This window comes from Toxotes jaculatrix, chromosome 10, assembly GCF_017976425.1.
Source record: "Toxotes jaculatrix isolate fToxJac2 chromosome 10, fToxJac2.pri, whole genome shotgun sequence".
Classification (NCBI taxonomy): Eukaryota; Metazoa; Chordata; class Actinopteri; family Toxotidae; genus Toxotes; species Toxotes jaculatrix.
In genome coordinates, this window is record NC_054403.1 from 81,697 (window position 1) to 658,412 (window position 576,716).

Below are 576,716 nucleotides of genomic sequence, written 5' to 3' on the forward strand. Positions count from 1 at the left end.
TCTATGGTGCGGAGCCGAGCCTCTACTTCCCTAAGTCTCGCCTCCAATGCTACAAAAATGCTACATTTATTACACATACCATTATCGCTAAAGGAGGCAGAGGAGTAACTAAACATCTCACACACCGTGCAAGAGAGAGGAGAGACAGCAGGAGAGACAGCAGGAGAGAGAGAAGCCATTGCTAACAGCTAAGCTAGCGGACCAGAGATAGAGTGATTAGAGTGTAGTGTTAGATTCCGAGGGACACGTGCACCACAGATGTTTAACTAAAGCAATATACGTGTACAGGAATTCAGAGATTGACCACAGAACACGGCAAAGTAAGGGTTGATTAATAAGCTAGGATAACACTCGTAACACCACAGTGCAGAAGCAGCAAACAGGAAGTGACACAATACGTTACCACCATGTCAGCACGTTACACAGTTACCATCCATCTCCTGACGAGCAACACAGGGGCTCCTCAAGGAACTGTGTCTCCCTTTCTTTTCACCACCTACACGGCTGACTTCCAGTACTCTTCTGAGTTATGTCACCTCCAGAAGTACTCGGATGACACAGCCATAGTCGGGTGTGTGGAGAGAGGACGGGAGGATGAGTACAGGGGCCTTGTGGAGAGTTTTGTCAGGTGGTGTGGGGAGAATCACCTGCAGCTGAACGTGGCCAAGACAAAGGAGATGGTGGTGGACTTTAGTAGGAGTCAGTCCCCGCCCTCTCCTGTCTGTATTAGTGGGAAAGAGGTAGAAATAGTGACTTCTTATAAGTTCCTTGGAGTTCACCTGGACAACAAACTGGAGTGGTCCACAAACTCTGATGCTGTCTACAGGAAGGCCATGAGTAGACTTTACTTCCTGAGGAGACTCAGGTCCTTCAGTGTTTGCAGCAGGATGCTCCACATGTTCAACCAGTCTGTAATGGCGAGCACCATCTTCTTTGCTGTGGTGTGCTGGGGTGCTGGCATTAAAGCAAAGGACACCAACAGACTGGATAAACTCATTAAAAAAGCAGGGTCTGTTGTTGGCTTTAAACTTGCCAACCTGGAGGAGGTGGCGAGGGACAGAATGCTGTCAAAGCTGAGGACAATCATGGACAGTCCCTCCCACCCACTCTATGAAACTGTGAACAATCTGGGAAGCAGCTTCAGCAACAGACTTCTGCTACCACGGTGCTCTAAGGAACAGTACAGGAAGTCATTCCTGCCGTCCGCCATCAGACACTATAACACATCTGTGTCTGTGCTCACAAGCCTGGACTAATGCATCATCTAGGGTGCGCTATAAATCTCAGTTACATTAACTGTATATATCTGTTATATATATATTGTATATGTATATATGTACGTGTGTATATATGTGTGTGTGTATATATATATATATATGTGCAATTGTCTGCTGCTATGTGTGTGTGTGTGTGTCTGTATGTGTATATAAGACCCCCTCCTGTATATATTGCATTTCTTTTCCAAATTTATTTTTCCTTTATAGAGTGTATTTATTGTCTCCTTGTTACTGCTGCTACAAACGAATTTCCCCACGGGGATTAATAAAGTATCTCTATCTATCTATCTATCTTTATATTTCCACTATTTTAGTAAGTGTTCACACATTTGATACAACTGATATAAGATGTTCACTCCAGTGTTTTAGAAGATTCGGAGGAGAAAAAGAAGTGTTCTCTTGTTTACCAACAACTTGTCTTTCTATTTCATCTCTGTTTCATCATCTCTCTCTCTCTCTGTGTTGGATGGTTATTTCCAAAACAGTATTAATTACCTTCAAGATGCACGTCGTCACTAATTTGTGAAGCTTATCAAACAGTTTGTCATTACCGTCATACAGACACATCACTCGCCACAGTCAGTATGGCAGACATTAACGTTTGAGTGAAAGCTAACAGCTCCACAATGGCAGCTAAGGACAGTTAGCTAACTAATGCTGCGGGAGCTACTTGCTCTAAATAATGGAGTAAAAGCAATGGGGTTGCGTTCAACATCAAGTTCGCAGTCATTATCGGTACTATGTAAGTAGATAAAGTGAGAACAATGACAAAATATCACACATTTAAAGTACTTTTTGATAAAAAAAATCATGCTCTTACCAGCCTTGCGACGATGACGAAAATGCGTTGTGAACTCCAGGGGCAGAGTTAAAACCAGATCCTGAACACCAGGGAACAAAAACTCCAAACTCCAAAATTTAACTCGGCCTGGGTGTACACCTTAACACAAACTGTAGTCAGAGTTATAAAATAAACTCCAGAAATGTAACTCTTTCACACTTTTTTGCCTGACTCCAGATTTTAGTACTTTGTGAATTTGCTGTGTGTTAGTACATGTAGTTGTGTACAGTTCAGCTGCTGCTGTCCTTGATGCTGAATTCACCAACCCAGCTGAATGGTCCTGAGTGCTTATTGTTGTAATTCATTTGGTATTTTTGAAAAGATTGAATATCATTAGTATGGGTTATGTTTTGGTTAGTGTTAGGCTTTCAGTTATGATGGTTAAGGTTAGGTTAAGGGGCAAGGGAATGTATTATGGCAACAAACAAATCATCTGAACAAAACATCCCACAAAATGAACTTCTAAGCTAATCACTGACATGAACTACTAACATGTACTGACTTACTGAAAACCTTGGAGCTGATCTGGACTTTCCTGTGGTTTCCTCTCGTCCTTGTAAGAGCAGTAGCTCCTCCCTTCCTTGTCAATAATTGTGCAGAAATATCTGAGTGCTTCTTTCTTCCTAAATCATGAGCAAGTCCTGTCCAGTCCAACTGTTCCTGCTCCTGTTTGACTTCTGAACTTGTCTCTGGCTGTGTGTCCACTTACTGCAGCCTGTGACATCAGGCTGTAGAATGTTGATACATCAAAGGCATCAAAGGACACACACACACACACACAGTGGGCAGCGAAAAAAAACTTTCCAAATACTTTCACTTACACTTTCACTCAAAGTGTATCTATCTGCTGTCTCAGTGAGTGAGAATGAGTGAATGAGTGAGTGGGAGTCTCTCATAGTGAGACACTGAAGTTATTTTACATCAAAACAGTAAATTTTCAAATGAAATTTTAAATCCAGTCATGTGATTGAACTGGGATGAGGACAAACAATAACCTTATAACTAATATAGTCTTTTACATTTACACATGTGGTCTGAGTCACTTCATTTATTAAATCATAAGTAATCACTACAATATACTGCAAAGTCATTTTGAACTTTTAGGAACTAAACATGGTTCTGATAAAGATTCTGTGAGTTTAAAATAAATGCAGCAAGAATCTAAATAATTGCATCTGTAGGCTGAATGTTTGTTGTATGTGAACCTACAGATGATCCTGTATGTCACTATCTTCTCTGTCAGCTTTGGATTCTGAAATCTTGCCTGTTTTGTCATGTTTGAAAACCTGTCACTGTTGGAATCCATTTTGTTTTAACCACAGTGAATTAAAGATGACCACAGCTTTGATTCAGTATTAATCATCTGATCATGTCATATCCAATGATATTTTTACATTGTTGTATTGGTATGTTTACTTAAATCAGGGATCTGAAACAGTGGTCAGCCATCACTGACTACTGTTCTTTAAACATTTATTATATAGCCATCTAAACATCATGTTGACAGTGTAGTAAATACAACAAACAGAAGAGTCACATTAAAATGATCATCTTTCAAGTGGCCTCATCCTGAGGTATAGGTGAGTGATGTCTGTCACATTCAACAACATGATACTGGGAAGTCAAAGTGGAAGCACTGGGATCTAAAAATAGTTCTATGCAGCTGAATAAAATATTTAAATGCTGCCTTCACATTACCTACTTTTACTTTGATAGTTAAAGAAGACAATGCTGACAATGCTACAGACTTTTACTGAAGTAACATCAGCTAACAGTCATGTAAAAGACAGTTTACATGACATTTGTTCATCACAGGTGACACAGGTCCAACATGAAGCCTGTCAGTCAGAGCAAGGTAAAGAGACTGAAACATATTTAATTAGACACATGGCAAAGCACATGTTAAGAACTCTGTCTGGAAACTTGCTTCACTGCAAGTTTTCATGCTATTTATATTGGGATTTCCACATGTCCTCTCTCCTTTCAACTCGGTGACAGATGACAATTCATTTGTTGACTGACTTTAATAATATTAACCACATTCATGTGTCAGGTTCTGCTCCAGCAACGTTATCAAAGCTTAAACTGACCTAAAATGATTTTATAGTCTTGTTTACACAGAATATGTCAATACAAAGTGTATACATTGGGTCAGTATATTACTAATATATGCATTAATATGTTTGTAGCACTCTTGAAGAAACCACAGAGCGCTGGGTAGTTGTATGTTGCTTTAATCAAACTGTAAAATGGACAGACAGCGGCATTATCAATGATGCGCTCCTGTCTATGCGTCATTGCAGCAACACAATCACGTCAACTTTCTCCAACTTACATCAAACTGTGGCACAAATAACAAAACAACACAAAAATATAGATATTGTGGCTCCTGCCCACTGGCTACACTGTCCACAGGTTTAAGGTAAACAAACAAAACATGAACTACTGCAGCGTCCTCTTGGTAAATGGTAGCAATTAGCTGCGAGCGGGGTAAATCTAACAACTAGATCTAAACATTGATACAACGCACAAAGGAGTATAGGCTATGGCCAAATCTCCTTATACTCTAACCCCAAGAGACGCTAAATTACCCTTCATTATGCGCGTTTTGTGGCCTGGTAACCAGTAAATAGGGCAAACAGCGACTTTATCAATGATGCGCTCCTGTCTATGCGTCATTTGAGCAACACACATGTCAATGTCCGCTGACCAGGAGCGACTCCAAACCACCAACTCCCTCTTGTGGTGAAGCTACAACATTACAATGCCTGTACTATTTATATTGGGCCACACTACTTAGTTATAAATAAATGAACAGCTGAGCAAACTAAACAATTAACTATTATTTGACAAAGCTTATAATTAGTTGTAGTTATAGTTTTAATTATTATGACTAAATCTATAGTTAGTCACAATTATTTCTATAGACACAGTTAAGGATAAAGCCCATAGTAGAACTGGCTCAGGCAACTGAAGCATCCCTTAGTTATGCCTCTATAGGCCTAGGCTGCTGGGGGACTTCCCATGATCACACACCTGCACACCTCTTCTCTCTTTCTCTCCTCAGACCCACTCTCACATGTATTAGCCTTTATTCCATACCATTAACTCTGTGTCCTCTCTGTCCCGTAGTCCTGTGCTTGTTTCTCTCTGGTCTCTCTTTCTCTGTACCTTTCTGCAGGTATCTCTGGCTCCGGAGCTGCATGTTCTCTGTCTGTGGTCCTGGCTCCACCCACCTGCTGCTGTTTATTGTCTACAATGATCCATTTCTAACACATTACTATGTTTAATGTTCCACTCTGCTACAGATACATTTTGGATTAATATTCTATGCAGACTGTAATGTAAATAATTACCAATTATGACAGCCTTTTGCTTCTGTGCTCTGTTTCCTATCATAACTGTAATCTGCTGAGCACACAGTATCTACTAACTGTTCTGTAGTCTGAATGCTGGCCCTCTAACATTGTTCACTGCCAACCCTGTTGTCATTATCAACCTTACCTCTGTCTTTTTGTCACACAGAATCAGGAAATGCAGAAAAGAAAAGGGAGAAGATGGACACCTTTTTCAAAAGTAATCCTGTAAGTGAAGTTAAAATCTTAAAGTTGAAAAATGTTGACATTAAACAACAGTAGCCTATTTCAATTAGATATTGTTTACATTTATTTCATAGTATAGTAGTACTTTTCCATGAGATCCAGACCAAAGGCTCAGAGGTGAGATGAGGCTCTCTAACTGTCCATGACTCTTCTCCATGTCAGAGCTCAGCACTCACATCACTGCACCATCATTATTCACACTCAAAGCTCTGTGTGTGTTGTATTGAAGGCCAGAGCAGCAGCACACACCATACTCTGCTGGACCTGGACCTGAACATGGACCTGAGCCCAGCTGTGTGTCCATGAAGAGTGACAGGTCAAAGGGTGGCCTCATTAATTTCAAAGAACAGCTTCCCTCTGCTGCAAAGAAGTGAGCTGCAACTGACTACATGTTTCTTCATTACTATGAGAAGACTGTATGAATAATAGATATGTTGTCCCTGTCCCAATGTCCCTGATGGCCTCTGTGTCCACCAGGATCCATCAGAGACCAGACTTCCCTGTACCTGAGCCCAGCTGTGTGTCCATGAAGAGTAACAGATCAAAGGATATCCCCATTAATTTCAAAGGACAGCCTCCCTCTGCTGTAAAGAAGTGAGCTGCAGCTGAGTTTAAAATGTATCAGACAGCTGCCCTGTATAACTGGTCTTCTATGAAAGATGAAGTGATTGTGTTTTGTCTCCCGGCTTCATGAATGACACAGTATATGAACATGATCAGGCTGAAACACAGGCTTTAGTGGCAAAGTTGATGTTTCTCTTTTCAAGAAAAGCACTTCTTATGTTCTTATATGTGTCATTCAGATCAGAAGTAAAACTCCCTGTAACTCAGCACCTATCCAGTTCCAGTGTTTGTGTTAGTGTCCTGTAGCAGAGGTGAGACTTCTGTCAAACCCAATGTGAGTCCTTAAAACTCATCATTTAAAAGGTGGACTTGTTGTGATGACTCTAGGTCATGAGGTACAGAACTGATTGCTTGTTTTCTCTCATTGAGAATGTCACAGCACAGTAGTGTTAGCTTTAATCAGGACAGTCACCACAGAACATAAAAGCAGCTGTTGTTTGTGTACAAAGCATAAAACGCTCACAGATGCTGCAAACATAATGTGAGCTAATTCTTCATGATTCCTCCACAGAGTGGACCAGGAGAGCTCAGAGGTTCCCAGTGCTCAGTCTGCCCAGCAGCATCAAACACACCTGGACTCCATATTTATGGTCTGTACATGGACAATAACTACTTTGACATCTGTTGTGTTGACAATCTCCATGCTGCACTTTTTAGAGCAGTGGATTGTCAGTGTGTCCAACATGGATCTGATGTTTGGCTCCATGGTTTTACTTTGACTGTGTCATTCATATAGTTTTCTGTTCCAGCTGCTGGAGGAGAACATTGTCACTTTTGTGAAGAAGGAGCTGAGGAAGATCCAGAAAGTTGTGAGTCCAAATTACCCAGAATGCTCAGAGAGTCAGAGGGAGGATGAGGAGGTGTTGGATGTGAGGATGAAGAGCAGAGGAGGAGCAGCAGAGAGGCTTTTGTGAAGATCACAGTGAACTTCCTGAGGAGAATGAAGCAGGAGAAGCTGGCTGACTGTCTGCACAGCAGTAAGAGGATTTTTCTAGAGATTCAACATGATGGACAAATGGGACATTTACTAACGTCTCAAGAAATGTTCATGTGTGTTCTTTAGGGGGATGAACATGTCATGTTTTCTTTATGAATCAGTCATTGATGTTTCTTGTTTGTTCATTCAGGACATAATGCAGTTTGTCAACGTAAACTTAAATCTGCTCTGAAGAAGTTCCAGTGTGTGTTTGAGGGGATCTCTAAAGCAGGAAACCCAACCCTTCTGAATCAGATCTACACAGAGCTCTACATCACAGAGGGAGGGACTGGAGAGGTCAATAATGAACATGAGGTCAGACAGATTGAAACAGCATCCAGGAAACCAGCCAGACCAGAAACAAGCATCAGACAAGAAGACATCTTTAAAGCCTCACCTGGAAGAGATGGACCAATCAGAACAGTGATGACAAAGGGAGTGGCTGGCATTGGGAAAACAGTCTTAACACAGAAGTTGACTCTGGACTGGGCTGAAGACAAAGCCAACCAGGACATACACTTTACATTTCCATTCACGTTCAGAGAGCTGAATGTGCTGAAAGAGAAAAAGTTCAGCTTGGTGGAACTTGTTCATCACTTCTTTACTGAAACCAAAGAAGCAGGACTCTGCAGGTTTGAAGAGGTCCAGGTTCTGTTCATCTTTGACGGTCTGGATGAGTATCGACTTCCTCTGGACTTCCACAACACTGAGATCCTGACTGATGTTACAGAGTCCACCTCAGTGGATGTGCTGCTGACAAACCTCATCAGGGGGAAACTGCTTCCCTCTGCTCGCCTCTGGATAACCACACGACCTGCAGCAGCCAATCAGATCCCTCCTGAGTGTGTTGACATGGTGACAGAGGTCAGAGGGTTCACTGACCCACAGAAGGAGGAGTACTTCAGGAAGAGGTTCAGAGAGGAGGAGCAGGTCAGAAGGATCATCAAGACTTCACGAAGCCTCCACATCATGTGCCACATCCCGGTCTTCTGCTGGATCACTGCTACAGTTCTGGAGGATGTGTTGGAAACCAGAGAGGGAGGAGGGCTGCCCAAGACACTGACTGAGATGTACATCCACTTCCTGGTGGTTCAGTCCAAACTGAAGAACGTTAAGTATGATGGAGGAGCTGAGACAGATCCACACTGGAGTCCAGAGACCAGGAAGATGATTGAGTCTCTGGGAAAACTGGCTTTTGAGCAGCTGCAGAAAGGAAACCTGATCTTCTATGAATCAGACCTGACAGAGTGTGGCATCGATATCAGAGCAGCCTCAGTGTACTCAGGAGTGTTCACACAGGTCTTTAAAGAGGAGAGATGACTGTACCAGGACAAGGTGTTCTGCTTCATCCATCTGAGCATTCAGGAGTTTCTGGCTGCTCTTCATGTCCATCTGACCTTCATCAAGTCTGGAGTCAATCTGCTGTCAGAAGAACAGTCAACCTCCAACTGGTCTAAACTGTCCACAGACAAACCCGATCCAACACAGCTCTACCAGAGGGCTGTGGACAAGGCCTTACAGAGTCCAAATGGACACCTGGACTTGTTCCTCCGCTTCCTCCTGGGTCTTTCACTGCAGACCAATCAGACTCTCCTACGAGGTCTGCTGACACAGACAGGAAGTATCCCACAGACCAATCAGCAAACAGTCCAGTACATCAAGAAGAAGATTGAAGAGACTCCCTCTGCAGAGCAAAGCATCAACCTGTTCCACTGTCTGAATGAACTGAATGATCGTTCTCTAGTGGACTACTCAACACCACACAGCTGGTGAAGAAAGCTCAGCAGCGGCTGTACTTCCTGAGGAGGCTGAGGAAGTTTGGCATGTCACCAAAGATCCTCAGGAACTTCTACAGCTGCGTTGTTGAGTCCATCTTGACCAGCTGCATCACTGTGTGGTACGGCAGCTCCACTGCCATGGACCGCAAACGCCTGCAGAGAGTGGTGAAGACTGCGTCTAAGATCACCAGGACTCCTCTGCCCTCTCTGCAGAGCATCTACCAGCGCAGAGTCCACAGGAGAGCTGCCTCCATCATCAAGGACCCCACCCACCCACAACAAGGTCTGTTCACTCTCCTCCCTTCAGGCCGGAGGTACAGGAGTGTGAAGTGCAGGACCACCAGACTTAAAAACTCTTTCTTCCCGTCTGCCATCAGACTCCTCAACAGCTGACAGGAGTCTGTAACAACAGGCTGCAACTTTTGCACATACTGACTGTTATTATTTATTACTGTTCTGCACCTTAATAACTGCACACATACTGCACTGTTCACATAACAGTTCTTTTGCACAGTCTTCACTCTCAGCTGAATTTGCACAACAGCTGATTTGTATATATCAGTACAGTTTATATTTTGTGTAACTTTTTTTTCACTTATGCTCTTATTAATATTTTGTAAATACTATTATCTATTTTATTTACTTACAACGTTTTGTATGGCATTCTGGGTGAAGAGCAAAGTAAGAATTTCATTGTACAGGGAAACCTGTTTCCTTACTGTGCAAATGACAATAAACCCTTTGAATCTTGAATCTTTGAATCTAGTGGAGCAGATCCAATAGTCCCTGAGTTCAGGACGTCTCTCCACAGAAAAACTGTCTCTTGCTCAGTGGTCAGCTTTGGTCTTCATCTTACTGTCATCAGAAAAAGATCTGGACGTATTTGACCTGGAGAAATACTCTGCTTCAGAGGAGGCTCTTCTGAAGCTGCTGCCAGTTGTCAAAGCCTCTAACAAAGCTCTGTAGGTGTATAGATAGTTGGATTTCTTCATCATTATATAAAGACTCTGCTATTTTATTCAGCAGGAGGGAAAATAAATTCCTCTCTTCTTTAATTCCTTATCATCATCTCTGAGCTCTGAGCTTCATCACATTGAATCTGAATTAAAATAATGGATCCTACATTAAAGAGCAGAGTCTCAGCTTTAATTTGAGCAGGTTGACATCAGTATAGAAAGAACTGTGTGGGAGATTCAGCCCTTTTATTGGTTCAAAAGTAACTGGACAAATACACATGGAGTGAAACAAACTCATCAGATTTAATATTTAGTGTAAAATCCTTTGCAGTCATTGACTGTAGTATCCATTATTATATTTTAAAGTGAATGTGCTGAGATCCCAAATAACATATCATCTCTAACTGTCCAAATACTTATGGCATTGACTGTACATGTCTGTTTATTACTGATTGTGTCATATTTAACTGTCATGTCTTGTTGAGAATAAAACAGAAAGGATTTGAATCAGAGCCAATGAAAGATGATCATCAATGTAGAAACTCCTCATTTGTTAGCAGGTGGATAAAGAGCTGATATTTCTGCTTCACTCAACAAATCTATGTTTGATGTTTGGCCCAGTTTTCAAATGCAGGTCTGTTAGTTTGCTGTGAGCTGCAGAGCAAACTGAAAGTTTTGTTCCTTTGATTGTCCTTTCAACACAAATGTTATTTGACTTTTTCTTCATTGTTTCCTCTTCAGACTGAGCAGCTGTAACCTCTCAGAGAGAAGCTGTGAAGCTCTGTCCTCAGTTCTCAGCTCCCAGTCCTCTAGTCTGAGACACCTGGACCTGAGTAACAACAAGCTGCAGGATTCAGGGGTGAAGCTTCTGTCTGCTGGATTGAAGAGTCCACAATGTAGACTGGAGACTCTGAGGTCAGTTCACTGTCTGTTACTGTTGTAGATCTTATATCTTTAATCCACAACTGAACCTGGTTTATCTTCATCCAGAACGTGAATCCATTCATCTTGAATGAATGAGATTTGAAATAGTTGTTGTTCCATATTGTGACTTTTTCTTCTCTCAGACTAAGAATTATTCCTTCAGTTTCACTTCATTTCAGTCAGTTCTCATGAATAATGTCTGTTGACTTCAATGAAACCTTCAGAACTCACACACTCGTATTTATCACAGTCAGCAGACTAATGTTTTCTTAATGAAGTGTAGAAAATGTCCAGTGTGAGTTGTTCAAAGTCCATTTTTATCACAACAATATACAGAAGATCCTCAGAACTAATATTTGTGCCAATCAATTGAAAAACACTTGAAGTTCATTTCAATGAAGTGTCAGGACTAATGTCAGTGTGTGTGTGTGTGTGTGTGTGTGTGTGTGTGTGTGTGTGTGCGCGCGTTTTGATATTTAACAAGTGTGGTAAATTGTGGTCTTTTCTCATTGAATTGAATTGACTTGTTAAACGTGTTAAGGAGCAAAGACTTAAAGGACCACACTGTCTGTTTATAGACAGATAGATAGATAGATAGATAGATAGGTAGACTTTATTCATCCCTCAGGGGGAAATTGTTATGTTACAGCAGCAAGTAAAACAGTCACAAAAAGAAAGGAAAGGACAAGTTGACAGCTAACTGGCAGCACTTAGCAACTCTACAAAATACAGTGCAACAAAGACATAAAGAGTGAATGTATATATATATATATACTGTATATATACTGTATATATATGACAAGAAAAATAACAATAATATTAATAAGATAAAATAAAAAAATAACAGGGAGGAGAATACAATAATACATACAATGTTGTAAAAATATAACCTGTCAGGTCTGCAGTGTGTACATTTATAATAGAAAAATAGAGCCATGGTTCTCTAATGGTGGTATGTACAGTTGTGCAGCAGTGTATAGTTATGTACACATAATATACATATACTAGGGGTGTGCGATATGACGATATTAGATCGTGAAGGATTAGAAATTGTTTAGGATCTGCCAGAGGAGATTTTTTTTACTAGCCTCTGTTATGCACAGTCAAGGTAACCGGCCAGGACCCAAAAGCAGACAGAGAGGGAGAGTTCAGAGGATTTAATGATAAGGAGCCAAAATTTAAACAAAAGGAAGAGGAGGGATTCCGGAGCGGTGTGGCGGTGGCTGAAGTGGCGGAACGGAGGCAGGAGAACAAAGACCAGGAGCGTCTGCAGGAGAGGAGACACGGTGGTTAGTAGTCAGTCCAAACGAGTACGATAATTACTTTACTCAAGGTATTTCTTTTTTCAAAAAGGGCTCAGAGAACTAGTCACCACGAACGATGACGGAATGATCTGGCGAGGGTGGACAGGAACGCCAAGCCTCAAATACTGTGGAGGTGTCTGATCACGCCCAGATTGTGAACAGGTGCGCGCAGTCAGCCTGAGCTGAGAGGTGGGAGTAGGGAGGAGCCGCCCCGGAATCCAGCACCTGAAACACACCCACACCTAAGGCACACATGCACCCACACATACAGCCCCATACACACCAAAAGAAAGAAAGAACGGACAAAACAACAGAAAAACCCCAGAGGCAGCAGAGCTGCCTCATAACAGCCTCGCTGTTTTAGTCAAGGTGTAGCGGGTAGTCTTGGCCGACAACGAAAGTGAAAGCTTGGAGTTGGTCCCCAAAAAGAACTCCACTTCAGTCGTATAGACAGTGTTGGGGAGTAACGGAATACATGTAACGCCGTTTCTGTCTTGGCCAACGCATTCCTGTCCCGGCTCTGTTTTGCCGGCTGCGGCTCAACCTCTCGCTCCTGCTGCTCCTCGTCCGACTCCATTCTGACCGACTGATCGGGCGAATAGATCGTTTATTTACGTTTGTTTTCGTGGAGCTGGGGCTTCTGGGAAACGCATCGGGTTGCCTTCGTTCATTTAGAGAATAAATATAAACTCGTGAAACAGAGAAGTATCGTCACGTAATCCATTGATTTCAACAATGTAACTGTATTCTGAATACTATCTATTTAAACTGTAACTGTAATGGAATACAGTTACTCATAATTTGTATTCTGAATACGTAACGCCGTTACATGTATTCCGTTACTCCCCAACACTGCGTATGGAACTGGTTTGGGTTTTCTCCAAACGACAAAGCGCAAACAACTGTCATTTGTAAACTTTGCACAGAGAAGGTTCGAGCTTCGGATGGAAACACAACGAACCTGTTTAACCACCTGAAGAGGCAGCATCCGAAACAATTAGCTGAGAGCCAAGCAGCGAGTCCAACCACACATCAGCCAGTGGTAACGGCTAAAGACATTACACAGAAACAACCAACTATAACACAAGCCTTTGATAAAAGCACGCTGTGTGAGAGAAGTAGCAAACGGTGGAAAGAGGTGACTCTTTTATCTTTAGGGCTAAGTTTTAACATAGAGAATAGTTTGGTTCTAAATTAACTTCACTGTAAAAATGAACTGATAAAATAGTGAACGTGATTTTACCATTAAAAAACCGTGATGTGATATTTTTGCCATATCACCCACCCCTAATTTCTCCTAAAGACAGATCACATCTCTCTGATCACATCATTTTGAAAAGAATTCAACCTTATTGGTTTGTTAATTGTGTTTGTGCTCGATCAGTTTTGTGTTGACGACTAATCATTATTCAGTCGTCTGCCACGCTCGTCTAAATATTTCATCCTTTCATATTTAAATATGTGCAGCTCTGATATTGTCAGTCCATTAGTTTCATTTGTACCTTTTGGTAAAAGTCATCCCATGTTGCTGCTAATGGACGTGAAGCTAACAGCAGCAGGTAGCTCACAGACAGAGATCATCTTTAGCAGCTGTCACTGTTCACTGAGCTCAACTGGAGAAAAATATCCTGGAGTCAGAGAAAAATCCTGGACAGTAAAAATGTTTTTCTAATGGAGACGGCCTCATGATAACTTAGTGGAGTCAGATCAGAGTTCTCAGTTATTCCAAATGGTTTTCCTTATGGCTCCAAATAAAAGTCAAAGACTTGAGCAGGGTTTATTTAAAGGGCGACAGGAGCAGAGTGTCAGGGCTGACGTTAAGGGTTGAGAGGACACAGGTGCAGAGTCCGTGTTCAGGTGAATCAAGCTCAGTTTATTCAGTCCAAGGTCGGTATAACAGAAATCAGTCCACGAAGGCAGAGGTACAGAAGGGTTAGGCAGCTCGAAGTCCAAACAAATCAAGGCGGAGGTCATACACAACTAGTCAATCACAAACGAATGCTGGAAAGCTTGGTAGGAACACAAAGAACACGCAAGACAATCTGGCGACGAGTGCAGGGAGGACAAGGACTTAAATACACCAGGGGGAGGAGAGACAATTACACCCAGGTGAAACACATTAAGGGGGGAGGGCAATCAGGAGGTGGAAGGAGCACACGAGGAGAGGGAAACTCAAGACACCTGGAACGAGAGGGAAAAACAGTGAACAACCGGAAACTACAGCATAACCAAAAAATAAAACAGGAAACACTAAAATGAGATAAGACCGCCCTGGCTCCCAGGGCGAAACCTGACAGTTCCCCCTCCTTAACGTGCGCCTCCTGGCGCACCACCTGGCTTTTCCGGGTGACGGCGATGGAACTCTCGGATGAGAGCGGGGTCCAAAATGCGGGAAGTAGGCTCCCAAGATCTTTCCTCCGGGCCGTACCCCTGCCAATCAACCAGGTACTGAAGTCCCCTGCCCCGTCGTCTGACGTCCAGCAGACGGCGGACAGTGTAGGCAGGCTGCCCGTCAATGATCCGGGGAAGTGGTGGTGGAGGAGTAGCCGGTTGCAGAGGACTGGTGACATGGGGCTTGACCTGAGAAACGTGGAAGACTGGGTGGATGCGGAGAGACCTGGGTAGACGAAGTCTGATTGCCACAGGGTTAATGATACGTTCTATTTCAAATGGACCAATGTACTTAGGAGACAGTTTTTTTGATTCCGTTCGGAGCTTAATATGAGCAGTGGAAAGCATCACTGACTGACCTGGAGTGTAGGTGGGAGCTTGGATGCGGTGCCGGTCAGCCAGCTTTTTGTTGACGTCAGAAGAGCGGAGCAGGGCAGCCCGGGCCTCCCTCCAGATGCGTCTGCAGCGACGGAACTGATGTTGGACCGAAGGCACCGCCACCTCCCTCTCTTCGTCCGGAAACAAAGGTGGTTGGTAGCCTAGGGCACACTCGAAGGGGGAGAGACCGGAGGCCGAGGAGGTGAGGGAGTTGTGTGCATACTCTACCCAAGGCAGATGGGTGCTCCAGGACGACTGGTTGCGGAGGCAGATGCATCGGAGAGCGGCCTCTAAGTCCTGATTGGCTCGCTCCGTCTGTCCGTTGGTCTGGGGATGGAAGCCAGAGGACAGGCTGGCAGAGGCACCGAAGGAAGAACAGAACGCTCGCCAAACCTGGGAAACAAACTGTGGTCCTCTGTCTGACACAATATCTACCGGAATCCCATGTAGGCGGAAGACATGTTTGATCATGAGTCTGGCTGTCTCCGCTGCAGTGGGAAGCTTGCGAAGAGCAACAAAATGAGCCGCTTTGGAGAAGCGGTCCACAATAGTCAGGATGACAGTCTTACCCGTAGAGGGAGGTAATCCGGTGACGAAGTCAACGGCCACATGTGACCAGGGCCGGCTTGGAACAGTTAGTGGATGTAGCAGACCCGCCGGTGGCTGGTTATTAACCTTGCATTGCATGCACACCTGACAAGCTGCAACAAAGTCTTTGGTGTCTTTATTCAGTTCCGGCCACCAAAAACGGCGCCGGAGAAAAGAAATAGTCCTCCTAACCCCAGGATGACAGGTGAGTCGCGAAGAGTGAGCCCACTGGAGTACCTGCTGACGAGTAACCTTGGGGACAAACAGTTTGTTAGCAGGACCTCCTCCCGGGTCAGGTTCCTGGGCCTGTGCAGATTTAATGTCTTTTTCGATCTGCCAGGTTAGTGCTCCTAAAACGCAGGAGGGAGGAATGATAGTCCCAGGTTCTTGCTCTGTCTCGGCTGGTTCGTGAAGCCGAGAAAGAGCGTCTGGTTTGGTATTCTTAGAACCCGGTCGATAGGAGATGGTGAACTCAAATCGATCAAAAAACAGGCACCACCTCGCCTGTCTTGCATTCAGACGCTTAGCTGACCGTATGTATGTCAGGTTCTTGTGGTCAGTCCAGACTAGAAAGGGGAAAGCAGCTCCCTCCAGCCAGTGTCTCCACTCTTCTAACGCTAGCTTAATAGCTAACAGTTCTTTGTTACCCACGTCATAATTTCTCTCGGCGGGAGAGAGCCGACGAGAGAAAAAAGCGCACGGGTGAAGTTTATTATCGGCCTTTGAGCGCTGGGACAGAACAGCTCCGACACCGGTGTCAGACGCATCAACCTCCACAACGAACTGGCTGGAGGGGTCAGGCTGGGTTAATACCGGCGCGGTGGTGAAAAGCCGTTTCAGCTTTAGAAAGGCTGAGTTAGCTTCTTCTGTCCAGCTGAACAGAGCAGAGGGAGAGGTGAGTGCCGTTAATGGAGCGGCTATAGCGCTGAAATTCCTAATGAACCTCCTAAGAAAGTTAGCAAACCCCAAAAAGCGTTGGAGTTCTTTGCGGGTGGAGGGAACCGGCCAATCTACCACAGCACTAACCTTAGTGGGATCCGGTCTCAGCTCTCCCTCAGCTACAATAAAGCCTAGGAAGGTAACAGAGGCAGAGTGAAATTCACATTTTTCAGCCTTGATGAATAACTTATTCTCCAACAACCTCTGCAGGACCATTCGAACATGCCGCCTATGTTCCTCCTGGTCCCTGGAAAAAATCAGAATATCATCAAGATACACAAACACAAAGCGATGCAGAAAGTCACGGAGCACATCATTCACCATTCCTTGGAATACAGCAGGTGCGTTTGTCAGCCCAAAAGGCATAACCAGATATTCAAAATGTCCAAGGGGTGTGTTAAACGCAGTTTTCCACTCATCCCCTGCCCGGATGCGGACCAGGTGGTACGCATTACGCAGGTCTAGCTTGGTAAAAATCCTCGCCTCCTGTAGGGATTCAAATGCAGAGTTCATTAATGGCAGGGGATACTTATTCTTTACTGTGATCTTGTTTAGGCCCTGATAGTCAATACAAGGGCGGAGAGTCCCGTCCTTCTTAGACACAAAGAAAAACCCTGCTCCGACAGGAGAGGTAGAGGGCCTGATTACTCCTGAGTTCAGAGACTCAGCAATGTACTTCTCCATGGCCTCCCTCTCGGGCCTAGCCAAGCTGTACAGCCGACTCTTAGGCAGAGAAGCTCCGGGCAACAGTTCTATGGAGCAGTCATAAGGCCGGTGAGGAGGGAGGGCCTGAGCTCTAGATTTAGAAAAAACCTCCGCCAGGTCGTGATAGTCAGCCGGAACATTGGTCAAGTCAGGTGAGGGCGGCGCCCCTACTGGAACAGAGCGGTCACTACTGGGAGGCATAGCTGAACGCAGACAGGTGGCATGGCAGTAATTACTCCAGCTGGTAATACGGCTAGATGACCAGTCGATGACCGGGTTATGACAGGTTAGCCAGGGGTGACCCAGGACAACTGGTATCTGAGGAGAAGTGAATAAATAAAACTGAGAATGTTCATGGTGATTACCCGTCATTATCAGGTGCACGGGTTCAGTCAGATACTGAACGGTGGAGACAACGCTGCCATTCAGTGAAGTTACCGGAATAGTTTTGGGTAGCTTCTCGAAGCCGATGCCTGCCTGCCTGGCCAACTCGGCATCTAAGAGATTCTGCTCAGCCCCAGAATCAATAAGGACCCGAACCGGAATGTCCCCCTCCTTTAACACAATTTGAGCCTCCATAATCAAACTTGACATGGGTTTGGTGGGCGCCGGTATTTCGCTCGTCAATGTGCCCACACTTAAGGACGAGCGAAGGCGTTTGGGCGAGCCGTGCACTCCCGTACATAGTGACCCTCCTTACCGCAGTACAGGCACTCACCTGACTTAATCCGTCGTTGCCGCTCCGCCGCGGAGAGACGACTACGGCCCAGCTGCATCGGTTCCTCAGACGCCTGAGGGGAAGCTGAATGCCCTGCGGAGGAAGAGGACAGAACGGCAGTTAGTGGATTAGCACGGTGCTCTCCGGAGCGTCCAGGTCGAGCAGAACCATCCGCCTCTTTGCGACGCTCCAGCCGGCGATCGACCAGCCGGTTATCGATTCTGATAACCAGGCTAATAAGGCTATCCAGGGTGGGAGGAAGATCCAGAGGAGTAAGTTGGTCCTTTAGTTCACCGGACAAACTCGCTAGGAAGGCGTCACAGAGCGCTTCCTCATTCCAGCCGCTTTCCGCTGCTACGGTTCTAAACTCGATGGCGAAATCCGCTGCTCGTCGATCGCCCTGGCGTAGTCCCATGAGCGCCCTTGCGGCTTCTCTCCCAGGTTTGGTATGCTGGAACACGAGCTTGAAAGCCTCTATGAAGGCGGAAAGAGAGTTGCAGATAGCCGACTGGCGACTCCACTCTGCCGTAGCCCAAGCCGCCGCTCGGCCCGTCAGGTGAGAGATGATAAACGCGATACGGGCTCTGTCAGTGGTGTAGGCCGAAGCCAGGAGTTCGAAGTGCAACTCGCACTGAGTGAGAAACGCCCGACAGTCCCCTGATTCGCCGGAGAATTTATCCGGCTGAGCCAACCGCACGGGAATGGGAGAGGCGGCGGGAGTTGGGGAAACCTCAGCTGGAGGAGCAACAGTCTGAGGCTGAGGCTGCATGTGTTGGATTTGTTGCAGTAGCTGGCCAAGTTGGGCGCCGACGGCCGACAGCTGTCGATCGTGCCGGTCGGACATGTCGAGGAGTCCCTGACGAAGACAGCCCAGCTGCTCTTCCTGCCGGCCAATGAGCTGGCCTTGAGCGGCGAGGGCCGTTCGCAACGAATCTGTCTCTGCTGTGTCCATGTTGGCCAGATTGTAATGTCAGGGCTGACGTTAAGGGTTGAGAGGACACAGGTGCAGAGTCCGTGTTCAGGTGAATCAAGCTCAGTTTATTCAGTCCAAGGTCGGTATAACAGAAATCAGTCCACGAAGGCAGAGGTACAGAAGGGTTAGGCAGCTCGAAGTCCAAACAAATCAAGGCGGAGGTCATACACAACTAGTCAATCACAAACGAATGCTGGAAAGCTTGGTAGGAACACAAAGAACACGCAAGACAATCTGGCGACGAGTGCAGGGAGGACAAGGACTTAAATACACCAGGGGGAGGAGAGACAATTACACCCAGGTGAAACACATTAAGGGGGGAGGGCAATCAGGAGGTGGAAGGAGCACACGAGGAGAGGGAAACTCAAGACACCTGGAACGAGAGGGAAAAACAGTGAACAACCGGAAACTACAGCATAACCAAAAAATAAAACAGGAAACACTAAAATGAGATAAGACCGCCCTGGCTCCCAGGGCGAAACCTGACACAGAGTCATGATGGGGACATGTTGGACAGGACAGTTTTTCAGCTTCCAGAGGTTGATGTTGTGGTCCATCAGTCAGTGAAGGTGAGGCTGTAGAGTGTGTGAGGGACATGAATTCTTCTGGAGCGTCTGGAGAGGAGAAAGGACTCTCTGTTGTAATGACTACAAAAAGAAGGCAGCTGAGACCAGTCACAGTGTTTGGGATTTAGAGCAGGTACACACTGGATATAGATGTGAAAAAGCTGCTGTTTCCTAACAAATCCCACTTTATTTAACAATCATCTGACTGTTGAATCTCTGAGAAATGAAACATGGAGTGAATGAAGAGATCTTTGGATGACAGAGTTTAGGAAAGTTTTCAAAGCTCTGTTATGAATGAAAACCACTTTGTGCTCAGTCTCTGTTGAGTTGAATGAATGTTTTCGTTGTGGATCCAGGAAATAGACTCTACACATGAGAGACATGATAGAATGTGTTGAACTGCTCCTTCCTCCACCAGCCTATGATACCAAACTGCAGTGAGGACAAGCTCAGCGGGAGTCTGTTCTCTGAGCAACTAATTCCAGTAAGAGCAGTTTCCAATGAGCAGATCTCACACACTGACAAACTACAGTCTCCATGACTGGAGCGTCTGGGGTCAAAGGTCAGAACCACCCTCAGGACTTATTACAGAAGACAGTGCAACAGTGATTCATCAGTGTACAGATACATGTCAGTAAATGTTTACCACACTCCATGAAGATCAAACTGCAGCAAAAGCTCAGATCTTCTGCTACAGCTGCTCATTTCTACCTGTCAACAGGTGCAGAGCTCTTCAACAAACAGGTTTTACACCTGGTTTAAGTCATAGAGGTGATGATGATGAACGACACCATCAAATCTGATGTTTGTAAAAAGGCTGGAAGCTGTTTCCAAACAGAGCTGTGAAGCTGAGAGTTGAAGGACGACACCAACAACTCCTTTAATCTGCATCTGACATCTGACTGTTGTTTTCAGATCCAGCTGTGAACATGTGGACTTCTCATTTTAACTGCACAAACCTACTGAGCTACTAAATATATTGATCCTCTAATGACAGACCTGACTCATATGAATCTGTGTTGACATGAACAGGTGTGTGAATGTTGTGGTGACGTGGATGATGTGTGTAGAAGGCTGACATGATGATGATCCACAGCAACAGAAGGACACAGTCACTCTGCACATGTTAGAGAGAAGCTCATTGATTAGGACATATCTGACTGGATTATCAATGATTTTCATCTTCATCTGTTATCCTTTATTCAGCTTGAGGGGCTGCAGTTTGTCAGAGATCAGCTGTGCTTCTCTGGCCTCAGCTCTGAAGTCCAACCCATCCCATCTGAGACACCTGGACCTGAGTTACAACAAGCTGCAGGATTCAGGAGTGAAGGATCTGTGTGGTTTTCTGCAGAGTCCAGACTGTGGACTGGAGACTCTGAGGTCAGACTCCATTGTTTACTTGTGTGCTGAAATGAATATGATGTGAAAGTTGTGCTTTATTCAGTATTTATTAGGTCAAATCTCCTTCAGAATTTCTAACATTCAAAGTGTGAAATGGTTGAAAGGAAGTTGTGAAAGTGCTGACTCTGATTTTCAAAGTGATTTTTAAAGCTTTGAAAATGATTTGGATTCTGACTCTTACAGTCCACATTGACAGTGTCAGCAGTTTGACTGAGTTGAGCTTGTGTTCATTGAGATCAGGATGTTTGACAAGAACTGATCTGTACAACACGTGTGAGCAGGTCTGAAGGCACAAGTGTTCATAGCTGCTCCCAATGGCCTCACTCACAGGCACAGTGAAAAGCCTGCTGTCACAGAGAGGACACGTCACCACGGTTTAAATACGGAGAGGACATTTTCACACAGTGTCTCCTGAAAACATTCATAGAGCTACACTCAGCTGCTGAGCTGAACAGGGACACAAATATTTGTGGAACCAATGAAAACAGAGCAGAGAGAGAAGTTCAAACCCTGGCTCCTTTCTCAGCTCCACACAGCCGACCAATCACTGAGCCCACTGGGTGTCAACGTCCCACTGTGTCTTTGTCACAGGGACACAAACTGTGGGACACAGACCCCCCCTAAGCTGACAGCCACCAGGAAGGTGGGGCCAGGAATCCCAGAATGCAATGCTGGAACAGCAGATTCAAATGTGTGAGCAGAGAGTGTTGGATGAAGCTGAACTTGCTTTGGACCAAAGACACATGACTGGAATGTGATGAAATGTCTCATTCAACACACTGCACATGTGCTGAATGTCTGCAGCTTCTCAAACTCTCAACACAAACTTCAGTCACACTCAAAACATCAAAGGCTCAAACTATGATTTCACACAATATGAAAGATTTCATTTGAAACCTTAGTGAACACTTTGAAAACTTTCTTCCAAACTGTTAAACCTGAGTGTGAATGTGGGACTTTTTGAAGGAGATTTGAGCTCAGAGATTTGATGCTGATCCACACTGAGCATCTTGTTCAGCTTCATATTTCAAACTCATTGAATGAAGATTCAAAATCCAACACGTGCTAATTGACTCTTTACTTTGGAACAATTTCATCTTCACCTTCAGTTGACTTTTATATTTCTTCACATACAAAGCAAATATTCCACATTAAGACAGAAAGAAATGTTTCTTCACTCTTTGCTTTATGATCTGTGATGTTTATAGTGACTGAAGTTAATGAGAGCTGTGTTTGACTTTTAGTATCTGACTGTTTTTAAGCTGCATCCTGTTGGTTCAGGTGTTTGGAGTTTCCATTTTCCAAACTTGTACATTCTCAACCTTCTTCAGCTCTGAACAGATGATGAAACACTCAACGCTTTCAAGCAGGAACTTTGTCTCCTAAACTCACATCTTTTATTCTTTATTCAGGTTGAGTTACTGCAGTTTGTCAAAGATCAGCTGTGCTTCTCTGGCCTCAGCTCTGAAGTCCAACCCCTCCCATCTGAGAGACCTGGACCTGTGGATGAACAACCTGCAGGATTCAGGAGTGAAGGATCTGTCTGATCTTGTGCAGAGTCCAGACTGTAGACTGGAGACTCTGAGGTCAGTAGAGAGTTGGAGTCAGTCCATGCTGCTTTCATCAGTATTGTCCTAAACACAGTTAGTATCAAAGCAAAGATCCAGTGTCTCCTGTAAACCTCCAACCTTCTCAGTGGCTGCTTTCCTTATTGAAGCTGTGAGAGGAGAACGGGGACAGGCCTCAGGATGGGACAGAAAAACAGAGACGCAGAGGACAGTCAGCCAATCACAGCAGCCACAAGCTAATTGTGATCTGTTGTTGTGTTCATGTCAACAGGAAATAAAGCTGGATCACAGCTGACAGCCTCACAGGATGTGTAGAGACAGTTGTACTCATTGGTCCAACTGTCCTACCATCACATCTAATCTGAGACTGTTTGTTGTCTCATTTCAACAGTAAAGAATTGATGAGTTTGATCTTTGTCACAGCTCTGAGATCAGTCTGACTGCAGCCTGCAAATCACTGGCTCTGATTTCAGAGAAGCATCATGACATTTTGTCAGCATGTGGTCTGATACAGAGCAGAACCTCTGCTGAAGTCCAGTGATCACATCTGTATATCTGTCCTTCTACACAGTCTCTGCAGACACACTGAGACTCCTCCACCTCCTCCACCCTCCATCTGGACTTTGTCTTTTTTTATTCATTCACAGATGCTGAACCCAAAGTGATAAATCAGATTAATCACCTCCATCATGTGGTGTGATGGAGAATTGCAGCTAATTTCAAGATTATTTTTTTCTGTCTTGCAGATCTTGGAGGTTCATAGTTATGCAGTTGAGGCATCATAATGTGTCTGCTGTACAAAGTACACAAGACATATATTATTATTCACCATACTTCTTATTCTTTAGTCCTGATGAACATTCTAATTAAATATGTTTCAGTCTCTTTACCTTGCTCTGACTGACAGGCATCATGTTGGACCTGTGTCACCTGTGTGATGAACAAATGTCATGTAAACTGTCTTTTACATTACTGTTAGCAGCTGATGTTACTTCAGTGAAAGTCTGTAGCATTGTCAGCAAAATGTTCTTTAATTATCAAAGTAAAAGTAGGTACTGTGAAGGCAGCATTTAAATATTTTATTCAGCTGCATAGAACTATTTTTACTTATTTTATAAACTGCAAGGTGTTTTGTATAAATGTTAATACTTCGTTTGTATATATCTTAATTTACTTGTAAAATACATGAAAAAACTTTAAAAACATATGCCTAACTTTATCTGAGAGACATCAAATGTTTCAGGCGTATCTTTCAGCTGGGCCAGGCTATAGTCAGCTTCTGCAAGTCAAAGACAGTTGTACTTTTTATCCCAGCCTTTACAGTGATGCAGTTAAACATGCAGTGAGAGAGTTGAGCTTTTCACAACACAATACTACTGTTTCCACAGACATACAGTACAAAGGTACATCATATAAAAAGGGACATTTCCTTGTGTCAAAAAATGATGAGTCCATTGAGTTTGGAGAACTTATCATTATTTTAATAAAAAATGATGCAGCTGTGTATTTTGTGGTGGATATACATAGAGCTGAATATCATCCAGAATACCATCTGTACTCAGTGACAAAGCAAAGTTCAAGGTTGCACTGTCTTAACATCAATGACCTGGTAGATTTTTACCCGTTACCATCATACATGGTTGGTGGGCGCCAAGTCATTCTGCTGAAACACAGTGTGTTATCAAGATAAAAATGGCCTTGACAACTGTGCTGGAGAGTTAGGGTTTCTGTACTGTAATGCACACATCATTAATCAGTTTTTTAATATCACCTTAGTCACAGGTGGAGAAATCATACACAACCACACATATTTAAGTTGTAAAAATTGAGAACTATTAGAGAAATACAAAAGTGAAGTTTTTCCTTCTTAGAAGAACAGAAAGTATGAATCCTTACTTGGTCATACTGAAAGTAGTTCTTATTTGTACATGTAGATTGATTCTTAACTAATTGTAGATTTCTTGCGTCTTGAAAACTGTAACCATTCTTTTTTTATTCTAGAAAGGCTGGACATGGAGCAAACATTTCTACGAAGCGCTATATCTGAGGTCCTGCCTGACCTTTCTGAGTCAAGTAAGGACATTCTAGAGGAGCACTTACAATCCCTTGGGGTTGAGACATCTGATGACTTCAAGTTCATTGAGGAAGGAGATTTGCTGTCAGCGTTGAGGCCTGTTCAGGCCAGAAGACTACTTGCTGCTTGGAAGCTAAGATGTAAGTCAAGGTTTGGAGTAGAGGATACAACCAGTGACCAAAGCAACCTGTGTAAAAGATTAATCAGGAAGATTTGGGCCCTGATAACACTTTTCATTATGCCAAGATGTCCTCATCATTGTTATTTGTCCTAGCTCGGGTACAATTGTGCATAAATATAGTAAACAGTTTGGTGATAAATACAAGAATAAATAGGATTTGGTACAAGGTTAAAAAAGTTAAAATTCATATTTTTAATTGTTAGGTCAAATCTAAAGTTCATGGGTTAAAAATATAGAAAAAAAATTAAGATTGCATATGTGTTGCATTTCATTTGATTAAAAAATGTGCCCATTTATGGTGGTATCTTTCTAGAGAACTGTTATCTCGTTATCTCTTAGTAATTGGCTGGTTTGTGTGTGTATGTTGCAGGCCTGACTCCTGAAACAAGCAGCTCATCTGCTGTTGCGTCACCAAAATCTCCCATATCAGAGTATATTTCACCCAGAATTTCATCTTCAACCTCTTCCGACAACGGCCAAAGCCCTGATGTAGACTGGGTGGATACCTTCATGGTACCTTGGGATAAGTTCCCAGAGGAACTTTTGCAGTCATTGGAGAGAGGGAAAAGACCAAATCCACGAATGAGGCGGGAGATGGTCCGACTCGTGGTCTCTGAGATGATGCAAAGAAGGTCTTCCATAAATAAAAGGAGCGCTACAGAAGTTGCAAAAAAGATGGTTGCAAAATATCCAAAATCTTTGCAAGATATAATAGATGGAGATGTGATTGGTACAGGGTACCATTCTCTGGTCAAACAGCTTCAGAATAGGATAGAGAATGTGAGGCGATCCTTAACCCCAAAAATAAGAAAAAGAAAGTATCACTCAGGTTCTGACACAGACGAAGTCCCTCCTGAGAAGAGAGCAGCAGTCCAGGACACGTATGGGTGCGTTAACTGGAATGTGAAATTCCTGCCCCTTGGAGAGACCCCAGAGAGCCAGCAAGGACATCAAGGAAAGCTGAAGATTATGTTTCAGCAAACTGATGTTAATGCAGACGAGGTCAAACGCCTGATGAAGTTGACCTTTTACACACAACGTAAAAAAATCAACCAGGGGCAGAATATCAAGAACCTCCTTGAAGAGTGGCCATTTTTGTTTGAAGAGCTTGGCATGGCAGTTCACTTCCAGGAACTAACTGGAGTTGGGCTGAAAGAAGCTTTCACACGTAATCTGGAGGAAAAGGGGAAAAGGCTCCTCAATTATATGAACACAGTTTGTGTGAACAAGAGCAGGAAGTTCCTACAGGCTGTAACAAAGTATCAAGTGATGAGGGGAGAGGTGAGTGGTTGCTCTGAAGACCTCAAAGACATGCTGTTGCTTCTGCTGTCCTACTTTGATGAGAAGGAAGATGCCATGATCTGTTACGTGGAGGACACTTGCCTGGCAGGGGAAGCACAGATGGACCAAGTACCCTTGACACCCACGATTGTTGTGTGTGGTAAGTAAAAAAAAATATTGGGTTTTCTTTAATTCTCTCATTCTGTATTTCTTTATTCCTTTCCTTTCTATTTTCTATTTTAGAAGATTTTGAAAGGCCCAATATTATACAAACCTGCGCACACACACTGTATTGATAGGCAATTCAACTGAAAAGTTTGTCTCCCTCCACTTTTTAGGACGATCCTGCTATTCTGCTAGACGGTTCATGCTGAGTGTGGATCGGCACATTGTACAGGACAACATCACCTCCTTTTCTTCTGCCTTGTGTCTGATGTTTGGGAGCTACTATTGCTTTAACATCCATTATCCATCATGCCTGGCTTCAACCATGGAGTTTCTGCAGAGGTGTGTCTTTTTGGCTTTTATTAGGTTTATCTAACATTTTCACATTATTGAACTTAGAAGTAGCTGCTATAGTGACTTTGGGCTTATAGGATTTGTGATTTTAGCTATTATAAGTGCCATTAAAGTGATAACTTCAATTAAAGCGTTATCATTGTGAAGACTTTTATTAATGTGAAAATATTTTCTATTTAACAGTCATCTGTCTTATATACACAGGTGTTTTTTCTCCATCAACCCAGAGAAGGGCACTAAAGTGGAGAAGACAAAAACAGCACGTCTTAATGTGAACCCCCGAGTCATCACATTGATTCAAGACCTTGCAGATCACGAGTGGTGTGGTGACCAGTAGGTCAAACAACTTTATTGATGTTTCTATGATGTTGACAGGCAGCAAGGACAGGGGTAAGATTTGTTCATTTTTTTCCTCCCCAGTAGCTGTAGCAATTTGCTGTTGCTGTCAGTTAAAGGTGTTTTCTATTCATTAAGAAAATGTTATGAATGTGCATGTTAAAAAAACACAATTTCTTTCACTTTTGTGAAGAGTGCATTATATATGTACAGTGTTCTGAAAGTTTTGTTTACTCAATATTTGAAGTAAATAAATTGATGGAGAGGCAAGTTATTTGTTTGTTTTTTATTTAAGCTCTGAGTACAGTTCTTTAAGTATACATTGCTTAGAATTTAGATTTTTATTTGAATGTAAAAACTTGTAATTTAACCTGCAAGACTGTAAAATATATATACTTGTCTTGTTGTTTTTACGGAAAAAAACTGGCAGCTGTGGTTACCAGAAAACTTTTGTAAAAAATACAGCACAAATGTAAATAACTTTACAGAACAACTAGTATATTATACATCATAAAACTGTAGTAATTCAAGAAAAAATCTTGTAGATTATATAGTCCTTTACTGCTAAATTAACAGGAACATGCTGCTTTTATACTATTTTTTTCTGTGAAATTTACATGTAGGTTTTGCGTAGTGTACATTGAATTTTAGTAACATTTACAAGCATTTACTGTTTATTGTACATTGGATCCCAGTAATATGCACATACAGTTACTGTTTATTGTACATTCAATACCAATAAAATAAACATTAATTTATTGTTTATTGTACATTGAATACCAGTAAAATTTACAAGTTGTTCTGTAAAGTTGTTTACATTTGTGCTGTATTTTTTACAAAAGTTTTCTGGTAACCACAGCTGCCAGTTTTTTTCCGTAAAAACAACAGATTTTTTTTTACAGTGCATATCAAAAGTCCTTGCGACTCAAATGTCTTCACAACAACAGTTAGCTGTTGAAAATGTCTTCATGTGTGCACAAATGTGTTATATCAGAAATATCTTCATTTATTTATGGATTTTATTCTGAATACTGGGACACTATGTTGTTGAAACTAACAGAGAGAAGTCACATCCGTCCCAGAATGATTTTAGATCCCAGTGCTTCCATTTTGACTTCCTAGTATCATGTTGCTAAACGCGACAGACATCACTCACCTGTACTGATATGATATGATATGATATGCATCAGTGTTGGAAAGAAAGAGCTACAGGTTAATGTGATAGAAACACATGTTTTTCTGTATGGTCCAGTCATTATTTGCATCTGTCACTGTAGCTTTTTTAGACCCATGGTGATAACTGACTTTTGTATAAATAAATCTGAAATAATGAGCTTACAGTGGGTATGGAAAGTATTCAGACCCCCTTAGATTTTTCACTCTTTGTTGCCATTAGCTCAAAAGCGTGCTTCTGCTAAATACTGAGCAAAGGGTCTGAATACTTATGGCCGTGTGATATTTCAGTTTTTCTTTTTTAATAAATCTGCAAAAATTTCCACAATTTTGTGTTTCTCTGTCAATATGGGGGCCTGTGTGTACATTAATGAAGGAAAAAAATGATGACCATGCTAATGATTTTAGCAAGTGGCTGCAATTTAACAAAGAGTGAAAAATGTAAGGGGTTTTGAACACTTTCCATACCCACTGTATGTTTTTATTGTCCTTGTTTCAGATCAGTGAGGCACTAAAGAGTGACTTCCAGGTGTTGGCTTTTAACTCTGAGGATGCAAAAAGGAAGGTTTCCAAGAAAAGATGAGAGAGAACAACTGAAACAGCAAAACAGAGTGGGTATTAACTGCAAGTCTCTGAAACTAATAGAACTATTTTCAATCATTTGAACCCACTGAGATTTAAAATCCCTTCTTTTTTTTTTTAGCAAGCAGAGCAATAAAGTGAACAATACAGGAAGTTACAGATGGACTGGTTGTTTATAACAAAAATAAACATACAAAGTATATATGGGATATTGAATAGATTTAGGAGATCAGCTTGTGTAAAAAAATAAAAATAAAAAAGTGAAATGTTGACTACACTTGATCAAACTATTGTATAAACTATTAGTAAACAAGTCAAATGAGAGACAGCAACAATAGGAAAAATACACATACAAGTAGACACCTGTGCAACAGCTTCAAAAATGATGGTACTCATTCACATTTAATGGGATGAAAGTGTTATGGCGAAGTGGGAAGCAACCGTGTTAACCAGGAGGGACCCAAATGCAGGACTCTGAGACAATGAAGTGCAGAGTTCACTTTTATTGAGAAGATGGCGTGGTGGGGAAGTGAGGCTGCTCTCAGCTGAGGCAAGGCAAAGTCCTTTGCAGGTAGAAGGTAATGGGTGGAATGGTTAATGGAGCAGGGGGAGCAGGTGTCCGGGAATGATTATCCTGGCAGTGGAGAATGGACAGGTGATCCTACAGGAACAGAGGGAGGACAAGATGAGTACAAGAATTACGACAGGAATCCAAAACACAGGTAAGTAACTTAGTAACTGTTTCAGAGCCAACGTGTCTACTGTAGACGTGGTCAGACGAACTGGCGACGACAGGACTGAGGAGCCAGCTTAAATCATGAGTGGAAGATAGAAGGCTGATGACGGACTCAGAACAGCTGTGTCAATTACTGGTTGAGAACGTGACGTCCCCACGCTCAATTCTGGCAAGAGAGCCACACACACACACACACCACCACCGACCAAACAGACAAACGAGGACAAACAATACACACAAGGCAGGGGACATACAGGATACAAAAGGAAGGAGGAGGGAAACCTGAACTAGCCCTTAACAGAAAGGTGACAAATAAAAAATTCGAACTATGCTGTTTTAAAAAATGAGCCTTGTGTCCATATAGTACAAGAAAAAGAGACAAACGTTCAAGGCTGAACTGCCAACCAGGCCAAGCAGGCTGCCCTATAGGTCCTCAGACCCTGAAACCCCCTTGTTTTGAAATGTGTGTCTCAGTTTTATAAATATCAAATGAAATGATGAGAGAGAGCCTCTCTATCATCTCTCTCTTTTTTGTAATGATCTTAAACTAACACACATCAAACCTGGGGCTTTGTAGTTTTCCATCATAAGATCACTAGTTGGTGTAGGACATATAGAGTGAGGTAAAAAGGACTCAGGTGGGGCCACACATCATTTTTGCCCCCACTGCCCAGAGTGACTTTATCCAGCCATGATCTCCCTTGATCTTCTTTGCAGGATAAACTTACCAGGAACATCACAGCCTCAGGTATTTAGTTTTTTAGTCAGGGTTACAGTCACTGTGCATGGTAAAGCCTTTAATGTGCCTCTGCATGAGCTGCTATGGTTGCTGTAAATTCACACAGAGTAAAGTATCCTCCACTATCTGTTGTGTTACAGAAGCTCAGCATCATTTTATTCCTTGTTGAACAAAGTCAAATCCATTGTTTTCTTTATACAAAGTTCCACACCACTTTTTTCTTTCCTTCATGTTTTAGTGCAAATCAATAGTGTTTGTTCCACAATGAGATTAGATGCAAAGCAAAAATCATTCAACCCCAATCAAAGCATAATATTCATTTATTTTATTGAATTAAATGTAACCTCAGACAGAAGTAACCCTGCCCAGCTGTCAACCTGTTGCTGCTTTTAAAGCAAGCACATTCAGTGTTAGCTTGTTTAAGCTTCTTAGGGAAAAATCAAATCTTGCATATTGCACAGGTTTGCATTCATCCTCCACCTTCAGTAAAATGCTGCTTTTAAAGATACTCTGGAACCACGTCTCTGCCCGTTGTAAAACGAACCTGGGTGCCTTGGAGTTGGTACAGTTGACTAAAACTATTTCCTTGGGCGAAATTCCCAAGGTGGCGTTGTCTGGCTTCGTAGGTTGCTCTTAGTTGGGTGTTGTAGTGATCGACACCATCCGCTATCTGCTACAACCCCATTATCATCTATCTCATCTCCCTCGCTCGCCACACTCAGATCAACAACTTCATTTCCTGTGCAGTAAAGTGGAAAACACTTTTTTCACTGTTCCAGCACAGTTTGAGTGTTCGTGACCATTCATATCATGACTTGATGTGACTACAACCAACACAATGGAAAATCCTATTTCTATCTCTAACACTGAAATATCACATTCAGTGTGCAGCTCACACTGTTGGTGGTTGGCGTCTTCAGACTCCCTGAAAGCTGACATACAGTATTAGTTGAAGAAGGTAGTATTTTTATTTTGGATGAAACACATCCAAAATAAGGTGTATCACTGTCCCTGTATAGTGCGCTGAGTTAAAAAAAAATTAAATTCCTAAACCATCACTGAAGTTCACTGTGCAGAAGTGACTGTTACATGTCCAGGCTCCACAGTATACCATGGACCTTCTGCAGCCCCACACCATGAGCTGATCTCTTAGGTCAGGACTTTCTAAATGTACCTCGGACATGTTTTAAGACTCAGGAAGATTGTGCTTTCCAGTTTGCAGCCTCTAAACTTTGGAATAATCTCCCAGTAAGTCTGAGGTGTGTGGACTCTGTGGACTCTTTCACAAAGCAGATACAAATCCATCTGTTCAGACAGGTTTTTAGGTAACGTAGTATTTTCTGTTTACACTTGTGTTCTATATCTGCTCCTCTCTTGTATTTTATTTGCTGTTCTTATTGTTTTATTTATTTATTTGTTTCTCTCTCTCTGACTGTGAAGCAGTGTGTGACTAGATTAGAGCCTTTGTGGAGGCAGAGTGATGAGTCTGTGCTTTAAATGAAAACTGGGATTGTGGCCAAAAACTTCTTAGCTAAAAATACAAAACACTGCTTCATCTTTGATAGACTTGATAACGAGCTCACGATGAAACTAATCTCACTTAAGGTCTCAATCATTGTTCTCCTTCAAATCTTATACCAACAGCCTGTAAAAGAAACTGTTCTCCTGTTGGCTTTTTAATTAGGTATTGAATTTAATGTTTTATTCGTGATATGATTGTCAGTTGTTAGTGTGAATCACAGTATGTTGCCTCTTAAATACAGTCACAGCAGTGTTTGTCCTTCAGAGCTGTGCAGAGGCTGAACTGGGCTGTATCTCTTTTGTCAGAGTGAGGTGTAAAGGTGCTCTCATGAGTGTTTGTCTGCTGACTGCTGGTAGAAATGAGTGTAAAGTGTCTTTCTGTCTCCTGTCAGTCCATAATAAGTCCTCCTTCAAGGACTCCAGGACTGGTTTCAGAGGGTTCTTCATCTCTCTCTGCTCTCTGTGCTTTGCACCACCTACATTCCAACTTTGAGAAGAGTTTTTGTCCATCAGATCTTTGTTTTTTCATCAATACAGTAATGTGCTCTTTGCTCACACTCTGGTTTTCCTGTGACTTTGCAGTAGACATTATTTTCTGTCTTCACCTCTTTATTGAAAGTGAGGAGTGATATTCACTATCTCTCCATTGCCACAGACAGTTTTAGTTGTTGTTTCTGCAACAGATCAGCTGCTGCACAGAGAATCATTTTGACTCATGTTTCACTGAGCAGATATTTCTGCACAATTATTGACAAGGAAGGGAGGAGCTACTGCTGTTACAAGGACAAGAGGAAACTACAGGAAAGACCAGATCAGCTCCAAGGTTTTCAGTAAGTCAGTACATGTTAGTAGTTCATGTCAGTGTTTAGAAGTTAATGTTTTGAAATGTTTTGTCCAAATGATATGTTTGTGAAATTAGGACGATAAGTAATCATGCCCATAAGCCCAGTGGTTTGATTGTGTGCTTATCATTCATGGACAATATTGAGGTTTTTTTTAATGCTGATCATGATTATAAGATATTCTCATGGTTGCTCAACTTCTTAACTTCTTTTTGGTGTGATGCACTGTAGTTTGTGTTAAAGGAAAGGATTTCTAGGAAGTCTGTACTGTCTGCAACAAGATCCTTTCTAAAGAAATTCTAATGGAAATGATGGAGCAGAAAATCCACAGTCCCTGTCCTGTGGAAAAGTTGACTTCCAGAGTTGAAAAGAAGCAAACATGAGGCTTCAACAGTCTGAGTAGATCAAGTTTCTATCTTCCAGGTATTTTTAGTCCAAAATTCCCCTCTTTGTGTTTCTACACCTAATGTTTCCTTGCAAAGCTGTGGTGGAGAGATGGCAACACAGAGAGGAAATTCTGCACTAAAAGACAAACATTTGAAGATACACACTTGATTCTGTTTAACAATGCTGATGAATTTTGGAATTACTATTTGCACAGAAATAGGACTGTGGATTTTTTGGCCTATCATTTCCACAGAAAGTGTTAAAAGAAGTGATCTCCTGGCAGCCAGTATGGACAGCAGGAAGAATTAGATCAAACACCAGCGCTTTGAATGTGGAAATGGGAATGTGAGTATATCTTTAAGTGATTTGGGTTTTTTATGCCTTTATTATGGACAGTAGAGAGATGACAGGAAATCAGGTGGAGGCAGAGGCATCAATGTTTCCAGTGGAAACTGAATTAGGGATGTTGTGGTAGATGCTCAGAAGCTTAAGGTTGTTACAGAGGTGCCCTGAAAAGTTGCATATTATGGGCTTTTCCCATTAGCACATAAGCTGTGATGGCATGCATTTCCATTACAGCCTCACAGGAGTTAGCAGGGTAGCTGTGCCAAATTGCACTGTGTTGGTCCTGCTTGGTAGCAGAGCTGACCATTGCCAACCTATGACATTCTCCTCCCTTTAGCTGTGTCTGCAGTCGCTACACTCCTGTGTGTCTATGCTGTAGACTAGAGAGAAAGCTCTATTCTTAACTCTCTCTGTTTTCAGCTCTCAAGACTTTTGCAGCTTCTACCTGAACCTCTGTGATCTGGGGTTTACTTTCACTCCTCTGTTCCAGTTTGGACTTTCAGATATCAGCCTTATTTCACTGTTTACTGATCATTTTCAGCCACATCACAGCTGTTATGTTACTACTAATGCAAAGCAAACTTTTTGCTGTTTCTTTTAAACTAGGAAAAGGTTGTAAGAAAATGAAATGTGTTTCTCAGTGAGTTAGCATCACTTTATTAGTGGTTCAGATGAACAAATCAGTTTGCTGTGCAGTAAAGTGGAAGAAACACTTGCAGCGTTCCAGCACAGGTTTAGTGATAGTGACTGTTCACAGCATGGCTTAATGTGATTACACCTCCACAATGGAAAACACTATTTGTTAGAACGAGGAGTATATTGATTTCCAGTTCACTCACCTTCCCAGTTTAGTATAAGGAAACTGGCATATTTGTTTGGAAAGCTTGCACTGTGGTTTTGGAAGCCACGCCTCCTTGTGTCTTGTGGCCCCAGTCAAATTCACTGCATCCCAAACAATATGTCCTTTTTGAAACAGAATGAAAGTGTTTGTGTTCATGGTGATATATACCTCTGATTCTTGGGAATTTGGATAAAACTGGTTTTAATTCTGAAAATAAAAAGTTACTTGAATATTCACTTTATACAAATTTTAAACTGTTGTACATATAGTCTTCTAAAAGATCTAACATACATCATCTACTTTAAGCAGATTAGGAAAAGGAATGTTTTTTTTATTTAACAAACATGTTTTTGTATTAAAAGAGACGAGTACTTTAATAACTCAACAGCAATGAAGAAAAATTGTAAGCATATTCATTTAAAACAATTTAAAACTGCCTCTGACGGTGGTGACACTAATCTCACGGTGGTGACAGTGGCCTCATTACAACATACAATTCCAAAATTTATACCACTCAAGTCAATGCCTTCTTGTTTAAGAACTTTAACTATTTACTCCAAAAAAAAAAAAAAAGGTGTAAGGTACATTTAGGCAATATCATTCTTTAACCCCACTCCCATAACATCATATATGAAATCATCATAATAAAAATTAAAGTCATTACCACTATAAACTGTATATTGGACATGAAAAACAGATAAATGAATAACTACGTCTTACAATCTCTTTTTCCATAAACTAAAATATCTCAAAATACAGAAAGCATTCTGTATAAATACCACAAAACACATCTGGCACATTAATAACAATAATTGAAATGTGAACTCCTGTGAGTATTCCCTGACTGTATTACATCACTCATTTAACTTTGTCAAGAAGTATAGTGTATACGTTTCTCCTCTATGAAGTCCATGACTTCAGCAGACAGACTGCGTGTCTCCCTTGTCCTGCTTGCATGACCTGGTGATGACAGTCCCACAAGTTTGACCAGAATATGGTCACATGGTATGAAGCACATACTGTATCCTTTGCACCTCCTTTTGGATGGAATTGTGTTTTGGGCCCATGAGGGTGGAAAAATTCCACTTCCACATCTTGATGATGGACATCCACAGTGAGAGCCTTTGCTAACCACCAGTGCAGGTCATAAAGGACCACAAGCCAATCTCCACACTGAACTACATCAGCAGATAGATCTGTCACAATCCCATCAGGATCACTCTTGGTCAGTGGCTTTTGCACCATTGGCTCTTGCTCACTTTCCTTCCATTCCATTTTCTCTTTGCTCACTTTCCTCCCATTCCATTTTCTCTTGCTCACTTTCCTCCCATTCCATTTTCTCTTTGCTCACTTTCCTCCCATTCCATTTTCTCTTGCTCACTTTCTTCCCCTTCCATTTTCTCATGCTCACTTTCCTCCCATTCCATTTTCTCTTGCTCACTTTCCTCCCATTCCATTTTCTCTTTGCTCACTTTCCTCCCATTCCATTTTCTCTTTGCTCACTTCCCTCCTGTTCCATTTCCTCCATCAAAATTGCCAAAGGACCTTTCCTCTTTTGCATTGGTATAGGACCATCATCCTCAACCTGTTCTCTGGGTTTGTTGGCAGTCAACTGGAATATGGTTGGGCTGAAACACTCACACGTCTGTGGCTCACTGCAGAAACAGGACAGTGACCTGCAATGGATCTCAGTGTCGTTTTGGTGTGTCGGTATGACCTGATGGAGTTTCCTTGTTGCAGATACAGATTTTAGTGGTAGAGAAAGGAGTGCATCATATGGCTGCATGTCAGCTTCAGTAATGATATAGAGCTTAGTGCTGGAGAGCTTTCTGCCAACCACATCATGGAAAATATTCTCATTCACAATGTCATTCCCCTGCAGTATAAGGATGTCTGCAGTCCTTTTCACAGTACCTCCTATGTCATCTGGTGCTCCCTTCCCATGTGAGGTGGGGAAGAAGTTCCAGGTTGTTCTCTTGAAACCTAGAGTTGGAGGGACACTGCAGAGGAGAGAAAAGTTATTCTTGTTTTTGTATTGCTTGCTGGGACCATCTGACCAAAAGTGAATTGTATCAACGTTTGGAAACTTTAAACGAATATCTTTCAGGACTGGTTCCATGTGACTCCAAATGGCAGATGCATCTTGTTGCTTGGATTCTGATTCTGTGCAAAAGCCTGTCTTCTGTTCTTTTGTATAGTACATGCCAGTGTGCAGGTTGAGCTGTGGGAGGTTCTGACCAAAGTGGCATGACTGCAACTCAGAACTATACTTGCATCTCCACCCCTCAGAAAAGTCCACATGCACAATTACTGTGCTATCATTGCACTCCTCGATCATGCTCCTATACTCTCTGGTCTGGTTCTGAACTAAGCACGTGTGTTGTTGTTGTTACTATCTTTAGTTTGTCTTCATATTGTTTTAGAAGCTCTCCCAGCATGCCACTGTGGATCACAGGTCTTGTGTTGAAGTGCATGGTTCACCTCTGTGATAGAACATGGATCAGAAGGAAACCTCAGACCACACAAGGACTGAACGACAGTGAGCTTCTCATTCAGTGGAGTGAAGTTCATTCATTATTTCTATACAGCAGAAATGCACCTGCCCTTTGATTTATAACAGGTTAAATAGATTTGCATCAGGGAAACTAATGGACGGCATCATTATTTCTGAGAGGACACAATGTGGTGGGATAAAACTAAATAAACTGATCAAATATTTGTTTACATCATTTGTTTACAACATTACATCAAATTAAACTGATCACTGTGGGACACTGTATATTGTCTTCACTAGTAGAATGTGAAGTGTCAGACTCTGTCACAGACACAGGTGGAGGGAGAATTCAGCTTCTCCATTTAATCAACACTGAGCTTTATCCACCTGCTCACATCAAACATTATCATTAACAGGAGTATTAACACTACTGTGAACTGACAACATGGTGTGGAGAGAAGAAGTGGTGTTAATACACTGCAGGCTGAGGGTGTGGCTGATGAGGTGATTGCAGACAGGTGAGCAGGAGCTCTGGCAGGAAACCCAAAGTAAGTCAACCACACCCAGGCCTACATGCACACAGACAGACAAGAACACAGACAAACAGGGGACAAACAAGAAACACTAAGGAGGTTCTCCCAGAAACACGAGGAAGGAGGGAGAGACTGTCGGCTCCTAACATGACTTTGTACCACGCTCTCCACTAAAAGATGGTGAAGACAGAAGTTTCTCTGCTGTATTTCACTCGCCTTAAGAGCAGTGTCTCATCTGCTGCTTCCTCTTCACATTCAGTGTTGTACAACAACATAACATTGAATCAAAGGGAATTTAATTTAATTTAATTTCTTTTAACACTCGCAAACAGAAAAAGTCCCTTTAATGACAAAGTTAAACAGATCTCAATAATGTGATCTGAATTCATTACTAATGTAAAACACAAACACTCAGGACACATCTAAATCATCAGTTGGTTTGAAAAGTCACATAATTAGATAAATGGAGATCACCTGTGTGCAGCCAAGGGCTTTCAGGTGATTGTAGTATAAATACACCTGCATCTGGAGGATCCAGCTTTTGGTGAGTGAGCAGAGAAACTCTCCACCATGAAGACAGAACAACACTGAGTGTCTCTGAGAAAATGGGATTGAAAAGCAGAAATCAGTGGCTGGATACAAGAGAATTTCCAAGTCACTGAACTTCCCTTGAAGAACAGTTAAACCAATCACTATGAAATGGAAGGAGTGTGACATGATGAATGACGTATGTCTGTCTGGAGCAGGCAGTTCTAAAAAACTGACATGTCAGAGAAGAAAACATGAGCAGCTCCAAACAGTTTCACACCATGTTTGTACTTTCACACTCTGATATTAGCTTTGGTTTTTCTCTCGCTGTCTCGTCCTTTTAACAACCTCCTGCAGCAGGAGTCACATTGAATTTGTCACATCTGATGACTCTTCACTTGTTCATAGAAACCAGAAAAATAATGAGAATATTGTGGTTCAGTGCTGAGCCTGATAAACTAAAAGGGTTGCATTCCAGAATAAAGGAGTTCAATATCATTTGGAGGTTAAAGCACATGATGTGTTTCAAAATGTAGTGATAAGTATAAAAGAATACATTTTATTTGAGATGTCATCTCCAAAGAAAAAGAGAAAACAGAGGTTGAATGAGGTTTGACACAAACAAATATCTGAATCTCTCCTGACTGACAGCAGCAGGTCTGACATATGGAGGAGAGATGATCTCAGGCAGAGGTTTTATTGATAAGGGAGATAAAAATGTGCACAGGTGCATTAACCAGAGGCTCTCACAGTCTTCTCTGTGTATCAGATCATCTATGGTGTCATGTACTTCAGGAAATTTTTTAGTGTTTCAGAGAGATGTTCCTTTGGAAACATGGAGTCAAGAAAATCAGTTCTGAATCTGACCCTCTGAAGAACAGAGAGAAATCTTTGTCAAGTGGATTTAACCAAGCCTTCAAGTGTTTGTCCTCAGGATGCTGACCACTGTCATTATCTCCTTTCTGTTCTAACTTTCTTACTTTTTTCTTTCTTAAAATAAAATCCTGACCATCTGAAAATATAAAAGGAAAAAAATCAATACAGATCTGCCACATATACTTTTAGCATAAGTAAAGCTGATTCCAACAAAGCTCTTCAGATTCAAAAAGATCATCATTCCTAATACAGACATAAACATCCAACATGGAGGATGAAAAGATTTACAATATACTTCACACAACTATAAATGTTTGGAATATAATATATTAAAATAACTTTTAAAAGACTTGTGTAAATAAAATAGAAAAATAAAAATAAATTGCTTCAATGACACAGTGGTGCTATGTTTACACAATTGCTAATGTTATGACTGATACATTTATATGTATTACAAATGCTTTGTTGTGAATTACATGAATTAACACACTAATTTTGGGAACACTGATGCTCCAAAATGTGAGCTCTCAGAATTCTGGCTGTCAGTACTATTTCTAACTGTCGTAGTTACAGAAATCAACGAGAAAATAATCAATTGCTTCAATATAAAGTAGTGCTATGTTTACATGATGTGCTCATGTTCCAACATTTACACTGATGCTCTGTTTATATGAATTACCAATGTTGTGACCCTTACACTGATGCTCCGTTTACATGAGTTACCAGAGTGTTGTGACCCTTAAACTGATGCTCTGTTTACATGAATTACACTTAACACTGAGGCTCCATAATGCAAGCTCCCAGTATTCAGGCACATATCACTGATATTTCATATTGCAAGCTCCCAGTATTCAGGCACATGTCACTGATACCCCATAATGCAAGCTCCCAGTATTCAGGTGAATAACATTGATGCTCCATAATGTGAGCTCTCAGAATTCTGGCTGTCAGTATTATTGGTCTTCATAGTTATTGGCACAGATTTTTCTTGATGGTTGTTATTTTGTTATGCACAAAATATTTTACTGCTTTCCAGTCTCTTCCATTGTCCCTTAGAACAGGATTTTCATCCAAGCATCTTAGACAATCTACCTTTCCAGGAATCTTCATTTTCGTCAGGAGGTCTTTGAAATAGTGTTCAATTATTTTTCTCTTGCATTATGGGGTATCAGTGCATGGTCTTCTGGATCTCCCTATAAATACATGAAGAAATTCATTTAGTGAATAAATTGTTGAATGAAAATCACCGCCATCAATTCTTATGAATAAATATCAAGGTGACAATATTTGAGTCGGTGGAATCACATACGCTTTTGCCTGAAGTGCAATAATGATTTTATGTCCACAGTTGCCTTTCTGGAAGTGGAAGTCCCTTCTTCAGGATCATCACCAGCATCTTCTTTTTCTTCTTCAGGATCCTCTGAGTTTCCTGACATCACATAGATGGCAATATAATTAGAGTGACAGATTTTTTGTTACGATTGTACGTGTAGTGGACAATGTAGTGGAAAAGTCTTACCTTTTTGACTCATGGCATTATTTGCATCCAAGATTAGCTCATCTTCAGCTGCAACAAAATGTAATGTTAAATAAATTTTTACAAATTAAAAGTATTTTCACCCCTAAATACAAAAAAAGCAATGTAAATGACAAAATACAGAAAATTTTAGAATCTTTTCCTTACAATTGATATTTGGTGTGATGTCATCCAAGGACTTTCCTTTGTATTTGCCCATTCCCCCTTGCAGGGCAAAGAGAATTCTACTGACTTTGGCCATTTGGAGAGTTTCTTCTGGTAGTCTGTAAAACTCCCTATGCACCTCAACATTGTGTCCCATGAAAGAAGCCAACTGGTCTAGCTCATGGGTCTGAAGGTAGCTGTGAAACAGTGGCTATGTGCTTCCTCAGCTTAGTGGAAGTTATATTTTCTGGGTTTTTAGCTCCACAGCCTTCTGCATATCGTTTGAGGCTGTCACATCCACAGATGTTTTCCTGTGATCCAAAGTAAGGTCTGGCAAAAATATATGGATTACTTGGGGAAAGCCCAACCTTGTCCCTTGTTTTGATGAGAAGATCCACGGATTCTCTGACATTTGTCAGGAACAAGACTGGTACCTTGCGGCCCCTTTTTCCCTGTATTTCCACCCTGATAAGATTCTCACAAAGTTTTTTTTCAAATGGTGACAAGCTCTCCAGAATCTCTTCTTGTAAAATGAAAATGTATTCTACATTTCGTGCAAACCTGCCATCTGCATGCAAAATCCTATTATTAAAGTAACGGGACAAGGTTAAACGATGCTGTCTAACACTGTGATAAGTAAAATGTCCATATGGAAGCAACACAGGAAAACATTTAGCTTCATTAGCATGATCAGACAGCAGCCTAACAGGACTATTTCCCTCTCCTGGTGCTACATTCAATACATCATTGAAATACTGATCCAAAACTTCCTGACCAATGTCCACAGGCATAAGACAAGTATTCTGGAACATACAGTGCTGCTGTCTATCATGGAGAAGCTCATCCTGACCATCTTCAACAACATCAGGGTTGCTTTGTGCAACATTATCACAGTGTGCCACCACTGTAACCTCATTATCTTCCTCCCTACAGAATGCATTAATCCATGCATCATTAAATTCAACATCTTTATAATGAATGTTATTCACCTTCAAATACTGCAACGCTTGCCTAACATGCATAGTATCAACAAACTGATACTCATAGTGGCTTTTATATCAGTCAGTTTGAGTTTTAATTCAACTCACAACAAAGACCCTTCCATGTTAGAACGAGGCAGCAGATTGGTTGTGTCTACAACGTTGGCAGGAACACAGGTCACTGGTCCATGTACTCCATTTTGCCCACCTTTAGGCAGCTTTAACACTATCCCTATGCACCTTATTTAACATGTACTTCTGCCTACTTGCAGCTTTAACACTATCCCTATGCACCTTATTTAACATGTACTTCTGCCTACTTGCAGCTTTAACACTATCCCTATGCGCTTTGTCTACTAAATATTTCCTAACACTGAAGGCTTTCACATAGGCTCTATGCACCTTGTTTAACCTATAGTTCTTAACACTGAAATCTTTTAACTTCTGTCTGTATAAATCATTTTGCATATATTTAACTTTTTTCTGTATCTGTCTCTGCTGCCTGTGCAGCACATTTGACTTGTATTTAATTACTTGTTGCATCAACTTCTTCTTTTTCAAATATTTCAAATGGGTTGTGGTTGGTTGCTCAAATTCAAGTGTGTCCCTACTACCAACCCCACTGTTGCCTGTACTATGCAGTCTAAGATTATATCTCCTACAACCAGGTGTGTTAACTGTACAGTAGCCATAACATGTCTGTGTCAGGGGCTGGTTAACACACACAACAGTCTCATAATGATTACCATGTACATTCAGTAAATAAACACCATGATGTGACACATGCTTCTGCTTACAACTATATTCAAGCCAGCGATCATTACAATATGTAAAGACATTAACACCAAAGCAGTCAGCTGCTGCTTGAATCTCTAACTCAGTGGCCCAGTTACCAACATAGCGCATCCTTGACACATTGACATTCTGAAATTGAGGAAAACTCACTTCTCAGAATACTCTCATATGCCACAGGATCGCTCTCTAACTGTTTGACAACTGCATGTCTAATTTTCCTATGATACTCTTGTGTACCACTAATGGCCTGGCTAAGAGCCCTGAAAAAACAGTTCCCATCACCCTTAATTTTTTCTGTCTTACAAGGAGTTCCTAAAGGACCAACAGCAGAAGATGTAGCATCAACCTTCTCTAAATCTACATCTAACTTTTTACATAAGGCAAGAGCAACTTCCTTACACGGTTTGTCTCTCACTCGCTGGTAATCCAGATAGCGTGAAACAACCACGCCAGCCATCGAAAGTGAAGAGTATTTATAGAACGTGTTTATACGAAGACCCGCCCAACCAATCAAGGCATAGCGGAGGCGAGGACTAAACCGGAGACACGCAAACAATGAAATAAATTTCCAACTGAAAATACGATATCGTTGAAAAAAACAAAAATGACATACCACAGTAAAACTTACATTAAATCCTGCTGCAGCCTGTACATTTCATGTAAAGACAATAAAAAAAAAACAAATATGGATTATTAACACAATGGTGTTAATAATACTGTCATAGTAAAATTCCAAATGTTTATATTCTAAACCAGGAGTGGCCAACCCGTGGCTCCCGAGCCGCATGTAGCTTTTTGCATGATTTCATGTGGCTCTTACGTTCATATCGAAGTTTGTGATTGTGTTTTTCTTTTGTTTTTTAATTTGCGTGTTCGCTTCGCTTAAGTTCAATATGGTATTTTCGTCAAATGCGCATGTGCGTGAGATAAAAATACCGCCAAGTTTCCCAGTAGGGGCAAGATCATTTAAGTAAACAATTTCTGTCAACTTCGCTCTAAAAATGGCAAGGAAAAAATGCACAGCAAAACGAAAAACGAAGATGAAAACAGGATGTTTTTAACAGAGTGGGAGAGTTTATATATTTTGTTAAATGTAATGACAAGCCATTCTGCTTTATATGTCAGGCGCCATTAGTACATTTCAAAGCTTCAAATCTTCAGCGCCACTTCAACTCACTCCATGCTAACATCGACCAGGAATTTCCAAAAGGAGCTGAACTTCACATGCACAACTTGGTCACTTTGAAAAGTCAGGCAGAAATTTACAAAGCACTCACAGACCATAATGCTTGCATCATGTCAACTGGCTTGGAACAGTTAGAACCACAATAAGAACTAAACTATTAAATTAAAACATGGTGAAAAGAAAAGCATGTTTATATGTATTACTGCAGTCCTGTTCTAACTGTACATGTCAAACATCACAATTATACATTGTTATTGTGCATAACTTAATAACATGCCAATAAAAAATAACATGACTGATAAACATCATAGATAAATGATGTATAAATCCATGTCACTATGTTTCATATAAAATACAGATAAACCTACTACATATTTAAAATGGTCACAAACATCAGATATAAAAGGGGTCCAAAACTTTCACACTGAAACACTGCTTTGTAGCCAGTGTCTTTTCTGGAGACTGATGGAGTGTAACCACCATGTTATAGAGAACATACTGCATCTATACTACATAAATTATAAGTTTCCACTTTCTTCACAAACATGGCCTTTTCATTACCATCAAAATTGCCATCAATGAACCACTCCCACATACAAGAAATTCTACAATCTCTGCAGCTACTTAATGAAAGTGCCTTCCTATTTCTGCAGACTAATATACTAGAACTTTGTCCATTTCCTTGACACACCTAACTAACTAATTTGTTTGGTTCCAGTACACTGCATGTGACTCCCAGGCGCTTCAACCTGAACTACATAACAACATAACAACATAACAACAACAGCTCCCAAATACTCAACCACAGGAGCAGGACAGAAAAAAGACAAATGAGAGGACAGGGGAGGGTATGCTACAACAAATTAATTTTGTGCTTTACATAGTATATGAACACTCTATTTTTTTCTTTGTTTACAAGCAAACATGACATTTATTAATGCATACACTGTAATACAGGTTCCCATACTCATCTCCTAAACATTAATGGAAAACAACACGTCTTTCATAAAACACATATGCTAAAACTCACTCATACTCTCACAGAACAAAGACTGCCTGACTTAACTTAAACCTACCTTCAAAATGCAGCTCTAAAAAAAAGTCACATTATACCTTAATACCTTGTGCATAAAAATCAGGATTAAAACAATGCCTGCTCTCTCAAACCTCTGCACTTTCTAACACTAAAAACAAACACCTATTTTGCATAGAGAGGAGGAGCCACTCTGCAGCACTTTGACCTACAACTGCCACTAAAAATCAGAATCAGCTTTATTCGCCAAGTACGCAAACACAAGGATTTTTTTGTCGGCAGTTGTTGTCTCTCTAGTGGTAGAAACCAAAACAAAAAGTCTATATAGAATATTTTCAAATATACAAATATACAATCATACAAATATGTAATATACATGAAACATGAAATGCATACCAGTCCAGTAGTGAAAACAGGCCAGGTCCAAATAAAAAGTTGGAAAAGAGTCCGAAGTGAGCTTCCCAATGTTTAGGAGCTCATCCTTACTATAGGTGATTAGGTTTGGTTTTTTGCGTACGCAGGTACGCAAAAAAAGACAAAAACTACACAAAGTACTAGAGAGCGCAGTACCGAGGCCGCCATCCGCAGCGCCATCTTGAAGAATGAAACACTTCTCCCTGTTGCCAGATTCTTTCACCTCACGTAGACATCACTCACTACTATTCAAAAAACAGTAAGTACATTTTTAACACTAAACTCTGTCTAAATAAGTTACATTCACTGCATGCATACATGTTAAACCTTACTTTACCTGTACAATTTCAAACTCATTCACATTCTGATTCAGATCCAGAGAACTTTATTTGACCCCAAGCAGCAATTTAACACACACTGAGCAGCATAAAGTGGAAAAGCAACATTTCAAACAAGACACAAAACAAAACAAAAAAAACACAATATATACACATATTTATAGCAGGGTGGATAAATGCAAAAAGTGTAAATGTAAATTGAGATTACAAGAATTAAGAGTTACTATATTAAGAGTTACTTTATTAATCCCAATGGAGAAATTGGGAAACAAAAACAAAATTCAGTGATTATAAATTTAAATGTTATTGCAGATGTAGTATGGTCAATAAATAGTAATAACTAATCACAGTGCATTTAAAGTGAAAAAATCAAGTGCATTTAAAGAAAATGAATAACAAAGGGTAGTAAAATAAAGTGTAGAGTACGAATAGGGAAAGAAAAAACAGGAGGAGACAGTGTTTGAGGGGAGGGTGTGAAAATACACAGCAAAACAGTGGGGGGATGATGTGCTAGAAGTTGGAGTTTAACAGCAGGATAGCTTTAAAACAAAGATGGTCGTCCTCCTCTGGCACAATCTTTGCAGACAGTTTCAGTTCTGGAAACTGATGGAGTGAAACCAGCAGGTTATAGAGAAGATACTGCATCTTTACTACATTGTTTATAAGTTTCCATTTTCTTCACAGACATGGCATTTTCATCACCATCTAAGCTACCATCAATGAATGACCCCAATGTACAAGAAATCAGACAGTCTCTGCAGCTACTATATGTAAGTGCCTTCTTATTTCTACAGACTAAATTACTAGAAATATGACCATATCCTTGTCACTACTTCTAACTAATATTTGTTTGCTTCCGGTACACTGCATGTGACCCTCAGGTACATCGACCACAACTACAAAACATCATTTACCAAACCTCAACAGATGTGATAAACAACACAATAAGACAAGCACGAAGACTCACAGCACAACAAAAAAAGCTGGAATTCACCCAAAAACAACTCACAAAAACAGAAGAACTACAGTGTTGCAAAGAAGCCCTGCATGCACTCATTCCACCAGGTACTGAAAATTCACAAAAGTATCTCTACACTTACAAACCAATACAAAATGTTTCACATGTCCTGCTTTGAATTTTCTCAAACTAATTTACTTTTGTATTCCACTAGAAATGGAAGAAGACACAACACTGCACATGCCACGCGCAGACAACACCACTGTTCAGCATAACCTCTTAATGCAACAACCCACAAAAGGTATAGTGGACCTGAATTTTGTACATCAAGATTAACATCACATCAACATAAAACTGTCACTCCAAACTCATGATCAACATCTCATCTAATTTCCCTTAGAACCCACATCCTGAAAAACACACACACACATTCTGTCCACAAAATGCAAACATATTTTTCATATATTTTTTAGAAACTGTTGACATCAACCCTTTGGACACAACCGACGATCCTGAACAGCACCCTTCACCTGATCAAACAACACAGGGTAAAACACTGAACCATATTCTGCAATAGCTTAACATCACCAAACAAGAAATGTTACTATATCAAAACATCCTATTATAAACACTAATTATATCTCTCTTTTCTTTTTTAACCAGATATTGGACAGAAGACCACACCACCAAAGAAGATGCAAACTACAAGAACCATAAACCTGGACCCACAAACACTTGAACTTTTATTACAGTGGCCTTATAATACTTACATATCATAGTGTGCATGATTGAGTGTGTTTAAACTTGTTTAATATTTGTATTTGACAAACCACTGTATAAAAAAAGCATTTGTGTAAATGTTCATATTTGTTTTACAATAAAAACACTTTATCACAAATTCAACTGTTCTTTTTGCACAATCATACAGAAAAATCACTTAAATCCATCACTAAATCCATTACAATAAAACTGATACTTCAACAATGAGCTTATCAATAACTGACTGCTTCATCTACCACAATGATCATTCCTTTTTGTTTTTAACTTTAGCCTTGATCAATCTGAAACACTTCACTACTTAGGTAACCAAACTGTTCTTGTTATTAAATTGTAATTAAATTTGGTAGGTTACTTTCAAACAAACCCTCAATTTAAATAAAATCATATAAATATGTAAAAATACATAAATCAAAGTGAATACACAACAAATGGACATATTTGTGGCAGTTTCTCACACATACTTCATCCAATGTGGATCAAACTTTACATTCAAGATGACCTTCACACTCTCAGCTGATTGATATGCTCACATGATCACACACTCGTAGCGCCCAATGCTGGGAGGGGTCCATTTGCATATTGCATATATTTACATGTAACATACCAATTTTATGCTTTACATAGTATATAAACACTATATTTTTTTCTTTATCCACAACCAAACATAACTTTATTCATGCTACTCTGTAATACAGGCTGCAATACTCATCCGCCTAACTTATGGAAAACAACATATGTCTTTCATAAACCATATATGGTGAAACACTCATACTCTCACATATCAAAGACTGCCTGACATAACTTTAACCTACCTTCACAATGCAACTCTGAAAAAAAACATTGTACCTTGATACCTTGTACATCACATTATGTGATTAAAAGAGTGCCTGCTCTGTCTGCAAACATATGGACACACTCTCAATCTATTGTCTATGCAGTTTGAATACTTGCCAGACAAAATAAACATCTCTACATGTAAATTCACTCACACAAACACTTCACCTTTACAAAAGATAACCACCTAACTGTAACTTTCACTTATTCAGATACATTCTCAACAAACACTGATCTGAACTATTTCATCTCACGTTCAGATTCCTCATAAGGCATTAGAACAGGGGTGCCCACACTTTTTCGGCTTGCGAGCTACTTTTAAAATGACCCTGTCAAAATGATCTACCTACATTCAAAATGCTAAATATATATAATTATTTCTATATATACTGAGTATACTTTATATATACAATATTTGTTAACATACCTTGCATAACTGCATGAACCCTTATGGCACGATACAGTTCCATACATTTTTGGTCATTACCTTACTCTGATGACTTGCACTGAATGGAATCAGCCAGGGTTGAATAGTCAGGACAGTAGCTGCTGGTAGACATCCTCAAACAGGCTTCCAAATGATCATCAGTCATGGTGGAACGGTGTTTGGACTTTATAATCTTCATGTGGGAAAAGGCTATCTCACATAAATAAGTAGAGCTGAATAATGCAGTCAAGAAAGTAGCACATTTCCTCATGTTTGGCTACTTTTCCTCTGTCAGAAAGTTCCAAAACTGTCCATGAGCCCTGGACTTCAGCTGAATGTCAGCCTGTAGTGTCAAAATCTCCACTCCAGATGAGTTCAGGTGAAAGAGCGTTGCAATTTTTGACGCCAGTGAATCAGCCTCAATATCTTCCCTAAATGGGTAGCACATAAATGTAGCGACTGGCTCAAGTAAAGCAAAGTCTTGAGCTGCATAAATATGCGTTTTTCAAACTCTGACAGACAGCTGTCAATCTGCTCTGAGTAGCGCGCACTGTCAAGTTGTGCACACGCCTTGGCAATACAGCGCGCAGTTGACTGCGCATGCGTGGTGACCCGTGTGTTAAAAAAGACGAGATCTCAAGTTGGCTACCTTGTAAGTCAGTCAAGTAGAAAATGCCATAGGGAGATGGATGATAGGCTAACATCTTTCTTTTCTTTTTCTTTTTTTTTTTTTTTTGAATGGCATGCGATCGACCCGCACGACCTTTGCGATCGACGTATTGGGCACCCCTGCATTAGAACAATGTTTACTGTGATGATCCATTTCTAACATGTTTAATGTTCCATTCTGCTACATATCAATATTGGATTAATATTCTCTGCAGACTGTAATGTAAATAATTACCAGTCATGACAGCTTTTTGCTTCTGTGCTCTGTTTCCTATTATAACTGTAATCTGCTGAGCACACATTATCCAATAACTGTTCACTAACTGTAATGCAAATGCTGACCCACTAATATTGTCCATTGTCTGTATTATGCTGCATGTCCTTCTCCCCCTCTCCTCCATTCCTAGCTGTCCTATCTTCCTCCTTTTCCTCCTTTCACCCAGCCCGGCCATCGGCAGGAGGGTCCCCCATCTGAGCCAGGTTCTGCTCAAGGTTTCTTCCTGTTAAAAGGGAGTTTTCCTTGCCACTGTCGCCCTAAGTGCTTGCTCTGGGGTCAGACTCTGGGTCTCTGTAAAGCGCTTTGAGACAATTTTGATTGTGGAAGGTGCTATATAAATCAAATTGAATTGAAGTGAATTGAATTGAACAAAAAGTTATCAAAAGTTTTGATGTGCCACCACCACAAATTTGACCCTTTGCCAGCTCACACAAAAAGGATGTATTTGTGGCTGTATCTGCCACATACTTCTTCCAAAGTGCATGACCATTTTACCACAATTGGGTGCGGACAAACAGCTCTGCAGCACCCCCTAGAGTGTGAAAATACTCCAAGTATGAGCTACAAACTTGAAAATAGAAACACAGATGCATCCAGCAAGATGAGGAAAAAAAGTCTCTTGAAAGACAATTCTAGGATGTACAGAAAGTCACCCACTTAGGAAAAATTTGGCGTTCTGCACTCACCGTAATTTGACAAACTCCTGCTAGGGGAATTGTCCAATTTCACTTTTTGTCAGATTGCTCATAAGACATCATGGACAAAAAGTTATCAAAAGTTTTGGTGTGACTTACACAGTCTTCCCATGGCACCACCACAAATTTGACCCTTCGCCAACACACAGGAAATGGATGTATTTGAAGCTTTACCTCCCACATACTTCATCCAATCTGGATGAAAAAAATCATGCATGATGATCATGTGATTCTGAACACATTGATATGCTTACATGATGACAAAGTCATAGCGCCACCCACTGGCTGCATGCATTATTTTTAGACCTTATTCCCACATTCAACACTGTATTTTTATGAACTCCTCTTAGAGACAATCTCATACATTTGAAATGTTGTCTCATAATTCAGAAGGCACTGACGAGTAAAAGTTATCAAAAGCTTTCATCAAACTTACACAGTGTAGCCTTAGTGCCGCCACGAAAGTGACCCTTCGCCAACAAACAGGAATTTTTTCATCCAATGTGGATCAAACTTTAGAATCAGGATGATATTAAGACTATCAACTAATTAATATGTTCATATAATGATACACTCATAACACCCCCTGCAGGGAAGGGGAACCATGTCTTTTCTCTTGCTGTATGCTGCTGTGCTTCTCCAAACAGGAGAGAGGAGAGGACATAGGGGGACTTTGATGCTTGGCTGCAACGCCTGCAACTCCCGCGGGTTGCAAGGGGTGCGAGGGCCCGTCAACGCTGCTTGCAGCTTTAATTAATATTTGTATTTTATTGTGTCAGCTTGAAACCATACAAACATGTAGTGTAGTCAAACAAGAATGTGCATGGACAACCAAATCCTAAACAATCCATGAACCAATAAATGACACATCTTGACTGCACATCATTATATTGACCACTGGATGTCCTACTTGAGCACTGTGTCATTGAAGCCTTGGGTAATGAACCATTTTTTTGAATCATGTGTCGATTCACGCCTCAACAAAGCCTCAATCAGCCATCACTACTTGCTGCAGGAGGTTGTTAAAAGGACGAGACAGAGAGAGAAAAACCAAAGCTAATATCAGAGTGTGAAAGTACAAACATGGTGTGAAACTGTTTGGAGCTGCTCGTGTTTTCTTCTCTGACATGTCAGTTTTTTAGAACAATCCAGCCACTGATTTCTGCTTTTCGTTCCCATTTTCTCAGAGACACTCAGTGTTGTTCTGTCTTCATGGTGGAGAGTTTCTCTGCTCACTCACCAAAAGCTGGATCCTCCAGATGCAGGTGTATTTATACTACAATCACCTGAAAGCCCTTGGCTGCACACAGGTGATCACCATTTATCTAATTATGGGACTTTTCAAAACAAACTGGCTTCACCACTGATGATTTAGATGTGTCCTGAGAGTTTTGTGTTTTACATTAGTAATGAATTCAGATCACATTATTGAGATCTGTTTAACTTTGTCATTAAAGGGACTTTTTTCTGTTTGCGAGCGTCAAAAGAAATTAAATTTAAATTCCCTTTGATTCAATGTTATGTTGTTGTACAACACTGAAAATGGGCCTGATTCACATTTGGTTAATTATCTATTTGAAATTTACTATCTAACTATACTATCTATCAGTCTCACCTCCTGCAGCAGGAGCCACATCCCATCTCTCAAATCTGATGCTGCTTGTCCACAGAAAGTCAACAATGAGAATACTGAAGATACAGCTGCCTTCCAGGAACAATATGAAAACTTCAGTAGTATAAATTACAGAGCAACACAAGAGAAATGAAGAGATGAAAACAACGAACAGCAATCACATCTACAAATGTTAGAAAAATTCATTTTCATGAGTTAGTGATTTTCCCTCCATCTCCATCTAAACTTCCACCTGAACATCACATACAACCTTGATCTATGACAGGATCCTGTCACATTTATTGCCTCAGTGTCACTGTAAATGTTTTCCTTATTGAACTTCATATGCAGTGTGTATATTTGAACATGTCTGTGCTCAGAGATTCACTTTGAGTTATGAGCTTTGGTCTCAACTGCAGAAGTAAACTGGCAGAATAGTGAGACCTTAAGTGAGATGAATTTCTTTGTGAGCTCATTATCAAGTCTGTTGAACAGTTTGTATTTTTAGGTAAGAAGTTTTTGGCCACAATCCCAGTTGTCATTTAAAGCACAGACTCATCACTCTGCCTCCACAAAGGCTCTAATCTAGTCACACACTGCTTCACAGTCAAAGAGAGAGAAACAAATAAATAAAACAATAAGAAGAACAGATAAAATACACGAGAGGAGCAGATATAGAACACAAGTGTAAACAGAAAATACTACGTTACCTAAAAACCTGTCTGAACAGATGGATTTGTATCTGCTTTGTGAAAGAGTCCACAGACTCCACACACCTCAGACTTACTGGGAGATTATTCCAAAGTTTAGAGGCTGCAAACTGGAAAGCACAATCTTCCTGAGTCTTAAAACATGTCTGAGGTACATTTAGAAAGTCCTGACCTAAGAGATCAGCTCATGGTGTGGGGGTGCAGAAGGTCCATGGTATACTGTGGAGCCTGGACATGTAACAGTCACTTCTGCACAATGAACTTCAGTGATGGTTTAGGAATTAGGATTGAAGTCAGCGCACTATACAAGGGACAGTGATACACCTGGATGTGTTTCATCCAAAATAAAAATACTACCTTCTTCAACTAATACTGTATGTCAGCTTTCAGGGAGTCTGAAGACACCAACCACCAACAGTGTGAGCTGCACACTGAATGTGATATTTCAGTCTTCTTTGAATTAAACATTGTGATTTTTGAAGTCCTCATATTAAAATGTGAAGTTGAAGGACCTGGAAAAGTAAAACACAAAAGTGTAATACAAACCCATTCAAATAGGATTTTCCATTGTGTTGGTTGTAGTCACATCAAGTCATGATATGAATGGTCACTAACACTCAAACTGTGCTGGAACAGTGAAAAAAGTGTTTTTCTACTTTACTGCACAGCAAATGAAGTTGTTGATCTGAGCTTCTACTAAAGCACTGCCTTCAGTAGCTAAACTGACATGTAATGTGCTATATTTTTATCATCACATCGTGAAATAGTGAATCAGGGAAACCTGCAGGATTTCAATGATGCAAACAAAATACAAATGCAAAGCTCATAAATCTTTATGACCAATGACGGACAGTTTATAACCAATTTAAAAACAATCACATACCTTCAATGTCCTCTTCTGAAGGCCTCTCCATGCCAAAGGTCTATAAAATGTTAATTGATAAAATATTATTGAGTTGGAAAGCTGAGACTGTGGGCAATTTGCCAATCAGTATCAGTATACAAAAATACTGCAGATAACTGTAACATGTTGTTTTAATTACAACTGAGTAGATACAATCATAATACAATACAAAACTATAAAAGTTGCCCTCTTCATCTGTATGTTTGTGTGTGCAGTATGTCTAAGTGTGACACAATTTTTTGCATATGCATGGTCTTACTGAATTTAAAGGTTTAAATTTGAAACTTGCAAAATACCTGCATACAATTCTATTACTTAAAAATTCCAGTTTTAGTGACTTACTGAATGTTGAAGACTAAATGTCATTTATATTGTACCTTTAAAATATAGTTAGTACTATTCACATCAACTTGAATTTCATCCAGACTCTTTCCCTTGTATTCTCCCAGGCATCCCTGTTCCATTGCCAGAAGCACTTCTTCGCTGATTTTGGCCAACTGGAGGGTGCCCTCTGGAAGGTGGTAGTGCTTTCGGTGGACAGCAATATTATGCCCAAGGAAGTCTGCCAACTGATCACGTTCTGTGGTCTTCAGGTTCAATACAATAGAGAGGGTGGCGATATGTTTCCTCAGTTTTGTTGACGTTAATGCTTCAGGATTTTTGATGTGATCACATTCTTTCACAAACTGCCTTATGCAGTCAGAAGCCCTTATGTAATGGACAGAGTGTGGTAATGCAAACAGATATCCATTTTCACGCAGAACCCTGCATTCTTCTCTCTTCTCGGTTAGAGCATCAAGTGACTCTCTCATGAGTGGGGTTAAAAGAACTTGAACCTTTCTTCCTCTTTCCCACGACTGTAATCCTTACAAAATGTTTGCACAGCTTCTGTTCAAGCGGTGTAAGGGCCAAGCTAACGTCATCATGTGTGTCTGATGTATCCTTTGATAGGTAAGCAGGCAGAAGCATCCTGGACACTTCCCCTGCTCTCCAGCGGTTAAACAGTACAACTTGTGTCAGGGTCACTTTTGCAAGCTCCTTCCATGGTGGTGACGCGTGTTCTTGAAGATCATTCAAATGTTGCTGCTGTTTCTCAGATGACAATGAAGCTTTTGGATATCTTGTGTGAAAGGTAACAGTTGAGGAGCATTCCATTTGGCCTGGTCAAGTTGAGTTAATGCTTGGCTTGCAATGTCAAATCTCCAACTTTCTTGATAAAGCTGCGCAAACTCCTCAGCATCTTGAGTAGCTTGTTTATCTTTCTTTTTCAGGCCTTCGGACTTAAAAAACATGGCCAAATAATGCAAGCTGTCCAACCTTGCAAGCAAGAGATGGACATTGGTATTTGCCAGTTTTCTCACTCAATCCAGATAGGCTCTTTGCAGCAGTGACAACCCGACTGTACTGTTCAGGTTTTATGAGTTCTTGGATGGTCTTCACCTGTGTAACTTTTCTTGCTTCCAGTAACAGTCTGCCAAGCTCTCTCAGTTTCTGCCGAATATACTGGTGTTGACTGGCTGTCTTCTCGTTCTTCTTGAACAGTCTGTAACCATACTCGAGAATGCAACGGTCCTCTTTGACAGCAACTGTAATCTTGTCTTGATTCATAGCACTTAAGAACTTCCAATAAGCATCGTTAAATCCAGGTGGAGCAGGTTCAGCGAAAGCACACAAAGCTTGAACTCTAGTTTTACCTGGTTTAGTACTCTCAGGTTTGAAGCTGCATACTTTAAAATGCTGCCACATCGCTCTTCTTGAGAACAGGCCACAGCAGTGAACACAATGTGCAAATTCCTGTCCTTCAGATTTTTTCCGTGGTTGCTTCCATGGGATGAGTTTGCCTTTCTGTGTCTCTAAAAATTCACTGTCGTGCTCAAAGTTCCCCTTATTTTGAATATAGTCTAATTGCAGTTTCCTTTCTTTTGAGTTCTTCGGCAAACTGAATGCTTTTGCAACATCTGTTTCATCTTGGTGTTTACACCACAAGTGTCTTGACATTTTCTGGACAAACTTTCTGCAATAAAAGCACAAATGTTGTTTGTTGTAGCTTCTAGATCAGAGGTCACTAACAGGCGGACCGCGGTCCGGGTCTGGACCCAGACGCTGTTGAGGGATTCTACATCATGACGGGGCGCTAATATTTTAACCAGCACAGCTTTGTTAAGATGGCGGCGCGAACGGACGCAGCGGCCCCTCTCTCTCTAACTTTGTGTAATTGTGTAATTGTGTATGTACGAGCACACTCTGCGCACTTTGTTTACGTTCGTGTACGTCGCTTTCGTCTAGAAAACGTTACAGCCGCCATCGACTTTTGGAACTCAGGAAAACACCAAAAAACTACTTTCTCGACCAAGCACTGTCTGAGGAACTCAAGAGCCTCGGATTACTCCGCCGGCCCGATCGATCAACGGCCTCGCCTGCTGCTTCCCACCGTGAGAGGAGACGTCGGAAGCGGTGTGAAAGAAAGCAGAAGCGGGGCAAGCGAGGAGGCATCCAGGCTAGGCTAGCAGCTAGCCCACACAGACCAGCGATACCATCACTGATCCTAGCCAATGTAAGATCACTGGATAACAAGATGGACCACATAAAACTCCTTAGATCTGCACAGCGTGATGTGAGGGACTGTTGTGTTTCCATTTTTACGGAAACATGGCTGAATGACAACATCCCGGACTCTGCTATCAAGCTAGCTGGACTAACATGCTACCGCGCCGACCGTGTCCCTGCGGAGGGAGGTAAGACTCGCGGCGGGGGAGTCGTTGTTTACATCAGCGACGCATGGTGTCGGAATGTTGTTGTTGTTGTGCATAAACTTTGTTTGCCACGGGTGGAGTTCATCATCTTAAAATGCAGGCCCTTCTATCTACCGAGGGAAATTACAGCGGTTCTGCTGGTCGCTGTTTACATTCCCCCCACCGTTAACACCAGAGAGAAGAGCAAAGCACTCGGCCCACTCTACCAGGCCATCAGCGAACAACAGACTGCACACCCAGACGGGTTTATCATAAGAGCTGGGGACTTCAACCACTGCCTCAGTTACATCAACATGTTGACTTCCCAACCAGGGAAAACAACACACTGGACTTTGTCTACACAAACCACAAAGGAGCATACAAGGCCTCCCCCCTCCCCCACCTGGGTCTCTCAGACCACATCACCATCCTGCTGAGACCTGCGTACAGACCGAAGGTGAGAGTCATCAGACCAACCCAAAGAGAGGTACATCACAAAGTGCATTGACGATGTCACCCACAGAAAAACCATTACCATCCGAGCTAACCAGAAACCATGGTTGACAAGCGAGGTCCACAGGCTCCTGAGGGCTCGGGACACAGCCTTTCAGGGCTGGGGACGCTGCAGGGCTAGCAACAGCCAGAGCCAACCTGTCCCGTGGAATCAAAGTAGCAAAACAAAAATACAGCAAGAAAATAACCAGCCACTTCAGTAACACCAGGGACACACAAAGCCTGTGGAGAGGCATCCGAACCCTCACTGACTACAACCCCCCCCCCACAAACCTGTGACAGTGACATCTCACTGCTGAACAGCCTCAGCGACTTCTTTGGGCGCTTTGAGACACAGAACACCACACCAGCACAGAAATCATCACCTCCTCTGGACGAGCAGACTGTGTCCTTATCTTCAGCCAGTGTGAAGGAAGGTCCTCTCTAGGATCAACCCACGCAAGGCAGCTGGACCGGACAACATACCTGGTCGGGTCCTAAAGGACTGTGCTGAGGAGCTCAAGGATGTCTTAACTGACATTTTCAACATCTCCCTGAGCCAAGCGGTCGTCCCCAAGTGTTTCAAGGCCACCACAATAATACCGGTACCAAAGAAACCACACCTGTCCAGCCACAATGACTACCGGCCCGTAGCACTGACACCCATCATAATGAAGTGCTTCAAGCGGCTGGTGATGCAGAACATCAAATCCGTCCTCCCCCCCACCCATGACCCGTTTCAGTTTGCATACAGGACCAACAGGTCTACCGAGGATGCCATCGCAGCCGCACTCCACCCAGCCCTCACCCACCTTGACTCCAAAGACTCTTATGCTGTTTCTAGATTTTAGCTCAGCATTTAATACAATCATCCCCCAGCAGCTAACACACAAATTGGGATGCCTGGGAGTCAAGACCTCTCTGTGTAACTGGGTGCTGGACTTTTTATCAGAGAGACCACAAAAGGTAAGGGCTGGCAGCAAAAAACCTCCAGGACCATCATGCTGAGCACAGGGGCCCCACAAGGTTGTGCACTCAGCCCGCTACTCTTCACCCTGCTGACTCACGACTGCATACCGAACCACAACACCAACCACAACATCAAGTTTGCGGACGACACGACCGTGGTGGGCCTCATCACCAACCAGGATGAGGCAAACTACAGGAGTGAGGTGAGTCAACTGGTCCAGTGGTGTAAGGATAATAATCTCTTCCTCAACGTGGGAAAGACCAAAGAGATGGTTATCGACTTCAGGAGAAGGCCTTCACAGCATCCCCCACTGACCATCGACGGCGCTGCAGTGGAGAAGGTGAACTGCACCAAGTTCCTGGGGGTGCACATTTCTGAGGACTTCTCCTGGTCAATAAACACAACACAGCTGGCCAAGAAAGCTCAAAAATGCCTCTACTTCCTCCGCAAACTGAGAAGAGCCCATGTCCCACCTCCAATCATGTGCTCCTTCTACTGGGGCACCATTAAGAGCATCATCACTGGCTGCATCACTGTGTGGTACAGAGGCTGCACTGCCTCCTGCCGAAAGACACTGCAACGCATAGTGAATGCAGCCAGCAATATCATCGGTGTCCCTCTGTTGTCCCTCACAGACATTTATAACACACGCATCACCCGCAGAGCCATCAACATTGTGGAGGACAACACACACCCCTCACACCCCCACTTCAGCCTCCTGCCTTCAGGGAGACGGTTCCGATGCCTCCGGGCCCGCTCCACAAGACTGTCCAACAGCTTCATCCACCACCTACTTTTTGTAAAGTTGAAGTTGGTGTTTAGGGTTGCTAAGAGTGTACACGGCCTAAGTGTGAGAGTCCAAAAGTGATCCCCCAGAAAGTGTTTAGGAGCACGTTTCAGAGCCTAAGGAGTTGTTTGGGGTACTTTTTGTAAAGTTGAAGTTGGTGTTTAGGGTTGTTAAGACTGTACAGGGCTTGGAGTTTTAAACATTTACACAAATAACATCTATTAATGGCCCAGTCATTATAAATCTGTGCTGGAGAGCAAAGCAATGTTCAGCCCTCACACTGTATCTTAACTGCAGACTTAAGTGGCCTATTTAGACTCAGATGCTTTTGTAAAATAAATCAATAAAAACACAATAAATTGATGACTGTTGGACGACTCACACAACTGCATTACTATTCTGATGATAACTGTACCTGCTTCATCAGCAGTGTCAGATCTTTCATTCAGGGCAACTTTCAGATGTTGTTTTAAGAGAGACGTCTCTTTCAGGTTCCTGCCTCCTTGATAACTTTATCTTTAAAACTGCTGTTCCATTTTTCAAGGAACCTTGAAGCAACCTCTGCTCCAAACATCAGTGAGAAGTCTTGCAAAATCTAAATAAAAAGAGAAAAACATTTTCAAATGTTTAAAATAAACCAATATTTTTACTAAAAAATAGTACATCAGCTGACCGCTGTGGGTCATGAAGAATCTGCTGACGGTAGTAGAAGGTTTCTCTCATCTTCTGGGACTCTAAGTCAGGATCAGCTTTGTGGTGAAGGAGAGATACGGCTTCCATGCATTCATCTCTGATTGGCTGATCATCATATGTTCTGGATGATGTGGGACGTCCTTTTAGCTCCACTCTACTCTGGGATGAAGAGGTGGTTCTGGATTTGTCTTCATGCGCCACTCAAGAAAGGGTTAGAGCCTTTGTTGCTTTGAATATCATAGAAGTTCCTGAAAGAAAAAAAGCTGTCTCAAGAACAAATACTGTATGTTGCTTATATGCAAGCAAGGGAGTTAAACTTACATATCATTTTTGGAGTATGGGTCTTTCAAAGATGGGAAAAGTGAAACAATCCCAAGGGCAAGGAACTCTTTTGTTGCTTTACTAACAGCTCTCCTGCAAGAGGGAAAAAATCTCTTACCATTTTTGTCTATTTTTATAAAAGGATACAGGATTAAGTTGAAGCCTCTTACCCTTCTTTTCCATGCATGTGAGCGACAATAATATTAACCAGTAACCGTGTGGTGGAATATTTCAAACTTCCAGTCTCTTCATACTCTTTAATCACAGTCATCTCTGCTGGTTTTGAAGTAAGAATTTGCTCCACATTCTAAAAAAGAAAACATTATAAACATATTTACAACTACACTTAAATCTATGTTGTAAGCAAATACATTCATCTAATACCTGTACATATTATTTTTTTTAAGATTTATGTCTAATAAATAATGATTAAAATCTAGTTGTATACAAGTTGAAAAACAATTACAATTTTTGCAAGCACACTGTCCATCAAAGGCTGGCATCCAGAATCACTTGTGTCTCTGCTTAAAGTGCTTGAGACTGACAGTGTATCTGTCAGACTTGGAGAGGAGGAGCCTTCACACCCTTGCTGCAGGACACTTAGATCTGAAGATCACACACACACAAGTATAAGGCAAATAAAATCTAAAGTCCAGCACATTAAAACTATATCACATACCTGGCTGGATATTACCTGTCTCAAGACAAAACATTACCATTACCTATAACTCTGCTTACCACAAGTAGTGAGGGTCACATATTCTGTCAGGTCTGAACGATCAGCCAGGTTCATAGATGCTTCAGTAGATGGGAGGTCTGAAATGCAGACAACACATACAGCTTAATATGAACTGATTAAATACTGTACTTTGGAATTCTTATCATCCACTTCTCACAATCACATATTTTTGTCTGTGTCAAGATACAAATCTCTCAAAATATAAGTGCAGCAAAATAGGAATTTTTAAATGTCCTACCATCATCACTGTAGATTAAAAAACACAGATCTTTGAAACATCCTCATCCACCTCTGCTCCCTGTTGATCTGTGACTTTCAGTGTTGTAGTCTCTGGGATAAGAAACTTCTGCTGGACTATACCATAACAACTCCACGTTACAACATGTTTACATCTTTATTCATTTAATACTAAACATCTGACTGACCTGCACTGAGAAAATCTGAGAAGCAAGCCTCTTCCAGTTTAATCTTCTTCTTCCCTCCATGTTGTACTTTGATCAACATGTTGGTTTGACATAAAGGAAGAAAATGTCATATGTCTGAGAATAACATGTTCAAGTTAAAGTTTATCCCAACTACACACTGTTAAAATACACGTTTCTCACCGCTGTTCAAAACAGCAAGGCTACAGTTTATAAGCTCAACTGTTAGCATGCTAGCCAAAACTGACTTTTCAGCTGCGTCTGCGCCGTTGAGCCGGAAATTATTCTCTTAAAACAGCGACATGCGGTTGCATTGTTGGATGGTTATTTCCAAAACAGTATTAATTATCTTCAAGATGCGCGTCGTCATTAATTTGTGAAGCTTATCAAACAGTTTGTCATTACCGTCATACAGACACATCACACGCCACAGACAGTATGGCCGACATTAACGTTTGAGTGAAAGCTAACAGCTCCACAATGGCAGCTAAGGACAGTTAGCTAACTAATGCTGCGGGAGCTACTTGCTCTAAATGATGGAGTAAAAGCAATGGGGTTACGTTCAACATCAAGTTCGCAGTCATTAGCGGTACTATGTAAGTAGATAAAGTGAGAACAATGACAAAATATCACACATTTAAAATACTTTCTGATAAAAATCATGCTCTTACCAGCCTTGTGACGATGTTCCTTGTGCTGTTCATGCCGCTATAAAATGCGTCGTGAACTCCAGGGTCAGAGTTAAAACCAGATCCTGAACACCAGGGAATAAACTCCAAAATTCAACTCAGCCGGGGTGTACACCTTAACACAAACTGTAGTCAGAGTTATAAAACAAACTCCAGAAATGTAACTCTTTCACACTTTTTTGCCTGACTCCAGATTTTAGTACTTTCTGAATTTGCTGTGTGTTAGTACACGTAGTTGTGTACAGTTCAGCTGCTGCTGTCCTTGGTGCTGAATTCACCAACCCAGCTGAATGGTCCTGAGTGCTTATTGTTGTAATTCATTTGGTATTTTTGAGAAGATTGAATATCATTAGTATGGGTTATGTTTTGGTTAATAATAGGCTTTCAGTTATGATGTGTCCTCATAACTATATTAAGACAACAATGTGTGTGTGAGAGAGAGAGAGAGAGAGAGAGAGAGTTTGTCCTTTGATGTCTTTGATGTATCAACATTCTACAGCCTGATGTCACAGGCTGCAGTAAGTGGACACACAGCCAGAGACAAGTTCAGAAGTCAAACAGGAGCAGAAACAGTTGGACTGGACAGGACTTGCTAATGATTTAGGAAGAAAGAAGCACTCAGATATTTCTGCACAATTATTGACAAGGAAGGGAGGAGCTACTGCTGTTACAAGGACAAGAGGAAACTACAGGAAAGTCCAGATCACCTCCAAGGTTTTCAGTAAGTCAGACCTTTTTTAGTTGATGTCAGTGTTTCAGTTCAGTGGGATGTGTTAAATTGGCATGATGTTTAATCACACAAGAACTTCAGCCCAAAGGTTTCAATACATGTTCAGTTTATTTATGCTGATTGTATCTGTGAGATTTTCCTATTGTCAACTTAGGTTTCCATTTTTGGTTCAAAGCATTATGGTTTGTGTTAAAGGAAAGGTGCCTATTTTTTCAAGTATGTCTTTTAAACTTCAAACATTCACACGCTTTTATGTAAATTGAAATCATTTGTGGTTGTTGCTTTGGATCCTCCAAAATGATGGAGCAAAAAATCCACAGTCAATGTCCTGTGTAAAAGGGACTTCCAAAGTTCAAAAGAAGCAAACAGGAGGCTTCAGCAGTCTGACTGAATGTGAATGAATGTGTACAGATGGAGAGGGAGAGGAGGAGAGAGGAAATCAGTGCATCATGTGAAGTCTTCCAGCAGTGTAGACCTATAGCAGCATAACTAGTGGCTCATTCAGGAAAGCCTTACTCAGCTCTGACTATAAGGTTCATCAAAAGGGAAAGTTTGAAGCCTCCTCTTAAACATGGAGAGGGCATCTGCCTCCAAGACCCAAACTAGTAGATGGTTCCACAGTAGAGGAGCCTGATATCTGAGGGCTCTGCCTCCCATTCTCTCTATTGGAGACTTTAGGAACCACAAGTAAACCTGCATTCTGGGAACACAATGTTCCAGGGTAGTAGGGGATGGCTGCACTGCTGCTGTGACCCGGCTTGGTAACACAGCCGGCCATTGCCAACTCTTAACATTCTCCTCTCCTTAGCTGTGTCTTCAGTAGCTAAACTTGTGTATCTATGCTGAAGATTAGAGAGAAAGCTCTGTTCTAAAACGTCTCTCTGTTTTCAGCTCTCAGGACTTTTGCAGCTTCTACCTCAGTCTCTACAGTTTGGAGTTTAGTCTCACTCCTGTGCTCTTGTTTGTACTTTGGGATATCAGCCTTATGTCACTGTTTACTGATCAATTACAGCCATATCAGAGCTGTGTCATGTTACTGATAATGCAAACCAAACTTTTCCTGCTTAACTGGGAAAAAGTTGTAGGAATATTGATTGTAGTTATCAGTGAGTTGGCAGTGCTTTAGTAGAAGCTCAGATCAACAACTTCATTTGCTGTGCAGTAAAGTGGAAAAACACTTTTTCACTGTTCCAGCACAGTTTGAGTGTTAGTGACCATTCATATCATGACTTGCTGTGACTACAACCAACAGAATGAAAAATCCTATTTGAATGGGTTTGTATTACACTTTTGTGTTTTACTTTTCCAGCTCCTTCAACTTCACATTTTAATATGAGGACTTCAAAAAGCACAATGTTTAATTCAAAGAAGACTGAAATATCACATTCAGTGTGCAGCTCACACTGTTGGTGGTTGGTGTCTTCAGACTCCCTGAAAGCTGACATACAGTATTAGTTGAAGAAGGTAGTATTTTTATTTTGGATGAAACACATCCAGGTGTATCACTGTCCCTGTATAATGTGCTGACTTAAAAAAAAATTGAATTTCTAAACCATCACTGAAGTTCATTGTGCAGAAGTGACTGTTACATGTCCAGGCTCCACAGTATACCATGGACCTTCTGCAGCCCCACACCATGAGCTGATCTCTTAGGTCGGGACTTTCTAAATGTACCTCAGACATGTTTTAAGACTCAGGAAGATTGTGCTTTCCAGTTTGCAGCCTCTAAACTTTGGAATAATCTCCCAGTAAGTCTGAGGTGTGTGGACTCTGTGGACTCTTTCACAAAGCAGATACAAATCCATCTGTTCAGACAGGTTTTTAGGTAACGTAGTATTTTATGTTTACACTTGTGTTCTATATCTGCTCCTCTCTTGTATTTTATCTGCTGTTCTTATTGTTTTATTTATTTATTTCTCTCTCTCTCTTTGACTGAAGCAGTGTGTGACTAGATTAGAGCCTTTATGGAGGCAGAGTGATGAGTCTGGGAGCCTGTGGTATTATAATATTAAGGTATTATCACAAAGTGAGTTAACATCCACATTAGTTTAACAGCAGAAGCTGTGAAAGAAGTATCTTATCAAGCTCACACTGTAAAGTGGGTTAAAACACTCACACAACATCAATCCTGATGAAGTTTCTACATTTAAAAGTCACTTTTTTCCTTCAGTTGTTTGATGGCAAATCTGTGTTTGACTAAATCCTTTCAGCAATGTTTTTCCTCAGCTGAGAGACTGGAGGTGTGGACAGGAACTTGTTTGTGTCTGTTGATGAAAACACACATTTGATGTGTGGAATGAAGGTTTTCCTCCAACAGAATGGATTTATTGTAGTGGACAAAGAGGAGGGTCAGTTCAGTTCTCTGTCACAGTTCAGCAGGTTTAACAGCTCCCTCCTTTCTCTCACCTCTCAGCTGGAAGAGTCTCTGTCTGCTGGAGAAAGCAGTGCAGTGGATTAGACTGTGCTGTGCAGCAGAGTGTGTTTCTGTGACAGACTGTTGTAGTAAAGACTGAGTTCTCTTGTTTTCATTGTCACACTGAAATATTTCTTCAGGATGTTGTAATCTCTGGTTATTAGTCAGTCACTTAGTTTTATAGCCAGTTTATCTCTCTTCAGTTTAAATGCTTCTTTTGGTGACAGATGAATGTAATTTGATTTTAATTCCATTTTACACATCAGTAGCCTAAAATATAATTTTCCAATCTGTTCCAGTGTTTTTGTTTCCAGCAGCATCAGTGTGGTTGTAATGTTTTCACTTTGTGAGTCTTTGTGTGTATGTGTGTGTCATGATGGGAAAAAGTGGTCCTGGAAACACCCACTGCAGCAGGATCTACCACACAGTCTGTCTGTGTCTGTCTGTGTGTGGACAGACTTTGTCAACACAATAGTGTCACAATCGTCCAAGATACAGTCACAAAATGTTACAGGTGTGTAGCTGAGATCCAAACGAAGGCCGAGTTGGAAGATGGGTGTGGTCCAACAAGGGCATCAGAAGTCCTGGTTACTTCTGTAATATTGAAGTCATGAGCGAGTACTCATGGGTCTGAATACAGCGATAGGCGTCGTGGCTGCTGTGATCCTATGGAAGATGGTCTCTAGTTTGTTTAGAAAGTGACTGAGGATTGATTTTTTATGAAGTATATTTTTTGAACTTTGATAAATAAAATCTCAGTGAGGCCTTTGATGAGAGCTCTGTTTGTGCAGATTGTGCATATTTATATCTTAAACCACTGGATTTTTAACAATCACTTTGTCGACTGAAAACAGTTTGTGAAGCTCAAGATGATCAGCATTCAACAGTCTGCAGTTCTCTTCCAGTGTTTTCAAATGGGCAGCAGGTGTATTCAGTTCATTCTTCATTCTCTCTTTTTTATCCCTTTTAAACAGTAAAGGAGAATAAGAGCAATTAAGTTTAGTTTCTTCTTGTTTTTTAAGTGTGATTTTTGCCTGTTTATGAGCCAAATGGATTTTGTTTTTAGACTCGGTGTTAGGAAGATTTAATGGCATTAATTTGAACTTCAGTGATGTGATTTGTTGCTGTAAACTGCAAAGACACAGTTGAAACACTGTAAGGAGCCATTTAGCTGAACAATTGTCATATAACTATTGTCTTTCTGGGCAGTGGTGACAGAAATGATGGATGAATGACTTTTACTGAAATGATCTGCAGTACAATCCTCAGTGAAGTTACTCAGGTTGGAAACAGCTGGAATATTTGTCAAGTCTCAGTCTATGATGAACCTGTCAAACAGCCTGCAAACCTGTGGAAACTCTTCACTTTATAGAAATTCATTTTCCTTTGTCACTGTCTTGTCCTTTTCTGGCTTCATGTGGATTTGAGATTAGTTCAGATTCAAATAGTTGACTGTCCTCTGATCCCTACTGGTGATGTTACTGTCTCATATCAACTCCTCCAGTGTTCAGTTACTCTTTGAATGTTTTACAGCATAAGGATGAAATAGTCACATTATCATCCTTTATTAAAATCATTTGTTCAGCTCTTAAATTTGACATGTTCTCTGTTAATCATCATGTCACAGTTCTCTGTTCCTTCAGAGGAAAGTCTGGTCTTATCCTGATAATTCTCTGTTTATCTGACCCTTGAGTGTTTAAATTCAGATTGTGACATTAATCTGTTTCTCTTCTCCACATTAATGTTCATATGTGTGTAGGACACAGCAAAACACAGCAAACCTCATCCAGACATATCTTATTGTGTACTCTACCATCCAGCATCTTTATTTGACTCTTTTTTATCATGTCCAGAGTTTCATTGGCTTTGATCTGAAACTCTGCTGATGTTTCTGAACAATGATGAAGACAGAAATTTAGACTGAAAGACTGAAGTGACTCTAGTGACACAGTTACAATGATGAGCTCAAAGGAGAACTTGAAAAGAAAATCAAACATCACTTTGAAGTGATACTTAACAAATAGATGAGTCTGTTTTACAGGTTAAATTATTTTGTCTTAAGTGTTTCCCAGTTCTCTCTCTCTCTCTCTCTCTCTCTCTCTCTCTCTCTCTCTCTCTCTCTCTCTCTCTCTCTCTCTCACACACACACACACACAGAAGAGAAGAATCCTTCCTTCACCTTTTTCCTCTTCATTTCATTTCCTCCTGTTGATAGTGGAGATATGTCTTCTTTTTTAAAGGCACATTTCTTTGAAATAATCACCTTGATCATCAAGCAAATGATTCACTACCTGCAGTGTAGAATCTGTTTAGTTCCTGGTTTTGTATTTTAGTTTCCCTCGTTTAATCTTCTTTATTGATGAATTCTTGGCCTCCATATCATCCATTAATGACTCACCTCACTCATCCAGCTTGCCTCAGTATTTCTCTGCATTTTAATCCTGTTCTCCTTCTATTCTTATACCAACAGCCTGTAAAAGAAACTGTGTTCTACTGTTGGCTTTTTAATTAGCTGTTGAATTGAATGTTTTATTAGTGATATGATTGTCAGTTGTTAATGTAAATCATAGTATGTTGCCTCATAAGTACAGTCACAGCAGTTTTTGTCCTTCAGAGCTGTGCAGAGGCTGAATTGGGCTGTCTCTTTTATCAGAGTGAGGTGTAAAGGTGCTCTCATGAGTGTCTGCTGACTGCTGGTAGAAATGACTGTAAAGTACCTTTCTGTCTCCTGTCTTCTCTGTTGGTACTTGGATATAGTAACTTTATCAGATGATGAGTAGTCAGAAAATTCTTGTTAGGTGGAAAAGCTCATTTTTCAGGGTAGGGCCTGGTTCGTACTTGGATGGGAGACCGCCTGGGAATACCAGGTGCTGTAAGCCTTTTATCCCCATCTTTGATTGAGAATGAACCAAAACGCCATCCCTAGATTACTGTGGTTCATCCATGTGTGTCTGAGCCAGTGTTGGATAAAAATGGACTTGTAAGTAATCAAAGATAGTAACAAACCTTATCAGATGATGAGCAGTCAGAAAATTCTTGTTAGGTGGAAAAGCTCATTTTTCATGGCTTCTTGTGCTTGGATTTGTGGAGAAATCCAGATGATTAATGCCCTTATTCAACATTGGATTTGTTGGTGGCGTTTTAGCATGTATAAAGAGCCTGTTTATAGGGCTTGCAGTTGCTTACGGCCATACCACCCTGAGCACGCCCGATTGGGAGTCAGGTGGTACGGAAGAGACAGAGAGCGCGAGCCTCGAGTGAGACACAGGAGACAGAGACGGAGACACTTTTTTGGTTTTTGTTTTTTATCTTAGTGATCGTTTATTTTGTGTTATCAAAGTAGTAATTTTTGTCGCTCCCCGCGGTCCTTGGACTGTCGGGGAGTAGTTTTTTTTGTTGGCTTTTTGTTTCTTTTTGCCACAATTATGGACAATCTAAAACCCAGCAGGATGGACACCCCAGGTGACAGGCCCAGGAACGGACAAAGGACTACGGCCCAGGAAAATGGACAAAACTTAGAAGGCAACAGGATGGAAAATAAAGGAAGAGGGACGGAGGTAAGACAAAAAACACCACAAAATGAAGGAGGGATGGTTAGGAGGGGGACAGATGGCCAGCAAAACCCGAGGTCGGAGTCCATTAACAAAAAACCTGAGGTGAGTTATGAACGAGAGCTGACAGTGCTGGTGGAACTAAAAGGAGAAGAAATAGTCTCTCCGGTGGAATTAATCAGATATACGCGCTTAATGTGCGGTAATATCAATGCATGCAGGAGCACAGGACACAATAGATATGAAATTACAATGGGGAGTGCGGCAGGAAAAAGTAAACTTTTGGATGGGTTTAAGATCGGGAACACAATGGTGCAGGGGAGGGAGATATCCAACGATGAGCTGGTGGTGTCCTTCCTGGGCCTGCCTGCATATGTGACGGATCAGGAGATTCTAGAGAAGCTGGAGTCCTGGAAGGTGTAGTACCAATGCTGCAGGGGCGCAGGCTGACGCGGCTCAGGCACCGGTGGAGAAGGAGGCAGGTGGGGAACTCCGCGTCCTCCCGGCGGAGGAGGGAGCTCCCAACGTGGGCTTTGCTCCCGAGCGGGCAGGGGGGGCTCGCACAGAGGGCCCTGCCCTGGACCTCGAGGCTGACAGGCCGAAAGGTGCGCCGGACAACGGTAGCGCAGGGGTCAGGATGCCGGCAGCTGTGGATGGGGGGGCGGTAGACCCTGCCCGGAGGCTGCCAGGAGTGGAGGTGGATACACCTCTAGGGTCCAGTCTGGACGACGTTTGCCCTGAATTAGTCTCTCAAACAGAGAGCACTATATCAGACGATGGCTTCCTCAAACCCGCCTGTCGCTCTAACGCGTCCCTGCTCGCCGACAGGGCGAGGGCAAAGGAGAGTGTGCCTGGACCCTCCTTCCTGGGCCACAAACACGTCTCCTCCGACTCGGACTTAGAAAGGGATGTGGGACATAAACTACAACACAGAAAGAAAACACAGGACAGTAAACCGGGGAGAGTAACAAGGAGAAGAAAGTGACTAAAGCAAGAGATAAGCAAATGAAACCAGCTGTACTATTTCTCATTATGATCACAATAGTTTCACTAAACATCAGGGGGGTAAAGGCAATAGAAAAAATCAAGGACATTTTAAATAACACATACGCAGAGATTCTCTGCCTGCAGGAGGTGCGATGGAGCTCTGACCTGCTGGGGACTGTCCAGAAGCACTGGGGAGGGGACATCTTTTACGCCCCTGGACCCTCTTTACGGGCAGGCGCAGCGATTCTGTGCAAACCGGGCCTCCCTTGCGATGTGTCCTGCGTGCACACTGACGGCGAGGGCCGGCTGGTCGTGGTGGATCTGGGGAGGGACAGAGGAAAGCTAAGAATCATGAATATATACGGAAGTAACGACGAAATAGAAAGGAAGGAATTTATCAGGAAAAAGTTAAATAAATGGATAACTGGGGAATGCATGTTGGTGGGAGATTTTAATATTATTTTAACAGCAAACGACACTTCAAACAAAAACACATTAAAAAACGACGTAAGCAGACAAGAACTCACCCACTTAATGTCAACCCGGAACCTCACAGACATTTGGAGAGCACTCAACCCGGACACCAAGGACTACTCCAGGAGGCAGATAGTCAGAGGGGAGCTGAGGCAGTCGCGCATAGACCTGGCCCTGCTGTCTCCTGGGGCGGTCCATATTATACATACGGTGAAATATATACAGAACAGATGGAGCGACCACTCGCTTCTCCAGATTCAAGTACAGATGGCAGGCAGGCCCAGGAACGGGGGGCTGTGGATTTTAAACAATAGCATTTCAAAGGATGAAACATTCACAAACAAAACAAGGAACTTCTTAATGGGTATACGAGAGGAAATGATAGAAAATGATGACTTACCGGGATGGTGGGAGGGAATAAAAGAAAGAATTAAGAAAATGTGCATAAGATACTGTAAAAGGAGGAAGTGGGAGGAAAAACAGGAGGAGAGGGAACTGTTAGAAATAATCCAGATAGAACAGAGAAAAATGGAAAACGATCCAAAAAGAGACATAACAGCACTGTCAGTAGCTCAGTCAAAACTACACAACATAACAGTAACTAAATGTAAAGCAGCAGCGATCAGGGCAAAAGCAGAGTATTTAATAGAGGGGGAAAAATCCACAGCCTACTTTCTGGGCATGGAGAGACAGAAACAACAGAAGACATACATACAGGAGATAACCAATAAAGAAGGGAAAGTAGTGAGGGAGCTGGATGAGGTGCTTTTAGCAGCACAGGAGTTCTACAAAGAACTATTCACAAGCCAAAATATAAACAATAAAAAAATGGAGGAGAACATAGCTCACCTCAGCAAAAAACTGGACCAAACAGACAAGGACATATGTGACTCCGACCTCACCCTTCAACAGCTCATAACAGCCATAGAGGGTCTGAACAACAATAAAAGCCCGGGATGGGACGGCCTGACGGCCGAGTTCTACAAGGCCTTCAAATTACAGCTGGCCCCCATCCTGCTGGCAGTCTACACACAGATAGAACACAATAGGAGAACGACCGAAAATTTTTCAAAGGGGATAATAACACTAGTGTTTAAAAAGAAAGGGGAGGAAAACAAATTAGAAAACTATAGACCAATCAGCCTACTAAACACAGACTACAAAATTTTGGCTAAAACACTGGCAAACAGGTTAAAACAGGTGATAGAAGGGGTGGTGGGTCCTGGTCAGGCGTATGGCGTGCCGGGGAGGGACATCTCTGACTCTGTCCTGGCCGTCAGATGCCTGATCAGACACATGTGCACAACAGGGGGTTTTTTGGTTAGTATTGATTTTGAGAAGGCTTTTGACCATGTAGAACACACCTTTCTGTGGAGAGTCCTAGAGAGGTTAGGGTTCGGTGAGCGGTACATTAACTGGATCAGGACCTTGTACAGCGGGGCCACCAGCTGTGTCAAACTGAACGGCACATGCACAGGTGCGTTCCCGCTGGGCAGGTCCATCCGACAGGGGTGCCCGCTGTCTGCCATGCTCTTCACGCTGGTCACAGAACCTCTGGCAGCAGCAGTCAATGATGACGAGGGCATCCAGGGCGTAAAGGTGGGGGATTCTACATACTGCAAAATAGTGCAGTATGCGGATGACACAAACATCACAGTGGTGGATAAAGAGAGCGTTGACCTGGTGGTGGGAAGCATAAGATCATATTGTGAGGCATCAGGAGCAAAAATGAACACAAAAAAGACACAAATTATGAGGTGTGGGGCAGAACAGAACACGGCGAACACATGGGGGTTTCAGATCACAGGGGATATGGTCAAAATACTAGGAGTGTGGATGGGAAGAAATGAGGGAGAGGCAAATGAAAAGAACTGGGAGGGTGTACAGAAAAAAATGCAAAACGTAATAAACATGTGGAAGCAACGACAGATTGGGATAAAAGGGAAAGTAACAGTGTTAAACTCTTTGGTGCTCTCACTAGTAAACCATGTGCTGGCTGTCTGTCCCCTGTCTCCGCAGCGGGAAAAAAACATCAATGGGGTCATCGGCAGCTTCCTGTGGGGGTCCAAGATGAACCAGGTGGCCCACGATGTCATGATCCAACCGGAGGACAAAGGCGGTCTGAGATTAGTCAGCTTAGACTGTAGAAAATGTGCACTAAGGATCAAATTGATAAAGAAGCTCACAACACCTAACAATAATTTAGCATGGAAACAATTTCTCACCACAGATTTGCATCTCGGGCCGCCTTTGGGCCTTTGGGCCCTCTGCCAGGGGCGCTCCCCTGTGAGCGCGGGGGTGACAGACCCTCTGGCGGAGGAGATCATGACAGCGTGGGCTGGATTGAGGCCCCTGCTGGAGGCCAAGGTGGACGACGTCCTCCAGGCGAAGGCGCAGCCCCTCTTTAACAACCCAGAAATTACCTGGGGAGGGAGGGAGGTGGTCTGCGCCGTAATGGAGAGGGCTGGGTTGGTCAGGTTGGGGGACGTCGTCGACCAAGCCGGTGGCCTCAGCACTGCGGAGGTCCTGACCATCCTTAAGGGGAAAAAGATCAGACATGGGAAAGGGGCCATTGGGGAGGTGTGCGGGAAGCTGGCTGCCTCCATCCCTCAGCGGTAGCTAAAGCTGCTGGGGGAGCAGAGGCAGCCGGCACCAACTAATGATATATGTGAGTTCTCTCTCCTGCAGGCCGGAACAAACCTAAAAGATATCAAGACGAGGGCCCTCTACCAGATGTACGTCCGGGGCAGGCAGAGGCCACCAGCCGCTGACCGGGCGTGGGGGGGGGCCTTCCCCGGCCTGCAGGGAGAGAGAATCTGGGCCACCCTGGGGAGGAGCATAGCCCCTGGTAACATCTACAATACCGACTTCAAGATGAGACACAGGAAGACGCACCCTGGAGTAGTCTTACATCAAATAAACAAGGAGGTCTTTGCCAGGGGCTGTGCTCTCTGTGGGGCAGAGGAAGAGACAATACAACACATGTTCCTGGACTGTCCGGCGCTCGCCCCGTTCCTGAGGAGGCTGAGGCTCCTCCTCAGGAACGGGGCGGGTGCAATATGGAGAAAAGAGGAGGAATGGAGGCTGTACCTCCTATTTGGTCAAAACACTAGACACAAAAACACTACAATAACAAATTTGTTGGGACAATTTGCTAAACACGCCATATACATCACCAGGAACACAAAACTGAAAGAAAACCGAAAAAGAAACACTTGGGTTTTTTTCACGATTACACTAAAACAATACATCAGAGCACTGGTGGGAAGGGGAGCACATTCTCTTTCAAAGATTTTGGAGGGTCACAGTTTATTTTATGTAGAAAATGACACGGTGTATTTCAATTTCTGAGATTTTTTTTTCGTTTAGTTTGTTTTCTGTGAATATTTTGTGTTAGATTATGGATGAATTAATGTATTTTGATTTGGTTTTTATTTCTCTGTAAATATTTTAAATGAATATTTTTGATAAATAAAAGATAAAAAAAAAAAGCACGCCCGATCTCGTCTGATCTCGGAAGCTAAGCAGGGTAGGGCCTGGTTCGTACTTGGATGGGAGACTGCCTGGGAATACCAGGTGCTGTAAGCCATTTATCCCCATCTTTGAGAATGAACCAAAACGCCATCCCTAGATTACTGTGTGTCTGAGCCAATGTTGGATAAAAATGCACTTGTAGGTAATCAAAGATAAGATAGACTTTATTCATCCCACAACGGGGAAATTTAGTAGATAGTGGAAAGATCCTGCAGCCTCACCACGCTCTGTGTCCTTCCTGCTTGTCTGGTCACCTGGAGGATTTACACCACACCCATCCTTCCCTACCTCTCTGCAGCACAGGCCCAGGCCCAACCTGACTTCTGTGATCCTGTCTCTGCCTGCCCTGCTCCGACTAAAGACTCTGATTCACATCAGTCCTGGCTTCAATAAAACTATGTTAATCTTACTCCAACCTCTGTGTCCATAGTCCTGCATGTGAATCCTGAATTAACTGATCTGTCTGTTTATAATAGGATCAAGGATCAAGGATCAAGGAACTTTATTGTCATACCAGGACATTTACATGTTATGGTACGAAATTAGTACTCAGGTCCCAGTTTAAGCCATTCAGAGCCGTGAACAAAATGAAGTATAAACATAAGGGCAGTAGTATAAACATTAGAGTATAAACATTAGAGTAGAAAAATAAAATAAATATAACATTAGAGAAATTAAAATAAACATTAGAGTAGAAATATATAAACATTGTGAAATTAAACAATTAGCAATTAAATAGAGTAAAAAAAATAAGATAAGATAAGGTAAGCCGAAGTTAGCACGTGCATAAACACTCATGTGCAAGTGGGAGGTAGTGGTAGTGCAGAGGTCGCCATGTATTGCACCTAGGGAACAGATAAAGTGTTGTAGTGCAGGACTGTCAGTGTGTGGTGAGGGGGGGAAGGGGGGGGGGGGGTCTACAGGGCAGGGCTAGAGTTCAGCAGTCTTACAGCTTCAGGGAAGAAGCTGTTCCTGAGCCTGGTGGTCCTGCTCCGGATGCTCCTCAGCCGCCTGCCTGAGGGGAGGGGTTGGAAGAGACTGTGTGCGGGATGGGTGGAGTCCTTCATGATGCGGAGGGCCCTCCCTCTGCATCGTGCTGTGTAGAGGTCTGAGGTGGTGGGCAGGCTGTTCCCCACAGTCCTCTGTGCAGCCTTTACCACCCTCTGCAGAGCCTTCCTCTCAGCAGCAGTGCAGCTGCCATGCCACACAGTGATACAGGTGCAGAGGACACTCTCCACCACACAGTGGTAGAAGCTCCTCAGGATTGAGCCTCCAAGTCCAGCTCGCCGCAGCTTCCTGAGGAGGTAGAGGCGCTGGTGGGCCTTTCTAACCAGATGAGATGTGTTGGTGTTCCAGGTGAGGTCCTCGGTGATGTGTACACCCAGGTACCTGAAGCTGGAGACCACCTCCACAGCTGCTCCTCCGATGTGCAGGGGGGGGAGAGGGCGCCTGTCTCTTCTGAAATCCACCACCATCTCCTTGGTCTTTTTCACATTGATGCAGAGGTTGTTGTTTCTGCACCACTGCTCCAGATGTTCCACCTCCTCTCTGTACTCTGACTCATCGTTGTCAGTGATGCGTCCCACTACTGCTGTGTCGTCCGCGAACTTCACTATATGACAGCTGGGGTGTCTCGCCGAGCAGTCATATGTCAGCAGGGTGAACAGGAGGGGGCTCAGCACACAGCCCTGCGGCGAGCCAGTGCTGAGGGTGATGGAGGAGGAGATGGTGTTGTGGATTCTGACAGTCTGTGTTCTGCTGGTCAGAAAGTCCAGGACCCAGTTCCCCAGTGTGGGACTCAGACCGAGGAGGGAGAGCTTCTGTACCAGGGTCTGTGGAATGATGGTGTTGAAGGCTGATGAGAAGTCCAGGAAGAGCAGACGGACATATGAGTTCCTGCTCTCCAGGTGGGTGAGGGTTGTGTGGACCACTGATGAGATGGCGTCATCAGTGGAGCGGTTCTTCCTGTAGGCGTACTGGTGGGGGTCCACAGTGACATCGATGGAGTTTTTGATGTGGCCCATGACCAGCCTCTCAAAGCACTTCATGACTACCGGGGTCAGAGCTATGGGTCGGTAGTCATTGAGGCCTGTCACTGTGGAGCACTTAGGGACGGGGACAATTGTGGCAGTCTTTAAGCAGGAGGGGACAGATGCCAGTGACAGTGAGGTGTTGAAAATGTCCGTCAGCACCTCAGACAGCTGATGAGCACAGTCCCTCAGAACCCGCCCTGGGATGTTGTCGGGGCCTGCAGCTTTGCGGGGGTTAATTCCTATCAGGGTTCTCCTCACATCAGCTGTGGTCACTCTGAGGGGTGTGTCACCAGGTGGTGGTGTGAGTCTGGTGCAGGAGGGGGGTGAGTCAGGATCCTCGAAGCGGGCATAGAACCTGTTTAGTGCCTCTGGCAGGGAGGGGTCCAGTGGGCATTGTGCATCCCTGGTGTTGTAATTTGTGATGCACTTGATGCCCTTCCACATGCTCCGGGGGTCGTTGGAGGTGAAGTGACCCTGAATTTTCTGAGCATATGTGGCTTTGGCCCTCGAGATGCCCGCTGTCAGTTCTTTCCTCGCCACTCTCAGCGCTGATGCCTCACCTGCCCTAAACGCAGCATCCCTAGCTTTCAGCAGAGCTCTGACCTCAGCATTCAGCCAGGGTTTCTGGTTTGGGAAGCAGGTTACTGTCCTGGTGGTGGCGACATCATCAGCACACTTAGAGATGAAGCCGAGGACGGAGGAGGTGTATTCCTCGAGGTCCACCTCTCCCTCATATGTGGCTGCCTCCCTGAAGACCTGCCAGTCTGTGCATTGAAAGCAGTCCTGTAGCACAGAGGCTGCATCACTGGGCCACACAGTGACAGTCTTCTTTGTTGGCCTGATCCGTCTCAGCAGTGGGCGGTAAGCTGGCGCAAGCAGGATGGAGATGTGGTCGGAGAGGCCAAGAGGGGGGCGGGGGAGAGCTCTGTATGCATCCTGAATGTTAGTGTACACACAGTCCAGAATGTTATCTCCGCGTGTGGGGATGGTGACATGCTGGTAAAAACTGGGCAAAGTGTCCGTCAGTTTCACGTGGTTAAAGTCTCCCGCAACCACGTAAAACGCCTCCGGGTGCCTGCTCTGCAACGAGCTAATGGTGTCTTGTAGCTCCTGTAATGCTTCGTTAGCATTAGCGTTAGCATTAGCACCCGGCGGGATGTAAACAATGGTGACGAACACCGCGGTGAACTCCCGTGGCAGATAGTACGGCCGACATTTCACTGTCATAAGTTCTATCGCCTCAGAGCATTCAACCACAATGTCAGACTGTAGGTTTTGTTAGGTTTTGATGTTGGTGAACACCTAGGGGTTTAGGATGTAGAGCGTGGTAGAGAAAGAAGCAGCATCAGACAAGCAGAGGGTTTTTCTTCTTGTGCCCATTAACAAAATATACAAACTCACAATCTTACAGAAAGGTAGCTAAATGTTAGCCACAAACAGGTTTCCTGATGAAGTCAGTCTCAGCAGCAGAGGACTCCATCCTGACCTCTCTCTGTCTAGCCAAACAATTCTGCTCTTACACCTGCAAAATGTCCTCACCCACCCACCCCGCCACACACACACACACACACACACACACACACACACACACAACATGGAGCCCCCCAGACATTCACACAGTATTTTAAAAACATTTATTCACCTTCACTCTTACAAAACATTTCTATATACAAACTGTACATGGCAATGAGCCAATGCAGGTCAACAGAATACGTAATAATCTAAATAAATACCAAACCAAAACCAAACTTAAACTTCCCACCTAATCACTCCCCTCTCTCTGCCCTCAACACTTGGTACAACCTAACAGGGTAACTGTGTGTGTTTTTCACTGAGTGAGGGGGATGTTTTCCAGATCCCTCAATGAGCGACAGTTTAAAATGTTTTATAAGAAAGTGTTGCTTTTCAAGGTAGATGCAAGTAAATTATTTTTTATAACTAAGTTTAATTTTAGAATTTAATGTTATACTTGAAGTGGTCTTACATTAACAGCTTTTTCTTTTATAATTATAAACCCAGTCATTTGTTTTTAAAGGTAAATCCAAATAGTTAGATGTCATTACATCCTTTCTCTGCTCAGATCAGACAGGCTCTGTCCCTCATCCATTGTGCCTCCTCTGTGTCCCCTCCCCTGATCTGTCTTGTTTGTCCCTGTGTGGTGCTCTCCACCTGTTCGTGTGTCTTCTGTGTGTGTGTGTGTGTGTTCAGGCCTGAGTGTGGTGACCTGGATTCTCTTCCCACCAACTCACCTACACACCTGACTGTCACCACGTCATCAACCCACGTCCAGACTGTTATGATCAGCCCCTTGGTTTTGTTCAGTATTTCCTGTTTTACTTTGAAGTCCTGCCCCTTGTGTATCCCAGTTTGCTTCTCGTCTTTCTTTCCCACCTTTGTTGATTGTCTGCCATTGTAGGGTAAGGGAGCGTGCGTGTGTAAGTGTGTGTATGTGGGAGAGCAGCATGGGGAACGATACAGGAGTGTGCATGTGGCAGAGTAGAGGTGTGTGTGTAGGAGATAGTGGAGCTGTGTGTGTGTGAGGGATAGAGTTGGGAGGGGGTGAGTGAGATACAGAAGCAAACAGAGAATCAGGTCTAGGATAAGCAGAACATAAAACAGAACACAATGGGATTTGCACACTTAGAAAAAATATACAAACATATTGCACAAAATCTGACACTACAATAGAACCCATCATCATCCCCCAGTTCCGCCAGCACACCCCCGACTTTCTGTTCATGGATGATAATGCTCCACCACATCGTGCCAGAATTGTCACAGCTCGACTTCAGGAAGTTAGAGTACCTCATATAGTATGGCCAGCAATGTCTCCTGACCTGAACCCCATAGAGCACATCTGGGACCAGCTGAAGCAGAGACTGGATGATCGTACCCCACCCCCACGTGACCTGGCAGAACTGCATGCAGCACTTTCTACTGACATTGTCAATTTTTGTTATTTGGGGCTATCCTTGTTATTGTCTAAATTTTTGGGGTAATAAATATTAAGCTAATGAAAATGGTGTTTCTTCTCATTCATTATTAGTAATATCAAAGGGAACCTTTACTTATTTCATTAAAATTCAGACCAAATAGGAAAAGCACTCATGTAAATAACAATATCACTAACTTATTGTGAGAAGTGTATATTGATATACTGATTTAACTCAATATAATCTTAAGTCTTGTGACTTATTTCAGGTTTCAACCATGTTTTTATGTGAAATGTATATATAACGTATATAAACATGTATAACAAAGCAGTCAGGCTGTCAAACTGTACTTTTTGATGTAGTTTGCCTGTTTTTTCTCAAAGCTGCAGGAAGCTGGAATCTGTACAGAAGAAGTGGAATAAGCAGAACAAGATGTATGGTGAATATATATATATGTCTTGTCAGGCTCTGCACTAAGAAAAAAATAATGTGAAGAATAGCTGTAATTCTCCATTATACCACAAGATGGAGCTGATTAATCTGATTTATCACTTTTGGTTCAGCATTTGCGAATGAATAAAAAAAAGACAAGACTCACTTCTCAAAAAACAAACAAACTCAAAACTGCCCTTCTGGCTATGCCCCTGTAGTTTGGGGCAAAGGCAGGAGCAATTATCTGGAGCTGTATCCTGGAGCTGTGACTCTTTCCTCTCTAGCCCCCAGAGACCACAGCCTCCTCACTTTTATACTGGTGGATTACACCTTCTCAAGAAATCAAAATCAATTATGTCTCCCAGCACACTTACAATAATAACAATATCAAATAACATCTTATCAAATATAAGTTCACTTAAATGTACTTTAAAAACACGTTTCTTTTTCAACAAGATATTTACATTGGTTATTTCACAACAAAACAAAACACCCCTCCCAGTCTACCACACTTGGTTTCTTGCCCTGTGAACCCCCCTATTTAACCAAGTGGACCGCCCCAGCTCAGGTTAGGCTGTTCCTGGTCTGACAGAGGAAGAAGTGCAACAAAGGAGACAGGTGAACACAATTTAAATTCAATAAATCAAATACACAGTCACAATGTGTCTTCTCTCCTTCACCCCCTCCTCCAAATGTTCATATCACACACATCCCACCAGCAGTTTCCACCAGGTATTACCATTTTGATAAAATCTACCTGAGAAAGTGTGTGTAGTGCATGTGCCTTACTTTAGGGCACGGGGTCTCCCTGTGACAGACTGTGTAGAAGGACAGAGCAGCAGCAGAACAGTCCAGATACACTGATGATTCTCTTTCACATCCAGAGGAACACACAGGGATGATGGTGGACTTGACAGTGGAGCTGTTCTCAGAGCAGTTCAGACTGCAGCACTGAGAGTCTTCTCCACTTCTTCTGGTTCCTCTGTCAGTCACTGCTGGATGAAGCTCTCCTCTCCACTCTACCTCCCAGTAACATGGACCAATCAGAGCCTCTCTACACACAAGCTGCTGCTGCTTCAACCTCTCTGGATCATCAGGACACAGCTTGTCCTCTCTCAACACACACACCGTCCTCTTCACTCTCTCCTTTAGACAGATCACTACCTCCATCTGTTGAGAGAAGAAGACAGACAACAGAGGTGATAAATCAGTGTTTACAGAGACTCACTTCATCAGCTGTCAGTCACTGATGCAGCACATCCAGTATAAAGAGCAGCAGGGACTTCAGTCCTGTTCAGAGCAGAAGTAGAGCAGCTGTGTAGTGTAGCAGCTTCCTCTCAGCTCTCATGTTGAAGTATTGGAGTGAAGACACTGAGCTGGAAGCTCACACACCTGCAGAGACTTTTAGCATCAAGTCTGTTTACTCTGAACATTTCACTCAAGTCCACAGTGGAAATAAACTGCTGAGTCATGAAGCTTCATTACTGCACAAACAGTTTAGTGATGGATTCACTGCTGTTACATGTCAACTCATGTTCCATTTAAAGAAAGAGTCTCTGTGTGTTGATGAACATCTGATCTGCTTCTGAAATATCAGCTGACAAATAAACATGGAGGCTGTCACTGAAAGTATCTGACAGATGGACAGATATACAGATGTGATCACTGGACTTCAGCAGAGGTTCTGCTCTGTATCAGACCACATGCTGACAAAATGTCATGATGCTTCTCTGAAATCAGAGCCAGTGATTTGCAGGCTGCAGTCAGACTGATCTCAGAGCTGTGACAAAGATCAAACTCATCAATTCTTTAGTGTTGAAATGAGACAACAAACAGTCTCAGATTAGATGTGATGGAAGGACAGTTGGACCAATGAGGACAACTGTCTCTACACATCCTGTGAGGCTGTCAGCTGTGATCCAGCTTTATTTCCTGTTGACATGAACACAACAACAACAACAACAACAGATCACAATTAGCTTGTGGCTGCTGTGATTGGCTGACTGTCCTCTGCGTCTCTGCCTTTCTGTCCCATCCTGAGGCCTGTCCCCGTTCTCCTCTCACAGCTTCAATGAGGAAAGCAGCCACTGAGAAGGTTGGAGGTTTACAGGAGACACTGGATCTTTGCTTTGATACAAACTGTGTTTAGTACAATACAGCTGAAAGCAGCATGGACTGACTCCAACCCTCTACTGACCTCAGAGTCTCCAGTCCACAGTCTGGACTCTTCACAAGATCAGACAGATCCTTCAGGTCTGAATCCTGCAGGTCGTTTCCCCACAGGTTCAGGTCTCTCAGATGGGAGGGGTTGGACTTCAGAGCTGAGGCCAGAGAAGCACAGCTGATCTCTGACAAACTGCAGCGCCTCAACCTGAATAAAGAATAAAAGATGTGAGTTTAGGAGACAAAGTTCCTGCTTGAAAGCGTTGAGTGTTTCATCATCTGTTCAGAGCTGAAGAAGGTTGAGAATGTACAAGTTTGGAAAATGGAAACTCCAAACACCTGAACCAACAGGATGCAGCTTAAAAACAGTCAGATACTAAAAGTCAAACACAGCTCTCATTAACTTCAGTCACTATAAACATCACAGATCATAAAGCAAAGAGTGAAGAAACATTTCTTTCTGTCTCTCAGTCTGACCTCAGAGTCTCCAGTCCACAGTCTGGACTCTGCAGAAAACCACACAGATGATTCAGTCCTGAATCCTGCAGCTTGCTGTTTTCACTCAGGTCCAGGTCTCTCAGATGGGAGGGGTTGGACTTCAGAGCTGAGGCCAGAGAAGCACAGCTGATCTCTGACAAACTGCAGAGCCTCAACCTGAATAAAGAATAAAAGATGTGAGTTTAGGAGACAAAGTTCCTGCTTGAAAGCGTTGAGTGTTTCATCATCTGTTCAGAGCTGAAGAAGGTTGAGAATGTACAAGTTTGGAAAATGGAAACTCCAAACACCTGAACCAACAGGATGCAGCTTAAAAACAGTCAGATACTAAATATCAAACACAGCTCTCATTAATATTAATGACAACATGCTGCTGCTTCAATAAAGACATAGTGACTTCAGCTCTTAAACTCTTCCAGCTCCACCAGTGGCTCCATCTATACAAACTCATGTTGTTGACATTTGTTTCTGATTCTACTAAAGATCCTAAAGTTTTGACAGAGAACAAACATGTCAGGCTGAAGTTTGGAGGAAAGTCAACAAATGATTGAGACAAAATGGAAAAGATTTTCACTTCATGTAACGGTGACGACATTTAACAAACATGCTGAGTTTGTTCTGAATACAGCTCTGGAAAAAACGAAGAGACCACTGCAAAATGATCAGTTTCTCCGTTGTTACTATTTATAGGTATGTGTTTGAGTAAAAAGAATATTTTTATTTTATTCTATAAACTACTGACAACATTTCTCCCAAATTCCAAATAAAAATATTATCATTTAGAGCATTTATTTGCAGAAAATGACAAATGGTGAAAATAACAAAAAAGATGCAGTGTTCTCAAACCTCACATAATGCAAAGAAAACAAGTTCATATTCATTTTTAAACAACACAATACTAATGTTTTAAGTTAGGAAGAGTTCAGAAATCAATATTTGGTGGAATAATCCCGATTTTCAATCATATCTTTCAAGCATCTTGCCATGCTCTCCACCAGTCTTTCACGTTGCTGTTGTGTGACTTTATGCCACTCCTGATGCAAACATTCAAGCAGCTCAGGTATATTTGATGGCTTGTGACCATCGATCCTCCTCTTGATCACATTCCAGAGGTTTTCAATTGGGTTCAGATCTGGAGATTGGGCTGGCCATGACAGGCTCTTGATTTGGTGGTCCTTCATCCACACCTTGATTGACCAAGCTGTGTGGCATGGAGCATTGTCCAGCTGGAAAAAACAATCCTCAGAGTTGGGGAACATTGTCAGAGCAGAAGGAAGCAAGTTTTCTTCCAAGATAACCTTGTACGTAGCTTGATTCATGCGTCCTTCGCAAAGACGAATCTGCCCGATTACAGCCTTGCTGAAGCACATCACCCATTCTCCACCAAATTTCACAGTGGGTGTGAGACACTGTGGCTTGTAGGCCTCTCCAGGTCTCCTTCTAACCATTAGATGACCAGGTATTGGACAAAGCTGAAAATTGGACTCATCAGCGAGGATGACCTTACTCCAGTCCTCTATGGTCCAATCCTTATGGTCTTTTGCAAACTTCAGCCTGGCTCTTCTTTGCTTCTCATTGATGAAGGGCTTATTTCTAGCTTTACACGACTTGAGCCCTGCCCCTAGAAGCTTGTTTCGAGCCGTTCTCACCGTGCACTTCACCCCAGCTGCCATTTGCCATTCTTTTTGTAAGTTACTTGATGTCATCCTACGGTTGCTGAGTGACATTGGAATGAGTTGACGGTCATCCTGGTCAGTGGAGAGTGGTTTCGCCCTCTGCCAGCCTGTAGCTTTGTTGTCCCCAGTGTCTGCTGCTTGACCTTGCTCTTATGAACAGCCATCTTAGAAATTTAAAGGATGGAAGCAACCTGACGCTCACTGTATCCCTCTGCCAGTAAAGCCAGAATTTTCCTCTTTTTTCTCTCTTTTCCTCAAACAAAACTTTTCTTTTCAACTGTTTTGGCATGGTCAATAGTTATTTTATTGATTGCTATTACTTTTGAGGTACTACCAGCACTGTTTGTGCCATCCATCCAGTCCTATTGCAAGAGCATAGTGATGACCACAGCAGTGGTTTTTATACTTTTCCTCATTAAATAGGATTTGGTTCAGGTGATCACCTAATCAGTACCTCATTAAGTAGACTGAGGTATGCTTGTGTTGGAATTCAACATACACAGGAATGGAATGGCTGTCATACCTGTAGAGATATTGATTTCAGAAGAATCTGCAGTGGTCTCTCAATTTTTTCCAGAGCTGTATCTGAGTCACTTTGACTTTAGTCTCATCACTTTCTAGTCGTGTTGGAAGAAGAAAATACTGAATATATATTTGTTGATGTGAGTGTGGAAAAAACTTGGATGTGATTTAAAGAGTGAAGCTTTTTTCTTGTTAAATGAAGCTTTGAAATCTGTAGCTCAACGTTGCTCTGCCACAGTCAGTGGACTAAACCACAGAAGAAGAAAACAGACTTTACCATGAAGATCCTCAGTGTGGATCACTATAATATCAGTGTGATGTCTGCACTTTACTGTCAGCACAACTTTAACATCATATTCATCTCAGCACACAAGTAAACAATGGAGTCTGACCTCAGAGTCTCCAGTCCACAGTCTGGACTCTGCAGAAAACCACACAGATCCTTCAGGTCTGAATCCTGCAGCTTGTTTTCACTCAGGTCCAGGTCTCTCAGATGGGAGGGGTTGGACTTCAGAGCTGAGGCCAGAGAAGCACAGCTGATCTTTGACAAACTGCAGTAACTCAACCTGAATAAAGAATAAAAGATGTGAGTTTAGGAGACAAAGTTCCTGCTTGAAAGCGTTGAGTGTTTCATCATCTGTTCAGAGCTGAAGAAGGTTGAGAATGTACAAGTTTGGAAAATGGAAACTCCAAACACCTGAACCAACAGGATGCAGCTTAAAAACAGTCAGATACTAAAAGTCAAACACAGCCAGGCCAGAGAAGCACAGCCGATCTCTGACAACCTGCAGCAACTCAACCTGAATAAAGGATAACAGATTAAGATGAAAATCATTAATAATCCAATCAGATATGTCCTAATCAATGAGCTTCTCTCTAACATGAGCAGAGTGACTGTGTCCTTCTGTTGCTGTGGATTATCATCATGTCAGCCTTCTACACACATCATCCACATGTCACCACAACATTCACACACCTGTTCATGTCAACACAGATTCATATCAGTCAGGTCTGTCATTAGAGGATCAATATATTTAGTAGCTCAGTAGGTTTGTGCAGTTAAAATGAGAAGTCCACATGTTCACAGCTGGATCTGAAAACAACAGTCAGATGTCAGATGCAGATTAAAGCAGTTGTTGGTGTCGTCCTTCATCTCTCAGCTTCACAGCTCTGTTTGGAAACAGCTTCCAGCCTTTTTACAAACATCAGATTGGATGGTGTCGTTCATCATCATCACCTCTATGACTTTAACCAGGTGTAAAACCTTTTTGTTGAAGAGCTCTGCACCTGTTGACAGGTAGAAATGAGCAGCTGTAGCAGAAGATCTGAGCTTTTGCTGCAGTTTGATCTTCATGGAGTGTGGTAAACATTTACTGACATGTATCTGTACACTGATGAATCACTTCTGTAATAAGTCCTGAGGGTGGTTCTGACCTTTGACCCCAGACGCTCCAGTCATGGAGACTGTAGTTTGTCAGTGTGTGAGATCTACTCATTGGAAACTGCTCTTACTGGAATTAGTTGCTCAGAGAACAGACTCCCGCTGAGCTTGTCCTCACTGCAGTTTGGTATCATAGGCTGGTGGAGGAAGGAGCAGTTCAACACATTCTATCATGTCTCTCATGTGTAGAGTCTATTTCCTGGATCCACAACGAAAACATTCATTCAACTCAACAGAGACTGAGCACAAAGTGGTTTTCATTCATAAAAGAGCTTTGAAAACTCTCCTAAACTCTGTCATCCAAAGATCTCTTCGTTCACTCCATGTTTCATTTCTCAGAGATTCAACAGTCAGATGATTGTTAAATAAAGTGGGATTTGTTAGGAAACAGCAGCTTTTTCACATCTATATCCAGTGTGTACCTGCTCTAAATCCCAAACACTGTGACTGGTCTCAGCTGCCTTCTTTTTGTAGTCATTACAACAGAGAGTCCTTTCTCCTCTCCAGAAGCTCCAGAAGAATTCATGTCCCTCACACACTCTACAGCCTCACCTTCCCTGACTGATGGACCACAACATCAACCTCTGGAAGCTGAAAAACTGTCCTGTCCAACATGTCCCCATCATGACTCTGCTCCTGTCGCCCTTTAAATAAACCCTGCTCAAGTCTTTGACTTTTATTTGGAGCCATAAGGAAAACCATTTGGAATAACTGAGAACTCTGATCTGACTCCACTAAGTTATCATGAGGCCGTCTCCATTAGAAAAACATTTTTACAGTCCAGGATTTTTCTCTGACTCCAGGATATTTTTCTCCAGCAGCTACCTGCTGCTGTTAGCTTCACGTCCATTAGCTGCAACATGGGCTGACTTTTACCAAAAGGTATAAATGAAACTAATGGACTGACAATATCAGAGCTGCACATATTTAAATATGAAAGGATGAAATATTTAGACGAGCGTGGCAGACGACTGAATAATGATTTGTCGTCAACACAAAACTGATCGAGCACAAACACAATTAACAAACCAATAAGGTTGAATTCTTTTCAACATGATGTGATCAGAGAGATGTGATCTGTCTTCAGGAGAAATTAGGGGTGGGTGATATGGCAAAAATATCACATCACGGTTTTTTAATGGTAAAATCACGATCATGATTTTATCAGTTAATTTTTACAGTAAAGTTAATTTAGAACCAAACTATTCTCTATGTAAAAACTTAGCCCTAAAGATCAAAGAGTCACCTCTTTCCACCGTTTGCTACTTCTCTCACACAGCGTGCTTGATTTGACAGAAGTCTCACCTCTGCTACAGGACACTAACACAAACACTGGAACTGGATAGGTGCTGAGTTACAGGGAGTTTTACTTCTGATCTGAATGACACATATAAGAACATAAGAAGTGCTTTTCTTGAAAAGAGAAACATCAACTTTGCCACTAAAGCCTGTGTTTCAGCCTGATCATGTTCATATACTGTGTCATTCATGAAGCCTGGAGACAAAACACAATCACTTCATCTTTCATAGAAGACCAGTTATACAGGACAGCTGTCTGATAAATTTTAAACTCAGCTGCAGCTCACTTCTTTGCAGCAGAGGGAGGCTGTCCTTTGAAATTAATGAGGCGATGCTTTGACCTGTCACTCTTCATGGACACACAGCTGGGCTCAGGTCCATGTTCAGGTCCAGCAGAGTCTGGTGTGTGCTGCTGCTCTGGCCTTCAACACAACACACACAGAGCTTTGAGTGTGAATAATGATGGTGCAGTGATGTGAGTGCTGAGCTCTGACATGGAGAAGAGTCATGGACAGTTAGAGATCCTCATCTCACCTCTGAGCTTTTGGTCTGGATCTCATGGTCCCCACACACACTTTTTTAAGGGGAGGGGCTCCCTCCTCTCTGTCCTCACACTGATTCATGATGCTGAATTCACATCCACATCAGCTCATACACACTTTCTACCTTCATCTGGAGAGAAAACACAAATCATTCATCTGCACATCAACTGAAACCATCCTCAAGTTCAGGTTCAGGTTCATGTTACTTTATTTGTACCTATAGGTAGATTTGTTTTGCAGTCAGATGATCAGATGATGACGTCCTTTCGACAAATATACACAGAACACAAAGAAATGTAACACAAAACACAGCTGACTGCGGAAGTGCTAAAAGTGCTTAAGGCACAATTAAAACGCAAGAGAAGCCCACAAATAAAAGCCTGGTGTGTGTCCCATTAAAATCCAGATGTTTAAAAAGCATGTTGAGCAGAGTCACTGTAGCATCCTCCTCTCCTCTGTGAGGCCTGTATGCAAACTGCAGAGGATCCAGTGCATGTTCAGTTTGCTTCAGGACCTCAGATCTGACCAGTTTCTCTAAAGTTTTCATTCAAATTGAAGTCAGAGCGACTGCTCTAACATCATTCAGTGTTTTGGGACAGATGGATTTTGGAACCGGGACACCACAGAGTCTTTCCAGAGGTTATGGACATGTTAACAATTCAGAGCATTATCCAGCTCTGAGTCTGAGTTCCAACCATCTAAAAAGACACGAGTACTGAGCTCTGTGCTCTGAAGGCCTGCAGTAGTTTTCATGCTTGCCCTGAACCAAGTTTGTTTGCCGCCATCTCGTTTTCCAGTTGATTTGTAATCCTGCTTTGACTGATTTGGTAAATCATGGTTTGTTGTTGGGAAATATTTTAACACACTTACAGGGAATGATCATATCCCTGCAAAAGACCATGTATGAGCATGTTATGTCTCCCTCTTTACAACAGTTTTATATCTGGGCAGCAAATGCACACAGCTGGAGCCCAAAGGAGGGAGAGGAAGAGATTTATAGGCCCCCTGTATTGACTCATAGCACAGGTCCAGTGTCTTTTCCCACCTGGTTGGACAGGAGACATACTGGTAAATGTTTTGTGTCTTATTCAGTCACGTGGTTAAAACCCTTTTATATCTTTCACACATGATTCAGAGACGACCATTTCCATTCACTGACACACAGATGGACTGAGATCCACTGATTTTATCTGACAATCTGTTTGTCTGCAGTGTTTCTGTAGAAAATGACTTGATGAAACAAGCTGCAGGTGATTATTCCACACAAAGCAACTGAGACTCAGTTCATTTCTCCTCAATATTATTCCAGGGGCCCCAACTAAAAGGGCCCCTGGCACTTTCCTGCTCTTTCTAATAGTAAAGTCTGAACTATATGAAGCAGCAACAACAAACCAAAACCAAACCAAACAACAGAGACACAGATAGACATCAATAAAAACAGCAAATATGTCCTGACAGACAGTTTTTCTGTTTGTACTGTGACCAGCCACAGAGATATAATCACCTATCAGAGCTGCTGAGATGCTTTATTGTGAGAGTATTTATGGATTTGGGTCTTTATCATCTAATTCATCAGGTAGAGTTTGTCCTGATAGGACCAGGAGGCCTCTGACTCTGTGGATGGAGTGTTACCTGTCTCTCTGAAAAACCCTGTCAGTCCCTCTGAGCTCAGTCCCGTAGAGTTCATCTAATGACAGAGAAAGTCAGAGCTGTTCTCCAGCCGCTGTCCGGCCGAGCTCAGACCGCATTTAGCGGCTCAGACTGCGGGAGAGCAGCGGCTCAGGTCCGCCTCCTCCACAGGCTGATTCAGGCAGGAAAAGCTGCCTTCAGTCAGCAGTAAGTGGAGCCACAGACTAACAAAGGCTCCGTGTTCAGCTACTGACCATCAGCTCACTCTGCTTCTACTCTGACTGCACCGCTTCTCCTGTGAATATCCACACAACATGGCGGAAAATGAACACAGCCCTCTTCCTGCCTCACCTCGACTTTAGATTGACAACTCAGAGTCTACACAACTAAACACCACAACGCAGTATAAAAAAAAAAACACTACAACATCCAAATCCGTACATCAGATAATCCAGGTAACTACAGGAAGTGTTGACGAGTGAAACATTAAAAGTGCGGACTTTTACCTTCAGACAGAGAAAATCATCTGCGCCTCAAACTGCGGTGAAAGTGAAAGTAAACTTTCAGCAACCGTCGTGTCATGACGCGCTCCTGTCTATGCGTCATTGGAGCAACACAATCACGTGTCGACGTCCACTGACCAGGAGCGACTCCAAACCACCAACTCCCTCTTGTGGTGAAACTACAACATTACAATGCCTGTACTCTTTATATTGGGCCACACTACTTAGTTATAAATAAATGGACAGCTGAGAAAACTAAACAATTAATAAGCAGTAAATATGAAGATAAGGGTTCCATTCTGCTACAGATACATGTTGGATTAATCAGAGCTGCTGAGATGCTTATACCTTATACCTTATACCTTATATACCTTCAAGATGGCGGCGCGAACGGACGCAGCGGCCCCTCTCTCTCTAACTTTGTGTAATTGTGTGTGTAATTGTGTATGTACGAGCGCACTCTGCGCACTTTGTTTACGTTCGTGTACGTCGCTTTCGTCTAGAAAACGTTACAGCCGCCATCGACTTTTGGAACTCAGGAAAACACCAACAAACTACTGTCTCGATCAAGCACTGTCTGAGGAACTCAAGAGCCTCGGATTACTCCGCCGGCCCGATCGATCAACGGCCTCGCCTGCTGCTTCCCACCGTGAGAGAAGACGGCGGAAGCGGTGTGAAAGAAAGCAGAAGCGGGGCAAGCGAGGAGGCATCCAGGCTAGGCTAGCAGCTAGCCCACACAGACCAGCGATACCATCACTGATCCTAGCCAATGTAAGATCACTGGATAATAAGATGGACCACATAAAACTCCTTAGATCTGCACAGCGTGATGTGAGGGACTGCTGTGTTTCCATTTTTACGGAAACATGGCTGAATGACAACATCCCGGACTCTGCTATCAAGCTAGCTGGACTAACATGCTACCGCGCCGACCGTGTCCCTGTGGAGGGAGGTAAGACTCGCGGCGGGGGAGTCTGTGTTTACATCAGCGACGCATGGTGTCGGAATGTTGTTGTTGTGCATAAACATTGTTCGCCACGGGTGGAGTTCGTCATCTTGAAGTGCAGGCCCTTCTATCTACCGAGGGAATTTACAGCGGTTCTGCTGGTCGCTGTTTACATTCCCCCCACCGCTAACACCAGAGAGAAGAGCGAAGCACTCGGCCCACTCTACCAGGCCATCAACGAACAACAGACTGCACACCCAGACGGGTTTATCATAACAGCTGGGGACTTCAACCACGCAGACGTAAAGGTTTTTCTGCCTCAGTTACATCAGCATGTTGACTTCCCTACCAGGGAAAACAACACACTGGACTTTGTCTACACAAACCACAAAGGAGCATACAAGGCCTCCCCCCTCCCCCACCTGGGTCTCTCAGACCACATCACCATCCTGCTGAGACCTGCGTACAGACCAAAGGTGAGAGTCATCAGACCAACCCAAAGAGAGGTACGTGTGTGGCCAGAGGAGGCCTGCTAAGCACTGAAAGACTGTTTCCACACAACGGACTGGGATATTTTCAAACAGGCTGCTACAAACAATAACCACACAGACATTGAAGAATACACCGATGCTGTCACTGCATACATCACAAAGTGCATTGACGATGTCACCCACAGAAAAACCATTACCATCCGAGCTAACCAGAAACCATGGTTGACAGGCGAGGTCCACAGGCTCCTGAGGGCTCGGGACTCAGCCTTCAGGGCTGGGGACGCTGCAGGGCTAGCAACAGCCAGAGCCAACCTGTCCCATGGAATCAAAGTAGCAAAACAACAATACAGCAAGAAAATAACCAGCCACTTCAGTAACACCAGGGACACACAAAGCCTGTGGAGAGGCATTCGAACCCTCACTGACTACAACCCCCCCCCCCCCCCCCCCCACAAACCTGTGACAGTGACATCTCACTGCTGAACAGCCTCAACGACTTCTTTGGGCGCTTTGAGACACAGAACACCACACCAGCACAGAAATCATCACCTCCTCCGGACGAGCAGGCTGTGTCCTTATCTTCAGCCAGTGTGAGGAAGGTCCTTTCTAGGATCAACCCACGCAAGGCAGCTGGACCGGACAACATACCTGGTCGGGTCCTAAAGGACTGTGCTGAGGAGCTCAAGGATGTCTTAACTGACATTTTCAACATCTCCCTGAGCCAAGCGGTCGTCCCCAAGTGTTTCAAGGCCACCACAATAATACCGGTACCAAAGAAACCACACCCGTCCAGCCACAATGACTACCGGCCCGTAGCACTGACACCCATCATAATGAAGTGCTTCGAGCGGCTGGTTATGCAGACCATCAAATCCGTCCTCCCCCCAACCCATGACCCGTTTCAGTTTGCATACAGGACCAACAGGTCTACTGAGGATGCCATCGTAGCCGCACTCCACCCAGCCCTCACCCACCTTGACTCCAAAGACTCTTATGTGCGAATGCTGTTTCTAGATTTTAGCTCAGCATTTAATACAATCATCCCCCAGCAGCTAACACACAAATTGGGATGCCTGGGAGTCAAGACCTCTCTGTGTAACTGGGTGCTGGACTTTTTATCAGAGAGACCACAAAAGGTAAGGGCTGGCAGCAAAACCTCCAGGACCATCATGCTGAGCACAGGGGCTCCACAAGGTTGTGTACTCAGCCCGCTACTCTTCACCCTGCTGACTCACGACTGCGTACCCAGCCACAACACCAACCACATCATCAAGTTTGCGGATGACACGACCGTGGTGGGCCTCATCACCAACCAGGATGAGGCAAACTACAGGACTGAGGTGAGCCAACTGGTCCAGTGGTGCAAGGATAACAATTTCAATTCAATTCAATTCAATTCAATTTTATTTATATAGCGCCTTCCACAATGAAAATTGTCTCAAAGCGCTTTACAGAGACCCAGAGCCTGACCCCAGAGCAAGCACTTAAGGCGACAGTGGCAAGGAAAACTCCCTTTTAACAGGAAGAAACCTTGAGCAGAACCTGGCTCAGATGGGGGACCCTCCTGCCGATGGCCGGGCTGGGTGAAAGGAGGAAAAGGAGGAAGATAGGACAGCTAGGAATGGAGGAGAGGGGGAGAAAGACATGCAGCATAATACAGACAATGTGGGTCAGTATTTACATTACAGTTAGTGAACAGTTATTGGATAATGTGTGCTCAGCAGATTAGAATTATGAAACAGAGCACGGAGGCAAAAAGCTGTCATGACTGGTAATTATTTACATTACAGTTTGCAAAGAATATTAATCCAATATTTATCTGTAGCAGAACGGAACATTAAACATGTTAGAAATAGATCATTGTAAACAATAAACAGCAGCAGGTGGGTGGAGCCAGGACCATAGGACATGCAGCTCCGGAGCCAGAGGTACCTGCAGTAAGGTACAGAGAAAGAGAGACCAGAGAGAAACAAACACAGGACTACGGGACAGAGAGGACACAGAGTTAATGACATGTAATAAAGGCTAATAAATTTGAGAGTGGGTCTGAGGAGAGAAAGAGAAAGAAGAAGAAGTGTGCAGTAAATCATGGGATGTCCCCCAGCAGCTTAGGCCTATAGCAGCATAACTAGGGGATGATTCAGTTGCCTGAGCCAGCCCTACTAAGGGCTATATCCTTAACTGTAACAGTGTCTATAGAGATAATTGTGACTAACTATAAGTTTAATAAATAACTAGGACTGTAACTACAACTAATTATAAGCTTTATCAAACAAGAAGGTTTTAAGCTTCGTTTTAAAATTAGAGAGGGTGTCTGCTTCCCGAACCCAAACTGGCAGTTGGTTCCATAGGAGAGGGGCCTGATAGCTAAAGGCTCGGCCTCCCATTCTACTTTTAGAGATTTTGGGAACCATAAGCAAACCTGCATTCTGGGAACGAAGCAATCTGTTAGGATGATATGGTACTATCAGCTCTTTGAGATATGAAGGAGCCTGGCCATTGAGGGCCTTATATGTAAGGAGAAGGATTTTAAAATCAATTCTGGATTTTACAGGAAGCCAAAATGAAGATCACAGCGACCTTGATCATTACCCTTTGACCTCCAAAGTCTACTCAGTGCATCCTTGAGTAACAGTCAAACATTTGTGCAAAGTTTGAGGACAATTCCTCAGAGGGTTCTTAAGATATTGCATTGCCAAGCAAAACATAAATATGGTCATAATGACCTTGTCCTTTGACCTCTAACCTCCAAACTCCTTTCAGATCTGCCTTGAGTCACAGTCAACATTTCTGCAAAGTTTGGCGGACAAACCTCAAAGAGTTCTTGAGATATTGCGTGTAGAAGAATCAGGTACAGACAGAAGGACGGACAACCTGAAAACACAATGCCATCGGCCTTAATATGCTATCACCGAGGTGGAGACATAAAAAGTGCATGAAACTCTAAAACCTTTAAATCCTGAATTTCTTTTTATCTTTATATCATGAACTTTTCCTCTTTTCCCTTCACATTAATTATTGTTCATGCAAAACTGTGCCAGTAACAATGAACACGTCTCTGTTGGAGTCAGTCAGAGCATTTCCATAGAGCCACTTTGCATCAGCAGCATCATGCTCCAGTGCTCTGGGAGAGTTTATAGTCCTGAGACTTGAAGACTGGATGACTGACAGCTGTCCTTCATGACAACACAAGCCACAGAAATCCTCCTGATCCAAAACATGACTTTGATCTCCGTCCTCATCTGGACTGTCCTCTGCTGCTGCTTCAGATGCAGAGTGAACACTGGCTTAGTGGCAAACTTGTGCTCACACAGTGAAAAAGCATCGTACAAAAACCTCCCTCAGTCAGACTGAACAGAAAGTGACTGCTGCAGCTGGAAACTACTGCAGAGTCTGACACACTTCACTGAAGGCACACACACACACACACACAGAGTCATGTATCAAAACAAGATCATTAACAAAATACTGATTAAATGATTTTGTCCATCACAGCTTCTGTACCGCTTAACTCGTGAGGGTCGCGGGGAGCTGGAGCCTATCCCAGCTGACTATGGGTGAGGGGCGGGGTACACTCTGGACTGGTCGCCAGCCAATCGTAGGGCTGACACACAAAGACAGACAACCACACAGGAGATTTAGAGAGAGGGGGACGTAACTAGAGTACCCGGAGAGTGCCACGTAGACACAGAGAGAACACGCAAACTCCACATGGAAGAGCCGAGACCGGGGTTCGAACTTGGAACCTTCTTGCTGTGAGGTGACAGTGCTAATCATTGCACAGCTTTCATCTCCAATCAACTCAAACATACTCACTCAGTGGTACAGATACTCCAGTATATCATTGTAAAATAAATAAAATAGGCTACACGATTCAACACACGGCACGTTTCCATGGTTACTACACAGCGCGGTTAACATTTCCAAGGGTGAGCTCCACCTCCACTTCCCCACTCCGGACGGCACCACCTCCCATGTGGGAGGTGCCGTAGGACTTCGGTGCATTGTGGACTGGGCGGGAGTCACCCCCGCGACCTGGGCCTCGACCAAGATAAGTGGCAGATGATGACATGAACTTACGGTGAATAGCTTCATCGTCTTTACACACTTTACCTCATTACTCGACAATATACAAACACAGTCGGTCACAAACAGACTGTAACTGATGCTAACATTATAAACATGAGATATAGCACAACATGGAACATGTCAAACACCAGAATATATTCCAATTACTCCTGGGTCTTCTTTAGAAATGAACATTATATTTCATCATTGACAGAAACAGCATGAAATGTTGAGGACAGCTACAGCTGACTGACTCTGTGTGTTTGCATATGTGTCCTGCCTCTCTGCTCCCAGCTGTTAAGAGGCCAGTGTTGATCAGTGTGTGTCCAGGCCTTTCAGAGCCACTGACACGCCAGCAGCACAATGATGATGTCTCTGACTCTACTGCTGGCCACCCTGGGGCTCCTTGTTCAGGGTGAGACTCTCTGCTGAAAACACAATCATGAAACAAGCAGCACTGACCTTCCATCTATTGTCCATCTTAAAGAAATGATCCTCTTGTGTTTGGATGTTGATCGTCTTTCTCCAAACTGGATTTGTCTCAATAACCCTTCTCCTCTTTTTCATGTTTTCCAGGTTCATCAGGTGATATCACCGTGTCTCAGTCTCCTGAATCTCAGTCTGTTGTTCCAGGTCAGACTGTCTCTATCAGTTGTAAAGCCAGTAGATCTATAGGTGATGACGTCAACTGGTACCTTCAGAAACCTGGGGAAGCTCCAATACTCTTGATTTATGATACTACAAATCGCCAGTCTGGAGTTTCAGATCAATTTAGTGCAACAGCACATCAGACTGACTTCACTCTGACCATCAGTAGAGTCCAGGCTGAAGATGCAGGAGTTTATCACTGTCAGCAGATATCACTGTGACTCAGTCTGTTGTTCCAGGTCAGACTGTCTCTATCAGAAGTAAAACCAGTTCAAATGCTGGCAGTGAGGTAGACTGGTACCTTCTGAAACCTGGAGAAGCTCCTAAACTCCTGATTTATTATGCTACTAGAATTTAAAGAGTCAACTGTCTTTCATAGAATTCTTATCAGTTTTATCAGTTCAACACTTGCCTCTTAACGGCTGGGAGCAGAAAGGCAGTTCATATGCTGGCAGAGAGGTGGACTGGTACCTTCAGAAACCTGGAGAAGCTCCTAAACTCCTGATTTATCATGCTACAAATCGTCAGTCTGGAGTTTCAGATCGTTTCAGTGAAAGTGGATCTGGAACTGACTTCACTCTGACCATCAGCAGAGTCCAGACTGAAGATGCAGGAGTTTATTATTGTCAGCAGCATAACAGCCGCCCGTTCACACAGTGATACAACGTCGTACAAAAACCTCCCTCAGCTGCAGAGGAACTGATCTGAATCAACAGCTGCACAGACACAGACATGAGGAGTTTTTTCTTGCCACTGTCGCCTTAAGTGCTGATCTGGGGTCAGGCTCTGGGTCTCTGTAATACGCTTTGAGATAATTTGGATTGTGGAAGGAGCTAAATAAAAAAACTGAATTGAATTGAAAAAAAAATAATAGTATAGTGAGCTACAGTATAATGATCACTGTGTTTAACAGGGTATTAAACAATATATTTAAAGTGTGAGCAAACTACATCACTTGTAGATGAACTGAAACATAGTTAAATGAAGCAGGTAACAACACATGAACACTTTTTTGTTTGGCTTTGAAAAGAAAGATTCACTTCCATGTTTTCTTCACAGCTGATTTTTCAAGTTATTCAACTATAACTTGAAATTCATTTGATTTCTATTTAATTCAGTTACACTTTACTTTTCAATGGACCTCAACACTTTATATGTTTTAACAAGTTTGTGTTCACAACAAAACACAAAGCTTGAGTTAAATGTTGACTCCACATTGATAATACAGAAGCTATGATGATATAAAAAGCTGATGAAATCCTGCTCCATGATTCTGATGCAGCACATTGGTCTCAGACTTTACACATTTACTCAGATTCATGACACTTTCTGGACTCTTCTAAAAGTCAGACTTTCTTTCTTAAGTCATTTCTAAGCTATTTCACAATCTGACACTCAGCTGAGTTCAATCTCTCTGGATCTAATGGAAATATTAAGACAGAAAGATTGATTGTTTTACAAGAACATACAGGGAAACAACTGATGTGATGAACAGGACTTTATTGTACTGAAAAAATGAAAGATTACAACAAGCAACAAAACCTCATTGATGAAACGTAGAATCAGAGACTGAGTGAGAGAAAGAGACAGAAAGACACAGTGAGAGTGGAGACTGAGAGCAGGAGCAGAGTAAAACCAGTAGCAGAGTCTCAGAGAGTCAGGTCAGGACTGGGAACACTGCTCTGTCCTCAGTGTCTCTGAGACCGGAGTCTGGGAGCCCTGGGTGGCCTCACAGGTCACAGAGTCCGCCTTCGTCCACTGGTCTGCAGTGAGCCTCAGGGAGCTGCTCCAGCTGTAGGTGCCGTCCTTCCCCAGCACCCCGGGGCTCCTGCTCTGATCCAAGCTGCTGCTGCTGCCGTCCACCTTCCAGGCCAGACTCCAGCCTGAGGGGAAGCCCTTGTTGGCAAGGCACATGAGCGTGGCCTTCCCCTGCTTCAGCTCCTCGTGGGAGGGGGGCAGCACCGTCAGGGTGGGACGGACATCACCTAGGAGACAGCAATCAGATTAGAGGACAGGGACCGACCACAGCTGTCAATCAAACACCTTTACTGTGTGAGAGTAGATTTTGTCCTTTAAGGAGTTTCTGCCAGATGGTTTTTCTGCTCCACCAGTCACTCACTCACACATGGTTTTACTTCCCTTTAAGAAGCCTCTCATGCAAATCAGCACAGAGAGAATCATCACACAGTTTGAGCTGAAATATATCAAACTACACTGGAAATAGAAGAAGCACATTTGGTCCAAAATTTCTTCATGTGGATCATCGTCAATCATCGTCTGATGAACTTTTTAAATGATTTCAAACAGCACTGGAAACAATATATATCACAATGAAGAGATTGCAGATTTTCTAACATCTTCAAATCCACATCTTTGTTTTCATTCTGTTCAATTAGATTTAAACGAAGTGAATCTTAATTGATATTTTCAAAAGTTTAGCTTTTAAAAGTTGAATTATTTAAAATGAAAAATGAATCTTAGAAAACATGTTTCAAACAGACTGAAGTTTGATCTTTTCTACAGTTCAACATAAATTTCAATATGACAGGAATGTGTAAAGCAAAGTTTAGTGAAGCTGCTCTGAGTTCAGCTCCATGATGAAGGAGGACAAATAAAATCATCAATACTAAAAGTGTTTGAAATCAAACCAGATCATTTCATCTGCTGTAACATTCAACAACTGAATTTAATACATGACTTTACAATATTGTACTTAGTATTTTTGCAGAAACTTACTTCCAACATCCAGTCTGGTTCCTCCACCAAAAGTCCACCACAGTGATACAAAGTCATTGAGCCGTTGTACAGAAACCTCTCAGTGTAGAGAGACACGGCTCTGTGACTTTGTCAGACTGAACTAAACCTACAAACCCTACAGATGCAGCTTCACCATTAAATTGGAGACTAATGATTCATCCTCTGGCTTCATGTTTAATATTCATCACAATGAGTTTTTATCATTTCTGCTGCTAAAACAAACTTTGTCTCCTGGTGCAAATTTTTTGTTCAACAATTATTCATCAACATGTAAAAGTGAGGAATTTTCCTGACACGTTGATTATAAAGGAAATAAAAAGAGAAAAAGCCTCTGAGATAAAACAATTTACAAAAATTTGACTTACTTCCAATATCCAGTCTGGTTCCTCCACCGAACGTGTTCCACAGTGATACAAAGTCATTGAGCCGTCGTACAAAAACCTGTGTAGAGAGACACGGCTCTGTGACTGTGAAACAAACATCAACTAAATCAGTCTGTTTTTTAGATTTTGAGATCTGATATAAGAAATGAGCCAAAAATCTTAGAATTAATATTTTTCTATCACAACTTTATTTTTCAATTTCACAATGAAAAAAATAAAGATTTGATGAGATAAAATAATCTAAATAATAATTCAATAAATGAAATATAAAAAGAAAATGTCCAGATGCATAAGTTCACATCAAAATTTACACTGAAAACATATTTTTATATATTTTTCCATTAATCAGAAGCTTCATCATATTGATATCTGTTGGAGTCAGTCAGAGCATTTCCATAGAGCCACTTTGCATCAGCAGCACCATGCTCCAGTGCTCTGGGAGAGTTTATAGTCCTGAGACTTGAAGACTGGATGACTGACAGCTGTCCTTCATGACAACACAAGCCACAGAAATCCTCCTGATCCAAAACATGACTTTGATCTCCGTCCTCATCTGGACTGTCCTCTGCTGCTGCTTCACAGGTAAAGTCCAGAGAATCAAACTCCTCTCCTCTATCAACATCCGTCCCTCTGACATGAAGCTGACTGAACGCTGACGCTGCTTTATGTTTGTGTCTCTGTGTCCTCAGAGTCCAGAGGACAGGTCACAGTGACTCAGCCTGGAGCAGTGAGCTCTGCTCTGGGAGGCTCTGTCACCATCAGCTGTAGAACCAGTCAGAACGTTTATTATTACAGCCCAAACCACTATTTAGCCTGGTACCAACAGAGAGATGGAGACAAACCTAAACCGCTCATTTACGCTGCTTCCACTCGAGTATCAGGGATTCCAGCTCGTTTTAGAGGCAGTGGATCAAACTCTGACTTCACTCTGACCATCAGTGGAGTCCAGGCTGAAGATGCAGCAGTTTACTACTGTCAGAGTTTTCATGTTATCAACAGTCAGCATGTGTTCACACAGTGAAAAAGCGTCGTACAAAAACCTCCCTCAGTCAGACTGAACAGAAACTGAAGTGACTGCTGCAGCTGGAAGCTACTGCAGAGACTGATACACTTCACTGAGGACACACACACACACACGTTTGTACATCTATCTTTGTGAGGAAACTCGTTGACATAATGCTGTCCCTAGTCTCTCACCATAACCTTAACCATCAAAACTGAATGCCTAACACCAAAAGCAAATCTCATCCCTCAGTCATTTTAATGTGTGTCACAATCTGACGACCAGACAACATGTCCTCATTTCAATGGTTTAAAAATCAAACTCACAATGTACGGCCATACAAGTATTCACACACACACACAGTGGTCTTTGTGTAAATAGTTTATAGAAGTCACTCAGTGTATCTCATGATACATCTAAATATATACTGATCCAAATGTAATTACAGATGTTAAGTAGAATGTCTCTGTCGAGCTCATATCTTCACCAAATTCAAATATTGATGAAAATGTTGAAAAATCTCACAATGTTAAGGAAAGTGAAGATTCTCAGTCATCCAGGTCAGGGTGTTTCCAAAAGCTGTGGAAAGGCAGCTGGACGTCCTTGAAACTCTTGAAGATGTTTCATGTTATTCTGAGCTACAGTGATGGAATAAAAATAAAAGCATCGACACTGTCAGGAATTCTGTTCAGATAAAAGAATCTTTGTGCAACGAAAAGGAAGCAATAATATTTTTTATGTAGTTATACAGTGATAAACCCTCCCTCTGTTTATTAAAAGGAAAACAATTTGACTCATTTACAAAAATTTCTTTTGCTCATTAATATTTGTCACTTTATTGTAAACTCTGTTTGTCCCTGTCAGGATCCTTTTCCAGTAATCTGACAGGTTTAGATCTGATCCTCTGAACTAAACCTGCACCGGAGCAGGTGAGGTGTGCAGCATGAGTTACCATGGTGATGTGACCCAGTAAGAAGTGAACCACCGTCGTGATCCTAAAAACCCAGAGTTAAAGCTGAAGTTACACAGCTGACCCCAAATCCTGCTTTGTAGTAATTTGTAGTACAGGCCTCAGAGCGCGGCTGGCTTACTTCCAGTATATTGATAAAAAATATTTAAAATGTGAAGAAAATAAATTTAAAACCCCAAAAAAAGAAACAAAAAGTTTTTCATTGGATGAAGAAAGTATCATGAAACTGTGTTAACATTAAAAAACTACAGATGGAAGCAGAAAGTATTGGATGAACTGATCTTTATTATCTGGAAATATTGAAAGAGAATCAGGGATTCCAGCTCGTTTTACAGGCAGTGGATCAAACTCTGACTTCACTCTGACCATCAGTGGAGTCCAGGCTGAAGATGCAGCAGTTTACTACTGTCAGAGTTATCATGAAATCAACAGTCAGGATGTGTTCACACAGTGAAAAAGCGTCGTACAAAAACCTCCCTCACTTAGACTTAACAGAAACTGAAGTTTCTGGAAGCTACTGCAGAGACTGATACACTTCACTGGACACACACACACACACAGAAAAACAGACACACACACACACACACACACACACACACACACACACCAGAAGTTACAGTTACACAGATCATATCAGTGTTTCTGACACGATAAATGTGAATATACATCCATATACATAGAGTCTAACATAGAAATAATTTGTTAGAATTTAATTTACGCCCTCAATAAATCAGCCTCTATGCTGATGACTTCTTGTTATAAATCCCAAAAATTCTTATCTTTCCTTCTTTCATTTACTAATCAGACCAGACTTTAAAGCAGGCTTTATGGCTGCATTCTCAAATTTCTGATGTCCATTGAATCTCTTACAGTGCTTGGAATCCACATTTTACCAAACAAATAATAACAAACCCCCTCTGAGTTTACCCAGGAATGCCTCATAAAATAGTTTCCCTACAGCAGCAGGTGTACAGAGCCTTCACTGTCATAGTTAAAATATAAACTTTCTTATGTAGTGGTCTCTGTTTGGTTTGGTTTAGGCACAAAAACTTGGACCTTCATCACCATGGTTAAAATAATAAAGACACAGTTGAGGTGTAAGAACTGTCAGAATAATTTTCTTATCTGTCATTTCACAATCATAGGACATTCATGGTTAAAGGATCTGTCTTTATTGATAAACATTTCACATCACAGCACTGAAAAAACAAACTGGGTCTGAAAAAGAAAATGATTTGGTGTAATTGGCCTCAAAATGATTCTTTCACACAATTCTTATCAGTTTTAGGACACCTGTCTCAGTGCTGAGGGGGAAACAGCATGAACTGTTGAGGACAGCTACAGCTGACTGACTCTGTTTGTTTGCATATGTGTCCTGCCTCTCTGCTCCCAGCCGTTAAGAGGCCAGTGTTGATCAGTGTGTGTCCAGGCCTTTCAGAGCCACTGACACGCCGGCAGCACAATGATGATGTCTCTGACTCTACTGCTGGCCACCCTGGGGCTCCTTGTTCAGGGTGAGACTCTCTGCTGAAAACACAGTCATGTTCTGCTGTGATGGACAAAGACTGAAACAAGCAGCACTGACCTTCTTCCATCTATTGTCCATCTTCAAGAAATGATCCTCTTGTGTTTGGATGTTGATCGTCTTTCTCCAAGCTGGATTTGTCTCAATAACCCTTCTCCTCTTTTTCATGTTTTCCAGGTTCATCAGGAGATATCATCTTGACTCAGTCTCCTGAATCTCAGTCTGTTGTTCCAGGTCAGACTGTCTCTATCAGATATAAAGCCAGTAGATCTATATGTGATGACATCAACTGGTACCTTCTGAAACCTGGGGAAGCTCCAATACTCTTGATTTATGATACTACATATCGTCAGTCTGGAGTTTCAGATCTATTTAGTGCAACAGCACATCAGACTGACTTCACTCTGACCATCAGTAGAGTCCAGGCTGAAGATGCAGGAGTTTATTACTGTCAGCAGGATAACAGCCTCCTCTTCACACAGTGATACAACGTCGTACAAAAACCTCCCTCAGCTGCAGAGGAACTGATCTGAACCAACAGCTGCACAGACACAGACACATTTTAGACGACTGACAGTGAATTCAATTCAATTCAATTCAATTTTATTTATATAGCACCTTCCACAATCAAAATTGTCTCAAAGCGCTTTACAGAGACCCAGAGTCTGACCCCAGAGCAAGCACTTAAGGCGACAGTGGCAAGGAAAAACTCCCCTTGAACAGGAAGAAACCTTGAGCAGAACCTGGCTCAGATGGGGGACCCTCCTGCTGATGGCCGGGCTGGGTGAAAGGAGGAAAAGGAGAAAGACAGGACAGCTAGGAATGGAGGAGAGGAGGAGAAGGACATGCAGCATAATACAGACAATGGACAATGTTAGAGGGGCAGCATTTACATTACAATTAGTGAACAGTTATTGGATACTCTGTGCTCAGCAGATTACAGTTATGATAGAAAACAGAGCACAGAAGCAAAAAGCTGTCATGACTGGTAATTATTTACATTACAGTCTGCAAAGAATATTAATCCAATATTTATCTGTAGCAGAATGGAACATTAAATGTGTTAGAAATGGATCATTGTAAATAATAAACAGCAGCAGAGAGACCAGAGAGAAACAAACACAGGACTACGGGACAGAGAGGACACAGAGTTAATGACATGTAATAAAGGCTAATAAATTTGAGAGTGGGTCTGAGGAGAGAAAGAGAAAGAAGAAGAAGTGCGCAGTAGATCATGGGATATCCCCCAGCAGCCTAGGCCTATAGCAGCATAATTAAGGGATGGTTCAGTTGCCTGAGCCAGCCCTACTAAGGGCTATATCCTTAACTGTAACAGTGTCTATAGAGATAATTGTAACTAACTATAAGTTTAATAAATAACTAGGACTGTAACTACAACTAATTATAAGCTTTGTCAAACAAAAAGGTTTTAAGCTTAGTTTTAAAATTAGAGAGGGTGTCTGCTTCCTGAACCCAAACTGGCAGTTGGTTCCATAGGAGAGGGGCCTGATAGCTAAAGGCTCGGCCTCCCATTCTACTTTTAGAGATTCTGGGAACCATAGGCAAACCTGCATTCTGGGAACGAAGCAATCTGTTGGGATGATATGGTACTATCAGCTCTTTGAGATATGAAGGAGCCTGGCCATTGAGGGCCTTGTATGTAAGGCAGGGGTGTCAAACCTGTTCCACAAAGGGCCGGTGTGGCTGCAGGTTTTTGTTCCAACCAATCAAGAGCACACAGTTTGACCAATCAACTGTCTGAAGACTGAGATCAGTTGATTAAATGAGTCAAGTCTGGTGTGCTGCTGCTTGGTTGGAACAAAAACCTGCAGCCACACCGGCCCTTTGTGGAACAGGTTTGACACCCCTGATGTAAGGTGAAGGATTTTAAAATCAATTCTGGATTTTACAGGAAGCCAATGAAGAGAAGTTGCTACAGGAGTAATATGATCTCTCTTGCTAATTCCAGTCAGTACTCTCGCTGCAGCATTTTGGATCAGCTGGATGCTTTTTAGAAAGTTAACTGGACATCCCGATAATAGGGAATTACAACAGTCCAGCCTAGAAGTAACAAAAGCATGGACTAGTTTTTCAGCATCACTCTGAGACAGAATGTTCCTAATCTTACTGATATTGCGCAGGTGAAAGAAGGAGGTCCTAGAGACTTGTTTTATATGTGAGTTAAAGGACAGATCCTGATCAAAAATAACTCCAAGGTTCCTCACAGTCGTACTGGAGGCTAAATTAATGCCATCCAGAGTAACTATATGATTAGATAAACTGTTTCTGAGGTGTTTGGGACCAAACAAAATAACCTCAGTTTTGTCTGAATTCAGAAGAAAAAGTTACTGTTCATCCAGGCCTTTATCTGTTGTGTGAAGTCCACACAACAGATCACTGTCAGGAAATACTGTTCATAGTTTAAGTTTTATCTGATTTAGTGCTTTGTACGGATAAAACAATTATAGTGGGTGACTTTAATATTCAATTCAGAATCAGACTCAATTGGCTTCTTTCAAAATGTTAACAAACCGACTCACTGTTTTAATCACACCCTTGATCTTGTACTGACTTATGGCATCAAAGCTGAATATTTGACAGTATTCCCTCAGAACCCTGTTTTATCCCATCATTCTTTAATAACATTTGAATTTATAATAATGAACTGCACAGCATCTGGGAAAAAATGAACTACAGTCGATATCCTGTAGATATTACAGGAGTCTAATAATGCTGTTAGCAAACATAAAGAAGTTATTCCATCTTTATTATGTCCGTTGCCATGTGCCAGTTTTACAGAGGGCAATGACCTAAACTTTACTCCAGCAGACTGACAGCCTGAAAGGATAATTAGATTAGATTAGATTAGATTCAACTTTATTGTCATTACACATGTACAGGGACAGGGTAACGAAATGCAGTTTAGCACCTAACCAGAAGTGCAAAAGCAGCAAGTGCAGGATATAGCCAAAATAAAAACAAGTGCAATATATACAGTATTCACATTAGATATATACATATATAAATAAATATATATAAACATGATGTACAGATGAGTGTTGTGAGTGTATGTGTTGGGCAGTTTTCACCACCCGCTGCAGTGCCTTTCGGACTGAACAGTTTCCATACCAGACTGTGATACAGCTGGTCAGGATGCTCTCAATCACAGACCGGTAGAAGTTCACCAGAACGGCTGAGGATAGGTGGTTCTTCTTCAGTGTCCTCAGGAAGAAGAGGCGCTGGTGAGCCTTCTTGGCCAGGCTGGAGGTGTTGGTGGACCAGGACAGGTCCTCTGTAATGTGGGTCCCCAGAAATTTGAAGTTGGAGACACGTTCAACAGCCATCCCATTGATGTGAATGGGGCTGTGCGTGCCTCTTTTCACCTTCCTGAAGTCCACAATGAGCTCCTTTGTCTTGCTGGTGTTCAGGAGCAAGTTATTGTTGCCGCACCATGTGGCCAGGTGCTGTACCTCCTCCCTGTAGGCAGTCTCATCGTTATTGCTGATGAGGCCAATCACCGTGGTGTCATCTGCAAACTTGATAATGATGTTGGATCCATTTACAGGTCTGCAGTCATGGGTGAAGAGGGAGTAGAGGAATGGGCTCAGCACACAGCCCTGTGGTACGCCGGTGTTGAGTGTGGTAGTGTTGGAGCAGATGTGGCCTGACCTGACATGCTGAGGTCTGTTGGTCAGAAAGTCCATAATCCAGTTACAGAGGGAGGTGTCGATGCCCAGCTCTCCAAGTTTAGTGGTCAACTTGGAGGGGATGACGGTGTCAAGCTGAAGTCGACAAACAGCATTCGGGCGTAGGTGTTGTTGTTGTCCAGGTGTGTGAGTACAGAGTGCAGAGTTGTGCATACCACATCTTCAATGCTCCTATTGCTGCGACAGGCAAATTGCTGATGGTCCAGTGTGGGTGGGAGGCAGTTTTTGAGGTGAGCCAGAACCAGTCGCTCAAAGCACTTCATAACTATAGGTGTGAGTGCTACAGGGCGGTAGTCGTTCAGGCTCGCTGGGGAGTGTTTTGGCACTGGCACAATGGAAGTGGACTTAAAGCATGTTGGCACAGCCGCTTGGGTGAGGGACAGGTTGAAGATGTCCATGAAGACCCCTGCGAGCTGCTCCGCGCATGCCCTGAGCACGCGTCCAGGAATGCCGTCTGGGCCAGCAGCCTTGCGTGCGTTGATCCGGCTCAGTGCAGTGTAGACGTCTGTGGAGGTGAACATGAGGGGCTGATGGTCTGCTGAGGGTGTTGTCTTGGTGGCCATCTCCTTGTTGTCTCTGTCAAAGCGAGCATAAAAGTTGCTGGGCTTGTAGTCACTGATGGCTCGGATGCCCTGCCACATGCGTCGGGGGTCGGAGTTGGTAAAGTGTTCCTCCACTTTTAGCTTGTAGCAGTACTTGGCCTTTTTGATGGCCCTCTTCAGGTTAGCTCTTGATTCACTGTAGGCTTGTGCATCACCTGATCTGAAGGCGGTGTCCCGGGCCTTCAGCAGGAGCCGCACCTCCTTGTTCATCCATGGCTTCTGATTAGGGTATGTGGTGATCTGTTTATGTGTTGTGATGCTGTCAATGGTGGTGTTGATATAATCCAGTACAGAGGAGGTACAGGTGTCAATGTCCGTATGGGAGCCACAGGTGGCCTGAGAAGCAAACATACTCCAGTCTGTGTGTAGAAACCTGTCCTGAAGTACAGAGTCTGCCCCTGCTGGCCACACTTTGATGGTCTTCACTGTTGGCTTCACACGGTTGATGAGGGGTGAATATTTAGGAATGAGGAACAAAGTAAGGTGATCAGACTGTCCCAGGTGGGGGAGGGGGGAGGCAGTGTAAGCTCCAGCAATGTTTGTATAAAAATGGTCTAAAATTTTGTCTCCTCTGGTGGGGCAAGAAACATGCTGGTGAAATTTTGGGAGCACAGTCTTTAAATTAGAATGATTGAAATCACCAGCCACAATAAATGCAGCCTCCGGGTGAGCAGTCTGCTGTTTGCTAATGGCTGCATGAAGTTCCCTCATAGCAAGCTTGGCATTAGCATCTGGGGGAATGTAGGCTGCAGTGATAATGGTGGAGGTAAACTCCCGTGGCAGATAAAAAGGTCTACACTTAACCATGAGAAACTCTAGGTTAGCTGAGCAGTGTCTCCCAACAATGACAGAGTTCGTACACCAAGCAATGCCATCAGACTTGGCTATCACCGAGGTGGAGACATAAAAAGTGCATGAAACTGTACAACCTTTAAATCCTGATTTTTTTTAACCTCATACCACAAACTTTTTCACTTTTCCCTTCACATTAATTATTGTTCATGCAAAACTGTGACAGTAAAAAAATGTCAACTGGACTGGAGTCAGTCAGAGCATTTCCATAGAGCCATTTTGCATCAGCAGCACCATGCTCCAGTGCTCTGGGAGAGTTTATAGTCCTGAGACTTGAATACTGGATGACTGACAGCTGTCCTTCATGACAACACAAGCCACAGATATCCTCCTGATCCAAAACATGACTTTGATCTCCGTCCTCATCTGGACTGTCCTCTGCTGCTGCTTCACAGGTAAAGTCCAGAGAATCAAACTCCTCTCCTCTATCAACATCTGTCCCTCTGAAATGAAGCTGACAAAACGCTGACACTGCTTTATGTTTGTGTCTCTGTGTCCTCAGAGTCCAGAGGGCAGGTCACAGTGACTCAGCCTGGAGCAGTGAGCTCTGCTCTGGGAGGCACCGTCACCATCAGCTGTAGAACCAGTCAGAACGTTTATGTTGCGACCAACTACCACTTTTTAGCCTGGTACCAACAGAGAGATGGAGACAAACCTAAACTACTTATTATTTATGCTTCCACTCGAGCATCAGGGATTCCAGCTCGTTTTACAGGCAGTGGATCAAACTCTGACTTCACTCTGACCATCAGTGGAGTCCAGGCTGAAGATGCAGCAGTTTACTACTGTATGGGTGAATTCTATATCAACAGTAAGTATTTGTTCACACAGTGAAAAAGTGTCGTACAAAAACCTCCCTCAGTCAGACTGAACAGAAACTGAAGTGACTGCTGCAGCTGGAAGCTACTGCAGAGACTGATACACTTCACTGAGGACACACACACACACACAGTTTTGTCTTACATTACTTTGAGGACACTTCTTGACAACATGCATTCCCTAGCCCCTTACCCTAACTTAATCCTGAACCCATTTCTGACACTCACCCTAAAATCCAGCCATTTTAAGGTTTGTTAGAAAGTGATGTCCTCACTTCACTGGTTTAAAATTCAAACTGGTTCTCACACTGTATAGCCAGATAAGTAGACACACACAAATTGAATGTTTCACCATTTTCCCTTTAATGACCAACAAACGTATCAAAACAAGATCATGTTAAAGCCTGGTAATCTATTCAACTGGGACTCAGATGCAGACTCAGACACACAGAGACAGAAGTGAGTTCAACTGTTTATTTTCCAACAGGGGAAAAGAAGCAAAAGTCTGTGTTTGAACCGGGCAGGTGGACAGACAGGATGATCATAGTAGATGTCCACATTGGTGGAGATGTGAATGCAGGTCGAAGGGAGACGGGTCTGAGACTGAAGAAGATGGACAGAGCGTAGGTCAGGTCTTCTTCAGGAAACCAGGAGCAATGAACGAACGGGTGGATGCGAGGAGATTCTTAAGACAAGGCAATTCCTTTTCTACAGCAAGGTCGGCCAACATTTCTACTGTGAGGGATGAAAGATGAACTGGTGAATAATGGGCTGAAGCACTGGTCTTTAAATGATTTCAAACAGCATTGGAAAATATGTATATAAATGAATTAGAGATTTTCTAACATCTTCAAATCCAAATCATTGTTTTCATTTTTTTCAATCTGATTTGAACAAACTGAATCTTAATTCATCTAAAAAAAAAAGTTTAGCTTCATAAAATGAAATTGTAGCAGAGACACTGGGATTACTGGCATTGGTTCAGGGTTTCTCACCAAGTTCACACTGGGTGTGTCGGCCAGAACACCAACTTAAGGCCAAAACTTCCCTGTATATCTATATCCCAATGAAGAAGCAGGTGATGGAGCATTCAGGGGTTTTATTGCTCTCTTAGCAGGCAAGGAGGTCATGTGGTTCTCTATCAAATACAATAACAAAGTATAATGAAGAAAAAAATTAAGGCTCTTCATAGTCAATAAACATAAACAGTACTGATATCACTATCTCCATTTTCTGCTAATTCCCACTATCCCAGCTCTTAAACACAGTTCACCTGACAACTAGTATATTAACACACATATATTAACACCATACAGTGACATACACATAACGCTCATAACGTCACACTAACGACTCAAATCAATAACAAACATGACGTGACGTGATGCACACGCAGTCTGAAGGGCGAGCTAAATGCTACAACTAGCTTGACAGCGCTAACATGGCTAGTGCTAAAGCTACACCGCCGAACAACAGGGTGATTTCAAGCTGCAGAACGTAACACAAATCAGTCAACGATACAGACGTTCTTACATTTCACCCACGCACAGACCACTTGCCGTGATGTTAATTAACTGTTTAACCCGTAGCTTTACTCACTCTGCCGGAACATTAACTCGCTCTGAATGCCGCCAGTTACCCAAAACAGCCAGCAGAGGGGGCCGTCCCAAAGTGAGCCGACCAACACTACACTTACAAATGTCACACAATGAACATATAATATCTAAGTTTGGGGCCTTTTGTACAAAAAAAGAATGAATTGAAAAATGAAAATTAGAAAACATATTTCAAACAGACTAAAGTTTTATTTTTTTCTACAGTTCAACATAAATTTCAATACGACAGGAATGTGTAAAGCAAAGTTTAGTAAAGCTGCTCTGAGTTCAGCTCCGTGATGGAGGACAAATAAAATCATCAATACTAAAAGTGTTTGAAATTAAACCAGATCATTTCATCTGCTGTAACATTCAACATCTGAATTTAATACATGACTTTACAATATTGTATTTAGTATTTTTGCAGAAACTTACTTCCAACATCCAGTCTGGTTCCTCCACCAAAAGTCCACCACAGTGATACAAAGTCATTGAGCCGTCGTACAAAAACCTCTCAGTGTAGAGAGACACGGATCTGTGACTGTGAAACAAACAAACTAAGAAAAAAAAAGTATGTTTTTTAGATTTTGGCATCTGATATAAGAAATGAGTCAAAGAGCCAAAAAATTCAAGAATTAATATTTTTCTATTACATTTTTTTTTTAATTTTAAAATGAAATAATAAAGATTTGATGAGATAAAATAATATAAAAAATAATTCAATGAATTAAGAGAAAAAGAGAATTTCCAGATGCATAAAACCAAGTTTACATCAAAAGACACATTGAAATGTTCATAAAACATATTTTAATACATTTTTCCATTAATCAGAAGCTTCATCATATTGATATCTGTTGGAGTCAGTCAGAGCATTTCCATAGAGCCACTTTGCATCAGCAGCACCATGCTCCAGTGCTCTGGGAGAGTTTATAGTCCTGAGACTTGAAGACTGGATGACTGACAGCTGTCCTTCATGACAACACAAGCCACAGAAATCCTCCTGATCCAAAACATGACTTTGATCTCCGTCCTCATCTGGACTGTCCTCTGCTGCTTCTTCACAGGTAAAGTCCAGAGAATCAAACTCCTCTCCTCTATCAACATCCGTCCCTCTGAAATGAAGCCGACTAAACGCTGACGCTGCTTTATGTTTGTGTCTCTGTGTCCTCAGAGTCCAGAGGACAGGTCACAGTGACTCAGCCTGGAGCAGTGAGCTCTGCTCTGGGAGGCTCCATCACCATCAGCTGTAGAACCAGTCAGAATGTTCATTACAGCAGCCAAAACTGCTTTTTTGCCTGGTACCAACAGAGAGATGGAGACAAACCTAAACTATTCATTTACGTTGCTTCTACTCGAGTATCAGGGATTCCAGCTCGTTTTACAGGCAGTGGATCAAACTCTGACTTCACTCTGACCATCAGTGGAGTCCAGGCTGAAGATGCAGCAGTTTACTACTGTCAGAGTTTTCACTGGGTGAATAATAAAGCTGTGTTCACACAGTGAAAAAGTGTCGTACAAAAACCTCCCTCAGTCAGACTGAACAGAAACTGAAGTGACTGCTGCAGCTGGAAGCTACTGCAGAGACTGATACACTTCACTGAGGACACACACACACACACACACACACACACACGTTTGTACATCTATCTTTGTGAGGACACTCGTTGACATAATGCTGTCCCTAGTCTCTCACCATAACCTTAACCATCAAAACTGAATGCCTAACACCAAAAGCAAATCTCATCCATCAGTCATTTTAATGTGTGTCACAATCTGACGACCAGACCAGACAAACATGTCCTGATTTCAATGGTTTAAAATTCAAACTCACAATGTACGGCCATACAAGTATTCACACACACACACACAGTGGTCTTTGTGTAGTTTATAGAAGTCACTCAGTGTATCTCATGATACATCTAAGTATATATTGATCCAAATGTAATTACAGATGTTAAGTAGAATGTCTCTGTCGAGCTCATATCTTCACCAAATTCAAATATTGCTGAAAATGTTGAAAAATCTCACAATGTTAAGGAAAGTGAAGATTCTCAGTCATCCAGGTCAGGGTGTTTCCAAAAGCTGTGGAAAGGCAGCTGGACGTCCTTGAAAATCTTGAAGATGTTTCATGTTATTCTGAGCTGCAGTGATGGAATAAAAATAAAAGCATCGACACTGTCAGGAATTCTGTTCAGATAAAAGAATCTTTGTGCAACGAAAAGGAAGCAATAATATTTTTTATGTAGTTATACAGTGATAAACTCTCCCTCTGTTTATTAAAAGGAAAACAATTTGACTCATTTACAAAAATTTCTTTTGCTCATTAATATTTGTCACTTTATTGTAAACTCTGTTTGTCCCTGTCAGGATCCTTTTCCAGTAATCTGACAGGTTTAGATCTGATCCTCTGAACTAAACCTGCACCGGAGCAGGTGAGGTGTGCAGCATGAGTTACCATGGCGATGTGACCCAGTAAGAAGTGAACCACCGTCGTGATCCTAAAAACCCAGAGTTAAAGCTGAAGTTACACAGCTGACCCCAAATCCTGCTTTGTAGTAATTTGTAGTACAGGCTTCAGAGCGTGGCTGACTTACTTCCAGTATATTGATAAAATATATTTAAAATGTGAAGAAAATGAATTTAAAACCCCAAACAACCAAACAAAAAGTTTTTCATCTGATGAAGAAAGTATCATGAAACTGTGTTAACATTAAAAAACAACAGATGGAAGCAGAAAGTATTGGATGAACTGATCTTTATTATCTGGAAATATTGAAATGACACATAACAAAGAACAAGCAAACACATCTGAGAGACTCATAAAGAGAGAGACAGTTACAGAGAGCAGAGTGAGAGCAGGAGCAGAGTAAAACTAGTAGCAGAGTCTCAGAGAGTCAGGTCAGGACTGGGAACACTGGTCTGTCCTCAGTGTCTCTGAGACCGGAGCCTGGGAGCCCTGGGTGGCCTCACAGGTCACAGAGCCCACCTTCGTCCACTGGTCTGCAGTGAGCCTCAGGGTGCTGCTCCAGCTGTAGGTGCCGTCCTTCCCCAGCACCCCGGGGCTCCTGCTCTGATCCAAGCTGCTGCTGCTGCCGTCCACCTTCCAGGCCAGAGTCCAGCCTGAGGGGTAGCCCTTGTTGGCCAGGCACATGAGCGTGGCCTTCCCCTGCTTCAGCTCCTCGTCGGAGGGGGGCAGCACCGTCAGCGTGGGGGGAACCTGACCCACTGGAGGAGGAGACAAAGAGATGAATAAAGTTTATTTGAGATAAACTAAACTCTTTCCTGTGGACTGCAGCAGAGGAGACCTCTACTTCTGCTGCTCGTCCTCTGATCGGATGAAACTGCTCTTCGGTTTCTCACTTCCCTCTCTGAGCTCAGTAACCATGGCAACAGACAGGCATCACTGCTCAACCATGACAACAGACAGGTTTCAGTACTAAAGATAAAGAGTCACAAAGTGGCATTTTGTTCCTCTGATGTTTTCAAGTTGAATCTGTAAAATACTAATTCTGAATTTAACAAACATATTTTACTAAACATGAACAATGAAGGTTTTCCATTGTTTTCCAGCATCTGAAAGATTTATAATGTAAAACAGCAAAGACAGAGATAGCGTGTTTGCTTTGTTCATTCTCAATGAACATTGTTCACTTCTGAATTACTTATTAAAACTCATCAAATGAATCCAACTCACACAGCACGTTGTTTAAATATCACAGTGACGATAAGACATTCATCCGTGACACAGTACATGGCATGAAAAATTAAATCATGGACAAAGATCAAGTAAAACCTGTTTGAAATACTTAGTGTAGGACTTGGGCTGAAATTGAAAAACTTTAAAGAATATTTTCATCAGGTAGAAAACTTTTTTTTTTCTTTTTTAATATATATAGAAAGTTTTCATATTTAAATTTCATTACATTTTGTTTTAGTACATAAAGAAGAAGGTTCAAGAATCACAGCAATTATATTAAATTCTAATTATCAGCTAAACTATTGCAGTGATGTCTACACTGATGAAGGAAACACAGAAAATAAAAAATCTGGTTTATTTAAAGAGTAAAATGTACTTACAGTTAACATCCAGTCTGGTTCCTCCACCGAACGTGTACCACAGTGATACAAAGTCATTGAGCCATTGTACAAAAACCTCTCAGTGTAGAGAGACACGGCTGTGAAACAAACATCAACTAAATCAGTCTGTTTTTTTAGATTTTGGCATCTGATATAAGAAATGAGCCAAAGAGCCAAAAATTCCAAAAATAATATTTTTCTATTGCAATGTTTTTTTCAATTTCACAATGAAAAAATAAAGATTTGATGAGATAAAATAATCTAAATAAAAATTCAATAAATTAAATATAAAAAGAAAATTTCCAGATGCATAAGTTCACATCAAAATTTACACTGAAATGTTCATAAAACATATTTTTTAGATATTTTTCCATTAATCAGAAGCTTCATCATATTGATATCTGTTGGAGTCAGTCAGAGCATTTCCATAGAGACACTTTGCATCAGCAGCACCATGCTCCAGTGCTCTGGGAGAGTTTATAGTCCTGAGACTTGAAGACTGGATGACTGAACGTTTATTATTACAGCCCAAACCACTATTCAGCCTGGTACCAACAGAGAGATGGAGACAAACCTAAACTGCTCATTTACGCTGCTTCCAATCGAGCATCAGGGATTCCAGCTCGTTTTACAGGCAGTGGATCAAACTCTGACTTCACTCTGACCATCAGTGGAGTCCAGGCTGAAGATGCAGCAGTTTACTACTGTCAGAGTTATCACTCTATCAACAGTCAGCGTGTGTTCACACAGTGAAAAAGCGTCGTACAAAAACTTTCCTCAGTCAGACTGAACAGAAACTGAAGTGACTGCTGCAGCTGGAAGATACTGCAGAGACTGATACACTTCACTGAGGACACACACACACACACACACACACACACACACACACACACACACACACACACACACACACACACACACACACACACACTGTACACACTCATGTATTAAAACTATACCATTACCTACAAACTGATCATGGCTGAAATCAAATGATTTTCTCCATCACAGCTTCTCTCCATCATTCATATCCAATTATAATCTCATGTTCTGATCTGATTCACCAACAAATCAAATCAAAGTACAAAAAATCAACAGGAGGAAAATCAAGTTCAACCTTGGACAGTTACTGAGAAAAGACTTGGTCATGACCTTTGACCTCAGCTTCACACTGGATCGTAGATAGAATCAGTTTCTTCTTCATTATTTGTTGTTACAGCCTCATTTCACCATCAGAGTAGATCTTTTCACTGTGAGCTCATTAGATTTTAATGAAAAACGTGAATTTATTGATCAACATTTGGTGGATTTGGGTTTTTCACATCAGTCACTTCACATTCTGCACTGACTGAAGAAACAACCTTGGTAAAACAATGAAAATGATTCTGTGTAAGAAGCCTCAAATTTCTTCCTTCACAGAATTCACATCAGCCTCTCCAGCTGTTTGGTGGAAAACAAATGAAGTTTTCTGTTGTACATCTTTACCATTCATAGGCCTTTATGACACAGAGAATTTAAAGAGTCAACTGTCTCAGTGCTGAGGGGGAAACAGCATGAAATGTTGAGGACAGCTACAGCTGACTGACTCTGTGTGTTTGCATATGTGTCCTGCCTCCCTGCTCCCAGCCGTTAAGAGGCCAGTGTTGATCAGTGTCTTTTTCTTTTCTTTTTTTGGTAATTTATTAAACATCTAAAATCAAAATCTAATTCGCAGTAAAACAAATTGAAACAAGGCATTTTTGAAGAAAAATGAATTAATGAATGCTGCTATATGTAAATAATTGTCATAGCCTCAAAAGTTTTTGTAGATCAGGTCCCACAGTCTTGTTTGACAATATACAGATGTAACACACCAAATTTATAACAACAAGTTAAGGTGAATTTATTGATAACACTTGATTCAGACTACGGTCAAGGCTACATATTCATGATCAGTAACACATTTCTAATTACTATTCTAATAATTTGACTCATTCAGATTGATCCAAGTCCCTGTCAGGCAGAGCATTTCCATAGAGCCACTTTGCATCAGCAGCACCATGCTCCAGTGCTCTGGGAGAGTTTATAGTCCTGAGACTTGAAGACTGGATGACTGACAGCTGTCCTTCATGACAACACAAGCCACAGAAATCCTCCTGATCCAAAACATGACTTTGATCTCCGTCCTCATCTGGACTGTCCTCTGCTGCTGCTTCACAGGTAAAGTCCAGAGAATCAAACTCCTCTCCTCTATCAACATCCGTCCCTCTGACATGAAGCCGACTAAACGCTGACGCTGCATTATGTTTGTGTCTCTGTGTCCTCAGAGTCCAGAGGACAGGTCACAGTGACTCAGCCTGGAGCAGTGAGCTCTGCTCTGGGAGGCTCCGTCACCATCAGCTGTAGAACCAGTCAGAGTGCTGGGAGCAATTTACACTGGTACCAACAGAGAGATGGAGACAAACCTAAACTGCTTATTACTTATGCTTCCTCTCGAGCATCAGGGATTCCAGCTCGTTTTACAGGCAGTGGATCAAACTCTGACTTCACTCTGACCATCAGTGGAGTCCAGGCTGAAGATGCAGCAGTTTACTACTGTCAGAGTTATCACTATATCAACAGTCAGGCTGTGTTCACACAAAAGCGTCGTACAAAAACCTCCCTCAGTCAGACTGAACAGAAACTGAAGTGACTGCTGCAGCTGGAAGCTACTGCAGAGACTGATACACTTCACTGAGGACACACACATACTGTATGTTTGTACATCTATCTTTGTGAGGACACTTGTTGACATAATGCAGTCCCTAGTCTCTCACCATAACCTTAACCATCAAAAGCCATTTTAAGGTGTGTTAGAAAATGATGACCAGACAAAATGTCCTCAATTCAGTCGTTTAAATTCAAACCAGTTCTCACATTGTGTAGCCATACAAGTACACTTCATCATATTGAGATCTGTTGGAGTCAGTCAGAGCATTTCCATAGAGACACACTTTGGTAAACATTCAAGACAGTTGCTAATCCATCCAGAAGTGGACGTCCCAGCAAATTCAGCCAAAGGTCAAACTGTACAATGCTCAGAGAACTTCAGAGCTACATCTGGGACTCTACAGGCCTCAGCATGTTCAATGTTTATGTTCATGACAATACAATTAGACAAAGACTGATCACATATGGCTTGTTTGGAAGGGTTGCCAGGAGACAGCCTCTTCTCTCTAAAAAGAACATGACAGCACAGCTAAGGTTTGCAAAGCTGCATCTAAGCAAACCACAAGTCCTCTGGAACAATGTCCTTTGGACAGTTAAGACCAAAGTGGAGATGTTTGTTAAAAACCAATCAGCAGAAGTATCTGTGAAGCACAGTGGTGGAGGGGTGATGATTCGAGATTGTTTTGCAGCCACGGGACCTGGACACCTTGCAGCCAATGAGTCGACCATGAACTCCTCTGTATACCAAAGTATTCTAGACTTAGACTTAGACTTAGACAGACTTTATTGTCATTCAGGTATACAGTGTATACAGAACGAAATTTCGTTGCATTTTACTCGCAGCAGTATAAAAAAAAATAAATAAAGGATATGGCATGTAGATAGTGAAATGAGGAAAATAGGCAATAGGAATGAATAAATAAGGACTATAAACACAGGTAGAATATAAAATACAGTAAAAAACAGTAAAAAAACAGTGCAAAGTGCAATACGGTGATTGAAAGAGACAGTAGTGCAGTCTATGGATTTAAGAATTTAAGAGTTTAAAAGTCTGATGGCGAGGGGGAAGAAGCTGTTCCTGAACCTAGTGGTTCTGCACCGGATGCTGCAGAATCTTCTTCCGGAGGGCAGAAGTGAAAAAAGTCTATGGTGAGGGTGTGAGGCGTCCTTGATGATGTTGCTGGCCCGGGACACACAGCGCTGAGAGGCAATGTCCTGCACAGAAGGAAGGGAGCTCCCGATGATTTCCTCAGCTGTCTTCACCACTCTCCTCACATTCCTCCAGTCTGTGGCAGTGCATCCTCCACACCACACAGAAATGCAGCTGGTGAGGATGCTCTCTACAGTACTCCTGTAGAATGTAGTCAGGATGGGTGGGGGCAGGTGGGCTCTCTTCATCCGTCTCAGGAAGTGCAGGCGCTGCTGTGCCCTCTTGACCAGAGACGCAGAGTTCACCGACCACGTGAGGTCGTCCGTGATGTGCACCCCCAAAAACTTAGTGCTGCTGACCACCTCCACGGCCGAGTTGTTGATGAGGAGAGGAGCGTGACTGGGCTGGATCTTCCTGAAGTCCACGATGATCTCTTTGGTCTTGTCAACGTTCAGGATCAGGTTGTTGCCTTCACACCATCTCACCAGCTGCTCCACCTCCTCTCTGTAGGCCAGGTCGTTGTCATCTCTGATGAGGCCCACCACTGTCGTGTCGTCGGCAAACTTCACAATATGGTTAGTGGCAGACCTTGGGACACAGTCGTGTGTCATCAGAGTGAACAGCAGAGGGCTCAGGACACAGCCCTGGAGGGACGGTCTTGTAGCTAGTGATGGTCCGTAAGCCATGCCACATTCTCCTGGTGTTCGTAGGGTCATTGAAGAAGTCCTGTACTTTCTGGCTGTAAGTACGTTTAGCAAGTCTGATGGTACGGTTTAAGTTGGCTCTGGCAGTCTTCAGAGCCTCCTTATCGCCAGACTTAAAGGCTAAGTTCCGAGCCTTCAGCATTCTGCGTACTTCCTCAGACATCCAGGGTTTTTGATTGGCCCTGGTGGTGATGCTGTTTATGACACTGACGTCCTCCATGCATTTGTTGATGTAGGCTGACACAGACATGGCATACTCATCAATGTCAGTTTGGTTGTTGTATGTTGCAGCCTCTTTGAACATGTCCCAGTCTGTGCACTCAAAACAGTCCTGCAGTGCCTCCATGGCCCCCCCAGACCACTTCCTCACCTGCCTAACGGTGGGTTTTTCCCGGATCAGCAGGGGCTTGTATGCTGGGATTAGCATAACAGATAGATGGTCAGATGAGCCAATATGGGGGCGGGGGGCTGCTTTGAATGCATCCTTGACATTAGTGTAGGCTTTGTCTAAAGTGTTCATTCCCCTGGTTGCAAAGTCCACATGCTGGTGAAAGTGAGGGAGGACAGATTTCATGTTTGCTTGGTTGAAGTCGCCAGCAACAACAAAAATGCCCTCCGTGTGGGCAGTTTGCAGCTCACTGATAGTCCGGTAAAGAACACTCATAGCCTCCTTGGTGTTAGCGCTGGGGGGCACGTACACAGCAGTGATGATCACAGCAGTAAACTCCCTGGGCAGGTAGAATGGTCTGCAGTTCACAGTCAAGAGCTCAATGTCCGGTGAGCAGTGACTGGAGACAGATCTAGCATTATTACACCAGTTGTTGTTGATGTAAATACACAAGCCGCCACCTCTGGATTTACCGCTGAGTGCGCTGCTCCTGTCGGCGCGGAATGTAGCTAGCCCCTCGATGCTAACAGCGTTGTCCGGGATTGATGAGTTTAGCCAGGTTTCTGTCAGAATGATGGCACAGCAGTTCCTTAACTCCCGTTTAGATGTTAAGTCCAACTGGAGATGGTCTATTTTAGACTCTAGGGAGCGGACGTTGGAGAGGAAGATGGATGGAAGCGGTGTTTTGTAGGGTTTAGCTTTTAGCTTAGCCGTTAGCCCTCCTCGACAGCCCCGCTTCCGCCTTCGGTCACACCGCCTCCGCTTGCTCCGCTGTCGGCCATTGCTGCTTGACGAATCCGCTGCTCCACAGACCGCTGGGTCTAGCCGGCGTAGCGCTCCGAGGCTACGTAAACGCTCCAGTGTTGTCGTGTCTACAAAGCCGAAGTTGCTGGATGGTCGTAAATCAAGCAGCTGCTGGCGATCGTACACTTTACTCTGCTGAGTACTGACTGGATTCACGGTCCTAGATGGCAAGTTTCGGTAGAAATGTCCATAACTGTCGAGAGCCCATGCAGCCGCAGCCGAACAGGGCGCCGCCATAGATAGATAGATAGAGATACTTTATTAATCCCCGTGGGGAAATTCGTTTGTAGCGGTCACAAGGAGACAATAAATACACTCTATAAAGGAAAAATAAATTTGGAAAAGAAATACAATATATACAGTAGGGGGTCTTATATACATACACACACACACACATAGCAGCAGAAAATTGCACATACATAAATATATATATACATATACACACACACACACACATATATATAACATATATATACAGTTAATGTAACTGAGATTTATAGCGCACCCTAGATGATGCATTAGTCCAGGTTTGTGAGCACAGACACAGATGTGTTATAGTGTCTGATGGCAGATGGCAGGAATGACTTCCTGTACCGTTCCTTAGAGCAGCGTGGTAGCAGGAGTCTGTTGCTGAAGCTGCTTCCCAGATTGTTCAGTTTCATGGAGTGGGTGGGAGGGACTGTCCATGATTGTCCTCAGCTTTGACAGCATTCTGTCCCTAGCCACCTCCTCCAGGTTGGCAAGTTTAAAGCCAACAACAGACCCTGCCTTTTTAATGAGTTTATCCAGTCTGTTGGCGTCCTTTGCTTTAATGCCAGCATCCCAGCACACCACAGCAAAGAAGATGGTGCTCGCCATTACAGACTGGTAGAACATGTGGAGCATCCTGCTGCAAACACTGAAGGACCTGAGTCTCCTCAGGAAGTAAAGTCTACTCATGGCCTTCCTGTAGACAGCATCAGTGTTTGTGGACCACTCCAGTTTGTTGTCCAGGTGAACACCAAGGAACTTATAGGAAGTCACTATTCCTACCTCTTTCCCAATAATACAGACAGGAGAGGGCGGGGACTGACTCCTACTAAGGTCCACCACCATCTCCTTTGTCTTGGCCACGTTCAGCTGCAGGTGATTCTCCCCACACCACCTGACAAAACTCTCCACAAGGCCCCTGTACTCATCCTCCCATCCTCTCTCCACACACCCAACTATGGCTGTGTCATCCGAGTACTTCTGGAGGTGACATAACTCAGAAGAGTACTGGAAGTCAGCTGTGTAGGTGGTGAATAGAAAGGGAGACAGCACAGTTCCCTGAGGAGCCCCCGTGTTGCTCATCAGGAGGTCAGACTCACAACTCTGCAGCCTCACAAACTGTGGTCGACCTGTCAGGTAGTCCTCAATCCATGAGACAAGGGGAGCCTCCACCTGCATCTTCTCTAATTTAGCACTCAACAGTCTCGGCTGGATGGTGTTGAATGCAGAAGAGAAGTCGAAGAACATGACCCGTACTGTGGTGTTCAGTCTGTCCAGGGAAGAGTAAGCCCTCTGCAGCAGGTATATTATTGCATCATCAACTCCCACCTTAAGCTGATATGCAAACTGCAGTGGGTCTTGGTATGGGCTCACCAGGAGTCTGAGGTGTGACAGCACCAGCCGCTCCATGACCTTCATAACATGAGAGGTCAGTGCAATAGGCCTGTAGTCATTCGGTGCCACAGGGTGGTTCTTCTTTGGCACCGGGACCAGGCAGGATGTTTTCCACAGCACTGGAATCCTCTGCAGGTGAAGACTCTGATTGAACTGAGTCAAATGTGAGGACATCTGTCTGACAGCTGAAGCTTGGCTGCAACTGGGTCATACAACAGGACAGTGAGCCCATGCACACCAGCAAATCTACAACAGAATGGCTTAAAAAAGTTGTCCATAAAGAAATGCCCTCAAACAACAATGAACTGATCCACCCGAGGTTGGATTTACAAATGTTTAGGACCTGCTAAGGACCAGATGGTTTTTCATTATGTCCCAATACATAAAACCATAGAACTAAAACTGGGTGTACTTTCTGTTTCACATAACCATTAATGTAGATGATGACGACAAAATGGCACAAGTAGCAAAATCAGTCTCTGATCTTCCTGAAAATGTCTAATATCACGTGACTGATTTAATCTTGTTGTTGTAATGTTATGTCAGTCATGTCCACATGAAATAAAAGTATTTTTCCTTTTATGCAGCTACATAATTTTCTCTGTACTTTTCTGTCTCTTCACCAGACGACATGAAGAACCACGACCAGTTAAATGCTTCATACAGTCACAGAAACGCTCGAATATTTACATTAGAGAAAGTGTTTCTACTTTTTTTTAAGATGAACTGATTATATTTTCATGACAAAGGAAAAAAGTTTGTGTAACCATACAACTTTTAAATCCTGATTTTATTTTTTAAATTTATAGCATTAACATTTGGACTTTTCCCTTCACATTAATTATTGTTCATGCAAAACTGTGCAAGTAACAATGAACACATCTGTGCTGGAGTCAGTCAGCTCAACGCTCCCCCTGCTGGAGGCCTCCGGCTACTGCTTCTGCTCTGAGCACCACTGACGTGAGGATCATATTAAACACAAGACACAAGAGCAAGTAAAAATACTGTGCTTCAACAGACTGTAACTGATGCTAACATTATAAACATGAGATATATTCCAATTACTCCTGGGTCTTCTTCAGAAATGAACATTATTTTTCATCATTGACAGAAACAGCATGGAATGTTGAGGACAGCTACAGCTTTAAACAACATCACCCGACTTTCTCTGTTGCTCCTTTGATAATTACAATTACAGCAACAGCTCACCGATCAATAAAATGTAACCATGGTCATAATAAGCTGCTTACATGGGCGAACTATGAGGTGAGTTTTTCAGGGAGGAAAATCTAGTTGTTCTTCCTCTATGTTAAAAAAATTAGAAATCATTGGGAGGGTGGAATCATTTTTCTCATATATGAATTGATAAACTAAATTCTCTCTGTCTTTAGCAGAATCATTTTCTTATCTGTCATTTCATAATCATAGGACATTCATGGATAAAGGATCTGTGTTTATTGATAAACATTTCACATCTCTGCACTGAAAAAACAACCTGGGTCAGACAATGAAAATGATTTGGTGTAATTGGCCTCAAATGAATTCTTTCATAGAATTCTTATCAGTTTTAGGACACCTGTCTCAGTGCTGAGGGGGAAACAGCATGAAATGTTGAGGACAGCTACAGCTGACTGACTCTGTGTGTTTGCATATGTGTCCTGCCTCTCTGCTCCCAGCCGTTAAGAGGCCAGTGTTGATCAGTGTGTGTCCAGGCCTTTCAGAGCCACTGACACCCTGGCAGCACAATGACGATGTGTCTGACTCTACTGCTGGCCACCCTGGGGCTCCTTGTTCAGGGTGAGACTCTCTGCTGAAAACACAGTCATGTTCTGCTGTGATGGACAAAGACTGAAACAAGCAGCACTGACCTTCTTCCATCTATTGTCCATCTTAAAGAAATGATCCTCTTGTGTTTGGATGTTGATCGTCTTTCTCCAAGCTGGATTTGTCTCAATAACCCTTCTCCTCTTTTTCATGTTTTCCAGGTTCATCAGGAGATATCATCTTGACTCAGTCTCCTGAATCTCAGTCTGTTGTTCCAGGTCAGACTGTCTCTATCAGATGTAAAGCCAGTTCAGGTGTTAGTTATGATTTGCAGTGGTACCTTCAGAAACCTGGAGAAGCTCCTAAACTCCTGATTTATAATGCTGGATCCCGTCAGTCTGGAGTTTCAGATCGATTCAGTGGCAGTCAGTCTGGAACTGACTTCACTCTGACCATCAGTAGAGTCCAGACTGAAGATGCAGGAGTTTATTACTGTCAGCAGGATAACAGCCGCCCGTTCACACAGTGATACAACGTCGTACAAAAACCTCCCTCGGCTGCAGAGGAACTGATCTGAATCAACAGCTGCACAGACACAGACACATTTTTTTAGAAGTTTGACTGACAGTGAAGTCCACACAACAGATCACTGTCAGTAAATACTGTTTATAGTATAGTGAGCTACAGTATAACGATCACTGTGTTTAACAGGGTATTAAACAATATATGTAGCTCTTTTCACAACGACAGACGCAGGTTGGTTCTTTCATATACGGGCGTTTATTGGAATCATTTGCCTTCTTTCCTTCCACGTCTTCACGCCGTGAGAACTGTATTTGAACATATTAACGTCACATAAAACATATACAAACAACTTAAAGATGACGTGAAAAGTAATTAACAACTTATAAAATACCTCGTTGGCTGCTGGTCATGAAAAGAGGTTGATAAATAGCTTAAAGTTCGTCTTTGCCGTCTTTTCCCGAGCATCTGTATGCCAGCTAGGTGAGCTAAGCATTCGCATCGCTGCTGTCCCTCACACAAAACCGTCGGGCTGTAGCAGCGGTACGGAACAAAATTTAAGTTCCGCCAGGAGAACGAACATACGATGTACAACAACCATATATATTGCAGTCTTTAAACCTGTCCCAACCTTTCATGAATTAACAATCTATTAATTACACAAATAATGTAATTGCAATATAATACATGAAATATAATAATGAAATAATGAAATATATTCAGTGCATTTATAACACTATAGCACTTACAATATATTTAAAGTGTGAGCAAACTACATCACTTGTAGATGAACTGAAACATAGTTAAATGAAGCAGGTAACAACACACTTTTTTGTTTGGCTTTGAAAAGGAAGATTCACTTCCATGTTTTCTTCACAGCTGATTTTTCAAGTTATTCAACTTTAACTTGAAATTCATTTGGTTTTTATTTAATTCAGTTAAACTTTACTTTTCAATGGACCTCAACTCTTTACGTGTTTTAACAAGTTTGTGTTCACAACAAAACACAAAGCTTGAGTTAAATGTTGACTCCACACTGCTGATACAGAAGCTATGATGATAATCCTGCTTCATGATTCTGATGCAGCACATTGGTCTCAGACTTTACACATTTACTCAGATTCATGACACTTTCTGGACTCTTCTAAAAGTCAGACTTTCTTTCTTAAGTCATTTCTAAGCTATTTCACAATCTGACACTCAGCTGAGTTCAATCTCTCTGGATCTAATGGAAATATTAAGACAGAAAGATTGATTGTTTTACAAGAACATACAGGAAAACAACTGATGTGATGAACAGGACTTTATTGTACTGAAAAAATGAAAGATTACAACAAGCAACAAAACCTCATTGATGAAACATGGAATCAGAAACTGAGTGAGAGAAAGAGACAGACAGACACAGTGAGAGTGGAGACTGAGAGCAGGAGCAGAGTAAAACCAGTAGCAGAGTCTCAGATAGTCAGGTCAGGACTGGGAACACTGGTCTGTCCTCAGTGTCTCTGAGACCGGAGTCTGGGAGCCCTGGGTGGCCTCACAGGTCACAGAGCCCACCTTCGTCCACTGGTCTGCAGTGAGCCTCAGGGTGCTGCTCCAGCTGTAGGTGCCGTCCTTCCCCAGCACCCCGGGGCTCCTGCTCTGATCCAAGCTGCTGCTGCTGCCGTCCACCTTCCAGGCCAGACTCCAGCCCGAGGGGAAGCCCTTGTTGGCCAGGCACATGAGCGTGGCCTTCCCCTGCTGCAGCTCCTCATGGGAGGGGGGCAGCACCGTCAGAGTGGGACGGACATCACCTAGGAGACAGCAATCTGATTAGAGGACAGGTACCGAGCACAGCTGTCGATCAAACACCTTTACTGTGTGAGAGTAGATTTTGTCCTTTAAGGAGTTTCTGCCAGATGGTTTTTCTGCTCCACCAGTCACTCACTCACACATGGTTTCACTTCCCTTTAAGAAGCCTCTCATGCAAATCAGCACAGAGAGAATCATCACACAGTTTGAGCTGAAATATATCAAACTACACTGGAAACAGAAGAAGCACATTTGGTCCAAAATTTCAAATCTTTTCTGAAAACGATCCAAAATCTAAACTGTACATTTCAGCAGAAACATAAACAAATACATCAAATAATCTGACAATAATCAAATGTTCTTCATGTGGATCATCGTCAATCATCGTCTGATGAACTTTTTAAATGATTTCAAACACCATTGGAAACAATATATATCACAATGAAGAGATTACAGATTTTCTAACATCTTCAAATCCACATCTTTGTTTCCATTCTGTTCAATTAGATTTAAACAAAGTGAATCTTAATTCATATTTTAAAAAGTTTAGCTTTTAAAAGATGAATTATTTAAAATGAAAAATGAATCTTAGAAAACATATTTCAAACAGACTGAAGTTTGATCTTTTCTACAGTTCAACATAAATTTCAATATGACAGGAATGTGTAAAGCAAAGTTTAGTAAAGCTGCTCTGAGTTCAGCTCCATGATGGAGGAGGACAAATAAAATCATCAATACTAAAAGTGTTTGAAATCAAACCAGATCATTTCATCTGCTGTAACATTCAACATCTGAATTTAATACATGACTTTACAATATTGTACTTAGTATTTTTGCAGAAACTTACTTCCAACATTCAGTCTGGTTCCTCCACCAAAAGTCCACCACAGTGATACAAAGTCATTGAGCCGTCGTACAGAAACCTCTCAGTGTAGAGAGACACGGCTCTGTGACTTTGTCAGACTGAACTAAACCTACAAACCCTCCAGATGCAGCTTCACCATTAAATTGGAGACAAACAATTCATCCTCTGGCTTCATGTTTAATATTCATCACAATGAGTTTTTATCATTTCTGCTGCTAAAACAAACTTTGTCTCCTGGTGCAAATTTTTTGTTCAACAATTATTCATCAACATGTAAAAGTGAGGAATTTTCCTGACACGTTGATTATAAAGGAAATAAAAAGAAAAAAAGCCTCTGAGATAAAACAATTTACAAAAATTTGACTTACTTCCAATATCCAGTCTGGTTCCTCCACCGAACGTGTACCACAGTGATACAAAGTCATTGAGCCGTCGTACAAAAACCTCTCAGTGTAGAGAGACACGGCTCTGTGACTGTGAAACAAACATCATCTAAATCAATTTTAGATTTTGGCATCTGAAATAAGAAATGAGCCCAAGAGGCAAAAATCCCAGAATTAATATTTTTCTATTACAACTTTTTTCAATTTCACAATGAAAAAATAAAGATTTGATGAGATAAAATAATCTAAATAATAATTCAATAAATGAAATATAAAAAGAAAATTTCCAGATGCATAAGTTCACATCAAAAGTTACACCGAAATGTTCATAAAACATATTTTTATATATTTTTCAATTAATCAGAAGCTTCATCATATTGAATTCTGTTGGAGTCAGTCAGAGCATTTCCATAGAGCCACTTTGCATCAGCAGCACCATGCTCCAGTGCTCTGGGAGAGTTTATAGTCCTGAGACTTGAAGACTGGATGACTGACAGCTGTCCTTCATGACAACACAAGCCACAGAAATCCTCCTGATCCAAAACATGACTTTGATCTCCGTCCTCATCTGGACTGTCCTCTGCTGCTGTTTCACAGGTAAAGTCCAGAGAATCAAACTCCTCTCCTCTATCAACATCCGTCCCTCTGAAATGAAGCCGACTAAACGCTGACGCTGCTTTATGTTTGTGTCTCTGTGTCTTCAGAGTCCAGAGGCCAGGTCACAGTGACTCAGCCTGAAGCAGTGAGCTCTGCTCTGGGAGGCTCCGTCACCATCAGCTGTAGAACCAGTCAGGACGTTTATTATAGCAGCCCAAACCACCTTTTAGCCTGGTACCAACAGAGAGATGGAGACAAACCTACTCATTTATGGTGCTTCCACTCGAGAATCAGGGATTCCAGATCGTTTTACAGGCAGTGGATCAAACTCTGACTTCACTCTGACCATCAGTGGAGTCCAGGCTGAAGATGCAGCAGTTTACTACTGTCAGAGTCAACACTATATCAAAAGTCAGTGGGTGCTCACACAGTGAAAAAGCATCATACAAAAACCTCCCTTAGTCAGACTGAACAGAAACTGAAGTGACTGCTGCAGCTGGAAACTACTGCAGAGACTGATACACTTCACTGAGGACACACACACACACACACACACACACACACACACACACACACAAATGTGAATATATATCCATATACAAAGAGTTTAACATACAAATAATGTGTTATATTTTCGTTCACGCCATCAATAAATCAGCCTCTATGCTGATGACTTCTTGTTATACATCCCAAAAATTCTCATCTTTCCTTCTTTCATTTACTAATCAGACCAGACTTTAAAGCAGGCTTTATGGCTGCATTCTCTAATTTCTGATGTCCATTAAATGTTTTACAGTGTTTGGAATCCACATTTTACCAAACAGAGATAAATTTTTTAAAACCAATAATAACAAACCCCCTCTGAGGCGACCCAGGAATGTCTCATGAAATAGTTTCCCTACAGCAGCAGGTGTACAGAGCCTTCACTGTCATGGTTAAAATATAAACTTGCTCATGTAATGGTCTCTGTTTGGTTTAGTTTAGGCACAGAAACTTGAACCTCCGTAACCCTGGTTACAATAATAAAGACACATGAACCAAAGAAACAATGATGACTGTTGGTTTAATACATAAAACGAGCAGCAGTCTCCCACATGACGGTCCTGTGTGTTGTTGACCATCCATCCGTCCTGACCTCCTCCATATGCAGATTTTGTTCCTCTTTACACAGCATCACCCGACTTTCTCTGTTGCTCCTTTGATGATTGCAATTACAGCAACAGGTCACCGATCAATAAAATGTAACCATGGTCATAATAAGCTGCTTGCATGGACGAACTATGAGGTGAGTTTTTCTGGGAGGAAAATCTAGTTGAAACTCAAGTTCTTCCTCTATGTTAACAAAATTAGAAATCATTGGGAGGGTGGAATCATTTTTCTCGTATATGAATTGATAAACTAAATTCTTTCTGTCTTTAGCAGAATCATTTTCTTATCTGTCATTTCATAATCATAGGATATTCATGGATAAAGGATCTGTGTTTATTGATAAACATTTCACATCACTGCACTGAAAAAACAACCTGGGTCAGACAATGAAAATGATTTGGTGTAATTGGCCTTAAATTAATTCTTTCATAGAATTCTTATCAGTTTTAGGACACCTGTCTCAGTGCTGAGGGGGAAACAGCATGAGGACAGCTACAGCTGACTGACTCTAAATAAAAAAATTAAATTGAATTGAAAAAAATTAATAGTATAGTAAGCTACAGTATAATGATCACTGTGTTTAACAGGGTATTAAACAATATATTTAAAGTGTGAGCAAACTACATCACTTGTAGATGAACTGAAACGTAGTTAAATGAAGCAGGTAACAACACATGAACACTTTTTTGTTTGGCTTTGAAAAGAAAGATTCACTTCCATGTTTTCTTCACAGCTCATTCAGCTCATCAACGTCCTGACTGGTTCTACAGCTGTAGAACCAGTCAGGACGTTTATTATAGCAGCCCAAACCACTATTTAGCCTGGTACCAACAGAGAGATGGAGACAAACCTAAACAGCTTTTTTTTGGTGCTTCCAATCGAGTATCAGGGATTCCAGCTCGTTTTACAGGCAGTGGATCAAACTCTGACTTCACTCTGACCATCAGTGGAGTCCAGGCTGAAGATGCAGCAGTTTACTACTGTCAGAGTTATCACTGGTTGAACAGTCAGAATGTGTTCACACAGTGAAAAAGCGTCGTACAAAAACCTCCCTCAGTCAGACTGAACAGAAACTTAAGTGACTGCTGCAGCTGGAAGCTACTGCAGAGACTGATACACTTCACTGAGGACACACACACACACACACACACACACACACACACACACACACACACACACACACACACACACACACACACATACACACACACCATCATGGAGAATATACAACTTACAGCAAATCAGGATTTGTATTGATCATTCTTCATTGTTTTACCTGATGCTGCTCTGACATAACAAACTATAACTACTTGCAGTAAAAAGTGTGTGTGTGCATCTTAAAATAAGGGTTAGTCGACACATTAAGGTCTCATCTATCTGCACAAACAAATCTCTCTTGTGTTCTATTCATCCAGTCAGGTAATAATATTCACAGTTTCATAGAAAACAAACAGAAACATAATGTATCACACAAGCTGCCAAGGTGGTCCTTGGCCTGATTTGACCTGATTTGGCCTCAGACTTCTACCTCTTGCTCAGTATGAAGAAGGTCAGTGGTCGCCATTAATAGTGATGATGATGTCATTACTGCTATGGACTTTCAGGAGGTCCAAGACGCCGTCTTCTACAAAGAAGTGATCTTTATGCTCCACAACCACCGGACTAAGTGAGCAGTTGTAGGAAGGGACTCTGTTGAAAGTAAATGTCCTAGGTTTTCTAAAACTGACTCCTTCTACCTTAGACCAAAGATTTACCAATGACCCTATGTATGTACAGAAAAGTTTCCAAATAAGTTACGATGATTGGTAATAACTTCCAGTTGTCAATGTATATATCACCATGAACACAAAACTTTCATTTTGGTTTCAAAAGGGAACATATTGTTTGGGATGTAGTGAATTTGACTGGGGCCACAAGAGACAAGGAGGCGTGGCTTCAAAACCACAGAGCAAGCTTTCCAAACAAATATACCAGCTTCCTTATACTAAACTGGGAAGGTGAGTGGCCTGGAAATGTGACATCTAAAATCAATATACTCCTCGTTCTAACAAATAGTGTTTTCCATTGTGGAGGTGTACTCACATTAAGCCATGCTGTGAACAGCCACTATCACTAAAGCTGTGCTGGAACGCTGCAAGTGTTTCTTCCACTTTACTGCACAGCAAACTGATTTGTTCATCTGAACCACTAATAAAGTGATGCTAACTCACTGAGAAACACATTTCATTTTCTTACAACCTTTTCATAGTTTAAAAGAAACAGCAAAAAGTTTGCTTTGCATTAGTAGTAACATAACAGCTGTGATGTGGCTGAAAATGATCAGTAAACAGTGAAATAAGGCTGATATCTGAAAGTCCAAACTGGAACAGAGGAGTGAAAGTAAACCCCAGATCACAGAGGTTCAGGTAGAAGCTGCAAAAGTCTTGAGAGCTGAAAACAGAGAGAATTAAGAATAGAGCTTTCTCTCTAGTCTACAGCATAGACACACAGGAGGGTAGCAACTGCAGACACAGCTAAAGGGAGGAGAATGTCATAGGTTGGCAATGGTCAGCTCTGCTACCAAGCAGGACCAACACAGTGCAATTTGGCACAGCTACCCTGCTAACTCCTGTGAGGCTGTAATGGAAATGCATGCCATCACAGCTTATGTGCTAATGGAAAAAGCCCAATTCCAAAATTCATCAGCATTGTTAAACAGAATCAAGTGAGTATCTTCAAATGTTTGTCTTTTAGTGCAGAATGTCCTCTCTGTGTTTCCATCTCTCCACCACAGCTTTGCAAGGAAACATTAGGTGTAGAAACACAAAGAGGAGAATTTTGGACTAAAAATACCTGGAAGATAGAAACTTGATCTACTCAGACTGTTGAAGCCTCATGTTTGCTTCTTTTCAACTCTGGAAGTCAACTTTTCCACAGGACAGGGACTGTGGATTTTATGCTCCATCATTTCCATTAGAATTTCTTTAGAAAGGATCTTGTTGCAGACAGTACAGACTTCCTAGAAATCCTTTCCTTTAACACAAACTACAGTGCATCACACCAAAACAAAGTTAAGAAGTTGAGCAACCATGAGAATATCTCACAGTCATGATCAGCATTCAAAAAAAAAAAACCTCAATATTGTCCATGAATGATAAGCACACAATCAAACCACTGGGCTTATGGGTATGATTACTTGTCCCAATTTCACAAACATATCATTTGGACAAAACATTTCAAAACATTAACTTCTAAAGTAGACACTGACATGAACTACTAACATGTACTGACTTACTGAAAACCTTGGAGCTGATCTGGACTTTCCTGTAGTTTCCTCTTGTCCTTGTAACAGCAGTAGCTCCTCCCTTCCTTGTCAATAATTGTGCAGAAATATCTGAGTGCTTCTTTCTTCCTAAATCATGAGCAAGTCCTGTCCAGTCCAACTGTTTCTGCTCCTGTTTGACTTCTGAACTTGTCTCTGGCTGTGTGTCCACTTACTGCAGCCTCTGACATCAGACTGTAGAATGTTGATACATCAAAGGCATCAAAGGACAAACAAACACACACACACACACACACTCTCTCTCTCTCTCTATTTTCTTACTATAGTTGTGAGAACACGTTGCCATAAGTCACTCCCTTGCCTCTTAACCTAACCTTAACCATCATAACTGAAAGCCTAACACTAACCAAAACATAACCCATACTAATGATATTCAATCTTCTCAAAAATACCAAATGAATTACAACAATAATCACTCAGGACCATTCAGCTGGGTTGGTGAATTCAGCACCAAGGACAGCAGCAGCTGAACTGTACACAACTACATGTACTAACACACAGCAAATTCACAAAGTACTAAAATCTGGAGTCAGGCAAAAAAAAAAAAAGTGTGAAAGAGTTACATTTCTGGAGTTTATTTTATAACTCTGACTACAGTTTGTGTTAAGGTGTACACCCAGGCCGAGTTGAATTTTGGAGTTTATTCCCTGGTGTTCAGGATCTGGTTTTAACTCTGTCCCTGGAGTTCACGACGCATTTTATCGCGGCATGAGCAGCACAAGGAACGTCGTCACAAGGCTGGTAAGAGCATGATTTTTATCAGAAAGTACTTTAAATGCGTGATATTTTGTCATTGTTCTCACTTTATCTACTTACATAGTACCGCTAATGACAGCGAACTTGATGTTGAACGTAACCCCATTGCTTTTACTCCATTATTTAGAGCAAGTAGCTCCCGCAGCATTAGTTAGCTAACTGTCCTTAGCTGCCATTGTGGAGCTGTTAGCTTTCACTCAAACGTTAATGTCGGCCATACTGTCTGTGGCGTGTGATGTGTCTGTATGACGGTAATGACAAACTGTTTGATAAGCTTCACAAATTAATGACGACGCGCATCTTGAAGGTAATCAACACTGTTTTGGAAATAACCATCCAACAATGCAACCGCATGTCGCTGTTTTAAGAGAATAATTTCCGGCTCAACGGCGCAGACGCAGCTGTAAAGTCAGTTTTGGCTAGCATGCTAACAGTTGAGCTTATAAACTGTAGCCTTGCTGTTTTGAACAGCGGTGAGAAACGTGTATTTTAACAGTGTGTAGTTGGGATAAACTTTAACTTGAACATGTTATTCTCAGACATATGTCATTTTCTTCCTTTATGTCAAACCAACATGTTGATCAAAGTACAACATGGAGGGAAGAAGAAGGACATTAAACTGGAAGAGGCTTGCTTCTCAGATTTTCTCAGTGCAGGTCAGTCAGATGTTTAGTATTAAATGAATAAAGATGTAAACATGTTGTAACGTGGAGTTGTTATGGTATAGTCCAGCAGAAGTTTCTTATCCCAGAGACTACAACACTGAAAGTCACAGATCAACAGGGAGCAGAGGTGGATGAGGATGTTTCAAAGATCTGTGTTTTTTCATCTACAGTGATGATGGTAGGACATTTAAACATTCATATTTTGCTGCACTTATATTTTGAGAGATTTGTATCTTGACACAGACAAAAATATGTGATTGTGAGAAGTGGATGATAAGAATTCCAAAGTACAGTATTTAATCAGTTCATATTAAGCTGTATGTGTTGTCTGCATTTCAGACCTCCCATCTACTGAAGCATCTATGAACCTGGCTGATCGTTCAGACCTGACAGAATATGTGACCCTCACTACTTGTGGTAAGCAGGGTTATAGGTAATGGTAATGTTTTGTCTTGAGACAGGTAATATCCAGCCAGGTATGTGATATAGTTTTAATGTGCAGAAGAACCACCTCTTCATCCCAGAGTAGAGTGGAGCTAAAAGGAGGTCCCACATCATCCAGAACATATGATGATCAGCCAATCAGAGATGAATGCATGGAAGCCATATCTCTCCTTCACCACACAGCTGATCCTGACTTAGTTTTCCAGAGGATGAGAGAAACCTTCTACTACTGTCAGCAGATTCTTCATGATCCACAGCGGTTGAGCTTTGAGTTTCCATGTTTCTTGGATGTCATGGGACTGGTTAGTATTAAATATATTTTTTTAAGTAAAAATATTGGTTTATTTTAAACATTTGAAAATGTTGTTTTTCTCTTTTTATTTAGATTTTGCAAGACTTCTCACTGATGTTTGGAGCAGAGGTTGCTTCAAGGTTCCTTGAAAAATGGAACAGCAGTTTTAAAGATAAAGTTATCAAGGAGGCAGGAACCTGAAAGAGACGTCTCTCTTAAAACAACAACTGAAAGCTGCTCTGAATGAAGGATCTGACACTGCTGATGAAGCAGGTACAGTTATCATCAGAATAGTAATGCAGTTATGTGAGTTGTCCAGCAGTCGTCAGTTTATTGTGTTTTTATTGATTTATTTTACAAAAGCATCTCTGAGTCTAAATAGGCCACTTAAGTCTGCAGTTAAGATACAGTGTGAGGGCTGAACATTGCTTTGCTCTGCAGCACAGATTTATAATGACTGGGCCATTAATAGTTGTTATATGTGTATATGTTTAAGATCATAGTAAAACCATTAGAACAATGCACAGAGCAATATCATAAACACACTACTTAATATATATAATGAGTGTAAAAGTACTTTTCACTCTGTCCCCAGAGTAGGACAGCAACATGGCTTCTCTTCTGGTGCTGCTTCATCTTCTCACTTCACAACCAGCTGGAAGAAAGCATCCCACAAAGATCAGCGTCGGAGAGGCAACGGATCATCTGGTAAAATTTCAGAAGGTTTGTCAAAACTTCCAAATACTGTAGATGTTGCTGAGTTTTAGAAACACATTTTTGTAAACATATTTCTCTTGTTTCAGTCATCCCAAAGCCTTGAGGAACATCTCCTGACCACTGAAGGAACCCATCAGCCATATCTTCTTGCCACAGAAACTTCAAAGACCCAGGTTTTCACCTTTTATATTGTCTTGGACAAAAAGCTTCTGTCATGTCAGTCATGTACATCCTTTGGTGCTTTTGATGAGCTGTTCAAGTCACATTTTGTTTTCAGTGTGAAGTATGATGACGCTCTCTCCAGCCTGTACACATTTTTGCAGACAGAGTAAAAGAGCTCAGAGCAAAGCTGTTAAACAAACCATAAGTAGCTTATTTAGCCAAAATGTTGAGATGTTTCCTCTGCAATTCATCCTTTGGTTCAGTGTTGCTTTTGTTCAGGAACCTCAAATGAATTCATGCCATGTATCCAGGTAAAAGTCTCTCTAGTTATTGTGGATTCAGGAGACATCTCATTAAGATACACAGCTCCATTGATAACACAAGTGTGTCTAACCAGATCCCTTTCAACAACGACACAGAGACAGTAAACAATTCTCAGTCTGTAACTGATGAAATACTTCATCTCATTTCCAAAATACTGAAGCAGCTCCTTCAGGTTCTACTCACAACAAAGACGTGTGTGCTTCAGTTATAGCCAAGCTTTTGGGGAGTGGTGAACCAAATACTGTAGTTCTTTATACAACTGAAAATTTAGAGGAATCTGTCAAGCAGGTTATCAAGCAGCTATCACTGGGAATGCCTGTCCTTAAAAACAGTTGAGTCTGGTCCAGTTAAAATGGTTTGATGGTTTGAGTAGGTAGGGAATTGAGGAGCAGAACAGCTCTGCAAATGAAGGTTGTTCTTCTCCTCTGAGTCCTGCATGTGCTGTCCTCAGTGTCTGCTGCTCACACACTGTGTTCAGTGATCTAAGTGAAAGTCCAATGATTTAGGAGCAGACCTTGTCTGTGCTCTGCAGATGGTTCCTGTTCTGAAGAGAGATGGAGTGCAACCAGCAGGTTATAGAGAATGTCATGACACTCTCTATGAAGGAGTGATAGAATGTCTTCAGAATGGTGCTGTTCACCCCAAAGGAGTTAAGTTTCCTCAGTAGGTACTGTCGCTGCTGGCATATTCTGAGGATCTCCTCGGTGTTAGCAGTGAAAGTGAAGGAGTTGTCAAATATTGTTCCCAGATATTTGTACTCCTCCACTGTCTCTACTGGCTTCCTGTGGTTTGTGCTGACAGATGTTGTAGCCAGCTCCCTCTGCTTCCTAGAGAAGGTCACCACCATCTCCTTTGTCTTCTCCACATTCAGCTCCAGTGCAGAGTTGTCGCACCAGTCCACAAACTGCTGGAGTGCTGGGCCATGGTGGTGAGAGCAGCCAGAGAGCAGGGACAGGAGAACTGTGTCATCAGCATATTTAACCAGATGACACTCTGGGTGGGTGGACCTGCAGTCATCGGTGTTATTGACCAGCACTCTCTGTGATCTGTTGGTCAGGAAGTTTATGACCCAATGGATTAGTTGCTCCGGCAGGTGGAAACGATGGTGTAGTTTCTCTGCCAGGATGTGTGGCTGCAGGATGTTGAATGCAGAGGAGAAATCTGGAACAGCAGCTGCAGCACACCTCCCAGCTGCTCTGCACATGTCCACTGATATAGTCAGGACCAGGTGTTGTGGTTGTTTTGGTCCTCCTCAGAGCTCTTACCACCTCCTCTGTGCTGAAGGATAATTCCACTTCAGCATTAGTGAGGGAGGAGATAAAGGTTTCTGTTTTGGAGGTGTTGTCTTTTTCAAATCTGGAAAAGAAGGAGTTGAGGTCGTTGGGGAGGGACGCTGGGCTGCTGCCTTCCACCTGGATGGTCTTGTGAGTGGTGCGTATATTATTTACAGCAGCCATGTTCTTAATCCCCTGCCAAGCTGAGCGTAGATTTCCTTCAGTGAATTTATTCTCCACCTTAGTCTTATACTCTGTCTTGGCTTTTCTGATGGCAGCTTTCACCTCTCTGTTCACCAGTGAAGAACATTCTTTTTGTTGAGGATTTCCTTGAGCTCTTTGGTTATCCAGGGTTTGTTGTTGGGGACGATGGTGACCTGTTTGGAGGGAATGATATTGTCCACACAGAAAGAAATGTATGATGACACAGCATCTACTTGCTCACTAATGTCACTGGTGGATGCCAGGATGTTGTCCCAGGCTGTGGTTTCAAAGCATCCCTGCAGAGTGGCAATGCTGTCATTAGTCCATTGCTTGATGTTTTTGACTGTCCTCTCTATTCTCCTTATGACCAGGAAGTAGGCTGGTGCCAACAGGATGGTGTGGTGGTCTGTGGAGCCCAGAGGAGGAAGAGCAATAGACTTATAGGCATTGGGGATAGATCCATAACATTTATCCAGTGTTTTCTTTAGTCGAGTCGTGCAGGTGATGTACTGCTGAAATCCTTTCAGGGATTTGTCAACTGTGCAGTGATTGAAGTCACCCAGTATGAATTTAGGAGAGTCTGGTGACATGAGTTCTAGTCTGTTTACAGTGTCCTTTATGTGTTCAGCAGCTGCAGTTGCATTTGCTCTGGGATGAATGTAAACCAGGATGAAGAAGAGCTGAGGGAACTCCCTTGGAAGATAGAAGGAGCGAAGAGAGACGGACAGAAGCTCAATGTCTGCATTGCACAGTTCCTCTCTGACGACGACCGTGGAGCACCAGCGTGTGTTAACGTAGAAACACACACCTCCGCCATGTAGCTTCCCGGTGCGTTCTGTGTCCCGGTCGAGTCGGATCCGGGGTCAAAGCCGTCGATGTGCAGCGTGTCATCACTGTCATTATTGCCAAGCCAAGTTTCTGTGAAAGCGAGCACTGATGCAGTTCTATATCCGTGCATGTAGTTAACATTGGCCTGCAGCTCGTCCACCTTGTTGCTCAAAGAGCGCACATTCACCAGGATCACAGATGGGACCTCACGACATCTGCATTTCTCTCTCTTCAGTCTAGCTCTAATTCCGCCCTTTCTCTTCCCCCTCCTGGTTACCTTCTTTTTCGTGTAGTTTGTGGAGTCAAAGTCCCGTCGGATTTCCTCAGGGAATGTATCTTTGTCAGTGGGCTCGTTTCGCGATGGAGGAAGTGCGAGACACAGCAGAAAGTCTCTGGAGTAGTGACTCGTTGTCCGGCTGGGAGATTGTGATGGCTGTGGTTTGCCATTATCATGTCATGATAACCACAAAAATACATAAGCAGAGTCCATAATAATCCACAGCTGTCCATGTAGTGATCCTTGGTCTGCTCAGAGCTCGTTGTAATCCGTGGGTACGGACATTTTATTATGCAGTAATGTGTTGTTTACAGTGTTTTGTACAACTTCACAAATGTTTTTCCTTGGCATTATTTGCTGCCTGTGTGCTGTTAAATTTTACAGTTTTAAGGCAGGAATTAATTCAAAGTGTCATGTATTGAATTTTTAAATGTATTTGCACAAATAAAAGCAAACACCAGGAGGAGTTCAAGTTAACTCTGTTTCAGTTATTTTTACTCTGCCACAGAGTCTATTCTATGGTCACACATGTTCACTCAGACTGAGTTGATTTTAACTCACACAGAGTTTATTCCAGAGGCTAAAATTAGCTGTGTGTGCATTATTTCCAGCTTTACACATGAACTTGTACAAAAATAAACACTTGTGTAGTGATGAAGAAAAGTGTCCATGTAACATTTAGGGCTTGACCATGGTTCCTGGCCCCTAAACAGAGGAGGAGCAGAGAAAATGTGGGCCAATAGGAGCTGTTTTAGGGTACTGAGTAAAGTTGATCATTTTGAATGTGATTTCCAGAAATGTCATCTCTATATTGTTTCCAAACCTCTTTGCACTCACCCCACCAGGGATGGCAGCTGAGATGTTCAGATAAACAGAAGTGGACCATGAAGCACGTGCTGGGTTAAACATCATCACTGGCTGACAGATGAAGTCCAGGGTAAGAAAGCTGAGAGCAGAAGAGGAACACATTCACAAAGTGTGATGATAAAGAGAGTCAACAATGAAATCTGCTCTTCACCTGAGCTTCTTTCCACTAACTGTCTCTAGAAGGTGCCAAAGCTCCTGAAGTGCTGATTTGGAAATGTTTCATATTATCTCAGGAATAATATGATGGAAACTTGAAATGATTGTGATGATTGTTTACTGTATAAGTCCATGTAAGAGCTCCTTATTTGTTATTATTTACTAGAGGAAGTCAGGCTGCTTCCTGAACAGAGACAACTATTCACAAATGTACTCAGTGGTTTCACTGTGTGAGGTAATAACTAAGATTTCATCTTACTCTTCTTTTGGTCTCTTGAGTTTTGGTTTTGCTTTTCCCGTTTTATTTTGAAGCCCTAGCCCTTGTGTATCTGTCCTCTGTCTACTTCTTGTCTTTTTCCTGTTTCCCTCCTTTGCTGATTGTCTGTCCCGCCCTAATGTGTGTCACCTGTTGTCAATTATCCCTAGTGTATTTAAGTCTCATTCTTCCCTTGTCTCTGAGACTGTGTTCACCAGTGTTTTGTCCAAGTCTGTTCCTGCTGTGTTCTTGCTGTGGTTGTACCTGCTTTCCTCATCCTGGACTCTGTGTTCACCTGCTGTCCTGTCCTTAGTGTTACCTGTTACCTGGGATTTGACTTCTGAGTTTTAAGTTTTGAACTTGAGCTTCTGAAGTTTTTCTCCTTCTTGGACAATTTAGTTGTATAAGTTTTGTTTCCTGGCCTTGGACTTTGATCCAGTGATTTTGAGTTTAATAAAGAGGACTTTAACTGACTCGTCCGTCTGTCTTGGGGTTTCTACACCTGTCCCCTCCCCCTTAGTGTTCTTGGCCACAGCAGTGACTGTAACAGGTCCTTGCTGACCCCTCATTTCATATTTTTACAGTGTTTAAATATACGACACCATGTGGACACAATATCATGAGGCCACTTGAAAGTTTACTGATCCCTGGAACAACATCTGATGCTGTAGCTGATTTTCTCACCTGATCATCTGCATCTCCAGAGCACATGTCCATCTGACCACTGCTCTCAGCATCTCTCTCCCTCTTCCTGTCTCTCAGTTCTATCTGCATTGTGACCAGACCCTTTGAAACCCTAGCCCTTGTGTATCTGTCCTCTGTCTACTTCTTGTCTTTTTCCTTTTTCCCTCTGTGATGAAGACTGTGTCACTGCTCACTGGTAGCACATGGTAGGACAGACACTCAGCCCTGTACCCATTCATGGTTCATAACAAATGATTCCCACTGTTTTCCTGGTGAGTGCACACACCACAATGGACAAATGTTCATACACCATATATCCAACCCTCACAGTAAAACGTAAGAAACACACTACACACCAGCTCTGTTATTTCAAGATGGTTTATTCACTCATATGCTTTAACCAGTGCTGCTGCCATCTTGGTCCTCTCCTTCTCTGTGCCTGGGGGCTGAACCAGAGCAGCTGAAGAAGGCTGCTTTATATAGTGGTAGGAGGAACCTGTACAGCTGCTTAATTGCGGGAGAGGGGGATTTTGGTTTGGCATTAATATAATGGATGATGAAGCAGGTTCATGTATGAGTGAATTATTGAAATGATGATTTGTGTTTTGTTGTGAGTTTAATGTGGGACCTGATTATGAAGATGTGGTGACCAGAGATCTCATTTAATGCACTGATTGTAAATTGGTTGGTCTTGGGAGGGGCTTAGGGTTTATAATGCTCCGGCCAACAAAGCACTCGAGGAGAGAGTGAGGGATGTAATACCCAGTAAATTATGGATTTAATTTTTGTTAGTTTTGCCTTGCTTTTTGACAGCACTTCTTTTTTTGGCTGTAAATAAAGGCACCGCTCAAATGCTATTTGTGACTCCGGCCATCATTTTTTAAAATTTCCTAAATTAAGAAGTAGTGGTGGGCAAGTGAAGCCTCATGATGCACTGAAGCTTTCCTAACAATTGTGCCCAAAAAGATTCAAAGCTTCAAGACTTCAGTCACAGTGACATCTGGTGGACAACTGAAGCCATAGCACCTTCTAAAGAGAACGACTGAAGCACTGGCACTGTTTCAATCCCATGACAGGAATAAAAGTTCAGAAAAGTCTGTGTGGTCATTCAAGTGTTTTGTTCATTCATACCAAATAATGATTATATCATCATTACAATAAAATATGCAGATGCTCTCCCCCATACTCTAAAACACATTCCAGATTGACCCAAAGAATAAATGTAAATTATATTAAGGGTTAAATGTTGGTTAAGGGTTTATTTAAAGCTTTGAGCTTTATTTCTTTATGTCAAAAAAAGTCCCTAACAGGATTAGAGATCCTTCTTACTTTGCAAATGATCATGGTGTTTGTCTTTGTCTTCACGGGTTTTTATTGAGAAATATAATTTAATAATAAATAAATAGAAATAATAACTTTTTCTACTGTCACAGGCTTCAGTCAGCTCCTCTTCTGGCTGACTAGCTCCCCAGCACTGGCAGATGTTGTTGCAGTCACCAGTGGCACATCTTCAATAAGACTGGCACACTTTGGTGTCAGCCTTTCTACAGCAGCCTGAGCATTGCTTTGATTAGTAAAGCCAGCCTGTTTAAACCATGGATCCAAGATGGTGGCCACAGACAGGGAGTTCACCTTTTCCAAGCCACTGAATTGTTCATTCAAATCAGTTTTCAAATGGTTGGCAAGCGTGGCACCAATACAAGGAGCCATTTGGGCACATTTGGCAGAAATGACATGTCTCAGCATTTTGGCTATAGGAATTGCCTTTGACCCCAACACTCTCCTTCCTAGAAAGCTCAACAGTTGCCTGATAGAATGGCCTTAAAACTGTCAGGCACTGGTTGATTGCTGCATAGTCATCAGCAGTGAAAGGCACTCTGTCAGTGCTAAGTGATGCCAGGGCTGCCCCTAAAGGTTCTCTCTGCTCATAAAGCCTATGGAGCCTATGGAGCATGGCATAAGTACTGTTCCATCTGGTTTCGACCTCTTGAACAAGCTTTTTTGGGGACATGCCCATATTAGCTTGAATAGAGCACAACTTTTCCTTTGCTTTTGAACTGGACTTGAAGTGTGCCACTATTTTTCGGGGCCTACTGCGCATGTTTTCCAGCTCAGAAGTCTGACAGAGTGATTTTTTGACAATGAGATTCAGCATGTGGGCAAAGCAATAAATACGTCTAACGTTTAACTGAGTAACACTTGCCACAATATTGTGAGCTCCATCAGTAACCATCAAACAGACCAAGGCCTTCTCTTTGGTTACAGTGTACCTTGCTTCCACCATTGCCTTTACAGTTTTGCGGCTTGGAATGGAGCATGATGGGTCCAGGATTTTAATGAAATTTTGGAACCCTTCATTCTCAACAACAGAAAAAGGCTGACCATCTTTAACTATCATGTCCACCAAGGCCTCATCCAGCTGCTGTTTTCTGGACACTGTGTTGGAGAAAGGTTGCTATATGAATATGATACACATCATCTACAATAAATAGATGCACATACATATATGAACTATATATATGTATATATTTAGCTTACTGTCAGGATTTCCAGTGTTGACAGGGTCACTGGTTTGCTGGGTATGATTGTCATCATGCCTGGTACGTAAGTGTCTCAGCATAGATGATGTGTTGTTGCTGTAAGACAACTCTTGTGTGCAGAGCAAACACCGCACCTACAAGCAATTGTAATTTTGAGACTCATTTAAAGATTAAAAATACAATTCAATTATGGAAACATAAAATCTATGCAATAAACTGCATTATACCTTATTTGGTGGTATGAGATCAAAATGATCCCAAACTTTAGAACGTCGCCATGAAACTTGCCAAAATACTCTCACTCTCCAAATCTCTGTCTCCTCACAACCCCATTTTGAAGCATAATGATGCATCTTATATAGCTGGTATGGCACCAAACCACTCAAATCTGTCAAACCTGTCAAACTGTCATTGGCTCAGGATGCATTGAAACGCCATGAGCCAATGACATACATGGAAAGACTATGAGCCAATGAAAAGCTTCGAAACATTTTGAAGCAATGAAGCGAAAAGCGAAACATCGGTCATGTGACACTGATGTTTTGATACAAGCTCTGACACAGCGTTTTGAATCACTCTGCTTCAGGAAGAGTGACACAAGCTCTAAAGCCTCAGTATCATTTGCCCATCACTAGGTACTGTGCAAAACCTGTCGCGCTAAAGTTGCAACATCCAGCAGAACACAACCAGTTTATACCGACACCTGAAAAACCACCACAGGTATTTGCATGAGGAAAAAGTTCCGGTGAAAAGTCTGAGAATGATGCTCAGGCCCAAAGAAGCCAACAGACAATTATATCATGTTTCGCCAGCATAACTCCATTTGATAAGAGCAGCTGAAGACACCGGGAGATGACGTGGTGACTGTTCACATGGTCACCAAAGATTTAAAAACCTCCTCCACACGCTGGACAGAAGATATGTGATTCCCTCCTGCACCTACTTCAGCCAGGTTGCCATCCCACAGCTGTACACAGAGTGTAAAGAAAACGTGCTAACAGAGCTGAAAAATGTGGATATATCTGCCAGACAAATCGCAATTAGACCTTTTCCTAAAATCGTCCAGCCCTACTTCACACCCTTGCTGCAGGACACTTAAATCTGAAGATCACACACACACAAGTATAAGGCAAATGAAATCTAAAGTCCAGCACATTAAAACTATATCACATACCTGGCTGGATATTACCTGTCTCAAGACAAAACATTACCATTACCTATAACTCTGCTTACCACAAGTAGTGAGGGTCACATATTCTGTCAGGTCTGAACGATCAGCCAGGTTCATAGATGCTTCAGTAGATGGGAGGTCTGAAATGCAGACAACACATACAGCTTAATATGAACTGATTAAATACTGTACTTTGGAATTCTTATCATCCACTTCTCACAATCACATATTTTTGTCTGTGTCAAGATACAAATCTCTCAAAATATAAGTGCAGCACAATATGAATTTTTAAATGTCAGTAGATAAAGTGAGAACAATGACAAAATATCACACATTTAAAGTACTTTCTGGTAAAAATCATGCTCTTACCAGCCTTGTGACGACGACGTTCCTTGTGCTGCTCATGCCGCGATAAAATGCGTCGTGAACTCCAGGGACAGAGTTAAAACCAGATCCTGAACACCAGGGAATAAAGTCCAAAATTCAACTCGGCCTGGGTGTACACCTTAACACAAACTGTAGTCAGAGTTATAAAATAAACTCCAGAAATGTAACTTATTCACACTTTTTTGCCTGACTCCAGATTTGAGTACTTTGTGAATTTGCTGTGTGTTAGTACATGTAGTTGTGTACAGTTCAGCTGCTGCTGTCCTTGGTGCTGAATTCACCAACCCAGCTGAATGGTCCTGAGTGATTATTGTTGTAATTCATTTGGTATTTTTGAGGAGGTTCAATATCATTAGTATGGGTTATGTTTTGGTTAATGTTAGGCTTTCAGTTATGATGTGTCCTCATAACTATATTAAGACAACAATGTGTGTGTGTGTGTGTGTGTGTGTGAGAGAGAGAGAGAGAGAGAGAGAGTGTTTGTCCTTTGATGCCTTTGATATATCAACATTCTACAGTCTGATGTCAGAGGCTGCAGTAAGTGGACACACAGCCAGAGACAAGTTCAGAAGTCAAACAGGAGCAGAAACAGTTGGACTGGACAGGACTTGCTCATGATTTAGGAAGAAAGAAGCACTCAGATATTTCTGCACAATTATTGACAAGGAAGGGAGGAACTACTGCTGTTACAAGGACAAGAGGAAACTACAGGAAAGTCCAGATCAGCTCCAAGGTTTTCAGTAAGTCAGTACATGTTAGTAGTTCATGTTAGCGTTTAGTTCATTTAGTGAAATGTTTTGTTCAGATGATTTGTTTGTTAACCTGATGTGATATTTAAGGACACAAGAACACGATGTTCAGCCAAAAAGTGTTTGGGCACACACACAAAACGTAGCTGTTTTAAATATTTCCATCTTACATCTTACATCTTACTCAATGTTGGACAGGAATGGATCTATAAGTGATCAGACTCAGTAACAGCCTTTATCAGATGATGGATAGTCAGAGAATTCTCGTCAGGTGGATAAGGTGATTTTTGATTGCTTCTTGTGCTTGGATTTGTAGAGAAATCCAGATGATTATTGTCTCTATTAAACATTGGATTTGTTAGTGGCGTTTTAGCATGTATAAAGAGACTTTTTATATGGGTTGGTGTTGCTCACGGCCATACCACCCTTGGCACGCCCGATCTCGCCTGATCTCGAAAGATAAGTAGAGTAGGGCCTGGTTAGAACTTGGATGGGACACCACCTGGGAATACTAGGTGCTATAAGCCTTTTATCTCCAGTTTTGATTCACAATAAACAAAAAAATATCATCCCTAAACTAGTGTGGTTCATCTCCATCTTGTGACGTGGCTTTGTTGATTTAGAGTTATATGTCAGCTTATTAAACCCATTTTTAGGAGAGGGAGCTGAAAAGGGAGCTTGCTCCGCTCACTCCACGCATCGACCTGGCATTGCAGTGCCGCCGGGAACGGTGCACCTTTCTCTTGCTTTGTAGAAAATCAAGTTCTGACACACGTTTAGTTATGAGTCAAACTTTTACAGTGGCTGAAGGAACATGCGGCTAAGTTTTTATCAAGTGAATTGTGCACAACCAGTAAGTTGATTTACTGATAACACCCAGGGAACCCAGCTCAACAACACAGTGCACCTCAGCTACGATGATTGGTCGCGGACTCCCTGAAGACGCCTGATGGTTTCCCAGACTTTGTAGTCTCCATGTAAAAGCCAGGCCTGGATTTTTCAGGCTGGAGGTGGTGGGGAGGCTGGGATTTAGCACGCGGCAAGCCAAGGGAGGCGCACCGCGACGGTGGTAGCCGGGACGACTAGGGTCCTCAGCTGCTCTCTGAGACAGGCCTGTTCTGACTCTTGTTTCTCTTCATAACGCACAAGTCTTTCGCCTTTTACTAAAGACTTCCGTGGAGAGGAACACCAATGAGTTGAAGTTATTTTTGGCTGGCTTGGCCTTATGGCTGAGCCTTTTGAGTTGGTGAAAAGTCAAACATCTTTATAGAGCGCCACAAGTGTGAGCTCCCCTGTCCGACTTTGCTCTTCCTTTGCGGAAGAAATGCGCGCTAGATGTTGTTATTTCGTTGGTATACTTTATTTTTAGGATTTGGTGGGGATGCTGGCGTCTTTGAGACAAGAAAAGTGTACATGATGACAATAAAAAAAGAAATAACGCTACTGAATGAACTTATTTCTTCAATATGACAGATGATGCTTGAAAAATATACAGTTGTAAGAAGCAAAGGAAACAAGAAAAGCTTTTACAAAAACAAGGTTCATGCAGCATTTTCACTTTGCACTCATCAAACACACTTTCACAGATGAATACATGACTTTATGTGTGTACAGGTCTAGTGTTTTTTTTTTTTTTTTTTGAATTCTTTGACAGAGGCACAGGTACTGACATAGGTCTGAGATGCTAAAAGAGAGAGAGGTTAGGGCGAGGGAATGCATTATGCCAGAGAGTGTCCTCACAAAGATATAAGTACCAGTATGTGTGAGTGTGTGTGTGTTTGTCCTTTGATGCCTTTGATGTATCAACATTCTACAGTCTGGTGTCAGAGGCTGCAGTAAGTGGACACACAGCCAGAGACAAGTTCAGAAGTCAAACAGGAGCAGAAACAGTTGGGCTGGACAGGACTTGCTCATGATTTAGGAAGAAAGAAGCACTCAGATGTTTCTGCACAATTATTGACAAGGAAGGGAGGAGCTACTGCTGTTACAAGGACAAGAGGAAACCACAGGAAAGTGCAGATCAGCTCCAAGGTTTTCAGTAAGTCCATACATGTTAGTAGTTCATGTCAGTGTTTAGTTCATTTAGTGAAATGTTTTGAAAAGTGTCCCACATGGGCCTTTGCTTTCTTTCCCAAGAGACAGCTTGACTAGTGGCATTTCACACAGTGTTCCTTTGTTTTTGGCAGAGCAGTGCATGATGGGTAGATCCAACAAAGCACGTTTGCCGCACGCCGCAGCCTATTTGCAGCAGTGTTTGTGTCTTTTCAGCCATAAACGTAACAGACAAAGGGGAGCTGATGCTCAAGGCACTGAAATGTGGGATTATGCACTGTGGGCACCGTCAGCCAGAGTGCTGTGCCTGGTGACCACCACCCGCTTTCTTCCAACTGCAGCTCATACTTACCTGGCAGGGGAGATACCATGATCAACAAGGTGGTTCACCCAGGGTGAGGCTCAGTCATTGCACTCCGGCTGTGCTGACCACTGCGAATTCCCCAAATGTGGGAATCTCGACTGCATAATTTCTAGTAGTGGGGGACTGCGTTCGCGCTCTCCTCTGTTGCGTGCGTGTAGAAGAAAACACAATGTGTTAGGAATTCCCATGTGCTAACTTGTTGAAGGCTCTCCATTTTGTGAAGTGGCTTTGTTGATTTGGAGTTACATGTCAGCTTTTGCAGTCTGTCCACAAAGCGGCGGTGTTGCTCTGCAGAAGCTCTCTGGCGTACGCTTAGTGATGGCTGATCGAGGCTTTGTTGAAGCTTCGACACCTGATTCAAAAAAATGGTTCATTACCCGAGGCTTCAATGACACAGTACTCGACTAGGACATCTAGTGGTCAATAAAATGAAGTGCAATCAAGATGTGTCATTTATTGGTTCATTGATTGTGTGGGATTTGATTCGCCATGCACGTTCTTGTTCGACTACACTACATGTTTGTATGGTTTCAAGCTGACACAATAAAATACAAATATTAAATATATATATTAAATACATAGGCTATATTATTTGACACGTCTGATTGTTGTAGGAAACAGCAATATACTTGGCCTGATATTTTGTGTTATGAATCGTAAGCTATCCTAAAACAAGTCTAAATAGTCCATAGCTTAAAAGATGATGAATACTGGATGTTCAGTCCCCAGATGGCAAATGTGATCTCATTCCAAATGTCTAATTCATGAGCTAAATAACACGCAGCTCTGACGGGAATCGAACCCACGCTACATTGTTGCAAGACAACTAAACCAATGACAGGGTTTCGATACCGAATGAAGCAGTGAAGTGGTTCATACGTCATAAATCACGTGATTTTTCCTAACCAAAACACACACGTCTGACTCCGTGTCTGACTGTCATGGAGCTAGATAAATAGCACTTTTCTGTTTGACTGCACCAGATGATAAGGTGGTTTCAATTGGATTATTCATAATAATAATAATAATAATAATAATAATAGAAGACCATGATTGATTGTAACCCCACATAATCTTCATTTATGTATTGTGTTGTAAAACACTGAAATGAGATGTGCTCAACAAATACAAAATGTAATTTTCACATGGTACTGGTGCAAATACAGATTATATCATGGTATGTTATGGGCATCGTTGGTAGAGAGGTTTATGTGTACGTGGGTAAAGAGGGTGTGCTTGAAACAGGGCAGTTTGCTCAAAGAACAGGGCAGTGGGTGTGCTTGTGTAACTGTTTATGAGTTTTTATTAAGAAATAATAGTTTTTCTACAGTTTTTGGGCTCAAACGGTTTCTTCTTTTACAAACTATTTCCCCAGCCTTGGAAAAAACCCATAGGACTATATATCTATAAACCTATCTATATAACTCTCTATCTATATCCATCTATCTATCTAATTTGATAATTTAATAATTATTTTATAAATCATTTTATAAATCTATTGCTCTATCTACACTGATTCTCCAAAAATACGTTATCAACACTGCTACTACTAACACCTAAGAACCGCAACAAACCAACCTACTCTGCAAAGAAAAATTCAAATGACCGCCACTATATAGATATACTATCCCTGAACACACTCGATCCCGCCGTGATTCACATAACAAACCGAACCAATCAGGCGATTCGAAGCACTCAACTGCTTCGAACGTCACTCAAGTGCTTCAAACGTCACTACTCACGTGATCAAACCACACCTCGGCACAGTGGTTCGATACAATTGCTTCATGAGCTACCGCGCATGTGTCGGAGCCTCGGGTGTCAGAGGACCATCACTAACTGCAGCTCATACTTACCTGGCAGGGGAGATACCATGATCAACAAGGTGGTTCACCCAGGGTGAGGCTCAGCCATTGCACTCCGGCTGTGCTGACCCCTGCGAATTCCCCAAATGTGGGAATCTCGACTGCATAATTTCTGGTAGTGGGGGACTGCGTTCGCGCTCTCCCCTGTTGCGTGTGTGTAGAAGAAAACACAATGTGTCAAGAATTCCCATGTGCTAACCTGTTGAAGGCTCTCCATTTTGTGAAGTGGCTTTGTTGATTTGGAGTTACATGTCAGCTTTTGCAGTCTGTCCACAAAGCGGCAGTGTTGCTCTGCAGAAGCTCTCTGGCGTACGCTACAGAGTGGCGTGTTTAGTCATGACAATTCCCCGTGTTCCCATTGGAATTGGGGAAGTGGGCGTGGCCTTTCCATGACAAAATGAAGTGTGAGCTCTCCTGTCCCACTTTGCTGCTTGTTTGTGGAAGAAATGTGTGCTAGATGTTGTTCTAGTATGTTTTATTTCTAGGCTTTGGTGTGGAACAGCAATGAGTTGAAGCTATTTTTGGCCGACTTTGCCGTATGGCTGAGCCTTTTGAGTTGGTGAAAAGTCAAACATCTTTGTATAGCGGCAGGGAAAAGTACACAGCAGACAGATGGGCGGAGTTGCTAAGTGGCGGCAATTGATAAGCTGGCTTACAAACGGGACACCGCGACACTGTGACGGTTGTACCAAGAGCTTGATTTGGACGTCAAAGGCTAGGGCCTCATCGCTTCTCGGCCTTTTGGCTAAGATCAAGTGTAGTATCTGTTCTTATCAGTTTAATATCTGACATGTCCCCTATATGGGGATAACGTATTAAACCCATTTTTAGGAGAGGGAGCTGAAAAGGGAGCTTGCTCCGCTCACTCCACGCATCGATCTGGCATTGCAGTGCCGCCGGGAACGGTGCACCTTTCTCTTGCTTTGTAGAAAATCAAGTTCTGACACACATGTTTAGTTAGGAGTCAAACTTTTACAGTGGCTGAAGGAACATGCGGCTAAGTTTTTATCAAGTGAATTGTGCACAACCAGTCAGTAGATTTACTGATATCACCCAGGGAACCCCGCTCAACAACACAGTGCACCTCAGCTACGATGATTGGTCGCGGACTCCCTGAAGACGCCTGATGGTTTCCCAGACTTTGTAGTCTCCATGTAAAAGCCAGGCCTGGATTTTTCAGGCTGGAGGTGGTGGGGAGGCTGGGATTTAGCACGCGGCAAGCCAAGGGAGGCGCACCGCGACGGTGGTAGCCGGGACGACTAGGGTCCTCAGCTGCTCTCTGAGACAGACCTGTTCTGACTCTTGTTTCTCTTCATAACGCACAAGTCTTTCGCCTTTTACTAAAGACTTCCGTGGAGAGGAACACCAATGAGTTGAAGTTATTTTTGGCTGGCTTGGCCTTATGGCTGAGCCTTTTGAGTTGGTGAAAAGTCAAACATCTTTATAGAGTGCCACAAGTGTGAGCTCCCCTGTCCGACTTTGCTCTTCCTTTGCGGAAGAAATGTGCGCTAGATGTTGTCATTTCGTTGGTATACTTTATTTTTAGGATTTGGTGGGGATGCTGGCGTCTTTGAGACAAGAAAAGTGTACATGATGACAATAAAAAAAGAAATAACGCTACTGAATGAACTTATTTCTTCAATATGACAGATGATGCTTGAAAAATATACAGTTGTAAGAAGCAAAGGAAACAAGAAAAGCTTTTACAAAAACAAGGTTCATGCAGCATTTTCACTTTGCACTCATCAAACACACATTCACAGATGAATACATGACTTTATGTGTGTACAGGTCTAGTGTTTTTTTTTTTTTTGTATTCTTTGACAGAGGCACAGGTACTGACATAGGTCTGAGATGCTAAAAGAGAGAGAGGTTAGGGCGAGGGAATGCATTATGCCAGAGAGTGTCCTCACCAAGATATAAGTACCAGTATGTGTGAGTGTGTGTGTTTGTCCTTTGATGCCTTTGATGTATCAACATTCTACAGTCTGATGTCAGAGGCTGCAGTAAGTGGACACACAGCCAGAGACAAGTTCAGAAGTCAAACAGGAGCAGAAACAGTTGGACTGGACAGGACTTGCTCATGATTTAGGAAGAAAGAAGCACAATTATTGACAAGGAAGGGAGGAGCTACTGCTGTTACAAGGACAAGAGGAAACCACAGGAAAGTGCAGATCAGCTCCAAGGTTTTCAGTAAGTCCATACATGTTAGTAGTTCATGTCAGTGTTTAGTTCATTTAGTGAAAAGTGTCCCACGTGGGCCTTTGCTTTCTTTCCCAAGAGACAGCTTGACTAGTGGCATTTCACACAGTGTTCCTTTGTTTTTGGCAGAGCAGTGCATGATGGGTAGATCCAACAAAGCGCGTTTGCCGCACGCCGCAGCCTATTTGCAGCAGTGTTTGTGTCTTTTCAGCCATAAACGTAACAGACAAAGGGGAGCTGATGCTCAAGGCACTGAAATGTGGGATTATGCATTGTGGGCACCGTCAGCCAGAGTGCTGTGCCTGGTGACCACCACCCGCTCTCTTCCAACTGCAGCTCATACTTACCTGGCAGGGGAGATACCATGATCAACAAGGTGGTTCACCCAAGGTGAGGCTCAGCCATTGCACTCCGGCTGTGCTGACCCCTGCGAATTCCCCAAATGTGGGAATCTCGACTGCATAATTTCTGGTAGTGGGGGACTGCGTTCGCGCTCTCCCCTGTTGCGTGTGTGTAGAAGAAAACACAATGTGTCAGGAATGCCCATGTGCTAACCTGTTGAAGCCTCTCCATTTTGTGAAGTGGCTTTGTTGATTTGGAGTTACATGTCAGCTTTTGCAGTCTGTCCACAAAGCGGCAGTGTTGCTCTGCAGAAGCTCTCTGGCGTACGCTACAGAGTAGCGTGTTTAGTCATGACAATTCCCCGTGTTCCCATTGGAATCGGGGGAAGTGGGCGTGGCCTTTCCATGACAAAATGAAGTGTGAGCTCTCCTGTCCTACTTTGCTGCTTGTTTGTGGAAGAAATGTGTGCTAGATGTTGTTCTAGTATGCTTTATTTTTAGGCTTTGGTGTGGAACAGCAATGAGTTGAAGCTATTTTTGGCCGGCTTTGCCGTATAGCTGAGCCTTTTGAGTTGGTGAAAAGTCAAACATCTCTATGGAGCACCACAAGTGTGAGCTCCCCTGTCCGACTTTGCTCTTTCTTTGCGGAAGAAATGCGTGCTAGATTTTGTCATTTCGCTGGTATACTTTATTTTTAGGCTTTGGTGGGGATGCTGGCGTCTTTGAATGTGAATGTGGCCTGTTTAAAGTTAAATAGAAGTTAAATAGATTTTTAACTTCCAACAATTTGCTCTGAAGAGTCAGTGACAGGCAGCTAAGTGGAACCAAGCAGAGAGGAGAAGTCAGTCATTGTGACGCTCACCTCCACACTTCACACACCTCACACAACCACAAAGCAGGTGGAGGATGTGTAACAGTGTGTGTATATGTGTCCTTTCACAGACACAAATATTATCACTGTTATATTTGGAGGAACAAAGTGGTGACGAGTGATCTCACAGACACAGAGAGCAGCAGTGTGGACAGTCTGTAGGAGGGTGTGCATGTGTTTGCCTGAGAAACAACAAGAGAATTTTGCTGTTTGAGTGTGTTTCTGACTTTAGGAGCATGTAGAAAGTTTGTGTTTTATCTTTGATGTGTTCGTCTTTGCTAAATGACCCATTTGCTTCTATCGTCTCTGTATGTTGATGATACTGACATGAAAAGTAAAGCTGAAGGTGAAATGAAGGAGATGCAGAGAGACAGTACAGGAAGGAGTGAGTCTACATAGAGACAGATGAAAGGAGGGAGAGAAACAGGTGGAGGAAGGAGAAGCTTGAAGTGGTGAGTTTTCAATACACTGAATAAAAACACAGCTTTCCCTCATAATTAATATTTTTAAATGCACATCAAAACATTTGAGATTTTTAAATCAGCTCATGAGTCATTTTAAAATTCATTCCTGATGTCAGGAGTACTAGCTTTTTCTGGGGCTTTTATTTTCCATGGTCCAGAATAAACATTAAAGATTAAACTAAGATGCATGAATGAAACTTCACTCCATCTCTGTGTTTCTCTGTTAGTGTTGATGAAATCAGAACAGCAGGTGTCTCTGTCTATTTCTAGTTCTGCTTCCTTCATTGGAGCAGAGCTGTTTTCATCCTTCATGTCTCCACCTGTCTGATCCTATTAGATCACAACACGTCTGCTGAGCTGATCAGCTCTGTAGCCCAGCAGATGGTGAGCTGATGATCCTTCATGATGGAGAAAATGAACATTTAATCAGCTGATAATAGAAATGAGATTGGTTTTTACTTCTGTCAAGGGAATTTATAGAATCTGTTTTGTTTGTGATCAAACTGAGATTTTATTTATTTTAAAATGTAAATAATTGGAAACAGCTTCTGAAGAAATGAAGCTTATACTTTTCCTGTAGTCCTCAGTTTAAATGAAGGACACATCCTCACCTGATATGAAGTCAGGGTTTGTTCTATGGGACAGCCAGAGCGATGGTGTGTGTCCCGTCAGTGTCCAGTAGCTGATCCACAGCTGGACAGCTGTCCTCCCTCCCAGCCTGTCTTCTGTCAGAGGGCTGGAGCTGCTCTCTTGTGTCCTGTCAGAGTTTGGACCTCAGTCTCTTCTCCACCAGTCTCCCCAGACAGAGCAGCCACACACAGACTGTCCTCCGTCTTCTGTCCTTCAAACCAGGACAAAGCTCCATGTCTCCTTTAGTCGTCTCACTGTCATTGTCTTGCTGTCTGCTGTGACAGAGAAACAGAGCTTTAAATAAGATCTGTGATATTTTACTGAAACCATTCTGAACCTTCACTGATTTATTACTTTTATTTCATGCATCCAGGTAAAGAGATATGTTTTCTTCATCTTGAGTCAAATCATGAATGATTTATTTTCATCTGGTTTACTTTACTTTTCAAAAACTGTGTGAGCATCTGGAACATGAAGATGAGGCTAGTTGCTTTAATCTCTGCCTCTCTTGATAAGAATCATTTCTTTGGCACTGACAGGCGTCGGTTGATGTTGCAGGTTCAGTAATTATTCATCTTTTTCTCACCCTCCTCCGTTTCCTCCTCTCATCAGTTTTTCTTCTACCACCTGCTTCTTCTTTGCTCTTCTAACTGAACAGTGACAGACGTTATTCTCTCAGGTGTGAACCAGTGTGCAGCTGCTTGTGCAGTGAATAATGTAGTGATGAGTCTGATTATGCAGCAGGTAGTCGTTCATTCATCAGCCCAAAGGTTAAATTAGCTGAAACCAGACATTTACTGGTTTGATTCACATGAACAGAGTTTTGCTTTGGGAAATTTCCAAAAGTCACAAGTTTGTAGTGGATGAAGATTCTCTCCACATTCTGATACATCCACTGATTCATTTTATCTGTTTTTCAAAAACCTCTGAAAAGAAGAAAACAAAGGAAAACGTTCTTCACAGCTGATTTTAGTCTTCAAATATACAAACATTGTTTCTCCTCTTTCAAACAGTAAAACAACAGAAACATTAAACTCTTTTTTTGCATAAATCATGATGAATTATCATTGATGTTTATTCCTCAGTGCTGGTGCAGATGTTTGAGAAAATGATTTACATTCTGCATCTACATGCTGCATGACTGTGTTTGAACTGGTTTGAAGTCCAGACTTAACTGGCTGTGTCATAAACCACAGTGTTTGAAGAAGGATGTGTGCAGAGCTACAAAGCTAAATGACTTAGATTTGTTGGGTATTTGGTTGATTGTCGACTGTCGGACATGACACAAACCTAACATTTCCTTCAGCATATGAAATGTATTCATTTTTTTCTGAAGCTTATGTTTTAGACTGTGTGATCAGTACCTTCATTTCTATAAGTATAGTTGTTTTGAACACACTGCAGTGACTCAGTAACTCAAAGAACTTACTGCTTTTCTCAGATGAATAATCAAGTGATCAAAAAAAAGTCCCTTAGTCATTCATGATAAATGTAAAATGAAAAATCAGCTTTGTTTTCATGGTTTCTTTCACTGACTGAACCCTCAGGACAAGTATCAGATAGTTTTCACAAACTATGATGAATCACTGTTGGACTTTAAAGTTTCTGTCCTCCATTGCTCTCTCAGCTCTCTCAGCTCCTTCTTTTCTCTTTGTCCACCCACTTTCTCTTCCTCTCGTTCCTCTCTTTGTTATTCAGGGACACTTGTATTTTCTGTGTGAAGTTTTCAGCTCCTGTCTGTTAGAAGTGTCAGATAATATTCTGCATTTTTCCACCTTGGAGTAGAACTGCAGTGGAAACAGTTTTCAGTAGCTGGACTGAAGTAAAACCATCATCTCTGTCTCTTCCTCCACATTCAATCGTGCTCTCACATGTTGCTGCTTTGCTCTGATTTTAACATGATGCAGTTCATGTCTGGTGTCTGATTGTTTGTTGTCTCGTGTTTTGCACCATCCTGAACCAACTCGTTGATCTTGAATTGCAGGTAGAACGTGATGCTAATGAGCTGTGACAGTGTTTAACAGTGTGTGCAGCTCGGCAGTGTGTGAGCACATATCTGTCCATGTCCATTAATGCTGTCAGGTGGTCCTCTGTCTCTTATTGCTGTTATATTATTTAATCCACTTTCACCATCAGAACAACTTGTTATCACATTAAACAGCAACAACTTGACATTATGTCCAGATCTCACTGAGGCTCATGGTGTCACACAGGCTGTTTTTACACTGAAAGCACTGAGGGACAATCATTTATGATGGTTGGATTATTGACAAGCAGAAAGTCTTACAGGATGTTGATGAGACAGACAGGATGGATCAGGGAAGATGATTCCACTGTCCTCTGCTGCTGAGTGTGTCTGAATCAGTCCTGTTACACGACTGAATAATGAGATTCTATACTGATGGAGTTCAATAACGAGCATTGTTGACACACGAACTTGATTACAATTCCATGCAACTATCAGTTTAAGATCAATGTGCAATAATTCAATTATTAGTGCAATATCAATGTGCAATATTTATATTTATTGTGTACTATAGTTACACTACTCAGCAATTTCCATCTCATATTTATGTATGTGTATACAGCAGCTGTCTTTCTTAATTTAGTTTCTTAGTTATTCTACTATTGGAATAGTGTTTATTTAATCTTGTTCTGGCCATATTGGCCTCTTACTTATATTTACTTACTGTACTGTACCCCTGCTGTTGCTGCAATTTCACCAATGAGGGACTAATAAAGGATTTTCTTATCTTATCTTATCTTATCAATTCAGTTCAATTCAATTCAATTTTATTTATATAGCTCCTTCCACAATCAAAATTGTCTCAAAGAGCTTTACAGAGACCCAGACGTGGCTCATATGAGGGACCCTCCTGCTGATGGCCGGGCTGAAAGGAGGAAAAGGAGGAAGATAGGACAGCTAGGAATAGAGGAGAGGAGGAGAAGGACATGCAGCATATGAAACATGATACAAACAGGGTTGGCAGTGGACAATGTTAGAGGGCCAGCATTCAGATTACAGAACAGTTAGTGGATACTGTGTGCTCAGCAGATTACAGTTATGATAGGAAACAGAGCACAGAAGCAAAAAGCTTCATGACTGGTAATTATTTACATTACAGTCTGCATAGAATATTAATCCAACATGTATCTGTAGTAGAGTGGAACATTAAATGTTCTGACTTTGTCAGTGTTTCAATAAAGTTATGTTGTGTTGTGTTGTGTGGGGCTGAGCTCCACCTAGTGGCGTTTTCTGCGTACTGCAGTTTTTCTGCCGGACTCTGGTGTGTGCAGCGATGTTCGAGTGCTCCACCACAAAGTTGATTGTCGAGCCTTGAAATGGAACCGACGGTAAGAGTGGATGCATTTCGTTTGTTTGTTTGTGGCACTGAGGTCTTATTTGAGGTAGTGTTTAAGATGTTTATTTTAAGATTAAGAAAACATGCTAATCGCTCAGCTAAGCGCTAGCAAGAAGCTAGTTAAGCCATTATGGCTAATTTACTTTATTGTTTAGCCTCATTGTGTGTTCTGATGTGAACTGTAGTATGTAATAATAATTATTTTGTAACATGTGTATCTATTTGTGTTTCAGTTTTACAAAAGACATAAGAAGAGTCAGTAAAGCAATAAGGAAAGTGTACTGGGTCTTTTTATTTATTTGTTAGCTATCTGTTAGCCAGGACAGAACATTAAACATAGTAACGTGTTAGAAATGGATCATTGTAGACAATAAACAGCAGCAGGTGGGTGGAGCCAGAGATACCTGCAGAAAGGTACAGAGACAGAGAGACCAGAGAGAAAGAAGCACAGGACTACGGGACAGAGAGGACACAGAGTTAATGACATGTAATAAAGGTTAATACATGAGAGAGTGGGTCTGAGGAGAGAAAGAGAGAAGAGAAGAGGTGTGCAGAGGATCATGGGAAGTCCCCCAGCAGCCTAGGCCTATAGCAGCATAACTAAGGGATGGTTCAGTTTTCCAACAAATGCAGAGACTACTCACTATGTTCCTGTTGCCACAGGTGTGACTCCGGGGCTGACACGGTACACCATCACCAGGACTTGTGATGTGGAATCCTCTTTTGATTTGATTTAACATGACAAACCTGAATGGAGGACGCACAGTGTGAAACTGGAGTGATATTGATCACACTGATTTTGGCTGGAGTGTACCGGTCCAAGGGGGAATCCACCTCCAGTCTCTGGGATGACCACAGTGGATGTGCCATCTTCTGGGCCACCATGAATCACACCAAATTCAGGGTAATCAACTCCACCCTCCCATTTGATGACAAGCTGAAGCTGAAGCCTTCCCGTCTCAGAGAGGACAAGCTTACACCCATCCGCTCAATCTGGGAAATGTGGATACATCGTCTCTCCATGCTTTTCACACCTGGGAGAGGTGTGTGCGTTGATGAGCAGCGTGTCCCTTTCAAAGGCCGGTGCAACTTTCACCAGTATATGTCAAGCAAGCCGGCAAAGTATGGATTGAAAATCTGGGTCACTGCTGATGTTGCCACTTCCTATGCCTGGAAGTGCCAGCTTTACACAGGAAAGGCTGCTGGCAGTGCTGTGGAGGTCGGCCAGGGAAAATGTGTCGTCCTGGAGATGACAGAGGAGCTCCAAGGGGTCACTGTCACATTTTTTTTTCAACATATTCACTTGTGCAGGAACTTCTGAAGAAGAAAGTGACCTTGGTTGTGAGAATAAGAAAAAATAAGCATGAGCTTCCACCCAAACTCCTGCAGCTGAGAGGGAGAGCTATCCTGTCCTCTGTTTTTGCCTTCACAAAGACAACCACAGTGGTGAGCTACATTCCCAGACGGGGGAAAAATGTGATCCTTCTCAGCAGCAAACATCGAGAAGCAGCTGTCACTGAGGATCAGAAAAGGAAACCTGCGATCATCACAGATTATAACCGCTGCAGGGGAGGTGTTGACAACTTGGACAAGGTATGAGCCTTTACATATTTATTACTGCATGCATCTCTTCCAAACTTAGCCTACTTATTCTTACTAAAATAATGGGCTTGTCTGAGATATACTGTATTTGGTGATTTAACTTTTATTTTTAGTATTCAGTAGGCTTATTTTTTATTTTGGTCTTTTGTAGGTTATCTGCACCTACAGCTGCAGAAGAAAGACCTGTCGGTGGCCACAGGTTCTTTTCTTTGACATGACCGATGTCTCTGTCTTCAATTCCTTCGTGCTTTTTACTGCTGTGGATCCCACCTGGAACCATCCAAAGACACACAGGAGGAGGCTTTTCTTGGAGGAGCTGCGGAAAAACATGGTGTCTGCAGAAATGATGAGGAGAGGTCGCCTCCCCCATACACTGCCTGCTGCTACTGTGGTGCAGGATTCACAGGCCTCTTCAGCTGCTCCCACAGTGGGCCCTGACACTGACACCACCGCCAGCAGCTCCACAAAGAAGAGACAACTGTGCTGGATGTGCACAGGAAAAAATAAAAAACTCTGCCTAAACTCCATGCACATGCACACACACACACACACACACACAGAGACTCTCTCTCTCTCTCTCTCTCTCTCTCTCTCTAACAGAACAGCTCCTCTCTTTGAAACATTTCCTCTGGCTCTGACACATGTATCTCTCTCCAAAGTCAAACCTGCTCCAGTGTTTTAGCCTGAAGGTTTGTCAGTAAAATATGAGCATCCAGTACCTGAAAGAAAACAGAAAAGAAATCAAATGTTTCATTGACTTGTGATTTACTGCATCATCAAAACATTTCTTATCAGCTCTCACACAATTCACCTTTGTTCATTGTGAAATTTATCACTATTTTGTTTTTACTATTTTAACAGCAAGACGACGTCTTCATCTCCTGCACTGAAACATTTGAATAAGTTATTTGCATCAGACTCTGTAAACTTTCCGCTCCAGTTTTTTTTTTCCACAGACTCAACATGGATGAATCAGCTTCACCTCACACACACTTCAAGAAAATAATATATAATATACAGCAGCTTTAAACCAACAGCAATAACATATGGCAACAAATCTGATTAAAATAATGAAACTTCTGTTTTGCCTTAATAAGACAACAATTCAAAATGTTTTCTATAGCACAGAAATTGCACATGTATGAATACAAACTGTACCAGGCCTGCAGAACAAATGGCAGCCAAACCTTCAGGGAATCAGCATGAGCACCAAACTGAGAGATGAATTCAAATTCACAGTGTCCATGAAACCAAAACCCTGAGCAAATACTTTCTTCAAACTCTTTCTCCACAGCAGTGTCTTCTGTCACTCCAGCTAAAAAAGCTACACAAACATTAGCATGATCTATTGATGGGTGAGAGGTAACTGTGGACATATGTGTCCCTGGCTTGTCCTGATGGAGAAGTTCACTGTACAATGCACAGACACAGAGAAAATGATTTCATGTGATCTGTGTATGTTGAAGTTAATTATGGAACTAATGTACTGAAAAAGAGAAAAGCACACAGACTTTTGTTTTACAGCAGGTTTCATATGATGCAGATTATATTAGACTATAAAATAAGAGAAAAGCATCCAGAGAAAAAGCAGCATGTTTCCTGAACATGTTCAGAGAATTTCTCATCACACTGAAAAGTTGGCAGTTTTCCAAAGTGAGAGCCCAGTGGAGGATCAAACTAAAGCAGAAGACTCCTTGGTAACAAGGTCTTTAACGTGGCCTGAGTGCTGCAGTCTGTCTGTACATAACAAAAGCTGAAGCACACTTTCTACATCACTCTATGCCTTTAACATTACATTACATTTCACTGTATCTCTAAGTAAACAGCCTGACAGTGGCTCAGTGGCAAAACTGTTCAACTGCCCTCATCAAGAACCCCTCAGCCATAACACCAGTCCAAACCAAAAGGTCTCCAGTGATATGAAGCAGAAAGATAAACAGGATTTAAAGTTTTTGTCCATTTCCTCACTTCATGGTTCACTGAGTTAAACTCCTGTACAACACCACTCACTCTCTCTGAGTTTCATTCAATCAACAGTGGAGGAGGAGGGTCAGTGGTTAGTACTGGTTACTTAAAAATGACTTCCTGCTGGGCCAGAAAAACAGTTACACCTTTAGGATGAGAGACAATGGAGGAAGAGAAATGACAGAGTCAAGCAAATCATGAACGTGTGGAAACATTATCACAGCTAAAGGACTGCATTTCTTCTTCTTGGACCATGAACAGACCCTGATCCTGACTAATCCCACTGTCACAAAGTTAAAGGCATAATATATTTCAATATTAAAACCATCACACGTCTACAGCTTTTCTCCATGATGAACTATTGTGTTTGTGCAGCCTGCACAGGAAGGAGTGACAGTAAAATCCATCCAAGTGTTGGATCACAGCACAGACAGACTGAGCAACATCACCACATCTACATTCACACTATTTGTATCTTAAACATCTCTGATTGATGTTCCTGAGAGAGAGAGAGAGAGGCTGTGGGTTATGAGACCTGAACATTAGAATCAAATGGACTGTGGTTATTTGATAACTGGTTTATGTTCAGTGTGTGTCACTGTGTGTCTGTCAGAGAGGAGGCTGAGTTACAGCAGGTCACTGGGGCAACTACACAAACTGAGTGAGGAAGTCAGACCAGTACAGCAACATGGATGACAGAGATCACAGCACAGTGGAGGGTTATCTGTAAGATCACTGCAAAGAGCTGAAGAAAACACATCACCTGCACATCTGTCCCTGCTTCTCCTTGGCCCTCTCTCTGTCTCTGCCTGTGTAAGTGTGTAGCTGTGCTGGTGTGTAACCTTGGCAGTGGGTTGTGTTGATCTCTCATGGCCTCCTTCCTGCTGTGTCTCTCTCTGTGGGTCACATCCAGTCCTGCAGCCTCTCCTGACACTGACAGTCAGTAAGAGGACACACACACACGTATCACTTTAAGGAGCAACAGGATTTGAACATGTGACATTTCAAACAATAAAAGCTCAGGTCCCTACACAATGTGAATACAGCTTCAAGAACTGAAGTTTATGGATCCCCAGTTTCCTGTAAAGTGACTGATAGAAAATCAGAATCATTGATCCTTCACTGCTTGTTGCTGAAACAGTAACATATTAAAGCCCTCAGGCCTCTGGAACTGAAACTGAATCATGAACAATAGTGTTTCATTGTCTGTCAGTGTTTGTTTGTATTTGAGCTGTTTCATATCCTCCCATTTCTCCTCCCTCTATAGTTAATATGGACGACCTCTGTGTCCCACAATGCCTCTCTCCAACCTCAGTCACTCTATTAGGGAGCAGCTATGAAGCTGACAGCTTTATTGTGGCTCGTCTGCAGGAGCAGAGATAAAAGATGAGTGAGCACAGACGTCCATCTTTAAGATGAAGAGCATCTTAACACCTGAGACTGATTTCATCTAATTTACTGTATTGTCTTTCAGTGCTGCCTAAATTTTAAATGTCTCTGGATGTTGTGTTTCAGAAACTCACAGTTACACATGCAAAGCACTGCTGGTTGATCTTCAACGTAAATGATAAAAAAAACCTGGAGGGCGCCTGTTTCTGCTGAAGTCTCATGTTAGCAAAGCTTAAATAAACTGAACATGTACTGAAACCTTTGGGCTGAAGTTCTTATGTGATTAGACATCATGACAATTTAACAAACACATCCCACTGAACTGAAACACTGACATCAACTAAAAAAGGTTTTGACTTACTGAAAACCTTGGAGGTGATCTGGACTTTCCTGTGGTTTCCTCTTGTCCTTGTAACAGCAGTAGCTCCTCCCTTCCTTGTCAATAATTGTGCAGAAATATCTGAGTGCTTCTTTCTTCCTAAATCATGAGCAAGTCCTGTCCAGTCCAACTGTTTCTGCTCCTGTTTGACTTCTGAACTTGTCTCTGGCTGTATGTCCACTTACTGCAGCCTGTGACATCAGACTGTAGAATGTTGATACATCAAAGGCATCAAAGGACAAACTCTCTCTCTCTCTCTCTCACACACACACACACACACACACACATACTGACACTTATGTCTTTGTGAGGACACTTGCTGACATAATGCATTCCCTAGCCCTTACCCTAACCCTAACCAAAACCCAATTCTAACCCTGAAACCAAGTCTTAACCCTCAAACAGCAACATGAACACAGATGGAAACACTGCAGAGCTGCTTTGGATGGTTTAACAGGTAGAGATCATCAGATAATGGAATGACCTGATACCTTCATCTGTTTCCATAAACACATGGAGGAAATCTCCCAAACACAAACTTAACCACAATGTGATTCACAGTTAACAAACACACTTGCATGTAAACTCTCACACCAGCATAAAAATAAGTCATTGTTTTAGGATCTGAAGAAGATGATCCAGGATGAAGGAGATCAGGAGACAGGAGCCCCACAACAGAAGAGAGAGAAATAAAAGAAATACAATTAAAACACAAACTTACAAACAGATGAAGAATCACCTTAAAGTCATTGTAGTAAACAAAGAAAGTTTTGTTTCTGGACCCAGACTGAGAAAATACCAGTAACTGAAAATAATGATGAAATAATGTTGGAGGAAAAAAAAGCTTCCTCCTTCCATCCAGCCTGGTTATTTTACAGCTTCTACTCCCAGAACATGATGATATAGTGTCAGCTTTAACTTTCACCATCAGCTTCCTACTTGATTCAGGTGACAGGTGTAACTGTTATTTCAGTGTGATGCAGAGAAGAGACCAACATACAGCAGGACTCTGTGGATTTAAGGTCTAACAGCACAAGATAAGTTGAACGAGATCTAAAAGAAACATGAGTCAAAATGATTCTCTGTGCAGCAGCTGATCTGTTGCAGAAACAACAACTAAAACTGTCTGTGGCAATGGAGAGATAGTGAATATCACTCCTCACTTTCAATAAAGAGGTGAAGACAGAAAATAATGTCTACTGCAAAGTCACAGGAAAACCAGAGTGTGAGGAAAGATCACATTACTGTATTGATGAAAAAACAAAGAACTGATGGACAAAAACTCTTTTCAAAGTTGGAATGTAGGTGGTGCAAAGCACAGAGAGCAGAGAGAGATGAAGAACCCTCTGAAACCAGTCCCTGAGTCCTTGAAGGAGGACTTATTATGGACTGACAGGAGACAGAAAGACACTTTACACTCATTTCTACCAGCAGTCAGCAGACAAACACTCACTCTGACAAAAGAGACACAGCCCAGTTCAGCCTCTGCACAGCTCTGAAGGACAAACACTGCTGTGACTGTATTTAAGAGGCAACATACTGTGATTCACATTAACAACTGACAATCATATCACTAATAAAACATTAAATTCAATACCTAATTAAAAAGCCAACAGGAGAAAACTGTTTCTTATACAGGCTGTTGGTATGAGATTTGAAGGAGAACAATGATTGAGACCTTAAGTGAGATTAGTTTCATCGTGAGCTCATTATCAAGTCGATCAATGATGAAGCAGCGTTTTGTATTTTTAGCTAAGAAGTTTTTGGCCACAATCCCAGTTTTCATTTAAAGCACAGACTCATCACTCTGCCTCCACAAAGGCTCTAATCTAGTCACACACTGCTTCACAGTCAAAGAGAGAGAAACAAATAAATAAACAAATAAAACAATAAGAACAGCAGATAAAATACAAGAGAGGAGCAGATATAGAACACAAGTGTAAACAGAAAATACTACGTTACCTAAAAACCTGTCTGAACAGATGGATTTGTATCTGCTTTGTGAAAGAGTCCACAGAGTCCACACACCTCAGACTTACTGGGAGATTATTCCAAAGTTTAGAGGCTGCAAACTGGAAAGCACAATCTTCCTGAGTCTTAAAACATGTCTGAGGTACATTTAGAAAGTCCTGACCTAAGAGATCAGCTCATGGTGTGGGGGTGCAGAAGGTCCATGGTATACTGTGGAGCCTGGACATGTAACAGTCACTTCTGCACAATGAACTTCAGTGATGGTTTAGGAATTTAATCTTTTGAAGTCAGCACATTATACAGGGACAGTGATACACCTGGATGTGTTTCATCCAAAATAAAAATACTACCTTCTTCAACTAATACTGTATGTCAGCTTTCAGGGAGTCTGAAGACACCAACCACCAACAGTGTGAGCTGCACACTGAATGTGATATTTCAGTGTTAGAGATAGAAATAGGATTTTCCATTGTGTTGGTTGTAGTCACATCAAGTCATGATATGAATGGTCACTAACACTCACACTTTGCTAGAACAGTGAAAAAAGTGTTTTTCCACTTTACTGCACAGCAAATGAAGTTGTTGATCTGAGTGTGGCGAGCGAGGGAGATGAGATAGATGATAATGGGGTTGTAGCAGATAGCGGATGGTGTCGATCACTACAACACCCAACTAAGAGCAACCTAAGAAGCCAGACAACGCCACCTTGGGAATTTCGCCCAAGAAAATAGTTTTAGTCAACTGTACCAACTCCAAGGCACCCAGGTTCATTTTACAACGGGCAGAGACGTAGTTCCAGAGCAATAATCAATATACTTTATTTCAAAATAACTTCAGTAAGTCTTTAAACATTATAAAACACCATTCACACACAGAGTATTAAAATACTATAAAACACCATTCACACACAGGGGACGTGAGGGGAAAGGGGGGAGACCCTATCAGGGCTGAGGCTTACCAGGGGGCCAGCTCGAGGAGAGGGGTGAGGGATCCCAAATAATATACAAAAATGATCACCCCAGCCACACGTGACAGCCACACACACCCACGCACACGTAGTGAAAGGAACCCAGGACCAGAGGAGGCACATGACACAGGAAAGAGGGGGAAACCACCACCCGGCACCACGACCGCCACCACCTTCAGCTCTCAGCCATTGAAAAGGGGACAAGGAAATAAAATTAGTGGAAAACACAGGAAAACAAATAACCAATATACAAATACTAACAAAAGAAAACAATAAATCAATGCTTACAAATTAATCAGAGCATTAAGAATATCAATAACTAAACATAACATAAAATTCTTGTCACAAGCAAAAGAAACAGTCAACAAAAAAAAACAAAAAAAATCCAACTGAATATCAGAGCTAACTGAATCACAGAACGTCAAAAATAAGCAAGAAAAGAAAGAAAAAAAAAATAAAGAAAAATAAACCAGCACAGGACCTAGTTAAACACAATATTTAATAAACCAAATAACCTAACAGAGACAAAGCTATTAAAAAACCAAAATAATCAAAACAATAACCCAAAACCAATTCTAACTACATGCAACAAAGGAAATGGGGGCATTAAATAAAGAGCAACCCCACCGTGCATTTATTCAATTTTTAAAAGTCCAGGCCCAAGGCAAACGAAACTGCCCATTCAATACTCGCGTTGTTAGGGGGTGATTGCGTTGTCCACCTGCGCAGCCGGACGGCAGCAACACCGGAGCGCCCGAGCGACCGGCAGAACCGCAGCGGAGAACCGCGGCAGAAACACCCCGGTAAGATAGAACAACGCAAAGCAGCAGTATTTCTTCTCCGTGCAGGACAAAGCAGCTGGCAAATAATTCTCGATCAGGCTACGTGTGATCACCTGAGGGAGAGAGAAGCTGAGCGTGTCCACTCAGCAACAGTGGAGGCTAGCAGCAACCTGCGGCTAATTTGCAGCACTGGAAATGAACCCACGAGCCGCGCACGTCGGTGGAGGATCGGCAGTTCGGCGTCTGCGCCAGCGACGACAAGGTGGAGGGAAGCGGGGGACCAGGAAGTGGACCTCGGAGCCAGGAGCAAGAGATGGTCACAGATTCCTACAACTTTTCCCCAGTTAAGCAGGAAAAGTTTGGTTTGCATTATCAGTAACATAACACAGCTCTGATATGGCTGTAACTGATCAGTAAACAGTGACATAAGGCTGATATCCCAAAGTACAAACAAGAGCACAGGAGTGAGACTAAACTCCAAACTGTAGAGACTGAGGTAGAAGCTGCAAAAGTCCTGAGAGCTGAAAACAGAGAGACGTTTTAGAACAGAGCTTTCTCTCTAATCTTCAGCATAGATACACAAGTTTAGAGCTGAGTAAGGCTTTCCTGAATGAGCCACTAGTTATGCTGCTATAGGTCTACACTGCTGGAAGACTTCCCATGATGCACTGATTTCCTCTCTCCTCCTCTCCCTCTCCATCTGTACACATTCATATCCCATTAATGTATGTTACTAACTTGGCTTCTTCTCTCTCCCATGGTGCTGTGCTTTCTCGTCTCTGCAGTTACTTCCACCTCCAGAGCTGCAGAGTCTGGATCTGTGGCTGCAGGCAAACTACTGTTCCACATGCAAAGCACTGGTGGTTGATCTTCAACTTAAATGATAAAAAGACTTGGAGGACGCCTGTTTCAACTATATAAGTCAGACTGCTGAAGCCTCATGTTTGCTTCTTTTGAACTTTGGAAGTCCCTTTTACACAGGACATGGACTGTGGATTTTATGCTCCATCATTTAGGAGGATCCAAAGCAACAACCACAAATGATTTACATTTACATTAAAGCCTGTGAATGTTTTTGAACATTTGACGTTTAAAAGACAAACTAGAACAATAGGCACTTTTCCTTTAACAGAAACCATAATGCCCTGAACCCAAAAAGGGAAACCTAAGTTGACAGTATGAAAATCTCACAGATACAATCAGCATAAATAAACAACACAACAAACACATCACATTGAACTGAAACACTGACATCAACTAAAAAAGGTTTTGACTTACTGAAAACCTTGGAGGTGATCTGGACTTTCCTGTGGTTTCCTCTTGTCCTTGTAACAGCAGTAGCTCCTCCCTTCCTTGTCAATAATTGTGCAGAAATATCTGAGTGCTTCTTTCTTCCTAAATCATGAGCAAGTCCTGTCCAGTCCAACTGTTTCTGCTCCTGTTTGACTTCTGAACTTGTCTCTGGCTGTGTGTCCACTTACTGCAGCCTGTGACATCAGGCTGTAGAATGTTGATACATCAAAGGCATCAAAGGACAAACACACACACACACTCTCTCTCTCTCTCTCTCTCTCTCTCTCTCTCTCTCTCTCTATTTTCTTACTATAGTTGTGAGGACACGTTGCCATAATGCATTCCCTTGCCCCTTAACCTAACCTTAACCATCATAACTGAAAGCCTAACACTAACCAAAACATAACCCATACTAATGATATTCAATCTTCTCAAAAATACCAAATGAATTACAACAATAAGCACTCAGGACCATTCAGCTGGGTTGGTGAATTCAGCATCAAGGACAGCAGCAGCTGAACTGTACACAACTACATGTACTAACACACAGCAAATTCACAAAGTACTAAAATCTGGAGTCAGGCAAAAAAGTGTGAAAGAGTTACATTTCTGGAGTTTATTTTATAACTCTGACTACAGTTTGTGTTAAGGTGTACACCCAGGCCGAGTTGAATTTTGGACTTTATTCCCTGGTGTTCAGGATCTGGTTTTAACTCTGACCCTGGAGTTCACGACGAATTTTATCGCGGCATGAGCAGCACAAGGAACGTCGTCACAAGGCTGGTAAGAGCATGATTTTTATCAGAAAGTACTTTAAATGTGTGATATTTTGTCATTGTTCTCACTTTATCTACTTACATAGTACCGCTAATGACTGCGAACTTGATGTTGAACGTAACCCCATTGCTTTTACTCCATTATTTAGAGCAAGTAGCTCCCGCAGCATTAGTTAGCTAACTGTCCTTAGCTGCCATTGTGGAGCTGTTAGCTTTCACTCAAACGTTAATGTCGGCCATACTGTCTGTGGCGTGTGATGTGTCTGTATGACGGTAATGACAAACTGTTTGATAAGCTTCACAAATTAATGACGACGCGCATCTTGAAGGTAATTAATACTGTTTTGGAAATAACCGTCCAACAATGCAACCGCATGTCAGTGTTTTAAGAGAATAATTTCCGGCTCAACGGCGCAGACGCAGCTGAAAAGTCAGTTTTGGCTAGCATGCTAACAGTTGAGCTTATAAACTGTAGCCTTGCTGTTTTGAACAGCGGTGAGAAACGTGTATTTTAACAGTGTGTAGTTGGGATAAACTTTAACTTGAACATGTTATTCTCAGACATATGACATTTTCTTCCTTTATGTCAAACCAACATGTTGATCAAAGTACAACATGGAGGGAAGAAGAAGGACATTAAACTGGAAGAGGCTTGCTTCTCAGATTTTCTCAGTGCAGGTCAGTCAGATGTTTAGTATTAAATGAATAAAGATGTAAACATGTTGTAACGTGGAGTTGTTATGGTATAGTCCAGCAGAAGTTTCTTATCCCAGAGACTACAACACTGAAAGTCACAGATCAACAGGGAGCAGAGGTGGATGAGGATGTTTCAAAGATCTGTGTTTCTTCATCTACAGTGATGATGGTAGGACATTTAAAAATTCATATTTTGCTGCACTTATATTTTGAGAGATTTGTATCTTGACACAGACAAAAATATGTGATTGCGAGAAGTGGATGATAAGAATTCCAAAGTACAGTATTTAATCAGTTCATATTAAGCTGTATGTGTTGTCTGCATTTCAGACCTCCCATCTACTGAAGCATCTATGAACCTGGCTGATCGTTCAGACCTGACAGAATATGTGACCCTCACTACTTGTGCTAAGCAGAGTTATAGGTAATGGTAATGTTTTGTCTTGAGACAGGTAATATCCAGCCAGGTATGTGATATAGTTTTAATGTGCTGGACTTTAGATTTTATTTGCCTTATACTTGTGTGTGTGTGATCTTCAGATCTAAGTGTCCTGCAGCAAAGGTGTGAAGGCTCCTCCTCTCCAAGTCTGACAGATACACTGTCAGTCTCAAGCACTTTAAGCAGAGACACAAGTGATTCTGGATGCCAGCCTTTGATGGACAGTGTCCTTGCAGAAAATGTAATTGTTTTCCAACTTGTATACAACTAGAGTTTAGTCATTATTATTAGACATAATTCCTAAAAAATGCAAGTAATATGTACAGGTATTAGATGAATGTATTTGCTTACAACATAGATCTAAGTGTAGTTGTAAATATGTTTATAGTGTTTTCTTTCTTAGAATGTGGAGCAAATTCTTACTTCAAAACCAGCAGAGATGACTGTGATTAAAGAGGATGAAGAGACTGGAAGTTTGAAATATTCCACCACATGGTTACTGGTTAATATTATTGTCGCTCACATGCATGGAAAAGAAGGATAAGAGGCTTCAACTTAATCCTATATCCTTTTATAAAAACAGAGAAATGGTAAGAGATTTTTTTCCCACTTGCAGGAGAGCTGTTAGTAAAGCAACAAAAGAGTTCCATGCCCTCGGGATTGTTTCTCTTTTCCCATCTTTGAAAGACCCATACTCCAAAAATGATATGTAAGTTTAACTCCCTTGTTTGCATATAAGCAACATACAGTATTTGTTCTTGAGACAGCTTTTTTTCTTTCAGGAACACTTCTATGATATTCAAAGCAACAAAGGCCCTAACCCTTTCTTGAGTGGTGCATGAAGACAAATCCAAAAGCACCTCTTCATCCCAGAGTAGAGTGGAGCTAAAAGGAGGTCCCACATCATCCAGAACATATGATGATCAGCCAATCAGAGATGAATGCATGGAAGCCATATCTCTCCTTCACCACACAGCTGATCCTGACTTAGTTTTCCAGAAGATGAGAGAAACCTTCTACTACCGTCAGCAGATTCTTCATGACCCACAGCGGTCAGCTGATGTATTACACGTTTCTTGGATGTCATGGGACTGGTTATTATTAAAAATATTGGTTTATTTTAAATGTTTGAAAATGTTGTCTTTCTCTTTTTATTTAGATTTTGCAAGACTTCTCACTGATGTTTGGAGCAGAGGTTGCTTCAAGGTTCCTTGAAAAATGGAACAGCAGTTTTAAAGATAAAGTTATCAAGGAGGCAGGAACCTGAAAGAGACGTCTCTCTTAAAACAACAACTGAAAGCTGCCCTGAATGAAGGATCTGACACTGCTGATGAAGCAGGTACAGTTATCATCAGAATAGTAATGCAGTTATGTGAGTCGTCCAACAGTCGTCAGTTTATTGTGTTTTTATTGATTTATTTTACAAAAGCATCTCTGAGTCTAAATAGGCCACTTAAGTCTGCAGTTAAGATTCAGTGTGAGGGCTGAACATTGCTTTGCTCTCCAGCACAGATTTATAATAACTGGGCCATTAATAGTTGTTATATGTGTATATGTTTAAGATCATAGTAAAACCATTAGAACAATGCACAGAGCAATATCATAAACACACTACTTAATATATATAATGAGTGTAAAAGTACTTTTCACTCTGTCCTCAGAGTGGGACAGCAACATGGCTTCTCTTCTGGTGCTGCTTCATCTTCTCACTCCACAACCAGCTGGAAGAAAGCGTCCCACAAAGATCAGCGTCGGAGAGGCAACGGATCATCTGGTAAAATTTCAGGTTTGTCAAAACTTCCAAATACTGTAGATGCTGAGTTTTAGAAACACATTTTTGTAAACATATTTCTCTTGTTTCAGTCATCCCTCAGCCTTGAGGATCATCTCCTGACCACTGAAGGAACCCATCAGCCATATCTTCTTGCCACAGAAACTTCAAAGACCCAGGTTTTCACCTTTTATATTGTCTTGGACAAAAAGCTTCTGTCATGTCAGTCATGTACATCCTTTGGTGCTTTTGATGAGCTGTTCAAGTCACATTTTGTTTTCGGTGTGAAGTATGATGACGCTCTCTCCAGCCTGTACACATTTTTACAGACAGAGTAAAAGAGCTCAGAGCAAAGCTGTTAAACAAACCATAAGTAGCTTATTTAGCCAAAATGTTGAGATGTTTCCTCTGCAATTCATCCTTTGGTTCAGTGTTGCTTTTGTTCAGGAACCTCAAATGAATTCATGCCATGTATCCAGGTAAAAGTCTCTCTAGTTATTGTGGATTCAGGAGACATCTCATTAAGATACACAGCTCCATTGATAACACAAGTGTGTCTAACCAGATCCCTTTCAACAACGACACAGAGACAGTAAACAATTCTCAGTCTGTAACTGATGAAATACTTCATCTCATTTCCAAAATACTGAAGCAGCTCCTTCAGGTTCTACTCACAACAAAGACGTGTGTGCTTCAGTTATAGCCAAGCTTTTGGGGAGTGGTGAACCAAATACTGTAGTTCTTTATACAACTGAAAATTTAGAGGAATCTGTCAAGCAGGTTATCAAGCAGCTATCACTGGGAATGCCTGTCCTTAAAAACAGTTGAGTCTGGTCCAGTTAAAATGGTTTGATGGTTTGAGTAGGTAGGGAATTGAGGAGCAGAACAGCTCTGCAAATGAAGGTTGTTCTTCTCCTCTGAGTCCTGCATGTGCTGTCCTCAGTGTCTGCTGCTCACACACTGTGTTCAGTGATCTAAGTGAAAGTCCAATGATTTAGGAGCAGACCTTGTCTGTGCTCTGCAGATGGTTCCTGTTCTGAAGAGAGATGGAGTGCAACCAGCAGGTTATAGAGAATGTCATGACACTCTCTATGAAGGAGTGATAGAATGTCTTCAGAATGGTGCTGTTCACCCCAAAGGAGTTAAGTTTCCTCAGTAGGTACTGTCGCTGCTGGCATATTCTGAGGATCTCCTCGGTGTTAGCAGTGAAAGTGAAGGAGTTGTCAAATATTGTTCCCAGATATTTGTACTCCTCCACTGTCTCTACTGGCTTCCTGTGGTTTGTGCTGACAGATGTTGTAACCAGCTCCCTCTGCTTCCTAGAGAAGGTCACCACCATCTCCTTTGTCTTCTCCACGTTCAGCTCCAGTGCAGAGTTGTCGCACCAGTCCACAAACTGCTGGAGTGCTGGGCCCAGGTGGTGAGAGCAGCCAGAGAGCAGGGACAGGAGAACTGTGTCATCAGCATATTTAACCAGATGACACTCTGGGTGGGTGGACCTGCAGTCATCGGTGTTATTGACCAGCACTCTCTGTGATCTGTTGGTCAGGAAGTTTATGATCCAACGGATTAGTTGCTCCGGCAGGTGGAAACGATGGTGTAGTTTCTCTGCCAGGATGTGTGGCTGCAGGATGTTGAATGCAGAGGAGAAATCTGGAACAGCAGCTGCAGCACACCTCCCAGCTGCTCTGCACAGTGCCGTAAGACATGTCCACTGATATTGTCAGGACCAGGTGTTGTGGTTGTTTTGGTCCTCCTCAGAGCTCTTACCACCTCCTCTGTGCTGAAGGATAATTCCACTTCAGCATTAGTGAGGGAGGAGATAAAGGTTTCTGTTTTGGAGGTGTTGTCTTTTTCAAATCTGGAAAATAAGGAGTTGAGGTCGTTGGGGAGGGACGCTGGGCTGCTGCCTTCCACCTGGATGGTCTTGTGAGTGGTGTGTGTATTATTTACAGCAGCCATGTTCTTAATCCCCTGCCAAGCTGAGCGTAGATTTCCTTCAGTGAATTTATTCTCCACCTTAGTCTTATACTCTGTCTTGGCTTTTCTGATGGCAGCTTTCACCTCTCTGTTCACCAGTGAAGAACATTCTTTTTGTTGAGGATTTCCTTGAGCTCTTTGGTTATCCAGGGTTTGTTGTTGGGGACGATGGTGACCTGTTTGGAGGGAATGATATTGTCCACACAGAAAGAAATGTATGATGACACAGCATCTACTTGCTCACTAATGTCACTGGTGGATGCCAGGATGTTGTCCCAGGCTGTGGTTTCAAAGCATCCCTGCAGAGTGGCAATGCTGTCATTAGTCCATTGCTTGATGTTTTTGACAGTCCTCTCTATTCTCCTTATGACCAGGATGTAGGCTGGTGCCAACAGGATGGTGTGGTGGTCTGTGGAGCCCAGAGGAGGAAGAGCAATAGACTTATAGGCATTGGGGAAGATCCATAACATTTATCCAGTGTTTTCTTTAGTCGGGTCGTGCAGGTGATGTACTGCTGAAATCCTTTCAGGGATTTGTCAACTGTGCAGTGATTGAAGTCACCCAGTATGAATTTAGGAGAGTCTGGTGAAATGAGTTCTAGTCTGTTTCCAGTGTCCTTTATGTGTTCAGCAGCTGCAGTTGCATTTGCTCTGGGATGAATGTAACCCAGGATGAAGAAGAGCTGGGGGAACTCCCTTGGAAGATAGAAGAGGCGAAGAGAGACGGACAGAAGCTCAATGTCTGCATTGCACAGCTCTTCTCTGACGACGACCGTGGAGCACCACCGTGTGTTTACGTAGAAACACACACCTCCGCCATGTAGCTTCCCAGTGCGTTCTGTGTCCCGGTCGAGTCGGATCCGGGGGCAAAGCTGTCGATGTGCAGCGTGTCATCACTGTCATTATTGCCAAGCCAAGTTTCTGTGAAAGCGAGCACTGATGCAGTTCTATATCCGTGCATGTAGTTAACATTGGCCTGCAGCTCGTCCACCTTGTTGCTCAAAGAGCGCACATTCACCAGGATGATAGATGTGAGCGCACGACATCTGCATTTCTCCGTCATCAGTCTAGCTCTAATTCTACCCTTTTTCTTCTCCCTCCTGGTTACCTTCTTTTTCGTGTTGTTTGTGGAGTCAAAGTCCCGTCGGATTTCCTCCAGTATTTCCAGCTTTACACATGAACTTGTACAAAAATAAACACTTCTGTAGTGATGAAGAAAAGTGTCCATGTAACATTTAGGGCTTGACCATGGTTCCTGGCCCCTAAACAGAGGAGGAGCAGAGAAAATGTGGGCCAATAGGAGCTGTTTTAGGGTACTGAGTAAAGTTGATCATTTTGAATGTGATTTCCAGAAATGTCATCTCTATATTGTTTCCAAACCTCTTTGCACTCACCCCACCAGGGATGGCAGCTGAGATGTTCAGATAAACAGAAGTGAACCATGAAGCACGTGCTGGGTTAAACATCATCACTGGCTGACAGATGAAGTCCAGGGTAAGAAAGCTGAAAGCAGAGGAGGAACTAATTCAGAAAGTGTGATATTAAGTACTGAAGCTTAGTACTAAAGTAAAAGCACAAATATATATTTTTTAAAGTAAAAGTACTCACGCACTGGGTTGTCTCAGTGTTGGGGCTGTGCCATATATATATTTTTTTTAATTACTTTATTGATCCCTCCTGGGGAAATTACTCTCTGCATTTTACCTAGGGGGGAGTTGTAAGTTTCAGCAGTGCATGTATCAGACCACATGCTTACAAAATGTCATGATGCTTCTCTGAAATCAGAGCCAGTGATTTGCAGGCTGCAGTCAGACCTCTACACAGCACGATGCAGAGGGGGGGCCCTCCGCATCATGAAGGACTCCACCCATCCCGCACACAGTCTCTTCCAACCCCTCCCCTCAGACAGGCGGCTGAGGAGCATCCGGAGCAGGACCACCAGGCTCTGGAACAGCTTCTTCCCTAGAGCTGTAAGGCTGCTGAACTCCAGCCCTGCCCTGTAGACCTTGGTCCTTGATCCTTGTATTTACTCTGTCAGATTTTCTCTTTTAACATTTTTCTGATCATTTTTCAAACTTCACTTTGATTTCTTTTAAATTATTCACTTCATTCTATTATCATTTTTATTGTTCCTGTTATTTATGTATTTTATATTATTTTGCTATGTTGATTTTTAATCCTGCCTCCAGTGTTTTCTCATTGCAAAGCCTTGAGATTTATGATAGTGTTTCCTCAGTTCCTGATTTTATTGGAAACTTAACTGTTTTTGTTGATGGATTTTGGGTGTGTGTGGAGGGACTAACACTGTGTACAGCACTTTGTGCTACAATGTATTTGTATGAAAAGTGCTGTAGAAAATAACGTCTGATTGATTGAACTGACTGAAATGAAGTGAAACTGAAGGAATAATTCTTATTCTGAGATAAGAAAAAGTCACAATATAAACAGCTATTTCAAATCTCATTCATTCATTCAAGATGAATGGATTCAATTTCTGGATGAAGATAAACCAGGTTCAGTTGTGGATTAAAGATATAAGATCTACAACAGTAACAGACAGTGAACTGACCTCAGAGTCTCCAGTCTACAGTGTGGACTCTCCAGAAAACCACACAGCAGCTTCACTCCTGAATCCTGCAGGTTGTTGTTGTCACTCAGGTCCAGGTGTCTCAGATGGGAGGGGTTGGACTTCAGAGCTGAGGCCAGAGAAGCACAGCTGATCTCTGACAACCTGCAGTAACTCAACCTGAATAAAGAATAAATCATGTGGATAAAAATCATTTCTAATCCAATCAGATATGTCCTAATCAATGAGCTTTCACTAACATGAGTAGAGGGACTTTGTCCTTCTCTTACTGTGGATCATCATAATGTCAGCCTTCTACACACATCATCCAAATGTCACCACAACATTCATACAACTATTCATGTCAACACAGATTCATAACATGCTGCTGAGCTCAGTCAAGTCTGGAATTAGAAGATAAAGATCAAATCAGACATGTTGAAACTGACTTTGATTCACCACTGAAATGGATCAAAGTTGACATTTACTACACTTCATTTAGAAAACATTAGTCTGCTGACTGTGACAAATACGAGTGTGTAAGTTCTGAAGGTTTCATTGAAATCAACAGACATTATTCATGACAAGTGACTGAAATGAAAAACTGAAGGAATAATTCTTAGTCTGAGATAAGAAAAAGTCACAATACAGAACAACAACTATTTCAAATCTCATTCATTCAAAATGAATGGATTCGACTTCTGGATGAAGATAAACCAGGTTCACTTGTGGATTAAAGATCTAAGATCTACAACAGTAACAGACAGTGAACTGAGTCTCCAGTCTACAAACTACTTATTTGTTATGCTTCCACTCGAGCATCAGGGATTCCAGCTCGTTTTACAGGCAGTGGATCAAACTCTGACTTCACTCTGACCATCAGTGGAGTCCAGGCTGAAGACGCAGCAGTTTACTACTGTCAGAGTTATCACTATATCAACAGTCAGCATGTGTTCACACAGTGAAAAAGCGTCGTACAAAAACCTTCCTCAGTCAGACTGAACAGAAACTGAAGTGACTGCTGCAGCTGGAAGCTACTGCAGAGACTGATACACTTCACTGAGGACACACACACACACACACAGTTTTGTCTTACATTACTTTGAGGACACTTCTTGACAACATGCATTCCCTAGCCCCTTACCCTAACTTAATCCTGAACCCATTTCTGACACTCACCCTAAAATCCAGCCATTTTAAGGTTTGTTAGAAAGTGATGTCCTCACTTCACTGGTTTAAAATTCAAACTGGTTCTCACACTGTATAGCCAGATAAGTAGACACACACAAATTGAATGTTTCACCATTTTCCCTTTAATGACCAACAAACGTATCAAAACAAGATCATGTTAAAGCCTGGTAATCTATTCAACTGGGACTCAGATGCAGACTCAGACACACAGAGACAGAAGTGAGTTCAACTGTTTATTTTCCAACAGGGGAAAAGAAGCAAAAGTCTGTGTTTGAACCGGGCAGGTGGACAGACAGGATGATCATAGTAGATGTCCACATTGGTGGAGATGTGAATGCAGGTCGAAGGGAGACGGGTCTGAGACTGAAGAAGATGGACAGAGCGTGGGTCAGGTCTTCTTCAGGAAACCAGGAGCAATGAACGAACGGGTGGATGCGAGGAGATTCTTCAGACAAGGCAATTCCTTTTCTACAGCAAGGTCGGCCAACATTTCTACTGTGAGGGATGAAAGATGAACTGGTGAATAATGGGCTGAAGCACTGGTCTTTAAATGATTTCAAACAGCATTGGAAAATATATATATAAATGAATTAGAGATTTTCTAACATCTTCAAATCCAAATCATTGTTTTCATTTTTTTCAATCTGATTTGAACAAACTGAATCTTAATTCATCTAAAAAAAAAAAGTTTAGCTTCATAAAATGAAATTGTAGCAGAGACACTGGGATTACTGGCATTGGTTCAGGGTTTCTCACCAAGTTCACACTGGGTGTGTCGGCCAGAACACCAACTTAAGGCCAAAACTTCCCTGTATATCTATATCCCAATGAAGAAGCAGGTGATGGAGCATTCAGGGGTTTTATTGCTCTCTTAGCAGGCAAGGAGGTCATGTGGTTCTCTATCAAATACAATAACAAAGTATAATGAAGAAAAAAATTAAGGCTCTTCATAGTCAATAAACATAAACAGTACTGATATCACTATCTCCATTTTCTGCTAATTCCCACTATCCCAGCTCTTAAACACAGTTCACCTGACAACTAGTATATTAACACACATATATTAACACCATACAGTGACATACACATAACGCTCATAACGTCACACTAACGACTCAAATCAATAACAAACATGACGTGACGTGATGCACTCGCAGTCTGAAGGGCGAGCTAAATGCTACAACTAGCTTGACAGCGCTAACATGGCTAGTGCTAAAGCTACACCGCCGAACAACAGGGTGATTTCAAGCTGCAGAACGTAACACAAATCAGTCAACGATACACACGTTCTTACATTTCACCCACGCACAGACCACTTGCCGTGATGTTAATTAACTGTTTAACCCGTAGCTTTACTCACTCTGCCGGAACATTAACTCGCTCTGAATGCCGCCAGTTACCCAAAACAGCCAGCAGAGGGGGCCGTCCCAAAGTGAGCCGACCAACACTACACTTACAAATGTCACACAATGAACATATAATATCTAAGTTTGGGGCCTTTTGTACAAAAAAAGAATGAATTGAAAAATGAAAATTAGAAAACATATTTCAAACAGACTAAAGTTTTATTTTTTTCTACAGTTCAACATAAATTTCAATACGACAGGAATGTGTAAAGCAAAGTTTAGTAAAGCTGCTCTGAGTTCAGCTCCGTGATGGAGGACAAATAAAATCATCAATACTAAAAGTGTTTGAAATTAAACCAGATCATTTCATCTGCTGTAACATTCAACATCTGAATTTAATACATGACTTTACAATATTGTATTTAGTATTTTTGCAGAAACTTACTTCCAACATCCAGTCTGGTTCCTCCACCAAAAGTCCACCACAGTGATACAAAGTCATTGAGCCGTCGTACAAAAACCTCTCAGTGTAGAGAGACACGGATCTGTGACTGTGAAACAAACAAACTAAGAAAAAAAAAGTATGTTTTTTAGATTTTGGCATCTGATATAAGAAATGAGTCAAAGAGCCAAAAAATTCAAGAATTAATATTTTTCTATTACATTTTTTTTTTTAATTTTAAAATGAAATAATAAAGATTTGATGAGATAAAATAATATAAAAAATAATTCAATGAATTAAGAGAAAAAGAGAATTTCCAGATGCATAAAACCAAGTTTACATCAAAAGACACATTGAAATGTTCATAAAACATATTTTAATACATTTTTCCATTAATCAGAAGCTTCATCATATTGATATCTGTTGGAGTCAGTCAGAGCATTTCCATAGAGCCACTTTGCATCAGCAGCACCATGCTCCAGTGCTCTGGGAGAGTTTATAGTCCTGAGACTTGAAGACTGGATGACTGACAGCTGTCCTTCATGACAACACAAGCCACAGAAATCCTCCTGATCCAAAACATGACTTTGATCTCCGTCCTCATCTGGACTGTCCTCTGCTGCTTCTTCACAGGTAAAGTCCAGAGAATCAAACTCCTCTCCTCTATCAACATCCGTCCCTCTGACATGAAGCCGACTAAACGCTGACGCTGCTTTATGTTTGTGTCTCTGTGTCCTCAGAGTCCAGAGGACAGGTCACAGTGACTCAGCCTGGAGCAGTGAGCTCTGCTCTGGGAGGCACCGTCACCATCAGCTGTAGAACCAGTCAGAATGTTCATTACAGCAGCCAAAACTGCTTTTTTGCCTGGTACCAACAGAGAGATGGAGACAAACCTAAACTATTCATTTACGTTGCTTCTACTCGAGTATCAGGGATTCCAGCTCGTTTTACAGGCAGTGGATCAAACTCTGACTTCACTCTGACCATCAGTGGAGTCCAGGCTGAAGATGCAGCAGTTTACTACTGTCAGAGTTTTCACTGGGTGAATAATAAAGCTGTGTTCACACAGTGAAAAAGTGTCGTACAAAAACCTCCCTCAGTCAGACTGAACAGAAACTGAAGTGACTGCTGCAGCTGGAAGCTACTGCAGAGACTGATACACTTCACTGAGGACACACACACACACACACACACACACGTTTGTACATCTATCTTTGTGAGGACACTCGTTGACATAATGCTGTCCCTAGTCTCTCACCATAACCTTAACCATCAAAACTGAATGCCTAACACCAAAAGCAAATCTCATCCATCAGTCATTTTAATGTGTGTCACAATCTGACGACCAGACCAGACAACATGTCCTCATTTCAATGGTTTAAAATTCAAACTCACAATGTACGGCCATACAAGTATTCACACACACACACACAGTGGTCTTTGTGTAGTTTATAGAAGTCACTCAGTGTATCTCATGATACATCTAAGTATATATTGATCCAAATGTAATTACAGATGTTAAGTAGAATGTCTCTGTCGAGCTCATATCTTCACCAAATTCAAATATTGCTGAAAATGTTGAAAAATCTCACAATGTTAAGGAAAGTGAAGATTCTCAGTCATCCAGGTCAGGGTGTTTCCAAAAGCTGTGGAAAGGCAGCTGGACGTCCTTGAAAATCTTGAAGATGTTTCATGTTATTCTGAGCTACAGTGATGGAATAAAAATAAAAGCATCGACACTGTCAGGAATTCTGTTCAGATAAAAGAATCTTTGTGCAACGAAAAGGAAGCAATAATATTTTTTATGTAGTTATACAGTGATAAACTCTCCCTCTGTTTATTAAAAGGAAAACAATTTGACTCATTTACAAAAATTTCTTTTGCTCATTAATATTTGTCACTTTATTGTAAACTCTGTTTGTCCCTGTCAGGATCCTTTTCCAGTAATCTGACAGGTTTAGATCTGATCCTCTGAACTAAACCTGCACCGGAGCAGGTGAGGTGTGCAGCATGAGTTACCATGGCGATGTGACCCAGTAAGAAGTGAACCACCATCGTGATCCTAAAAACCCAGAGTTAAAGCTGAAGTTACACAGCTGACCCCAAATCCTGCTTTGTTGTAATTTGTAGTACAGGCCTCAGAGCGTGGCTGACTTACTTCCAGTATATTGATAAAACATATTTAAAATGTGAAGAAAATAAATTTAAAACCCCAAAAAACCAAACAAAAAGTTTTTCATCTGATGAAGAAAGTATCATGAAACTGTGTTAACATTAAAAAACAACAGATGGAAGCAGAAAGTATTGGATGAACTGATCTTTATTATCTGGAAATATTGAAATGACACATAACAAAGAACAAGCAAACACATCTGAGAGACTCATAAAGAGAGAGACAGTTACAGAGAGCAGAGTGAGAGCAGGAGCAGAGTAAAACTAGTAGCAGAGTCTCAGAGAGTCAGGTCAGGACTGGGAACACTGGTCTGTCCTCAGTGTCTCTGAGACCGGAGCCTGGGAGCCCTGGGTGGCCTCACAGGTCACAGAGCCCACCTTCGTCCACTGGTCTGCAGTGAGCCTCAGGGTGCTGCTCCAGCTGTAGGTGCCGTCCTTCCCCAGCACCCCGGGGCTCCTGCTCTGATCCAAGCTGCTGCTGCTGCCGTCCACCTTCCAGGCCAGAGTCCAGCCTGAGGGGTAGCCCTTGTTGGCCAGGCACATGAGCGTGGCCTTCCCCTGCTTCAGCTCCTCGTCGGAGGGGGGCAGCACCGTCAGCGTGGGGGGAACCTGACCCACTGGAGGAGGAGACAGAGAGATGAATAAAGTTTATTTGAGATAAACTAAACTCTTTCCTGTGGACTGCAGCAGAGGAGACCTCTACTTCTGCTGCTCGTCCTCTGATCGGATGAAACTGCTCTTCGGTTTCTCACTTCCCTCTCTGAGCTCAGTAACCATGGCAACAGACAGGCATCACTGCTCAACCATGACAACAGACAGGTTTCAGTACTAAAGATAAAGAGTCACAAAGTGGCATTTTGTTCCTCTGATGTTTTCAAGTTGAATCTGTAAAATACTAATTCTGAATTTAACAAACATATTTTACTAAACATGAACAATGAAGGTTTTCCATTGTTTTCCAGCATCTGAAAGATTTATAATGTAAAACAGCAAAGACAGAGATAGCGTGTTTGCTTTGTTCATTCTCAATGAACATTGTTCACTTCTGAATTACTTATTAAAACTCATCAAATGAATCCAACTCACACAGCACGTTGTTTAAATATCACAGTGACGATAAGACATTCATCCGTGACACAGTACATGGCATGAAAAATTAAATCATGGACAAAGATCAAGTAAAACCTGTTTGAAATACTTAGTGTAGGACTTGGGCTGAAATTGAAAAACTTTAAAGGATATTTTCATCAGGTAGAAAACTTTTTTTTTCTTTTTTAATATATATAGAAAGTTTTCATATTTAAATTTCATTACATTTTGTTTTAGTACATAAAGAAGAAGGTTCAAGAATCACAGCAATTATATTAAATTCTAATTATCAGCTAAACTATTGCAGTGATGTCTACACTGATGAAGGAAACAGAGAAAATAAAAAAAATCTGGTTTATTTAAAGAGTAAAATATACTTACAGTTAACATCCAGTCTGGTTCCTCCACCAAAAGTCCACCACAGTGATACAAGGTCATTGAGCAGTTATACAAAAACCTCTCAGTGTAGAGACACACGGCTCTGTGACTGTGAAACAAACATCAACTAAATCAGTCTGTTTTTTAGATTTTGGCATCTGATATAAGAAATGAGCCAAAGAGCCAAAAATAATATTTTTCTATTACAATTTTTTTCAATTTCACAATGAAAAAATAAAGATTTGTTGAGAAAAAATAATCTAAATAATAATTCAATAAATGAAATATAAAAAGAAAATTTCCAGATGCATAAGTTCACATCAAAATTTACATTGAAACATTCAGAAAACATATTTTTATAAATTTTTCCATTAATCAGAAGCTTCATCATATTGAATTCTGTTGGAGTCAGTCAGAGCATTTCCATAGAGAGCCACTTTGCATCAGCAGCACCATGCTCCAGTGCTCTGGGAGAGTTTATAGTCCTGAGACTTGAAGACTGGATGACTGACAGCTGTCCTTCATGACAACACAAGCCACAGAAATCCTCCTGATCCAAAACATGACTTTGATCTCCGTCCTCATCTGGACTGTCCTCTGCTGCTGCTTCACAGGTAAAGTCCAGAGAATCAAACTCCTCTCCTCTATCAACATCCGTCCCTCTGACATGAAGCCGACTAAATGCTGACGCTGCTTTATGTTTGTGTCTCTGTGTCCTTAGAGTCCAGAGGACAGGTCACAGTGACTCAGCCTGGAGCAGTGAGCTCTGCTCTGGGAGGCTCCATCAGCATCAGCTGTAGAACCAGTCAGAATGTTTATGTTTGGAGCAACTACCAGTATTTAGTCTGGTACCAACAGAGACATGGAGACAAACCTAAACGGCTCATTTACGCTGCTTCCAATCGAGTATCAGGGATTCCAGCTCGTTTTACAGGCAGTGGATCAAACTCTGACTTCACTCTGACCATCAGTGGAGTCCAGGCTGAAGATGCAGCAGTTTACTACTGTCAGAGTTATCACTCTATCAACAGTCAGGCTGTGTTCACACAGTGAAAAAGAGTCGTACAAAAACCTCCCTCAGTCAGACTGAACAGAAACTGAAGTGACTGCTGCAGCTGGAAGCTACTGCAGAGACTGATACACTTCACTGAGGACACACACACACACACACAAACACACACACACACACACACACAAACATTCTTGTCTTACATTACTTTGAGGACACTTGTTGACAAAACTCATTCCCTAGTCCTTTACTCTAACCCTCTACTGAACCCTCAAACTGCCCTTTTAAGGTGTCAGACAGTGATGACAGGGCAACACATCCTCACTTCATTGGTTTAAAATTCTGTCAGAGTTTTCATGTTATCAACAGTCAGTGGTTGTTCACACAGTGAAAAAACATCATACAAAAACCTCCCTCAGTCAGACTGAACAGAAACTGAAGTGACTGCTGCAGCTGGAAGCTACTGAAGAGACTGATACCCTTCACTTTCTGACACACACACACTCTTGTCTTACATTACTTTGTGGACACTCGTTGACAACATGCATTCCCTGGCCCCTTACCCTAACTCTATCTTGAACCCATTTCTGATACTCACCCTAAAAGCAAGTCTTAGCCATCTAACAGTCATTTTAAGGTGTGTCAGAAAGTGATGACAAGCAGTGATAATATGTGCAAATTCTGAAGAACATCACTCAGAAACCTTGCCACATCCGCCCGGAGTCAGCAGTAGAGTAGAAGCCATCCAGTTTGTCTCTGTACTGTCTCTTGGCTGCTGTAATGACTTTCCTCAGTCCATACTTCACAGCTTTGTACTCTGTCTCACTGCCTGATCTAAATGCAATGGACAAAGCACGTAGCATGTGGCGTACCTGACTGTTTATCCAGGGCTTCCGGTTGGGGAACTTCCTGCCTTGTATGATGGGCACAAAGTTGTCAACACAAGTGCTGATGTACCCGGTCACATACTCAGCATAATCCTGTCGCTGACGGAAGAGTCCTCCAGAGTGGCTGCAGCTTTAAACACATCCCAGTCTGTCTGAGCAAAGCAGTCCTGCAGGGTGCTCTCAGTCTCTGTGGTCCAGAGTTTACCTTGTTTGGTGACAGGGTTTGTTTGTTTCAGTCTCTGTCTGTGGGCCGGGTACAGGAACAATGAGATGTGGTCTGAGTGTATGTTGCCATAGACGTGATCCAGTGTGTTTCTTTCACGCGTGGGAATGTCCACGTGTTGATAGTATTTAGGGAATACAGTCCTTAGATTGCGCTGGTTAAAGTCACCAGCGGCGATAAAAACAGCGTCAGGATGAGCGTCTGTAGCGCGCTGATGACGCCGTGGAGCCGGCTCCCGTGGGCGCCATGTTGCCATAACACAGATATATTGCGCATGGAAGAATCCGGTACGGACAGAAGGACGGACAACCTGAAAAAATAATACCATCGGCCTTAATATGCTATCACCGAGGTGGAGACATAAAAAGTGCATGTAACCCTAAAACCTTTAAATCCTGAATTTCTTTTTGTCTTTATATCATGAACTTTTCCTCTTTTCACTTCACATTAATTATTGTTCATGCAAAACTGTGCCAGTAACAATGAACACGTCTCTGCTGGAGTCAGTCAGAGCATTTCCATAGAGCCACTTTGCATCAGCAGCACCATGCTCCAGTGCTCTGGGAGAGTTTATAGTCCTGAGACTTGAAGACTGGATGACTGACAGCTGTCCTTCATGACAACACAAGCCACAGAAATCCTCCTGATCCAAAACATGACTTTGATCTCCGTCCTCATCTGGACTGTCCTCTGCTGCTGCTTCACAGGTAAAGTCCAGAGAATCAAACTCCTCTCCTCTATCAACATCCGTCCCTCTGACATGAAGCCGACTAAACGCTGACGCTGCTTTATGTTTGTGTCTCTGTGTCCTCAGAGTCCAGAGGACAGGTCACAGTGACTCAGCCTGGAGCAGTGAGCTCTGCTCTGGGAGGCTCCATCACCATCAGCTGTAGAACCAGTCAGGGCGCTGGGAGCTATTTACACTGGTACCAACAGAGAGATGGAGACAAACCTAAACTGCTTATTACTTATGCTTCCTCTCGGGTATCAGGGATTCCAGCTCGTTTTACAGGCAGTGGATCAAACTCTGACTTCACTCTGACCATCAGTAGAGTCCAGGCTGAAGATGCAGCAGTTTATTACTGTCAGAGTTATCACTCTATCAACAGTCAGGCTGTGTTCACACAGTGAAAAAGCGTCGTACAAAAACCTCCCTCAGTCAGACTGAACAGAAACTGAAGTGAATGCTGCAGCTGAAAGCTACTGCAGAGACTGATACACTTCAATGAGGACACACACACACACACACATTGTACATGCTCATGTATTTAAAAAAAAATCATGAACAGAAATCAAATGATTTTCTCCATCACAGCTTCTCTCCATCATTCATATCCAATTATAATCTCATGTTCTGATCTGATTCACCAACAAATCAAACAAGATCAAAAAATCAACAGGAGGAAAATCAAGTTCAACCTGGGACAGTTACTGAGAAAGGACGTGGTCATGACCTTTGACCTCAGGTTCACACTGGATCACAGCTTTGTCATCTATAACCTGTTCAATGAAAATCTGAAGACTCAGATCAGCATCAGAAACCTTGAATCTCACAACACGTCCTAAACATGTAAACCTATAGTTTCTAATGAAAAGGTTGGTGTCACCTGAAATTATAAACATGTAACAGACACAAGTCCTGCTTTATATAACTATATCTACGTATAAATATAGTTGTAGATTAAGACAGTACAATCACACGAGTGTCCAAAAATGAATTTAACCTCGTTGCTGTAATGTTATGATACATGGATTAAAGTTCTCCGTCGCTACGACGGATTTCCGTCATTTGGAATTCACAGAGGCAACTTATGAGATCAATGTAGATCCGGGGAGAAAAAAAATAATAATCATGTCCCATATCAGAGTGGAATGTAAACACGGAGCTGTGGCGCGATAGTTAAGCTAGCACGGACTCTCTCATAATGATCAACTGCTCCGATGTATCGGATATTGACCGAACACAAAAAAAGTGTCAGCGAGTCAGCAAAAAAGTGCTGATTCGCCATCAGACTGATGCGTCTCACAAGGCTGCCCTTCGCGCTCTCAAAAATACATCCTCACTGCCAGGTGCCACAATAACAACAACGGAGGCGCAACAATCCATGGCAGACCGTGTTTGCAACCACAAAGTACGCATGTTCGTTTATTGCGGAACATGATTTGTCGTTGACCATCGCCCAACTACTGGTCGAAATCATTAAGTCCTGCGCTGAAGGCCGGTGCGCACTGTCGAGACTGTCAGTGTCAAACTCCCATGCGTCCTATTCAATTCAATTCAATTCAATTTTATTTATATAGCGCCTTCCACAATCAAAATTGTCTCAAAGCGCTTTACAGAGACCCAGAGCCTGACCCCAGAGCAAGCACTTAAGGCGACAGTGGCAAGGAAAAACTCCCTTTTAACAGGAAGAAACCTTGAGCAGAACCTGGCTCAGATGGGGGACCCTCCTGCCGATGGCCGGGCTGGGTGAAAGGAGGAAAAGGAGGAAGATAGGACAGCTAGGAATGGAGGAGAGGGGGAGAAAGACATGCAGCATAATACAGACAATGTGGGTCAGTATTTACATTACAGTTAGTGAACAGTTATTGGATAATGTGTGCTCAGCAGATTAGAATTATGAAACAGAGCACGGAGGCAAAAAGCTGTCATGACTGGTAATTATTTACATTACAGTTTGCAAAGAATATTAATCAAATATTTATCTGTAGCAGAACGGAACATTAAACATGTTAGAAATAGATCATTGTAAACAATAAACAGCAGCAGGTGGGTGGAGCCAGGACCATAGGACATGCAGCTCTGGAGCCAGAGGTACCTGCAGTAAGGTACAGAGAAAGAGAGACCAGAGAGAAACAAACACAGGACTACGGGACAGAGAGGACACAGAGTTAATGACATGTAATAAAGGCTAATAAATTTGAGAGTGGGTCTGAGGAGAGAAAGAGAAAGAAGAAGAAGTGCGCAGTAAATCATGGGATGTCCCCCAGCAGCCTAGGCCTATAGCAGCATAACTAGGGGATGATTCAGTTGCCTGAGCCAGCCCTACTAAGGGCTATATCCTTAACTGTAACAGTGTCTATAGAGATAATTGTGACTAACTATAAGTTTAATAAATAACTAGGACTGTAACTACAACTAATTATAAGCTTTATCAAACAAGAAGGTTTTAAGCTTCGTTTTAAAATTAGAGAGGGTGTCTGCTTCCCGAACCCAAACTGGCAGTTGGTTCCATAGGAGAGGGGCCTGATAGCTAAAGGCTCGGCCTCCCGTTCTACTTTTAGAGATTTTGGGAACCATAAGCAAACCTGCATTCTGGGAACGAAGCAATCTGTTAGGATGATATGGTACTATCAGCTCTTTGAGATATGAAGGAGCCTGGCCATTGAGGGCCTTATATGTAAGGAGAAGGATTTTAAAATCAATTCTGGATTTTACAGGAAGCCAATGAAGAGAAGTTAGTACAGGAGTAATATGATCTCTCTTGCTAATTCCAGTCAGTACTCTCGCTGCAGCATTTTGGATCAGCTGGATGCTTTTTAGAGAGTTAACTGGACATCCTGATAATAGGGAATTACAGTAGTCCAGCCTAGAAGTAACAAAAGCATGGACTAATTTTTCAGCATCACTCTGCGACAGAATGTTCCTAATCTTACTGATATTGCGCAGGTGAAAGAAGGCGGTCCTAGAGACTTGTTTTATATGTGAGTTAAAGGACAGATCCTGATCAAAAATAACTCCAAGGTTCCTCACAGTCGTACTGGAGGCTAAATTAATGCCATCCAGAGTAACTATATGATTAGATAAACTGTTTCTGAGGTGTTTGGGACCAAACAAAATAACCTCAGTTTTGTCTGAATTCAGAAGAAGAAAGTTACAGGTCATCCAGGCCTTTATGTCTTTAAGACATGCCTGAAGTATGGTTAACTGATCTGTTTCGTCTGGTTTCATAGATAAATATAGCTGGGTATCATCCGCATAGCAATGGAAATTTATTCCATGCTTCCTGATAATATTGCCTAGGGGAAGCATGTATAAGGTGAACAGTATCGGTCCAAGCACAGAACCCTGTGGAACTCCATGACTTACTCTGGTATATATGGAGGGATCATCATTAACATGAACAAACTGGTATCTATCTGATAGATATGATTTAAACCAGCCTAGTGCTGTTCCTTTAATCCCAATAACATGTTCCAATCTATCCAATAGGATATTATGATCAATGGTGTCAAATGCAGCACTAAGATCTAGCAGGACAAGTATAGAGACGAGTCCATTATCTGATGCTATAAGAAGGTCGTTGGTAACTTTCACCAGTGCTGTCTCTGTGCTATGATGAACTCTAAATCCTGACTGAAAAACTTCAAACAAACCGTTCCTATGTAGATGGTCACACAACTGAGTTGCAACAGCCTTTTCAAGAATTTTAGAATTAAAGGGGAGATTGGATATAGGTCTATAGTTTGTAGAGTCCAGAGAAGGCTTTTTAAGTAAAGGTTTGATAACTGCAACCTTAAAAGCCTGTGGGACATATCCTGTAACCAACGAGAGATTTATCTGATCTAATATGTGAGTGCCAATCAAAGGCAACACATCTTTAAGAAGTCTGGTCGGGATAGGATCCAAAAGACATGTTGATGATTTAGATTTAGAAACTATTGAAGTCAATTCAGCTAGATCTATGGGAGAGAAACAGTCTAACGACAAATCAGGACTGGCAGACATTTCTAAACATGCTGTTCTAGACATACCTACATCATTAACAGTTGTAGGCAGGATGAGATGGATTCTGTCTCTAATGTCTACTATTTTGTTGCTAAAGAAGCTCATAAAGTCATTACTAGTGAGAGCTAGAGGGATGGATGGTACAACAGAGCTATGGCTCTTTGTCAGCCTGGCTACAGTGCTGAAAAGAAACCTAGGGTTGTTCTTGTTTTCCTCTATTAATGATGAGTAATAGGCAGTTCTTGCCTTACGAAGGGCTTTTTTATACGTTATAAAGCTGTCTTTCCAGGCTAGGCGGAATTCCTCTAAATTAGTGGATAACCATTTCCTTTCCAGCTTTCGTGATATCTGCTTTAAAGTACGTATTTGTGAATTGTACCATGGAGCTAGCTTCCTCTGATTACTGACCTTCTTTTTCAAAGGGGCAACAGAGTCAAGGGTTGAACGCAATGAAGCAGCAGTATTATCAACTAGATAGTCTATATCTGCTGGAGTAACGTTTAGGCCATTGCCCTCTGTAAGACTGGCACATGGCAGCGGAGATAATAAAGATGGAATAGCTTCCTTATATTTGATAACAGCATTATCAGACAGAAATCTACAGTAGTTAATTTTTTTCTCAGATGCTGTGCAGTTCATTATTGTAAATTCAAATATTACTAAAGAATGATCAGATAAAACAGGGTTCTGAGGGAATACTGTCAAATATTCAGCTTCTATGCCATAGGTTAGTACAAGATCAAGGGTGTGATTAAAACAGTGAGTTGGTTTGTTAACATTTTGTAAAAAGCCAATTGAGTCTAATACTGAATAGAAAGCAGTCTTAAGGCTGTCATTGTGGGTATCGACATGAATATTAAAGTCGCCCACTATAATTACTCTATCCGTACTAAGCACTAAATCAGATAAAAATTCAGTGAATTCAGACAAAAACTCTGAGTAAGCAGCAGGTGGACGATACACCACAGCAAATAGTGCTGGTTTTTCTGTCTTCCAATTTGGATGTGAGAGGCTGAGGATAAGGCTTTCAAATGTACTATATTTCGGCTTAGGTCTAGGATTAATTAATAAACTTGAGTGGTAGATTGCTGCCACTCCTCCTCCTCGGCCTGTGCCTCGAGGAATGTGATAATTAATATGACTAGCAGGGGTTGACTCATTTAGACTGACATACTCTTCCTCCTGCAGCCAGGTCTCAGTCAGACAGAATAAATCAATCTGCTGATCCATTATCAAATCATTCACTAACAGAGATTTAGACAAGAGAGATCTAATGTTTAATAGCCCACATCTGATTGTGGTGTTTTTAGGTTCAGATGCTTTTGTAGTATAAATTTTTTGGAGGTTTTTATGAGTAACACCTCTTGCATTTTTTAATTTATGCACTTTTTTTTGACGGGGAGCAGACACAGTCTCTATAGGATAAAGGGAATCGTTAGAATGGTAGGAATAATAAGAATCATGAGAATCATGGGTGGGTGACAGCTCTAGAGAAACTGCAGAGAAGCGTGTAGGACTGCAACTCTGCATCCTGGTCTCAACTCTGGGTTGTCATGACTTTGGTTTTCTAATGAAGTCTGTCATATTTCTAGATATGAGAGCTGCACCATCCAAAGTTGGATGGATGCCGTCTCTCCTAAAGTGTACCTGACTGTTTATCCAGGGCTTCCGGTTGGGGAACTTCCTGACTTGTATGATGGGCACAAAGTTGTCAACACAAGTGCTGATGTACCCGGTCACATACTCAGCATAATCCTGTTGTGACGGAAGAGTCCTCCAGAGTGGCTGCAGCTTTAAACACATCCCAGTCTGTCTGAGCAACGTGTTGATAGTATTTAGGGAATACAGTCCTTAGATTGTGCTGGTTAAAGTTGCCAGCGGCGATAAAAACAGCGTCAGGATGAGCGTCTGTAGTGCGCTGATGACGCCGTGGAGCCGGAGCAGTGAGCTCTGCTCTGGGAGGCTCCGTCACCATCAGCTGTAGAACCAGTCAGAGGGTATATGGTGGGAGCTATTTAGCCTGGTACCAACAGAGAGATGGAGACAAACCGAAACTGCTTATTTACGATGCTACTGAACGAGAATCAGGGATTCCAGCTCGTTTTACAGGCAGTGCATCAAACTCTGACTTCACTCTGACCATCAGTGGAGTCCAGGCTGAAGATGCAGCAGTTTACTACTGTCAGAGTTATCATGAAATCAACAGTCAGGATGTGTTGACACAGTGAAAAAACGTCGTACAAAAACCTCCCTCAGTCAGACTGAACAGAAACTGAAGTTTCTGGAAGCTACTGCAGAGACTGATACACTTCACTGAGGACACACACACACACACACACACACACACCAGAAGTTACAGTTACTGCTCTGCTGAAAGCTAGGGATGCTGCGTTCAGGGCAGGTGAGGCATCAGCGCTGAGAGTGGTGAGGAAAGAACTGACAGCGGGCATCTCGAGGGCCAAAGCAACATATGCTCAGAAAATTCAGGGTCACTTCACCTCCAGCAACCCCCGGAGCATGTGGAAGGGCATCAAGTGCATCACAAATTACAACACCAGGGATGCACAATGCCCACTGGACCCTGCCCCTGCCAGAGGCACTAAACAGGTTCTATGCCCGCTTCGAGGATCCTGACTCCCCCCCCTCCTGCACCAGACTCACACCACCACCTGGTGACACACCCCTCAGAGTGACCACAGCTGATGTGAGGAGAACCCTGATAGGAATTAACCCCTGCAAAGCTGCAGGCCCCGACAACATCCCAGGGCGGGTTCTGAGGGACTGTGCTCACCAGCTGTCTGAGGTGCTGACGGACATTTTCAACACCTCACTGTCACTGGCATCTGTCCCCTCCTGCTTAAAGACTGCCACAATTGTCCCTGTCCCCAAGTGCTCCACAGTGACAGGCCTCAATGACTACCGTCCCATAGCTCTGACCCCTGTAGTCATGAAGTGCTTTGAGAGGCTGGTCATGGGCCACATCAAAGACTTCATCAATGTCACTGTGGACCCCCACCAGTACGCCTACAGGAAGAACCGCTCCACTGATGATGCCATCTCATCAGTGGTCCACACAACCCTCACCCACCTGGACAGCAGGAACTCGTACGTCCGTCTGCTCTTCCTGGACTTCTCATCAGCCTTTAATACCTTCATCCCACAGACCCTGGTACAGAAGCTCTCCCTCCTCGGTCTGAGTCCCACACTGGGGAACTGGGTCCTGGACTTTCTGACCAACAGAACACAGACTGTCAGAATCCACAACACCGTCTCCTCCTCCATCACACTGAGCACTGGCTCGCCGCAGGGCTGTGTGCTGAGCCCCCTCCTGTTCACCCTGCTGACATATGACTGCTCGGTGAGACACCCCAGCTGTCATATAGTGAAGTTCGCGGACGACACAGCAGTAGTGGGACGCATCACTGACAACGATGAGTCAGAGTACAGAGAGGAGGTGGAACATCTGGAGCAGTGGTGCAGAAACAACAACCTCTGCATCAATGTGAAAAAGACCAAGGAGATGGTGGTGGATTTCAGAAGAGACAGGCGCCCTCTCCCCCCTGCACATCGGAGGAGCAGCTGTGGAGGTGGTCTCCAGCTTCAGGTACCTGGGTGTACACATCACCGAGGACCTCACCTGGAACACCAACATATCTCATCTGGTTAGAAAGGCCCACCAGCGCCTCTACCTCCTCAGGAAGCTGCGGCGAGCTGGACTTGGAGGCTCAGTCCTGAGGAGCTTCTACCACTGTGCGGTGGAGAGTGTCCTCTGCACCTGCATCACTGTGTGGCATGGCAGCTGCACTGCTGCAGAGAGGAAGGCTCTGCAGAGGGTGGTAAAGGCTGCACAGAGGACTGTGGGGAACAGCCTGCCCACCACCTCAGACCTCTACACAGCACGATGCAGAGGGAGGGCCCTCCGCATCATGAAGGACTCCACCCACCCCTCACATAGTCTCTTCCAACCCCTCCCCTCAGGCAGGCGGCTGAGGAGCATCCGGAGCAGGACCACCAGGCTCAGGAACAGCTTCTTCCCTGAAGCTGTAAGACTGCTGAACTCTAGCCCTGCCCCGTACTCAGGTCCCAGTTTATGGCTTTAAACTGGGACCTGAGTACCAATTTCATACCATAACATGCAAATGTCCTGGTATGACAATAAAGTTCCTTGATCCTAAAGTTACACAGATCATATCAGTGTTTCTGACACGATAAATGTGAATATACATCCATATACATAGAGTCTAGCATAGAAATAATATGTTAGAATTTCATTCACGCCCTCAATAAATCAGCCTCTATGCTGATGACTTCTTGTTATACATCCCAAAAATTCTCATCTTTCCTTCTTTCATTTACTAATCAGACCAGACTTTAAAGCAGGCTTCATGGCTGCATTCTCTAATTTCTGATGTCCATTAAATGTTTTACAGTGTTTGGAATCCACATTTTGCCAAACAGAGATAAATTTGTTAAAACCAATAATAACAAACCCCCTCTGAGACGACCCAGGAATGTCTCATGAAATAGTTTCCCTACAGCAGCAGGTGTACAGAGCCTTCACTGTCATGGTTAAAATATAAACTTGGTTATGTAGTGGTCTCTGTTTGGTTTGGTTTAGGCACAAAAACTTGGACCTTCATCACCATGGTTACAATAATAAAGACACAGTTGAGGTGTAAGAACAGTCATGAACCAAAGAAACAATGATGACTATTGGTTTAATACATGAAATGAGCAGCAGTCTCCCACATGAAGGTCCTGTGTGTTGTTGACCATCCATCCGTCCTGACCTCCTCCATATGCAGATTTTGTTCCTCTTTACACAACATCACCCGACTTGACATCACTCTCTGTTGCTCCTTTGATAATTACAATTACAGCAACAGGTCACCGATCAATAAAATGTAACCATGGTCATAATAAGCTGCTTGCATGGGCGAACTATGAGGTGAGTTTTTCAGAGCGAAAATCTAGTTGTTCTTCCTCTATGTTAAAGAAATTAGAAATCATTGGGAGGGTGGAATCATTTTTCTCATATATGAATTGATAAACTAAATTCTTTCTGTCTTTAGCATAATCATTTTCTTATCTGTCATTTCATAATCATAGAACATTCATGGATAAAGGATCTGAGTTTATTGATAAACATTTCACATCACTGCACTGAAAAAACAAGCTGGGTCAGAAAATGAAAATGATTTGGTGTAATTGGCCTTAAATGAATTCTTTCATAGAATTCTTATCAGGTTTAGGACACCTGTCTCAGTGCTGAGGGGGAAACAGCATGAAATGTTGAGGACAGCTACAGCTGACTGACTCTGTGTGTTTGCATATGTGTCCTGCCTCTCTGCTCCCAGCCATTAAGAGGCCAGTGTTGATCAGTGTGTGTCCAGGCCTTTCAGAGCCACTGACACGCCGGCAGCACAATGATGATGTCTCTGACTCTACTGCTGGCCACCCTGGGGCTCCTTGTTCAGGGTGAGACTCTCTGCTGAAAACACAGTCATGTTCTGCTGTGATGGACAAAGACTGAAACGAGCAGCACTGACCTTCTTCCATCTATTGTCCATCTTAAAGAAATGATCCTCTTGTGTTTGGATGTTGATCGTCTTTCTCCAAGCTGGATTTGTCTCAGTAACCCTTCTCCTCTTTTTCATGTTTTCCAGGTTCATCAGGTGATATCACCGTGTCTCAGTCTCCTGAATCTCAGTCTGTTGTTCCAGGTCAGACTGTCTCTATCAGATGTAAAACCAGTTCAAATGCTGGCAGTGAGGTGGACTGGTACCTTCAGAAACCTGGAGAAGCTCCTAAACTCCTGATTTATTATGCAACAACTCGTCAGTCTGGAGTTTCAGATCGTTTCAGTGGTAGTGGATCTGGAACTGACTTCACTCTGACCATCAGCAGAGTCCAGACTGAAGATGCAGGAGTTTATTACTGTCAGCAGGATAACAGCCTCCCGTTCACACAGTGATACAACATCGTACAAAAACCTCCCTCAGCTGCAGAGGAACTGATCTGAATCAACAGCTGCACAAAACTAAACCCACAGACGTTTGCACAAAAGTACATTTTACAACAAAGTACATTAAAAGCATAACACAGTCACAGAGGAAAACATTTTGGAAAGTCAGTAAGTATTTTTATCAATAGTTTGATTCAGACAGGTTTTGAAACTTTGCATTTAAAGTCAGTTTTAATGATTGTTTTATGTTATGACATCAATTTGCCAAGAACAAGACAGGCTGATACAGCTGCTTAATTATAGAGTAAAATAAAGTAAAATAATTTATAGATTTGCTAGAACAATCAGACAAATTTCTCAGGATGTAGAAAATGATTTTCATAGTAATCCAGCAGTCACACTAAGTGTTGAATCAAGTGAAGAAATTACAAGTTAAAACATGACTATGCTAATTAGAAATAAACCTCAGTTAAAAGTTTTAAAATCATGTTTCAGACAGAGATTTCCAACAAACTAACACTCATAACAATAATACATTAAAAGAATGTAATACAGTAACACATTAGTGCTGCCATGAGATTTATTTAATGTGAGGATCGGGATGTGATGGAAAGTCAATGCAATCAAATGTACATATATTTACATGTGATTTTATTTTTTTAAACCACACTTCTGTAGTTACGTTGACAGGATTATGCACATTAGCTTAATGCAAATAAAAGCTCCATGAAATAGGATTACTTATTTACCTCAGGTCGAGAATATCTAGGTGATTTTCCATGAAATGTTCAGACCACGTGTTAGAACATCTAAAATATAAGCAAACAAAACTTTACATCTGTTAAAAACAGAGGTGACAAATAAAATATAGTCTTTTCTGAACGTAACACACTTTAAGATACAATAACATATCAGACCATTTTCATATCTGAGAAACAGACTTAAATAATAATAACTCATTAATCCTGTTGTTTTTGTTTTTAAACAAATAAGAAATATTGACAATAAACATGTGATATCATCTTGTGCTGATGATGCTCAACAATTTCTTTCTAATCCATGAAACATTATTCAGTGTTTAATGTAAATAAAACTTTGAGATGATTGAATAAAGATGGCGTCTTTTCAATCTTCCACTCACACCGAGTTTCTACCTGCTTTAGGAAACCACTGCTAAACACAGACACTGTCAGGTTAGACTCAAAGAGTCAGTGGAGAAGTGACAGCACCGTCAGGGTGGGGGCAACTCCACCCACTGGAGGAGGAAACAGAGATTAACACAGTTTATTTGAGGTAAACTAAACTCCAGTTTTCAGTTTTTCACCTCATTTCCATAGAGAGCCACTTTGCATCAGCAGCACCATGCTCCAGTGCTCTGGGAGAGTTTATAGTCCTGAGACTTGAAGACTGGATGACTGACAGCTGTCCTTCATGACAACACAAGCCACAGAAATCCTCCTGATCCAAAACATGACTTTGATCTCCGTCCTCATCTGGACTGTCTTCTGCTGCTGCTTCACAGGTAAAGTCCAGAGAATCAAACTCCTCTCCTCTATCAACATCTGTCCCTCTGACATGAAGCCGACTAAACGCTGACGCTGCTTTATGTTTGTGTCTCTGTGTCCTCAGAGTCCAGAGGACAGGTCACAGTGACTCAGCCTGGAGCAGTGAGCTCTGCTCTGGGAGGCACCGTCACCATCAACTGTAGAACCAGTCAGAGGGTAGATGGTGGTACTGACCTTTCCTGGTACCAACAGAGAGATGGAGACAAACCTAAACTGCTTATTTACGCTGCTTCCACTCAAGTATCAGGGATTCCAGCTCGTTTTACAGGCAGTGGATCAAACTCTGACTTCACTCTGACCATCAGTGGAGTCCAGGCTGAAGATGCAGCAGTTTACTACTGTCAGAGTGAACACTGGCTTAGTGGCAAACTTGTGCTCACACAGTGAAAAAGCATCGTACAAAAACCTCCCTCAGTCAGACTGAACAGGAACTGAAGTGACTGCTGCAGCTGGAATTGTGGACTGGGCGGGAGTCACCCCCGCGACCTGGGCCTCGACCAAGATGAGCAGCAGATGATGACATGACATGAATTTACGGTGAATAGCTTCATCGTCTTTACACACTTTACACACTACCTCATTACTCGACAATATACAAACACAGTCGGTCACAAACGCTTTCCCGGGCAGGAACACACTTTGATCTAACACATTCATCGACATACATTGTTGGTATGAGGACACTCATACCTGAAAAGGGAATATTTATATGAAAGTCGAGCGGAGACTGAGACGAGGAAGCGATGCGCCCCTTTACAGAGCTCGACAGCTCAACGCTCCCCCTGCTGGAGGCCTCCGGCTACTACTTCTGCTCTGAGCACCACTGATGTGAGGATCATATTAAGCACAAGACACAAGAGCACGTAAAAATACTGTGCTTCAACGGACTGTAACTGATGCTAACATTATAAACATGAGATATAGCACAACATGGAACATGTCAAACACCAGAATATATTCCAATTACTCCTGGGTCTTCTTTAGAAGTATATACTGTTTATAGTATAGTGAGCTACAGTATAATGATCACTGTGTTTAACAGGGTATTAAACAATATATTTAAAGTGTGAGCAAACTACATCACTTGTAGATGAACTGAAACGTAGTTAAATGAAGCAGGTAACAACACATGAACACTTTTTTTGTTTGGCTTTGAAAAGAAAGATTCACTTCCATGTTTTCTTCACAGCTGATTTTTCAAGTTATTCAACTATAACTTGAAATTCATTTGATTTCTATTTAATTCAGTTACACTTTACGTTTCAATGGACCTCAACACTTTATATGTTAACAAGTTTGTGTTCACAACAAAACACAAAGCTTGTGTTAAATGTTGACTCCACACTGCTGATACAGAAGCTATGATGATAATCCTGCTTCATGATTCTGATGCAGCACATTGGTCTCAGACTTTACACATTTACTCAGATTCATGACACTTTCTGGACTCTTCTAAAAGTCAGACTTTCTTTCTTAAGTCATTTCTAAGCTATTTCACAATCTGACACTCAGCTGAGTTCAATCTCTCTGGATCTAATGGAAATATTAAGATAGAAAGATTGATTGTTTTACAAGAACATACAGGAAAACAACTGATGTGATGAACAGGACTTTATTGTACTGAAAAAATGAGAGATTACAACAAGCAACAAAACCTCATTGATGAAACATGGAATCAGAAACTGAGTGAGAGAAAGAGACAGACACAGTGAGAATGGAGACTGAGAGCAGGAGCAGAGTAAAACCAGTAGCAGAGTCTCAGAGAGTCAGGTCAGGACTGGGAACACTGCTCTGTCCTCAGTGTCTCTGAGACCGGAGTCTGGGAGCCCTGGGTGGCCTCACAGGTCACAGAGCCCGCCTTCGTCCACTGGTCTGCAGTGAGCCTCAGGGTGCTGCTCCAGCTGTAGGTGCAGTCCTTCCCCAGCACCCTGGGGCTCTTGCTCTGATCCAAGCTGCTGCTGCTGCCGTCCACCTTCCAGGCCAGACTCCAGTCTGAGGGGAAGCCCTTGTTGGCCAGGCACATGAGTGTGGCCTTCCCCTGCTGCAGCTCCTCGCTGGAGGGGGGCAGCACCGTCAGAGTGGGACGGACATCACCTAGGAGACAGCAATCAGATTAGAGGACAGGGACCGAGCACAGCTGTCAATCAAACACCTTTACTGTGTGAGAGTAGATTTTGTCCTTTAAGGAGTTTCTGCCAGATGGTTTTTCTGCTCCACCAGTCACTCACTCACACATGGTTTCACTTCCCTTTAAGAAGCCTCTCATGCAAATCAGCACAGAGAGAATCATCACACAGTTTGAGCTGAAATATATCAAACTACACTGGAAATAGAAGAAGCACATTTGGTCCAAAATTTCAAATCTTTTCTGAAAACGATCCAAAATCTAAAGTGTACATTTCAGCAGAACCATAAACAAATACATCAAATAATCTGACAACAATCAAATGTTCTTCATGTGGATCATCGTCAATCATCGTCTGATGAACTTTTTAAATGATTTCAAACAGCATTGGAAACAATATATATCACAATGAAGAGATTACAGATTTTCTAACATCTTCAAATCCACATCTTTGTTTTCACTTTGTTCAATTAGATTTAAACAAAGTCAATCTTATTTCATATTTTCAAAAGTTTAGCGTTTAAAAGATTAATTATTTAAAATGAAAAATGAATCTTAGAAAACATGTTTCAAACAGACTGAAGTTTGATCTTTTCTACAGTTCAACATAAATTTCAATATGACAGGAATGTGTAAAGCAAAGTTTAGTAAAGCTGCTCTGAGTTCAGCTCCGTGATGAAGGAGGACAAATAAAATCATCAATACTAAAAGTGTTTGAAATCAAACCAGATCATTTCATCTGCTGTAACATTCAACATCTGAATTTAATACATGACTTTACAATATTGTATTTAGTATTTTTGCAGAAACTTACTTCCAACATCCAGTCTGGTTCCTCCACCAAAAGTCCACCACAGTGATACAAAGTCATTGAGCCGTCGTACAAAAACCTCTCAGTGTAGAGAGACACGGCTCTGTGACTGTGAAACAAACATCAACTATATCAATTTTAGATTTTGGCATCTGATATAAGAAATGAGCCCAAGAGCCAAAAATCCCCGAATTAATATTTTTCTATTACAACTTTTTTCAATTTCACAATGAAAAAATAAAGATTTGATGAGATAAAATAATCTAAATAATAATTCAATAAATGAAATATAAAAAAATTTCCAGATGCATAAGTTCACATTAAAAGTTACACTGAAATGTTCATAAAACATATTTTTATATATTTTTCAATTAATCAGAAGCTTCATCATATTGAATTCTGTTGGAGTCAGTCAGAGCATTTCCATAGAGCCACTTTGCATCAGCAGCACCATGCTCCAGTGCTCTGGGAGAGTTTATAGTCCTGAGACTTGAAGACTGGATGACTGACAGCTGTCCTTCATGACAACACAAGCCACAGAAATCCTCCTGATCCAAAACATGACTTTGATCTCCGTCCTCATCTGGACTGTCCTCTGCTGCTGCTTCACAGGTAAAGTCCAGAGAATCAAACTCCTCTCCTCTATCAACATCCGTCCCTCTGACATGAAGCCGACTAAACGCTGATGCTGCTTTATGTTTGTGTCTCTGTGTCCTCAGAGTCCAGAGGACAGGTCACAGTGACTCAGCCTGGAGCAGTGAGCTCTGCTCTGGGAGGCTCCGTCACCATCAGCTGTAGAACCAGTCAGAACGTTTATTATAGCAGCCCAAACCACTATTTAGCCTGGTACCAACAGAGAGATGGAGACAAACCTAAACTGCTTATTTATCGTGCTTCCACTCGAGTATCAGGGATTCCAGCTCGTTTTACAGGCAGTGGATCAAACTCTGACTTCACTCTGACCATCAGTGGAGTCCAGGCTGAAGATGCAGGAGTTTACTACTGTCAGAGTTATCACTATATCAACAGTCAGCGTGTGTTCACACAGTGAAAGTGCATCGTACAAAAACCTCCCTCAGTCAGACTGAACAGAAACTGAAGTGACTGCTGCAGCTGGAAGCTACTGCAGAGACTGATACACTTCACTGAGGACACACACACACACACACACACACACACACACACACACACACACACACACACACATGTATCAAAACAAGATCATTAACAAAAAACTGATCATGGTTGAAATCAAATGATTTTCTCCATCACAGTTTCTCTCCATCATTCATATCCAATTATAATCTCGTGTTCTGATCTGATTCACCAACAAATCAAACAAGATCAAAAAAGAAGAAAAATCAAGTTCAACCTGGGACAGTTGCTGAGAAAAGACTTGATCATGACCTTTGACCTCAGCTTCACACTGGATCGTAGATAGAATCAGTTTCTTCTTTATTATTTGTTATTACAGCCTCATTTCACCATCAGAGTAGATCTTTTCACTGTGAGCTCATTAGACTTTAATGAAAAACGTGACTGACTGAAGAAAGAACCTCTGTAAAACAATGAAAATGATTCTGTGTAAGAAGCCTCAAATTTCTTCCTTCACAGAATTCACATCAGCCTCTCCAGCTGCTTGGTGGAAAACAGACGAAGTTTTCTGTCGTACATCTTTAGCATTTATGACACAGAATTTAAAGAGTCAACTGTCTTTCATAGAATTCTTATCCGCTTTATCAGTTCAACACTTGCCTCCTAACGGCTGGGAGCAGAGAGGCAGTTCAAATGCTGGCAGAGAGGTGGACTGGTACCTTCAGAAACCTGGAGAAGCTCCTAAACTCCTGATTTATCGTGCTACAAATCGTCAGTCTGGAGTTTCAGATCGTTTCAGTGGAAGTGGATCTGGAACTGACTTCACTCTGACCATCAGCAGAGTCCAGACTGAAGATGCAGGAGTTTATTACTGTCAGCAGGATAACAGCCTCCCGTTCACACAGTGATACAACGTCATATAAAAACCTCCCTCAGCTGCAGAGGAACTGATCTGAATCAACAGCTGCACAAAACTAAACCCACAGACGTTTGCACAAAAGTACATTTTACAAAAAAGTACATAAAAAACATAACACAGTCACAGAGGAAAACATTTTGGAAAGTATTTTTATCAATAGTTTGATTCAGACAGGTTTTGAAACTTTGCATTTAAAGTCAGTTTTAATGATTGTTTTATGTTATGACAGCAGTTTGCCAAGAACAAGACAGGCTGATACAGCTGCTGAATTATACAGTAAAATAAAGTAAAATAATTTATAGATTTGCTAGAATAATCAGACAAATTTCTCAGGATGTAGAAAATGATTTTCATAGTAATTCAGCAGTCACACTAAGTGTTGAATCAAGTGAAGAAATTACAAGTTAAAACATGACTATGCTAATTAGAAATAAACCCCAGTTAAAAGTTTTAAAGTCATGTTTCAGACACAGAGATTTCCAACAAACTAACACTCATAACAATAGTACATTAAAAGAATGTAATACAGTAACACATTAGTGCTGCCATGAGATTTATTTAATGTGATGCAATCACATGCAATCAAATGTACATATATTTACACGTGATTTTATTTTTTTAAATCACCCTTCTGTAGTTCAGTTGACAGGATTATGCACATTAGCTTAATACAAATAAAAGCTCCATGAAATAGGATTACTTATTTACCTCAGGTCGAGAATATCTAGGTGATTTTCCATGAAATGTTCAGACCACGTGTTAGAACATCTAAAATATAAGCAAACAAAACTTTACATCTGTTAAAAACAGGGTGACAAATAAAATATAGTCTTTTCTGAACGTAACACACTTTAAGATACAATAACATATCAGACCATTTTCATATCTGAAAAACAGACTTAAATAATAATAACTCATTAATCCTGTTGGTTTTGTTTTTAAACAAATAAGAAATATTGACAATAAACATGTGATATCATCTTGTGCTGATGATGTTCAACAATTTCTTTCTAATCCATGAAACATTATTCAGTGTTTAATGTAAATAAAACTTTGAAATGATTGAATAAAAATGGCATCTTGTCAATCTTCCACTCACACCGAGTTTCTACCTGCTTTAGGAAACCACTGCTAAACACAGACACTGTCAGGTTAGACTCAAAGAGTCAGTGGAGAAGTGACAGCACCGTCAGGGTGGGGGCAACTCCACCCACTGGAGAAGGAGACAGAGATTAACACAGTTTATTTGAGGTAAACTAAACTCCAGTTTTCAGTTTTTTACCTTATTTCCATAGAGAGCCACTTTGCATCAGCAGCACCATGCTCCAGTGCTCTGGGAGAGTTTATAGTCCTGAGACTTGAAGACTGGATGACTGACAGCTGTCCTTCATGACAACACAAGCCACAGAAATCCTCCTGATCCAAAACATGACTTTGATCTCCGTCCTCATCTGGACTGTCCTCTGCTGCTGCTTCACAGGTAAAGTCCAGAGAATCAAACTCCTCTCCTCTATCAACATCCGTCCCTCTGACATGAAGCCGACTAAACGCTGACGCTGCTTTATGTTTGTGTCTCTGTGTCCTCAGAGTCCAGAGGACAGGTCACAGTGACTCAGCCTGGAGCAGTGAGCTCTGCTCTGGGAGGCTCCGTCACCATCAGCTGTAGAACCAGTCAGAACGTTCATGTTTGGAGCAACTATCACTTTTTTGCCTGGTACCAACAGAGAGATGGAGACAAACCTAAACTGCTCATTTACACTGCTTCCACTCGAGCATCAGGGATTCCAGCTCGTTTTAGAGGCAGTGGATCAAACTCTGACTTCACTCTGACCATCAGTGGAGTCCAGGCTGAAGATGCAGCAGTTTACTACTGTCAGAGTTTTCACTCTATCAACAGTCAGGCTGTGTTCACACAGTGAAAAAGCGTCATACAAAAACCTCCCTCAGTCAGACTGAACAGAAACTGAAGTGACTGCTGCAGCTGGAAGCTACTGCAGAGACTGATACACTTCACTGAGGACACACACACACACACACACACACACCATCATGGAGAATATAGGACTAACAGCAAATCAGGATCTGTATTGATCATTCTTCATTGTTTTACCTGATGCTGCTCTGACATAAACTATAACTACTTGCAGAACAAAGTGTGTGTGCATCTTAAAATAAGGGTTAGTTGACACATTAAGGTCTCATCTATCTGCACAAACAAATCTCTCGTGTTCTATTCATCCAGTCAGCTAATAATATTCACAGTTTCATAGAAAACAAACAGAAACATAATGTATCACACAAGCTGCCAAGGTGGTGCTTTGGCCTGATTTGACCTGATTTGGCCTCAGACTTCTACCTCTTGCTCAGTATGAACAAGGTCAGTGGTCGCCATTAATAGTGATTATGATGTCATTACTGCTATGGACTTTCAGGAGGTCCAAGACGCCGTCTTCTACAAAGAAATGATCTTTATGCTCCACAACCACCGGACTAAGTGAGCAGTTGTAGGAAGGGACTTTGTTGAAAGTAAATGTCCTAGGTTTTCTAAAACTGACTCCTTCTACCTTAGACCAAAGATTTACCAATGACCCTATGTATGTACAGAAAAGTTTCCAAATAAGTTACGATGATTGGTAATAACTTCCAGTTGTCAATGTATATATCACCATGAACACAAAACTTTCATTTTGGTTTCAAAAGGGAACATATTGTTTGGGATGTAGTGAATTTGAATGGGGCCACAAGAGACAAGGAGGTGTGGCTTCCAAAACCACAGAGCAAGCTTTCCAAACAAATACACCAGCTTCCTTATACTAAACTGGGAAGGTGAGTGGGCTGGAAATGTGACATCTAAAATCAATATACTCCTCGTTCTAACAATTAGTGTTTTCCATTGTGGAGGTGTGCTCACATTAAGCCATGCTGTGAACAGTCACTATCACTAAAGCTGTGCTGGAACGCTGCAAGTGTTTCTTCCACTTTACTGCACAGCAAACTGATTTGTTCATCTGAACCACTAATAAAGTGATGTTAACTCACTGAGAAACACATTTCATTTTCTTACAACCTTTTCCTAGTTTAAAAGAAACAGCAAAAAGTTTGCTCTGCATTAGTAGTAACATAACAGCTGTGATGTGGCTGAAAATGATCAGTAAACAGTGAAATAAGGCTGATATCTGAAAGTCCAAACTGGAACAGAGGAGTGAAAGTAAACCCCAGATCACAGAGGTTCAGGTAGAAGCTGCAAAAGTCTTGAGAGCTGAAAACAGAGAGAATTAAGAATAGAGCTTTCTCTCTAGTCTACAGCATAGACACACAGGAGTGTAGCGACTGCAGACACAGCTAAAGGGAGGAGAATGTCATAGGTTGGCAATGGTCAGCTCTGCTACCAAGCAGCAGTGGTGGAGGAAGTACTGAAGCTTAGTACTTAAGTAAAAGTACAATTATCCCGCAAAAAATATACTCAAGTGAAAGTGGAAGTACTGCATCAAGAATCTTACTTAAGTAAAAGTACTAAGTACTTACTTTTAAATTTACTTTAAAGTATTTTTTAAAGTAAAAGTACTCACGCAATGGGTTGTCTCAGTGTCGGGGACATTTTTTATTCTTTATTTTAAATTTCTGTATTGATCCCTCCTGGGGAAATTATTCTCTGAACTTTACCCACACCAACTGAACGAAACACACACACAAGCATTATGCACATGAGCAACATGCACTAGAGACGCTGGGGCAGGGGCTGCCTAGTGAGGCGCCCGGGGAGCTGGGAAGAATCGGTGCCTTGCTCAGGGGCACCACAGCCATGGTCGCAGAGGCAGGGGAGGCGCGTCTCCTTCACCACCACCGTATCCGTTTTTTTTGCGCTTGGTCGAGGGATCGAACCCACGACCCTCGGATCTCAAGCCGGTCCAAAGTGCAAAGCCGCACTCTTAACGTACTGCGCCCACAAATTTTGATAAAGAATGAAGATATACTGATTTATGCCTCTGCCTATGTCACCTGCTAAATACGGCCACAGATGGTTGTCTGATTCTGAGCTGCAGGGATCAGGCTCACGCTCAGCCGACGTTGGCTCTGGGTTCTATTGATGTCACGTGTCGTTTCTTCTCGCCGGAATCAGTGCTCCTACCAAATGCGCGCTCTGCCATCATTGGAGGTAACAGAGCCACCTGATAGGCTGGCAATGGCAAACAACGCCTCAACGCAATCAGTCTATTTTTTTTTCATGCAAGATTTTGAGGAAATTATGTTCATAACATGTAACGAGTAACGGCATAAATTGTAGAAATGTAGTGGAGTAGAAAGTACAGATAATTGCTGCGAAATGTAATGGAGTAAAATACAAAGTATGCATTATTATTTTTACTTAAGTAAAGTACAAATACGTAAAAAAATACTTAAGTACAGTAACGAAGTACAAATACTTTGTTACATTCCACCACTGCCAAGCAGGACCAACACAGTGCAATTTGGCACAGCTACCCTGCTAACTCCTGTGAGGCTGTAATGGAAATGCATGCCATCACAGCTTATGTGCTAATGGAAAAAAGCCCAATTCCAAAATTCATCAGCATTGTTAAACAAAATCAAGTGGGAATCTTCAAAAGTTTGTCTTTTAGTGCAGAGTTTCCTCTCTGTGTTTCCATCTCTCCACCACAGCTTTGAAAAGAAACATTAGGTGTAGAAACACAAAGAGGAGAATTTTGGACTAAAAATATCTGGAAGATAGAAACTTGATCTACTCAGACTGTTGAAGCCTCATGTTTGCTTCTTTTCAACTCTGGAAGTCAACTTTTCCACAGGACAGGGACTGTGGATTTTATGCTCCATCATTTCCATTAGAATTTCTTTAGAAAGGATCTTGTTGCAGACAGTACTGACTTCCTACAAATCCTTTCCTTTAACACAAACTACAGTGCATCACACCAAAACAAAGTTAAGAAGCTGAGCAACCATGAGAATATCTCACAGTCATGATCAGCAATTTCACAAACATATCATTTGGACAAAACATTTCAAAACATTAACTTCTAAACTAAACACTGACATGAACTACTAACATGTACTGACTTACTGAAAACCTTGGAGGTGATCTGAACTTTCCTGTAGTTTCCTCTTGTCCTTGTAACAGCAGTAGCTCTTCCCTTCCTTGTCAATAATTGTGCAGAAATATCTGAGTGCTTCTTTCTTCCTAAATCATGAGCAAGTCCTGTCCAGTCCAACTGTTTCTGCTCCTGTTTGACTTCTGAACTTGTCTCTGGCTGTGTGTCCACTTACTGCAGCCTGTGACATCAGACTGTAGAATGTTGATACATCAAAGGCATCAAAGGACAAACACACACACACACACACACGCACACACACACACACACACATGCACACATACCGGTACTTATGTCTTTGTGAGGACACTTGCTGACATTCCCTAGCCCTTACCCTAACTCTAACCAAAACCCAATTCTAACCCTGAAACCAAGTCTTAACCCTCAAACAGCAACATGAACACAGATGGAAACACTGCAGAGCTGCTTTGAATGGTTTAACAGGTAGAGATCATCAGATAATGGAATGACCTGATGTAATTTATCATATAGCGATATATTCTCTTATCATACACTTGTATATTCTCATAAATTCATATATTCAATTCTGTGTGAAGTACATACAACTTGACCTGAAGTGACCTAATGTGCTGAGTATGCTGTTCATTGTGTTTTGTGAGGACACCTGCTTATGTCTTGGACAAAGACAGTCTATTCTTTATCTTTGTTGCTGTCCAGTGTCTCTGAGCATAACTTACACTTCATCTCAGTTGCTCATTAATTTTATCACTTGACTTCCAGCTTGTTTTCTTTCCCTGCCATCCCTGCAATCCTGGTATGTGAGGAAGAGACATCAAAAGCCCTGGGAACATGGAGCTCGGGGTCAGACCTCTGTAGCAAGGTTTGCTGTGTGAGCTCTGTCCTTTCTGCAGAAATTAATTACTCTGAAGATTTTATTTTATAATAAAACCTCAAAAGACAAAGATTGTCTAAAGGAATTCTATTTCACTTCTCATCAGGTGGAAAGTGTTTTTCCACCACACCTGATACCTTCATCTGTATCCATAAACACATGGAGGAAATCTCCCAAACACAAACTTAACCACAATGTGATTCACAACAAACACACTTGCATATAAACTCTCACACCAGCATAAAAATAAGTCATTGTTTTAGGATCTGAAGAAGAAGATCCAGGATGAAGGAGATCAGGAGACAGGAGCCCCACAACAGAAGAGAGAGAAATAAAAGAAATACAATTAAAACACAAACTTACAAACAGATGAAGAATCACCTTAAAGTCATTGTAGTAAACAAAGAAAGTTTTGTTTCTGGACCCAGACTGAGAAAATACCACTAACTGAAAATAATGATGAAATAATGTTGGAGGAAAAAAAATGCTTCCTCCTTCCATCCAGCCTGGTTATTTTACAGCTTCTACTCCCAGAACATGATGATATAGTGTCAGCTTTAACTTTCACCATCAGCTTCCTACTTGATTCAGGTGACAGGTGTAACTGTTATCTCAGTGTGATGCAGAGAAGAGACCAACATACAGCAGGACTCTGGATTTAAGGTCTAACAGCACAAGAGAAGTTGAATGAGATCTAAAAGAAACATGAGTCAAAATGATTCTCTGTGCAGCAGCTGATCTGTTGCAGAAACAACAACTAAAACTGTCTGTGGCAATGGAGAGATAGTGAATATCACTCCTCACTTTCAATAAAGAGGTGAAGACAGAAAATAATGTCTACTGCAAAGTCACAGGAAAACCAGAGTGTGAGGAAAGAGCACATTACTGTATTGATGAAAAAACAAAGAACTGATGGACAAAAACTCTTTTCAAAGTTGGAATGTAGGTGGTGCAAAGCACAGAGAGCAGAGAGAGATGAAGAACCCTCTGAAACCAGTCCTGGAGTCCTTGAAGGAGGACTTATTATGGACTGACAGGAGACAGAAAGACACTTTACACTCATTTCTACCAGCAGTCAGCAGACAAACACTCATGACAGCACCTTTACACCTCACTCTGACAAAAGAGACACAGCCCAGTTCAGCCTCTGCACAGCTCTGAAGGACAAACACTGCTGTGACTGTATTTAAGAGGCAACATACTATGATTCATATTAACAACTGACAATCATATCACTCATAAAACATTAAATTCAATACCTAATTAAAAAGCCAACAGGAGAACACTGTTTCTTTTACAGGCTGTTGGTATAAGATTTGAAGGAGAACAATGATTGAGACCTTAAGTGAGATTAGTTTCATCGTGAGCTCATTATCAAGTCGATCAATGATGAAGCAGCGTTTTGTATTCTTAGCTAAGAAGTTTTTGGCCACAATCCCAGTTGTCATTTAAAGCACAGACTCATCACTCTGGCTCCACAAAGGCTCTAATCTAGTCACACACTGCTTCACAGTCAAAGAGAGAGAAACAAATAAATAAAACAATAAGAACAGCAGATAAAATACAAGAGAGGAGCAGATATAGAACACAAGTGTAAACAGAAAATACTACGTTACCTAAAAACCTGTCTGAACAGATGGATTTGTATCTGCTTTGTGAAAGAGTCCACAGAGTCCACACACCTCAGACTTACTGGGAGATTATTCCAAAGTTTAGAGGCTGCAAACTGGAAAGCACAATCTTCCTGAGTCTTAAAACATGTCTGAGGTACATTTAGAAAGTCCTGACCTAAGAGATCAGCTCATGGTGTGGGGGTGCAGAAGGTCCATGGTATACTGTGGAGCCTGGACATGTAACAGCCACTTCTACACAATGAACTTCAGTGATGGTTTAGTCAGCACATTATACAGGGACAGTGATACACCTGGATGTGTTTCATCCAAAATAAAAATACTACCTTCTTCAACTAATACTGTATGTCAGCTTTCAGGGAGTCTGAAGACACCAACCACCAACAGTGTGAGCTGCACACTGAATGTGATATTTCAGTGTTAGAGATAGAAATAGGATTTTCCATTGTGTTGGTTGTAGTCACATCAAGTCATGATATGAATGGTCACTAACACTCACACTTTGCTAGAACAGTGAAAAAAGTGTTTTTCCACTTTACTGCACAGCAAATGAAGTTGTTGATCTGAGTGTGGCGAGCGAGGGAGATGAGATAGATGATAATGGAGGTTGTAGCAGATAGCGGATGGTGTCGATCACTACAACAACCAACTAAGAGCAACCTACGAAGCCAGACAACGCCACCTTGGGAATTTCGCCCAAGAAAATAGTTTTAGTCAACTGTACCAACTCCAAGGCACCCAGGTTCATTTTACAACGGGCAGAGACGTAGTTCCAGAGCAATAATCAATATACTTTATTTCAAAATAACTTCAGTAAGTCTTTAAACATTATAAAACACCATTCACACACAGAGTATTAAAATACTATAAAACACCATTCACACACAGGGGACGTGAGGGGAAAGGGGGGAGACCCTATCAGGGCTGAGGCTTACCAGGGGGCCAGCTCGAGGAGAGGGGTGAGGGATCCCAAATAATATACAAAAATGATCACCCCAGCCACACGTGACAGCTACACACACCCACGCACACGTAGTCAAAGGAACCCAGGACCTGGGGAGGCACATGACACAGGAAAGAGGGGGAAACCACCACCCGACACCACGACCGCCACCACCTTCAGCTCTCAGCCACTGAAAAGGGGACAAGGAAATAAAATTAGTGGAAAACACAGGAAAACAAATAACCAATATACAAATACTAACAAAAGAAAACAATAAATCAATGCTTACAAATTAATCAGAGCATTAAGAATATCAATAACTAAACATAACATAAAATTCTTGTCACAAGCAAAAGAAACAGTCAACAAAAAAAAAACAAAATAATATATAATATAAAACTGAATATCAGAGCTAACTGAATCACAGAACGTCAAAAATAAGCAAGAAAAGAAAGAAAAAAAAATAAAGAAAAATAAACCAGCACAGGACCTAGTTAAACACAATATTTAATAAACCAAATAACCTAACAGAGACAAAGCTATAAAAAAACCAAAATAATCAAAACAATAACCCAAAACCCATTCTAACTACATGCAACAAAGGAAATGGGGGCATTAAATAAAGAGCAACCCCACCGTGCATTTATTCAATTTTTAAAAGTCCAGGCCCAAGGCAAACGAAACTGCCCATTCAATACTCGCGTTGTTAGGGGGTGATTGCTGTCTACTTTCCTGTAGTTTCCTCTTGTCCTTGTAACAGCAGTAGCTCCTCCCTTCCTTGTCAATAATTGTGCAGAAATATCTGAGTGCTTCTTTCTTCCTAAATCATGAGCAAGTCCTGTCCAGTCCAACTGTTTCTGCTCCTGTTTGACTTCTGAACTTGTCTCTGGCTGTGTGTCCACTTACTGCAGCCTGTGACATCAGACTGTAGAATGTTGATACATCAAAGGCATCAAAGGACAAACACACACACACACTCTCTCTCTCTCTCTCTCTCTCTCTCTCTCCCTCTCTCTCTCTATTTTCTTACTATAGTTGTGAGGACACGTTGCCATAATGCATTCCCTTGCCCCTTAACCTAACCTAACCTTAACCATCATAACTGAAAGCCTAACACTAACCAAAACACAATCCATACTAATGATATTCAATCTTCTCAAAAATACCAAATGAATTACAACAATAAGCACTCAGGACCATTCAGCTGGGTTGGTGAATTCAGCACCAAGGACAGCAGCAGCTGAACTGTACACAACTACATGTACTAACACACAGCAAATTCACAAAGTACTAAAATCTGGAGTCAGGCAAAAAAGTGTGAAAGAGTTACATTTCTGGAGTTTATTTTATAACTCTGACTACAGTTTGTGTTAAGGTGTACACCCAGGCCGAGTTGAATTTTGGACTTTATTCCCTGGTGTTCAGGATCTGGTTTTAACTCTGTCCCTGGAGTTCACGACGCATTTTATCGCGGCATGAGCAGCACAAGGAACGTCGTCACAAGGCTGGTAAGAGCATGATTTTTATCAGAAAGTACTTTAAATGTGTGATATTTTGTCATTGTTCTCACTTTATCTACTTACATAGTACCGCTAATGACTGCGAACTTGATGTTGAACGTAACCCCATTGCTTTTACTCCATTATTTAGAGCAAGTAGCTCCCGCAGCATTAGTTAGCTAACTGTCCTTAGCTGCCATTGTGGAGCTGTTAGCTTTCACTCAAACGTTAATGTCGGCCATACTGTCTGTGGCGTGTGATGTGTCTGTATGACGGTAATGACAAACTGTTTGATAAGCTTCACAAATTAATGACGACGCGCATCTTGAAGGTAATTAACACTGTTTTGGAAATAACCATCCAACAATGCAACCGCATGTCGGTGTTTTAAGAGAATAATTTCCGGCTCAACGGCGCAGACGCAGCTGAAAAGTCAGTTTTGGCTAGCATGCTAACAGTTGAGCTTATAAACTGTAGCCTTGCTGTTTTGAACAGCGGTGAGAAACGTGTATTTTAACAGTGTGTAGTTGGGATAAACTTTAACTTGAACATGTTATTCTCAGACATATGACATTTTCTTCCTTTATGTCAAACCAACATGTTGATCAAAGTACAACATGGAGGGAAGAAGAAGAACATTAAACTGGAAGAGGCTTGCTTCTCAGATTTTCTCAGTGCAGGTCAGTCAGATGTTTAGTATTAAATTAATAAAGATGTAAACATGTTGTAATGTGGAGTTGTTATGGTATAGTCCAGCAGAAGTTTCTTATCCCAGAGACTACAACACTGAAAGTCACAGATCAACAGGGAGCAGAGGTGGATGAGGATGTTTCAAAGATCTGTGTTTCTTCATCTACAGTGATGATGGTAGGACATTTAAAAATTCATATTTTGCTGCACTTATATTTTGAGAGATTTGTATCTTGACACAGACAAAAATATGTGATTGCGAGAAGTGGATGATAAGAATTCCAAAGTACAGTATTTAATCAGTTCATATTAAGCTGTATGTGTTGTCTGCATTTCAGACCTGACAGAATATGTGACCCTCACTACTTGTGGTAAGCAGAGTTATAGGTAATGGTAATGTTTTGTCTTGAGACAGGTAATATCCAGCCAGGTATGTGATATAGTTTTAATGTGCTGGACTTTAGATTTTATTTGCCTTATACTTGTGTGTGTGTGATCTTCAGATCTAAGTGTCCTGCAGCAAGGGTGTGAAGGCTCCTCCTCTCCAAGTCTGACAGATACACTGTCAGTCTCAAGCACTTTAAGCAGAGACACAAGTGATTCTGGATGCCAGCCTTTGATGGACAGTGTCCTTGCAGAAAATGTCATTGTTTTCTAACTTCTATACAACTAGATTTTAATCATTACTTATTAGACACAATTCCTAAAAAATGTAATATGTACAGATATTAGATGAATGTAATTGCTTACAACATAGATCTAAGTGTAGTTGTAAATATGTTTCTAATGTTTTCTTTTTGAGAATGTGGAGCAAATTCAAAACCAGCAGAGATGACTGTGATTAAAGAGTATGAAGAGACTGGAAGTTTGAAATATTCCACCACACAGTTACTGGTTAATATTATTGTCGCTCACATGCATGGAAAAGAAGAGTAAGAGGCTTCAACTGAATCCTTTATCCTTTTATAAAAAAATACGTATAAAAAAAAAATATTTTAAAAAATGGTAAGAGATTTTTTTTCTGCTTACAGGACAGCTGTTAGCTGTTGTTTGCATGTAAGCAACATACAGTATTTGTTCTTGAGACAGCTTTTTTTCTTTCAGGAACTTCTATGATATTCAAAGCAACAAAGGCCCTAACCCTTTCTTGAGTGGTGCATGAAGACAAATCCAAAAGCACCTCTTCATCCCAGAGCAGAGTGGAACTAAAAGCAGGTCCCACATCATCCAGAACATATGATGATCAGCCAATCAGAGATGAATGCATGGAAGCCATATCTCTCCTTCACCACACAGCTGATCCTGACTTAGTGTTTCAGAGGATGAGAGAAACCTTCTACTACCATCAGCAGATTACTTTGTGTTTTGTGTCGTACGAAGTTGTGCTGCAATGTTTGTATGTAATATGTGATTGTGCCTTCCATGTATTATGAACCAGTGTTTGACACTGCACCGACTTCGTGATATAAACATCACGAAACGGGGGAAACATGGAGTCAGGTTTTGTGCAATGTGTTAATCTGTAACAGGTATAGAGTGAACCCAATTGCAGCACAAATCAGCATAAATAGTCTTTATTCAGCAAGCACACTATTAACCAGAGGATGCAGTGCAGGTGAGTACAACAGGATTCGAACTCAGGTCTCCCGTGTGCCAGGCAAGCACTTAACCACAGGACCAACAGGGCAGACAGGGAGTATGGGAGGATCGTGAGCAGGTAATCAGTCCAACAGTTCTTAACTGGCTCCACGAGTTCAGGGAAGAGTAATGTCTCTAACTCACTGCTGGTGAAGTCTTGCTGGAAGGTGGTTGAGAATAAGGGCTTGGCGTGGATCCGGAGGAGCTGAGGACAGAGGGGATGAGCCGGGGAGGTGAAGCTGGGAGCCGAGCAGCCACAGGCAGGTGAAGAACGGAGAACAGGCAGGCAGTACTCGTAGTCGAAGACAGAAGGCTGGTGGATTACCGGGGCAGAGACGCGAAGCAAGGTCAGGAGCAAAACAGGTCGATAACAGGTAAGCAGTCCGGAAATGAATGCTGGAGAGTCAGGCATGTGAGCGAAGACAATCTGGCAAAGAGTGAGGGGATAAGGCTGCATATATACTGGGTTGATTGGTGGGCAGGTGGAAGTAGTTGGGCTGATGAGGGGGTGTGGCTGAGCAATGTGACAGTGATAGCAGCAGGTGGAAGTAGTTGCGCTGATGAGGGGGTGTGGCTGAGCAGCAGGGCAGGAGAGGGCAGAGCAGAATGTGACAGAACCCCCCCCTCAAGGGATGGCTCCCGACATCCCAAAAGGCAGCACACTGGGAGGGAGGAGGGGGGCGCAGGGGTGGGCCTAAAACTCCTGGGAGCAATGCAATTCCATCTCCTCAGCTGGGCGGGTGGAGGGGGTCTGGGGGAGTGTTTCCCCCACGTCAGACCTTTCCCCCATAGAACGGTCCTGAATGTCCTGGACAGATGGGGGCAAGATCCGGGTACCACGACGAACCGACATATTGGCTGGCTGGTCGGGGTGTTGCCGATGGAAGTCGGCCATGAGGTTGGGGTCCACAATATGGCGAGCAGGAACCCAGGACCTCTCTTCAGGACCATAACCTTCCCAGTCAACAAGGTACTGGAGACCTCTACCCCATCGACGAGAGCGGATCAGGCGACGCACGGCATACACAGGACCGCCATCGACCATTTGAGGAGGCGGAGGGGGTGGTACTGCAGGGACCAAGGGACTGTTGTGGACTGGCTTTATCTTGGAGACATGGAAGGTGGGGTGAACTCTCATGGAACGGGGGAGCCTCAACCGGACTGCCACTGGATTGATGATTCTCTGGATGGTGAACGGTCCGATGAACTTCGGTGCCATCTTTTTGGACTCCACCCGGAGAGGCAAGTCTTGGGTGGAGAGCCACACTTGCTGTCCCACTCGGTAGGTAGGTGCAGTAGTACGGCGGCGGTTGGCAGTGGCAGCATAGCGACCCACAGAACGAAGGAGAGTGGAGCGAGCTTGGACCCATGTCCTGCGACAGCGACGGATGAAGGCTAGAACAGACGGACAGGAAATCTCCTTCTCTTGGACTGGGAACAGTGGTGGTTGATAGCCGTATGCACACTGAAATGGAGTGAGGCCTGTGGCGGAGCAGACAAGGGAGTTGTGAGCATATTCAACCCACAGTAGGTGTGACGACCAGGAAGAGGGGTTCCGAGAGGCCATGCACCGCAGGGCGGTTTCCAGTTCTTGGTTCATGCGCTCAGTCTGCCCATTGGTCTGGGGGTGGAATCCAGAGGACAGACTGGCGGTGGCACCCAACAGACTGCAGAACTCCCTCCAAAAAACAGAAGAAAACTGGGGACCACGGTCCGACACCACGTCAGCAGGGAGGCCATGCAGGCGGAATACATGGAGCAGAACCAACTGAGCGGTCTCTTTTGCAGTGGGTAGCTTGGGTAGAGGCACAAAGTGGACCATCTTACTGAAGCGGTCCACGATGGTCAGGATGACAGTGTGGCCATCCGAGGTGGGAAGACCGGTAACAAAGTCCAGGGATATGTGAGACCATGGGCGGTGAGGAACAGGAAGAGGTTGAAGCAGTCCAGCAGGAGGCCGGTGGGAGGTCTTGTGTTGACTGCAAGTGGGACAGGCTCTGATGAATTCCCGGATGTCTTCCAGCATGGTGGGCCACCAGAAACGTTGGAGAAGGGTATGCCGTGTCCGTTGAACACCAGGGTGGCAGGAGAGTTTGGAAGAGTGGGCCCACAGTAGCACATCTGATCTCAAGGCTGGGGGGACAAAAAGGCAGTTTGTAGGGCAGGAGCTGGGGCCCGGCTGTCCTTCTGTGGCTGTTCTAACCCTCTCCTCTATGTCCCAGGTCAATGTGGCAACAAGGCAAGATGGAGGGAGGATGGGTTCAGGTATGTCCACAGAATCCTCTGTCCTCTGGAACTGGCGGGAAAGGGCGTCGGCCTTGGTATTACGGGATCCTGGACGATAAGAAAGGGTGAAGTTGAACCGAGCAAAGAACAGGGACCAGCGGGCCTGGCGAGAGTTCAGTCTTTTGGCTGAGCGTAGATACTCCAAATTCTTGTGATCAGTCCATACAAGAAAAGGCTCCTTGGTGCCCTCCAACCAATGGCGCCACTCCTCTAAGGCCATCTTAACTGCCAACAGTTCCCTGTTACCTATGTCATAGTTTCTTTCAGCAGGGGAGAGGCGTCGAGAGAAGAAGGCACAGGGATGGAGCTTTTGGTCGGTGCCAGAGCGCTGAGACAAGACGGCCCCCACCCCAACATCTGAGGCGTCCACCTCGACCACGAACTGGCGTTCAGAGTCCGGCACCTGGAGGATGGGTGATGAGGTGAACCGATCTTTGAGGGACTGAAAGGCTGCTGCAGCTGGAGGTGACCACTGGAAAGGCACTTTGGAGGAGGTCAGGGCGGTGAGAGGAGCAGCCACGGAGCTGTAGTTGCGGATGAAGCGACGGTAAAAATTGGCGAACCCCAGGAAGCGTTGAAGCTGTTTGCGGTTTTCAGGAACAGGCCAGGAGGTGACAGCAGAGACTTTGGCTGGGTCCATCTGAACGTTGCCTTGTGCCACAATGTACCCCAGAAAAGACACTGAAGGGACATGGAACTCACACTTTTCGGCTTTTACATACAGGGAGTTCTCTAGGAGGCGCTGGAGAACCGACTGGACATGGTGAACGTGTTGCTCTTTGGATGGGGAGAAGATGAGTATATCATCCAGATAAACAAAGACATATCGGTTGAGCATGTCTCGGAGCACATCGTTTATCAGAGCCTGGAAGACGGCAGGGGCATTGGTGAGGCCAAACGGCATTACGAGGTATTCGTAGTGTCCGGTTGGGGTGTTGAATGCCGTCTTCCACTCATCTCCTTCTCTGATGCGGATGAGGTGGTAGGCGTTGCGCAGGTCAAGCTTGGAAAAAATGGTGGCTCCCTGGAGCAGTTCAAAGGCAGTAGAGATGAGTGGCAGTGGGTATCTGTTCTTTATAGTGATTTCATTAAGTCCTCGGTAGTCAATACAGGGTCTCAATGTCTTATCCTTCTTTTCAACAAAGAAAAACCCAGCTCCGGCAGGTGATGAAGATGGACGAATGATGCCTGCGGCCAAGGAGTCATTGATGTAAGTTTCCATTACTCCTCTCTCGGAATCAGACAGGGAGTACAGGCGCCCCTTGGGAGGTGATGTACCCGGCAGGAGATCTATGGCGCAGTCATAGGGGCGATGTGGGGGCAGAGATGTGGCTCTGGCCTTGCTGAAGACCTGGTGGAAGTCATGGTACTCAGGAGGCACACCGGTGAGGTCAGGTGAAAATCCGGAGCTGGAGGAGTGAAGCGGAGCTGAGGCTTGCTGCAGGCACCTCAGATGACAGGAGGAGCTCCACTCCAGAACGGCCCCAGTGGTCCAGTCAATATGAGTTGTGAAGGCGGAGCCATGGATACCCAAGGATGAGTGGCAGGCAGGAAGATCTCAGGATGTGGAACTGGATAGTTTCATGATGATTACCAGAAAGCAGCAGGTGAACAGGAGAGGTCTGATGTGTAACGGTGCCCATGAGGTGTCCATCTAAAGCTCTAGCGGGAACTGGATGAGGCAAAGGAACCCGCTGGAGCCCCAGCTGGAGGACCACCTCCTCATCAATAATACAGGCATCAGCCCCAGAGTCAATGAAGATAGCCAAGGTGTGGGGGCCATCTTGAAGGAGGAGGCGGCCTTGAAGCAGGGGTCTTTGGGTTTGGGGAGCGGACAGGGCAGTTGAGCTCACCAGGATCTCCCCAACTACTGGTGAGCTCTGGCTTTTGCTGGACAGTTGGAGATGTAGTGTCCCGCTGCCCCACAGTAGAGGCAGAGATTAAACTTGCGGCGGCGCTCCTTTTCCTCCAGGGAGAGGGAGGTGCGACCCAACTGCATGGGCTCAGGATCCCCCATTTGCTGACCCAAAGGAGCGGAGTTGACTGCAGCAGCACCCCCACGGGAACGAGGTGGATGGAGACGTTGGGTTCCCCCTTGACGCCTCTCTCGTCGACGAGCCTGGATACGGAGGTCAATGCGGATGGCTAAGTCAATCACCCCGTCCAAGGTGTTGGGGGTGTCATGAGATACCAGTTCATCTTTAATGTAGTCAGCCAAACCATGAAGGAAAGCATCGCAGAGGGCTGAACTGTTCCAAGTGCTTTGGCTGGCTCTGGTGCGGAAATCAATAGAATAGTCTGCTACTGTTCGCTCGCCTTGTTTCAGTCCCATAAGTCCCCTTGCAGACTCTGAACCACAATTCTCAAAGCCAAAAACCTTGCGAAGCTCGGCAGCAAACAGGTCAAAGGTGGCACAGGCTGGAGAATGCCTCTCCCACTCCGCTGTTCCCCATAGCCGAGCTCTGCCTGTCAGGTGGTTGATGACGAACGCTACCTTCGCCGGTTCAGAGGCGAAGGTGCGGGGCTGCAGGGCGAACAGAAGAGAGCAGTTAGTGAGAAAGGGGCCACAAGTCTCTCGATCACCGTCGTAGCGCTCCGGGGTTCCCACCCGGGGCTCAGGAGCATCTCTGGGCGGAGAAGAGGCTAGTACAGGTGCAGGAGCAGAACCCGATGCTTCAGAAGGAGGGGCAACTCCAGTGGGTAAGGATAGCTGGGAAAGATGGGCTGTTAGTTGTTGCATCTGTCCAGCTAATGTCGCTAGTGCTCGTCCCTGAGCCTCAGCAGCCTGTCTGGCTTCAGCAGCCGACTGTCTGGCTTCAGCAGCAGACATGGTCATCATGGCCTCATGTTGCTGCAGGACGCCCTCAATAGTAGCAAGGCGACTAAGTGGTGTAGGATTGTGTGCTGGGTCCATAGCTGGCCAGATTGTACTGTAACAGGTATAGAGTGAACCCAATTGCAGCACAAATCAGCATAAATAGTCTTTATTCAGCAAGCACACTATTAACCAGAGGATGCAGTGCAGGTGAGTACAACAGGATTCGAACTCAGGTCTCCCGTGTGCCAGGCAAGCACTTAACCACAGGACCAACAGGGCAGACACGGAGTATGGGAGGATCGTGAGCAGGTAATCAGTCCAACAGTTCTTAACTGGCTCCACGAGTTCAGGGAAGAGTAATGTCTCTAACTCACTGCTGGTGAAGTCTTGCTGGAAGGTGGTTGAGAATAAGGGCTTGGCGTGGATCCGGAGGAGCTGAGGACAGAGGGGATGAGCCGGGGAGGTGAAGCTGGGAGCCGAGCAGCCACAGGCAGGTGAAGAACGGAGAACAGGCAGGCAGTACTCGTAGTCGAAGACAGAAGGCTGGTGGATTACCGGGGCAGAGACGCGAAGCAAGGTCAGGAGCAAAACAGGTCGATAACAGGTAAGCAGTCCGGAAATGAATGCTGGAGAGTCAGGCATGTGAGCGAAGACAATCTGGCAAAGAGTGAGGGGATAAGGCTGCATATATACTGGGTTGATTGGTGGGCAGGTGGAAGTAGTTGGGCTGATGAGGGGGTGTGGCTGAGAAATGTGACAGTGATAGCAGCAGGTGGAAGTAGTTGCGCTGATGAGGGGGTGTGGCTGAGCAGCAGGGCAGGAGAGGGCAGAGCAGAATGTGACATAATCTATCTATGCCTCACTCATCCTCACCCATCTATGCTTCACCCATCTGTGTAATTCCTCAAGGAGGGTGATTCCATTAGTATTTACATATCCAGCACCTGTTGCTGTCTTGTGTGCCACTCTGTCTGTAACTGCTGTATTACAAAGATGTTCACATCCATGTGTTTGTCTGAGTATACAACCTTAGAAAAGGGATTAGTGTGGAAATTGTGGTACATGTGAGACAAGAAGAAACTCCATTAGAGATCAGGTCTGAAAAATACCAGGAAAAAAAGATCTGACGTAGAATTTAAAACAAGTAAAAACACATCAACCAAACAAAGGCAAATAGAAAGGGACATGCCCAGTTACACCCAGACCTGTCCCAGAAACTGGTCAACAGTCTGCCACTGGTCATGTGTAAAGACCATGTAATGTACTTTTTTCATACATGATGGGAAGGGCTAAATTTTAGATACAAGTAGAATCATCCCAAAAATAACTAATGAAAGGGAAAAAGGGGCAAGGTCAGCCGTGCCCCTTGGTCTGAAACACACCTACAATTTACAATATAATAAGTGATGCACAGATGGTAAAAGTCAGTTGTTTCTGCAGAAGAAACTCACGCTTTTGAATTCTGTTTTTGAGGACTAAAGCTTTCTGGATTCAACTTCTCTGATCTCCTGTATTTGATTGACTTTGCGAATTTTTTCTCAGCAGAAGAGTTGAACACTTAGAAGTTTTTGGAAGAAAAAGACTTAGAGAATAAAAAAGAGAGTAAAAGAGTAAGGTGAGAGGACTCAGCTTCAACTGGCCCTTGGTGGGGTCCACAGCCTGGCCAGAAAAATCTGCATCAATCCCCCTCTTCAGGTCAGCTCTAGCAGCGCTGTACCATGCCCTATCACCTGACCTGAAGGCGGAGTCAGGGACTCTGAGGAATGACCGGATGTGGCTGTTCATCCATGCTTTCTGATTGGAGAAGTCCCGGATGAGTCTTTTTGTTGTCACGTTCCACAGAGAACCTGATGTAGTTCAGTACAGCCAGGTCCTCGTGTTTGAGGAGCTCCCACTCTGTCTGTGAGAAGCAGTCTGAGAGATGAGCGAGTGCATCCTCAGACCAGCTCCAACACTGCTTCTCACAGACAGCGTGGGAGCTGCATGAACTCATCTTCAGGGGATTCCTTCACCTGTTCAAGATACCAAAGAAGAAAATGGGACCTTTCTGTACCTGGAAATGAAAACAAATACCTGAAGGTAACTTAACCTTCCTCTCACCTTCTTTAAAGACTGATTAACACCAAAAAGTCAATCAAAGATCAAGAGAAGCTCAGTGGAATGAGGTTCATCAGGGTTTCTGACCAGTTGCAGCATCAGGAAATGTGACCTTACTGTACCTGGAAACCAAAACAGTACATGACACTGCAGCCAGCTGACGTCTATCTATCTATAAATCTAAATATAATAATATGGACAGACGCAGCAGAGCACTGGTTCAGCTATCCCATGTTCTGACATGTCGTCTCTCTACTCTTCCATCTTGACTCTTTCCTACCAGCATCCAGTAGGAACGTGGTTAATATACTGAGCATCCCCCACATCCATGTGATGCTGAATCAGGCTGGTGTGTGATGGTGTATCTGAGAAGAGAGACAAGAGAGAATGAAACAGCTTCACTGGATCTTTCCTCTGAGTGTGTGATAGATAATCTGACCGACCGTCTACGAGGTTTAGATGCTCAGAATAGTTGAGTCTCCCTGTTTAGGTGAAGATAAGACTCCAACGAGCTGAACAGGTTCAACTGTCTGTGGAAACTTCAGAGAAAAAGTGAGCACAGTGATGGATGAAAAAACAGAACTGCTGCTAAAGCTGCTGAAATACTGAAATATCACTACAGTCATTAGACCAACTGTTACCACTTACAGTTACCACTTGCATTGTTTATTCATCTGACAGTTAAATGAATGTGTGTTCCACTGGTTTCAGGCTCCAGAGCTCAGGAGATGTGAAAGTTTGGGTTGTAAATCACTCACATTAATTCAGACTGTGAGACTCAGAAACTGACATAATCAGAGCACTTTAAAACTGTGCACTCCTGACCTCTAGTGGCTGGAGTCAGTGTGACATGCTCTCACATAACACACCTAATGCACGTTTGAATATATTCATCAGTTAATAAATGTACATTAGAATTTTAAACATTAATTTAAAGGAAAATGGGAAATTTATCAAACAAAAAAATTCTTTAGATAAACTAAAAATTAGGTCAGAAAAGAATAAAAAATCATCCCCAAAAAAAAGCATTGTATTTTTGATTAGTATTTTCTGTTGTGTATGTTCTGTCATTATACTGACATATGAACTGCCTTTTACCTCTGTCATGGAAGTCAGTTTGGTCTCAATTGACAGAATCATTACATTTAGAAATGTTTTCAATGGTTGAAATACTTTTCTAAATACTTTGGGACTTATACAGGTTTTGTGCATCTTAGTACATAAGTCCCAAAGTATTTAGCAAAGTATTTCAACCAACTAAATTCTAATTAATTTTTCCTTTTTTTTTATTAAGCGTTATTAAATACAATTAAGAGTTAAAATGTATCTTACACACTAAACTAGACTAGACTAGAAGACTAGAAACTTATCTAAACAGTAAAAAGAGTAAAAAGTCCAAACTTACTACTACATCTATTTACTAACATGCAATAAACATATATACTTTTTTTTTTTTTAGGAAAGTGTAGAAGAAAATGAAAGTTTGAAAGAAGAACTTTTAAATACTAAAAGAGAGAAACTCCAGTGCATCAAAAGCAGAGGGACGGTGAGCACCAGGCTGGGGGACGGGCCAGAGGGACAAGTGCATGACATCATCCTGCTGAACGTGGGCCACAGGCTGTGGGAGGACTCTGGGCTGGATCATTTTACAGAGACAGAGAGTGGAGGAGAAGGAAGGTCAGACTGGATCAGCTACACCCTTTAGACTGCTGCAGTAGAGTGGGACAAATGTGTGTGCTGACCACTGAGCTTAGATAAAATGCTTCTGACCAACACAAAGACAGGAGGCAGGTGAAAACCAACACTTGTCTATACATTTAGAGCACTGACGTCCTGCGGGACACTGTCTGGTATGGTCTGTGGAGCAGAGGTGGAGGGCTGGGTGCTGGGGCTCTGGTCCAACAGGACAGCAGGAGTCTCATGGCAGCCTGTTACAGAGATGGACACAGCGAGAAAGTCAAGGTCCAGGTCAAACTAGTTGACTTAAAGTCCTCTCAGACTGCTGCTGTAACATCAGTGGATTCAACACGAAGCTCTGAGGAAAAAGAGCAGAGGTGCTGTTACACACAGCTAACGCCACATATTTAACGAGTGTGGATGCTGCTCAGGACGACAAATACTGACTCGCTCGATTGCCAGATGAGACAGAGTGTGGTTTACCACCTCGGCCAAACAATGAGCTGCTACAGCCCACTCCACAAAGCCCCCATTCACAGCAACAGCCAAGGAAATCACACACGTAACACTCCAGCACACACCTCCACTCCACACTTCCACCATCCACAGCTCTCATCAACATACAACCACTCCCACTGGTCTCTGAACAGCAGACACTCATCAAACTTACTGATCACTTAGCATAAAGCACCGACCGAGGCCCAAACAAACGCACACTCAGCACAACTGTTCAGCATCATCCGGGCAGCGCATAAAGACCTGCAGGAGGACAAACAATCAGTGGGACGGCTGTCTGCAGGACAACCAGAGAAACTGAAGACAGGTTTTTCTGCTGCTCCCAGCAGAGGGACAGAGGCCCACATCAGGACTTTACAGGCAAAACCACATCTCAGCAACTTGGGGATATGATGTGACTGGCAGCCATGGCAACACTGGACAGGACCAAGTTAAACTGAGAGGATGTCAATCCTGGGGGTGGGAGGCATCGCCAGTCTGTAACGTTTTACTATCTAACATCTCCACTGACTCCCTTCAAACTAAATGCAAATAAACTCTTTCATGTATAGTAATAAAGGAAAAATCTGTTTTTTCCATGAATCCCTCACAGTTCAGCTTCAGTATACAGTATGATACAGTGGAAAAATATTTTGCTATTATTCGCTCCAGCTGTGCTTGAGTAACATTATTAAGTTGGGCCCAGTGCCTGTGTACACAGATACTTTTCTGATAAACAGCCAATTATTGTTTTTTTAATTTTTTAATTTTGTGTGTTTTGATTTGTTTTTATGTGAATTTAAAGAAGAAATTTGTTAGAGAACAGGCTGAGAAAATATCTAAATGTGTGTTTATGTCAAATAAAATTATTCCCTCCAAAGCTCCTTCAGTAACACTAATATATTTTATTCATAAATTAATGCATATATTAGTAATACATTGGTGGTAATATAATGGTATTTTCCCATAGTATTCTCATTTACACGCGACTATGTCTGTGCTTCACACATAAATTAACCCATTAGTCTGTCCAGACTTCCCTCTCCCTGGACACTTCTTCTAGCTCTTCTGGGGGAATCCCAAGAGACATAGTCCCTCCAGCGTGTCCTAGGTCTTCCCCGGGGCCTCCTGCCAGTGGGACATGCCCAGAACACCTCCCCAGGGAGGCGTCCAGGGGGCATCCTAAATAGATGCCTGAGCCACCTCAGCTGGCTCCTCTCGATGTGGAGGAGCAGTGGCTGTACTCCGAGCTCCTCCCTGATGACCGAGCCCCTCACCCTAAGGGAGCGCCCAGCCAACCTGCGGTGGAAACTCATTTCAGCCTCTTGTATCCGAGATCTTGTCCTTCCAGTCATGACCCAAAGCTCATGACCACAGGTGAGACTAGGAACGTAGAGTGACCGGTAAATCGAGAGCTTCGCCTTTTGGCTCAGCTCCTTATTTACCAGGACGGACCGGTACATCGGCCATATTACTGCGGAAGCTGCACGATACACCTCAGTCTCATGTTACATCCTTCCCTGACTGTAACCCTGACTAAAAAACTAAATACCTGAGGCTGTGATGTTCCTGTTAAGTTTATCCTGCAAAGAAGATCATGGGAGATCATGGCTGGATAAAGTCTCTCTGGGCAGTGGGGGCAAAAATGATGTGTGGCCCCACCTGAGTCCTCTTTACCTCACTCTGTATGTCCTACACCAACTAGTGATTTTATGATGGAAAACTACAAAGCCCCAGGTTTGATGTGTGTTCGTTTAAGATCATTACACAAAAGAGAGAGATGATAGAGAGGCTCTCTCTCATCATTTCATTTGATATTTATAAAACTGAGACACACATTTCAAAACAAGGGGGTTTCAGGGTCTGAGGACCTATAGGGCAGCCTGCTTGGCCTGGTTGGCAGTTCAGCCTTGAAAGTTTCCAGTAGAACAGGGAGTGTGGATGCAATACATTTGTTTATGAGTCATTTCACACAGTGGACAGTCAGTTTGTCTCTTTTTCTTGTACTATATGAACCACAAGGCTCATTTTTTAATACAGCACAGTCTGATTTTTTTATTTGTCACCTTTCATCCTATTAATGTGAATGATGAGTACCATCATGTACTGTTCACAGCAGCATTATCAATGATGCGCTCCCGTCTATGGATCATTGGAGCAACACAATCACATGTCGACGTCTGGACTTATCTGGACTTAAATTGGTGCTATATGTGCAGCCTTTTTTTTTTTTTATCCCATACTGCTCAAACATACTGTTTATAGTATTTATTATTATTTTTCTTGGAGTCTTTATATTCTTTTTATCTGCATTATCTGTGTATATTATCTGTATATTTTGAGTTCTTTTGCCTGTATATTCTGAGTGCCTGTGTCATAGTCTGTAAATTTATGTCAAGTTATGTTTTTTTCTGGTGTCTATATTGTCTTGTGGCTTCTTGCTTTATTTTGAAATCGCTGCCCTAGTGTATCTTGTCTAGTTCTACTTCCTGTCTTTGTCTTGTTTCCCACCGTTGTAATTGTTTCCCCGCCCTAATTGTTTCCACCTGTGTCCCCTTACCTGTTGTGTGTATATATAGTCTGCGTCTCCCCATGTCCTGTGCCAGTTCGTCTTGTCATGTTGTCAGACAACCAGCCTTTGTACATGTTTCCCTTGCCAAGTCAGGTCGTGTTTTTCTGTTGCTACTTTATCCTAATCATAACCTCTGTTCTTGTTGTTAGATTTTCTTTCTTACTTTGTTTAGCACATTTGCCTTTTCTCCTCAAATGAGTGATTTTCAGTTGTTACTTTGTTACCTCCTAGAGTGATTTTCAGTTGTTACTTTGTGAATAAAATCATTTTCTTTGTACTTTTGTCATCGAGTCGTGCATTTGGGTTCAAGTCCTAGTTCAGTCATAACAGCCTGTACCCTATTGATTCTGCTCTTTGCTGCTGTAAAAGTGTAATTTCCCCATTGTGGGACAATTAAAGATTTATCTTATCTTATCTTATCTTACGTCAGCTGACCAGGAGCGACTCCAAACCACCAACTCCCTCTTGTGGTGAAACTACAACATTACAATGCCTGTACTATTTATATTGGGCCACACTACTTAGTTATAAATAAATGAACAGCTGAGTAAACTAAACAATTAACAAGCAGTGAATATGAAGATAAGGATTCAGGAAGCAGCACCCTCTGTAATTTTAAAATTAGGCTTAAAACCTTTTTGGTTGACAAAGTTTATAAAAGGAGACAGTGCTATGAATCAGCCCCTGGTCATATACAGTGAATACATGTGGCAGCCACTTCCCTTTGGTCCTCACTGTGGCTTATTGTTCCTCAGGTGTGTGTGGGTGCAGCTGCACTCATAGTGGTGTAGGTGTGATATCTCTTCTTCTGTGGTTGGTATTAACACTGGCAGTGAGGCTGGAGGGTTGGCAGTGTTGCTTGCTCTGTCAGTCAGAATGAAATAGCTAAACTGATGGATTTCCATCAAAGTTTGTTCTTTCATAGTCTCTAGAGGATCAATCCTGATGACTCTGCTGTTTTCTCTGCCATTAGTAGGTCAAATGTTTTGTTTGTCCAGTCAAATATCTTCACATCTACTCAATGTATTGTCACAGAATTTGGTGAAGACATTTTCCTTCCCAGCAGGATGAATCCTAATGACTTTGTTAATCCAGCACCACTGTAGTAGACACAGGAGTGGAGGTTAGAGTGTGACACAACATCCAGTTCAGTTATCCCTGACTGATTTTACCACGTTGTCACATACATCACAGTAATGTTTGAGTCTGCTGAAATGCTAATGAATGAGGAAAATCCTCTCACAATCAACTTTACAGTCACTTCTCTGAACGCCGCCTCGATTACACTAAGAAACAATGTTTATATAAAGTAAATCAGCTGACCTGTAGATGTTTCTTTACGGTGATCAGGTCTATGGGACCATTTTCATTTTTTATCAAAAGAAGAATGAAAAATGATTTTTCAAACTCAGACTCATTTTCTGTGAAGAACATATATCAGAATACATTTTCAATGACCACACACTGTACACACCATATTACATACAGGATGTTCGGGTCCACTGGACCCAGGGCTAATGAAAGAGTGGAAACTGTAGGTCCTGTGTAACTTCACTCTTTCCTCCACCTGTCTGGGCCTGTTAGTGTGTGTTTGAGTTTTGTGTGTCTGCCCAAGCTAGCTGCCATCAGGACAGTGTGGGACAAGTGGGTGCACTGTCTCCCCCTGTCTTAATGTCGCCATTGATGAGCAGCTATTTAGGGGCCACTGCTTAGTTTATGGTGTCCTCATATGCTTGGAACTTACAAGTCATTTGATGCCACTTCCTCATATGCTTGGAACTTACAAGTCATGTGATGCCACTTCCTCATATGCTTGGAACTTACAAGTCATGTGATGCCACTTCCTCATATACTTGGAACTGTCATGTCATCATCTGCCTGGGTCCAGGCCCAGGTCGTAGGGGTGACTTCCACAATGCATCAAAGTCCTATGGCACCTCCCACGGGTGGTGGGCCCATGGGAGGCCGCTCGGAGTGGGGTTCAAACCCACGACCCTGAGAGATTGAGTCTCGTGCTCTACCAACTGAGCTAACCAAGTGGCTGAACTTACAAGTCTACACAGGTAAACCTGACGGAGGAGCCCCTGAGAAAAATCAAGAGTTGTTCTGAAAAACCTTGTTTCATTTGTAACATGAGGAACAAAAATATGAACACCACACAAGGGTTAATTGAAGGAGCTATGACAACGTGTGTCCTCTGTCCTACACTGACACTGATGCAGTCCTCATCTACTTTGACATCAGCAGACAAGAGACATGACACAGCGCTCTTAAGAAGGTGAGTGTTAGTAAGCAGTGATGTGTCGGTGGTGAATGAAACAGCTCTTAGAGCAGAATCTTGAAGTGAACGATCCGAGCCGACTTCTGCCTGGGAGCCGGAGCTGCTTTGTTTCTTTTTTTTTGTGTTCAAGCTGCAAGTGATTGGTCAGCTACATTTTGTGTGGTGGTGTCTGTGTGTCCACACTGAGCAGGAGGGGGAGGGGGGAGTTACAGACACAGCACACACAGGATCAACCTCTCAAATCTGAGGCATTTGTTTTTTCTTGATGTCAATCTTCACTAAAGACGAACTAAAACTGTTACCTGGATGCTGATTTTTTATTTTTGATTTACACATTTTCATTTATATTTTCTTGTGTGAGTCTCTAAGCTTCTCTGTGTTGTTTCACTGTAAATAGTTAAAAATTTACAAATATTATACATCCAATCAGAGATTGGATCTTTTTGTCAAATTGAGATGAGGATTTGTTTTTGCACTTAAAATTGATTTTTTTAGCACTCTGTTCAATGTTGAGTATAATAAGCCATGTAAACAATAAACTTTTGAAACAATGTTTTTTACATTTGTAATTCATTTCATACAGAATTTTACATTATTTTAGTAATAAATTCATTTAAGCAGCCAGAATAAATAAATAAATAAATAAATAAAAATCTGAGGAACGACTTGGAGGGGGAAGAGCGGCTCTTTTTATATTTTTTATTTTATTTTTCACCTTATTTATTTTAGATGCATCTATTCTCTGTGTACACAGTTCAATGTGCAATTGTTCTTCTTTTCTTGATTTTCAATTGGGAGTTTGTCCATAACCAAAGAATTTCGCTAGAGATTAATAAAGTTTTTCTGACTCTGATTCTGAACCATAAGAACCGCCTCTCTTAAAAGAGTCGGAATTCCCATCACTGTATCCCACGGTTTCTGAAAGTTTACTTTCACTTTGACCGAAGTTTGAGGCGCAGATGATTTTCTGTCTGAAGGTAAATTTCACTTTTAATGTTTTACTCGTCAGCATTTCCTGTAGTTACCTGAATTATCTGATGTTCGAGTTTTTTGGAGTTGTTGTGGTTTTCTTTATACTTTAGTTGTGTAGACTCTGAGTTGTCACTGTAAAGTCGGGATGAGGCAGGAGGAGGACCGTGATTATCCGCTATGTTGTGTGGACATTTGCAGTAGAAGCGGTGGAGTCAGAGTAGAAGCAGAGTGAGCTGATGGTCAGTAGCTGAACACGGAGCCTTTGTTAGTCTGTGGCTCCACTTACTGCTGACTGAAGGCAGCTTTTCCTGCCTGAATCAGCCTGTGGAGGAGGCGGACCTGAGCCGCTGCTCTCCCGCAGTCTGAGCCGCTAAATGCGGTCTGAGCTCGGCCGGACAGCGGCTGGAGAACAGCTCTGACTTTCTCTGTCATTAGATGAACTCTACGGGACTGAGCTCAGAGGGACTGACAGGGTTTTTCAGCCTCTATGTGATTTTCAGAGAGACAGTTAACACTCCATCCACAGAGTCAGAGGCCTCCTGGTCCTATCAGGACAAACTCTACCTGATGAATTAGATGATAAAGACCCAAATCCATAAATACTCTCACAATAAAGCATCTCAGCGGCTCTGATAGGTGATTATATCTCTGTGGCTGGTCACAGTACAAACAGAAAAACTGTCTGTCAGGACATATTTGCTGTTTTTATTGATGTCCATCTGTGTCTCTGCTGTTTGGTTTGGTTTTGGTTTGTTGTTGCTGCTTCATATCTCAAACTTTACTATTAGAAAAGGCTGGAAAGTGCCAGGAGCCCCAACTAGAAGGGCCCCTGGAATAATATTGAGGAGAAATGAACTGAGTCTCAGTTGTTTTGTGTGGAATAATCACCTGCAGCTTGTTTCATCAAGTCATTTTCTACAGAAACACTGCAGACAAACAGATTGTCAGATAAAATCAGTGGATCTCAGTCACTCAATCTGTGTGTCAGTGAATGGAAATGCTCGTCTCTGAATCGTGTGTGAAAGATATGAAAGGATTTTAACCACGTAAGTCTGAATAAGACACTTCAAAACTTTTACCAGTTTGTCTCCTGTCCAGCCAGGTGGGAAAAGACACCGGACCTGTGCCATGGGTTGATACAGGGGGTCTATAAATCTCTTCCTCTCCCTCCTTTGGGCTCCTCTGATCACAGCTGTGTGCATTTGCTGCCCACATATAAAACTGTTTTAAAGAGGGAGAAGAAAAAGATCAGGGACATAAAGGTCTGGACAGATGAGTCGATGCTCTGTCTCCAGGGATGTTTTAACTGCACAGACTGGGATGTTTTCACACAGTTCTGTGGGGATGATTTGGACTCATTGGTGGACATAACATGCTCGTACATGGTCTTTTGCATGGATATGATCATTCCCTGTAAGCGTGTTTAAATATTTCCCAACAACAAACCACAAACCTTTTTGAGACAAGAAAGATAAGATTCTGCTTGATTTAAAATAAGAAATTAACTAAATAAAAATATAAATTATCTAACACTTCTAAATCTAAAATTTTTTTTAAATCTTGGTAAGAACTAAATCATTTGCAGTGCATGGCACCTCTGGAGGAGTTGCAGAGTTCCACAGCTCAGTGCATGTTCAGTTTCCTTCAGGACCTCAGATCTGACCAGTTTCTCTAAAGTTTTCATTCAAATTGAAGTCACCGCGACTGGTCTTTAAGTTTATGTTTCAGTTGCTGAGTTTCTGTGCTAAAATCAAAGGAATCAAAACAACAATAAAAACAATTCAGAGCATTATCCAGCTCTGTGTCTGAGTTCCAACCATCTAAAAAGACACAAGCACTGAGCTCTGTGCTCTGAAGGCCTGCAGTAGTTTTCATACTTGCCCAGGCTGAACCAAGTTTGTTTGCTGACATCTTGTTTTCCAGTTCTGCTTTCTAATTCTGCTTTGACTGATTTGGTAAATCATGGTTTGTTGCAAAAGACTATGTATGGGCCTCTAACTTCAGCATTTGACATAACAGAAGTGATTTCAGCTTCAACCCTTAAGTGCACAGCACAGTACATCTTAGTATGTATTAAAACATTTAACCATAAAATGGTTTATATGCTAGAACTTCTTAACAATTAAACACTTAACATTTAACAATTAAACATTCAGAACAATCCTACTCACTCATCAAGCTCTGAAAAATGGCCATTTATGAGTGTGAGGCCGGCATTTGATTTGGACTCATTGGTGGACATAACATTCTCATACATGGTCTTTTGCAATGATATGATCATTCCCTGTAAGCGTGTTTAAATATTTCCTAAGAACAAACCATGGACCAGTCATTGATGTCAGCAAACAAACTTGGTTCAGCCTGGGCAAGCATGAAAACTACTGCAGACCTTCAGAGCACAGTACTCGTGTCTTTTAGATGGTTGGAACTCAGACACAGAGCTGGATAATGCTCTGAATTGTTTTTATTGTTGTTTTGATTCCTTTGATTTTAGCACAGAAACTCAGCAACTGAAATATAAACTTAAAGACCAGTCGCGGTGACTTCAATTTGAATGAAAACTTTAGAGAAACTGGTCAGATCTGAGGTCCTGAAGCAAACTGAACATGCACTGGATTGAAAGGCTCCTACAACAGTTTGATTTAAATAATAATCTGGTGGGTTGGATTCTGGATGTTTTAACCAACAGGACACAGAGAGTGAGGGTCAACAGTACATTGTCTGACCAAAGGTGTTCTTCCACTGTTTCTCCTCAAGGGTGTGTGTTGTCACCACTATTGTTCATTTTATACACAAACATGTGTCAGAGCAGACATGACAGCAGAAGCATCATAAAGTGCTATTGTTAGTCTCCTCCAGGACGGTGAGAGCAGCCATGGACCAGTCATTGATGATTTAGTTCAGTGGTGTGAGGAATCCTACCTGCAGCTAAATGCTACAACAACCAAAGATATGCTCATTGATTTTAGGAGGAAACCCCACAGGCACCAAGTCACTGTAATTAAAGGTCAGACCATTGAGTATGTGCAGTCTTACAAATATCTTGGGACTATCATTGACAGCAAATTGACTTTTGAAGAAAATTGTGAAGTGGTTTGTAAAAAGGCTCAGCAACGTTTACACTGTTTAAGGAAACTTGTACATTTTCACATTAACTGAACCATAATGAGCATGTTCTCTCTCTTTTATAGAATCCATTTTATCATTTTCTTTAGTGTCATGGTTCAGTCAGACAACTTTAAAACAGAGGAAGTCCTCAGACCAAATAGTTAAGTGGTCTAGTCGTCTGCTTGGTGAGTCCCAGCCAAGTCCAGCGTCCCTGTACAGCAGACAGGTACAGAGGACAGCTACCTCCATTATTAATGATGACTCCACCCTTTGCACTGCCACTTTCAGCTTCTTCCCTCCGGGCAGAGGTTTATTGTCCCAAGATGTAAAACCCAGTGATATAAAAACAGCTTTGTTCCTGCTGCTGTCACAGAGTTGAACAAGCTGCAGTGATACATTGCACATACTTACTTATTTATGGATTTATTTCATTATTTATTTATTATGTGGGTTTTAAATTTATTTTTATTGGGTTTTGAACTTCTTTCTCTTTTTCATCTTGTATTAAACTAAAGGTTATTTTACCTTTTACTTATTCTTTATTGACCCTTCTCTCTCTTTGATCCTGATTAGTGGAGCTTTGAGCACCTTTACTTTTATCATCATGTTTATAGTCAGCTGTGTTGCTTTTGTGATATATTTCTTTGTGTTCTTTGTATATGTGTTAAAAGGACGTCATCATCTGATCATCTGACTGCAAAACAAATCTACCTACAGGTACAAATAAAGTAACATGAACCTGAACCTGAGGATGATTTCAGTTGATGTGCAGATGAATGATTTGTGTTTTCTCTCCAGATGAAGGTAGAAAGTGTGTGTGAGCTGATGTGGATGTGAATTCAGCATCATGAATCAGTGTGAGGACAGAGAGGAGGGAGCCCCTCCCCCTAAAAGCAGTCTGTGTGGGGACCATGAGATCCAGACCAAAGCTCAGAGGTGAGATGAGGATCTCTAACTGTCCATGACTCTTCTCCATGTCGGAGCTCAGCACTCACATCACTGCACCATCATTATTCACACTCAAAGCTCTGTGTGTGTTGTGTTGAAGGCCAGAGCAGCAGCACACACCAGACTCTGCTGGACCTGAACATGGACCTGAGCCCAGCTGTGTGTCCATGAAGAGTGACAGGTCAATGGGTCGCCCCATTAATTTCAAAGGACAGCCTCCCTCTGCTGCAAAGAAGTGAGCTGCAACTGACTACATGTTTTCTTCTTTACTATGAGAACACTGTATGAATAATAGATATGTTGTCCCTGTCCCCATGTCCCTGATGGTCTTAATCTCTGTGCCCGCCAGGATCCATCAGAGACCAGACTTCCCAGTACCTGAGCCCAGCTGTGTGTCCATGAAGAGTGACAGGTCAAAGCGTGACCCCATTAATTTCAAAGGACAGCCTCCCTCTGCTACAAAGAAGTGAGCTGCAGCTGAGTTTAAAATGTATCAGACAGCTGTCCTGTATAACTGGTCTTCTATGAAAGATGAAGTGATTGTGTTTTGTCTCCAGGCTTCAGGAATGACACAGTATATGAACATGATCAGGCTGAAACACAGGCTTTAGTGGCAAAGTTGATGTTTCTCTTTTCAAGAAAAGCACTTCTTATGTTCTTATATGTGTCATTCAGATCAGAAGTAAAACTCCCTGTAACTCAGCACCTGTCCAGTTCCAGTGTTTGTGTTAGTGTCCTGTAGCAGAGGTGAGACTTCTGTCAAACCCAGTGTGAGTCCTTAAAACTCATCATTTAAAAGGTGGACTTGTTGTGATGACTCTAGGTCATGAGGTACAGAATTGATTGCTTGTTTCCTCTCATTGAGAATGTCACAGCACATTAGTGTTTGCTTTAATCAGGACAGTCACCACAGAACATAAAAGCAGCTGTTGTTTGTGTACAAAGCATAAAACACTCACAGATGCTGGAAACATAATGTGAGCTAATTCTTCATGATTCCTCCACAGAGTGGACCAGGAGAGCTCAGAGGTTCCCAGTGCTCAGTCTGCCCAGCAGCATCAAACACACCTGGACTCCATATTTATGGTCTGTACATGGACATCAACTACTTTGACATCTGTTGTGTTGACAATAATCTCCATGCTGCACTTTTTAGAGCAGTGGATTGTCAGTGTGTCCAACATGGATCTGATGTTTGGCTCCATGGTTTTACTTTGATTGTGTCATTCATATAGTTTTCTGTTCCAGCTGCTGGAGGAGAACATTGTCACTTTTGTGAAGAAGGAGCTGAAGAAGATCCAGAAGGTTGTGAGTCCAGATTACCCAGAATGCTCAGAGAATCAGGGGGAGGATGAGGAGGTGTTGGACGGTGAGGATGAAGAGCAGAGGAGGAGCAGCAGAGAGGCTTTTGTGAAGATCACAGTGAACTTCCTGAGGAGAATGAAGCAGGAGGAGCTGGCTGACTGTCTGCACAGCAGTAAGAGGATTTCTCTAAAGATTCAACATGATGGACAAATGGGACATTTACTAACATCTCAAGACATGGAGGGAAATATGTTCATGTGTGTTCTATAGGGGGATGAACATGTCATGTTTTCTTTATGAATCAGTCATTGATGTTGTTTCTTGTTTGTTCATTCAGGACATGTTGCTGCAGTTTGTCAACATAAACTTAAATCTACTCTGAAGAAGAAGTTCCAGTGTGTGTTTGAGGGGATCTCTAAAGCAGGAAACCCAACCCTTCTGAATCAGATCTACACAGAGCTCTACATCACAGAGGGAGGGACTGGAGAGGTCAATGATGAACATGAGGTCAGACAGATTGAAACAGCATCCAGGAAACCAGCCAGACCAGAAACAAGCATCAGACAAGAAGACATATTTAAAGCCTCACCTGGAAGAGATGGACCAATCAGAGCAGTGATGACAAAGGGAGTGGCTGGCATTGGGAAAACAGTCTTAACACAGAAGTTGACTCTGGACTGGGCTGAAGACAAAGTCAACCAGGACATACACTTCACATTTCCATTCATGTTCAGAGAGCTGAATGTGCTGAAAGAGAAAAAGTTCAGCTTGGTGGAACTTGTTCATCTGTTCTTTCCTGAAACCAAAGAAGCAGGACTCTGCAGGTTTGAAGAGGTCCAGGTTCTGTTCATCTTTGACGGTCTGGATGAGTGTCGACTTCCTCTGGACTTCCACAACACTGAGATCCTGACTGATGTTACAGAGTCCACCTCAGTGGATGTGCTGCTGACAAACCTCATCAGGGGGAAACTGCTTCCCTCTGCTCGCCTCTGGATAACCACACGACCTGCAGCAGCCAATCAGATCCCTCCTGAGTGTGTTGACATGGTGACAGAGGTCAGAGGGTTCACTGACCCACAGAAGGAGGACTACTTCAGGAAGAGGTTCAGAGAGAAGGAGCAGGCCAGAAGGATCATCTCCCACATCAAGACTTCACGAAGCCTCCACATCATGTGCCACATCCCAGTCTTCTGCTGGATCTCTGCTACAGTTCTGGAGCACATGTTGACCACAGAGCAGAGAGGAAAGCTGCCCAAGAGCCTGACTGACCTGTACTCACACTTCCTGCTGGTTCAGACAAAGAGGAAGAAGCACAAGTATGATGAGGGACATGAGACGAGTCCACAGGAGCTGATGAAGGCTGACAGGGAAGTTCTTCTGAAGCTGGGGAGGCTGGCGTTTGAACATCTGGAGAAAGGAAACATCATGTTCTACCAAGAAGACCTGGAGCAGTGTGGTCTTGATGTCACAGAGGCCTTAGTTTACTCAGGAGTTTGTACAGAGATCTTTAAAAGAGAGAGTGTGATCTTCCAGGAAACAGTCTACTGCTTTGTTCATCTGAGCATTCAGGAGTTTCTGGCTGCAGTCTACATGTTCCACTGTTACACAGAGAGGAAGACAAGAGAGCTGAGGACTTTCCTGGGACAAGACTACAAACACTGGGACTCAAAGCCAGAGTCTTTTAATGGGAAAACTTTTAAGCATTTTGAAAATAACAATAGCAGCTACCCATCACTCGATGTCCTCCTCAGTGATGCCATGGAGAAATCCCTTCAGAGTAAAAATGGCCACCTGGACCTGTTTGTTCGCTTCCTTCATGGCCTGTCTCTGGAGTCCAACCAGAGACTCTTAGGAGGCCTTCTGGGTCAGACAGAGAACAGACCAGAAATCATCCAGAGAGCCATCAACAACCTGAAGGATATGAACAGATATGATGTTTCTCCTGACAGAAGCATCAACATCTTCCTCTGTCTGATGGAGATGAATGACCGCTCAGTACATCAGGAGATCCAAGAGTTCCTGAAGTCAGAGAACAGATCAGAGAAGAGACTCTCTGAGATCCACTGTTCTGCTCTGGCTTACGTTCTGCAGATGTCAGAGGAGGTTCTGGATGAGTTGGACCTGAAGAAGTACAACACATCAGAGGAGGGACGACGGAGACTGATCCCAGCTGTGGGGAACTGCAGAAAGGCTGTGTAAGTCCAGACATGATCTTTAACATTATCAGTCAGTGTAGATTAGTACTTTAGTTTTTTCAAATATACACAGTATGAAATTATTCTCATTATTCTCATAATAGTTTTATAATCTTTAGGTCAGCTGTGTGTTTTTCTGGAGATGTTTTAAATGTTGTGTTTGTCAAATGTAGATTTTTCAGTTGGTTGTGATTATTGCTGTTAAGTTTTTCTGTTTATTAGTAACTGTTACATTTTACATTCATTTGTTCATTTATTCATGTTATATTGAATCTTTTTGTTTTCACAAATTCACTTTTCAGATGATTAAACTCTACTTGAAACATAATTATGAATATTACCTTCCATTTCTGCCAATAGATCCCCCTAAATCCTCCACACTGCTCCTTTAAAGTCTTTCTATATTTTGTGTTAAATAAGTCAGAACCAGGTGTTTTCTCTCCTGGTGTAGAGGAGAGTAGAATCAGGAAACACACACCTTCAGCTTCATTCAGCTACAGCTGAACTCATGAAGTCATTTCTTACAGTGTAGTTGTGTTAGGAGGAGACCACTTCACAGTCAGTGTGGACCACAGGAAGGACGACTGCCACCAAAGACTCTTTAAATCAATGTGTGACATCTGACTGTTGGTTGAAGTCAAGAAATGTGAATTTGTCCATTAATGTTGTTTAATGACACAAAGTTCAGGAAGAAGAAGGTCATGTAAAAACTTCAATGATGAAGAGGATTTGAGTCCAACATGTCTGATTTGATCTTTATCTTCTAATTCCAGACTTGACTGAGCTCAGCAGCATGTTATGAATCTGTGTTGACATGAATAGTTGTATGAATGTTGTGGTGACATTTGGATGATGTGTGTAGAAGGCTGACATTATGATGATCCACAATAAGAGAAGGACAAAGTCCCTCTACTCATGTTAGTGAAAGCTCATTGATTAGGACATATCTGATTGGATTAGAAATTATTTTTATCCACATGATTTATTCTTTATTCAGGTTGAGTTACTGCAGGTTGTCAGAGATCAGCTGTGCTTCTCTGGCCTCAGCTCTGAAGTCCAACCCCTCCCATCTGAGACACCTGGACCTGAGTGAAAATGACCTGCAAGATTCAGGAGTGAAGCTGCTGTGTGGTTTTCTGCAGACTCCAGACTGTGGACTGGAGACTCTGAGGTCAGACTGAGAGACAGAAAGAAATGTTTCTTCACTCTTTGCTTTATGATCTGTGATGTTTATAGTGACTGAAGTTAATGAGAGCTGTGTTTGACTTTTAGTATCTGACTGTTTTTAAGCTGCATCCTGTTGGTTCAGGTGTTTGGAGTTTCCATTTTCCAAACTTGTACATTCTCAACCTTCTTCAGCTCTGAACAGATGATGAAACACTCAACGCTTTCAAGCAGGAACTTTGTCTCCTAAACTCACATCTTTTATTCTTTATTCAGGTTGAGGGGCTGCAGGTTGTCAGAGATCAGCTGTGCTTCTCTGGCCTCAGCTCTGAAGTCCAACCCCTCCCATCTGAGACACCTGGAGCTGAGTGAAAACAACCTGCAGGATTCAGGAGTGAAGGATCTGTGTGGTTTTCTGCAGAGTCCAGACTGTGGACTGGAGACTCTGAGGTCAGACTCCATTGTTTACTTGTGTGCTGAGATGAATATGATGTGAACGTTGTGCTTTATTCAGTATTTATTAGGTCAAATCTCCTTCAGAATTTCTAACATTCAAAGTGTGAAATGGTTGAAAGGAAGTTGTGAAAGTGCTGACTCTGATTTTCAAAGTGATTTTTAAAGCTTTGAAAATGATTTGGATTCTGACTCTTACAGTCCACATTGACAGTGTCAGCAGTTTGACTGAGTTGAGCTTGTGTTATTCACAAAGTCTCATTGAGATCAGGATGTTTGACAAGAACTGATCTGTACAACACGTGTGAGCAGGTCTGAAGGCACAAGTGTTCTTAGCTGCTCCCAATGGCCTCACTCACAGGCACAGTGAAAAGCCTGCTGTCACAGAGAGGACACGTCACCATGGTTTAAATACGGAGAGGACATTTTCACACAGTGTCTCCTGAAGACATTCATAGAGCTACACTCAGCTGCTGAGCTGAACAGGGACACAAATATTTGTGGAACCAATGAAAACAGAGCAGAGAGAGAAGTTCAAACCCTGGCTCCTTTCTCAGCTCCACACAGCCGACCAATCACTGAGCCCACTGGGTGTCAACATCCCACTGTGTCTTTGTCACAGGGACACAAACTGTGGGACACAGACCCCCCCTAAGCTGACAGCCACCAGGAAGGTGGGGCCAGGAATCCCAGAATGCAATGCTGGAACAGCAGATTCAAATGTGTGAGCAGAGAGTGTTGGATGAAGCTGAACTTGCTTTGGACCAAAGACACATGACTGGAATGTGATGAAATGTCTCATTCAACACACTGCACATGTGCTGAATGTCTGCAGCTTCTCAAACTCTCAACACAAACTTCAGTCACACTCAAAACATCAAAGGCTCAAACTATGATTTCACACAATATGAAAGATTTCATTTGAAACCTTAGTGAACACTTTGAAAACTTTCTTCCAAACTGTTAAACCTGAGTGTGAATGTGGGACTTTTTGAAGGAGATTTGAGCTCAGAGATTTGATGCTGATCCACACTGAGCATCTTGTTCAGCTTCATATTTCAAACTCATTGAATGAAGATTCAAAATCCAACACTTGCTAATTGACTCTTTACTTTGGAACAATTTCATCTTTACCTTCAGTTGATTTTTATATTTCTTCACATACAAAGCAAATATTCCACATTAAGACAGAAAGAAATGTTTCTTCACTCTTTGCTTTATGATCTGTGATGTTTATAGTGACTGAAGTTAATGAGAGCTGTGTTTGACTTTTAGTATCTGACTTTTTTTAAGCTGCATCCTGTTGGTTCAGGTGTTTGGAGTTTCCATTTTCCAAACTTGTACATTGTCAACCTTCTTCAGCTCTGAAAAGATGATGAAACACTCAACGCTTTCAAGCAGGAACTTTGTCTCCTAAACTCACATCTTTTATTCTTTATTCAGGTTGAGTTCCTGCAGTTTGTCAGAGATCAGCTGTGCTTCTCTGGGCTCAGCTCTGAAGTCCAACCCCTCCCATCTGAGACACCTGGAGCTGAGTGAAAACAACCTGCAGGATTCAGGAGTGAAGGATCTGTGTGGTTTTCTGCAGAGTCCAGACTGTGGACTGGAGACTCTGAGGTCAGACTCCATTGTTTACTTGTGTGCTGAGATGAATATGATGTGAAAGTTGTGCTGACAGTAAAGTGCAGACATCACACTGATATTATACTGATCCACACTGAGGATCTTCATGGTAAAGTCTGTTTTCTTCTTCTGTGGTTTAGTCCACTGACTGTGGCAGAGCAACGTTGAGCTACAGATTTCAAAGCTTCATTTAACAAGAAAAAAGCTTCACTCTTTAAATCACATCCAAGTTTTTTCCACACTCACATCAACAAATATATATTCAGTATTTTCTTCTTCCAACACGACTAGAAAGTGATGAGACTAAAGTCAAAGTGACTCAGATATTCAGAGCAAACTCAGCATGTTTGTTAAATGTCGTCACCGTTACATGAAGTGAAAATCTTTTCCATTTTGTCTCAATCATTTGTTGACTTTCCTCCAAACTTCAGCCTGACATGTTTGTTCTCTGTCAAAACTTTAGGATCTTTAGTAGAATCTGAAACAAATGTCAACAACATGAGTTTGTATAGATGGAGCCACTGGTGGAGCTGGAAGAGTTTAAGAGCTGAAGTCACTACGTCTTTATTGAAGCAGCAGCATGTTGTCATTAATATTAATGAGAGCTGTGTTTGACTTTTAGTATCTGACTGTTTTTAAGCTGCATCCTGTTGGTTCAGGTGTTTGGAGTTTCCATTTTCCAAACTTGTACATTCTCAACCTTCTTCAGCTCTGAACAGATGATGAAACACTCAACGCTTTCAAGCAGGAACTTTGTCTCCTAAACTCACATCTTTTATTCTTTATTCAGGTTGAGGGGCTGCAGGTTGTCAGAGATCAGCTGTGCTTCTCTGGCCTCAGCTCTGAAGTCCAACCCCTCCCATCTGAGACACCTGGACCTGAGTGGAAACAGCCTGCAGGATTCAGGAGTGAAGGATCTGTGTGGTTTTCTGCAGAGTCCAGACTGTGGACTGGAGACTCTGAGGTCAGACTCCATTGTTTACTTGTGTGCTGAGATGAATATGATGTGAAAGTTGTGCTTTATTCAGTATTTATTAGGTCAAATCTCCTTCAGAATTTCTAACATTCAAAGTGTGAAATGGTTGAAAGGAAGTTGTGAAAGTGCTGACTCTGATTTTCAAAGTGATTTTTAAAGCTTTGAAAATGATTTGGATTCTGACTCTTACAGTCCACATTGACAGTGTCAGCAGTTTGACTGAGTTGAGCTTGTGTTATTCACAAAGTCTCATTGAGATCAGGATGTTTGACAAGAACTGATCTGTACAACACGTGTAAGCAGGTCTGAAGGTACAAGTGTTCATAGCTGCTCCCAATGGCCTCACTCACAGGCACAGTGAAAAGCCTGCTGTCACAGAGAGGACACGTCACCATGGTTTAAATACGGAGAGGACATTTTCACACAGTGTCTCCTGAAGACATTCATAGAGCTACACTCAGCTGCTGAGCTGAACAGGGACACAAATATTTGTGGAACCAATGAAAACAGAGCAGAGAGAGAAGTTCAAACCCTGGCTCCTTTCTCAGCTCCACACAGCCGACCAATCACTGAGCCCACTGGGTGTCAGCGTCCCACTGTGTCTTTGTCACAGGGACACAGACCCCCCCTAAGCTGACAGCCACCAGGAAGGTGGGGCCAGGAATCCCAGAATGCAATGCTGGAACAGCAGATTCAAATGTGTGAGCAGAGAGTGTTGGATGAAGCTGAACTTGCTTTGGACCAAAGACACATGACTGGAATGTGATGAAATGTCTCATTCAACACACTGCACATGTGCTGAATGTCTGCAGCTTCTCAAACTCTCAACACAAACTTCAGTCACACTCAAAACATCAAAGGCTCAAACTATTATTATTTCATTTGAAACCTTAGTGAACACTTTGAAAACTTCCAAACTGTTAAACCTGAGTGTGAATGTGGGACTTTTTGAAGGAGATTTGAGCTCAGAGATTTGATGCTGATCCACACTGAGCATCTTGTTCAGCTTCATATTTCAAACTCATTGAATGAAGATTCAAAATCCAACACTTGCTAATTGACTCTTTACTTTGGAACAATTTCATCTTCAATTCAATTCAATTCAATTCAATTTTATTTATATAGCGCCTTCCACAATCAAAATTGTCTCAAAGCGCTTTACAGAGACCCAGAGCCTGACCCCAGAGCAAGCACTTAAGGCGACAGTGGCAAGGAAAAACTCCCTTTTAACAGGAAGAAACCTTGAGCAGAACCTGGCTCAGATGGGGGACCCTCCTGCCGATGGCCGGGCTGGGTGAAAGGAGGAAAAGGAGGAAGATAGGACAGCTAGGAATGGAGGAGAGGGGGAGAAGGACATGCAGCATAATACAGACAATGTGGGTCAGTATTTACATTACAGTTAGTGAACAGTTATTTGATAATGTGTGCTCAGCAGATTAGAATTATGAAACAGAGCACGGAGGCAAAAAGCTGTCATGACTGGTAATTATTTACATTACAGTTTGCAAAGAATATTAATCAAATATTTATCTGTAGCAGAATGGAACATTAAACATGTTAGAAATAGATCATTGTAAACAATAAACAGCAGCAGGTGGGTGGAGCCAGGACCATAGGACATGCAGCTCCGGAGCCAGAGGTACCTGCAGAAAGGTACAGAGAAAGAGAGACCAGAGAGAAACAAACACAGGACTACGGGACAGAGAGGACACAGAGTTAATGACATGTAATAAAGGCTAATAAATTTGAGAGTGGGTCTGAGGAGAGAAAGAGAAAGAAGAAGAAGTGCGCAGTACATCATGGGACGTCCCCCAGCAGCCTAGGCCTATAGCAGCATAACTAGGGGATGATTCAGTTGCCTGAGCCAGCCCTACTAAGGGCTATATCCTTAACTGTAACAGTGTCTAAAGAGATAATTGTGACTAACTATCACCTTCAGTTGATTTTTATATTTCTTCACATACAAAGCAAATATTCCACATTAAGACAGAAAGAAATGTTTCTTCACTCTTTGCTTTATGATCTGTGATGTTTATAGTGACTGAAGTTAATGAGAGCTGTGTTTGACTTTTAGTATCTGACTGTTTTTAAGCTGCATCCTGTTGGTTCAGGTGTTTGGAGTTTCCATTTTCCAAACTTGTACATTCTCAGCCTTCTTCAGCTCTGAACAGATGATGAAACACTCAACGCTTTCAAGCAGGAACTTTGTCTCCTAAACTCACATCTTTTATTCTTTATTCAGGTTGAGTTCCTGCAGTTTGTCAGAGATCAGCTGTGCTTCTCTGGGCTCAGCTCTGAAGTCCAACCCCTCCCATCTGAGACACCTGGAGCTGAGTGAAAACAAACTGCAGGATTCAGGAGTGAAGGATCTGTGTGGTTTTCTGCAGAGTCCAGACTGTGGACTGGAGACTCTGAGGTCAGACTCCATTGTTTACTTGTGTGCTGAGATGAATATGATGTGAAAGTTGTGCTGACAGTAAAGTGCAGACATCACACTGATATTATACTGATCCACACTGAGGATCTTCATGGTAAAGTCTGTTTTCTTCTTCTGTGGTTTAGTCCACTGACTGTGGCAGAGCAACGTTGAGCTACAGATTTCAAAGCTTCATTTAACAAGAAAAAAGCTTCACTCTTTAAATCACATCCAAGTTTTTTCCACACTCACATCAACAAATATATATTCAGTATTTTCTCGTCTCGTCTATTCAAGAGAGGAACTTTTTGCACTAAAGACCAACGTCGGAATGCAGCACAACATGCCGGCAGAGTTGAGGAGGAAGTTCAGAGACTGCAAGGCAGGAGCGAAGCTAAAGGCTACACAAAGACGCTTCAAGCCAGCGATCCCCTCTATTTTAATGGGGAACGTCAACTCATAACCGAACAAGATGGATGAGCTGCTTGCACTGAACAACCAACAGAGTTACCGTGAGTGCAGCTTATACATCTTCACAGAGACGTGGCTCACCGATGTGATACCGGACGCTAACGTGGATCTACCGGGTTTTACTACTGTGAGAGCCGACAGAGACACGAACGCTTGCGGGAAGAGCAGATGTGGAGGGGTTATCATCTATGTGAACAAACGTTGGTGTTGCCCGGGACATGTCTCAGTGAAAAAGGTACTGTGTTGTAAGGACTTGGAGCTGCTAGCCGTTAGCCTGCGGCCATATTACTTGCCAAGGGAGCTTAGTCACGTGATCGTACTCGGTGTTTACATTCCGCCGAGCGCAGATGCATCAGCTGCCTGTGAGAAGATACACACAGTGACTGCCCGACTACAGACTAGGCACCCTGATGCGTTTATGGTCATATCTGGGGACTTTAACCACGCTACCCTGGACTCTACCTTGGCCTCCTTCTACCAGGCTGTAGACTGTCCCACGAGGCATAACAGAACAATAGACCTGCTGTATGCCAATGTGAAGGACGCTTACAGAGCCTCCCCCCTCCCCCCACTCGGTCTGACCCCAATCTGGTTCACCTACAGCCACAGTACACCCCCCTGGTCAAGAGGGTGTCTAGAACCACACGCTCAATCAGGAAGTGGTCACCTGAGGCAGAGGATGCTCTGAGAGACTGCTTTGACATCACTGACTGAACCATCATGGAGAGGACATTGAGCAGCAGGCTCACTGTCTGACTGACTACTTAAACTTCTGTTTGGATGCAGTCTCCCCCAACAAGTCTGTACGGTGTTATCCAAATAACAAACCTTGGGTAACACAAGATGTTAAAGCTGCTCTCAACAGGAAGAAGGTGGCTTTCATGAACAAAGACAGAGAGGCAATTCAATCAGCACAGCGGGAGGTGAAGCAATGCCTGAAAGAGGCAAAGGACACCTACAGGAGGAAGGTGGAGAAGAAGCTGAGTGAGAGACGCCTGAAGGAGGTCTGGGATGGTGTCAACACCATCACAGGCTTTAGGACAACGGCCACAACAGCAGGGGGGACAATGGAGGACGCAAACAAGTTGAACAGCTTCTTCAACCGCTTTGACCAACCCACGGCCCCCCCTCCCCCACTGCAGCACACAACCTCCCTGACTCCATCCCCTGTGCAGCCCTCCCCCCACCTCTTACCCCTCCCCCAACCCCAACACCCTCCACGCATTACAGCAGACCAGGTGAGGGGAGAACTGAGGAAACTTCACCCGAGGAAAGCAGCTGGCCCTGACAGAGTGCCTTCCCGTCTGCTTAGGACCTGCGCTGCTGAACTGGGTGAACCACTCCAGCAGGTCTTCAACAACAGTCTACAGCTGGGGAGAGTGCCTACCCTGTGGAAAACATCCTGTATCGTCCCAGTACCGAAGAAAAACCGCCCAGGTGAGCTGAACGACTACAGACCAGTGGCACTCACATCCCAGCTGATGAAGACTATGGAGCGGCTCATCCTCAATCTCCTCAAGCCCCAAGTGCATCAGGCTCAGGACCCTCTTCAGTTTGCCTATAGGGCAGGTGTGGGTGTGGAGGACGCCATTCTCTACCTTCTACACCGTGTCCAAGTACATCTGGACAAGGGGAGGAGCACAGTGAGGATCCTCTTTTTGGATTTCTCAAGTGCCTTTAACACCATCCAGCCCCCGATGCTACTGGACAAACTGAGGGGGATGCAAGTAGAGCCCTACTTGGTGTCCTGGATTGCTGACTACCTCACGGAGAGACCGCAGTTTGTCAGGCTAAAGGACGCTACTTCAGACACTGTCATCAGCAGCACAGGAGCACCCCAAGGGACGGTTCTGGCCCCCCTCCTCTTCACCCTCTACACCTCAGACTTCTGCTACAACTCAGAGTTGTGTCACATCCAGAAGTTTGCAGATGACACAGCCATCGTGGGATGTATCAGGGATGATGAAGAGGAGGAGTACAGGAACCTAGTCTGTGACTTTGTTGCCTGGAGTCAGATGAACCATCTCCAGCTCAACACCTCCAAGACTAAGGAGCTGGTCATCGACTTCAGGAAGTCCAGCCCACAACCACGGTCAGTGACCATCAAGGACGACGAGGTGGAGATTGTAGGCAACTACAAGTACCTCGGGCTGTGGCTGGACAACAAGCTGGACTGGTCATACTGTACAGATCACCTGTACAAGAAGGGCCAGAGCCGTCTGTACTTCCTGCGGAGATTGGGGTCCTTTAACATCTGTAGAAAACTCCTGTGGATGTTTTACCAGTCTGTGGTGGCTAGTACACTTTTGTATGCTGTTGTCTGTTGGGGGGGCAGCATGCCAAAAAGGTGTGCTAACAGACTGGACAAACTCATCAGGCGGGCGGGCTCTGTGGTCGGCATGAAGCTGGACTCCCTGGTGACAGTGGCAGAGAGGAGATCACTAAAAAAACTACTGGCTATTATGGACGATGCCAGTCACCCTCTGCACACTGTCATCAGTGCACAGAGAAGCCTGACCAGTAACAGGCTGCTCCTCCCCAAGAGTCGGACCAACCGGCTCAGAGACTCCTTTGTCCCCAGAGCCATCAAACTATACAACACCGAATGTGGCAGGAGGGGGAGAGGGAGAGGGAAGGAGTACAGCCTGCCGGACACTACTATTCATATATAATAACCCATGGGCAATAACAATACTACAATACTACAATACTACATGTGCAATAACTCATGTGCAGTAATTTATTCTTTCCACCTCCTAGAGTGCAATGTTTGTTTGCAATGTTTGTATATACTTTATATTTTAATTTTTTATTTTTGAATCCACCCTTGTTCTATTTTAGTACTAAGAGTATTTAAGAGTTTATTTTACTTATTTTATTATTATTATATTTTATTTCATTTACATTCCATTTTTATATCAGCACCTTAGTTACTTTTAGTAACTAACTTAACTTAGTTAGTTACTTTTTACTTTTTACTTTGTACTGCTGCTTTACTGTGTTTTTTGGTGTTGTACTGCTGCTGGTACCCAAATTTCCCCAAGGGACCTCCCAAAGGGATTAATAAAGTATATTCTATTCTATTCTATTCTATTCTATTCTTCTTCCAACACGACTAGAAAGTGATGAGACTAAAGTCAAAGTGACTCAGATATTCAGAACAAACTCAGCATGTTTGTTAAATGTCGTCACCGTTACATGAAGTGAAAATCTTTTCCATTTTGTCTCAATCATTTGTTGCCTTTCCTCCAAACTTCAGCCTGACATGTTTGTTCTCTGTCAAAACTTTAGGATCTTTAGTAGAATCTGAAACAAATGTCAACAACATGAGTTTGTATAGATGGAGCCACTGGTGGAGCTGGAAGAGTTTAAGAGCTGAAGTCACTATGTCTTTATTGAAGCAGCAGCATGTTGTCATTAGTATTAATGAGAGCTGTGTTTGACTTTTAGTATCTGACTGTTTTTAAGCTGCATCCTGTTGGTTCAGGTGTTTGGAGTTTCCATTTTCCAAACTTGTACATTCTCAACCTTCTTCAGCTCTGAACAGATGATGAAACACTCAACGCTTTCAAGCAGGAACTTTGTCTCCTAAACTCACATCTTTTATTCTTTATTCAGGTTGAGGCGCTGCAGTTTGTCAGAGATCAGCTGTGCTTCTCTGGCCTCAGCTCTGAAGTCCAACCCCTCCCATCTGAGACACCTGGACCTGAGTAAAAACAACCTGCAGGATTCAGACCTGAAGGATCTGTCTGATCTTGTGCAGAGTCCAGACTGTGGACTGGAGACTCTGAGGTCAGTAGAGGGTTGGAGTCAGTCCATGCTGCTTTCATCAGTATTGTCCTAAACACAGTTCGTATCAAAGCAAAGCATTACAGCTGACAGCCTCACAGGATGTGTAGAGACAGTTGTCCTCATTGGTCCAACTGTCCTTCCATCACATCTAATCTGAGACTGTTTGTTGTCTCATTTCAACAGTAAAGAATTGATGAGTTTGATCTTTGTCACAACTCTGAGATCAGTCTGACTGCAGCCTGCAAATCACTGGCTCTGATTTCAGAGAAGCATCATGACATTTTGTCAGCATGTGGTCTGATACAGAGCAGAACCTCTGCTGAAGTCCAGTGATCACATCTGTATATCTGTCCATCTGTCAGATACTTTCAGTGACAGCCTCCATGTTTATTTGTCAGCTGATATTTCAGAAGCAGATCAGATGTTCATCAACACACAGAGACTCTTTCTTTAAATGGAACATGAGTTGACATGTAACAGCAGTGAATCCATCACTAAACTGTTTGTGCAGTAATAAAGCTTCATGATTCAGCAGTTTATTTCCACTGTGGACTTGAGTGAAATGTTCAGAGGAAACAGACTTGATGCTAAAAGTCTCTGCAGGTGTGTGAGCTTCCAGCTCAGTGTCTTAACTCCAATACGTTAACATGAGAGCTGAGAGGAAGCTGTTACACTACACAGCTGCTCCACTTCTGCTCTGAACAGGACTGAAGTCCCTGCTGCTCTTTATACTGGATGTGCTGCATCAGTGACTGACAGCTGATGAAGTGAGTCTCTGTAAACACTGATTTATCACCTCTGTTGTCTGTCTTCTTCTCTCAACAGCTGGCGGTACTGATATTTCTAAAGGAGAGAGTGAAGAGGACGGTGTGTGTGTTGAGAGAGGACGAGCTGTGTCCTGATGATCCAGAGAGGTTGAAGCAGCAGCAGCTTGTGTGTAGAGAGGCTCTGATTGGTCCATGTTACTGGGAGGTAGAGTGGAGAGGAGAGCTTCATCCAGCAGTGACTGACAGAGGAACCAGAAGAAGTGGAGAAGACTCTCAGTGCTGCAGTCTGAACTGCTCTGAGAACAGCTCCACTGTCAAGTCCACCATCATCCCTGTGTGTTCCTCTGGATCTGAAAGAGAATTCAAGATTCAAGATTCAAGAGTCTTTATTGTCATTATGCGAGCATAACGAAATTTTTCAGAGAATCTCAGCTTAAAGGCACACATGTGAATGAATAATAACATAAATACTTTAAAAAAAGAACACATGAAAATATAAACACAAAGTAAGTAAAGTAAGTAAAGTAAAGTAATGTGTGAGGTGTGTGAGTGTGTGTGTGAGAAGGTGGGTGTATGTGGCTGGAGGGGGGGGGGGGGGGGGGGGGGGGGTGCCTGTGTGAGGGTTCTGTAGGGGGGTTGAGTGTTTCACTGCAGGGGGGCTATTGCTTTTACAGCTCTGGGGAAGAAGCTGTCCCTGAGTCTGTTTGTGCTTGTTTTAATGTTCCTGTACTGCTTTCCTGATGGAAGCGGTACAAACAGTGAGTTGCCTGGGTGGGTAATCATCAGTGTATCTGGACTGCTCTGCTGCTGCTCTGTCCTTCTACACAGTCTCTGCAGACACACTGAGACTCCTCCACCTCCTCCACCCTCCACCTGGACTTTGTCTTTTTTTATTCATTCACAGATGCTGAACCCAAAGTGATGAATCAGATTAATCAGCTCCATCATGTGGTGTGATGGAGAATTGCAGCTAATTTCCACATTATTTTTCTCTTAGTGCAGAGCCTGACAAGACATATATTATTATTCACCATACGTCTTATTCTGCTTATTCCACTTCTTCTGCACAGATTCCAGCTTCCTGCAGCTTTGAGAAAAACCAGGCAAACATCATCAAAAAGTAGTTTGATAGCCTGGTTGCTTTGTTATACATGTTTATATACGTTATAACTTATGTGAAATATACATTTCACATAAACACATGGTTGAAACCTGAAATAAGTCACAAGACTTTACCTTTACCAAGAGTTTACAAGACTACCTTTTTACCTTTTTATATAATCACAGTTTAAGTTTTATATTTTTTGTTTTTATTTTTTTCACTGTCTCAGATTTTATAATGGGTGTGTACTGTATGAAATGTTCAGAGCTGCAGTGACTGACATCACTCACACTCTGACGTGAGTCTGACATCTATTAAAAATTTCCCTAAAAGCTTCTTTCAACTTCTTCATTCTCACAGTTACCAACCTTCAGGGATAAATTTTATATTATAATGTATAGAAAGTTGTCCTCTCTCAGCCAGTGTTACTCTCATTGTCACATGACCCACAGTTTTTAAGTAAATCCCCTCCATACTGACCAAACCTCCCATAGACTGCCATGTTAAAGTGAGGTCTGAACTCTGTCTCTTTATTGAAGCCTTGTGATGCTCATGGTGAAAATAAAATGATAGGAATTAAATTTTTCCAACTATCAGGGCATTTTTGATGACAAGTTCTGTCCTACTGCTGGGGAGCCCACTACCCTGCACTGCTGACTACAGCAGACTTTACAAGGTCTAGAAAAGACTTTGAAGCTCCCCTGTGCCCCACTACTGCAGACAGTGCCCTAGCAGGAGAAGGGGAGCTGCAAAGTCTACGTTCACTGCCACCGTCTGCAGTAAGTGAACCTTCCATTGTGTCTGTGGTCCTTTAAAACCCATCTTTTTTGGAAAAAAAAGGTATTTAAATCTTTATCTGTAACAACTTTAATTTTTAAAGGGTCATTTTAATCTTTCTATAGGATTATAAATAAGAAGATTTTTAAAGATTTTAAATACATAATGGAGCACTCATACAGAGTGCGGCGTCTCTTAACCTAACCTAACCTCATTATCCCCCAAATCTATCTGTCTCAATCTATCACTCATATGTGTAAAAAATAAAAAGGGTTTGTAGTGTTTTATTATGTGTATAATATAAAGAGCTTAGATGAAGCTCCATGCTTTCAATACCTGTCTTATGAGGAATCTAAACATACATACTGTTCATTTTTGTTTGCTATATGTCACTTTTTGCACATTGTGTAAAAGTGTATGTACATGTGTGTCCTAGAGTGTGTGTGTGTGTCACCTAGAGAACAGTCTTTTAACCTCACATTCTGGATTCCTGGCTGCTGCAGACTTTTACATTAAAAGACATCATGAATCTCTGAGTTTCCCTTGTGTGCGTGTGTTTGAGTACAACATGTATATAATCCTAAAGCTGAGGGCAGTAGACACCAGACATGAACTGCATCATGTTAAAATCATAGCAAAGCAGCAACGATTCCAAAAAGAAAGTCAAACGTGAGAGCACGATTGAATGTGGAGGAAGAGACAGAGATGATGGTTCTACTTCAGTCCAGCTGCTGAAAACTGTTTCCACTGCAGTTCTACTGCAAGGTGAAAACATGCAGAATATTACCTGACACTTCTAACAGACAGGAGCTGAAAACTTCACACAGAAAATACAAGTGTCTCTGAATAACAAAGAGAGGAACGAGAGGAAGAGAAAGTGGGTGGACAAAGAGAAAAGAAGGAGCTGAGAGAGAGCAATGGAGGAGAGAAACTTTAAAGTCCAACAGTGATTCATCATAGTTTGTGAAAACTACCTGATACTTGTCCTGAGTGTTCAGTCAGTGAAAGAAACCATGAAAACAAAGCTGATTCTTCATTTTACATTTATCATGAATGACTAAGGGACTTTTTTTTGGATCACTTGATTATTCATCTGAGAAAAGCAGTAAGTTCTTTGAGTTACTGAGTCACTGCAGCGTGTTCAAAACAACTATACTTATGCCAGCTGATTGCTGCAGTGCTGCAACACAGAGCTGAAGAACAACAACAGCAAAACAGTCATAAATCAAACGCTCTCAGCAGAGTCACAGGTAATCAGCTGGGGGTCTGGTGTGATGGAAACCACTGGGATGGAGTCAGCTGAAATAGATAGAGGAGCTCTTTATTCAGGAGAGAGAGCAACAGCAGAGGAAAGTAGAGCTCCAAGAGTCATTAGCATCAGAGAACAAGTATCACAGAGTGTCTGCAACTTTACTGTGAATCATCCACTGCTGGAGGTCACAGCTCAGAGTGGAGAGAGAGCTGTGTAATGTGCTGTCAGATTCAGAGCTTAAATCAATACACATCTTTTCTCAACTGTATCCTGATACTGGATGGATGGAAAGTCACGTTGGCACTTTCAGACTTTCTACTTGTTTTGTAACTGACAGGAGTCTGTGGAAAATCATGATGCAAAGAGGAAGAACCATAATAACTCTACAAACCCTCTGATCAACCCAACAGCAAATTCACTGATGGACCAGTGTTCACACATTTACTGTGTGAACCATGTGTGAATGCATTACACCATCACACTGAAGCTCCACTCTGGCAGGTGAAAAGTAGCAGCTGACCTGCAGCATGTGGACAGAAGGAGGAATATATCTGTCTACACCCTGCAACAGTAGAGTCAGTGGAGACGAGGCTGCAGTGCAGGAGAACTGGACTTGGGATCTGGGAAAAAAAAAGTGTAGGATGAGAATAAGAGATGACAGAGAGATGACTGTGCAACTGTGATTTCATCAATTTGAAGTAACACTGAAAAAATGGAACCATATGAGAAAAATAAAGAGTGTAAACAGTGAGAATTGTTTTGTACTGTAGAGAGAACAGCAGCCGTCTCTGCCTCTTTCCATGGTGCTGACTGAGAGCTTGTTAATGCTTCACTTCACAGTCCACATTGTTTGGAGTTGAGGAAAATCTACAGCAACAGGATTAAAAATAAAGTAGCAACTCTCATAAACCTTCAAATGATTCTTTTTTAAAACTAATTGTCTTCATCCTGTGTTGCAGATAATAATATGTGTGAACTTCATTATAGAGGCTAATGGGCTCATTATTGGCTAATTGCAGCAGGTTACTGCCATCAGCCTGGAGGCCACTTTATGCTACTTCCAACAGGATTTCAGCAGATACATTAACATGAATGTTGTACACACTCCATCTATCTGTTAGTAGTTGTGTACAGTTCAGCTGCTGCTGTCCTTGGTGCTGAATTCACCAACCCAGCTGAGTGGTCCTGAGTGAACAGTGAACACATGAATATCTCTTTGACCAAAAGCAGCTTCAGTTCCTGCAGACAGTCCCTATGAGGAGTAGTAGTTAGTTGAGTGGAGAAGCACTTTTATTTGTGAAGCATCTATCAAATCAGTCCAGAGTGAGTCCTCAGGGTCTAAAAGACTTCTTCTCTCAGTCAACACAGCCTCAGATTCACCAACATTAGCTTGACACACTGACATCCAAAGGTTTGCTGGAGGACAGAAACACTGTGGGCTGGAAATGAATCATGAAACAAGGCTCTTAGTGAAGTTCTTGGTTCTTTCTATCCTGTGACAGTGGAAATAAAAAGTTGTGTTGAGTAAATGTCCATCATTTACACTTTACTGTGTTGGACAGTAAATAATAATAATAATGTTTCTTCTGTAGATGTTCTCACTGCAGCTCGAGGGAAGAATAAAAAGTAAAGAAACAGCTTCAGTGGCTCTGACAGAACTAAGTGGAATAAATCTGCTGTCACGCTTGTTTGCACACAGATAACTGGCTTTATCCAATGAGACCAACTAGACTGTCCTCACTTTGACCTCTGACATATACTGGAACACCACAGTATATATGGGACTAATCAGCTCCTGTAGATACACTAGAAGGATTTTAGACTGAAAAGACATATATATATATAGCAGAAGAAGCAGCGACAGAGTCTCCAGCTCTTGTGTTCACCAGCAGCGTTCACACTGGGATTTCTTCCTCCGCTCGGCTTCATCTGCAGCGCTTTCTCTTCTGGAAATGAACCGCTGGACACGGAGCTTCGTCGGGAAGAGCGCGGAGCTTTTGCAGCTGATTAAAGGACACCATGCTTTACTTCTGGATACACACCGTGTGGATCCCCGCCGTCGCTTTCCTCTTTGGTTTTCAAGGCAATGTGGCATTCCAGCTACCGTGGATGTTTATTGTGCGTGTGTCCGTCTGATGCTGACTCGAGTTGTGAAGGTATGTGAAGTGACGTCCCTTCCTGAAAACACCTGACATGACAGAGAGGTCTGCGCTCCTCACCGCGAAGCCTCTGACCAGGGGCGCCGCCAGGGGGGGAAAGGTTAGGACGATTCTAAGGGCCCAGCACTGACAGGGGCCCTGGGCTGAGGGCTGAGGGGCTAATAATATTATCTTAATAATTTTTCCCTGTTTAAGCTTTTTAAATAAAATATTACATTTTGTCTGTTAGAATAAGCACATTGAACATGGTTTTTGTTTTCTATAACATCTTCCTTGAATTCTTTATCATGTCATTTACCCCCCTCTCTTATTAAAGAATGGTACAGTCTGACTCGAGCAGAGCGGGACTGTCAAATGCCTATGCTGGACTCAGAGAGTGATCAGCTGTTCTGAGCGTTAGGGCTGCTGCAGGAGTAGGTGAAGTATGAAGTCAGGTTACCAGAAAAGAAAGGAGAGGCAGGAGAAGGCTGAGAGGGAGAAAAAGGGCAGACAGCTGCTGACACAGTTTTTCCCAAAGAAAGGTAGGCTATTAGCAGGTATTAGTCGTCACTCACCTTGGTGTTTACAATATGCTATGGAATGATAGACCTACAGATTTCGTATTAAAGTGGTTGGATTAGCCCATCAAGAGAACAGTTTACAGTGACATTTTATTTAAATTCTCTACCTTTATTGCCACGGTAGATAAGATGAATGTACAAAAGTGGATAAATATGTGTGATAAACTAGGCTGCTAGGCTAATATACAAGATAAATCATTACATTATGCTGGTGCTACTGCTAACTAGTTTCATAACTAATGAAGTGCCCTCAACATGCACAGATTCAGCCTCAGAGGGACACCTGCCCTCACCCTCAAGCGCAGTTGAAGGAGAGGAAGGTGAGCAATACAATCCATAGATGCTAGTGAGCATATTAAAGTGTTGGTGATAATAGGCAACAGTCAGAATTAGTCTGAAAAGACTGTTACTATAAAATGGAGAATCCACCGTCACTTTAAAATTAATTTTAGGTGTTTATTTTCTTTCATGAGCAACAATTATTAGGCTACTTACAGTATGGAGTTCATTTAAATGCAATGTGAATTTGGTGAGAGAACTTACAGGCATCACTCTATCAGAGTGAATTTATAACAGACTGTATTTTGCACATTATGGATACTTTAGAGCCAGGTCCCTCTTCAGGCCAGGAGACCAGATGTGCTCCAATAGAGGAAGAGAGCAGGGCGAGCTCAAGCAGCACAGGTGATCAGGAAGACGCAGCACAGAGTAAGGAGCAGAGAGAGGCTGAGTTGAGGGACATTGGTGAGACTGAGCAGCATGCAGAACCTGAAGATCTGCTGTCTACTGATCCAGGATTGTGGCCAGAAAAATTAAGTGACAGTGATAGAGCATGCATTATTAGAAAATTAGCTACCACAGAGGAGAAACAAATGCCCCAAGACTCTGAGGGAAAGCCATTTCCAGATTACTTAAAATATACAAAGGCAGCAAATGGCAGAGAAAAGATGAAAAGGGATTGGTTAATTTACAGTGAGAGTGTAAATGCACATTTCTGCATTCCATGCATTCTTTTTTCACATGATGTATGAAAACAACCGAGCACACAGGGATTGTTACTGGAAGTGGAAAAGCTTGCAATGTTCTATTACGGCTGCAAAGGGGATAGACCACCATCTGCAAAGACAGATGCAATCTGAAATAGAAAGAAATATAGCCCTCTTAGAGAGACTACTTGATGTTACACTGCACTTGGCATCCAGAAATTTGCCTTTCAGAGGTAAAACAAAAAAGTTAGGTGATGTCCATAATGGGAACTACTTGGGGACACTAGAACTAGTATCTCACTATGACCCACTTTTAAAAGAACACCTAGACAAAGTGAGAAACTCAACCAAAGAAACAAGACTTACTCATTATTTGTCCTCAGACATCCAAAATGAGTTCATTGAACTGTGTGGGAAAAAAGTGCTTAAATCTACTTTGAGAGAAAGAGAGGATGCCATTTATTACAGCATTATCTGTGATGCCACGCAAGACATTTCCCACACAGAGCAAAATGTTTTGCTCATAAGATATGTGCATTATAATGAAAAAGCGAATGAATGGGAGATCACAAAAAGGTTTATTGAATTCAAACAATTTCACAAAAAAACAGGGAGTGAAATAGCAGGGATGATCGAAGATGTGCTGAAGAGATTAGAGATAGATATCGCTGATTGTAGGGGACAAGGCTATGATAACGGTGCAAACATGTCTGGGAAAGTGAAGGGGGTACAAGCCCAAATACTTAAGACCAACAATCTGGCTTCCCACACATTAAATCTTGCAGGGGTACATGCTGCAGGATCAAGTGATGAAGTGTCCACTTTTTTTGGCTTCATCAATTGTCTTTACAAATTTGTGAGTGCCAGTCCAGAGCGATGGGCTATATACAAAGAAAGTACCGACTGCTCTCTCCACAGCTTGTCTGACACTCGCTGGAGTGCAAGAATTGATGCTGTTAAACCAGTTGCAAAACACTTACCTAGTGTCATTGAGGCCCTTAGTTCCATACTAACTACATGCAGTCTTTCACATGATGCTAGAGCTGAAGCTGTTGGTCTGAGGAAGTACTTCAATGTCATTTAGTGCCATTGTACTTCTCACCATCTGGGTGAAAGTATTGCAGTGTATTGATTGCAGGAATGTGATTCTCCAGTCAGGCAAAATTTCTCTTGAGGTGGAAGCAGCCAATATAAACGCTCTCAAGGATGAGATGCAGGCTCTAAGGAACGAATGGGAATCCCTCCTCTCTGAAGCAACATTAATTGCAAATGAAATGGGGATTCCACCTCAATTCAAAGAGGAGGAGAGGAAGAGGAAGAGAAAGAGGTTTTTGATGAGGCCCCTCCAGAAGAAACAACTCAGTGCAGTGGTGCAGAGACATTTCGAAACACTGTGTTTTTTTACTACCATTGACCACATCATTAGTGACTTGGACACTCGGTTCCAAACAATAGCAAACATTGTTGAGGAATTTGCAGCCATTATTAAGGTTGGTCAGTTAAGGGACAGTGATGTTGCTTCTGTGTGTCACCCACTCATCAGCAAGTACACAAAGGACCTCACTCCTCAGTTTGAGAGTGAAATCAGACATCTCAACACAGTATTTTCTGCCACTTTCCCCTCTGGTTGCACCAGCCTTGAGCTTCTCAATTCAATTTACAAAATGCAACTCCAGAGCATTTTTGGAGAAGTCTGTATTGCCATTAGGATTTTTTTGCACTCTCCCAGTCACTGTTGCTGGTGGCGAAAGAGCATTTAGTAAACTGAAACTTATCAAGAGCCACCTCAGGTCAACAATGGTACAGGAGAGGTTGAACAGTCTAGCAATCCTCTCAATTGAAAGTGAACTGGCTCTCTCTCTCGATTTCAAAGATTTAATTCATGACTTTGCTACAAAGAAGCCTCGGCGTCTAGACTTGGGCATCTAAATGAAGAGACAAAAGTGTTGAGTTGAGAGAAACAATAGCAATATGATCATGAAAACTAGTCTGTATCATAACTGATATTTGTAGTTGTTAATAATAGTTCGTGTGAAAGAAAGCACCCTTTTCATAAGTACCTTTAATATATCTAGTGTAAATTTTCATGTTCATGTTTGGAATTTTTTGATATTGTTTTGTAGGTATCGACCTTGAATGTCTGAACATTTGCTGTGCTTTTTAATAAATGAGTGTTGCATAAAAGAAAGCAAAAACACTCAGTGGATTTCTTGCAGTTCATAGCCTATAGCCTAGTTATTTATTAAGGCATACATTTCATCATATATGCTACAATAAGTCCAGAAATGTAGGAAACAGAGAAAATAATTTTTAGGTTTTTGTGTATCTGTTGTAAATCCATACTGATACAGTGATGCATGCAAGTTGTTTCAACATGTGAACATTTAGAATGGACTCCATACAAAATAACTTTACAATACGTAGTTGCAATATCTTAAAGTCTAATTCTGACAATGGTGCATTTAAAATAATGCCATTTAATGATGTTACCACGATCACCTAAACAGATTTTCGCAAAAAAGGAGGGCCCAAAATTCTAATCTTTCATGGGGCCCAAGATTTCTGGCGGCGCCCCTGCTTGGGGTGTACCTAGATCACAAACTGGACTGGTCCAAAAACGTGGACACTGTGTACAAAAAGGGCCAGAGCCGTCTCTATTTTCTGAGACGGCTAAGGTCCTTTAACATCTGCCGGACGATGCTGCGGATGTTCTATGAGCCTGTGGTGGCCAGTGCCATCCTGTACGCTGTTGTCTGCTGGGGCAGCAGCCTGAGGGTGAAGGACACTAACAGACTCAATAAGATCATCAGGAAGGCCAGCCATGTTGTGGGGAAGGAACTGGACTCACTGAACACAGTGTTGGAGAGGAGAATGTTGTCCAAAGTTAGGACAATATTGGACTCTCCTTCACACCCTCTCCACCATGTGCTGATCAGTCACAGAAGCTCGCTCAGCAACAGGCTTATTGTTCCACGCTGCACAACAGAGCGACACAGGAAATCATTCCTGCCTGTCGCAATCAAACTATATAACTCTGGACTTTAAGAATCACAGACTCATGTATACTGTGTATACTTCATTTTTAAACCATCAACCATAAACCTCATGTACATATCTGCAAATATTAAAATATTAAGATGTCTTATTTTTTCTATTTTTATATTATTTGTATATATTGTTCTGTTTGATTTTGGAGTTATTGCAATATTTTTACTTGATTTTCATTATACTATACTTTTATTCTTATTTTATTTTGTTTTTCACTTCACTTATTTATTCTAGAATTTTTTTCTCTTACCACACACTATGTGCAATTTTCCTCTTCATTTTCAACTGGGAGTTAAGTAACAGAAAGAATTTCTCTACGGGGCATCAATAAAGTTATTCTGATTCTGATTCTGATGTGTGAGGAGAAATATGAAAAGAAATCAAAGAGTGGTTTCAGTGGGTTCTTCCTCTCTCTGCTCTTTCTGTGCTTCACACATTCCAGGTTTCAGAGGAGTTTTTGTTCATCAGTTGTGTGTTTCTCTGGGTTTTGGTGAATAATGTGCTCTTTCCTCTCACTCTCTATTTTTCTGTGGCTTTCTGTCTCTTCTACTCTGAGCAGACAGTGTTTTCTGTGTGAAGTGTTCTCTCTGCTGGATGTTGGTCTCTTCTCTGCATCCCACTGAGCATGAAGCATGAAGCTGCTCAGACTCCATCTGCTAATATGACCAAGCTCTCTTCACCTCATCTCAGGCCTGACCTCAGACCAGCCTCTCTCATGCTGCCATGATGCCAGGCAGACTTGGCACACACACACTTCCTCAGCCTGGCATGGATCAGATCCTGTCAGCCTCTGTTTCTACAGGACACATCGGCTCAGTTGTCCATAATAAAGGACACTTAGGCAGATGAGTTTTCAGCAGCAGGATTGGCTGGACTGAAGCAGAAACCCTGATCATTTGATAGATTTCTAGTTTGCAGCTGAAAGTTGATTTTACAGTAACTCTCTGTTGGGAGAGGAATCCATGCAGAAAGTTCATCTGCTTTCTAGGCTTTTATCTCTGATCACTTCTGGATCTGTGCTCATTCTTGTACCATCAGTACTAAAATAATCAGCCCTGATGAGGAGTATTATTTCCCATCTTTTATACAGTACATGAAGTTTTCACCTCATTTTAATATAAGCTCAGAGAACTTTTTAATTCTGTTGCACCTTTGACAGTTAAAATACCAAAACACACCTTGAAATAACAGTTACACCTGTAATCTGAAAAGATGGAGTAGAAAGCTGATGGTGAAAGTGAAAGATGAAACTATATCATATTCTGGGACACAGTACTTTGATTCTATATCTGTTTATAAGTTTGTGTTGTATTGTAACTGTATTTTTCTTTCTCACTTTTTTTGGGGCCTCCTGTCTCCTGATCTCCTTTGTCCTGGATCTTCTTCTTTGGATCCTAAAAATGCAGGTGTGTGAGTTGACATGCAAGTGCATTTGTCTGTGTTTAAGTTTGTGTTACAGATACAGTTACAGATGAAGGTATCAGGTCATTCCATTATCTGATGATCTCTACCTGTTAAACCATCCAAAGCAGCTCTGCAGTGTTTCCATCTGTGTTCATGTTGCTGTTTGAGGGTTAAGACTTGGTTTCAGGGTTAGAATTGGGTTTTGGTTAGAGTTAGGGTAAGGGCTAGGGAATGCATTGTGTCAGCAAGTGTCCTCACAAAGACATAAGTATCAGCATGTGTGTGTGAGTGTGTGTCCTTTGATGCCTTTGATGTATCAACATTCTACAGTCTGATGTCACAGGCTGCAGTAAGTGGACACACAGCCAGAGACAAGTTCAGAAGTCAAACAGGAACAGAAACAGTTGGACTGGACAGGACTTGCTCATGATTTAGGAAGAAAGAAGCACTCAGATGTTTCTGCACAATTATTGACAAGGAAGGGAGGAGCTACTGCTGTTACAAGGACAAGAGGAAACTACAGGAAAGTCCAGATCACTTCTTATGGTTGCTCTACTTGTCCACCAGGCATCATGGTTTGCGTTTATAGTTTGTACTTTGACATACTGATCATTTTCAATCTTTATAAGAAGTGTGTGATGTTACTGCCAGTGCAAACCGAACACTTTCTACTGTTGCTTCTTCAGGTTAAAAGTTTTCCTCTGGAAAATCAGATGCTGCATTAGCTGTGAAAAAGTTAGTGTGTTTTTTTTTCATACCCACACAAAAGTGTTCTGTTGGACTTAAAGAATTATTTTTTCTTTGTCAGTAACAACAGTGAAATCCATCCCTGCCTGACTTTTCACATTGTTCCAAATCAGTTTTATACCAACAATTAGTAGATTTTCTGTCATTAAATCAGAGTCTGTTAGTCAGGGCCCGGAACCAAAAGCAGAGCGAAGGCAAACTTCGAACATGATAAACAGTTTATTCACAGAGTTCAAACAATAAATAACAAAGGGAACTAAAGGCAGTGGGATATCCTGGGGAACTTGGAGGTGTCGGCTGAGGCAGTGTGGAGGAAGCACGGAGAGGGGTAATCCAGCGGAGTCTGCAGGGAGCGAGAGGAGAGCAGTTAGAAGGGAGACAAAGGTAAGGCAAAAATCACGGGACACAGAGATCTAGTTACAAGGTAGACGACGTACGATCTCACGAGGGTTGACTGGAAAGTCGGGCCTCTTATACTCCAGGAGGGAGGTAGATAGCCACCCAATTGAGCACAGGTGGTTGGAATCATCCTGATGAGGAGGAGGGAGCAGGGAGGAGCCGGCCAGGAAACCGCCAACCCACACCCACACCAACATACACTCAGCCAGACAAACAAAAACAGAAAAAGAAACAGCATATAACAAACCCCAAAGGCAGCAGAGCTGCCTCATGACATTAAAACCTGCTGGTTCAGCTGGTTATGGAGTCCAAAACAACTTTATTCAGCCTGTTTAAGCACAGGTTAGACTTCAACTACTAGATTCTCACACACAATCAAATATATCAACAGATTTCCTACTTCTGCTCCAGGAAGTCTGAACTCCTCATTGCTCCTCTATACAAATGGAACTAGTTTCAAAGCTTTTCTAGTCAAACATGACAGGAACTTTTCACACTGACATCTGGAGGAAAGAAACACTGTGATTTGGACATTAATTAGAAATCACGACACCGAGAGGTCAGTAGCTTTCAACTTAGTGTTCAGTGTGAGACATGAGTGGATGCACTACAATGAGGGAACATAATGCGGAGGACTTGTTTTTTCCCACAGTGATGAGACTCTATTAGCAGAAGTATAAAACCCAGGAACTGCATGCAGTTAGACATTTCACTGAACTGGCTGTTGTAAATCTTTTGTCTTGTGATGTAAAATGTCTTTTGATATTGGAAAATCCTTAATATTCTGTAAAAAATCATCTTTACATTCAGTGAAAGTGTTTTTGACTGAAGTTTTACCATCGAAAAATCATGTACTTAGGTTCAAATAATTGAATATAATCTATTTTACAGTGATGGTACAGGTTCGGTTCATAGAACAAAAACAAATGAAGAGGTTATTAGTACATGATACTGCAGCCAGCTGACATCTGTCTATCTATAAATCTATCTGACCATCAGCCTTATCTACCATCAGATATGGACAGACGCAGCAGAGCATTGGTTCAGCTATCCCATGTTCTAACATGTCGTCTCTCTACTCTTCCACCTGTTGACTCTTTCCTACCAGCAGCGGGTTCAATTCCTCGACCAAGCACAAGGGATATGCACAATGGATATGGGTGGTGGTAAAGGAGACGCGCCCCCCCGCCACTGCGACCATGGCTGTGGTGCCCCTGAGCAAGGCACCGATCTACCCCAGCTCCCCGGGCTCCTCCTAGGGAAGCCCCCTGCCACAGCGTCTCTAGTGCTCTTGTGTGTGTGTTTCGTTCACTTTGTGTGGGTAAAATGCAGAGAGTTATTTCCCCGAGAGGGATCAATAAAGTATGACTTAGTCTTAAAAGTTATTTAGACAGAACCAAATCATTCTGATATTACTTACAAACATTATGAGACTGTATGTTTAGACAATACTTTTCACATCTTCTGAAGTCAGTGATGTGTGCACTACAGCAAAAAAAGGATTTCAATGGAACAATGTCTACAGAGCCTCTTACAGCTCTTTCTTTCTTCTACACAGTCATTATGACAAGTTCACCACAAAAAGAGATAAAAATATGGACTCAATGTAGAAAAAGAAGCCAAAAAATGCCACCTCTGTAATACTGTTAATACATTTTACATTTTAGAAAAAAACCTTCATTATTTTGGCTGATAAAAGGATTTAGTCAAATGAAATTAACTTAAAAAACACATAAAGTACAACTACTTCTCCATCTATGAGGTGTTAATAATTGGATCACATCTGACACAGCAGCTGCTACTGTTAAAAATCCAAACTCTTTATAACTGTTGCAGGTTTTTAAGGTATTTAATAGATGATTTATTTAGATTATTAATATGTTTTGTAGATCCTCTTTAATATTTAGCACTGCTGTTTCTGACACAACTACCAAAGTATTATTAAAGCTGCTACAAATAAAGAGATAAGATAAGACAAGATAAGATAAGATAATACTTTATTGATCCCCGGATGGAAATTTAGTTGTTACAGCAGCATAAACATAAATAACACGACATTTCACAAGAAACTAGAAAATTATACAGTAAGTAACAAATAAGCTAAAATTAAATATGGAATATACAGAATAACCATAAAATGAAATGAAATGCACAGCGGAAAAAGATGTAATTATGTCCTACATCATGAATATCATGACAAAGAAATACTAACAATTCCAATAGGAGTATTACTATTGCACAGAAAGAAAAAACTGTACTGTTTAAAATACTGTTGTTATTATTGCACCAAAATACTGTTCATATTTATTGCACAAGAGAAAAAAAAACTGTTACTATTGCACAACAGGGGGAGCATGTGAAAAAAGAAACAGCAGCAGTGAGCAGTCCTATGTGACACTGTTGTTATACAGTCTGACTTGGGACAAAGGACCTCCGGTAGCGCACTGAGAGTGCAGCAGTCTATGGCTGAAGGAGCTCCCCAACGTCCCCACTGTCTCATACAGGGGGTGAGAGGGATTGCTCCGGATGCTTGCCAGCTTGGCCAACATCCTCCTCTCTCCCACAGAGTCCACTGAGTCCAGGGGGCAGCCCAGGACAGAGCTAGCCCTCTTTACCAGTTTGTCCAGCTTCCGTTTGTCTCTGTCCGTTATTCCTCCACCCCAGCAGACCACTGCATAGAAAGGTGCTGATGCCAATACACTGTCGTAAAAAGTCCTTAGTAGTGTCCTACACACTCCAAAAGACCTCAGTCTCCTCAGGAGGTGGAGGCGACTCTGGCCCTTCTCGTATAGGACACCTGGGGTCGATTTCACGAAGCAGGTTATGTGGAAACTCTGAGTATGTTAAGCCTGAAATGAGGGAAACCCAGAGTTAACCGTTTCAATAAGGGACGTAAATTAACCCCGAGATAGGGGTAAGTCAAGGAGTAAGTTAAGCCCATTTCATAAAGCGAGGTAACTCGTACTCGGAGTCTGTTACCATGGTAACTTAGTCTGTGAACATAACCTGGTCGGGAGCAGGTTTTATTCTAGAAACCCAGAGTTTGTTTCTGACTCCTCCCCTGGAGTACATAAAAGCTGAACCGTTTCCTTATAATTGAGTCTCCATAGATCCTGCTTAAAATGGCATGTCCCTTTCTGGAAGACCCGATTGATGAAGAAGCAAGACTGATTCGCAGAGAACTGCGATTGCGTCGGGCGAGGATTTTCCATCCACGTTTGGATACGTTTTCATATCCTCCCGACTTTTTATTTGAACGTTATCGTTTTTCGTTACAGTCACTGCAATACATTCACAACCTCATCCGCCCTCTCATCACTCACATCACCCACCGTGGACGTGCACTCACCACTGAACAAATACTTTGCATTGCTCTACGTTTTTTTGCAAATGGAAGTTTTCTTTATAATGTCGGCGATGCAGAACACATAAGCAAAGCAACCGTTTGCAGGGCTATAAGAAAGGTGTGCCTCGCTCTGAAGCGGTTTTTTATCAGTTTTTGTTGTTTTTCCCGGACACAAACCTGTGACAGCCATCAAAGAAGAGTTCCATGGGATTGCAGGTAAATAATTTTAAATGATTAATAACTTTTCTGTCAATAACATGTTGCTGTGACCTCTGGGAGCAATAATTTGAATGTCTTTTAGGATTTCCCAATGTGATTGGCTGCATTGATGGCACCAACATTCCTATCACTGCTCCTTCAGAAAATGAAGGAGATTATGTGAATAGGAAGTCCTTCCATAGCATCAATGTGCAGGTACATACATTGACTACTACTTTTAAATGTCAGAGCACAAATATTTCAACTAACTTGTCTCATTTTCTGTACTGTCAAGATCATTTGTGATGCAGCACACATTATCACAAATGTGGAAGCCAAGTGGCCCGGGTCTGTGCATGACTCCCGCATATATACAGAGTCTACAATAAGCAATAGACTGGAACGTGGTAAGTGGTCTGAAACATTGCTGTTTGTCACCGCAAAGGTCTTTGTCTAATTTTTCTGAGAAAAATATCAGAAGTAAAAAATGTGACTTCACTTGCAGGAGAGATTCATGGCTTCCTTCTGGGTGACAGGGGTTACCCCTGCCAACGAAATCTTATAACCCCTTACCCAGACCCTCAACCAGGACCCCAGCAGCACTTCAATGTGGCACACTGCAGGACGAGAGCCAGGGTAGAGATGACTATAGGCCTGCTGAAAGCCCGTTTCCAGTGCTTACGTCATCTCAGAGTAACCCCTGAGAGAGCCTGTGACATAATTGTGGCATGTGTTATTCTCCATAATATTGCAACTATTAGAGGAGAGCAACACCCTGCCCTACAAATAGAAGACCCTGAGGAGGACCCCATCCAGCTCCCAGAAAATCAGGATGGAAGGGCAATCAGAGATCTGATCTGCAACAACCATTTTCCATGTTAAATTACAGCCACACAGAATACCACACTGTCACACGTTCATTTTATTTAGTCTTCCTTATATCCTACAGACAGAGACAAAGAGAACATTTTTCTGTTAGTTTTTCATATTGCTCTAATAATACATTAAATTTACCTCTGACTACACACACACCTCCAGCTTGTGTTTAAGTATCTCGATTTCCAGATCTGCCTTTTGGATCTGGCGGTCCAGGTATAACATTTCCTTGTCCGTTTTTTCGATTTGTTTAAGTAGATGAATTTTGTATAACTCCTTGACTGGTAACTGGAAATCCACAAGAATATTGTTCAACACAGTCAATTATACAGAATTAAACTCTGTTGTTCACAGAAACTCTCACTGTATTCATTTGTTCTGCAGAAGTTGATGGACCCTCTTCATGCTGTCCAGTTATGCTCTGTTAAAAAAGGATGAATATGTTAGCTTCCATGTCAATATAAATCCATACAAGAAAGTCACATGTACATGTAATGCTGATCTAATATGATACCTCTGAGGGCCTGTCTGTGACAGCAGACACAGTGTCCTTCTTCATGTCCTTCTTCATGTTCGTCATCCTTTGAAGTCAAGCATTTCATTTTGTGAACTTTATACCACTATTGGTTATGGGGTTATGGTGTGTTGAGGTACTTACAACAGGCTGGAGTTGGGCCACATGAGGCTCCAATAGGTGGAGACTTCCCTCAGAATCTATTGGATTCAGGAACAAACAGCTTTTGCATCTAAAAGAGGCTTCATAAAAAAAACAATATAGAAGTGTGGACTTGTTACATGTTATGAAGGCACTTGTGTCCTCAGGGCTGACTGGTTCAGATGAGCTGCCCCCTGGGATTCCCTCAGCCATGGGCCTTCCTGTTGTTTGGCTAAGGGCCCTCTCCTCTGCCTCTGTTAGAGGTGGTGGTGCAGGTCCTCCACCTGTTTTACGGGCCTCTGCCCTCTTTCTGTTGGCTAGGCAGGAGTCAAATGTTAACTTCACCACATTAATTAATGAAACATTACAGGGGGCAGAATGTGTGAAAACATCATGCAGGACTGAAAGAGCTGTTACAGTATTCAATAAATAAATTAAAAATATAAATAAAAATTGAAAATTGAATTACAATTAAATTGAAATAGACATATCAAATGTTACCAAAGTGAGATACAACCAGGCATGTTATATTTCCAACTCACCTGATTGAATTATATTTTTATATTTCATTTTCAACTGCCTCCAAGTCCGTTTTTCGCCCCCTGGGTTGCACCTGCATGAACAGGGGGCCAACAGCATTTTTTGCATGCAATATTTTATGAGTGATTAAAAACAAAACTTACGCATTGACTCGAGCAGTGATTTTTTCCCATGCGTTTTCTCTATCTTTTGCCGCTGCCACTGTGTTGCTTTTTTCCGGAAAATATGCTCATATTCACCGTATGCCTCCATCAAAATTTCAAGCTCCAGGGGTGAAAAAAATGTTGAGCGCTTTCGTTTTGATCCCGCTTCCATGGTGAATCAAGGAATCGGGGCTCCATTGATGATGGCTTATTTATAGTCGTGGTGCACGCGCTTGACTCGGAGTCAACATACTCAGAGTTGACAAAACTAATGTGAATCAGCTGTGTTGAAACAGGAAACTCAGAGTTTTTCATCTCAGGGTTTGTCAACTCAGGGTTAACACTCATACTCAGAGTTTGTTGAACCTCCTTCATGAAATCGGCCCCTGTGCTGTCTGACCAGTCCAGTTTATTGTTGACGTGAACACCACAGTACCTGTACACAATCACCGTCTCTATGTTAAGTCCCTGGATGTTCACTGGTGGAGTCTGAGGAGCCTTTTTTCGGAAGTCAATCACCATCTCCTTCGTCCTGTTGGCATTGATGTGAAGGTGATTGAGTTCACACCAGTCAACAAAGTCCTCGACCACCTTCCTATAAAACAGCGAGTTCCCATACCGGGAGTTGAACCCGGGCCGCCTGGGTGAAAACCAGGAATCCTGACCGCTAGACCATATGGGAGCTACCACTATTTCTACTGATGAATGAGTGAATTGAGTTGTACTGTAACATGTTCACCTCTGCTGAACACTTTCTAATATAACAGGTCTTTAGGAAGGTCTACCCCACCCTAACCCAAACCCTGTGACAATGTTCCATCCAAACATATTCTTCCTACTCTTCATATTGAAATGTTCATTGTAATATTCATACATGTTGCATAGTTTATTCATCTGACAGCTAAATGAATGTGTGTTCCACTGGTTTCAGGCTCCAGAGCTCAGGAGATGTGAAAGTTTGGGTTGTAAATCACTCACATTAATTCAGACTGTGAGACTCAGAAACTGACATAATCAGAGCACTTTAAAACTGTGCACTCCTGACCTCTAGTGGCTGGAGTCAGTGTGACATGCTCTCACTTAGCACACCTAATGCACGTTTGAACTTATTCATCAGTTAATAAATGTACGTTATAATTTTAAACACTAATTTAAAGGACAATGGGAAATTTATCAAACAAAAAAATTCTGTATATAAACTAGGTCAGAAAAAACTAAAAAATCATCCAAAAAAAATAACATTTTACTTTTGATTGGTATTTTCTGTTGTGTAGGTTCTGTCATTATACTGACATATGAACTGTGGGAAGAACATGTTGGGATGGAATATTGTCTGTAGACCCTCCTAAAGCCTTTTACCTCTGTCATGGAAGTTGTGCCAATTTGGTCTCAACTGACAGAATTATTACATTTAGAAATGTTTTAAGTGGTTGAAATACTTGGCTAAATACTGTGGGACTTATGTACTAAGATGCACTAAACCTATATACATAGTAAGGTGAATTTGTTTTTCTTTTTTTTTTTGACTGTAGAAGAAAATGAAAGTTTGAAGGAAGGAGTTGGAGAAAAAGAAAAAAGAAGAAAAAATGTACATATATAGGCCGCACTTGTCTATAAGCCGCAGGTGTCTACGTTGTAACATGAGATATTTACACAGAAAGCTGGTACACCAAAAGATTTTTTTAACTTTTAATTAAATAAATGCTTTTTTTTCTGAACAGTGCCTGTAACACGGCAGTAACATGGCAGTAACATGGCTGGTTAAAAAAATAAAAAATACCAGAAAAGTCAGAAAAGTCATTGATGCTATCTTCCTCTCACTCCTGCGCAGTAAAACCACTATAGTCGTCTTCTTCAGTGTCGGAATTGAACAGCCTCAGAATTACTTCGTCACACACTGTCTCAGTCTCTTTTCATTGGCGCAGCCATGGAGCAGCGAGTGCGACTTTGGGTTTTGGACCGACCTGAGATCAGAGCATCAAACCCACGACCCTCCGCCTCACTAGGCCCCCTGCCCCTGCCCCGGCGTCTCTAGTGCATGTGCATGCTTGTGTGTGTGTTTCGTTCACTTGGTGTGGGTAAAATGCAGAGAGTCATTTCCCCATCGATAAAGTCATTAAAATTTAAAAGAAAAAGGTTTTCATTGTTCTCTCTCATTAACTCGTAAAAATCTATAAATTAGCCGCATCATTGTTTAAGCTGCAGGGTTCAAAGCGTGTGAAAAAAGTAGTGGCTTATAGTCTGGAAATTACGGTAAATACTAAAAAGAGTTGAAACTTACTACAGTTATCTATTTACTAACATGCAATTTTTTTCTTGTTTTTTAGGAAAGTATAGAAGAAAATCAAACTTTGAAAGAAGGAGTTGGGAAAAAATCTACTATTACTTTTAAATACTAAGAGAGTTAGAACTTATGAAGAGAGTAAAAACTTGTCTACGTGTGTGTGCGTGTGCGTGTGTGTGTGTGGTACTCTCTGGCCTGTCTCTTGCTGGAGGCTCACATCTCTGGGTTGTATGGAGAGTCAGTCAGCTCTGAGGAAACAGAGCAGAGGTGCTGTTACACACAGCAAACGCCACATATTTAACAAGTGTGGATGCTGCTCGGGACGACAAATACTGACTCACTTGATCACCAGATGAGTCCGAGTGCAGTTTACCACCTCGGCCAAACAATGAGCTGCTACAGCCCACTCCACAAAGCCCCCATTCACAGCAACAGCCAAGGAAATCACACACGTAACACTCCAGCACACACCTCCACTCCACACTTCCACCATCCACAGCTCTCATCAACATACAACCACTCCCACTGGTCTCTGAACAGCAGCCACTCATCAAACTTACTGTTCACTTAGCATAAAGCACCGACTGAGGCCCAACCAACCAAATGCACGCTCAGCACAACCGTTCAGCATCATCCGGGCAGCACATGAAGACCTGCAGGAGGACAAACAATCAGTGGGATGGCTGTCTGCAGGACAACCAGAGAAATTGAAGACAGGTGTTTCTGCTGCTCCCAGCAGAGGGACAGAGGACCACATCAGGACTTTACAGGCAAAACCACATCTCAGCAACTTGGGGCTATGATGTGACTGGCAGCCATGGCAACACTGGACAGGACCAAGTTAAACTGACAGGATGTCAATCCTGGAGGTGGGAGGCATCGCCAGTCTGTAACATTATACTATCTAATATCTCCACTGACTCCCTTCAAACTAAATGCAAATAAATTACGCTCATTTAAAAACATTAGGCACTAAATCAAACTAAAGATAATATTCAAAATCATATTTCAAATCAGCACAAGCTCATAAAAAATTATGTGCTTTTCAGCAAATGATCATTATATCTATTTTTATAGCAAGATGTAATTAAAATAAAGACGTGATCATAAATATAAATCAAATTAGCATCATATAAATTGAATAATTCATAAGAATTACAATTATTCAGATTTTTTGCTTTGCATCTAATCTCATTGTGGAACAAACGCTATTGATTTGCACTCAAATATGGAAAGAAAACAGTGGTGTGGAACTTTGTATAAAGAAAACTATGGATTTGACTTTGTTCAACAAGGAATAAAATGATGCTGAGCTTCTGTAACACAACAGATTGTGGAGGATACTTTTGTTCCATTACTCTGTGTGAATTTACAGCAACCATAGCAGCTCATGCAGAGGCACATTAAAGGCTTTGCCATGCACAGTGACTGTAACCCTGACTAAAAAACTAAATACCTGAGGCTGTGATGTTCCTGGTAAGTTTATCCTGCAAAGAAGATCAAGGGAGATCATGGCTGGATAAAGTCTCTCTGGGCAGTGGGGGCAAAAATGATGTGTGGCCCCACCTGAGTCCTCTTTACCTCACTCTATATGTCCTACACCAACTAGTGATCTTATGATGGAAAACTACAAAGCCCCAGGTTTGATGTGTGTTAGTTTAAGATCATTACAAAACAGAGATAGAGAGGCTCTCTCTCATCATTTCATTTGATATTTATAAAACTGAGACACATTTCAAAACAACTGTAACTTCCTGTATTGTTCACTTTATTGCTCTGCTTGCTAAAAAAAAAAAAAAAAAGAGATTTTAAATCTCAGTGGGTTCAAATTGTTGAAAATAGTTCTATTAATTCCAGGGACTTGTTAATACCCACTCTGTTTTGCTGTTTCAGTCGTTCTCTCATCTTTTCTTGTAAACCTTCATTTTTGCATCCTCAGAGTTAAAAGCCAACACCTGGAAGTCACTCTTTAGTGCCTCACTGATCTGAAACAAGGACAATAAAAACATAAGCTGATTATTTAGGATTCATTCATACAAAAGTCAGTTATCACCATGGGTCTAAAAAAGCTACAGTGACAGATGCAAATAATGAGTGGACCATACAGAAAAACATGTATTTCTATCACATTAACCTGTAGCTCTTTCTTTCCAACACTGATGCATATCATCAGTACAGGTGAGTGATGTCTGTCGCGTTCAACAACATGATACTAGGAAGTCAAAGTGGAAGCATTGGGATCTAAAATCATTCTGGGACGGATGTGACTTCTCTCTGTTAGTTTTAACAACATAGTGTCCCAGTATTCAGAATAAAATCCATAAATAAATGAAGGTATATTTGATATAACACATGAAGACATTTTCAACAGCTAACTGTTGTTGTGAAGACATTTGAGTCGCAAGGACTTTTGATATGTATTTTACAAGTAAATGAATGTTTCTGCTACAGACTTTTACTGAAGTAGTAAGTCAGGATGGCCGAACAGTCTAAGGCGCTGCGATCAGGTCACAATCTCCCTTGGAGGCATGGGGTTAAGCAATAAGCTTGCATTGGTGGTTCAGTGGTAGAATTCTCGCCTGCCATGCGGGAGGCCCGGGTCAATGCAACATGCTTTTCGGCAAGTTAAGAGTGCTCCTTTGGACTTTAGATCAGCCTGAGATCAGAGGGTCGTGGGTTTGATCTCTCGACCAAGCCCAAAAAAATGGATACGGTGGTTATGAAGGCGACCTGTGATGCTCCTGAGCAAGGCACCGATCCACCCCAGCTACCCTGGTGTTAAAATACTCATCCCTCACTGAGTGTGACTCTAAAATTTAGTTAATTTCAATATAAACTCTTCTCCAGTGTTGACAGCTCACACTCAAAATGTGTTTTATTTAAAATTTATTCATTATTATATCATTTAGTTTTATGGGAAAATGGCCACCAAACACCATCCTGTTGATTTTTTTGCTTTTTGTGTCACTCACTTGGAAAGCATGGAAGTGATCATGAAAACAAGTTTCATGCTCAATCAAAACACAAAACACTTTGTGCAAAATGATTGATGTTATTTTGCTGAACAGTGGCATGTTTTCATCAGTACCAGTGCACGCAAAGAGTCCAACACGATACTCAGCTCCACAGCATTTCACCCACTGTGTGACACAGACGATGGCTTCAGAATCAAGGTGAAGAGATTAAATTCCAACAATTTTCAATAGTAGAAAGTAGAAAACTACAGTATTTGGTTCACCACTCCCCAAAAGCTTGGCTATAACTGAAGCACACGTCTTTGTTGTGAGTAGAACCTGAAGGAGCTGCTTCAGTATTTTGGAAATGAGATGAAGTATTTCATCAGTTACAGACTGAGAATTGTTTACTGTCTCTGTGTCGTTGTTGAAAGGGATCTGGTTAGACACACTTGTGTTATCAATGGAGCTGTGTATCTTAATGAGATGTCTCCTGAATCCAGAATAACTAGAGAGACTTTTACCTGGATACTAGGGCTGCAACAACTAATCGATTAAATCGATTATTAAAATAGTTGGCAACTAATTTAATAATCGATTAGTTGGGTCTACGTTATCATACACATAAGTGCAGCGACTACCCCCTAATGTGGGGGCAGTAAAGCACCAGTAAACTGGATGCCGACCGCCGTAAAAGAAGAAGAAGAAGAAGGGGCAAGAGAAGCGAACCAATGCCGCGCCTTGTGTAGCTCACCTGGAAGAAGCGTTCGAAGAATGGCGGAGGCGGTCACAGCGGTGAAGGCTATAACGTTAGCAGAGAGAAAAACGTACGGCCCAAGTCGTCAAAAGCATGGGAGCACTTTACATTAACGCCTTCAAAGAACAGCGCTGGACGCGAAATGTGCGCAGCTGATCTCGCCTGGCACGGCAACACAACACCACTGCGTGAGCACCTGAGGAGGAAACATGTTGGAGCCGTGGATGAAGGAGATTCACGATGATTTCGGAGTACGTTAATTTATCTTGTATCCATCAACAAAACTAGAGAAAACGGACAGAGGTTTGTTTTTAAATTGTCCTGAAAAACGGACACAAACCTGCCGGAAACCGATAATAGCTGAGATTAAGTCTGAGAGACACAGGTGGATAACATTACGTTCTAAGTTTTTTGGATTATTTTATGCAACTATTCAGACAGTTTAACGTGAATCCTTCATTTCTTCATAGCAATATCTGGTCAAATATATATTAATTGCATTTCCCTTTTATTCTCAGTGCATGGCAGCATTACCCAATGTCTATTTATTTAATTTCATTTTGCTTTGTCTGCATTTTAGATCAGTAGTTAACTTAAAAAGGTGTTGCATGTTTTACTTAGTGTGCTTCTGTGCATACTCATACTACACTTTCTCTCTCACCCTAGATAAAAAAACAAAAAAAAAACAGCCTAGCATTGGTGACTATGTTTTGAGGAAGATCTGCACACGACAGCAATCAGCTGTTCTCACTGATGGTATCCTGAATATGCCGGTTACAGACATGAGGCCACTATCAATGGTGGAGGCGGTGAAGGATTCAGAAAAATGATAAACACCTTCAGCCCTGGTTACACTCTTCCCTCAAGGACTTATTTCACCAGACTGATGAAGAAATGAACCATAAGGAACCATTCCTCCGTAGTTCTATAGGAAAAGCCTGTTTAAAATCTGTTTGAGTTTCATGCATTTTATTTATTAAATTGCTGTTCAGCTCATTTCAAGGTGGAGACAGTTTTTTTTTTTCAGGACATGTAAAGAAATGCTCTCTGCACTGTATAAAAACAGATGGTCTTTGTTTTTCATTAGTTACTCAAACTGTTCACCATCTTTGTTTTTCTTTACATTGATTCAGCTGCTACAAAATTAGTTTTATTTTTTGTACTCAATGTAACATACATTTAACATACATTAATTTTTTTTATGTGAGTTGGAAACAACTTTTGAACAAAGACAGTTTGGTTAATTAAATAAAATGCTGGAAATCAAATGTTGCTTTTTCCCCTTTTTATCCGATTAATAATCGATTAATCGAAAAAATAATCGACAGATTAATCGATTATCAAAATAATCGTTAGTTGCAGCCCTACTGGATACATGGCATGAATTAATTTGAGGTTCCTGAACAAAAGTAACACTGAACCAAAGGATGAATTGCAGAAGAAACATCTCAACATTCTGGCTAAATAAGCTACTTATGGTTTGTTTAACAGCTTTGCTCTGAGCTCTTTTACTCTGGGAGATTCTTCAGTTGTATCAATATTGTACAGAGCTGTCTGTAAAAATGTGTACAGGCTGGAGAGAGCGTCATCAAACTTCACACTGAAAACAAAATGTGACTTGAACAGCTCATCAAAAGCACCAAAGGATGTACATGACTGACATGACAGAAGCTTTTTGTCCAAGACAATATAAAAGGTGAAAACCTGGGTCTTTGAAGTTTCTGTGGCAAGAAGAAATGGCTGATGGGCTCCTTCAGTGGTCAGGAGATGATCCTCAAGGCTTTGGGATGACTGAAACAAGAGAAATATGTTTACAAAAATGTGTTTATAAAACTCAGCAACATCTACAGTATTTGGAAGTTTTGACAAACCTCCTGAAATTTTACCAGATGATCCGTTGCCTCTCCGACGCTGATCTTTGTGGGACGCTTTCTTCCAGCTGGTTGTGGAGTGAGAAGATGAAGCAGCACCAGAAGAGAAGCCATGTTGCTGTCCCACTCTGGGGACAATAAAAACAGAATAAACTGATGACTGTTGGACGACTCACATAACTGCATTACTATTTTGATGATAACTGTACCTGCTTCATCAGCAGTGTCAGATCCTTCATTCAGGGCAGCTTTCAGTTGTTGTTTTAAGAGAGACGTCTCTTTCAGGTTCCTGCCTCCTTGATAACTTTATCTTTAAAACTGCTGTTCCATTTTTCAAGGAACTTTGAAGCAACCTCTGCTCCAAACATCAGTGAGAAGTCTTGCAAAATCTAAATAAAAAGAGAAAAACATTTTCAAACGTTTAAAATAGACCAATATTTTTACTTAAAAAAATATATTTAATACTAACCAGTCCCATGACATCCAAGAAACGTGGAAACGTGTGTAATACATCAGCTGACCACTCTGGGTCATGAAGAATCTGCTGACAGTAGTAGAAGGTTTCTCTCATCCTCTGGAAAACTAAGTCAGGATCAGTTGTGTGGTGAAGGAGAGATATGGCTTCCATGCATTCATCTCTCTGATTGGCTGATCATCATATGTTCTGGATGATGTGGGACGTCCTTTTAGCTCCACTCTACTCTGGGATGAAGAGGTGGTTCTGGATTTGTCTTCATGCACCACTCAAGAAAGGGTTAGGGCCTTTGTTGCTTTGAATATCATAGAAGTTCCTGAAAGAAAAAAATCTGTCTCAAGAACAAATACTGTGTGTTGCTTATATGCAAACGAGGGTTTGAAGTAAGAATTTGCTCCACATTCTAAAAAAGAAAACATTATAAACATATTTACAACTACACTTAGATCTATGTTGAAAGCAAATACATTCATCTAATACCTGTACATGTTACTCGCATTTTTTTAGGAATTATGTCTAATAAGGAAAGATTAAAATCTAGTTGTATACAAGTTGGAAAACAATTACATTTTCTGCAAGCACACTGTCCATCAAAGGCTGGCATCCAGAATCACTTGTGTCTCTGCTTAAAGTGCTTGAGACTGACAGTTTATCTGTCAGACTTGGAGAGGAGGAGCCTTCACACCCTTGCTGCAGGACACTTAGATCTGAAGATCACACACACACACACAAGTATAAGGCAAATAAAATCTAAAGTCCAGCACATTAAAACTATATCACATACCTGGCTGGATATTACCTGTCTCAAGACAAAACATTACCATTACCTATAACTCTGCTTACCACAAGTAGTGAGGGTCACATATTCTGTCAGGTCTGAACGATCAGCCAGGTTCATAGATGCTTCAGTAGATGGGAGGTCTGAAATGCAGACCACACATACAGCTTAATATGAACTGATTAAATACTGTACTTTGGAATTCTTATCATCCACTTCTCACAATCACATATTTTTGTCTGTGTCAAGATACAAATCTCTCAAAATATAAGTGCAGCAAAATATGAATTTTTAAACACATCCTCATCCACCTCTGCTCCCTGTTGATCTGTGACTTTCAGTGTTGTAGTCTCTGGGATAAGAAACTTCTGCTGGACTATACCATAACAACTCCACGTTACAACATGTTTACATCTTTATTCATTTTATACTAAACATCTGACTGACCTGCACTGAGAAAATCTGAGACGCAAGCCTCTTCCAGTTTAATGTCCTTCTTCTTCCCTCCATGTTGTACTTTGATCAACATGTTGGTTTGACATAAAGGAAGAAAATGTCATATGTCTGAGAATAACATGTTCAAGTTAAAGTTTATCCCAACTACACACTGTTAAAATACAGGTTTCTCACCGCTGTTCAAAACAGCAAGGCTACAGTTTATAAGCTCAACTGTTAGCATGCTAGCCAAAACTGACTTTTCAGCTGCGTCTGCGCCGTTGAGCCGGAAATTATACTCTTAAAACACCGACATGCGGTTGCATTGTTGGATGGTTATTTCCAAAACAGTATTAATTACCTTCAAGATGCGCGTCGTCATTAATTTGTGAAGCTTATCAAACAGTTTGTCATTACCGTCATACAGACAGACTACTTGCTCTAAATAATGGAGTAAAAGCAATGGGGTTACATTCAACATCAAGTTCGCAGTAATTAGCGGTACTATGTAAGTAGATAAAGTGAGAACAATGACAAAATATCACGCATTTAAAGTACTTTTTGATAAAAATCATGCTCTTACCAGCCTTGTGACGACGTTCCTTGTGCTGCTCATGCCGCGATAAAATGCGTCGTGAACTCCAGGGACAGAGTTAAAACCAGATCCTGAACACCAGGGAATAAACTCCAAAATTCAACTCGGCCTGGGTGTACACCTTAACACAAACTGTAGTCAGAGTTATAAAATAAACTCCAGATACGTAACTCTTTCACACTTTTTTGCCTGACTCCAGATTTTAGTACTTTGTGAATTTGCTGTGTGTTAGTACATGTAGTTGTGTACAGTTCAGCTGCTGCTGTCCTTGGTGCTGAATTCACCAACCCAGCTGAATGGTCCTGAGTGATTATTGTTGTAATTCATTTGGTATTTTTGAGAAGATTGAATATCATTAGTATGGGTTATGTTTTGGTTAGTGTTAGGCTTTCAGTTATGATGGTTAAGGTTAGGTTAGATTAAGTTATGGGGCAAGGGAATGCATTATGGTAACGTGTCCTCACAACTATAGTAAGAATCTCTCTCTCTCTCTCTCTCTCTCTCTCTGTGTGTGTGTGTGTGTGTTTGTCCTTTGATGCCTTTGATGTATCAACATTCTACAGTCTGATGTCAGAGGCTGCAGTAAGTGGACACACAGCCAGAGACAAGTTCAGAAGTCAAACAGGAGCAGAGACAGTTGGACTGGACAGGACTTGCTCATGATTTAGGAAGAAAGAAGCACTCAGATATTTCTGCACAATTATTGACAAGGGAGGAGCTACTGCTGTTACAAGGACAAGAGGAAACCACAGGAAAGTCCAGATCAGCTCCAAGGTTTTCAGTAAGTCAGTACATGTTAGTAGTTCATGTCAGTGTTTAGTTTAGAAGTTAATGTTTTGTCCAAATGATATGTTTGTGAAATTGGGACGATAAGTAATCATACCCATAAGCCCAGTGGTTTGATTGTGTGCTTATCATTCATGGACAATATTGAGGTTTTTTTTAATGCTGATCATGATTGTGAGATATTCTCATGGTTGCTCAACTTCTTAACTTTGTTTTGGTGTGATGCACTGTAGTTTGTGTTAAAGGAAAGGATTTCTAGGAAGTCTGTACTGTCTGCAACAAGATCCTTTCTAAAGAAATTCTAATGGAAATGATGGAGCATAAAATCCACAGTCCCTGTCCTGTGGAAAAGTTGACTTCCAGAGTTGAAAAGAAGCAAACATGAGGCTTCAACAGTCTGAGTAGATCAAGTTTCTATCTTCCAGGTATTTTTAGTCCAAAATTCTCCTCTTTGTGTTTCTACACCTAATGTTCCCTTGCAAAGCTGTGGTGGAGAGATGGTATTCAGAAGCTTAAGGTTGTTACAGAGGTGCCCTGAAAAGTAGCATATTATGGGGTTTTTCCATTAGCACTCCTCTGTTCCAGTTTGGACTTTCAGATATCAGCCTTATTTCACTGTTTACTGATCATTTTCAGCCACATCACAGCTGTTATGTTACTACTAATGCAAAGCAAACTTTTTGCTGTTTCTTTTAAACTAGGAAAAGGTTGTAAGAAAATGAAATGTGTTTCTCAGTGAGTTAGCATCACTTTATTAGTGGTTCAGATGAACAAATCAGTTTGCTGTGCAGTAAAGTGGAAGAAACACTTGCAGCGTTCCAGCACAGCTTTAGTGATAGTGGCTGTTCACAGCATGGCTTAATGTGAGTACACCTCCACAATGGAAGACGCTATCTGTTAGAAAGAGGAGTATATTGATTTTAGATGTCACATTTCCAGCCCACTCACCTTCCCAGTTTAGTATAAGGAAGCTGGTGTATTTGTTTGGAAAGCTTGCTCTGTGGTTTTGAAGCCACGCCTCCTTGTCTCTTGTGGCCCCAGTCAAATTCACTACATCCCAAACAATATGTTCCCTTTTGAAAGCAAAATGAAAGTTTTGTGTTCATGGTGATATATACATTGATAACTGGAAGTTATTACCAATCATCGTAACTTATTTTCATAGGGTCATTGGTAAATCTTTGGTCTAAGGTAGAAGGAGTCAGTTTTAGAAAACCTCGGACATTTACTTTCAACAGAGTCCCTTCCTACAACTGCTCACTTAGTCCGGTGGTTGTGGAGTATAAAGATCATTTCTTTGTAGAAGACGGCGTCTTGGACCTCCTGAAAGTCCATAGCAGTACTGACATCATCATCACTATTAATGGCAACCACTGACCTTCTTCATACTGAGGAAGAGGTAGAAGTCTGAGGCCAAATCAGGTCAAATCAAGCCAAGGACCAACTTGGCAGCTTGTGTGATACATTATGTTTCTGTTTGTTTTCTATGAAACTGTGAATATTATTAGCTGACTGGATGAATAGAACACAAGAGAGATTTGTTTGTGCAGATAGATGAGACCTTAATGTGTCAACTAACCCTTATTTTAAGATGCACACACACTTTGTTCTGCAAGTAGTTATAGTTTGTTATGTCAGAGCAGCATCAGGTAAAACAATGAAGAATGATCAATACAGATCCTGATTTGCTGTAAGTTATATATTCTCCATGAAGGTGTGTGTGTGTGTGTGTGTGTGTCCTCAGTGAAGTGTATCAGTCTCTGCAGTAGCTTGCAGCTGCAGCAGTCACTTCAGTTTCTGTTCAGTCTGACTGAGGGAGGTTTTTGTACGACGCTTTTTCACTGTGTGAACACAGCCTGACTGTTGATAGAGTGATAACTCTGACAGTAGTAAACTGCTGCATCTTCAGCCTGGACTCCACTGATGGTCAGAGTGAAGTTAGAGTTTGATCCACTGCCTGTAAAACGATCTGGAATCCCTGATTGTCGAGAGGAAGCATAAGTAATAAGCAGTTTAGGTTTGTCTCCATCTCTCTGTTGGTACCAGGCTAAAAGGTGGTTTGGGCTGCTATAATAAACGTCCTGACTGGTTCTACAGCTGATGGTGACGGTGCCTCCCAGAGCAAAGCTCATTGCTCCAGGCTGAGTCACTGTGACCTGTTCTCTGGACTCTGAGGACACAGAGACACAAACATAAAGCAGCGTCAGCGTTTAGTCGGCTTCATTTCAGAGGGACAGATGTTGATAGAGGAGAGGAGTTTGATTCTCTGGACTTTACCTGTGAAGCAGCAGCAGAGGACAGTCCAGATGAGGACGGAGATCAAAGTCATGTTTTGGATCAGGAGGATTTCTGTGGCTTGTGTTGTCATGAAGGACAGCTGTCAGTCATCCAGTCTTCAAGTCTCAGGACTATAAACTCTCCCAGAGCACTGGAGCATGGTGCTGCTGATGCAAAATGGCTTTTTTTTTTTTACTGGCACAGTTTTGCATGAACAATAATTAATGTGAAGGGAAAAGTGAAAAAGTTTGTGGTATGAGGTTAAAAAAAATCAGGATTTAAAGGTTGTACAGTTTCATGCACTTTTTATGTCTCCACCTCGGTGACAGCCAAGTCTGATGGCATTATCCTTTCAGGCTGTCCGTCTGCTGGAGTAAAGTTTAGGTCATTGCCCTCTGTAAAACTGGCACATGTCAACGTACATCATAAAGATGCAATAACTTCCTTATATTTGGTAACAGCATTATTAGACAAATATCTACTGTAGTTCATTTTTTTCTCAGATGCTGTGCAGTTCATTATTATAAATTCAAATGTTATTAAAGAATGATGGGATAAAACAGGGTTCTGAGGGAATACTGTCAAATATTCAGCTTCTATGCCATAAGTCAGTACAAGATCAAGGGTGTGATTAAAACAGTGAGTCGGTTTGTTAACATTTTGAAAGAAGCCAATTGAGTCTGATTCTGAATTGAATATTAAAGTCACCCACTATAATTGTTTTATCCGTACAAAGCACTAAATCAGATAAAACTTAAACTATAAACTATTTCTTGACAGTGATTTGTTGTGTGGACTTCACTGTCAGTCAGTTGTCTAAAATGTGTCTGTGTCTGTGCAGCTGTTGATTCAGATCAGTTCCTCTGCAGCTGAGGGAGGTTTTTGTACGACGTTGTATCACTGTGTGAACGGGCGGCTGTTACTCTGCTGACAGTGATAAACTCCTGCATCTTCAGTCTGGACTCTGCTGATGGTCAGAGTGAAGTCAGTTCCAGATCCACTTCCACTGAAATGATCTGAAACTCCAGACTGACGATTTGTAGCATGATAAATCAGGAGTTGTCTGCTGAAAAGCAGACAGATGAATGGAGTTCGAACAGTTTATTTACAAAGTGAAAAAAGGGAAGAAAACAGGTAGAGGAGGGATTCCGGGGCAGAGTGGCTGGATTGGCTGTCGCGGCGGCGAGATGGCAGGGGGACTGTGGCCGGAGGTGACTACAGGGAAGAGAAGCACACAGGTTAGATGGGAGCACAGCAATAAAGTCCAAAAAGAGAGGTAAGTTAAATCTCAAGTTGAAGTCACGAGAGTGAGCACAGAGAACTCGTCATCAGAGAAGATGACGGTACAATCTGGCAAGGGTAGACAGAGACGCTGAGCCTCTTATAGTTTGAGGTGAGACTGATTGCGCACAGGTGTGTGAAATCAGCCTGATCAGGAGGATGGAGAAGGGAGGAGCTGCCCCGGAATCCACTACCTAAAAAACATACCCACACCAAAGACACGCACCCACACATACACACAGAAGAAGAGAGAGAGAGAAGGAAAAAACCAAAACAGAAAACCCCAGAGGCAGCAGAGGTGCCTCATGACAAGTTCATGTCATCACCTATAGAGCTACTGGCTTTACATCTGATAGAGACAGTCTGACCTGGAACAACAGACTGAGATTCAATAGACTGAGACACGGTGATATCTCCTGATGAACCTGGAAAACATGAAAAAGAGGAGAAGGGTTATTGAAACAAATCCAGTTTGGAGAAAGACGATCAACATCCAAACACAAGAGGATCATTTCTTTAAGATGGACAATAGATGGAAGAAGGTCAGTGCTGCTTGTTTCATGATTGTGTTTTCAGCAGAGAGTCTCACCCTGAACAAGGAGCCCCAGGGTGGCCAGCAGTAGAGTCAGAGACATCATCATTGTGCTGCAGGCGTGTCAGTGGCTCTGAAAGGCCTGGACACACACTGATCAACACTGGCCTCTTAACGGCTGGGAGCAGAGAGGCAGGACACATGGTCTCTGTAAAGCGCTTTGAGACAATTTTGATTGTGGAAGGCGCTATATAAATAAAATTGAATTGAATTGAATATGCAAACACACAGAGTCAGTCAGCTGTAGCTGTCCTCAACATTTCATGCTGTTTCTGTCAATGATGAAAAATAATGTTCATTTCTGAAGAAGACCCAGGAGTAATTGGAATATATTCTGGTGTTTGACATGTTCCATGTTGTGCTATATCTCATGTTTATAATGTTAGCATCAGTTACAGTCTGTTGAACCACAGTATTTTTACGTGCTCTTGTGTCTTGTGTTTAATATGATCCTCACGTCAGTGGTGCTCAGAGCAGAAGCAGTAGCCGGAGGCTTCAAAGAGAGAACTATGACCTGGATGAATGAAAACATTTACAGACATAATCAGTTCATCTTAAAAAAAGTAGAAACACTTTCTCTAATGTAAATATTCGAGCGTTTCATGTCGTCTGGTGAAGAGACAGAAAAGTACAGAGAAAATTATGTAGCTGCATAAAAGGAAAAATACTTTTATTTCATGTGGACATGACTGACATAACATTACAACAACAAGATTAAATCAGTCAAGTGATATTAGACATTTTCAGGAAGATCAGAGACTGATTTTGCTACTTGTGTCATTTTGTCGTCATCATCTACATTTATGGTTATGTGAAACAGAAAGTACACCCAGTTTTAGTTCTATGGTTTTATGTATTGGGACATAATGAAAAACCATCTGGTCCTTAGCAGGTCCTAAACGTTCGTAAATCCAACCTCGGGTGGATCAGTTCATTGTTGTTTGAGGGCATTTCTTTATGGACAACTTTTTTTAAGCCATTCTCTATTAGATTTGCTGGTGTGCATGGGCTCATTGTCCTGTTGTATGACCCAGTTGCAGCCAAGCTTCAGCTGTCAGACAGATGTCCTCACATTTGACTCAGTTCAATCAGAGTCTTCACCTGCAGAGGATTCCAGAGCTGTGGAAAACATCCTGCCTGGTCCCGGTGCCAAAGAAGAACCACCCTGTGGCACCGAATGACTACAGGCCTATTGCACTGACCTCTCATGTTATGAAGGTCATGGAGCGGCTGGTGCTGTCACACCTCAGACCTCTGGTGAACCCATACAGAAGACCCACTGTAGTTTGCATATCAGCTTAAGGTGGGAGTTGATGATGCAGTAATATACCTGCTGCAGAGGGCTTACTCTTCCCTGGACAGACTGAACACCACAGTACGGGTCATGTTCTTCGACTTCTCTTCTGCATTCAACACCATCCAGCCGAGACTGTTGAGTGCTAAATTAGAGAAGATGCAGGTGGAGGCTCCCCTTGTCTCATGGATTGAGGACTACCTGACAGGTCGACCACAGTTTGTGAGGCTGCAGAGCTGTGAGTCTGACCTCCTGACGAGCACCAACAACACGGGGGCTCCTCAAGGAACTGTGCTGTCTCCCTTTCTATTCACCACCTACACGGCTGACTTCCAGTACTCTTCTGAGTTATGTCACCTCCAGAAGTACTCGGACGACACAGCCATAGTCGGGTGTGTGGAGAGAGGACGGGAGGATGAGTACAGGGGCCTTGTGGAGAGTTTTGTCAGGTGGTGTGGGGAGAATCACCTGCAGCTGAACATGGCCAAGACAAAGGAGATGGTGGTGGACTTCAGTAGGAGTCAGTCCCCGCCCTCTCCTGTCTGTATTAGTGGGAAAGAGGTAGAAATAGTCACTTCCTATAAGTTCCTTGGTGTTCACCTGGACAACAAACACTGATGCTGTCTACAGGAAGGCCATGAGTAGACTTTACTTCCTGAGGAGACTCAGGTCCTTCAGTGTTTGCAGCAGGATGCTCCACCTGTTCTACCAGTCTGTAATGGCGAGCACCATCTTCTTTGCTGTGGTGTGCTGGGGTGCTGGCATTAAAGCAAAGGATGCCAACAGACTGGATAAACTCATTAAAAAAGCAGGGTCTGTTGTTGGCTTTAAACTTGCCAACCTGGAGGAGGTGGCGAGGGACAGAATGCTGTCAAAGCTGAGGACAATCATGGAAAGTCCCTCCCACCCACTCCATGAAACTGTGAACAATCTGGGAAGCAGCTTCAGCAACAGACTTCTGCTACCACGCTGCTCTAAGGAACGGTACAGGAAGTCATTCCTGCCGTCTGCCATCAGACACTATAACACATCTGTGTCTGTGCTCACAAACCTGGACTAATGCATCATCATAGGGTGCGCTATAAATCTCAGTTACATTAACTGTATATATATGTTATATATATGTGTGTGTGTGTGTATATGTATATATATATTTATATATGTGCAATTGTCTGCTGCTATGTGTGTGTGTGTGTCTGTATGTGTATATAAGACCCCCTACTGTATATATTGTATTTCTTTTCCAAATTTATTTTTACTTTATAGAGTGTATTTATTGTCTCCTTGTGACTGCTGCTACAAACGAATTTCCCCACGGGGATTAATAAAGTATCTCTATCTATCTATCTATCTATCTATCTATCTATCTATAATACTTTGGTATACAGAGGAGTTCATGGTCGACTCCAGGTCCCGTGGCTGCAAAACAATCTCGAATCATCACCCCTCCACCACTGTGCTTCACAGATACTTCTGCTGATTGGTTTTTAACAAACATCTCCACTTTGGTCTTGACTGTCCAAAGGACATTGTTCCAGAGGAGTTGTGGTTTGCTCAGATGCAGCTTTGCAAACCTTAGCTGTGCTGTCATGTTCTTTTTAGAGAGAAGAGGCTGTCTCCTGGTAACCCTTCCAAACAAGCCATATGTGATCAGTCTTTGTCTAATTGTATTGTCATGAACATAAACATTGAACATGCTGAGGCCTGTAGAGTCCCAGATGTAGCTCTGAAGTTCTCTGAGCATTGTACAGTTTGACCTTTGACTGAATTTGCTGGGACGTCCACTTCTGGATGGATTAGCAACTGTCTTGAATGTTTACCAAAGTGTGTCTCAATGGAAATGCTCTGACTGACTCCAACAGATCTCAGTATGATGAAGTGTACTTGTATGGCTACACAGTGTGAGAACTGGTTTGAATTTAAACGACTGAATTGAGGACATTTTGTCTGGTCATCATTTTCTAACACACCTTAAAATGGCTTTTGATGGTTAAGGTTATGGTGAGAGACTAGGGACTGCATTATGTCAACAAGTGTCCTCACAAAGATAGATGTACAAACATATGTGTCCTCAGTGAAGTGTATGAGTCTCTGCAGTAGCTTCCAGCTGCAGCAGTCACTTCAGTTTCTGTTCAGTCTGACTGAGGGAGGTTTTTGTACGACGCTTTTTCACTGTGTGAACACATGCTGACTGTTGATATAGTGATAACTCTGACAGTAGTAAACTGCTGCATCTTCAGCCTGGACTCCACTGATGGTCAGAGTGAAGTCAGAGTTTGATCCACTGCCTGTAAAACGAGCTGGAATCCCTGATTCTCGAGTGGAAGCATAGTAAATAAGCAGTTTAGGTTTGTCTCCATCTCTCTGTTGGTACCAGGATAAAATGTGGTTGTTGCTCCAAACATAAACGTTCTGACTGGTTCTACAGCTGTTATGCTTTTAATGTACTTTGTTGTAAAATGTACTTTTGTGCAAACGTCTGTGGGTTTAGTTTGTGCAGCTGTTGATTCAGATCAGTTCCTCTGCAGCTGAGGGAGGTTTTTATATGACGTTGTATCACTGTGTGAACGGGAGGCTGTTATCCTGCTGACAGTAATAAACTCCTGCATCTTCAGTCTGGACTCTGCTGATGGTCAGAGTGAAGTCAGTTCCAGATCCACTTCCACTGAAATGATCTGAAACTCCAGACTGACGATTTGTAGCATGATAAATCAGGAGTTTAGGAGCTTCTCCAGGTTTCTGAAGGTACCAGTCCACCTCTCTGCCAGCATATGAACTGCCTCTCTGCTCCCAGTCGTTAGGAGGCAAGTGTTGAACTGATAAAACTGATAAGAATTCTGTGAAAGACAGATGACTCTTTAAATTTTCTGTGTCATAAAGGCCTATGAATGGTAAAGATGTACAACAGAAAACTTCATCTGTTTTCCACCAAACAGCTGGAGAGGCTGATGTGAATTCTGTGAAGGAAGAAATTTGAGGCTTTTTACACAGAATCATTTTCATTGTTTTACCGAGGTTGTTTCTTCAGTCAGTGCAGAATGTGAAGTGACTGATGTGAAAAACCCAAATCCACCAAATGTTGATCAAGATAAAGATAAAGAAGATAAGATAAATCTTTATTGTCATTGCATAATCATACTTTGTACAAAAGTACAACGAAATTGAGGTACTGTCCCACATCAGTGCAAAAGAAGACATACAATCACAGTGCAGAATAAAAAAAAAAGTAAAATAGAAAAAGTAGAATAAAATAAAATAAAATAAATATATCCAAGATAGAAATATACAGTATGTAAAATATATACAAAGACAAAGACATTGTTTATTGCACATGACCTGCTGTCGGAAAGGTGGCAAACCAGATTAAGTGAGGTTATTTGTTAGCATTGATTAGGGCTATTTCCCTGTTGTAAAAGCTGTCCCTGAGTCTGTTTGTTCGTGCTCTCAATGCCCTGAATCTCTTGCCAGAGGGCAGCAGCTTAAACACCCGGTGTCCTGGGTGTGTGCAGTCCCTCAAGATGCTGCGTGCCCTCTTGAGACAGCAGGTGTTGTAGAGGTCCTTCAGGGAGGGAAGGGGATGGCGAATGATTTTCTGGGCGGTGTTAATGACCCTTTGTAGTGCCTTCTTGTTTGCCGTGGTGCAGCTTGAGAACCACACAGAGATGCAATATGTCAGCACACTTTCAATGGAGCAGCGGTAGAAGACGGTCAGCAGCTCCCTCTTCAGATTGGTCCTCCTTAGAATCCTCAGAAAGTGGAGACGCTGCTGATCCTTCTTCACAACCTCTGAGGTGTTAGAGCCCCATTGGAGGTCTGCATCTATGTGCACTCCTAGAAACTTAAAGCTGGGCACCCTCTCCACACATTCCCCGTTGATGCAGATGGGCTGAAGGTTGGACTTCTTCCTCCTCAAATCAATTATCAGTTCTTTGGTCTTGGAGATGTTGAGGACCAAGTTGTTGTCCGCACACCACCCCACCAGCTTCTGGACCTCATCCCTGTATGCCGTCTCATTTCCACCAGAGATGAGCCCCACCACGGTGGTATCGTCAGCAAACTTAATGATGGTGTTGTCTGGGTGGGTGCTGACACAGTCATACGTGTACAGAGTGTACAGTAGGGGACTGAGCACACAGCCCTGTGGTGATCCAGTGTTGAGGCTGAGGGCTGTGGAGAGATGGGGACCCACTCTGACTTTCTGTACACGGTCAGAGAGAAAGTTTCTGATCCAGCAGCAGGTGTTGAAATTAATTCACGTTTTTCATTAAACTCTAATGAGCTCACAGTGAAAAGATCTACTCTGATGGTGAAATGAGGCTGTAATAACAAATAATGAAGAAGAAACTGATTCTATCTACGATCCAGTGTGAAGCTGAGGTCAAAGGTCATGACCAAGTCTTTTCTCAGTAACTGTCCCAGGTTGAACTTGATTTTCCTCCTGTTGATTTTTTGATCTTGTTTGATTTGTTGGTGAATCAGATCAGAACATGAGATTATAATTGGATATGAATGATGGAGAGAAGCTGTGATGGAGAAAATCATTTGATTTCAACCATGATCAGTTTCTTGTTAATGATCTTGTTTTGATACGTGTGTGTGTGTGTGTGTGTGTCCTCAGTGAAGTGTATCAGTCTCTGCAGTAGCTTCCAGCTGCAGCAGTCACTTCAGTTTCTGTTCAGTCTGACTGAGGGAGGTTTTTGTACGACGCTTTTTCACTGTGTGAACACATACTGACTGTTGATATAGTGATAACTCTGACAGTAGTAAACTGCTGCATCTTCAGCCTGGACTCCACTGATGGTCAGAGTGAAGTCAGAGTTTGATCCACTGCCTGTAAAACGAGCTGGAATCCCTGATGCTCGAGAGGAAGCATAAGTAATAAGCAGTTTAGGTTTGTCTCCATCTCTCTGTTGGTACCAGTGTAAATTGCTCCCAGCGCTCTGACTGGTTCTACAGCTGATGGTGACGGTGCCTCCCAGAGCAGAGCTCACTGCTCCAGGCTGAGTCACTGTGACCTGTCCTCTGGACTCTGAGGACACAGAGACACAAACATAAAGCAGCATCAGCGTTTAGTCGGCTTCATGTCAGAGGGACGGATGTTGATAGAGGAGAGGAGTTTGATTCTCTGGACTTTACCTGTGAAGCAGCAGCAGAGGACAGTCCAGATGAGGACGGAGATCAAAGTCATGTTTTGGATCAGGAGGATTTCTGTGGCTTGTGTTGTCATGAAGGACAGCTGTCAGTCATCCAGTCTTCAAGTCTCAGGACTATAAACTCTCCCAGAGCACTGGAGCATGGTGCTGCTGATGCAAAGTGGCTCTCTATGGAAATGAGGTGAAAAACTGAAAACTGGAGTTTAGTTTACCTCAAATAAACTGTGTTAATCTCTGTTTCCTCCTCCAGTGAGTGGAGTTGCCCCCACCCTGACGGTGCTGTCACTTCTCCACTGACTCTTTGAGTCTAACCTGACAGTGTCTGTGTTTAGCAGTGGTTTCCTAAAGCAGGTAGAAACTCGGTGTGAGTGGAAGATTGACAAGACGCCATTTTTATTCAATCATTTCAAAGTTTTATTTACATTAAACACTGAATAATGTTTCATGGATTAGAAAGAAATTGTTGAGCATCATCAGCACAAGATGATATCACATGTTTATTGTCAATATTTCTTATTTGTTTAAAAACAAAAAACAACAGGATTAATGAGTTATTATTATTTAAGTCTGTTTCTCAGATATGAAAATGGTCTGATATGTTATTGTATCTTAAAGTGTGTTACGTTCAGAAAAGACTATATTTTATTTGTCACCTCTGTTTTTAACAGATGTAAAGATTTGTTTGCTTATATTTTAAATCTTCTAACACGTGGTCTGAACATTTCATGGAAAATCACCTAGATATTCTCGACCTGAGGTAAATAAGTAATCCTATTTCATGGAGCTTTTATTTGTATTAAGCTAATGTGCATAATCCTGTCAACTGAACTATAGAAGTGTGGTTTAAAAAAATAAAATCACATGTAAATATATGTACATTTGATTGCATTGACTTTCCATCACATCCTGATTCTCACATTAAATAAAACTCATGGCAGCACTAATGTGTTACTGTATTACATTCTTTTAATGTATTATTGTTATGAGTGTTAGTTTGTTGGAAATCTCTGTCTGAAACATGACTTTAAAACTTTTAACTGGGGTTTATTTCTAATTAGCATAGTCATGTTTTAACTTGTAATTTCTTCACTTGATTCAACACTTAGTGTGACTGCTGGATTACTATGAAAATCATTTTCTACATCCTGAGAAATTTCTCTGATTATTCTAGCAAATCTATAAATTATTTTACTTTGTTTTACTCTATAATTCAGCAGCTGTATCAGCCTGTCTTGTTCTTGGCAAATTGATGTCATAACATAAAACAGTCATTAAAACTGACTTTAAACGCAAAGTTTCAAAACCTGTCTGAATCAAACTATTGATAAAAATACTTACTGACTTTTCAAAATGTTTTCCTCTGTGACTGTGTTATGTTTTTTATGTACTTTGTTGTAAAATGTACTTTTGTGCAAACGTCTGTGGGTTTAGTTTTGTGCAGCTGTTGATTCAGATCAGTTCCTCTGCAGCTGAGGGAGGTTTTTATATGACGTTGTATCACTGTGTGAACGGGCGGCTGTTATCCTGCTGACAGTAATAAACTCCTGCATCTTCAGTCTGGACTCTGCTGATGGTCAGAGTGAAGTCAGTTCCAGATCCACTTCCACTGAAATGATCTGAAACTCCAGACTGACGATTTGTAGCATGATAAATCAGGAGTTTAGGAGCTTCTCCAGGTTTCTGAAGGTACCAGTCCACCTCTCTGCCAGCATATGAACTTCCTCTCTGCTCCCAGCTGTTAGGAGGCAAGTGTTGAACTGATGAAACTGATAAGAATTCTATGAAAGACAGTTGACTCTTTAAATTCTCTGTCATAAAGGCCTATGAATGGTAAAGATGTACGACAGAAAACTTCATCTGTTTTCCACCAAACAGCTGGAGAGGCTGATGTGAATTCTGTGAAGGAAGAAATTTGAGGCTTTTTACACAGAATCATTTTCATTGTTTTACCGAGGTTGTTTCTTCAGTCAGTGCAGAATGTGAAGTGACTGATGTGAAAAACCCAAATCCACCAAATGTTGATCAGTAAATTCAGATGTTTTTTCATTAGAATCTAATGAGCTCACAGTGAAAAGATCTACTCTGATGGTGAAATGAGGCTGTAATAACAAATAATGAAGAAGAAACTGATTCTATCTACGATCCAGTGTGAAGCTGAGGTCAAAGGTCATGACCAAGTCTTTTCTCAGTAACTGTCCCAGGTTGAACTTGACAGTTGAAAGTCTTCTTTTTTGATCTTGTTTGATTTGTTGGTGAATCAGATCAGAACATGAGATTATAATTGGATATGAATGATGGAGAGAAGCTGTGATGGAGAAAATCATTCCATTTCAACCATGATCAGTTTTTTGTTAATGATCTTGTTTTGATACGTGTGTGTGTGTGCGTGCGTGCGTGCGTGCGTGCGTGCGTGCGCGTGTGTGTGTCCTCAGTGAAGTGTATCAGTCTCTGCAGTAGCTTCCAGCTGCAGCAGTCACTTCAGTTTCTGTTCAGTCTGACTGAGGGAGGTTTTTGTATAACGCTTTTTCACTGTGTGAACAACCACTGACTGTTGATAGAAAATTCACCCATACAGTAGTAAACTGCTGCATCTTCAGCCTGGACTCCACTGATGGTCAGAGTGAAGTCAGAGTTTGATCCACTGCCTGTAAAACGATCTGGAATCCCTGATACTCGAGTGGAAGCACCAAAAAAAAGCGGTTTAGGTTTGTCTCCATCTCTCTGTTGGTACCAGGCTAAAAGGTGGTTTGGGCTGCTATAATAAACGTCCTGATTGGTTCTACAGCGGATGGTGACGGTGCCTCCCAGAGCAGAGCTCACTGCTCCAGGCTGAGTCACTGTGACCTGTCCTCTGGACTCTGAGGACACAGAGACACAAACATAAAGCAGCGTCAGCGTTTAGTCGGCTTCATGTCAGAGGGACGGATGTTGATAGAGGAGAGGAGTTTGATTCTCTGGACTTTACCTGTGAAGCAGCAGCAGAGGACAGTCCAGATGAGGACGGAGATCAAAGTCATGTTTTGGATCAGGAGGATTTCTGTGGCTTGTGTTGTCATGAAGGACAGCTGTCAGTCATCCAGTCTTCAAGTCTCAGGACTATAAACTCTCCCAGAGCACTGGAGCATGGTGCTGCTGATGCAAAGTGGCTCTATGGAAATGCTCTGACTGACTCCAACAGATATCAATATGATGAAGCTTCTGATTAATGGAAAAATATATAGGAATATGTTTTATGAATGTTTCAGTGTCTCTTTTTATGTGACCTTGGTTTCATGCATCTGGATTTTTTTTCATTTTTCATTCACTTAATTATTATTTAGATTATTTTATCTCATCAAATTTATTTTTTCATTGTGAAATTGAAAAATAAAGTTTTGATAGAAAAATATTAATTCTAAGAGTTTTGGCTCATTTCTTTTATCAGATCTCAAAATCTAAAAAACAGACAGATTTAGTTGATGTTTGTTTCACAGTCACAGAGCCGTGTCTCTCTACACTGAAAGGTTTTTGTACGACGGCTCAATGACTTTGTATCACTGTGGAACACGTTCGGTGGAGGAACCAGACTGGATGTTGGAAGTAAGTCAAATGTTTGTAAATTGTTTTATCTCAAAGGCTTTTTCTCTTTTTATTTCCTTTATAATCAACGTGTCAGGGAAATTCCTCACTTTTACATGTTGATGAATAATTGTTGAACAAAAAATTTGCACCAGGAGACAAAGTTTGTTTTAGCAGCAGAAATGATAAAAACTCATTGTGATGAATATTAAACATGAAGCCAGAGGATGAATCATTATTCTCCAATTTAATGGTGAAGCTGCATCTGGAGGGTTTGTAGGTTTAGTTCAGTCTGACAAAGTCACAGAGCCGTGTCTCTCTACACTGAGAGGTTTCTGTACGACGGCTCAATGACTTTGTATCACTGTGGTGGACTTTTGGTGGAGGAACCAGACTGGATGTTGGAAGTAAGTTTCTGCAAAAATACTAAATACAATATTGTAAAGTCATGTATTAAATTCAGATGTTGAATGTTAGAGCAGATGAAATGATCTGGTTTGATTTCAAACACTTTTAGTATTGATGATTTTATTTGTCCTCCTTCATCACGGAGCTGAACTCAGAGCAGCTTTACTAAACTTTGCTTTACACATTCCTGTCATATTGAAATTTATGTTGAACTGTAGAAAAGATCAAACTTCAGTCTGTTTGAAATATGTTTTCTAAGATTCATTTTTCATTTTAAATAATTCATCTTTTAAAAGCTAAACTTTTGAAAATATGAAATAAGATTCACTTTGTTTAAATCTAATTGAACAGAATGAAAACAAAGATGTGGAATTGAAGATGTTAGAAAATCTGTAATCTCTTCATTGTGATATATATTGTTTCCAATGCTGTTTGAAATCATTTAAAAAGTTCATCAGACGATGATTGACGATGATCCACATGAAGAACATTTGATTATTGTCAGATTATTTGATGTATTTGTTTATGTTTCTGCTGAAATGTACAGTTTAGATTTTGGATCATTTTCAGAAAAGGTTTGAAATTTTGGACCAAATGTGCTTCTTCTATTTCCAGTGTAGTTTGATATATTTCAGCTCAAACTGTGTGATGATTCTCTCTGTGCTGATTTGCATGAGAGGCTTCTTAAAGGGAAGTGAAACCATGTGTGAGTGAGTGACTGGTGGAGCAGAAAAACCATCTGGCAAAAACTCCTTAAAGGACAAAATCTACTCTCACACAGTAAAGGTGTTTGATTGACAGCTGTGCTCGGTCCCTGTCCTCTAATCTGATTGCTGTCTCCTAGGTGATGTCCGTCCCACCCTGACGGTGCTGCCCCCCTCCCATGAGGAGCTGAAGCAGGGGAAGGCCACACTCATGTGCCTGGCCAACAAGGGCTACCCCTCAGGCTGGAGTCTGGCCTGGAAGGTGGACGGCAGCAGCAGCAGCTTGGATCAGAGCAGGAGCCCCGGGGTGCTGGGGAAGGACGGCACCTACAGCTGGAGCAGCTCCCTGAGGCTCACTGCAGACCAGTGGACGAAGGCGGGCTCTGTGACCTGTGAGGCCACCCAGGGCTCCCAGACTCCGGTCTCAGAGACACTGAGGACAGACCAGTGTTCCCAGTCCTGACCTGACTCTCTGAGACTCTGTTACTGGTTTTACTCTGCTCCTGCTCTCACTCTGCTCTCTGTAACTCTCTCTCTCTCTCTCTCTCTCTCTCTGACTGTCTCTCAGATGTGTTTGCTAGTTTCTTGTAATGTTTGTAATTTCAGTATTTCCAGACAATAAATATCAATTCATCAAACACCTTCTTCTTCATTCTGTTGTGTTTATAACACTAACTCATGATCAGGATTCTTTCTTAATCAGATGAAATACATTGTGATTGATCTCTCCCACCCATATGCTGACTGTTTGTGGGTTTTAAATGGATTTGTTCACATTTTAACAATTTTTAAAATCAATATTTAAAAGTGATTCTAAATTGATTGTACGTTAGTTGACTGATAAAAATCTTCTGAATCTTTGTGGGATTTTCAAGATCAGAAATATAAAGTCAGATATCATCAGCATAAAGAGAGATCCAGTGACTCTGCACTCACTCTGCAGCTCCCTCTCTCTCTCTCCCTGTCTCTGTGTAACGTGGCTATCATATGTTTCAGCAGTGCTGTTTGCTTCTCGTAACACTGACATGTTCAGTGTTTCATGACAATAAAGACACTTTGACCACGTGAAAAAGACAAAGGGTTTGGTCTCTGGTCAAAGACTTGATGATGTGGGTTTGAGAGGGTGGAGGAGGAACAGCTGATTGGTTTGGAAGTTGACTTTCAGCAGATTGAAGGTCAAACATTAAAGGAAAGACAGACAACAACACACATCTCTGTTCAGCAGTAATGTTGACTAAACACTCATCATCATCACTGTAGTGGAATTGATGGGTTTGGTTCTTTTGTGTGTGTTTCTTGGTGCCGCCTGGTGGTGGCTGTTGGAATGCAGTTCAGCAGGGATGTGTCAAGGTCGGGAAGTGTTTTTCTTTTCGGAAGCGGTTCGGTGTGCATCGTCTGCAGGGTCCAGTCGCTAAGGTTCTCCGAGGCGGCTTCATCTGTAAGTTGGATGTGTATTGCAATTGTGTTGACACGGTTGTGTGTCCATTTCTGTGATTTAAGTACATTGTTTGGTTTGTTTGCCGCTTCATATATGTATATTACAGTGGCTAGTTGCGTTATTTATGGCAGATATATTTTCTTTATTTGCCAACGTATTTATCTATTTGTATTTTTTGTGCTCTTATTTGTAGTTTTACAAAGAAATTACATATTTTCGTCATTAAAATTCCTGCCAAATTCAACACACGGCCTGTTCCTTGGAGGATGTTAGTGATGAAGATATTATGTTAAGATTGCTGTATTGCTGTAAAAACGTTGCCTGCAACAACCTTCAGTAAGGACAGTATAATCACACTGTACAGAATTAGAATAAATCAGTGACACAGAACATTGTGACTAAGTACACTCGTGACATCAGCTAAGATTCATTTGGATTGATGGTCAAGTTTCCTTTTGAATTCTTCTCCAACATTTTCAGTGTTTGTGCTGTAATAAGATTCATATTGTATCAGTGATGATGATGATGATGATTTGTGTGTTTAGTAAAAGTTGAAATTTGTTGTTTACAAAAATTAATTTGATTTCAAAGAATAAAATAATAAAATGCTGATTTACTAATTGTTGCAGACAAAAATATGTTAAACTGAGCTAAACTGATCCACTGTTCATGCTTGATGTGTTTGGCTCTGACTCAGTAAACTGAACTCTGACAGTAATCCTGATTCAAACTGCACAACAATTCAATATTTCTGAAATGTAATTAATTGTTACTCAAAATGAATTCAGTGATTTAATCACACAAATGTCCACATGACTATTTATCCATTAACTTTATCAATCAAACCTCTAGTGTTTAAGTTTGAGAGCAGCTGTTGATTCAGATCAGTTCCTCTGAGCTGAGGGAGGTTTTTGTACGACGTATCACTGTGTGAACGGGGTGGTGTAACCCTGCTGACAGTAATAATCTCCTTCATCTTCAGCATGAACTCTGCTGATGGTCAGAGTGAAGTCAGTTCCAGATCACTGCCACTGAAATGATCTGAAACTCCAGACTCACGAGTTGTAGCATAATAAATTAGGAGTTTAGGAACTTCTCCAGGTTTCAGAAGGTACCAGCTGAGGTAAGATGGACAATAATTCAATTCAATTCAATTCAATTTTATTTATATAGCGCCTTCCACAATCAAAATTGTCTCAAAGGCCTGGGCTGGGTGAAAGGAGGAAAAGGAGGAAGATAGGACAGCTAGGAATGGAGGAGAGGGTGAGAAGGACATGCAGCATAATACAGACAATGGACAATGTTAGAGGGTCAGCATTTACATTACAGTTAGTGAACAGTTATTGGATAATGTGTGTTCAGCAGATTGCAATTATGAAACAGAGCACAGAGGCAAAAAGCTAATTATTTACATTACAGTTTGCAAAGAATATTAATCCAATATTTATCTGCAGCAGAGTGGAACATTAAACATGTTAGAAATAAATCATTGTAAACAATAAACAGCAGCAGGTGGGTGGAGCCAGGACCACAGAACATGCAGCTCTGGAGCCAGAGGTACCTGCAGAAAGGTACAGAGAAAGAGAGACCAGAGAGAAACAAACACAGGACTATGGGACAGAGAGGACACAGAGTTAATGACATGTAATAAAGGCTAATAAATTTGAGAGTGGGACTGAGGAGAGAAAGAGAAAGAAGAAGAAGTGCGCAGTAGATCATGGGATGTCCCCCAGCAGCCTAGGCCTATAGCAGCATAACTAGGGGATGATTCAGTTGCCTGAGCCAGCCCTACTAAGGGCTATATCCTTAACTGTAACATTGTCTATAGAGATAATTGTGACTAACTATAAGTTTAATAAATAACTAGGACTGTAACTACAACTAATTATAAGCTTTATCAAACAGGAAGGTTTTAAGCTTCGTTTTAAAATTAGAGAGGGTGTCTGCTTCCTGAACCCAAACTGGCAGTTGGTTCCATAGGAGAGGGGCCTGATAACTAAAGGCTCGGCCTCCCATTCTACTTTTAGAGATTTTGGGAACCATAAGCAAACCTGCAATCTGGGAACGAAGCAATCTGTTGGGATGATATGGTACTATCAGCTCTTTGAGATATGAAGGAGCCTGGCCATTGAGGGCCTTATATGTAAGGAGAAGGATTTTAAAATCAATTCTGGATTTTACAGAAAGCCAATGAAGAGAAGTTAGTACAGGAGTAATATGATCTCTCTTGCTAATTCCAGTCAGTACTCTCGCTGCAGCATTTTGGATCAGCTGGAGGCTTTTTACAGAGTTAACTGGACATCCTGATAATAGGGAATTACAGTAGTCCAGCCTAGAAGTAACAAAAGCATGGACTAATTTTTCAGCATCACTCTGCGACAGAATGTTCCTAATCTTACTGATATTGCGCAGGTGAAAGAAGGCGGTCCTAGAGACTTGTTTTATATGTGAGTTAAAGGACAGATCCTGATCAAAAATAATTCCAAGGTTTCTCACAGTCGTACTGGAGGCTAAATTAATGCCATCCAGAGTAACTATATGATTAGATAAACTGTTTCTGAGGTGTTTGGGACCAAACAAAATAACCTCAGTTTTGTCTGAATTCAGAAGAAGAAAGTTACAGGTCATCCAGGCCTTTATGTCTTTAAGACATGCCTGAAGTATGGCTAACTGATCTGTTTCGTCTGGTTTCATTGATAAATATAGCTGGGTATCATCTGCATAGCAATGGAAATTTATCAGAATCAGAATCAGGTTTATTGGCCAAGTTTGTACATACAGGTTTGTACATACAAACAAGGAATTTGACTCCGGTTTTTCTTCCTCTCCTGCGGTACAACAACAAAGACAACAACAACAACAACACACAACCGACGGAACACTAATGGTGCAAAAAAAATGTGGGTAGTGCAATTTGTTCCAGAAAAAGATAACTATATAACTATTTACATGTATATAAATATATATCCAGGCTATTGAGAGAAATAGTGCAGGTTATAGTGCAAAAAAAAAACAACAACATAAAGAGACGGTGAAATGAGGTAGTGGAAAAATGTGCAAAGATGCTGAAGGAGGTAGTGGGGAAAGAAACAGTCACATATTCATCAGAGCCACAGCCTGGGGAAAGAAAATGTCCTTGTATCGGCTGGTTTTGGCGAGCAATGTTCTGAAGTGCCTGGCGGAGGGGAGGAGTTTAAACAGTTTGTGACCAGGATGTGAGGGGTCTGCAGAGATGTTTTTAGCACGGTTCCTAACTCTGACCTGGTATAGGTCTTGTATGGAGGGTAGGTCGGTGCCGATAATCCTCTCTGCAGCCCGGATTGTCCGTTGCAGTCCAGTCTTATCCCGTTTGGTGGCTGATCCAAACCAGACGGTGATGGAAGTGCAGAGGACAGACTGGATGATGGCGCTGTAAAAAATGATCAGCAGCTCCTTAGGCAGGTTAAACTTCCTGAGCTGATGTAGGAAGTATAACCTCTGCTGAGCCTTCTTCCTTAAACAGTCAATGTGGAGGGTCCACTTCAGGTCCCGGGAGATGGTGGTACCCAGAAACCTGAAGGATTCCACGGTGGACACTGTATTGTTCATGATGGTGAGAGGGAGGGGAGTGGGGGGGTTTCTCCTGAAGTCCACTGTCATCTCCACTGTTTTGAGCAGGTTCAGCTCCAGGTGGTTCTGACCACACCACAGGACCAGCTGTTTCACCTCCTGTCTGTAAGCAGACTCGTCACCGTCCTGGATCAGTCCAATGACAGTGGTGTCGTCTGCGAACTTCAGAATTTCCACAGATGGATCACTTGAGGTGCAGTCATTGGTGTAGAGAGAGAAGAGCAGTGGGGAGAGGACACACCCCTGGGGGGCACCAGTGCTGATGGACCGGGTCTTGGATGTGATTCTCCCAAGCCTCACCTGCTGCTGCCTCTCTGTCAGGAAGCTGGTGATCCACTGACAGGTGGAGGCGGGCACTGTGAGCTGGGAGAGCTTCTGATGGAGGAGTTCAGGGATGATGGTGTTGAACGCCGAACTGAAGTCCACGAACAGGATCCTTGCATATGTCCCTGGGGAGTCGAGGTGGTGCAGGATGTGTTGCAGTCCCATGTTGACTGCATCATCCGCCGACCTGTTTGCCCGATAGGCAAACTGCAGGGGGTCCAGGAGGGGGCCAGCTATGTCCCTCAGGTGGTTCAACACTAGTCTCTCAAAAGTTTTCATGACCACAGACGTCAGGGCGACGGGTCTGTAGTCATTAAGTCCAGTGATAATGGGTTTCTTGGGCACTGGGATGATGGTGGAGCGTTTGAGGCAGGAGGGCACTTCACACAGCTCCAGGGATTGGTTGAAGATCCGGGTGAAGATGGGCGTCAGCTGCTCAGCACAGACTCTCAGGCAGGAGGGGGACACTCCATCAGGTCCTGGAGCCTTCCTGGTCTTTTGTCTCTGAAGGAGCCGACACACATCCTCTTCACGGATCGTCAGGGCAGGCAGGGAAGGCTGGGGCAGTGGGGGAGGTGTTGCAGGTGGGTTCTTTGTGTGGCCGTGAGGTGTGAGAAAGTCCTTATCAAACCTGCAGTAGAAGGTGTTAAGTTCCTCAGCCAGTCTGGGATCTTCTGCAGGGTGGGGGGATGGTCTCCTGTAGTTGGTGATGTGATTAAGACCTCTCCAAACTGATGCAGAGTCATTTGTTGAGAGGCTGTTTTTTAGCCTCTCACTGTAGCTTCTCTTTGCCACTCTGATCTCCTTGGTCAGTTTGTTCCTGGTCTGTTTAAACAGGGCCTGGTCCCCACTCCTGTAGGCCTCCTCCTTGGCCTGGCGCAGCTTCCTCAGATTGGGAGTAAACCATGGCTTGTTGTTGTTATATGTACAGAAGGTCTTGGTCTGCACACACATGTCCTCACAAAAACTGATGTACGATGTCACAGTGTCAGTAAGTTCGTTGATGTTAGTGGCTGCAGCTTCGAAAACACTCCAGTCAGTGCAGTCAAAGCAGGCCTGTAGCTCCAGCTTTGACTCCTCTGTCCATTTCTTCACAGTCCTAACCACAGGCTTAGAAGATTTTAGTTTCTGCTTGTAGGTTGGGATGAGATGAAGCAGACAGTGATCAGAGAGCCCTAGTGCTGCGCGGGGGACAGCGCGGTAGGCATCTTTCAAAACCGTGTAGCAATGGTCCAGTGTGTTTGAGTCTCTGGTGGGACATTTGATGTGCTGCCTATATTTAGGAAGCTCACGTGTGAGGTTTGCGCTGTTAAAATCCCCGAGAATGATAATAAGGGAGTCCGGGTGTTTTCTCTCAGTGTCTGATATCTGGTCGGCCAGCTGTTGTAACGCATGTGTTACGCAAGCTTGGGGGGGGATGTAAACTCCGACCAAAACAAACGAGGAGAACTCCCGCGGAGAATAAAAAGGTTTGCAATTTATGAAAAGTGTCTCTAGGTGAGGGCTGCACGACTTTTCTAACACTGTGACATCTGTACACCAACCTTCGTTTATATAGAAGCAGATTCCACCACCTTTCGTTTTCCCTGAGAGCTCAGTGCAACGGTCCGCACGGAAAAGTTGGAAGCCCGGCAGCCGAAGTGCGCTGTCCGGGATGCGCTCACAGAGCCAGGTTTCAGTGAAACACAAGGCGGCGGATCTACGAAAGTCCGAGTTGGTTTGGTTGAGCAGCAGCAGTTCATCTATTTTGTTCGCCAGGGAGCGGACGTTGGCCAGGTGAATAGACGGGAGCGAGGTTCGAAGTCCCCTCTGCCTCAACTTGACGAGCGCTCCTGCTCATTTCCCACGACGGCGTCTCCGGCAAATTCCATAGAGCGCTGCTGCGCCTCCGACCAAAATCTCTGTAAAACTTTCCGGATTGATGAAAGCTGGGGTAGAAAGATCTGGGGATGTCTCTCTGATATTTAGAAGCTCCTCTCTGGTGAAAGTGATCAGTGAGGGGTTACAAAAAGCTCCAAAAAAACACAAAAACAAGCAAAGTGCAAGAGAGCGAAGTACCGAGGTCGCCATCCGCGGCGCCATCTTGTGTGACAAGATGCCTCCTGATAATATTGCCTAGGGGAAGCATGTATAAGGTGAACAATATCAGTCCAAGCACAGAACCCTGTGGAACTCCATGACTTACTCTGGTATATATGGAGGGATCATCATTAACATGAACAAACTGGTATCTATCTGACAGATATGATTTAAACCAGTCTAGTGCTGTTCCTTTAATCCCAATAACATGTTCCAGTCTTTCCAATAGGATATTATGATCAATGGTGTCAAATGCAGCACTAAGATCTAGCAGGACAAGTATAGAGACGAGTCCATTATCTGATGCTATAAGAAGGTCGTTGGTAACTTTCACCAGTGCTGTCTCTGTGCTATGATGAACTCTAAATCCTGACTGAAAAACTTCAAACAAACCGTTCCTATGTAGATGATCACACAACTGAGATGCAACAGCCTTTTCAAGAATTTTAGAATTAAAGGGGAGATTGGATATAAGTCTATAGTTTGCCAAAATGTCAGAGTCCAGAGAAGGCTTTTTAAGTAAAGGTTTGATAACTGCAACCTTAAAAGCCTGTGGGACATATCCTGTAACCAAAGAGAGATTTATCTGATCTAATATGTGAGTGCCAATCAAAGGCAACACATCTTTAAGAAGTCTGGTCGGGATAGGATCCAAAAGACATGTTGATGATTTAGATTTAGAAACTATTGAAGTCAATTCAGCTAGATCTATGGGAGAGAAACGGTCTAACAACAAATCAGGACTGGCAGACAATTCTAAAGATGCTGTTCTAGACATACCTACATCATTAACAGTTGTAGGCAGGATGAGATGGATTCTGTCTCTAAAGTCTACTATTTTGTTGCTAAAGAAGCTCATAAAGTCATTACTAGTGAGAGCTAGAGGGATGGATGGTACAACAGAGCTATGGCTCTTTGTCAGCCTGGCTACAGTGCTGAAAAGAAACCTAGGGTTGTTCTTGTTTTCCTCTATTAATGATGAGTAATAGGCAGTTCTTGCCTTACGGAGGGCTTTTTTATACATTATAAAGCTATCTTTCCAGGCTAGGCGGAATTCCTCTAAATTAGTGGATAACCATTTCCTTTCCAGCTTTCGTGATATCTGCTTTAAAGTACGTATTTGTGAATTGTACCATGGAGCTAGCTTCCTCTGATTACTGACCTTCTTTTTCAAAGGGGCAACAGAGTCAAGGGTTGAACGCAATGAAGCAGCAGTATTATCAACTAGATAGTCTATATCTGCTGGAGTAACGTTTAGGCCATTGCCCTCTGTAAAACTGGCACATGGCAGCGGAGATAATAAAGATGGAATAGCTTCCTTATATTTGATAACAGCATTATCAGACAGAAATCTACAGTAGTTAATTTTTTTCCCAGAAGATCAAGGGTGTGATTAAAACAGTGAGTTGGTTTGTTAACATTTTGTAAAAAGCCAATTGGGTCTAATACTGAATAGAAAGCAGTCTTAAGGCTGTCATTGTGGGTATCGACATGAATATTAAAGTCGCCCACTATAATTGCTTTATCCGTACTAAGCACTAAATCAGATAAAAATTCTGTGAATTCAGACAAAAACTCAGAGTAAGCAGCAGGTGGACGATTCACCACAGCAAATAGGACTGGTTTTTCTGTCTTCCAATTTGGATGTGAGAGGCTGAGGATAAGGCTTTCAAATGTGCTATATTTCAGCTTAGGTCTAGGATTAATTAATAAACTTGAGTGGTAGATTGCTGCCACTCCTCCTCCTCGGCCTGTGCCTCGAGGAATGTGATAATTAATATGACTAGCAGGGGTTGACTCATTTAGACTGACATACTCTTCCTCCTGCAGCCAGGTCTCAGTCAGACAGAATAAGTCGATCTGCTGATCCATTATCAAATCATTCACTAACAGAGATTTAGACAAGAGAGATCTAATGTTTAATAGCCCACATCTGATTGTGGTGTTTTTAGGTTCAGATGCTTTTGTAGTATACATTTTTTTGAGGTTTTTATGAATAACACCTCTTGCAGTTTTAAATTTATGCACTTTTTGTTGACAGGGAGCAGACACAGTCTCTATAGGATAAAAGGAATCGTTAGAATGGTAGGAATAGTAAGAATCATGGGTGGGTGACAGCTCTAGAGAAACTGCAGAGAAGCGTGTAGGACTGCAACTCTGCATCCTGGTCTCAACTCTGGCTTGTCATGAATTTGGTTTTCTAATAAAATCTGTCATATTTCTAGATATGAGAGCTGCACCATCCAAAGTGGGATGGATGCCGTCTCTCCTAATCAGACCAGGTTTTCCCCAAAAACTTTTCCAGTTATCAATGAAGGCCACGTCGTTTGCTGGACACCACCTACGCAGCCAGCGACGGAATGATGACATGCGGCTAAACATGTCATCACTGGTCAAATCGGGCAGGGGTCCAGAGAACACTACGGAGTCCGACATTGTTTTGGCAAAGTTACATACCGATTCCACATTAATTTTAGTGACCTCCGATTGGCGTAATCGGGTGTCATTACCGCCGATGTGAATAACGATCTTACCAAATCCACGTTTATCCTTAGCCAGCAGTTTTAAATACGATTCAACGTCGCCCGCTCTGGCCCCAGGAATGCATTTAACTATGGTCGCTGGAGTCTCTAACTTCACATTTCACAAAATGGAGCTGCCAATAACCAGAGTTTTTTCCTCAGCGGGTGTGTCGCTGATTGGGATAGATGGAAGAAGGTCAGTGTTTTGGATCAGGAGGATTTCTGTGGCTTGTGTTGTCATGAAAGACAGATGTCAGTCATCCAGTCTTCAAGTCTCAGGCCTATAAACTCTCCCAGCAGTGGTTTAGCAGTGGTTTCCTAAAGCAGGTAGAAACTCGGTGTGAGTAGAAGATTGAAAAGACGCCATTTTTATTCAACCATTTCAAAGTTTTATTTACATTAAACACTGAATAATGTTTCATGGATTAGAAAGAAATTGTTGAGCATCATCAGCACAAGATGATATCACCTGTTTATTGTCAATATTTCTTATTTGTTTAACAACACAAAACCAACAGGATTAATGAGTTATTATTATTTAAGTCTGTTTCTCAGATATGAAAATGGTCTGATATGTTATTGTATCTTAAAGTGTGTTACGTTCAGAAAAGACTATATTTTATTTGTCACCTCTGTTTTTAACAGATGTAAAGTTTTGTTTGCTTATATTTTAAATGTTCTAACACGTGGTCTGAACATTTCATGGAAAATCACCTGGATATTCTCGACCTGAGGTAAATAAGTAATCCTATTTCATGGAGCTTTTATTTGTATTAAGCTAATGTGCATAATCCTGTCAACTGAACTACAGAAGTGTGATTTAAAAAAATAAAATCACATGTAAATATATGAACATTTGATTGCATTGACTTTCCATCACATTCTGATCCTCACATTAAATAAAACTCATGGCAGCACTAATGTGTTACTGTATTACATTCTTTTAATGTATTATTGTTATGAGTGTTAGTTTGTTGGAAATCTCTGTCTGAAACATGACTTTAAAACTTTTAACTGGGGTTTATTTCTAATTAGCATAGTCATGTTTTAACTTGTAATTTCTTCACTTGATTCAACACTTAGTGTCACTGCTGAATTACTATGAAAATCATTTTCTACATCCTGAGAAATTTCTCTGATTATTCTAGCAAATCTATAAATTATTTTACTTTGATTTACTCTATAATTCAGCAGCTGTATCAGCCTGTCTTGTTCTTGGCAAATTGATGTCATAACATAAAACAATCATTAAAACTGACTTTAAATGCAAAGTTTCAAAACCTGTCTGAATCAAACTATTGATAAAAATACTTACTGACTTTCCAAAATGTTTTCCTCTGTGACTGTGTTATGTTTTTAATGTACTTTGTTGTAAAATGTACTTTTGTGCAAACGTCTGTGGGTTTAGTTTTGTGCAGCTGTTGATTCAGATCAGTTCCTCTGCAGCTGAGGGAGGTTTTTATATGATGTTGTATCACTGTGTGAACGGGCGGCTGTTATCCTGCTGACAGTAATAAACTCCTGCATCTTCAGTCTGGACTCTACTGATGGTCAGAGTGAAGTCAGTTGACGGGACCAGCATTATAAATCAGGAGTTTAGGAGCTTCTCCAGGTTTCTGAAGGTACCACTGCAAATCATTACTAACATGTGAACTGGCTCTATCATCTGATAGAGACAGTCTGACCTGGAACAACAGACTGAGATTCAGGAGACTGAGACACGGTGATATCTCCTGATGAACCTGGAAAACATGAAAAAGAGGAGAAGGGTTATTGAGACAAATCCAGTTTGGAGAAAGACGATCAACATCCAAACACAAGAGGATCATTTCTTTAAGATGGACAATAGATGGAAGAAGGTCAGTGCTTCTTGTTTCATGATTGTGTTTTCAGCAGAGTCTCACCCTGAACAAGGAGCCCCAGGGTGGCCAGCAGTAGAGTCAGAGACATCATCATTGTGCTGCCGGCGTGTCAGTGGCTCTGAAAGGCCTGGACACACACTGATCAACACTGGCCTCTTAACGGCTGGGAGCAGAGAGGCAGGACACATATGCAAACACACAGAGTCAGTCAGCTGTAGCTGTTCTCAACATTTCATGCTGTTTCCCCCTCAGCACTGAGACAGTTGACTCCTTAAATTCTCTGTGTCATAAAGGCCTATGAATGGTAAAGATGTACTTCTGTTTTCCACCAAGCAGCTGGAGAGGCTGATGTGAATTCTGTGAGAGAAGAAATTTGAGGCTTATTACACAGAATCATTTTCATTGTTTTACCGAGGTTGTTTCTTCAGTCAGTGCAGAATGTGAAGTGACTGATGTGAAAAACCCAAATCCACCAAATGTTGATCAATAAATTCACGTTTTTCATTAAAATCTAATGAGCTCACAGTGAAAAGATCTACTCTGATGGTGAAATGAGGCTGTAATAACAAATAATGAAGAAGAAACTGATTCTATCTACGATCCAGTGTGAAGCTGAGGTCAAAGGTCATGACCAAGTCTTTTCTCAGTAACTGTCCCAGGTTGAACTTGATTTTTTGTTCTTGTTTGATTTGTTGGTGAATCAGATCAGAACATGAGATTATAATTGGATATGAATGATGGAGAGAAGCTGTGATGGAGAAAATCATTTGATTTAAATCGTGTTTTTTCTTATTAATCTTCCTTATTAATCTTGCTCTCTCTCTCTCTCTCTCTCTCTCTCTCTCTCTGTGTGTGTGTGTGTGTGTGTGTCTTCAGTGAAGTGTATCAGTCTCTGCAGTAGCTTCCAGCTGCAGCAGTCACTTCAGTTTCTGTTCAGTCTGACGGAGGGAGGTTTTCACTGTGTGAACACATTCTGACTGTTGATATAGTGAAAACTCTGACAGTAGTAAACTGCTGCATCTTCAGCCTGGACTCCACTGATGGTCAGAGTGAAGTCAGAGTTTGATCCACTGCCTGTAAAACGAGCTGGAATCCCTGATACTCGAGTGGAAGCAGCGTAAATGAGCAGTTTAGGTTTGTTTCCATCTCTCTGTTGGTACCAGGCTAAATACTGGTAGTTGCTCCAAACATAAACATTCTGACTGGTTCTACAGCTGATGGTGACGGAGCCTCCCAGAGCAGAGCTCACTGCTCCAGGCTGAGTCACTGTGACCTGTCCTCTGGACTCTGAGGACACAGAGACACAAACATAAAGCAGCGTCAGTGTTTAGTCGGCTTCATGTCAGAGTTACGGATGTTGATAGAGGAGTTTGATTCTCTGGACTTTACCTGTGAAGCAGCAGCAGAGGACAGTCCAGATGAGGACGGAGATCAAAGTCATGTTTTGGATCAGGAGGATTTCTGTGGCTTGTGTTGTCATGAAGGACAGCTGTCAGTCATCCAGTCTTCAAGTCTCAGGACTATAAACTCTCCCAGAGCACTGGAGCATGGTGCTGCTGATGCAAAGTGGCTCTATGGAAATGCTCTGACTGACTCCAGCAGATATCAATATGATGAAGCTTCTGATTAATGGAAAAATATCTAAAAAATATGTTTTATGAACATTTGCATCTGGAAATTTTCTTTTTATATTTCATTTATTGAATTATTATTTAGATTATTTTTTCTCAACAAATTTTCTCAACTTTATTTTTTCAGTGTAAAATTGAAAAAAATTGTAATATAATATTGTAATATTAATTCTGGAATTTTTGGCTCTTTGGCTCATTTCTTATATCAGATGCCAAAATCTAAAAAAACAGACAGATTTAGTTGATGTTTGTTTCACAGTCACAGAGCCGTGTCTCTCTACACTGAGAGGTTTTTGTACAACGGCTCAATGACTTTGTATCACTGTGGTGGACTTTTGGTGGAGGAACCAGACTGGATGTTAACTGTAAGTACATTTTACTCTTTACATAAACCAGATTTTTTTATTTACTCTGTTTCCTTCATCAGTGTAGACATCACTGCAATAGTTTAGCTGATAATTAGAGTTTAATATAATTGCTGTGATTCTTGAACCTTCTTCTTTATGTACTAAAACAAAATGTAATGAAATTTAAATATGAAAACTTTCTATATATATTAAAAAAGAAAAAAAAAACGTTTTCTACCTGATGAAAATATCCTTAAAAGTTGTTCAATTTCAGCCCAAGTCCTACACTAAGTATTTCAAACAGGTTTTACTTGATCTTTGTCCATGATTTTAATTTTTCATGCCATGTACTGTGTCACGGATGAATGTCTTATCGTCACTGTGATATTTAAACAACGTGCTGTGTGAGTTGGATTCATTTGATGAGTTTTAATAAGTAATTCAGAAGTGAACAATGTTCATTGAGAATGAACAAAGCAAACACGCTATCTCTGTCTTTGCTGTTTTACATTATAAATCTTTCAGATGCTGGAAAACAATGGAAAACCTTCATTGTTCATGTTTAGTAAAATATGTTTGTTAAATTCAGAATTAGTATTTTACAGATTCAACTTGAAAACATCAGAGGAACAAAATGCCACTTTTAACTCTTTATCTTTAGTACTGAAACCTGTCTGTTGTCATGGTTGAGCAGTGATGCCTGTCTGTTGCCATGGTTACTGAGCTCAGAGAGGGAAGTGAGAAACCGAAGAGCAGTTTCATCCGATCAGAGGACGAGCAGCAGAAGTAGAGGTCTCCTCTGCTGCAGTCCACAGGAAAGAGTTTAGTTTATCTCAAATAAACTTTATTCATCTCTCTGTCTCCTCCTCCAGTGGGTCAAGTTCCCCCCACGCTGATGGTGCTGCCCCCCTCCGACGAGGAGCTGAAGCAGGGGAAGGCCACACTCATGTGCCTGGCCAACAAGGGCTACCCCTCAGACTGGAGTCTGGCCTGGAAGGTGGACGGCAGCAGCAGCAGCTTGGATCAGAGCAGGAGCCCCGGGGTGCTGGGGAAGGACGGCACCTACAGCTGGAGCAGCTCCCTGAGGCTCACTGCAGACCAGTGGACGAAGGCGGGCTCTGTGACCTGTGAGGCCACCCAGGGCTCCCAGACTCCGGTCTCAGAGACACTGAGGACAGACCAGTGTTCCCAGTCCTGACCTGACTCTCTGAGACTCTGCTACTAGTTTTACTCTGTTCCTGCTCTCACTCTGCTCTCTGTAACTGTCTCTCTCTCTCTTTATGAGTCTCTCAGATGTGTTTGCTTGTTCTTTGTTATGTGTCATTTCAATATTTCCAGATAATAAAGATCAGTTCATCCAATACTTTCTGCTTCCATCTGTTGTTTTTTAATGTTAACACAGTTTCATGATACTTTCTTCATCAGATGAAAAACTTTCTGTTGGGTTTTTTGGGGTTTTAAATTTATTTTCTTTACATTTTAAATATGTTTTATCAATATACTGGAAGTAAGTCAGCCACGCTCTGAGGCCTGTACTACAAATTACAACAAAGCAGGATTTGGGGTCAGCTGTGTAACTTCAGCTTTAACTCTGGGTTTTTAGGATCACGACGGTGGTTCACTTCTTACTGGGTCACATCGCCATGGTAACTCATGCTGCACACCTCACCTGCTCCGGTGCAGGTTTAGTTCAGAGGATCAGATCTAAACCTGTCAGATTACTGGAAAAGGATCCTGACAGGGACAAACAGAGTTTACAATAAAGTGACAAATATTAATGAGCAAAAGAAATTTTTGTAGACCTTTTTATCTGCCACGGGAGTTTACTAATGCCAAGCTTGATGTGCTCCCAAAATTTCACCAGCATGTTTCTTGCCCCACCAGAGGAGACAAAATTTTAGACCATTTTTATACAAACATTGCTGGAGCTTACACTGCCTCCCCCCTCCCCCACCTGGGACAGTCTGATCACCTTACTTTGTCCCTCCTTCCTAAATATTCACCCCTCATCAACCGTGTGAAGCCAACAGTGAAGACCATCAAAGTGTGGCCAGCAGGGGCAGACTCTGTACTTCAGGACAGGTTTCTACACACAGACTGGAGTATGTTTGCTTCTCAGGCCACCTGTGGCTCCCATACGGACATTGACACCTATGCCTCCTCTGTACTGGATTATATCAACACCACCATCGACAGCATTACAACACAGAAACAGATCACCACATACCCTAAATCAGAAGCCATGGATGAACAAGGAGGTGCGGCTCCTGCTGAAGGCCCGGGACACCGCCTTCAGATCAGGTGATGCACAAGCCTACAGTGAATCAAGAGCTAACCTGAAGAGGGCCATCAAAAAGGCCAAGCACTGCTACAAGCTAAAAGTGGAGGAACACTTTACCAACTCCGACCCCCGACGCATGTGGCAGGGCATCCGGGCCATCAGTGACTACAAGCCCAGCAACTTTTATGCTCGCTTTGACAGAGACAACAAGGAGATGGCCACCAAGACAACACCCTCAGCAGACCATCAGCCCCTCATGTTCACCTCCACAGACGTCTACACTGCACTGAGCCGGATCAACGCACGCAAGGCTGCTGGCCCAGACCCATTCCTGGACACGTGCTCAGGGCATGCGCGGAGCAGCTCGCAGTGGTCTTCATGGACATCTTCAACCTGTCCCTCACCCAAGCGGCTGTGCCAACATGCTTTAAGTCCACTTCCATTGTGCCAGTGCCAAAACACTCCCCAGCGAGCCTGAACGACTACCGCCCTGTAGCACTCACACCTATAGTTATGAAGTGCTTTGAGCGACTGGTTCTGGCTCACCTCAAAAACTGCCTCCCACCCACACTGGACCGTCACCAATTTGCCTGTCGCAGCAATAGGAGCATTGAAGATGCGGTATGCACAACTCTGCACTCTGTACTCACACACCTGGACAACAACAACACCTATGCCCGAATGCTGTTTGTCGACTTCAGCTTGACACCGTCATCCCCTCCAAGTTGACCACTAAACTTGGAGAGCTGGGCATCGACACCTGCCTCTGTAACTGGATTACGGACTTTCTGACCAACAGACCTCAGCATGTCAGGTCAGGCCACATCTGCTCCAACACTACCACACTCAACACCGGTGTACCACAGGGCTGTGTGCTGAGCCCATTCCTCTACTCCCTCTTCACCCATGACTGCAGACCTGTAAATGGATCCAACACCATTATCAAGTTTGCAGATGACACCACGGTGATTGGCCTCATCAGCAATAACGATGAGACTGCCTACAGGGAGGAGGTACAGCACCTGGCCACGTGGTGCGGCAACAATAACTTGCTCCTGAACACCAGCAAGACAAAGGAGCTTATTGTGGACTTCAGGAAGGTGAAAAGAGGCACGCACAGCCCCATTCACATCAATGGGATGGCTGTTGAACGTGTCTCCAACTTCAAATTTCTGGGGACCCACATTACAGAGGACCTGTCCTGGTCCACCAACACCTCCAGCCTGGTCAAGAAGGCTCACCAGCGCCTCTTCTTCCTGAGGACACTGAAGAAGAACCACCTATCCTCAGCCGTTCTGGTGAACTTCTACCGGTCTGTGATTGAGAGCATCCTGACCAGCTGTATCACAGTCTGGTATGGAAACTGTTCAGTCGCTGACCGAAAGGCACTGCAGCGGGTGGTGAAAACTGCCCAACACATAACTGGGACTCCACTTCCCTCCATTGAGGAGGTCCAGAGAAAACGCTGCCTGCGACGAGCTCGCAACATTCACAAGGACTCCTCTCACCCTGCAAATGGTCTGTTCAACCTCCTGCCCTCCAGGAGACGCTTCAGGAGCCTCCGAACAAGAACTAGTAGACTCAGGAACAACTTTTTCCCCACAGCTGTTTCCTTATTGAACTTAGCCCCCCTGTAACCCCCTACCTCCACCTCCCACACCAACCTTGCCCCCCGACGACACGCCCCCCTCCATTACCTATACACACCATCCATACTCCTCACACCACCCACTTTTCTTCTCTATATAGTGTACATATATTCATAAACCTATCTGTATAGTAAGTTTATATTATCTGTATGTCTGTACATACACTTAGATACATAATCCATCCGTATAGTATGATCATAATACTTATTTAACTGTACATACTGTCATAAAACACTCATCTGTACATCATGTTTATATATTTATTTATATTTATTTATATATGTATATATCTAATGTGAATACTGTATATATTGCACTTGTTTTTATTTTGGCTATATCCTGCACTTGCTGCTTTTGCACTTCTGGTTAGGTGCTAAACTGCATTTCGTTACCCTGTCCCTGTACATGTGTAATGACAATAAAGTTGAATCTAATCTAATCTAATCTAATTATCCTTTCAGGCTGTCAGTCTGCTGGAGTAAAGTTTAGGTCATTGCCCTCTGTAAAACTGGCACATGGCAACGGACATAATAAAGATGGAATAACTTCTTTATATTTGGTAACAGCATTATTAGACTCCTGTAATATCTACAGGATATCAACTGTAGTTCATTTTTTCCCAGATGCTGTGCAGTTCATTATTATAAATTCAAATATTATTAAAGAATGATGGGATAAAACAGGGTTCTGAGGGAATACTGTCAAATATTCAGCTTCGATGCCATAAGTCAGTACAAGATCAAGGGTGTTATTAAAACAGTGAGTCGGTTTGTTAACATTTTGAAAGAAGCCAATTGAGTCTGATTCTTAATTGAATATTAAAGTCACCCACTATAATTGTTTTATCCGTACAAAGCACTAAATCAGATAAAACTTAAACTATGAACAGTATTTCCTGACAGTGATCTGTTGTGTGGACTTCACACAACAGATAAAGGCCTGGATGACCAGTAACTTTTTCTTCTGAATTCAAACAAAACTGAGGTTATTTTGTTTGGTCCCAAACACCTGAGAAACAGTTTATCTAATCATATAGTTACTCTGGATGGCATTAATTTAGCCTCCAGTACGACTGTGAGGAACCTTGGAGTTATTTTTGATCAGGATTTGTCCTTTAATTCACATATAAAACAAGTCTCCAGGACCGCCTTCTTTCACCTGCGCAATATCAGTAAGATTAGGAACATTCTGTCTCAGAGTGATGCTGAAAAACTAGTCCATGCTTTTGTTACTTCTAGGTTGGACTGTTGTAATTCCCTATTATCAGGATGTCCAGTTAACTTTCTAAAAAGCATCCAGCTGATCCAAAATGCTGCAGCGAGAGTACTGACTGGAATTAGCAAGAGAGATCATATTACTCCTGTACTAACTTCTCTTCATTGGCTTCCTGTAAAATCCAGAATTGATTTTAAAATCCTTCTCCTTACATATAAGGCCCTCAATGGCCAGGCTCCTTCATATCTCAAAGAGCTGATCGTACCATATCATCCTAACAGACTGCTTCATTCCCAGAATGCAGGTTTGCTTATGGTTCCCAAAATCTCTAAAAGTAGAATGGGAGGCCGAGCCTTTAGCTATCAGGCCCCTCTCCTATGGAACCAACTGCCAGTTTGGGTTCGGGAAGCAGACACCCTCTCTAATTTTAAAACCAAGCTTAAAACCTTCTTGTTTGATAAAGCTTATAATTAGTTGTAGTTACAGTCCTAGTTATTTATTAAACTTATAGTTAGTTACAATTATCTCTATAGACACTGTTACAGTTAAGGATATAGCCCTTAGTAGGGCTGGCTCAGGCAACTGAATCATCCCCTAGTTATGCTGCTATAGGCCTAGGCTGCTGGGGGATATCCCATGATCTACTGCGCACTTCTTCTTCTTTCTCTTTCTCTCCTCAGACCCACTCTCAAATTTATTAACCTTTATTACATGTCATTAACTCTGTGTCCTCTCTGTCCCGTAGTCCTGTGTTTGTTTCTCTCTGGTCTCTCTTTCTCTGTACCTTTCTGCAGGTACCTCTGGCTCCGGAGCTGCATGTTATGTGGTCCTGGCTCCACCCACCTGCTGCTGTTTATTATTTACAATGATCCATTTCTAACACATTTAATGTTCCATTTTGCTACAGATAAATATTGGATTAATATTCTTTGCAGACTGTAATGTAAATAATTACCAGTCATGACAGCTTTTTTCTTCTGTGCTCTGTTTTCTATCATTACTGTAATCTGCTGAGCACACATTATCCAATAACTGTTCACTAATTGTAATGTAAATGCTGCCCCTCTAACATTGTCCATTGTCTGTATTATGCTGCATGTCCTTCTCCTCCTCTCCTCCATTCCTAGCTGTCCTATCTTCCTCCTTTTCCTCCTTTCACCCAGCCCGGCCATCGGCAGGAGGGTCCCCCATCTGAGCCAGGTTCTGCTCAAGGTTTCTTCCTGGTAAAAGGGAGTTTTCGTTGCCACTGTCGCCTTAAGTGCTTGCTCTGGGGTCAGGCTCTGGGTCTCTGTAAAGGGCTTTGAGACAATTTTGATTGTGGAAGGTGCTATATAAATAAAATTGAATTGAATTGAATTCACTGTCAGTCGTCTAAAATGTGTCTGTGTCTGTGCAGCTGTTGGTTCAGATCAGTTCCTCTGCAGCTGAGGGAGGTTTTTGTACGACGTTGTATCACTGTGTGAAGAGGAGGCTGTTATCCTGCTGACAGTAATAAACTCCTGCATCTTCAGCCTGGACTCTACTGATGGTCAGAGTGAAGTCAGTCTGATGTGCTGTTGCACTAAATAGATCTGAAACTCCAGACTGGCGATTTGTAGTATCATAAATCAAGAGTATTGGAGCTTCCTCAGGTTTCTGAAGGTACCAGTTGATGTCATCACCTATAGATCTACTGGCTTTATCATCTGATAGAGACAGTCTGACCTGGAACAACAGACTGAGATTCAGGAGACTGAGTCAAGATGATATCTCCTGATGAACCTGGAAAACATGAAAAAGAGGAGAAGGGTTATTGAGACAAATCCAGCTTGGAGAAAGACGATCAACATCCAAACACAAGAGGATCATTTCTTGAAGATGGACAATAGATGGAAGAAGGTCAGTGCTGCTTGTTTCAGTCTTTGTCCATCACAGCAGAACATGACTGTGTTTTCAGCAGAGAGTCTCACCCTGAACAAGGAGCCCCAGGGTGGCCAGCAGTAGAGTCAGAGACATCATCATTGTGCTGCCGGCGTGTCAGTGGCTCTGAAAGGCCTGGACACACACTGATCGACACTGGCCTCTTAACGGCTGGGAGCAGAGAGGCAGGACACATATGCAAACACACAGAGTCAGTCAGCTGTAACTGTCCTCAACAGTTCATGCTGTTTCCCCCTCAGCACTGAGACAGGTGTCCTAAAACTGATAAGAATTCTATGAAAGAATCATTTTGAGGCCAATTACACCAAATCATTTTCTTTTTCAGACCCAGTTTGTTTTTTCAGTGCTGTGATGTGAAATGTTTATCAATAAACACAGATCCTTTAACCATGAATGTCCTATGATTGTGAAATGACAGATAAGAAAATTATTGACAGTTCTTACACCTCAACTGTGTCTTTATTATTTTAACCATGGTGATGAAGGTCCAAGTTTTTGTGCCTAAATCAAACCAAACAGAGACCACTACATAAGAAAGTTTATATTTTAACTATGACAGTGAAGGCTCTATACACCTGCTGCTGTAGGGAAACTATTTCATGAGGCATTCCTGGGTCAACTCAGAGGGGGTTTGTTATTATTTGTTTGGTAAAATGTGGATTCCAAGCACTGTAAGAGATTTAATGGACATCAGAAAATTGAGAATGCAGCCATAAAGCCTGCTTTGAAGTCTGGCCTGATTAGTAAATGAAAGAAGGTAAGATAAGAATTTTTGGGATTTATAACAAGAAGTCATCAGCATAGAGGCTGATTTATTGAGGGCGTAAATTAAATTCTAACATATTATTTCTGTTAGACTCTATGTATATGGATGTATATTCACATTTATCGTGTCAGAAACACTGATATGATCTGTGTAACTGTAACTTCTGGTGTGTGTGTGTGTCTGTTTTTCTGTGTGTGTGTGTGTGTGTCTGTTTTTCTGTGTGTGTGTGTGTGTGTGTCCAGTGAAGTGTCTCTGCAGTAGCTTCCAGAAACTTCAGTTTCTGTTAAGTGAGGGAGGTTTTTGTATGACGCTTTTTCACTGTGTTAACACATCCTGACTGTTGATAGAGTGATAACTCTGACAGTAGTAAACTGCTGCATCTTCAGCCTGGACTCCACTGATGGTCAGAGTGAAGTCAGAGTTTGATCCACTGCCTGTAAAACGAGCTGGAATCCCTGATTCTCGAGTGGAAGCATAGTAAATAAGCAGTTTAGGTTTGTCTCCATCTCTCTGTTGGTACCAGGCTAAAAGGTGGTAGTTGCCTGAAAAATAAACGTTCCGACTGGTTCTACAGCTGATGGTGACGGAGCCTCCCAGAGCAGAGCTCAGTGCTCCAGGCTGAGTCACTGTGACCTGTCCTCTGGACTCTGAGGACACAGAGACACAAACATAAAGCAGCGTCAGTTTTTCATCTGATGAAGAAAGTATCATGAAACTGTGTTAACATTAAAAAACAACAGATGGAAGCAGAAAGTATTGGATGAACTGATCTTTATTATCTGGAAATATTGAAATGACACATAACAAAGAACAAGCAAACACATCTGAGAGACTCATAAAGAGAGAGACAGTTACAGAGAGCAGAGTGAGAGCAGGAACAGAGTAAAACTAGTAGCAGAGTCTCAGAGAGTCAGGTCAGGACTGGGAACACTGGTCTGTCCTCAGTGTCTCTGAGACCGGAGCCTGGGAGCCCTGGGTGGCCTCACAGGTCACAGAGCCCGCCTTCGTCCACTGGTCTGCAGTGAGCCTCAGGGTGCTGTTTGGTTTTTTGGGGTTTTAAATTTATTTTCTTCACATTTTAAATATGTTTTATCAATATACTGGAAGTAAGTCAGCCACGCTCTGAGGCCTGTACTACAAATTACTACAAAGCAGGATTTGGGGTCAGCTGTGTAACTTCAGCTTTAACTCTGGGTTTTTAGGATCACGACGGTGGTTCACTTCTTACTGGGTCACATCGCCATGGTAACTCATGCTGCACACCTCACCTGCTCCGGTGCAGGTTTAGTTCAGAGGATCAGATCTAAACCTGTCAGATTACTGGATGGCGGCGCGGACACACGCAGCGGCTGCTCTCCGTCCCAACGAGACAGTGTTTTCATGTTTTTTGTCGTGTCGAAGATCGTGTTTTTGTTCGTCTGCGTCTTCGTTATGTCCATCTCCACCAAGGCGCACATACAGTCGGGATTTACTGCTCAGCATCAGCAGAAATAATCCCACATCTAATTCACACCTGAGTGAGCTATGGGACATACTGCGGGACTGCGGCCTGCTCCGGAGGAATTCACCGTCACCGACCCCAACTCCCAGATCTCGCACACAGTGGAGGCGTCACAGGCGGTGCGAGAGAAAACAGAAGAGGGGTAAGCGTGGTGGAATCCGGGATAGGCTAGCGGCTAACCCAAACAAGCCTGCCATCCCCACCATCGTACTGTCCAATGTACGCTCGCTGGACAACAAGCTGGATCACGTACCTCTACTCCGGTCCACTATGAAGTCTGTGAGGGAATGCTGTGTCTTTGTGTTTGTGGAAACATGGCTCAACAACACCATTCCCGACAGCGCCATTCATCTGGATCGGCTAACATGCTATCGGGCAGACAGAGCTCTCGTCGAAGGAGGAAAGACTCGCGGCGGGGGACTCTGTGTTTACATCAATGACGCCTGGTGTCGCGACGCCGTTGTAATCAGCAAACACTGTTCACCACTGCTGGAGATCGTCATCATCAAATGCAGACCGTTCTACCTTCCGAGGGAATTCACAGCCATATTGCTTGTTGCTGTTTACATCCCTCCCAGCTCCAACAACAACAATAGGAGTGAGGCACTGAACGAACTGTACCAGCAGGTCAGTGAGCAGCAGACAGCCCACCCGGATGCTTTTCTTGTTCTGGCGGGCGATTTCAATCATGCCGACCCCAAGTCTGTGCTTCCCAAACTTCACAGCCACATTAATTTTCCCACTCGGGGAAGTAATACTTTGGACAATGTTTTCACCACCCAGAGAGGAGACTACAAAGCACTCCCCCTCCCCCACCTCGGTGCCTCTGACCACATCACTGTTATGCTGATGCCAGCATACAGACCGCTGGTCAAAGTCACCAAAGCAGTTCTCAGGCAGATACATGTGTGGTCAGAAGGGTCCTCAGAGGCACTGCAAGACTGATTCTCCACCACAGACTGGGAGATTTTCAAACAGGCTGCCACCTACAACAACTCCACTGACCTACAGGAATAGACAGAAGCTGTGTCCCAATTCAGGGTCTGCATCCTTCGAAGTGCGCATTTGAAGGCCGCTTACGTCACAACGCTGCGCGAAGGCTGTCCCAATTCGCCAAAAATCGAAGGGTCCTTAAAATGCGCCCTTCTAATGCGTCCCACTTTTCCCTGAATTCGGAGGATGCATCACTACCATCCTTCGTGGCCTCACATATCCCAAGATGCTTTGCGCGCCTGTACTAACGGCAATGGCAAGCAGCAGCAGCAGCAGCAGCACCGCCAGCAGCAGCGGAGAATACGCTTAACCATAAGTTAATGTTACCTGCCCACTGCGCTCTCTCAGCCGAAACAAAATCAGCCGTCTTCTGTTAAGCTGACGACACCGCCTCTCCTCTTCTTCAATAAATAAATATATTACAAAAAACAAAATCCAAACTTCTAAATCCATACTGTCTTTTTTTGTTGTTTGTCTGTTGTCTGTTTTGCCGTTTGTTGTCTGTTTTGCCGTTTATCTGCCGTTCGTCCGGCTTGGGGGGGTTATGACGTTATGCCGCAACCAGGAAGTGCCCCGAAGCACTGTCCCAATTACCAACGGTTAACGTAGCCTTCGGAGGATCCTCCGAAGCCGCATCCTTCGGAGACCACATAGGCTGCGCACTTCGAAGGATGCAGACCCTGAATTGGGACACAGCTAGAGACCGTCACTGCCTACATCTCCAAGTGCATTGATGATGTCACAGACACCAAGACCATCACTGTTCGGGCCAATCAGAAGCCATGGTTCACGGGGGAGGTCTACAGGCTCCTGAGGGTGAGGAATGCTGCCTTCAGAGCTGGGGACAACGTGGGCCTAAGGACAGCAAGGGCAAACCTGTCACGTGGCATCAGAGAAGCAAAGAGGCAGTATTCCAGGAAGATCGCGCAGCGTTTCAGGGACAGCAGAGACACCCGGAGTCTGTGGCAGGGGATACAGTCCATCACGGACTACAAGCCCACACCGCAGACAGCCGACAGCTCCACCTCTCTGCCGAATGAGCTGAACGAATTCTTCGCTCGCTTTGAGGCACACAACAGCACCCCTGCACAGAAGACACCACCCCCTCCTGGTGACCAGGTGTTGACTCTATCCCCGGTCAGCGTGAGGAGATCCCTCAGTAGGGTCAACGCACGCAAAGCCCCGGGTCCTGACAACATCCCTGGTCGAGTATTGAGAGACTGTGCTGCGGAACTCACAGATGTCTTCACAGACATTTTTAACACATCGCTGAGCCAGGCTGTTGTCCCCACGTGCCTCAAAGCCTCCACCATCATTCCCGTGCCGAAGAAGCCATCTCCCTCCTGCTTCAATGACTACCGTCCTGTTGCACTCACCCCCATCCTAATGAAGTGCTTTGAACGGTTAGTCATGCATCACATTAAGTCATCTCTCCCCCCCACCCTGGACCCTTTTCAGTTTGCATATCGGTCCAAACGCTCGACCGATGATGCAATTTCAACAGCCCTCCACTCAGCCCTCACACACCTGGACACAAAAAACTCATATGTCAGAATGCTGTTTATAGACTTCAGTTCAGCATTCAACACAATCCTACCTCAGCAACTTATTCATAAACTGGACCAACTGGGGATCAACACCTCAACGTGCAACTGGCTGCTGGACTTCCTGACAGGAAGACCACAGGCAGTACGGGTCGGCAGCAACATTTCTAGCACCATCACACTGAACACGGGGGCCCCCCAAGGATGCGTGCTGAGCCCCCTCCTCTTCACCCTGCTGACCCATGACTGCACACCATCACACAGCTCCAACCTCTTCATCAAGTTTGCAGATGACACAACTGTGGTAGGTCACATCAACAACGACGATGAGACATACTACAGGAGTGAGGTGAGCCGCCTGGCCGAGTGGTGCAGTGCCAACAACCTCTCCCTGAACGTGGAGAAAACAAAGGAGATCGTCATAGACTTCAGGAGAGTGCACGCCCAGCACACCCCACTAACCATCCACGGTGCTGTGGTGGAGAGAGTGAGCAGCACCAAGTTCCTGGGTGTGCACATCTCAGAAGACCTCTCCTGGTCAAAAAACACTGCATCACTGACCAGCAAAGCCCAACAGCGACTCTACTTCCTCCGTAAACTGAGGAGAGCCAGAGCCCCAGCCCCCATCATGTGCAGTTTCTACAGGGGCACCATAGAGAGTATCCTGACCAGCTGCATCACTGCGTGGTATGGCACCTGCACCATGTCCTGCCGGAAGAAGCTACATCGCGTAGTGAGAGCAGCTGAGAAGGTCATGGGTGTCTCTCTCCCCTCCCTTCAGGACATCTACCACACCCGTCTCACCCGCAAAGCCCTCTGCATTGCAGGTGATCCCACCCACCCGTCCAACAGCTTCTTCAGTCTGCTGCCATCCGGAAGGAGACTGAAGAGTCAGAACCAGCAGACTGAGAGACAGTTTTGTCCACCAAGCTGTCAGGATGCTGAACTCTCTCCCTGCCTTGCCGTCCCTCCCCCTGAGGACCCCCGCACACACGAACCCTAGACCCTCACCCACATCCCCCCTCTGAACCCCCCCGGAAATATGGACTCATTCCCACACACACACACACACACACTCCACTGGGCTGAAACAAACTTGCACCGACACTTACATTCAGCTGCTGCATAACCCTGTAAACTGCTTAAATTACATAATTTGATCTAAAAAATTACACACAAATTCTTTTGTGTCACTTATTTTTGTATTATATACAACTCTCTTCTCAACTGAGATATGTTTATACTGTTTATACTGCTTATGTTTATTTATGTTTATACTGTCTTTAATTTTATTTTTTATTTTTTTACCGTAACACTGCGGGCCTAGGGAGCACTGCAATTTCAAAACCTGTGTATGACCTGTACATATGGTTTTGACAATAAAGTTGACTTTGACTTTGACTTGACTTTGAAAAGGATCCTGACAGGGACAAACAGAGTTTACAATAAAGTGACAAATATTAATGAGCAAAAGAAATTTTTGTAAATGAGTCAAATTGTTTTCCTTTTAATAAACAGAGGGAGAGTTTATCACTGTATAACTACATAAAAATATTGCTTCCTTTTCGTTGCACAAAGATTCTTTTATCTGAACAGAATTCCTGACAGTGTCGATGCTTTTATTTTTATTCCATCACTGAAGCTCAGAATAACATGAAACATCTTCAAGATTTTCAAGGATGTCCAGCTGCCTTTCCACAGCTTTTGGAAACACCCTGACCTGGATGACTGAGAATCTTCACTTTCCTTAACATTGTGAGATTTTTCAACATTTTCATCAATATTTGAATTTGGTGAAGATATGAGCTCGACAGAGACATTCTACTTAACATCTGTAATTACATTTGGATCAGTATATATTTAGATGTATCATGAGATACACTGAGTGACTTCTATGAACTTTACACAAAGACCACTGTGTGTGTGTGTGTGAATACTTGTATGGCCGTACATTGTGAGTTTGAATTTTAAACCATTGAAATGAGGACATGTTTGTCTGGTCGTCAGATTGTGACACACATTAAAATGACTGATGGATGAGATTTGCTTTTGGTGTTAGGCATTCAGTTTTGATGGTTAAGGTTATGGTGAGAGACTAGGGACAGCATTATGTCAACGAGTGTCCTCACAAAGATAGATGTACAAACATGTGTGTGTGTTTGTGTGTGTGTGTGTGTCCTCATCCTCAGTGAAGTGTATCAGTCTCTGCAGTAGCTTCCAGCTGCAGCAGTCACTTCAGTTTCTGTTCAGTCTGACTGAGGGAGGTTTTTGTACGACGCTTTTTTACTGTGTGAACACATGCTGACTGTTGATAACATGAAAACTCTGACAGTAGTAAACTGCTGCATCTTCAGCCTGGACTCCACTGATGGTCAGAGTGAAGTCAGAGTTTGATCCACTGCCTGTAAAACGAGCTGGAATCCCTGATACTCGATTGGAAGCACGATAAATAAGCAGTTTAGGTTTGTCTCCATCTCTCTGTTGGTACCAGGCTAAATAGTGGTAGTTGCTCCAAACATAAACGTTCTGACTGGTTCTACAGCTGATGGTGACGGTGCCTCCCAGAGCAGAGCTCACTGCTCCAGGCTGAGTCACTGTGACCTGTCCTCTGGACTCTGAGGACACAGAGACACAAACATAAAGCAGCGTCAGCGTTTAGTCGGCTTCATGTCAGAGGGTCGGATGTTGATAGAGGAGAGGAGAGTTTGATTCTCTGGACTTTACCTGTGAAGCAGCAGCAGAGGACAGTCCAGATGAGGACGGAGATCAAAGTCATGTTTTGGATCAGGAGGATTTCTGTGGCTTGTGTTGTCATGAAGGACAGCTGTCAATCATCCAGTCTTCAAGTCTCAGGACTATAAACTCTCCCAGAGCACTGGAGCATGGTGCTGCTGATGCAAAGTGGCTCTCTATGGAAATGAGGTGAAAAACTGAAAACTGGAGTTTAGTTTACCTCAAATAAACTGTGTTAATCTCTGTCTCCTCCTCCAGTGGGTGGAGTTGCCCCCACCCAGACGATGCTGCCTCTTCTCCACTGACTCTTTGAGTCTAACCTGACATTGTCTGTGTTTAGCAGTGGTTTCCTAAAGCAGGTAGAAACTCGGTGTGAGTGGAAGATTGACAAGACGCCATTTTTATTCAATCATTTCAAAGTTTTATTTACATTAAACACTGAATAATGTTTCATGGATTAGAAAGAAATTGTTGAGCATCAGCAGCACAAGATGATATCACATGTTTATTGTCAATATTTCTTATTTGTTTAAAAACAAAAACAACAGGATTAATGAGTTATTATTTAAGTCTGTTTCTCAGATATGAAAATGGTCTGATATGTTATTGTATCTTAAAGTGTGTTACGTTCAGAAAAGACTATATTTTGTCACCTCTGTTTTTAACAGATGAAAAGTTTTGTTTGCTTATATTTTAAATGTTCTAACACGTGGTCTGAACATTTCATGGAAAATCACCTAGATATTCTCGACCTGAGGTAAATAAGTAATCCTATTTCATGGAGCTTTTATTTGCATTAAGCTAATGTGCATAATCCTGTCAACTGAACTGTAGAAGGGTGATTTAAAAAAAATAAAATCACATGTAAATATATGTACATTTGATTGCATTGACTTTCCATCACATTCTGATCCTCACATTAAATAAAACTCATGGCTGCACTAATGTGTTACTGTATTACATTCTTTTAATGTATTATTGTTATGAGTGTTAGTTTGTTGGAAATCTCTGTCTGAAACATGACTTTAAAACTTTTAACTGGGGTTTATTTCTAATTAGCATAGTCATGTTTTAACTTGTAATTTCTTCACTTGATTCAACACTTAGTGTGACTGCTGAATTACTATGAAAATCATTTTCTACATCCTGAGAAATTTCTCTGATTATTCTAGCAAATCTATAAATTATTTTACTTTATTTTACTCTATAATTCAGCAGCTGTATCAGCCTGTCTTGTTCTTGGCAAACTGATGTCATAACATAAAACAATCATTAAAACTGACTTTAAATGCAAAGTTTCAAAACCTGTCTGAATCAAACTATTGATAAAAATACTTACTGACTTTCCAAAATGTTTTCCTCTGTGACTGTGTTACGTTTTTTAATGTACTTTGTTGTAAAACGTACTTTTGTGCAAACGTCTGTGGGTTTAGTTTTGTGCAGCTGTTGATTCAGATCAGTTCCTCTGCAGCTGAGGGAGGTTTTTATATGACGTTGTATCACTGTGTGAACGGGAGGCTGTTATCCTGCTGACAGTAATAAACTCCTGCATCTTCAGTCTGGACTCTGCTGATGGTCAGAGTGAAGTCAGTTCCAGATCCACTTCCACTGAAACGATCTGAAACTCCAGACTGACGATTTGTAGCATGATAAATCAGGAGTTTAGGAGCTTCTCCAGGTTTCTGAAGGTACCAGTCCACCTCTCTGCCAGCATCTGAACTGCCTTTCTGCTCCCAGCTGTTAGGAGGCAAGTGTTGAACTGATGAAACTGATAAGAATTCTATGAAAGACAGTTGACTCTTTAAATTCTCTGTGTTATAAAGGCCTATGAATGGTAAAGATGTACGACAGAAAACTTCATCTGTTTTCCACCAAACAGCTGGAGAGGCTGATGTGAATTCTGTGAAGGAAGAAATTTGAGGCTTTTTACACAGAATCATTTTCATTGTTTTACCGAGGTTGTTTCTTCAGTCAGTGCAGAATGTGAAGTGACTGATGTGAAAAACCCAAATCCACCAAATGTTGATCAATAAATTCAGATGTTTTTTCATTAGAATCTAATGAGCTCACAGTGAAAAGATCTACTCTGATGGTGAAATGAGGCTGTAATAACAAATAATGAAGAAGAAACTGATTCTATCTACGATCCAGTGTGAAGCTGAGGTCAAAGGTCATGACCAAGTCTTTTCTCAGTAACTGTCCCAGGTTGAACTTGATTTTTCTTCTTTTTTGATCTTGTTTGATTTGTTGGTGAATCAGATCAGAACATAAGATTATAATTGGATATGAATGATGGAGAGAAGCTGTGATGGAGAAAATCATTTGATTTCAGCCATGATCAGTTTCTTGTTAATGATCTTGTTTTGATACGTGTGTGTGTGTGTCCTCAGTGAAGTGTATCAGTCTCTGCAGTAGCTTCCAGCTGCAGCAGTCACTTCAGTTTCTGTTCAGTCTGACTGAGGGAGGTTTTTGTACGACGCTTTTTCACTGTGTGAACAACCACTGACTGTTGATATAGTGATAACTTTGACAGTAGTAAACTGCTGCATCTTCAGCCTGGACTCCACTGATGGTCAGAGTGAAGTCAGAGTTTGATCCACTGCCTGTAAAACGAGCCGGAATCCCTGATTCTCGAGTGGAAGCATAGTAAATAAGCAGTTTAGGTTTGTCTCCATCTCTCTGTTGGTACCAGGCTAAAAGGTGGTTTGGGCTGCTATAATAAACATTCTGACTGGTTCTACAACTGATGGTGACGGAGCCTCCCAGAGCAGAGCTCACTGCTCCAGGCTGAGTCACTGTGACCTGTCCTCTGGACTCTGAGGACACAGAGACACAAACATAAAGCAGCGTCAGCGTTTAGTCGGCTTCATGTCAGAGGGACAGATGTTGATAGAGGAGAGGAGTTTGATTCTCTGGACTTTACCTGTGAAGCAGCAGCAGAGGACAGTCCAGATGAGGACGGAGATCAAAGTCATGTTTTGGATCAGGAGGATTTCTGTGGCTTGTGTTGTCTTGAAGGACAGCTGTCAGTCATCCAGTCTTCAAGTCTCAGGACTATAAACTCTCCCAGAGCACTGGAGCATGGTGCTGCTGATGCAAAGTGGCTCTATGGAAATGCTCTGACTCCAACAGAGACGTGTTCATTGTTACTGGCACAGTTTTGCATGAACAATAATTAATGTGAAGGGAAAAGTCCAAAAATGTAATATTATAAACAAAAATCAGGATTTAAAGGTTCTATAGTTACATCCACTTTTTTCCTTTTTCTGTCAACAATGTTAAAATATAAGAGAAACAATTCACCAACAGACTTGTCAACATTTAAAAATAAGAGACACATTCATCAAATAAGTCAAGTCCATGTAAACTATTCAAACAATAACTGTTGTCATGTGTTGCATGTGTGATATAATGACAGTAGATCTGTTAAATCCATGAGGACAGAGTGTCTCACTGAGAGATACCAAGGATTTTATCATTGTAGCTTATGACATTAATAAATGATGCTGATGTGTAATTCATGTCACATGTGATAGCTCTGTCAGTCACACCTGACTGTCTCTGTTTTCCTGTGGTATCCTAAAACAGATGCTGCTCTTCTTTCTAATACAAGTGTCACTGCAGTGTCCTCTTCACGTGTTTTTCCTTCTCCATGTGCCTTGGAAGTAGGTGAAGTTGGGCCAGAAATCCCTGCTCTCCTTCATATTCTCTATTAACAGTGGATAAAGCTGTGATCCAGGATGAGACTGAGGCCAAAGGTCATGAACAAGCCATTTACCATTAAAGTGTCTGGGGTTGTCTCCTCAGGAGTCTTTGGAAATTGAGATTAGAACATGGGATTATAACTGGATATGAATGGATGATGATTGGATTTTGATCTTTATTAAAATCAGTATTTATGTTCTTTGTCTTATTTTGATACATGTTCCTTGCTCCTTGGTGTTTGTACATGTTATTGTATGGCTACACAATGTGAGGACGGGTTTGAATTTTAAACCAATGAAGTGAGGATATTTTGCCCTGTGCTCACTGTCTGACACCTTAAAATGGCAGTTTGAGGGTTCAGTAGAGGGTTAGAGTAAAGGACTAGGGAATGAGTTTTGTCAACAAGTGTCCTCAAAGTAATGTAAGACAAGAATGTTTGTGTGTGTGTGTGTGTCCTCATCCTCAGTGAAGTGTATCAGTCTCTGCAGTAGCTTCCAGCTGCAGCAGTCACTTCAGTTTCTGTTCAGTCTGACTGAGGGAGGTTTTTGTACGACGCCTTTTCACTGTGTGAACACATACTGACTGTTGATATAGAATTCACCCATACAGTAGTAAACTGCTGCATCTTCAGCCTGGACTCCACTGATGGTCAGAGTGAAGTCAGAGTTTGATCCACTGCCTGTAAAACGATCTGGAATCCCTGATTCTCGAGTGGAAGCATAGTAAATAAGCAGTTTAGGTTTGTCTCCATCTCTCTGTTGGTACCAGGAAAGGTCAGTATCATCATCTACCCTCTGACTGGTTCTACAGTTGATGGTGACGGTGCCTCCCAGAGCAGAGCTCACTGCTCCAGGCTGAGTCACTGTGACCTGTCCTCTGGACTCTGAGGACACAGAGACACAAACATAAAGCAGCGTTTAGTCGGCTTCATGTCAGAGGGACGGATGTTGATAGAGGAGAGGAGTTTGATTCTCTGGACTTTACCTGTGAAGCAGCAGCAGAGGACAGTCCAGATGAGGACGGAGATCAAAGTCATGTTTTGGATCAGGAGGATTTCTGTGGCTTGTGTTGTCATGAAGGACAGCTGTCAGTCATCCAGTCTTCAAGTCTCAGGACTATAAACTCTCCCAGAGCACTGGAGCATGGTGCTGCTGATGCAAAGTGGCTCTATGGAAATGCTCTGACTGACTCCAACAGAGACGTGTTCATTGTTACTGGCACCGTTTTGCATGAACAATAATTAATGTGAAGGGAAAAGTCCAAAAGTTAATGATATAAATTTAAACAAAAATCAGAATTTAAAGGTTCTATAGCAGGGGTATTCAACTAAAATTTCAAGAGATCCAGTGAGAGAAAATTTCTTCAAGCGAAGGTCCGGAACACCATAAAAAAAAAAAAAGAGAGAGAGAGAGAGAGAGAGAGGCCAGTGAGCGGGAGACAGCAGGAGATGGCCCTGACACCATTCCAGCCCAGATTTACTTATACTTCAAAACTTAAGTGACAATAAATATTTTTGAGTTGTACTTTGTTTAATTTAACAGTCAGTTGCAGATGTTGATACAACTATATATATATATATATATATATATACATATACATATACATATACATATACATATATATATATAGCCTCATAGTTGTAGAGGGATAAAAGCTTCTTGTCTTTTCTTCCTGTCTCCGGCTCACTTGTCTATAAATGTCATCTCCTTGTATCGCTAACTTCCCTTTCCACCTGTCACTCACCTCTCATTTCTGTATTCAGAGCAAGGGGGGAGTTGTAGGTTTCAGCAGTGAGGATCACTTCCGCGTTCAAAAAGCTGCAGTTCCTCGGCTGCCGCTGGGGGCTGGCTCCAGAAGTGAGCAATTCTCCATTGACCCCCATGTTAAAATAGCCAACTTTACAGCCTAAAAAACATATTTACAGCCTGGTACATTTTTTGTTTTTGGTCTCTATTGATAGTTTCCACCTCCGTGAACACTGTGAGGGGGGTGAATTTTTTTGTACCACAACCGTTTTAGTGTTATTTAGGCTTAATAAATTGGGGCGTGGTTACGTTGAGTGACAGTTAGCTCGTTGCTAAAGCATCGGCTGGGGTAGGCGGCTACATCCAGAGACCTACGGCTACGTCCAGCGGTTGACAGGAGTTGCAGTGTCCGTGTTTGTTTACCAATGTTCGGATAGGTTTTTGTGACAGTATGGCTTGTTGTAGTGTGGACTGTACTAACGGACCGTCGAAGGAGTCTGTGTTGCAGTTTTTTCGGTAAGTAAATTTCTCAGTATTTTGCCTGGATGTTTGCACTAATTAGTACCGGCATATTTTGCCGCTGGCTTATGACTTAATTGCGGATTTATGGTCGCTGCTGATACAGATAGAGGACCGGAGCGGATAATGTTAGGAACGCTGATGCGGTGTGTTCCGTGCTCTCAGAGTTCGTTCATTGCGGCAATACGAGGCTACAACTTTATTTCGTCTCATTTTTCTGTTTAAAAAGTCCGACATTGCATGGACAGAGCAGCTCCGTCAGTCAGCGGCAGCTGTTGTTTGTGTGCTGCTGTAACTGTAAATGGATAGTGGATGGATGCAGCGGCGAAAGCCGGTAAATATTAAATGTTAAACATTTTAATATATTATCATCATCATTATTTTTTATCGTTCACTCATGATATATATTTAATAATAATGGCAACAATAACAACAATAATAATAATAATGTTTTAACTTTTTAATATATTTATTAATATGAAATAATTATGATTGTTTCACAGTTATGTTTAAAACACAGCAGCAACATTATGATCTCTGTTGTATGTTCTGTGTCGCGGTTACACGGGGTCGAGCTAGTCGGGTTGGACTCGGGGACTGGATGTAGCTGCCGCTTAGCTTGTTAGCCTAGCTGATTAGCTTTAGGCTAGCTCGGTTGGTCCAAGCTAAGTGGCCGGATTCTCGGCCGGCTGACCCCGGCTGACCCGTAGAGTAACCGCCTCTTCGCCAAATATGGAAAGTACACTCCCACTAAAATCCAAGATGGCGCAGCTCAAATGCCCATGGTTTGGTCACAAAAACGACTCCCCGAAACCAATGGGTGACGTCACGGGTGCTACGTCCATGTCTTATACAGTCTATGATTCAGAGTCGCGCTTTCACTCTCGAATTTGATTGGCTGAGCAGCGTCATGTGGGATGGCTTAACTCGCATGCAATTGGTCTGTAAGGTCCGCTAAATAGATACTGTAAAGACTAGAAAAGCTGTGCTGGTTAAAATATTAGCGTCCCGTTGTGATGTAGAATAATCGATAATTTATTGATCGTAGGTCTGGGTCCGCATAGGACGGCGTCTGGGTCCAGACCCGGACCGCGGTCCGCCTGTTAGTGACCTCTGTTCTATAGTTACATCCACTTTTTTCCTTTTTCTTCCAGCATTAAAATTTAGAGAAACAATTCACCAACAGACTTGTCAACATTTAAAAATAAGAGACACATTCATCAAATAAGTGAAGTCCATGGAAACTATTCAAACAATAACTGTTGTCATGTGTTGCATGTTTGATATAATGACAGTAGATCTGTTAAATCCATGAGGACAGAGTGTGTCTCACTGAGAGATACCAAGGATTTTATCATTGTAGCTTATGACATTAATAAATGATGCTGATGTGTAATTCATGTCACATGTGATAGCTCTGTCAGTCACACCTGACTGTCTCTGTTTTCCTGTGGTATCCTAAAACAGATGCTGCTCTTCTTTCTAATACAAGTGTCACTGCAGTGTCCTCTTCACGTGTTTTTCCTTCTCCATGTGCCTTGGAAGTAGGTGAAGTTGGGCCAGAAATCCCTGCTCTCCTTCATATTCTCTATTAACAGTGTATAAAGCTGTGATCCAGGATGAGACTGAGGCCAAAGGTCATGAACAAGCCATTTACCATTAAAGTGTCTGGGGTTGTCTCCTCTGGAGCCTTTGGAAATTGAGATTAGAACATGGGATTATAACTGGATATGAATGGATGATGATTGGATTTTGATCTTTATTAAAATCAGTTTTTATGTTCTTTGTCTTATTTTGATACATGTTCCTTGCTCCTTGGTGTTTGTACATGTACTTGTATGGCTACACAATGTGAGGACGGGTTTGAATTTTAAACCAATGAAGTGAGGATATTTTGCCCTGTGCTCACTGTCTGACACCTTAAAAGGGCAGTTTGAGGGTTCAGTAGAGGGTTAGAGTAAAGGACTAGGGAATGAGTTTTGTCAACAAGTGTCCTCAAAGTAATGTAAGACAAGAATGTTTGTGTGTGTGTGTGTGTGTGTGTGTGTGTCCTCAGTGAAGTGTATCAGTCTCTGCAGTAGCTTCCAGCTGCAGCAGTCACTTCAGTTTCTGTTCAGTCTGACTGAGGGAGGTTTTTGTACGACGCCTTTTCACTGTGTGAACACAGCCTGACTGCTGATAGAGTGATAACTCTGACAGTAGTAAACTGCTGCATCTTCAGCCTGGACTCCACTGATGGTCCAGAGTGAAGTCAGAGATTGATCCACTGCCTGTAAAACGAGCTGGAATCCCTGATACTCGATTGGAAGCAGCGTAAATGAGCCGTTTAGGTCTGTCTCCATCTCTCTGTTGGTACCAGACTAAATACTGGTAGTTGCTCCAAACATAAACGTTCTGACTGGTTCTACAGCTGATGGTGACGGAGCCTCCCAGAGCAGAGCTCACTGCTCCAGGCTGAGTCACTGTGACCTGTCCTCTGGACTCTGAGGACACAGAGACACAAACATAAAGCAGTGTCAGCGTTTAGTCGGCTTCATTTCAGAGGGACGGATGTTGATAGAGGAGAGGAGTTTGATTCTCTGGACTTTACCTGTGAAGCAGCAGCAGAGGACAGTCCAGATGAGGATGGAGATCAAAGTCATGTTTTGGATCAGGGGGATTTCTGTGGCTTGTGTTGTCATGAAGGACAGCTGTCAGTCATCCAGTCTTCAAGTCTCAGGACTATAAACTCTCCCAGAGCACTGGAGCATGGTGCTGCTGATGCAAAGTGGCTCTATGGAAATGCTCTGACTGACTCCAACAGATATCAATATGATGAAGCTTCTGATTAATGGAAAAATATCTAAAAAATATGTTTTATGAACATTTCAGTGTAAATTTTGATGTGAACTTATGCATCTGGAAATTTTCTTTTTATATTTCATTTATTGAATTATTATTTAGATTATTTTTTCTTAACAAATCTTTATTTTTTCATTGTGAAATTGAAAAAAATTGTAATAGAAAAATATTATTTTTGGAATTTTTGGCTCTTTGGCTCATTTCTTATATCAGATGCCAAAATCTGAAAAACAGACTGATTTAGTTGATGTTTGTTTCACAGTCACAGAGCAGTGTCTCTCTACACTGAGAGGTTTTTGTACAACGGCTCAATGACTTTGTATCACTGTGGTACACGTTTGGTGGAGGAACCAGACTGGATGTTAACTGTAAGTACATTTTACTCTTTAAATAAACCAGATTTTTTATTTTCTGTGTTTCCTTCATCAGTGTAGACATCACTGCAATAGTTTAGCTGATAATTAGAGTTTAATATAATTGCTGTGATTCTTGAACCTTCTTCTTTATGTACTAAAACAAAATGTAATGAAATTTAAATATGAAAACTTTCTATATATATTAAAAAAGAAAAAAAAAACGTTTTCTACCTGATGAAAATATCCTTAAAAGTTTTTCAATTTCAGCCCAAGTCCTACACTAAGTATTTCAAACAGGTTTTACTTGATCTTTGTCCATGATTTTAATTTTTCATGCCATGTACTGTGTCACGGATGAATGTCTTATCGTCACTGTGATATTTAAACAACGTGCTGTGTGAGTTGGATTCATTTGATGAGTTTTAATAAGTAATTCAGAAGTGAACAATGTTCATTGAGAATGAACAAAGCAAACACGCTATCTCTGTCTTTGCTGTTTTACATTATAAATCTTTCAGATGCTGGAAAACAATGGAAAACCTTCATTGTTCATGTTTAGTAAAATATGTTTGTTAAATTCAGAATTAGTATTTTACAGATTCAGAAGTAGAGGTCTCCTCTGCTGCAGTCCACAGGAAAGAGTTTAGTTTATCTCAAATAAACTTTATTCATCTCTCTGTCTCCTCCTCCAGTGGGTCAAGTTCCCCCCACGCTGACGGTGCTGCCCCCCTCCGACGAGGAGCTGAAGCAGGGGAAGGCCACGCTCATGTGCCTGGCCAATAAGGGCTACCCCTCAGGCTGGAGTCTGGCCTGGAAGGTGGACGGCAGCAGCAGAAGCTTGGATCAGAGCAGGAGCCCCGGGGTGCTGGGGAAGGACGGCACCTACAGCTGGAGCAGCACCCTGAGGCTCACTGCAGACCAGTGGACGAAGGCGGGCTCTGTGACCTGTGAGGCCACCCAGGGCTCCCAGACTCCGGTCTCAGAGACACTGAGGACAGACCAGTGTTCCCAGTCCTGACCTGACTCTCTGAGACTCTGCTACTAGTTTTACTCTGTTCCTGCTCTCACTCTGCTCTCTGTAACTGTCTCTCTCTCTCTTTATGAGTCTCTCAGATGTGTTTGCTTGTTCTTTGTTATGTGTCATTTCAATATTTCCAGATAATAAAGATCAGTTCATCCAATACTTTCTGCTTCCATCTGTTGTTTTTTAATGTTAACACAGTTTCATGATACTTTCTTCATCAGATGAAAAACTTTTTGTTTGGTTTTTTGGGGTTTTAAATTTATTTTCTTCACATTTTAAATATGTTTTATCAATATACTGGAAGTAAGTCAGCCACGCTCTGAGGCCTGTACTACAAATTACAACAAAGCAGGATTTGGGGTCAGCTGTGTAACTTCAGCTTTAACTCTGGGTTTTTAGGATCACGATGGTGGTTCACTTCTTACTGGGTCACATCGCCATGGTAACTCATGCTGCACACCTCACCTGCTCCGGTGCAGGTTTAGTTCAGAGGATCAGATCTAAACCTGTCAGATTACTGGAAAAGGATCCTGACAGGGAGAAACAGAGTTTACAATAAAGTGACAAATATTAATGAGCAAAAGAAATTTTTGTAAATGAGTCAAATTGTTTTCCTTTTAATAAACAGAGGGAGAGTTTATCACTGTATAACTACATAAAAAATATTATTGCTTCCTTTTCGTTGCACAAAGATTCTTTTATCTGAACAGAATTCCTGACAGTGTCGATGCTTTTATTTTTATTCCATCACTGAAGCTCAGAATAACATGAAACATCTTCAAGAGTTTCAAGGACGTCCAGCTGCCTTTCCACAGCTTTTGGAAACACCCTGACCTGGATGACTGAGAATCTTCACTTTCCTTAACATTGTGAGATTTTTCAACATTTTCATCAATATTTGAATTTGGTGAAGATATGAGCTCGACAGAGACATTCTATTTAACATCTGTAATTACATTTGGATCAATATATACTTAGATGTATCATGAGATACACTGAGTGACTTCTATAAACTACACAAAGACCACTGTGTGTGTGTGTGAATACTTGTATGGCCGTACATTGTGAGATTAAATTTTAAACCATTGAAATGAGGACATATTTGTGTGGTCTGGTCATCAGATTGTGACACACATTAAAATGACTGATGGATGAGATTTGCTTTTGGTGTTAGGCATTCAGTTTTGATGGTTAAGGTTATGGTGAGAGACTAGGGACAGCATTATGTCAACGAGTGTCCTCACAAAGATAGATGTACAAACGTGTGTGTGTGTGTGTGTGTGTGTGTGTCCTCAGTGAAGTGTATCAGTCTCTGCAGTAGCTTCCAGCTGCAGCAGTCACTTCAGTTTCTGTTCAGTCTGACTGAGGGAGGTTTTTGTACGACACTTTTTCACTGTGTGAACACAGCTTTGTTATTCACCCAGTGAAAACTCTGACAGTAGTAAACTGCTGCATCTTCAGCCTGGACTCCACTGATGGTCAGAGTGAAGTCAGAGTTTGATCCACTGCCTGTAAAACGAGCTGGAATCCCTGATACTCGAGTAGAAGCAACGTAAATGAATAGTTTAGGTTTGTCTCCATCTCTCTGTTGGTACCAGGCAAAAAAGCAGTTTTGGCTGCTGTAATGAACGTCCCGACTGGTTCTACAGCTGATGGTGACGGTGCCTCCCAGAGCAGAGCTCACTGCTCCAGGCTGAGTCACTGTGACCTGTCCTCTGGACTCTGAGGACACAGAGACACAAACATAAAGCAGCATCAGCGTTTAGTTGGCTTCATGTCAGAGGGACGGATGTTGATAGAGGAGTTTGATTCTCTGGTCTTTACCTGTGAAGCAGCAGCAGAGGACAGTCCAGATGAGGACGGAGATCAAAGTCATGTTTTGGATCAGGAGGATTTCTGTGGCTTGTGTTGTCATGAAGGACAGCTGTCAGTCATCCAGTCTTCAAGTCTCAGGACTATAAACTCTCCCAGAGCACTGGAGCATGGTGCTGCTGATGCAAAGTGGCTCTATGGAAATGCTCTGACTGTCTTTTGGTTTTATGCATCTGGAAATTCTCTTTTTCTCTTAATTTATTGAATTATTATTTATATTATTTTATCTCATCAAATCTTTATTATTTCATTGTAAATTTAAAAAAAATGTAAAAGAAAAATATTAATTCTTTAATTTTTTGGCTCTTTGACTCGTCTGTGAATGTTCTCATTCATCCAGGTCATAGTTCTCTCTTTGAAAATTGAGTGAGACTAGTGCGGACTAGATAGACCAATGCATGCAAACTGATGAAGCCCCTTGGATAAGAGGCGAAACGTCTTCCCAGACAAACATAAGTCCAGTTGCCTTCGATTCAATTTTCAAAGAGAGCCTCTTTGACTCATTTCTTATATCAGATGCCAAAATCTAAAAAACTTTTTTTTTCTTAGTTTGTTTCACAGTCACAGATCCGTGTCTCTCTACACTGAGAGGTTTTTGTGCGACGGCTCAATGACTTTGTATCACTGTGGTGGACTTTTGGTGGAGGAACCAGACTGGAATTCGGAAGTAAGTTTCTGCAAAAATACTAAATACAATATTGTAAAGTCATGTATTAAATTCAGATGTTGAATGTTACAGCAGATTAAATGATCTGGTTTGATTTCAAACACTTTTAGCATTGATGATTTTATTTGTCCTCCATCACGGAGCTGAACTCAGAGCAGCTTTACTAAATTTTGCTTTACACATTCCTGTCATATTGAAATTTATGTTGAACTGTAGAAAAGATAAAACTTTAGTCTGTTTGAAATATGTTTTCTAAGATTCATTTTTCAATTCATTCTTTTTTTGTTCACAAGGCCCCAAACTTAGATATTATATGTTCATTGTGTGACATTTGTAAGTGTAGTGTTGGTCAGCTCACTTTGGGACGGCCCCCTCTGCTGGCTGTTTTGGGTAACTGGCGGCATTCAGAGCGAGTTAATGTTCCGGCAGAGTGAGTAAAGCTACGGGTTAAACAGTTAATTAACATCACGGCAAATGGTCTGTGCGTGGGTGAAATGTAAGGACGTGTGTATCGTTGACTGATTTGTGTTACGTTCTGCAGCTTGAAATCACCCTGTTGTTCGGCGGTGTAGCTTTAGCACTAGCCATGTTAGCGCTGTCAAGCTAGTTGTAGCATTTAGCTCACCCTTCGGACTGTCTCTGTGCTATGATGAACTCTAAATCCTGACTGAAAAACCTCAAACAAACCGTTCCTATGTAGATGATCACACAACTGAGATGCAACAGCCTTTTCAAGAATTTTAGAAGTAAAGGGGAGATTGGATATAGGTCTATAGTTTGCCAAAATGTCAGAGTCCAGAGAAGGCTTTTTAAGTAAAGGTTTGATAACTGCAACCTTAAAAGCCTGTGGAACATATCCTGTAACCAACGAGAGATTTATTTGATCTAATATGTGAGTGCCAATCAAAGGCAACACCTCTTTAAGAAGTCTGGTCGGGATAGGATCCAAAAGACATGTTGATGATTTAGATTTAGAAACTATTGAAGTCAATTCAGCTAGATCTATGGGAGAGAAACAGTCTAACGGCAAATCAGGACTGGAAGATGTTTCTAAAGATGCTGTTCTGGACATACCTACATCATTAACAGTTGTAGGCAGGATGAGATGGATTCTGTCTCTAAAGTCTACTATTTTGTTGCTAAAGAAGCTCATAAAGTCATTACTAGTGAGAGCTAGAGGGATGGATGGTACAACAGAGCTATGGCTCTTTGTCAGCCTGGCTACAGTGCTGAAAAGAAACCTAGGGTTGTTCTTGTTTTCCTCTATTAATGATGAGTAATAGGTAGTTCTTGCCTTACGGAGGGCTTTTTTATACATTATAAAGCTATCTTTCCAGGCTAGGCGGAATTCCTCTAAGTTAGTGGATAACCATTTCCTTTCCAGCTTTCGTGATATCTGCTTTAAAGTACGTATTTGTGAATTGTACCATGGAGCTAGCTTCCTCTGATTACTGACCTTCTTTTTCAAAGGGGCAACAGAGTCAAGGGTTGAATGCAATGAAGCAGCAGTATTATCAACTAGATAGTCTATATCTGCTGGAGTAACGTTTAGGCCATTGCCCTCTGTAAAACTGGCACATGGCAGCGGAGATAATAAAGATGGAATTGCTTCCTTATATTTGATAACAGCATTATCAGACAGAAATCTACAGTAGTTAATTTTTTTCTCAGATGCTGTGCAGTTCATTATTGTAAATTCAAATGTTACTAAAGAATGATCAGATAAAACAGGGTTCTGAGGGAATACTGTCAAATATTCAGCTTCTATGCCATAGGTTAGTACAAGATCAAGGGTGTGATTGAAACAGTGAGTTGGTTTGTTAACATTTTGCAAAAAGCCAATTGAGTCTAATACTGAATAGAAAGCAGTCTTAAGGCTGTCATTGTGGGTATCGACATGAATATTAAAGTCGCCCACTATAATTACTCTATCCGTACTAAGCACTAAATCAGATAAAAATTCAGTGAATTCAGACAAAAACTCAGAGTAAGCAGCAGGTGGACGATACACCACAGCAAATAGTGCTGGTTTTTCTGTCTTCCAATTTGGATGTGAGAGGCTGAGGATAAGGCTTTCAAATGTGCTATATTTCAGCTTAGGTCTAGGATTAATTAATAAACTTGAGTGGTAGATTGCTGCCACTCCTCCTCCTCGGCCTGTGCCTCGAGGAATGTGATAATTAATATGACTAGCAGGGGTTGACTCATTTAGACTGACATACTCTTCCTCCTGCAGCCAGGTCTCAGTCAGACAGAAAAAATCAATCTGCTGATCCATTATCAAATCATTCACTAACAGAGATTTAGACAAGAGAGATCTAATGTTTAATAGCCCACATCTGATTGTGGTGTTTTTAGGTTTAGATGCTTTTGTAGTACAAATTTTTTTGAGGTTTTTATGAATAACACCTCTTGCATTTTTTAATTTATGCACTTTTTGTTGACGGGGAGCAGACACAGTCTCTATAGGATAAAGGGAATCGTTAGAATGGTAGGAATAGTAAGAATCATGAGAATCATGGGTGGGTGACAGCTCTAGAGAAACTGCAGAGAAGCTGGTCTCAACTCTGGGTTGTCATGACTTAGGTTTTCTAATGAAATCTGTCATATTTCTAGATATGAGAGCTGCACCATCCAAAGTGGGATGGATGCCGTCTCTCCTAATCAGACCAGGTTTTCCCCAAAAACTTTTCCAGTTATCAATGAAGGCCACGTCGTCTGCTGGACACCACCTAGACAGCCAGCGACGGAATGAAGACATACGGCTAAACATGTCATCACTGGTCAAATCGGGCAGGGGTCCAGAGAACACTACGGAGTCCGACATTGTTTTGGCAAAGTTACACACCGACTCCACATTAATTTTAGTGACCTCCGATTGGCGTAATCGGGTGTCATTACCGCCGACGTGAATAACGATCTTACCAAATCTACGTTTATCCTTAGCCAGCAGTTTTAAATACGATTCAACGTCGCCCGCTCTGGCCCCAGGAATGCATTTAACTACGGTCGCTGGAGTCTCTAACTTCACATTTCGCAAAATGGAACTGCCAATAACCAGAGTTTTTTCCTCAGCGGGTGTGTCGCTGATTGGGGAAAATCTGTTTGAAACATGAAGCGGTTGATGGTGAACCACGGGCCTTTGTTTCATGCTATGTTTCCTTCGGACTGCCACCCAGCCGCCCTGGCTTCCCGGCTGCTCGAGAGCTGCCGGGGAACGGCTGACAGGAGCTAACGTAGGATGGCTAGCTGTAGCTAATTTAGGCTGGTCCGCATCAGCTACAGGGGACTGACTAGCTAGCGCTGCTGCGGGGCGATTATCTATGGTGCGGAGCCGAGCCTCTACTTCCCTCAGTCTCGCCTCCAATGCTACAAAAATGCTACATTTATTACACATACCATTATCGCTAAAGGAGGCAGAGGAGTAACTAAACATCTCACACACCGTGCAAGAGAGAGGAGAGACAGCAGGAGAAAGAGAAGCCATTGCTAACAGCTAAGCTAGCGGACCAGAGATAGAGTGATTAGAGTGTAGTGTTAAATCCCGAGGGACACGTGCACCACAGATGTTTAACTGAAGCAATATACGTGTACAGGAATTCAGAGATTGACCACAGAACACGACAAAGTAAGAGTTGATTAGTAAGCTAGGATAACACTCGTAACACCACAGTGCAGAAGCAGCAAACAGGAAGTGACACAGTACGTTACCACCACGTCAGCACGTCAGCAGTGTCCCAATGTGTGAATGTGTGCATTGCTGGAACAGCAGATTCAGATGTGTGAGCAGAGAGTGTTGGATGAAGCTGAACTTGCTTTGGACCAAAGACACATGACTGGAATGTGATGAAATGTCTCATTCAACACACTGCACATGTGCTGAATGTCTGCAGCTTCTCAAACTCTCAACACAAACTTCAGTCACACTCAAAACATCAAAGGCTCAAACTATTATTATTTCATTTGAAACCTTAGTGAACACTTTGAAAACTTTCTTCCAAACTGTTAAACCTGAGTGTGACTGTGGGACTTTTTGAAGGAGATTTGAGCTCAGAGATTTGATGCTGATCCACACTGAGCATCTTGTTCAGCTTCATATTTCAAAGTCATTGAATGAAGATTCAAAATCCAACACTTGCTAATTGACTCTTTACTTTGGAACAATTTCATCTTCACCTTCAGTTGATTTTTATATTTCTTCACATACAAAGCAAATATTCCACATTAAGACAGAAAGAAATGTTTCTTCACTCTTTGCTTTATGATCTGTGATGTTTATAGTGACTGAAGTTAATGAGAGCTGTGTTTGACTTTTAGTATCTGACTGTTTTTAAGCTGCATCCTGTTGGTTCAGGTGTTTGGAGTTTCCATTTTCCAAACTTGTACATTCTCAACCTTCTTCAGCTCTGAACAGATGATGAAACACTCAACGCTTTCAAGCAGAAACTTTGTCTCCTAAACTCACATCTTTTATTCTTTATTCAGGTTGAGTCACTGCAGGTTGTCAAAGATCAGCTGTGCTTCTCTGGCCTCAGCTCTGAAGTCCAACCCCTCCCATCTGAGACACCTGAGACACCTGGACTTGACAGGAAACAACCTGCAGGATTCAGGAGTGAAGGATCTGTGTGGTTTTCTGCAGAGTCCAGACTGTGGACTGGAGACTCTGAGGTCAGACTCCATTGTTTACTTGTGTGCTGAGATGAATATGATGTGAAAGTTGTGCTGACAGTAAAGTGCAGACATCACACTGATATTATACTGATCCACACTGAGGATCTTCATGGTAAAGTCTGTTTTCTTCTTCTGTGGTTTAGTCCACTGACTGTGGCAGAGCAATGTTGAGCTACAGATTTCAAAGCTTCATTTAACAAGAAAAAAGCTTCACTCTTTAAATCACATCCAAGTTTTTTCCACACTCACATCAACAAATATATATTCAGTATTTTCTTCTTCCAACACGACTAGAAAGTGATGAGACTAAAGTCAAAGTGACTCAGATACAGCTCTGGAAAAAATTGAGAGACCACTGCAAATTCTTCTGAAATCAATATCTCTACAGGTATGACAGCCATTCCATTCCTGTGTATGTTGAATTCCAACACAAGCACACCTCAGTCTACTTAATGAGGTACTGATTAGGTGATCACCTGAACCAAATCCTATTTAATGAGGAAAAGTATAAAAACCACTGCTGTGGTCATCACTATGCTCTTGCAATAGGACTGGATGGATGGCACAAACAGTGCTGGTAGTACCTCAAAAGTAATAGCAATCAAAAAAAAACTATTGACCATGTCAAAACAGTTGAAAAGAAAAGTTTTGTTTGAGGAAAAGAGAGGAAAAAAGAGGAATATTCTGGCTTTACTGGCAGAGGGATACAGTGAGCGTCAGGTTGCTTCCATCCTTTAAATTTCTAAGATGGCTGTTCATAAGAACAAGGTCAAGCAGCAGACACTGGGGACAACAAAGCTACAGACTGGCAGAGGGCGAAATGACTCTCTACTGACCAGGATGACCGTCAACTCATTCCAATGTCACTCAGCAACCGTAGGATGACATCAAGTAACCTACAAAAAGAAGGCTCAAGTCGTGTAAAGCTAGAAATAAGCCCTTCATCAATGAGAAGCAAAGAAGAGCCAGGCTGAAGTTTGCAAAAGACCATAAGGATTGGACCATAGAGGACTGGAGTAAGGTCATCCTCGCTGATGAGTCCAATTTTCAGCTTTGCCCAATACCTGGTCATCTAATGGTTAGACAGAGACCTGGAGAGGCCTACAAGCCACAGTGTCTCGCACCCACTGTGAAATTTGGTGGAGGATGGGTGATGTGCTTCAGCAAGGCTGTAATCGGGCAGATTCGTCTTTGCGAAGGACGCATGAATCAAGCCACGTACAAGGTTATCTTGGAAGAAAACTTGCTTCCTTCTGCTCTGACAATGTTCCCCAACTCTAAGGATTGTTTTTTCCACCTGGACAATGCTCCATGTCACACAGCTTGGTCAATCAAGGTGTGGATGAAGGACCACCAAATCAAGACCCTGTCATGGCCAGCCCAATCTCCAGACCTGAACCCAACTGAAAACCTCTGGAATGTGATCAAGAGGAGGATGGATGGTCACAAGCCATCAAATATACCTGAGCTGCTTGAATGTTTGCATCAGGAGTGGCATAAAGTCACACAACAGCAACGTGAAAGACTGGTGGAGAGCATGGCAAGATGCTTGAAAGATGTGATTGAAAATCGGGATTATTCCACCAAATATTGATTTCTGAACTCTTCCTAACTTAAAACATTAGTATTGTGTTGTTTAAAAATGAATATGAACTTGTTTTCTTTGCATTATGTGAGGTTTGAGAACACTGCATCTTTTTTGTTATTTTGACCATTTGTCATTTTCTGCAAATAAATGCTCTAAATGATAATATTTTTATTTTGAATTTGGGAGAAATGTTGTCAGTAGTTTATAGAATAAAACAAAAATGTTCTTTTTACTCAAACACATACCTATAAATAGTAACAATGGAGAAACTGATCATTTTGCAGTGGTCTCTTAATTTTTTCCAGAGCTGTATTCAGAACAAACTCAGCATGTTTGTTAAATGTCGTCACCGTTACATGAAGTGAAAATCTTTTCCATTTTGTCTCAATCATTTGTTGACTTTCCTCCAAACTTCAGCCTGACATGTTTGTTCTCTGTCAAAACTTTAGGATCTTTAGTAGAATCTGAAACAAATGTCAACAACATGAGTTTGTATAGATGGAGCCACTGATGGAGCTGGAAGAGTTTAAGAGCTGAAGTCACTATGTCTTTATTGAAGCAGCAGCATGTTGTCATTAATATTAATGAGAGCTGTGTTTGACTTTTAGTATCTGACTGTTTTTAAGCTGCATCCTGTTGGTTCAGGTGTTTGGAGTTTCCATTTTCCAAACTTGTACATTCTCAACCTTCTTCAGCTCTGAACAGATGATGAAACACTCAACGCTTTCAAGCAGGAACTTTGTCTCCTAAACTCACATCTTTTATTCTTTATTCAGGTTGAGGCGCTGCAGGTTGTCAGAGATCAGCTGTGCTTCTCTGGCCTCAGCTCTGAAGTCCAACCCCTCCCATCTGAGACACCTGGACCTGAGTAAAAACAACCTGCAGGATTCAGACCTGAAGGATCTGTCTGATCTTGTGCAGAGTCCAGACTGTAGACTGGAGACTCTGAGGTCAGTAGAGGGTTGGAGTCAGCCCATGCTGCTTTCAGCTGTATTGTCCTAAACACAGTTCGTATCAAAGCAAAGATCCAGTGTCTCCTGTAAACCTCCAACCTTCTCAGTGGCTGCTTTCCTCATTGAAGCTGTGAGAGGAGAACGGGGACAGGCCTCAGGATGGGACAGAAAGACAGAGACGCAGAGGACAGTCAGCCAATCACAGCAGCCACAAGCTAATTGTGATCTGTTGTTGTGTTCATGTCAACAGGAAATAAAGCTGGATTACAGCTGACAGCCTCACAGGATGTGTAGAGACAGTTGTCCTCATTGGTCCAACTGTCCTTCCATCACATCTAATCTGAGACTGTTTGTTGTCTCATTTCAACAGTAAAGAATTGATGAGTTTGATCTTTGTCACAGCTCTGAGATCAGTCTGACTGCAGCCTGCAAATCACTGGCTCTGATTTCAGAGAAGCATCATGACATTTTGTCAGCATGTGGTCTGATACAGAGCAGAACCTCTGCTGAAGTCCAGTGATCACATCTGTATATGTGTCCATCTGTCAGATACTTTCAGTGACAGCCTCCATGTTTATTTGTCAGCTGATATTTCAGAAGCAGATCAGATGTTCATCAACACACAGAGACTCTTTCTTTAAATGGAACATGAGTTGACATGTAACAGCAGTGAATCCATCACTAAACTGTTTGTGCAGTAATGAAGCTTGATGACTCAGCAGTTTATTTCCACTGTGGACTTGAGTGAAATGTTCAGAGTAAACAGACTTGATGCTAAAAGTCTCTGCAGGTGTGTGAGCTTCCAGCTCAGTGTCTTCACTCCAATACGTTAACATGAGAGCTGAGAGGAAGCTGCTACACTACACAGCTGCTCCACTTCTGCTCTGAACAGGACTGAAGTCCCTGCTGCTCTTTATACTGGATGTGCTGCATCAGTGACTGACAGCTGATGAAGTGAGTCTCTGTAAACACTGATTTATCACCTCTGTTGTCTGTCTTCTTCTCTCAACAGATGGAGGTAGTGATCTGTCTAAAGGAGAGAGTGAAGAGGACGGTGTGTGTGTTGAGAGAGGACGAGCTGTGTCCTGATGATCCAGAGAGGTTGAAGCAGCAGCAGCTTGTGTGTAGAGAGGCTCTGATTGGTCCATGTTACTGGGAGGTAGAGTGGAGAGGAGAGCTTCATCCAGCAGTGACTGACAGAGGAACCAGAAGAAGTGGAGAAGACTCTCAGTGCTGCAGTCTGAACTGCTCTGAGAACAGCTCCACTGTCAAGTCCACCATCATCCCTGTGTGTTCCTCTGGATCTGAAAGAGAATCATCAGTGTATCTGGACTGCTCTGCTGCTGCTCTGTCCTTCTACACAGTCTCTGCAGACACACTGAGACTCCTCCACCCTCCACCTGGACTTTATTTGGTCTTTCCTTATTCATTCACAGAGGCTGAACCCAAAGTGATGAATCAGATTAATCAGCTCCATCATGTGGTGTGATGGAGAATTGCAGCTAATTTGCACATTTTTTTTTTCTATCTTAGTGCAGAGCCTGACCATACATATATTATTATTCACCATACGTCTTATTCTGCTTATTCCACTTCTTCTGTACAGATTCCAGCTTCCTGCAGCTTTGAGAAAAACCAGGCAAACATCATCAAAAAGTAGTTTGATAGCCTGACTGCTTTGTTATACATGTTTATATACAAAGTTTATATATGTTATAATTTATGTGAAATATACATTTCACATAAACACATGGTTGAAACCTGAAATAAGTCACAAGACTTTACCTTTACCAAGAGTTTACAAGACTACCTTTTTACCTTTTTATATAATCACAGTTTAAGTTTTATATTTTTTGTTTTTATTTTTTTCACTGTCTCAGATTTTATAATGGGTGTGTACTGTATGAAATGTTCAGAGCTGCAGCGACTGACATCACCCACACTCTGTCTGACATCTACTAAAATTTTCCCTTAAAGCTTCTTTCAACTTCTTCATTCTCACAGTTACCAACCTTCAGGGACAAATTATATATGACAATGTATAGAAAGTTGTCCTCTCTCACCCAGTGTTACTCTCATTGTCACATGACCCACAGTTTTTAAGTAAATCCCCTCCATACTGACCAAACCTCCCATAGACTGTCATGTTAAACTGAGCTCTGAACTTCTGGTCATGGACAGAGATGATGGGAGGATTTAAACTGTGACAGCTCGTACACTATAAACAGGAGGGACATATAAAATACATCTGTGTCTTTACTGAAGCCTTGTGATGCTCATGGTGAAAATAAAATGATAGGAATTAAATTTTTCCAACTATCAGGGCATTTTTGATGACAAGTTCTGTCCTACTGCTGGGGAGCCCACTACCCTGCACTGCTGACTGCAGCAGACTTTACAAGATCTAGAAAGCTACCCTGTGTCCTACTACTGCAGGAGAAGGAGAGCTGCAAAGTCTACGTTCACTGCCACCGTCTGCAGTAAGTTCCATTGTGTCTGTGGTCCTTTAAAACCCATCTTTTTTGGGAAAAAAAAGTATTTAAATCTTTATCTGTGACAACTTTAATTTTTAAAGGGTCATTTTAATCTTTCTATAGGATTATAAATAAGAAGATTTTCAAAGATTTTAAATACATAATGCCCCACGGAGCACTCATACAGAGTGTGGCGTCTCTTAACCTAACCTAACCTCATCATCCCCAAATCTATCTGTCTCAATCTATCACTCATATGTGTAAAAAATAAAAAGGTCTGTAGTGTTTTATTGTGTGTGTAATATAGAGAGCTTAGATGAAGCTCCATGCTTTCAATACCTGTCTTATGGGGAATCTAAATATACGTACTGTTCATTTTTGTTTGCTTTATGTCACTTTTTGCACATTGTGTAAAAGTGTATGTACATGTGTGTCCTAGAGTGTGTGTGTGTGTCACCTAGAGAAGGGGGCTGGAGCAGGAAGAGACAGTCTTTTAACCTCACATCCTGGATTCCTGGCTGTTGCAGACTTTTACATTAAAAGACATCATGAATCTCTGAGTTTCCCTTGTGTGCGTGTGTTTGAGTACAACATGTATATAATCCTAAAGCTGAGGGCAGTAGACACCAGACATGAACTGCATCATGTTAAAATCGTAGCAAAGCAGCAACGATTCCAAAAAGACAGAAAGTCAAACATGTGAGAGCACGATTGAATGTGGAGGAAGAGACAGAGATGATGGTTCTACTTCAGTCCAGCTGCTGAAAACTGTTTCCACTGCAGTTCTACTGCAAGGTGAAAACATGCAGAATATTACCTGACACTTCTAACAGACAGGAGCTGAAAACTTCACACAGAAAATACAAGTGTCTCTGAATAACAAAGAGAGGAACGAGGGGAAGAGAAAGTGGGTGGACAAAGAGAAAAGAAGGAGCTGAGAGGGCAATGGAGGAGAGAAACTTTAAAGTCCAACAGTGATTCATCATAGTTTGTGAAAATTACCTGATACTTGTCCTGAGAGTTCAGTCAGTGAAAGAAACCATGAAAACAAAGCTGATTCTTCATTTTACATTTATCATGAATGACTAAGGGACTTTTTTTTGGATCACTTGATTATTCATCTGAGAAAAGCAGTAAGTTCTTTGAGTTACTGAGTCACTGCAGTGTGTTCAAAACAACTATACTTATGCCAGCTGATTGCTGCAGTGCTGCAACACAGAGCTGAAGAACAACAACAGCAAAACAGTCATAAATCAAACGCTCTCAGCAGAGTCACAGGTAATCAGCTGGGGGTCTGGTGTGATGGAAGCCACTGGGATGGAGTCACCAGAAATAGATAGAGGAGCTCTTTATTTAGGACAGAGACCAACAGCAGAGGAAAGTAGAGCTCCAAGAGTCATCCACTGCTGGAGGTCTGCTGGAGGTCACAGCTCAGAGTGGAGAGAGAGCTGTGTAATGTGCTGTCAGATTCAGAGCTTAAATCAATACACATCTTTTCTCAACTGTATCCTGATACTGGATGGATGGAAAGTCACGTTGGCACTTTCAGACTTTCTACTTGTTTTGTAACTGACAAGAGTCTGTGGAAAATCATGATGCAAAGAGGAAGAACCATAATAACTCTACAAACCCTCTGATCATCCCAACAGCAAATTCACTGATGGACCAGGGTTCACACATTTACAGTGTGAACCATGTGTGAATGCATTACACCATCACACTGAAGCTCCACTCTAGCAGGTGAAAAGTAGCAGCTGACCTGCAGCATGTGGACAGAAGGAGGAATATATCTGTCTACACCCTGCAACAGTAGAGTCAGTGGAGACGAGGCTGCAGTGCAGGAGAACTGGACTTGGGATCTGGGGAAAAAAAGTGTAGGATGGAAATAAGAGATGATAGAGAGATGACTGTACAACTGTGATTTCATCAATTTGAAGTAACACTGAAAAAATGGAACCATATGAGAAAAATAAAAAGTGTAAACAGTGATAATTGTTTTGTACTGTAGAGAGAACAGCAGTCGTCTCTGCCTCTTTCCATGGTGCTGACCGAGAGCTTGTTAATGCTTCACTTCACAGTCCACATTGTTTGGAGTTGAGGAAAATCTACAGCAACAGGATTAAAAATAAAGTAGCAACTCTCATAAACCTTCAAATGATTATTTTTTTTAAACTAATTGTCTTCATCCTGTGTTGCAAATAATAATGTGTGAACTTCATTATAGAGGCTAATGGGCTCATTATAGGCTAATTGCAGCAGGTTACTGCCATCAGCCTGGAGGACACTTTATGCTACTTCCAACAGGATTTCAGCAGATACATTAACATGAATGTTGTACACACTCCTTCTATCTGTTAGTAGTTGTGTACAGTTCAGCTGCTGCTGTCCTTGGTGCTGAATTCACCAACCCAGCTGAATGGTCCTGAGTGAACAGTGAACACATGAATATCTCTTAGCTCTTAGCTTAGTTAGTTGAGTGGAGAAGCACTTTTATTTGTGGAGCATCTATCAAATCAGTCCAGAGTGAGTCCTCAGGGTCTAAAAGATCTCACAGCTTCTTCTCTCAGTCAACACAGCCTCAGATTCACCAACATTAGTTTGACACACTGACATCCAAAGGTTTGCTGGAGGACAGAAACACTGTGGGCTGGAAATGAATTATGAAACAAGGCTCTTAGTGAAGTTCTTTGTTCTTTCTATCCTGTGACAGTGGAAATAAAAAGTTGTGTTGAGTAAATGTCCATCGTTTACACTTTACTGTGTTGGACAGTAAATAATAATAATAATGTTTCTTCTGTAGATGAAGAATAAAAAGTAAAGAAACAGCTTCAGTGGCTCTGACAGAACTAAGTGGAATAAATCTGCTGTCACAGATAACTGGCTTTATCCAATGAGACCAACTAGACTGTCTTCACTTTGACCTCTGACATATACTGGAACACCACTGTATATATGGGACTAATCAGCTCCTGTAGAGACACTAGAAGGATTTTAGACTGAAAAGACAAACAGATTTTTATAATACCATCATATATCAAAAGTGGAAAACATGAACTAATATTATTCACACAAAAAATATATTTTTTCTTAATGCACCAATTTTCCATATGAGCTGTCGTCTTCACCTTTTGTCCTCAGCTCATTTAGAATTATAAAGGCAGATACTTGAGTCTGACTCATGTTGTTTCCTGCATTAATCAGCTCATCTTCTGTCTTAAGGAAAATAAACTTGCACGCATGTATTTAAACTACACATGGTCAGTGTCAGTGAACATCACACAGCTTTAATATGTGATAAAAGAACTTTTTTTCCCTCTGGACATTAGACAGTGTCCACTGTGACTGTCCACCTGAGTATGAATGGTTAACGGTGCAGAGACAGAATAACACAGAGACAAACTGCTGGCTAAGATCCCATCAGAGACCAGCAAACACTTTGTGTTGCTTCCTCCTCCCATTCCCCTCCTCTTCACTGGCTTCACTTCACTCCATGTGACAAATCATGGTTGTGGAGCTGAATGAAATGAGTTGGACAGAGGACTCACACACAGACACAGTCTCTTCCTCTCTGGATAAAAGTTCCGGTAGGGGTCGCTAATGTCCGTGTGAAAGCAGCAGAAGAAGCAGAGACAGAGTCTCCAGCTCTTGTGTTCATCAGCAGCGTTCACACTGGGATTTCTTCCTCCGCTCGGCTTCATCTGCAGCGCTTTCTCTTCTGGAAATGAACCGCTGGACACGGAGCTTCGTCGGGAAGAGCGCGGAGCTTTTGCAGCTGATTAAAGGACACCATGCTTTACTTCTGGATACACACCGTGTGGATCCCCGCCGTCGCTTTCCTCTTTGGATTTCAAGGCAAAGGATCGTTTCATTCTTTTCATTTCATGTCCTGGCGTTTTCCACTAGGAAACACCGGAGCTGAGAGGGAAATTCCAGCTACCGTGGATGTTTATTGTGCGTGTGTCCGTCTGATGCTGACTCAAGTTGTGAAGGTCTGTGAAGTGACGTCCCTTCCTGAAAACACCTGACATGACAGAGAGGTCTGCGCTCCTCACGGCGAAGCCTCTGACTTTCTGCTGCTTCCTGTTACAGCAGAGCTCTGTTTGCTCTAAATGAAGTTAGTGATGAGTGGAGCTGAGCCGAGCTGACAGCAGTCTTCATGTACAGTAGCAGTGTGTGACACAGAGGCTGATGGTACAGCTGACAGATGGATCAACACGGTGGACAAAACATACAGGTGTACAATGACAGTGTTGTGGTAAAGCTGAGTTACAATCCAATATCATAATACAGAGAGGGAATATATACTTCATTAAAATGAGCAGTGAAAGAGCACAGACGAGTCACATCAATTCACTGAACTCCTCCTGTCACAGTCACAGAATAATGATCACATTACTATAGAAACTTCTGGATAAATGATGGAACAGTTCCTCATTTTCTCCGACCACAAAGAAAATGTGTTTTTCTTTGAATCATGAAAATCTTTAAAACGAGTTTTGTGAGAAAAAAAAGGGAAAAATGACAGAATAAATTTTCTCCTCTCTCTTCAAAAACTTTCAAGAGTCATCATGAAGAAATAAAGTACATCATTGTGTGGTGAATGGTGAACTGGAAACACAGAGCCTAGAAATGACAGTCAAACTGGCTCTTGTGGTGTAATTGTGGTCATAATAATAAAATTCTACAGCTGCTGCAGTAAGAACTTTTCCTTCATCCTTCTTTTCAAGGTGTCAAGATGATTTTGTCAGTTCCATAAACACCTCTCTCTCTCTCTCTCTCTCTCTCTCACACACACACACACACACACACACCATCATAGAGAATATAGGACTTACAACAAATCAGGATCATTCTTCATTGTTTTACCTGATGCTGCTCTAACAAACAAATCTCTCTTGTGTTCTATTCATCCAGTCAGCTAATAATATTCACAGTCTCATAGAAAACAAACAGAAACATAATGTATCACACAAGCTGCTCCACATAGACCTAGCATAGCATTTGGAGCAGGCACACAATTAAATTCCTCAAAGGCCAAATGTATTTTCTGATTGTGTCATTCTTCAGAATGTCTGTGGGCTCTGTTACATCTAAACAAGATGTGTGTGTGTGTGTGTGTCTCACTTTACTCCAACACACCAATCAAATATTTCATTAGTGCTTCAGGACTGTGCAGTTTGTTAGAGTTAAATTTAGGATCCATTTTTCAAGAGAACTTCTCAGAACCTTTTCAGTCTATGAACCTTTAAACATATCAGCTCTCTCACACTGACTGAGGCTGAATTCTGAACAGCTACAAGATTTGGAGCTTAGTGACCATCATCAAAAGACAAGGAAACAGAAGAAAGGAAACATTTCAAAGAATGAATGTACCATTTCCTCATATGAAATAGTTTCACTGCTTAATAATTAAGATCCTTCAACAAATAGGACTTAATACAGTCCTGTAGATGAGCTGCATGGAGCAGAAAACAAGAATCAGAGCTGAGAGTCTAAAGTGGCAGAGTTAAACTTCCAAACTTATTCTGTCCTCACAGTCATCAACAGTTTTCCTCCTACACTCAAAACACAGCAAATGAACACTCATCCAAATGCATCACATGCCACCTCAAACACATCAACATATTTTAGATTCCAGTTTCAGGACTAAGGTTTTCAAGGCAGGAAGAATTCTCAGCAGCCTAAATTTACTCCACAGTGAGGAAATCACTGATTGTTTTACTGTCCCTTAACCAAAGAGAGTGAACATGAACACAGCCTGAAACGCTTCATGCAACAGCTGATCCAGCTTTAAGTCCTACGACTCATTCTGCAGATTTACTACAGGACATAATTGTATTGCACTGGAAATGAACTAAAAATCAAGGCTCAAAGCCAAAAGGAGATTTGAACCTAGTGTTCAGTATAAGACACAAGTGGACTCAGTGATAGGTAAATGTTAGAAGGCTGAAACTTTAAAGCACAATAATAAGTAGATGATTGTAGAAGTGGAAACAGTGTGTGCTGGTTAGTTTACATTGGACTGGGAGATTATTTCTCCTGAGTCTTAAACTCTGCTTCTTTGTTTTTGGGCCAAATCTTGAGAGATGATGAAAGTGATTCACACATTGGAAATAAGAAGATTTTACCAACACATCAAACTGTTTCCTGTTCACAGCACTTAAAGTGAAGTCCTCCATCAAGTATCATAATACATCACAGACCTGACCTACAGTACATTGACGTAACTTCCTAAAATAACACACAGCACACTCCACTTTGTGCTGTGACGTCCAACTCCATCATTTCCATTAGAATTTCTTTAGAAAGGATCTTGTTGCAGACAGTACAGACTTCCTAGAAATCCTTTCCTTTAACACAAACTACAGTGCATCACACCAAAACAAAGTTAAGAAGTTGAGAAACCATGAGAATATCTCACAGTCATGATCAGCATTTAAAAAAAAAACAAAACAATATAGTCCATGAATGATAAGCACACAATCAAACCACTGGGCTTATGGGTATGATTACTTGCCGTCACAGTTTCACAAACATATTATTTGGACAAAACATTTCAAAACATTAACTTCTAAACTAGACACTGACATGAACTACTAACATGTATTGACTTACTGAAAACCTTGGAGCTGATCTGGACTTTCCTGTGGTTTCCTCTTGTCCTTGTAACAGCAGTAGCTCCTCCCTTCCTTGTCAATAATTGTGCAGAAATATCTGAGTGCTTCTTTCTTCCTAAATCATGAGCAAGTCCTGTCCAGTCCAACTGTTTCTGCTCCTGTTTGACTTCTGAACTTGTCTCTGGCTGTGTGTCCACTTACTGCAGCCTGTGACATCAGACTGTAGAATGTTGATACATCAAAGGCATCAAAGGACACACACACTCTCTCTCTCTCACACACACACACACACGCACACATACTTTTACTTATTTATTTGTGAGGACACTTGCTGACATAATGCATTCCCTAGTCCTTACCCTAACTCTAACCAAAACCCAATTCTATCCCTGAAACCAAGTCTTAACCCTCAAACAGCAACATGAACACAGATGGAAACACTGCAGAGCTGCTTTGGATGGTTTAACAGGTAGAGATCATCAGATAATGGAATGACCTTCATCTGTTTCCATAAACACATGGAGGAAATCTCCCAAACACAAACTTAACCACAATGTGATTCACAGGTAACAAACACACTTGCATGTAAACTCTCACACCAGCATAAAAATAAGTCATTGTTTTAGGATCTGAAGAAGAAGATCCAGGATGAAGGAGATCAGGAGACAGGAGCCCCACAACTGAAGAGAGAGAAATAAAAGAAATACAATTAAAACACAAACTTACAAACAGATGAAGAATCACCTTAAAGTCATTGTAGTAAACAAAGAAAGTTTTGTTTCTGGACCCAGACTGAGAAAATACCAGTAACTGAAAATAATGATGAAATAATGTTGGAGGAAAAAAATGCTTCCTCCTTCCATCCAGCCTGGTTATTTTACAGCTTCTACTCCCAGAACATGATGATATAGTGTCAGCTTTAACTTTCACCATCAGCTTCCTACTTGATTCAGGTGACAGGTGTAACTGTTATCTCAGTGTGATGCAGAGAAGAGACCAACATACAGCAGGACTCTGTGGATTTAAGGTCTAACAGCACAAGATAAGTTGATCTAAAAGAAACATGAGTCAAAATGATTCTCTGTGCAGCAGCTGATCTGTTGCAGAAACAACAACTAAAACTGTCTGTGGCAATGGAGAGATAGTGAATATCACTCCTCACTTTCAATAAAGAGGTGAACACAGAAAATAATGTCTACTGCAAAGTCACAGGAAAACCAGAGTGTGAGGAAAGAGCACATTACTGTATTAATGAAAAAACAATGATCTGATGGACAAAAACTCTTCTCAAAGTTGGAATGTAGGTGGTGCAAAGCACAGAGAGCAGAGAGAGATGAAGAACCCTCTGAAACCAGTCCTGGAGTCCTTGATGGAGGACTTATTATGGACTGACAGGAGACAGAAAGACACTTTACACTCATTTCTACCAGCAGTCAGCAGACAAACACTCATGACAGCACCTTTACACCTGACTCTGACAAAAGAGACACAGCCCAGTTCAGCCTCTGCACAGCTCTGAAGGACAAACACTGCTGTGACTGTATTTAAGAGGCAACATACTGTGATTCACATTAACAACTGACAATCATATCACTGATAAAACATTCAATTCAACAGCTAATTAAAAAGCCAACAGGAGAACACTGTTTCTTTTACAGGCTGTTGGTATAAGATTTGAAGGAGAACAATGATTGAGACCTTAAGTGAGATTAGTTTCATCATGAGCTCATTATCAAGTCTATCAAAGATGAAGCAGCGTTTTGTATTTTTAGGTAAGAAGTTTTTGGCCACAATCCCAGTTGTCATTTAAAGCACAGACTCATCACTCTGCCTCCACAAAGGCTCTAATCTAGTCACACACTGCTTCACAGTCAAAGAGAGAGAAACAAATAAATAAAACAATAAGAACAGCAGATAAAATACAAGAGAGGAGCAGATATAGAACACAAGTGTAAACATAAAATACTACATTACCTAAAAACCTGTCTGAACAGATGGATTTGTATCTGCTTTGTGAAAGAGTCCACAGAGTCCACACACCTCAGACTTACTGGGAGATTATTCCAAAGTTTAGAGGCTGCAAACTGGAAAGCACAATCTTCCTGAGTCTTAAAACATGTCTGAGGTACATTTAGAAAGTCCTGACCTAAGAGATCAGCTCATGGTGTGGGGGTGCAGAAGGTCCATGGTATACTGTGGAGCCTGGACATGTAACAGTCACTTCTGCACAATGAACTTGAAGTCAGCACATTATACAGGGACAGTGATACACCTGGATGTGTTTCATCCAAAATAAAAATACTACCTTCTTCAACTAATACTGTATGTCAGCTTTCAGAGAGTCTGAAGATGCCAACCACCAACAGTGTCAGTAAACAGTGACATAAGGCTGATATCCCAAAGTACAAACAAGAGCACAGGAGTGAGACTAAACTCCAAACTGTAGAGACTGAGGTAGAAGCTGCAAAAGTCCTGAGAGCTGAAAACAGAGAGAAGTTTTAGAACAGAGCTTTCTCTCTAATCTTCAGCATAGATACACAAGTTTAGCTACTGAAGACACAGCTAAGGAGAGGAGAATGTTAAGAGTTGGCAATGGCCGGCTGTGTTACCAAGCCGGGTCACAGCAGCAGTGCAGCCATCCCCTACTACCCTGGAACATTGTGTTCCCAGAATGCAGGTTTACTTGTGGTTCCTAAAGTCTCCAATAGAGAGAATGGGAGGCAGAGCCCTCAGATATCAGGCTCCTCTACTGTGGAACCATCTACTAGTTTGGGTCTTGGAGGCAGACGCCCTCTCCATGTTTAAGAGGAGGCTTCAAACTTTCCCTTTTGATGAACCTTATAGTCAGAGCTGAGTAAGGCTTTCCTGAATGAGCCACTAGTTATGCTGCTATAGGTCTACACTGCTGGAAGACTTCCCATGATGCACTGATTTCCTCTCTCCTCCTCTCCCTCTCCATCTGTACACATTCATATCCCATTAATGTATGTTACTAACTTGGCTTCTTTTCTCATGGTGTTGTGCTTTCTCGTCTCTGCAGTTACTTCCACCTCCAGAGCTGCAGAGTCTGGATCTGTGGCTGCAGGCAAACTACTGTTCCACATGCAAAGCACTGGTGGTTGATCTTCAACATAAATGATAAAAAGACTTGGAGGACGCCTGTTTCAACTATATAAGTCAGACTGCTGAAGCCTCATGTTTGCTTCTTTTGAACTTTGGACGTCCCTTTTACACAGGACATGGACTGTGGATTTTATGCTCCATCATTTAGGAGGATCCAAAGCAACAACCACAAATGATTTACATTTACATAAAAGCATGTGAATGTTTTTGAACATTTGAAGTTTAAAAGACAAACTAGAACAATAGGCACTTTTCCTTTAACACAAACCATAATGCTCTGAACCCAAAAAGGGAAACCTAAGTTGACAGTACAAAAATCTCACAGATACAATCAGCATAAATAAAGAACACAACAAACACATCCCACTGAACTGAAACACTGACATCAACTAAAAAAAGTTTGACTTACTGAAAACCTTGGAGCTGATCTGGACTTTCCTGTAGTTTCCTCTTGTCCTTGTAACAGCAGTAGCTCCTCCCTTCCTTGTCAATAATTGTGCAGAAATATCTGAGTGCTTCTTTCTTCCTAAATCATGAGCAAGTCCTGTCCAGTCCAACTGTTTCTGCTCCTGTTTGACTTCTGAACTTGTCTCTGGCTGTGTGTCCACTTACTGCAGCCTCTGACATCAGGCTGTAGAATGTTGATACATCAAAGGCATCAAAGGACAAACACTCTCTCTCTCTCTCTCACACACACACACACACACACACACACATTCTCGTCTTAATATAGTTGTGAGGATACATGTTGCCATAGGTCATTCCCTTGCCCCTTAACCTAACCTAACCTTAACCATCATAACTGAAAGCCTAACTCTAACCAAAACATAACCCATACTAATGATATTCAATCTTCTCAAAAATACCAAATGAATTACAACAATAAGCACTCAGGAGCATTCAGCTGGGTTGGTGAATTCAGCACCAAGGACAGCAGCAGCTGAACTGTACACAACTACATGTACTAACACACAGCAAATTCACAAAGTACTAAAATCTGGAGTCAGGCAAAAAAGTGTGAAAGAGTTACATTTCTGGAGTTTATTTTATAACTCTGACTACAGTTTGTGTTAAGGTGTACACCCAGGCCGAGTTGAATTTTGGAGTTTATTTCCTGGTGTTCAGGATCTGGTTTTAACTCTGTCCCTGGAGTTCACGATGCATTTTATCGCGGCATGAGCAGCACAAGGAACGTCGTCACAAGGCTGGTAAGAGCATGATTTTTATCAGAAAGTACTTTAAATGCGTGACATTTTGTCATTGTTCTCACTTTATCTACTTACATAGTACCGCTAATGACTGCGAACTTGATGTTGAACGTAACCCCATTGCTTTTACTCCATTATTTAGAGCAAGTAGCTCCCGCAGCATTAGTTAGCTAACTGTCCTTAGCTGCCATTGTGGAGCTGTTAGCTTTCACTCAAACGTTAATGTCGGCCATACTGTCTGTGGCGTGTGATGTGTCTGTATGACGGTAATGACAAACTGTTTGATAAGCTTCACAAATTAATGACGACGCGCATCTTGAAGGTAATTAATACTGTTTTGGAAATAACCATCCAACAATGCAACCGCATGTCGCTGTTTTAAGAGAATAATTTCCGGCTCAGCGGCGCAGACGCAGCTGAAAAGTCAGTTTTGGCTAGCATGCTAACAGTTGAGCTTATAAACTGTAGCCTTGCTGTTTTGAACAGCGGTGAGAAACGTGTATTTTAACGGTGTGTAGTTGGGATAAACTTTAACTTGAACATGTTATTCTCAGACATATGACATTTTCTTCCTTTATGTCAAACCAACATGTTGATCAAAGTACAACATGGAGGGAAGAAGAAGTACATTAAACTGGAAGAGGCTTGCTTCTCAGATTTTCTCAGTGCAGGTCAGTCAGATGTTTAGTATTAAATGAATAAAGATGGAAACATGTTGTAACGTGGAGTTGTTATGGTATAGTCCAGCAGAAGTTTCTTATCCCAGAGACTACAACTCTGAAAGTCACAGATCAACAGGGAGCAGAGGTGGATGAGGATGTTTCAAAGATCTGTGTTTCTTCATCTACAGTGATGATGGTAGGACATTTAAAAATTCATATTTTGCTGCACTTATATTTTGAGAGATTTGTATCTTGACACACAAAAATATGTGATTGTGAGAAGTGGATGATAAGAATTCCAAAGTACAGTATTTAATCAGTTCATATTAAGCTGTATGTGTTGTCTGCATTTCAGACCTCCCATCTACTGAAGCATCTATGAACCTGGCTGATCGTTCAGACCTGACAGAATATGTGACCCTCATTACTTGTGGTAAGCAGAGTTATAGGTAATGCTAATGTTTTGTCTTGAGACAGGTAATATCCAGCCAGGTCTGTGATATAGTTTTAATGTGCTGGACTTTAGATTTTATTTGCCTTATACTTGTGTGTGTGTGTGATCTTCAGATCTAAGTGTCCTGCAGCAAGGGTGTGAAGGCTCCTCCTCTCCAAGTCTGACAGATACACTGTCAGTCTCAAGCACTTTAAGCAGAGACACAAGTGATTCTGGATGCCAGCCTTTGATGGACAGTGTCAGTGGCAAAAAATGTAATTGTTTTCCAACTTGTATACAACTAGATTGTAATAATTATTTATTAGACATAATTCCTAATTCCTTGAGACACCTTTTTTTCTTTCAGGATCACTTCTATGATATTCAAAGCAACAAAGGCCCTAACCCTTTCTTGAGTGTCGCATGAAGACAAATCCAAAAGCACCTCTTCATCCCAGAGTAGAGTGGAGCTAAAAGGAGGTTCCACATCATCCAGAACATATGATGATCAGCCAATCAGAGATGAATGCATGAATGAATGCACTTCTCACTGATGTTTGGAGCAGAGGTTGCTTCAAGGTTCCTTGAAAAATGGAACAGCAGTTTTAAAGATAAAGTTATCAAGGAGGCAGGAACCTGAAAGAGACGTCTCTCTTAAAACAACAACTGAAAGCTGCTCTGAATGAAGGATCTGACACTGCTGATGAAGCAGGTACAGTTATCATCAGAATAGTAATGCAGTTATGTGAGTCGTCCAACAGTCGTCAGTTTATTGTGTTTTTATTGATTTATTTTACAAAAGCATCTCTGAGTCTAAATAGGCCACTTAAGTCTGCAGTTAAGATGCAGTGTGAGGGCTGAACATTGCTTTGCTCTCCAGCACAGATTTATAATGACTGGGCCATTAAGGATCAAGGAACTTTATTGTCATACCAGGACATTTGCATGTTATGGTACGAAATTGGTACTCAGGTCCCAGTTTTAAGCCATAAACATTAGAGAAATATAAACAGAGAATATAAACATTGTGAAATTTAACAACTAACAGTTAAATAAGATAAAAATAGATAAGGTAAGGTAAGGAGGCCAAAGTTAGCATGTGCAAAAAAAAAAAAAAATTAAATAAATAAATACTCGTGCAAGTAGGAAGTAGTGGTAGTGCAAGTGTCCGTGTATTACATGTTGCCCTATAATGGCCAGGTATTGTACTTAGTGGGACAGTGTTGTAGTGCAAGGCTGTCAGTGTGTGTGGTGGTGGTGGTGGTGGAGGGGGGGGGGGGGAGTGTGCATCACCACACAGTGATGCGGGTGCAGAGGACACTCTCCACCGCACAGTGGTAGAAGCTCCTCAGGACTGAGCCTCCAAGTCCAGCTCGCCGCAGCTTCCTGAGGAAGTAGAGGCGCTGGTGGGCCTTCCTGACCAGATGAGATGTGTTGGTGTTCCAGGTGAGGTCCTCGGTGATGTGTACACCCAGGTACCTGAAGCTGGAGACCACCTCCACAGCTGCTCCTCCGATGTGCAGGGGGGGGAGAGGGCGCCTGTCTCTTCTGAAATCCACCACCATCTCCTTGGTCTTTTTCACATTGATGCAGAGGTTGTTGTTTCTGCACCACTGCTCCAGATGTTCCACCTCCTCTCTGTACTCTGACTCATCGTTGTCAGTGATGCGTCCCACTACTGCTGTGTCGTCCGCGAACTTCACTATATGACAGCTGGGGTGTCTCGCCGAGCAGTCATATGTCAGCAGGGTGAACAGGAGGGGGCTCAGCACACAGCCCTGTGGCGAGCCAGTGCTCAGGGTGATGGAGGAGGAGATGGTGTTGTGGATTCTGACAGTCTGTGTTCTGTTAGTCAGAAAGTCCAGGACCCAGTTCCCCAGTGTGGGACTCAGACCGAGGAGGGAGAGCTTCTGTACCAGGGTCTGTGGGATGATGGTATTAAAGGCTGATGAGAAGTCCAGGAAGAGCAGACGGACATATGAGTTCCTGCTCTCCAGGTGGGTGAGGGTTGTGTGGACCACTGATGAGATGGCGTCATCAGTGGAGTGGTTCTTCCTGTAGGCGTACTGGTGGGGGTCCACAGTGACATCGATGGAGTTTTTGATGTGGCCCATGACCAGCCTCTCAAAGCACTTCATGACTACCGGGGTCAGAGCTATGGGTCGGTAGTCATTGAGGCCTGTCACTGTGGAGCACTTAGGGACGGGGACAATTGTGGCAGTCTTTAAGCAGGAGGGGACAGATGCCAGTGACAGTGAGGTGTTGAAAATGTCCGTCAGCACCTCAGACAGCTGATAAGCACAGTCCCTCAGAACCCACCCTGGGATGTTGTCGGGGCCTGCAGCTTTGCGGGGGTTAATTCCTATCAGGGTTCTCCTCACGTCAGCTGTGGTCACTCTGAGGGGTGTGTCACCAGGTGGTGGTGTGAGTCTGGTGCAGGAGGGGGGGGGATCAGGATCCTCGAAGCGGGCATAGAACCTGTTTAGTTTAGTAAATTTGTGCTGCACTTGATGCCCTTCCACATGCTCCGGGGATCGTTGGAGGTGAAGTGACCCTGAATTTTCTGAGCATATGTGGCTTTGGCCCTCGAGATGCCCGCTGTCAGTTCTTTCCTCGCCACTCTCAGCGCTGATGCCTCACCTGCCCTGAACGCAGCATCCCTAGCTTTCAGCAGAGCTCTGACCTCAGCATTCAGCCAGGGTTTCTGGTTTGAGAAGCAGGTTACTGTCCTGGTGGTGGCGACATCATCAGCACACTTAGAGATGAAGCCGAGGACGGAGGAGGTGTATTCCTCGAGGTCCACCTCTCCCTCATATGTGGCTGCCTCCCTGAAGACCTGCCAGTCTGTGCATTGAAAGCAGTCCTGTAGCACAGAGGCTGCATCGCTGGGCCACACAGTGACAGTCTTCTTCGTTGGCCTGATCCGTCTCAGCAGGGGGCGGTAAGCTGGCGCAAGCAGGATGGAGATGTGGTTGGAGAGGCCAAGAGGGGGGCGGGGGAGAGCTCTGTATGCATCCTGAATGTTAGTGTACACACAGTCCAGAATGTTATCTCCGCATGTGGGGATGGTGACATGCTGGTAAAATCTGGGCAAAGTGTCCGTCAGTTTCACGTGGTTAAAGTCTCCCGCAACCACGTAAAACGCCTCCGGGTGCCTGTTTTGGAACGAGCTAATGGTGTCTTGTAGCTCCTGTAATGCTTCGTTAGCATTAGCATTAGCACCCGGCGGGATGTAAACAATGGTGACGAACACCGCGGTGAACTCCCGTGGCAGACGGCCGACATTTCACTGTCTTAAGTTCTATCGCCTCAGAGCAGTAACTTTTTACCAGTCCACAGTTTGTACACCAACCTTCATTCACGTACACACAGAGTCCTCCTCCCCGTGTTTTCCCTAACTGGTGGTCACGGTCCGCCCGGAAAAGCTGTAGTCCGTTGATCTGGAAGGCTGAGTCCGGCATGTTGTGGTTTAGCCAGGTTTCCGTGAGGCAGAAAACAGCACAGTTCCTCATCTCCGTGGAAACACTCAGCCTCAGGCGTAACAGATCCTCTTTGTTGTTCAGGGAGCGGACGTTGGCCAGAAAGAGAGTTGGAATCGGCGGCCTGCTGGCCTTCAGCCGGAATTGCGCGCCTGCTCGCTTTCCTCTCTTTTGTTTTCGGGAGCATTGCTTCCTCTTGCTGGCTGCTCCCTGTACCCTGCTGCGCCACTCCGTCGTCCTCAGAAGCCCCTGTCTTCCGAGTGCGGATTTCAGCGTCGGTGGGATTGTGGTAACCGAACTATCTCTGATTACCTTTAGTTCCGTAGAGCTGTACCTTACACGTGAATTTAGAGCTAAACTAGTGCTAAAAACGGCCTCGAAGTGGGAAAAGTAAGGCTTAATCCTGGGAGCTCGAGAAGCCGCTGCATCACTGTGCGCCGCCATCTTTATAGATGTTGTTATATGTGTATATGTTTAAGATCATAGTAAAACCATTAGAACAATGCACAGAGCAATATCATAAACACACTACTTAATATATATAATGAGTGTAAAAGTACTTTTCACTCTGTCCTCAGAGTGGGACAGCAACATGGCTTCTCTTCTGGTGCTGCTTCATCTTCTCACTCCACAACCAGCTGGAAGAAAGTGTCCCACAAAGATCAGCGTCGGAGAGACAACGGATCATCTGGTAAAATTTCAGAAGGTTTGTCAAAACTTCCAAATACTGTAGATGTTGCTGAGTTTTATAAACACATTTTTGTAAACATATTTCTCTTGTTTCAGTCATCCCAAAGCCTTGAGGATCATCTCCTGACCACTGAAGGAACCCATCAGCCATATCTTCTTTCCACAGAAACTTCAAAGACCCAGGTTTTCTCCTTTTATATTGTCTTGGACAAAAAGCTTCTGTCATGTCAGTCATGTACATCCTTTGGTGCTTTTGATGAGCTGTTCAAGTCACATTTTGTTTTCAGTGTGAAGTATGATGACGCTCTCTCCAGCCTGTACACATTTTTGCAGACAGAGTAAAAGAGCTCAGAGCAAAGCTGTTAAACAAACCATAAGTAGCTTATTTAGCCAAAATGTTGAGATGTTTCCTCTGCAATTCATCCTTTGGTTCAGTGTTGCTTTTGTTCAGGAACCTCAAATGAATTCATGCCATGTATCCAGGTAAAACTCTCTCTAGTTATTGTGGATTCAGGAGACATCTCATTAAGATACACAGCTCCATTGATGACACAAGTGTGTCTAACCAGATCCCTTTCAACAACGACACAGAGACAGTAAACAATTGTCAGTCTGTAACTGATGAAATACTTCATCTCATTTCCAAAATACTGAAGCAGCTCCTTCAGGTTCTACTCACAACAAAGACGTGTGTGCTTCAGTTATAGCCAAGCTTTTGGGGAGTGGTGAACCAAATACTGTAGTTCTTTATACAATTGAAAACTTAGAGGAATTTGTCAAGCAGGTTGCATAATCTGATTTCTAATCTGAATTGAATGAGTTCTCTTACTGTTTTATACTTGAACTGTAAAGTGAGTAGTAGTCTGCCTCAAGTATGTGAAATATGTCCTTATATTCACCATGTGAAACAATTCAAAAATATTCAAAAATATTTGTAATATCACCATGTGCAATATGCCTGTTAAGATCACCATGTGAAACATCACATACAGGAAGTGACAGTGTGCCTATATTAGGCACCTAATTTTCTTAATTTTCTTAAGAATCTTCCAGTATTTTAAGTGCACTATCTTGCTCCTCTTTTGTATTATTTATTTCTTGGTTATTTTATTTCTTATTTTAATGTATTATTTAAACCTTAAGCTTGACTCTGGGGAGGGATGCATAAGAATTCCAATGCACATGTACTGCAGTGTATCTGTGCAAATGGCAAATAAAACTCTATTCTATTCTATTCTAAGTTACACAATTAATTCAAAGTGTCATGTATTGAACTTTTAAATATATTTGCACAAATAAAAGAGCTAAAAAATAGCAGGATGGTGTTTGGTCATTATTTACCCATAAAACAAAATAATATAATAATGAATAAATTTGAACTCTAAAAAGTGTAAAAAAAAAAAAAACAACACATTTTGAGTGTTAGGTGTGAACACTGGAGAAGAGTTTATATTGAAATTAACTAAATTTTAGAGTTACACTCTCCTCACTGAGGGATCCCATGATTCCTATCATTCTTACCATCCCAAAAATTCCCTTTATCCTATAGAGACTGTGTCTGCTCCCCATCAACAAAAAGTGTATAAACCAAAAAATGCAAGAGGTGTTATTCATAAAAACCTCAAAAAAATTAATACTATATAACTGTCTGAACCTAAAAACACCACAATCAGATGTGGGCTATTAAACATTAGATCTCTCTTGTCTAAATCTCTGTTAGTGAATGATTTGATAATGGATCAGCAGATTGATTTATTCTGTCTGACTGAGACCTGGCTGCAGGAGGAAGAGTATGTCAGTCTAAATGAGTCAACCCCTGCTAGTCATATTAATTATCACATTCCTCGAGGCACAGGCCGAGGAGGAGGAGTGGCAGCAATCTACCACTCAAGTTTATTAATTAATCCTAGACCTAAGCCAAGATGGCACATTTGAAAGCCTTATCCTCAGCCTCTCACATCCAAACTGGAAGACAGAAAAACCAGTACTATTTGCTGTGGTGTATCGTCCACCTGCTGCTTACTCTGAGTTTTTGTCTGAATTCACTGAATTTTTATCTGATTTAGTGCTTAGTACGGATAAAGCAATTATAGTGGGCGACTTTAATATTCATGTTGATACCGACAATGACAGCCTTAAGACTGCTTTCTATTCAGTATTAGACTCAATTTGCTTCTTTCAAAATGTTAACAAACCAACTCACTGTTTTAATCACACCCTTGATCTTGTACTGACCTATGGCATAGAAGCTGAATATTTGACAGTATTCCCTCAGAACCCTGTTTTATCTGATCATTCTTTAGTAACATTTGAATTTACAATAATGAACTGCACAGCATCTGAGAAAAAAATTAACTACTGTAGATATTTGTCTAATAATGCTGTTACCAAATATAAGGAAGTTATTCCATCTTTATTATCTCTGTTGCCATGTGCCAGTTTTACAGAGGGCAATGGCCTCTGTAAAAGTATGATGTATGTTTTGTACATTAGTAATTCATTTTTCACATCATTTTACGTTATACATTCAAAGAGCCATTTGGGAGCCGGAAGAGCGACTCTTTTTAGTGAGCCGTGCCATAAGAATCGGCTCTCTGAAAAGAGTCGGAATTCCCATCACTTTCCTCCACGATTGCTGAAAGTTTACTTTCACTTTTACCGAAGTTTATGGCGCAGATGATTTTCTCTATCTGAAGGTAAATGTCCGCACTTTTAATGTTTAATGTTTCAGCACTTCCTGTAGAATTATCTGATGTTAGAGTTTTGTGGATGTTGTTCCGTTTTTTTTATACCGCGTTGTGGTATTTAGTTGTGTAGACTCTGAGTTGTCACTGGAAAGTCGGGTTGAGGCACGAGGAGGGCCGTTATTCATACATGGCGGCGCGCAGAGACGCAGCGGCATGTGGCTCTTCATACATTCGTTATCCGCAGTGTTGAGTGGATATTCACAGTAGAAGCGGTGGAGTCAGAGTAGAAGCAGAGTGAGCTGATGGTCAGTAGCTGAACACGGAGCCTTTGTTAGTCTGTGGCTCCACTTACTGCTGACTGAAGGCAGCTTTTCCTGCCTGAATCAGCCTGTGGAGGAGGCGGACCTGAGCCGCTGCTCTCCCGCAGTCTGAGCCGCTAAATGCGGTCTGAGCTCGGCCGGACAGCGGCTGGAGAACAGCTCTGACTTTCTCTGTCATTAGATGAACTCTACGGGACTGAGCTCAGAGGGACTGACAGGGTTTTTCAGAGAGACAGTTAACACTCCATCCACAGAGTCAGAGGCCTCCTGGTCCTATCAGGACAAACTCTACCTGATGAATTAGATGATAAAGACCCAAATCCATAAATACTCTCACAATAAAGCATCTCAGCAGCTCTGATAGGTGATTATATCTCTGTGGCTGGTCACAGTACAAACAGAAAAACTGTCTGTCAGGACATATTTGCTGTTTTTATTGATGTCTATCTGTGTCTCTGCTGTTTGGTTTGGTTTTGGTTTGTTGTTGCTGCTTCATATAGTTCAGACTTTACTATTAGAAAAGACAGGAAAGTGCGAGGTGCCCCAACTAAAAGGGCCCCTGGAATAATATTGGGGAGAAATTAACTGAGTCTCAGTTGTCTTGTGTGGAATAATCACCTGCAGCTTGTTTCATCAAGTCATTTTCTACAGAAACACTGCAGACAAACAGATTGTCAGATAAAATCAGTGGATCTCAGTCCATCTGTGTGTCAGTGAATGGAAATGGTCGTCTCTGAATCGTGTGTGAAAGATATGAAAGGATTTTAACCACATTAGTCTGAATAAGACATTACAAAACTTTTACCAGTATGTCTCCTGTCCAACCAGGCAGGAAAAGACACTGGACCTGTGCTATGGGTCGATACAGGGGGTCTATAAATCTCTTCCTCTCCCTCCTTTGGGCTCCTCTGATCACAGCTGTGTGTATTTGCTGCCCACATATAAAACTGTTTTAAAGAGGGAGAAGAAAAAGATCAGGGACATAAAGGTCTGGACAGATGAGACGGTACTCTGCCTCCGGGATGTTTTAACTGCACAGACTAGGATGTTTTCACACAGTCCTGTGGGGATGATTTGGACTCATTGGTGGATATAACATGCTCATACATGGTCTTTTGCAGAGATATGATCATTCCCTGTAAGCGTGTTAAAATATTTCCCAACAACAAACCACAACCCTATTAATGACAAAAAAGATAAGATTCTGTTTGATTTAAAATTATAGGGTAAAGTTGAACACTTAAAATAAGAAATTAACTAAATAAAAAGATGAATTATCTAACACTTCTAAATCTAAGTTGTTGTTTTTTTTTTATCTTGGTAAGAACTAAATAATTTGCAGTGCATGGCACCTCTGGAGGAGTTGCAGAGTTCCACAGCTCAGTGCATGTTCAGTTTCCTTCAGGACCTCAGATCTGACCAGTTTCTCTAAAGTTTTCATTCAAATTGAAGTCACCGCGACTGGTCTTTAAGTTTATGTTTCAGTTGCTGAGTTTCTGTGCTAAAATCAAAGGAATCAAAACAACAATAAAAACAATTCAGAGCATTATCCAGCTCTGTGTCTGACTTACAACCATCTAAAAAGACACAAGTACTGAGCTCTGTGCTCTGAAGGCCTGCAGTAGTTTTCATGCTTGCCCAGACTGAACCAAGTTTGTTTGCTGACATCTTGTTTTCCAGTTCTGCTTTCTAACCCTGCTTTGACTGATTTGGTAAATCATGGTTTGTTGCAAAAGACTATGTATGAGCCTCTGACTTCAGCATTTGACATAACAGAAGTGATTTCAGCTTCAACCCTTAAGTGCACAGCACAGTACATCTTAGTATGTATTAAAACATTTAACATAAAATGGTTTATATGCTAGAACTTCTTAACAATTAAACACTTAACATTTAACAATTAAACATTCAGAACAATCCTACTCACTCATCAAGCTCTGAAAAATGGCCATTTATGAGTGTGAGGCCGGCGTTTGATTTGGACTCATTGGTGGACATAACATTCTCATACATGGTCTTTTGCAATGATATGATCATTCCCTGTAAGCGTGTTTAAATATTTCCTAAGAACAAACCATGGACCAGTCATTGATGTCAGCAAACAAACTTGGTTCAGCCTGGGCAAGCATGAAAACTACTGCAGGCCTTCATAGCACAGAGCTCAGTACTCGTGTCTTTTAGATGGTTATATGTCGGACACAGAGCTGGATAATGCTCTGAATTGTTTTTATAGTTGTTTTGATTCCTTTGATTTTAGCACAGAAACTCAGCAACTGAAATATAAACTTAAAGACCAGTCGCGGTGACTTTAGAGAAACTGGTCAGATCTGAGGTCCTGAAGCAAACTGAACATGCACTGGATTGAAAGACTTCTACAACAGTTTGATATAAATAATAATCTGGTGGGTTGGATTCTGGATGTTTTAACCAACAGGACACAGAGAGTGAGGGTCAACAGTACATTGTCTGAAGGTGTTCTTCCACTGTTTCTCCTCAAGGGTGTGTGTTGTCACCACTATTGTTGATTTTATACACAAACATGTGTCAGAGCAGACATGACAGCAGAAGCATCATAAAGTGCTGATGACTCAGTTATTGTTAGTCTCCTCCAGGACAGTGAGAGCAGCCATGGACCAGTCATTGATGATTTAGTTCAGTGGTGTGAGGAATCCTACCTGCAGCTAAATGCTACAACAACCAAAGATATGCTCATTGATTTTAGGAGGAAACCCCACAGGCACCAAGTCACTGTAATTAAAGGTCAGACCACTGAGTATGTGCAGTCTTACAAATATCTTGGGACTATCATTGACAGCAAATTGACTTTTGAAGAAAATTGTTTAGTGGTTTGTAAAAAGGCTCAGAAACGTTTACACTGTTTAAGGAAACTAGTACATTTTCACATTGACTGAACCATAATGAGCATGTTCTCTCTCTTTTATAGAATCCATTTTATCATTTTCTTTAGTGTCATGGTTCAGTCAGACAACTTTAAAACAGAGGAAGTCCTCAGACCAAATAGTTAAGTGGTCTAGTCGTCTGCTTGGTGAGTCCCAGCCAAGCCCAGTGTCCCTGTACAGCAGACAGGTACAGAGGACAGCTACCTCCATTTTAAATGATGACTCCACCCTTTGCACTGCCACTTTCAGCTTCTTCCCTCCAGGCGGAGGTTTATCGTCCCAAGATGTAAAACCCAGTGATATAAGAACAGCTTTGTTCCTGCTGCTGTCACAGAGTTGAACAAGCTGCAGCGATACATTGCACATACTTACTTATGGATTTATTTCATATTTATTTATTATGTGGGTTTTTAATTTATTTTTATTAAGTTTTTAACTTCTTTGTCTTTTTTAACTTCTCTTAACTTTGGTTTTAGTCCAGAGGTTTTTATTATTTTACCTTTTACCAGAGTTATTCTTTATTGACCCTTCTTTCTCTTTGATGTCCTGATTGGTGGAGCCTTAAGCACTTTTAGCACTTCCACAGTCAGCTGTGTTGGTTTTGTGTTACATTTCTTTGTGTTCTGTGTATATTTGTCAAAAGGATGCCATCATCTGATCATCTGACTGCAAAACAAATCCACCTACAGGTACAAATAAAGTAACATGAACCTGAACCTGAGGATGATTTCAGTTGATGTGCAGATGAATGATTTGTGTTTTCTCTCCAGATGAAGGTAGAAAGTGTGTGTGAGCTGATGTGGATGTGAATTCAGCATCATGAATCAGTGTGAGGACAGAGAGGAGGGAGCCCCTCCCCCTAAAAAAGTCTGTGTGGGGACCATGAGATCCAGACCAAAAGTTCAGAGGTGAGATGAGGATCTCTAACTGTCCATGACTCTTCTCCATGTCAGAGCTCAGCACTCACATCACTGCACCATCATTATTCACACTCAAAGCTCTGTGTGTGTTGTGTTGAAGGCCAGAGCAGCAGCACACACCAGACTCTGCTGGATCTGGACCTGAACATGGACCTGAGCCCAGCTGTGTGTCCATGAAGAGTGACATGTCAAAGGAAGAGCCCCTATATTTCAAAGGACAGCCTCCCTCTGCTGCAAAGAAGTGAGCTGCAGCTGACTACATGTTTTCTTCTTTACTAAGAGAACACTGTATGAATAATAGATATGTTGTCCCTGTCCCCATGTCCCTGATGGTCCTAATCTCTGTGTCCACCAGGATCCATCAGAGACCAGACTTCCCTGTACTTGAGCCCAGCTGTGTGTCCATGAAGAGTGACATGTCAAAGCATAAACCCATTAATTTCAAAGGACAGCCTCCCTCTGCTGCAAAGAAGTGAGCTGCAGCTGAGTTTAAAATGTATCAGACAGCTGTCCTGTATAACTGGTCTTCTATGAAAGATGAAGTGATTGTGTTTTGTCTCCAGGCTTCATGAATGACACAGTATATGAACATGATCAGGCTGAAACACAGGCTTTAGTGGCAAAGTTAATGTTTCTCTTTTCAAGAAAAACACTTCTTATGTTCTTATATGTGTCATTCAGATCAGAACTAAAACTCCCTGTAACTCAGCACCTATCCAGTTCCAGTGTTTGTATTAGTGTCCTGTAGCAGAAGGGAGACTTCTGTCAAACCCAGTGTGAGTCCTTAAAACTCATCATTTAAAAGGTGGACTTGTTGTGATGACTCTAGGTCATGAGGTACAGAACTGATTGCTTGTTTCCTCTCATTGAGAATGTCACAGCACAGTAGTGTTTGCTTTAATCAGGACAGTCACCACAGAACATAAAAGCAGCTGTTGTTTGTGTACAAAGCATAAAACGCTCACAGATGCTGCAAACATAATGTGAGCTAATTCTTCATGATTCCTCCACAGAGTGGACCAGGAGAGCTCAGAGGTTCCCAGTGCTCAGTCTGCCCAGCAGCATCAAACACACCTGGACTCCATATTTATGGTCTGTACATGGACAACAACTACTTTGACATCTGTTGTGTTGACAATAATGTCCATGCTGCACTTTTTAGAGCAGTGGATTGTCAGTGTGTCCAACATGGATCTGATGTTTGGCTCCATGGTTTTACTTTGATTGTGTCATTCATATAGTTTTCTGTTCCAGCTGCTGGAGGAGAACATTGTCACTTTTGTGAAGAAGGAGCTGAAGAAGATCCAGAAGGTTGTGAGTCCAGATTACCCAGAATGCTCAGAGAGTCAGAGGGAGGATGAGGAGGTGCTGGACGGTGAGGATGAAGAGCAGAGGAGGAGCAGCAGAGAGGCTTTTGTGAAGATCACAGTGAACTTCCTGAGGAGAATGAAGCAGGAGGAGCTGGCTGACTGTCTGCACAGCAGTAAGAGGATTTCTCTAAAGATTCAACATGATGGACAAATGGGACATTTACTAACGTCTCAAGACATGGAGGGAAACATGTTCATGTGTGTTCTTTAGGGGGATGAACATGTCATATTTTCTTTATGAATCAGTCATTGATGTTGTTTCTTGTTTGTTCATTCAGGACATGTTGCTGCAGTTTGTCAACGTAAACTTAAATCTGCTCTGAAGAAGAAGTTCCAGTGTGTGTTTGAGGGGATCTCTAAAGCAGGAAACCCAACCCTTCTGAATCAGATCTACACAGAGCTCTACATCACAGAGGGAGGGACTGGAGAGGTCAATGATGAACATGAGGTCAGACAGATTGAAACAGCATCCAGGAAACCAGCCAGACCAGAAACAAGCATCAGACAAGAAGACATCTTTAAAGCCTCACCCGGAAGAGATGGACCAATCAGAACAGTGATGACAAAGGGAGTGGCTGGCATTGGGAAAACAGTCTTAACACAGAAGTTGACTCTGGACTGGGCTGAAGACAAAGCCAACCAGGACATACACTTCACATTTCCATTCACGTTCAGAGAGCTGAATGTGCTGAAAGAGAAAAAGTTCAGCTTGGTGGAACTTGTTCATCACTTCTTTACTGAAACCAAAGAAGCAGGACTCTGCAGGTTTGAAGAGGTCCAGGTTCTGTTCATCTTTGACGGTCTGGATGAGTGTCGACTTCCTCTGGACTTCCACAACACTGAGATCCTGACTGATGTTACAGAGTCCACCTCAGTGAATGTGCTGCTGACAAACCTCATCAGGGGGAAACTGCTTCCCTCTGCTCGCCTCTGGATAACCACACGACCTGCAGCAGCCAATCAGATCCCTCCTGAGTGTGTTGACATGGTGACAGAGGTCAGAGGATTCACTGACCCACAGAAGGAGGAGTACTTCAGGAAGAGGTTCAGAGAGGAGGAGCAGGCCAGAAGGATCATCTCCCACATCAAGACTTCACGAAGCCTCCACATCATGTGTCAGATCCCGGTCTTCTGCTGGATCTCTGCTACAGTTCTGGAGCACATGTTGACCACAGAGCAGAGAGGAGAGCTGCCCAAGACCCTGACTGACCTGTACTCACACTTCCTGCTGGTTCAGACAAAGAGGAAGAAGCACAAGTATGATGAGGGACATGAGACAAGTCCACAGGAGCTGACGGGGGCTGACAGGGAAGTTCTTCTGAAGCTGGGGAGGCTGGCGTTTGAACATCTGGAGAAAGGAAACATCATGTTCTACCAAGAAGACCTGGAGCAGTGTGGTCTTGATGTCACAGAGGCCTCGGTTTACTCAGGAGTTTGTACAGAGATCTTTAAAAGAGAGAGTGTGATCTTTCAGAAAACGGTCTACTGCTTTGTTCATCTGAGCATTCAGGAGTTTCTGGCTGCAGTCTACATGTTCCACTGTTACACAGAGAGGAAGACAAGTGAGCTGAGGACTTTCCTGGGACAAGACTACAAACACTGGGACTCAAAGCCAGAGTCTTTTAATGGGAAAACTTTTAAGTATTTTGGAAATAACAATAGCAGCTACCCATCACTCGATGTCCTCCTCAGTGATGCAATGGAGAAATCCCTCCAAAGTAAAAATGGCCACCTGGACCTGTTTGTTCGCTTCCTTCATGGCCTGTCTCTGGAGTCCAACCAGAGACTCTTTGGAGGCCTTCTGGGTCAGACAGAGAACAGACCAGAAATCATCCAGAGAGCCATCAACAACCTGAAGGAGATGAACAGATATGATATCTCTCCTGACAGAAGCATCAACATCTTCCTCTGTCTGATGGAGATGAAGGACCGTTCAGTACATCAGGAGATCCAAGAGTTCCTGAAGTCAGAGAACAGATCAGAGAAGAGACTCTCTGAGATCCACTGTTCAGCTCTGGCCTACGTTCTGCAGATGTCAGAGGAGGTTCTGGATGAGTTGGACCTGAAGAAGTACAACACATCAGAGGAGGGACGACGGAGACTGATCCCAGCTGTGTGGAACTGCAGAAAGGCTGTGTAAGTCCAGACATGATCTTTAACATTATCAGTCAGTGTAGATTAGTAGTTTGGTTTTTTCAAATATACACAGTATGAAATTATTCTCATTATTCTCATAATAGTTTTATAATTTTTAGGTCAGCTGTGTGTTTTTCTGGAGATGTTTTAAATGTTGTGTTTGTCAAATGTAGATTTTTCAGTTGGTTGTGATTATTGCTGTTAAGTTTTTCTGTTTATTAGTAACTGTTACATTTTACATTCATTTGTTCATTTATTCATGTTATATTGAGTCTTTTTGTTTTTACAAATTCACTTTTCAGATGATTAAACTCCACTTGAAACATAATTATGAATATTATCTTCCATTTCTGCCAATAGATCCCCCTAAATCCTCCACACTGCTCCTTTAAAGTCTTTCCATATTTTGTGTTAAATAAGTCAGAACCAGGTGTTTTCTCTCCTGGTGTAGAGGAGAGTAGAATCAGGAAACACACACCTTCAGCTTCATTCAGCTACAGCTGAACTCATGAAGTCATTTCTTACAGTGTAGTTGTGTTAGGAGGAGACCACTTCACAGTCAGTGTGGACCACAGGAAGGACGACTGCCACCAAAGACTCTTTAAATCAATGTGTGACTGTTGGTTGAAGTCAAGAAATGTGAATTTGTCCTTTAATGTTGTTTAATGACACGGAGCTCAGGAAGAAGAAGGTCATGTAAAACCTTCAATGATGAAGAGGATTTTAGTCCAACATGTCTGATTTGATCTTTATCTTCTAATTCCAGACTTGACTGAGCTCAGCAGCATGTTATGAATCTGTGTTGACATGAATAGTTGTATGAATGTTGTGGTGACATTTGGATGATGTGTGTAGAAGGCTGACATTATGATGATCCACAATAAGAGAAGGACAAAGTCCCTCTACTCATGTTAGTGAAAGCTCATTGATTAGGACATATCTGATTGGATTAGAAATGATTTTTATCCACATGATTTATTCTTTATTCAGATTGAGTTCCTGCAGTTTGTCAGAGATCAGCTGTGCTTCTCTGGCCTCAGCTCTGAAGTCCAACCCCTCCCATCTGAGACACCTGGACCTGAGTGACAACAACAAGCTGCAGGATTCAGGAGTGAAGCTGCTGTGTGGTTTTCTGGAGAGTCCACACTGTAGACTGGAGACTCTGAGGTCAGACTGAGAGACAGAAAGAAATGTTTCTTCACTCTTTGCTTTATGATCTGTGATGTTTATAGTGACTGAAGTTAATGAGAGCTGTGTTTGACTTTTAGTATCTGACTGTTTTTAAGCTGCATCCTGTTGGTTCAGGTGTTTGGAGTTTCCATTTTCCAAACTTGTACATTCTCAACCTTCTTCAGCTCTGAACAGATGATGAAACACTCAACGCTTTCAAGCAGGAACTTTGTCTCCTAAACTCACATCTTTTATTCTTTATTCAGGTTGAGTGACTGCAGGTTGTCAGAGATCAGCTGTGCTTCTCTGGCCTCAGCTCTGAAGTCCAACCCCTCCCATCTGAGACACCTGGACCTGAGTGAAAACAACCTGCAGGATTCAGGAGTGAAGGATCTGTGTGGTTTTCTGCAGAGTCCAGACTGTGGACTGGAGACTCTGAGGTCAGACTCCATTGTTTACTTGTGTGCTGAGATGAATATGATGTGAAAGTTGTGCTGACAGTAAAGTGCAGACATCACACTGATATTATACTGATCCACACTGAGGATCTTCATGGTAAAGTCTGTTTTCTTCTTCTGTGGTTTAGTCCACTGACTGTGGCAGAGCAATGTTGAGCTACAGATTTCAAAGCTTCATTGAACAAGAAAAAAGCTTCACTCTTTAAATCACATCCAAGTTTTTTCCACACTCACATCAACAAATATATATTCAGTATTTTCTTCTTCCAACACGACTAGAAAGTGATGAGACTAAAGTCAAAGTGACTCAGATATTCAGAGCAAACTCAGCATGTTTGTTAAATGTCGTCACCGTTACATGAAGTGAAAATCTTTTCCATTTTGTCTCAATCATTTGTTGCCTTTCCTCCAAACTTCAGCCTGACATGTTTGTTCTCTGTCAAAACTTTAGGATCTTTAGTAGAATCTGAAACAAATGTCAACAACATGAGTTTGTATAGATGGAGCCACTGGTGGAGCTGGAAGAGTTTAAGAGCTGAAGTCACTATGTCTTTATTGAAACAACAGCATGTTGTCATTAATATTAATGAGAGCTGTGTTTGACTTTTAGTATCTGACTGTTTTTAAGCTGCATCCTGTTGGTTCAGGTGTTTGGAGTTTCCATTTTCCAAACTTGTACATTCTCAACCTTCTTCAGCTCTGAACAGATGATGAAACACTCAACGCTTTCAAGCAGGAACTTTGTCTCCTAAACTCACATCTTTTATTCTTTATTCAGGTTGAGTCACTGCAGGTTGTCAGAGATCAGCTGTGCTTCTCTGGCCTCAGCTCTGAAGTCCAACCCCTCCCATCTGAGAGAGCTGGACCTGAGTGAAAACAACCTGCAGGATTCAGGATTGAAAGATCTGTGTGGTTTTCTGCAGAGTCCAGACTGTGGACTGGAGACTCTGAGGTCAGACTCCATTGTTTACTTGTGTGCTGAGATGAATATGATGTGAAAGTTGTGCTGACAGTAAAGTGCAGACATCACACTGATATTATACTGATCCACACTGAGGATCTTCATGGTAAAGTCTGTTTTCTTCTTCTGTGGTTTAGTCCACTGACTGTGGCAGAGCAATGTGAGCTACAGATTTCAAAGCTTCATTTAACAAGAAAAAAGCTTCACTCTTTAAATCACATCCAAGTTTTTTCCACACTCACATCAACAAATATATATTCAGTATTTTCTTCTTCCAACACGACTAGAAAGTGATGAGACTAAAGTCAAAGTGACTCAGATATTCAGAACAAACTCAGCATGTTTGTTAAATGTTGTCACCGTTACATGAAGTGAAAATCTTTTCCATTTTGTCTCAATCATTTGTTGCCTTTCCTCCAAACTTCAGCCTGACATGTTTGTTCTCTGTCAAAACTTTAGGATCTTTAGTAGAATCTGAAACAAATGTCAACAACATGAGTTTGTATAGATGGAGCCACTGGTGGAGCTGGAAGAGTTTAAGAGCTGAAGTCACTATGTCTTTATTGAAGCAGCAGCATGTTGTCATTAATATTAATGAGAGCTGTGTTTGACTTTTAGTATCTGACTGTTTTTAAGCTGCATCCTGTTGGTTCAGGTGTTTGGAGTTTCCATTTTCCAAACTTGTACATTCTCAACCTTCTTCAGCTCTGAACAGATGATGAAACACTCAACGCTTTCAAGCAGGAACTTTGTCTCCTAAACTCACGTCTTTTATTCTTTATTCAGTTTGAGTCACTGCAGGTTGTCAGAGATCAGCTGTGCTTCTCTGGCCTCAGCTCTGAAGTCCAACCCCTCCCATCTGAGACACCTGGACCTGAGTGACAACAACCTGCAGGATTCAGACCTGAAGGATCTGTGTGGTTTTCTGCAGAGTCCAGACTGTGGACTGGAGACTCTGAGGTCAGACTCCATTGTTTACTTGTGTGCTGAGATGAATATGATGTGAAAGTTGTGCTTTATTCAGTATTTATTAGGTCAAATCTCCTTCAGAATTTCTAACATTCAAAGTGTGAAATGCTTGAAAGGAAGTTGTGAAAGTGCTGACTCTGATTTTCAAAGTGATTTTTAAAGCTTTGAAAATGATTTGGATTCTGACTCTTACAGTCCACATTGACAGTGTCAGCAGTTTGACTGAGTTGAGCTTGTGTTATTCACAAAGTCTCATTGAGATCAGGATGTTTGACAAGAACTGATCTGTACAACACGTGTGAGCAGGTCTGAAGGTACAAGTGTTCATAGCTGCTCCCAATGGCCTCACTCACAGGCACAGTGAAAAGCCTGCTGTCACAGAGAGGACACGTCACCATGGTTTAAATACGGAGAGGACATTTTCACACAGTGTCTCCTGAAGACATTCATAGAGCTACACTCAGCTGCTGAGCTGAACAGGGACACAAATATTTGTGGAACCAATGAAAACAGAGCAGAGAGAGAAGTTCAAACCCTGGCTCCTTTCTCAGCTCCACACAGCCGACCAATCACTGAGCCCACTGGGTGTCAACGTCCCACTGTGTCTTTGTCACAGGGACACAAACTGTGGGACGCTGACAGCCACCAGGAAGGTGGGGCCAGGAATCCCAGAATGCAATGCTGGAACAGCAGATTCAAATGTGTGAGCAGAGAGTGTTGGATGAAGCTGAACTTGCTTTGGACCAAAGACACATGACTGGAATGTGATGAAATGTCTCATTCAACACACTGCACATGTGCTGAATGTCTGCAGCTTCTCAAACTCTCAACACAAACTTCAGTCACACTCAAAACATCAAAGGCTCAAACTATGATTTCACACAATATGAAAGATTTGATTTGAAACCTTAGTGAACACTTTGAAAACTTTCTTCCAAACTGTTAAACCTGAGTGTGAATGTGGGACTTTTTGAAGGAGATTTGAGCTCAGAGATTTGATGCTGATCCACACTGAGCATCTTGTTCAGCTTCATATTTCAAACTCATTGAATGAAGATTCAAAATCCAACACTTGCTAATTGACTCTTTACTTTGGAACAATTTCATCTTCACCTTCAGTTGACTTTTATATTTCTTCACATACAAAGCAAATATTCCACATTAAGACAGAAAGAAATGTTTCTTCACTCTTTGCTTTATGATCTGTGATGTTTATAGTGACTGAAGTTAATGAGAGCTGTGTTTGACTTTTAGTATCTGACTGTTTTTAAGCTGCATCCTGTTGGTTCAGGTGTTTGGAGTTTCCATTTTCCAAACTTGTACATTCTCAACCTTCTTCAGCTCTGAACAGATGATGAAACACTCAACGCTTTCAAGCAGGAACTTTGTCTCCTAAACTCACATCTTTTATTCTTTATTCAGTTTGAGTTCCTGCAGGTTGTCAGAGATCAGCTGTGCTTCTCTGGCCTCAGCTCTGAAGTCCAACCCCTCCCATCTGAGAGACCTGGACCTGAGTGAAAACAACCTGAGGGATTCAGGACTGAAGGATCTGTGTGGTTTTCTGCAGAGTCCAGACTGTGGACTGGAGACTCTGAGGTCAGACTCCATTGTTTACTTGTGTGCTGAGATGAATATGATGTGAAAGTTGTGCTGACAGTAAAGTGCAGACATCACACTGATATTATACTGATCCACACTGAGGATCTTCATGGTAAAGTCTGTTTTCTTCTTCTGTGGTTTAGTCCACTGACTGTGGCAGAGCAATGTTGAGCTACAGATTTCAAAGCTTCATTTAACAAGAAAAAAGCTTCACTCTTTAAATCACATCCAAGTTTTTTCCACACTCACATCAACAAATATATATTCAGTATTTTCTTCTTCCAACACGACTAGAAAGTGATGAGACTAAAGTCAAAGTGACTCAGATATTCAGAACAAACTCAGCATGTTTGTTAAATGTCGTCACCGTTACATGAATTGAAAATCTTTTCCATTTTGTCTCAATCATTTGTTGCCTTTCCTCCAAACTTCAGCCTGACATGTTTGTTCTCTGTCAAAACTTTAGGATCTTTAGTAGAATCTGAAACAAATGTCAACAACATGAGTTTGTATAGATGGAGCCACTGGTGGAGCTGGAAGAGTTTAAGAGCTGAAGTCACTATGTCTTTATTGAAACAACAGCATGTTGTCATTAATATTAATGAGAGCTGTGTTTGACTTTTAGTATCTGACTGTTTTTAAGCTGCATCCTGTTGGTTCAGGTGTTTGGAGTTTCCATTTTCCAAACTTGTACATTCTCAACCTTCTTCAGCTCTGAACAGATGATGAAACACTCAACGCTTTCAAGCAGGAACTTTGTCTCCTAAACTCACATCTTTTATTCTTTATTCAGGTTGAGTCACTGCAGGTTGTCAGAGATCAGCTGTGCTTCTCTGGCCTCAGCTCTGAAGTCCAACCCCTCCCATCTGAGACACCTGGACCTGAGTGAAAACAAGCTGCGGGATTCAGGACTGAATCATCTGTGTGGTTTTCTGCAGAGTCCAGACTGTGGACTGGAGACTCTGAGGTCAGACTCCATTGTTTACTTGTGTGCTGAGATGAATGTGATGTGAAAGTTGTGCTGACAGTAAAGTGCAGACATCACACTGATATTATACTGATCCACACTGAGGATCTTCATGGTAAAGTCTGTTTTCTTCTTCTGTGGTTTAGTCCACTGACTGTGGCAGAGCAATGTTGAGCTACAGATTTCAAAGCTTCATTTAACAAGAAAAAAGCTTCACTCTTTAAATCACATCCAAGTTTTTTCCACACTCACATCAACAAATATATATTCAGTATTTTCTTCTTCCAACACGACTAGAAAGTGATGAGACTAAAGTCAAAGTGACTCAGATATTCAGAACAAACTCAGCATGTTTGTTAAATGTCGTCACCGTTACATGAATTGAAAATCTTTTCCATTTTGTCTCAATCATTTGTTGCCTTTCCTCCAAACTTCAGCCTGACATGTTTGTTCTCTGTCAAAACTTTAGGATCTTTAGTAGAATCTGAAACAAATGTCAACAACATGAGTTTGTATAGATGGAGCCACTGGTGGAGCTGGAAGAGTTTAAGAGCTGAAGTCACTATGTCTTTATTGAAACAACAGCATGTTGTCATTAATATTAATGAGAGCTGTGTTTGACTTTTAGTATCTGACTGTTTTTAAGCTGCATCCTGTTGGTTCAGGTGTTTGGAGTTTCCATTTTCCAAACTTGTACATTCTCAACCTTCTTCAGCTCTGAACAGATGATGAAACACTCAACGCTTTCAAGCAGGAACTTTGTCTCCTAAACTCACATCTTTTATTCTTTATTCAGTTTGAGTGACTGCAGGTTGTCAGAGATCAGCTGTGCTTCTCTGGCCTCAGCTCTGAAGTCCAACCCCTCCCATCTGAGAGAGCTGGACCTGAGTGAAAACAAGCTGCGGGATTCAGGACTGAATCATCTGTGTGGTTTTCTGCAGAGTCCAGACTGTGGACTGGAGACTCTGAGGTCAGACTCCATTGTTTACTTGTGTGCTGAGATGAATGTGATGTGAAAGTTGTGCTGACAGTAAAGTGCAGACATCACACTGATATTATACTGATCCACACTGAGGATCTTCATGGTAAAGTCTGTTTTCTTCTTCTGTGGTTTAGTCCACTGACTGTGGCAGAGCAATGTTGAGCTACAGATTTCAAAGCTTCATTTAACAAGAAAAAAGTTTCACTCTTTAAATCACATCCAAGTTTTTTCCACACTCACATCAACAAATATATATTCAGTATTTTCTTCTTCCAACACGACTAGAAAGTGATGAGACTAAAGTCAAAGTGACTCAGATATTCAGAACAAACTCAGCATGTTTGTTAAATGTCGTCACCGTTACATGAAGTGAAAATCTTTTCCATTTTGTCTCAATCATTTGTTGACTTTCCTCCAAACTTCAGCCTGACATGTTTGTTCTCTGTCAAAACTTTAGGATCTTTAGTAGAATCTGAAACAAATGTCAACAACATGAGTTTGTATAGATGGAGCCACTGGTGGAGCTGCAAGAGTTTAAGAGCTGAAGTCACTATGTCTTTATTGAAGCAGCAGCATGTTGTCATTAATATTAATGAGAGCTGTGTTTGACTTTTAGTATCTGACTGTTTTTAAGCTGCATCCTGTTGGTTCAGGTGTTTGGAGTTTCCATTTTCCAAACTTGTACATTCTCAACCTTCTTCAGCTCTGAACAGATGATGAAACACTCAACGCTTTCAAGCAGGAACTTTGTCTCCTAAACTCACATCTTTTATTCTTTATTCAGGTTGAGGGGCTGCAGGTTGTCAGAGATCAGCTGTGCTTCTCTGGCCTCAGCTCTGAAGTCCAACCCCTCCCATCTGAGACACCTGGACCTGAGTGAAAACAGCCTGCAGGATTCAGGAGTGAAGGATCTGTGTGGTTTTCTGCAGAGTCCAGACTGTGGACTGGAGACTCTGAGGTCAGACTCCATTGTTTACTTGTGTGCTGAGATGAATATGATGTGAAAGTTGTGCTGACAGTAAAGTGCAGACATCACACTGATATTATACTGATCCACACTGAGGATCTTCATGGTAAAGTCTGTTTTCTTCTTCTGTGGTTTAGTCCACTGACTGTGGCAGAGCAATGTTGAGCTACACATTTCAAAGCTTCATTGAACAAGAAAAAAGCTTCACTCTTTAAATCACATCCAAGTTTTTTCCACACTCACATCAACAAATATATATTCAGTATTTTCTTCTTCCAACACGACTAGAAAGTGATGAGACTAAAGTCAAAGTGACTCAGATATTCAGAACAAACTCAGCATGTTTGTTAAATGTCGTCACCGTTACATGAAGTGAAAATCTTTTCCATTTTGTCTCAATCATTTGTTGCCTTTCCTCCAAACTTCAGCCTGACATGTTTGTTCTCTGTCAAAACTTTAGGATCTTTAGTAGAATCTGAAAGAAATGTCAACAACATGAGTTTGTATAGATGGAGCCACTGGTGGAGCTGCAAGAGTTTAAGAGCTGAAGTCACTATGTCTTTATTGAAGCAGCAGCATGTTGTCATTAATATTAATGAGAGCTGTGTTTGACTGTTTTTAAGCTGCATCCTGTTGGTTCAGGTGTTTGGAGTTTCCATTTTCCAAACTTGTACATTCTCAACCTTCTTCAGCTCTGAACAGATGATGAAACACTCAACGCTTTCAAGCAGGAACTTTGTCTCCTAAACTCACATCTTTTATTCTTTATTCAGGTTGAGGGGCTGCAGTTTGTCAGAGATCAGCTGTGCTTCTCTGGCCTCAGCTCTGAAGTCCAACCCCTCCCATCTGAGACACCTGGACCTGAGTGCAAACGACCTGCAGGATTCAGGAGTGAAGGATCTGTGTGGTTTTCTGCAGAGTCCAGACTGTGGACTGGAGACTCTGAGGTCAGACTCCATTGTTTACTTGTGTGCTGAGATGAATATGATGTGAAAGTTGTGCTTTATTCAGTATTTATTAGGTCAAATCTCCTTCAGAATTTCTAACATTCAAAGTGTGAAATGGTTGAAAGGAAGTTGTGAAAGTGCTGACTCTGATTTTCAAAGTGATTTTTAAAGCTTTGGAAATGATTTGGATTCTGACTCTTACAGTCCACATTGACAGTGTCAGCAGTTTGACTGAGTTGAGCTTGTGTTATTCACAAAGTCTCATTGAGATCAGGATGTTTGACAAGAACTGATCTGTACAACACGTGTGAGCAGGTCTGAAGGCACAAGCGTTCATAGCTGCTCCCAATGGCCTCACTCACAGGCACAGTGAAAAGCCTGCTGTCACAGAGAGGACACGTGACCATGGTTTAAATACGGAGAGGACATTTTCACACAGTGTCTCCTGAAGACATTCATAGAGCTACACTCAGCTGCTGAGCTGAACAGGGACACAAATATTTGTGGAACCAATGAAAACAGAGCAGAGAGAGAAGTTCAAACCCTGGCTCCTTTCTCAGCTCCACACAGCCGACCAATCACTGAGCCCACTGGGTGTCAACGTCCCACTGTGTCTTTGTCACAGGGACACAAACTGTGGGACGCTGACAGCCACCAGGAAGGTGGGGCCAGGAATCCCAGAATGCAATGCTGGAACAGCAGATTCAAATGTGTGAGCAGAGAGTGTTGGATGAAGCTGAACTTGCTTTGGACCAAAGACACATGACTGGAATGTGATGAAATGTCTCATTCAACACACTGCACATGTGCTGAATGTCTGCAGCTTCTCAAACTCTCAACACAAACTTCAGTCACACTCAAAACATCAAAGGCTCAAACTATGATTTCACACAATATGAAAGATTTGATTTGAAACCTTAGTGAACACTTTGAAAACTTTCTTCCAAACTGTTAAACCTGAGTGTGAATGTGGGACTTTTTGAAGGAGATTTGAGCTCAGAGATTTGATGCTGATCCACACTGAGCATCTTGTTCAGCTTCATATTTCAAACTCATTGAATGAAGATTCAAAATCCAACACTTGCTAATTGACTCTTTACTTTGGAACAATTTCATCTTCACCTTCAGTTGACTTTTATATTTCTTCACATACAAAGCAAATATTCCACATTAAGACAGAAAGAAATGTTTCTTCACTCTTTGCTTTATGATCTGTGATGTTTATAGTGACTGAAGTTAATGAGAGCTGTGTTTGACTTTTAGTATCTGACTGTTTTTAAGCTGCATCCTGTTGGTTCAGGTGTTTGGAGTTTCCATTTTCCAAACTTGTACATTGTCAACCTTCTTCAGCTCTGAACAGATGATGAAACACTCAACGCTTTCAAGCAGGAACTTTGTCTCCTAAACTCACATCTTTTATTCTTTATTCAGGTTGAGTTTCTGCAGGTTGTCAAAGATCAGCTGTGCTTCTCTGGCCTCAGCTCTGAAGTCCAACCCCTCCCATCTGAGACACCTGGAGCTGAGTGAAAACAACCTGCAGGATTCAGGAGTGAAGCATCTGTGTGGTTTTCTGCAGAGTCCAGACTGTGGACTGGAGACTCTGAGGTCAGACTCCATTGTTTACTTGTGTGCTGAGATGAATATGATGTGAAAGTTGTGCTTTATTCAGTATTTATTAGGTCAAATCTCCTTGTGTTCATAGCTGCTCCCAATGGCCTCACTCACAGGCACAGTGAAAAGCCTGCTGTCACAGAGAGGACACGTGACCATGGTTTAAATACGGAGAGGACATTTTCACACAGTGTCTCCTGAAGACATTCATAGAGCTACACTCAGCTGCTGAGCTGAACAGGGACACAAATATTTGTGGAACCAATGAAAACAGAGCAGAGAGAGAAGTTCAAACCCTGGCTCCTTTCTCAGCTCCACACAGCCGACCAATCACTGAGCCCACTGGGTGTCAACGTCCCACTGTGTCTTTGTCACAGGGACACAGACCCCCCTAAGCTGACAGCCACCAGGAAGGTGGGGCCAGGAATCCCAGAATGCAATTTCAATTCAATTTTCAATTCAATTTTATTTATATAGCTCCTTCCACAATCAAAATTGTCTCAAAGCGCTTTACAGAGACCCAGAGCCTGACCTCAGAGCAAGCACTTAAGGCGACAGTGGCAAGGAAAACTCCCTTTTAACAGGAAGAAACCTTGAGCAGAACCTGGCTCAGATGGGGGACCCTCCTGCTGATGGCCGGGCTGGGTGAAAGGAGGAAAAGGAGGAAGACAGGACAGCTAGGAATGGAGGAGAGGGGGAGAAAGACATGCAGCATAATACAGACAATGTGGGTCAGTATTTGCATTACAGTTAGTAAACAGTTATTTGATAATGTGTGCTCAGCAGATTAGAATTATGAAACAGAGCACGGAGGCAAAAAGCTGTCATGACTGGTAATTATTTACATTGCAGTTTGCAAAGAATATTAATCAAATATTTATCTGTAGCAGAATGGAACATTAAAACGTTAAACATTAAACAAACGTAAAACATTAAAAATGTTAGAAATAGATCATTGTAAACAATAAACAGCAGCAGGTGGGTGGAGCCAGGACCATAGGACATGCAGCTCCGGAGCCAGAGGTACCTGCAGAAAGGTACAGAGAAAGAGAGACCAGAGAGAAACAAACACAGGACTACGGGACAGAGAGGACACAGAGTTAATGACATGTAATAAAGGCTAATAAATTTGAGAGTGGGTCTGAGGAGAGAAAGAGAAAGAAGAAGAAGTGCGCAGTACATCATGGGATGTCCCCCAGCAGCCTAGGCCTATAGCAGCATAACTAGGGGATGATTCAGTTGCCTGAGCCAGCCCTACTAAGGGCTATATCCTTAACTGTAACAGTGTCTATAGAGATAATTGTGACTAACTATAAGTTTAATAAATAACTAACTAGGACTGTAACTACAACTAATTATAAGCTTTATCAAACAAGAAGGTTTTAAGCTTCGTTTTAAAATTAGAGAGGGTGTCTGCTTCCCCAACCCAAACTGGCAGTTGGTTCCATAGGAGAGGGGCCTGATAGCTAAAGGCTCGGCCTCCCATTCTACTTTTAGAGATTTTGGGAACCATAAGCAAACCTGCATTCTGGGAACGAAGCAGTCTGTTAGGATGATATGGTACTATCAGCTCTTTGAGATATGAAGGAGCCTGGCCATTGAGGGCCTTATATGTAAGGAGAAGGATTTTAAAATCAATTCTGGATTTTACAGGAAGCCAATGAAGAGAAGTTAGTACAGGAGTAATATGATCTCTCTTGCTAATTCCAGTCAGTACTCTTGCTGCAGCATTTTGGATCAGCTGGATGCTTTTTAGAGAGTTAACTGGACATCCTGATAATTGGGAATTACAGTAGTCCAGCCTAGAAGTAACAAAAGCATGGACTAATTTTTCAGCATCACTCTGCGACAGAATGTTCCTAATCTTACTGATATTGTGCAGGTGAAAGAAGGCGGTCCTAGAGACTTGTTTTATATGTGAGTTAAAGGACAGATCCTGATCAAAAATAACTCCAAGGTTCCTCACAGTCGTACTGGAGGCTAAATTAATGCCATCCAGAGTAACTATATGATTAGATAAACTGTTTCTGAGGTGTTTGGGACCAAACAAAATAACCTCAGTTTTGTCTGAATTCAGAAGAAGAAAGTTACAGGTCATCCAGGCCTTTATGTCTCTAATACATGCCTGAAGTATGGCTAACTGATCTGTTTCGTCTGGTTTCTTAGATAAATATAGCTGGGTATCATCCGCATAGCAATGGAAATTTATTCCATGCTTCCTGATAATATTGCCTAGGGGAAGCATGTATATGGTGAACAGTATCGGTCCAAGCACAGAACCCTGTGGAACTCCATGACTTACTCTGGTATATATGGAGGGATCATCATTAACATGAACAAACTGGTATCTATCTGATAGATATGATTTAAACCAGCCTAGTGCTGTTCCTTTAATCCCAATAACATGTTCCAATCTTTCCAATAGGATATTATGATCAATGGTGTCAAATGCAGCACTAAGATCTAGCAGGACAAGTATAGAGACGAGTCCATTATCTGATGCTATAAGAAGGTCGTTGGTAACTTTCACCAGTGCTGTCTCTGTGCTATGATGAACTCTAAATCCTGACTGAAAAACTTCAAACAAACCGTTCCTATGTAGATGGTCACACAACTGAGATGCAACAGCCTTTTCAAGAATTTTTGAAGTAAAGGGGAGATTGGATATAGGTCTATAGTTTGTCAAAATGTCAGAGTCCAGAGAAGGCTTGTTAAGTAAAGGTTTGATAACTGCAACCTTAAAAGCCTGTGGAACATATCCTGTAACCAACGAGAGATTTATCTGATCTAATATGTGAGTGCCAATCAAAGGCAACACCTCTTTAAGAAGTCTGGTCGGGATAGGATCCAAACGACATGTTGATGATTTAGATTTAGAAACTATTGAAGTCAATTCAGCTAGATCTATGGGAGAGAAACGGTCTAACGACAAATCAGGACTGGAAGATGTTTCTAAAGATGCTGTTCTAGACATACCTACATCATTAACAGTTGTAGGCAGGATGAGATGGATTCTGTCTCTAATGTCTACTATTTTGTTGCTAAAGAAGCTCATAAAGTCATTACTAGTGAGAGCTAGAGGGATGGATGGTACAACAGAGCTATGGCTCTTTGTCAGCCTGGCTACAGTGCTGAAAAGAAACCTAGGGTTGTTCTTGTTTTCCTCTATTAATGATGAGTAATAGGCAGTTCTTGCCTTACGGAGGGCTTTTTTATACATTATAAAGCTATCTTTCCAGGCTAGGCGGAATTCCTCTAAATTAGTGGATAACCATTTCCTTTCCAGCTTTCGTGATATCTGCTTTAAAGTACGTATTTGTGAATTGTACCATGGAGCTAGCTTCCTCTGATTACTGACCTTCTTTTTCAAAGGGGCAACAGAGTCAAGGGTTGAACGCAATGAAGCAGCAGTATTATCAACTAGATAGTCTATATCTGCTGGAGTAACGTTTAGGCCATTGCCCTCTGTAAAACTGGCACATGGCAGCGGAGATAATAAAGATGGAATAGCTTCCTTATATTTGATAACAGCATTATCAGACAGAAATCTACAGTAGTTAATTTTTTTCTCAGATGCTGTGCAGTTCATTATTGTAAATTCAAATGTTACTAAAGAATGATCAGATAAAACAGGGTTCTGAGGGAATACTGTCAAATATTCAGCTTCTATGCCATAGGTTAGTACAAGATCAAGGGTGTGATTGAAACAGTGAGTTGGTTTGTTAACATTTTGCAAAAAGCCAGTTGAGTCTAATACTGAATAGAAAGCAGTCTTAAGGCTGTCATTGTGGGTATCAACATGAATATTAAAGTGGCCCACTATAATTGCTTTGTCTGTACAAAGCACTTAATCAGATAAAAATTCAGTGAATTCAGACAAAAACTCTGAGTAAGCAGCAGGTGGACGATACACCACAGCAAATAGTACTGGTTTATCTGTCTTCCAATTTGGATGTGAGAGGCTGAGGATAAGGCTTTCAAATGTGCTATATTTCAGCTTAGGTCTAGGATTAATTAATAAACTTGAGTGGTAGATTGCTGCCACTCCTCCTCCTCGGCCTGTGCCTCGAGGAATGTGATAATTAATATGACTAGCAGGGGTTGACTCATTTAGACTGACATACTCTTCCTCCTGCAGCCAGGTCTCAGTCAGACAGAATAAATCAATCTGCTGATCCATTATCAAATCATTCACTAACAGAGATTTAGACAAGAGAGATCTAATGTTTAATAGCCCACATCTGATTGTGGTGTTTTTAGGTTCAGATGCTTTTGTAGTATAAATTTTTTTGAGGTTTTTATGAATAACACCTTTTGCACTTTTTAATTTATGCACTTTTTGTTGACGGGGAGCAGACACAGTCTCTATAGGGTAAAGGGAATCGTTAGAATGGTAGGAATAATAAGAATCATGAGAATCATGGGTGGGTGACAGCTCTAGAGAAACTGCAGAGAAGCGTGTAGGACTGCAACTCTGCCTCCTGGTCTCAACTCTGGGTTGTCATGACTTTGGTTTTCTAATGAAATCTGTCATATTTCTAGATATGAGAGCTGCACCATCCAAAGTGGGATGGATGCCGTCTCTCCTAATCAGACCAGGTTTTCCCCAAAAACTTTTCCAGTTATAAATGAAGGCCACGTCGTTTGCTGGACACCACCTAGACAGCCAGCGACGGAATGAAGACATACGGCTAAACATGTCATCACTGGTCAAATCGGGCAGGGGTCCAGAGAACACTACGGAGTCCGACATTGTTTTGGCAAAGTTACACACCGACTCCACATTAATTTTAGTGACCTCCGATTGGCGTAATCGGGTGTCATTACCGCCGACGTGAATAACGATCTTACCAAATCTACGTTTATCCTTAGCCAGCAGTTTTAAATACGATTCAACGTCGCCCGCTCTGGCCCCAGGAATGCATTTAACTATGGTCGCTGGAGTCTCTAACTTCACATTTCGCAAAATGGAGCTGCCAATAACCAGAATTTTTTCCTCAGCGGGTGTGTCGCTGATTGGGGAAAATCTGTTTGAAACATGAAGCGGTTGATGGTGAACCACGGGCCGTTGCAGGCTATGTTTCCTTCGGACTGCCACCCAGCCCCCCTGGGGAACGGCTGACAGGAGCTAACGTAGGACGGCTAGCTGTAGCTAATTTAGGCTGGTCCGCATCAGCTACAGGGGACTGACTAGCTAGCGCTGCTGCGGGGCGATTATCTATGGTGCGGAGCCGAGCCTCTACATCCCTAAGTCTCGCCTCCAATGCTACAAAAATGCTACATTTATTACACATACCATTATCGCTAAAGGAGGCAGAGGAGTAACTGAACATTTCACACACCGTGCAAGAGAGAGGAGAGACAGCAGGAGAAAGAGAAGCCATTGCTAACAGCTAAGCTAGCGGACCAGAGATAGAGTGATTAGAGTGTAGTGTTAAATCCCGAGGGACACGTGCACCACAGATGTTTAACTGAAGCAATATACGTGTACAGGAAGATTGACCACAGAACACGACAAAGTAAGAGTTGATTAGTAAGCTAGGATAACACTCGTAACACCACAGTGCAGAAGCAGCAAACAGGAAGTGACACAGTACGTTACCACCACGTCAGCACGTCAGCAGTGTCCCAATGTGTGAATGTGTGCATTGCTGGAACAGCAGATTCAAATGTGTGAGCAGAGAGTGTTGGATGAAGCTGAACTTGCTTTGGACCAAAGACACATGACTGGAATGTGATGAAATGTCTCATTCAACACGCTGCACATGTGCTGAATGTCTGCAGCTTCTCAAACTCTCAACACAAACTTCAGTCACACTCAAAACATCAAAGGCTCAAACTATTATTTCACACAATATGAAAGATTTCATTTGAAACCTTAGTGAACACTTTGAAAACTTTCTTCCAAACTGTTAAACCTGAGTGTGAATGTGGGACTTTTTGAAGGAGATTTGAGCTCAGAGATTTGATGCTGATCCACACTGAGCATCTTGTTCAGCTTCATATTTCAAAGTCATTGAATGAAGATTCAAAATCCAACACTTGCTAATTGACTTTTTACTTTGGAACAATTTCATCTTCACCTTCAGTTGACTTTTATATTTCTTCACATACAAAGCAAATATTCCACATTAAGACAGAAAGAAATGTTTCTTCACTCTTTGCTTTATGATCTGTGATGTTTATAGTGACTGAAGTTAATGAGAGCTGTGTTTGACTTTTAGTATCTGACTATTTTTAAGCTGCATCCTGTTGGTTCAGGTGTTTGGAGTTTCCATTTTCCAAACTTGTACATTCTCAACCTTCTTCAGCTCTGAACAGATGATGAAACACTCAACGCTTTCAAGCAGGAACTTTGTCTCCTAAACTCACATCTTTTATTCTTTATTCAGGTTGAGTCACTGCAGGTTGTCAGAGATCAGCTGTGCTTCTCTGGCCTCAGCTCTGAAGTCCAACCCCTCCCATCTGAGACACCTGAGACACCTGGACTTGACAGGAAACAACCTGCAGGATTCAGGAGTGAAGGATCTGTGTGGTTTTCTGCAGAGTCCAGACTGTGGACTGGAGACTCTGAGGTCAGACTCCATTGTTTACTTGTGTGCTGAGATGAATATGATGTGAAAGTTGTGCTGACAGTAAAGTGCAGACATCACACTGATATTATACTGATCCACACTGAGGATCTTCATGGTAAAGTCTGTTTTCTTCTTCTGTGGTTTAGTCCACTGACTGTGGCAGAGCAATGTTGAGCTACAGATTCCAAAGCTTCATTTAACAAGAAAAAAGCTTCACTCTTTAAATCACATCCAAGTTTTTTCCACACTCACATCAACAAATATATATTCAGTATTTTCTTCTTCCAAAACGACTAGAAAGTGATGAGACTAAAGTCAAAGTGACTCAGATATTCAGAACAAACTCAGCATGTTTGTTAAATGTCGTCACCGTTACATGAAGTGAAAATTTTTTCCATTTTGTCTCAATCATTTGTTGACTTTCCTCCAAACTTCAGCCTGACATGTTTGTTCTCTGTCAAAACTTTAGGATCTTTAGTAGAATCTGAAACAAATGTCAACAACATCAGTTTGTATAGATGGAGCCACTGGTGGAGCTGGAAGAGTTTAAGAGCTGAAGTCACTATGCCTTTATTGAAGCAGCAGCATGTTGTCATTAATATTAATGAGAGCTGTGTTTGACTTTTAGTATCTGACTGTTTTTAAGCTGCATCCTGTTGGTTCAGGTGTTTGGAGTTTCCATTTTCCAAACTTGTACATTCTCAACCTTCTTCAGCTCTGAACAGATGATGAAACACTCAACACTTTCAAGCAGGAACTTTGTCTCCTAAACTAACATCTTTTATTCTTTATTCAGGTTGAGGGGCTGCAGGTTGTCAGAGATCAGCTGTGCTTCTCTGGCCTCAGCTCTGAAGTCCAACCCCTCCCATCTGAGACACCTGGACCTGAGTAACAACAACCTGCAGGATTCAGACCTGAAGGATCTGTGTGGTTTTCTGCAGAGTCCAGACTGTGGACTGGAGACTCTGGGGTCAGACTGAGAGACAGAAAGAAATGTTTCTTCACTCTTTGCTTTATGATCTGTGATGTTTATAGTGACTGAAGTTAATGAGAGCTGTGTTTGACTTTTAGTATCTGACTGTTTTTAAGCTGCATCCTGTTGGTTCAGGTGTTTGGAGTTTCCATTTTCCAAACTTGTACATTCTCAACCTTCTTCAGCTCTGAACAGATGATGAAACACTCAACGCTTTCAAGCAGGAACTTTGTCTCCTAAACTCACATCTTTTATTCTTTATTCAGGTTGAGGGGCTGCAGGTTGTCAGAGATCAGCTGTGCTTCTCTGGCCTCAGCTCTGAAGTCCAACCCCTCCCATCTGAGAGAGCTGGACCTGAGTGAAAACAACCTGCAGGATTCAGGATTGAAAGATCTGTGTGGTTTTCTGCAGAGTCCAGACTGTGGACTGGAGACTCTGAGGTCAGACTCCATTGTTTACTTGTGTGCTGAGATGAATATGATGTGAAAGTTGTGCTTTATTCAGTATTTATTAGGTCAAATCTCCTTCAGAATTTCTAACATTCAAAGTGTGAAATGGTTGAAAGGAAGTTGTGAAAGTGCTGACTCTGATTTTCAAAGTGATTTTTAAAGCTTTGAAAATGATTTGGATTCTGACTCTTACAGTCCACATTGACAGTGTCAGCAGTTTGACTGAGTTGAGCTTGTGTTATTCACAAAGTCTCATTGAGATCAGGATGTTTGACAAGAACTGATCTGTACAACACGTGTGAGCAGGTCTGAAGGCACAAGTGTTCATAGCTGCTCCCAATGGCCTCACTCACAGACACAGTGAAAAGCCTGCTGTCACAGAGAGGACACGTGACCATGGTTTAAATACGGAGAGGACATTTTCACACAGTGTCTCCTGAAGACATTCATAGAGCTACACTCAGCTGCTGAGCTGAACAGGGACACAAATATTTGTGGAACCAATGAAAACAGAGCAGAGAGAGAAGTTCAAACCCTGGCTCCTTTCTCAGCTCCACACAGCCGACCAATCACTGAGCCCACTGGGTGTCAACGTCCCACTGTGTCTTTGTCACAGGGACACAGACCCCCCTAAGCTGACAGCCACCAGGAAGGTGGGGCCAGGAATCCCAGAATGCAATTTCAATTCAATTTTCAATTCAATTTTATTTATATAGCTCCTTCCACAATCAAAATTGTCTCAAAGCGCTTTACAGAGACCCAGAGCCTGACCCCAGAGCAAGCACTTAAGGCGACAGTGGCAAGGAAAACTCCCTTTTAACAGGAAGAAACCTTGAGCAGAATCTGGCTCAGATGGGGGACCCTCCTGCTGATGGCCGGGCTGGGTGAAAGGAGGAAAAGGAGGAAGATAGGACAGCTAGGAATGGAGGAGAGGGGGAGAAAGACATGCAGCATAATACAGACAATGTGGGTCAGTATTTACATTACAGTTAGTGAACAGTTATTTGATAATGTGTGCTCAGCAGATTAGAATTATGAAACAGAGCACGGAGGCAAAAAGCTGTCATGACTGGTAATTATTTACATTGCAGTTTGCAAAGAATATTAATCAAATATTTATCTGTAGCAGAATGGAACATTAAACATGTTAGAAATAGATCATTGTAAACAATAAACAGCAGCAGGTGGGTGGAGCCAGGACCATAGGACATGCAGCTCCGGAGCCAGAGGTACCTGCAGAAAGGTACAGAAAAAGAGAGACCAGAGAGAAACAAACACAGGACTACGGGACAGAGAGGACACAGAGTTAATGACATGTAATAAAGGCTAATAAATTTGAGAGTGGGTCTGAGGAGAGAAAGAGAAGAAGAAGAAGAAGTGCGCAGTACATCATGGGATGTCCCCCAGCAGCCTAGGCCTATAGCAGCATAACTAGGGGATGATTCAGTTGCCTGAGCCAGCTCTACTAAGGGCTATATCCTTAACTGTAACAGTGTCTATAGAGATAATTGTGACTAACTATAAGTTTAATAAATAACTAGGACTGTAACTACAACTAATTATAAGCTTTATCAAACAAGAAGGTTTTAAGCTTCGTTTTAAAATTAGAGAGGGTGTCTGCTTCCCCAACCCAAACTGGCAGTTGGTTCCATAGGAGAGGGGCCTGATAGCTAAAGGCTCGGCCTCCCATTCTACTTTTAGAGATTTTGGGAACCATAAGCAAACCTGCATTCTGGGAACGAAGCAGTCTGTTAGGATGATATGGTACTATCAGCTCTTTGAGATATGAAGGAGCCTGGCCATTGAGGGCCTTATATGTAAGGAGAAGGATTTTAAAATCAATTCTGGATTTTACAGGAAGCCAATGAAGAGAAGTTAGTACAGGAGTAATATGATCTCTCTTGCTAATTCCAGTCAGTACTTTCGCTGCAGCATTTTGGATCAGCTGGATGCTTTTTAGAGAGTTAACTGGACATCCTGATAATAGGGAATTACAGTAGTCCAGCCTAGAAGTAACAAAAGCATGGACTAATTTTTCAGCATCACTCTGCGACAGAATGTTCCTAATCTTACTGATATTGCGCAGGTGAAAGAAGGCGGTCCTAGAGACTTGTTTTATATGTGAGTTAAAGGACAGATCCTGATCAAAAATAACTCCAAGGTTCCTCACAGTCGTACTGGAGGCTAAATTAATGCCATCCAGAGTAACTATATGATTAGATAAACTGTTTCTGAGGTGTTTGGGACCAAACAAAATAACCTCAGTTTTGTCTGAATTCAGAAGAAGAAAGTTACAGGTCATCCAGGCCTTTATGTCTTTAAGACATGCCTGAAGTATGGCTAACTGATCTGTTTCGTCTGGTTTCTTAGATAAATATAGCTGGGTATCATCCGCATAGCAATGGAAATTTATTCCATGCTTCCTGATAATATTGCCTAGGGGAAGCATGTATAAGGTGAACAGTATCGGTCCAAGCACAGAACCCTGTGGAACTCCATGACTTACTCTGGTATATATGTAGGGATCATCATTAACATGAACAAACTGGTATCTATCTGATAGATATGATTTAAACCAGCCTAGTGCTGTTCCTTTAATCCCAATAACATGTTCCAATCTTTCCAATAGGATATTATGATCAATGGTGTCAAATGCAGCACTAAGATCTAGCAGGACAAGTATAGAGACGAGTCCATTATCTGATGCTATAAGAAGGTCGTTGGTAACTTTCACCAGTGCTGTCTCTGTGCTATGATGAACTCTAAATCCTGACTGAAAAACTTCAAACAAACCGTTCCTATGTAGATGATCACACAACTGAGATGCAACAGCCTTTTCAAGAATTTTAGAAGTAAAGGGGAGATTGGATATAGGTCTATAGTTTGCCAAAATGTCAGAGTCCAGAGAAGGCTTTTTAAGTAAAGGTTTGATAACTGCAACCTTAAAAGCCTGTGGAACATATCCTGTAACCAACGAGAGATTTATCTGATCTAATATGTGAGTGCCAATCAAAGGCAACACATCTTTAAGAAGTCTGGTCGGGATAGGATCCAAAAGACATGTTGATGATTTAGATTTAGAAACTATTGAAGTCAATTCAGCTAGATCTATGGGAGAGAAACGGTCTAACGACAAATCAGGACTGGAAGATGTTTCTAAAGATGCTGTTCTAGACATACCTACATCATTAACAGTTGTAGGCAGGATGAGATGGATTCTGTCTCTAATGTCTACTATTTTGTTGCTAAAGAAGCTCATAAAGTCATTACTAGTGAGAGCTAGAGGGATGGATGGTACAATAGAGCTATGGCTCTTTGTCAGCCTGGCTACAGTGCTGAAAAGAAACCTAGGGTTGTTCTTGTTTTCCTCTATTAATGATGAGTAATAGGCAGTTCTTGCCTTACGGAGGGCTTTTTTATACATTATAAAGCTATCTTTCCAGGCTAGGCGGAATTCCTCTAAATTAGTGGATAACCATTTCCTTTCCAGCTTTCGTGATATCTGCTTTAAAGTACGTATTTGTGAATTGTACCATGGAGCTAGCTTCCTCTGATTACTGACCTTCTTTTTCAAAGGGGCAACAGAGTCAAGGGTTGAACGCAATGAAGCAGCAGTATTATCAACTAGATAGTCTATATCTGCTGGAGTAACGTTTAGGCCATTGCCCTCTGTAAAACTGGCACATGGCAGCGGAGATAATAAAGATGGAATAGCTTCCTTATATTTGATAACAGCATTATCAGACAGAAATCTACAGTAGTTAATTTTTTTCTCAGATGCTGTGCAGTTCATTATTGTAAATTCAAATGTTACTAAAGAATGATCAGATAAAACAGGGTTCTGAGGGAATACTGTCAAATATTCAGCTTCTATGCCATAGGTTAGTACAAGATCAAGGGTGTGATTGAAACAGTGAGTTGGTTTGTTAACATTTTGCAAAAAGCCAATTGAGTCTAATACTGAATAGAAAGCAGTCTTAAGGCTGTCATTGTGGGTATCAACATGAATATTAAAGTGGCCCACTATAATTGCTTTGTCTGTACAAAGCACTTAATCAGATAAAAATTCAGTGAATTCAGACAAAAACTCTGAGTAAGCAGCAGGTGGACGATACACCACAGCAAATAGTACTGGTTTATCTGTCTTCCAATTTGGATGTGAGAGGCTGAGGATAAGGCTTTCAAATGTACTATATTTCGGCTTAGGTCTAGGATTAATTAATAAACTTGAGTGGTAGATTGCTGCCACTCCTCCTCCTCGGCCTGTGCCTCGAGGAATGTGATAATTAATATGACTAGCAGGGGTTGACTCATTTAGACTGACATACTCTTCCTCCTGCAGCCAGGTCTCAGTCAGACAGAATAAATCAATCTGCCGATCCATTATCAAATCATTCACTAACAGAGATTTAGACAAGAGAGATCTAATGTTTAATAGCCCACATCTGATTGTGGTGTTTTTAGGTTCAGATGCTTTTGTAGTATAAATTTTTTTGAGGTTTTTATGAATAACACCTTTTGCACTTTTTAATTTATGCACTTTTTGTTGACGGGGAGCAGACAGTCTCTATAGGGTAAAGGGAATCGTTAGAATGGTAGGAATAATAAGAATCATGAGAATCATGGGTGGGTGACAGCTCTAGAGAAACTGCAGAGAAGCGTGTAGGACTGCAACTCTGCCTCCTGGTCTCAACTCTGGGTTGTCATGACTTTGGTTTTCTAATGAAATCTGTCATATTTCTAGATATGAGAGCTGCACCATCCAAAGTGGGATGGATGCCGTCTCTCCTAATCAGACCAGGTTTTCCCCAAAAACTTTTCTAGTTGTCTATGAAGGCCACGTCGTTTGCTGGACACCACCTAGACAGCCAGCGACGGAATGAAGACATACGGCTAAACATGTCATCACTGGTCAAATCGGGCAGGGGTCCAGAGAACACTACGGAGTCCGACATTGTTTTGGCAAAGTTACACACCGACTCCACATTAATTTTAGTGACCTCCGATTGGCGTAATCGGGTGTCATTACCGCCGACGTGAATAACGATCTTACCAAATCTACGTTTATCCTTAGCCAGCAGTTTTAAATACGATTCAACGTCGCCCGCTCTGGCCCCAGGAATGCATTTAACTACGGTCGCTGGAGTCTCTAACTTCACATTTCGCAAAATGGAGCTGCCAATAACCAGAGTTTTTTCCTCAGCGGGTGTGTCGCTGATTGGGGAAAATCAGTTTGAAACATGAAGCGGTTGATGGTGAACCACGGGCCGTTGTTTCAGGCTATGTTTCCTTCAGACTGCCACCCAGCCGCCCTGGCTTCCTGGCTGCTCGGGAGCTGCCGGGGAACGGCTGACAGGAGCTAACGTAGGACGGCTAGCTGTAGCTAATTTAGGCTGGTCCGCATCAGCTACAGGGGACTGACTAGCTAGCGCTGCTGCGGGGCGATTATCTATGGTGCGGAGCCGAGCCTCTACTTCCCTCAGTCTCGCCTCCAATGCTACAAAAATGCTACATTTATTACACATACCATTATCGCTAAAGGAGGCAGAGGAGTAACTGAACATCTCACACACCGTGCAAGAGAGAGGAGAGACAGCAGGAGAAAGAGAAGCCATTGCTAACAGCTAAGCTAGCGGACCAGAGATAGAGTGATTAGAGTGTAGTGTTAAATCCCGAGGGACACGTGCACCACAGATGTTTAACTGAAGCAATATACGTGTACAGGAATTCAGAGATTGACCACAGAACACGACAAAGTAAGAGTTGATTAGTAAGCTAGGCTAACACTCGTAACACCACAGTGCAGAAGCAGCAAACAGGAAGTGACACAGTACGTTACCACCACGTCAGCACGTCAGCAGTGTCCCAATGTGTGAATGTGTGCATTGCTGGAACAGCAGATTCAAATGTGTGAGCAGAGAGTGTTGGATGAAGCTGAACTTGCTTTGGACCAAAGACACATGACTGGAATGTGATGAAATGTCTCATTCAACACACTGCACATGTGCTGAATGTCTGCAGCTTCTCAAACTCTCAACACAAACTTCAGTCACACTCAAAACATCAAAGGCTCAAACTATTATTTCACACAATATGAAAGATTTCATTTGAAACCTTAGTGAACACTTTGAAAACTTTCTTCCAAACTGTTAAACCTGAGTGTGAATGTGGGACTTTTTGAAGGAGATTTGAGCTCAGAGATTTGATGCTGATCCACACTGAGCATCTTGTTCAGCTTCATATTTCAAAGTCATTGAATGAAGATTCAAAATCCAACACTTGCTAATTGACTCTTTACTTTGGAACAATTTCATCTTCACCTTCAGTTGACTTTTATATTTCTTCACATACAAAGCAAATATTCCACATTAAGACAGAAAGAAATGTTTCTTCACTCTTTGCTTTATGATCTGTGATGTTTATAGTGACTGAAGTTAATGAGAGCTGTGTTTGACTTTTAGTATCTGACTGTTTTTAAGCTGCATCCTGTTGGTTCAGGTGTTTGGAGTTTCCATTTTCCAAACTTGTACATTCTCAACCTTCTTCAGCTCTGAACAGATGATGAAACACTCAACGCTTTCAAGCAGGAACTTTGTCTCCTAAACTCACATCTTTTATTCTTTATTCAGGTTGAGTGACTGCAGGTTGTCAGAGATCAGCTGTGCTTCTCTGGCCTCAGCTCTGAAGTCCAACCCCTCCCATCTGAGACACCTGAGACACCTGGACTTGACAGGAAACAACCTGCAGGATTCAGGAGTGAAGGATCTGTGTGGTTTTCTGCAGAGTCCAGACTGTGGACTGGAGACTCTGAGGTCAGACTCCATTGTTTACTTGTGTGCTGAGATGAATATGATGTGAAAGTTGTGCTGACAGTAAAGTGCAGACATCACACTGATATTATACTGATCCACACTGAGGATCTTCATGGTAAAGTCTGTTTTCTTCTTCTGTGGTTTAGTCCACTGACTGTGGCAGAGCAATGTTGAGCTACAGATTTCAAAGCTTCATTTAACAAGAAAAAAGCTTCACTCTTTAAATCACATCCAAGTTTTTTCCACACTCACATCAACAAATATATATTCAGTATTTTCTTCTTCCAACACGACTAGAAAGTGATGAGACTAAAGTCAAAGTGACTCAGATATTCAGAACAAACTCAGCATGTTTGTTAAATGTCGTCACCGTTACATGAAGTGAAAATCTTTTCCATTTTGTCTCAATCATTTGTTGCCTTTCCTCCAAACTTCAGCCTGACATGTTTGTTCTCTGTCAAAACTTTAGGACCTTTAGTAGAATCTGAAACAAATGTCAACAACATGAGTTTGTATAGATGGAGCCACTGGTGGAGCTGGAAGAGTTTAAGAGCTGAAGTCACTATGTCTTTATTGAAGCAGCAGCATGTTGTCATTAATATTAATGAGAGCTGTGTTTGACTTTTAGTATCTGACTGTTTTTAAGCTGCATCCTGTTGGTTCAGGTGTTTGGAGTTTCCATTTTCCAAACTTGTACATTCTCAACCTTCTTCAGCTCTGAACAGATGATGAAACACTCAACGCTTTCAAGCAGGAACTTTGTCTCCTAAACTCACATCTTTTATTCTTTATTCAGGTTGAGTGACTGCAGTTTGTCAAAGATCAGCTGTGCTTCTCTGGCCTCAGCTCTGAAGTCCAACCCCTCCCATCTGAGACACCTGGACCTGAGTGAAAACAACCTGCAGGATTCAGACCTGAAGGATCTGTGTGGTTTTCTGCAGAGTCCAGACTGTGGACTGGAGACTCTGAGGTCAGACTGAGAGACAGAAAGAAATGTTTCTTCACTCTTTGCTTTATGATCTGTGATGTTTATAGTGACTGAAGTTAATGAGAGCTGTGTTTGACTTTTAGTATCTGACTGTTTTTAAGCTGCATCCTGTTGGTTCAGGTGTTTGGAGTTTCCATTTTCCAAACTTGTACATTCTCAACCTTCTTCAGCTCTGAACAGATGATGAAACACTCAACGCTTTCAAGCAGGATCTTTGTCTCCTAAACTCATATCTTTTATTCTTTATTCAGGTTGAGTGACTGCAGGTTGTCAAAGATCAGCTGTGCTTCTCTGGCCTCAGCTCTGAAGTCCAACCCCTCCCATCTGAGACACCTGAGACACCTGGACTTGACAGGAAACAACCTGCAGGATTCAGGAGTGAAGGATCTGTGTGGTTTTCTGCAGAGTCCAGACTGTGGACTGGAGACTCTGAGGTCAGACTCCATTGTTTACTTGTGTGCTGAGATGAATATGATGTGAAAGTTGTGCTGACAGTAAAGTGCAGACATCACACTGATATTATACTGATCCACACTGAGGATCTTCATGGTAAAGTCTGTTTTCTTCTTCTGTGGTTTAGTCCACTGACTGTGGCAGAGCAATGTTGAGCTACAGATTTCAAAGCTTCATTTAACAAGAAAAAAGCTTCACTCTTTAAATCACATCCAAGTTTTTTCCACACTCACATCAACAAATATATATTCAGTATTTTCTTCTTCCAACACGACTAGAAAGTGATGAGACTAAAGTCAAAGTGACTCAGATACAGCTCTGGAAAAAATTGAGAGACCACTGCAAATTCTTCTGAAATCAATATCTCTACAGGTATGACAGCCATTCCATTCCTGTGTATGTTGAATTCCAACACAAGCACACCTCAGTCTACTTAATGAGGTACTGATTAGGTGATCACCTGAACCAAATCCTATTTAATGAGGAAAAGTATAAAAACCACTGCTGTGGTCATCACTATGCTCTTGCAATAGGACTGGATGGATGGCACAAACAGTGCTGGTAGTACCTCAAAAGTAATAGCAATCAAAAAAAAAACTATTGACCATGTTAAAACAGTTGAAAAGAAAAGTTTTGTTTGAGGAAAAGAGAGAAAGAAGAGGAAAATTCTGGCTTTACTGGCAGAGGGATACAGTGAGCGTCAGGTTGCTTCCATCCTTTAAATTTCTAAGATGGCTGTTCATAAGGACAAGGTCAAGCAGCAGACACTGGGGACAACAAAGCTACAGACTGGCAGAGGGCGAAATGACTCTCTACTGACCAGGATGACCGTCAACTCATTCCAATGTCACTCAGCAACCGTAGGATGACATCAAGTAACCTACAAAAAGAAGGCTCAAGTCGTGTAAAGCTAGAAATAAGCCCTTCATCAATGAGAAGCAAAGAAGAGCCAGGCTGAAGTTTGCAAAAGACCATAAGGATTGGACCATAGAGGACTGGAGTAAGGTCATCCTCGCTGATGAGTCCAATTTTCAGCTTTGCCCAATACCTGGTCATCTAATGGTTAGACAGAGACCTGGAGAGGCCTACAAGCCACAGTGTCTCGCACCCACTGTGAAATTTGGTGGAGGATGGGTGATGTGCTTCAGCAAGGCTGTAATCGGGCAGATTCGTCTTTGCGAAGGACGCATGAATCAAGCTACGTACAAGGTTATCTTGGAAGAAAACTTGCTTCCTTCTGCTCTGACAATGTTCCCCAACTCTAAGGATTGTTTTTTCCACCTGGACAATGCTCCATGTCACACAGCTTGGTCAATCAAGGTGTGGATGAAGGACCACCAAACCAAGACCCTGTCATGGCCAGCCCAATCTCCAGACCTGAACCCAACTGAAAACCTCTGGAATGTGATCAAGAAGAGGATGGATGGTCACAAGCCATCAAATATACCTGAGCTGCTTGAATGTTTGCATCAGGAGTGGCATAAAGTCACACAACAGCAACGTGAAAGACTGGTGGAGAGCATGGCAAGATGCTTGAAAGATGTGATTGAAAATCGGGATTATTCCACCAAATATTGATTTCTGAACTCTTCCTAACTTAAAACATTAGTATTGTGTTGTTTAAAAATGAATATGAACTTGTTTTCTTTGCATTATGTGAAGTTTGAGAACACTGCATCTTTTTTGTTATTTTGACCATTTGTCATTTTCTGCAAATAAATGCTCTAAATGATAATATTTTTATTTGGAATTTGGGAGAAATGTTGTCAGTAGTTTATAGAATAAAACAAAAATGTTCTTTTTACTCAAACACATACCTATAAATAGTAACAACAGAGAAACTGATCATTTTGCAGTGGTCTCTTCATTTTTTCCAGAGCTGTATTCAGACTGTTTTTAAGCTGCATCCTGTTGGTTCAGGTGTTTGGAGTTTCCATTTTCCAAACTTGTACATTCTCAACCTTCTTCAGCTCTGAACAGATGATGAAACACTCAACGCTTTCAAGCAGGAACTTTGTCTCCTAAACTCACATCTTTTATTCTTTATTCAGGTTGAGGGGCTGCAGTTTGTCAAAGATCAGCTGTGCTTCTCTGGCCTCAGCTCTGAAGTCCAACCCCTCCCATCTGAGACACCTGGACCTGAGTGGAAACAACCTGCAGGATTCAGGAGTGAAGGATCTGTGTGGTTTTCTGCAGAGTCCAGACTGTAGACTGGAGACTCTGGGGTCAGACTGAGAGACAGAAAGAAATGTTTCTTCACTCTTTGCTTTATGATCTGTGATGTTTATAGTGACTGAAGTTAATGAGAGCTGTGTTTGACTTTTAGTATCTGACTGTTTTTAAGCTGCATCCTGTTGGTTCAGGTGTTTGGAGTTTCCATTTTCCAAACTTGTACATTCTCAACCTTCTTCAGCTCTGAACAGATGATGAAACACTCAACGCTTTCAAGCAGGAACTTTGTCTCCTAAACTCATATCTTTTATTCTTTATTCAGGTTGAGTGACTGCAGGTTGTCAAAGATCAGCTGTGCTTCTCTGGCCTCAGCTCTGAAGTCCAACCCCTCCCATCTGAGACACCTGAGACACCTGGACTTGACAGGAAACAACCTGCAGGATTCAGGAGTGAAGGATCTGTGTGGTTTTCTGCAGAGTCCAGACTGTGGACTGGAGACTCTGAGGTCAGACTCCATTGTTTACTTGTGTGCTGAGATGAATATGATGTGAAAGTTGTGCTGACAGTAAAGTGCAGACATCACACTGATATTATACTGATCCACACTGAGGATCTTCATGGTAAAGTCTGTTTTCTTCTTCTGTGGTTTAGTCCACTGACTGTGGCAGAGCAATGTTGAGCTACAGATTTCAAAGCTTCATTTAACAAGAAAAAAGCTTCACTCTTTAAATCACATCCAAGTTTTTTCCACACTCACATCAACAAATATATATTCAGTATTTTCTTCTTCCAACACGACTAGAAAGTGATGAGACTAAAGTCAAAGTGACTCAGATACAGCTCTGGAAAAAATTGAGAGACCACTGCAAATTCTTCTGAAATCAATATCTCTACAGGTATGACAGCCATTCCATTCCTGTGTATGTTGAATTCCAACACAAGCACACCTCAGTCTACTTAATGAGGTACTGATTAGGTGATCACCTGAACCAAATCCTATTTAATGAGGAAAAGTATAAAAACCACTGCTGTGGTCATCACTATGCTCTTACAATAGGACTGGATGGATGGCACAAACAGTGCTGGTAGTACCTCAAAAGTAATAGCAATCAATAAAATAACTACTGACCATGTCAAAACAGTTGAAAAGAAAAGTTTTGTTTGAGGAAAAGAGAGAAAAAAGAGGAAAATTCTGGCTTTACTGGCAGAGGGATACAGTGAGCGTCAGGTTGCTTCCATCCTTTAAATTTCTAAGATGGCTGTTCATAAGAACAAGGTCAAGCAGCAGATACTGGGGACAACAAAGCTACAGACTGGCAGAGGGCGAAATGACTCTCTACTTACCAGGATGACCGTCAACTCATTCCAATGTCACTCAGCAACCGTAGGATGACATCAAGTAACCTACAAAAAGAAGGCTCAAGTCGTGTAAAGCTAGAAATAAGCCCTTCATCAATGAGAAGCTATTGGACCATAGAGGACTGGAGTAAGGTCATCTTCTCTGATGAGTCCAGTCTTCAGCTTTGCCCAATACCTGGTCATCTAATGGTTAGACAGAGACCTGGAGAGGCCTACAAGCCACAGTGTCTCGCACCCACTGTGAAATTTGGTGGAGGATGGGTGATGTGCTTCAGCAAGGCTGTAATCGGGCAGATTTGTCTTTGCGAAGGACGCATGAATCAAGCCACGTACAAGGTTATCTTGGAAGAAAACTTGCTTCCTTCTGCTCTGACAATGTTCCCCAACTCTGAGGATTGTTTGTTCCAGCTGGACAATGCTCCATGCCACACAGCTTGGTCAATCAAGGTGTGGATGAAGGACCGCCAAATCAAGACCCTGTCATGGCCAGCCCAATCTCCAGACCTGAACCCAACTGAAAACCTCTGGAATGTGATCAAGAGGGGGATGGATGGTCACAAGCCATCAAATATACCTGAGCTGCTTGAATGTTTGCATCAGGAGTGGCATAAAGTCACACAACAGCAACGTGAAAGACTGGTGGAGAGCATGGCAAGATGCTTGAAAGATGTGATTGAAAATCGGGATTATTCCACCAAATATTGATTTCTGAACTCTTCCTAACTTAAAACATTAGTATTGTGTTGTTTAAAAATGAATATGAACTTGTTTTCTTTGCATTATGTGAGGTTTGAGAACACTGCATCTTTTTTGTTATTTTGACCATTTGTCATTTTCTGCATATAAATGCTGTAAATTATATTTTTATTTGGAATTTGGGGGAAATGTTGTCAGTAGTTTATAGAATAAAACAAAAATCTTCTTTTTACTCAAACACATACCTATAAATAGTAACAATGGAGAAACTGATCATTTTGCAGTGGTCTCTTAATTTTTTCCAGAGCTGTATTCAGAACAAACTCAGCATGTTTGTTAAATGTCGTCACCGTTACATGAAGTGAAAATCTTTTCCATTTTGTCTCAATCATTTGTTGCCTTTCCTCCAAACTTCAGCCTGACATGTTTGTTCTCTGTCAAAACTTTAGGATCTTTAGTAGAATCTGAAACAAATGTCAACAACATGAGTTTGTATAGATGGAGCCACTGGTGGAGCTGGAAGAGTTTAAGAGCTGAAGTCAGTATGTCTTTATTGAAGCAGCAGCATGTTGTCATTAATATTAATGAGAGCTGTGTTTGACTTTTAGTATCTGACTGTTTTTAAGCTGCATCCTGTTGGTTCAGGTGTTTGGAGTTTCCATTTTCCAAACTTGTACATTCTCAACCTTCTTCAGCTCTGAACAGATGATGAAACACTCAACGCTTTCAAGCAGGAACTTTGTCTCCTAAACTCACATCTTTTATTCTTTATTCAGTTTGAGTCTCTGCAGTTTGTCAGAGATCAGCTGTGCTTCTCTGGTCTCAGCTCTGAAGTCCAACCCCTCCCATCTGAGAGAGCTGGACCTGTGGGGAAACGACCTGCAGGATTCAGACCTGAAGGATCTGTCTGATCTTGTGCAGAGTCCAGACTGTGGACTGGAGACTCTGAGGTCAGTAGAGAGTTGGAGTCAGTCCATGCTGCTTTCAGCTGTATTGTACTAAACACAGTTCGTATCAAAGCAAAGATCCAGTGTCTCCTGTAAACCTCCAACCTTCTCAGTGGCTGCTTTCCTCATTGAAGCTGTGAGAGGAGAACGGGGACAGGCCTCAGGATGGGACAGAAAGACAGAGACGCAGAGGACAGTCAGCCAATCACAGCAGCCACAAGCTAATTGTGATCTGTTGTTGTTGTGTTCATGTCAACAGGAAATAAAGCTGGATCACAGCTGACAGCCTCACAGGATGTGTAGAGACAGTTGTCCTCATTGGTCCAACTGTCCTTCCATCACATCTAATCTGAGACTGTTTGTTCTCTCATTTCAACACTAAAGAATTGATGAGTTTGATCTTTGTCACAGCTCTGAGTTCAGTCTGACTGCAGCCTGCAAATCACTGGCTCTGATTTCAGAGAAGCATCATGACATTTTGTCAGCATGTGGTCTGATACAGAGCAGAACCTCTGCTGAAGTCCAGTGATCACATCTGTATATCTGTCCATCTGTCAGATACTTTCAGTGACAGCCTCCATGTTTATTTGTCAGCTGATATTTCAGAAGCAGATCAGATGTTCATCAACACACAGAGACTCTTTCTTTAAATGGAACATGAGTTGACATGTAACAGCAGTGAATCCATCACTAAACTGTTTGTGCAGTAATGAAGCTTCATGACTCAGCAGTTTATTTCCACTGTGGAATGAGTGAAATGTTCAGAGTAAACAGACTTGATGCTAAAAGTCTCTGCAGGTGTGTGAGCTTCCAGCTCAGTGTCTTCACTCCAATACGTTAACATGAGAGCTGAGAGGAAGCTGCTACACTACACAGCTGCTCCACTTCTGCTCTGAACAGGACTGAAGTCCCTGCTGCTCTTTATACTGGATGTGCTGCATCAGTGACTGACAGCTGATGAAGTGAGTCTCTGTAAACACTGATTTATCACCTCTGTTGTCTGTCTTTGTCTCTCAACAGATGGAGGTAGTGATCTTTCTAAAGGAGAGAGTGAAGAGGACGGTGTGTGTGTTGAGAGAGGACGAGCTGTGTCCTGATGATCCAGAGAGGTTGAAGCAGCAGCAGCTTGTGTGTAGAGAGGCTCTGATTGGTCCATGTTACTGGGAGGTAGAGTGGAGAGGAGAGCTTCATTCAGCAGTGACTGACAGAGGAACCAGAAGAAGTGGAGAAGACTCTCAGTGCTGCAGTCTGAACTGCTCTGAGAACAGCTCCACTGTCAAGTCCACCATCATCCCTGTGTGTTCCTCTGGATCTGAAAGAGAATCATCAGTGTATCTGGACTGCTCTGCTGCTGCTCTGTCCTTCTACACAGTCTCTGCAGACACACTAAGACTCCTCCACCTCCTCCACCCTCCACCTGGACTTTATTTGGTTTTATTTTATTCATTGACAGATGCTGAACCCAGAGTGATGAGTCAGATTAATCAGTTCCATCATGTGGTGTGATGGAGAATTGCAGCTAATTTCCACATTATTTTTTCTGTCTTGCAGATCTTGGAGGTTCAGAGTTATGCAGTAAGTTGAAGCATCATTATGTGTCTTTTATTTGTGGAGCATCTATCAAATCAGTCCAGAGTGAGTCCTCAGGGTCTCAAAGATCTAACAGCTTCTTCTCTCAGTCAACACAGCCTCAGATTCACCAACATTAGCTTGACACACTGACATCCAAAGGTTTGCTGGAGGACAGAAACACTGTGGGCTGGAAATGAATTATGAAACAAGGCTCTTAGTGAAGTTCTTTGTTCTTTCTATCCTGTGACAGTGGAAATAAAACGTTGTGTTGAGTAAATGTCAATCATTTACACTTTACTGTGTTGGACAGTAAATAATAATAATAATGTTTCTTCTGTAGATGTTCTCACTGCAGCTGGAGGGAAGAATAAAAAGTAAAGAAACAGCTTCAGTGGCTCTGACAGAACTAAGTGGAATAAATCTGCTGTCACACTTGTTTGCACACAGATAACTGGCTTTATCCAATGAGACCAACTAGACTGTCTTCACTTTGACCTCTGACATATACTGGAACACCACTGTATATATGGGACTAATCAGCTCCTGTAGATACACTAGAAGGATTTTAGACTGAAAAGACATATATATTTTTATAATACCATCATATATCAAAAGTGGAAAATGTGCTAATTTTCCATATGAGCTGTCGTCTTCACCTTTTGTCCTCAGCTCATGTTTTTAGAATTATAAAGGCAGATACTTGAGTCTGACTCATGTTGTTTCCTGCGTTAATCAGCTCATCTTCTGCCTTAAGGAAAATAAACTTGTACACATGTATTTAAACTACACATGGTCAGTGAACATCACACAGCTTTAATATGTGAAAAAATAACTTTTTTTTCCCTCTGGACATTAGACAGTGTCCACTGTGACTGTCCATCTGAGTATGAATGTTTAACGGTGCAGAGACAGAATAACACAGAGACAAACTGCTGGCTAAGATCCCATCAGAGACCAGCAAACACTTTGTGTTGCTTCCTCCTCCCATTCCCCTCCTCTTCACTGGCTTCACTTCACTCCATGTGACAAATCATGGTTGTGGTGCTGAATGAAATGAGTTGGACTTGTCCAGATTAGTCCTGCTGTCAGTCCTGAACCATGAAACGCTGCTTTAGTAGCAACATACTGAGCACACACACAGACAGAGACAGAGGACTCACACACAGACACAGTCTCTTCCTCTCTGGATAAAAGTTCCGGTAGGTGTCGCTAATGTCCGTGTGAAAGCAGCAGAAGAAGCAGAGACAGAGTCTCCAGCTCTTGTGTTCATCAGCAGCGTTCACGCTGGGATTTCTTCCTCCGCTCGGCTTCATCTGCAGCGCTTTCTCTTCTGGAAATGAACCGCTGGACACGGAGCTTCGTCGGGAAGAGCGCGGAGCTTTTGCAGCTGATTAAAGGACACCATGCTTTACTTCTGGATACACACCGTGTGGATCCCCGCCGTCGCTTTCCTCTTTGGATTTCATGTCCTGGCGTTTTCCACTAGGAAACACCGGAGCTGAGAGGGAAATTCCAGCTACCGTGGATGTTTATTGTGCGTGTGTCCGTCTGATGCTGACTCGAGTTGTGAAGGTGTGTGAAGTCACATCAATTCACTGAACTCCTCCTGTCACAGTCACAGAATAATGATCACATTACTATAGAAACTTCTGGATAAATGATGGAACAGTTCCTCATTTTCTCCGACCACAAAGAAAATGTGTTTTTCTTTGAATCATGAAAATCTTTAAAACTTGTTTTGTGAGAAAAAAAAAGGGAAAAATGACAGAAGAAATTTTCTCCTCTCTCTTCAAAAACTTTCAAGAGTCATCATGAAGAAATAAAGTACATCATTATGTGGTGAATGGTGAACTGGAAACACAGAGCCTGTAAATGACAGAGTCAAACTGGCTCTTGTGGTGTAATTGTGGTTATAATAATAAAATTCTACAGCTGCTGCAGTGAGAACTTTTCCTTCATCCTTCTTTTCCCATCACACACACACACACACACCATCATGGAGAATATAGGACTTACAGCAAATCAGAATCTGTATTGATCATTCTTCATTGTTTTACCTGATGCTGCTCTGACATAAACTATAACTACTTGCAGAACAAAGTGTGTGTGTGCATCTTAAAATAAGGGTTAGTCGACACATTAAGGTCTCATCTATCTGCACAAACAAATCTCTCTTGTGTTCTATTCATCCAGTCAGCTAATAATATTCACAGTTTCATTTAAAAAAAATTAACTTCTACACTCTGACATGAACTACTAACATGTACTGACATGTACTGTCCAGTCCAACTGTTTCTGCTCCTGTTTGACTTCTGAACTTGTCTCTGGCTGTGTGTCCACTTACTGCAGCCTGTGACATCAGACTGTAGAATGTTGATACATCAAAGGCATCAAAGGACAAACACGATTTGATTTTAAACATGGAGTGGCTCCTCCCCTTCATGGTGTTTGTTTTTAGTGTGTGAAAATGCAGAGTTTGGTCAGAGTAGAGAATGTGAGAGGAAATGGGTCAGGTCAGGGTCTGTGTAAAAATGTATTTGAATTAGGGCTGCAACAACTAATAGATTAAATCGATTAAAATCGATTATTAAAATAGTTGGCAACTAATTTAATAATCGATTAGTTGTTTTCATACACATAAGTGCAGCAGCTACCCCCTAATGTGGGGGCAGTAAAGCACCCGTAAGCTGGATGCCGACCGCCGTAAAACAAGAAGAAGAAGAAGAAGAAGAAGGGGCAAGAGAAGCGAACCAATGCCGCGCCTTGTGTAGCTCACCTGGAAGAAGCGTTCGAAAAATGGCGGAGGCAGTCACAGCGGTGAAGGCTATAACGTCAGCAGAGAGAAAAATGTACGACCCAAGTCGTCAAAAGCATGGGAGCACTTTACATTAACGCCTTCAAAGAACAGCGCTGGCACGGCAGCACAACACCACTGCGTGAGCACCTGAGGAGGAAGCATGTTGGAGCCGTGGATGAAGGAGATTCACGATGATTTCGGAGTAAGTTCATTTATCTTGTATCCATCAACAGAATTAGAGAAAACGGACAGAGGTTTGTTTTTAAATTGTCCTGAAAAACGGACACAAACCTGCCGGAAACCGATAATAGCTGAGATTAAGTCTGAGAGACACAGGTGGATAACATTACGTTCTAAGTTTTTTGGATTATTTTATGCAATTATTCCAATACAGTTTAACGTGAATCATTCATTTCTTCATAGCAGTATCTGGTCAAATATATCTTAATTGCATTTCCCTTTTATTCTCAGTACATGGCAGCATTACCTAATGTCTATTTATTTAATTTCATTTTGCTTTGTCTGCATTTTAGATCAGTAGTTAACTTAAAAAGATATTGTATGTTTTACTTACTGTGCTTCTGTGCATACTCATACTACTTTCTCTCTCACCCTAAGTAAAAAAAAAAAAAAACAGCCCAGCATTGGTAACTATGTTTTGAGGAAGATCTGCACACGACAGCAATCAGCTGTTCTCACTGATGGTATCCTGAATATGCCGGTTACAGACATGAGGCCACTATCAATGGTGGAGGTGGTGAAGGATTCAGAAAAATGATAAACACCTTCAGCCCTGGTTACACTCTTCCCTCAAGGACTTATTTCACCAGACTGATGAAGAAATGAACCATAAAGAACCATTCCAATGCTCTCTGCACTGTATAGAAACAGATGGTCTTTGTTTTTCATTAGTTACTCAAACTGTTCACCATCTTTGTTTTTCTTTACATTGATTCAGCTGCTACAAAATTAGTTTTATTTTTTGTACTCAATGTAACATATATTTAACATACATTAATTTTTGTATGTTTGTATGTTTTTTTATGTGAGTTGGAAACATCTTTTGAACAAAGACAGTTTGGTTAATTAAATAAAATGCTGGAAATCAAATGTTGCTTTTTCCCCATTTTATCCGATTAATAATCGATTAATCGAAAAAATAATCGACAGATTAATCGATAATCAAAATAATCGTTAGTTGCAGCCCTACTGGATACATGGCATGAATTCATTTGAGGTGCCTGAACAAAAGCAACAATGAACCAAAGGATGAATTACAGAGGAAACATCTCAACATTTTGGCTAAATAAGCTACTTATGGTTTGTTTAACAGCTTTGCTCTGAGCTCTTTTACTCTGTCTGCAAAAATGTGTACAGGCTGGAGAGAGCGTCATCATACTTCACACCGAAAACAAAATGTGACTTGAACAGCTCATCAAAAGCACCAAAGGATGTACATGACTGACATGACAGAAGCTTTTTGTCCAAGACAATATAAAAGGTGAAAACCTGGGTCTTTGAAGTTTCTGTGGAAAGAAGCTATGGCTGATGGGTTCCTTCAGTGGTCAGGAGATGATCCTCAAGGCTTTGGGATGACTGAAACAAGAGAAATATGTTGACAAAAATGTGTTTCTAAAACTCAGCAACATCTACAGTATTTGGAAGTTTTGACAAACCTTCTGAAATTTTACCAGATGATCCGTTGCCTCTCCGACGCTGATCTTTGTGGGACGCTTTCTTCCAGCTGGATGTGGAATGAGAAGATGAAGCAGCACCAGAAGAGAAGCCACGTTGCTGTCCCACTCTGAGGACAGAGTGAAAAGTACTTTTACACTCATTATATATATTAAGTAGTGTGTTTATGATATTGCTCTGTGCATTGTTCTAATGGTTTTACTATGATCTTAAACATATACACATATAACAACTATTAATGGCCCAGTCATTATAAATCTGTGCTGCAGAGCAAAGCAATGTTCAGCCCTCACACTGAATCTTAACTGCAGACTTAAGTGGCCTATTTAGACTCAGAGATGCTTTTGTAAAATAAATCAATAAAAACACAATAAACTGACGACTGTTGGACGACTCACATAACTGCATTACTATTCTGATGATAACTGTACCTGCTTCATCAGCAGTGTCAGATCCTTCATTCAGAGCAGCTTTCAGTTGTTGTTTTAAGAGAGACGTCTCTTTCAGGTTCCTGCCTCCTTGATAACTTTATCTTTAAAACTGCTGTTCCATTTTTCAAGGAACCTTGAAGCAACCTCTGCTCCAAACATCAGTGAGAAGTCTTGCAAAATCTAAATAAAAAGAGAAAAACATTTTCAAATGTTTAAAATAAGCCAATATTTTTATTTGAAAAACATATATTTAATACAAACCAGTCCCATGACATCCAAGAAACGTGGAAACGTGTGTAATACATCAGCTGACCGCTGTGGGTCATGAAGAATCTGCTGACAGTAGTAGAAGGTTTCTCTCATCCTCTGAAACACTAAGTCAGGATCAGTTGTGTGGTGAAGGAGAGATATGGCTTCCATGCATTCATCTCTGATTGGCTGATCATCATATGTTCTGGATGATGTGGGACCTCCTTTTAGCTCCACTCTACTCTGGGATGAAGAGGTGGTTTTGGATTTGTCTTCATGTGCCACTCAAGAAAGGGTTAGGGCCTTGTTGCTTTGAATATCATAGAAGTTCCTGAAAGAAAAAAGCTGTCTCAAGAACAAATACTGTATGTTGCTTATCTGCAAACAAGGGAGTTAAACTTACATATCATTTTTGGAGTATGGGTCTTTCAAAGATGGGAAAAGTGAAACAATCCCAAGGGCATGAAACTCTTTTGTTGCTTTACTAACAGCTCTCCTGCAAGTGGGAAAAAATCTGTTACCATTTTTGTCTGTTTTTATAAAAGGATACAGGATTAAGTTGAAGCCTCTTACTCTTCTTTTCCATGCATGTGAGCGACAATAATATTAACCAGTAACTGTGTGGTGGAATATTTCAAACTTCCAGTCTCTTCATACTCTTTAATCACAGTCATCTCTGCTGGTTTTGAAGTAAGAGTTTGCTCCACATTCTAAAAAAGAAAACATTATAAACATATTTACAACTACACTTAGATCTATGTTGTAAGCAAATACATTTATCTAATACCTGTACATATTACTTGCATTTTTTAGGAATTATGTCTAATAAATAATGATTAAAATCTAGTTGTATACAAGTTGGTAAACAATTACATTTTCTGAAAGGACACTGTCCATCAAAGGCTGGCATCCAGAATCACTTGTGTCTCTGCTTAAAGTGCTTGAGACTGACAGTGTATCTGTCAGACTTGGAGAGGAGGAGCCTTCACACCCTTGCTGCAGGACACTTAGATCTGAAGATCACACACACAAGTATAAGGCAAATAAAATCTAAAGTCCAGCACATTAAAACTATATCACATACCTGGCTGGATATTACCTGTCTCAAGACAAAACATTACCATTACCTATAACTCTGCTTACCACAAGTAGTGAGGGTCACATATTCTGTCAGGTCTGAACGATCAGCCAGGTTCATAGATGCTTCAGTAGATGGGAGGTCTGAAATGCAGACAACACATACAGCTTAATATGAACTGATTAAATACTGTACTTTGGAATTCTTATCATCCACTTCTCACAATCACATATTTTTGTCTGTGTCAAGATACAAGTCTCTCAAAATATGAATTTTTAAATGTCCTACCATCATCACTGTAGATGAAGAAACACAGATCTTTGAAACATCCTCATCCACCTCTGCTCCCTGTTGATCTGTGACTTTCAGTGTTGTAGTCTCTGGGATAAGAAACTTCTGCTGGACTAAACCATAACAACTCCACGTTACAACATGTTTACATCTTTATTCATTTAATACTAAACATCTGACTGACCTGCACTGAGAAAATCTGAGAAGCAAGCCTCTTCCAGTTTAATGTCCTTCTTCTTCCCTCCATGTTGTACTTTGATCAACATGTTGGTTTGACATAAAGGAAGAAAATGTCATATGTCTGAGAATAACATGTTCAAGTTAAAGTTTATCCCAACTACACACTGTTAAAATACACGTTTCTCACCGCTGTTCAAAACAGCAAGGCTACAGTTTAGAAGCTCAACTGTTAGCATGCTAGCCAAAACTGACTTTTCAGCTGCGTCTGCGCCGTTGAGCCGGAAATTATTCTCTTAAAACACCAACATGCGGTTGCATTGTTGGATGGTTATTTCCAAAACAGTATTCATTACCTTCAAGATGCGCGTCGTCATTAATTTGTGAAGCTTATCAAACAGTTTGTCATTACCGTCATACAGACACATCAAATCAAATCAAAATCAAATCAAATCAGGCTTTATTGTCACTTTGCTGTACATACAACTGCAGTGCAGACAAAATGAGACAGCGTTTCCTGGGGCCCGGAGAGTGAAGGTCAACATAGAGTAACGTAAAAGTAAAATAATAGTAAATAGTAATAATAATAAAATAGTAATAATAAATACTAAATAAGTACTAAAGAAGTCAAAGAAATGAAAACACTCAACCCCCCCCCCCCCCCCAACATATTGCGATATGCCCGTTGTGCAAAATTGTGATGTCAAAAAAGTAACAATAGAAAATAAGAAAATTTCAGCTGTTCAGTAGTCTAACACAGGGGTGTCCAAACTGTTCCACAAAGGGCCGCTGTGGCTGCAGGTTTTTGTCCCAACCAATGAAGAGCACACAGTTTGACCAATCAACTGTCTGAAGACTGAGATCAGTTGATTAAATGACTCAAGTCTGGTGTGCTGCTGCTTGGTTGGAACAAAAACCTGCAGCCACAGCGGCCCTTTGTGGAACAGTTTGGACACGTCTGGTCTAACAGCTTGTGGTAGGAAGCTGTTAATGAGTCTGGAGGTTCTGCCTTTTATGCTCCGGTATCTTTTATACTGAAGGTAGCAGTTCAACAAATCTGTGGAGAGGGTGTGAGGAGTCCTTAACTATGCACAGAGCTCTGCTCCTGCAGCGGCTCTGGAAGAGATCTTGGACAGAGGGAAGAGAAACTCCAATAATCTTCTCTGCCCCCCTGACTATTCTCTGTAAGGCTTTCCTGTCCACCATACTGCAGCTGGAGTACCAAGTGGACATGCAGTTTGTCAGGACGTTCTCCACCACGCCTCTGTAAAAGGTCCTGAGGATGCAGGTGGGGAGAGAGGCTTTTTTCAGCCTCCTCAGGAAGTGCAGTCTCTGCTGGGCCCACTTTGTTATCGCTGAGGTGTTCTTCTTCCAGCACAGGTCCTGTGAGATCTGCACTCCTAGGAATCTGATGTTCTCTACTCTCTCCACGGGGTGGCCCCTGATGCTGAGCGGAACGTGCTCAGGCTGAGTCCGCCGGAAGTCAATGATCATTTCCTTGGTCTTATCTACGTTCAGCACCAGGTTATTCAGTCTACACCAGTCCACCAGGTGATCTACTTCCTCCCTGTACATTGATTCATCGTTTGCCCTGATGAGTCCCACCACTGTGGTGTCATCTGCAAACTTTGTGATCAGGTTCCCCTCATTTCTCGCTGCACAGTCGTGTGTCAGCAGTGTAAACAGTAGTGGACTGAGTACACACCCTTGGGGAGAACCAGTGCTCAGCGTTATGGATTTGGAGATGTTTTTCCCAACCCGAACAGACTGTGGTCTCTCGGTCAGGAAGTCCTGGATCCAGAGACATGTGGCGGTGTTCAGGCCGAGTAGCAGGAGTTTCTCCACTAGTGTCTGTGGGATGATGGTGTTAAACGCTGAGCTGAAATCAATGTACAGGATTCTGGCGTAGGTGTTTTTGTGGTCCAAATGAGTGATGACTGAGTGCAGGGTGGTGGATATTGCATCCTCTGTGGAACGGTTGGGTCGGTATGCAAACTGGAGGGGGTCGAATGATGCAGGGTGGCTGGCTGTGATGTGTGGTTTGACAAGTCGTTCAAAGCACTTCATCACAATCGGTGTTAGTGAGACGGGGCGGTAGTCATTCAGGCAGGAGACGACTGGTTTCTTTGCCACCGGTACTATGGTGGATGTTTTAAAGCATGTGGGAACGGTGGCCTGACTGAGCGAGATGTTAAAGATGTCAGTCAGGACCTCAGCCAGCTCACCAGCGCAGTCTCTCAGCACACGTCCCGGGATGTTGTCTGGGCCTGCTGCTTTCCGTGGGTTGACCCTCTTCAGGATCCTCCACGTGTCTGCTACGCTGATGGTGTGAGCTGGCCCAACAAATGGTAGGGGGTCGGCCCTCCTTCCGGTTGTCCGTTTGAGTGAAAGCTAACAGCTCCACAATGGCAGCTAAGGACAGTTAGCTAACTAATGCTGCGGGAGCTACTTGCTCTAAATAATGGAGTAAAAGCAATGGGGTTACGTTCAACATCAAGTTCGCAGTCATTAGCGGTACTATGTAAGTAGATAAAGTGAGAACAATGACAAAATATCACACATTTAAAGTACTTTCTGATAAAAATCATGCTCTTACCAGCCTTGTGACGACGTTCCTTGTGCTGCTCATGCCGCGATAAAATGCGTCATGAACTCCAGGGACAGAGTTAAAACCAGATCCTGAACACCAGGGAATAAACTCCAAAATTCAACTGGGCCTGGGTGTACACCTTAACACAAACTGTAGTCAAAGTTATAAAATAAACTTCAGAAATGTAACTCTTTCACACTTTTTTGCCTGACTCCAGATTTTAGAACTTTCTGAATTTGCTGTGTGTTAGTACATGTAGTTGTGTACAGTTCAGCTGCTGCTGTCCTTGGTGCTGAATTCACCAACCCAGCTGAATGGTCCTGAGTGCTTATTGTTGTAATTCATTTGGTATTTTTGAGAAGATTGAATATCATTTGTATGGGTTATGTTTTGGTTAGAGTTAGGCTTTCAGTTATGATGTGTCCTCATAACTATATTAAGACAACAATGTGTGTGTGTGTGTGTGTGTATGTGTGTGTGTGTGTGTGTGAGAGAGAGAGAGAGAGAGAGAGAGAGAGAGAGAGAGTGTTTGTCCTTTGATGCCTTTGATGTATCAACATTCTACAGTCTGATGTCACAGGCTGCAGTAAGTGGACACACAGCCAGAGACAAGTTCAGAAGTCAAACAGGAGCAGAAACAGTTGGACTGCACAGGACTTGCTCATGATTTAGGAAGAAAGAAGCACTCAGATATTTCTGCACAATTATTGACAATGAAGGGAGGAGCTACTGCTCTTACAAGGACAAGAGGAAACCACAGGAAAGTCCAGATCACCTCCAAGGTTTTCAGTAAGTCAAAACCTTTTTAGTTGATGTCAGTGTTTCAGTTCAGTGGGATGTGTTTGTTAAATTGACATGATGTCTAATCACACAAGAACTTCAGCCCAAAGGTTTCAGTACATGTTCAGTTTATTTATGCTGATTGTATCTGTGAGATTTTCATATTGTCAACGTAGCTTTCCATTTTTGTCTTCAAAGCATTATGGTTTGTGTTAAAGGAAAGGTGCCTATTTTTTCAAGTTTATCTTTTAAACTTCAAATGTTCAAAAACATTCACATGCTTTTATGTAAATTGAAATCATTTGTGGTTCAAAAGTTCAAAAGAAGCAAACATGAGGCTTCAGCAGTCTGACTTATATAGTTGAAACAGGCGTCCTCCAAGTCTTTTTATCATTTATGTTGAAGATCAACCACCAGTGCTTTGCATGTGGAACAGTAGTTTGCCTGCAGCCACAGATCCAGACTCTGCAGCTCTGGAGGTGGAAGTAACTGCAGAGACGAGAAAGCACAACACCATGGGAGAGAGAAGAAGCCAAGTTAGTAACATACATTAATGGGATATGAATGTGTACAGATGGAGAGGGAGAGGAGGAGAGAGGAAATCAGTGCATCATGGGAAGTCTTCCAGCAGTGTAGACCTATAGCAGCATAACTAGTGGCTCATTCAGGAAAGCCTTACTCAGCTCTGACTATAAGGTTCATCAAAAGGGAAAGTTTGAAGCCTCCTCTTAAACATGGAGAGGGCGTCTGCCTCCAAGACCCAAACTAGATGGTTCCACAGGAGAGGAGCCTGATATCTGAGGGCTCTGCCTCCCATTCTCTCTATTGGAGACTTTAGGAACCACAAGTAAACCTGCATTCTGGGAACACAATGTTCCAGGGTAGTAGGGGATGGCTGCACTGCTGCTGTGACCCGGCTTGGTAACACAGCCGGCCATTGCCAACTCTTAACATTCTCCTCTCCTTAGCTGTGTCTTCAGTAGCTAAACTTGTGTATCTATGCTGAAGATTAGAGAGAAAGCTCTGTTCTAAAACGTCTCTCTGTTTTCAGCTCTCAGGACTTTTGCAGCTTCTACCTCAGTCTCTACAGTTTGGAGTTTAGTCTCACTCCTGTGCTCTTGTTTGTACTTTGGGATATCAGCCTTATGTCACTGTTTACTGATCAATTACAGCCATATCAGAGCTGTGTTATGTTACTGATAATGCAAACCAAACTTTTCCTGCTTAGCTGGGAAAAAGTTGTAGGAATATTGATTGTAGTTATCAGTGAGTTGGCAGTGCTTTAGTAGAAGCTCAGATCAACAACTTCATTTGCTGTGCAGTAAAGTGGAAAACAGTTTTTTCACTGTTCCAGCACAGTTTGAGTGTTAGTGACCATTCATATCATGACTTGATGTGACTACAGCCTTCAGACTCCCTGTAAGCTGACATACAGTATTAGTTGAAGAAGGTAGTATTTTTATTTTGGATGAAACACATCCAGGTGTATCACTGTCCCTGACCTAAACAGTCGCAACCCTTTTGGAAAAGGATTCAAAGCACCCATAAAACCATCAACTAAAGAAGGATATTTTGGAAAAGAATGAGTCACTTCTCCTCGGGCTCAAATTTAGAGGAAAAGACAACAGACTTGTACATGTGCATTCCACTTAGAAGAAGACGCCCATCTACGGTTTCATTGCTTGTGGCAGAAGTGTGATTGGCATCTATGAGGACCTAGTTGAAAAGCCAGGGGCCCCATGCCGTTACCTTCTTTCCTACAAACTTAGCTAGGATCACCTAGAGCTGTTCTTCTCTGCAATCAGAGCACGTGGACAACAACCCCAATGTAAGGCAGTTTCGAGCAGCATACAAGCGCCTCCTTGTAAGGCACCAGCTGAAAAAGGGCACAGGCAGCTCACACCTTCGTGACAACACAACCATCTTCGACTCAGCACCTGCGACCGTTAACATTTCATGCAGGGTGGATGTGGAGCCCATGGAAGTGCTTGTGCCCAAAGATGACACCCTCCCTGACCTTCCAGACATTGACAGTCTGTCAGAGTACAAGGAAGCAGCAATCTCAAAGCAGTTTTGTTGTGAAAGATGAAAGAGATGAAAGAGAGGATTACTTGCATGCCTTGCTCCCAAGCCCTGACCAGTGATGAGTCGGTGCATCGATTCCTGGCTTTGAAGGACAGAGGTGGCCCACTGAAACCATCAACAGGCATCACAACAATCTGTCAAACCACAGAAAGATGTTTCCAGCATCTTTTAAAAGCCAACACAGGAAAGCCTCCACAAGGAAGAGGAACAACAGCAGCGATTGTCACCCAGGTTCTTGCTGATTGTTCCGACAAGAATCTCTTCCCACAGCTGCACAGCCACATGTTTGACGTGTGTTGAAGCTAACCATGTCCATGTGCTGGTGAAGATGGCTTCTACATGGTTCTGCAAAATTTGCTCGAATCATATAGCAAGGCGAGAAACAGAGAAAATAAAAGAGGGCAAGGTAGTCCGCAAAAAACTCACTAAATTAATCCATTTTTATGGAGATTAAGAGGAAGAAAAAGATGGCTGGCCATTTCTGTGTGTATGCGTGTGTTTATTTACGTGGGGGTGTGTGTGTGCGTGCGTGTGTATATATATATATTGTATGTGTATATGTATGTGTGTGTATATATAATCATGTATATATTTGTAAATATGTATTTGCGAATATGCATTTACTTTGTACATATGTATATTATGTAATGTAAATATGTAAATAATGACAAATAAATATTTTCATTTGTGTACAGTATCTTGTTATACATGCATGTCAGAATGTGGCCAATTTGCATCGTTTTTGTAGTGGACAGACTTGCCCGAGTTGGACTGAAGAAAACTGTGAGCCTAACTGAGCCTGCATGAACGGGGCCAAAGTAACTTTCTGTGTATGCATTCTAAGGAAGTACATGTGTTGTCTCAAATCAGTTGTAATGTTAGCTTTATCAACTGTTGAAAATTATCTTAGAGCCTGCATGAATGGAGCCTAAGTATTATCTGAAACAGAAAGAGCGTTTAGACATTGAGCTGACCTGAAACCACTTGTTTAATGTCATACTTGACATGGGCCTGTCTGTGTCAGTATAAAACCATTTCTTTATCTCCTAGACTAGAGCCTGCATGGGGCCTAAGAAGATATAGATCTGTTAAATAACTTGTCATAAGCTTGTCCGTGTCAGTATAGCACAGATTTCTTTATCTCTTATAGCTTGCATGAACGGGGCCTAAGACGATAATGAGCTTTGAAATATTGTAACACGACTGAAATACATATGCAACCTCCCTGGTCAATGTTTGTGTGGATAGTTTCGGTAATTGTGCTAAATTTGAGCAAAGTTTTGCAGATTGTTATTAAAAAACACAAAATCATCATAAGAAAAACTCAAATAATTGTTCAGCATTTTATTATATATATATATATATACACGAAAATATTGATTTAAAAAAAAGTTCATAAATCATTTTATGATTTATAATTTACATAGGTTTTATGTAAAAACATGTTACATCCATTGTTATTTGGATTATATTTTTAGATGTGCTATTTAAGAAAGTTTAGCTTAAATCAGTATTTGGGAAATGTATTTACAGAAAATTTAATTTAAAATTATGAGAAGTTTATGGTGGAATTTTGTTTTCATTAAGGCAGATCAAATTGTTATGGTGATCCTATGGGACAGTCGACATGATTTGGGATAAAGTAATGTGATGTGAGCTATGTCTTTGGCTTGTTTGTGTGCCTGTTTGCTTGTTTGTTCTTAAATGCAGTTCAGGGATGCGATGTTCTTTGACTTATGATGTTATCCCCTATTATATGTAATTTTTATATATATTTTTATCCCTTTTATCCTTTTGTCCCGTGCCTATACTCCTAAGTTACGTTTGTCTCGTGTTACATGTTCCCATTCCTTGTCTTTTATAAACTGGGTCAGACTAAATCAACCAAGAGTAAAGCACAGTACAAACAGCCATTGATCAGTTAACAAATGTAATGTAGTAATATTTTGGTGATGAAAGTTAATAACATGTTGTATATACTTGTGAATTTATGACTACTTTTTGACTGATTTTTCATACATGGTGGGGATATTACTCAGAAATTGTGTTTTTGGGGACTTTCTTAGAATTGGAGGTTTAGCATGCATCTTACCGTCTATCTATTAAAAAAAACCTTATTAAAATCAGTTAATCGTGTTTAGAGATAGTCCTTTATACCGACACTTTCAACATTTTTGATAAGTGTAGAAGACAAAAGGAGTGCAACTGTGAAAATAATTTATTTGAATATGGGCTAACATGACAATAATTTCAATTATAGTCAATTTTCTATTTCAACAAACAAAACAAGCAGGTGTACAGTATTTGGAATTATAATCAGTAATAAACTTTTAAATTAAGGTAAAAACAGTCAGATGTGGCTTCAGAGCTGAGAGGTGTATGGCTCAGATGTTCATGGCCTCGGGGAGCAGCAAAATCTATGCCCAACGTGGTGCCCAGAGAGCAGCAGAATCCATGAGGTGGTGAGGTGGACTGCAAAGGAAAGGGATGAGGAAGAGCAGAAGTGGAAACAGTGTTGTGGCTACATATGTTGGTTTCTGTTAATTTTACATTACATTAGACATGACAGTCGGAGGGATATATTTAGGCCTAAAAAATTTTGTCATAAGGGCCACATTCAAAAGCAGTGTAAGAAACTCACTGCCTTTGGAGGTGGTCTTTAAGGCTACTGGCCAAAGTACTTAAAAAGATGTCATTTTACTTGTGTCAAATGAACTCTGTCTTTTAAATATAGCCCTGGACTGTCATGCTTAATGAGAGGGTGCTCTATCATGGCACCATTCAAAGTGCACAAATGTAGCCATTACACTGCTAACAAATCTCCTGGATTTGTCCACTGACACCTTGGTGTCAAAGCTGAAAACATGATGAAGGTGCCAGGGTGTTGTTGGCGAAGATGATGAACATCTTCCTTCCTCATGTTTACCAGCTTGACACTCCTCACATCTCCCATGTCGTTGCCACCACAGTGGATGATGAGAATGTCAGGTGCTGTTCTTCCTCGGAGGGAATGTGAAAAGACAGGAAGGAGGCCTTTCCACCGCAGTCCACCCCAGCCGAACCAGCAGATGCGGACACCTGGCACGCTGAGGTCACTCCCCATGGTCGCTGCAGCTTTCTGGGCAGCACGTCTGACATAGCTGTCACCCATGATCCAAACTGTATCTATGGGAAGAAAACGGGAATAAAAGAAGACAAGTTAGTTAATGAAAATGGCTCATTTTTATGACAATATGTTACATCTATTAAAGGGGAACAAGGTAGCAACAACTTAATAGATAGATGACATTATTTAAATAGATTTTTCTATCCTTTAAAGGCAGACAATGTAATAACTGCAGTGTAAATTAAAGTCAGAAACACTGCTTACATTTTCTGGCTGTGAGGGAGGCATCCACCGCTCTGTAGCCAGCAGGCACATCAGGAGCCTGGGTGGAAGACCCAGAAGAGCTGGGAACGCCAGGGGCCTGGGCGGGATGGCCATCCACAATGGGAGCCTGGATGGGGTGTCCAAGCATGCCGGGGGCCTGGGTGTGCGTCTGCGAGAACGGGACCGTGCACGCTCAGTGGGGCTTCCACTGCGGTGGGCCTGGGTGGCCTGGTCCAGGTGGCCGGGAGGAACATGTCCCTTTCGGGAATCCATTTCTAAATATAAATAAAGACAAACATCTTGTAACCAGTGGTGTACAAAGTATTGAGATGCCTTACTTCAGTAAAAGTAGCCTAATGCCACTGTGAGAATACTCCACTACATAGTCCTGCATGCAAAACCTCACTTGAATCAAATCAAGCTTCAAATAAGAAGTCCAGTCCTAAGGGTTGATTGAAAGCAACTTGATTTCATTCAAGCTTCCAAATAAGAAGTCCAGTTGCCTTCAATCAACCCTTAGGACACAATGACTTGGATGAATGAGAACCTACACAGATGTAAGTCTGCATGTTTCTTTGCCAATGGAGGTTTATACAGAGAGTTCCATGTTGGCCTGACATCTGGGATGGAGTTCAGATGAGTCTTCCAAGGAATGTGGATGCGCCCACTCAGTTTGTCTCTATTTAGAGTCTTTACCATCAGTCTGTATAAAATCTTTCCTGAGGTGCCCAACAAGGAAACACCTGCAGGATTGATTGGCTCAAGTAACATACTTGATCAATTTCTAAATCTGGAAGCAGTCTGATGTTAGGAAAAGAGTCAGCCTCATTAGGTAGTACCGTACCAACAGAAAAATCCTTTATAAGAGTGAGTTCCTGTCCCATCAGCTTCTCTCTCCAGAGCCCAAGAAGCTTATTGATGACTCGCACAGATTTCACCCCAAGGGATGCAGCCACACCAGCAGGCTTTTCCAACTGAGGTCCAGCCAGCTCCACTACCTCACCCAGAATGTACAGGTCTGCAGATTGGAAAAGCCTAGAAAAAGTGTGTTCACCCCATACTGGACAGTCCAAAAACAGTACTGCTTCTTGTAGGAGCCAGTGCAGAGAATTTCCTCGCTCCTGCCTCCTGTTCACCAAATTCCACACAGAAAAAACACTTTTATAAAATGCAGGTAGGGATGAGGTACACAACTTCTTAGAGTCCATTGAAAACAGAGACAAATCCAATCCCATCCCACCCAACTGTCTCAGGATGCATTGGGACATAGCCCTCCACACCAGGTCTGCAGGTCCAGTGAGCAGCCTTTGTAAAAAAAAATGGAGCCTAAAAGCAGCATGATGTCATCAGCATATGCTGACAATGACACAGGGATATCACAGCCAGGAAAATGAACACCAGGTCATGTCTTAGTTTGTGAAGAAGAGGCTCTATGGCCAGACTGTACAACATCCCAGACAGAGGACATCCCTGTCTGACCCCTCTCTGAACATAGAAAGGAGCACTAAGGCCCCCATTCATTTTCACACTCGCAATGTCACCGTAAGAAACCTGGATCATGGCAATAAAACCTGAACTCAACCCAAAAGCAGCTAAAGTTTGCCACATATACTGGTGTTCCCCGGTCAAAAGCTCTTTCCTGATCTATGGAGATCAGCCCAGTATCTTCACCCAGTGAGCCAGAAACCTCAAAGACATCTCCAATTAGAGTGATGTTATCATTTATCAGCCTGCCAGGTACACATTAAGTCAGTGTGTATGACAGAAGCCATCACCTCCCTCAGTCTGTCACACAGTTCATTCAGCACCAACACTCTGTCCACCCCATGTGTTGGTGCATAGATATTAACAAAAACTAAAGTCACGTTTTCATACTGAGCTGTGATTTTCATTAAACAGCCTTTGATGATTTCCTCAGCTATAGAGGAGGAAGGACTGAAACTTCTGGAGAAAACAATCCCCACCCCCCGCTACAACTGGACTTATGGCTCAAATACGCCTGTCTGCCTCCAGTCAACTTCATTCTCCAGGTTACTGTGGGTTTCCTGGATCATCAGAACATCAACTTTCTTTAGCTCCATCAGCTTAAAAAGAGCAGCTCTTTTAAGTCTATCTCTTGCCCCGTTAAGTTTACGAGTGCCCACTGTGAAGTCACACATGGAGACTGCAGAGCTAAAAGAAACTAAACAGAGAAGAAGAAACAGAGACAGGAACAGAGTGTGTTTAGATGCCAGCAGTGGTTACTTGAGTCTTGGCTTTCAGTATCAGTTTTTTTAAGTCGAGACATTTCCTGATCTGTCAGTATCTCTTTTTAAAATTTTTAATTTAATTTTAATGACTTTATTGATCCCTCCTGGGCAAATTACTCTCTGTATTTTACCCACACCAAGTGAACGAAACACACACAAGCGTGCACATGTACTAGAGACGCTGGGGCAGGGGGCTGCCTAGTAAGGCGCCCGGGAAGCTGGTGTGGATCAGTGCCTTGCTCAGTGGCACCACAGCCATTGTCGCAGAGGCAGGGGAGACACGTCTCCTTCACCACCACCGTATCCATTTTTTGCGCTTGATCGAGGGCTCGAACCCCCAACCCTCTGATCATAGGCCAAAGTACAAAGCTGCACTCTTAATGTACTGCGCCACGGCTGCCCCAAAAATACAAAGAGCAACCAGGTCCCACCGAGATTTGAACTCGGAGCGCTGGATTCAGAGTCCAGAGTGCTAATGAGACAACTTACAGAGTGAATAGAGTGGCAGAGTGAACACCAAAGTGCTTTAACATTTTTTTCCGCCACGACCCTCGACCCTCCGATCTCAGGCTGGTCCAAAGTCCAAAGCCGCACTCTTAATGTGCTCCGCCACAGTTGCCCCACCTAAATGTCCAGATTTTTTTGTCAAGGGCCTCGCTGACTCAGTAAAAAGTTTCAGATCTGGGAAATGATCTTCCACCTTCACACACCTGCCGCCTTTAGTTCCCTGCAGGAATTTTCTGATGTCAGCAGGAGGATACAGACTCTGCTGATCCTCCTGTGTCGGTGTGACAGTGCCATTCTACTCAATAGAACATTTTAAAATTTCAAGAACTCTTCATCAGACATATCCTCCTCATCAGTTTGCTCCTCACACAATGACAAGCTATCACATAACATATCACTCCTCTGACTGTCACTGTTGCTGATGTTGCAAACACCATGTAGTTAAAACCATCCACCCTAAAAGTCAGGAAGAGATTCAGATCCCCAGGGTTATCTTTCAGGATCATGAACACCTGCCTGCGATGACACACAACATGCTTTAACAGTGGAGACTTACAGCCCAAACTAACTATTTTAATCTGGGAAACAAGCTGACCAAGACGTGATCATTCTTTGGACAGTGTCTCGTCTTCAATGAATGGGGGGATGTTGGAAATAATAATGTTTTTGGCTGGATTAACCAGCGGAGGCACAAGAGTAAATGTGTCCTGGATAACTATTCCAGTTTCAACCAACTCACTAACTTTGGCAATGCTGTCCAACCCCAAATAACAACTGCACCATTCCTGCTGGAGGCAGACTTCACGCTGCCGTACCCCATCACCTCACCAACCGCCAGACTCGCGTCCTCCACCGTGCACGAGTTTGATTGCATGCCGGCATGTTAACTTCTCAAACTCGGCGCCCATCTCCACAGCTGGCATCCTGCCCAGCCAGGCAGGTAGCTACACTACCAAACCCTGCAACTGATCTACAATCAGCTAAAACAAAGAAGAAAGAAAGAAGGAAAGAAAAAAGATAGAAAAACACAACACGAAACAACAAGAGTCACTCACACTAACACTTTGCAACGCTCCATCCACTCAGAGAGAGAGAAGGGAGAGAGAGCACATTATGTTTACTCTAAGAGTATCATTATATACGTGTATGTTGAGACTGTTATCATTAGTAGTAGTAACAGTAATAGTAGTATTACCTGCATTAGATGCATCACATGACATGTTCAGACTGCGATAGTTTGTTAAATCATCAGACAGATGAAAAAAGGCTCCAGCTTTGCTGCTGTCAGGTGTTGAAATGCTACAGGTGGACTTTGAAGTTTTCTTCTCCCCTTAAGGAGCTTAAATGCAGTAATAGAGGAGACATGATGGTGGGTGTAACACAGAACTTCACTTTGATTTTATCCCAAAGTGGTTTTCATTCAAATATGTTATTTCACTGAGAAGGAATTTTCTCTTTCACAACAACAGATGTGAGGCTGTTGATGGATTTTGTTTTATGAGTTTGTTTCTCAAAACGCAGCTTTATAATATAACATCATATGATGGATGTTTTGCACCTTATTATAATTCAAAGGCAAGACACACAAGATGCACAAAGAATAAGATCAATTTGCAATGGACTTCGTGGTTACATCACTGCATTTACACTTGTGGTGGCAGAAAACCAGCAGAAAAAAGTCGAGGTAAATGGGTGAGATCTTAAATTGACACCTGCCATCTAAAGACACAGTGACCTCTGCTGAGGTCACTGAAGATTAAACCTGACATGTACTTGATGCAAATACAAGAATACAGAGACACAACATTTCACTCACAGCCAGGACGTCCAAGACGCCGTCCTCTACAATTATCTTTATGCTCCACAACCACTGGACTAAAGTGAGCAGATGTAGGAAGAGACTCTTTTGAAAGTAAATGTCCTAGGTTTTCTAAAATTAACTCCTTCTACCTTAGACCAAAGATTTACCCATGACCCTATGTATGTACAGAAAAGTTTCCAAATAAGTTACAAGGATTAGTAATAACTAAGTTAGTTGTCAGTATATATATCACCATGAATGCAAAACTTTCGTTTTAGTTTCAAAAGGGAACATATTGTTATTCCTACAACTTTTTCCCAGTTAAGCAGGAAAAGTTTGGTTAGCATTATCAGTAACATAACACAGCTCTGATATGGCTGTAACTGATCAGTAAACAGTGACATAAGGCTGATATCCCAAAGTACAAACAAGAGCACAGGAGTGAGACTAAACTCCAAACTGTAGAGACTGAGGTAGAAGCTGCAAAAGTCCTGAGAGCTGAAAACAGAGAGACGTTTTAGAACAGAGCTTTCTCTCTAATCTTCAGCATAGATACACAAGTTTAGCTACTGAAGACACAGCTAAGGAGAGGAGAATGTTAAGAGTTGGCAATGGCCGGCTGTGTTACCAAGCCGGGTCACAGCAGCAGTGCAGCCATCCCCTACTACCCTGGAACATTGTGTTCCCAGAATGCAGGTTTACTTGTGGTTCCTAAAGTCTCCAATAGAGAGAATGGGAGGCAGAGCCCTCAGATATCAGGCTCCTTTACTGTGGAACCATCTACTAGTTTGGCTCTTGGAGGCAGACGCCCTCTCCATGTTTAAGAGGAGGCTTCAAACTTTCCCTTTTGATGAACCTTATAGTCAGAGCTGAGTAAGGCTTTCCTGAATGAGCCACTAGTTATGCTGCTATAGGTCTACACTGCTGGAAGACTTCCCATGATGCACTGATTTCCTCTCTCCTCCTCTCCCTCTCCATCTGTACACATTCATATCCCATTAATGTATGTTACTAACTTGGCTTCTTTTCTCATGGTGTTGTGCTTTCTCGTCTCTGCAGTTACTTCCACCTCCAGAGCTGCAGAGTCTGGATCTGTGGCTGCAGGCAAACTACTGTTCCACATGCAAAGCACTGGTGGTTGATCTCCAACATAAATGAAAAAAAGACTTGGAGGACGCCTGTTTCAACTATATAAGTCAGACTGCTGAAGCCTCATGTTTGCTTCTTTTGAACTTTTGAACCACAAATGATTTCAATTTACATAAAAGCATGTGAATGTTTTTGAACATTTGAAGTTTAAAAGATAAACTTGAAAAAATAGGCACCTTTCCTTTAACACAAACCATAATGCTTTGAAGACAAAAATGGAAAGCTACGTTGACAATATGAAAATCTCACAGATACAATCAGCATAAATAAACTGAACATGTACTGAAACCTTTGGGCTGAAGTTCTTGTGTGATTAGACATCATGTCAATTTAACAAACACATCCCACTGAACTGAAACACTGACATCAACTAAAAAGGTTTTGACTTACTGAAAACCTTGGAGGTGATCTGGACTTTCCTGTGGTTTCCTCTTGTCCTTGTAACAGCAGTAGCTCCTCCCTTCCTTGTCAATAATTGTGCAGAAATATCTGAGTGCTTCTTTCTTCCTAAATCATGAGCAAGTCCTGTCCAGTCCAACTGTTTCTGCTCCTGTTTGACTTCTGAACTTGTCTCTGGCTGTGTGTCCACTTACTGCAGCCTGTGACATCAGACTGTAGAATGTTGATACATCAAAGGCATCAAAGGACAAACACTCTCTCTCTCTCTCTCTCTCTCTCTCACACACACACACACACACACACACACATACACACACACACACACACACATTGTTGTCTTAATATAGTTATGAGGACACATCATAACTGAAAGCCTAACTCTAACCAAAACATAACCCATACTAATGATATTCAATCTTCTCCAAAATACCAAATGAATTACAACAATAAGCACTCAGGACCATTCAGCTGGGTTGGTGAATTCAGCACCAAGGACAGCAGCAGCTGAACTGTACACAACTACATGTACTAACACACAGCAAATTCACAAAGTACTAAAATCTGGAGTCAGGCAAAAAAGTGTGAAAGAGTTACATTTCTGGAGTTTATTGTATAACTCTGACTACAGTTTGTGTTAAGGTGTACACCCAGGCCGAGTTGAATTTTGGAGTTTATTCCCTGGTGTTCAGGATCTGGTTTTAACTCTGTCCCTGGAGTTCACGACGCATTTTATCGCGGCATGAGCAGCACAAGGAACGTCGTCACAAGGCTGGTAAGAGCATGATTTTTATCAGAAAGTACTTTAAACGTGTGATATTTTGTCATTGTTCTCACTTTATCTACTTACATAGTACCGCTAATGACTGCGAACTTGATGTTGAACGTAACCCCATTGCTTTTACTCCATTATTTAGAGCAAGTAGCTCCCGCAGCATTAGTTAGCTAACTGTCCTTAGCTGCCATTGTGGAGCTGTTAGCTTTCACTCAAACGTTAATGTCGGCCATACTGTCTGTGGCGTGTGATGTGTCTGTATGACAGTAATGACAAACTGTTTGATAAGCTTCACAAATTAATGAAGGTAATTAATACTGTTTTGGAAATAACCATCCAACAATGCAACCGCATGTCGGTGTTTTAAGAGTATAATTTCCGGCTCAACGGCGCAGATGCAGCTGAAAAGTTAGTTTTGGCTAGCATGCTAACAGTTGAGCTTATAAACTGTAGCCTTGCTGTTTTGAACAGCGGTGAGAAACGTGTTTTTTAACAGTGTGTAGTTGGGATAAACTTTAACTTGAACATGTTATTCTCAGACATATGACATTTTCTTCCTTTATGTCAAACCAACATGTTGATCAAAGTACAACATGGAGGGAAGAAGAAGTACATTAAACTGGAAGAGGCTTGCTTCTCAGATTTTCTCAGTGCAGGTCAGTCAGATGTTTAGTATTAAATGAATAAAGATGTAAACATGTTGTAACGTGGAGTTGTTATGGTTTAGTCCAGCAGAAGTTTCTTATCCCAGAGACTACAACACTGAAAGTCACAGATCAACAGGGAGCAGAGGTGGATGAGGATGTTTCAAAGATCTGTGTTTTTCATCTACAGTGATGATGGTAGGACATTTAAACATTCATATTTTGAGAGATTTGTATCTTGACACAGACAAAAATATGTGATTGTGAGAAGTGGATGATAAGAATTCCAAAGTACAGTATTTAATCAGTTCATATTAAACTGTATGTGTTGTCTGCATTTCAGACCTCCCATCTACTGAAGCATCTATGAACCTGGCTGATCGTTCAGACCTGACAGAATATGTGACCCTCACTACTTGTGGTAAGCAGAGTTATAGGTAATGGTAATGTTTTGTCTTGAGACAGGTAATATCCAGCCAGGTCTGTGATATAGTTTTAATGTGTTGAACTTTAGATTTTATTTGCCTTATACTTGTGTGTGTGTGTGATCTTCAGATCTAAGTGTCCTGCAGCAAAGGTGTGAAGGCTCCTCCTCTCCAAGTCTGACAGATACAATGTCAGTCTCAAGCACTTTAAGCAGAGACACAAGTGATTCTGGATGCCAGCCTTTGATGGACAGTGTCCTTGCAACTTGTATACAACTAGATTTTAATCATTGTTTATTAGAAATAATTCCTAAAAAATGTAAGTAATATGTACAGGTATTAGATACATGTATTTGCTTACAACATAGATCTAAGTGTAGTTGTAAATGTTTATAATGTTTTCTTTTTTAGAATGTGGAGCAAACTCTTACTTCAAAACCAGCAGAGATGACTGTGATTAAAGAGTATGAAGAGACTGGAAGTTTGAAATATTCCACCACACAGTTACTGGTTAATATTATTGTCGCTCACATGCATGGAAAAGAAGGGTAAGAGACTTCAACTTAATCCTGTATCCTTTTATAAAAAAAATATGTATATAAAAAAATATTTGAAAAAATGGTAAGAGATTTTTTCCCTCTTGCAGTAGAGCTGTTAGTAAAGCAACAAAAGAGTTCCATGCCCTTGGGATTGTTCACTTTTCCCATCTTTGAAAGACCCATACTCCAAAAAATGATATGTAGATTTAAACTCCCTTGTTTGCAGATAAGCAACATACAGTATTTGTTCTTTTTTTCTTTCAGGATCACTTCTATGATATTCAAAGCAACAAAGGCCCTAACTCTTTCTTGAGTGGCGCATGAAGACTGTGCAACGAAAATCCAGAACCACCTCTTCATCCCAGAGTAGAGTGGAGCTAAAAGGAGGTCCCACATCATCCAGAACATATGATGATCAATTCAATTCAATTCAATTCAATTTTATTTATATAGCACCTTCCACAATCAAAATTGTCTCAAAGCGCTTTACAGAGACCCAGAGCCTGACCCCAGAGCAAGCACTTAAGGCGACAGTGGCAAGGAAAACTCCCTTTTAACAGGAAGAAACCTTGAGCAGAACCTGGCTCAGATGGGGGACCCTCCTGCCGATGGCCGGGCTGGGTGAAAGGAGGAAAAGGAGGAAGATAGGACAGCTAGGAATGGAGGAGAGGGGGAGAAAGACATGCAGCATAATACAGACAATGTGGGTCAGTATTTACATTACAGTTAGTGAACAGTTATTGGATAATGTGTGCTCAGCAGATTAGAATTATGAAACAGAGCACGGAGGCAAAAAGCTGTCATGACTGGTAATTATTTACATTACAGTTTGCAAAGAATATTAATCCAATATTTATCTGTAGCAGAGTGGAACATTAAACATGTTAGAAATGGATCATTGTAAACAATAAACAGCAGCAGGTGGGTGGAGCCAGGACCATAGGACATGCAGCTCCGAAGCCAGAGATACCTGCAGAAAGGTACAGAGAAAGAGAGACCAGAGAGAAACAAACACAGGACTATGGGACAGAGAGGATACAGAGTTAATGACATGTAATAAAGGCTAATAAATTTGAGAGTGGGTCTGAGGAGAGAAAGAGAAAGAAGAAGAAGTGCGCAGTAAATCATGGGATGTCCCCCAGCAGCCTAGGCCTATAGCAGCATAACTAGGGGATGATTCAGTTGCCTGAGCCAGCCCTACTAAGGGCTATATCCTTAACTGTAACAGTGTCTATAGAGATAATTGTGACTAACTATAAGTTTAATAAATAACTAGGACTGTAACTACAACTAATTATAAGCTTTATCAAACAAGAAGGTTTTAAGCTTCGTTTTAAAATTAGAGAGGGTGTCTGCTTCCCCAACCCAAACTGGCAGTTGGTTCCATAGGAGAGGGGCCTGATAGCTAAAGGCTCGGCCTCCCATTCTACTTTTAGAGATTTTGGGAACCATAAGCAAACCTGCATTCTGGGAACGAAGCAATCTGTTAGGATGATATGGTACTATCAGCTCTTTGAGATATGAAGGAGCCTGGCCATTGAGGGCCTTATATGTAAGGAGAAGGATTTTAAAATCAATTCTGGATTTTACAGGAAGCCAATGAAGAGAAGTTAGTACAGGAGTAATATGATCTCTCTTGCTAATTCCAGTCAGTACTCTCGCTGCAGCATTTTGGATCAGCTGGATGCTCTTTAGAGAGTTAACTGGACATCCTGATAATAGGGAATTACAGTAGTCCAGCCTAGAAGTAACAAAAGCATGGACTAATTTTTCAGCATCACTCTGCGACAGGATGTTCCTAATCTTACTGATATTGCGCAGGTGAAAGAAGGCGGTCCTAGAGACTTGTTTTATATGTGAGTTAAAGGAAAAATCCTGATCAAAAATAACTCCAAGGTTCCCCACAGTCGTACTGGAGGCTAAATTAATGCCATCCAGAGTAACTATATGGTTAGATAAACTGTTTCTGAGGTGTTTGGGACCAAACAAAATAACCTCAGTTGTCTGAATTCAGAAGAAGAAAGTTACTGGTCATCCAGGCCTTTATGTCTTTAAGACATGCCTGAAGTATGGCTAACTGATCTGTTTCGTCTGGTTTCATAGATAAATATAGCTGGGTATCATCCGCATAGCAATGGAAATTTATTCCATGCTTCCTGATAATATTGCCTAGGGGAAGCATGTATAAGGTGAACAGTATCGGTCGAAGAACAGAACCCTGTGGAACTCCATGACTTACTCTGGTATATATGGAGGGATCATCATTAACATGAACAAACTGGTATCTATCTGATAGATATGATTTAAACCAATCTTTCCAATAGGATACTATGATCAATGGTGTCAAATGCAGCACTAAGATCTAGCAGGACAAGTATAGAGACGAGTCCATTATCTGATGCTATAAGAAGGTCGTTGGTAACTTTCACCAGTGCTGTCTCTGTGCTATGATGAACTCTAAATCCTGACTGAAAAACTTCAAACAAACCGTTCCTATGTAGATGATCACACAACTGAGATGCAACAGCCTTTTCAAGAATTTTAGAATTAAAGGGGAGATTGGATATAGGTCTATAGTTTGCCAAAATGTCAGAGTCCAGAGAAGGCTTTTTAAGTAAAGGTTTGATAACTGCAACCTTAAAAGCCTGTGGAACATATCCTGTAACCAACGAGAGATTTATCTGATCTAATATGTGAGTGCCAATCAAAGGCAACACATCTTTAAGAAGTCTGGTCGGGATAGGATCCAAAAGACATGTTGATGATTTAGATTTAGAAACTACTGAAGTCAATTCAGCTAGATCTATGGGAGAGAAACAGTCTAACGACAAATCAGGACTGGCAGACATTTCTAAAGATGCTGTTCTAGACATACCTACATCATTAACAGTTGTAGGCAGGATGAGATGGATTCTGTCTCTAATGTCTACTATTTTGTTGCTAAAGAAGCTCATAAAGTCATTACTAGTGAGAGCTAGAGGGATGGATGGTACAACAGAGCTATGGCTCTTTGTCAGCCTGGCTACAGTGCTGAAAAGAAACCTAGGGTTGTTCTTGTTTTCCTCTATTAATGATGAGTAATAGGCAGTTCTTGCCTTACGAAGGGCTTTTTTATACATTATAAAGCTATCTTTCCAGGCTAGGTGGAATTCCTCTAAATTAGTGGATAACCATTTGTGATTTGTACCGTGGAGCTAGCTTCCTCTGATTACTGACCTTCTTTTTCAAAGGGGCAACAGAGTCAAGGGTTGAATGCAATGAAGCAGCAGTACTATCAACTAGATAGTCTATATCTGCTGGAGTAACGTTTAGGCCATTGCCCTCTGTAAAACTGGCACATGGCAGCGGAGATAATAAAGATGGAATAGCTTCCTTATATTTGATAACAGCATTATCAGACAGAAATCTACAGTAGTTAATTTTTTTCTCAGATGCTGTGCAGTTCATTATTGTAAATTCAAATGTTACTAAAGAATGATCAGATAAAACAGGGTTCTGAGGGAATACTGTCAAATATTCAGCTTCTATGCCATAGGTTAGTACAAGATCAAGGGTGTGATTAAAACAGTGAGTTGGTTTGTTAACATTTTGTAAAAAGCCAATTGAGTCTAATACTGAATAGAAAGCAGTCTTAAGGCTGTCATTGTGGGTATCAACATGAATATTAAAGTCGCCCACTATAATTACTCTATCCGTACTAAACACTAATCAGACATGAATCAGCCAATCAGAGATGAATGCATGGAAGCCATATCTCTCCTTCACCACACAGCTGATCCTGACTTAGTGTTTCAGAAGATGAGAGAAACCTTCTACTACCATCAGCAGATTATATTGTGTTTTGTGTCGTACCGAGTTGTGCCGTAATGTTTGTATGTAATATTTACAGTAAAGTCTCAGATACTATTACACTCTGATCTTAATGACTCCTGGAGCTCCAGGTTCTCCTGTTGATGGTCTGTGTCTCTGACTCCACCAACAGTGGACTGACACTGGACCTCTAGCTGATTGTGTGAAACCCTATGGGAGAAAACCCACAAATAAAAGAAAGAAAAGAAAAAGGAGAAAAAGAAAACTCCACAAAGCAAGGACCAAATCTCAATCCTCCAACCTTACTCCCGTGAGAAATATTGCTCCATCTTTAAGGAATTGGAGCCCTGCCTCAATGCCACAGTTGGCACACACACAACTGGCCTAAGTGTAAGGCCCCTTGAGTGATTAGATCATTTTGTGTAAATAGACTGAAAAAGAAATGAAATAAATATTAATGGTTAAAGTGAGAAATAGCAAAACTTCATCTAAATTAGACAGGAAGGGTAACAGACATCTATCCACATATCCAAATTCAAAAAATCTGCTTAGACATGAAGCAAGTTTATGTATCAAGTTCATTTACCTGTAGGTGATTGTGCCTTCCATGTATTATGAACCAGTGTTTGACACTGCACCGATTTTGTGATATAAACATCAGGAAACGGGGGAAACATGGAGTCAGGTTTTGTGCAATGTGTTAATCTATCTATGTCTCACTCATCCTCACCCATCTATGCTTCACCCATCTGTGTAATTCCTCAAGGAGGGTGCTTCCATTAGTATTTACATATCCAGCACCTGTTGCTGTCTTGTGTGCTGCTCTGTCTGTAACTGCTGTATTACAAAGGAGATGTTCACATCCATGTGTTTGTCTGAGTATACAACCTTAGAAAAAGGATTAGTGTGGAAATTGTGGTACATGTGAGACAAGAAGAGACTCCATTAGAGTTCAGGCCTGAAAAATACCAGGAAAAAAAAATCTGACGTAGAATTTAAAACAAGTAAAAACACACCAACCAAACAAAGGCAAATAGAAAGGGACATGGCCAGTTACGTCCAGACCTGTCCCAGAACCTGGTCAACAGTCTGCCACTGGTCATGTGTAAAGGCCACGTGATGTACATTTTTCATACATGATGGGAAGGGCTAAATTTTAGATACAAGTAGAATCATCCCAAAAATAACTAATGAAAGGGAAAAAGGGGCAAGGTCAGCCATGCCCCTTGGTCTGAAACACACCTACAATTTACAATGTAATGAGTGATGCACAGATGGTAAAAGTCAGTTTTTTCTGCAGAAGAAACTCACGCTTTTGAATTCTGTTTTTGAGGACTAAAGCTTTCTGGATTCAACTTCTCTGATCTCCTGTATTTGATTGACTTTGTGAATTTTTTCTCAGCAGAAGACTTGAATACTTAGAAGTTTTTGGAAGAAAAAAACTTAGAGAATGAAGAGTAAAAGAGCTCTTGTGGCGCTATCACCTTACCTTAGGCGGAGTCAGGGACTCTGAGGAATGACCGGATGTGGCTGTTCATTCTGGCTTTCTGATTGGAGAAGTCCTGGACGAGTCTTTTTGTTGTCACATTTTCCACACAGAACCTGATGTAGTTCAGTACAGCTTCTGTGTGTTCAGTGTGTATCTGTGAGAAGCAGTCTGAGAGCTGAGCGAGTGCATCCTCAGGCCAGCTCCAACACTGCTTCTCACAGACAGAGTGGGAGCTGCATGAACTCATCTTCAGGGGATTCCTCACCTGTTCAAGATACAGAAGAAGAAAATGGGACCTGGAAATGAATGAAATGGAATGGAAACAAATAACTGAAAGTAACTTGACCTTCCTCTCACCTCCTTTAAAGACTGATTAACACCAAAAAGTCAATCAAAGATCAAGAGAAGCTCAGTGGAATGAGGTTCATCAGGGTTTCTGACCAGTTGCAGCATCAGGAAATGTGACCTTACTGTACCTGGAAACCAAAACAGTACATGACACTGCAGCCAGCTGACATCTATCTATCTATCTATCTGACCATCAGTCTTATCTACCATCAGATATGGGCAGACGCAGCAGAGCACTGGTTCAGCTATCCCATGTTCTAACATGTAGTCTCTCTACTCTTCGTCAGATAATCTGACCGTCTACGAGGTTTAGATGCTCAGGATAGTTGAGTCTCCCTGTTTAGGTGAAGATAAGACTCCAATGAGCCGAACAGGTTCAACTGTCTGTGGAAACTTCAGAGAAAAAGTGAGCACAGTGATGGATGAAAAAACAGAACTGAATATTTCCACTAGACTCTGCTGAAGCTCTTTACCTCTGTTATGAAGCCATTAGAACTAATCCTGCTGCTTCTTCTGTGGCTAAATCTGCTGAAATACTGAAATATCACTACAATCATTAGACCAACTGTTACCACTTACACATTTTTATGTTTCTGTTGTCAAGCAACTGAACATTATTGAATTTTGCAGCTTAATATTTGGACATGGACAACAGTAATGGGAATTACGGATCTTTTAAGAGAGCCGGTTCTTATGGCTCGGCTCACTCTTTCGGCTCCCAAATGGCACCTTAGATTTTTTTTTGTGTTGCTTTTAGTAATTTATTATTAAAATAACATAAAATTATGTGTAAAATGAATTACTAATGTACAAAACATGCATTATATCAAAAGTTTATTATTTATATGGCTTATTATACTCAACATGGAACAGAGTGCAATAAAAAATAAATTTTAAGTACAAAAACAAATCCCCATCTCCTGGTAGCTTGGGCTTCCAGGCAGGAGTCAGCTCCGATCGTTCACGTCAAAGATCCTGCTCTAAGAGTTGTTTCTTTCACCACCGACACATCACTGCTTCCTAACACTCACCTTCTTAAGAGCACTGTCTCATGTCTCTTTTCTGCTGATGTCAAAGCAGATGAGGACTGCATCAGTGTCAGTATAGGACAGAGGACACAAGTTGTCATAGTTCCTTCAATTAACCCTTGTGTGGTGTTACTCAGCCAGTGTTCGTGGGTCTGGTGGACCCGCTGCATTTTTGGGTTTTTAATTCAACACAATCAAACAATTTCATGTTAAAATACTCAACAGATGTTTACTTCATCTCAATTACAAGCAAAATAAGGTTTTTCACATTCTGCAGTGAACACACAGACTGTTAATGTATCTCATTTTCTTCTTTTACTTGAAAAGTCATTGTGGGAGGTGTAGGGGTGTAATGGGGGGCACACAATGCTCCAATGCCCCCACTTGGTGACAGGCTCTCTCAAAGTGACTTTATAACCCAGGGGTCGGCAACCTGCGGCTCTTCAGCCTCCTTGTAGTGGCTCCCGATGGCCGTGACAAATAAACATGGAATGTTTTTTTTTCTTTTTTTTCTTTTTTTCTTTTATTATCGTCATTATGTGTTCATTTTGTTGCACAATTCCCCTGGGGTTTTAGTTGATACCATCTAAATAAAGTTTTTTTATTTATTTTTTTTTTTATAATTTGTCACTTAAAATATATGTCAGATAAACGTCAGCAGCCGTCGCCTTTACTTGCTGGCGTTTGGAGAAAGATTCAGTGAGTTCAGAAAGGAGAAACAGACTCTCTCTTTCCCTGTCGCACCGCTGAACAGCGACCCATCCCTGCTGAACACATCCGCATTCACAGGAGTAAGTAAGCCTGATCTAGAAATTGAACTGGCCGATATTGCGGATAAAGTTTTGTGGGTTAACAAGTTCAAATCCCTGTCAGCGGATCTTGAAGAAGTCGCCCGTCAGAGGGCTACTCTCGCTAAAGAGCACAAATGGAGTGATATGGAAAAACTACGCCAACCCGACAAACTTATTTTTGCAACATGGAATGCCATTCCTGACACCTATATCAACATGAAAAGGTGTGCATTTGGAGTCCTATCCATCTTTGGCTCAACTTACTTATGCGAGCAAGTTTTCTCAAGCATGAACATTATAAAGTCCAAATACCGCTCCCGCTTCACCAGCGAGACTCTACAGTCCTGCGTGAAGATGAAAGTCACATCTTACAGGGCCGACATAGGGAAGATCTGCAGGGAAATGCAGACACAGAAATCCCACTAAACAGGTAAGAACAACATAATTTAATAAGCTATTGTTTTCAATAAAAATACTCTACTATACTTTTTTTTGTATTTTAAGGTGCGTCCATTGATCACTGGCTGGCTGCCAACAAACCCGAAGAGGACGGGAGAACGCATGGGTTACTACTATTAAACATATTATATATTAAAGTGGGCTTGTTTGTTGTATTCAGTGATTCCAACTGTTAAAATTTAAATAAAGATTAAAACTTTTAGAAGTTTATAAACTCTGTAATTTTTTGCGGCTCGGGGGGGGGGGGGGGGGGGGGGGGGGCACAAAGTGGCTCTTTTGATAAAAAAAAGGTTGCCGGTCACAGTTTTTAGTGTTGACTGAACAGGAGTTTTCTGCCCTCCAGCGGTCACTATCAGTAACTACAACTCTGCACACACAGCACTGACAATGATACTGATGTTCACACTGACATTATTCCACATTTACTGACTTATTTTAGCTCTAATGTTCATCAGTCTGATAATGACTCTCTGTATGTGAACACACATATTATTACACTGCTATAAACACTGATGTCTGACTGATGGACAGATAATCAGAGAGTTTACTGCCCTCCAGTGGTCACACTGACAAGTGTCCAACAGGACTCACACTGATTATTAGGATCAATATGTACCAATCAGTATTGATGACATCAGAAGGAAGATGAGGACTGGTCATAGTCATACTGTAAAAAATGTGACAACTAAAAAGATCACTGTAAAATGATAAATAGGAGATGAACTGTAAAAAATTCTAACATTGATTATCAGGAAATACGCTGTAAAAGAATTTAATGGAGACTGTGCACTGTGTAAAATAGCAACAAAGGTGACACAGGATATATCCAATAAAAAATGATGATCATAGATGAGCTCTGGACTAACTTACAACCATTCAAATAGCTCCTTCCACAATCAAAATAATCTCAAAGTGCTTTACAGAGACCCAGAGCCTGACCCCAGAGCAAGCACTTAAGACGACGTGGCAAGAAAAAACTCCCTTTTAACAGGAAGAAACCTTGAGCAGAACCTGGCTCAGATGGGGGACCCTCCTGCTGATGGCCGGGCTGGGTGAAAGGAGGAAAAGGAGGACGAGTGTTGTAGAGTTGGCAGTGAACAATGTTAGAGAGCCAGCTATCAGATTACAGAACAGTTAGTGGATACTGTGTGCTCAGCAGATTACAGAAACAGAGCACAGAAGCAAAAAGCTGTCATGATTGGTAATTATTTACATTACAGTCGGCATAGAATATGAATTCAACATGTATCTGTAGCAGAGTGGAACCATTGTCTTCATATTTACTGCTTGTTAATAGTTTAGTTTGCTCAGCTGTTCATTTATTTTTAACTAAGTAGTGTGGCCCAATATAAATAGTACAGGCATTGTAATGTTGTAGTTTCACCACAAGAGGGAGTTGGTGGCTTGGAGTCGCTCCTGGTCAGTGGACGTCGACACGTGACGCATAGACAGGAGCGCGTCATGACACGATGGTTGCTGAAAGTTTGCTTTCACTTTTACCGAAGTTTGTGGTGCAGATGATTTTCTCTGTCTGAAGGTAAATGTCACTTCTAATGTTTTTCTCGTCAACACTTCTTGTAGTTACCTGGATTATCTGATGTACGGATTTGGATGTTGTGTTTTTTTTATACTGCGTTGTGGTGTTTAGTTGTGTAGACGCTGAGTTGTCACTGTAAAGTCGGGATGAGGCAGGAAGAGGACCGTTATTATCCGCCATGTTGTGTGGATATTTGCAGTAGAAGCGGTGGAGTCAGAGTAGAAGCAGAGTGAGCTGATGGTCAGTAGCTGAACACGGAGCCTTTGTTAGTCTGTGGCTCCACTTACTGCTGACTGAAGGCAGCTTTTCCTGCCTGAATCAGCCTGTGGAGGAGGCGGACCTGAGCCGCTGCTCTCCCGCAGTCTGAGCCGCTAAATGCGGTCTGAGCTCGGCCGGACAGCGGCTGGAGAACAGCTCTGACTTTCTCTGTCATTAGATGAACTCTACGGGACTGAGCTCAGAGGGACTGACAGGGTTTTTCAGAGAGACAGTTAACACTCCATCCACAGAGTCAGAGGCCTCCTGGTCCTATCAGGACAAACTCTACCTGATCAATTAGATGATAAAGACCCAAATCCATAAATACTCTCACAATAAAGCATCTCAGCGGCTCTGATAGGTGATTATATCTCTGTGGCTGGTCACAGTACAAACAGAAAAACTGTCTGTCAGGACATATTTGCTGTTTTTATTGATGTCTATCTGTGTCTCTGCTGTTTGGTTTGGTTTTGGTTTGTTGTTGCTGCTTCATATAGTTCAGACTTTACTATTAGAAAAGGCAGGAAAGTGTCAGGGGCCCCAACTAAAAGGGCCCCTGGAATAATATTGAGGAGAAATGAACTGAGTCTCAGTTGTTTTGTGTGGAATAATCACCTGCAGCTTGTTTCATCAAGTCATTTTCTACAGAAACACTGCAGACAAACAGATTGTCAGATAAAATCAGTGGATCTCAGTCCATCTGTGTGTCAGTGAATGGAAATGGTCGTCTCTGAATCCTGTGTGAAAGATATGAAAGAGGAAAGAAGAGCCAATCAGTGGAGGAGCAGCTGATATTTTTACAGGACAAATGATGGAGAAAAGATCAGGGACATAAAGGTCTGGACAGATGAGTCGGTCTCTGTCTCCAGGGATGTTTTAACTGCACAGACTGGGATGTTTTCACACAGTCCTGTGGGGATGATTTGGACTCATTGGTGGACATAACATGCTCATACATGGTCTTTTGCAGGGACATGATCATTCCCTGTAAGTGTGTTAAAATATTTCCCAACAACAAACCATGATTTACCAAATCAGTCAAAGCAGGATTACAAATCAGAACTGGAAAACAAGATGGCAGCAAACAAACTTGGTTCAGCATGAAAACTACTGCAGGCCTTCAGAGCACAGAGCGCAGTACTCATGTCTTTTTAGATGGTTGGAACTCAGACACAGAGCTGGATAATGCCCTGAATTGTTTTTATTTTTGTTTTGATTCCTTTGATTTTAGCACAAAAACCCAGCAACTGAAACATAAAGTTAAAGACACTATGCCCTTTAACATTGATCTGTGTGATGTCAAAAAGACGTTCTGTGTGGTAAAAGTGAACAAAGGTCACAGCCCCAATAATATATGAGGGCGTTTAGTGACGTCCTGTGCACATGAACTGAGTCCTGTGTTTCAATATAGTTTTAATAAGTCCTTACAGACACAACATGTCCCTAAGCTCTGGAAAGATGCTGTGGTCCCAAAACACTGAATGATTATAGAGCAGTCTCTCTGACTTCAATTTGAATGAAAACCTTAGAGAAACTGGTCAGATCTGAGGTCCTGAAGCAAACTGAACATGCACTGGATCCTCTGCAGTTTGCATACAGGCCTCACAGAGGAGTGGAGGATGCTACAGTGACTCTGCTCAACATGCTTTTTAAACATCTGGATTTTAATGGGACACACACCAGGCTTTTATTTGTGGACTTGTCTTCTGCTTTTAATACAATCCAACCTCACATTTGAATTGAAAGGCTCCTACAACAGTTTGATTTAAATAATAATCTGGTGGGTTGGATTCTGGATGTTTTAACCAACAGGACACAGAGAGTGAGGGTCAACAGTACATTGTCTGACCAAAGGTGTTCTTCCACTGTTTCTCCTCAAGGGTGTGTGTTGTCACCACTATTGTTGATTTTATACACAAACATGTGTCAGAGCAGACATGACAGCAGAAGCATCATAAAGTGCTGATGACTCAGTTATTGTTAGTCTCCTCCAGGATGGTGAGAGCAGCCATGGACCAGTCATTGATGATTTAGTTCAGTGGTGTGAGGAATCCTACCTGCAGCTAAATGCTACAACAACCAAAGATATGCTCATTGATTTTAGGAGGAAACCCCACAGGAACCAAGTCACTGTAATTAAAGGTCAGACCATTGAGTATGTGCAGTCTTACAAATATCTTGGGACTATCATTGACAGTAAATTGACTTTTGAAGAAAACTGTGAAGTGGTTTGTAAAAAGGCTGAGAAACGTTTACACTGTTTAAGGAAACTAGTACATTTTCACATTGACTGAACCATAATGAGCATGTTCTCTCTCTTTTATAGAATCCATTTTATCATTTTCTTTAGTGTCATGGTTCAGTCAGACAACTTTAAAACAGAGGAAGTCCTCAGACCAAATAGAAGTGGTCTAGTCGTCTGCTTGGTGAGTCCCAGCCAAGCCCAGCGTCCCTGTACAGCAGACAGGTACAGAGGACAGCTTCCTCCATTTTAAATGAGGACTCCACCCTTTGCACTGCCACTTTCAGCTTCTTCCCTCCGGGTGGAGGTTTATCGTCCCAAGATGTAAAACCCAGTGATATAAGAACAGCTTTGTTCCTGCTGCTGTCACAGAGTTGAACAAGCTGCAGTGATACATTGCACATACTTACTTATGGATTTATTTCATATTTATTTATTATGTGGGTTTTTAATTTATTTTTATTAAGTTTTTAACTTCTTTGTCTTTTTTAACTTCTCTTAACTTTGGTTTTAGTCCAGAGGTTTTTATTATTTTACCTTTTACCAGAGTTATTCTTTATTGACCCTTCTTTCTCTTTGATGTCCTGATTGGTGGAGCCTTAAGCACTTTTAGATCTTCCACAGTCAGCTGTGTTGGTTTTGTGATATATTTCTTTGTGTTCTTTGTATATGTGTTAAAAGGACGTCATCATCTGATCATCTGACTGCAAAACAAATCTACCTACAGGTACAAATAAAGTAACATGAACCTGAACCTGAGGAGGATTTCAGTTGATGTACAGATGAATGATTTGTGTTTTCTCTCCAGATGAAGGTAGAAAGTGTGTGTGAGCTGATGTGGATGTGAATTCAGCATCATGAATCAGTGTGAGGACAGAGAGGAGGGAGCCCCTCCCCCTAAAACCGGTCTGTGTGGGGACCATGAGATCCAGACCAAAGCTCAGAGGTGAGATGAGGATCTCTAACTGTCCATGACTCTTCTCCATGTCAGAGCTCAGCACTCACATCACTGCACCATCATTATTCACACTCAAAGCTCTGTGTGTGTTGTGTTCAAGGCCAGAGCAGCAGCACACACCAGACTCTGCTGGACCTGGACCTGAATATGGACCTGAGCCCAGCTGTGTGTCCATGAAGAGTGACAGGTCAAAGCGTGGCCTCATTAATTTCAAAGGACAGCCTCCCTCTGCTGCAAAGAAGTGAGCTGCAGCTGACTACATGTTTTCTTCTTTATCATGAGAACACTGTATGAATAATAGATATCTTGTCCCTGTCTCCATGTCCCTGATGTTCCTAATCTCTGTGTCGACCAGGAACCATCAGAGACCAAACTTCTCTGGACCTGAGCCCAGCTGTGTGTCCATGAAGAGTGACAGGTCAAAGCGTGGCCTCATTAATTTCAAAGGACAGCCTCCCTCTGCTGCAAAGAAGTGAGCTGCAGCTGACTACATGTTTTCTTCTTTATCATGAGAACACTGTATGAATAATAGATATCTTGTCCCTGTCTCCATGTCCCTGATGTTCCTAATCTCTGTGTCGACCAGGAACCATCAGAGACCAGACTTCCCAGTACCTGAGCCCAGCTGTGTGTCCATGAAGAGTGACAGGTCAAAGCGTGGCCTCATTAATTTTCAAAGACAGCCTCCCTCTGCTGCAAAGAAGTGAGCTGCAGCTGAGTTTAAAATGTATCAGACAGCTGTCCTGTATAACTGGTCTTCTATGAAAGATGAAGTGATTGTGTTTTGTCTCCAGGCTTCATGAATGACACAGTATATGAACATGATCAGGCTGAAACACAGGCTTTAGTGGCAAAGTTGATGTTTCTCTGTTCAAGAAAAGCACTTCTTATGTTCTTATATGTGTCATTCAGATCAGAACTAAAACTCCCTGTAACTCAGCACCTATCCAGTTCCAGTGTTTGTGTTAGTGTCCTGTAGCAGAGGTGAGACTTCTGTCAAACCCAGTGTGAGTCCTTAAAACTCATCATTTAAAAGGTGGACTTGTTGTGATGACTCTAGGTCATGAGGTACAGAAGTGATTGCTTGTTTCCTCTCATTGAGAATGTCACAGCACAGTAGTGTTTGCTTTAATCAGGACAGTCACCACAGAACATAAAAGCAGCTGTTGTTTGTGTACAAAGCATAAAACGCTCACAGATGCTGCAAACATGATGTGAGCTAATTCTTCATGATTCCTCCACAGAGTGGACCAGGAGAGCTCAGAGGTTCCCAGTGCTCAGTCTGCCCAGCAGCATCAAACACACCTGGACTCCATATTTATGGTCTGTACATGGACAACAACTACTTTGACATCTGTTGTGTTGACAATAATCTCCATGCTGCACTTTTTAGAGCAGTGGATTGTCAGTGTGTCCAACATGGATCTGATGTTTGGCTCCATGGTTTTACTTTGATTGTGTCATTCATATAGTTTTCTGTTCCAGCTGCTGGAGGAGAACATTGTCACTTTTGTGAAGAAGGAGCTGAAGAAGATCCAGAAGGTTGTGAGTCCAGATTACCCAGAATGCTCAGAGAGTCAGAGGGAGGATGAGGAGGTGTTGGGCGGTGAGGATGAAGAGCAGAGGAGGAGCAGCAGAGAGGCTTTTGTGAAGATCACAGTGAACTTCCTGAGGAGAATGAAGCAGGAGGAGCTGGCTGACTGTCTGCACAGCAGTAAGAGGATTTCTCTAAAGATTCAACATGATGGACAAATGGGACATTTACTAACGTCTCAAGACATGGAGGAAAATATGTTCATGTGTGGTCTTTAGGGGGATGAACATGTCATGTTTTCTTTATGAATCAGTCATTGATGTTGTTTCTTGTTTGTTCATTCAGGACATGTTGCTCCAGTTTGTCAACGTAAACTTAAATCTACTCTGAAGAAGAAGTTCCAGTGTGTGTTTGAGGGGATCTCTAAAGCAGGAAACCCAACCCTTCTGAATCAGATCTACACAGAGCTCTACATCACAGAGGGAGGGACTGGAGAGGTCAATGATGAACATGAGGTCAGACAGATTGAAACAGCATCCAGGAAACCAGCCAGACCAGAAACAAGCATCAGACAAGAAGACATCTTTAAAGCCTCACCTGGAAGAGATGGACCAATCAGAACAGTGATGGCAAAGGGAGTGGCTGGCATTGGGAAAACTGTCTTAACACAGAAGTTGACTCTGGACTGGGCTGAAGACAAAGCCAACCAGGACATACACTTCACATTTCCATTCACGTTCAGAGAGCTGAATGTGCTGAAAGAGAAAAAGTTCAGCTTGGTGGAACTTGTTCATCAGTTCTTTACTGAAACCAAAGAAGCAGGACTCTGCAGGTTTGAAGAGGTCCAGGTTCTGTTCATCTTTGACGGTCTGGATGAGTGTCGACTTCCTCTGGACTTCCACAACACTGAGATCCTGACTGATGTTACAGAGTCCACCTCAGTGGATGTGCTGCTGACAAACCTCATCAGGGGGAAATTGCTTCCCTCTGCTCGCCTCTGGATAACCACACGACCTGCAGCAGCCAATCAGATCCCTCCTGAGTGTGTTGACATGGTGACAGAGGTCAGAGGGTTCACTGACCCACAGAAGGAGGAGTACTTCAGGAAGAGGTTCAGAGAGGAGGAGCAGGCCAGAAGGATCATCTCCCACATCAAGACTTCACGAAGCCTCCACATCATGTGCCACATCCCGGTCTTCTGCTGGATCACTGCTACAGTTCTGGAGGATGTGTTGGAAACCAGAGAGGGAGGAGGGCTGCCCAAGACCCTGACTGAGATGTACATCCACTTCCTGGTGGTTCAGTCCAAACTGAAGAATGTTAAGTATGATGGAGGAGCTGAGACAGATCCACACTGGAGTCCAGAGACCAGGAAGATGATTGAGTCTCTGGGAAAACTGGCTTTTGAGCAGCTGCAGAAAGGAAACCTGATCTTCTATGAATCAGACCTGACAGAGTGTGGCATCGATATCAGAGCAGCCTCAGTGTACTCAGGAGTGTTCACACAGGTCTTTAAAGAGGAGAGAGGACTGTACCAGGACAAGGTGTTCTGCTTCGTCCATCTGAATCTTCAGGAGTTTCTGGCTGCTCTTCATGTCCATCTGACCTTCATCAACTCTGGAGTCAATCTGCTGTCAGAAGAACAATCAACCTCCAACAGGTCTAAACTGTTCAGAGACAAACCTGATCCAACACAGCTCTACCAGAGGGCTGTGGACAAGGCCTTACAGAGTCCAAATGGACACCTGGACTTGTTCCTCCGCTTCCTCCTTGGTCTTTCACTTCAGACCAATCAGACTCTCCTGCGAGGTCTGCTGACACAGACAGGAAGTGGCTCACAGACCAACCAGCAAACAGTCCAGTACATCAAGAAGAAGATTGAAAAGACTCCCTCTGCAGAGCAAAGCATCAACCTGTTCCACTGTCTGAATGAACTGAATGATCGTTCTCTAGTGAAGAAGATCCAACAGTCCCTGAGTTCAGGACGTCTCTCCACTGATAAACTGTCTCCTGCTCAATGGTCAGCTCTGGTCTTCATCTTACTGTCATCAGAAAAAGATCTGGACGTGTTTGAGCTGAAGAAATACTCTGCTTCAGAGGAGGCTCTTCTGAAGCTGCTGCCAGTTGTCAAAGCCTCTAACAAAGCTCTGTAAGTGTATAGATAGTTGGATTTATTCATCATTATATAAAGACTCTGCTATTTTATTCAGCAGGAGGGAAAATAAATTCCTCTCGTCTTTAATTCCTTATCATCATCTCTGAGCTCTGAGCTTCATCACATTGAATCTGAATTAAAATAATGGATCCTACGTTAAAGAGCCAAGTCTCAGCTTTAATTTGAGCAGGTTGACATCAGTATAGAAAGAACTGTGTGGGAGATTCAGCCCTTTTAGTGGTTCAAAAGTAACTGGACAAATACACATGAAGTGAAACAAACTCAGTCATTGACTGTAGTATCCATTATTATATTTTAAAGTGAATGTGCTGAGAGCCTGAAGAACATAACATGTCTAACTGTCCAAATACTTACGGCCTTGACTGTACATGTCTGTTTATTACTGATTGTGTCATATTTAACTCTCATGTCTCCAACTTGTTGAGAATAAAATAGAAAGGATTTGAATCAGAGCCAATGAAAGATAATCATCAATGTAGAAACTCCTCATTGGTTAGCAGGTGGATAAAGAGCTGATATTTCTGCTTCACTCAACAAATCTGTGTTTGATGTTTGGCCCAGTTTTCAAATGCAGGTCAGTTAGTTTGCTGTGAGCTGCAGAGCAAACTGAGAGTTTTGTTCCTTTGATTGTCCTTTCAACACAAATGTTATTTGACTTTTTCTTCATTGTTTCCTCTTCAGACTGAGCAGCTGTAACCTCTCAGAGAGAAGCTGTGAAGCTCTGTCCTCAGTTCTCAGCTCCCAGTCCTCTCGTCTGAGACACCTGGACCTGAGTAATAACAAGCTGCAGGATTCAGGAGTGAAGCTGCTGTGTGGTTTTCTGGAGAGTCCACACTGTAGACTGGAGACTCTGAGGTCAGTTCACTGTCTGTTACTGTTGTAGATCTTAGATCTTTAATCCACAACTGAACCTGGTTTATCTTAATCCAGAACTTGAATCTATTCATTTTGAATAAATGAATGAACGAGATTTGAAATAGTTGTTGTTCCATATTGTGACTTTTTCTTATCTCAGACTAAGAATTATTCCTTCAGTTTTACTTTTACTTACTGACATTTCAGTCAGTTCAATCAATCAGATGTTATTTTTATAGCTCTTTTCATACAAATACATTGTAGCACAAAGTGCTGTACACAGTGTTAGTCCCCCCACTCCACACAGACACACACCCAAAATCCATCAGTAACCACAGTTAAGTAAAAGTTTCAATAAAACCAGGAACTGAGGAAACACTATCATAAACCTCAAGGCTTTGCAATGAGAAAACACTGGAGGCAGGATAAATAATCAAAATAGCAAGATAATATAAAATATATAAATAACAGGAACAATCAAAGTGATAATAGAATCTCATTTAGTCTAATTGGCTTGTTAAATGTGTTAAGGAGCAAAGACTTAAAGAATCACACTGTTGGTTTGACATGTTTCAGTCCATTCACTGCAAATCTTGTTGTATTCTAAAGTGTCACTGGGTGTTTGGAAAGACACCAACAAATAAAGTGTATTATTATTATTATTTTGCATGGTTTTAGTATTAAATTGTATGTATGTGATGTTCCTGCTGAGCAGTTTCCAAAGTTTTCCGTTAAATCCATCTGTAATTTGGGATCAAATAGTTGTTGTTCAGTTGAATATGTGTTTAGTTGTGGATTTCCTGAGACATTTTTCCTGGATCAGGACTGAACATTTGAAGTTTGATCCATTTCAGTGGTGAATCAAAGTCAGTTTTTAGTCCAACATGTCTGATTTGATCTTTATCTTCTAATTCCAGACTTGACTGAGCTCAGCAGCATGTTATGAATCTGTGTTGACATGAATAGTTGTATGAATGTTGTGGTGACATTTGGATGATGTGTGTAGAAGGCTGACATTATGATGATCCACAATAAGAGAAGGACAAAGTCCCTCTACTCATGTTAGTGAAAGCTCATTGATTAGGACATATCTGATTGGATTAGAAATGATTTTTATCCACATGATTTATTCTTTATTCAGATTGAGGTGCTGCAGTTTGTCAGAGATCAGCTGTGCTTCTCTGGCCTCAGCTCTGAAGTCCAACCCCTCCCATCCGAGAAACCTGAACCTGAGCTACAACAAGCTGCAGGATTCAGGAGTGAAGCTGCTGTGTGGTTTTCTGGAGAGTCCACACTGTAGACTGCAGACTCTGGGGTCAGTTCACTGTCTGTTACTGTTGTAGATCTTATATCTTTAATTCACATCTGAACTTGGTTTATTTTCATCTGGTACTAATGAATCCATTCGTCTTGAATGAATGAATGCTTGAGATTTGAAATAGTTATTTTTCCATATTGTGACTTTTTCTTATCTCAGACTAAGAATTATTCCTTCAGATTCACTTCATTTCACTTTATGTGACCCAGCTCAGAGTGTAGAGAGGTCTGAGGAGTTAAGATTATAAACCTCAAAGTAATATAACTTACTGATACTGAGTGGTGACAAATAACTGAAAAGTTCAAAAAGGAAGAGCAGCAGACATGCATTCAAACAAATATTAACTTTATTTAAACCTAGATAATTAAGACAGGAAGTGTTGAGTACAAACAGGCCTGAAAGAATAAAAGCACTCAGGTAAGTACAAATGATAGACTTTATTCTACAATATTGAAATAACCTAGATAGCACCAACTGAATACAACAATAAAAGTTTAAAACAAGGGTAGAGTCCTCACTGTGGGGAGATTCTATCACAACCTGCTTATACTCACACCATGTGCTCACCTGGTGCTGGTCCCACAAGAAGACACTTCAAACACTGTAAGACTTTAAACACTGCACTGCACAGGAGAAAATTCAAGACTATGTGACCACCACCATTTATAGTACCAAACAGCATGCAGAGTGTGTACCCTGCAAACTACTCCCCACAGGCTGGACCTCTACCTAAAAATAAAAACAATTAGAATCAGTTGGTTCAGATAAAATGAACAAGAAAGGACTTATATGGACAGATAATTAAAAACTCAATAATGAGTTCACAGGCAACTAATGTCTGTGCAGCAGAATCATTAGATCAGTCTCTTTAAAAACAAAATGTGAAGTAAATAAAGCCAGCCAATAAAAGAACCACTCAGGCAAAGCAACAGTCTGGATCTGGGCCTGAAAGAGGTGACAACAACTATTAAATATGTGTATTAATACTTTAGGGGAGACAGCCCCACTACACTGCCTTTAAATAAGTTTCATATTTAAGGACATGTGGGGGCCTACTACAGAATCCCCTGGCTCTGTCTGGTTCAGTGGATAAGACTCAACAAGGTGCAACCCTCAGTCTTCCTGTCAGATGGAAACACACATTGCTATAGCACACAGAGAAAGAGCTGAGTTTAGTTCAACCACGGCCGACCTCTTGAGCATGGCATCAACAGCCTACAGGCTCACAGGACTGCACAGATCTGTGGAATCAGAAAATACCTCTATTAACAAAACAAGTAACCTTTTCCCTTTGTCTCTCTCTTCAAATCCAACTTTCCCTCACCTGCACACACCAAAGCACTGCTCACAGGAGGCCTCAGACAAAGAGAAAGTGCTGCACCCTCACCTGGGCTTTTATAGACGGGCATATCTATTCCTACCCATTAGTGGGTGGAGTTACAAACCTAAACCAGCCAGACCTCTAAGCCTAACTCAACCCTCACATTTAATTACAAAAACCTATTCAGCTACAAAGTTCATAAAGCAGAAGGTCATGTAAAAACTTGCACAATGAAGAGGATTTTATTCGCCCTCATCTGAGCTGATATTTATCATCTAAGTACAAACTTTGGGATTAAAATACTTTCTCTTCACTTTAACATGGTTTTAGTTCTAGATTTCCTGAGCTGATCAGAGACCTGTACTGTGAATCAGGATTTGGGATTAGCCCGGTAACTTCAGGTTTAACTCTGGGTTTTCAGAATTACCAAGGTGGTTCACTCTTGAACAGGTTATATCGCCATGGTAACTTATGCTGCACAGCTAACCTGCTCTGGAGCAGGTAAACTTCAGAGGATCAGATCAAAACCTGTCAACAGCCTGAATATTGACCAATCAGTTCACTTGAAAAAATGGAATCATCATTCCTACAGGATCCCAAATGGGACAAAAGTGTTTATAACAAAGTGACAAAAAAATAAAGAGCAACAGATATTTTTTTTCTAGAGTTGAATCATTTTTCTGTTGGAGGTTTTTCATGTGTTCACTCTGGTTTTAAAACAAACAGGAGAGTTTATCACTAAATAACAACATAATAAATATTCTAGTTTGATTTGAAGTGAACAAAGATTCTTTAATCTGACAGAATTCCTGACACTGTTGATGCTTTTACTCTTATTGCATCACTGCAGCTCAGAATAACATGAGGAGACTTTGTGATGAGAATTGTTGATTAAAACTAAACCCTCTGATGTTTGTTAGAAAAACTGTCCACACACTTTCATATAATTATAAATGAACATCTCAGTCAGACTGAGCCTATAAGAAGTGAACTGCTTTTCTCCTTCCTGCTTTGGAAGCTGAAAGAGTTAATTCACTGTTACTTTTTTTAACATGCATCACACTCTCATAATAATTTGTTGCTAATTAAGTCAGAAACTAAAAATAACCAGATATTTCCCCTGCAGGAAATCATGAGAGTGGTGTACTGTGCTTTTTTTCACCTGTGTGTTATTGTGCTGTTGTGTGTCTGTGTGTGTCATGACTAGCCCCTGAGGGGGCTGTTTTCTGAACCCTTTTTGTTATGTTTAGACGTCTTTTGTGGACATTGGGACCTTTTCAGTCTTGTTTAATTTGTTTTGTGTATAGTTCCTTTTTTATTTTGAAATCAGAGCCCTTGATTATCTTGTCTTGTCCTACTTGTGTTCCTTTGCCTTGCGTTTTCCCCCTCATGGACACCTTGTGTAGCGAGATGGGGGAGTGGTAACAGATAGTGGATGGTGTAGGTCACTACAACACCCAACTAAGAGCAACCTAAGAAGCCAGATAATGCCACCTTGGGAATTTCCCCCAAGGAAATATAAATTATAACCAACTGTACCAACTCCAAGGCACTCAGGTTCGTCATACAACGAGCAGAGACGTTGTTCCGAAACAATAATAATAAAAAAAAACAAAACACACTTTATTATACAATTGCATTAAAACACAACAAAACACCATTCATACAAAGGGAACATGAATGAAAATGGGGGCCTTACCAGGGCTGTAGCTCACTGGGGGGCCAGCTCGAGGAGAGGGATCCCAAGTAATAGACAAAAAAAATCACCCCAGCCACACATACCCACGCACAGTAAAGGGAAACCAGGACCAGGGGAGGCACAGGACACCAGAAGGAGGGGGAAACCACCACCTTCGGCTCTCAGCCACTGAAAAGGGGGCAAGGGAATAAAATTAGTGGGGTCACACTCACTCAAGGAAAACAACCAATAAACAAATAATAACCAAAAAAAAAGAAAGAATAAACCAATGTTTATAGTATGGATGGCTGCAAATTAACCCAATCAACTAAGAATATCAATTACTATACATAACATAAAATTGCTCTTCTATGGGCAAAAGAAACAAACATTCATGAAACAGAAAAAAAAACAAAATACAACTGAACACCAGGACTAATTAAACAACAGAATATCAAAAATTAAACAAGGAAAAGTAAGAAAAAAAAAAGAAAACAAATAAACCTAGCACAGAACCTGGCTAAACAGAATATTTAATAAACCAAATAACCTAAATGAATGGAAACAAAAGCTATAAAGAAAACTAAATGATCAAAAGCATACCCCAAAACGCATATTAACTAAATACAACAAGAGGAATGGGGGTATTAAATAAAGAGCAACCCCACAATACATTTACAATTTTTAAAAGTCCAGGCCCAAGCCAAACAAAACTGCCCAGTCAATACTCTCATTGGTAGGGGTGATTGCGTTGTCCACCTGATGGCAGCAACGCCAGAGTGAAAAAAATAGCAAAACTAAATTCTTGATGGTGTCAACATGTCAGTTCTCAACATTGTCGGTATCAAAGTTAACAAATAGCAAAGAATTGTTCAAAACTGAACAAAAAATAAACCATCACATGAATATTTAGTATTCCTGCCATTAGCACGCAGTAGCGCTTTAATCCTGGCTGGCATGTTCTCCATGAGCCTTTCACACTGTTGAGGGGTAATTTTCTCCCATTCTTCTTGAATTACTGTTTTTTTTCCCGAATTCTTTGGTTTCCACATTGAAACAGACCTTTTGATAATCCACCAAAGATTTTCAATGGGGCTCATGTCCGTTGAGCTGGCCACTCTAAGACCTGGATATTGTGCTTTTGCAGCCAAGTTCTACTTGACATGGATGCATGGCAAGGGGCATTATCTTGCTGAAACATCCAGTTTCGACCTCAACGGAACAGTGCATGTGCAGAAGGGAGCATGTGGGTTTGGAGAATGGCACAATACTTAGCAGAGTTCATTGTGCCAGCACAGACAGTGAGGTGACCAACACCAGAAGCACTCATACATCCCCAAACCATGACACTGCCTCCACCATGCTTGACAGTAGGTACTGTACATGCTGGAGATGATGCCTCACCTGGCCTTCTGTGTACCCTCACATTAGCACGAGGAGCGTTAAGCTGGAAACTGGACTCATTCGACCACAGAATCTTCTTCCAGTTCCTGGCTGTCCAGTCTGTGTGTGCTTGGGCCCAGCGGCGCTGAGCTAGCCTCTGCCTCTCATTGATCAGGGGCTTCTTAACAGCCTTGCAGGACCTTAAACCATGATGTAGGAGTCGGCCACGCACAGTAACACCGGACACCAGTTTGGTTTGACCACTGTTGCTGAAGCTTACATGATGTCATTCGGCGGTTTTCCCTGCACATGCAGATCAGGATGCGGTCATTTCTCGCTGAAGACACTCTTGGACACCCAGATCTTGGTTTGTCTTCCAAGCTGTCTATATTTCTGCAGTGTGTATCCAACTGCCGAAGGACTGCATCTGCACTTTCTGGCTATCTGGCGGCAGCTGTACCCTTCCTGGCTGAGAATCTTTTTCTTTAGGCGTGTTTCTTGTGTTAAGTTCCTTGTTTTAGCCATTTTTGATCTGAAGACCTTTCAGATGTGCTGGCTTTATATAGACACAAAGCACCCTAACTAAAATTGTCTTCAATAAAAAGGATGATCTTCATTAGTGGGAGTGGGTCAGTGGTACCAAATACTCTTTTTATGGAGCTAATCAATTTGAAGTTTTTAATGGCTGATTTTAGGATTAGTTTGGTTTTGTGGCTGTGACTGTACAAAAACAAATTGCACTTGGAAACAGGAGTGATTGTTAATGCAATATATCACAAATGCATGGGGTGTCCCAAAACTTTTTTCCATCACTGTACATGGCGCATGCAGGTTACATGGATCAAACGCACTGAGGCGTACATACCGATTAGGCTACGTGTGATCACCTGAGGAAGAGAAGTAGTGTCCACACGGCAGCAGTGAAGGCTAGCAGCAACCCATGGCTAACTTACAGCAGTGGGAATGAACATATGAACCGTGCACGTCGGTGGAGGGCCTGCAGTTCGGCGTCTGCACCAGCAACGACAAGGAGGAAGGAAACGGGTGACCAGGAAGTGGGCCTCAGAGCCAAGAGAGGGTCAGAATGGCCACAGCACCCTTGTATAGAATGCCCTCGTGGCGATAGGCCAATGAGGACTGAGGTGAACAACACTGCGCACACTCACATTGGGAGGAAAGATGGCACATCTCATTCTGCTACACTTGGTTTCCTTTGTTTCAAGGAAGAATTTTTGTTTTTTTGTTTAGTAGTTTTGTTCCTGAGTGTTTTTCTCAAGCGTGGATGATTTTTGGTTGTTTGAGTTTTGTTCCCTGGCCCTGGACCCTTCCAGTGATTTTTGTTTATAAGACTTTAAGTTACTTATTGCACTTGGGTCCTCTCTTCCCTCGTATTCATGGTTGCCTCGGTTCTGACCTCCCTGTGACAGTGTTAGTGTCTGTGTCTGTCAGTATTGACACAATTGTGTGTCTGTATGAGTGTCTGTGACTGTGTGTGTCTGTGTCAATAGTCTGCTGTGCTTCGCATTGCACACTATTGTTCTGCTCTGCTTTTTCCCGCTACTTCTTCTTCTATGTCAATTTTCAGTTTATAACTCGTCCCACACCGTTGAGAGCACACAAACAAATGATACATCAAAACGTGCGGCTTGATCAGATGCAGTGTGCTTGTATTTTTTCTCTTAAGAATATTCAAGTTTCGTGAAGTAATTCGTGAAAAATTTCCCATAGAGAATGAATGGGATGAGCTCAAAAAAGTTGCAAATCTTCAATGAATTTTTCAATGAATTTTCCACCTTTTTCAAACCTCTACTGCCCTGGTGTACTTTCACCTAGAAACACCATTCAAACTTTAAAATGTAGACACAAGTCTTGTGTATTCTGGGTGTGTTCAACTTTTTCCAAAGGTGTGTCGTTTTTGAACGATGACCCTTTAACCATCATGAGTGACTTTGGAAAAATTCAGGGTTTACAATGAGTGTGTATTTTGGAATGTTCGAGCCTAGAGTGGGAGCTTAGAGTGTAGAGGCTTTTAAAAAAAACTCTCAGAAATGTTTTCTTTACACAACGACTACAGCCATAAATTTTACTCTACAACAGTGAAAATTTCCAACTTTGTAGTCACACTTGTCCTCTTTCTCACAATGTGTTTACTTTATCTGTAGGGTTTACAGTTTTTGAATAGTCTGCCTTTTAGTGACAAGAGTAGCTCTCAACTGCTTCATTGACTCCAATGTAAATCGAGAAGAGAAAGCAGAAAATACCCTTTTTTAAACTCCCTGTAATATCTACATTTTTGACACTAGGACAAAAAAAACACATCAAAAATACATCACTGTGTTCCTTAGGGTCTCGTGGCTTTGACGGTGAAGTTTGTTTGGCGATATCATGTTTGGTTTTTGAATAAGTAACAGTAGTTAGGCTGGACTGAATCTGCCAAAAATGAGCCCTTCAGAGCAGCTGTGAGCTGCCCCAGCGGAGGGAAAAGCCCGTCCCCATGGCAACCATGAGTGCAAGTGCAGGTATAGCAGTCTCTCTCTGCCTGAACATTTGAAGTTTGATCCATTTCGTGAATCAAAGTCAGTTTTTAGTCCAACAAGTCTGATTTGATCTTTATCTTCTAATTCCAGACTTGACTGAGGTCAGCAGCATGTTATGAATCTGTGTTGACATGAATAGTTGAATGAATGTTGTGGTGACATTTGGATGATGTGTGTAGAAGGCTGACATTATGATGATCCACAATAAGAGAAGGACAAAGTCCCTCTACTTGTGTTAGTGAAAGCTCATTGACTGGGACATATCTGATTGGATTAGAAATTATTTTTACCCACATGATTTATTCTTTATTCAGATTGACGTCCTGCAGTTTGTCAGAGATCAGCTGTGCTTCTCTGGCCTCAGCTCTGAAGTCCAACCCCTCCCATCTGAGACACCTGGACCTGAAGAAGAACTACCTGCAGGATTCAGGAGTGAAGCTGCTGTGTGGTTTTCTGGAGACTCCACACTGTAGACTGCAGACTCTGAGGTCAGTTCACTGTCTGTTACTATTGTAGATCTTATATCTTTAATTCACTACTGTGCTGCCCTCACCAAGTGTAATCTTGCTAGGCTAGACAGCCAGATAACATCAAACGACGAGTGCGACTTTTCTTGTTTTAGGACACACACCGTCATTTATTTTTTGTAAAACTGAAATACAACAGAATAAATAACGCAAATTAATATCCGCACAAAACATAACAAAAAACAGTACACATTTTGCAAAGTAAAGCCGCTAAAATAAAATGCTACAAGCATAACACGCTAAACATACAACTTAAAACTACACACAATAACACTTACAGACTGTAGCGGTCACAGGCCGAAGCGTGCGCAAACGTCCATAAACTTTTAAACCGCGACACCCCGTCCCTGCCTTAACTGCTCTCTCGTAGCATAGCTGAGCGTCCAAGATGCTAGTTATCATATTGTCGAGAGGAGCGCTCACTCTGATGCCATTTTCAAAACCCAAATAAGGAACCCGAACACTCACTCCAACACAAATTACCTGAACTAAAGAAAAAATATATCTTTTACATTTTCACACTTATGCACTTCGACATTATTTTTAATCTAAAGACAGCACAACTACTGAACCTGGTTTATCTTCATCCAGAACTTGAATCCATTCATCTTGAATGAATGAATGAGATTTGAAATAGCTGTCGTTCCATATTGTGACTTTTTCTTATCTCAGACTAAGAATTATTCCTTCAGTTTCACTTCATTTCACTTTACTTTATGTGACCCAACTCAGAGTGTAGAGAGGTCTGAGGAGTTAAGATTATAAACCTCAAAGTAATATAACTTTCTGATACTGAGTGGTGACACAAATAACTAAAAAGTTCAAAAAGGAAGAGCAGCAGACGTGCATTCAAACAAATATTAACTTTATTTAAACCTAGATTAAACACAGCGGCTTCTCAAGCTCCCAGGATTAAGCCTTATTTTTCCAACTTCAAGGCCGCTTTTAGCACTAGTTTAGTGCTAAATTCATGTGTAAGGTACAGCTCTACCAAACTTATGGTCAGTAGAGATAGTTCGGTTATTACAATCCCACCGAGGCTGAAATCCGCACTCGGAAGACAGGGGCTCCTGAGGACAACGGGGTGGCGCAGCAGAGTACGGGGAGCAGCCGGCAAGAGGAAGCGATGCTCCCAAAAACAAAAGAGAGGAAAACAAGCAGGCGTGCTAGACCAGCTGAAGGCCAGCAGGCCGCCGATTCCAACTCTCTTTCTGGCTGACGTCCGCTCCTTGGACAACAAAGTGGATCTGTTACGCCTGAGGCTGAGTGTTTCCACGGAGGTGAGGAACTGTGCTGTTCTCTAACGGAAACCTGGCTAAATCACAACATGCCGGACTCAGTCTTCCAGATCGACGGACTACAGCTTTTCCGGGCGGACCATGACCACCGGTCAGGGAAAACACGGGGAGGAGGACTCTGTGTGTACATGAATGAAGGTTGGTGTACAAACTGTGGACTGGTAAAAAGTTACTGCTCTGAGGCGATAGAATTTATGACTGAAATGTCAGCTGCACTATCTGCCACGGGAGTTCACCGTGGTGTTTGTCACCATTGTTTACATCCCGCCGGGTGCTAATGCTAAAGAAGCAGAGGTGTTTTACGTGGTTGCGGGAGATTTTAACCACGTGAAACTGACGGACACTTTGCCAAGATTTTACCAGCATGTCACCATCCCCACACGTGGAGACAACATTCTGGACTGTGTGTACACTAACATTCAGGATACATACAGAGCTCTCCCCCACCCCCCTCTTGGCTTCTCCGACCACATCTCCATCCTGCTTGCGCCAGCTTACCGCCCCCTGCTGAGACGGATCAGGCCAACAAAGAAGACTGTCACTGTGTGGCCCAGCGATGCAGCCTCTGTGCTCCAGGACTCCAGGCTGTGTGACCACAGCCGAAGTGAGAAGAACCCTTACATGAGGCCCGCAAAGCTGCAGGCCCCGACAACATTCCAGGGCATTTTTAACACCTCACTGTCACTGGCATCTGTCCCCACCTGCTTAAAGACTGCGACAATTGTCCCTGTCCCCAAGTGCTCCACAGTGACAGGCCTCAATGACTACCAACCCATAGCTCTGACCCCTGTAGTCATGAAGTGCTTTGAGAGGCTGGTCATGAGCCACATCAAAGACTCCATCGATGTCTCTGTGGACCCCCACCAGTACACCTACAGGAAGAACTGCTCCACTGATGACGCCATCTCATTAGTGGTCCACACAAACCTCACCCACCTGGAGAGCAGGAACTCGTACGTCCGTCTGCTCTTCCTGGACTTCTCATCTGCCTTCAATACCATCATCCCACAGACCCTGGTACAGAAGCTCTCCTTCCTCGGTCTCAGTCCCACACTGGGGAACTGGGTCCGAGACTTTCTGACCAACAGAACACAGACTGTCAGAATCCACAACACCATCTCCTCCTCCATCCCCCTCAGCACTGGCTCGCCGCAGGGCTGTGTGCTGAGCCCCCTCCTGTTCACCCTGCTGACATATGACTGCTTGGTGAGACACCCCAGCTGTCATGAACAACGATGAGTCCGAGTACAGAGAGGAGATGGAACATCGGGAGCGGTGGTGCGAAAACAACAATCTCTGCAGGCACCCTCTCCCCCCCTGCACATCGGAGGAGCAGCTGTGGAGGTGGTGTCCAGCTTCAGGTACCTGGGTGTGCACATCACCGAGGACCTCACCTGGAACACCAACACATCTCATCTGGCCAAAGAGGCCCACCAGAGCCTCTACTTCCTCAGGAAGCTGCGGCGAGCTGGACTTGGGGGCTCAGTCCTGAGGAGCTTCTACCACTGTGTGGTGGAGAGCGTCCTCTGCACCTGCATCACTGTGTGGCATGGCAGCTGCAGTGCTGCTGAGAGGAAGGCTCTGCAGAGGGTGGTAAAGGCTGCACAGAGGACTGTGGGGAACAGCCTGACCACCATCTCAGACCTCTACACAGCACGATGCAGAGGGAGGGCCCTCCGCATCATGAAGGACTCCAACCATCCTGCACACAGTCTCTTCCAACCCCTCCCCTCAGGCATGCGGCTGAGGAGAATCCGTTCTTCCCTGAAGCTGTAAGGCTGAACTCTAGCCCTGCCCTGAAGACACCACCCCCCCCCCCCCCCCCCCCCTTCCCCTCCTTACTCACTGACAGACCTGCACTTACAACACATCACTAAGTGCAATACTTTTCTTTGTACTTCCACCACCTCCTACTTGCACATACGTATTTATGCACATGCTAATCTGGGCTTCCTTATCTTATTTTTATTTAAATGTTTATATGTTTATATTTGCCTTTATGTTTACATTTATATTGATATTTTTCGCTCTTACATCTTACTCTTGATGGCTTAAACTGGGACCTGAGTACTAATTTCGTACCATAACATGTAAATGTACTGGTGTGACAATAAAAGTTCCTTGATTCTTGATCCTTGATAACTCGGACTGGAAGTGTTGAGAACTCACAGGCCTGAAAGAATAAAAGCACTCAGGTAAGTACAAATGATAGCTTTTATTCTACAATATTGAAATAACCTAGATAGCACCAACTAAATACAACAATAAAAGTTTAAAACAAGGGTAGAGTACTCACTGTGGGGAGATTCTATCACAACCTGCTTATACTCACACCATGTGCTCACCTGGTGCTGGTCCCACTAGAAGACACTTCAAACACTGCAAGTCTACAAACACTGAACTGCACATGAGAAAATTCAAGACACAACCATGTGACCACCACCATTTATATTAGCACACAGCATGCAGAGTGTGTACCCTGCAAACTGCTCCCCACAGGCTGGACCTCTACCTAAAAATAAAAACAATTAAAAAAAAGTTGGTTCAGATAAAATGAACAAGAAAGGACTTACATGGACAGATAATTAAAAACTCAATAATGAGTTCATGGGAACTAATGTCAGTGCAGCAGAATCATAACATCAGTCCCTGTAAAAACAAAATGTGAAGTAAATAAACCAGCCAATAAAAGAACCACTCAGGCAAAGCAGCAGTCTGGATCTGGGCCTGAAAGAGGAGACAACAACTATTAAAAATGTGTATTAGTACTTTAGGGGAGACAGCCCCACTACACTGCCTTTAAATAGCTTTCATACTTAAGGACATGTGGGGGCCTACTACAGAATCCCCTGGCTCTGTCTGGTTCAGTGGATAAGACTCAACAAGGTGCAACCCTCAGTCTTCCTGTCAGATGGAAACACACATTGCTATAGAACACAGAGAAAGAGCTGAGTTTAGTTCAACCACGGCCGACCTCTTGAGCATGGCATCAACAGCCTACAGGCTCACAGGACTGCACAGATCTGTGGAATCAGAAAATACCTCTATTAACAAAACAAATCACCTTTTCCCTTTGTCTCTCTCTTCAAATCCAACTTTCCCTCACCTGCACACACCAAAACACTGCTCACAGGAGGCCTCAGACAAAGAGGAAGTGCTGCACCCTCATCTGGGCTTTTAAAGACGGGCATATCTATTCCTACCCATTAGTGGGTGGAGTTACAAACCTAAACCAGCCAGGCCTCTAAGCCTAACCCAACCCTCACATTTAATTACAAAAACCTATTCAGCTACAAAGTTCATAAAGCAGAAAGTCATGTAAAAACTTTAATGAAGAGGATTTTATTCGTCCTCATCTGAGCTGATATTTATCATCTAAGTACAAACTTTATTAAATCAGCATCTTTGGGATTAAAATACTTTCTCTTCACTTTAACATGGGTTTAGTTCTAGATTTCCTGAGCTGATCAGAGACCTGTACTGTGAATCAGGATTTGGGATTAGCCCGGTAACTTCAGGTTTAACTCTGGGTTTTCAGAATTACCAAGGTGGTTCACTTGTTAATATGTTACGTCGCCATGGTAACTTATGCTGCACAGCTAACCTGTTGTGGAGCAGGTAAACTTCAGAGGATCAGATCAAAACCTGTCAACAGCCTGAATATTGACCAATCAGGTCACTGGGAAAAAATAGAATCATCATTCCTACAGGATCCCAAGTGGAAAAAAAGTGTTTATAACAAAGTGGCAAAAAAATAAAGAGCAACAGATATTTTTTTTTCTTGATGAGTTGAATCATTTTCTCATTATCTCATTTCATTTGAAGTGAACAAAGATTCTTTAATCTGACAGAATTCCTGACACTGTTGATGCTTTTACTCTTATTGCATCACTGCAGCTCAGAATAACATGAGGAGACTTTGTGATGAGAATTGTTGATTAAAACTAAACCCTCTGATGTTTGTTAGAAAAACTGTCCACACACTTTCATATAATTATAAATGAACATCTCAGTCAGACTGAGCCTATAAGAAGTTAACTGCTTTTCTCCTTCCTGCTTTGGAAGCTGAAAGAGTTAATTCACTGTTACTTTTTTTTAACATGCATCACACTCTCATAATAATTTGTTGCTAATTAAGTCAAAAACTTAAAAATAACTAGATATTTCCCCTGCGAGAGTGGTGCATTGCGCTGTTTTTCACCTGTGTGTGTTATTGTGCTGTTGTGTGTCTGTGTGTGTCATGACTAGCCCCTGAGGGGGCTGTTTTCTGAACCCTTTTTGTTATGTTTAGACGTCTTTTGTGGACATTGGGACCTTTTCAGTCGTGTTTACTTTGTTTTGTGTATAGTTCCTTTTTTTATTTTGAAATCAGAGCCCTTGATTATCTTGTCTTGTCCTACTTCCTGTCTTTGTCTTTTTTCCCGCCATTGGTGATTGTCTGCCCTGCCCTAATTGGTTTCACCTGTTTCCCGTTACCTTGTGTATTTAAGTCTCTTTCTTGTCCTCGTCAGTTTGTCTGTGTCCATACCCGAGTCTCTGTATCCGAGTCTGCATCTTTGAACGTCCAGTGTCAAGTCCCTGTGTTTGTGTTCCTTTGCCTTGCGTTTTCCCCCTCATGGACTTACCTTGTGTGGCAAGATGGGGAGGTGGTAGCAGATAGTGGATGGTGTAGATCACTACAACACCCAACTAATAGCAACTTAAGAAGCCAGACAACGCCACCTTGGGAATTTCGCCCAAGGAAATGGTTATAACCAACTGTACCAACTCCAAGGCACTCAGGTTCGTCATACAACGAGCAGAGACGTTGCTCCGAAACAATAATAAAAAAAAGCACTTTATGATACAATTGCATTAAAACACAATAAAACACCATTCATACAAAGGGAACATGAAGGAAAATGGGGGCCTTACCAGGGCTTATAAAATAATTATTGTACTTATCTACATTATAACCTTGGTCTGACATTATCAATTGTAAATTATTTCTAGCTTTTCTTTTCTATTTGAGTCATGTCACCAAGCAATTTTTCCTGGATCAGGACTGAACATTTGAAGTTTGATCCATTTCAGTGGTGAATCAAAGTCAGTTTTTAGTCCAACATGTCTGATTTGATCTTTATCTTCTAATTCCAGACTTGACTGAGCTCAGCAGCATGTTATGAATCTGTGTTGACATGAATAGTTGTATGAATGTTGTGGTGACATTTGGATGATGTGTGTAGAAGGCTGACATGATGATGATCCACAATAAGAGAAGGACAAAGTCCCTCTACTCATGTTAGTGAAAGCTCATTGATTAGGACATATCTGATTGGATTAGAAATGATTTTTATCCACATGATTTATTCTTTATTCAGATTGACTTCCTGCAGTTTGTCAGAGATCAGCTGTGCTTCTCTGGCCTCAGCTCTGAAGTCCAACCCCTCCCATCTGAGACACCTGGACCTGAGTGACAACAACAACCTGCAGGATTCAGGAGTGAAGCTGCTGTGTGGTTTTCTGGAGAGTCCACACTGTAGACTGCAGACTCTGAGGTCAGTTCACTGTCTGTTACTGTTGTAGATCTTAGATCAGAGGTGTCCAAACTGTTCCACACACATCTTTGTTCCAACCAATCAAGTGCCCACAGTTTGACCAATCAGCTGTCTGAAGACTGAGATCAGTTGATTAAATGAGTGAAATCTGGTGTGCTGCTGCTTGGTTGGAACAAAAACCTGCAGCCACATGGCCCTTTGTGGAACAGTTTGGACACCTCTGTCTTAGATATTTAATCCACAACTGAACCTGGTTTGTCTTCATCCAGAACTTGAATCCATTCATTTTGAATGAATGATTGAGATTTGAAATAGTTGTTTTTCCATATTGTGACTTTTCACAAGAATTATTCCTTCAGTTTCACTTCATTTCAGTCAGTTCAATCAATCAGACGTTATTTTTATAGCACTTTTCATACAAATACATTGCAGCACAAAGTTCTGTACACAGTGTTAGTCCCTCCACCCCACACAGACACACACCCAAAATCCATCAATAACCACAGTTAAGTAAAGGTTTCAATAAAACAGGAACTGAGGAAACACTATGATAAATCTCAAGGCTTTGCAATGAGAAAAAACTGGAGGCAGGATAAATAATCAAAATAGCTAAATAATATAAAACAAATACATAAATAACAGGAACAATCAAAATGATAATAAAATAAAGTGAACAATTTAAAAGAAATCAAAGTGAAGTTTGAAAAATGATCACAAAAATTTAAAAGAGAAAATTTGAAGGAGTAAATACAGAAATCCCGGAAAACAAACAAACTAACTAACTGAATAAATAAATAAATAAATAAACAGACAAAAAATGTTTGGATAACCAGACAAATAAATAAATAAACTTCAATTAAAAGCCAGATTAAAGAGGTAGGTCTTGAGTTTGCTTCTAAAAGTATCAGAGTTCTCTGCTGCCCTCAGGTCTTTAGGGAGGCTGTTCCAGAGACCATAGTAATAAAAGGGGGCTTCTCCATAGGTTTTTGTTCTGACTTTAGGTTTAATTAAAAAGCCACTACCAGAAGACCAGAGGGTTCTAGAGGGCTCATAGGTTAAAAGCAAATCTGATAAATAGGTTGGACCAAGACCATTAAGAGCTTTATAAACCAATAAAGGAATCTTAAAATCAGTTCTGAAGCAGACAGGAAGCCAGTGCAGAGACTTTAAAATCAGTGTAATGTGTGCTCTCTGTCTGGTCTTTGTCAATACATGTGCTGCTGAATTTTGAAGCAGCTGTAACTGAGATATGTTCTTCTTAGGGAGACCAGAAAGCAGAGCGTTGCAGTAATCAGTTCTGCAGATGATAAGAGCCTGCAGCAATGTCTCTGCACTGACTTGAGAGAGAAATGGATGCGCTCTGGCAATGTTCTTCAGATGCTAAAAAGCAGTTTTAATTACATTTTCAATGTGAGGCTCAAAACTAAGATCTGAGTCGAAGATGACTCCTTGGTTTTTCACTTGTTTACAGGCGTTTAGTGCCAGAGTTTTTGTCCTGATTGAGTTGTAGAACTCAATCAGGCGGGCCGTCATGCTATTTCTCAGACATGTCTGTGTTTTTTTGTACCTACATAACTACTGCAGCGATATAAACCTTGACAAGATAAAACAACGACTTTAGGTAGAACTAAACCATCTTCTAAAAAACATCAAAGTAATAACTGTCGTCGCTCATTGTTTTTATTTTTTTACTAGTCGCCCTGCGGTTCAACACGCAGCGCAACAACAACAAAAATGGTCTTGTTTTGTCAGGAAAAGGCTAAAGAATCACGTCGAGTTGAAAAATGCGGTCAAAAACATTTCTTTAGGTGCATAAATGATCAAAAGTTGCAATCGGATTGTTCCGACTGAAAAACACAGCGCACTATTACTCCTTCGTTTCTACGTTTTGTCGCCTCTGTTTTGTTTTGAAAGTTGATCCCATGGAGCTTAGTTTGTAGTCCCTGCCCTCTGCTTTTGATTGACACCTCATTTGACCATCCAGGAAGATCTATGGCCCCCCCACAGCCAGAAATAGCCAATGAGCGACTCTAACACGTTAAAGTGCACCGCCCACTCTTACGCTTGTCGTTTCCGCCTATCATATCTTACGCTGAATCTGATCTAATGGCCGTGTAGCCAATGAAATTCCAGTCACGGGGAAGTGTCACATGTTGTGGTTGGGGAAGGAGGAGGGGCTACAAGACCGTGCGTAAACAAATATACTGGATGTCAGCTAGTCGTGCGTACGTGCGTAAAAACAGTAGTATTTTCTTATGGCTCAGCTCACTAAAAAGTGCCGGTTCTTTCAGCTCCCCAGGGGCTCCGCAGATGTTTTTTGTTGCTTAAATTAAATTATTAAAAAAATAATGTAAAATTACGTGTAAATTAATTAATTTTCCTGCGGTCACTCATTTTGTCACCTTCTCAGCGTGTTGTCTCTTTAGGGGCTGTTCTCTCTCTCTTTCTCTCCTATGTCTGTAACCCCTGCTACCGCTCCCCAACCACCCCAAACCCCCCCTGCCCCTCCCGGCTCAGTGCGGACACGCCTCACGTCAGGTAGTTGACCAATCACGTGAACGAAAAAACGAAGCGGCTGCGGCTCCCGTCGTTCACTTCAAAGAGCCATTGCGGTCGCGACCGACACATCCTTAACAGGAGAGAGCGTCTACCTCAGAGGTGTCCAAACTGTTTCACAAAGGGCCATGTGGCTGTAGGTTTTTGTTCCCAACAATCAAGAGCACACAGTTTGACCAGTCAACTCTTACTTTACTGCATGGCATGCTGAGAATAACGTGATGATGTCATCATCTGCCGCTTATCTGGGTCCAGGCCCAGGTTGCGACTGCCCAGTCCACACCGAAATTGTAACGTGGACTCACCACCTGGGGAGGTGGAGGTGGTGCCGTCCAGAGTGGGGCTCAAACCCACGGTCCTGAGATATTGAGTCTCATGTTCTACCAACTGAGCTAACCAGGCAGCCAAACTTAGGAAGGTGAAATTGTAAATATGTAAACAGTTTGCTGTGAATAGTATGTGATTCATTCACATAAAGGTGTTGATTTCTGACCATAGCACTTATTCTGACTAATTTCTTATAATGCACGTTTAGTTTCAATAGAATAATGAGCATTCAATGTGTTCTCTCTTCCATAACGACTTTTGTACTACTAATTGTGAATATGAATATGAATATTAATATATTGGAGGAATCAATATGGAATATGATTCCTCTAAGTGTCACCTTTCATTAGAGCCGTCATTGATGTCTGTATGTTGAAGCATTCAGGAGTTACACACTTGGCACCTGGCGTGCCCAAGAGCTATCCAAAGTGGCCATTTTGGATAGCTCTTGAGAACGCCTGGACATACCCACTGAAAAACCTGTGCAGAACAGTCAATTTTTTGTACAATTACTATGAAATTTTAACATGGAATGGGTAGGACTTCCGTCTACAGAAATATGCTGTCATCTAGTCCTAACCTACAAGCCCAGGTTATTAGAAAGATGCATTTTTACAAAACAAATTCAGGCGAGGAAAAAAAAAATTTTTTTTTCTGTTTAATATTCTCTTACTCGATACCAGTTACACCTACAGTACATCAGACTGCTGAAATAAAAACTTTAGAGTGTTACCTTCACAAAGAGACCAAACTTTTGAATGTCCTCCTAAGGGCTCAAGAACAGCTTTGAATTTAATTTGGGCATGTTTTTGACAGGTGTTTTGGGCAAATTTGGCCGGAGTGTTAAGGGGTTAAAAAGAGCCTGGATTGGCCCTGGGTCATCAGGAGACACAGCAATGTAAAGCTGTGTATCATCAGCATAGCAATGGAAGCTGATGTAGTGCCTCCTGATGACATTTCCAAGTGGCAGCATGTAAAGGTTAAAAATGGAAGGACCTAAAATTGAACCTTGGGGAACACCACAATTTAATTTATAGCTTTTAGAAGAACATTCGCCCATGCTAACATAAAATTCTTTGTCAGTAAGATAAGACTTGAACCAAATAAAGACAGTGCCAGAGAGGCCAGTCAGGATGTGAAGTCTATCTAAAAGAATGTTGTGACCTTAAGTCAAAAGCTTCACTTAAGTGATATTAACACGTATTTTTGTTTGTTTTTGTTTTTTTTTTTTCATATCCATATATCACCTGAGGTCATTTACAATCTTTACTAGTGCAGTCTCAGTACTGTCATAGTATATAATGTTATGTTTTTGTCTTGCGTCTACGTTGTCTTGTGGTTTCCGGTTTGATTTTGAAATTTTATGTCCTCTTGTTTCAGGTTGCTTGCCCTTCCTTCATGTTTCCCGCCAGTTTGATTGTTTCCACCTGTTTCCCATTAACTTGTGTCTATATATTGTCTGTGTCTCCCTTTGTTCTGTGCCAGTTCGTCTTGTCTCTCGTCAAATGAACCAGCGTATTATTCTCATCAGTGTTCTTCTCGTCGGGTCTTGTGTTATTTTGTACTTTGTTTATTTGATCTTTTGCCTTTGCTGCCTTACCTTTCTGGTCTTGTTTGAGTTAGTTATTTATCCTCGCTAAGAGTGATTTTGTGTTCTTCGTTTGGTATTTTGTTTCCTTGCCTTTTTCCCCGTTTGGGTGATTTATTATTTGCTAATTTGTTAAATAAAGTCTTTATTTTTGATTCTGCTCCCTGGAGTTGTACTTTGGGGTTCAGTCTTTGCTCAGTCGTGACAAGTACTATGATTGGTCCGAAAGACAAATTGGTATATTTCAAAAATACTGTGAGAGTTTATAAAACCAATCAACTGATTAAAAACAAGCTTTTCTAAAATGTTACTTTAAAATGGTAGATTGGATTCTGGTCTGTGGTTTTTAAGTATGGAGGGATCTAAATTGTTTGTCCTCAGAAGGGATTTGACTCTGGCCGTCTTAAGAGCAGCAGGGAAGACACCCATCTGAAGAGAATCATTAGCACTGTTAAGTAAGTCTTCACTAAAAAAGCTATAAAAGGTTGTAAAAAAGGATGTAGGTATGGGATCTAAGGGGCAGGTTGATGGTTTTAATTGAGAAATGACTTTACCAAACATCTCAGCATCAACCAGGACCAATTTCTCCAGTGTTTCCTCATACAAAGGTTCTGTGGTGATTGAATTTGGATGCTTACACTGAGATCATTTTCATCTGATAGAGTCTATTATAATTATTTTAAGTGGACTCTAAAGTCTTCACATTTGAAGCTGTTAGACTGCCAGCCTTCATAAAGGCAGGATCCATGGTTGAGAAGAGGATTTTGGGGTTGTTCCTGTTGTCAGTTATCAATTAGGAACAGTAAAAAAGACACAGAAGTGATCAGATAAGCCTAAATCCACAACTGAAGAAATATTAGCAGACAGGCTGTGGGTAATACATAGATCTAAAATGTGGCCTTTGTTATGGGCAGGCTGTGCAACATATTGAGTAAAATTCATACAGTAAAGCAAGTTTGTAAATGAAAAAGCAGCTGACCAAAATCTTTTGACCTAATTTAAACAGATTTGTAAAACCAGCAGTCTAAAACCTGAGGAATATAAAGTGGTTTAAAACTGGATAAAAATCTTGATTAGTCACAGAACTTCCAAAGACTCAAAACCACCAGATCCAGTTGTCATGAATAATGTCTGTTGACTTCAATGAAACCTTCAGAACTCAAACACTCGTATTTGTCACAGTCAGCAGACTAATGTTTTCTAAATGAAGTGTAGAAAATGTCCAGTGTGAGTTGTTCAAAGTCCATTTTTAACACAACAATATGCAGAAGATCCTCAGAACTAATATTTGTACTAATCAATTGAAAAACATGTATTATTATTATTGTTGACGTTGTTGTTGCTGTTGTTATTAGTAGTGGTAGTTGTGTTAAATTGTGTGTATGTGACTTTGCAGCTGAGCATTTCCATTCAATCCATCTGTAATTTGGGATCAAATAGTTGTTGTTCAGTTGAACATATGTTTAGTTGTGGATTTCCTGAGCTGATCTGCAGGACAGAGACCAGGACCAAGCAAGATATTTTTCCTGGATCAGGACTGAACATTTCAGTTTTTAGTCCAACATGTCTGATTTGATCTTTATCTTCTAATTCCAGACTTGACTGAGGTCAGCAGCATGTTATGAATCTGTGTTGACATGAATAGTTGTATGAATGTTGTGGTGACATTTGGATGATGTGTGTAGAAGGCTGACATTATGATGATCCACAATAAGAGAAGGACAAAGTCCCTCTACTCATGTTAGTGAAAGCTCATTGACTGGGACATATCTGATTGGATTAGAAATGATTTTTATCCACATGATTTATTCTTTATTCAGATTGACTTCCTGCAGTTTGTCAGAGATCAGCTGTGCTTCTCTGGCCTCGGCTCTGAAGTCCAACCCCTCCCATCTGAGACACCTGGAAATGTGGGGAAACAAGCTTCAGGATTCAGGAGTGAAGGATCTGTCTGATCTTGTGAAGAGTCCACACTGTAGACTGAAGACTGTGAGGTCAGTAGAGGGTTGGAGTCAGTCCATGCTGCTTTCATCAGTATTGTCCTAAACACAGTTCGTATCAAAGCAAAGATGTGTCTCCTGTAAACCTCCAACCTTCTCAGTGGCTGCTTTCCTCATTGAAGCTGTGAGAGGAGAATGGTGACAGGCTTCAGGATTGGACAGAAAAACAGAGAGACAGACAGCAGTCAGCCAATCAGATCAGACACAAGCCTGATTGTGATTGTGTGTTTGAGGTGACGTGAAGATGACTGTTGTTGTTGTGTTCATGTCTACAGGAAGTAGAGCTGGATTACAGCTGACAGCCTCACAAGATGTGTAAAGACAGTGATCCTCATTCATCAAAGTGTCGTAGCATCAAATCTGATCTGAAACTGTTTGTTGTCTCATTTCAACACTAAAGAATTGATGAGTTTGATCTTTGTCACAGCTCTGAGATCAGTCTGACTGCAGCCTGCAAATCACTGGCTCTGATTTCAGAGAAGCATCATGACATTTTGTCAGCATGTGGTCTGATACAGAGCAGAACCTCTGCTGAAGTCCAGTGATCACATCTGTATATCTGTCCATCTGTCAGATACTTTCAGTGACAGCCTCCATGTTTATTTGTCAGCTGATATTTCAGAAGCAGATCAGATGTTCATCAACACACAGAGACTCTTTCTTTAAATGGAACATGAGTTGACATGTAACAGCAGTGAATCCATCACTAAACTGTTTGTGCAGTAATGAAGCTTCATGACTCAGCAGTTTATTTCCACTGTGGACTTGAGTGAAATGTTCAGAGGAAACAGACTTGATGCTAAAAGTCTCTGCAGGTGTGTGAGCTTCCAGCTCAGTGTCTTCACTCCAATACGTTAACATGAGAGCTGAGAGGAAGCTGCTACACTACACAGCTGCTCCACTTCTGCTCTGAACAGGACTGAAGTCCCTGCTGCTCTTTATACTGGATGTGCTGCATCAGTGACTGACAGCTGATGAAGTGAGTCTCTGTAAACACTGATTTATCTCCTCTGTTGTCTGTCTTCTTCTCTCAACAGATGGAAGGAGCGATTTTTCTAAAGGAGAGAGTGAAGAGGACGGTGTGTGTGTTGAGAGAGGACGAGCTGTGTCCTGATGATCCAGAGAGGTTGAAGCAGCAGCAGCTTGTGTGTAGAGAGGCTCTGATTGGTCCATGTTACTGGGAGGTAGAGTGGAGAGGTGACTGACAGAGGAACCAGAAGAAGTGGAGAAGACGCTCAGTGCTGCAGTCTGAACTGCTCTGAGAACAGCTCCACTGTCAAGTCCACCATCATCCCTGTGTGTTCCTCTGGATCTGAAAGAGAATCATCAGTGTATCTGGACTGCTCTGCTGCTGCTCTGTCCTTCTACACAGTCTCTGCAGACACACTGAGACTCCTCCACCTCCTCCACCCTCCACCTGGACTTTGTTTTTTTAATTCATTTACAGATGCTGAACCCAAAGTGATGAATCAGATTAATCAGCTCCATCATGTGGTGTGATGGAGAATTGCAGCTAATTTCCACATTATTTTTTTCTTAGTGCAGAGCCTGACAAGACCTATATTATTATTCACCATACGTCTTATTCTGCTTATTCCACTTCTTCTGTACAGATTCCAGCTTCCTGCAGCTTTGAGAAAAACCAGGCAAACTACATCAAAAAGTACAGTGTGACAGCCATATTGCTTTGTTATACATGTTTAAGATAAGATAAGAAAATTCTTTATTAGTCCCTCAGTGGGGAAATTGCATTTAGCAACAGCAGGGGCACAGTAAGTAAATATAAGTAAGAGGCCAATATGGCCGGAACAAGATTAAATAAGCACTATTCCGATAACAGAATAACTAAGAACTAAACTAAGCAAGGTATCTGCAGTATGTACATACATAAATATGAGATGGACATAATTATGAGATGGAAATAAATGTTGCACATTGATATTGCACTAATAATTGAATTATTGCACACTGATATTGATATTGCACTGATAGTTGCCTGGAATTGTTATAAAGTTTGTGTGTCAATGCTCGTTATAGAGTCTGATAGCAGCAGGAAGGAAAGATCTTTAAATTTCTCCTTCACACACCGAGGGTGGAGCAGTCTGTCACTGAAGCTGCTCTGCAGAGCTGACAGGACGTCCTGCAGGGGGTGGGACTCGTGGTCCAGCATAGATGACAGTTTTGCTAGGACCCTTCTGTCTCCAACCTCACGCACTGAGTCCAGAGGACAGCCCAGGACAGAGCTGGACTTCCTGATGACTTTGTCCAGCTTCTTCCTCTCCTTCTCAGTTATGCTGCTGCTCCAGCAGACTACACCGTACAGGATGGCTGAAGCCACCACAGAGTCACAGAAGGTCTTTAGGAGTGTCCCCTGCACACCAAAAGACCGCAGTCTCCTCAGGAGGTAGAGCCTGCTCTGCCCTTTCCTGTACAGTGCGTCTGTGTTGTTAGACCAGTCAAGTTTGTGGTTTAGGTGAACACCCAGGTACTTATAAGAGTCCACTTTCTCAATGTCCATTCCCTGGATGTTCCCTGTGTTGATGAGGAGGTGGTTTGGCCGACACCAGTCCACAAAGTCCTGCGTCACTCCTCTGTACTCTGCATCATCGTCATGAGCTCACCTCAGCCCGGAGGTGGCCCAGGACCAGTCTCTCCAGTGTCTTCATTAGGTGTGATGTGAGAGCCACTGGCCTGAAGCTGCTAGGATCCCTAGCATGTGGTGTTTTGGGCACTGGTACCACACAGGAGGTCTTCCATAGCTGTGGTACCATCCTCAGCTTCAAGCTCAGGTTGAAGACTTGCCCCATAATCCCACACAGTTCCTCTGCACAGGATTTCAGGAGCCTGGAGCTGATGCTGTCTGGTCCAGCTGCATTTCGTGTTTTGATCCTCCTCAGCTCTCTCCTCACCTGGGCAGGTGTGAAGGACAGGGGTGGGCTGGGGGGGTTACTGAGTCCATGGGGTGGTGGGGAAATAGTGAGGTGTGAGCAAGAGGTGTGAGGGGCTGTAGGAGTGGGGCATTGTCCAGTTGAGCTGGAGATGTGAAGGGCTGCATGCGTGGGGCATTGTCCAGTTGACGAGGTGTGGCGCAGCTGCGTGGGGGGAGTAGTGGGTGGCTGGTCAAACTGGTTGAAGTGCTGGTTCAAGTCGTTCACCCACTGCAGGCCCCCCTCAGCCTGGGAGTGGGGTGTTTTGAAGCCTGAGATGGTCTTTAGGCTCCTCCACACCCCACTGATGTTTTGCTGCTTCAGCTGCTCCTCCATCTTCCTCTTGTACCTGGCCTTGCCCTCCCTGATCTTCCTTCTCAGCTCTTTCTGTGTAGCCTTGAGCTCCTCCTTGTCCCCTGACCTGAAGGCTCTCTTCTTCTCCTTCAGTAGAGCTTTAATGTCAGGGGTAATCCATGGTTTGTTGTTTGTGAAACACCGTACCCTTTTGGAGGGCACAGTGTTTTCACAGCAGAACTTTATATAGTCTGTTATGGTGTCAGTAATGGCGTTGAGGTCCTCCCCGTGGGGGTCAACAAGCTAAGCCCACACAGTGGTGTTGAAGCAGTCCCTCAGAGCCTCCTCGCTCTCAGTGGTCCACCTCTTCACCACACGGGGCTCCACAGGCAGCCTGTGTACTATAGGTTTGTACACAGGCTGTAGGTGAACAATGTTGTGGTCAGCCCTGCCAAGGGGGGGGTTTGCAGAATATGCATCTTTTCTTTCATTTTCCTGCTTTCTAAAGTTCAAATACCTTCTCTTGTAGGTCTTTTCATAGTTCTTTTGCTTTCCCCATGGTTCAGAATCCAGCAAAGTCAGGAGTCCATAGACTCACTGACTTTTTATACACACACACTAATTACAGCCAAACAGGTGACAGGTGTTGACAGTGACCCTTAAAAGCCATTTAAAGCTGTTTGTGTCAACTTGTGTGCATAGTATCAGGCCAAAACTTCAAGGATATGTATACTTTTGATCAGGGACATTTGGGTGTTTCAACTTGTCTCTTTGATTTAAAAAGAGCAAATATAATTATGTGATAATAAATAGCTTTGCCTGACCACGAACTCTGAATGAAAGAAAAGCTTTTGCATGATCAAACATATTTTCTGAAAAATGGACAATATTTCACAAATTTTGCCAGGGTATGTAAAATGGGATTTTCTTAAACCAGGCTGCAAAAAACTACACATACAGATGTGGACAAAATTGTTGGTACCCCTCTTTTAATGAAAGAAAAACCCACAATGGTCACTGAAATAACCTGAAACTGACTAAAGTAATAATAAACTAGACAATTTCCCTTTGGGAAATCACGAGAGTGGTGCATTGCACTGCTAGTAATGTTGTGCTTCGCACAACCCAGTATTGACACTATTGTGTGTGTGTGTGTCAGTCTGTCTGTGTTTGTGTTTGTCTGTGTGTGCCTGAGTGGGTCTGTGTGTGTGTCTGTGTGTGTGTCTGTGTGCCTCTGTAAATTGACTGTGTGTGTGTGGGTCAGTCTGTCTGTGTGTGTCTGTGTTTGTATTTGTCTGTGTGTGCCTGAGTGGGTCTGTGTCTGTGTGTCTGTGTGCGTGTGTGTGTGCGTGTGTGTGTGCCTGAGTGTACTATTGTGTACTCTTGTGTACTCTTGTTTCTGGGAGAACCTCCCTAGTGTTTCCTGTTTGTCCCCAAACTCTGGCAGGAAACCCAAAGTAAGTCAACCACACCCAGGCCTACACACACACACACACACACACAGACAAGAACACAGACAAACAGGGAACAAACAAGAAACACTAGGGAGGTTCTCCCAGAAACATGAGGAAGGAGGGAGAGACTGTCGGCTCCTAACATGACTTTGTACCACGTTCTCCACTAAAAGATGGTGAAGAGAGAAGTTTCTGTGCTGTATTTTTTCATCCTATTGCTAAATTACAAAATCAAATAAATTTCAAATAGATAATTAACCAAATGTGAATCAGGCCCATTTTCAATCTATACTGACTGATTAACAAAATGCTGATTTTATCTATTTAAAATTAAATCTACAACAGTGAAGTCTGCAAAAACTGAAGGGGTCTGAATACTTCCTGTAGCCACTGTATGTCACTCACCTTAAGAGCAGTGTTTCATCTGCTGCTTCCTCTTCACATCCCACTGGCTGAAGCTCACAGCTGTTTAATGTCAGTGTAACTGAATCACTTCATTTAACAAGTGGAGAGTTTGTCAGGCAGCTACACTGAACCACACATAAAGTCTAGTTTACTGAGCCCTGTTCATGGCCAGAAATTTCCAGCTTTCATGACCTAAGTATGTGTGATGTGTGTGTTTCTTTGGTGAATTACCATAGAAATAACTGCCACTGCTTATCAAGCTTTATTTAAGAGACCAGAACAGAGAGAGGAGTGTGTGAGAGAGAACAACTCACTTACTTTGGAAAGTGTCACTAAAATCTATCATTTCGTATCTAAATAGATTAATACTTTTCTGTTAAATGTTTATGTCATTGTGTAGCTGTTGATTTAAAGTGCAGGTGTTTCACCTGCTTGGAAATTAAATTCCCTTTGATGTTGTACAACAACATAACATTGAATCAAAGGGAATTTAATTTAATTTCTTTTGACACTCCAAACAGAAAAAGTCCCTTTAATGACAAAGTTAAACAGATCTCAATAATGTGATCTGAATTCATTATTAATGTAAAACACAAAACACTCAGGACACATCTAAATCATCAGTTGGTTTGAAAAGTCACATAATTAGATAAATGGAGATCACCTGTGTGCAGCCAAGGGCTTTCAGGTGATTGTAGTATAAATACACCTGCATCTGGAGGATCCAGCTTTTGGTGAGTGAGCAGAGAAACTCTCCACCATGAAGACAGAACAACACTGAGTGTCTCTGAGAAAATGGGATTGAAAAGCAGAAATCAGTGGCTGGATACAAGAGAATTTCCAAGTCACTGAACTTCCCTTGAAGAACAGTTAAACCAATCACTATGAAATGGAAGGAGTTTGACATGGTGAATGATGTCTGTCTGTCTGTCTGTCTGTCTGTCTGTCTGTCGCAGGCTGTTCTAAAAAAAATTAACATGTCAGAGAAGAAAACACAAGCAGCTGCAAACAGATTCACATCATGTTTGTACTTTCACACTCTGATATAAGCTTTGGTTTTTCTCTCTCTTTCCTGTCCTTTTAACAACTTCCTGCAGCAGGCAGTGATGGCTGATCGAGGCATTGTTGAGGCTTCGACATATGATTAAAAAAAACGGTTCATTACCCGAGGCTTCAATGACACAGTGCTCACGTAGGACATCTAGTGGTCAATAAAATGAAGTGTAATGAAGATGTGTCATTTATTGGTTCATGGATTTTTTGGGATTTGATTGTCCATGCACATGCTTGTTTGACTACACTACATGTTTGTATGGTTTCAAGCTGACACAATAAAATATAAATATTAAATATATAAAATACATAGGCTGCTATATTATTTGACACGTCCAATTGTTGTAGGAAACAGCAATATACTTGGCCTGATATTTTGTGTTATGAATCGTAAGCTATCCTGATACAAGTCTAAATAGTCCATAGCTTAAAAGATGTTGAATACTGGGTGTTCAGTCCCCAGATGGCAAATGTGATCTCATTCCAAATGTCTAATTCATGAGCTAAATAACATGCAGCTCTGACGGGAATCGAACCCACGCTGCATTGTTGCAAGACAACTAAATCAATGACAGGGTTCGATACCGAATGAAGCAGTAAAGTAGTTCGTATGTCATAAATCATGTGATTTTTCCAAACCAAAACACACACATCTGACTCAGAGTCTGATTATCATGGAGCTGGATTAATAGCACTTTTCTGTTTGACTGCACCAGATGATAATGTGGTTTCAAGTGGATTAAACCATGTTTGTTATTTGGCATGGCTGATTGTAACCCTACATAATCTTCACTTATATTTTGAACACTGAAATGGTGCTGGCACATTCATGATATTAGATATGTTCTACAAATACAGACTGATGAAATTTTCACATGGTACTGTTACCTTCGTTGGTAAAGAGGTTTATGTATATGTGGGTAAAGAGTTTGTGCTTGAAAAACAGGGCAGTGGGTGTGCTTGTGTAACTGTTTATTTTTCTACAGTTTTTGGACGCAATCGGTTTCTTCTTTTACAAACTATTTCTCCAGCCTTGGAAAAAACCCGTTCTCACAGCACAGATGAGGCTGAGGTGCACAGAAAATGCTTGGCTACGTGATACAGTTTAGTGGGTGACCCAGTATGTGAGGGGATCCTCAGTTCTTTCCAGGGGAGGATCAGATGGGTACCGGTTCACTTCCACCATTGCATTAGCTGTGGCACCTGGCATTTGCCTGGCTCTGTTAGTGTCCTGATCCAACAGTCTCCGCAGGTCAACTCCTAAAAAATATTGAAGATCATCATCACCAGAAATGTCATTAGTCATTCCTGATTCATAAACGTATAAAGAAGAAATACCTGTGGAGGCTGCTGCTGCTGGGCGTTGTGTATGTTGATAACTTTTGTTCATTCTGATATCAGACGCTCTTTGACACCAGCTGCCACTCTTGGACTGGTGAATCCAAATGTTTTGAAGCGTGGATCCAACAGTGTAGCGACTGCCAGTGAACTCTCTTTTTCCTTATCATGCAATCTCTCTCCCAAGCATCTGATAAGGTTATGTGCCAGGTGTTGTGCCATGGGGGTGGTGAGTTGTGGATGGAGTTGTTCGGTTGTATGTCGCAGCACACGGTAGAGGGGGGATGTCCTTTGATGTGGACACTCTCTTCTCTTCAGTTGCCACCTGGAATGCAGCCAGCAGCTGAAACGACAGGAATATAGATATTGTCTAAATGCACAAACTGTGTGGGAACCTTGATCTTAATGTTCAGTTTCAGTTGCAACGGATGCAATAAATTACATAGACAGTCTGCATTCAGTGATCAGTTTTTTCTCAGGTTTTCGAATACATACCTTGATGCATTCTCCTGTGTTTTCAAATTGCTGGTTGCTCAGAGGTGTCAGGTCTGTGTTGAGTGATGCTAAAGCTGCTGCCACTGCATCTCTTTCCTCATAGAGGCGTTGTAACATGTCCAGGGTGCTATTCCAGCGTGTGTCCACCTCCAATTTAAGTTCCTTTGCATTGCGGCCGCAGTTGCTGCTGCATTTGGCTCAGTCTCTCTTTTGCAGTTGTGCTTGTCCTAAAATAAGTCATGATCCTCCTGCTCAGGGCTCTAATTTCATCAAGGCCAGGAGCTGCTTCAATGGAGTTCTTGACCACTAGATTTAGGCAGTGCACGATGCATTTACATTGCCTCAAGTTCAAAGTGTTGGCTGCAGCATTCATATTGCTTGCAGAATCAGTCACAATGCATCGAATCCTTTTTACTAGGCCCTGCTCTGCCATCAGTGATGTAATTTCGGCAGCAATGTGGGCTGCTGTGTGAGTTTTCAGAAATAGCTTGGCCCCCAGAAGAAGAGTGGACAGCTAGTCATTTTTATTGACAAAATGGCAGGTGACAGCTAGATATGTGTCCATGTTGATGGAGGTCCACATATCTGATGTGAGGCTCACAGTCTCAACACCCTGGATCTCAGCTTTGGCCTCCTCCTTTTCCTCCTCATACTTAGCAATCACCATGTCCTTCAGAGCCTTCCTTGTTGGTAGAGTGTTTGTGGGGTCCAGCTTTGCCACAAACCCTTAAAAAACCAACATCCTCCACAACAGTGAATTGTAACACCTTAAAATAACGATCATTCATAAGAAATGTATAAGCTATTAGTAGATAGTTAACTAATCATGAACAAAACACAAACACAACAAACACATATTTGTAAATGATTATTAAATGGTTTATTACTCAAGTTACAAGACATTTATAAACTATTAGATATTGAACTAGTCATGAATAAACAATTTATATATATTTGTAAATGATTAGAAAACAATTTATAACTAAAGTTGTGCAACGTATAGATGATTTAGACATTAAAAATGCTGTCAACATTGTACATGATTTATTCATCATCGTCTAATTTTCAATATGATCAGCCTTATTTGTTAATTATTAGTGAAATAGTGTAGATGTGTTAAAAAATCCACTGTACCATTTGTTTATTCATGTTTAACTGATGATTTGTTACATATTCATAAAAAAAATCTTTCTGAAATTGGTCCACACAGTCTCTCCATACCTTCAGCTTCATTTTATGCCGACATGAATTGCATTTAACCTTCCTTTGTAGTATATTTTTCTTTTAGGGACATCTGAATCGAAGATGGAGATAAAAGGCTTACAGCACCTGGTATTCCCAGGCGGTCTCTCATCCAAGTACAAACCAGGCTCTACCCTGTTCTCCTTTTTCCAGGTAAGATAGAAATATTTAAAACAGCTACTTTGTGTGTGTGTGCCCAAACACTTTTGGGCTGAACATCAAGTTAACAAACAAATTATCTGAACAAAACTTTTCACAAAATGAACTAAACTAAACACTGACATGAACTACTAACATGTACTGACTTACTGAAAACCTTGGAGATGATCTGGACTTTCCTGTGGTTTCCTCTTGTCCTTGTAACAGCAGTAGCTCCTCCCTTTCTTGTCAATAATTGTGCAGAAATATCTGAGTGCTTCTTTCTTCCTAAATCATGAGCAAGTCCTGTCCAGTCCAACTGTTTATGACTTTTGTTTTTGACTTCTGAACTTGTCTCTGGCTGTGTCCACTTACTGCAGCCTGTGACATCAGGCTGTAGAATGTTGATACATCAAAGGCATCAAAGGACAAACACAGACACACACAGACAGACAGACAGACAGACAGACACACACACACACACACACATGTGAACCTGGTGAACAGGGATCTGTCATTGAACACTTACTAAATGGTGATTGGTGTTTCTGGTCATTTTAAAAATACAAAACTAAAATGCTACACTTAGTTTTAAGGTCTTTTACCATAATATTACTTCAAATGTGAATTTTTATTTTTTTTAAAGAAAAAGCTAAGAGGGGACTTGGCGATGTCTACCTATCAAAGAGTGGACCTCCATAGACTACAGTGTATCTATTCATTCACTTAATGAGTGTTGGCTTACTGCAAAGACTTTCTTTGTTTCTTTCAAAATGAACATTTTAAAATAGACACTGACTTTCTAAAGATCAAGTTTGATTTGCAAATATACCAGCAATTGTATTTTTACGGAACAAAGTTCAAAACAACATAAATTAATTTTCTAGTCCCTTCATGTAATGACACACAAGTTCCTTCTTGAATAGGATGGAGTGACATTCAAACTCCACTATGTATAAAAACAAGAAATAAGCTAAATTTATTCCAATATATCCAATATATTTCATAATATTCCATTGAAATAAATCATCTCTACAAATTACAGTAACAAAATATAAAGGCTTTAACCATTTTCAAGCTTGACACTGTATGTATAATAAGGGCTACCCAGAGTTCAGTGAGTTATTTGTGAATATAGTAGAGTCTAACTTGATCACAGGAATGATGTCGGCAGTGAGGGTTAGATGTGAACTGCTACCTGCCATTTCAACAGCCATGTCATTGCGGATATGAAGGCCTATTCAGTGTCAGTATATAAAGTAAGCACGGATTCACACAGGATCAGGCGTTCTGGGAAAAAAAACCCACGTCATGCAAATCAGACACTAAGATCAGTCAAACCTCCACAGACAGCCTGAAATGTCTCTGAAACTGAGACTATCCAGGTGGATTCACAGGCTAAACTCTGATAATCTACCTGTGTGTGTGTGCTCACTTTATTTCATGTAACAGCTTCTAAATCTGAGTCTGACTCGCAATTTATGCTTCAAAATAGTGACACAAAGAAGTTTAATGATTATAGAGAGAGAGAGAACGCTTTGGTTCGAGAGACATACAGTAACAATAACAGTGAGCGAGAGCTCACTGTACGTGGTGTCTAATGCAACAATTGTTAACGTTTGGTTGGTTTTGCTTTTGCAGTGATAGTGATTCCTGTTCTGTCTCTGCAGAGACTACAGTACCTTTAGAGAGTATTCCATTGTTTGTAACTAGAAATACAAGTACAACTGGCTTTGAATAGGATAAGCCCAAATTATCCAAATGAAAAATTAATGTTTATAGGAATTGTGTTATTCTTCATGCAAACACCCATATCTATCAAAATGGAATCTATCAAAATGGACATGTTCATTATCAGTCTTCAGGTTTGTCAAACATTTTTATGGAACTGAACAAAAAAGTTAGTCCCCACTTGTAAAGAGCAAAATGATACAGATCCCCAGTTAAATGGTGTGAAACGACACACACATTCCTGCATGTATATATACATTAGGACAGGAAAAGACGTGGTCACTGTCACAGAAATGTGTGAATTGTGAATTTTTTGGTTGGTTTTGCTTTTGCAGTGATAGTGATTCTTGTTATGTCTTTGCAGAGACTATAGTGGCTCTAGAGAGTATTCCACTGTTTGCAAGTAGAATTACAAGTACACTTGGCTTTGAATAGGATAAGCCCAAATTATCCAAATGAAAAGTGAATTCAATTCAATTTCAATTCAATTCAATTTTATTTATATAGCGCCTTCCACAATCAAAATTGTCTCAAAGCGCTTTACAAAGACCCAGAGCCTGACCCCAGAGCAAGCACTTAAGGCGACAGTGGCAAGGAAAACTCCCTTTTAACAGGAAGAAACCTTGAGCAGAACCTGGCTCAGATGGGGGACCGTCCTGCCGATGGCCGGGCTGGGTGAAAGGAGGAAAAGGAGGAAGATAGGACAGCTAGGAATGGAGGAGAGGGGGAGAAAGACATGCAGCATAATACAGACAATGTGGGTCAGTATTTACATTACAGTTAGTGAACAGTTATTTGATAATGTGTGCTCAGCAGATTAGAATTATGAAACAGAGCACGGAGGCAAAAAGCTGTCATGACTGGTAATTATTTACATTGCAGTTTGCAAAGAATATTAATCAAATATTTATCTGTAGCAGAATGGAACATTAAACATGTTAGAAATAGATCATTGTAAACAATAAACAGCAGCAGGTGGGTGGAGCCAGGACCATAGGACAAGCAGCTCCGGAGCCAGAGGTACCTGCAGTAAGGTACAGAGAAAGAGAGACCAGAGAGAAACAAACACAGGACTACGGGACAGAGAGGACACAGACTTAATGACATGTAATAAAGACTAATAAATTTGAGAGTGGGTCTGAGGAGAGAAAGAGAAAGAAGAAGAAGTGCGCAGTAAATCATGGGATGTCCCCCAGCAGCCTAGGCCTATAGCAGCATAACTAGGGGATGATTCAGTTGCCTGAGCCAGCCCTACTAAGGGCTATATCCTTAACTGTAACAGTGTCTATAGAGATAATTGTGACTAACTATAAGTTTAATAAATAACTAGGACTGTAACTACAACTAATTATAAGCTTTATCAAACAAGAAGGTTTTAAGCTTGGTTTTAAAATTAGAGAGGGTGTCTGCTTCCCGAACCCAAACTGGCAGTTGGTTTGTTTTTTTTTTATATAGGAATTATGTTATTCTTCATGCAAACACCCATACCACCGAATCTATCAAAATGGACATGTTCATTATCAGTCTTCAAGTGTGTTACAGTTTCCTTCACTTGAACATCTTTGCAACTTGTTTAGCAAGCTTGTAGCCCATTGTGGCCTAACGACCATCGTCAGTTTACTGGAAACCATCCCCCTCTCTGCAAACAGACAGGGACAGACACAAGTTGTCATAGATTGCCTGGATCTGATTTACACCCCTCTTCCACTCCAAGTCTCTCACTTTCCAAAGACAACACTTTAAGTTACCTCAGAGTTAGGATCTGTGAAGCACATGGGGTCTGGTCATGTCACTACTTCAGTGTAGAGGACTTTTTCTTTTGTAACTTTTCTTTAAAATTCTTTCAGAAAATAATTTAATAGAACCAGCAATAAAGTAGTAGTAATATGTCAAGTATTCATAAAAAAGGCATTGAATAGGATAAGCCCAGATTTGTGCTCCTGAACCTTTTTGCAACTGCTTTAGCCAAAATTATCCAAATGAAAATGAATGGTCCTAAGACATGACACAGATGCCCCCTAAGCATGCATGGTCATGGAAAGTATCACTGTAGTATGACATCATAGTTGAGAAGACACAAATATGTACATTTCTGCTGAAACTCAGCAGAAATGGACATAGAGGTGGATTAAAACATGACTGTGACTAATTCTAATTCTAACTTTTAGACACTGCCAAAGTCATATTAGCTTGTAGTAACCTTTCCAGAGCCAGCAGCATCCTCTAGGACAGGTCAGATGTAAATTCTTTACTTTTGTCTGCATGGATTTTTATATAGGGATGGTGTTATGCTTCATGCAAACACCCATACCAATGACATCTGATCATTATTAATGTTGATACAAAAATTCTCTCTCTGTGTTGGTGCAGCATTATCAAAATGGATTGATATTTTTCAACAAATGGCAGGCATTCAGAGCCAATACCAATCACCTGTAAGGTTGGAAGGAGCAAGAATGTCACAGAGGCAGGCTGTGGCTGTAATCCAAAGGACTGCAATCAAAATGAAAGATTTAAACACAAGCCATTGTCCTGGTTTTTGAGACACAAATATACAACTCACTTCATGAGACTAAAGACAGGTAGTGTAAAGTGAGACATTGAAACTACAATGTGCAGCAATATCACCACATTTATGTCAACATGTCAGACATGGTCCTTAAAGCTGTTGCTGTGGAATAGGCACTTTCCTATGAACATTCAGCCAGGGTAAATTACAGTTTGCTTCACTTGAACATTTTTGCAACTTGTTTAGCCAGCTTGAAGCCCATTGTGACCTAATGACCATTGTCAGCTTCTTGGAAACCACCCCCCACTCTGCAGACAGACAGACAGACGTTGTCATAGATTGCCTGGATCTTATTTACACTCCTCACCCACTCCAAGGCTCTCACTTCTCAGAGACAACACTTTGAGTTACCTCAGAGTTAGGATCTGTGAAGCACATGGGGTCTGGTCATGTCACTACTTCAGTGTAGAGGACTTTTTCTTTTGTAACTTTTCTTTTTTTAAAAATTCTTTCAGAAAATAATTTAATAGAACCAGCAATAAAGTAGTAGTAATATGTCAAGTATTCATAAAAAGGCATTGAATAGGATAAGGCCAGGTTTGTGCTCCTGAACCTTTTTGCAACTGTTGTAGCCAAAATTATCCAAATGAAAATGAATGATCCTAAGACATGACGCAGATGCCCCCTGCGAGACTTGTTCTGGCGGCAAGAACAAGGGAGCTTGCAATATGAAATATCAGTGATATGTGTCTGAATACTGGGAGCTTGCATTATGGAACCTCAGTGTTAGTTTCGTAACACTGGTAATTCATGTAAAAGGAGCATCAGTATAAAGGCTACAACACTCTGGTAACTGTTTATTATGTGGAAAGCCATTTCCGTCGTTGGAGTGCAGCAAAATGAAGAGAGAAACCCTCAGTTTAGGAGTGTATGTGTGGGCCTAAAAGCACTTTAAATAAACTTTTTTAAAAGTTAATTCAGCATTTTTGGACTGATTTCTATTCAGGGTTGTGAAGCCTTGATGCGTTTTTACAAAAGCATAGTAGCATATTTGTAAGTAATATATATTTATAATATATAATATATAATTAAAGCTAATATATGAATTTATTTCATTTAGTTTTTCAAAAAAAATATGAACATAAAAGAAATATTAATTTCTCTTTTTTCATGCATGAGTTTGAATGTTGCTCCATGATGCACGTGTGTCATTATGAGCCATAAAACAGGGGACCAATGTCATTCGGTACAGTGCAAGTGTGGACCTTTTTGAGAACCTTGGGGATACAATTACATAAATAAATTGATTGAAACTATTTTTTTAGGTCTAGTAAAAATCAGATGAACTTAAAATAACTAATCTTAACACTGTCTTTTTCATTTTATGTCTGTATCCTGGTTAATTTGACTATTTTAAAATGTCTTTCCTTGAATTCCATCTCAGCTTAGACTGAGTACACAAAGATTAAAAAAAAAAAATCCTGCTATTGTGAAATGTAGTTAGACCAGTATTTTGGGAACAAAAAATTAAGCATAGTCTGTTTTTTTTTTTCTTGGTGATTCATTTAAACTAAAACAGCGTCTTATTGCTGAAATTCTTATTTCAAATTTTTTCCCCTCCTTTTAAGATTCTAAAACATTAATTTATATTCTGTATTCTAGGTAACCCTTTAGTGTAACCCTTTAACACTTTACAGTGAAATCTAAGACCATTGAAGCTGAGCTTGAGGAGTGTGAAAAGCGACGTGTGTAATGGGTTGGTGAAATTCATTGTTCAAACCAGTAGGGGCACTCATGAGTAGGTACTTAAACACTCACACACCAACAGTGGACCTCTTGGAAAAAAATTAATAAACCTTACCAGAGCCTGTTAGTTTTCTGGTCCACTGTTGGTGAATGTGTGACGACACCGAAGTCCAGACTTAGCTAGGTTGGTAAGTGCACACACACACCATCATGGAGAATATAGGACTTACAGCAAATCAGGATCTGTATTGATCATTCTGCATTTTTTTACCTGATGCTGCTCTGACATAAACTATAACCACTTGCAGAACAAAGTGTGTGTGTGTGTGTGTGCATCTTAAAATAAGGGTTAGTAGACACATTAAGGTCTCATCTATCTGCACAAACAAGTCTCTCTTGTGTTCTATTCATCCAGTCAGCTAATAATATTCACAGTTTCATAGAAAACAAACAGAAACACAATGTATCACACAAGCTGCTCCACATAGACCTAGCATAGCATTTGGAGCAGGCACACAATTAAATTCCTCAAAGGCCAAATGTATTTTCTGATTGTGTCATTCTTCAGAATTGCTGTGGGCTCTGTTACATCTAAACAAGGTGTGTCTGTGTGTGTGCACGTGTGCACTTATCAACCTAGCTAAGTCTGGACTTGGTTGTTGTCACACATTCACCAACAGTGGACTTGAAAACTAACAGGGGACATTTTGTAGGTCCCCTCTTGGACACGCCTTAAATCAGCCTAAAAACATGCTCTGGTAAGGTTTATTAATTTTTTTCCAAGAGGTCCACTGTTGATTTGTGAGTGTTTAAGTACCTACTCATGAGTGCCCCTACTGGTTTGAACAATGAATTTCACCAACCCATTACACACACGTCGCTTTTCACAGAACTCAAGCTCAGCTTCAATCGTCTTAGATTTCACTGGGTTAAAGGGTTACTCTAAAGGGTTACCTAGAATGCAGAATATAAATTAATGTTTTAGAATCTAAAAAGGAGGGGGAAAAATTGAAATAAAAATTTCAGCAGTAAGAAACTGTTTTGGTTTAAATGAATCGCAAAAAAACAAACAAAAAGGAAAAAAAAAACCAACAAAAACAGACTATGCTTAATTTCTTGTTCCCAAAATACTGGTCTGACTACATTTCAAAATCGCAGGATTTTTTTTTTTTTTGTGTGTGTGCTCAGTCTATACTGAGATGAAATTCAAGGAGTTTAAAGACATTTTAAAATAGTCAAATTAACCAGGATACAAAGACATAAATGAAAAATAGTGTTAAGATTAGCTATTTTAAGTTCTTCCCATTTTACTAGACCTAAAAAAAATATTGTTTCAATCAGTTTATTTATGTAATTGTATCCCCAATATTCTCAAAAAATGTCCACACTTGCACTGTTCCGAATGACATTGGTCATTGGAACTTTGTCTGCTCAGTCTAGACTGAGATGGAATTCAAGGAGTTTAAAGACATTTTAAAATAGTCAAAGTAACCAGGATACAAAGATATAAAATGAAAAAGACAGTGTTAAGATTAGTTATTTTAAGTTCATCCGATTTTTACTAGACCTAAAAAAATAGTTTCAATTTATTTATGTCATTGTATCCCCAAGGTTCTCAAAAAGGTCCACACTTGCACTGTACCTGTTATATGGCTCATGATGACACAAGTGCATCATGGAGCAACATTCAAACTCATGCATGAAAAAGGGAAAATTCATATTCATATTCTTTTGAAAAACTAAATGAAACAATATTATATATTAGCTTTTTATTTTATTTTATTTTATAAAATAAATATATCATATTATTTATTTATTTACAAATATGCTACTATGCTTTTGTAAAAATGCAACAAGGCTTCACAACCCTGAAGAGAAATCAGTCCAAAAATGCTGAATTAACTTTAAAAAAAGTTTATTTGAAGTGCTTTTAGGCCCACACATACACTCCTAAACTGAGGGTTTCTCTCTTCATTTTGCTGCACTCCAACGACGGAAATGGCTTTCCACATAATAAACAGTTACCAGAGTGTTGTGACCCTTATACTGATGCTCCATAATGCATGCTCCCAGTATTCAGACACATATCACTGATATTTCATATTGCAAGCGCCCAGTATTCAGGCAGTTTATCATGTCCTTCAAAAAGGCAATGTCTGTGTTAATTGTTCTTGCAGCCAGAACAAGTCTAGCAAGTTCTCTCATCTTATTCCTGATGTCTGCCCGATGTTGTTTCACTTCTCAATTTTTGAGGAACATTCTCTTTCCCTCTGCGATTATCAGTATGTCAGATTTCGCCAAATGAGTAACAGCGTCATATGCCATGTCCTCCAGAATTGTTTTGAGTCCAGTGGAGACCGTCATGTTCATTGGCAACAACACGGAAGAACTTGCCTGAATTCTTCTTTTCACTGGACGATCATCTTTTACTTGTAGTTTGCATCGCTTGTGATGTCTCCAAAGTTCTGTTTTGACATACATAGCAAAGCAAAACTTGCAAGGCATATAGTCTCTTGCTGATGATACATTCAATTCAATTCAATTCAATTTTATTTATATAGCGCCTTCCACAGTCAAAATTGTCTCAAAGCGCTTTACAGAGACCCAAAGCCTGACCCCAGAGCAAGCACTTAAGGCGACAGTGGCAAGGAAAACTCCCTTTTAACAGGAAGAAACCTTGAGCAGAACCTGGCTCAGATGGGGGACCGTCCTGCCGATGGCCGGGCTGGGTGAAAGGAGGAAAAGGAGGAAGATAGGACAGCTAGGAATGGAGGAGAGGGGGAGAAAGACATGCAGCATAATACAGACAGTGTGGGTCAGTATTTACATTACAGTTAGTGAACAGTTATTGGATAATGTGTGCTCAGCAGATTAGAATTATGAAACAGAGCACGGAGGCAAAAAGCTGTCATGACTGGTAATTATTTACATTACAGTTTGCAAAGAATATTAATCAAATATTTATCTGTAGCAGAATGGAACATTAAACATGTTAGAAATAGATCATTGTAAACAATAAACAGCAGCAGGTGGGTGGAGCCAGGACCATAGGACAAGCAGCTCCGGAGCCAGAGGTACCTGCAGAAAGGTACAGAGAAAGAGAGACCAGAGAGAAACAAGCACAGGACTACGGGACAGAGAGGACACAGAGTTAATGACATGTAATAAAGGCTAATAAATTTGAGAGTGGGTCTGAGGAGAGAAAGAGAAAGAAGAAGAAGTGCGCAGTAAATCATGGGATGTCCCCCAGCAGCCTAGGCCTATAGCAGCATAACTAGGGGATGATTCAGTTGCCTGAGCCAGCCCTACTAAGGGCTATATCCTTAACTGTAACAGTGTCTATAGAGATAATTGTGACTAACTATAAGTTTAATAAATAACTAGGACTGTAACTACAACTAATTATAAGCTTTATCAAACAAGAAGGTTTTAAGCTTTGTTTTAAAATTAGAGAGGGTGTCTGCTTCCCGAACCCAAACTGGCAGTTGGTTCCATAGGAGAGGGGCCTGATAGCTAAAGGCTCGGCCTCCCATTCTACTTTTAGAGATTTTGGGAACCATAAGCAAACCTGCATTCTGGGAACGAAGCAATCTGTTAGGATGATATGGTACTATCAGCTCTTTGAGATATGAAGGAGCCTGGCCATTGAGGGCCTTATATGTAAGGAGAAGGATTTTAAAATCAATTCTGGATTTTACAGGAAGCCAATGAAGAGAAGTTAGTACAGGAGTAATGTGATCTCTCTTGCTAATTCCAGTCAGTACTCTCGCTGCAGCATTTTGGATCAGCTGGATGCTCTTTAGAGAGTTAACTGGACATCCTGATAATAGGGAATTACAGTAGTCCAGCCTAGAAGTAACAAAAGCATGGACTAATTTTTCAGCATCACTCTGCGACAGAATGTTCCTAATCTTACTGATATTGCGCAGGTGAAAGAAGGCGGTCCTAGAGACTTGTTTTATATGTGAGTTAAAGGACAGATCCTGATCAAAAATAACTCCAAGGTTCCTCACAGTCGTACTGGAGGCTAAATTAATGCCATCCAGAGTAACTATATGATTAGATAAACTGTTTCTGAGGTGTTTGGGAGCAAACAAAATAACCTCAGTTTTGTCTGAATTCAGAAGAAGAAAGTTACAGGTCATCCAGGCCTTTATGTCTTTAAGACATGCCTGAAGTATGGTTAACTGATCTGTTTCGTCTGGTTTCATAGATAAATATAGCTGGGTATCATCCGCATAGCAATGGAAATTTATTCCATGCTTCCTGATAATATTGCCTAGGGGAAGCATGTATAAGGTGAACAGTATCGGTCCAAGCACAGAACCCTGTGGAACTCCATGACTTACTCTGGTATATATGGAGGGATCATCATTAACATGAACAAACTGGTATCTATCTGATAGATATGATTTAAACCAGCCTAGTGCTGTTCCTTTAATCCCAATAACATGTTCCAATCTATCCAATAGGATACTATGATCAATGGTGTCAAATGCAGCACTAAGATCTAGCAGGACAAGTATAGAGACGAGTCCATTATCTGATGCTATAAGAAGGTCGTTGGTAACTTTCACCAGTGCTGTCTCTGTGCTATGATGAACTCTAAATCCTGACTGAAAAACTTCAAACAAACCGTTCCTATGTAGATGGTCACACAACTGAGTTGCAACAGCCTTTTCAAGAATTTTAGAATTAAAGGGGAGATTGGATATAGGTCTATAGTTTGCCAAAATGTCAGAGTCCAGAGAAGGCTTTTTAAGTAAAGGTTTGATAACTGCAACCTTAAAAGCCTGTGGAACATATCCTGTAACCAACGAAGCAACATGGGTTGCTTGCCTTTTTGGTTTTGACATGATTTGTCCTTTTCCAGAGGACAGGACTGAACAGTTATGATGGTAATTTCCCATGTTTCTAAGTTTGCTCAAAAGGCTGTTGTGGATGTCCGATCCTCGCCTGTGTGCAAGTGCCTTAGCCATTTTAGGTTTATCAGAGTGCTTCTGCTTCAGATATCTCGAGATTTTTACAAAAGGTTTCTCACAGAAAAGGCAGTAATTCTTGTCATAGATTCACTGATGTCCATTGTTTGATGACATTTTGACTTGGATATCAGGTTCTTGAAGGTTTTCATCATTGACAATGTGAGCCATTGCCTTTGGGGTTTTTGAAGGTGGTTTTCTCCAGATTACTTTCTTTTCTACTACTTGTTCTTTTGCTTCTGCTACTTGTGGTTCTTGTTCATCTGGCATTTCAAGGGAAACCTGTTGCTCCATGGCCTGTAATGAAACGCATAGTATAGCTTGTTAGTTACTTTGCAAATAATAACAATATTGTGAAATTTGATACTAGCTTATCATAGGCATGTTTCACCAACTCTGTTTATTTAATTGAAATTCTTACCATCATATACATAGACCGTTCCTCTTTGTTGGGAGTAGATGAATCCATCAGATCACTGCAAGTAATCTCTGGCCGATCAATCTTTTGTTTTTGGGGATTACTGCCATGGGATTTTTGAGTCTTTTGCCTTTTCGATGGTGTTTTTTCCTTGGATTATCTCAATTTCTGACACACGTATTAAGGTCACACTGTTACTCACCATGAATTAATGAAAATTATGATGATTCATTAGATTTTCAGACTTACAAGGCATAAATTAGCTATAGGATAAATCCCACAGTTAAACTTTAGGAACACAAATCTCTTCTTCTTACTCTACTATTCTTTACTAACTATCTCCATTTTTGTCATGGATGAAAACATTTTTATAAATACTTGAAATATTAATACTACTACTACTTTATTGCTGGTTCTAATAATTTACAGCCGACCTGTCCTAGAGGATGCTGCTGGTTTGCAGTAAGCTGACGATGGTCGTTAGGCCACAATGGGCTTCAAGCTTGCTAAACAAGTTGCAAAGATGTTCAAGTGAAGGAAACTGTAATTTACCCTGGCTGAATGTTCATAGGAAAGTACCTATTCAACACCAATAGCTTTAAGGACCATGTCTGACATGTTGACATAAATGTGGGGATATTGCTGCACATTGTAGCTTCAATGTCTCACTTTACACTACCTGTCTTTAGTCTCATGAAGTTGGATATTTGTGTCTCAAAAACCAGGACAATGGCTTGTGTTTAAATCTTTCATTTTGATTGCAGTCCTTTGGATTACAGCCACAGCCTGTCTCTGTCACATTCTTGCTGCTTCCAACCTTACAGGTGATTGGTATTGGCTCTGAATGCCTGCCATTTGTTGAAAAATATCAATCCATTTTGATAATGCTGCACCAACACAGAGAGAGAATTTTTGTATCAACATTAATAATGATCAGATGTCATTGGTATGCGTGTTTGCATGAAGAATAACACCATCCCTATATAAAAATATATAAATATGAAAATCCATGCAGACAAAAGTAAAGAATTTACATCTGACCTTTCCTAGAGGATGCTGCTGGCTCTGGAAAGGTTACGACAAACTAATATGATTTTGGCAGTGTCTAAAAGTTAGAATTAGAATTAGTCACGGTCATGTTTTAATCCACCTCTATGTCCATTTCTGCTGAGTTTCAGCAGAAATGTACATATTTGTGTCTTCTCAAATATGATGTCATACTACAGTGATACTTTTCATGACCATGCATGCTTAGGGGGCATCTGCGTCATGTATTAGGACCATTCATTTTCATTTGGATAAGTTTGGCTACAGCAGTTGCAAAAAGGTTCAGGTGCACAAACCTGGGCTTATCCTATTCACTGCCTTTTTTATGAATACTTGACATATTACTATTACTTTATTGCTGGTTCTATTAAATTATTTTCTGAAAGATTTTTTTTAAAAGAAAAGTTACAAAAGAAAAAAGTCCTCTGAAGTAGTGACCTGATCAGGCCCCATGTGCTTCACAGATTCTAACCCTGAGGTAACTAAAGTGTTGTCTTTAGACAATAATGACTGATAAGACTGATAATGAACATGTCAATTTTGATAGATTCAGTGGTATGGGTGTTTGCATGAAGAATAAGACAATACCTATATTAAAAAAAAATGTTTTTCATTTGGATAATTTGGGCTTATCCTACTCAAAGCCACGTGTAGTTGTATTTCTATTTGCAAACAATGGAATACTCTCTAAAGACATTGTAGTGTTTGCAGAGACATAACAGGAAACACTACCATGGCAAAAGCAAAACCAACCATTCACAATTCACACATGGTAGTGACCACGTCTTTTTCTGTCCTAATGTATACATACATGCAGGAATGTGTCCTTTCATACCATTTAACTGGGGACCTGTATCATTTTGTTCTATACAAGTGGGGACTAACTTTTTTGTTCAGCTCCATAAAAATGTTTGACACATCTGAAGACTGATAATGAACATGTCCATTTTGATAGATTCGGTGGTATGGGTGTTTACATGAAGAATAACAGAATTCCTATATAAAAAAAAACATTCATTTTACATTTGGATAATTTGGGCTTATCCTATTCAAAGCCAAGTGTACTTGTAATTCTACTTGCAAACAGTGGAATACTCTCTAAAGGCACTATTGTCTCTCCATAGCCATAACAGGAATCACTATCACTGCAAAAGCAAAACCAACCAAAAATTCACAATTCACATTTATCTGGGGACCTGTATCATTTTGCTCTTTACAATACAAGTGGGGACTAACTTTTTTGTTCAGTTCCATAAAAATGTTTGACACACCTGAAGACTGATAATGAACATGTCCATTTTGATAGATTCGGTGGTGTGCTGAAGGGTAGTTCTATTTTAATAAATAATCAGGCCAGGTAAGTCCAGGTGAAAACAAGGAAATGTTGGTGACATTCTTAATCTTTGTTCTCTGATGGCAGTCTCTGTGATACTGAAAGATAAAAAAAATACCGAAGGTGTTTCTAATTCCTGTGTAACATTCTCTTACGTGGGTTTCATGAGAATTCCTGATATACCAGAAGAGGTGGGCTGTCTGCTCACATGCATACATGTGTGAGCAGAGTGTGTTTGTGTGTGAGGATGGGGGGGTATGCGGCGGGTATGCGGGGGGGGGGGTGATTCACCTGATTGAGAAACACACTGTATCTGTGTTTTCATGCATCAAAGAAAGTCAAGGAAGAGGATTAAGTATATGGAATGTGCTTACCTTGAGAATTCGGCCTTTGAAATTATTTCTTACAGCAATGAAGGCTCCATGTGCACTGACTGCAGTTGGATGATTTCCCACAGTGTTTCTTACCAGTTTGTGAAAAGCCTTAAATAAACCCAATATTGATTAGATACGAAAAAAAGAAAGAATTCCAATTGAGAAAAAGAAAAAGAATATACAGTGGTCTACACACATATTGTGTGTAAAAAAGAGTTTTAATTAAATTATAGGAAGTGAAAAAAATAACAGAAACACCCAGTACTGAGAATATTAAGTACCTAAAAGGAGGAAGAGTACATTGTATCTTCAGAACAGCTTAGCTCTGCAATTATATTAGTAAGTCCTCACATAACAAGAAAAGATATCACGTCATCCAGCTAGAGCATCCTGAGTCTGTTGCTTATCAGAAAGGTGTGAAACAAGATCATACAGGTGAGCTTGCACTTCAGGTGCTGTACAGACATATGTTTTCTTGCGAACCAGGCACTGAAAAATGATCAATGTGATACAGTTTCTCTCTTTTCTCAGGCTGAAATCCATTACAGCAATGTTACTGAAGGCCAACCACTTCAAACAAAACATTTTATATATTATTATAAATATAAATATCTTATATATAAATATACAATACATTTCTGTGGTATCTGGTCAGTGACACTAATTTGGAAGGTGTGAAAACCACAATTAAAACAACACAATGAAAAGAATTCCCTGTCATTTAGTGTCTGTGTTGCAGCCTCTGGTTGGAGTTGTGATGCAGCTGGAAGAACTGCCCTCATCCAATCAGTACAGGGCATGCACAAGTCACTTCCTCGATTTTACTCCCTTATTTGGCAGGAGGGGGCTGTCCCTTTTTTCCTCTAGGGAATAAAATAGTGGAAAGAAGAGTCAGATGGCTTCAGTAGACTGAGAGATACCAACAATTTAATCTCTGGTGAGTAAACATCTGCTGCCACAGTGCTTTGTATTTGCTAATGTGAAGGATGTTTGAATTCTGGGTGATAGCTGAGTCAGCTGGGAATGATGAAAGTGAAGCAAGTGAATGATTATGGATTCATATGTGAGTGTGTGGACAGAAACAGGAAATTAGAGAAGCAAGCTCAAAAACAAAACAGAAGCACATCTTGAGTTAAAGTTAAAGGTGCCAAATAGCTGCTGGAGGTTAGCTGAACTGTTAAAGATGATAAATCAAAGGTCACAACCTGTAACCATTTGTTTATTCCTACTCTGTCTTGTGTTACTACGAACAAAGGCACATCCACTGGTGTCCCAGACTTATTTTTCCAGCAGAACAGGATTGAGACAGATGATTAATATAAAAAAAAATAATTGCAGTTGGATTTGGGTCTGTGGTCTCAGAAACTAACAGATTATGGATATGCTCATCTGTAATACTGCACTTGATTATAAAAGTGCAACAACATTATTTTATAATACATTGTCACAAAATACTTTCATTTGCTCTATATCTGCTGCTGTCCCCTTATCATTTATGATATTTAACTAAATATGTTGGGTTTCAAAGAACTGGTAAATCAAAACAAGTAATTTTAAATAAAGGTAAACTTGGGGTTCAGGAAATTGTGATGGAGATATTTTACTATTGTTTGGACTATTTTTTGATTTATCAAGAAAATAATGGTAAGTTTGATCAATAATGAAAATATTCTTCACTTCCAGCCCTTGTTTCCTCCTCTGCTCACATGTTGAATGTCTGTATATCACTTCAGACAACATAACAACATAAGCCCTCACAATGGTCAACTTGTTGGTAGTAACATTAGAGTGTAAGATGACACTGTTAGCTATATGGTGTATGTGCAGCAGCTGACATGTGGGTTGCAGGCCCAGCGACCTCAGAGTTAGCCAAGAACTTAATTTTTAGGATAATGCAGCATGAAGCAATATTTGACTCTGACCTGGTTTTGTGTTAATGCTCTTGTTTACTATATCCAGAAAGGTTGTGGTCAGATGCTGAGGTACCATGCATGAGTATGGATCCAGTTTTACATAACATATTGTACCGTTTTTTTAATGTCTCCAGCATCCAGACTCACTTTGTGTGGACCTTTAAGTGGCAGAAGAAAAGCACCAATGATGGCTGATCTTGAACAGATGAAGGAAAATGCAGATAAGTTGTTGTTTTGCTTGGAGAAGTTGGCCTCCTTTGCCTCCTCCATTCACCCCACCTTTGGCTTCGTCTCCCCCCTGATCAGGGTGGCTCGAACGGGCCTGACAGATGAGAAAGTCTACGCTCTAGACAAGAACTTCCAGAAAATCCACACCAAGCTAAAGAGCATCTCCCAAAAGAATCAACAATGTCTGAGGCAGATCCACATCAGTGAGGTGAATGAAATCTTTGGTATGTATGAGGAGTATGAGGAGCACATCAAGCACCAGTACGATGCTTTCAATGAAATGGTGAGGAAGATGAAAAAGGATCCAGACCAAACCGAGCACTACATGAAGACCTTTCAGACCGTATACGAGACAAACAAGAGTGACATAAGCCTGGATGTGTACTATCGCGGTGTGCTTGGTACGGGCTCGTTGTTTGGAAAACCCCTGCTGAAGGTCTACCTGGAAAACTGCGATGGAGACCGTGAAATCATGGAGCACCGCTGTTCTTACATCGCCCACCTGTTCTACATGGGCTTCATCGCACTCGGGGGCTACACAACTGTTACAAAGGACGATGAAGATGCAGTCCGAGAGAAGTGGGATAAGAGGGTGAAGGAGATCCAGGAAAAGATGCAGGAAGTGCTCAGTCAGTGCAGAGACAGAACAGCCTGAACATGGACCAACAGAGAGAGGACATCCTCTGAGTTTGAAGGCAACAAGACAGGGAACACTATCTGTACTCTCAGCTGTGGACCAATAAAAAGACAAATTACATTATAATATCAATATATATACTGTATGTATGAAACCAAAGCCATGTTTGCATATGTGCACTAGAGCTGCACCTGTTATTTGCATTGCAGCATTTCGTTATTGTATCAACGTGTTATTTTTTGTTTCAAAGAGACCACTGTATGTTTAGGCTGCTTTGTGTTACATACAAATAAATGCTGATGTTTTATACAATCTCTTCAATTATATATATATATATATATATAAATATATAAATTGTTAGTTGATTAGGCAGTGCATTTGTGAAATTATTTTATCTACGGTACATTAAAGCCAACAATTTATACATTAAAAGGTACACTTTACAAGTCAGGGGGCATAGCTCTGAATTCAAGATGTATGAATAAGATCCACACAGAACATACAAACCCACCTCTTCTAGAAAAACCAGCTCTTCATACATCTGTTGAATATGCCCAAATCCCAGTGAAAAAGAAACTGCTTTCATGACACCAGATAAACAATAAACTATTGTCAATGGGAACAAAAAACTATAATTGGACTTAGAGTTATAATGATTAGATAATTGCCTACCAATCACAGGTAGATTATGTTATATTAATCAGCTTTTTTAAAGTTTCATGCTTTTCCAAGAATAAAATCTTAGAATAATATACTCTCACCAAAAATCAGTAATTGATAAAATATCCCTGTAATGATCCTGGACCTGTTGCTACATAATTAGAGAAGGTACTTTAAAGACTGTTTCAGTTCCAAAAGGCTTGTTTTTCCAGAAGATTGCTCGCCCTGTTATACCCTTCTAAAATGCAGTAGCCTAAACATCCTAGCTCTTCACATCCAGATGAACACTAAAACGTGCACTGGGCCAGTTTCATACAGTGTGTTGCTCTGCAGCCCGCAGAGTCCCCCTCACCGCCATATACGATGAGGGACAAGAGTGAAGCCAACAAAGCCAACAATTTATACATTAAAAAGTTACACTTTACAAGTCGGGGGGCATAGCTCTGAATTCAAGATGTATGAATAGGATCTGCACAGAACACACAAACCCACCTCTTTTAGAAAAAACAGCTCTTCATACATCTGTTGAATATGCCCAAATCCCAGTGAAAAAGAAACTGCTTTCATGACACCAGATAAACAATAAACTTGAGCTTGTGAAAATTTGACATCAAAACATGAGATTCCATTCTTTTGATGGCACAGAGGAAGTCATCATAAGACAGTAACAAAGTCATTAATTCTTGACCTGCCAGTGGTTCCAGTCTGTACAACCTCATGCTGTGCAGCCAAAATTTGTTCAAATCTCCAGAGCATTATTTTAAATTCTAATGGAGATCCTAAAGTTTCCAAAGATACCATATATTGAGTTTGAATAGGATATGTCAAGATGAATTTTGGGAAAATGCATCCAAAATAAGGTGTAAACAAATAACTCAGACATTATGAAATAACCTGATTAATGTAATTAAAATCTAAATATAAAATACAACAATACAATACAAAACAATAATATATTGGCTTTTTACATTAAGCAATTTATATTACCAGCTCTACCCTGTTTGTGAAAAGTGGCAATTTTAATGACATTTGAAGAAATATGAAGGATGAAATAAGGTTTCATGACAGGAAGCTGAGTTTTAAACATTCATCTGATTATTGCTCAGTTTAGGTTAGATGTTTTGTCTGCTTGTATTCATATCCCTGGGACTGCTTACCTCCGCCTTGGCTCAAGCACAACTCGTGATAGCTATTCAAAAAGACACAGAGCCACAAAACCTGGAGGTGACCCCTCCCTGCAAAGTCTACAAACCTCAGTATCAGATGTTTGACTGGCACACATTCTTCCAGCTAGAAAGGAAAATTATTTACCACCATTTACCAAACGACCTGATCAGTGACGTATATTCACAAGATGTGTGAACAAAGCAATTACAATACAATATAAATCAGTTACTACAGCAGTTTATAACTGCACTAATTCTTCCCAATGCCATTTCTGATTTATTTTCATGTGACTTTTATTTTGTTTCCAGTATCTTTGGTGACTGACACAATGACAAGTTTAATCTGAGGTATAATTTAAATCATATATTCATAACAGTAGAACTGAAAGGTTATACCTCGCTATTGCATCCAAGCTACAACTGCTGTATTTGGCATCCTTGATTGTACAGTCATTGATCAGTCTACTGCTCCGTTAACATGCTTGCTTTGGCTCAGACATTAATATTAAAATGTTTGTTCATCTTCTTTCTCAGAGAAGAAATTTTATATTTCAAACTTGCCTTGCTAGAAAGTGGGTTAAAGGCTTGTCTTCTGTTTGTGACCTCTTTTAGCTGGAAATCAATGATCATTTGAATAATGGGAGCAGCAGGGAAGTCCATGCATATGATTCCAAGGCGCTGGTTCAGGTCTGTCTGTAGGTGAGAAAGGTCTGGGCCATGTTTCCTGCAGGTGCAGCCTCCAGGTGTTCGCTCTGCCACTTTTCTTTCACGTGCAGAAGTGTGGGAACCTGCAGGGAACAGCAAATTTTAAATCACCCAAAAGCATTTTATAATCATCTCCAGCTACTTAGATCTTGCAAAAGATCTGGACCAACACAATATTTCTAAATGTATTGAGTCACTTCTCTCTTCTGAGATTAGATAATTCAGATCTATCATATGAAAATTCAATAAAGAGCATTATTCAAAAATAAATAAATAAATAGGCAATTTAAGTCAATTCTGAAAATATTTTAAGAATCATAACTTTTCATACCCTCCAGTTGTCAGCTATGTCCATGGATCCATAGCGCATCCCCGAGTCTGGCCCTGGAAAGTCTTGCAGGATGATGAGCTTCCCTCGGGCCTCTCCCATGGTTGGCACGAGCCGGCTGTGCCACAGCAGGTCCCAGTGAGCATAGCGATGTATGTGGTCCACCACGGCACCGTAGATGTCATAGGTCTCGCTGAACTTGGCTGAGGCCAAGCTCCAGGTCTGGCATTCAGCATACACACCGCTGTACAGGGCCATGGCGTTGTGTGTCCCAGGCATGGTGATCTCAGACAGCAGACGATCATCAGGGATACTGGCCATCCAGGACGGGTTGAGGAACTCCGGGTTGGGTGTATCATCATAGTCAGGTCTCTGAATGGCAGCGTAACTCAAACCAATGACACTAAAATGTAAGAGAGATTCATCAGAAACATATAATAGTGTGAAATAAAACCTAAAAATTGGTCTTTTTGTTCATGGGCAATTATTACTTTTGCACAATTTTATTACCTTGTGTGTTTTAGACATTTCTGGATACATATATTTAGTTGTTAATGTATTCTGTATATTTTTATGCTCATAGCCTTTGATTGTTGATTTTTTTTCCTTTTCATTGTGTGTGTATTTGTTGACCTGAGTGGAGAGCTAAACAATTGCAGGGATAAATAAAGCTGAATTCAATTCAAACGTAAAATAGGAACAGATAGAACTGAGTCTGTTTAGGATTATGTGTGATCCATCTGTGGCATGATTTCAACATACTGACCCCAGCAGGATCATCAGCATTTTCACTGGGCGTCCTCTGATGTTGCTCATGTTGATTTCTCAGTTCTAAGGACAGGGTCTATGATCAGCACAGGTAAAGACAAGAATAATAGAACTAAGCTCAACATTTTATTGAATGGAATCAAAGTGAACAATAAATTCTCCAAACACCCTTAATGTAACCTGTGCAAACATGATTAGCTATATTGACCTCTATGTGGTGTTCGGGTCAAATGGACCCGAACAGGTAAAAGAAAAAAAGAAAAAATAATTGAGTAAACATGCCACAATGTCCCCACACATTTCATATGATGGTCGGGTCATTTTGACCCCCACTTCACCTCACTGAGACACACACACACACAAGATGAAGAAGGAACTCAGTGGTCGCCATTTTGACAGTGATGATGACATCATTGCTGCTGTGGGACACTTTCTGGAGATCCAAGATGCCAGCCTCTAATAAGAAGGGACCTGTATTCTCCATTACTGTTAGACTTAGTGTATGAGAGGGCACTATGTTGAAAAATAACTGTGCTGGGTTTTCTTCGTCCCCAATGTAAATCAACTGCATTTTCAAATTTTTAGAGGTGTATTTCATAAGCAGTGACTAAAACAGTAAGTTTGGTTCTTGTGTTTCTATTGTCGTTTATCACCTGGATTTGCTTTACAGCTTAGGTTAGAATAAGATACAGGTGAAAATCAATTGACAATATCAGTTAAAAAATAATGAACATCAACAAAGACAGTGTTTCATTTTAATTTTCCCTAAATATTAAGACAAATTTAAAAAGAAATCAAATTTTGTACCATTTCCATAAATCTTCGTCTTCCTTTCTTGCTGTCATGACTTTGACCTCTGCACTCCTGATCACTGGATGCTGTGTGATCAAATGCTGAACACATAGATGGGTAGTGCAATTTGACTAGACCTTTAGGTAAATCAATATTTGCTGAATATATGTTGAGAATCAAACATATATTCAACACATTTTTTTTTACATAGTAGGACATTTACATAGTAAAAACATAGTAAAAAATTCTCCTCCACTCATATTCTCTCCCAGGCAATTGCACCTGCATATAACTTAAACAATAAAACTAAAAAAGCACTTTCCCTTCATGAATGTATGTCAGCCAATAAAAAAAGCAATGGAACAGTGGAAACAATTCGATCTTGGTCCAGGCTGAGGGCAACCTCACTTCACCCCTCCAGGCAAATTCAATGGCAGGCTTAAAGCTTTCTAATCCCAAAACTGAACCAAACCATCCACCGCTGCTGTGTCAAACCTGCTGATGTGTCAAACCTGCTGATGTGTCCATATGCTGCTCTCGTGCACTCAACTTCATACCTGAAACCAGGAGATGTTTGTCCTTTGACTGGTCCCGGTGCCTGGAAGTGACGGACAGAGAGAGGGACAGAGAGAAGAGTGGAGGGGTCAGAGACAAAATGACAGAGTCAGTGTGTGTCGACCCGGGATGTTATTATGGGAAATACCATAGAGGAGCGTAGAGGAGTGTGTTTGTGTGTGTGTGTGTGTGAGGGTGGGGGGAGTTGGGGTATTCATCTGGTCACGTCCCTCATTTATCGTGGTTCAGAAACACATTGCATCATCAGATTGACTCAGTGTTTTCCTGCATCAATTGAAATTTTTACATTTTTAAATGATTTCTTACAGCAATGAAGGCTTATGATCATTGACTGCAGCTGGGTGATTTCCCACAGTGTTTCTTATCAGTTTGTGAAAAGCCTAAACTAAACCAAATATTGATAAGTAAGAATTCCATTGGAGAAAACAGAAAAAAAGTAAGAAAGGTCTACAACCATATTGTGTGTAAAAAAAATGATTGAGTGTGTGTGTTGTGACACAGTTATCTTTATATATTTTTTTAGGTTTCTTCAAAGTCTAGAAACAGACTTTAACCTGAGAAGCCTCCTCTGTCAGAACATGTCCTCCACATTGCATTTTCTCATTAGAGAGAAAAATTCAGATTCATTTTACAGAGTTCAGTCCACTCATGTCTACTGCTGAGTTCAAAGCTCCTGACCTCTAAGAGCCTTGTTTCATAATTCATTTCCAGCCCACAGTGTTTCTGTCCTCCAGCAAACCTTTGGATGTCAGTGTGTCAAGCTAATGTTGGTGAATTCAATTCAATTCAATTCAATTCAATTTTATTTATATAGCGCCTTCCACAATCAAAATTGTCTCAAAGCGCTTTACAAAGACCCAGAGTCTGACCCCAGAGCAAGCACTTAAGGCGACAGTGGCAAGGAAAACTCCCTTTTAACAGGAAGAAACCTTGAGCAGAACCTGGCTCAGATGGGGGACCCTCCTGCCGATGGCCGGGCTGGGTGAAAGGAGGAAAAGGAGGAAGACAGGACAGCTAGGAATAGAGGAGAGGGGGAGAAAGACATGCAGCATAATACAGACAATGTGGGTCAGTATTTGCATTACAGTTAGTAAACAGTTATTTGATAATGTGTGCTCAGCAGATTAGAATTATGAAACAGAGCACGGAGGCAAAAAGCTGTCATGACTGGTAATTATTTACATTGCAGTTTGCAAAGAATATTAATCAAATATTTATCTGTAGCAGAACGGAACATTAAAACATGTTAGAAATAGATCATTGTAAACAATAAACAGCAGCAGGTGGGTGGAGCCAGGACCATAGGACATGCAGCTCCGGAGCCAGAGGTACCTGCAGAAAGGTACAGAGAAAGAGAGACCAGAGAGAAACAAACACAGGACTACGGGACAGAGAGGACACAGAGTTAATGACATGTAATAAAGGCTAATAAATTTGAGAGTTAGGGGTGTGCATCTCTCCAATATAAGGCGATCCGATACGTATCTCGATACAGGGGTATGAAACGATTCAGAAACGATACATTTTAAAATGGAACGATTCAGTTCGATTTGGTAGGATTTCACTACGATACGATAGGATTCGATACACTTCAATTCGATGGGGTATGACACAATCTCAGTTTCTTGGTCATCTTCTTCATTTTTACATTATGATTTGTTTAAAAACTAGAGAACAAGTATATTGTAACTTTTGACATGTGAATTCAGAAACATGTCATGTTTATTAGTGTAGCATATTGCACTGTAAGAACTTTACAAAGCCCTTCTGACAATGAAAAACAAACGTTCTGCGTTAGACAGCTGTTCTTTGACTTCATTTTTTACTTTGTTATACAGCTCTGGCACGCACTTATCGGTAAAATGCTGACGACTTGGTATGTTGTACCGGGGCTCCAGTATTTTTTATCATGTCCCGAAAGCCCTCGTTCTCCACAACAGAGTATGGTCTCAAGTCTTTAACAATAAACCGGGTTATTGAAGCCGTTATTACCTTGGCTCTAGCCGAGTTGTGGCTGAGTTTCGGCTGGAAAAACTCTTGTATGCCTGTGTCCTGTCGTGTCTTTGTGCTAGCTGTGCTAGTCTCCTCATCGCCTGTTTCTCCATGTCGCCTCACCAAGTGAGTGTTGAGATTTGTCGTACTACCGGTGTACTTCACTGCAGTTTTACACTCTTTGCATATCGCAACGGTTTTATCCAGTGCTCCATTCCTCATATAAATTCCAAATTTCTTCCAGACCTTTGACTTTAAACTTGACGGTGCGTTGTAGATGGTGTCGGTGTCGGACATGTTTTTCCCTCGTATACACAGCAACAGAGTAATCACGCTCTTTGGCGCTCTGGAAAGCGCAATCTGACGTCTCGCGAGAGTTTTATGGGAAGTAGCTAAAGAAAGTCAGAGAGGGAGATGCAGACAGGGAACAACGTTAAACCGATTTAAAACTTTGTAATCGGGCCATCGGCCGGTTCACCCTACGTTTAGACCGATTCAGGGCTCCGTGTACCGATGCACTCACATCTTTTAAATCAAAACCGATTTTCCGAATCAAATCGATTATTGTTACACCCCTATTGAGAGTGGATCTGAGGAGAGAAAGAGAAAGAAGAAGAAGTGCGCAGTACATCAAGGGATGTCCCCCAGCAGCCTAGGCCTATAGCAGCATAACTAGGGGATGAATTCAGTTGCCTGAGCCAGCCCTACTAAGGGCTATATCCTTAACTGTAACATTGTCTATAGAGATAATTGTGACTAACTATAAGTTTAATAAATAACTAGGACTGTAACTACAACTAATTATAAGCTTTATCAAACAAGAAGGTTTTAAGCTTGGTTTTAAAATTAGAGAGGGTGTCTGCTTCCCGAACCCAAACTGGCAGTTGGTTCCATAGGAGAGGGGCCTGATAGCTAAAGGCTCGGCCTCCCATTCTACTTTTAGAGATTTTGGGAACCATAAGCAAACCTGCATTCTGGGAACGAAGCAGTCTGTTAAGATGATATGGTACTATCAGCTCTTTGAGATATGAAGGAGCCTGGCCATTGAGGGCCTTATATGTAAGGAGAAGGATTTTAAAATCAATTCTGGATTTTCCAATTCTGGAATCTGAGGCTGTGTTGACTGAGAGAAGAAGCTGTGAGATCTTTTAGACCCTGAGGACTCACTCTGGACTGATTTGATAGATGCTCCACAAATAAAAGTGCTTCTCCACTCAACTAACTACTGCTCCTCATAGGGACTGTCTGCAGGAACTGAAGCTGGTTTTGGTCAAAGAGATATTCATGTGTTCACTGTTCACTCAGGACCATTCAGCTGGGTTGGTGAATTCAGCACCAAGAACAGCGGCAGCTGCAGCAGCTTCAGAGTCCTTCTCACCTCACTATGGCAGCAGAGAAGCAGCTAAAGGAGACGCAGCAGCCACAGATTTGTTCCATGCTGCTTACACACTAATTGTTCTCACACTTGTATGAACTAATTCACTTTTTTTCTTGTAATTAATGTGACTGACTCTCAGAGACTAACAGAACATTTACCTCCAAGCAGCAGTTACTCCATCAGTATAGAGTCTCATTATTTGTTCCTGACTGATTTTTTTTTATTGATCCCTCTTAGGGAAATTACTCTCTGCATTTTACCCACACCATGTGAACGAAACACACACAAGCATGCGCATGCACTAGAGACTCTGGGGCAGGGAGCTGCCTAGTGAAGCGCCCAGGGAGCTGGGGTGGGGTGCAATTGCAGCCATCTGAAAACCCTTTCGAATTCTGTATTGAAGAATAAAGCTCTATGGACTCAACTTCTCTGGTCTCCAGCATTTGACTGTGACTCTGTGTTTTATCCTTTAAAAAGAAGAGCTGAATGCTTAGAAATGTTTTGGGGAGAAAACAAGTTAGAGTAAAAGAGTACAGTGTGGGGACTCAGCCAGACTTTGACTCAGCTTCAACTGGCCCACAGTTGGGTGTACAGCTTGGCCTGAAAAATCCACATCAAAACCAGGCCTGGCTTTTACATGGAGACTACAAAGTCTGGGAAATGATCAGGCGTCTTCAGGGAGTCCGCGACCAATCATCGTAGCTGAAGTGCACTGTGTTGTTGAGCGGGGTTCCCTGGGTGATATCAGTAAATCAACTGACTGGTTGTGCACAATAAACTTTGCCGCATTTTATATCAAAGTTTGACTCCTAACTAAACATTAGTGTCAGCACTTGATTTTCTACAAAGCAAGAGAAAGGTGCACCGTTCCCGGCGGCACTGCAATGCCAGATCGATGCGTGGAGTGAGCGGAGCAAGCTCCCTTTTCAGCTCCCTCTCCTAAAACTGGGTTTAATATGTTATCCCCATATAGGGAACATATCAGATATTAAACTGATAAAAACAGAAACTACACTTGATCTCCGAGAAACGATGAGGCCCAAGCATTTGACGTCCAAATCAAACTCTTGGTACAACCGTCACTTGTCGCAGTGTCCCGTTTGTAAGCCAGCTTATCAATTGCCGCCACTTAGCAACTCCGCCCATCTGTCTGCTGTGTACTTTTCCCTGCCGCTATACAAAGATGTTTGACTTTTCACCAACTCAAAAGGCTCAGCCATACGGCAAAGCCGGCCAAAAATAGCTTCAACTCATTGCTGTTCCACACCAAAGCCTAGAAATAAAACATACTAGAACAACATCTAGCACACATTTCTTCCACAAACAAGCAGCAAAGTCGGACAGGAGAGCTCACACTTCATTTTGTCATGGAAAGGCCACGCCCACTTCCCCAATTCCAATGGGAACACGGGGAATTTTCATGACTAAACACGCCACTCTGTAGCGTACGCCAGAGAGCTTCTGCAGAGCAACACTGCCGCTTTGTGGACAGACTGCAAAAGCTGACATGTAACTCCAAATCAACAAAGCCACTTCACAAAATGGAGAGTCTTCAACAGGTTAGCACATGGGAATTCCTGACACATTGTGTTTTCTTCTACACGCACGCAACAGGGGAGAGCGCGGACGCAGTCCCCCACTACCAGAAATTATGCAGTCGAGATTCCCACATTTGGGGAATTCGCAGGGGTCAGCACAGCCGGAGTGCAATGGCTGAGCCTCACCCTGGGTGAACCACCTTGTTGATCATGGTATCTCCCCTGCCAGGTAAGTATGAGCTGCAGTTGGAAGAGAGCAGGTGGTGGTCACCAGGCACAGCACTCTGGCTGACGGTGCCCACAATGCATAATCCCACATTTCAGTGCCTTGAGCATCAGCTCCCCTTTGTCTGTTACATTTATAGCTGAAAAGACACAAACACTGCTGCAAATAGGCTGCGGCATGCGGCAAACACGCTTTGTTGGATCCACCCATCATGCACTGCTCTGCCAAAAACAAAGGAACACTGTGTGAAATGCCACTAGTTGAGCTGTCTCTTGGGAAAGAAAGCAAAGGCCCACGTGGGACACTTTTCTTGCCTCAAAGACGCCAGCATCCCCACCAAAGCCAGAGAGCTTCTTTAGAGACTGCAAAAGTTGACATATAACTCCAAATCAACAAAGCCACCTCACAAGATGGAGATGAACCACACTAGTTTAGGGATGATGTTTTTTGTTTTATTCTGAATCAAAAATGGAGATAAAGGCTTATAGCACCTAGTATTCCCAGGTCGTGTCCCATCCAAGTTCTAACCAGACCCTACTCTACTTATCTTCCGAGATCAGGTGAGATCGGGCGTGCCAAGGGTGGTATGGCCGTGAGCAACACCAACCCATATAAAAAGTCTCTTTATACATGCTAAAACGCCACTAACACATCCAATGTTTAATAGGGACAATAATCATCTGGATTTCTCAACAAATCCAAGCACAAGAAGCAATCAAAAATCACCTTATCCACCTGACAAGAATTTTATCCATATCCATCATCTGATAAAGGATGTTACTGCGTCTGATTACTTATAGGTCCATTCCTGTCCAACACTGAGTAAGACATGTCAATGAACCACTTTTAGGGATGATGGTTTTTGATTATTCTGAACCAAAGATGGAGATAAAAGAGGAAGGCTCAGTTAGAAAAATATATAAATACCTTTATTACAAATGTAAGTTAAAACACAATGGGTAAAACCAGAGTCCTCCGGATACTTAAAATTAAAGAAAGTCCAGCAGGTTGTCCACCTGACCAGATGGGGGTGTAGAGGGTCCCCGGGGCAACAGGTCCCTGCGTGGCCGTCAGATGATAACTTGGGGGAAAGGGGAAACAAACAAAAACAGGGCAACTATCAGGGTGGTCAGCGGTCCATCAATCTTTTTATGAGGTATCTTAGTCCCAGAAACAAACTTAAGAAGAATCTTCTGTGGGGTGAGGGCGAATACCAATAAAATAAGATAGAGGAATAAAGAATAACAAAACTCAACAAAACCCAACAGAATCCAACACAAAACAACTCAAGCCTTTAAAGTACTATTCCACTGCAAATAAACCCACTCCAACTCAATAAGGCCCGATCCACAAGATTTCTAAAATAGTTCAGGGGAAAAATGCCTTAACCCTGACACGTCGAAGCTGTCCCAGAATGTCCAAAATTGTCCCCCCCCCCCAAGAACAAAAGAAAGAAATTATTGTCGGCAACACGGCGTCCCACACTACTACTTCAGTCAGTGTATAATAAGAATGAAGAGGTACTTAACCGCAGGAGGGGTGGAACGCGTCCCCACCCCTCCACTTTCACCCGAGGCTTCCCTCTTTCGCAACGTGCGTCTGTGGCGTGATGGCGGCCTGCATCCCCACTCGGCAGCGGCGCACACGACTCGACCGGGACGCTCCTCTCGCGCTGTTCACCGGACTCTTAGGCCAAGATGGCGTGGCGACAAGCTGCCCAGCACTCGTGCGCAGTGTCCTCAGCCGCTTCTCCTCCCGGTCAGCTCAGCTGCTTCTTCCGCCTGCTGCCCGCGTTCCCCGCTGTCTGCGTCTCTGTAACAAGAGAACAAACTCCCTGTCGCGCCACACACACACCTGTCTCTTATCCCGTTCCCAATTACTTCCGGTGGCTGCGCACGCACCCTCTCAAACACACATAGACACACTTAGAGACACACACATACGCTCACACTTAGTCACCCTGTGACATGTACACCCAGGCCGAGTTGAATTTTGGAGTTTATTTCCTGGTGTTCAGGATCTGGTTTTAACTCTGTCCCTGGAGTTCACGACACATTTCATCGCAGCGTGAGCAGCACAAGGAACGTCGTCACAAGGCTGGTAAGAGCATAATTATTATCATAAAGTGCTTTAAATGTGTGATATTTTGTCATTGTTCTCACTTTATCTACTTACATTGTACCGCTAATGACTGCGAACTTGATGTTGAACGTAACCCCATTGCTTTTACTCCATTATTTAGAGCAAGTAGCTCCCGCAGCATTAGTTAGCTAACTGTCCTTAGCTGCCATTGTGGAGTTGTTAGCTTTCACTCAAACGTTAATGTCGGCCATACTGTCTGTGGCGTGTGATGTGTCTGTATGACGGTAATGACAAACTGTTTGATAAGCTTCACAAATTAATGACGACGCGCATCTTGAAGGTAATTAATACTGTTTTGGAAATAACCATCCAACAATGCAACCGCATGTCGGTGTTTTAAGAGAATAATTTCCGGCTCAACGGCGCAGACGCAGCTGAAAAGTCAGTTTTGGCTAGCATGTTAACAGTTGAGCTTATAAACTGTAGCCTTGCTGTTTTGAACAGCGGTGAGAAACGTGTATTTTAACAGTGTGTAGTTGGGATAAACTTTAACTTGAACATGTTATTCTCAGACATATGACATTTTCTTCCTTTATGTCAAACCAACATGTTGATCAAAGTACAACATGGAGGGAAGAAGAAGGACATTAAACTGGAAGAGGCTTGCTTCTCAGATTTTCTCAGTGCAGGTCAGTCAGATGTTTAGTATTAAATGAATAAAGATGTAAACATTATGTAACGTGGAGTTGTTATGGTATAGTCCAGCAGAAGTTTCTTATCCCAGAGACTACAACACTGAAAGTCACAGATCAACAGGGAGCAGAGGTGGATGAGGATGTTTCAAAGATCTGTGTTTCTTCATCTACAGTGATGATGGTAGGACATTTAAACATTCATATTTTGCTGCACTTATATTTTGAGAGATTTGTATCTTGACACAGACAAAAATATCTGATTGTGAGAAGTGGATGATAAGAATTCCAAAGTACAATATTTAATCAGTTCATATTAAGCTGTATGTGTTGTCTGCATTTCAGACCTCCCATCTACTGAAGCATCTATGAACCTGGCTGATCGTTCAGACCTGACAGAATATGTGACCCTCACTACTTGTGGTAAGCAGAGTTATAGGTAATGGTAATGTTTTGTCTTGAGACAGGTAATATCCAGCCAGGTCTGTGATATAGTTTTAATGTGCTGGACTTTAGATTTTATTTGCCTTATACTTGTGTGTGTGTGTGATCTTCAGATCGAAGTGTCCTGCAGCAAGGGTGTGAAGGCTCCTCCTCTCCAAGTCTGACAGATACACTGTCAGTCTCAAGCACTTTAAGCAGAGACACAAGTGATTCTGGATGCCAGCCTTTGATGGACAGTGTGCTTGCAAAAAATTGTAATTGTTTTCCAACTTGTATACAACTAGATTTTAATCATTATGTATTAGACATAATTCCTAAGAAATGCAATTAATATGTAGATAAATGTATTTGCTTACGACATAGATCTAAGTGTAGTTGTAAATATGTTTATCACACAGCTGATCCTGACTTAGTGTTTCAGAGGATGAGAGAAACCTTCTACTACCGTCAGCAGATTCTTCATGACCCACAGCGGTCAGCTGATGTATTACTCACGTTTCCACATTTTTTCAAGTAAAAATATTGGTTTATTTTAAACATTTGAAAATGTTTGTTTTTCTCTTTTTATTTAGATTTTGCAAGACTTCTCACTGATGTTTGGAGCAGAGGATGCTTCAAGGTTCCTTGAAAAATGGAACAGCAGTTTTAAAGATAAAAGTTATCAAGGAGGCAGGAACCTGAAAGAGACGTCTCTCTTAAAACAACAACTGAAAGCTGCCCTGAATGAAGGATCTGACACTGCTGATGAAGCAGGTACAGTTATCATCAGAATAGTAATGCAGTTATGTGAGTCGTCCAACAGTCATCAGTTTATTGTGTTTTTATTGATTTATTTTACAAAAGCATCTCTGAGTCTAAATAGGCCACTTAAGTCTGCAGTTAAGATTCAGTGTGAGGGCTGAACATTGCTTTGCTCTCCAGCACAGATTTATAATGACTGGGCCATTAATAGTTGTTATATGTGTATATGTTTAAGATCATAGTAAAACCATTAGAACAATGCACAGAGCAATATCATAAACACACTACTTAATATATATAATGAGTGTAAAAGTACTTTTCACTCTGTCCTCAGAGTGGGACAGCAACATGGCTTCTCTTCTGGTGCTGCTTCATCTTCTCACTTCACAACCAGCTGGAAGAAAGCGTCCCACAAAGATCAGCGTCGGAGAGACAACGGATCATCTGGTAAAATTTCAGAAGGTTTGTCAAAACTTCCAAATACTGTAGATGTTGCTGAGTTTTAGAAACACATTTTTGTAAACATATTTCTCTTGTTTCAGTCATCCCAAAGCCTTGAGGATCATCTCCTGACCACTGAAGGAACCCATCAGCCATATCTTCTTTCCACAGAAACTTCAAAGACCCAGGTTTTCACCTTTTATATTGTCTTGGACAAAAAGCTTCTGTCATGTCAGTCATGTACATCCTTTGGTGCTTTTGATGAGCTGTTCAAGTCACATTTTGTTTTCAGTGTGAAGTATGATGACGCTCTCTCCAGCCTGTACACATTTTTGCAGACAGCTCTGTACAATATTGATACAACTGAAGAAACTCCCAGAGTAAAAGAGCTCAGAGCAAAGCTGTTAAACAAACCATAAGTAGCTTATTTAGCCAAAATGTTGAGATGTTTCCTCTGTAATTCATCCTTTGGTTCAGTGTTGCTTTTGTTCAGGAACCTCAAATGAATTCATGCCATGTATCCAGGTAAAAGTCTCTCTAGTTATTGTGGATTCAGGAGACGTCTCATTAAGATACACAGCTCCATTGATAACACAAGTGTGTCTAACCAGATCCCTTTCAACAACGACACAGAGACAGTAAACAATTCTCAGTCTGTAACTGATGAAATACTTCATCTCATTTCCAAAATACTGAAGCAGCTCCTTCAGGTTCTACTCACAACAAAGACGTGTGTGCTTCAGTTATAGCCAAGCTTTTGGGGAGTGGTGAACCAAATACTGTAGTTCTTTATACAACTGAATCTCTTCACCTTGATTGTGAAGCCATCGTCTGTGTCACACAGTGGGTGAAATGCTGTGGAGCTGAGTATCGTGTTGGACTCTTTGTGTGCACTGGTACTGATGAAAACATGAACCATTGTTCAGCAAAATAACATCAAAGTGTTTTTGTTTTGATTGAGCATGAAACTTGTTTCCATGATCACTTCCATGCTTTCCAAGTGAGTGACACTACACAGAGTGAACTGATTCTAGAAAGGGAGAGATTAAGATATTTCAAATGGTTTGATGCTCAGATGTCATATGGTTGTGATTCATAATGTTATGTTGTATCAGAGAGTTGTATAATCTGATTTCTAATCTGAATTTAATGAGTTCTCTTACTGTTTTATACTTGAACTGTAAAGTGAGTAGTCGTCTACCTCAAGTTACACAATGCACCACAGAGAAATGTGTCAGTTTTTATACATTTGCAGACATTTTATTATGCAGTAATGTGTTGTTTACAGTGTTTTATACAACTTCACAAATGTTTTTCATTGGCATTATTTGCTGCCTGTGTGCTGTTAAATTTTACAGTTTTAAGACAGGAATTAATTCAAAGTGTAATGTGTTGAATTTTTAAATGTATTTGCACAAATAAAAGCAAAAAATCAACAGGATGGTGTTTGGTGCTCATTTTCCCATCAAACTAAATAATATAATAATGAATAAATTTTAATTCTAAAAAGTGTAAATAAAACACATTTTGAGTGTTTGGTGTCAACACTGGAGAAGAGTTTATATTGAAATTAACAAAATTTTAGATTCACACTCAGTGAGGGATGAGTATTTTAACACCAGGAGGAGTTCAAGTTAACTCTGTTTCAGAGTTAAACATTCAGCTCCAGGAACAGAGTTATTTTAACTCTGCCACAGAGTCTATTCGATGGTCACACATGTTCACTCAGACTGAGCTGATTTTAACTCACACAGAGTTTATTCCAGAGGCTAAAATTTGCTGTGTGTGCAGTATTTCCAGCTTTACACATGAACTAATACAAAAATAAACACTTCTGTAGTGATGAAGAAAAGTGTCCATGTAACATTTAGGGCTTGACCATGGTTCCTGGCCCCTAAACAGAGGAGGATCAGGGTAAGAAAGCTGAGAGCAGAAGAGGAACACATTCACAAAGTGTGATATTAAAGAGAGTCAACAATGAAATCTGCTCTTCACCTGAGCTTCTTTCCATTGACTGCCTCTAGAAGGTGCCAAAGCTCCTGAAGTGTTGATTTGGAAATGTTTCATATTATCTCAGGAATAATATGATGGAAACTTGAAATGATTGTGATGATTGTTTACTGTATAAGTCCATGTAAGAGCTCCTTATTTGTTATTATTTACTAGAGGAAGTCAGGCTGCTTCCTGAACGGAGACAACTATTCACAAATGTACTCAGTGGTTTCACTGTGTTAGGTGATAACTAAGATTTCATGTTTCATTCTAAACTCCAGTGCCAGCCAATGGAGACAGGCCAATACTGAGTGAATACAATACTGAATACATATGAAAAACTGCAGGATCTGTGCATGAGGATATTTTCAACTCTTTTTGGACTTTTGTTAAACTCTATATAGCACCTTTTGGACTCTTGAGGACTCTTGGGTTTTGTTAGTAGTTTACTGTTTTTGTTAAAACATTTTACTCTTGTTTTGGTCTCTTGAGTTTTGGTTTTGTTTTTCCTGTTTTATTTTGAAGCCCTAGCCCTTGTGTATCTGTCCTCTGTCTACTTCTTGTCTTTTTCCTCTTTCCCTCCTTTGCTGATTGTCTGTCCGGCCCTAATGTGTGTCACCTGTTGTCAATTAATTGTATTTAAGTCTCATTCTTCCCTTGTCTCCTTGTCAGTGTGTCTGAGTCCTAGCCTGTGTTCACCAGTGTTTTGTCCAAGTCTGTTCCTGCTGTGTTCTTGCTGTGTTTGTACCTGCTTTTCTCATCCTGGAATCTGTGTTCACCTGCTGTCCTGTCCTCAGTGTTACCTGTTCCCCTGTCTTTGTCACCTCTGGGATTTGTCCTCTGTTCCCTTTGGATTCACTTTCATTTGTTCACCCCAAGTAAGGACCTCAAAGTTTGAAGTTTTGAACTTGAGCTTCTGAAGTTTTTCTCCTTTTTGGATGATTTAGTTGTTTAAGTTTTGTATAACAGCTGAAAGGTTCGTTGTAAAATGGTAAATTTAGGAGATGCACTGTAAAAGATTCTAACATTGATTATCAGGAAATGCGCTGTAAAAGAATTTAATGGAGGCTGTGCACTGTGTAAAATGCAGTGGTGGAATGTAACAAAGTATTTGTACTTCGTTACTGTACTTAAGTATTTTTTTATGTATCTGTACTTTACTTAAGTAAAAATAATAATGCATACTTTGGCTTTTACTCCATTGCATTTTGTAGCAATTATCTTTACTTTCTACTCCACTACATTTCTACAATTTCTGCCGTTACTCGTTACGTTATGAACATAATTTCCTCGAAATCTTGCACAAAAAAAAAATAGACTGATTGCGTTGAGGCGTTGTTTGCCATTGCCAGCCTATCAGGTGGCTCTATTACCCCAATGATGGCAGAGCGCGCATTTGGTAGCAGCACGAGCTGGTGGACTGGCCTGATTCCGGAGAGAAGAAATGACATGCAACATCAACATGGACCCAGAGCCAACGTGGCTGAGCCTGAGTCTGAGCCCTCCAGCTCAGAATCAGACAGCCATCTTTGGCCGTATTTAAGCAGAGAATAATTTCCCCAGCAGGGATCAATAAAGTAATTTAAAAATAAAATGGCCCTGACACTGAGACAACCGATTGCGTGAGTACTTTTACTTTAAAAAATACTTTAAAGTAAATTTAAAAGTAAGTACTTAGTACTTTTACTTAAGTAAGATTCTTGATGCAGTACTTCCACTTTCACTTGAGTATATTTTTTGTGGGGTGTTTGTACTTTTACTTAAGTACTAAGCTTCCTTCCAGTACTTCCTCCACCACTGGTAAAATGGCAACAAAGGTGACGCAGGATATATCCAATAAACAATGATAGTCATAGATGAGCTCTGGATTAACTTACAACCAGGGCATGCACTGTAAAATATTACAACAGTGTAATGAACTTGTTAAAAATTAAAACCAGAGGATGTATTGTAAAGTGGAAGTTAGGCTGCACTGTTAAAAACACAACAACGAGGGTGACAACGTGGAAAACATCACAAGGGAAAGGACTGTCAGAAATATGTGATGCAGTGTGAAAATGAAAACAACCAATGACAGCATCAGCAGTAAAAGTACACAAGTATTATTAGCAGCCAGAGGATTCACTGTAAAACATGAAAAACGGGGTGAAATCGAGGTATATATAGTAAAAATGACAGATGAAGTTGAAAAACATTTTTAAAATAAACTTCACAGCTTCTTGTTTTGGTCAAATTTCAGCTGCTGGTTTTCACTCTCATCTTTTCTGAGTCTTTTTTTTAAGTTGACTTAAAATTCAAAGAATCGAGGCTCAAACTCTTCAGAGTAGTCAGGAGCTTTCTAACTCTGTGAACCTCTGAAAAACAGTTTGACAAGTTTCTTTGTTTATTCTCAGATCTTTCAGATAAACTGTGGCAGCATTTTAGTTTGAACTGAATCAGCTCAGTTGTCCAAAGATTCAGTGAAAGACAAAACACTGATGTTCACAATGATGCTTTTAATGTGAAAGGACAAGATCATGATTAGAATCTTAAAAAAGTAAAAGTCAGCAGCATTTTTCTCCTGTAATAATCGTAGCTTCCATCTTTAAAGGACTGGAAGAGGAAGAAGTTTACAAGGAATCATTTAGAAGAGTTTAACAAATAAACTGCTTTAATATATGAATCTGAAAAGGTGTGTGTGAGTGAAAGAGACAGGCATGTACAGACTGAACTATCTGTTCAACAGTGAGAGAGTTTCTCTAACAGGAGGAGACTCTCTCTGCTACACTCTACACAGAGACACAGAGGAACCAGACCACAAGAATCCCAACCCAAACCCAGGATACAGAGGTTCAGTGAATGTGGTGTTGAAGGTGTAGAGGTGGATCAGTGAGTCAGAGGAGACTCTGTAGAAGGACAGAGAGCCAGCAGGACAATCCACGTACATTGCTACTCTGTCAGAGACAGAGGAAGATGAAGAAAAGGAGGAGGAGGAGGAGGAGGAGACAAGTGTTACTGTGTCATTGTGCCAAACAGAGTAACCACCATCAGAGCAGCTCAGACTCCAGGACTGATCGTTCCTTCCAAACACACAGTTTTCTCTGCCTCCTTTCCTTCTGATTCCTTTATAACTCACTGACATTTCAACTCCTCCTCTCCACTCGACCTCCCAGTAACAGCGACCAGTCAGACCATTACTACACAGTAGCTGAGGCCATGGGTGAAATCTGTCTGGATGATCAGGATATGACTGATCCTCCTTCACATGTGTCACCTTCCTGTTGTTGTCAGACAGTTTGATCTTTCTGTTTACTGTGTTTGTGTTGAAGGTGAGTTCACAGAAATCTGATGGAGAGAAGAAGACACAACACAGCTGCAGTTATTGATCTATCACCTGATCATTGATTGACAATTTGAAGATGGTTGAATGTGAGCTGCTTTGTTTTCAGGAATCAAATGAAAACCACACTTACACTTCCTCAGACCTGGTCTCAACCATCGGACTCCACCAGGCTCCACCCTGAAAGGAGGAGGGGGGTCAGACCAGCACGTTCTCTTTCAGCATGCATACATTACATGGCTCTCATACACAGATGCTTTTATTATTCTGTTCATTCAGCAAAGAGACAAAGGACCTGGAGGCCTTATCTTGGAATGATACGGAGCAGGGAGGTGACATGGAGGAAAGATTTCATCATTTGTCTTCTCCATTTGATATCACTTTTGGTGTCAGACACAACAAAAGATCTCAGAATGACAAGATCAGGATCTCAGAGAGGTTCAGCTGATTATTGATCATGGATATTTTAGAAGACAGAGACATGATCAGAGACTTGATTTCATTTCCTCCTTGGTCTGAGACACTGACAGATGAATGTCTCTGAGCAGTGTAGATGGTCTTATTATTGTTGGGATGTTATTATTAGTGTGTCAGCACTGAACAGGTATCTAAAGTCTTTGGGGTTGTTGTGGTGAAAGCACCCTGAGTGCTCAAAGCGGCTCTGTTGGTTCAGGAGCAGTTCAAAATGTTTCCAGTTCTCCCTCCTCTATCACACACTGTCTGTGGCTGCAGCAGGCCTCTCCATACCTGAGGGTGTCCAGTCTCCAGTGTGGATCCTTCAGTCCAGCAGACAGCAGCTTCACTCCTGAGTCTCCTGGATGATTGTAGCTCAGGTCCAGCTCTCTCAGAATGGAGTTGTTGGAGCTCAGAGCTAAGGCCAGAGAAGCACAGCCTTCCTCTGTGATCAGACATCCTGACAGCCTGCAGACACACACAACATCACACAGGAACCCTCTGTCAATACCTGCTGGTCTGTTTTGTTGTTCTTTTTTGTTCATATTTTTTTATTTGTTTTTGGTTCTGGTCCAGGTTCAATGTGTTTAAGACAAATTCCTTAAACATCATCTATAGGATTAAAAAAAAATCAACAACTGAAGCAAAAACAAGAGAAAATGAAAATGATGAATAATTGTCTGAGTCTAGAAAGTTCTGCTGAACTTTAGTAAATTTTACTTTGAACAATCCTACACAAGTTGGCTGTTCATCCACTGATGTAAATAAGATATGAGCAAATCATCAGCTAAACAGGTTGATGGATCCTGACCTGAGAGTCTCCAGGGTACAGTGTGGACCCTTCAGTCCAGCAGACAGAAGCTTCACTCCTGAATCATGCAGGTCATTGTTACTCAGGTCCAGGTCTCTCAGACTGGAGGACTGGGAGCTGAGAACTGAGGACAGAGCTTCACAGCTTCTTTCTGAGAAGTTACAGCTGCTCAGTCTGAAGAGGAAACAATGAAGAAAAAGCCAAATAACATTTGTGTTGAAAGGACTATAAAAGGAACAAACTCTCAGTTTGCTCATGTCTCAACACATTGGAGACATGACGGTTAAATATGACACAATCAGTATTAAACAGACATGTACAGTCAAGGCTGTAGTATTTGGACATTGGACATGTTATGACCCTCAGGCTCTCAGCACATTCACTTATCTCCCACACAGTTCTTTGTATACTGATGTCAACCTGCACAAATTAAAGCTGAGACTTGGCTCTTTAATGTAGGATCCATTATTTTAATTCAGATTCAATGTGCTGAAGCTCAGAGTCTGAAGAACAATAACTGTCCAAATACTTCAGGTCTTGACTGTAACTGTGTTAATGTTGGTACCTGATTTGATTTAGTTTGAATCCTCTGATAAAATTGTTTATTAGTTGTAAGTACAGGGTAGTTGTGTCTCAGCAGGTAGAGAGGTTTGTCCATTAATCACAGCTCTCCTCAACATCAAGATAAGACAAGACAAGACAAGACAAGATAAGATAAGATAAGACAAGATAAGATAAGATAAGAAAATACTTTATTAGTCCCTCAGTGGGGAAATTGCATTTAGCAACAGCAAGGGTACAGTACAGTAAGTGAAAGTAGAATATAAGGAAGACCAATATGGCCAGAACAAGACTAAATAAACACTATTCAGACAGTAGAATAACTAATAAAGATACTAAACTAAGAAAATAGCTGCTGTAAAAAATAAAATATACATACATACATGCATAAATAAATAAATAAATATGAGATGGAGGTTGTTGAGTTGAATGACTTTCGTACACAATAAATATTGCTCACTAATAATTGGGTTATTGCACATAGATATTACACTGATTGTTGCATGGAATTGTAATCAAGTTTGTGTGTTAACAATGCTCATTATAGAGTCTGACAGCAGCAGGAAGGAAAGTGTCAAGTGTCCTTAGGCTAAAAACCTCAACCTCAAATCAGCCCTGATGGCCAGACCAGCACCTTGTATGGTAGCTGGCTGCCATCAGTGTGTGTGAATGGGTGAATGAGAGGCAGCATGTAAAGAGCTGTGGGTAAAAGTCTATATAAACGCAGCCATTTACCAGGTTTTAGATTTAGTCTATAAAATCTGTCATGATTTCTGAGTCTGAGCATTCTGAAGCTCAAGCTGTTTCCATCATTGTAGTGTTCAGTTACCATGGTTACATCTGTTTACTTGTTGACTCACACACTGACCATGTGACTTTGCTCTGCAGTTAAAAAACAGACTGACTCCTCAGTAAATTCACTTCTCATTAGAAACTCTGAACCGCTCACCTAGCATTAGCATTAGCATTAGCATGGCTACCTGTCCTCTCCACTGCAGAGCAGCTGATCATTCAGAAGCTGACTGACTAAAATCCTCTTCAGTGTCTGGGTTTATCATGAGAGGAGAAGCTAAAACGTGGGATAACGTAGTGATATTTCATTAGTGAACATCTAGAGGAAGAGCTCTAAAGAATATGAAGCTGAATAAAAACAAAATAGAAAAACTCAAAGATTGTATAAAGTGTGAAAATCATTATGGGCCTCTCTAAAGTCAGCATTGATGGACTCATCACTGACAATATCAGCAGTCATTTCAAAAAAGTTGGAACTTGATCTGACCTGAGAGTCTCCAGGGTACAGTGTGGACTCTTCAGTCCAGCAGACAGAAGCTTCACCCCTGAATCTTGCAGGTCATTGTTATTCAGGTCCAGGTGTCTCAGACTAGAGGACTGGGAGCTGAGAACTGAGGACAGAGCTTCACAGCTTCTCTCTGAGAGGTTACAGCTGCTCAGTCTGAAGAGGAAACAATGAAGAAAAAGTTAAATAACATTTGTGTTGAAAGGACAATCAAAGGAACAAAACTCTCAGTTTGCTCTGCAGCTTCTCTCTGAGAGGTTACAGCTGCTCAGTCTGGAATTAAAGAAGAGAGGAATTTATTTTCCCTCCTGCTGAATAAAATAGCAGAGTCTTTATATAATGATGAGTAAATCCAACTATCTATACACTCACAGAGCTTTGTTAGAGGCTTTGACAACTGGCAGCAGTTTCAGAAGAGCCTCCTCTGAAGCAGAGTATTTCTCCAGGTCAAACACGTCCAGATCTTTTTCTGATGACAGTAAGATGAAGAGCAGAGCTGACCATTGAGCAGGAGACAGTTCATCTGTGGAGAGACGTCCTGAACTCAGGGACTCTTGGATCTGCTCCACTAAAGAATGATCATTCAGTTCATTTAGACAGTGGAACAGGTTGATGCTTTGCTCTGCAGAGGGAGTCACTTCAATCTTCTTCTTGATGTACTGGACTGTTTCCTGATTGGTCTGTGAGCCACTTCCTGTCTGTGTCAGCAGACCTCGTAGGAGAGTCTGATTGGTCTGCAGTGAAAGACCCAGGAGGAAGCGGAGGAACAAGTCCAGGTGTCCATTTGGACTCTGTAAGGCCTTGTCCACAGCACACTGGTAGAGCTGTGTTAGATCAGGTTTGTATCTGAAGAGTTTAGACCTGTTGGAGGTTGATTGTTCTTCTGACAGCAGATTGACTCCAGACTTGATGAAGGTCAGATGGACATGAAGAGCAGCCAGAAACTCCTGAAGACTCAGATGGACGAAGCAGAACACCTTGTTCTGGTACAGTCCTCTCTCCTCTTTAAAGACCTGTGTGAACACTCCTGAGTACACTGAGGCTGCTCTGATATCGATGCCACACTCTGTCAGGTCTGATTCATAGAAGATCAGGTTTCCTTTCTGCAGCTGCTCAAAAGCCAGTTTTCCCAGAGACTCAATCATCATCCTTGTCTCTGGACTCCAGTGTGGATCTGTCTCAGCTCCTCCATCATACTTAACGTTCTTCAGTTTGGACTGAACCACCAGGAAGTGGATGTACATCTCAGTCAGGGTCTTGGGCAGCCCTCCTCCCTCTCTGGTTTTCAACACATCCTCCAGAACTGTAGCAGTGATCCAGCAGAAGACCGGGATGTGGCACATGATGTGGAGGCTTCGTGAAGTCTTGATGTGGGAGATGATCCTTCTGGCCTGCTCCTGCTCTCTGAACCTCTTCCTGAAGTACTCCTCCTTCTGTGGGTCAGTGAAGCCTCTGACCTCTGTCACCATGTCAACACACTCAGGAGGGATCTGATTGGCTGCTGCAGGTCGTGTGGTTATCCAGAGGCGAGCAGAGGGAAGCAGTTTCCCCCTGATGAGGTTTGTCAGCAGCACATCCACTGAGGTGGACTCTGTAACATCAGTCAGGATCTCAGTGTTGTGGAAGTCCAGAGGAAGTCGACACTCATCCAGACCGTCAAAGATGAACAGAACCTGGACCTCTTCAAACCTGCAGAGTCCTGCTTCTTTGGTTTCAGTGAAGAAGTGATGAACAAGTTCCACCAAGCTGAACTTTTTCTCTTTCAGCACATTCAGCTCTCTGAACGTGAATGGAAATGTGAAGTGTATGTCCTGGTTGGCTTTGTCTTCAGCCCAGTCCAGAGTCAACTTCTGTGTTAAGACTGTTTTCCCAATGCCAGCCACTCCCTTTGTCATCACTGTTCTGATTGGTCCATCTCTTCCAGGTGAGGCTTTAAAGATGTCTTCTTGTCTGATGCTTGTTTCTGGTCTGGCTGGTTTCCTGGATGCAGTTTCAATCTGTCTGACCTCATGTTCATCATTGACCTCTCCAGTCCCTCCCTCTGTGATGTAGAGCTCTGTGTAGATCTGATTCAGAAGGGTTGGGTTTCCTGCTTTAGAGATTCCCTCAAACACACACTGGAACTTCTTCTTCAGAGTAGATTTAAGTTTATGTTGACAAACTGCAGCAACATGTCCTGAATGAACAAACAAGAAACAACACCAATGACTGATTCATAAAGAAAACATGACATGTTCATCCCCTAAAGAACACACATGAACATATTTCCCTCTTGAGACCAGTGGCGGTTTTTGGCACTGGCAAACTGGGCAGATACTCGGGGCGGCATCACATGACACGTGAAAAAAAAAAAAATCAGCAGCGACGATAAGCGTTTTTTCTTATTACTATTATATTACTGTGTGGGGAATTGACAACTAGACCCCCCTTGCAGCTGTAGGCGCCCCTGCTTGCTGAGAAGGTGCCATGCTCAGAAGCTATGTGAAGAGCAGAAAAGGGAGAGGGGGCGTGGGGGACAGTTCACCTCTGGGTCTCTCCCAAATGGAACGGACGTATTATAAATACAGGCCTATAATTCCTGAACAGTTAGGTTTAGGGCTTTTACCCAGGGAGTAATTAAATGGAGAACAGCCACTGCTTGAGACATTAGTAAATGTCCCATTTGTCCATCATGTTGAATCTTTAGAGAAATCCTCTTACTGCTGTGCAGACAGTCAGCCAGCTCCTCCTGCTTCATTCTCCTCAGGAAGTTCACTGTGATCTTCACAAAAGCCTCTCTGCTGCTCCTCCTCTGCTCTTCATCCTCACCGTCCAACACCTCCTCATCCTCCCTCTGACTCTCTGAGGATTCTGGGTAATCTGGACTCACAACCTTCTGGATCTTCTTCAGCTCCTTCTTCACAAAAGTGACAATGTTCTCCTCCAGCAGCTGGAACAGAAAACTATATGAATGACACAATCAAAGTAAAACCATGGAGCCAAACATCAGATCCATGTTGGACACACTGATAATCCACTGCGCTAAAAAGTGCAGCATGGAGATTATTGTCAACACAACAGATGTCAAAGTAGTTGTTGTCCATGTACAGACCATAAATATGGAGTCCAGGTGTGTTTGATGCTGCTGGGCAGACTGAGCACTGGGAACCTCTGAGCTCTCCTGGTCCACTCTGTGGAGGAATCATGAAGAATTAGCTCACATTATGTTTGCAGCATCTGTGAGCGTTTTATGCTTTGTACACAAACAACAGCTGCTTTTATGTTCTGAGGTGACTGTCCTGATTAAAGCAAACACTACTGTGCTGTGACATTCTCAATGAGAGGAAACAAGCAATCAATTCTGTACCTCATGACCTAGAGTCATCACAACAAGTCCACCTTTTAAATGATGAGTTTTAAGGACTCACACTGGGTTTGACAGAAGTCTCACCTCTGCTACAGGACACTAACACAAACACTGGAACTGGATAGGTGCTGAGTTACAGGGAGTTTTAGTTCTGATCTGAATGACACATATAAGAACATAAGAAGTGCTTTTCTTGAAAAGAGAAACATCAACTTTGCCACTAAAGCCTGTGTTTCAGCCTGATCATGTTCATATACTGTGTCATTCATGAAGCCTGGAGACAAAACACAATCACTTCATCTTTCATAGAAGACCAGTTATACAGGACAGCTGTCTGATACATTTTAAACTCAGCTGCAGCTCATTTCTTTGCAGCAGAGGGAGACTTTCTTTTGAAAGTAATGAGGCCACGCATTGACCTGTCACTCTTCATGGACACACAGCTGGGCTCAGGTACAGGGAAGTCTGGTCTCTGATGGATCCTGGTGAACACAGAGATTAAGACCATCAGGGACATGGGGGCAGGGACAACACACCTGTTATTCATACAGTGTTCTCATAGTAAAGAAGAAAGCATGTAGTCAGTTGCAGCTCACTTTTTTGCAGCAGAGGGAGGCTGTCTTTTAAAGCTAATGAGACCACGGATTGACCTGTCACTCTTCATGGACACACAGCTGGGCTCGGGTCCATGTTCAGGTCCAGGTCCAGCAGAGTCTGGTGTGTGCTGCTGCTCTGGCCTTCAAAACAACACACACAGAGCTTTGAGTGTGAATAATGATGGTGCAGTGATGTGAGTGCTGAGCTCTGACATGGAGAAGAGTCATGGACAGTTAGAGATCCTCATCTCACCTCTGAGCTTTGGTCTGGATCTCATGGTACCCACACAGACTGCTTTTAGGGGGAGGGACTCCCTCCTCTCTGTCCTCACACTGATTCATGATGCTGAATTCACATCCACATCAGCTCACACACACTTTCTACCTTCATCTGGAGAGAAAACACAAATCATTCATCTGTACATCAACTGAAATCATCCTCTCCATCATCTGTCCTGTAGAAATATCAGCTGCTCCTCCACTGATTAGCTCTTCTTTCCTCTTTCATATCAGTGTCAGCTGAATGCAGTCAGACAGCAGTGTGAGGCAGAGGAAGCTGCCATCAGCTACTGTACTGTACTGCCACTGTCAGTCCACTAGATGGGGTCATGAAGCTGCAGTGAAGTGCAGAGCAGCACACACAGGATCCAGGGACGAGCATTTCCATTCACTGACACACAGACAGACTGAGATCCACTGGTTTTATCTGACACTATCTAAAAATCCTGCTTTCTAATTTCACTTCAGTAAAAGTACACGGCTGTAATCAGTAAAATATGCTTCAACTGTCAAAAGTAAAAGTGCTGATCATGCAGAACAGACTCATTGGGTTTTTATTTCAAATCTTAATCTGAAAAGTAACTGTAGCTGTGAAATAAATGTAGTAAAACAGTGAAATATTTCCCTCTGAAAAGTTGTGAAGTAAAAGTATAAAGAAGCAGGAAATGGAAATACTTGAGTTTCAGGGCAGCACTGCAATAAAAGTACTGAGTTACTTTTCACAACAAAAGTATTAGATTCCATACAACTTGTACATGCTTTTTAAAATAAAAGACTGGCAATTTCAATAAAGCCTTTACAATAATATAAAAACTTTCTTTATATGTGTTTGTGTGTATGTGCGTGTGTGTGCCTGTACTACAAAGCAGGATTTGGCTTTGGCACGGTAACGTCAGGTTTGACAATAACTCCACGACAACTCCACAAAAACACTAATGTCAGAAAACTGATAAAATGTTTTTATCTGCTTGGATCAAAAAGTGTAACAGAGCTTTTATTCAGTGAACATTCTGTTTCTCCAAGAGACTAAAACCTTAACTAAAATGTTTTACATGAATCATCCTCTCCATCATGTCTTCAGTAGAAATATCAGCTGCTCCTCCTGCTCTGAGAAGGAGGCCCATGAGTCCATGTCTGTTACAGACCATATCCTGTAATTTCACCATGGTTCAATATCGTCTGTTAAGTTCATCAGGACTTTAACATTTTCACTGATCTGCCTTTTAGACTCCTCACAGTTTCTGTTCCTGCTCACACATGACACACACACACACACTCACACTCACATGTTACCTTTGGTAGTTTTTCATTCCATTTTGTTGCCTCTAGCGACTGGACTGAGTTACATAAGGCACTAACGCTCCATACCTTCATCCCTTTATCTACCTTAAACAACTCATTACAATCTATAATTTCCGATCAGTGCACCTGCTTCTAATTTGCTTGTGAGATCTCCTTGTTGTATGTATTGTATATATTTTTGAGAGTGAATTTCATGTTTTTGTTTATGTGAATGTGCTGTATCGTGATTATCGTTTATTGTTTATCGTGTTTTCTGAATTATTGTATAATATGCCTCATGCTTCTGCCTCTTAGCCAGGTATTTGTATTTTGTATTTTATTTGTTTATTTAACAGGGACAGTGCATAGCTCTCAGCCATGCCAGAGTTAGCTACCAGCTAATTTTCATCTGTAGCCCCTGAGCAGGAATAAAAAACATTGACTATTAAGACAAAACACTACAGTCCAAGATAAGTAAATACATAAGAATACAACAAATATAAGAACACTGTCACTGAAACAGCCTTCTCAAACAACAACAGGACAACAAACAATAACAATCAGACAGCAACAACACAGCAAGTGCCAGACAGCAATAAAATCACAATGTTAAAATTATAAATCAGTGGATTATGAACCAATAGGATTTATGGTTGATGAGTGCATGATTGGGTTGATTTAAGCCATGATTTTATCTTAGATTTAAAACCAGTAAGGGTGCTTATCTCTCTGATCTCGCTTGGTACTGAGTTCCAATAATTAGTGGCTTTGACAGAAAAAGCTGATCTGCCAAACTCAGTGCGTCTGTGCTGTACTGCACAGTGAGTGCTGCTGGTCGCCCTGGTTGTTCTTCTGTTGTCTGGGCGCAGTGATATAAACTCCTTTAATGGAGGAGCAGCCAGATCATGTACTATTCTGTACAGTAAACTAACACTGGCAAGACACAATTATCAAAGGTCAGAAGTTTATGCTTTTGAACAATATTACAATGATGATAACTTGATGGTTGTCGTTGGAAATGAGAACTGGTTCTCAACTGACTTACCTGGTTAAATGAAGGTTAAATAAATAAATAAACATGAATCTCATGAATGTCCAAACTGATATTTCAGTTTGAGACGACTGTTTCAAACCTCCTCCTGATTTAAACAAACTCCATCCAACTGTAAAACACTGGTAATAAACCAGTTTCTCCAACTAAAATAACCAGAAGAACTAGAGACGTCACTGTCAACATTTTCCACAAACTAGAGAAAACCATGTCCCTTTAATGAAGATAAATCAAACCAATCAAGAGCTCCACTTACTCAGTTTTTCCCATGAACATTCCCTCTGCAGCTCTCTCCTGTCAATGTAGGAAAGGCTCTTAGTTCTTCAGTTCAAGCTTCTTTTTCCTCAGCTTCTTGTGTGAGTGTGCACGCTTTAGCTGACACAAAAAAAAGCCTGAAAAAAACCCCAAATCAATGGTCAGAAATCCCAGGTAACAATAAGGAGAGTTGATGAGTAAAACATTAAACTGCTGACATTTACCTTCAGATGGAGAAAATCATCTGCGCCACAAAGTTTGGTCAAAGTGAAAGTAAACTCCAAGGCTTTGTGTGTGTGTGTGTGTGTGTGTGTGTGTGTGTGGTCTCTTCATTATCCAAATATGCAGTGTGACTGGTTGGACTGAGTCTCAGTCAGACTGAAGTTCACATGCTGAAGTGTTATTAAGACATGAAACCTCCTCATGACTCCCAGTGTGAACACACACACACTCTGCTGCTGTTTGATGTTTTCATTATTATTGATTATTGATCAGTTGAATCAGCTGAGCTCCAATAGAACTAAACTCTCCATTTCAACAGTGATGTCTTCAACACAAACATTCAGGCTTCACATTAATGTGGATACATCACTTACTGTTTCAACCAGTTTCATATTTATATCTTGAATGAAGGCAGATATGTGTGCAGTTAGACCATAATGGGGCCCCCTGTCATTGTGACTTCAGACAAGCTTCAAGATGTAGCATAAGTATAAAACGTGACAATTCCTGTTGCCAGTAAAACATGAACAGGAACTAAGTAGAAGCATGAGGAAACTCAGAGGAATGAAGGAAACACAGAGACTGAAATACACAAGGGAACTGTGTAACAGGTGAAACAAATCAGGGCAGACAGACAATCACAGAAGAGGGAAAAGACATAAGGCCAGAAAGAATCAAAACAAAGAATCACTCAAGGGGAATGCAGTGAGACTGGTTATTATGGTCTGCATTCTTCCTCTGCCCTTTGTTTTTCTCAGATAACACACACTGCAGAGTAGAACTCATCAGTTCTTCACCGAACCCTCAACAAACCACAGTGAAAACCCAAAGTCAAGGGCTGCAATAAACAGCTGGTTTCACCTGAGGATTACCTGATCACACAGTCTGATTACACAGCCTAAAGCAAACACACACACCCTGTACACGCACATCTGAAAGTCAACATCTGTCTCTGATTTTGATGAGTATTTTTATTCCAATCACATCCAATCATAGTTTTCATCACTTGTTTCATATTAACAGTGCTGTTCAGAGTTTTACATTGAAGTCCACATGAGTCATCTGTGATATTGGTCAGTGGTTAGCATCAAAATCAAATATAGATGAACAACTGTGGTCAGCTTGACTTGACATCAGAGGTTTGTTTGCCAACAAGACTCTGTGGAATAAACTGAACCATCCTCCTGGATCACATCAAGGACATCATGGATGACAGATGTTACCAGCATCTCCTGCTCATTTTCATCGGCTTCAGCTGGACACTGACAGGACACATGTGACCATGGGTGACAGGAAACTCCACTGCTGCAGAATATGATACTGTGTAGAATCAGTGCAAGTCACAGTTTGCTCATGTGATGGCGTCCAACTCCAGTAATGATCCTTGTCACAATTTTGGGCTCAAACCACAACAAAATGAAAAAAGATTTTTAAAAAAAACATTCAACGAAAGAGTCACAGACATCCACAGCTTTGCATTTTTCTAAGAAATGGAACATTAGATTGAAAACACATTTACTGATAAGAGCTGTTCCAGTTCAGAGGACTTGAATAAGTGAATAACTCTTACTGGTCTTAATGGATCTAGGTCAGGAAAAATACATTTGGAGTTGGTCTGCACACCTGATAACTCGGGTCAGATCACAATATGGACAACACTTTCATACAGATGTACTGCAAGTAGCTCCTATTGGACTCTGTGACAATACAAATACAGCATACAAATGCTGAGCAGGACCAGGACTTTGTATCAGGATGGTGAGAGGAAAAGGTGTAAAAGAGAAGCTGTCCTCAACCACAGGACGCAAGGACTCAGTGAAGGTTTTAGAGCCACATGTTAGACAGTGCTCCTTAAATGAAGGAATATGTTTCAGAAAAATGCTGCTCATAGAATAGAATAGAATAGAATAGAATGCCTTTTATTGTCATTGGACATCTTTTACATGTTCAACGAGATGGAAAGCATCTCCTTCTCCAGTGCAACATGTATGAATATACAACGTAGAATAGAATAAAATAAAATAAAATAAGATTAAGTTAAGTAAGTTTAGTGCAAAGTCAAAAATATAAAAGGAAAGCTATACAACAATATGAAGAGAAAAAAGCAAAATACAAGGGGGGGGGGGGGGGGGGGGGGGGGGTAAGGTGCACAGTTCAAGTATGGGTTATTGCACATTAATGAATATTGCACAGTATACGGATATTGCACGGTGAGTGGATAGAAGGAAGGAAGTCCGGGGGGTCAGGGGAATAGACTGTGGGGTTCAGTGCATGTGTGAGTTCAGTATGGTTAGGGCTTTTGGGAAAAAACTGTCCCTGAGTCTGTTAGTCTTTGTTCTGATGTGCCTGTAGCGCCTTCCTGAGGGCAACAGGTCAAACAGAGCAAAGCCAGGGTGGGAGCTGTCCTTGGTGATGCTCTTTGCTCTGCTGAGGCAGCGGGAGGTGTAAATGTCCATCAGGGAGGGGAGGGGGCAGCCGATGATCTTCTGTGCCGCCTTAACTACCCTCTGAAGCCTCTCCCTGTCTGCCATGGTGCAGCTGCCGTACCATACTGTGATGCAGTACGTCAGCAGGCTCTCAATGGACGAGTGGTAGAAGGTCAGCAGCAGGATGGAGTCCAGGTTGTGCTTCCTGAGTACCCTCAGGAAGTGTAGTCGCTGCTGAGCCTTCTTAATGACCGCTGTGATGTTCTCTGTCCAGGAGATGTCAGCGGAGATGAGGATCCCAAGAAACCGGAAAGTGTGGACTCTCTCCACTCTCTCCTACGTTGTAGGCCGGACTGCAGTCATGGGTGTAGAGGCAGTACAGGAGAGGGCTCAGCACACAGCCCTGTGGAGAGCCGGTGCTCAGCGTGCGAATGGAGGAGAGGTGGGGGCAGAGTCTCACAGTCTGGGGTCGGTTAGTTAGGAAGTCCTTTATCCAGGCACATGTGAAAGGGGGGAGGCCGAGAGTGTCCAGTTTGGTGATGAGAATGTTGGGAATGATTGTGTTGAAGGCGGAACTGTAATCCACAAAGAGCGTCCGAACGTAGCTCTGCTGCTGCTCCAGATGGCTCAGCACAGAGTGGAGAGCTACGGCGATAGCATCCTCTGTGGATCTGTTAGCACGATATGCAAACTGGTAGGGGTCGAAGTCTGGGGGGAGATAGTTCTTGATGTGTTGTAGAACCAGTCTCTCGAAGCACTTCATGATTACTGGAGTGAGGGCCACAGGACGGTAGTCGTTAAGGCTGGTGATGGGAGACTTTTTCGGCACTGGTATGATTGTGGCTGATTTTAGGCAGGGCGGGATGACTGCTTGGGCTAGGGAGAGGTTGAAAATTCTGGTGCAGATGGGGGCGAGCTGGTCGGCACACGCTCTGAGCACCTTACCAGGTCCGTCTGGGCCGGCAGCCTTCTTGGGGTTCACTGTCAGGAGCACCCTTCTGACGTCGTGCTCCCTTACAGTGAGTGGAGTGGTGCAGGAAGCGGGTGGGAGTGGGGTTGGGGTTGGGGGCAAGGCTGGAGCAGATGAGTGCTGCTGTTGTGGTGAGTTGTAGCGAGCAAAGAAGCAATTTAGCTCCTCTGCCAGCGGCGCACTCAGGTCTCCGTTATATAACGTTATTGGGCTCACAGTAACGTTAGTAGTAGTTGTGACACACATCTGCGCTCCAGAGCTTCTCCACTCACCAAAACTTCTCCTCTCCGCCGTGTGTGAGCACTAGTGGTGGGCGGATTGATCCAAATATCGATAGTATCGATACCAAGTTGGTATTGGTATTGGATTGATACTAGCCTGGGGAGATCGATTCTTTACTTTGAGCTCCGCTCTTGTTTACAATCCTGCGGTTTCAGAGAGGAAAGAGGAAACAGCCAGGTCGCCGGACTCACCGTTCCTGTGTCAGCGCAGAGCAGGCACACTTTGCTCCCCCTCCCCCCTCTTGTGTTTAGATGTTGCGCCGTCACGTGAGTCACGTGACGTGACTTAGACGCGCAAAGCAAACAAGCAAGTTGCCGGCTGAGGTTCATCAGCACAGGGAGAAAATACAACAGAAGAATGGCAGAGAGGAAGAGGAACGCTGTGTGGCTGTATTTTCAAGCCGAAAATGAGACAACAGCAAAATGTGGGATTTGTAAAAAGCTAGTCAGGTATAGTGGAAACACTATTATTTATATTTTCACCAGTTGTTGTTTTTGTTGTTGAGAATTTGAATTTAATTTTTGTATTATAGTTTCTCAACAGTACTTATTTTGATTTGTTTACTGGTTTGCGTGCACTTTTTATTTTTAGATTTTTCTGAAAAAAAATTGTCCTGGGTTTTAACTATTTAATAATAAAAAAGGAAACATCACACAAACAACACTTAAAGTCATGAAAATTAATTGAGATTTAGTAATTCAATGACGCATCCACCTTATTTATTGAAAAGTATTGGTATCGGTATCAGTATTGGCGATACTGGCCCGTATTTACTTGGTATCAGATCAATACCAAAATATGCAGTATCGCACACCACTCGTGAGCACTGCAGGCACAGCTTTCACTGCTGAATGGCTGTTCCCTGTGCCAATCAAATCTTCTTGTAACCAATCAGATGGTGCTGTGGGCGGGACAATGCTGAAGACAGAGTCGTGACTGCATCAGAGCCAAAATAACCTAGTTTTAAAATTGATCTCTCATCGGCCGTCGGATTAAAAAAAATGACCGATGCCAATATATCAAATATCAAAATGCCAAATATCGGCGCCGATAGCTGCTGTTAGAAATGAGTGTAAAGTGTCTTTCTGTCTCCTGTCAGTCCATAATAAGTCCTCCTTCAAGGACTCCAGGACTGGTTTCAGAGGGTTCTTCATCTCTCTCTGCTCTCTGTGCTTTGCACCACCTACATTCCAACTCTGAGAAGAGTTTTTGTCCATCAGATCTTTGTTTTTTCATCAATACAGTAATGTGCTCTTTCCTCACACTCTGGTTTTCCTGTGACTTTGCAGTAGACATTATTTTCTGTCTTCACCTCTTTATTGAAAGTGAGGAGTGATATTCACTATCTCTCCATTGCCACAGACAGTTTTAGTTGTTGTTTCTGCAACAGATCAGCTGCTGCACAGAGAATCATTTTGACTCATGTTTCTTTTAGATCTTGTTCAACTTATCTTGTGCTGTTAGACCTTAAATCCACAGAGTCCTGCTGTATGTTGCTCTCTTCTCTGCATCACACTGAGATAACAGTTACACCTGTCACCTGAATCAAGTAGGAAGCTGATGGTGAAAGTTAAAGCTGACACTATATCATCATGTTCTGGGAGTAGAAGCTGTAAAATAACCAGGCTGGATGGAAGGAGGAAGCATTTTTTTCCTCCAACATTATTTCATCATTATTTTCAGTTACTGGTATTTTCTCAGTCTGGGTCCAGAAACAAAACTTTGTTTACTACAATGACTTTAAGGTGATTCTTCATCTGTTTGTAAGTTTGTGTTTTAATTGTATTTCTTTTATTTCTCTCTCTTCTGTTGTGGGGCTCCTGTCTCCTGATCTCCTTCATCCTGGATCTTCTTCTTCAGATCCTAAAACAATGACTTATTTTTATGCTGGTGTGAGAGTTTACATGCAAGTGTGTTTGTTAACTGTGAATCACATTGAGGTTAAGTTTGTGTTTGGGAGATTTCCTCCATGTGTTTATGGAAACAGATGAAGGTATCAGGTCATTCCATTATCTGATGATCTCTACCTGTTAAACCATCCAAAGCAGCTCTGCAGTGTTTCCATCTGTGTTCATGTTGCTGTTTGAGGGTTAAGACTTGGTTTCAGGGTTAGAATTGGGTTTTGGTTAGAGTTAGGGTAAGGGTTAGGGAATGTATTATGTCGGCAAGTGTCCTCACAAATAAATAAGTACAAGTATGTGTGTGTATGTGAGAGAGAGAGAGAGAGAGAGAGAGAGAGTTTGTCCTTTGATGCCTTTGATGTATCAACATTCCACAGTCTGATGTCAGAGGCTGCAGTAAGTGGACACACAGCCAGAGACAAGTTCAGAAGTCAAACAGGAGCAGAAACAGTTGGACTGGACAGGACTTGCTCATGATTTAGGAAGAAAGAAGCACTCAGATATTTCTGCACAATTATTGACAAGGAAGGGAGGAGCTACTGCTGTTACAAGGACAAGAGGAAACCACAGGAAAGTCCAGATCAGCTCCAAGGTTTTCAGTAAGTCAGTACATGTTAGTAGTTCATGTCAGTGTCTAGTTTAGAAGTTAATGTTTTGAAATGTTTTGTCCAAATGATATGTTTGTGAAACTGTGACAGCAAGTAATCATACCCAGTGGTTTGATTGTGTGCTTATCATTCATGGACAACATTGTTTTTTTTTAATGCTGATCATGACTGTGAGATATTCTCATGGTTGCTCAGCTTCTTAACTTTGTTTTGGTGTGATGCACTGTAGTTTGTGTTAAAGGAAAGGATTTCTAGGAAGTCTGTACTGTCTGCAACAAGATCCTTTCTAAAGAAATTCTAATGTAAATAATGGAGTTGGATGTCACAGCACAAAGTGGAGTGTGCTGTGTGTTATTTTAGGAAGTTACGTCAATGTACTGTAGGTCAGGTCTGTGATGTATGATGATACTTGATGGAGGACTTCACTTTAAGTGCTGTGAACAGGAAACAGTTTGATGTGTTGGTAAAATCTTCTTATTTCCAATGTGTGAATCACTTTCATCATCTCTCAAGATTTGGCCCAAAAACAAAGAAGCACAGTTTAAGACTCAGGAGAAATAATCTCCCAGTCCAATGCAAACTAACCAGCACACACTGTTTCCACTTCTACAATCATCTACTTATTATTGTGCTTTAAAGTTTCAGCCTTCTTACATTTACCTATCACTGAGTCCACTTGTGTCTTATACTGAACACTAGGTTCAAATCTCCTTTTGGCTTTGAGCCTTGATTTTTAGTTCATTTCCAGTGCAATACAATTATGTCCTGTAGTAAATCTGCAGAATGAGTCGTAGGACTTAAAGCTGGATCAGCTGTTGCATGAAGTGTTTCAGGCTGTGTTCATGTTCACCCTCTTTGGTTAAGGGACAGTAAAACAATCAGTGATTTCCTCACTGTGCAGTAAATTTAGGCTGCTGAGAATTCTTCCTGCCTTGAAAACTTTAGTCCTGAAACTGGAATCTAAAATATGTTGATGTGTTTGAGGTGGCATGTGATGCATTTGGATGAGTGTTCATTTGCTGTGTTTTGAGTGTAGGAGGAAAACTGTTGATGACTGTGAGGACAGAATAAGTTTGGAAGTTTAACTCTGCCACTTTAGACTCTCAGCTCTGATTCTTGTTTTCTGCTCCATGCAGCTCCATCCTTCAACAAGTCCTAGTTGTTGAAGGATCTTAATTATTAAGCAGTGAAACTATTTCATATGAGGAAATGGTACATTCATTCTTTGAGATATTTCCTTTCTTCTGTTTCCTTGTCTTTTGATGATGGTCACTAAGCTCCAAATCTTGTAGCTGTTCAGAATTCAGCCTCAGTCAGTGTGAGAGAGCTGATGTGTTTAAAGCTTCATAGACTGAAAAGGTTCTGAGAAGTTCACTTGAAAAATGGATCCTAAATTTAACTCTAACAAATTGCACAGTCCTGAAGCACTAATGAAATATTTGATTGGTGTGTTGGAGTAAAGTGGGACACACACACACACACACACACACACACACACATCTTGTTTAGATGTAACAGAGCCCACAGCCATTCTGAAGAATGGAAGTTTCTGTTTGTTTTCTATGAAACTGTGAATATTATTAGCTGACTGGATGAATAGAACACAAGAGAGATTTGTTTGTGCAGATAGATGAGACCTTAATGTGTCGACTAACCCTTATTTTAAGATGCACACACACACACTTTATTCTGCAAGTAGTTATAGTTTGTTATGTCAGAGCAGCATCAGGTAAAACAATGAACAGTGATCAATACCAAAGTCAAAGTCAAAGTCAACTTTATTGTCAAAACCATATGTACAGGTCATACACAGGTTTTGAAATTGCAGTGCTCCCTAGGCCCGCAGTGTTACGGTAAAAAAATAAAATTAAAGACAGTATAAACATAAATAAACATAAGCAGTATAAACAGTATAAACATATCTCAGTTGAGAAGAGAGTTGTATATAATACAAAAATCAGTGACACAAAAGAATTTGTGTGTAATTTTTTAGCTCAAATTATGTAATTTAAGCAGTTACAGGGTTATATAGCAGCAGCTGAATGTAAGTATCGGTGCAAGTTTGTTTCAGCCCAGTGGAGTGTGTGTGTGTGTGGGAATGAGTCCATATTTCCGGGGGGGTTCAGAGGGGGGATGTGGGTGAGGGTCTAGGGTTCGTGTGTGCGGGGGTCCTCAGGGGGAGGGACGGCAAGGCAGGGAGAGAGTTCAGCATCCTGACAGCTTGGTGGACAAAACTGTCTCTCAGTCTGCTGGTTCTGGCCCGGAGACTCTTCAGTCTCCTTCCGGATGGCAGCAGACTGAAGAAGCTGTTGGACGGGTGGGTGGGATCACCTGCAATGCAGAGGGCTTTGCGGATGAGACGAGTGTGGTAGATGTCCTGAAGGGAGGGGAGAGAGACACCCATGACCCTCTCAGCTGCTCTCACTACGCGATGTAGCTTCTTCCGGCAGGACACGGTGCAGGTGCCATACCACACAGTGATGCAGCTGGTCAGGATGCTCTCTATGGTGCCCCTGTAGAAACTGCACATGATGGGGGCTGGGGCTCTGGCTCTCCTCAGTTTACGGAGGAAGTAGAGTCGCTGTTGGGCTTTGCTGGTCAGTGATGCAGTGTTTTTTGACCAGGAGAGGTCTTCTGAGATGTGCACACCCAGGAACTTGGTGCTGCTCACTCTCTCCACCACAGCACCGTGGATGGTTAGTGGGGTGTGCTGGGCGTGCGCTTTCCTGAAGTCTATGACGATCTCCTTTGTCTTTTCCACGTTCAGGGAGAGGTTGTTGACACTGCACCACTCGGCCAGGCGGCTCACCTCACTCCTGTAGTATGTCTCATCGTCGTTGTTGATGTGACCTACCACAGTTGTGTCATCTGCAAACTTGATGAAGAGGTTGGAGCTGTGTGACGGTGTGCAGTCATGGGTCAGCAGGGTGAAGAGGAGGGGGCTCAGCACGCATCCTTGGGGGGCCCCCGTGTTCAGTGTGATGGTGCTGGAAATGTTGCTGCCGACCCGTACTGCCTGTGGTCTTCCTGTCAGGAAGTCCAGCAGCCAGTTGCACATCGAGGTGTTGATCCCCAGTTGGTCCAGTTTATGAATAAGTTGCTGAGGGATGATTGTGTTGAATGCTGAACTGAAGTCTATAAACAGCATTCTGACATATGAGTTTTTAGTGTCCAGGTGTGTGAGGGCTGAGTGGAGGGCTGTTGAGATTGCATCATCGGTCGAGCGTTTGGACCGATACGCAAACTGAAAAGGGTCCAGGGTGGGGGGGAGAGATGACTTAATGTGATGCATGACTAACCGCTCGAAGCACTTCATTAGGATGGGGGTGAGTACAACAGGACGGTAGTCATTGAAGCAGGAGGGAGATGGCTTCTTCGGCACGGGAATGATGGTGGAGGCTTTGAGGCACGTGGGGACAACAGCCTGTCTCAGCGATGTGTTAAAAATGTCTGTGAAGACATCTGTGAGTTCCGCAGCACAGTCTCTCAATACTCGACCAGGGATGTTGTCAGGACCCGGGGCTTTGCGTGCGTTGACCCTACTGAGGGATCTCCTCACGCTGACCGGGGATAGAATCTGACTGAGCGTCTATGAGGTTCAGATGCTCAGAATAGTTGAGTCTCCCTGTTTAGGTGAAGATAAGACTCCAACGAGCTGAACAGGTTCAACTGTCTGTGGAAACTTCAGAGAAAAAGTGAGCACAGTGATGGATGAAAAAACTGTAAAACTCTGTAAAATGATCCAGCCCAGAGGTGGAGGGCTGGGGGCTGGGGCTCCGGTCCAACAGGACAGCAGGAGTCTCCCAGCGTCTTCTCACCGAGGGCTCTGGAGCTGGTCTCCTGCTCCCTCGGTCTCCTCCTGCATACAGCAGCAAAACAAGTCCATTGTCTACACAACATCTTTGTCTTTTCTTGAGGGTCATAACTGTGTGATTGTAGAACTTGATGGGTTGATGATTAATAATTATCTTCTGTTTTTCAACTAATCATAAAACCACAGTTTTATGCCACATGCGCTTGTGAGTGTTGGTTTCCCTTCAATCTTACATGAACATTTTATAATATGTAACCAGTGGAATCACTGAGGTTAATGACAATTACACTCATTTAAAAACATTAGGTATTAAAGCACTAAATCAAACTAAAGATAATATTCAAAATCATATTTCAAATCAGCACAAGCTCATAACAAATCTAACAGGATCCACATTTTTGCCCAGAGAGTAAAAGAAAGGAGTCTTACCCTGTTGGTGCCGGTGCTCATCTGGCTCCTGGTGGACTTTCTCCTCCAGCAGCTGTGGTCACGGAGGTGAAAAGGCAGATCACACATCTGGAAGCATTAACACAGAGTTTAGGATGGGGCTCTGCTTAACTCAACACAACTATATTTGACTCAACACTCAATAAATGTGTTACTCCCTTTGACCTGCTGAGCTCACTGATGTTTCCCTTCATTAGAAAAACATTTTTCTACTCTGTGTGGAAATGTCCCTTTTTTTTCTCTTTCCTTTCCTAATTTATCTGCTTATTTCTTTATTCATTGCTGTAATGTCACATTAAAACTTGACAGTACAGAAAACACAAAACAACATAAAAAGTCATCACTTATACACTGGCCAATAAAATAATGAATGTGGGCTTCATCTACAGAAAAATGTCCAGCTCAAAGTGGAAACTACTGTATCTTTAAAAGCATCAATTTACTGAAGGTGGAGGATGAATGCAAACCTGTGCAATATGCAAGATTTGATTTTTCCCTAAGAAGTTTAAACAAGCTAACACTGAATGTGTTTGCTTTAAAAGCAGCAGCAGGTTGACAGCTGGGCAGGGTTACCTCTGTCTGAACATTTCAATCCAAAGACTTTAATGTTTTATATTAAATATGTTACTGCACAAAATGGACGCTGCATTAAAGTCAGTCTCTGAGGCTCTAGAACTTTCGACACCTCATTAAATTCAGTCGAGGCGTCGAGAAAGATGGGTTGAAAAAAGTCATTTAAATCATATTTAACTCCTTATATTCTCACTTTTTCTGTGATGAAAATGTCACTTGGTTGATCTGAAGTCGGGCTGCGTCGTTTTTTAGAAGCTAGCTTTCTTTAGCTGAAATCGTTGACTGAAATCCTTCTCCTCCAAAGTCTCAGAGTGAAATGGTGGTTGAGGAACGAGTCTTTTGAATTTATAGCAACCACCTGCATACGTCAGCGCCAAGGCCAAGAGCCTAATCCTACCTGGACTCATTAAAGTCATTGATTTGATTAAAATTTGATCTATTTTATGATACAGTGGAAAATATTTTGCTATTATTCGCTCCAGCGTCCTTGAATAACATTATTAAGTTGGGCCCAGTGCCTGTGTACACAGATACTTCTGATAAACAGATGTTTATCAGAAGTTTTTTTTTATTTTGTTTGTTTTGATTTGTTTTTTATGTGAATTTAAAGAAGAAATTTGTTAGAGAACAGGCTGAGAAAATATCTAAATGTGTTTGTCAAATAAAATGATTCCCTCCAAAGTTCCTTCAGTAACACTAATATATTTTATTCATATATGAATATATTATATTAATATAATATTTATATTATTTATATTTATTAATGCAAATATTAGTAATATATTGGTGGTAATATAATGGTATTTTCATCTGTAGTTTCCCATAATATTCTCATTTACAGGCGACTATGTCTGTGCTTCACACATAAATTAACCCACTAACCTGTTTGTGGTTGTAATATTCCTGTTATGTTGAAAGTTAAATTTAATTCAATAAAAATAAATTAATATTATGCCTTGATTGGGTTGAATGATTTTTGCTTTGCATCTAATCTCATTGTGGAACAAACGCTATTGATTTGCTCTAAAACATGAAGGAAAGAAAAAAGTGGTGTGGAGCTTTGTATAAAGAAAACAATGGATTTGACTTTGTTCAACAAGGAATAAAATGATGCTGAGCTTCTGTAACACAACAGATTCTTATAGATACTTTTGTTCCATCACTCTGTGTGAATTTACAGCAACCATAGCAGCTCATGCAGAGGCACATTAAAGGCTTTACCATGCACAGTGACTGTAACCCTGATTAAAAAACTAAATACCTGAGGCTGTGATGTTCCTGGTAAGTTTATCCTACAAAGAAGATCAAGGGAGATCATGGCTGGATAAAGTCACTCTGGGCAGTGGGGGCAAAAATGATGTGTGGCCCCACCTGAGTCCTCTTTACTTCACTCTATATGTCCTACACCAACTAGTGATCTTATGATGGAAAACTACAAAACCCCAGGTTTGATGTGTGTTAGTTTAAGATCATTACAAAACAGAGATAGAGAGGCTCTTGATGTGGATTTTTCAGGCCAGGCGATAGACCCAGTCAAGAGCCAGTTGAAGCTGGGTCCAGGTCCGGCTGAGTCCCCACACCTTAATCTTATCTCCCTTAAGTTTTTGTCTTCTTGAAAAATTCTAAGTGTTCAAATCTTCTTCAGAGAAAAATGCACAGAGTCAATCAGGTTCTGGAGATCAGAGAGGTTGAGTCCAGAAAGCTTTGTTCTACAAACACAGAGTCTACAAGCATGAGAAGTCCTGCAGGAGCATCTGAAAGTCTCAAAAGATACATCATATTATATACCTGGGGTTGTACCCATCCCAAGGACACTACTGGGCGTGAATTGGCATGTTTTTTTTTCATTTTCCTTTTGTCTGGTTGGTGCACTTTTAGCCAGCGTCAACTTCTATGTCAAATTTGTCTTTTTTCCTAGAATTTGGCTGGCTTCGTCTCTCTTGGGATCATTGCTTATCTTTTGTATCATTGCTTGTCCATTTTAAATACGCTTCACATGCATTTTATTTTCAATGGGACCTGAATTTCTGTCATTTGCTTTCTTAAAAACTTTTGAGACTACCTCAAAATTAGCAGGTATGACAGGAGTGAGTATGACATGAGTACAGCACATTCACAGGAGCATACACAGATGAATAAAAAATTGGGGAGTCACAAGGGGAGCAACAGGAGCATGGTCATCTGTATATGGGGAACAATGGGGAATAATGTACGGGACAGAGGGACTTATACCTTTGAGGTTTAGTGTGGTGTCAAGGACAACCACAGTTGCAAATGGGCTGTGCTCTGACAGAGAGCTTCGTGAGAGACAGAGTTAGGGAGCGTGCGTGTGTGAGTGTGTGTGTGTGTGTGTGTGGGAGAGCAGCATGGGGAACGATGCAGGAGTGTGCATGTGGCAGAGTAGAGGTGTGTGTGTAGGAGATAATGGAGCTGTGTGTGTGTGAGGGATAGAGTTGGGAGGGGGTGAGTGAGATACAGAAGCAAACAGAGAATCATGTCTAGGATAAGCAGAACATAAAACAGAACACAATGGGATTTGCACACTTAGAAAAATACATATTGCACAAAATCAGACACTACACTCTCTCTCATCATTACATTTGATATTTATAAAACTGAGACAGATTTCAAAACAACTGTAACTTCCTGTATTGTTCTCTTTATTGCCCTGCTTGCTAAAAAAAAGGAAAAAAAAAGAAGGGATTTTAAATCTCAGTGGGTTCAAATGATTGAAAATAGTTCTATTAGTTTCAGAGACTTGCAGATAATACTCACTCTGTTTTCCTGTTTCAGTCGTTCTTTCTCATCTTTTCTTGGAAACCTTCATTTTTGCATCCTCAGAGTTAAAAGCCAACACCTGGAAGTCACTCTTTAGTGCCTCACTGATCTGAAACAAGGACAATTAAAACACAAGCTGATTATTTAGGATTTATTCATACAAAAGTCAGTTATCACCATGGGTAAAGCTACAGTGACAGATGCAAATAATGACTGGACCATACAGAAAAACACGTGTTTCTATCACATTAACCTGTAGCTCTTTCTTTCCAACACTGATGCATATCATATCAGTACAGGTGAGTGATGTCTGTTCAACAACATGATACTAGGAAGTCAAAGTGGAAGCACTGGGATCTAAAATCCTTCTGGGACGGATGTGATTTCTCTCTGTTAATTTCAACAACATAGTGTCTCAGTATTCAGAATAAAATCCATAAATAAATGAAGATATTTTTGATGTAACACATTTGTGCACACATGAAGACATTTTCAACAGCTAACTGTTGTTGTGAAGACATTTGAGTCGCACAGACTTTTGATATGTATTTTCCAAGTAAATGAATGTTTATACAAACAATTAGTATTTATACAAAACACCTTGCAGTTTATAAAATGAGTAGAAATAGTTCTATGCAGCTGAATAATAATAAATGAATAAAAAATAGGAATTATTTAAATGCCTCCTTCACATTGCCTACTTTTACTTTGATAGTTAAAGAACATTTTGCTTCCAATGCTAAAGACTTTTACTGAAGTAGTAAGTCAGGATGGTCGAGCGGTCTACGGCACTGCGATCAGGTCGCAGTCTTCCTTGGAGACGTGGGTTCAGGAAATAACCTTGCATTGGTGGTTCAGTGGTAGAATTCTCGCCTGCCACACGGAATCAAACCCGGGTTTGATACCCGACCAATGCAACACGCTTTTGGGGGGCAGCTGTTAAGACTGCGGCTTTGGACTTTGGATCAGCCTGAGATCAGAGGGTCGTGGGTTTGATCCCTCGACCAAGCGCAAAAAAACGGATACGGTGGTGGTGAAGGAGACACCTGCCTCTGCGACCAGTGGTGCCCCTGAGTGAGGCACTGATCCACCCCAGCTCCCCGGGCGCCTCACTAGGCAGCCGCCTGCCCCAGTCTGTAGTGCATGTGCATGCTTGTGTGTGTGTTTGGTTCACTTGATGTGGGTAAAATGCAGAGTAATTTCCCCTGGAGGGATCAATAAAGTAATTTTTTTTAAAAATAAGTAACATCAGCTAACAATGTAAAAGACAGTATGACATTTGTTGAGATTTGTGACACAGGTCCAACATGATGCTTGTCAGTCAGAGCAAGGTAAAGAGACTGAAATATATTTAATTAGAAACATGGCAAAGCACATGTTAAGAACTCTGTCTGGAAACTTGCTTCACTAAGTTTTCACGCTATTTATATTGGGATTTTCACTCGTCCTCTCTCCTTTCAACTCGGTGACAATTCATTTGTTGACTGACTTTAATAATATTAACCACATTCATGTGTCACGTTCTGCTCCAGCAATGTTATCAAAGCTTAAACTGGCCTAAAAGGATTTCATAGTCTTGCTTATGAAGAATATGTCAATACAAAGTGTATAAATATCAATATATTACTAATATATGCATTAATATATTTTAGCACTCTTGAAGAAACCACAGAGCGCTGGGTAGTTGTATGTTGCTTTAATCAAACTGTAAAATGGACAAACAGCAGCATTATCAGTGATGCAACACAATCACGTGTCGACGTCCGCTGACCAGGAGCGACTCCAAACCACCAACTCCCTCTGGTGGGGAAACTACAACATTACAATGCCTGTACTCTCTCTGAAATTGAATCGAAGGCAACTGGACTTATATTTGTCTGGGAAGACGTTTAGCATCTTATCCAAGGGGCTTCATCAGTTCGTATGCATCTGCCTTTCTAGTCCACACTAGTCTGGGACTAGTCTGATGAAGCCCCTTGGATAAGAGGCGAAATGTCTTCCCAGACAAATATAAGTCCAGTTGCCTTCGATTCAATTTCAGAGAGAGAACAATGACCTGGATGAATGAGAACATTCACAGACATAATGCCTGTACTATTTATATTTGGCCACACTACTTAGTTATAAATAAATGAACAGCTGAGCAAACCAAATAATTATCAAGCAGTAAATATGAAGATAAGGGTTCAGGAAGCAGACACACTCTGTAATTTTAAAATTAGGCTTAAAACCTTTTTGTTTGACAAAGCTTATAATTAGTTGTAGTTACAGTTTTAGTCGTTTTGATTAAACCTATAGTTAGTCACAATTATTACTATAGACACTGTTACAGTTAAGGATAAAACCCATAGTAGGGCTGGCTCAGCCAACTGATCCATGCCTTAGTTATGCTGCTATAGGCCTAGGCTGCTGGGGAACTTCCCATGATCCTCTGTGCACCTCTCCTCTCTTTCTCTCCTCAGACCCACCCTCACATGTATTAGCATTTATTCCATGTCATTAACTCTGTGTCCTCTCTGTCCCGTAGTCCTGTGCTTGTTTCTCTCTGGTCTCTCTTCCTCTGTACCTTTCTGCAGGTATCTCTGGCTCCGGAGCTGCATGTTCTCTGTCTGTGGTCCTGGCTCCACCCACCTGCTGCTGTTTATTGTCTACAGTTATCCATTTCTAACACATTACTATGTTTAACGTTCCACTCTGCTACAGATACATTTTGGATTCATATTCTTTGCCAACTATAATGTAAATAATTACCAGTCATGACAGCTTTCTGCTTCTGTGCTGTTTCCTATCATAACTGTAATCTGCTGAGCACACAGTATCCACTAACTGTTCTGTAATCTGAATGCTGGCCCTCTAACATTGTTCACTGCCAACCCTGTTGTCATTATCAAGCCTACCTCTGTCTTTTTGTCAAACAGAATCAGGAAATGCAGAAAAGAAAAAGAAAGGAGAAGATGGACACCTTTAAAAGAAAAAATCCTGTAAGTGAAGTTAAAAACTCAAAGTTGAAAAATGTTGACATTAAACAACAGTAGCCTATTTCAATTAGATATTATTTACATTTATTTCATAGTATTACTTTTCAGTGTTCACTGAGTTTTGCTACTGCCACAGCTGGACACATCCCCCACACTTTTGAAAAGTTTGCTACGCCCCTGCGGAATTTCATCATTGTATCCCACTGTTCCTGAAAGTTTACTTTCACTTTGACCGAAGTTTGTGGCGCAGATGATTTTCTCTGTCTGAAGGTAAATGTCCGCACTTTTAATGTTTTACTCGTCAACACTTCCTGTAGTTACCTGAATTATCTGATGTTCGTTTGGATGTTATGTTTTATTGTGTTTTTTATGCTGCGTTGTGGTGTTTAGTTGTGTAGACTCCGAGTTGTCACTGTAAAGTCGGGATGAGGCAGGAAGAGGACCGTTATTATCCGCCATGTTGTGTGGATATTTGCAGTAGAAGCGGTGGAGTCAGAGCGGAAGCAGAGTGAGCTGATGGTCAGTAGCTGAACACGGAGCCTTTGTTAGTCTGTGGCTCCACTTACTGCTGACTGAAGGCAGTTTTTCCTGCCTGAATTAGCCTGTGGAGGAGGCGGACCTGAGCCGCTGCTCTCCCGCAGTCTGAGCCGCTAAATGCGGTCTGAGCTCGGCCGGACAGCGGCTGGAGAACAGCTCTGACTTTCTCTGTCATTAGATGAACTCTACGGGACTGAGCTCAGAGGAGCTGACAGGGTTTTTCAGCCTCTATGTGATTTTCAGAGAGACAGTTAACACTCCATCCACAGAGTCAGAGGCCTCCTGGTCCTATCAGGACAAACTCTACCTGATGAATTAGATGATAAAGACCCAAATCCATAAATACTCTCACAATAAAGCATCTCAGCAGCTCTGATAGGTGATTATATCTCTGTGGCTGGTCACAGTACAAACAGAAAAACTGTCTGTCAGGACATATTTGCTGTTTTTATTGATGTCTATCTGTGTCTCTGCTGCTTGGTTTGGTTTTGGTTTGTTGTTGCTGCTTCATATATTTCAGACTTTACTATTAGAAAAGGCAGGAAAGTGCCAGGGGCCCCAACTAAAAGGGCCCCTGGAATAATATTGAGGAGAAATGAACTGAGTCTCAGTTGTTTTGTGTGGAATAATCACCTGCAACTTGTTTCATCAAGTCATTTTCTACAGAAACACTGCAGACAAACAGATTGTCAGATAAAACCAGTGGATCTCAGTCCATCTGTGTGTCAGTGAATGGAAATGGTCGTCTCTGGATCCTGTGTGTGCTGCTCTGCACTTCACTGCAGCTTCATGACCCCATCTAGTGGACTGACAGTGGAAGTACAGCAGCTGATGACAGCTTCCTCTGCCTCACACTGCTGTCTGACTGCATTCAACTGACACTGATATGAAAGAGGAAAGAAGAGCCAATCAGTGGAGGAGCAGCTGATATTTCTACAGGACAAATGATGGAGAGGAGGATTTCAGTTGATGTGCAGATGAATGATTTGTGTTTTCTCTCCAGATGAAGGTAGAAGGTGTGTGTGAGCTGATGTGGATATGAATTCAGCATCATGAATCAGTGTGAGGACAGAGAGGAGGGAGCCCCTCCCCCTAAAAAAGTCTGTGTGGGGACCATGAGATCCAGACCAAAAGCTCAGAGGTGAGATGAGGATCTCTAACTGTCCATGACTCTTCTCCATGTCAGAGCTCAGCACTCACATCACTGCACCATCATTATTCAAATGATGATAAAGCTCTGTGTGTGTTGTGTTGAAGGCCAGAGCAGCAGCACACACCAGACTCTGCTGGACCTGGACCTGAACATGGACCTGAGCCCAGCTGTGTGTCCATGAAGAGTGACAGGTCAAAGTGTCACTCCATTAATTTCAAAGGACAGCCTCCCTCTGCTTCAAAGAAGTGAGCTGCAACTGACTACATATTTTCTTCTTTACTATGAGAACACTGTATGAATAATAGATATGTTGTTTTTGTCCCCATGTCCCTAATGGTCTTAATCTGTGCGTCCACCAGGATCCATCAGAGACCAGACTTCCCTGTACCTGAGCCCAGCTGTGTGTCCATGAAGAGTGACAGGTCAAAGTGTCACTCCATTAATTTCAAAGGACAGCCTCCCTCTGCTGCAAAGAAGTGAGCTGCAGCTGAGTTTAAAATGTATCAGACAGCAGTCCTGTATAACTGGTCTTCTATGAAAGATGAAGTGATTGTGTTTTGTCTCCAGGCTTCATGAATGACACAGTATATAAACATGATCAGGCTGAAACACAGGCTTTAGTGGCAAAGTTGATGTTTCTCTTTTCAAGAAAAGCACTTCTTATGTTCTTATATGTGTCATTCAGATCAGAACTAAAACTCCCTGTAACTCAGCACCTATCCAGTTCCAGTGTTTGTGTTAGTGTCCTGTAGCAGAGGTGAGACTTCTGTCAAACCCAGTGTGAGTCCTTAAAACTCATCATTTAAAAGATGGACTTGTTGTGATGACTCTAGGTCATGAGGTACAGAGTTGATTGCTTGTTTCCTCTCATTGAGAATGTCACAGCAAAGTAGTGTTTGCTTTAATCAGGACAGTCACCACAGAACATAAAAGCAGCTGTTGTTTGTGTACAAAGCATAAAACACTCACAGATGCTGCAAACATAATGTGAGCTAATTCTTCATGATTCCTCCACAGAGTGGACCAGGAGAGCTCAGAGGTTCCCAGTGCTCAGTCTGCCCAGCAGTATCAAACACACCTGGACTCCATATTTATGGTCTGTACATGGACAACAACTACTTTGACATCTGTTGTGTTGACAATAATCTCCATGCTGCACTTTTTAGCGCAGTGGATTATCAGTGTGTCCAACATGGATCTGATGTTTGGCTCCATGGTTTTACTTTGATTGTGTCATTCATATAGTTTTCTGTTCCAGCTGCTGGAGGAGAACATTGTCACTTTTGTGAAGAAGGAGCTGAAGAAGATCCAGAAGGTTGTGAGTCCAGATTACCCAGAATCCTCAGAGAGTCAGAGGGAGGATGAGGAGGTGTTGGACGGTGAGGATGAAGAGCAGAGGAGGAGCAGCAGAGAGGCTTTTGTGAAGATCACAGTGAACTTCCTGAGGAGAATGAAGCAGGAGGAGCTGGCTGACTGTCTGCACAGCAGTAAGAGGATTTCTCTAAAGATTCAACATGATGGACAAATGGGACATTTACTAACATCTCAAGACATGGAGGGAAATATGTTCATGTGTGTTCTTCAGGGGGATGAACATGTCATGTTTTCTTTATGACTCAGTCATTGATGTTGTTTCTTGTTTGTTCATTCAGGACATGTTGTTCCAGTTTGTCAACGTAAACTTAAATCTACTCTGAAGAAGAAGTTCCAGTGTGTGTTTGAGGGGATCTCTAAAGCAGGAAACCCAACCCTTCTGAATCAGATCTACACAGAGCTCTACATCACAGAGGGAGGGACTGGAGAGGTCAATGATGAACATGAGGTCAGACAGATTGAAACAGCATCCAGGAAACCAGCCAGACCAGAAACAAGCATCAGACAAGAAGACATCTTTAAAGCCTCACCTGGAAGAGATGGACCAATCAGAACAGTGATGACAAAGGGAGTGGCTGGCATTGGGAAAACTGTCTTAACACAGAAGTTGACTCTGGACTGGGCTGAAGACAAAGCCAACCAGGACATACACTTCACATTTCCATTCACGTTCAGAGAGCTGAATGTGCTGAAAGAGAAAAAGTTCAGCTTGGTGGAACTTATTGATCAGTTCTTTACTGAAACCAAAGAAGCAGGACTCTGCAGGTTTGAAGAGGTCCAGGTTCTGTTCATCTTTGACGGTCTGGATGAGTGTCGACTTCCTCTGGACTTCCACAACACTGAGATCCTGACTGATGTTACAGAGTCCACCTCAGTGGATGTGCTGCTGACAAACCTCATCAGGGGGAAACTGCTTCCCTCTGCTCGCCTCTGGATAACCACACGACCTGCAGCAGCCAATCAGATCCCTCCTGAGTGTGTTGACATGGTGACAGAGGTCAGAGGGTTCACTGACCTACAGAAGGAGGAGTACTTCAGGAAGAGGTTCAGAGAGGAGGAGCAGGCCAGAAGGATCATCTCCCACATCAAGACTTCTCGAAGCCTCCACATCATGTGCCACATCCCAGTCTTCTGCTGGATCACCGCTACAGTTCTGGAGGATATGTTGAAAACCAGAGAGGGAGGAGGGCTGCCCAAGACCCTGACTGAGATGTACATCCACTTCCTGGTGGTTCAGTCCAAACTGAAGAATGTTAAGTATGATGGAGGAGCTGAGACAGATCCACACTGGAGTCCAGAGACCAGGAAGATGATTGAGTCTCTGGGAAAACTGGCTTTTGAGCAGCTGCAGAAAGGAAACCTGATCTTCTATGAATCAGACCTGACAGAGTGTGGCATCGAAATCAGAGCAGCCTCAGTGTACTCAGGAGTGTTCACACAGGTCTTTAAAGAGGAGAGAGGACTGTACCAGGACAAGGTGTTCTGCTTCGTCCATCTGAGTCTTCAGGAGTTTCTGGCTGCTCTTCATGTCCATCAGACCTTCATCAACTTTGGAGTCAATCTGCTGTCAGAAGAACAGTTAACCTACCTGTGGCTTGAAATGTCCAGAGACCATCCTGATCCAGAACAATTCTACCAGAGCGCTGTGAACAAGGCCTTACTGAGTCCAAATGGACACCTGGACTTGTTCCTCCGCTTCCTCCTGGGTCTTTCACTGCAGACCAATCAGACTCTCCTACGAGGTCTGCTGACAGAGACAGGAAGTGGCTCACAGACCAATCAGCAAACAGTCCAGTACATCAAGAAGAAGATTGAAGAGACTCCCTCTGCAGAGCAAAGCATCAACCTGTTCCACTGTCTGAATGAACTGAATGATCGTTCTCTAGTGGAGCAGATCCAACAGTCCCTGAGTTCAGGACGACTCTCCGGATATAAAGTTTCTCCTGCTCAATGGTCAGCTCTGGTCTTCATCTTACTGTCATCAGAAAAAGATCTGGACGTGTTTGACCTGAAGAAATACTCTGCTTCAGAGGAGGCTCTTCTGAAGCTGCTGCCAGTTGTCAAAGCCTCTAACAAAGCTCTGTAAGTGTATAGATAGTTGGATTTATTCATCATCATATAAAGACTATTTTATTCAGCAGGAGGGAAAATAAATTCCTCTCCTCTTTAAATCCTTATCATCTCTGAGCTCTATCGCATTGAATCTGAATTAAAATAATGGATCCTACATTAAAGAGCCAAGTCTCAGCTTTAATTTGAGCAGGTTGACATCAGTATAGAAAGAACTGTTTGGGAGATTCAGCCCTTTTAGTGGTTCAGAAGTAACTGGACAAATACACATGAAGTAAAATCCTTTGCAGTGATTGACTGTAGTATCCATTATTATATTTTAAAGTGAATGTGTTTTCAAATGCAGGTCTGTTAGTTTGCTGTGAGCTGCAGAGCAAACTGAGAGTTTTGTTCCTTTGATTGTCCTTTCAACACAAATGTTATTTGACTTTTTCTTCATTGTTTCCTCTTCAGACTGAGCAGCTGTAACCTATCAGAGAGAAGCTGTGAAGCTCTGTCCTCAGTTCTCAGCTCCCAGTCCTCTAGTCTGAGACACCTGGACCTGAGTAACAATGACCTGCAGGATTCAGGGGTGAAGCTTCTGTCTGCTGGACTGAAGAGTCCACACTGTACCTTGGAGACTCTCAGGTCAGATCAAATGCCTGTTTGTTTGAAATGACTGCAGATATTTCTTGAATCCATCAATTCAAATCAAATCAAATCAGGCTTTATTGTCACTTTGCTGTACATACAACTGCAGTGCAGACAAAATGAGACAGCGTTTCCTGGGGTCAGGAGAGTGAAGGTCAACATAGAGAAGTAAAATAATAGTAAAATAGTAATAATAATAAAATAGTAATAATAAATACTAAATAAGTACTAAAGAAGTAAAGAAATGAACACACTGAAACACACTCAACCCCCCCCAACATATTGCGAGACGCCCATTGTGCAAAAATTGTGATGTCAAGCAGCAACTGTCAATAAAGTGCCAGTGCTGTGCATAAGAGTGACCAGTGCCAGGTGAAACACCCATTAAAGCTGTCTTTGGTGGTGATTCAGCTGTTCAGTAGCCTAACAGCTTGTGGTAGGAAGCTGTTAATGAGTCTGGAGGTTCTGCCTTTTATGCTCCGGTATCTTTTGCCCGAAGGTAGCAGTTCAACAAATCTGTGGAGAGGGTGTGAGGAGTCCTTAACTATGCACAGAGCTCTGCTCCTGCAGCGGCTCTGGAAGAGATCTTGGACAGAGGGAAGAGAAACTCCAATAATCTTCTCTGCCCCCCTGACTATTCTCTGTAAGGCTTTCCTGTCCGTCATACTGCAGCTGGAGTACCAAGTGGACATGCAGTATGTCAGGACGTTCTCCACCACGCCTCTGTAAAAGGTCCTGAGGATGCAGGTGGGGAGAGAGGCTTTTTTCAGCCTCCTCAGGAAGTGCAGTCTCTGCTGGGCCCGCTTTGTTATCGCTGAGGTGTTCTTCTTCCAGCACAGGTCCTGTGAGATTGATGTTCTCTACTCTCTCCACGGGGTGGCCCCTGATGCTGAGGGGAGCGTGCTCAGGCTGAGTCCGCCGGAAGTCGATGATCATTTCCTTGGTCTTATCCACGTTCAGCACCAGGTTATTCAGTCTACACCAGTCCACCAGGTGATCTACTTCCTCCCTGTACATTGATTCGTTGTTTGCCCTGATGAGTCCCACCACTGTGGTGTCATCTGCAAACTTTGTGGTTCCCCTCATTTCTAGCTGCACAGTCGTGTGTTAGCAGTGTAAACAGTAGTGGACTGAGTACACACCCTTGGGGAGAACCAGTGCTCAGCGTTATGGATTTGGAGATGTTTTTCCCAACCCGAACAGACTGTGGTCTCTTGGTCAGGAAGTCTTGGATCCAGAGACATGTGGCGGTGTTCAGGCCGAGTAGCAGGAGTTTCTCCACTAGTGTCTGTGGGATGATGGTGTTAAACGCTGGGCTGAAATCAATGTACAGGATTCTGGCGTAGGTGTTTTTGTGGTCCAAATGAGTGATGACTGAGTGCAGGGTGGTGGATATTGCATCCTCTGTGGAACGGTTGGGTCGGTATGCAAACTGGAGGGGGTCGAATGATGCAGGGAGGCTGGCTGTGATGTGTGGTTTGACAAGTCGTTCAAAGCACTTCATCACAATCGGTGTTAGTGAGACGGGGCGGTAGTCATTCAGGCAGGAGACGACTGGTTTCTTTGCCACCGGTACTATGGTGGATGTTTTAAAGCATGTGGGAACGGTGGCCTGACTGAGCGAGATGTTAAAGATGTCAGTCAGGACCTCAGCCTGCTCACCAGCGCAGTCTCTCAGCACACGTCCTGGGATGTTGTCTGGGCCCGCTGCTTTCCGTGGGTTGACTCTCTTCAGGATCCTCCACGTGTCTGCTACGCTGATGGTGTGAGCTGGCCCAACAAATGGTAGGGGGTCGGCCCTCCTTCCGGTTGTCGGGTTTGGTTCCTCGAAGCGCGCAAAGAAGTTGTTGAGCCTGTCAGGAAGGGAGGCGTCGTCGTCCTCGACCCTCTGCCTGGGCTTGTAGTCCGTCAGCTCCTGGACTCCCTGCCACATTTGTCTGGTGTTGCCTGTGTCACAGAGGTGCCGATGGATTTTCTCTGCGTACGTGCGTTTCGCAGCCTTGATCCCCCTGGAGAGCGCAGTCCTGGCAGAGCGGAGTCCAGGCTTGTCCCCTGCCCTGAAGGCTTTGTCTCTGGCTGACAAAAGTGAGCGCACTTCAGTCTTTTCAATTCAATTCAATCGAATTGAATTGAAAAGACCTCCCAGTCCGTGTTCCTGAAGCAGTCCTGAAGTGCCGAGGCTGCACCCTCTGGCCAGATCCGCGTGTGTTTTATCTCTGACCTGCTGCGCTTCAGGAACGGTTTGTATACCGGTACCAGCATGACAGAAAGGTGATCAGAGTGACCAATGGGGGGTCGCTCTGTATGCGTCGGGAGAGTTTGTGTACACCAAGTCCAACATGTTCTCTCCTCTGGTTTTAAAGTCCACACATTGTTTGAACTTGGGGAGCACAGTCTTTAAGTTGGAGTGGTTGAAATCCCCTGCGATCACTACGAAGCTGTCCGGGTGTTTTGTCAACAGCTCACTGATGGCGTTGTGCAGCCCTCCGAGTGCATCGTTAGCGTTAGCATTACCGTTAGCACCAGGGGGGATGTAAACAACTGCTACGATCACGTTGGTGAATTCCCTCGGCAGATAGAATGGCCGGCATTTCACGATGAGGAACTCCGCCAATTGAGAGCAGTGTTTTGTGGCTAACGTGGCATTGATACACCAGTCTCTGTTGATGTATATGCACAGGCCTCCGCCTCGGCTCTTACCGGAGCTTGCTGTGTCTCTGTCCGCCCGGAACAGTGTCGTCCCCTCCAGCTGTATGGCCGCGTCTGGAACGTTGTCCTGGAGCCACATCTCCGTGAACGCAAGCACACAACAGTCTCTCCACTCCCTGCGGGTTGTCCTCAGCAAACGAAGCTCGTCTAGCTTGTTGTCAAGGGAGCGAACGTTGAAGAGAAGGAGCGACAGCACTGCTGGTCTGGCGGGGTTAGCCTTTGTTAGCGTGTATCCCGGCTCTCTTCCCCCTCTTTTGTTTACGCTCGCAGCGCTTTCGCTTCCTCCTTCCTCGGATGGCTGCCGGCGTAGTCTCCGCTAGGATACCGTGCTGGCTTAGAATGTCCAAATTATGCTGAAGCACCGTGATTTTTTCAGCACACCTTGCTCTGATGCTTAGCAGTGTCTCTCGATCGTAGGTTAAGGCGGGTGGGCGTCTTGTATAGAAAAAACTTTCACTCTCGCTGGGTCCCCGTGGGGCCGCTGCGTCCATGCGCGCCGCCATCTTTAAACTCATCTGATTCTGACTTTAGAGAGGCCCATATCTAATGATTTTCACAGTTTGTGAATCTTTGATTGTTTTAGTCTATTTTCTCTCAAGCTGACATATAATAACTCTGGCTGAAATACACAAACTCATTTGGCTTATACTGTGGTTTAGACCAGCGGTTTTCAAAGTGTGAGGCGTGCCTCCCCTGGGGGCCACCAGAGGGATTCAGGGGAGGCGCAGCGAGAGAAAAAATAAACCTGAAAAGACAGAAAAAGAGTGTAAACATCGAGGGGCAAAATGGATCGATTTTTAGTATCTCAAATGAAAGTGAGAGAGGGCACAGAGTCTGGGGCGAGCAGAAAACGGAGGAAGTATGACCCTGATTATTTAAAGTTTGGCTTTTTGTGTATTGGTCCTGACGATGCTCCGCTGCCACAGTGTGTTATCTGCAAAGAGGTGCTAGCTAACGACAGTATGCGACCATGTAAACTCCGGCATCATATTGAAACCAAGCACCAAAGTTTAACGACCAAGCTGCGGGAGTTTTTTGATCGGAAACTTAATGAATTGCGGTCACAGAAGAAAGTCATCAAGGCGTTTGGCACTGTGACTACCAAGGCAACCGAAGCATCGTACCGCGTAGCGTTACGCATTGCAAAGGCGGGGAAATCCTACAACATTGGTGAGACATTGCTCCTCCCTGCTGCTAAAGATATGAAGATATGAAAACATACAGGTGTTAAAATGTGTTTAAAAAATGTGTTGAAAACATACAGATGTTAAAAAGGGAGGGCAGCATGCTTTTGAGTTCTCTCAGGGGAGGCTCACTATCCCACACTTTGAAAACCCCTGGTTTAGACGATTACATGTCAGTTTTAATATCACATCAATGAAATGTAGGCCTATGACTATTTCAGTATGACACCAAGAGTTCAACTTAAAAGATGAAATGAGAACTATAACAAAATATAGTACATATAACAACCAGTATAAAAGAAATGGTAAAATGGTTGACAGATGAATGGACACATTAACAAATTCATAATCCTGATAGTTAATACTAATAATTTAATATAAAGTCTCACTAAAGGAGTAAGTTGTGGATTAATGTGGACAGTCAAACATCTAGATCTTCCTCTCGATGTTCACTAATGAAATATCACTACGTTATCCCACGTTTTAGCTTCTCAACTCAAGATAAACCCAGACACTGAAGAGGATTTAAGTCAGTCAACTTCTGAATGATCAGCTGCTGTGCAGTGGAGAGGACAGGTAGCTGTGCTAATGCTAATGCTAAGGCTAAGGCTAGGTGAGCGGTTCAGAGTTTCTAATGAGAAGTGGATGTACTGAGGAGAGTCAGTCTGTTTTTTAACTGCAGAGCAAAGTCACATGGTCAGTGTGTGAATCAACAAGTAAACAACTGTAACCATGGTAACTGAACTCAACAATGATGGGGATAGCTTCAGCTTCAAAATCCTCAGACTCAAAAATCATGACTCAGATTTCACAGACTAAACCTAAAAACTGTGTTTATATAGGACTTTTACCCACAGCTCTTTACATGCTGCCTCTCATTCACACATTCACACACACTGATGGCAGCCAGCTACCATACAAGGTGCTGGTCTGGCCATCAGGGCTGGTTTGAGGTTGAGGCTTTTAGCCTAAGGACACTTGATATTGACAGGAGGAGAACTGTGATTAATGGACAAACCTCTCTACCTGCTGCGACACAGCTGCCCTGTACTGACAACTAATAAACAATTTTATCAGAGGATTCAAACTAAATCAAATCAGGTACCAACATTAACACAGTTACAGTCAAGACCTGAAGTATTTGGACAGTTATTGTTCTTCAGCCTCTGAGCTGCAGCACATTGAATATGAATTAAAGTCTCAGCTTTAATTTGAGCAGGTTGACATCAGTATAGAAAGAACTGTGCGGAAGATTCAGCCCTTTTAGTGGTTCAAAAGTAACTGGACAAATACACATGAAGTGAAACAAACTCCTCAGATTTAATATTTAGAGTAAAATCCTTTGCAGTCATTGACTGTAGTATTCATTATTATATTTTAAAGTCAATGTGCTGAGAGCCTGAAGAACAAAACATGTCTAACTGTCCAAATACTTACGGCTTTGACTGTACATGTCTGTTTATTACTGATGGTGTCATATTTAACTGTCATGTCTCCAACTTGTTGAGAATAAAACAGAAAGGATTTGAATCAGAGCCAATGAAAGATGATCATCAATGTAGAAACTCCTCATTGGTTAGCAGGTGGATAAAGAGCTGATATTTCTGCTTCACTCAACAAATCTGTGTTTGATGTTTGGCCCAGTTTTCAAATGCAGGTCTGTTAGTTTGCTTGGGAGCTGCAGAGCAAACTGAGAGTTTTGTTCCTTTGATTGTCCTTTCAACACAAATGTTATTTGACTTTTTCTTCATTGTTTCCTCTTCAGACTGAGCAGCTGTAAGCTCTCAGAGAGAAGCTGTGAAGCTCTGTCCTCAGTTCTCAGCTCCCAGTCCTCTAGTCTGAGACACCTGGACCTGAGTAACAATGACCTGCAGGATCCAGGGGTGAAGCTTCTGTCTGCTGGATTGAAGAGTCCACACTGTACCCTGGAGACTCTCAGGTCAGGATCAATCAACCTGTTTAGCTGATGATTTGCTCATATCTGATTTACATCAGTGGATAAACAGCCAACTTGTGTTGGATTGTTCAAAGTAAGTTCAGTAGAACTTTCTAGACTCAGACAGTTATTCATCATTTGCCTTAAATACATTGAACCTGGACCAAAATGGACTAGAACCAAAAACAAAAATATGAACAAAAAAGAACAACAAAACAGACCAGCAGGTGTTGACAGAGGGTTCCTGTGTGATGTTGTGTGTGTCTGCAGGCTGTCAGGATGTCTGATCACAGAGGAAGGCTGTGCTTCTCTGGCCTCAGCTCTGAGCTCCAACCCCTCCCATCTGAGAGAGCTGGACCTGAGCTACAATCATCCAGGAGACTCAGGAGTGAAGCTGCTGTCTGCTGGACTGAAGGATCCACACTGGAGACTGGACACCCTCAGGTATGGAGAGGCCTGCTGCAGCCACAGACAGTGTGTGATAGAGGAGGAAGAGCTGGAAACATTAAGTGTGTCACAGCTGATGACAGAATAGAATAGAATAGATCTTTATTGTCAATGTCACAGGTACTACGAAATTTAAAGTGCTCTCCAGTCAGTGCATAAAAAAAAAAAAATTAAAAAGAATAAATAAATAAAACATATAGAACATATAGTAACATTAGCAGCATACATAACAGACATACGCACGCAGCCATACACACCAAATCATTGCCTAAAAACAGAGTATTGCATATTATTTTTTTGCAGTATTGAGGGTTGTTATTGCAGTTGGATAAAAACTGTGTTTGAGTCTGTTTGTCCTTGCATTTATTGACCTGTACCTGAAGCGGAAGTCTGCCACCCTCTCCACACAGTCCCCATTGATGGTTAAAGGTGTGATCTCTGTTTTCTTTCTCCTGAAGTCTATGATGAGCTCTTTGGTTTTTGAGGTGTTTAGGAGCAGGTTGTTTGCCCTGCTCCATGTTGACAGTCGCTCCACCTCATCTCTGTAGGCAGAATCCCCCCCCCGGAGATGAGTCCCACCAATGTAGTGTCATCTGCAAATTTCACCATTTTGTTGCTGTGATGAACAGGGGAGCAGTCGTGTGTGTAGAGGGAGTAGAGCAAGGGACTCAGCACACAGCCCTGGGGAGAGCCAGTACTGAGGCTTAGGGCTGTGGATGTGTGGTGGCCCACTCTGACCCTCTGTCTGCGGTCAGAGAGGAAGCTATCTATCCACATGCAGATTGAGTGTGGAAGCCCCAGGTCCCCCAGCTGAACCTCTCTGAGATCCTGATCTTATCATTCTGAGATCTTTTGTTGTGTCTGACACCAAAAGTGACATCAAATGGAGAAGACAAATGATGAAATCTTTCCTCCATGTCACCACCCTGCTCCGTATAATTCCAAGATAAGGACTCCAGGTCCTTTGTCTCTTTGCTGAATGAACAGAATAATCAAAGCATCTGTGTATGAGAGCCATGTAATGTCCATGTTTGCATGCTGAAAGAGAACGTGCTGGTCTGACCCCCCTCCTCGTTTCAGGGTGGAGCCTGGTGGAGTCCAATGGTTGAGACCAGGTCTGAGGAAGTGTAAGTGTGGTTTTCATTTGATTCCTGAAAACAAAGCAGCTCACATTCAACCATCTTCAACCATCATCAAGTGTCAATCAATGATCAGGTGATAGATCAATAACTGCAGCTGTGTTGTGTCTTCTTCTCTCCATCAGATTTCTGTGAACTCACCATCGACACAAACACAGTAAACAGAAAGATCAAACTGTCTGACAACAACAGGAAGGTGACACGTGTGGAGGAGGATCAGTCATATCCTGATCATCCAGACAGATTTGATCCATGGCCTCAGCTGCTGTGTAGTAATGGTCTGACTGGTCGCTGTTACTGGGAGGTCGAGTGGAGAGGAGGAAGGGTTTATATATCAGTGAGTTACAGAGGAATCAGAAGGAAAGGAGACAGAGAAAACTGTGTGTTTGGAGAGAACGATCAGTCCTGGAGTCTGATCTGTGATGGTCGTTACTCTGTTTGGCACAATAACAGAGTGACACCTGTCTCTTCCTCCTCCTCTTCATCATCTTCCTCTGTCTATGACAGAGTAGCAGTGTATGTGGACTGTCCTGCTGGCTCTCTGTCCTTCTACAGAGTCTCCTCTGACTCACTGATCCACCTCTACACCTTCAACACCACATTCAATGAACCTCTGTATCCTGGGTTTCAGTTCTGGTGGTCTGGTTCCTCAGTGTCTCTATGTAGAGTGTAGCAGAGAGAGTCTCCTCCTGTTAGAGAAACTCTCTCACTGTCGAACATATAGTTCAGTCTGTACCTGTCTGTCTCTTTCACTCACACACACCTTTTCAGATTCATGTATTAAAGCAGTTTATTTGTTAAACTCTTCTAAATGATTCCTTGTAAACTTCTTCCTCTTCCAGTCCTTTAGATTAGATTAAATTAGATTAGATTCAACTTTATTGTCATTACACATGTACAAGGACAGGGTAACGAAATGCAGTTTAGCATCTAACCAGAAGTGCAAAGCAGCAAGTGCAGGATATGACATTAAGTGCAGGATATAAAGTATCTACAGTTGACAGAAATATATATATATACAATCAACATATATATAGATGTGTATTCTATGGACAAAATGTACAGTTAAATAGTTATTGTGAACAAAACTATACAGATACATTATGCCTTTAAATGTATGTACAAGTATACAGGTAGAGATGAATTGTACTGGTAATGTAAGTACACTATATAAAGAAGAAAGCTATGAACATAATTTACACTGAGTGGTGATGCAGATAGTAGGAAAGTGTAGAGATAAGGAGATGTGAAGAGTATGGGTGGTGCGGGAGGCGGAAGGGGGTGGTGGTGGGGGCAGGGTTGGTGTGGGAGGTGGAGGTGGGGGTTACGGGGGGCCCGAGTTCAGTAAGGATACAGCTGTGGGGAAAAAGCTGTTCCTGAGTCTGCTGGTTATTGTGCGGAGGCTCCTGAAGCGCCTCCCGGAGGGCAGGAGGTTAAACAGTCTATGTGCAGGGTGAGAGGAGTCCTTGAGAATGCTGCGAGCTCGTCGCAGGCAGCATTTCCTCTGGATGTCCTCAATGGTTGGAAGTGGAGTCCCTGTTATGCAGTTACGCTGGTGAGCCTTCTTGACCAGGCTGGAGGTGTTGGTGGACCAGGACAGGTCCTCTGTGATGTGGGTCCCCAGGAACTTAAAGCTGGACACACGTTCAACAGCCATCCCATTAATGTGAATGCGTTTGTGCGTGCCTCTTTTCACCTTCCTGAAGTCCACAGTAAGCTCCTTTGTCTTGTTGGTGTTCAGGAGCAACTTATTGTCACCACACCACACGGCCAGGTGCTGTACCTCCTCCCTGTAGGCAATCTCATCGTTGTTGCTGATGAGACCAATCACCGTGGTGTGGCCCTGTGGTACGCCGGTGCTGAGTATGGTGGTGGTGGAGCAGATGTGGCCTGACCTAACATGCTGGGGTCTGTTGGTCAGAAAGTCCATAATCCAGTTACAGAGGGAGGTGTCGACGCCCAGTTCTCCAAGTTTAGAGGTCAACTTGGAGGGGATGATGGTGTTGAATGCCGAGCTGAAGTCGACAAACAGCATTCGGGCGTAAGTGTTGTTGTTGTCCAGGTGTGCGAGCACAGAGTGCAGCGTAGTGCATACTGCATCTTCTGTGCTCCTATTGCTGCGATAGGCAAATTGGTAAGGGTCCAGTGTGGGTGGGAGGCAGTTTTTGAGGTGAGCCAGGACCAGTCGCTCAAAGCACTTCATAACTATAGGTGTGAGTGCTCCAGGGCGATAGTCGTTCAGGCTCGTTGGGGAGGAGTGTTTTGGCACTGGCACGTTGGCACAGCCGCTTGGGTGAGGGACAGGTTGAAAATGTCTGTGAAGACCCCTGCGAGCTGCTCTGCGCATGCTCTGAGAACACGTCCAGGAATGCCGTCTGGGCCAGCAGCCTTGCGTGCATTGATCCGACTCAGTGCAGTGTAGACGTCTGTGAAGGTGAACATGAGGGGCTGATGGTCTGCTGAGGGTGTTGTCTTAGCGGCCGTCTCCTTGTTGTCCCTGTCAAAACGAGCATAAAAGTCATTTAGCTCATTGAGGAAGGAGACATCTGTAGCTGCCAGAGTGACGCTGCTGGGCTTGTAGTCACTGATGGCCTGGATGCCCTGCCACATGCGTCGGGGGTCAGAGTTGGAAAAATGTTCCTCCACCTTTAGCTTGTAGCAGTGCTTGGCCTTTTTGATGGCTCTCTTCAGGTTAGCCCTGGACTCACTGTAGGCTTGTGCATCACCTGATCTAAAGGCAGTGTCCCAGGCCTTCAATAGGAGGCGCACCTCCTTGTTCATCCATGGCTTCTGATTAGGGTACGTGGTGAACTGTTTGTGGTGGTGTTGATATAGTCCAGTACAGAGGAGGTATATATATCAATGTCCGTGTGGGAGCCACAAGTGGCCTGAGAAGCAAACATACTCCAGTCTGTGTGTAGAAACCTGTCCTGAAGTACAGAGTCTGCCCCCGCTGGCCACACTTTGATGGTCTTCACTGCTGGCTTCACACGGTTGATGAGGGGTGAATATTTGGGGATGAGGAACAAAGAAAGGTGATCAGACTGTCCCAGGTGGGTGAGGGGGGTCGCGGTGTAAGCTCCAGCAATGTTTGTATAAACATGGTCTAAAGTTTTGTCTCCTCTGGTAGGGCAGGAAACATGCTGGTGAAATTTTGGAAGCACAGTCTTTAAGTTGGAGTGATTGAAATCACCAGCCACAGTAAATGCAGTCTCCGGGTGAGCAGTCTGTTGTTTGCTAATGGCTGCATGAAGTTCCTTCATAGCAAGCTTGGCATTACAGTGCAGTGATAATGGTGGAAGTAAACTCCCGTGGCAGATAAAAGGGTCTACACTTAACCATGAGAGACTCCAGGTTAGCTGAGCAGTGTCTCCCAGTGATGACAGAGTTTGTACACCAAGCGTTGTTTACATAAATGCACAGTCCTCCGCCTCTGGTCTTACCGGAGTCATCTGCCGTTCTATCTGCCCAGAGTGCGTGGCGTCCGGCTAGCTCAATAGCATTGTCGGGTATGCCGCTGTTTAGCCATGTTTCTTTAAAGATGGAAGCTACGATTATTACAGGAGAAAAATGTTGCTGACTTTTTTACTTTACTTTTTTTAAAATTCATCAGTGTTTTGTCTTTCTCTGAATCTTGGGACAACTGAGCTGATTCAGTTCAAACTAAAATGCTGTTTATCTGAAAGATCTGAGAAAAAAACAAAGAAACTTGTCAAACTGTCTTTCAGAGGTTCACAGAGTTAGAAAGCTTCTCACTGCTCTGAAGAGTTTGAGCCTTGATTCTATGAATTTTAAAAGTCAACTTAAAAAAAAAAAAAGACATGAGTTTTCCAACTTCATCTGTCATTGTTACAGTGTATACCTGGTTTTCATGTTTTACACTGAATCCTCTGGTTGCTGATAATACGGTAACACTTTAGAATAACGAATATAAACGTTATAAGACATTTATAAGCTATTAGTAGATATTAGTAGATAGTTAACTAATCATGAACTAAACACTTATATACATTTGTAAATTATTATTAAAACACTTATTAATTAAGTTATGACATTTATAAACTATTAGTACATATTGAACTAATCATGAATAAATCATTTATATACATTTGTAAATGATTATAAAACCATTTATAACTAAAGTTGTACAACATTTATATATGATATAGACATTATTACAGGGTTCCTATACATTTGAAATGTCAAAATTCCATACTTTTTCCAGACCCTAATTTCCAGACTTCTCTGTAAAAAAAAAATCTAATAATCTGGGACATTTGAGTCAATAGATGTGTATCATGTAAATAAATTATGGAATTTATGGTTTGTTTTCATTATTCTGAATATATATGCCATTATGTCACTAAATAATTTCCAGAAGATTATAGCTAGGTAATGTAGCTCATACATATAAATAAATAAAGACCAAAACCAGACAAATTCAAATCACAACCGCCGCCTCCCCCATGTTGGAGATGTCAAACGATTTGACACAAAGTCTGCATTTAGCTTTCTTTATCCATTTGGGATCCTTATCCAACCAATCTTTATATTTGGGATTCATGAGCCAGTCGCTCACGGTGTGGACATCACCCTGTGGAAGCAGCAGTGAAACTTGATGACACCTGGGCAGGCCAATGGGTTGGAGGAGGATATGAGTAGAGGGCTGACATTCAACTTGTCAGTGTGCCCAAATGCTTTCTGTGACGCGTAATCATGGATCTATTATATGAACGCCTTGCTGTTTTATAGTCTATGACGCATAGCCTACTGTGTGGCCTCACACAAACATTTTAGCTGCCCTGCTAAGGGCCTTAAAACACATCGATCCATTTCTTTTTGTCGATATTCATAATTTTATGTTTTAGAAAACAGAACAGTGGTAATAGTCTTGGAAACATTAATATTTTTCCATACAATAGTTTCCATTTTCCATACTTTTCCAAACCTGGAAATTTATAAAATCAAATTCCATACTTTTCCATACTTTCCATACTTGCATAGGAACCCTGTTATTAAAAATGCTGTGCCAACATTGTTTGTACATGATTTATTCATCATCAACTAATTTTCAATATGATCAACCTTATTAGAAAATTATTGGTGAAATAGTGTAGATGTGTTAAAAAACCCACTGTACCACCATTTGTTTATTCATGTTTAACAGATGATTTGTTAGGCATTCATTAAAATCTATAAATGATTTGCAGATGTTATTATGTCCCCTAATCTAAAGTGAAGACTATTCATTATTTACACATGTCTGTTAATGTGCCACCATTTGTTTATTCATGTTTAACAGATGGTTTGTTAGGTATTCATAAAAAATCTATAAATCATTTGCAGATGTTATTATGTCCCTTAATCTAAAGTGAAGACTATTCATTATTTACAAATGTCTGTTAATGTTTATAAATGATTTGTGGACCTTTTACTCACCTCTTATGAACAATCTGGCTTTAATAAATAGTACGAAGCAATTACTAACTTGACCTTTCATGTTGAAACAAATGATTTGTTAGACATTCATAAAACATCTATAAATCAGTTGCAGGTGTTCTTATGTCCCTTAATCTAAAGTGAACCATATTCATCATTAACAAATATCTAATAATGTTTGCTAAAGATCTGTAGACTTTTTCATCACATGTAATACATATTGTAGACAACAGAATTAGGAGTACAGTGTATAAGAGTATAAAACATTTTATTAAAACAAGCACAGCAAGCAATGTGCTACGAAACAACATATAGCAATAACAATGAAGTGCTTTTCAACAGCCCTCACATTCAAAGATTAAAAATTGTTTGCTCTGCCAACAGGGCCTCCTTCGCTTTGGTCAACTCCTGTATTTTTTTTGGATTGTGCATCATCTTTTTCCTTGGCCTGTGTGCACAGCTGTGGGAGACGGTGGCGTTCGGTTACCTGACACCACAAAGAAAGGACCAGTGGCAGCTAGTTAACCAAAATTGATAGTTACTATAACACTGTATTATAACTTGGGATGGGAATTGGTAAAATGTTATGGATATCAAATCTGCTATCAGTTCTGCTTATTGATCTGATTCTTTAATGATTCCCTTATCAATTCCTGATTTATGTGAGAAAAACCTCCATAAATCAGCCAGTTAGAATCAGACAGGAGGATGCCTGCTGACCTGATAGGTCAACAGGTTGCAGTTTCTCAATTCATATAACTAATCTTTTTTTTTCCCAATACAATTTTAATCATCTAATTTAAAAAAGTTGTCCATGAAAACGGAGTTATTGATAGAAAATGTAGTAGCTAGCTTGTTAGAGCGGTTTACTACAAATTCTCAACCTGAACTAATTCCCATCACTAGTTATCACGCCAGCTAAAACAATTACTACTATGCTTAATGGCACAACCACAAGTTATTCAGTGTTTCATGTTACGATAGCTTATCACCTTGCATCGATCTGCATTCACCATGTGGGATTAGCAAAACTATCCAAACCACACTGACATGTCCTGTTGATAAAGTTGGCTAGACTAGCCGATATAGCTAACAGAGCGAACTAGCTAAAAACCGATTAGTGTTTGTGCTTGCTTGATAGTTTAGTAGATTCTGCCAGATAAAATAAGTCAACAAATAAGTTAACCAGCAAACGTGAATTTAGAACTGTGGACTTGTAACGTTACTGTAACAGTTAGCTTAACTTTACCTGCGCTGCTGCTGCTAGCTCCTTCCCCGTCTTCAATAGTCCAAGGTTGCTTGGGACGCTTAGCTCTTGTTGTGACGGACATGTTCCAGCCTCAGAATGTCTAATGAACCGCGTTGCCAGTTGGGAAATGTTAAAATATTGAGGGAAAGTGTATATGAGTCATAAGCAACAGCAGAACCGTGTAGTCTCTGCTGTTGCTGCCTGTGCCGGCTGAAAGTGGTGCTGCGTTCAGGGACATAATGAACATTTCTAAAGCACTAATGTAATACTATAAAAAAAAAAAAAAGAAAATATGCATGTTAGAAACTATTTTGTGACAGTGTGATGTTTAGATGTTGTAGATTTGTTCCATTTTTCCTCTGCGCTGTAGATGTGACTTTTTAAATTTCCCACAACACGGGAAGGCATCAATTGACACACATACAAGGTGTAGCTACTAATACAAAGTGTCACACAATGATCACATTAACGTACATTATGGGACTTCATCACTGATCGTATATAGTACAAAGGGCACAATTATTGTACAAAGTATGGTAATTGTCATACACCTGGCAACGCTGCTAACAGCTCCTAAACACACACAGACATATAAACATGTCAAACTGCCTTGTGGGAGATTGAAGTTTTCTGGCGGGCCCATTCATTCTTTGATATGCGTTCAAATGTAGGCGGTGAACTTGAAGGTTTAATTTTTCTGAGCTGTTAAAATGCCTATGGCCAGTATATTGAGAGAGCTGACAGAAGGGAAAAAAACTACCAAGAACACCACAAACCGATTAAATGGTCCAATGATTGTGTGGACCGATTTGATTAAGATTTTTTTTATCAATACCTAACAAACCATCTGTTAAACATGAATAAACAAATGGTGGCACATTAACAGACGTGTAAATAATGAATAGTCTTCACTTTAGATTAGGGGACATAATAACATCTGCAAATCATTTATAGATTTTTTAATGAATGCCTAACAAATCATCTGTTAAACATGAATAAACAAATATTGGTACAGTGGGTTTTTTAACACATCTACACTATTTCACCAATAATTTACTAATAAGGTTGATCATATTGAAAATTAGTTGATGATGAATAAATCATGTACAAACAATGTTGGCACAGCATTTTTAATAATGTCTAAATCATATATAAATGTTATACAACTTTAGTTATAAATGGTTTTATAATCATTTACAAATGTATATAAATGCTTTATTCATGATTAGTTCAGTATGTACTAATAGTTTATAAATGTCTTATAACTTAATTAATAAGTGTTTTAATAATCATTTACAAATGTATATAAGTGTTTAGTTCATGATTAGTTAACTATCTACTAATATCTACTAATAGCTTATAAATGTCTTATAACGGTTCGTTATTCTAAAGTGTTATCACTTTTTTTTTTAGAAAATTAATTTGCTTGGTTTGAATTCTATGAGAGTGTCGCGACTTAATGACCACAGGAAAATGTGGGTCCCAGAGTGAGACCAGTTGAGAACCACTGTCATAGATAAATCTGTATAACTATGAATAATCAAAGAGATAATTTAGGACAAAAACGTCTGATGCTCCAACTCTGTTCAGTCAAAGTCCATCAGATAAAGAACAATATGAATGTAGTGACTATTTGTCAATAAATTCCATAACTTTAAATCAAACCAAAGATTTTGATCAAATCAAAAAAGGAAATCAACTTAATTTAACTTAATCAAGAAATCACTAGCTGTGGGTATGTGCACTGTGGGTATGTGGTTTACGCAGGCAGTAAAAATACATCCATTCTTGGCATCATTTTTGTGACAAGTTTATTTAATCCATTTGCAGGCAAACAACAATGAACAAGCCTGTCCTTGCTGCCTCTTGTGCTCTGGTAAAAAAAAACCATAAGCCCACTCAGGTGCATTCTGGGCCATCTTACTTATCTATATAACCGAGGTGCTCCTAGTGACAATAAATCCCAAATCTAAGTTAAGTAAACTAAACTAAACTAAACTAATCAATAACAAATTTAAACATTCTAAATAATCCCCAAAATATAACCCAAAAATAAACAAATAATTTTAATCAACAATAATCTCAATAAATAAACAAACTGGCAAAATAGCTCCTACAATGAATATCACTCATTTCATTGTTGAAGAATCATGAAGCGACACAAAATCCTTCAGTAACAAGTGAGATGTGAGGATTCACAGGCTGTATATTAAAAACACAGAGTCTGATGACTGAACTCTGCTGGAAAATCACATCAAATAAACTTTTACCATCTCTGAGGAACTGACAGGACTTCTGCTGCTGCACTGTGCTCCGGGTAGACTGGACGATCTGTTCACACTAACCCTCTGTACTTTTGTCCCTCCAAAGTCACGCCCATGGAGTGGAAAAAAACATTAGTCACCAGAGATTCAGTAGTTTGTCTGAAAACGCTGTAACATGAAGTTTGTTAATTTGAACACATGAATACAGGAGGTCAGATTCACTGTGTTCAGTCAAAGTCCATCAGATAAACAACAATATGAATATCATTCATTTCACTGTTGAAGAATCATGAAGCGACAAAATCCTGTTACATTGAAACAGAAATGATAGTGCCCGGCACTGGGCGGAAGATGGGGGTGTGCCCTGACGTATATATAATACAGATGTAAAAGGCTGCGCAGGCAGCAGCACCTCAGACATTCCAGTCTACTCGGAGCACAGTGCAGCAGCAGAAGTCCTGTCAGTTCCTCAGAGACTGTAAAAGTTTATTTGATGTGATTTCCCAGCAGAGTTCAGTCATCAGACTCTGTGTGTTTTTAATATACAGCCTGTGAATCCTCACATCTCACTTGTTACTGAGAGGGGAGAGGGCTCTCTCTGCTACTGCAGCCAACCATCACAGAAGGAGTCAGACTCCTCCCAGCAGCAGAGAGGGAGAGGGAGAAGGAGGGGATGGAGAGAGCTCTCTCTGTTCTTTCTAATATACAAGCCCCAAGCTCACTCGTAACATTAGACTCGTTTGAAATGGCTGCACATGACTCAACAAGCACAGCACTGTGCTTGAATGGAACGGAAATTGAAACAGGCTGTGTTACAACGTTCTGTTATTTGGTACCTGTTATTGTTCTCTTCAGTGAAGATTAGCATGAAGAAAAACTACGGTAAATGCCTCAGCTTTGAGGGATTGATCCTGTTTCTGTCTCTCTCTCTCTCTCTCTCTCTCTCTCTCTCTGTGGGTGCGGCTCTGCAATGCAGCATCACTGCCTCCCTCCCTCAGTGAGGACGCTCTGCTGCTAATGAGGAAACCTCCAGCTTAAAACCCCAAAAGCCAGAGGGACTGATCAGAAGGAGGATTCAGGTGAATTTTGTGTGTCTCCGTTTATTTTATCACTAAATAAAAACAGTCTCAGACGTTTCACTCTACTCGGAGCACAGTGCAGCAGCAGAAGTCCTGTCGGTTCCTCAGAGACTGTAAAAGTTTATTTGATGTGATTTTCCAGCAGAGTTCAGTCATCAGACTCTGTGTGTTTTTAATATACAGCCTGTGAATCCTCACATCTCACTTGTTACTGAAGGTAATTTTGTGTCGCTTCATGATTCTTCAACAGTGAAATGAGTGATATTCATATTGTTGTTTATCTGATGGACTTTGACTTTTGACTCTTTCTCTTTCTCAGTGCGCGCTCCCGAGAAGTCGCCATGTTGTTGTAACAGACAGCAGTGTGCAGGTTTAATACACTGCAAAAACGGAACTTACCCTACGATGAAATACGTGAACTGAAGGTTATATGTGCTTGTTTATTGTCTGAGCAGATATTTCTCCTGACCAGGAAGCTTTTATGTTGGAAAATTAAACTAATATCAAGTGTTTTTGTCTTAAATTATCTCCATGATTATAGACACGTTATACAGATATAAGGTCATATGTGCTTTATGTAATTCATATGTAATTTCTAATAAAGATAAAACTCCCTGTCAGTCAGCTGACCTGCAGGATGTGTCACCAGTCCAGCTGTTTAACTCAAACTGGTAGTTAATAATTATTTTGAGTTGATTCTGTAACAAACAGGATGTGAAATGTCCTGATGTCAGGTCACAGCTTTGGATAAAGACGTCACAGCAGATTCTCACATGTAAATGAAGTTTTATTTAACATATGTACTGTAGTGACTATCAATGGATTCCTTAACATTAAATCACACAAAAAGGAAATCAACTTAATTTAATCAAATAATCACTAGTGCACTGTGGGTATGTGGTTTACACAGGCAGTAAAAATACATCCATTCTTGGCATCATTTTTGTGACGAGTTTATTTAATCCATTTGCAAGAAAACAACAATGAACAAGCCTGTCCTTGCTGCCTCTTGTGCTCTGGTAAAAAAAAAACTATAAGCCCACTCAGGTGCATTCTGGGCCACGGACCTACTTATCTATATAACCGAGGTGCTCCTAGTGACAATAAATCCCAAATCTAAGTTAAGTAAAATAAACTAAACTAAACTAAACTAAACCAAACTAAACTAATCAATAACAAATTTAAATATTCTAAATAATCCCCAAAATATAACCCAAAAATAAACAAATAATTTTAATCAACAATAATCTAAATAAAAACTGGCAAAATAGCTCCTACATGTTCATATTTTACAGATAATGAAAGGCGACGTCTCTCAGTCGGCTGTAAACACCTGAACCAGGAGGAGGAAGAGTCTGACTCCTTCTCTGTTCCTTCCCTCAAAAATATACAAGCCACAAGCTCACTCCATAACATTAGACTCATATAAAATGGCTGCACATGACTCAACAAGAACAGCACTGTGCCTGAATACTGTGAAATTAACAGACTGTGTTACAACTTTCTGTTATTTGGTGCCTGTTATTGTCGTATTTTCATTAAATATAACACTTGCAAGGATGTTTCTGACTGAGGGAGGTGACTCTCTCTCTGTCCCTCTCTGTCCCTCTCTTGGCTCTTGAGGCAAAGCCGAGTTTGACCAGTAGAGCTACTGCAGCTACTGCTGCTGCTGCTGCTGATACTGATACCAGTCCCAGTCTCAGTCCCAGTCCCAGTCCCAGTCCCTGTCCAGGATAGACATCAATCCTTCTCTGACTCTCTGGTTGTGGGTTCACAGTGGGTCTGTGAGGACTGGGGGGATCAGCAGCAGCTGTAAAGGACATAATAATGTGGGTGATTTAAATCTTTAAACTGCTGCTGAAAGAAAAATAATCTTTCAAGTACAAACAGTAAATATTCTCTGGTTCCAGCTTCTCAGGTGTAAAGATTTTCTGCTTCTCTCTGGTTCATTTCATTGAATATTTTTGTGTGTGCGACTGTTAGTCAGACAGAAGAAGCAGTCAGCTGAGTCCACTTACCTGTGACGTTGAGTTGACATTTGTCTCCGCTCACACCATAATCTGTCCTCACATCACACCTGCACAGACCTGAGTCCTCAGTCCTCAGTCTGGACACATGAAGTCTGATTCGTCCTTCTCTGAGGAAGTCTTTGTCGCACTGGACTCGTCCTGAAAACTGTTCATCCTGAGACTCTGGGACCTCCACACCCTCATGTAGATGATACAGGATTGAGCCTCTGTGGTCAGTGATCAGTTCACAGTAGATATAAAGGGAGTTGGAGGAGCTGTCAGGTTTGGTTGTGAAGCTCCATTCCAGTGTGATGTTGTGGTTCTCCTCTGCCTGATAGGAGCTCTGTGTCACTGTCACTACAAATGCTCCTGCTGAGGAGACAGAGAGGGAAAGTGAGGACCAGACAAACTGACAACTTCTTTATTTCTTTCTAGTTTCTGGACAATAAAGTGAAGGAGTAAACTAACCACAGACACAGGAGGTCAGGATGATGAGCTGCAGGATCCTGCTGATCATCTTCTCCTGTGAGAGGAGACAGAGGTGAAGAGTCAGAAACAGCTGAGATCAAAGTTCCAGGTAGAAGAAGGAAAACCTACAGTGTGACTTCATTCAGTCATCACCATGTTCCTTTCTCTTTATTATCCTGCTGATTCCAAAGTGAGCAAAGGACAGGACACCAAGCCTTAATGCTGATGGCAAAAACACTGTGAGCTACAATCACAGCCATGTAAAGTGTGTTTTTCCCTCAGAGGACATCTGACATCTATAGTGTTGATTAAATTAAATTATTACTTAAATAATGTAAAATTATATGTAAAATGAATTACTAATGTACAAAAATATGAATATCACTCATTTCACTGTTGAATCATGAAGCAACACAAAATCCTTCAGTAACAAGTGAGATGTGGGTCATTCCAGAATTGGAGGACATTTTACGTCCCACCCATCAAATTTTAAATAACCCACATCCAAAATACTAAAACATGCAGTTTCTGAGTAAATTTACTTGTCCTGAGACCAAATCTAAAAAAACTAAGAGAAAAGAATGCTTGAAAATAGTTTCAAAAATACCAAATAAGTCTGGAGTACCCCCTAAAATGCCATTTTTCTCTTGTCCCACACCCCTAATTACCAAATTGAATCTCAAATAAAGCAGTTAAAATAAAATTTAAATTTCATTTTTTTGGTATTATTTGTTTCATTGCTGTCTCTTGTAACTGTGGGAACATTTGTTTTAATAAACATAATATTTCAAATAATAATTATTATTCATGGAACGTGTGTCCCACAACATGCATGGTAGAAGAAGAAGAAAGCAGTGAATCAAATGATACGCTGGACTTGACATCATCAAACAGTTTTCCAAAAGAATGGGCAGAGCAAAAGTATGTCCTTACTTCTATTTTTGATATTTTTATAACATAGTTAGCCTTGATTGAATGTCTCACTCTACCTCATGCAACCCTGTTACGCATATGATCAGAATAAGACAGTTATTTTTTTTTTCTTTACTTATTTACATAAGTAAGTTTGTCCTCTTGGTCAGCAGTAACAGAAACAGCTAGCTTCTACTCCTGAGAAAAAAACTAACATTAGTACGGATTTGCAACCCTGTTACCTGAAACCCTGTTACAGTGTTTAGAGTATTGTGAACTAATCAAGCCTTTAATAGTTTATTACCTATTATTGATGAATATGTAGCAGAAAATCAGAAAAGTGAAGGTTTATTTTTCAAGAATTTTGAAGCCAAAATGTCCTCCAATTCTGGAATGACCCATGTGAGGATTCACAGGCTGTATATTAAAAACACACAGAGGCTGTTGACTGAACTCTGCTGGAAAATTACATCAAATAAACCTTTACCGTCTCTGAGGAACTGACAGGACTTCTGCTGCTGCACTGTGCTCCGGGTAGACTGGAACGTCTGCGCATCCTTTAATAGCACACAACACAAGTACACTCGTGTTTGTGCTTTCTGCTTGCTATAAGTCCTCTGCTGGACGGTTTCCTGCAGTTTGACTTCTAGTGGATCCAGGACCCGCCTACAGCAGTCAGCTGTATTCTGGTAAGACTGAAAATGCGCATTATTTTGATTGATCTGTTTACAGCAGTGAGGGATTGGCCTGAACCCGAGAGAGATTGGAGCTGGGATGGGCTAGACGGGAATCCATCTAGCCATTCCTGCCACATTGAAACTGAAACTGCGCACCCTTTTATATGCGCTACGAGGCGGAAGTCAGAAGTAGACTCCCTCTTCCTAAGTTCTATTTCTGATTATTTGTCAAAAATGAGTTTTGTTGTGTTCTCACTATGCTCTTTGGTATTACAAACCCTGGGAATTATTCTGCCCCACTGTCAAGTTTTAGTCTAGAGTCTAGACTAGGCTAACTGGACTAGGCTGTAAGTTCTGTAAATTGTCCTGTTTGTTACAGGAAACTGTTTTCAGAAGAATCATTAGATTTAACTATCAGTATGTTCACTTATTGTTCACTCAGTGAATATTCATTACACACCAACCAACAAGACGACAGAATTATAAAACAACTGCACCATTATTATTTTTATTATATTTTAATCCTGTGTTTACTGATGGTAACGATAATAATAAAAATGTATAAAATACATTAATATACAAACAAATAATTTGTCTATAATCATAGAGATAATTTAGGAAAGAAGTTTAATTTTCCAACATAAAACCTTCCTGGTCAATAGAAATATCTGTTCACAAAATAAGCACATATAACCTTCAGTTCAGATATTTCATCTTAGTTTTAGTTTCGTTTTTACAGTTTATTAAACCCACACACTGCTGTCTGCTAACATGGCAATGTTTACACTGTGACTCTGCACTTTCTCCTCCCACGTGATCTCGGTGCTTTCATCATGCTTCGTTCAGGAACACACCAACAGTCATGTAGTCTGTGTTCACTGGTTTCTCTGTCACACACCTCTGCAGTTTGTTACTGGACTTACTGGACAGGTGTGTGACAGTGAGTGAATACAGACTTTGTGTTGATTGTATGGCATGAATTTTAATTTGGTGGTGATGTGTGTAGGACAGACTGCATTGGACACTGGGAAGTTACAGAAATTCCGAGCTGTCCTGAAGCTGACATCGGGTCGTGTACAGTGCGTGCCAGACGGTTAGTAGGTAGAGTCCTGTGTTGGACGGTTTCCTGCAGTTTGACTCCCAGTGGATCCAGATCAGAGGAGCAGGTTTCCAGTCTCCGGCTCTGCAGCACCGCTGACCTGTGAGATGTTTCCTCCTCACAGAGATGTTGGACAGTTTGCATCAGTTACTGTTTCATCAGTGACACATAAAGACTGTGGTGAATTTCTGTGTTGCTGTAAAACGTTCGGTTCCTTTACAAACTCAGGCTTTTTACATAAAGTGTCTTTCTGTAATTTGGATGTGTCACCAGTCCAGCTGTGTTTAACTCAAACTGGTGGTTAATAATTATTTTGAGTTGATTCTGTAACAAACAGGATGTGAAATGTCCTGATGTCAGGTCACAGCTTTGGATGAAGACGTCACAGCAGATTCTCACATATAAATGAAGGAGTCTGACTCCTTTTCTGTTCCTTCCCTCAAAATTATACAAGCCCCAAGCTCACTCCGTAACATTAGACTCGTTTGAAATGGCTGCACATGACTCAACAAGCACAGCACTGTGCTTGAATGGAATGGAAATTGAAACAGGCTGTGTTACAACTTTCTGTTATTTGGTGCCTGTTATTGTTCTCTTCAGTGAAGATTAGCATGAAGAAAAACTACGGTAAATGCCTCAGCTTTGAGGGATTGATCCTGTTTCTGTCTGTCTGTCTCTGTCTCTGTCTCTCTCTCTCTCTCTCTCTGTGGGTGCGGCACTGCAATGAAGCATCACCGCCTCCCTCTCTCTGCGAGGACGCTCTGCTGCTGCTTCCCAGGGAACTAATGAGGAAACCTCCAGCTTAAAACCCAAAAAGCCAGAAGGACCGATCAGAAGGAGGATTCAGGTGGATTTTGCGCGAGTCTCCGTTTATTTTATCACTAAATAAAAACAGTCTCAGACGTTTCAGTCTACCCGGAGCACAGTGGAGCAGCAGAAGTCCTGTCGGTTTCTCAGAGACGGTAAGGGTGACGGAACACAGTGAATCTGACCTCCTGTATTCAAATTATACAGATATATATTTAAAATACTGCTATTATCATGTTATAATAGCAGCAGCAGAGGGAGAGGGAGCCAGCAGCAGAGCTTCCTCCCTCTATTGTGTGTCTGTGTGAGTCTGTCTCTGCGTGAGTTTGTGTATCTGGGTGTGTGTCTGTTAATCTGTGTTTGTCTGTGTCAATAGTGAGCGGTGCTGCCGCACACTATTGACTCTGTGTGTGTGTCTGTGACTGTTTGTGAGTGTGTGTGTGTCTGTGACTGTGTGAGTCTGTGTGTGTGTGTGTCTGTGACTGTGTGAGTCTGTGTTTCTGTGTGTCTGTGTTTGTCTATCACAGAGTCACAGAGTCAATAGTGTGCAGTGCGGCAGTGTGTGTGTGTGTCTGTGACTGTTTGTGAGTCTGTGTGTCTGTGTCTGACTGTGTGAGCCTGTGTGTGTCTGTGACTGTTTGTGTGAGTCTGTCAATATTGTGTGTCTGTGTGAGACAAAAGGGGGTGGGAGTCAAAAGAGGGCTTTGTGTGTCAAAAAAGACAGACTGACACAGACACTCACAAAGACACACAGACACAGCCAATATTGACAGACTCACACAGACATACAATAGTGTCAATACTGGCTGGCTGAATCGGGTAACTGGCGGCATTCAGACAGTTGATGTGTCGGCAGAGTGAGTGAAGCTACGGTTGATCGGTTAATTGGAGATGTAGCAATATAAGTACTCTTTATGTTACGTTCATTGAATATTAAGAGCCTTAATTCTTCATTCATTTGTTGTACTTTGTTACTTTATTTGATATAGAAAACCACATGACCTCCTTGCCTGCTAAGAGAAATAAATCACCTGAATTATCCATCACCTGCCTCTTCATTGGATATTCTGGATCATATACATACATATATAGGGAAGTTTGGCCTTAAGTTGGTGTTCTGGCCGGCACACCCGGTGTGAAGTTTGTGAGAAACCCTCAACCAACGCCATATGCAACGGGGTCTCAGTGTCTCTACTACATCTTTACTATTGTGCTGTGTAGAAGCAGGAGTGTTAATTAAGGTGAATTCTTATTGTTTCTGTTGTTGATGATGATGAACTCTCTGAGTCTTTGCTTCTTTAAAACAACACGTGTTTCTGATGTTAAAAGACGTCACAGCAGATTCTCACATATAAATAAAGCTTTATTTAACATATGTTCATAACAGTTCTGTACCTATGTTAAGTCTAAATCTTAATGCTTCTTCTGAAAAAACGTTTTCCTGAAAAAAACAGGAAATATTTCTTTGGAAACAGTAGACATAAAGTGCAGGACGACTGGTCTCTAAACAGTGTTCTGCAGCTCATCATGGGCATCATGAAGCTTGACCGCCTCTGAACCAGAGAGGAGAGGTCCTCAGTCAGGTGAAGGCCCCCTAATCAGTTTGTCTCAGTGCATGAAGACAGTGAGAGTGGTGAAAGGTCAGAGGTCTGACTGGGTCTGCAGGGAAAAGCAGCCTCGTGGACCAACAGGATGAAAGGAAGCAGGGACAGAGAGAAGGCTGCTCCCTGAGGAACTTCACTTTGATTCCACTGAACTGAGGTTTACTTCATCATCAGTGGATCTTAGCAGAGACTTGAAGCAAATCAGGCTGTTAGAGTGGAACACTGATCAGTGATCAGTTCACAGTAGATATAAAGGGAGTTGGAGGAGCTGTCAGGTTTGGTTGTGAAGTTCCATTCCAGTGTGACGTTGTGGTTCTCCTCTGCCTGATAGGAGCTCTGTGTCACTGTCACTACAAATGCTCCTGCTGAGGAGACAGAGAGGGAAAGTGAGGACCAGACAAACTGACAACTTCTTTATTTCTTTCTAGTTTCTGGACAATAAAGTGAAGGAGTAAACTAACCACAGACACAGGAGGTCAGGATGATGAGCTGCAGGATCCTGCTGATCATCTTCTCCTGTGAGAGGAGACAGAGGTGAAGAGTCAGAAACAGCTGAGATCAAAGTTCCAGGTAGAAGAAGGAAAACCTACAGTGTGACTATTCCATCGTAGGGTTAGTTCCGTTTTTGCAGGATATTAAACCCGCACACTGCTCTGTTACAACAACATGGCGACTTCTCGGGAGCGCGCACTGAGAAAGAGAAAGACGAGACTTTTTTCAAAGACAAACAGCTGTTAAACCATCTGAGAACACTGTAGTGTGAACACATGAATACAGGAGGTCAGATTCACTGTGTTCAGTCAAAGTCCATCAGATAAACAACAATATGAATATCACTCATTTCACTGTTGAAGAATCATGAAGCGACACAAAATCCCGAGGAACCGACAGGACTTCTGCTGCTCCACTGTGCTCCGGGTAGAGTGAAACGTCTGAGACTGTTTTTATTTAGTGATAAAATAAACGGAGACACACAAAATTCACCCGAATCCTCCTTCTGATCAGTCCCTCTGGCTTTTGGGGTTTTAAGCTGGAGGTTTCCTCATTAGCAGCAGAGCGTCCTCACTGAGGGAGGGAGGCAGTGATGCTGCATTGCAGAGCCGCACCCACAGAGAGAGAGAGAGAGAGAGAGAGAGAGAGAGAGAGACAGAAACAGAAACAGGATCAATCCCTCAAAGCTGAGGCATTTACCGTAGTTTTTCTTCATGCTAATCTTCACTGAAGAGAACAATAACAGGCACCAAATAACAGAAAGTTGTAACACAGCCTGTTTCAATTTCCATTCCATTCAAGCACAGTGCTGTGCTTGTTGAGTCATGTGCAGCCATTTCAAACGAGTCTAATGTTACGAGTGAGCTTGGGGCTTGTATATTAGAAAGAGCAGAGAGAGCTCTCTCCATCCCCTCCTTCTCCCTCTCCCTCTCTGCTGCTGGGAGGAGTCTGACTCCTTCTGTGATGGTTGGCTGCAGTAGCAGAGAGAGCTCTCTCCCCTCTCCCTCTCCGCTCCCTCTCCTTCCGCTCGTTACGGTAGTTCAATGTCATTCCTCTTGGTTTTATCCTCGTAACGGACAAATTCAGTCTGCAGGCTCAACCTCAGAATGAAGATGTCCTCAGCTTGACAGATGCATCAGGTGCTGAGGTTGATGCAGACATATTTGATGAGCTGATAAAGTCAGAGACCCAGAATTTCAAGATTGGATACCGTCAGAACCCAGTATTAGGTAAAGTTATTAAATCAGTATTTGGGAGACTTGATCTTGGTCATATGTGTATGTGTTGATATATCTGCCAGCAGTTTCTGATTATTAATGAGAGTTTAGTTTAGAAGAAGTTTTAAATAAGTTCTTACACGAGTTTCATACATTTTCCAAAATGTTTGTAATTGAAGCTTTGTTTATTTCTCACAAAGGATAGTCAGCTCTGAAATTCTTTCAAGTATTTTGAAAGATAATTTCACTTTGTCATTTTGTCAAGGATATTTTTAACACCTCACTAATCATTATATGGAAATACTTCTTTTATTCCCTGTGAAACATTTTTTGATCTCGACATACGTCTTGTAGCAGACGAATCACAGGCCTCAGTATTATCAGGCCCATCAGCATCACCAGTGTCAACGCCAGAACCATCAGCATCAGCAGCTTCTTCTGTTTCATCAGCTTCTACAGTCCAACAGTCCAAAGCAATAGCTTTGATGGCTTCTACAAGCACTCCAGGCCTGATTTGCAGGACAGCCCTACAACCTATCGAGAATTTTAACCCAATCCACTTTTTGCTTGGCAGTTATGTTAAAGTTTTTGCCAGTTAATATAGGACTGTAAGAATAAATCTTGATGCTGTGTCATTCAAACTACAGGAGGGTGCAAGCCTCACCACATTCCTTAGGAAAGTTGATGCAAGACAGCCCTTCCTCCTCTGCATCAGTGAGCAAAAGAAGAAAAAACCTATCCCAAACAATGCTCAGACAACAGTAGCTGCTTTTGATGAGCTATTCAAAGCTCACTACGTCTTCAGCCTCTCTTACGATGAAGTGCTCACCAGCTTCTACACCTTCATTCAGTCTGCGGTGTACAATATTGTAACGGACTGTGTATGGACCGTGGCTGTGAGTTGTGTTCTATTAAGTTAGGCTGCAGTGTATGGGGTGACGTTTGGGGGAGTGGCGTTGTTAGAGGCTGTGAAGCCTGTCAATCATGGCAGTTGCCATGGCGGTGAGGGGCGTGAAGTAGCCACCTGGGATTGGCTGAGGACCCGTGGGGGAGGTGTGTTCAGGTGGGGTGTGTTTTACGAGAGCCGGGTCGAGGGAGCCGAGAGAGAGCTAATGGGCGAATGTTATATGTTGCTGTGCTGGCCTGTTTTATTGTTTTTGGCGTTGGCTACGGCCCACAGTAGCCTGTGTTGCAGTTCGAGAATAAAGTCCAGGAAAACCAGTTGCTTCGTAGCTTCATTGTTCCGGGTCGCTACAATTGGTGTCAGAAGTGACCGGACTTCGCCAACTGGGCTACCACGCCGCTCGCTAGCTTGACGAGGTGCTAACTGCTGCTAAGTGTTCTGCGGGGGAGCAACATATTGCCACAGAAACTTTTCAAGATCAAGCGGGAGGAGGTATCTGATGAGGACATGGACACCGCTCAGAGTGCGGCAGGACACAGAGAGCGGGTGAGAGAGATGGCAGTGAGGATGGCTACAGAGGCTGGCTTGGGCTCTTCTCGCCGCGCCGGAGAGGGCGATGCTAAAGGCGGGAAAACAGCAGCTGCCAGGAGCATGGACATGAGCAGACAGGTAGGGCCACACGGTGGCGCCCTCCCACCCGCAATGAAAACCCCCAGATATGATGGCCAAGCAGACTGGGAAGCTTTTCATGCACAATTTGAACTGTTAGCTCAAGCTGGCAGGTGGTCCACTGAAGAGAAAGCACTGCAGCTAGCAGTGTGCCTTACTGGGGACGCTTTGTCAAGCCTGCTGCTATTAAGCCCGGACGATAGGAGCGACTATGATGCCTTAGTCGGAGCTCTAAAGAGACGGTTTGGACTATGCTCGGCAGCCAGCCTGCTACGATCTGAGCTGTGCAGCCGCCAGCGGCGACCAGGAGAGCCACTGAGAGATCTGGCCAATGATGTTGAAGGTCTAGTTCATCGCACCTATGCTCACATGCCTCCGGCCATCCAGAGCGAGTTAGCCCGAGACCATTTCCTCCAGGCCTTGCTGCCAGCCGACCTGCGTATCCAGACACTGTTGGCTCATCCTAGGTCTCTACAACAGGCTTTGGAGCTGGCTATAGAAAGAGAAATGCTGTGTGCTGGTTCCCTGGCAGGCACGCTCGAAACATCACCAAAGGTGAGAGCTGCTAATGTAACTGACTCAAAGGCAACAGAACCAGCCTGGATGGACAAATTGACACAGTTAGTGCAGGCTGCCACACTGAGAGAGGAACAGAGAGGGAGGCCACGTTCAAGGCTCTGCTGGGGATGTGGACAACCAGGCCATCTAGTCCGAGACTACCCCCGCACACCTCAGAATCAGGGAAACGCACCGGGGACCGCATGACCGGGACAATGCGGACCCTTAAACCTGTGTCCCGACCTCTTCCAACAGTGCAACACTCCAACCAAGCAGTAGCAGAGCGACCAGCAGAGGATCTTGATGGACAGCTGGAACGGCTAGTGGGCTAGTACTGGGCCGAACCTGGATTGGAGACTGCTGGTACGCGTCAGTGACTATTGGAGAAACATGCTGCTCTGCACTCGTGGACACGGGTTCCTCAGCCACCCTGATAAAACCCAGTGTGCTGAGTGCTGAGATCTTGGTTTTCCCCACCGTGGTGAAATTGCAGACTGTCACCGGAGAACGAGCTCCAATGGTGGGGGAAGCAGTAGTGACTCTGGGGTTGGGGAAGAAGTCAGTTCGCTGCCCAGTGTGGGTTGCGAGCCTGGAGGACTGTATTCTGGGACTGGATGTTCTTGAAGCATTGGACTGTGTCATTAACACCAGGAAAGGCACACTCACCTTTCCAGATGGACATGTTATCCAGATGTCCAAGCGGCCGTCCCAACCTGGCTGCTCTGTGACCCACACTGTCACAGTTAGGGCAGCTGAGACAACAAACAACACGGTCGTCCGCTGCACATCCCCCAGTGAACCACCCTTGCCACCCTCCACCCTGACCACCACTGCTTTACACACACATCCACCCTCTCTCTCACTAGCAGATGGGTGTGAGAGAGTCTTGGTCGTGAGGGAGGTTTGGCAGAAAAACTGTGATGGTCTGAGCCCTAGTGAACGGAGTCTGCTGTGGCAGCTGCTGCTCGAGTTCAAGGAGTGTTTCTCCTTGTCTGAGGAGGATGTGGGCCGGACAGACCTGATCCAGCACAACATTGATACTGGAGACGCACAGCCCATCAGGATGAGACCTCGACGCCTTCCCCTAGCCAAGCAGACTGCGGCAGACAAAGCCCTCCGAGAGATGCAGCAGGCTGGACTCATTGAGCCCTCCACGAGCTCCTGGGCCTCTCCAGTTGTCATGGTTCCCAAAAAGGTGAAAGAGGACTGGAGGTTTTGTGTGGATTTCAGACCCCTCAACAAGGTGACCAAAAAAGACCCCTACCCCCTCCCACGCATCGACGAGGCCCTCGACACTGTGGCAGGGTCATCTTGGTTCTCCTCTCTGGACCTGCGTAGTGGGTACTGGCAGGTCCCCCTTGCTCCTGAGGCCAGACCCAAAACTGCCTTCATCACCAGCGGCGGCCTGTGGCAGTTTAAAGTCCTCCCATTTGGCCTCTGCAACGCCCCCGCCACATTTGAGAGACTGATGGACAAGGTACTTGCTAACATTCCCCGCCAAGAGTGTGTTGTGTACCTCGACGACATTCTGGTCCATGGTGATTCCTTCGAGTCAGCTCTCGGGGCACTCAGACGGGTGCTGGAGAGAGTGGCGGCAGCAGGACTAAAACTACATCCCCAGAAATGCTGTTTCCTGAGGCGGGAGGTCACCTTCTTGGGCCACAAATTGGGAGGAGGAGGGGTCGGCACCGTGCATGAGAAGGTGCAAACTGTGAAGGATTGGCCCAACCCTAACTCTGTGCAGGACCTGAAGAGTTTCCTGGGACTGGCCTCCTACTACAGGAAGTTCGTGAGGGGGTTCTCCTGCATAGCGGCGCCCCTGTTCCGTCTCCTGCAAAAAGGAGAGACATTCACATGGACAGAGGAGTGCCATGCAGCATTCACGGCCCTACAAAGAGCCCTTGGGGAGGCCCCGGTTCTGTCCCCACCTGACCTCACCCTGCCTTTCATCCTGGACACAGACGCCAGCAACGTGGGCTCAGGGGCTGTGCTGGCTCAGGTGACGCCTGGAGGAGAGAGAGTAGTGGCATACTACAGCAGGACATTCAACAAGGCAGAACGTCGCTACTGTGTCACCAGAAGAGAGCTGCTCGCTGTGGTCAGTGCCATACGACATTTCAAGTATTACCTGGGCGGCCTCCACTTCACGGTCAGGACTGATCACTCCGCTTTGCAGTGGCTCATGTCTTTCAGAGAGGGTCAGCTGGCACGCTGGATCGAAGAGCTACAAGCCTATGACTTCACTGTGGTCCACAGGCCAGGGGCCCAGCATGGGAACGCTGATGCACTTTCTCGCCGCCCCTGCAGCGCTGACTCCTGCCAGTTCTGTGAGAAAAGAGAGATGCTGGAGAGAGAGCAACTAAACCCTGATGTGAGATGTGCAGCTGTGAGGGAAGAGGGGCCGACCACCGACCAGAGACTGACAGCTGTGAATAGAGCAGAGTGGGCACACAAACAGGGGGATGATGTGGACATCAGACCTGTACTCTCTTGGTTGGCGGCACAGCGTCAACCTCCATGGGAAGATGTTGCCATGTTTTCACGAGCCACAAAGGGACTTTGGTCGATGTTTGGAGCTCTGCGCCTGTGTGGTGGAGTGCTACAGAGGGGCTGGAAGGAGCCAGCTACAGGAGAGACACGGTGGCAGGTGGTGGTGCCAAAGGCCCTGCGGGAGGCGGTGCTCCAGGCAGTGCACGGTGCACCTGGTTCTGGCCACTTTGAAGTAGCTAAAACTCTCCGCCGGCTCCGACAGGGGTTCTATTGGGGCCAGCATCGACGAGACGTGGAAGACTATTGCCGCCGCTGCGACAGTTGCACTGCACGGAAGGGCCCCACAGAGAGATCTCATGCTCAGCTCCAGCAGTTTCCAACAGGGTGCCCCATGGAAAGGGTGGGAATTGATGTTCTCGGGCCGTTTCCCCGTACAGATAGGGGAAACCTCTACATTCTCACTGCTATGGACTACTTCACCAAGTGGCCAGAGGCATACAGTCTGCCAGACCAGGAGGCTGAGACCATCGTGGACGCGCTGGTAGAGGGGATGTTCAGCAGATTTGGGGTGCCAGAGGTCATCCACACTGATCAGGGGAGGAACTTTGAGTCCCGTGTGTTTGCAGTTATGTGTGAAAAACTTGGCTCCCACAAGACCCGAACCACACCCCTCCACCCTCAGAGCGACGGTCTCGTGGAGAGGTTTAACCGCACACTAGCACAGCAGTTAGCCATCGTGACAGCTAAACACCAACGCGACTGGGATACACACGTCCCCCTGGTGTTAATGGCATATTGCACTGCGGCCCAGGACTCCACTGCCTGCTCCCCTTCCCTCCTCATGTTGGGCAAAGAGATCCGGACTCCAGCAGAGATGATGGTAGGAAAACCACCTGACACCCCTGTGGTTCCCCCGGGACCGGAGTATGCTAGGAAGCTACAGGACCGCCTTGAATCCGCCCATGAGTTCGCCAGAGGTCAGCTTCTGAGCGCAGGAGCGAGACAGAAGAGGAACTATGACGTGCGTGCCAGAGGACGCCATTTTGAGGTTGGAGAATCAGTGTGGGTATATAACCCCCAAAGGAAGAAGGGCAGATGCCCTAAGCTGGACAGTGTGGGTGGGGCCCTGCAGGGTCCTAGAGAGACTGGGTGAGGTCGTGTACAGGGTCCAATTGCCACCAAGGGGGCGGAAA

At 42.0% G+C, this 576,716-nt stretch overlaps 3 protein-coding genes, 2 long non-coding RNA genes, 8 other non-coding genes, 6 pseudogenes and 5 gene segments (V, D, J or C); 13 read left to right on the forward strand and 11 right to left on the reverse strand.

Moving 5' to 3' along the window:
- The first annotated feature begins 93,849 nt into the window (after positions 1–93,849).
- LOC121188899 lies at positions 93,850–94,805 on the forward strand. The segment is given in 3 exon segments: positions 93,850–93,912; positions 94,074–94,362; positions 94,601–94,805. Coding segments are annotated over 3 exon segments (546 nt in total).
- Positions 94,806–95,628: 823 nt separating this feature from the next.
- LOC121188595 lies at positions 95,629–331,288 on the reverse strand. The segment is given in 4 exon segments: positions 95,629–96,130; positions 97,268–97,303; positions 330,799–331,119; positions 331,222–331,288. Coding segments are annotated over 4 exon segments (732 nt in total).
- On the reverse strand, positions 111,197–319,250 carry LOC121188598. The segment is given in 4 exon segments: positions 111,197–111,582; positions 112,435–112,472; positions 318,771–319,089; positions 319,199–319,250. Coding segments are annotated over 4 exon segments (735 nt in total).
- LOC121189092 lies at positions 143,364–143,482 on the forward strand (annotated as a pseudogene).
- LOC121189047 lies at positions 143,545–143,696 on the forward strand (annotated as a pseudogene).
- On the forward strand, positions 144,075–144,189 carry LOC121189053. Its single transcript, XR_005894771.1, has one exon. It is a non-coding gene; the product is annotated as a U5 spliceosomal RNA (small nuclear RNA).
- LOC121189109 lies at positions 145,352–145,515 on the forward strand. The gene has a single exon (XR_005894819.1). It is a non-coding gene; the product is annotated as a U1 spliceosomal RNA (small nuclear RNA).
- Positions 147,220–147,383, forward strand: LOC121189094. Its single transcript, XR_005894805.1, has one exon. It is a non-coding gene; the product is annotated as a U1 spliceosomal RNA (small nuclear RNA).
- Positions 147,962–148,152, forward strand: LOC121189036. Its single transcript, XR_005894768.1, has one exon. It is a non-coding gene; the product is annotated as a U2 spliceosomal RNA (small nuclear RNA).
- LOC121189074 lies at positions 148,533–148,647 on the forward strand. Its single transcript, XR_005894790.1, has one exon. It is a non-coding gene; the product is annotated as a U5 spliceosomal RNA (small nuclear RNA).
- LOC121189103 lies at positions 149,778–149,941 on the forward strand. Its single transcript, XR_005894814.1, has one exon. It is a non-coding gene; the product is annotated as a U1 spliceosomal RNA (small nuclear RNA).
- Positions 192,550–291,421, forward strand: LOC121188596. The segment is given in 4 exon segments: positions 192,550–192,625; positions 192,814–193,111; positions 289,668–289,702; positions 290,934–291,421. Coding segments are annotated over 4 exon segments (708 nt in total).
- On the reverse strand, positions 196,282–323,965 carry LOC121188599. The segment is given in 4 exon segments: positions 196,282–196,771; positions 197,617–197,654; positions 323,486–323,795; positions 323,897–323,965. Coding segments are annotated over 4 exon segments (723 nt in total).
- LOC121188601 lies at positions 263,878–264,630 on the reverse strand. The gene is made up of 3 exons (XR_005894716.1): positions 264,592–264,630; positions 264,451–264,521; positions 263,878–264,225 (listed from the first exon to the last, which is right to left on the reverse strand). It is a non-coding gene; the product is annotated as an uncharacterized LOC121188601 (long non-coding RNA).
- On the reverse strand, positions 265,202–265,273 carry trnae-uuc. The gene has a single exon. It is a non-coding gene; the product is annotated as a tRNA-Glu (tRNA).
- On the reverse strand, positions 311,203–311,776 carry LOC121188600 (annotated as a pseudogene).
- A 25,592-nt stretch (positions 331,289–356,880) lies between the features above and the next one.
- On the reverse strand, positions 356,881–391,468 carry LOC121188900 (the record flags this gene model as incomplete). Its single annotated transcript, XM_041048847.1, is given in 4 exon segments — positions 356,881–357,456; positions 380,162–383,041; positions 388,363–391,358; positions 391,390–391,468. Coding segments are annotated over 4 exon segments (6,531 nt in total), but the record flags the coding sequence as incomplete, so codon positions are not given.
- Positions 391,469–438,937: 47,469 nt separating this feature from the next.
- Positions 438,938–440,019, forward strand: LOC121188711. The gene is made up of 3 exons (XR_005894732.1): positions 438,938–438,983; positions 439,098–439,214; positions 439,987–440,019. It is a non-coding gene; the product is annotated as an uncharacterized LOC121188711 (long non-coding RNA).
- Positions 440,020–490,960: 50,941 nt separating this feature from the next.
- On the forward strand, positions 490,961–491,656 carry LOC121188640 (protein rapunzel-like). Its single transcript, XM_041048476.1, has one exon. It carries the CDS (start codon positions 490,961–490,963, stop codon positions 491,654–491,656), a length of 696 nt encoding a protein of 231 aa, XP_040904410.1.
- Positions 491,657–493,956: 2,300 nt separating this feature from the next.
- Positions 493,957–496,123, reverse strand: LOC121188639 (annotated as a pseudogene).
- Positions 496,124–500,857: 4,734 nt separating this feature from the next.
- Positions 500,858–501,037, reverse strand: LOC121189039 (annotated as a pseudogene).
- A 577-nt stretch (positions 501,038–501,614) lies between these two features.
- Positions 501,615–501,778, reverse strand: LOC121189099. The gene has a single exon (XR_005894810.1). It is a non-coding gene; the product is annotated as a U1 spliceosomal RNA (small nuclear RNA).
- A 468-nt stretch (positions 501,779–502,246) lies between these two features.
- On the reverse strand, positions 502,247–502,365 carry LOC121189052 (annotated as a pseudogene).
- Positions 502,366–540,493: 38,128 nt separating this feature from the next.
- LOC121188638 (protein NLRC3-like) lies at positions 540,494–552,338 on the forward strand (the record flags this gene model as incomplete). Its single annotated transcript, XM_041048474.1, has 10 exons — positions 540,494–540,573; positions 541,115–541,193; positions 541,356–541,584; positions 541,750–543,553; positions 543,995–544,168; positions 549,830–550,003; positions 550,271–550,444; positions 551,528–551,574; positions 551,712–552,225; positions 552,311–552,338. Coding segments are annotated over 10 exons (3,303 nt in total), but the record flags the coding sequence as incomplete, so codon positions are not given.
- Between the last annotated feature and the right edge of the window lie 24,378 nt (positions 552,339–576,716).

Bases quoted from the DNA above. Each gene is read 5' to 3' on its own strand.
- LOC121188640 (XM_041048476.1), top strand. From the start codon at position 490,961: ATGGCTGATCTTGAACAGATGAAGGAAAATGCAGATAAGTTGTTGTTT.